Source organism: Cetorhinus maximus, chromosome 1 (genome assembly GCF_964194155.1).
Source record: "Cetorhinus maximus chromosome 1, sCetMax3.hap1.1, whole genome shotgun sequence".
In the NCBI taxonomy this organism is placed as follows: Eukaryota; Metazoa; Chordata; class Chondrichthyes; order Lamniformes; family Cetorhinidae; genus Cetorhinus; species Cetorhinus maximus.
The window spans coordinates 140,003,462-140,580,177 of NC_135879.1; the positions used below are offsets into that span (position 1 = coordinate 140,003,462).

General features: G+C 43.6%; 2 protein-coding genes across 8 annotated transcripts in view; both read right to left on the reverse strand.

The window, feature by feature from the left end:
- Positions 1-4,565: 4,565 nt before the first annotated feature.
- Positions 4,566-309,459, reverse strand: corin (corin, serine peptidase). 7 transcript variants are annotated; one of them, XM_078547397.1, is made up of 22 exons: positions 309,355-309,459; positions 306,518-306,662; positions 269,263-269,751; positions 250,307-250,514; positions 192,782-192,960; positions 119,205-119,318; positions 96,438-96,545; positions 92,206-92,316; positions 81,231-81,353; positions 78,939-79,046; positions 78,378-78,609; positions 69,145-69,290; positions 65,737-65,844; positions 47,291-47,404; positions 45,493-45,603; positions 43,151-43,280; positions 39,794-39,916; positions 34,246-34,295; positions 26,265-26,439; positions 24,379-24,650; positions 18,719-18,852; positions 4,566-8,057 (listed from the first exon to the last, which is right to left on the reverse strand). In XM_078547397.1, exons 1-22 carry the CDS (start codon positions 309,421-309,423, stop codon positions 7,881-7,883), a joined length of 3,426 nt encoding a protein of 1,141 aa, XP_078403523.1. In that variant the 5' UTR covers positions 309,424-309,459; the 3' UTR covers positions 4,566-7,880. The 7 variants fall into 7 exon arrangements, with proteins under 7 accessions (XP_078403523.1, XP_078403514.1, XP_078403504.1 ...); XM_078547388.1 differs by having other exon boundaries at positions 306,518-306,665; XM_078547378.1 differs by lacking the exon at positions 309,355-309,459 and adding an exon at positions 309,030-309,215 and having other exon boundaries at positions 306,518-306,665.
- Positions 309,460-361,079: 51,620 nt separating this feature from the next.
- Positions 361,080-576,716, reverse strand: part of nfxl1 (nuclear transcription factor, X-box binding-like 1) — a 221,529-nt gene continuing 5,892 nt past the window's right edge. The window contains exons 3-22 of the mRNA XM_078547444.1: positions 575,335-575,447; positions 571,985-572,115; positions 570,387-570,565; positions 570,137-570,298; positions 549,351-549,451; positions 543,666-543,780; positions 538,225-538,349; positions 535,328-535,450; positions 520,541-520,631; positions 490,152-490,272; positions 486,845-487,004; positions 483,051-483,142; positions 481,625-481,646; positions 422,052-422,189; positions 414,815-414,981; positions 412,800-412,869; positions 382,323-382,427; positions 373,488-373,574; positions 368,038-368,091; positions 361,080-362,482 (exon numbers count right to left, since the gene is read on the reverse strand). Of these exons, the coding sequence (XP_078403570.1) occupies positions 362,309-362,482; positions 368,038-368,091; positions 373,488-373,574; positions 382,323-382,427; positions 412,800-412,869; positions 414,815-414,981; positions 422,052-422,189; positions 481,625-481,646; positions 483,051-483,142; positions 486,845-487,004; positions 490,152-490,272; positions 520,541-520,631; positions 535,328-535,450; positions 538,225-538,349; positions 543,666-543,780; positions 549,351-549,451; positions 570,137-570,298; positions 570,387-570,565; positions 571,985-572,115; positions 575,335-575,447 (2,330 nt within the window). The 3' untranslated portion in view covers positions 361,080-362,308. The remainder of the gene's footprint in view (positions 362,483-368,037; positions 368,092-373,487; positions 373,575-382,322; positions 382,428-412,799; positions 412,870-414,814; positions 414,982-422,051; positions 422,190-481,624; positions 481,647-483,050; positions 483,143-486,844; positions 487,005-490,151; positions 490,273-520,540; positions 520,632-535,327; positions 535,451-538,224; positions 538,350-543,665; positions 543,781-549,350; positions 549,452-570,136; positions 570,299-570,386; positions 570,566-571,984; positions 572,116-575,334; positions 575,448-576,716) is intronic.

A 576,716-nucleotide genomic window follows, 5' to 3' on the forward strand; every position in this document is an offset into this window, starting at 1 on the left:
GTTTAGTTTCTCTGCCATTTCCCTATTCTCCATTATAAATTTTCCTGTCTCTGCCTGTAATGGACCCATGTTTGTCTTTGTTAATCTTTTCCTTTTCACTTACCTAAAGAAGCTTTAACAGCCTACCTTTATGTTAGTCACTCGCTTGCATTCATATTCTCTTTTCCCTTTCTTTATCAGTTTCTTGCTCATCCTTTGCTAGATTCTGAATTGCTCCCAATCCTCGCACTTACCATTTTTCCTGGCAACCTTATAAGCCACTTCCTTTGGTCTAATGCAATCTTTAACGTATTTTATTTTCCACAGTTGATTCACCTTTCCTGTTGGGTTTTTGTGTCTTTGAGGAATGTCTCTTTGGTGTAGACGATGTAATACTACTTTAAATATTATTGCCTGTCTACCATCAAATCTTTTGATGTATTTTCCCAATCGACCATAGTCAACTTGCCCCTCATACCTTCATAATCTCCTTTGTTCAGCTTTAGGACCCTAGTTTCAAAAGGAACTATATCACTTTCAAACTTAATGTAAAACTCTATTATATTATGGTCATTATTTCCTAATCATTCCCTTACAGAAAGGTTATGGATTAGTCCTTTCTCATTAGATAATACTAAATTTAAAATAGCCTGATGCCTAATTGGTTCCTCAATGTACTGCTCCAGAAACTCATCTCTTACACACTCCAGGAAGTCATCCTCCACAGCATTAGTGTTAGGTGTATGCAGTCTATATGTAAATTGAGGTCACCCATTATTACTTTATTAGCAATGTTACATGCAGCTCTAATTTCCTTATTTATGCCATGCCCACCACAGTTTGTAAACAACTTCCACCAATGTTTGCTGCCCCTTGCTGTTTCTTAGCTCCACCCAAACTGATTCTACATCTTGATCCTTCGATCTAAGATCCTCTCTCACTAATGTACCGATCTCATCTGTTATTAACACAGCTACCCCACCTCCTTTTCACCTCCACCCAACCTTCCTAATTGAAGAATATCCCTGAATATTCAATTCCCTGTCCTGGTTACCCGTAACCATGTCTCTGGAACAGCAATTAAATCATGCTCATTTACCTCTGTGCCTTCAAATCATCTACCTTGTTGTGAGTGCTCCATGCATTCAGATAGAGTGCCCTTTTGTCTTTTTAACATTATTCTGCATTCTGAACTTATTTGATGCTTGCCTTTGTTTTGTCTGCCTTCTAATTTCGCTTACTACTTTTCTACTTCTTACCAGTTTTGCTTCCCACCAATCTGAACACCCTCTCAGGTTCCCAACCCCCTGCCAATCTAATTTAAGCCCTCCCCAACAGCACTAGCAAATCTCTCTGTGAGGATGTTAGTCTCGGTCCTGCTAAGGTGTAACCCATTCATCTTGTTCAGGTCCCACCTGCCCCAGAACCAGTCCCAATGCCTCAGAAACCTGATGCCCTCCATCCTACACCAATTCTCCAGCCAAATGTGTAATTGCTCAAACCTCCTACGCCTGACCTCATTATCACATGGCACTGGGAGTAATACTGAGATTACTGCTTTTGAAAAGGAAAAGTAAGTCTGAGGCTTTTTAATTTCTTTCCTAACTCTCTAAAATCTGCTTTCAGGGCTTCATCCTTCTTCCTACCTATGTCATTAGTACCAATGTGGCTGTTCATCCTCCCCCATAAGAATGTCCTGCAGCCTCTCTGTGACATCCTTGACCCTGGTACCAGGGAAGCAACGCACCATCCTGGAGTCATGTCTGTGGCCGCAGAAATGCCTATCTGTTCCCCTAACTAATTAATCCCCTATCACTATTGCCTTTCCACTCTTCTTTCTCTCCTCTGTCAACTGAGTCACCCATGGTGCCATGGACTTGGCTCCCTCTCTGCCTGCACACTCCTAACCTGCGGTGTGACCACCTCTCTCACCATGCTGTCCGCATAGTTCTCTCCCTCGCACCACAGTGACTCCAGCCACAATTCGAGTTCCAAATCCAGGAGCTCAAGCTTTTGCAGCCAATGACACTTACTACAAATGGGCTTGTGTAGATCAAGTGGTGCATCCACGACTTCCCACATACCACAGGAGGTACATTCCACTTGACCGAGCTGCCCTGCCATACCTTAGCTTTACAAACTATTCTATTAAAAGTAGAATTACTTACCAGTTACTCACCAATCTTCTCCTGCACCAATGTAAGAATCAAATACTGGAAGGTGAAAAAGAAAGGAGCACCTCCTTTCCCCCTTTCACCGAACTTCCTCACTCACCAAGCTCCTAGTTTCACACTCAGTTCAAGCTGTACTCAAGACTCCTGTATTTATATTATTTACAACTCAGAAGAATCAGTTCTGCTGCAGTTACAGAATCCAGATTAGACTAGTTAGCTAATTAAATAATTTCAGCTGCTGTCCAGTAGAGCTTGTTTATCCCTGTCGAAGGCTGAAAGCAAGTTATTTACACAGTAAATTTCAGTTAAATGCAGTCAAGGTTAGATTTTTAGAATAAGATTGACCATTAAGAATCCGTCACTCACCAAACTCCTAATTTCACACTTTGTTCAAGCCTCACTCACTTGGGCCTATACCCTCTGGAGTTTAGAAGAATGAGAGGTGATCTCAGTTAAATATAAGATTCTGAAAGGACTTCATAGTGTAGATACTGAGAAGTCATTTGCCCTGGCTGAGGAGTCTAGAACACAGGGGCACAGCCTCAGGTTAAGGGGTCGATCATTTAGGACTGAGATGAGGAGCAATTTCTTCACTCATGGATAAGAGACTTTGTAACCCTCAAAGGGTTACAGATCCTTCATTAAGTTTATTCAAGACTGCGATTGATAAATTTTGATCCCTCAGGGAATCAAGGGAAATGGGGAGGCAGGAAATTGGAGTTAAGCTATCAGCCATGATGATATTGAATGGTGCAGCAAGCTTGAGCTGAATGCTGAATGCTCCTATTTCTTATCTTCTTGTGGACACAACTAGTTTTTACCTTGTAGGACTCTCTTTATTACAAATAACACTCTGTTCAGTGAGAATTGAGCACAAAATCTAGGCTGACATTCCATTGTATTACGTCTTTCAGATCAGATGAAAAACTGAGGCACTGTCTGCCCTTTCAGTTGGACGTAAAATATCCCATAATTTGAAGAAGAGCACGAGTTCTCTTTGGCGTCCTAGCCAATATTTATCCCTCAATATATATCATAAAAATGGATTATTTGGTCTTTATCACATTGTTGTTTTTAAGAGCTTGCTGTGTGCAAATTGGCTAATGTTTTTTTCTGCAACTGCTGGTACACTTCATAAGTATTTAATTGACAGTAATGTGCTTTGGGAAGCCCTGAAGTTGTAGAAGGCATTATATAAAAGCAAGCCTTTCTTTGTAATATTCAAGAATGTAGTTTGGTTAATTTTGCTGTGATATTAGCAAGATATTTGGATTGCCTTGTTTTAAGCAAATCCATACCATTTTTCTACATATACCATCTGAAAAGGATTAAGAAATTATTGGCGTAGTCTTTAATTTAGAAGATTTTTGCTCCTCAGATATGTCTGATAACTAAATGGGCCTCAACTTCCTCGGAGTGGCAATCAGAGTCCTATTGCCACTCCGCTCCTACTTTCATACCTCAACTTTTTTCGTTCCTATCTCGCCCTCAGGCCAGGCGAGATCTGGGCAGTGTAGTGCATCCTTCGGGCCCAACGTCGGCAGCAGCTCAGTTGGATGTAAGGAGGCCACACCCCCTTTTTAATGGCACTAGCTGTTGTAAACCAGGTAAGTTAATGGTCCTTGACAGGCCAGGGAAAAAGTAAGTGTACATGGGAAGTGGGGGGAATCCTGTGGGGGGTGGAGGAGTTGGAGAAGGAGGAAATCCCGTGAGGAGGAGGGGGAGGAGCGGGGAGAAGGGATTCCCATAGGGGAGGAGCGGGGAGGAGGGAATCCCATAGGGGAGGAGCGGGGAGGAGGGATTCCCGTCGGGGAGGAGCGATTCCTGTAGGGTGGAGCGGGGAGGAGCGATTCCCGTAGGGGAGGAACGGGGAGGAGGGAACCCCGTAGGGGAGGAGGAGAAGGGAATCACATGGGAGGGTTTAGGTGGAGGAGGAGAAGAATCACGTGGATGGGGAGGAGGAGGAGAAAGAAATCAAATCACGTGGGTGTGGGGAAGAAGGAGAAGTAGAGAAAGGAATTCCGTTTTGCAAGGAGGGGAGAAGGAGGAGAAGGGAATCTGTGGTAGGGGGGTGTGGGGAGAGGAGAAGGAAATCCCGTGGAGGTGGAGGGGGGTAGTCCCCGTGAGAAAGCTAGTCGGGGGCCGGGAGGGTGGTCCCATAGGGATGTCAGTGTGGGTCTGTACAAGGGTTACCCAGAAGTTAGAAGTGATTTTAATCATTCTAACTTTCTCTGGGTAACTTTTGATGTAATACAGTCGGAACTATCCGAGGTTTGCGATTTAAATCGCATTTTCGGATGGTTCCCAGTGCAGGGTAATTTCCCAAGGGAAGTTTGCACTTACATAGTTACATTGCCCTAGAGCTTGGAAGTCACAGCAATATTTTAGAATGCTAAAGTAAGCAAACATGAATCATTATTAAGGTATTTTTTATTAGTTTTTACATGTTAGAGTACAATGCGGCCACTGCTTCAAATAATAGGGAAAAAACTGCAAATGCCAGAAGTCTGAAGTAAAATAATAAAATACTGGATCTAGACAGCAAATTCATCGATATTTCGGAAAAGAAAAGTATCCAGTGCTGACCGAAGTTCTATGTCCTGAGCGTTAACCAAGTCTTGTCACAAACGTTGTTAATGTTATGTACTTCCAGCATTTAGGTGCTCACTGCTTCTTCTTGCAAAGGGGCTTCACTTACATTTGTGACCTTGACTCAAACTTTACAACCAGTCTGATAAATTGTCAGTGGTATAAAAGTAACTAAGGCTGACAGGGAGTTGGCATGAATTTGACACAATTCATTTTTTAAGAATAGTAGATCCTTTAAGAAAAAGTGATTGGTGTATATCATTTCTTGGCAAGAGGGTAAAAGGGGGTAGATCGCTTGCTGTTCTCAATGCCTGTTTGGAGATGTGCAGCAGAAGCACGGCAATGCTGATTTTCCATCTCTGCAGGGAAATGTTCGTTCTTCTCGGACAACAGTTCTGTGAAATGGGAGTTTGGTGTCAAAGTGACCATATGTTATGTTTGATAAGTTGCCAACTATCTACAAAACACCCAAGCTTGGCTGTATTGGGAGGCTACTGTTGGAATCACTGATTTGTATTCCACCAAGGCAGTGGTCCATTCTTTGTCAGCTAGAAGGGAACATTGAGACAAACAAATCCCTGAAGAGGAGAAACCTCAGGGAAGGCTGTCTTGGTTGCTATTAAGGATGGCATCAGCTGAGGGCGAGATTAGAAGTTCAAGAGGACTTTGGTTGATGGAATTGGCAGACAAGTGGTCGATGAAATATAAGGCAGGCAAGTGTGAAGTGATATATTTTGGTAGGAAAAATGATGGGAGGCAATGTGAAATAAAGGATACCATTCTAAAGGAGGTGCAGAAGTTGAACCTTTGTCAATAAAATTGGTTGCACTGCCAATATTCAAACCATAATCATGGTTATTTGTTCAATCATTATCTTCTAGCCATGGAACTAAAGTTTCTGATTCAAGGCTTTCTGACTTGAAAGTTTAATCGTCTCTCAGTAAGGGCTATGGGATGTGTGAGATAAGAAACTAACTTAAAATGTGGTATAATTGCTCAAAATATTACTTAACAGTGTTTCTTGAGGTTTCTAACCCTGATCAATTAAGGAGGCAGTGACATAGTGAGCAAAACAGCATTATGAATGACTAGATAAATCACAGAAACTCAGAGCTGAGAAGTAAGTTATAATGCACACACTACTGAAGGATTAGGAAAAGGCAGACTGAATATTCTGATCTTGATCCACTAAAGCCATGAACAAGGGTTGCTAGATAATGTTTTGACATTTGAATGAGGCCAAAATGTGTGTTTCTATTTGAACTGGTGGTAACAGTAGTACAAGCTTAAGCCCAAGTTTTCAATTTACAACACTAGTCACCAGCAGTTTGTGATGTTGTAAATGACGATCAAAAAGCAAAGTGTAAACACCCAATCTACTTAAAGTCTGGCCACACAACAGCATAAAGTTTAAATGTGCACACATAGAAAAAGCAATATAAAAATATTTTATAAAATTACAACCATCATATTATCTTTACATGGAATGTTACATTGAACATTGCAGACATTTCTCAAATGCCTTTGTTTAGAAATGATACAGGAGCAAAGTACATAGCATTACATTGTTGAAAAGTGCCATCACAGTGTAATATTTATTCCCACAGACTCGAATAGCAAGCTGCCACACAAAGATCCAATGTGAATAAAAAGTGAGCTGAAACAAAACTTTGGCATAAGAGAATAATTTTAGTTGTCAATATGTTTGTTTGAAAAGTGGTAGTCTAAGTAATATCATACCACTTACATTAGTGTAGAAAAAGTAAAACTGAAAAACTGATTATTGACACTACAGAAAGAGAGGCCCTTTAAACAACTTCAAACAAGAGCCGAGCAGGGGATAAGTCCCCAAATTAATTAACTTTTTTTTTGGCAACAAGAATTACCAGACTGTGAACTGACTTCCAAATGTGGCCAGTACTCCTTGAAGGAAAATCAACACTATACACTGGAAATCTTTCACAATGAAAATGAGACTCTCAGAAAGCCCAATGAACTGAGGTGGTTCAAAAGGCTAATGGTATAAGAAGTCCATGTTTAAATCTAGAACAGTGATCCTGTATACAGTATGCTTCAATTTGATTTTAATTCAAACTTCATTAGAAAGCACATGACAGTTCTTCTCTTGCTTGATCATGGATTCAAGAGAAGTGCATTTTATTCATTCTTTGTATGGTTGCTTCCTACTTTAAAATGGAATGAAATTGCTACATATACAGCAATAGTTCTATCCATTACAATGTATCATCACTGCAATCAATGCTACAAAATCAAATCCTTGTAATTTATTTTAAATGCATTAATCTACAATTACTCATAACTAAACTCTTTGTTCTCTTTCCCATACTGCAATAGCTTGGCAAATAAATCTTTTAGGGAAAGAGGTGTTCACTGCCAAAAAAATCAGCTTTTACGAGTATTCCAGTTAGAGTCATATTACAAGATACTAACTGTATTTGATGTCAACATATTGAAAATATTCTATATCGTGACCAAGATTAATTATAAGAAAAGCTTTAAACTGATCACCATGTAGAAATTAATCTAGAACTCCAATACATTTGGCTCACGGTTATGCACTGAAGCAAAATAAACCCATTCTGTAAGTAGTTCTGTAAAATATGAAAGAATTTCTCCCCTCATCAGCATCCTCAGTGTGAGGCAGTCTCACGAAGAATGCAGAAGCAGCTTTCTCAAACAGGTCAAGTTAGAGGTAGCAAAAATTCCTCTCCACAGACTGTCTGAACAGCAAATACTGACCTTGTTTCCCAGAAGAATCTAATCAGGTCATACAGTGCTGTACAGCTTTGGAATGGATGCACTACAAATCTCAAGAGGGAGCAGCAATTGACGGTGTATTACATAATGGAATATAAACATTTTGTTAAAGATTCCCATAATAATCCAGGTATCAGAGAAACCATCACCTTGAGAACAGTTTGGTGTAGTTATTCCTTATGAATTATATTATTACTGAAATATTTCAGTGAATGGGGGTGGGAAATGGAAGGGTGGGTGTGGGGTCTACTGTAAGGGAAGAGGAATGATCATCTAGTCCTTACCAGCTGCCACATTTCTGCTTCTTGCTATTTACGGTTTCATCTCAGGTACTGTTCTGCTGGCCTTTTAATTATTTATTTATAAAAAAGTATGGATGTAGATCTGCCTCTCAATCCATTCAACAAAATGAGTTACATTGCTGTAAACACCGGGTCCAAGGAGTTTCGTAAAGCACACTGATCCCCAAGATGTTAGACCAAATAATGTCCATCTCTTGCCAGGTTGTTCACAAACCAGAGGTCCTCCACTGTCACCCTGACCAATAGAAACACAATGATGTTCAGGCAATGGAAATAAATACTTTTGACAAACCTACAAAAACTTTCACTTTATGAACTTATGAACTTCAACCCATTCGGTCTAATAAGTTCCATGACCAATGGTCATGCTGCCTGATCCTGCTGTTGTTTGACAGTGCAGCAGCCAAAAAAATGTTGCTGGAATGTGGATGCAGGGTTCCCACTTATTTTGTATGCTGTGCATAAACTGTTGCTGTACAAGATGCTGCATGTGAGTATTCTCTATACAACGATTATGGTATTTTTGTCCAGACAACCATAACACTTGTTGAAACACCTGAGTGCCAGAGAAAACATTGTTTCATTGACAACTTAGGTTCTCTGATTTCTGCTGTCAATTTCACATTGTTTATTTGCACTTTAAGTGGTTTCAAGGGTTTGTGGCTTTTGCTATTTATACTTTAAAGGGTCTAGATGATTGATATTTTTATTGCCTTTGTTGGGTCTCCAAGACATGAAAAGAAATCCAACACTGGGTATCAAAACTTTACTCTTTTTGCTATTTTTAAAATTGACTTTCTGCTAAACCAAGAAAGATGACTGCTGCAAGTCACATGACCACAGGATTGGCCCTTTGTTCTGGAACAAAAGAATTCCTCTCTCAGCCTGTGGAATCTCACACCTCATTGTAAAGATCCCCTGTAATCATGAAACCACGGGACTCACAGATCAAAACTCTTTATGCCTGCAGAACTGTTAATCAACTCATCTCACACCTGGAACTGTCCAGGTCCATTTCAAAAAGGGACCATTGAGGGAAAAATGGACTTCATTTATGTCATTTGCGGAGTCAGAGGGTCTGCGTAGACAATGGCTTCCCAACAATATGGATGGTAACTTTCAACAGCTAATGACTGAGACATTATCAGTTCAGAAATAAAGCTTGTTCCAGATACTGGAAAAACAGCCCTTTTGAAATCATCATGGCGAAAGAAGATCACATGGCTCAAGTGACCATATTGAAATCTCTCTCCTGTCCATAACACCTTCTAAGTGAATTGGCATCTTTTTCATAGTAGAAAGTTATGAATGAATTAATCTTTTTAAAACATTTTGTTACACATTCTACTGTTACTACAGGGTTCCTTGGTTCTATATAGTGTGTGGTAGGTCAATAGGAATGGAAGTGCCATAGCTTAGCATTGAAATCTCTATGGCCAGAATCTTCGGGTCAGCGAGTGGGGACGGACCCCACTATCTGACGCGTAAAATGACATGCGGTGACATCGGGCGTACGTCCCGACATCACCGCGCGTCATTCAGATCTTCAGTTCGAGTCAGCTGCACACCCACCGAACTGTCAAAGGCCTATTAAGGCCATTTAAATTCCAATTGAAATAATTAACGTAGCTGCCCATCCAACCTTAAGTCAGGCGAAGAGCCCAGGTGGCGTTCGCATTTATCATGAAACCTCATCCACGGGGGGATGAGGTTTCCTGAAGGTTTTAAAACATTAATAAAAATTTTTAAATAAAATTCATAGACATGTCCCCGCTCATGTGACACTGTCACATGAGGGGTCATGTCTTTAATTTTTTTTTCCTTTATTAAAATTTTTATAAATCAAAGTAATCTCCCTGAGGCAGCTCTGTGCCTCAGGGAGATTTCTGCGCTCTTTCGCACGCATGCGTGAAAGAGTGCAGGCCTGATTCGGTCTACTCCCCCCGCCCGCACAGGGAACGCTCAGCGCTTCTGGGTGTGCGTCATGCTTAATTAGCCTTAATTAACAGGCCTTAATTAGCCTGCCCATGTAAAATGGCGGTGCAAACACTACTTCCCCGGGTTTTGAATGTGAAATAAACCAACCTTCTGAGTTAAACATAATGTGCGTTAGTAAATTGGATCACACAAACTAAAGACTTTGGAAAAGACGACACAGCATGCTTTGAAAGTAATTCAAAACAGCTTCTGCTTATGGACAGTTGGTGAGAGGAAAGAAGTACAGTTTGCCTGTCTCTCTCCTGTCCATAACACCTTCTAAGTGAAATGGCATCTTTTTCATAGTAGAAAGTTATGAATGAATTAATCTTTTTAAAACATTTTTTTACACATTCTATTGTTACTATAGGGTTCCTTGGTTCTTTATGGTGTGTAGTAGGTCAATGGGACTGGAAGTGCCATAGCTGGCATAGGAGGCATGAGAGTGGGTGGAAGGGCAGAGCTTGACATAGGCAGGGAGAGCATGAGTGACCAAAGAAGGTAGGTGGGGAGGCATGATGGGACATGGGGTGGGGCTGCTGGGGGGCATGAAGTGGCATGGATGGGGCATGGAGAGTGTTGGGAGGGTGTGAGGGATGAGGGCTGGACACCCTTTATATTTTTATTTTAACTGGGGTGAAGTCCCACTGCACCGAGGTGAGCCTTTCAAACAGCCTGCCTCTGCACCGGCAGCCTCTGTGGCTGCCTCCAATCTTTTTCCCAGGTCATCATCTACCCCACCTCGGTAATGAAGATATGAAGATCCTGCCTTTGCAGGAACTTTCTCCGCAGGTGGGCACGCTGAACCAGGAAATTTCCCAACTCTCGCTAACTGCCTCAAGAATGCAAATCCATGCCAGAGTCCACTCATTAAAAACTTAGAGGCAATCAGTCTCCAAGAGTAAATACCTCACACCTTCTCAGCAAAACAATCTAAGCCTTCCTTTGATCTCTAACAATCAAACCAACCATGCTTACTATCAGGCAGGCTGCAGAACAGGTCACATGACCCCTTAATTTACCCTAAATTTAAAGCTTCTGTCCTAAAGAATGATAATCTTATAAACTGCATAATTGTAACAAATGCAAAAGATGTCCAAGTTCCAAAAGATAATAGAATGAAATTAAATCATGTTATTATTAGTTGCGTTACAATCCCCGTAGAGACATAACTTTCCAAAAGAAATTCAACTTCCATTTAATAGCTGAAAGAATAATAGGACAAGACGTCACATTTTAAGACTTTTACTGTAACAAATGACTAAAAACACTTTTGACTAAACACCATCTTTGTAGGCAACTTATACTTTAAACCACAGAACATAACTTTCCCCTTTTTACTTATAACACAACCAAGTAAATGACTTCATAGGTATGCTTTTCACTTATGGTTCCCAAATGATTTGGTTGTATATCCCTATTCAGATTTACCAACTTTTTGCATAACCCTACAAGCAGCAATGACCCCTCTAATGACTACATGTTTTGTCAGTTATAATTACACATTACAGGTAAACATATGTCTGTAATAATTTTTTTTACTTACTGTTAATGTGATGGATGAGCTTGTTTGTTGCAGCAAAAGTGCTTGAAGTTAGGAGAAATATATCAACAAACACCCTGCCCCCAAAGAATCACTTAATCGGCAGCCAGTCTTTCCACCCCCTCCCTCCCACATACTCACTCAGCACCCCTCTTCCAAAACCCCCCTCCCGCCCATCCACTCATTCAGCAGTCCCTCTTCCCAACCTCCCTCACCTCCCCACTCACTCAATCAGCAGCTCCTCTTCTAAACTCCATACTCCTATTCACTCCTTTGCACCAGTGTGATGGCCAGATCCAGCCAGCAGTGCACTGACCTGCAGGTCAAGCAGCTGCCTCTCCCACTTAGACAGTGTTTCAGCCAGCAGCTACTGCCCTCGCACCACTGTCGCATTGGTGTTCAGGGTCATGCACAACTGCATCTCACAAGTGTGCCAATTAGCAGCAAATACTGGAAAGAAACAACCTGTGATTGGAGGAGCAGCAAGCAGCAGAAAGTCGGGTGGTGGCACATTAATAGCGTGGATGCAAAAGGTTTTTGAGAAGAAAGGGAAGTCAAGGTTCATGTTGGAACTAATAATGTAGGAAGGAATAGATTTGGGGTGCTGCAAAGTAAGTTTTAGCAATTAAATAGCAGGACTTTGGTTGCCTAAGGATTTCTGTGATGTCGTGTGCATAAGAGCAATATGAGGAACTTAAATGCATGGTTTGAAAGATGGTGGAAGAGAGAATGGTTCAAATTCATGTGACGTTAGGGTTAATTATGTGACAGGAGCGGCCTGTACAGGCCAAATAGCATATATCTCGATGAGGCTGGGATCAATATTCTTATTAGGAGTGGAGCTAGTGTTTTGGGGGAGGATTGCGTGGCTTGCATAAAGGAAGATCAGCTAAAGGGAGTACGAAGATAGCCTAGCAGCTAATATATCAAAATATAATGAAATAAATATTTTGTTTCTGTTTCTACAAGTGATGATAGAAGAATGCGGCTGTACTGTGGAGGTATGGAAGTAGCAGCAACTTACATTTATAATAGCACCTTTGACGTAATCAAACATCCCAAGGGGTTTTCATAGGAGCACGATGAAACAAAATATAAGACTAAGCTACGTAAAGAGATATTAGGTCAGATGACCAAAAGCTAGGTCAAAGAGGTACTGTCTTAGGGGGTGTTTTAAAGGATGAAAGTCAGGTAGAGTAGCAGAGAGGTGTAGGGAGGGAATTTTAGAGCTTGGAACCTGAGCAACTGAAGCCACAACCACTGATGGTGGAACAATTAAAATTGGGGATGCTCAAAAGGACAGAATTAGAGGAGCGGAGATATTTCAGAAGGTTGTAGGGCTAGAGGAGATTATAGGGAGATAACAGTAGAAAAGGCTATGTTTCTGAAAAAACATTATGAAAGTATTTGTCACCTGGCTCTGATGTCATGCAATTTAGGCTATAAACAGAAGTTAGAAGGGAGATAATAGACTCCGTGAATAATGTTTCAATCTTCTCTCTTCACTCCCTAGATATACAAATTATGCCAGAGCCAATGTAATAATTCTGTTCAAGAGAGAAGGTTAAACTGGATATAAAAACTCTTGTCTAATATCAGATGTGGGCAAATTCTTAGAATCAAAAAATTGAGATCAAAATAGCATTGAGGTGCATAAGATAATCAAGGGAATCCAACATGGATTTGTTAAAGGCAAATTTGACAAAATGGAATTTTCAATAAGTGGCCAACTGGATAGATTAAGGGGATACAGGAGATGTAGTCTACATGTATCTTTAGAAAGTTTGTATTAAGTTGTCTAACAGGAAAATTGTTACAAAGATTCTGGCATATAGTATAAGATGAAATACAGTAGCATGACTAGAAAGTTGGTTGACAGACAGGAATCAAAGGGTTAGATCTAATATCTGTTGGTCTAACATGCCAACTTCTGCGTTTCACTCCAGCACCTATGGCTGCAAGCGCTACCCCATCAGGACAGGCTGGTGGTCAATTTCAATATGTTCATCACTTAACTAGGTTGATATTGACATGGATTTTGCAATTAATTTTGGGTTCACAGGTTTCTTGGGCTTCCTGGAACTCACCACTGAAAGCAAGGCGAAAACACAGGACGGAATTTTCCGTGTCCACTGGCGTTGGGTGTCATGGTGGGCATGAGCGGACAATAAGGCAGAAAGGCCAAAAATCGGTTTCACAACATCGTGAAACCAGTTTGCAATCATGCCCGTGGTGGACCGTCAATGGTGGGCTGCGTTTCCCGCTGCCGCATGTCGGAAACTTAATTGTAAAACATCTGCATATCATTATAAGCCCAGCTCGCCAGAATCATCCCCACCACCCCACCACACGGACGTGTTTCACAACTGAACATAAGCGACATGAGCCTGGCGAGCTGTACTTCGCTTGGGACTTGGAGGCTTGTTTGCCTACCTTGCTTCAGGCAGCACTCGTGGCCATCAGCGCCAGGCTTTGCAGGCAGCACCACATCACTTTTAGGAAGGCTCACGGACAGGTCTATACTTACGAGACCAGCAGTAATGCGAGGGTGGTTTTTCAACGGCTGCAGGGCTATGGCTTGCTTGGAGAAGAGGGAGAAGTGACCTCAGGCAAGGAAGAGGCTGCAGAGCTAGGGCATTATTAGGGAAAGGGGATATCCCAGGGTGTGTGTGCACATGTTGATCTGCGCAAGTGGCCTCAAGAGGCTGGGGGCTGAATAGGCAGTCTCCAGAAGTGATGAGTCCAGATGGAGATGTGGGGGTGCACGTGAGACAGTGAGTGGCGATGTCCTTTGAGCTGGCAGCGAGTGAGATACCAGTGAATGTGTTATGGGCTTGAGCGTGTGAGTTTAGAGTGATGAGATGGTTGCCTTACCCTGGCTGCACGGATGAGATCATTCATCCTCTTTCTGCACTGGATGGCGAACATCTTCTGTGCAGCGTCGGCACTGACCACCACTACCATCACCTCCCAAATCAGAGTGGTGACACTGATGGGCCTCCTGTGGCCAGAGCAGGGTAGATGACATTGCAGCAAGCTTCAACAGTGTCCAGAAGGCATCCCAGGGATGCGCCACTGAATCGGGGGACTGCAGTCTTCTTGCCATTCGGGGCCATGTCTTCTCTGCAGCAGTCCTGGTCTGGAAGCACTGAGAGGTGTGCGCATGGCTCACTTTAAATATGGTGCGTGGCGCAAGGAAGTGGCAAGGTTACAGCGAGGTGGACAAATGAGAGCTCGCCCACCATCGAAACAGTGTGTTTCCTGGGAATGCATGATTAATGAGGTGAATTTGGAGCGATACAGTGTGAAAAGCTGCCATTGCAGCTGGGGGGGTAAAACATTCATTTCCCCACCCACCACTGCACTTAGTACAAATCTGGGATGATTCCGCCCACAGTGTCAACCGAGAGGGATGAATACATGACAGGAAAATATGCAAAACGTACCCCATACTCAACTCCTTTCCTGTCTGCTGTCTGGGCACAGTACTTGTGTTGAGAGGTTATGTTACACTTCGGAGGTTTGATCTATCAGATAAGCATGTGTGCTGCTTACGCTGTGTTACTTTGGACCTCAGATGGAGGACCAATGTGACCAACAGCAGCAGGTGTAGCAGCAACAACCTGCTGCTCACAGACCTACAGCTCCACAGAAGAGAGGGCATTAGTAGAGAGGTGCAGCTTACAGGAAGCCACACCCACCACACAGGGTTTACAGAGGATAAGCGTCCTTGGCATGTTGGAACACCAGTGCCTCAGAAGGCTGATGTGTCATGTCAGGTACTGGAAAGCACTTGTAACCAGCTAGACTTGGTGACCAGACTTTATCAGTGCCTGTCAAATCACTACTGCCCTCAACCATTTTGCTTTTGGATTATCCCTGGGCTCATTCAGAGACATTTACAGGATCTCACAACGGACCACACACAAATGCACAAGCTGGTAGGTGACTGATTGTTTCTTTACCAGGGCCAGCAATCGTGTTAACATTTCCTGTTATGACGCCAGTCAGAATGAGTGGGAGTTTTGGCTAGTAAATCTGGCTGGCTTCTCACAGGTGCAGGGCTTTGTTGACTGCACACATGTGGTAAGTAAGGAACCCAGAAATTCTTCAGGAGCGCTCGTCAACTGCAAGAGCTTCCACTCCATCAAGGTACAGCTGATGTACAACCCACAAAAGATCTTATGACAAATGTGTGCTAGATTCCTGTGCATCTACTACGATACTTTCATGCTACAACAGTCCGCCCTCCCTGATTGCTTTGCACCTCGAAGAAAAGTTACCAACTGGCTGCTTGGAGACAAGAGATGCCCACTTATAATGGGACTGATCTCTCAGAAACAACAATAACTTATGTTTATGTAGCACCTTTAATGTAATGAAATGTCACAAGACACTTCACAGGACCATTATAAAATAAAGCATGACACTGAGCCACATAAGGAGATGTTAGGTCAGATGACCAAAAACTTGGTTAAAGAGGTAGGTTTTAAAGAGCAGCTTAAAGGGGGAAAGCAGGGCAGAGAGGCAGAGAGATGTAGGAAGGGTATCCCAGAGCTTGAAGCCTAGAAAACTGAAAGCATGGCCACCAATGGTGGAGCTATTAAAAGTAAAGCAAGAGGCCAGGATTATAGGAGCACAGGGTTGAGGGGCCGGAGGAGATTACAGAGAGAGGGAGGGGCGAGGCCTTGGAGGGATTTGAAAACAAAGATGAGAATTGTAAAACAAAAGCAAAATTACCTGTAAAACTCAACAGGTCTGACAGCATCTGCAGAGAGGGATACAGTTAACATTTCGAGTCCGTATGAATTGTAAAATCAAGATGTTGCCTACCAGGGACCAATGTAGGTCAGAGAGCGCCGGGTTGATGAGGAAATGGGATTGCTTGGAGTTAAGATACAGGCAGCAGGACTTTGGATGACCTCAAGTTTACAGAGGGTAGAATATGGAAGACCAGCCAGGAGTGTGCTGAGATAGTCAAGTCTGGAGGTAACGAAGGCATGAATAAGGGTTTTGGTAGCAAATGAGCTGAGACAGGGGTGAAGTTAGGCGATGATTGAGAGGTGGACAGAATGTTGCCATGGAGAGGGATAGCTAGGGTATGGAGCTTGGAGTGGAGTCCAAAGAGAATGAACAACCTTCCCAACACTTAATTGGAGAAAATTTCTGCTCATCCAATACTGGATGTCGGATAAGCAGTCTGATAATTTAGAAACAGCAGAGAAGTCCAGAGAGGTGGTGATGAGGTAGAGTTGGGTGTCATTAGCGTACATGTGAAAACTAACACTGTGCCATTGGATGATGTTGCCAAGGGGCAGCCTGTAGGTGAGAAAAAGGAAGGGGTCAAGGATCATTCCTTGGGGTACACGAGGCAACGGTGCAGAGCAGGAAGAGGAGCCATTGTAAGTGATTATCTGGTTATAACGAGATAGATAAGAATGGAACCAGGTGAGTGGGCCCACGTAGCTGGAGGGCATTTGGAGGACAATGGTGTGATCAACTGTCTCAAAAGCTGCAGATAGGTCAAGAAGGATGAGAAGGACTAGTTTACCTCTGTCACAGTCAAATGGGATGTCATTTGTAACTTTGATAAGACCTGTTTCAGTACTGTGGCAGGGGCAGAAACCTGATTGGAGGGATTCAAACATGGAGTTCTGGGAAAGATGGGAATGAATTTGGGAGGCGACAACATATTCAAGGACTTTGGAGAGGAAAGGAAGATTGGAGATGGAATGGTAGTTTGCAAGGACAGTGGGATCAAAAGATGTTTTTTTTAGGAGAGGGGTGATTCTGGCAGGAACCTGAGGACTGAGGCCCAGGAGCAATACGATGAATGCCATATGAATACCAGATGTGTAATTGAGCAAGCCATCATAATGCTGAAGATGCACTTCAGGCAGACAGATTTAGAGATGCCATTCAGTAAAAACAGGTTGGGATCTCCAGAATGGTCGTAGTGAGCAGTGCTCTGCATAACATTGCACAGCAATGAGGTTTGGTTTTTCACAAGAAACAAGGCATATAGCCCAGATGATTCTGAGGAAGAGGAGATGTAAGGTGATGTGGGCAACATACCACCAGTGGTGCACATTGCTGTCGAGGATGCCCTCATTATTGTTTACTTACATGGATGGACTGGTGGAACCTAACAAACACATGCAAGAGCTGCTTTAGTTACATGCCCCCACATGCTACTAACACAAAACAGTCCTGCACATTATCAAACCACCCTGAAATTCCCAAATTCATGCCTTCCCATTCATCAGCACACGACTGAAAAGGCCACTTGCCATCCAGAAAACCAAGAATTAGTGAACAGAGAAAAGGTCTTTCATCTGATTGTCGAATCAGTGATGAGGGGACAGCAATTTAAAGTTCTCACTGTTAGTAGTTATGGAAAATTTATTTATACAAAGTGTTGTTGAGGCAGATACCATCATATCTTTGAAGCTAAAGACACAAAGGTAAACATTTCCTCCTGTGCTGTAACTATTCTATCTATAGAGAGAGAGAGCAGAGCATCTATTAGTTTTGGATTAGTCTAACAAAGGGAGACAAAGGCAAGAAAGACTGATTTGGCTCTCTTCTGTGATGTGGCAGGCTATGGATTGCTTTATAATGAAGGTGTCACAGCCACTTCCACAATACTGCCCATTAATGTGAAAATAATATTTCTGTGCTCATGTACCATTTGGACATTTACTGGGTGCAAACCTCTGCCTGTCCTGGAGGCCACACAATTTTATAAGTAACCCTGATGCCCATATCTGCAAGCATCTATAAATGCAGGTCTGGAAGCAATGATGGGTACAGACAAAATGCTACAGAGGTTGCTGAATTTGTTGGCTCCTCACAAACTCTCCATTCTGATCTCCATTCTGCAGCATGTTCAGAATACACAAGCTTTGGTGAAATTCAAATGGCAGGAGCAATAATGAAGCAAAGTTTTGACAGAAAAAAATGCAAAAGTGGGAGGCGACTCAGAAAAATTATTGTCTAAAGCAAGATACCATTAAACTCCAAATCCTGCTCACCCACCATTCCCCCCAATCCACTTATTCCCCCCACAATTTTTTTTCCCAATGATAGAATGATTTTTTTTTACCAATGATAGCACCTTTTTAAGAAGCCTATTTGGGAAGGTCAAGTCAAAGGAGTCCCCATACACCTGAAATTTAAATGACTCAGCTGTCCCCGCCTGCTGCCAATGAACCTAAATAATTTGCACAAAACTGAGCTATTACGTGTTTATAGCGTGCCTCTAATTACATGTAATTACTGCGTGCATGTGAAATTATTATATTTTCTAACATAAAACTTGATGAGCAAATTAACAAAGAGATTCATACAGAATTTGTCTTCATTATCCCCCTTACCATGCAAGAGTCCACTGTTCCAGGTTCATAGCCTGCACATAGCATTCGAGAAGTGATTGTTTTAGTATCAAAGTATGACTGGCAACGATCAAGTGAGAGAATGCGAACCTCTCCTTCCTGGAGTTTGAATGGAACTGGAATAGAAGTTAAGAGAAAACATTAAGATTGATACCTTGTTACCATTTGAATCCCGCCATGGCAGATGGTGGAATTTGAATTCAATAAAAATCCGGAATTAAAAGTCTAATGATGACCATGAAACCATTGTCAATTGTTGTGAAAACCCATCTGGTTCACTAATGTCCTTTAGGGAAGGAAATCTGTCGTCCTTACCTGGTCTGGCCTACACGTGACTCCAGACCCACAGCAATGTGGTTGACTCGTATGTGCCCTCTGAAATGACCTAGCAAGCCACTCAGTTGTAATAAACCACTCCAAAGTCACAAAAAAGGAATAAAACCGGACGGACTACCTGGCATCAACCTACGCACCAGGAATGACAACGTCAATCTCAGCCCTGGTGACCCTGCCAAGTCCTCCTTACTAACATCTCGGTCTAGTGCCAAAATTGGGAGAGCTGTCTCACAGACTAGCCAAGCAACAGCCTGGCATAGTCATCCTCACAGAATCATACCTGACAGATAATGTCCCAGACTCCACCATCACCATCAATGGGTATCTCCTGTCCCACCGGCAGGACAGGCCTGGCAGAGGTGGTGGCACAGTGGTATACAATCGGGAGTGAGTTGCCCTGGGAGTCCTCAATATCGACTCTGGACCCCATGAAGTCTCATGGCATCAGGTCAAACATGGGAAAGGAAACCTCCTGCTGATTACTACATACCAACCTCCCTCAGCTGATGAATCAGTGCTCCTCCATGTTGAACACCACTTGGAGGAAGCACTGAGGGTGGCAAGGGCGCAGAATATACTCTGGGTGGGGGACTTCAATGTCCACCACCAAGAGTGGCTCGGTAGCAGCACTACTGACCAAGCTGGCCGAGTCTTAAAGGACATAGTTGCTAGGATGGGTCTGCGGCAGGTGATGAGGGAACCAACAAGAGGGAAAAACATACTTGATCTCATCCTCACCAACCTGCCTGCCACAGATGCATCTGTCCATGACAGTATCAGTAGGAGTGACCACCGCATAGTCATTGTGGAGACGAAGTCCCGCCTTCACATTGAAGATACCCTCCAGTGTGTTGTGTTGCACTTGCACTGTGCTAAATGGGATAGATTTCGAACAGATCTAGCAACTCAAGACTGGGCATCCATGAGGTACTGTGGGCCATCAGCAGCAACAGAATTGTACTCAAACACAACCTATAACCTAATGGCCCAGCATATCCCCCACTCTACCATTACCATCGAGCCAGGGGATTGCTTGGGCTGACAAGTGGCAAGTAACATTTGCACCACACAAGTGTCAGGCAATGACCATCTCCAAAAGAGAGAATCCAACCATCGGCCCTTGATGTTCAGTGGCATTACCATCACTGAATCACCCACTATCAACATCCTGGGGGTTACCATTGACCAGAAACTAAACTGGACTGGCCATATGAATGCTGTGGCTACAAGAGCAGTTTAGAGGCTAGGAATAGTGTGACGAGTAACCCACCTCCTGACTCCCCAAAGCCTGTCCACCATCTACAAGGCACAAGTCAGGAGTGTGATGGAATACTCCCCACTTGTCTGGATGAATGCAACTCCCACAACACTCAAGAAGCTTGACACTGTCCAGGACAAAGCAGCCCGCTTGATTGGCAACACAGCCACAAACATTCATTCCCACCACCACCGGCGCACAGTAGCAGCAGTGTGTACCATCTACAAGCTGCACGGCAAGATTTCGTCAAGGCTCCTTCGACAGCACCTTCCAAACCCACAGCCACTACCCTCTAGAAGGACATGGGCAGCAGACAGATGAGAACATCAACACCTAGAAGTTCCCTTCCAAGTCACTCACCATCCTGACTTGGAAATATATTGCCGTTCCTTCACTAGCGCTGGGTCAAAAGCCTGGAACTCCCTTCCTAACACCACATGGATTGCAAGGCTCAAGAAGGCAGCTCACCACCACCTTCTGAAGGGCAACTAGGGATGAGCAATAAATGCTGGCCCAACAAGCGAAGCCCACATTCCATGAATGAAAAAAAAATGTACAACAGATTGTAACTATCCATTTCATGATGTGCATTTTAATAGTGTTTTAACTCTGGCCATGGGCATTTAAAGTATGAGTGTGTAATTTGTCCAGTGCCACATTTGGAGTATTATATAGAGTATACTGAATTCTGTACTTTAAAGTGAATAATGTAGAGCCATAGCTTTTCTGACATATTGGGGCAGAGTTTCCACGGGCAGTTTCCTGACCTCCCACTGTATCTTTGGTGGAGGAACAGCAAGAACCCCAGAGAATACCATTTCTCCAGAATTTCTACCAAAGTAATGGTGGGATATCAGCAGAATGCCTACTCCATTGATTCACACAAGCTCTCCACTGCTGGCCACATCCTCATTTTACAAGGGGATAAAATGCAGTGGCCGTAAGTCAGAATATAGAATAGGTTCCTGGATTCAAAAATATGTTTGTTACACTGTCTAATTTAATGTTACTGGTTTTCTTGTCTTCTACACCTCAGGTCAAGTATTTCAGTTTTCCTCCATAAAAGACATTTAATAATTGACTTAAGAACTTGGAAATCTCTCAGATATTTGATTATTCAATAAAACCTGCAAGAATTGAACATGATGGGAGTGTATCAATACAGAATGTGTTAGCTATATCTAGAAATATTTTATCTTTTTTGCATAAATGACAAAATAAAAAATAGAAATCCAATCCAAAGTATTTGTAAGTAGTGATAATTATCTGTATTTAAGAAGGGGGAACAGAGCATTTTCAGCTTAACATCAGTGGCGGGAAAAATAACGGAATCCTTACTAAAAGGAGAGAACAGAAGAACATCTAGAAATGAGAAATGTAATAATGAGTACTTGGTATGGATTTCAAAAGAGAAAATCCTGCTTGACCAACCTTATTGAATTTTTTGAGAAGGTAACAGAGAGAGTAGACAATGGTAATGCAGTAGATATAATTTATCAGGATTTTCAAAAGGCCTTCAATAAACTGCCCCATAATAAACTAGTGAATAAGGCCAGAAAATGTGGAGTCAGGAGACAGTGGAAGAATGGATTGTTAGCTGGCTTCAAGACAGTGTTAGGAAATAGAGATAGTTTAAGTAAGTTATATGTGTATTTGGGTATGTTAGGAATAAAGTACATCTTTAAGTTTAAATTTAATTTATTTTTTCTATTTGTGGGTTAAAAAGTGAAACCTGAGATCTCGTTTCATTTTTGAGTGGAGACAGCAAATCTAAAGTTCTGTTTATATATCTGCATTTCTAATGAGTTTTATGACTCCTGAAGAAAAGTTAAAGCAAACACAACAGTAGAAAAAACTGTACTGTAGCCTAGCAACAGGAGTCCAGAGAGGGAGACCCACCCACACACACACAGAAAACACAGCAGTTTGAGTGCAGTTGGAAGAAGGTGCTAGGACAGGCAGGACATGAAAAGGGATAGATAGCAGGTTCCAAATTAAAGAAGTCCCCAAAATCCAGGGGATTGGAATAGGAGAAAGTCCCAAGAAGACCTTCTAGTCAAAGGAAGGACAGGAACCTGGAAAAGGTCTTGTTAAGTGAAGTTAAGAGTGAGGAGCAGAGGAAGGCTCCAAGCTTCAAGCTCAAAGGAAGAAAAGTTGCAGGAAACAGATTTAAAGTGAGAGGCCAGAAGATCCAAAGAGACGGCTGAAGGTCTGCAACTCTTTGCTATGAGCATGTGAAGCAGTGGTGTACTGTTGATGGCTGAGTCGGTGAGAGAGAATGTCTGGAAGAAAGCTTGAATGCATTTGGTGACCCAGGGGAGAGGAACATCGGAAGGAGAGTTCAAAATCCTGGAGGTGGACCCTTTGCAGAAGGCATTTGAGAGAAAGCGTCAATTTGGGAGAAAATTCCAAAGTGAGTTTTTGGAGAGTGGAGATTGGAAGCTTTCATGTGAAAGATGGAGTTCAGTGAGACTGGTTGGCTCACAGTGTGACAAGTGTCTGGAGGGAGCTGATGAGAGATTCATAGCTTCTGTTTGGACTGGCATCTGTCACTTGGTTTCAGAGTGTGGTGTGTCTGACCACAGGTCACCTATTGGTTTACATGGGCTGTGCACTTACTGTGAACAGATAGATAGTATAAGATAGTTTTTGTAAATTGTGTTATCCTTACAAATCTGTATATATCTGTAAAGGTATAGGTGTGGATGAAGGAGCATTGTAATACAGTTCATCTTTTCTTGTTAAATAAATGTTTTATTCTTTTGGTAAAAGTTCATCAGCTGACTTCTGTGACGCTGTTCAGTAGCTACTCTGCTGGTATCTAAAAAAAATAAAAGTTAGGATCTATCAAATCGGGTTCCACCCTGGGATCAGGCTTGTCCAGTAGTAATGTCAGCTGGGATCATAACGACAGAAAGCAGAGAGTAGGAACAAAGAATAGTTATTCAGTGTGGCAGAAGGTGGGAAGTAGTGTTCAACATGGATCAGTGCTGGGTCCACTGCTGTTCACAATTTACATTAACTATTTGGACTTTGGAATCAAAAACACAAACTCTAAATTCACAGATGACAATAAATGGGGGGGACATAGTCAATACCAAGGGAGAACACTGATAAACTTGAAGAATGGGCAAACAATTGCCAAATGAAGTTCAACACAGATAAATGTGAGGTAGTACATTTTAGTAGGAAGAGTAGGGAGGTCACATATTACTTTTAAGGTGCAAGTCTAGGTGAGGTAGAGGAACAAATGGATCTCAGCATAATAATTTGTCAATAACTAAAGGGAGGTTATGCTAAATTTGTATCAAACCTTTGTTAGTTCACAATTAGAGTACTCTGTGTTGTTCTGGATATCATATCAAAAGGATATAGTGGCGCTGGAGAGAGTGCAGAGAAGGTTTACAAGGATAAAAGCAGAAATGTGTGGGTATACATATCAGGAAAAGATTGACAGGTTGTGTCTCGTTTCTCCTGAAGCAAGAAGGCTGAGGGGTGACCTAATTAGAGGTCTTTAAAATTATGTAAGGTTTTGATAGAGTGAATGCAGAGAGAATGTTTCCTCTTGTGGGAAAGAACATAACTAGAGGTTATCAATATACGATAGTCACCAAGAAATCCAATGGGGAATTCTGAAGAAACTTCTTTACCCAATGAGAGGTGAGAAAGTGGCTGCCAAAGCAAATGGTTGAAGCCAATAGTATAGATGCATTTAAGGCATTGAGCTTGGGGGGCACATGCAACAATCGGCACATTTTAAAAAGATCTCTCAAACATCAATGTCCAGTTAATCTGCTTTCAGTAGTGTTGGTTAATTGAGGGCCTGGGACATCTTAAACCTCAGCCACTGGAATGGTAAGACCGAACTTGCTCAGATCCTTTATCTGAAGGATGGCAACTCCAACAAGGTAGCTTCTCAGTACTGCCCTGTTAGCCTGGAATATTAGCCCAGATTATTTACTTCAGTCATGTGCATGAGTTCATCCAGCATTCTGCTGAGTCATTAGCAAGTGTAGTCAAAGGATTGGTTTTCATTGACCTTTCTTACCTCTGTTGCCTGTGTGCCCCCACCCTGTGATAAAGCAGTAGGTATCAGGTTCTGCCACTTGGTCTTTTTTGGGAAGGCAGACAGGTCGGACATAGCTAGTCTCAATTACTTCTTCACGCAGCTCCACCACACTGATGTCATAATCAACGAATGCTCTGTTATAGCGTGGGTGTAGGATTATTCGGTTCACCTCCCGGGTCTGCATAGATTCAGATGGATGGTCCAGATTGTTGATACCAAATATGACATTCCAGGCAGCTGCATTTTCACGGCTACAAGAAGAAAAAACAAGTCAAAAGAAAAAAATTGTACAAATCTGCCATGCTGACTAACTATCCTGGTACTTTGTGTTTGCTACCTGTTTTTAGTGCAAAGCCACATCAATTATTATTAAAAGTCTTATGTATGTGTATACCTCTGACCAACTTCCTGTTATTAAGACATTTATTTTAGTAATACTTCTTAATTATTAATTGAAGCTGTACATGTAATACTTATATTGCAATTTTCAATGTAAACAATTACCTGTCACAGTCCAGATTCAGGCCTTCAGCTGCTTGCTGGTGAGGTTCTGCCTCCTCACAACTATTTGCCCACCTACACTGTTTTTCCTGTTGCAGCCATATGATGGGTCCACTGCCACTATAGTTGCAGCCACTTCCCGAGTGCCCGGCAGACACCCCAACTCCTGGTGTCCCAGTTACAGCCCTTATCCAATCTTCTGCATTGTCCACAATGTTTTGCTCAATCCCATGTCCTGAGATCTGCTGCTGCTCTTGCAGTTTCCCTACCTTCCCTGTGACCACCCTCCGCTATCTCCCAGCCCTGTGCCTTGCTCTTATAGCTAGCTTTTCCTTCAGTGACACCAATACTGCTCTTCATTGACGAGACAAAAATTTCTCTCTCATTGGGTTCTCTTCACTCTACTGTTTTGTATAATATGCCACGTTCAGATTGTCTCCTCTTCAGTTAACATCTTCTACTATGATCCTTCAAATACATCTGAGCCTTCCACTGTGGCACCTTTGACCCCCTCTCCAGATTTAGCCTTGTCCCTAACATCAGACTGCTGTCCACTGGCCCACCCCTCCCAGTTGCTCGCAAGTCTCCCTCTTCCACCATAGAGACGAGAAAACAGAAAGACACACATAGCTGAGGACAGGAAAACAGCCACAAGTAGGAAGAAAATAGCACTATGATGGCCAAGATCTACTTCCACTCCTTTGTTTTCTCAAACAAAACCGTATGCTAATAGCAAAGAGAGAGAGAGAGAACGAGACAGAGGAAGCACAGATTGGGCACAGAAACAGATGAGTGCATATGAGACTAATACATCATAAACACATATGAGCCAAAGACACAACTACAGGGAGAAGGAAAAATGGACTCTGAAAATCCATGGGCTGTAATCCTGGCAGTTACCCTGGAGTTTCTCTCACAAGTGTCCTAATGCACTGACCCCAGAAGAGTACGTAGGGTCATTGGGTACATGGGCCACTGTGGTGCTCTTATGACTCATACAACTAACAAATCCAATGTGGGGCTTCTTTTAAAGGGGCTAATTGCCCAGGCGCTCACTTCAGCCCCATGGAGCTCCCTCAGCGCTCTATGTACAGGAAAAGATCCTGAATTTCTTGTTTGAAAAATATTGAACAGCCTGATTTATGACAACTTTAAAGCTACTTCATTACTATGGCTAGAATTTTTGTCGAAGAGCCAGTAGGAGTATAATTACAGGAACAAGGAACAAGGCTAATAAAAAAATGGGAACGACTTACAGTATATCAAGTATCCTATATTTTGTACAGGATTTCACACTTTATTTTAGTACTTATTTCATTAATTCCCTGAATTTCAGTTTTCAGCTTCAACATCTTGCAACTTACCCTTCAAAACAATGTGCCACTGTCAAAACCCATTTTCGTCCAATCAGTACACAGCCACAAATATGTCCACTCGGCTCACTCTGCAATGAGCACTGCCAGGGCCAGCGGCCTGGGCGACTAGTTCTGCCTCCAAGAACTCTTTTATTCAATCGAATTGCTGGGCGCTGACCACAATCTAGAAAATAAAGATTTCATTTATAGGTAATTATATGTAGATTTTCATAACCTACAGCTCACTTTGAGTAAGGGTTCTCACTTATTTTGTATTCTTTGAATGTTTCAGTTCAGCCATTTTCTTTTGAGCTCACTCTATCCTGCTCCAACCTACCCCAAAGTATAAGCATTCACCAGCCCCCTGGTCATGTAGCAGAATAGTTTAGACCTTCATACAACTCCTTTCATTTCTGTTATCAGCCCAGGCAGGTATGAAAGTTTCCTCCATTTAAGGAGCATTAAAGGAGTAGGATTAAGGTGAGCACATTCAGTACAAACTACCCTCGTTTTTATTGTGCATTTTTTAAAAAAAGGGAAAACCTTTTATGGCAGAAAACATGGCAGGTGGACCCACTTCATCGGGGGAGAAGCTGCACTCTCCCGGTGGCAAGAAGACCTCTTGCAATTAAGCTGGAGGCAAGAACGGATCCGTGAGAGAAACTCTTCCGAGTTATCAACAGTCACAGATTGCAACTCTTTCGAGTACAATCACAGTTCTTGGTTTCCGGGAGTGGGACATGAACCCACAACCCTCTGATTCAAAGGCGAGGGTGCTATGAACTGAGCCACAGCTGACACCTAAGTTCAGCTACTTATGTCAGGTTCTCAATTAGGCTCATTATTGAGTCAATTGACACCAATTATCCCTGAGCACACTGGAATTTAGAGTCTCAGGGATTATATGTGAGTGACATGACATTCCCGTGCCTCCAGAAGGCCACCAGGCAAACTCCATTGGATTTGCCTGTAGCCCTCTAGAAGGGTTCCTCTGTCAACTGCACAGTGCACGATTGAGGGACATGGCATTGGGCAGTGGAATGGCAACTAAAAGCCACCCTCCGCCTTTGCCTCTGAACATCACCTCTACCCCACCTGCACCCCCCACCCCGCAACTCCCTCTCTGCAACTTCCATCCGTCCTCACTCACCTGTGGCCTGGATCCCTCAGTGGTTTAGGCAGCCCCTGGGTGCATTAATAACAGCAGCCACCGCTCCCTGTAATGGAGAAGTGGCAACCTCTGATTGGCTGATCGACGTGATGGACTTCTGCCCTGGGGTCCTGAATCCTGGGGAAGGTCCAACGCTGACTAGTTAAGTGCCTAACATTCATTTAATCTGGTCGAGCCTCCTCCTCAGAAGCAACATGAGTTTCCCCTGAACCACTCTCAATTACATTAAGTTCTGCCCTTCGTGTTTTTTTTTGCATAAACCTTTCAAATTTCACTTGCATTAACAATAGTTTCAATAATATTGATTGATATTCTGGCTACACTCAAACTCATTTACATGGAGATCATAAAACTTCAGACCAGCGAGGTATAGCCATAATATTGCAGCTGGAAAAGTCAACATCAATTAAATATATAACAGAATCCAACTAACACTAGCTGTCCGCAGCCTGGGAATCCTTTCAATCTACATCTAGGCCAGTCTGACATGTTCAAATCCCTAAGCATTCATCTCTTCATTAAGTATTAACCAGTAAAATTTCACCTTCATCACCTGGGCGGTAATCTGGTGCAGTGAATCGCCCACCCTTTATAGAATCTGCTTGATATCAATGGATTGAAAATTGGGCAGCTTTTATTTCAAAATTCTAGTTCTTTGTACTTTCCCCTATGCATAAATGGGAATCTACCCCTTTTTATTTTATAGCTAGCATGTGTGTTTTCAAATCTCAGCATTTTTATATTCTTTATTTGCACTATTTTAACGGTTCCTTTTTTTAAGATCTAAAAATAGTACATCCCAAACTTGGATTAAACCCTCCATGGCCATTTGCCTCAAGGGGCTTCTCAGTCTAGTAGATGACTAAGGTACAGATGAGCAGCTCAGGAGTCGTAACCATAAAAGGTAAAATGTTTATACAGGAACAAGAGCAGCCTGATATTGGAATAGAGAATATTTTAGAAAAATGAAAAGTGAGCCTACTAAGGTGAGTTGGGGGTAAAAAATGGCACACAAGACTTTAGATCGATAAAGTGGTATGATAAATGAAATTGAAGGGTTGCAAAGTAAATATAAACTATTAAAGAGGAGTCTACTTCAAGTTTCTGAAATTCAAATTGAAGAAGGGAGGATCATAAGATGCCTATAATAATGATAAAAATAAGAGAGAATATGAGAAAATAAGAAAAGCTGTGAAGAAAGGGGTAAGGAAAAAATACTGAATATGAAGAGAGTATAACAGAAAGGATTAAGTACTTTACAAATATAATCAGTGAAAAGAGAATTGTCAAATGTGAGGTGGAGCCCGAAAGAAGAGGATGGTGTTTTGTCAGAGGATAAACAAATTTTTGAGATACTTAACAAGTAGTTAATTTCAGTGTTTACAAAGGGAAGATCAGGGTGAGGAGGGGAAGGTCAATTCTGAATTGTCCCTATAACCAGCAGAGGACCCTGATTTGGATATTTAAATATACTTCCATATGCAAGGGAGGGGATGAACATTGCTGGGGGTGGCAAGGTGTGCACGATGGAGGGGATGAACATTGCCGGGAGGGTTGGGGGAGGTGTACATTGCCGGGGGGGTGAACATGGCCAGGAGGGTTGGGGTGGGGGGGTGAACATGGCCGGGAGGGTTGGGAGAGGTGTACATTGCCGGGAGGGTTAGGGGAGGTGAACATTGCCGGGAGGGTTGGGGTGGGGGGGTGAACATGGCCGGGAGGGTTGGGAGAGGTGTACATTGCCGGGAGGATTGGGGGAGGTGAACATTGCCGGGAGGGTTGGGGGGGGCGGGTGAACATTGCCGGGAGGATTGGGGTGGGGGGGGTGAACATGGCCGGGAGGGTTGGGGGAGGTGTACATTGCCGGGAGGGTTGTGGGGGGGAGGGTTGGGGGGGTGTACATTGCCGGGAGGGTTGTGGGGGGGAGGGTTGGGGGGTGAACATTGCCAGGAGGGTTGTGGGGGGGAGGGTTGGGGGGTGGTGAACATTGCCGGGAGGGTTGTAGGGGGGTGGGGGGGGGGGGGGGGGTGAACATTGCCAGGACGGTTGTGGGGGGTGAACATTGCCGGGAGGGTTGGGGGAGGTGTACATTGCCGGGGGGTGAACATTGCCGGGAGGGTTGGGGTGGGGGGGTTGAACATGGCCGGGAGGATTGGGTGAGGTGTACATTGCCGGGAGGGTTGGGGGAGGTGAACACTGCCGGGAGGGTTGGGGGGTGAACATTGCCGGGAGGGTTGGGGGAGGTGAACATTACTGGGAGCTGAACATTGCCGGGAGGGCTGGGGGAGGTGAACATTGCCGGGGGTGAACATTGCCGGGAGGGCTGGGGGAGGTGTACATTGCCGGGGGGGGGTGAACATTGCCGGGAGGGCTGGGGGGGGGGTGAACATTGTCAGGAGGGCTGGGGGGGGGTGAACATTGCCGGGAGGGCTGGGGGAGGTGTACATTGCTGGGGGGTGAACATTGCCGGGAGGGTTGGGGGGGGTGTGAACATTGCCGGGAGGGTTGGGGTGAGGGGGAGGGGGGAAATGGCCAGGAGGGTTGGGGGAGCTGTACATTGCCGGGAGGGTTGGGGGAGGTGAACATTGCCGGGAGGGCTGGGGGAGGTGTACATTGCCGGGGGGTGAACATTGCCGGGAGGGCTGGGGAGGGGGGGTGAATATTGTCAGGAGGGCTGGGGGGGCGGTGAACATTGCCGGGAGGGCTGGGAGGGGGCGGGGTGGTGAACATTGCCAGGAGAGCTGGTTGGGGTGTGAACATTGCCGGGAGGGCTGACGGAGGTGAACATTGCCGGGAGGGCTGAGGGAGGTGAACATTGCCGGGAGGGTTGGGGGAGGTGAACATTGCCGGGAGGGCTGAGGGAGGTGAACATTGCCGGGAGGGTTGGGGGAGGTGAACATTGCCGGGAGGGCTGAGGGAGGTGAACATTGCCGGGAGGGCTCAGGGAGGTGAATATTGCCGGGAGGACTCAGGGAGGTGAACATTGCCGGGAGGGTTGGGGGAGGTGAACATTTCCGGGAGGGCTGAGGGAGGTGAACATTGCCGGGAGGGCTGAGGGAGGTGAACATTGCCGGGAGGGCTGGGGGAGGTGAACATTACTGGGAGCTGAACATTGCCGGGAGAGCTGGGGGAGGTGAACATTGCCGGGGGTGAACATTGCCGGGAGGGCTGGGGGAGGTGTAAATTGCCGGGGGGTGAACATTGCCGGGAGGGCTGGGGGGTGGGGTGAACATTGTCAGGAGGGCTGGGGGGGTGGTGAACATTGCCGGGAGGGCTGGGAGGGAGCGGGGTGGTGAACATTTCCAGGAGGGCTGGTTGGGGGGTGAACATTGCTGGGAGGGCTGAGGGAGGTGAACATTGCCAGGAGGGTTGAGGGAGGTGAACATTGCCGGGAGGGCTGAGGGAGATGAACATTGCCGGGAGGGCTGAGGGAGGTGAACATTGCCGGGAGGGCTGAGGGAGGTGAACATTGCCGGGAGGGTTGGGAGGGGTGAACATTGCCGGGAGGGTTGAGGGAGGTGAACATTGCCAGGAGGGTTGAGGGAGGTGAACATTGCCGGGAGGGCTGAGGGAGGTGAACATTGCCGGGAGGGGTGAGGGAGGTGAACATTGCCGGGAGGGTTGGGAGGGGTGAACATTGCCGGGAGGGTTGAGGGAGGTGAACTTTGCCGGGAGGGCTGAGGGAGGTGAATATTGCCGGGAGGGTTGAGGGAGGTGAACATTGCCGGGAGGGCTGAGGGAGGTGAACATTGCCGGGAGGGCTGAGGGAGGTGAACTTTGCCGGGAGGGCTGAGGGAGGTGAACATTGCCGGGAGGGTTGGGGGGGGTGAACATTGCCGGGAGGGCTGCGGGAGGTGAACATTGCCGTGAGGGTTGGGAGAGGTGAACATTGCCGGGAGGGTTGGGGGAGGTGTACATTGCCGGGAGGTGAACATTGCCGTGAGGGTTGGGAGAGGTGAACATTGCCGGGAGGGTTGGGGGAGGTGAACATTGCCGGGAGGGCTGAGGGAGGTGAACATTGCTGGAGGGTTGGGGGAGGTGAACATTGCCGGGAGGGTTGGGGGAGGTGAACATTCCCGGGAGGGTTGGGGGAGGTGAACATTGCCGGGAGGGTTGGGAGGGGTGAACATTGCCGGGAGGGTTGAGGGAGGTGAACATTGCCGGGAGGGCTGAGGGAGGTGAACATTGCCGGGAGGGCTGAGGGAGGTGAACTTTGCCGGGAGGGCTGAGGGAGGTGAACATTGCTGGAGGGTTGGGAGAGGTGAACATTGCCGGGAGGGTTGGGGGAGGTGTACACTGCCGGGGGGTGAACATTGCTGGGAGGGTTGGGGGAGGTGTACATTGCCGGGAGGGCTGAGGGAGGTGGACATTGCCGGGAGGGCTGAGGGAGGTGAACATTGCCGGGAGGGCTGAGGGAGGTGAACATTGCCGGGAGGGCTGAGGGAGGTGAACATTGCTGGAGGGTTGGGGGAGGTGAACATTGCCGGGAGGGTTGGGGGAGGTGAACATTCCCGGGAGGGTTGGGGGAGGTGAAGATTGCCGGGAGGGCTGAGGGAGGTGAACATTGCCGGGAGGGTTGGGGGAGGTGAAGATTGCCGGGAGGGTTGGGGGAGGTGAACATTGCCGGGAGGGTTGGGGGAGGTGAACATTGCCGGGAGGGTTGGGGGAGGTGAACATTGCCGGGAGGGTTGGGGGAGGTGAACATTGCCGGGAGGGTTGGGGGAGGTGTACATTGCCGGGGGGTGAACATTGCTGTGGATTCTGGAGTGCTTTTACACTCCATTTTATTTATTTCGTTTTTCTGGCTTTATACCTGCCAGGAAAAACTCTACGTAAACCCATGTAAGACCAGGGTAAGTATAGGGCAAACAGCCCGTCTCCAAAGCTCTGGCCATCTGATTCCCATTGTCTTTGGAATCACAGAGCAATCTGGGCAGAGGAAAACCGGAAATCGGAACCCTGAGCCAGAATAATGCACTCTCGCCCTAGTCTCAGCCTCCCTCCCAGCCCTGCTCTCGGTCTCCCCTCCCATCCAACCCTGGCCCCGCTCTTGGTGTCAGCCCCAGCCCCTGTCCAGCAGCATCGAATCCCACAGCAGAAGCGGCACCAGGTGGATGATCCAAAGTGATCTGCACATGGGTGCAGCAGCTACTGGTGGCGTGGCCTCCGCATCCAATCACCGTAAGTCAGTCAGAATGGCGGCAGATTCAAGAGAGAGAGAGAAAGCTGAGTGATGGCTCCCCGGACCAGGCGGAGGGCGGGAAAAAATTAAAATGGTGATATTCCATTTTGCAAAAGTCAATTCTGTCAAGCAATGGAAATTTCTCATCCCTGGAGGATAAACACCAATATGGACTGGCTGTGCTGAGCAATCTGTTTCTGTGCTTTATTTTCTATGTAATGCTACGTAATTTTCAGCACTACAGAAGTAGTGTTGTATTTGCTGCTCACATTACGGTCTTCTCAAGAGACTAAATACAGATTGAATGATCACTTTACAGAACACTTCTATTCAATCTGCAAGCATAACCCTGAGCCTCTGGGCACCTGTCATTTTAATTCTCCACCCCCACCCCCACCCCCAACACGCTGCTCTAGCCTTCTACACGGTTCTAATCTAATGAAATTCAATAGAAGCTCAAGGAAAAGCTCATCATCTTTTAATTAAGCACTTTACCACCTTCCAAACTCAACACTGTTCAACAATTTCAGATCATAATCACTGCTCCCATTGTTTTCAGGCAGTAGCTGTTGATATGTGTATTTCCAAAATATACTGTTTTTACTGTAGAAATCTAGTGTACTGAAGGCACAATGGAACAGAGAAGTGTCATTTTTGGCAACCTTTGGTTTGATTAACTCAGTGATACCTGCTCAGTTAGATATCAGGTCAGATCTTCAAATTATTTTCTTTTATAATCTATTTTTGAGCACAGTAACAATAATTATGGCAGGATAGTTGGGAGCACAGGAGTTCAAACTCAGCAAATAGCTTTTCCCGTTTGTTTTGGGATGAAGGCACATGAAAATTGAAACCATGCGCAAGAACAAACTCCTCGCTTTCTGAGAGTACATAGTCAGAGAGATTTGTTACGTGTTTAGTGGCATCATTACTTGCGTTGCCAAACCACTTCCGCTTAAGTGAGTTTATGCTGCGGACATTTATGCGCATGGTTTCAATTTTGGTGTGCTTCATCCCAAATCAAACTTGAACAATATTTATCACCATATAAGATCCTGAATAGCCTTGATAAGATGGACATGGAAAAGATGTTTCCTCTTGTGAATGTGTCCAGAACTAGGGAGGCATTGTTTTAAAATTGAGGTCACCCTTATAGGACAGAGATGAGGAGAATTTTTTTTCCCTCAGAGGGTTGTGCAACTTTGGAACTCTCTGCTTCAGATGTTGGTGGAGGCGGGGTCACTGAATATTTTTAAGGCAGAAGTAGGTAGATTCTTGTTAAGCAAGAGAATCAAAGGTTATCAGGGGTAGATGGGAATGTAGAACTTGAAACACAAACAGATCAGCAATGATCCTATTGAATGATGGAGCAGGCTCAAGGGGCCGAATGGCCTACTTCCGCTCCTATTTCATATGTTCATATGTAAGTACCAAGCTTGCACCCATAGATGGGTTCTATGTAAAACCCAAATAAGAAAAGAAATTTGTGTCTAGCTTCTATTAAGACTTATGGCTACACACTATTTTTAGAACTAGACATGGTTACAATACATACCAATTCATAAATTATCCTAGTTTCTTACACACAATTTTATATAAAGGAAGGACAGCCAGTATAAAACGAAAAGCCTTTTACTTACTTTCTTTGGTGCATTGGAGGGATACCCTGCTTTTGCTTTGACACACCTGCCTATAAATAAACGGGGAATGAGGAAACATATATTAGTATAATTTGTAACTCAGCAACTCATCACATTCTTGTCTATAAGTAAATGCTGTCTTAATTTCTGCCTCACTGCAGGCTTGTCTGAGTCTTGAGATTATGGAATCAACTTCCACTCCAAAGGCTGAGCACAAAATCCAGGTTGATACTCCAGTGCTGTACTGAAGGTACTGTCAGATCACTGTCAGATGTTTCATCTTTCAGATGGGACATTAATATGAGGCCCTGTCTGCTGTCTCAGCTGGATGTAACAGATCCCATGACACTATTTTGAAGAAGGGCAGGGGACATATCCTTAGTGTCTTGACCAATATTTATCTGTAAACCAACATCTAAAAACAGATTATCTGGTCACCATCACACTGTTGTTTGTGCAAGCTTTAAATGTGCTGATTAGCTGCAGTGTTTCTTACATTGCAACATTACCCTTCAAAAGTACTTAATTGGTGGAACAGTGTAATCCACTTTGGGAGGTCCTGAGGTCGTAAAAAGAACTGTAGAAATGCAAGTTTTTCTGTTTTGTTACACAAGATTTTGGAATAAATGATCAATTGTGCTAGTACAGCAGCCACAGTGTCTGCTACGGTGAATATCAAACAGGTATTAGACAAAAAGCACAGAACTGTAGTCAAATAATTGTTTCATTTGGACTGGATTGGCCCTTCAGACAATAAGTAACATCTTTTCCATTGTCAATGATCTGATATGATCAATAGATGGCACCATAGTACCCAACAAGACGACACCTGAGATGTTGATTGTGCCGTTTGAAAGGATAACACATTGAACATGAAAGTGCAGTTAACAATATTAGCTGACAGGAGCTTAATATTCTGAGATGACATCTGCCTGTCATTTATTTTAATGCAAGTGTTAACCTGTTTAGTTTAAATGGGTTAGCGCCTTTGCTAAAATTGAAGATAAAGGAATGCTAGACAACGCAGTAGTTTTTTGTTTTTATCATAGTATTGAACATTTGTCTGCTGTTATTACCAAGAGGCATCAGCATTCCCGCCTCTTATGTCAGAAGGTGCAAGATTCGAGAAATGCCTAGACTGTCATGATGGTGTAATAATGATAATACAGATTTTAAGGACGAGTATTTAAAAGATACATTTCTGTCTTCAAACCTTTAAATTGAATTTAAAAGTCCTTTCCAAAATGGAACTATGGACAGACAGCCAGGCTTGTTCTGTGTTAGTTCAAACCTTGTTAGACTCATATCTCTGCAGTTTGCTATGAAGAGTCATTAAAATGCAGAAGACTCCTCCAGGGACGTCCACTGTATCCTCCAAGAGTTGTGAAAACCCATTGGCTCCTGAGAGAACAGGAAGGGACTTCAATGGACCTAAATGTAATTCTTTGCCTGATGGAATAATGATTCATCAAAATTAACACAGCAGCCATTTTGTTCTTGGCCCTGATAAACATAGGCTGCGAAAGCCATTTGTGCAGAATGATGTGAGAGACATCATCAGGGGGATTTTCTCTCTGCTATGGGGAGTCAAAGAGGAAGATATTTAGAAATCAACCGCTGTTTTGCCAAAATAGTCCAGGCAATCTGCAAGTGCCAGAACTGCAGAACTAATGAGGAACAAGAAACCTCTCTCTCCCAAAACCTGCTTGACCTGCTGAGTCCACCTAAAAAGGCAAACACTGACCAGTCGACTGCAGAAGCCATCACAACTGTTAAACTGAACTTCATGTTTCAACACCTTCAGCTTGGAAAGAAGCAATTCAAGCAACAGGCCCACAACAACAGCTCACAGAGACTGATTGGAATCTCATCTTTAAGTATCCTTCTTTCCTTATCTGCATTTTAATCTATGTAACTATATTTTTGTTCATATCTTTATCACCTTTGCTTAAGTAACTTTCAGCAGCAGTTTTGTAATAAACCTAACTTTATTTATGTTTAAGACAAAAGCTTGTCTGCTGGAGTATTTTAAAATTGAACCAGTCATAAATTAAAAGGGAGCTACATACACACACACATAAATTCTTAGCTCACGAACCACTTTGAGGAAATGCCTTTTACGTGGTTGTGACAAGACCGTCTCCGGCTCTGAATTCTGCGTGGAAATCTAGCGGGATACTCGCATCTGCTGGGTGTCATTGAGCCCTCTTCATCACATGGGATGTGGGAGCCCATCAGATCCTCCTGCCGGATAAGACGAACCATGTTATTGGCTAAAGAAGGTTGTGGCCATGGAGGAAGCATTCATGGAAGATGATTGAAACAAGTGCGATTCTCCCTACCAAAGAATGTCCATTGAATTTATTCCCAGAACTTCCTAAAGATGGGTCCAATTGTGAAAGTTGGCAAGAAAACTAATACTGGAAGTATTTACTCATAGTTATAACTTGTCATGCTTACAATGCACTCAAGTTAGGGAGGTGGTGGTGTAGTAGTATTATCACTGGCCTAGTAATCCAGTGACCCCAGGGTAATGTTCTGGTGACCCAGGTTCAAACCCCACCATGGCAGATGGTGAAATTTGAATTTAATTTTTTTAAAAATCTGGAATTAAAAGTCTAATGATGACCATCAAGTCATTGTTATTAAAAACCCATCTGGTTCACTAATGTCTTTTAGGTAAGGAAGCCTGCTGTCCTTACCTGATCTGGCCTACATGTGACTCCAGACCCACAGCAATGTGGTTGACTCTGAAATGGCGTAGCGAGCCACTCAGTTCTCAAGGGCAATTAGGAATGGGTGACAAATGCTGCCCTAGCCAGCGAAACCCTGATCCCATGAATGAATATTAAAAAAAAGATTATCCAAGTGTGACAGCACATTGTAGGACTTTACATAATTTTGTTGAATATTAATCCTTAATCCTTATTATTAATCCTTCAGTATTAATCCTTCTGAGGGATGGGCAATAAAGGCTGGCTTAGCCAGCAACACCAACATCCTGTGAAGGAATGAATAAATAAAAAATTTGTCTGAAGAGCATTTAGCAGGAATGTAAGGTCCTCAACCTACATTTATATACATTTATATATTTGGTGATGTATCTGGTGAATATCTAGTAAGTGGTTAAACTTTATTCTATTCCTAGTATTTAAAATAGTATAGGCACTGTACTCTTGTAAGTTGATTGGCTGGTAAGTGCTTAGTGTTAGGGACAGTGTGTTAATAATCAGCTTAGGACACAGGAGTTAAGGTAGATCTATTAATAAAATAGAACTAAAACTTTACTTTATTTATATTTTAATTTTAAACACCTAAAACACATTATCTGTGTAGTTAAGAAACGTGTAACTTTTAGGGTGAACCGTCCCAGATTTGCACTAAGTGTGAGAGCGGCTGGGTAAAACAACATTTTACGCGCCAGCCACAATGACGGGTTTTCATGCTGCACTGTCCCAATCCCGCCATATTATTTATGCATTCCCAGGAAAGACACCGTTTCGATGGCAGGCAGGCTCTCATTTGCCTGCCTTCCACCACCTCGCCACTTCATCATGCCAGGCATCATGTTTAAAGTCCAGCCAAGTGCACACATTCTCAGTGCTTCCTGGCCACAGATGCTGCAGGGAAGATATCTATGAAAGGCAAAAAGGCTGCAGCCTCCAAGTTTAGTGACATGTCACTGAAACGCCTCTTGGACGCAGTGGAGGCCGTCATGATGTCCTCTACCCCCGCTCTGGCTGCAGGATGGGTAGCGGCGTTACCAACCAGGCTTGGGGGGCGGTGGCAGCAGTGGTCAGTGCCAGTGCCCTGCAAAAGAGGACGGCCACCCAGTGCCACTATACAATGAATGGTCTCATCTGTTCCACAAGGGTAACTCACTCTTCTCATCACTCTTAACTCACACACTCACAAACACATCACACATCCACAGAGATCACACACCTCAAGGGACAACATCACTAACTCTCACATACACCTTCACATCTCCATCAGGCTCATATCCTCTGGAGCTCACATCCTCATTCCTGTCCATGGCTCCGCTCACCTCACAAACATTCCACACAGTGCCATGTGTCCTGCTCACACTCTCTTCATTTGTTTTCATGCGGGAGAAGCTGGCTCACATCAGCAGGGAGAGGTCCAGGACCGGGGGTGGAGTGGCCCACATTAGGCCCCTCACTCACTTTGAGGAATGTGCCATTATGCTGACTGGTGAGGACGTGGACCCTGCCTGTGGCGACGGTGAGGTCGGCGGTAAACACCCACCTGAGTATCCTGCACCACATCATCCCACCCTCAACGCAACTGTGAGTGCCCTCTCTCCTGCTTTTGACTCTGCTGCCATGCACCACTTATCTCTACTTTGGTTCACAGGGAGCTCTGCCAAAGGACCAACACCCTCAGCCAGCCAGTCCCTCAGCTCCATCCACATAATCATCTGCAGCCAAGAGGAGTCCTCCTCCAGTGAAGAGGTGGAAATAAGCAGCCTGGAAGACCCATCACCACAGAGAGAGCAGCCGGCCCACGAATGATTCTGGAGGGAGAAGTGTGTGTGTGTGGCTGGGCCTTTCGGAGCCTCGTACAAGCATTCTCCCACAATGCAGATCCTTCATGGTTCACACTCATCGCAATGTCCTGAGCATTTTGAATGCTGCCTGCTGGGGTTCGCTTCCAGTTGTCCATCTGAGCTGAGCTGCATTTCCACCCACCCACTGATCACATTTCCATGCAGCACATGATCTCACCCACCACGACTCTCATTTCACTTACGATTTAGCCAGCATGGCCTTGATTCGGTTTCTCGTGTGCTCCCCCATCTTTCCCCCTCCCCCAGTCACCTGTTTCCATTTCCTCATCACAGTTGACCCCAAGGCATCACCTTCCACCTCCCCTCTGTTACCTATCAGCCACAACCCTTTTCATTCGGAGATGATCAGGTGAACATGCACGTTCCTTCCTACCTGAAAATCCCACCCCCTTCCACATTCACTTCCCCAACCTCCTCCTTCCCAACTCCAGGGTCCGTGTCTGCCTCCGGGACCCACCAACCACCCCCGTCATCCCTTCTACTGCTACCATAGAACCCTCACCCTCCCACCCTACTACCTCACTCTGCCCTCGGTCATTCTCACCCTTCCTCCATACCATGCCCACAATCAGTTCACTCCCCAGGAGGCAGACATGGATCTATCCAACCTCTCCTGTGCACGTTCAGCTGCATATCCACCATTCGCACCCCTTCCCCCTTTCACACCCATTCGCCCCCGGAAGCACCCCCACCCAGAACCTCATCCCACCTCCCGGAACCCCTTCCCCTGTCAGTCCTCCTACGCTCCCCCCACCTCCCTCCACCAGACACCCCACCCACCGCCTAGACCCTCCCCCTTCTAGCCTCCTTTCTCCACTCTTACTTCTTCCTCCACCCTTACTCCCTCCCTTCTCCGTATTCCTTCCTCCCCCTGGACACCATCAGTATCGTTGAAAGTTTTTATAATGCTTTTTGAATTTTCCACTCAAATCCCATCATGTATTTTCTGGCTCTTACCCTTTTTGTAATAAGGCCTGTAGATTGGAAACATTCTTATTTCGCCAATCAGAACTCAGGCATAACCACTTCCTGTGTTGCGTTTGGTTGTATTCTGACAATATTTGAGTCACTGGAGGGCCTCTGTCAACAAAACATATGAGAGTTGTTAAAACAGGGGAGAGCAAAAAGACAAACTGACAACCTTTCTATTTTGTTTATTGATCACTTGACCTGGCCTTGTTTTTCTAAGTCTACGTGGTATGTAGAACAGAACTAAAAAAAAACTTTTACATAACATTTAAGTATAGTTGTGAGTTCAAATGCTCGGAATGAGTTGTTGCATTTGTTTGTTTCCTACAAAGGAGACATTCCCTGACTGTTGATAAAAATAAACGATTGAATAGTGAATAGAAGGCTAAATAAAGCTCCAAAGCCCTGACCTGCTTCTCTGGCTGAATAATATGGTGGCACAGATGGCTCACACCCTCTGAAAACTAGGTTGCCATTGAGATGACCTGCTCCACGCCGGCTGACCCGCAATCATAATGCAGGTGGGCCAATCCGATTGACCGGTAGCTCCACCAGTCCCAGCAGCTCAAAGAGCTTGTTCATGGCACTGCCAGGGTGGTAACAAGAGGAGGAAGAAAGTCCATGGATCCCTGAAGCCGCTAAGTACAGGTTCTTGTGCAGGGAGGGTTTCAGCTGATCAGGGAGGGGAGTGGGGGAGTGTGGGAGGGTGTTGCGCTTAAGGCTGTGGGGGTTAGGAAGGGAAGGGGTTTAATCTTAGGTGGGCCATCCCCCAGTCCAAAAAGAGCAGCCCCAAAAGATTAAACCTGCCCCTCCCTCCTTCCTTCCCACCCTTTAATGAATGTGCTTAAAAAATCGGGCTGGCCACTCCCACCTGACTGCCCATGTAAAACATTTTGTGGCATGGCTAGCATATTATCAGGGCCAACAGGTTTGGTAACAAGCCTAATAGACCCTTGATTACCTATTTAAGTATGGCAGCTGGCTACCAATTTATTATGGGGATGATCTCAGGGGTTGGTGAGAAGTGGCAGGGTGGGCACCCGCCCTATTTTATGTGCCACCACCCCCTGCAGGAAACAGGGGCAGGTTAGATGCAACCCCTCCTCTTTCCCTGGAATGCCATTTTTCACCCAGCAGTCCCAGTTATCTTAAACAATCATCACACTATAATCGATCATAAAAGGTGAAAGGAGGGTACTCTTGTTAATAGGTACTTGGCTAATCAGTGAGATTGCAGAATCACTAAATTTCCATCAACAGGAAAGTCTTGAGGCACAGAACATCCACTTGAAATGACTGTTTTTGTATATCTTTTTAGTACTGCTTTTATTTTTTTTAAAAGTCATCTATTTATTATGTTTACAATGAAGTAATTACAAGGAACATTCCAATGGAAAGAAAGGCTACCAGCAGCTTCAAGAGAGGGGAGATCGATTTAATTCCACAATCATCAGAATCCCCTAGGTTTTCTTTTACTTATTTTCCCTCCTGTGTTTACACTAATAGTAGATGTTTGTGTTGTATCAACAAAAAAAAAACTGTCAAGAATTACCAAAGACACTTCAATTATTTAAAAAGTTAAGAAACCTTTTATCTTCTTTTAATTGTGGAAACATTGGATCCTTTTCATTTAGGACATAGCTAAGAAAAACATTGACTTCATATTTCCTTTTTTAGATGCCTAGCCGGGTTTTGGATTGTGTGAGATGCTGCTTCAATTTGTTATTGGTTGAGGTGCCAACTTTTCAAACCTGGCAACGGTGTGATTTTTGAGTTTTTCCCAGACAAGTTTCACTAGCATCTAGGAACAAGGCATGACCACTTAGGCATGATATTAGCTGCATCATGTAAAGCATCAATAGTACAAACTGACAACATCACCATAGACTTACATTAATGGACAACGGTAAACTAAAATGAGAATACCTCCCTTTCCCAGGTCTGGGTGGTAAAGTCTACAAGCACTGTCTGTGAGCTGGACCAATCCATAGTGAAAGTGCAACATTAGCTGCAAAGTGATGTGTAAATGTTGGGATGCATCCTGTGAGCTGGGAAGGGGTAGGGATTTATTAATCAGTGAAAGGTGGCCTGAAAACTACTGCACTTAACTAAGATATGTAGGCTTCCTTCATGGTTTTCCAGATACAGGAGAAGGAGAAGGTTATTCATGGCACTAATTGATAACAACTTTGAAATGAACTGCAAAATACACATTGAATTTCAAAATACTTTTGAAAAGTGATGACAAAAGGTCTTTCTCCAAGTGTAAGGCTGGGATATTTTAGTTCTCATCTATTGGGAAGTTCTGATTTGGAGGGCTGTTTTTTTTTTAATTAGTACGCCAATGTTACAGTAACAACATGGTAAATTTTAAATAGTTTGTTCCCTATTACTAATAAGATTGTTTTGAAACAATATTTGTAGGCAGTACAGCAGGTCCACCACTCTCCATGTACAGGAAGGGAAATACTGGTCGTCTGAACAATGGTTAAAATTATGTTGATACAGAAATAAGGAATAACATCATTTGTTTCAGGGTCAGATAGAAGATATTCACATAAGAAGAATGGTCAAGATACTAAAAACTGGATTGCACAATCACACCCCAGCAAACTTCAGCTCCTTCAGAACAGGAGTGAACAAATAAAGAATGGGGGCTGGAGGGAGGGATTTAGGGAGTCAGATGCAAACACAACTAGATGTAACAGACTGCAGAGGCAATATCCTGTGCTTGCATATTCAGCTCAGATTCTAGAAACATTCTTCAAAACTGCATTGCCCTCACTATCTATCAGTGTTAAAACATTTGCAGGATGCCTATAAAACACTTGGGTGCCTGCCCATTCCTCCTTCAGAATGTTTTTATTGTTTGCAAATCCATCATAAATTGCAAGGTAATCTGTTTACAACTAGATAACACCCTCAACAAGCTCATGCTGCAACACATGATGTTTGAAAGTCAAATTGAAGTTCTGACACATGTCAGCCAGGGCTCAATAAGTACTTGTATCCAGTGCTTCTTCAAGGGCTTCTCATTTCTGCCTTGGTTACAGTTGTTGCTATTTGCTATTCCCAGGTTGGATCCAGTGAAGGAATATTAATTGCAGTATGATTCCACAGCCCAACTTTTCAGTACTTTGTCAGAGGCCATCTTTTTTTTACCACAAGGCGGGTCAACTTTTTGTGAATGCAATAAAAAAATCTGTCTTAAAGGAGCACTTATTATGTCAATCAACAGGTCTTGGCTAAGCAGGCCAGTATACTGCAGATGTATTGCAAATGTAGTTGAGTGTTGAAAGTGCCCCTTAGTCAAGAATCTACAGTACTACAAGCTACTGACCTTACCCTAAACCAATCTGCTTGCAGGCCAGCTGGCTGAGCTCTTCCTGCCAATCATCAGCACACACGTGATAGTCAGAGGTCGACCTGTGCACAACGAGCTGAGACAAGGAAGCTGCACTGTCTGACAGTGACACTGTAAACAAACCACAAAGACATTCTTTTTGTTATCATAGAATCATACAGTATAGAAGGAGGCCATTCAGACCATAATGCATGTTCTAGCTCTTTGAAAGCACTATCAAATAGACCTGCTTCCCCATTCTTCCCAACAGCTCCGAAAGTTTTTTTTCCCATCAAGTGTTTATCCAATTCCTTTTTGAAAGTTACAGTTGAATCTGCTTCCACCACCCTTTTAGGCAGTGTGTTCCAGATCATAACAACTTACTTTGTAAACATTCATCTCATCTCCCCTCTGATTTTTTAAATTCATTTACAGACCATAAGATGTAGGAGCAGAAATAGACCTACAGGATGTCGGAGTTGTTGGCTGGGCCAGCATTTATTGCCCATCCCTAATTGCCCTTAAGAAGTTGGTGGTGAGCTGCCTTCTTAAACTGCTGCAGTCCATGTGGTCTAGGTACTTCTTTTGCCAATCATCTTAAATCTGTGTCCTATGATCACTGACCCATCTGCTGTAGAAACAGTTTCTCTTTACATATTCTCTCAAAATCCTTCATAATCTTGAACATCACTATTAAATCTCCCTATAATCCTTTCCACCCTGGGAATAATCCCAGTTTCTCGAATCTATTGTACTTAACTGAACATTCATTAACTGCCAATGAAGTTCCCTTGAACTTTGATTAAATTATAAAACCATTTGCTGAATTTTATGCTCCCCTGAGGGTGGATGGGGGCAAGCGGGTGGGGGAGTAAAATTGGTCGTAATGCCATGGATGCCATCCCTGCACCTACCCACCTGATCCCAACCCCAACACCACTGCAATTTTATGCGCAGCAGGGGAGGAGTTGGGTGGCCCACCTGTTCCTGGGCCAATTGGAGCCTTTAAGTGACCAATTAATAGTCGCTTTCTGCCCTGGCAGGCGAAAGCTGAAGTCAAGTTTGCTGGGTCTAGAGAGCTGCCGGTTATTTGAGTGGCTGGAAACTCTCGGAGGTGGGACTACCTTCCTAGAAGGGGCAAAGTCTCACCCTGACTCAATTAGCATCCCTCTGAGGATTAAATGGCAGTGGAGCAACCCACCAGAATGGGCTCCCCACTGACTTTTTTGCCGGGGGAGTGGGGCGGGGGGGATGTTGTGGGAACCCGGAAAAATGCAAAATCCTGCCTCAAAAGTAATATTCCTTTTCTCCTGAAAGTTAGTGTCTTCAGGGGATTTAGCTATCGTGGTATCACAACCAAGCCAAGCTCAAGGTCGATGAACACATTCTGCAGTGGGAGTTTCTGAACACTCATCAGCAGTGTAAGTCTTGGCTGATCTTTCTCCTTCATGGCACAGGACCATTGTGGCCAATAGCAACCACCATTGTCACACAGGCTGAAGTCAGCAAACAAAGCACATGCTGGAGTCTAAACTCAAGACCTTCTCATTCTGTGTGGTCTAGTTTCACATAAGGCAGAGAAGGTAACAACTCAGCCATCAGAACAGATTCCTCCCTTTTTTTTAAAGAGGATAATCCAGTCAGGTGTGCTTCATCATACATAGGTCTAGCTGACAGAATCAGCTTCAAATGCATTGCATTAAAATCTCTATTTCTGCACCTACATTTCCAACCTTCGTGGGCTGGAAATATACAGAGAACAAGAATATTGCTTACTATGTAGATTTAAATGATTCCTAACCGCATGAATGAAATTTCATTCTTGCATTAAATAACGGAGGGTATACAATGTTGAACTAATTCTTTGCAATGTAATAGAATTGTACATTTTAAGAACTATTAAATCCTATTAATTTAACTCAGGTTCTTGGCTGCAATGTGTTGTAGGATGGCTTTTGGAGAAAAGTTTAGTACTTGCATTGGTATGACAGAAATGCTGTTGCAACACTGAGCAGGCTTTTCTACAGCAATGACTATTTTCTTAGCTAGTGAGCTAGTTGGTTGCAAGGGTGGCATTGGCCTACAGTGCAGGCATTGGCCTATTGTCCTGCTGGCTCAGCATGCATTGAGAAAACTCTGGTTTCCCTGAAATTCAGAGTTATACAATTTCAGTAGTAATGGTGCACCAGGTTAACAAACGGCAGTATTAATAATCAAAGGATTGAATAAAGCACTGATTGCAGAGTCACCAGTCCAAAATCCAGCAATAATGAGTACTTGAAGCCTAGCCCATGAGTTAAGGTTCACTGTCCTAATCAACCAGAGATTACTGTGCAACACTCACCACAATTCCATTCATCTGAGCCATCAGGGCAATCTCTCCTCCCATCACACCAAACATGATAGGGGACACAGGCATGGTTAATGCAGACCTTCTCAATATCAGTACAGGATGCTGGAAGGAGGAAAAGACAAGGAATCAGAAACCATTTTATTGGAAGGCATAAAATACTGGGTCCTATTTCTTGGCAGAACAGAACAATTAAAATTTTTGAACAAAATAAGCCAAACTCACAAGAAAATCCATACTAGACTCTATTGTTTCATTCAAAAATTCAAGTATGACTGACCCAGAAAGAAAACAAATAATTCCAAGTGTAAAAGCAGATATTAAATTTAAGAATATCATGAGTTTTGTTTCATCATCTTGGTTCTCTTTTGAATTTTACAAATTTCAGATAATTTTTATTCAAAACACACTTTCTAAGGCACCCACTTAAAAAAGAGCATAAGCATATGTTTAAACATATGTTGTCACACTCTGCTGTAAAGTATTCTGAACATGTCTCAGTTACTGAGCTGGGTGAAAGATCAACAATCAGTCTTGCACTCCAGTCAGTTATTTAAGTGTAGCTGATCCTTTGAAGTAAATGGGTATATTTGTGTACCTCTCGCAGTGTGCAAGTGCTTTACTGTTTTCACCATTAAGAAAATAACTTGAAGTTCTGAAAAATACATTCTAAATCATTTTATTGTATTTGGGTAGATTATTGATCACTATGAAAATATGTCATTAAAATAAATCACAAGATGCACTGCAGGAACTCACCAAGCCTCCTTAGGCAGCACCTTCTAAACCCACAACCAGTGCCCTAGAAGGACAAGGGCAGCAGATAGATGGGAACATCGCCAGCTGGAGGCTCCCCTCCAAGACACTCACCATCCTGACTTGGAAATATATCGCTATTCCTTCACTGTCGCTGGGTCAAAATCCTGGAATTACCTTCCTAACAGCACTGTGGGTGTACCCACACCACATGGACTGCAGCGGTTCAAGAAAGCAGCTCACCACCACCTTCTCAAGGACAATTAGGGTGGGCAATAAATGCTGGCCTCGCCAGCACTGAAATTTGTAAAATTCAAAAGACAATCAAGATGATGAAACAAAACCCATTGTAGTAACAGTGCACCAGGCTAACAAACAGCAGTATTAATAATCAAAGGATTGAATAAAGCACTGATAGCAGAGTCACCAGTCCAAAATCCAGCAATAAGTAGTACTTGAAGCCTAGCCCATGAGTTAAGGTTCCTGTCACCGATGCCCACATCTCATGAATGAATAATAATAAATAGGACATGCCATTCAATGAAAGCTTCAATACTAACAAATGTATATTTTTAAAATGCTAATGATGTAAACGCAGTAAGCAGATGCTACATGTTGAGTAGTGAATTATGAAAGCCCATTCACTCCTGAAAAAGAGCTCAGTCACACTTCTGTTTGTCACTAAAGATTTATGGGCTCACCACACACTTCAAACAGCCCAGTAATTCATAGTTTCCAGAAGGATAGTCTCTACGTTCATGTATCCAAATCCCTGGGGTGATATGGAACATCATGTCTTAAAGGTCATGGTGTTGTTGTGAGGGAAGCACATTCCCATAATGCATGATGCTCAGTGCATTGAGTTACTGCAGAGCTATATTAATATTTACCAGTCTGTATATTTAGCTGCATAGGTTTGGAACAGAAAGAAGATTTCAAAAGCAGAGCATCAATAGACACTTTTAAAAAGGCATGCTCTGAAGCAAAACAATAGAATTTAGCAACAGAAAAATACAAAACACCAGTGATGAATTACAGCAATTCTGTTCATCTGCTTTGTCAGCACAGTCCTGGAAACCATCACAGATCATTGTATGCTTGATACACGTCTTGTCACTGGGGCATTCCCAGAGGCCTCTCTCACTACAACCTGAGAAAAAAGGAAAAAAAGTCAAGAGGTCTAAAGAATTGATTACCAATTTTTGTGGAAAATTAATAAACAGAAGTAACAAATAAATCAGTTTGCTTTATAATGCTTTACAAAGAATGTCTACTGAATAACCCAATTGTTATCCACTCAGAAATGTGTCTTAAGATTTGTTTTCCATGACAAAAGTATTCTGAAGTCAAAATTAGTGCCCCTGGCTAAGAGCTCAATGGTGTGATCTGATGGCAGCACATCTATCAGATCACAGAATCTTCATAACCAACTATTGTTCTCCAACATTTGCTCACTACTCTTCCCCAGTCAGAGAATGACAGCAGAGGTTCCAGTACTAGCTTATCCCAGTACAGAAATATTCAAATTCCCCAACATAACATTATTCAGCTCTACCTAAAGTCAAGGTGTGCAAACAGCCCAACTAACCCAAATCTTAATACAGTCTATAGTTTTGTTTATTGAAACCCAGTGCCATTCTAAACAATAAAAAGAGAATAATGAAAGCATTCAGTAGGTCAGGCAGCATTTGTAGAGAGATAAAAACAAGTTAACTTTTTAGTTCAATGATCTTTCATTCTGTTTCCCTATTTACAGATACTGCTTGACCTGCTGAGGCATTTTCTCTTTTTATTTTGGATTCCCAGCATCTACAGTATTTTGCTGCTGAATTTCCATTCTAAGGAATTCTTCCAGTCATATAAACTGGCTATTCGGAAGATAGTGTATCTTTCTACAATGTTACAACTATGAAGTTTGTAAGATTATTATACTTTAGGACTGTATCTTTTGGTTCATAAGTTTGGGACTGTAGCTTTAAATGTAGGGTAGATGAAGGTGATCATGAGACCTGTGGTGGAATCTGCCTGACAGTAATTCTGGGTGATTTAGTTGTTAGAGATCAAAGGAAGACTCAGGTTGTGTTTTGATTGGGGTGTGCACGTATTTAAACCTAGAGATAACGACAGCAGTTTCTAAGTTTACAATGAGTAAACCCTGAATCTTCCAAAGTTCCAGAAAGTTGCTTTAGATATCAAGTTGTAAACAGTTGTGCTGTAAACTATCCCTTTACCTCTAAGATGAAAGGGAGTTGGGATCAAAGATATTTGATTAGAATTTCTACTTAGATACAAAGCTAATGTATTTCCTGTTGCCATAGGGAAGAGGGTAGAGGGAGCCATTTTTGAGATTAGGTGAAAGGCTTCCCTATAAACCCATGAGCCCGAATTTTTCCCTCGTCGGGCGCGTGCGATCAGCGGGCCCGGGAGCGGTCGGGAAACGGGCCCCCGACCACGAACAGCCCCCAATTGTGATTTCACGCTGGCCATTGTGAAACACACGCTGAAAAGCTCAGCGCTGCTCGGGTGGGGGCGGGAAGAGGACTGGCGACGATGTCACCGTGGGCATGGGTGAATGCTTCGAGAGAGCTCGCTGAAGACAGACAGCTGCCTCAGGGAACTACAAACCTGCAAATAATAAAAGAAAGCACAAAAAGGCTGCAAAAAATGTCCATGCAGCACAATCAAGCATCTGAAAGCAAACCTCATATAATTGCTGTCCCCAGATATTTCTTTTTATTTTCTTTCCTAACAGAGATTTCATCCCGCCCTTGGATAGGGTTTGATGAAAAATGTAAAGGCTGCCTGGCCAATTCAACTATCCGCCAACCGTATGATTGGGCAGGCCATGAAAATTCGCTGACAATTGCACTGTTAATGAATATCACAGACAGATAGAGGGTTTTGCAGTTTTGTTTTGTGTGGTCTGCAGCCATTTGAGAGGTGAGATAGGAGTAGCCAGGCCTGTACCTTAAGTAGAGAAAATGCCATCTCTATCATTCACCATGCAGAATGTAGGGAGGAGTTTACACTCAGATTGAACACTGAGTTCATGAGGATGCAAAGGAGGCTGGAAGATTCAGCTAGCTTGGAGGAAGGGATCCACAGCATTACCCTCACAATGGAAACCAATTCTAGGATTAGAAGTTACTCAGCTGGAAAAGTAAAAAAGGAGTAAGCCATTGGGAGCCCAGAACAATTTCAGACTAGTTCCTGGAGGATGAAGTATCCACTTAAGGGACAGTACAACATATAACTATACGGGAGATTTTCATTCATGCTAAAAACTAAATGGGGGATCTCTTTTCAGTAGTTTAAGGTATTAAGTTGCCTACAAAAAGAAAATGGTGTTTAGTCCACAGTGTTTTAGCCGTTTGTTACAGTAAAAGTTTTAAAATGTCAAATCCTGACCTGTCACTCTTTCAGTTGTTAACTGGAAATTCAAATTTCTCCTTAAAAGCTATCAGTTTCTACAAGGACCAGAACAACAATAGGAAACTGTAGGGTCCTATAGTAGAGCTAGCACTGGTGGTCACATTTCTCATTCAAAATGGGTATTTCTAAAATTTAGTTTAATGCACAGCAACTTTATCAGGTAAAAATGTCAAAGCAATTTCTGTTTACATCATAGACAGCCATAGTGATCAATTGTGGAGCCATGATTGCGTAATGTAGTACTGAAGCCAGTGAATGAATATATTATTTCACAAAATGGAAAATGTTTAGCCTGATGATTAAGAAAAGCATCTTTCTTTATATATAGAGTAAAACATATCTGGTGAACCGTAAAGCCAATTTAAACATTGGGTGGAATCATCCCAGATTTGAACTAAGTGCAGTAGCGGGCAGGAAAAAGGATATTTTACCCCCCTGGTCGCAATGGCAGGTTTTCACACCGTATCATCCCATTCCCACCTAATTCATTATGCATTCTCCACATTCCGAGTTGTTGGTGGGGTGTCCTCTGATTCAGCCACCCACCATCACCTCAGGCCTTCACCCAACCAGGCGCCATATTCAAAGGCCGCTCCTGCAAAGAGCTAGCACTCTTCAAGGGATAGGAAGCTGCTAGGAACTGAAGGCTGCCAAAGGGAGGAAACATGCAGCCCCCAGATTTAATGACGCCTCCCTCGAGCACCTACTGGACGCAGTGGAGGCCCCCCGGTGAAATCCTCTAGCCCCCACTCTGGGCGAAGACCAGCAAGCAATCCTGCACGGAATGTGGTGGCAGCGGTGGTCAGCGCCAACGCCCTGAAAAAGAGAGCAGCCACTCAGTGCCGAAAGAGAATGAACGATCTCCTCCATTCCACCAGAGTAAGTCACTCTTCTCATCACTCTCAACTCACACACTCACAAACCCATCACACGTCCACAGCAATTGCACTCACTGCCAGTTCAAAGGACATCACCATTCACTCTCTCATACACACCTTCATCTGCCCGGCAGATCGTGTCCTCATCCCATCCATGGCACCACTCACCACCCACACATGCCAGGCATCCTTGCTATTTGGCCTGGCAGGTGTCTTGCTTACAGCCTGCTTGATTGGCACTACATCCACCACTGACACATTGGAGCAGCAGTGTGTACCATCTACAAGATGCACTGCAGGAATTCACCAAGGTCCTTCAACAGCACCTTCCAAGCCCACAAGCATTACCATCTAGAAGGACAAGGGCAGCAGATAGATGGGAACACCAGCACCTGGAAGTTCCCCTCCAAGTCACTCACCATCCTGATTTGGAAATATATCGCCATTCCTTCACTGTTGCTAGGTCAAAATCCTGGAACTCCCTTCCTAACAGCACTGTGGGTGTACCTACACCACATGGACTGCAGCAGTTCAAGAAAGCAGCTCACCACCACCTTCTCAAGGGCAACTAGGGATGGATAATAAATGCTGGCCCAGCCAGCGAAGCCCATATCCCATGGATGAATTAAAAAAAACCTCTCTCCATCTGTCTTCATGAAGGACAAGCTGGCACACAACAAAAGGGAGAGGGTTCAGACTGGTGGAGGAATGCCTGAAATCAAGGTCCTCATAGACTTTGAAAATAGAGTCATCAGGCTGGCTGGCGACAATTTGGACCATTCCTGTGCTGATGGTGAGGTAAGCGATGCTCAACTAAATGAAAATCCAGCAGTGCAGCATCCATCAGACAACCATGCTGTTTGTGATGTGCCCTGTTCCATAGTCCCCTGCCATGCACTAATTATTTCTGCTTGCTTTCGTTGGCACATCTTGGAAACAGTCGAGGGGTCCACGACCCAGGGTATCGACTCAAGCCCTGAAAAAACCTCAAAGAATCTGATGACACCCTCATTAAAGACCCATCACAGCGTTTACATACACCCACCACCAACGCACAGACACACACCTTAGTGGGACCTTGCTCTAGAGTAGCCTCGGGGTCACAATCTGCTGAGCACACCTGTCGACGCACTGTCTGATCCACAGCAGGCAGTGGCAGGGACTTCCCATGTTTCTTGTATTTGGAGGGCTGGTGGAGTCCAGAAATCTGCTCAGTCAGAATCAGATGAGGAGCCTCTGGACTCGGTCATGTCACAGTTGCTGGAGCTGCAAAGGCAAGCTCGGGATCATCAGGAAGGGAGGTCCGCTGCACTCCTCAGATTACAAGGCACAATGGAGGGCTCCATCCGCCTTCAGCCTGAGGTGATAGCGCCAGCAGGCCAACACACCGAGGTCAACACTGGTAGGATGGCAGCCGCATGGAGACCTTGGTCCAGGACATCAGTTCTACACTGCTGCTCGGGCTGAACTCCATCACTGATGCCATAGTTGCCTTCCAACATTGTCAACGCGAGAGGGGTGTGGGGCAGCTTGATCTCACTCCAGCTTCCCCTTCTTCTAAAGGAGTCAGCCAAGTACCCTTAGGCACCCATAGGGAGAAGGTGCACACTCCTGGGCCATCCACCCAGGTGAATCCGGGAGTGTGTGGCCCATTTGAATCCCTTCTTCTTGTGACCCCAGCTCCACGGGCTGAGGAGGGTGCCACGACTATACAACAGGAACCCAAAAGCAGGATGGGGACTTCCAGGTCTCAGCCCTCCAGAGGATGCCTGTCAAGGTCATCACAGACAAGGCGTCGCAGTCAGCAGGCTGCCTCCACCTCCGCTGTGGATATTGGGGGAGCACCAAGACAGAGCAGCAGGGTTAAGAAGGTTAAGAAGATGTAGTTGCACAGCGTAGGCACGGGTGTTAGTCACTTGTACATAATGTTTACTATTGTAAATAAACTCCCAAAAATGTCTCCTTGCCTACGGCTCCTTTTTCTGATGAGTAGTGTTTGTGTCACTCGGATGTGAAACCTTGGTTCCTGCATAAGATAAAGGCAGTTGTCTCAGTCCAGGGCCTCTTCCCTGTGCTTTGTGCAACCTTCCCAGCACACTGATGGTGCGCCATCACGGTCACTGGTCACATCGGCCATGCCTGCACCTCAATGGGGCTTATCAATGCTGCCCTGGGCCAGCAATACAGAGTTCCATCATTCTCTCTGTGTGCTCCCATCACCTTTGAGGTATGGCTGCGCCCCCCCATCTCATCAGCATCTGTGCCCAGTGACAGTTTGGTCCTAAAGGGTTCAATTCACAAAGGATGCCATACGATCAGGAGAAGTTAAAGTTTCCCCACTGCACCTCCATGTTATGACACTGTTCACAGAGCGCAAGTGATCTGCCATCAGCCAGACAGGAGTCAAACGTTCACAGATGCAATGTGAGGATGTCAGGACCGTCCTCACTGCATCTTGGCATCATCCCCCATGAATCTAGCAGCAACGTGGGCCGCCCAAGTGCACTTGTCTGGTCTGGCCACTACGATGGCCTCATCGCTGTCATCCTCACCCTCATTCTCATGATGTCCTCCTCATTGGAGGAAATGTGCAGCTCCTCCATCTCCTCCTCAACCAGCTCCCCTCCCCGTTGCAGCACCAGGTTGTAAAGGGCGCAGCAGGCGATGACAATGCATGACACCGTCTGTGTATTAAAGGGCTTCACCAGACCAGTCCACGCACCAGAACCTCATTTTCAACATCCCGATTGTTTACTCCACCAAAGCGCAAGTTGCAGCATGAGCCTCGTTGTATCTTCTCTCTGCTGCAGTCTGAGGCTACTGAACAGACATCGTCAGCCCCATCCTTTGCATGTAGCCTTATCCTCGAGGAGCCATCCCTGCAGCCTCTGTGGATTCTGGTAGACGTCAAGGATCTGAAACCTACTGAGATTGTGGAGTCATGGACATTCCCTGGGAAATGTGCGCAGACCTGCAGGATGTGTTTCTGATGGTCGCACACCAGCTGCACAGTCAGCAAGTGGAAGCCCTTGCGGTCGACATAGTTGACCGCTTGTTGCCATGGAGATCTGAACCCCACATGCGTGTAGTCAATGGCACCCTGCGCCTGTGGAAAACCTGAGATCTGTGCAAATCCCAGCGCTCTTGCTTCCTGGCTTTCCTGATCCTGGGCAAAATGCACAAAGCTATATCCCCTCACGAGGATGGCATCTGTGACCTCATGGATACATTTGTGATGGAGGCTTGTGAGATCCCACAGAGGTCACCCATGGAGCCCTGAAAGGAGCCACTGGCATAAAAGTTGAGCGCTGCGGTCACCTTCACAGCCACTGGCAGTGGATGCCCTCCATGTCCCTGTGGCATCGAATCCTGCGGCAAGTGGTAGATATGACCGACCAGTCCCCTGGACATGTGCAATCTTTGGCGACACTGGTTCTTGGTCATCTGCAGGAATGACAAGTGCCGTCCCTAAACCCTGGGTCTAGCTAAGCGCTGACCAGTGACAGTTCGCTGTGGCTCTTTAGAGTTGTGTGCAAAAGCCCCAGTTGCCCCTTCTTCTTGAGGATGTTGCTCCTCCCTCTGTCCAGCCAGACACCTCCGACGCTCTCTTCTCCTTCGCCTCTGCTCCCTGTAAGCCATGAGGCATACAGCTAGGTCACCAGGCTCCATGCTCCTGATGTACTGCTCCTGCAGGGTGAAAGAGAGAGATGTGTGGGTTAGCTTGGATGTACTAAGAACCTGCATAGGGTTAAGTCTGAAGACCCCTTAACCCATCCCGGAGAGTGCTGGCCACCACTTGGATGGCCAGAGTTTAGTGCGCTGTATGGCTGCCCGAAACCCCACCCACCTCCACCCCACTCCACCTGACCGTTTAGCGGCAGCTTCGGACACTGGACTGCATGCTGTGCTCTCAGATCAGGCGCAGGCATTCTCCTAATCTGCACTGCAAGGCTGCACTGTTAGCTTGAACCATGGGGGAGACTGGTCCAAACCGGAATGATGACATTGCAAGGGGCTGTGACTGCTCCATGGCCAGCTTTAGCAAGGGAATTATACAACATGCCCAGTTGTCCAATTGTCCTGCAGTCCATTAAAATGCTCATTAGTTTGCAGTCTGTGCCCAAGGGGTGAAAAGCTCAGGAGCATTTTGTAGCACTTTCATGCCTCTGTGTTGCTTGAGTGGGCAGATAAGCTAGAGACCTGATTCCACGCATGTCAATGAGGCTGCACCTGAACTATCCCAGCTGCAGAAGAATGGTCACTTTATACATGGTTTCCCTCTCCCCACCACACCCCCCACCCCTGCATGTGCTTGTGCACTACCATCAGACTGGGCTGCCTTGCCCCACACCACCCCAACTTACCTCAGATGCAATGCAGCCCTTGCCCATCCCAACTTGCCTCACACCGGGATGCCTTGCCCCTCCAAGTCGCCCCAACCGCAATGCAGCCAGCTGGGAAAAAGCGACTTGCCTGTGCCCTCGCCTGAATGTGCAGCGCCTCAACCTTGAAGTCGAACGGGAACCCATGCGAGCGCTGCGCGACGTTAATGTGCACTCACCTCCAAGTTCCCCTCAAAGTTCAGCTCACCAGGTGCACACCTCTTAAATGCTGTCGTGAAATACGTTGGTGTTGCCCGGGTGATCCAGCGTGGAGTGATAATTGCGGAGAGCAGAGCTTATAATGATAAGCAGATGTATTAAAATGATGTTCCTGATATCCGGCAGCAGGAAATGCAGCCCGCCATTGACAGGAGGAGCAGACAATTGCAAACTGGTTTACGACAGCGTGAAACCGATTTTTGGCCTTCCTGCCATATTGTCCGCTCTCCCTACCATGATGCCTCACACCAATGGGGCCAGAAAATTCTGGCCATTTTCTCACCTCACACCTGATCTTGAGGAAACTTTCCTTTCATAACTGCACTTTCTGCATTAGAATTTAGCACAAAATGCTTTCAAAGTAACCTATCTATCAATCTGTACTATATGCATGAAACAATGCAACCATGGTATTAGAGATAAGCACACACTGTATGCAGGCCAAAAACCATCAAGTTACACTTTCCCTCTCTAAACCTTTGTCTTTCCACTCCCTCTTCCTTTAATTATGTTCTGAAAACTCACCTCTTTGACCAATCTTTTAATCACCCCCTCCTGATGTTTCATTCTTTGCCTCAGCATTAATTTGTCTGGTTATGTTACTGTGAAGCAGTTTGGGACATTTTAGTATGTTAAAGATGCCATACAAATGTGAGTTGTTGTTGTTTTGTTCAGAAAATGCAACTAACAAACTTAAAAAGTGTCCAAGATGAACAGGTTCTTCTTTGCGTATTTTTAAAACTTTATTTGAAGTCGCTAGATGCAAAAATACTTTTATCCAAGGTTAAACTTTGGTAAACACAACATGAATCTATGGAAGGAAACATCATTTTGAATTGATACTTCAATCTGTTGTAGTGAGGTCAAATGGACTACTGAGTGGTACAATTTGCTGTAACCATGTTAGATTGCTCTTCTATATAAAGGTCAGCCACCATGAGAATACTCAATTACACTAATGGTTTTAGAAACTTGCTCCTTGCATATTTATAGAACAAAATCTGATAAAAAGTGGTATTCCTTGGTACATAAAGTCTAACTAACTTAATTACTAACAGACAATCTAAAAGTGGGACATCGGTGAAATAAAAAAAAAATGAAAGCTACCACAGTCGGTATACGTGACCGCAAGTTCAATATAGTATGAGTAGGTAGGGCAAATTCCTGCTGTTCCATCAGCATACATTAAAACCCATTTATAAACCTTGCTAAGGTAGACAATTCAGTGCCCAGTTTAAAAGTTTATGGTTACTTACTTATTGAATAATGCAGTTTTGGGGTGTGGCAGATTTTTGACTTATGCAAAATTAGGCCTCAAATCAGCCATGAATCCAAATGACCTGCACGATACCAGAATCAGGAGACCTGAACCATTTTCAAATTTGGGCCTTGTTTAGATGCAGCCTGGAAGCTGAAGGCATTAAGTAGGCATTCAACCACAACTCGCAGTTGTGGGCGGGCAGGAGGTTGGCCAACTCTAATTTGAAAAATGGGGAAATCACCACATTAGTTGTTTGACAGTATGCGCTCCAATCTGCCATAATGTTAATGATGCACTTAACTTGGGTGATCCAAGTATGCCGAGGTGGGAATCTCCACAATGACATTCGAATAATCAGTTTAATATAACTTTTTTATGGAACTAGACAGCACAAAGATTGCATGACAATGAATTGACTTCTCCTTCAACAATATTAATAAGATAAATCAGATATGTCACCACTTTCATCATAATCAGCAATCCTATCACATATGTCATTGCAGCCAAATTAGAATTTTTCATCCAAACTTGGGATGAAGTAAGCTCTCCTTGCAACCTTGTCAGTACATTGCAAGACTGGCTAATAAACTATTAGAGGGAAGACTTACCTTTAACATAGCTATAGTCATTAATTTTCAAAATTGGTAACTCCCAGAATGTACAGTGATCTGAATCTTGACATATCCTGAAAGATGCCCCCTTCTTTCTTCACAGTTGAATTGAAATTTGTAGATTGGCCAGTGCAGAGCCTGATTTTGCCGCTCCAATGTGAGGCAAACCCGCATCACGCAGTGTGAGATAGAGTCAGGCAGGATCCGATTCCAGGGTTCCCACCCCCATACATGTCATGTGGTATTTTGAAGGGCATGCAATAAAGGTGCGGTTCATGAGCCCACATGCAGCAATCCCAATGCCAGCGGCTCCACTGCAGGAGAAGTGTTTTCAGACCCTCTGCAATTATCAAGGAGTTGGCATGGCTACTGAAGGCTTCAGAGAAAGATGTGGGTCACACCAGCTCAGGGGTGTCATAAACCTGTTCTGGAGTGGGGAACCTGTTGATGGGTAAGTTTAATAAGTGTTGCTAACTTCAAATGTCAATGTAATCCAGTATGATCAGTTAAGTATATTTTAAATGCAGTGATTGATGATAGGGCTTTGTTTAGAAAACATAAGCGACCATTAAATTGACCAGCATTGAGGAGAATTTTCTCCCCGTCAGCGGGGTTGTGCAGGGGTGGACGTGGGTGGGCACGCAGCCCATCGGTGCCCCCGATCAGCTGGTCGCTGCCATTGTTCGTGGACTGGCCAATTAAGGCCCGTCCAGTGTGACGCGCGCCCGGAAGCGCTGAGCACTCCCTGTGCGGGCGGGGGGAGTAGGCTGAGTCGGGGAGTGCACTTTTTCGCGCATGCGTGCGTAAGAGCGCAGAAATCTCCCTGAGGCACAGAGGGAGATTAGTTTCACGTATAAAATGTCGAATAAAGCGAGAAAAAAATTTTAAGGACATGTCCCCTCATGTGAAACCATCATTAATGTTAATAAAAAATTTTCCAACACTTTAAAAACGTTCATGAAACCTCATCCCGCCTATGGATGAGGTTCCATGAAAAAGGCGAAGGGTGCTTGGGCTCTTCACTGCCTGCCAACTTTAAGGTTGGACGGGCAGCTCAGGTCAATGATTTAAATGATTGTTAAATGGCCATAATAGGCCTTTGACGGTTCGGCAGGCGCGCAGCTGAGTTGGCTGCGCATCCACCAAACTGAAAATCTGAATGACACGCGGTGACATCAGGATGCAGACCCGACATCACCCCGTATCATTTTATGCCTCAGCCCTGCCCCCACTCGCTGAGCCGAAGATTCTACCCATTGTAAAAGTGGAAAAGTCTCCAGATGTATTCATTTAGCCAGTGGATAAAGTGCTCTTCTGCACTGAACAGTATCAGATTTTATCATGTCAATTACATCTTGTGCTTTGATCTTTTCATTGATTGACAGGTCAGCCATCTGTTCAGCCTTTGAAGCAGTGCAACTGATGGCCATTTTTTTCACTACTTCAAAAACTTTAATGTATTCAGCTCTGGATACCTTGGTTGACACAGTTATGCAATAGAATGTTACTATGAATGCTTGGCTGAGCTCCAAACTGGATTCAACTCAACAGGAGTTGTTTATACAGCTGTTAAGGTACTGTGAGCTTTTTTAGATTGAGTGTTGTATGAGCCCCCAAGAGCCCATGCTTCTTGACATGGTTTTTGAATGGCTGTTTGCTTGACAGCTTCATGAATACTTAATGGGGTTAAGGTTTTTTTCAAGTAGAGTCTTAATGGCAGTGTTTGACTGACAGTTTTATGAACTTCTAAGAGGATTAATGTTTTTTTATCAAGTGGAGTTTGAATCGTTGTTTGTTTATTTTGACAATTTCATGAGCATCTCAAAAACTTCCGAATGTTATTATAGAGCTCATGACTTCCGCCAAAGTGAATACTGGGTGAGTGGGCATGGGGGGATTTGGGGGTATGGAGGATATGGGGGCATGCAAGGTATGGAGGGAGCATGGTGGGAGGTTGGTGAGTGGGGTATGGGTTCGGGTGTGGATGGGGTGAGGGTTAGTGTCCCTACACTCATGTACAAAACTGGGACAACGGCCCAGTGAAAAGAGGCAAGCCTTGTGTAATACCAAGCCCCACTGCTCCCCGAGCCGAGACAAATGTGAAAAGGTTGATTAGTCCACCAAATTGCTCAATTCTACCTAACTGTTTAATTTAGGTTAACAGAATACGAGCACCAGGTTTGTAAACTTAACAAGTAAATAACTGTTCATTAAATAAATTGTCTGTAACCAGTGGCAAAAGAAAGAACTATGAACTGCTAACTTTTAACTCTATAACTTAAACTCTACCCTTCTTAACCCCTATACACAAACACACACGCATACATAAGACGCACAAAAAATTGATTTTAAGGGTGAGCTAAAACAGTTCAACAGCACCAATCTAGAGTATGGGAATAGATGGGTTGATTTTGAATGATGTCTTCCAAATCCCTTGCAGTTCATTCTTAATGACACGAGATGGTCTTCCAGCATTTTCAGTCTGTAGTTCACTGGTTGAAAACTTGCTTTTCAATGTCTCTACTGGTGATTTTCCCCTTTTCCTCTTGACAGGGGTTTTTTCAGGGAGAGCAGGTTACAGGGATATGAAGAAAAAAACCAGCTAGCTAGCCTTGCAGATTTACTGGAGTCTTACACACACAGGAGAGAGAGGCTTTAGGTGTGTTCTCTTTGTAGGCTAGGATCTCTCTGCTCACTGCTATCACACAAAACCTTGGTCACCTAATCAAGTGTTGCTAGGCAGTTCCCCTTTCCGGCACCATTTTGTCCAACCTGGCACACTGTTCCAGGAGATAGCAACATTGTATATTCCACATCCTGTTCCAGTGAACAGGTCTTTCATCTGTAGCCATAGTAGTTTTTAAAACCATAGTCCAATTTTAAAACCATAGTCCAAGAAAAATATAAATAGGCTCTGTACACTTGTGACCTGCCACCTCGGCATCCACCTGCCTCCATTCCTGCCTTTGGAGGCTAGAGTTCCGACTCCAGCCCAACCCCACAATGATAATAGCATGGTGGGCGTTGCCGGGCAGGAGGCATGATTTTGATACAGGAAACACTTCCAACTCCTCATTCCCACCTCAAAGGGGAAAATCCAGCCTGAAATATTTATCCCAGTGTTTTAGAGGAAAAGGTTGAACGAGACGGATTTTGTTAAAATTATGTTTTTAATGGTGATTTTCGCTCCATGTTATTAAAACTATTTCTGACGTTTCAGGGGTCGGAATTTCCACAGGGCTTCCCATCAATCCTCAAGAGTCAAGGTAGAAATTCTACTCAAGTTATGTTTTGTCACTGTATGTCCCAGAAGATAGTTGAAGCTGCTGCTAGTCTAACACTTCAACCTCTGAGGAATGCTTGCACTGTGGCGCTGAATTTCCAGTTCCTCCCAGCAATCCTCATGTATTCATTAATATTTTCAAAACAGTTCAGCTTATTTTCTCAAAACTTAGATTACTGATCATATCTTGGCCTCATTTTTTTCCACTATCCTTTCTTTTCTCAGTCAGGTCTCACTCACTCTGAGGCCTAAAATTGAAACAAGTTGGAAGATCTTCAGAGTTCTCCTACATCCCACCCCAACCCGCACCCCCTAAATAGTGCTTCTTCTGATACTGCAACACCAAAAAACATCTTCCTCTGGTGGGTTCACATCCTGTTGGGGGGAATCCCATGAGAAGCCTGCCCTAGATCTTCCAGAATTTGCTAGATTCTAGAATAATACCAATGGATTGGAAGGTAGCAAATGTAACCCCACTATTCGGGAAAGGAAGGAGAGAGAAAAGAGGGAACTATAAGTCAGTTAGCTTTATATTAGCTGTCAGGAAAATGCTAGAATCTATTAAAAGGGATATGGTAACAGGGTGCTTTGAAAATCATGGTATGATTAGGCAGAGCCAACATGAATTTATGAAAGGGAAATCATTTTGGTCAAATCTGTTAGAGCCTTTGAAGTTGTAACTAGCAGGTGTCAAGGAATTATCATATTTTCCCTGATATTATTGTGGGATATTTTAAAGCAGGTTTGTGTGTGTGTGATTCTGTGCATGGTTGATTTAATTGGGCTGGAGACAGGTAGACTGCAACGTTCAAGTTATCAAAGAGTGAGGTGTAAAACATGCATTTTAAATGAAGATGAGCAGAGCTAGGGTGAGGTCAGCAGATACAGTGTGAATGAAATTTGCATTTTTAGATAAGTGGAGAAGTGTTTGATTTTCAAACGGACAGGGAAAATGTTTACAAATGACACAATAAATAAGGCAAGGTTATTACATTGATTTTTTTCCCAAAAGTCCTGGCCATAATGATAACATGAAAGATTTTTATTTTCTGGGAAAAGTAGCTTCTAAAGACAAGTGGAAACAATGGGATTTACAAATCAAAAGGGGCAAAATATATTTAAAGAAGGATGGAAGGCTATGTGAGGTGTGGCCATGTGAGATCTTGAAAGGTGACTGTGTGAAGCAGACTTAGAGAAAAAGCCTCTAGCCACCCTGTAGAAGTGTTGCTGTTCCCATAACCAACATTGTGTTAAAAGACTCAGTTCTGTTGAAGAGTCTTGCGGACTCGAAACGTTAACTGTGCTCCTCTCCACAGATGCTGCCAGACCTGCTGAGTTTTTCCAGGTATTTTTGTTTTTGTTTTGGATTTCCAGCATCCGCAGTTTTTTGCTTTTATCATTGTGTTAAAAGCCTTTGGAAGTTCATTGTCCAGTGGGTGCTTGTGGTAAAATTGCTGGATGGCATTATACATTTGGAATTTATTTGGACTGTTGCCTTAAAGGGGGTGTGTAGTTAGGAGTCTGGTTAAATAGGAATTTTGCGAACTGTTATAACTGCGTAACTGTAATCTTGTGTGTGTTTAAGGCTCCGCGCCCACTCCCGCCTAGCCCGCCCAACATAGGTAAGTTTCTGGCCAGAGTTAATGTTTCGAGTCCATATGACTCTTCTTCAGTGCTCTAAAGAAGTCATACGGACTCGAAACGTTAACTCTGTTTCTCTCTCCACCTGAATTTGTTTAAATGCTAAGAGGAAATGTTGGTGTTCAGAGGGATCTGGGTGTCCTTGTACATGAATCACTGAAAGTTAACAGACAGAAACAGCAAATTCACCATACAGAAATTCACCAAGGCTCCTTTAACAGTGCCTTCCAAACCCATGACCATTGCCATCTAGAAGGGCAAGGGCAGCAGATAGATGGGAACACCACCACCTGGAAGTTCTCCTCCAAGTCACTCACCATCCTGATTTGGGTATATATCGTCGTTCCTTCACTGTCGCTGGGTCAAACTCCTGGAACTCCCTTCCTAACAGCACTGTGAGTGTACCTACACCACATGGACTGCAGCAGTTCAAGAAGGCAGCTCAACACCACCCTCTCAAGGGCAACTAGGGATGGGCAATAAATGCTGGCCCAGCCAGCGAAGCCCACATTCCGTGAATGAATAAAAAGCAAATTAGGAAAGAAAATGATAATGCTAGTTTTTATTACAAAGAGTAAAGAAGTCTGACTATGATTATACAGGTCATTGGTAAGACCACATCTGGAGTACTGTGTACAGTTCCTTACCAAAGAAAGGATATATTGCCTCAGAGGAAGTGCAATAAAGGGAGTGCAACAAAGGTTCAGTAGGCTGATTTTGGGGATGAAGTGATTGTCCTTTGGGGAGAAAGTGAGTAGACCAAGCCTATAGTCCCTAGAATTTAGAGGAATGAGACATGATCTCATTGAAACTTAAATTTTCGGTGGCTTAACAGAGTAAATGCTGATTGGGGAGTCTATAATTTGGGTCACAATTTCAGAATAAGGGGTTGGCCATTTAGGACTGAAATGAGTAGAACTTTCTTCACTCAAAGAGTTGTGAACCTTTGGAATTCTTTACCCCAGAGAGATGCAGATGCTCAATTTTTTTTTATTCATTCACAGGATGTGGGCTTCACTGGCTGGGCCAGCATTTATTGAAGGGAGTGGTGAGCTGCCTTCTTGCAATGCTGCAGTCCATGAAGTGTAGGTACACCCACAGTGCTGTTAGGAAGGGAGGTCCAGGATTTTGACTCAGCGGCAGTGAAGGAAAGGTGATATATTTCCAAGTCAGGATGGTGAGTGACTTGGAGGGGAGCTTCCAGGTGGTGGCATTCCCATCTATCTGATGCCCTTGTCCTTCTAGATGGTAGTGGTGATTGAGTATGTTCAAGTCAGAGATTAGTAGATTTTTAGGCACTAAGGGAATTACAAGGATATGGAGGTAATGTGGGAAGTCGGAGTTGAGGTGGAAGATTCTACTGAATGTTGGAATGCGGAAGGGCGAATGGCTTGCTTCTGCTCCTATTGCTTATAAAAGCATATTATAGCATCCTTGCAAAAAGTTCTTGGTCTGACCTCTGTTAGAATACCGTACTCTGTTTCAATCTCCTCACATTGTGGATGATATTGCAGCTTTGGACAGGGTGCAAAGGAGGGCCACAATACTAATTCTCAGTTTAAAGCATCTTTGTTGTTGAGCTAGATTAAAAGAACTGGGACTTTATACACGAGAGAACTGTAGACTTAGAGGTGATCCGATTGAGGTCTATAACATTTTAAAGGGATTAGATTATGCAGGAGTTGATCATTTGTTCCAGTTAAGGAAGTTAGGGGGCACCACGTTCACAATTTCAAGTTGTTTAGGGCCTAATCTACATTATTTGTCAGGCACTGGTTCTTTATCCAAATAATGGCGGATCTCTGGACAGGCAGCCAGCACATGAGTAGACATCAATTTGCTGAATTTCTTTATGTGAGAGCTGTATCACCTGTTTCTAGCTGGGCAGAAATCACTTCATATAAAAGGTAAGTACAGCATAGAATTAGCAGGCTGATCTCCCAGGCTAGTTTTGATCGCTCGGAGGCTGAAGAGAAATTTGCTAGATTATTTTCTCCAAACAGGCCTGGCTTTTTTTACCTCTTCCAGAATATCACATGGTTTTGCTTGGGATTGGAGTATATACGTTGAGATAAACAAGGTTTCACATTTGGGTGGGCAAGGCTGGATGGAACAGGGGGTGTTTTCCAGTCTGTCATTGTTTGTATATTATCTTGTTAAAAATATAAATTATAATTTTTGCTTGAAAATACTGGATCGCGGAGAATGACAATGCAAAACACTGTGTAATCAAATTGATTCAACTAGTTTCTAAAACTGACCGCTTCATGCGTCAGTCTCCTAATATACAGCCTGCAGTAGAAAGCAGACAACCTTGTGTACTGATTGTTACTAGGAGCTACTTGTTTGTTGATTGTTCTAGTGCTTACATTATCAACAGCGGCCTGACAAGTTATCAGCTTAATGATACCAGTCTAACACAGATTAACTATTTAAAATCTGCTTCTGCAGAAACATCTCCATCTATAACTAACTTTTCAAAGTCTTCTTAAAGGTCAAGTGGAGAATAGATGGAAGAAGTTGGTGCTCAACAAGGGCTGTGGAATAGAACTCCTCCCACTTCATGAACCCAAGCGCTCCCAAGTCAGTTATAGCGCAGGCAAAATAAAGCTCCTTCCACTCTGCCACAGCAATATACCCAAGCTTCAACCTCAGGGGAGCAGACCCAACTGCAGCACCATGACATTTTCCATTTCCCACACAAGGGGTGGTATTTAATGGAGGTGATGGGGGTCTTGCCTGCTGGCTGGAGAGCCAGTAAAAGTCCTGCATTGCCTCTTTTCGTGAAGGCCCCATTGAGGCTCTCAACGGGGGGTGGAAGGCCCACTCTGCAATCCCCTCCCACCAGCACTTATCTGTGGCCTGTGATCCAGCAATGATATTCTTGGATGAGTGTCATACCTGGTGGCATTACCGTTAAGAGCTGATAACCTGAGGCCAGCAGCTCTTTTGAACAGTAATGCCATCAGGGAGGCAGTGGCTGCTGCCAGTACGACACTCATCCAAGAATATCATTGCTGGATCCCAGGCCACAGTTGAGTGCTGGTGGGAGGGGATTGCAGAGTGGGGTTAATGGGGAAGGGGGTAGCGAGAGGGTTCATCAGCAGGGGCAGGGTGGTGGTTCTCTGCATGCACTGCCTTTCCTGATGCTGGGTCCCTTAATTAGGCACTCAATGCCTTTGAGCGAGGGACCCCTGGGAGCCCGCAAGCAACCACAGGGTTTGCTTGTTGTGCTCCCGGCATTGCAAGCCCCCCTGCCGGGTTATTATCAGTAGCAGCAGGATGATGCTGATAAGTGGGTCTTAATTGGCGGTGATCCACGGGCCTTCCCGCCATGGACATAATCAGGGTGGACGTGGGAAGGTGGCAAGCTCCCCACCCACCACCCTCCCGCCTGATTAAATGCCCCGTGCCACCAAACTCACCATGGGGGCGGGCATTAAATTTCACCCTGCTATCCTGTAACCTCTCTTTAGTGCAATCGCCAATTATTAGCAAATAAGGGACAGTTTTGTGCTGCAGGTCCATGCCCACTAGGAACTAGATTAACACCACCCAAACTCAATTCACATAGGAAACCCTTACTGACAATTAGGACTTAACAGTTATCAGTTAGGACTGGATTTCATCTTGGGTCCCGGAGATGAATGTCCAGTGTGTGTACACAGCTCCCCCTACCAAACTTATTTCATGTACAGCCTGTGAAAAATTGTTGCTGTTGTCTGCTGCGCAATGTGACAAAGGACCTTCACAGAAGGAATTAAGCAACACCTACCACATTCTTCCTCATCACTAAAATCGTCACAGTCTGGTCGTCGATCACACCTTTTTGATGCCAAGACACATCTCCCTGAGTTGCACTTGAAATGACTTGGGGAGCACTCTGTGAACAAAATATGAAATCATTCTATAAATGCACTTTCACTGCATCAGGTGAGAATGGTTGTACATGAAAGACCTTGGATTAAGGCTGGCCAATTATTTCTACATATTATTTTACCACTTTCATTATTATTAAATTATTAAGAATTTACTCTTGGGAATTTATAGTAAAATGGGAAAATATAAGCTATATATAAAATCACCAGTATGGAGCAAGACCTACATCTCCCCCAGGTTTATTTGAGGCTACAAGGTATGAGTCTGACTTAATGATTTCATTTACAACAGAAGATCTGAATCAATTTTTTGCATGTATTCACTGAATAGTTCAAGACCTCCTGCTACCTACACCGATTCAAAACCACCTTAATATAAAACTCATTGGAATTGCTTTTGGTTGAGCTCTTTCAAATGTAAATATGGCAGCTTGTTGCGAAAAGTAACCATGTAGATAGATTGGATGTTATTTGAAGTCATCCAATCTTTCATGGGATGTGGGCGTCACAGGCAAGGCTAGCTTTTGCTGCCCATCCCTAATTGCCTTTGAACTGAGTGGCTTACTAGGCCATTTCAGAGTGTAGTTAAGAGTCAACCACATTGCTGTGGGTCGGGAGTCACATGTAGGCCAGACCAAGTAAGAACGGAAGATTTCCTTCCCTAAAGAACATTAGTGAACCAGATGGGTTTATTGCAAAAATCAATGATAGTTGTCATGGTAACCATTACCGAGACTAGCTTTATATTCCAGATTTATTTATTGATTTTAAATTCCACCAACTTCCATGGTGGGACGTGAACCCATGTCCCCAGAGCATTAGCCTGGGCCCCTCGGGCTATTATTAGTCCAGTGATATTCCCGCTACGGCAACTCTCCCCAATTCTGACAACTATTCCAAGATCAGGAATTTGGCTTTCAAACTTTTAAAGGGCTACTGAATGCTCACCAACTTCCACCATCGTCCCCCCATGTCTTAGCCCATTTGTTGCTGAAACCCTCATCCATGATTTTGTCACCTCTGGTCTGAGCTATTGCCATGCTCTCCTGGTCAGCCTTAGATCCCCCACCCTCTGTGAACTTCAGCTCATCCAAACTCTTCTTCCTGAATTCTAACTCACACTAAGACCTATTAATCCGACACCCTGTGCTTGCGGATCTACATAGGCTTCCAAATCCCCACAATTTAAAATTCTCACCCTCCTGTAGAAACCCCTTCGTGATCATGCCCTCCTCCAGCCCAGCAACTCTCCCAGAACTCTGTGTTCCTCTTGTGCATTTCCTCCTCCATTCACCCCACAACTGCCACATGTGCCATTCACAATTTAGACCAAAAGCTCTCGAATTATCTCCCTCATCCTCTCTACCACTCTCCGTTCTCCTTCCAGACTTTCCTTTAAACCTACTTTTTTGACCAAGTTTTAAGCTACTCCTCCTAATATCTCCTTTGGCTCTGATTACACCTCTGCATAGTGCCTTGGGATGTTTTAGTTTGTTATACAAATGCAAGTTGTTTTGTTCAAAAGGTTCAACAACCCAGTTTAAGACAAGAGTCTAAGATGAACAGAAGCTTCTTTGTGTATTTTATAATCGCAAGTAATTCTTTGTTGTTGCAGTAAATGTGATGTGAAGGGTCACAAGCTTCATCCACAATTCATGCTGAATTTATTGATCCTAGCAAGAGCAGGTATAGGTATGCTTGCGTTATTCAGAGGAAAATCAACCAGGCTTCGAACTTTCAATCCCACATTACGAACTCGATTGAAAAGGGTAGATGATGGTAACACTCAATTATCAACATCGTTACTTGGGCTGTAATCTGGTAGGTAGCTTGCCTTCTCACTATGAAACCTGTATGATTTTCATTCCATTTGAAATCAATCTGAATTTCCAAAAGGCATTCAATAACGCGCAATATAAAAGGTTATTGCACAAAATAAGAGCTTATGGTGTTGGTGGTGATATGTTAGCATGGATAGAGGACTGGCCAATTGACAGGAAACAGAGAGTCAGGATTACTGGGTCATTTTCAGATTGGCAAACTCTGACTAGTGAAGTGCCACAGGGATCAGTGCTGGGGCCTCAACTATTTATGATCTATATTAATGACTTGGATGAAGGGACCAACTGTATTGTAACCAAATTCGCTGATGATACAAAGATAGGTAGGAAAGCAAGTTGTGAGGAAGATATGAAGAGTCTGCAAAAGGATATAGATGGTTAAGAGACTGTGCAAAAATTTGGCCAATGGAGTATAATATGGGAAAATGTGAGATTGTCCACTTTGGCAGCAAGAATAGAAAGCAGTATATTATTTAAATGGAGAAAGACTGCAGACTGCTGCAGTACAGAGGGACCTGGATGTCCTGATTCACAAAAAGTTAGCACGCTGGCACAGCAAGTAGTTAGGAAGTCAAATAGAATGTTGGCCTTTATTGCAAGTTTAAAAGCAGGGAAACCTTGCTACAACTGTACTGGACATTGGTGAGACCGCACCTGGAATGCCGTGTACAGTTTTGGTCTCCTTACTTAAGGAAGATTGTAATTGCATTGGAAACAGTACAAAGAAGGCTCATTAGGCTGATCCTTGGGATGAAAGGGTTGTCTTATGAGAAAAGGTTGAGTAGGTTAAGCCTATACTCACTAGAGTTTAGAAGAATGAGAGGTGATCTTATTGAAGCATATAAGATTCTGAGGTGGCTTGACAGGGTGAGAGGATGTTTCCTCTTGTAGAGGAATCTAAAACTAGGGGGCACAATTTAAAAATTAGGGGTCTCCCATTTAAGACAGCGATAAGGAGAAATTCTTTCTCTCAGAGGGTCAATCGTCTTTCGAATTCTCTTCCACAGAGAGCAGTGGAGGCTGGGTCATTGAATATATTCAAGGCTGAGTTAGGCAGATTTTTAATTGAAGAGGCATCAAGGGTTATGGGGGACAGGCAGGAAAGTGGAGTTAAGGCCACAATCAGATCAGCCAGGATCTTTTGAATGGTGGAGCAGGCTCGATGGGCCAAATGGCCTACTCCTGCTCAAATTTCTTATGATCTTATAACAGGCTAAGGGGAGAGGAACAATCATGTGCTCGGCCACAATGCTGCCCCTGGGATGAAGACAAAAATTTGTCTCTCACCATCTAAACTCACAGATATAGAATGGCCAATTAGGCAAGATACTGAAGTCATCTGACACCCAAGGAACTTTACCCCAGTAAGAGCTAGCTTCTTCAGGAGAGAAAATATCTCTCATTTGAGACTGAGACTAAAAGAATTGCAGCATTATTCTTAAAGCCTACAATGTCAACATTAACCTTCCACATTTTCATCAGGCATCAGGCATGTCTTGTTGTCAGAGGTTTCTCTGGGGAACTGTCTGCAGTCTGTGTCCTCTGGCCACTGCAGTCCAACCATGCTCAGTACAGTCTCACAGTGTTCTTTGGAGTTTTCACATAGAGATCTTATCAGAATAATAAAACAAAAATATTAAACATTAATTCAGATGTTATAAAATAGGAATATAGCTAATTGCATACACAATAAGAATGGTTTTCCCATGAACATGAATGGAGCCGATACTTAATTAATACAAAATGGGACCATGTGTTTTCTCTCGTGATTAGTTGGATATATTGTCTCAATTAAAGATTGATCTAGATACTGTTTTGATGGACAATCATTTAGTTAATCAAGTCTGTTCTGCCGCTTTGCAAGCTATGACAGCCCTTCCTTTACTCCATATCCCTTAGCACTCTTCCTTCCCAACTAAGTATCTATATGCCTCAATTGATGGTGAAGAAAATTAAAGTAATATAGGGCAGAATTTTCCTATTGCCGTATGGGGGCGGGCCCCGCACGCCGACACGCGGTGACGTCAGGTCAGCGTCCCGACATCACTGCACGCCATCGTGATATTTCGGTAGGCGGGCATGCGATGATCTCTGATGTGCGCCCGCCATTAACTAACGGGCCACTTAAGGTCCTTGAGGCACAAATTGACAGTGATTTTTCGGGGCCCATGAGATCTTCAGGTCGGTGCACGGGCGCAACGGGCAGGCGGGTAGGACACATTTGTATAAACCTCATCCACGGGCAGGATAAGAGGGGTCAGTGGGGTTGTGAATGTGCTCAGTCAGATATTTAATTGGGAAAGTTATTGATACTTGCCTGTGTGAGCAGAAATACTTCAAAACTCATACCAGCTGCTTGGACAGGATTCACAACCTTCAGGTCAGCACTCTACAGTGAAGATCCTTTTTGGGGCCTGCAGGTTTCAGGAAGCCTTCCCTTAGCCTGGGAATGGGAGTTGAAGTCTCCACTGGAGGCACCTCCTCTGAGAAAGAAGGGAGGGCCAGAAGGGGGGAGGAGGCCAGTAGTGCACATTCAGCCTCTAGGGAAGCCACCTTTGGGAGGAGAGGCACAGGCACAAGGGGCGCAGGGTCAACAGAAAGTCCAAGGCGGAAGGGGCTGCAGAAGATGCCTCTATCCTGCTGCCAGAGTTTACAGGCGGCGAAGCAGTTACCCCAATATGTCTGAGGTGCAGTGCCAAAGGAGGCACCGTCTCTCAAGGGAGACAGTCAACTCTATTTGTCAGATGATAGGCCCTGAGATCTCTGCTAACTGTGTGGGTGGACACCCCATGCCAGTGGCTCTAAAGGTCACAGCTGCCCTCAACTTCTATGCTTCTGGCTCTTTCCAGGGCTCAGTGGGTGATCTTTGCGGTGTCTCCCAATCAGCTGTCCACACTTGTGCCAAGCAGGTGACAGATGTTCTATTCAGGCATGCATTGACCTTCATCCACTACTGCTGGGACCAGGCCAGCCAGACACAGCAAGCTAGAGGCTTTGTAGCCATTGCTGGCTTCTCCCGCGTCCAGGGTGCAATAGACGCACACGTGTGGCCATCAAGGTGCCAGCAGGTGAGCCCGGTGCCTTCGTCAACAGGAAGGGCTTCCACTCCATGAATGTGCAGATAGTGTGTGATCACATGATGCTGATTCTACAAGTCTGTGCAAGGTACCCTGGCAGCTCCCACGACGCCTACATCCTCAGACACTCCCAGGTGCCGGGGCTCTTCAGTGCTCCAGCCCGGCTGGATGGATGGCTGCTGGGTGACAAGGGCTATCCCCTCAGAAGGAGGCTCATGACACCTCTGCCATCCAAGAACAGAAGCTGAACAGCGGTACAATAGGAGCCACACCTGCACAAGGGCTGTGGTGGAGAGAACCATTGGTCTTCTCAAGATGTGCTTCCGATGCCTGGATCGCTCAGGGGGCGCACTCCAGTACCCCCCAGATCGTGTGTCGCCGATGATGGCTGCATGCAGCACTCTCCACAATCTTGCGCTGGAAAGAGGCAATGCCGTAGACGAAGATGTAGATGCAGTGGCTGTAGCTGCACACGATGAGTCCAGCAGTGAGTCCGAGGATGAGCATGCACAGGGAAATGCTGAGGGGGTAGACACTGATCCGGGCATACTCCAGGGAGGCAGGGACACCCAGGATGCTTTAATCCAATGAACCTTCAGTTAGAACATCACAGATGGACCTCCAACAAAAGCCTGTGCAGCAGGCTCCATACTCGATACCTGAGTGCTAAATCTGCCTGGACAGGAACATTAACTAAGAGCCTTGTTAATAAAGCTCAGTGTGACACAACTCACTCATAACTTCATGGGTAACCATCCACCTGCAGAGGAAAAGAGTCACCCTCAGCCATGGTCACATGTCTAAATTTAATGATATAACAAAATGAACTTAAGAAAACAAAATGACAAAGGTGTTAAACACCAGACCCACTAATCATGACCTCATTGCGGGGCAACACAAAAGCACCAGTGAGAAACCGTGGTGTGCCTAAGGTGCCTTAAACTTGTGCTTTCGGGTGCTACATCTAGGTGCTGTCCCCTTGCTGGCACTGGCATCTGAGACAGCCTCCTCACTGTGCTGTCCTGTTGGCCTCGATGACCTTGGCGACCGTCCTCTGGCCCGTGGAGCCTGTGCTGGCCCTGCCTGGGAGGGAGTGGCCAGTTCCACAGCTGGCATCTCCCCAGTATTCGCAGCCTCATCGGATGCAATGGTCACTGGCAGAGGGGTGGAGGAGCTGCTGCCCTCATCCGGCGTGCCCTGAGAGGAGCCCGCAGAGACGACAGACAGCTGCTGCGCCGACGTGAGGTCACTTCGGGCCTCCCTGCTCACCGTAGATGGACGGGCACCAGGTTGGGAAACTTGGTGCCCAAATCATCTCCCACACTGGCACTGACCAGCTGAGGTCAATGCCAATGTGAGGGCTTGCTGGTCCAAGCGTATCCCCAGGATGCCCTGATTGGTCTCCTGGAGGAGCCTCTCCATGAGTGTCACCGCTCTCTCCATGGAGGAAGCATGGCGCTCGACCATGAGGCTCATTGCATTGGCCATGGTCCATGTGGACTCCTCCACAATGGAGACCAAGCCAAGCATAGCCTCATGTATCTTGCCAGATCCTCCCGCACACTTCAGGGCTTCAGTGCCTCCTCACTCCGCAGCTGCCCCACAATCACACAAAGATGCCAGGCCTGCCCCCCTGCCCTACACTCCTGCCTGGCCTGCTCACCAGCAGCGCTCTGGGGAGCCCTTCTGCTGGCCATGTTTGACAGCCTTTGCAAGGCTGCAGGAGCACTTTTAAACAGGCCGCCGGGTCGCCATTGGACCCGGCGGTCATAGCAGTCCCGCCGCCGCCCGCCCACTCCCGCTGTCCCCGGGATCCGCGTTTCACGCACCTCGCCCACCCAGGGCCTTAATTGGTCCGCCCGCGTAAAATGGCGATGCAGACCCGATTGCAGGTGGCGATCGGATCTGCGCCTGCTCCCACATGGCCCACCCAGCAGGCAGAAAATTCTGCCCATAGAAATGTGTTATTACGGAATCTTCTGGCGTCAAGCAAATTAATTTTGCTGATACAATAAAATTCGGTCCCTTGAGCCTGCTCCACCATTCATTGAGATCAATGCTGATCCGATTGTGGCCTCAACACCACATTCCCAACTAACCTCAGTATCCTTTGACTCCCTCGTTAGTCAAGAATCTATCCACCTGCCTTAAAAATATTCAATGATCCTGCCTCTACCACTCTCTAGGGAAGAGAGAAAAGAATTCTCCTCATCCCCCATGTTAAACGGGAGGCCCCTTATTCTTAAATGGTGTCCCCTAGTTCCGGTCTCTGCCACAAGGAGAAGCATCCTTTCAGCATCCAATCTGTCAAGCCCCCTCATGACCTTATATCTTTCAATAAGGTCACTTATTATTCTTCTAAACACCGATCAATAGAGGCCCAACCTGTCCAAACTTTCCTCATAAGATAACCCCCTCCTCCCAGGAATCAGTCATGTGAACCTTCTCTGAACTGTGTCTAATATAATTATGTCCTTTCTTAAATAAGGAGACCAAACCTATACTCAGTACTCTAGAAATGGTCTCACCAGTACTCTGTACAACTGCAGCAAAACATCTCTATACTTTTATATTCCATTCTCCTTGCAATAAACAACAACATTCAATTTGCCTTCCTAACCACTTGTTGTGGTTCATGTATCAGGACACTCAGATCCCTCCATACATCAAAGTTCTGCAATATCTCTCCATTTGGATTATATGCTGCTTTTCTATTCTTCCTGCCAAAATGAACAAGTTCACATTTTTCCCACATTGTACTCCATCTGCCAAATTTTTGCCCACTCACTTAACCTATCTATATTCCTTTGCAGACCCATTATGTCCTCTTCACTACTTACTTTCCTACCTATCTTTGTGTCATCAGCAAATTTAGCAACTATACATTTGGTCCCTTCATCCAAGTCATTGATACAGATTGTAAATAGTTGAGACCCCAGCGCTGATCCCTGTGGCACTCCACTCGTTACATCTTGCCAAATCGAAAATGAACCATTTATGGCTACTCTCTGTTTCTTGTTAGCTAACCAATCTTCTATTTATGCTAATACGTTACCCCCTACACCATGAGCTATAATCTAGTGCAGTAACCTTTGATGTGGCACCTTGTCAGATATCTTCAGGAAATCTAAATTCACAGGTTCCCCCCTTTATCCACATTACTTCCTCAAAGAACCCTAATAAATGAGTCAAACATGATTTCCCTTTCAGAAACCATGTTTACTTTGCCTGATTGCATATAACCTCCTTAATAATAGATTCCAGCATTTTCCTTATGACAGATGTAAGCTAACTGACCTGTAGTTTCCTGCCTTCTGTCTCCCTCCTTTCCTGACTAGAGGAGTTGCATTCACCATTTTCCAGAATTTAGGGAATTTTGGAAAATCAAAACCAATGCATCTACTATCTCAGCAGCCACTTCTTTTAAGACCCTAGGATGAAGTCCAACAGGACCTGGGGACTTGTCAGCTTTTAATTCTAATAGTTTTCTCAGTACCTTTTCCCTGCCGATTGTAATTAAGTTCCTCCCTCCCTTTCACCTCCTGATTTACAATTATTTCTGAAATGTTATTTGTATCCTCTGCAATGAAGATAAATACAAAATGTCTGTTCAGTTCATCCACCACTTCCTTATTTTCCATTATTAATTCCCCTGACTCACTCTCTGGAGAACCAAAGCTCACTTTACTTACTGTTTTCCTTTCTAAATACCTCCAGAAACTCCTACTGTCTTTTTAAAAATTCATTCATGGGATGTGGGCTTCGCTGGCTGGGCCAGCATTTATTGCCTATCCCTTGTTGCCCTTGAGAAGGTGGTGGTGAGCTGCCTTCTTGAACCACTGTAGTTCATGTGGTGTAGGTACACTCACAATGCTGTTAAGAAGGGAATTCCAGGATTTTGACCCAGCGACAGTGAAGGAATGACGATATATTTCCAAGGAAGGATGATGAGCATCTTTGAGGGGAACTTCCAGTTGGTGGTGTTCCCATCTATCTGGTGCCCTTGTCCTTTTAGATGGTAGTGGTCGTGGGTTTGGAAGGTGCTGTCTAAGGAGCCTTGGTGAATTCCTGCAGTGCATCTTGTAGCTGGTACACACTGCTGCTACTGTGCGTCGGTGCTGGAGAGAATGAATGTTTGTGGATGTGGTGCCAATCAAGCAGGCTGCTTTGTCCTAGACAGTGTCAAGCTTCTTGAGTGTTGTGGGAGTTGCACTCATCTAGACAAGTGGGGAGTATTCCATCACACCCCTGACTTGTGCCTTGTAGATGTTGGACAGGCTTTGGGGAGTCAGGAGATGAGTTACTCATCACAGGATTCCTAGCCTCTGACCTGCTCTTGTAGCCACAGTATTTATATGGCTAGTCCAGTTCAGTTTCTGGTCAATGGTAAACCCCAGGATTTGAAATTGGATGATTCAGTGGTGGTAATGCCATTGAAAATCTGGGGCGATGATTAGATTCTCTCTTGTTGGAGATGGTCATTGCCTGACACTTGTGTGGCGATAATGTTACTTGCCACTTGTCAGCCCAAGCCTGGATATTGTCCAGGTCTTGCTGCATTTGGACAAGGACTGCTTCAGTATTTGAGGAGTCACGAATGGTGCTGAACATTGTGCAATCATCAGCGAACATCCCCATTTCTGACCTTATGATGGAAGGAAGGTCATTGATGCAACAGCTGAAAATGGTTGGCCTGAGGACACTACCCCGAGGAACTCCTGCAGTGATGTCCTGGAGCTGAGATGACTGACCTCCAACAACCACAACCATCTTCCTTTGTGCTAGGTATGACTCCAACCAATGGTGAGTTTTCCCCCTGATTCCCATTGACTCCAGTCTTGTTAGGGCTCCTAGATGCCACACTCAGTTAAATGCGGCCTTGATGTCAAGGAAAGTCACTCTCACCTCACCTCAGGAGTTCAGCTCTTTTGTCCATGTTTGAACCAAGGCTGTAATGAGGTCAGGAACTGGATGCCTGGCGGAACGCAAACTGGGCATCAATGAGCAGGTTATTGTGAAGTATGTGCTACTTGATAACACTGTTGATGACCCCTTCCATTACTTTAGTGATGATGGAGAGTAGATTGATTGGGGGGTAGTTGGCCGGGTTTGATTTGTCCTGCTTTTTGTGTACAGGACATACCTGGGCAATTTTCCACATAGCCGGGTAGATGCCAGCATTGTGTCTGTACCGGAACAGCTTGGCTAGGGTATGGCACGTTCTGGAGCACAAGGCTTCAGTACTATTATTTCAGTACTATTATTTCTAGCTAGCTTTCTCTCATACTGTAATTTCTCCCTCCATATTATTCTTTTAGTCATTATTTGCTGTTTTTTATATTTTTCCCAATCTTCCGATCTGGCCCTATTCTTCGTGGAACTATACACTTTTTCTTTCAATTTGATACTATTTTTAACTTCCTTTGTTAGCCACAGATATAAGTCCTTCCCCTAGAGTCTTTCTTTCTCATTGGAATATATCTTTGCTGAGTATTATGAAATATCTCCTTAAATGTTTGTCACTGCATTTCTACTGACCTATCCCTTAGCCTAATTTCCCAGTCTTCATACCCTCATAATTGTCCTTTCTTAAGTTTAAAACACTAGTCTTAGGCTCACTCTTCTTTCCCTCAAATTGAATGTGATGTTCAATCATCTTATGATCACCGCTACCTAGAGGTTCCTTTACTATAAGGTCATTAATCAATCTATCATGTCTCATTGCATATTACCAGATCTAGAATAGCCTCCTCTCTGGTTGGCTGTAGAATGTGCTGCTCTAAGAAACCATCCTGAAAGCCCTTATATGAACTCATCTTCCAGGCTACCCTTTCCAATTTGATTCTTCCAATCTATATGTAGATTAAATCACCCATGGTTATCGTCTTTGTCACTAGTCCCTGTTATTCCTTCCTGTATGCCCTGTCTTACAGTCTGGTTACTGTTAGGGGCCTATAAGCTACTCCAACATGTGACTTACTACATTTATTATTTCTTATCTCTACCCAAACTGAATCTTTATTTGATATTTAGAACTAAGGTCATCCCTCTCTAATGTACTAATGCCATCCTTAATTAACAGAGCTACCCTTCCACCTTTTCCTAGCTTCCTGTTCTTCTGAAATATAATTTACTACTGAATATTCAGGTCCCAATCATTGTCATCTTGCAGTCATGTCTCTGTAATGACTATCATTTACATACATATTTATTTCTATTTGAACCCTCAATTCATCCATTTTGTTACAAATGCTATGTGCATTTAGATACAGAGCTTTTCATTCTGCCCTTTTACTAGTTTTGCAATCTGCTGGCTCAATCATTAGTTTGTACGTCCTGTCCCTTCCTGCCATGCTCTGATTATCATTTCCCTCAACGCTACCTTGTGAACTTGTCTCGGCTTCTCTCATTAGTTTATCACACCTTCCCACATGTGATCCCTCGCCCCACCACACCCATCCACTCTGCTAGTTAATTTAAAGCCCTCACCCTAGTTATACTACTTGCCAGAACACTGGTCCCAGCATGGTTCAGGTGAAGACCGTCCCAATGGTACAGCTCCCACTTTCCCCAGTACTAGTGCCAGTATCCCATGAATCGAAACCCATTTCTCCCACACCAATCTTTGAGCCATTCATTTCTCTTTAGTCTTATTTACCCTACACCAATTTGCTCGTGGCTCTGCTTTTTAAGTTAGCCCCTAACTGTTCATACTCTCTAAGCAGAACCTCTTTCCTAGCCCTATCTATGTCATTGGTACCCACATGGATCACGACAACTGGGTCCTCCTCCTCCCACCTCATGTTCCTCTCCAGCCCTGAGCAGGTGTCCTGAGCCCTGGCACGAGGCAGGCAACACAGCCTTCTGAGCTCTCACTTTCAGCTGCAGAGAACTGTGTCTATCCCTCTGACTATGCTGTCCCCTAATATCACTACAATGCTATTAACTCCCCCTGCTTCAATGGCTTCCTGTACAATGGCACCATGGTCAGTTCACTCATCCATACACTCATCTTACAGTCCCCACTTTCATCCATACAGGTTGCAAGAACCTTAAACCCATTAGACAATTGCAACTGCTGTGACTCCTCCACTCTCTCTTCTCGATCTCCTTGCCTGCCTCACTTGCAGTTACCCCCTCCTGTCTCTGACTACTGGCCATATCAGAAGCCCCTATCCTAAGAAGTGTGACTGCCTCTTGGAGTCAAGTATCCAAGTAACTTCCCTCTCCCTGATACATCACAGTGTCCGCAGCTCGGCCTCCAACTTAATGACTCAGAGCCAAAGCTGCTCGAGCCGCAGACACTTACTGCAGACGTGTTTGCCTTGGATCCCACTGGTGTCCATGAACTCCCATATTCTGCACTCACATGTTCTTTTATTCACTCCAGACTTTTGCACAGATGGTTAATGTGACAGCCTTAGATAATGCTGTGTGAAAAATATCTGGTGAAACCTACTAAAGGAGAAAAGGTACAAAACCTGACACATTAATACGGCGATCTACTCTATTTCATTATTACAGCATTTTTATTGCTAGAGTTTTTGATTAGAATTGTGCTTTCCATCAATTATATTTTCTGATAAGTATTTTTTGAATAGAGAAGATATTCTGCATTACCTGCAAGGTGGGACCCGTTGATTAGTCTCATAATCACACTTTGGTACAAGGATGGTGCATGCAAAGAACATGAGGTACTTGTAACAATTGGTCTGAACGAGGGTTGGAAAGAGTGAAAATTCCCAGCTGATAGATGCCTCTTTCTGGTTTCGGTGACTCAGGTAGTTAGGGTAGATGGTGGAGTTGTATGGTTGATTCATGCAGAGCTCAAGAGTTATGGGCTCACATTTACCTGCAAGACGGAAAAACATTTAAATGGATTTCCTTTCACGGTACATGAGTAGTAAATTTTGATTTTGGCAAATTAGATGGAGATAAAATGTTAGAATAATTGACTGTAGTTTGCTTGTAAGCTAAAAATAAAAATCAAGTCATGCTATTTTTAAAATGAAACCAAGTTCTGTAGTGCCTTATTACAACGTGTGATGCACTGGCACTGTACACATTTTGCAAACTTTAGTTGTACTTATGGTCAAAAGTAGGTAAGCTTTGGTTATGGTATGCCATCGTGAACTACGTATCTTTCAGAATAATTTGATCCAACAGTAATGTATAACTTACTGCAGTTTATTCTACTGTTTTGAGCTGCACAACTAGAGCTTCCATTGCACATATCAGTACAGGAATTTTCAGCACAGGCTAAATCCCCTTCCTTACAAGGGGTCTGATCTGCTGGAACAAACAGAAATCACATATGATCATTGTTTTTAATACTCCTCCTTCCCAAAGTAAATCCTTGTGTATCCTTTATTAGGGCCAGGATTTTCCAGTCAACGGGCAGGCTCAGGGAGCTGAAGATTTTAAAAATAAAAAATAAAGATATTACAAATAATGAAAACATGTCCCCTCATGTCACATGAGCAGGGACATGTTAAATATGAGCATTACAAGTTTTTTTTTATTTTATATCACTGATTGAAACCTCATCCTGCCCATGGATGAGGTTTCACCAAAAATGCAAAGGCCGCTTGGCCTTTTCGCCCACCCGCCAAGCGAACAGTTGGACGGGCAGCGAAAAATTGTAGTCAATTAATTGATTAAAGGCCTTAATATGCCGCTTAATTGTCAGCGGGTGCGCTGCCGACTCCCGCATGCGCCCGCCAACCAAAATATTGTGTGAGTGCACGATGATGTCGGGACGCTCACCCAACATCATTGCACGTCATTTTATGCTCATTCGGGTCGGGCACTCACCCATTTGACGAGAGAAAATTTCTGCCCTAGGAGTTCAAGTTGTTGCAGCCTGTCCATACGCAATGCTGCTGTTTGATCAACCAATCTCAAGTTAACATTAACAGCACAGAGAAGGGTCTCTACCCTCCCTTTGTCATTTCAAGTAGCTTTTCAGTGATAGGGGATTAAGGAATGTCCTGCAGAATGTGCCTAAAATTCTGTCAGCCATGAGAACATTTTGTTTAAAGGTCAGCCAGGAGCCTAACCTGGGAATATTGAATGCTGACATTTGGTGCTAAAAATACTAACACTTTCCATCTCAACATTGACATCCACAATTTTAATGGATACAAATATTCATGGCAAATTCTAACTTTGGATCATTGTCTAAACTATAGGAGATATTGGGCACTATTTAACGAGGGCGGGGTGAGATAGGGTGTGTGGGGAGGGTTAGGGGGACTAGATATCAGGCACCAAAACTGGTGGCACCCTAGTTGACCCAATCTCCAGGAGCCCCGAAAGAATTAAGTCCCTAATTGGTAGCAGGAACTCTGCGCCAGAGCTCAAGGATCCATTGGGGACATTTAATTGCAGGGCTTCCCCCAGTAGCGCAGAAATCCAGCCCCTAGAGCTGTTGGCCATCAGACACCGACAGCTTTCCACAACAGGCAGCGCCATGAGGAGCAGTGGCTGCTGTCGGTAATTCACTTAGGTTTATTGTAGGATCTCTGAAGTAAGGTAAACAACAGCCGGACGGTGGTCACATGAAGGGAGTCACTGGTGAGGGCAGGAGAGAAGTTGGTAGGTGGAAAGGCTGGGGGGAGTAGCTCTCAGCAGGCCTCCCCCTTCCCAATGCCAGGTCCCTCAATCAGGCATCGAGTGTCTTTGAATGAGGGACTCCCGCCCCATCCAACACCAATAGGCCGCAACAGTGTTTGCTTGTTGGTCTCCCCAAATGGCGGGTCCTTCCCTGCTGCAGATTGAATACTATAGGCAGTTGGATATCAATTGCCCACTTAAGGGCCTCAAATGGCATCTGGGTGGGAAGAAAGCCCACAAGCCTTCCTGCCCTGGGATGAATCGGGGGGTGGGAGGCTGGGAGGTGGAAGGGTCCTCACCTCACGCCCTCTTGCTTGATGAAATGCTGCCCCCCGACACACCCACCCCCCTCCCCCCACCCCATCGCACCCCCCAACCACTTCAGAACTTATCTCCAGGGCCGGCTCGCATTAAATTCCACCCAACAGTGCAATATACTGAATCATAACATAATCAGGCTTCCATAATAGAAAGTAAATGGAAAATAAAGTGTATTTTTACATGTCACTAGGAGCAATATATTGGGTGTTTTGCTTATTTAGGAGTTCTAAAGGTAACAACATTAACTGTTTTAATTAACTCTGGGGGTTTAATTTGACACAAATGTACCAGCGCACCACAAAGACAAATTAAACACTCTAAAGTCAACTAAAATGAATTTTTCCCCAAATGCTAAAATCTCGTCTGCACACATGATAACCGATTTATTTGGCTTTGGGATGGAATACATTTAATTGTGGAACCATTTAATTTGTCAAGATTAAATTCTGGTGTACTGCATGATTGAATTCAAACTTTCAAGTTGTGGGAATTCCAGCTTAACTAATTGTTTGTACTGAATTATGAAGGATTACACACCATGAGTTTTGGAACAGTTCAGTTCATCGCTCCAGTCTTCACAGTCATTTTCACCATCACAGTGGAAAATGCTTGGAATACATCGACCATTACCACATTCCATTAGACCCTGGCTCTTGCAAGCTGGAAAGCAATTTTAATAATTTAACTTTGTATTATAATTATGTCAAAATGAAATTATTTTAACAACATTTCAAGATCCTTTGTTCCAATGTAAATAGAGTGAGATGTGAACTCCTGCATGAATAAAAGTGAGGTCCCACAGTATTGAACAAGTATTCACTGTGAAACAGGAAGTATATACAGTGCTGAAGGAAATCCCAAGACATAAAAGACACTGTTGATAGCTTTACTAAAGAATAGATGAATTGGGTCAAGATGACTGATAGGACTGTAGGGAAATATCGTGGCTATTGATGTGGGCGTAGTTGAATATGCAGCTTGTCTGTTTAGACCATTTCAAAGGGAATTTAAACCTATTTCTTTAAAGAACTTAAGAACTCCAGTATACAGAACTTCAAGGAAAAGGAAATGCTCCTGTAAATAATTTGTGCAAACCTATGTGTTCAAACACCAAGCCCTGATGACAGGAACTCTAGGATATTGAAAAAAATGAGACAGAGATGGAAGCTCTGGCCACAATTTTTCAATCCTTCTTAAACACGTAAGTTACAGCATAGGATTGCGGAGTAGCTAATGTAACACCCTTGTTCAAGGATAGACTGGGTAACCAAAGGGTAGTTTGTCTGCTTTAAATTGTGGACAAACTCTTAGAATTTAGTATCAGAAGATAAAATTAGTGAGTTTTTAAAAATGCAAGGATTAATCTAGGGAAACCAGCATGGACTTGTTTAAGGGAAGTCGTGCTTGACAAATTTCATAGAGATGTATGAAGAAGTGACTAATTGGAGAGATAAAGGGAATGCGGTAAAAGTATTACATATGAATTTTCAGAAATCTTTCATTAAGATGCCCAGCAAGAGGCTTGTCAGACAAAAATCAGACATATGGTAGATGAAATTTAGCTAGTGGATAGAAAGTTGGTTGATGGGTAGGAAACAAAGTGCTAGGGTTAATGGATGTTGTTCAGATTGAAGAAAGTTTAGAATTGATGCATCCCAGTATTAAGGTCAGTACTAGGTCTACCTTTATCCCTGGTACATATAGATGATTTGGGCATAGTGAATAGAATATTGAAATTTACTGATAACACAAAAATAGGGAACTTAGTAAAGAATGAGGAGGACTGTCAATTACTTCAGGATGACGGACAGACTAGTGGAATGGGTAGACAGGTGGCAGATGCTATTTAATGCAAATAAGTAATAGAGTCATTATGGCATAGGAGGAGGCCATTCAGCCTTCGAGTCCATGCAAGCTCTCTTTAAAGCAATCTAATTAGTCCCATTCCCCTGCTCGAGATCCTTAGGCCTATAAGTTTATTTCACTCATGTCCCCATCCAATTTCCTTTTGAAATCATCCATCATCTCCATTTCCATCATCTTCATAGGCAGCAAGTTCCAGGTCATATCCACTCACGGAGTGAAAAAAAACTTCTTCCTCACATCCCCCAATTGCATCTCCTGAACCAAAGCCTTAAATCTTTGTCCCCTAGTTCTTGTACCCTCAGCTAATGGGAGCAGCTTTCCTTTATCTAACCTATCTAAACCTGTCATAACCTTGCACACTTCTATCGAATCTCCCCTCAATCTCTTTTGCTTCAAGGAAAGTAATCCTAGCTTCTCCAATAAAAAGAGAAAGTGCTAAAAATACTCAGCAGGTCTGGCAGCATCTGTGGAGAGAGAAATAGAGTTAATCGGCTGGATTTTCATCCTCAAAGCTGATAGCAGGAGTTAGGAAAATTCCCGGCTCAGCCCGCCTGCCTCGGGAGAAAGTGACACGAAGGGTGACAAGAGACGGGGTTTTGGCCATGGACCATGGAAGGGTGGGTGGGGGCTGCAGCCAGATTAGCTGACCTGGGAAAAGTTCAGACACAGCCACAGGGGCTGCTGAGTGCAGAGGCGTGCTATTTGAACGACGCATCTTGGTGCTGTAGGGCTTTGTCCCAGTTATAATAAAAACAGAAAGGCCCTCCAGACCTCACACCCTCCGCATGCCCCGTCCATGCTGCTTCATGCCCCTCGCCCATTCTCTATAGCCCCCTCACCTCGCCCCCCCCCCACCATGCAAAGGAATGCCCCCACTCATCCCTTATGGCCCTTCATGAGCCATGCTAAGCTATGGCATTTCCATGCCCATTCACACACTCTGTTCTTCCTTCCATCAAAAGGTCAGAAGTGGGGATGTTCGCCGATGATTGCACAATGTTCAGCACCATTCACGACTCCTCAGAAGCACTCCACATCCAAATGCAGCAAGACGTGGATAATATCCAGGCTTGGACTGACAAGTGGCAAGTAACATTCGCACCACACAAGTACCAGGCAAGAGAGAATCTAATCATTGCCCCTTGACATTCAATGGCATTACCATCACTGAATCCCCCACTATCAACATCCTGATACCATTGACCAGAAACTGAACTGGACTAACTATATAAATACTGTGGTTACAAGAGCAGGTCAGAAGCTAGGAACCATGCAACCAAGTGACTCGCCTCCTGACTCCCCAAAGCCTGTCCACCACATGCAAGACCTCATCCCTCTTTCTACCTATGTCATTGGAACCAAAATGTACCATGACCTCTGCGTTATCACCCTCCCCCTTCAGAATGCCCTGCAGCCGTTCAGTGACATCCCAGACCCTGGCAACAGGGAGGCAACACACCATCCTGGAGTCACATTGACAGCCACAGTAGCACCTATCTGCTCCCCTGACTATAGAATCCCCTATTACTATTGCTCTTCCTCTCTTCCTCTCCTCCTGTACAGACAAGCTGCTTGTGGTGTCAGAAGCTTGCCTTTCTGCACTCCCTGGAGGAACCAGCGCCCTCATCAGCCTCCAAAATGGAATACCGATTTGCGAGCGGGACCCCAGGGGACTCCTGAGCTATCTGCCTGTTTCTCTTGGACTGCCTGGTGGTCACCCATTCCCTTCCTTCCTCAAGTCCCTTCATCTGTGGTGTGACCACCTCTCTAAACGTGCTATCCACAATGCTCTCACACTCGAGGATGCTCCACAGTGTCCCCAGCCGCTGTTCCAGCCCTGAAACCCGAGCTTCCAGGAGCTGCAGCTGGACACATTTCCTGCACACATGCTGGTCCCGGGCACTGGAAATGGTCCCGGCTTCCTACATGGAGCACGAGTAGTACACCACGGTTTTGAGCTCTCCTGCCATGACTTATCCCTTTAAATTATACCTTTTAAATCGATTACTCAAGGGCCCTTCTTTCCTGATTCTCGTTACTACAGAATATACAAACTTGAAACCACAAAAAGACCTTAAATTATAAGAGATAAAAACGGTAAATACTTACCTGACTGTAGAACCATAGAAAAGTTACAGCACAGGAGGCCATTCAGCCCATCTTGTCCATGCTAGCCCAAGGACACCCAGGTGCCCTTTGTAATCCCATCTTCCTGCACCCGGCCCATAGCCCTGCAGCTCACAGCACTTAAGGTGCAGATCCAGGTACTTTTTAAACGAGTTTAGAGTTTCTGCCTCTACCACTGATTTGGGCAGCAAATTCCAGACACCCGCTACCCTCTGCATAAAAAAGTTCTTCCTCATGTCCCCCCTACACCTTCTGCCACTTATTTTGAATCTATGTCCCCGGTTCTAGAATTCTCCACCAAGGGAAACAATTTTATCCTGTCCACTCTATCTATTCCCCTCATCATTTTGTACACCTCAATCAAGTTACCTCTCAGCCTTCTTTGTTCAAAGGAAAATAACCCCAACCTATCCAATCTCTCCTCGTAGCTACACTTTTCTAACCCTGGCAACATTCTTGTAAACCTCCTCTGCACACTCTCCAGAGCTATTACGTCCTTCCTGTAATGTGGTGACCAGAACTGCACACAATACTCCAGTTGTGGCCTCACCAGTGTTTTATACAATTCCAACATTATATTTTACTTACTTTTATATTCTATACCTCTGCCAATGAAGGAGAGCATTCCATATGCCTTCTTTACAACCTTGTCTACTTGAACTGCTGCCTTCAGGGACCTGTGTATTTGTACGCCAAGATCTCTCACTTCATCTACCCCTCTTAGCATATTCCCATTTATTGTGTAATCCCTGTAACTGTTTGACCTCCCTAAATGTATGACCTCACTTCTCTATGTTAAAATCCATCTGACACTTTACTGCCCACTCCACCAACCCATCTATATCATTTTGGAGTTTATGGCTGTCCTCTACACTATCCACTACTCGGCCAACCTTTGTGTCATCTGCAAATTTCCCAATCGTGCCCCCCACGTTCACGTCTAAATCGTTAATATATAACACAAACAGCAAGGGTCCCAACACCGAGCCCTGTGGAACACCACTTGAGACAACTTTCCATTCACAAGGGCATCCATTGACCATTACCCTTTGTTTCCTGTTACAAAGCCAACCTTTTATCCAGTTTGCCACATTACCCTGAATCCCATGGGCTTTTACTTTCCTGACCAATCTGCCATGTGGGACCTTGTCAAATGCCTTGCTAAAATCCATGTACAACATCCACTGCACTACCTTCATCAACCCTTCTTGTCACTTCCTCAAAGAATTCAATCAAATTTGTGAGGCAAGACCTTCCTTTAACAAATCCATGCTGACCATCCCTGGCTAGTCCATGCCTTTCCACCTGACAGTTAATCCTATTTCTCAGGATTGATTCTACTAATTTGCTCACCACTGATGTAAGACTAACTGGCCTATAAATGTTTGGCATTTCCTTTGATCCCTTTTTAAACAATGGAACTACATTTGCATTTCTCCAGTCCTCCAGTACCTCCCCTGTATCTAGTCAAGATTGGAAAATCATCCTCAGAGCATCTGCTATCTCCTCCCTGACTTCCTTCAGCAGCCTTGGAAACAATCCATCTGGCCCTGGTGAATTATCAACTTTCAAGGATTTCAACCCTTCGAGTACTTCCTCTCTCTTTATGACTATCCCGTCCAATACCTCACAGTGTTCCTCTTGGACTACTATATCTACATCCTCCTTTCCCTTGTAAACATGGAGACAAAATATTAATTCAAAACCATTCCCACAGCCTCTGCATCTACACACAAGTTTCCATCTTCATCTCTGATAGGTCCCACTTTTTCCTTAACTAACCTTTTAGCATTAATGTATTGGTAAAACATCTTTGGGTTATCTTTAACTTCACTTGCTAATCTTTTTTCATGCCCTCTCTTTGATTTCCGTATTTCCTTTTTAACTTCGTCCCTGCACTTCCTATATTCGTCTAGGCTATTTGCAATGCTTAGTTCTTTGTGCCTATCGTATGCTTTCTTTTTCTGTTTGATCTTCCCCTGTATTCCTCTAGACAACCAGGGGGGGTCTAGATTTGGCAGTACCACTCTTATTTTTGTAGGGGACATGTCTACTTTGCACAATTAGGATCTTATTTTTTACTGCTTCCCACTGGTTTTCCACTGTTTTATCCTCCAGCAGTGCTGTCCAGTCCACCTCAGCCAAGTCCCTTCTCATTTCTGCAAAATTTGCCTTCCCCCAGTTCAAGACTTTTACTCCTGCTCTATCTCTGCCCTTTTCCATGGTAATGCTAAATCTAACTGAATTGTGATCGCTGTCCTCGATATGGTCGCCAACTGTCAATTCACCCACTTGTCCTTCTTCGCTCCCCAAGACTAGGTCTAGAATTGCATCTCCTCTCGTTGGATTTGTCACTAATTGGTTGAAAAAATTCTCCTGGACACACTGCATGAATTTTTCTCCCTCAGTGCCCCTTATATTGTTTGAATCCCAGTTGATATTAGGAAAGTTGAAGTCTCCTACTATTATTGCCCTCTTGTTCTTACAAGCAGAAATTTGCCTACCTATTTGTTCTTCTATCTCCCTTTCACTATTTGGGGGTCTGTAGTATACTCCCAGTAGTGTGACTGTCCTTTTTTTATTTCTAAGCTCAATCCATAAAACCTCGTTTGTTGACCCATTTAGTATATCATCCCTTCTCACAACTGGAATTGATTCTTTAACCATTAGTGCTACCCCCCACCCTTTTTAATCTCCTACTCCATTGTGTCTGAAGACTCTATAACCAGCGATATTAAGCTGCCAGTTTTGTCCCTCCTTTAGCCAGGTCTCCGTTATAGCAATGACATCCAGCTGCCATGTGTCTACCTGTGACTTTAACTCATCTACCTTGTTTGTAATACTCCTTGCATTGAAGTATAAACAGTTTAACCCCATCAATTTCCCTTGCTGGACTCTTTTTAAACTGTGCTTCTCCTGTAACTCCATGTCTATCACAACGTCCCTGTTCTACCTCCATTTTTCTGATCTGAATCTGACCTATCTGATCCTCCTCCTGGGATCCCATCCCCCTGCCACACTAGTTTAAATACTCCCCAACAGAACTAGCAAAAGGCCCCGCAAGGACACTGGTCCCAGCTCTGCCTGGGTGCAGCCCGTCCGGTTTGAACAGGTCCCACCTTCCCCAGAACCGGTCCCAGTGCCTCAAGAATCTGAATCCCTCCTGGCTACACCATCTCTCCAGCCACGTGTTCATTTGGTCTATCCTCTTATTCCTGTTCTCACTAGCACGTGGAACTGGGAGTAATCCTGAGATTACTACATTTGAGGTCCTGCATTTTAATTTATCTCCTAACTCCCTGTACTGAGCTTGCAGGTCCTCATCCCTTAGTTTACCTATGTCGTTGGTACCAATGTGTACCACAACCACTGGCTGCTTACCTTCCCTCCCCAGAATGTCCTGCAGCCGCTCCGTGACATCCTGGACCCTGGCACCAGGGAGGCAACATACCATCCTTGATTCACATTTGCGGCCACAGAAGCATATGTCTGTGCCCCTAACTATTGAATCCCCTATCACTATAGCCCTGCCACTTGTTTTCCTTCCTCCCCTCTGAGGAGCAGAACCACCCACGGTGCCATGAACTTGGCTGTTGCTGCTTTCCCCTGAGAGGCCATCCCCCCAACAGTATCCAAAGCGGTATATCTGTTAGAGAGGGGGGTGACCACAGGGGACTCCTGCACTACCTTCCTGAGTCTTTTACTGTTCCTGATGGTCACCCGTTCCCTTTCTGCCTGTGTAATCTTCACCTGCGGTGTGACCACCTCGCTAAACGTGCTATCCACGACTTGCTCAGCATCGCGGATGTTCCACAATGAGTCCACCCGCAGCTCCAGCTCCGAAATCCGATTAGCTAGAAGCTGCATTTGGACACACCTTCCGCACACATGGTCACTAGGGACGCTGGAAGCGTCCCTCATTTCCCACATCCTGCAGGAGGAGCATATTACGGGTCTGAGTTCTCCTGCCATGACGTCCCTCTTGATTAAGCTAGTTAATCCCTTAAAAAATACGCTAGCTCAGGGCCTTATTTATGTTTGCTAGGAACCTTGTTTCTTGACTAATTATACTTGTGCAGTACTGCTCTACACTTTTTTTTTTAGCTCCTACCTCAGTATTAAGCAATGAATTTAATAGATTGAAAAAAAAACTCACCAGGATTTACTCACCAATCAGCTGCTTTTTAAAAAAATCCACTTTCATAAGAGCGTGCCTTGCAGGTCTGGTGCACTCCTGAAGGTATTGCCTCTCTCTTTTTTTTGGGTTTGAGGAGGATGGAGGGATGGAAACACTACAGCCATGTAATGTTTGGAGCTATTCCGTTCTTTGACAGTGGGTCCTCCTCGATCCCCTACTGAGTTGTGGTGACCACACTTTCTCCCAGAATGCTTCTCAGTCAGTTCTCACTGCTGCCCTCTGTTGGATGCTCTTCCTCCTGTTGAGTGCAAGCGTCCTTCTCCTCGATCCCCTTCTGAGTTGCGGTGACTGTGCTGACTTCTCCCAGAATGCTTCTCAGTCACTTCTCACTACCGCCCTCTGTTGGATGCTCTTCCTCCTGTTGAGTGCAAGAATCCTTCTCCTTGATCCCCTTCTGAGTTGCGGTGACTGCGCTGACTTCTCCCAGAATGCTTCTCAGTCACTTCTCACTGCCGCCCTCTGTTGGACCCATTACTTACCAGTCATTCCTCTCCCTTGTAGCCTCTACTGATGCAGCAGGGCAAGATCACTCTCTGAAGATTGAAGGAGTTGGATAGCAAAGAAAAAATGCAAAGAGCACCTCTTCCCCTCTGTACCAAATTCCCACTGTGCACCAAATTGCCAATACCCACACACACTCTGGCTGTGTCTCACTCAGGATGAGGTCTCTCCCCTGCTCTAATAGTCCCTTTCTTAAATCGAACTGAGGTGAGCTGAGATGACTCACACTAGTTAAGCTTCAAATAGTAATCAACGTCTATTCAGGCCCTAATCAGGCTTCAGGTGATTGACAGTTAACTGACACACAGTTAGCTGAGTCAGCTACCATACCACCTTTTAACTAGACTACTGAACTTACAAAAATTAAAGAGAAATTAAAGAGAAAGACTTACCAGTTCAATTCCCGCTGTGCACCAAATTGCCAATACCCACTCTCACTCTGGCTCTGTCTCACTCAGGATGAGGTCTCTCCCCTGCTCGTGTGCAAGCACACTATCTTCCCGAGAATCTCATCCCCCTCCGCATTGACCTCCCAACCTCGTCTTTCCCACCCCCAGGGTCTATATCTGCCTCTGAGACCCCAACAACCACCCTCACTGTCCCTTCTACCGCTACTAACACACCCTTACCCTCTGGCTCCCTCTGCCCTCTCTCATTTTCACTATTCCCTCCTACCACGCCCACCCTCACTTCGCTCCCCAGGAGGCAGTCATCGACTCCACAGACCCCTCCCTTGCATGTTCGCCTGGACATCCCCCCCACTTACTCCTTCCTGCACTCTTACTCCTTCCTCCCCCCCCACCAGACTCCTTCCTCCACCCTCCCCATGGACTCCTTCCCCCATCCAAACCCCCTCCCCCCTCCAAACTCCTTCCTCCCGTACAGACTCCTTCTTCCCCATCCCCCCACCCCAGACTCCTCCCTCCTCCCCCGGACTCCTTACTCCACCCTTACCCTTTCCTCTCCCTGGACTCCCGCCCTTCTCTGAACTCCTTCCTCTCCCTGAAGTCCTTCCCCACTCCAAACTCCTTCCCCCCCTCCAACTTCCTTCCCTTACACTTTCCTCCCTCCTTACACCTATCTCCTCAGTTGCCGCATTCTCCCCCGTTACACCCTCCTCGGCCCATACTGCCTTCCCCCAACCTCTCCTGCCCTCCCGACACCATCGTTTCCCCCCTCCCAATCTCATTCCCCTTGCACCCCTCTCACCCCAGTACACCTTCTTCTTCCAGTCAAACCTACACCTTGGTCTCCACCCCCTCGATGATCATTCGTGGCACACCGTGGCCAACACACTGATGTCCCGAAGCAGACCCCAGGCCTCAACAGTGTCCTTCCACCTTCCGTGAGCTGCTTCTTAGGGGGGCTATGTCCATGAGGATCAACCAACATGTGATGCATATGTTCCTCCAGGGTCCGGTAGCTATAGGGCGCCAGCATCATCTGCCCCTCAGATGTCCAGGATGTGAGCAAGGCCTTAACGGTAAGTGCCAACTTCTGTCAAGACGTGTTCTGGGCCAACATGTTTTCCCGCAGACTTGGGTGGTAAATTTGACCTGGAGGGCTGGTTCCAGCAAGTAGGGCTTTAATTAGATGCAGATGTATTAAAATGACGTTCTCAACGTGCGGTGGCAGGAAAGGTGGCCCGGAATTGATGGTTGGAGAGGATGATCGCAAACTGGTTTCACGACAGCGTGAAACTGATTTTTGACCTTCCTGCCATATTGTCCGCTCACGCCCGCCATGACACCCGATGCCAACAGAGGCGGAAAATTCTAGCCATAGTTTACATATCAGAACTAAATCCTGTGGAAGTAAAACTTCAAAAGTCAATTTGCTTGTGGTAATTGATTGCCATTGGATGAGCAGAACATTTAAATTCGTCTTTCAATTTCTAAAAGCTCAATAAATTCTGGGATGCAGTAACAAGATGATGGAATGAAATTCCTCACCCTTACTGGGGTGGACACCAATGTTGCACCAAAACGGTGCAGGCATCAACCTAAAAGATGGAAATACGGTTAATCCCAGCGTCTTGGACACTGTTTGCAAGAAGATTTTCCCTACCACACTTCGGCAGTGCTATGATCCACCAGAAATTTGAGGACTAATATGTCAAGAGCAGACCTGGCTTAGCTTTGGCACCCTGTCAAAAGTCCACTGCCACTCACTAATTAGGTCTGCACACGAAGAACAGCATACCCAGCGAGCATCAACTAGAGAAAATTAGGCCAAATATAAAATATTGATTCCCTTAAAACAAGGTAGTTTATCTAGGTAGTTTTTTCTTTAACCTCATTGATGACTTATTATTTGCCCACTTTTGTTTTAGTTAAACGATACATATCCAGCTTTTATTTACAACATTTTATTTAAAATTGACACCCTTATGCTTGTACTTTCCAGCAGGAAGATACTAATCAGCTCAGCACTTTGTTTATAATACATTATCGAATTAATTAGTCAGCCCATCATGTATTATACATTAACATGTATTGTACGTTTGACCTAGACTATGTTGTTTGGCTTTTCATAACTTATATATATATATGTTCATAGAACATGATTATATATTTAATTTGCATTAATATTGTGTTGCATGACGACAAATATAGAAAGTAGGTTAAAGCAATGCTTACATGATGTTAGTTATAAAATTTTGTTCCTTATTTAAGATTTCCCTGTGAAACAGTTCAAGTACACAAATCCTTCCTTATGTACCACGAGGGACCATCAGGATTCCGGATACGCTTCCCAATTTATTCCCAAGTTCTTGACTTACTGATAAGCTATAACATTCATGGTGAATTGATGACTTACAGCAGTTAACCTCATCAGACCTGTCTATGCAGTCGTGGTCCCCATCACATACCCAGGACTTAAGGACACATCTGCCATCTCCACATCTGAAATGAAGCTCTGGATTGCACTCTGTAAAACAACAAGTGGTTAAGGAAGTCAAGAGATTGTGACACAGGTCATTGCAAGTTAACTTGGGGCAAAAAGAGAGTCCTATTCCTTTCTAAGCCAGACTACTTAATGAATGCTGTTTTGTTTAGCATCAAATCTTTCTGGAGTTTAAATTATATGGCCAATTTGACAAATGACGTGCAATGCCTCAATTTCCTTTCCTGAAGTACTCGGTCTTGCTATATTACTGCTCTGGTGATACCAGCAACATTCTTATAGGTGGCTAGTCTTTGCATGTAAGCCAAGGTTGTAAGTCCCAGCAAGCCATTTCACCATTAAGGGCATCCTATTAACACCCATGTAACTTGCACTTTCCAGCAAGGGTTGGTGGATGGTAATCAGCTCAGTGTCAAACTAAGCTGCACAACTCAGAAGGTCCCAGGTTATCCCTGTTTTCACTTATTTACCAGATTCATCAATCGCCCACAGTGCCATTAAGCTAGAGGAAGGAAAATAGGTCAGACTTTCAATTTGATCCACTGTGCCATCAAGGGAATATATGATCCACATTTAATGAACTTAAACTCAGACCCAAAATAGTAAATGCATATAAATGGATAGAAATGACAAAGGACGTGCTGTATCTCTGCTACTGTTTCACCTGCAGTTATCTGTCCCAGTCCCATTTCCCTGGTCTTATCCCAAATCCTTTTATATTTTTCCTATTCTAAGACTAGGGGCATAGCATCAGAATAAGGGGTTGCACATTTAAGTTGGACATAAACTGGAATTTCTTCTCTCTGAAGGTTGTGATTCTTTGGAATCCTCTACCCCTGAGAGCAGTGGAGGCTGAGTCATTGAATATATTCAAGGCTGAGTTAGAAACATCCTTGAAATATAGGGGAGCCAAGGGTTATGGGGAATAAGAAGGAAAGGAATGAAACCGGACGGACCACCCTGCATCGACCTAGGCACCGGAAACAACAACGGCAATCTCAGCCCTGTCAACCCTGCAAAGTCCTCCTTACTAACACCTGGGGGCTAGTGCCAAAATTGGGAGAACTGTCTCACAGACTAGTCAAGCAACAGCCTGACAGTCATACTCATGGAATCATACCTGGCAGATAATGTTCCAGACACCACCATCACCATCCTTGGGTATGTTTTGTCCCACTGGCAGGACAGACCCAGCAGAGGTGGCGGCACAGAGGTATACAGTCGGGAGGGAGTTGCCCTGGGAGTCTTCAACATTGACTCCGGACCCCATGAAGTCTCATGGCATCAGGTCAAACATGGGCAATGAAACCACCTGCTGATTATCACATACCACCCTCCCTCAGCTGATGAATCAGTGCTCCTCCATGTTGAACACCACTTGGAGGAAGCACTGAGGGTGGAAAGGGCACAGAATGTACTTTGGGTGGGGGACTTCGATGTCCATTACCAAGAGTGGCTCGGTAGCACCACTACTGATCAAGCTGGCCAAGTTCTAAATTACATAGCTGCTAGATTAGGTCTGCGGCAGGTGGTGAGGCAACCAACAAGAGGGGAAAACATACTTGACCTCATCCTCACCAATCTACCTGCGGCAGATGCATCCGTCTATGACAGTATCGGTAGGAATGACCACCGCACAGTTGTTGTGGAGACGACGGCCCGCCTTCACATTGAGGATACCCTCCCTCGTGTTCTGTGACACTACCACCGTGCTAAGTGGGATAGATTCTGAACAGATCTAGCAACTCAAGAGAGGGCATCCATGAGTTGCTGTGGGCCATCAGCAGCAGCAGAATTGTACTCGAACACAATCTGTAACCTCATGGCCCAGCATATCCCCCAGTCTAGCATTACCATCGAGCCAGGGGATCAACCCTGGTTCAATGAAGAGTGCAGGAGGGCATGCCAGGAGCAGCACCAGGCATACCTAAAAATGAGGTGTCAACCTGGTGAAGCTATAACACAGGACTACTTGCGCACCAAGCAGCATAAGTAGCAAGTGATAGACAGGGCTAAGTGATGCCACAACCAACGGATCAGATCTAAGCTCTGCAGTCCTGCCACATCCAGTCGTGAATGGTGGTGGACAATTAAACAACTCACTGGAGGAGGAGGCTCCTTAAATATCCTCATCCTCAATGATGGAGGAGACCAGCACATTAGTGCAAAAGATGAGGCTATAGCATTTAGCCCACATCCCATGAATGAATTTTTAAAAAGTGAAGTAGAGGCCAAGATCAGATCAACCATCTTCAGCTGCTACATCATAGAACTGGACAACATTCAAGGCTTGGACTAATAAGTGGCAAGTAACATTCGCAACACAAAAAATGTCAGGCAATGGCCCTCTCCAATAAGAGAGAATCTAACTATCTCTCCTTGACATTAAATGGCATTACCATAGCTGAAATCCAAGCCATCAACACCCTGGGGGTTACCATTGACCCAAAACTTAACTGCACTAGCCATATAAATACAGTGGCTACAAGAGCAGGTCAGGGGCTGGGAATTCTGTGCCAAGTAACTCATCCTCAGACCCCCAAAGCCCATCCACCATCTACAAGGCACAAGTCAGGAGTGTGATGGAATACTCTCCACTTGCCTGGATGAATGCAGCTGTAACAACACTTAAGAAGCTGAACACCATCCAGGACAAAGCAGCTTAGTTGATCAGCACCACATCCACCACATTAACTATTCATTCCTTCCACCACCATTACACAGTGACAGCAGTGTGTACCATCTACAAATTGCACTGCAGCAACTCACCAAAGCTCCTTCGACAGCAACTTCCAAGACCTTTACCACCTAGCAGGACAATGGCAACAGGTGCATGGGAACATTACCGCCTGCAAGTTCCCCTCCAAGACATACACCATCCTGACTTGTTACAATATTGCCATTCCTTCACTGCTGCTGGATCAAAATCTTGGAGCTCCCTTCCTACCAGCACTGTGGGTGTACCTACACCACATGGACTGCAGCAATTCAAGAAGGCGGTTCACATTTCTTGATAGAATTTTTAAAAATCCTTTTAAATGATGTTATAGTTTCCTTGTCAAATCCATTTTTGATAAAGTATCATTTTATTGTCCCAGTTTTTTATTTTATTTTAATAACCCCAGTGCGAGAAACTATTTCATTCTTTAAGATGGTTCATTTATATCCCTTGTTACTGATTCAGTCCATATTTATATATATTGACTGACTCAGCAGCACAACATCAAATGGGAGAACTCTGTCATGAGGGAAATAAAATCTGAAATCTTTTAGGTAAACCTTTAGCTAAACATTTTGTTCAGTGTTTGGTTTGAACCTTTTTCCTTAGAATGAAAATTAACTTAAGTTACAAGTTGCACTGCTCCACTGTAGTGATTCAGAATATCTGACTGAATGGTTTTGTTGGTTTGTAAACTGATGTTCCCTATTTTTAGAACATAGTAGCAACATATTTTATTCTCTGTATTTTGAAAATGGCAAAGGTCTGTTAGTTCTCAAATTTTCAATGTCAACTTAAGCACATTTGATTCTTTGTGGATTCAGTAATATGCATTAGATAATAATTTAAGACTGCAGCTGAATTCATGCACCGATTAGAATCCCTGTAAATTAATTTCTGACACCGTGATGATATGTATAAAATTTTATCATGCCCTTCCATAATACCTTTTCTCAAATTCCAATGTAATGGCTAAGGCAGCTTAAAGAGGAAGGCCTAGAAATTTGTCAATGCAACATCCATTTTTTGGGCATTATGTGGCCTCCTAAGACAGGCGGTCATGAAGTGCACACTCATTGAGAGCTGGAAGTACACCACCTTCAATATTGATGAAAACCAAAAAAACCTATGTACAGTGCCCACAACTGAAACAGGTGTTTGCCCATTATTTGCATATGCAAAGGGACCTAAAGTGGTTTGGCCTGAGGAATCAGCTGCATTCAGGATGGTTCTTAATGCAAGGTCAGGCTGAATGGCCTGTTTCTGCTATGTACTGTGTAATTCAAGGTTATTTCACTACAAAGTACTATGGACGTTATTAGCAGCCTGTTGTTATCTACAGTATAAACAACAATTCAAACAGTCAAATTTAGTGATAGCTGATTTCTGATTCAAAATATAATTTTAGACGCCATGCTCTACTTACCACAGCTCAGTTCATCGCTCAGGTCCCCACAGTCATCGTAACCGTCACATGTGTTATTATAGTAGATGCATTTGCCAGTGCCACATTGAAACTGCTCTTGACTACAGGCTGCAACAGGAAACCAAAGATACAATGAGGGATAAAATGGGAAACATGAATGAAACAACGGCTTAGAAATTCATTACGTTAAATCTGTCTTATAGTTGTAAAATGGTCACAAGTGTCCAATGTGGCAGGCTTCATGCATGTGCACATTCTGAGCCAGAAGCAGCCGCTCACCCATGATCAATCCAGTAAGTGCCAGCAACACCAGCACATTCGATTTTGTAGAAAGGCCAAACACCCAGAATTGCACATAACTATACATATCAATGAGGCTATGTACCTCCATGTGTCTACAAAAACAATTTAGATTGATATCATGCCTTTAACACAGTAAAATGTCCCCCGGTGTTACTAAATATCCCACTAATATGCACTGTCAATGTTTCTGTTAAGCTGCTCAGGTGCATGGCCTTGCAGCAGCTCTGTACATGGACCACGCACTGGAGATCTGGCCACGCACAATAACTACATTTTAAAGGGAACACTGTACATTGTATGCTTTTAGTTTCCTTGTGGATCAGGAGGACCAGAAATAACCTCAGTCCCACAAGGGAACCTATGGCTTCTTCTGCCCTGGGCTCCCCCTCCCGTCCCATGACCAGGCTCTTGTGTTGGAGCACTTACTTTATTCTCCGTACTATTCGCTTGGGTTCCCAGTGGCAGCCTCCTACTGTCTGATTTTAATGTCCGGGAAACTGCTTCCTGGCAACTTTACTGGGAATTTAGATAAAGACGTTGGCAAAACTGCATTTTAATGAAGCCCAGCCATGAGGAGCAGTTGAACCTTCAGATGGTACTGCAACTTCCAGATGAGCCAGCCACATTTTTGCCATGATCCTCTTTGGAAGTTAAGTTCAAGTCCTGAAAATCGGCTTAAAACACTGATGTTTGGCTGTCTGAATAATGGCCACTTCGGTGAAGTCCTGGAGAATGCCCAAAGCCTCAGTTTGTATAACCCAGAATTTAATCATTTAACCCAGCATGCCCCCTGTGACTTAAACCGCTCTATTCAAAGTCAGGGGCCTAGGAATCTTAGCGATTAGCAAGTTTTCAGCTACTTCATGATTGGTACAAATAGGCATCCAAAACACTGTATGCCTGTTCAAAATTTCAATGCCACAGACTTTGGTAACTGTTAAGCATTAAATTATCATCTTACTTGAATAGTTTAGAGCTAAAACAAAACTAGTAAGCTGAACACTGTTAAAAGTCACCCACTCTGGGTTTTATATGATAACCAAGGTCATATTTATGAGAAACTGTGAGCAACTTTCAGTAATAATTAATGAGGGTTGTAAAAGGCATAAAACAAAAAGGCAGAAAATGATAGAAACACTCAGAAGGTCATGTGCTAGGGTTAATCTCTTCACAGATTCTGCCTGGCCTGCTAAGTGTTTCCAGCATTTTCAGCATCTGCTGCTTCTTGTCTTTTGTTGTTAAAAGTGTGGATAAACATCAACCTAATAAGAAGGTGCCTATTTGAGAAAAATTTGTAATGGCTGAAGCTTCCTGTTGGGATATTGGCATTAGTAGTTCATGGTACAAAGAATATAGCTTTCCCAGTTGCAGCATTAGAACCATAGAACCATAGAAAAGTTACAGTGCAGAGAGAGGCCATCCAGCCCATCATGCCTGCACTGGCCAAAAAAAGAGAAAAATAGAAACTAGGCGCTCATTTTACTCCCACTTTCTAGCACTCGGCCCATAGCCTTGTAAGTTACAGCACTTCAGGTGCAGAACCAGGTACCTTTTAAAAGAGTTGACTGTCTCACTACCAATTCAGCTAGTGAGTTCCAGATGCTCACTGCCCTCTGGATGAAAATTATTTTCCTCATGTCCCCTCTAATTCTTCCAAAAATCACCTTAAATCCATGCCCCCTGGTAATTAACCCCTCAGCTCAGGGAAACAGGTCTTTCCTATCTACCCTATCTAGCCCCCTCATCATTTTGTACACTTCAATTAGGTCACCCCTCAGCCTCCTCTTCTAAGAAAAACAACCCTAGCCGATCCAATTTCTACTTGTAGCTGCAATTTTCAATCCCTGGCAACATTCTTGTAAATCTTTTCTGCACTCTCTCCAGAGCAATTATGTCCTTCCTCTAAAATGGTGACCAGAACTGTACACAAACTTCCAGCTGTGGCCTAACCAGCATTTTATACAGTTCCATCATTACATCCCTGCTTTTGTATTCATACCTCGTCCAATAAAGGAAAGCATTCCATATGCCTTCTTTACCACCTTATCCACCTATCCTGACACCTTTAGGGACCTGTGAACATGCACTCCAAGGTTTCTTACTTCCTCAACGCCTCTCAAAATCCTCCCGTTTATTCTGTTGCTTTGTTTTCCCTCCCCAAATGCATTACCTCACACTTTTTCAGATTGAATTCCATTTGCCACTTTTCTGCGCACTCAACCAATGGATTTTAATCCTAACCCCTTCTTGGGACAATCCCAGATCCTGGCAACCTCTCAAATGATTCCTCTTAACTTTAGGTTGAGAAAAACTGATCCCAAAAATGCTAAATGCATCTAAAGGACTGGTCCATTTCTACCCAAAGGATGGGAGCTAGCCAAGAGTATTACCGTCCTTCAGATAACATTTTTAACAAGTTTGACAGATTATAAGATATATGTATTTATATATGTTGTAAGGGTGGCCGAGTTGCTACTATAGATGATAGAACTGATCAGCAGGCACTTCTTGGGTGGAAACATTAAGTTTATTTACTATATACTCAGCAGCAACTACGCGTGTGCTTTCAACTACAACTCTATCTCTAAACTGACTGCTGAGGTAGCCCGAGCTACTCTCCTATTGGTTGCTACAGATCATGTGATCTTCCTTAACAACTATTATTCTTAATGATACATTATACACTAAGTAAAACCATAATTACTACATTCCTCCCCCTTTAACTCGGCTATACCTATATTTACAAGTACATATTTTTCAAGACAACATAATATAAGGAATTTACAAATTCAGTCTTTCAGGTGGTTTCCTGGTACGTGTGGAACGTCGCAGCTCCACAATTTCAGCTTCTTTGTCAGGAACCTCCTTTTCCAGAGTTGCCTGAACATCAGGTGCTTCGGTGGGCACTCGCAGTTCTGTATCCTCAACTCTTACAGGAACATCAGCCATGTCAGTCCTGGGTTGAGTGTCCTCAATAGGAAATGCAGACTGGTCATGGTCACTGGTGGAACCATATCTTGGTGATTTGTCTCTCCGTTCCTTAAATAGTCCACATGTTTACAGATGATCTAACCTTCCACCTCCACATGGTAAGATAGAGGTCCAGTCACCGCACTTATTTCACCCGGTAACCACTTTGGTCCTTCTCCGAAGTTCTTCACATATACCGGCTCTCCCACGGTAAATTTCCTCTTGTGACTATGTCAGTAGTGTCTAGTTTTCTGCCTTCCCTGACTCCTTTCAACCTTCCCCTCTAAATTCACCATTAATAAACTCAATCTCATCCTGAGAAGGCATTCAAAGGCGAAATTAAGGCATTCAAAGGCAAAATTAAGGCATTCAAAGGCGAAATTAAGGCATTCAAAGGCGAAATTTTGAGAGTGCAGAGTTTGCATGTTCCTGTCAGGATTAAAGGCAAAGTTAACAGGCATAGGGAACCTTGGTTTTCAAGGGATATTGGCGATCTGGTTAAGAAGAAGGGAGAGGTGTATAGCAGGTATAGGCAACAAGAAACAAATGAGGTACTTGTAGGGTATAGAAAATGTAAGAAAATACTAAAAAAGGAAATCGGGAAGGCAAAAAGAAGACATGAGGTTGCTTTGGCAAATAATGTGAAGGTAAACCTGAAGGGTTTCTACAAGTATATTAAGAGTAAAAGGATAGTAAGGGACACAATTGGTCCCCTTGAAGATCAGAGTGGTCGTCTATGTGTGGAGCCTCACGAGATGGGGGAGATCTTAAACAGTTTTTTTGCATCAGTATTTACTCAGGAAACTGGCATAGTGTATAAGGAAGGAAGGGAAACAAGCAGTAGTTTCATGGAACATATAGAGATTAAGGAGGAGGAGGTGCTTGCTGCCTTACAGCGAATAAAGGTAGATAAATCCCCCGGGCCTGACATGATATTCCCTCGGACCTTGAGGGAGACTAGTGTAGAAATTGCAGGGGCCCTGGCAGAAATATTTAAAATGTCCTTAGCCACGGGTGAGGTGCCAGAGGATTGGAGGGTAGCTCATGTTGTTCCATTGTTTAAAAAAGGCTCCAAAAGTAAACCAGGTAATTACAGGCCAGTGAGTCTGACGTCAGTAGTAGGTAAATTATTGGAAGGTGTTCTGAGAGATCAGATATATAATTATTTGGACAGCCAAGAGCTGATTAAGGATAGTCAGCATGGCTTTGTGCGTGGTAGGTTGTGTTTAACGAACATTGTAGAGTTTTTCGAGGAGGTTACCAAGAAAGTAGATGAAGGAAAGGCTGTGGATGTTGTCTACGTGGACTTTAGTAAGGCCTTTGACAAGGTCCCACATGGGAGATTAGTTCAGAAGGTTCAGATACTTGGTATCCATGGAGAGGTTGTAAACTGGATTCGAAATTGGCTGTGTGGGAGAAGACAGAGAGTGGTAGTGGATGATTGCTTCTCAGACTGGAGGTCTGTGACTAGTGGTGTGCCTCAGGGTTCTGTGCTGGGACCATTGTTGTTTGTTGTCTATATCAATGATTTGGATGATAATGTGGTGAATTGGATCAGCAAGTTTGCTGATGACACTAAGATTGGAGGCGTTGTGGACAGCGAGGAAGGCTTTCAAAGCTTGCAGAGGGATCTGGACCAACTGGAAAAATGGGCCAAAAAATGGCAGATGGAATTTAATGCGGAAAAGTGTGAGGTGTTACATTTTGGAAGGTCAAACCAAGGTAGGACATACACAGTAAATGGTAGGGCACTGAGGAGTGCGGAGGAACAAAGAGATCTGGGAGTTCAGATACATAATTCCCTGAAAGTGGCGTCACAGGTAGACAAGGTTGTAAAGAAAGCTTTTGGCATACTGGCCTTCATAAATCAAAGTATTGAGTATAGGAGTTGGGATGTTATGGTGAGGTTGTATAAGACATTGGTGAGGCCAACTTTGGAGTATTGTGTGCAGTTCTGGTTGCCTAACTACAGGAAGGGTATCAGTAAGATTGAGAGAGTGCAGAGAAGATTTACTAGGGTGTTGCTGGGTCTTAAGGAGTTGAGTTACAGGGAAAGATTAAACAGGTTAGGACTTTATTCCCTGGAGCGTAGAAGAATGAGGGGAGATATGATAGAAGTTTACAAAATTATGAGGAGTATAGACAGAGTAAATCGAGTAGGCTCTTTCCACTTAGATTAGGAGAAATAAACACGAGAGGACATGGCTTTAGGGTGAAAGGGGAAAGGTTTAGGGGGAATATTAGGGGGAACTTCTTCACTCAGAGAGTGGTGAGAGTGTGGAACGAGCTACCATCTGACGTGGTAAATGCGGGCTCACTCTTAAATTTTAAGAATAAATTAGATAGATACATGGATGGGAGAGGTCTGGAGGGTTATGGACTAGGTGCAGGTCAATGGGACTAGCGGAATAATATTTCGGCATAGACTAGAAGGGCCGAATGGCCTGTTTTCTGTGCTGTAGTGTTCTATGGTTCTATGGTTCAACAATAACTCTGCAGGTGTGACACCTGTTGTTGTGTGAGGGGTAGTCCCGTAATGAAAAAGTGTGCTAGTTTAGTTGACAAGGAATCGCCAGTTAGCGTTTTCATGCCTGTCTTGAACATTTGATCTGCCCTTCCAGCCAGTCCGTTTGAGGAAGGGTGGTATGGTGCAGTTTTTGCATGAGTGATACCATTGAGGCTGATAAACCGTTGAAACTCATCACTTGTAAATGCCGTGCGTTATCAGAAACGACTACTTCTGGTAGTCCGTGAATGGCAAAACTCTGGCACAGCTTCTCAATTGTAATGGCCGACGTTGGTGACTTCACCTCATATATGTCCAACCATTTTGAATGGGCATCGACAATTGTTCCCAGGAAAGGTCCAACGTAGTCAATGTGTAACTGCACCCAGGGTTTATCTGGCCACTCCCATGGGTATAATGGAGCTGTCACTGACAAATTTTGCAATTGCTGACATTGCACACAGTGCTTTACTAAACTCTCTATTTCGCCATTCATCCCAGGCCACCATAGATAGCTGCGTGATATGGTCTTCATTTAGGAAATTCCTGGATGGACACTGTGTAGTTTAATTAAATGTGGCTCCCTTCCCTTGGGAGGAACTATCACTCGCGCTCCCCACAGTAAGATGCCATCCTGGCTGGTTATTTCACATCTTCTGTTGAAGTATGGTTTCATTTAATCAGATACGGGCTCCAGTGACCATGTAGCACTTGATCTCATACGTGAGATAGGATTGGGTCCTGGCTTGTCCAGTCTCTAATCTGTCAAGCACATACCAACGAGGAATCTAAGAAATTTAACAGTAAGACAAGTTCCTGTGGAACTGGGACGTGCTCATCATTTTCTTGTAAAGGCAAATGACTAAGGGCGTCAGCATTTGCGATTTGATTGCCAGGCCTTTGTATGAAAGTGTATTCGTGTGCTGCCAGAATTAAAGCCCCATTAGTATTCCTGTATCTTCTTTCTACTTGCCGCCTTCATTCTAGTGCAGACTTTACTCTCGGCCTTCTTTTTGACTTCATTGTTGGCCAGACTTCTCTCAGATGCAAGCTCAACTTAGAACCATAGAACCATAGAAAAGTTACAGCACAGAAGGCCATTCGGCCCATCTTGTCCATGCCAGCCCAAGGACACCCAGATGCCCTTTCTAATCCCATCTTCCTGCACCCGGCCCATAGCCCTGCAGCTTACAGCACTTAAGGTGCAGATCCAGGTACTTTTTAAAAGAGTTTAGAGTTTCTGCCTCTACCACCAACTTGGGCAGCGAATTCCAGATACCCACTACCTTCTGTGTAAAAAAGCTCTTCCTCATGTCCCCTTTACACCTTCTGCCACTTATCTTGAATCTATGTCCCCTGGTTCTAGAATTCTCCACCAAGGGAAACAATTTTATCCTGTCCACTCTATTCCCCTCATAATTTTGTACACCTCAACCAAGTCACCTCTCAGCCTTCTATGTTCTAAGGAAAATAACCCCAACCTATCCAATCTCTCCGTAGCTACACTTTTCTAACCCTGGCAACATTCTTGTAAACCTCCTCTGCACTCTCTCCAGAGCTATTACGTCCTTCCTGTACTGCTCAGTGACTGAGTCTCCCAAAATTTCATTATCTGTCTGCTTCCTGGAAAATTCTGCGACTTTTGTTTCCAAAGCCTCTTTGGCTTCATTTAGCTGATTCTTCAGCTTTTCCATCTCTTGTTTATCGTTGTTTGCTGCCTCCTGGAAAATTGAACATTGTTATGTCTTCTCTGCCAACTGATTCTTCAATTTATTCCGAGAAGTGCTGAATTCTTTCTGTTTCTCTTCATACTTTTCCAGAGGTACAAACTTTGACCTGAGGGCATCTTGTAGCATGTGAAGGTCTTTCAACAGGTTTTATTTTTCCCTGCGAAGGTTGCTCACGTCGTCTCAAACTCTGTCATCAAGCAGGGTCTCTTCAAGTTTCTTCTGCTGTTCTTCCGGGTTTTGTCTTAAGACAGCCTGCATTTCTTCAGGTTGTTGAGTCTTTACACATTCCTTTTTTCAAAAAAGGAACTTTTCCAGCTTCCTTTTGGAATCTCAGTGGCCAATCAAGGTTGATTTCCCTCAGCCAATTTCGCCCCAGAAGGCTTGGTCCTCTGCCTCTCAATACCAACACTGGTAGCTTTGCCGATTGGCTTTCATAATGGCCAGTTACTCTGCTCATCCTTTTACTTGAATGTCTTCACCCATATATATATTGAGTTTGGCAGCTGTTTCTTCTAAACTTAATTGATCTTCACCATTATTCAGATGTCTGAAGGTATGTTCCCCAATTACTCTAATGGAAGCTCCCATATCCACTTCCATTCTAACAGGTTTTCCATTTACTTTCACTGTGACAAATATTGGTTCTGCCTTTCCAACTTTCAGATTAAACAATGAGTAAATGTCTGAATTTGTTGTTTCAGGCTCTTCTACATTGTAGATTTCATTGGGATTCTTTTGTTTACAAGCCTGCTTGAATCTTCCCTTGCACTGTCTCATTGTATGTCCATTTCTGTGACAATAGTGGCATTCGATTTTTTTAAACTGCCAATCACTAAAAGACTGCTTGTTTCCACTCCTATTAAAATTATTCTTCGATTTTGCTGCTAAGTTATTTTTCTTTATTTTTTGGCGAGCGGGGCTGTTTCCCAATTCTCGGCAGAGTCTTGCATTTTTGCATCCGTTTTGGCTGGGGTTTCCCACCTGATGTGGAGGATGGTGCCATTTTGCACACCCTGTATTGCTTTTGAATCTCTTACTGCGCTTTCCATGGCCAGCGCTATCTCTAGCGCCTTCTTGAAATCCAGATTCACTTCAGACAATAATCTTTTCTGAAGTGTTCTCTTTCACATCACACACTAACCAATCTCTGAGCATGTCATTTACAGTCGTACCGAACTTACAATGTTCCGTTAGCTGCTTCAAATTTGCCACATAGCATGCAATTATGTCACCCGGGGCTCTATTTCACAAATTAAACTTGAATCTCTGCATCGTAACTGAGGGCTTTGGATGAAAATGACCCTTCACGAGCTCCACCAGTTCATCGAAATTTTTCGAATCTGGGGCACTGGGTGCCATCAAACTTCGAATCAGACGGTAGGTTTTTCTCCCACAAGTACTCTAGAGGATCGCTCGCGTCTTCTCCTCCCGTAATCTTGTTCGCTTGAAAAAAGAATGTGAGGCATTCCAAGTATTGGGACCAATTGTCTGTGGCTGGTTCAAAAGGATCAATTGTCCCAAACTGTGGCATTCTGAGAAGGGATAACTTCTTCAATTCTAATGGAGCTTGCTACTTACAATCACTGGGCAGGGTACAATGCCGATTTTTTTCAAGCTTGATTTCTTTTGTTCAATCCTGTTTTACCCTCATCGCCAGTTCGTTGTAAGGGTGGCCAAGTTGCTATTATTGATGGTAGAGTTAATCAGCAGACACTTCTTGGATGGAAACATTAAGTTTATTTACAATATACTCAGCAGCAATTACACAAATGCTTTCAACTCCAACTCTATCTCTACACTGACTGCTGACGTAGCCCGTGCTACTCTCCTATTGGTTACTACAGATCATGTGATCTTCCTTAATAACTATTATTCTTAAAGGTACATTAAACGCTAAATAAAACCATAATTACTACAATAAGGTTTTTTTATTTGTTCATGGGTTGTGGGCTAGGCCAGCATTTATTGTCCATCCCTAATTGCCCTCATTCAGAGGGCATTTAAGAGTCAACCACATTTCTGTGGGTCTGGAGTCACATGGAGGCCAGACCAGGTAAGGGTGGCAGATTTCCTTCCCTGAAGGACATTAGTGAACCAGATGGGTTTTTAATGACAATCAGCAATGGTTTTGTAGTCGTCACCAGATTTTAATTCCAGATTTTTATTGAATTCAAATTTCACCATTTACTACGGTGGGATTTGAACCCAGATCCCCTGGGTTTCTGAAATACTAGCCCAGTGACAATTCCTATATGCCACAACCTCCCCCCCCGAATGGGGAATTCAGGGAGCAGAAGGAGAAACAGCTAAGAGGAATAGAAGTTATGACAGACACCGTGGAAGACTGGTGGAACTATGTGGCAGGCTTGATTAGGAAAACTGGTGAAGAAGCGTTTGAAAGATCATCAGGGAGGATAAAGGCTGGAAAAGAAACTTGGTGGTGGAATGAAAACACAGAAAGTGGAGTAAAAGAAAAGGAACTGTTAAAGAAGTGGAATCAGTCAAGGCTCAAGACGATAAAGAACAGTACAAAAAGGCAAAAAGGAATGCAAAGAAATCGATTGCTAGAGAAAGATCCCTGGCCATGGAAGAAACCTATGAAAGTCTGGCCAAAGTGGGAACAAAAAGATTTCTCCAGAATAGCAGCTTCTAGAGATAGGTTAACAAAATTGTGGGAAACAAACATACACTCAAGCATGCAAGTGGAGCTTTTTTTATTCATTCATGGGATGTGGGCATTACTGGCTAGGCCAGCATTTATTGCCCATCCCTAATTCCCCTCACTCAGAGGGTATTTAAGAGTCAACCACATTGCTGCAGGTCTAGAGTCACAAGTAGGCCAAACTAAGTAAAGACGGCAGATTTCCTTCCCTAAAGGACATTAGTGAACCAGATGGGTACTCTTAATGAAAGAGGATAAAATCAAGGAGAGGTGGGGCCAATATTTTAACTGCCTTAGAAATGAAGAAAACCCAGAACAAAGATAGAAGAGGCAGCTGAAAATCAAGGAATAACAACCAACATCAATCTGGAAGAAATCGGAGCAGCATTGAAAGGAATGAAAAACGGCAAGGCAGTAAGACTGGATGAAATACCAGCAGAAGTATGGACCTGCACAGGTGAGTATGGGGCCCAGGTCTTGAGCATGCTACTCAATTGTGTTATGATAGGAGAGAAAATCCCAAGGGCTTGGAGACAAAACATTTTGTTATCAATATTCAAAGAAAGTGAGACATTCAAGGTTGCAAAAACTACCTAGGAATTAAACTCCTACTACATATCTTCAAGATATGGGAGAATCATACAATAGAGACTGATAAAAATATTGGAAATCCATAAAAAGCAGTTCAGATTCATGCCTGGAAGAAGCATTACTGATGCTATTTTTATTTTGGGACAGGTGATGGAGAAATATCGGGAAGGTCAATGCAACATGAAGACTGTATAAAAGATGAAGGCTGTATTCATTGATCTAGAGAAGGCTTATGACCGGGTGCCTAGGCAGGAAGTGTGGAGACGTGCTAGAATTCGTGGACTCCATGTGAATTACATGCAACCGGACATGTACAAAGAGTGCCAGACAAGAATAAGAAGCAGTGTGGGGGAGAGTGAGAGTTTCAAAGCCAAAGGATAGGCACTGAGCCATTTCCTCTTCCTGACTTTCCTGTTCTAACTGCGCAAGTGAGATAGAAAGTGCCATGGTCAATGTTGTATGCAGATGACATTGAGCTATTAGGTGGGGTTGATGCGGACATGACAGAATATCTGGGGAACTGGAGAAAAGCACTGGAATACAGGGTTATGAAGTTCAGAGACCAAAATCCAATTTATGGACTGTCAGTTTGAGCCTAGGTAGGAGGGGTCACAGTGAAGGTGTAAAGATTATGGGTGAGGACTTGGAGAAAGTGAGTAGTTTCAAGTACCTGGGTGGCAGAAGATAGAAGTATGGAAATGGAAATTAAGCAGCAGGTTAGCTCTTGAAGAGTTGGAAGAAGTGCAGTGGAGTGTTATGTGATAGAAAAATATCGCTGAAACTGAAAGGAAGAATCTACAAGACAGGTATGAGACCGGCCTTGTTATATCGTGCAGAAACTTGGGCAACATCAAGGGAAATTAGGGATGGGCAATAAATGCTGACCTAGCTAGCAGCACCCACATCCCATGAAGGATTTAAAAAAATATAGCTACATTTCTTCGCATGGATTCTTTCACAGTATGCTTTCCCACTCACCCAGGAATTTCATCCTCGCTGTCTTGATCATAATTTTCACACTTTTGAATTTAGTAAATATTTTCTTAAAATAAATATATTTAAAATTGACTTTATCTATTTCAGCAATATTTAATTCTTTGATCTAGATTTTGAATAAGATAAAACCATCTTCATGCCCTTCTCCAGCCTTTCTCACAGAACAAACCAAACCATGTAAAACCTTAGCATTCTGTTTGAACCTGAACTGGGTTTCAAGTTTCATAAGCTTGACATCCACAAGATCACTTACTTCCACCTCACAACATTGCCCAACTCCACCTCTTCCCTGTCCCAGTGAAGCCCTCATTCATGCTTCTTTTACCTGCAGATTCATACTTTCCAAAATCCTATTGTAGTGTATCAGTCATCTCTGAACTCTTCGTCCCCAAACTTAACCACACATACCCTGTTCCACACTAGGTGCTGTTTGTCCATCATCTTGTCCTTGCTTGTTTACATTAAGATGCTGACCACAAAGCATTAAATTTAAAGTCCTCATATATCCTCTCAACTTATATCCTCCTGCATGCTTCAAGTCTTCTGACACTGGCCTTTTGCACACCCAGCTCCCTTAGTTGCCTTGAGCATATATCTGGAATTCCTTTCCTAAACTGTTTCACCTCTCTCTCCAGCTTTAACAAAGTTCTCTAAACTCTTCTTTTAAACAAAGCTCTTGGTGGCCCCTCTAAATTTGTCATGATGGTTTAGCACCTATTTCTTTTATCTATTTCTTTTCTTTCCCTATAAAGCACCTTGGGATATTTTCTACATCAAAGGCACAATGTAAATTCAGGCTGCTTTTATCTAAAATGTTTAGCAAAATCGGTAGCTACTTAATATACCACTCCTAAGGCAGATGTACTAGCTCAATCCAAAATTAGATTTTGTTTGATCATAACAAAGCAATGTTGACAGCTTTGAGGCTATTTTATGGTTCATCCAGTATGACTGGTATCATGAAATATTTCATGAATCTCAGATCAGAGAGCTTTTTTTTAAAATTTCTAATACAAGGCATCATCAAAAATATATTGGGCAGAATTTTCCCGTTGGCGTGCGGGGGCAAGACCCGCACGCCGACACGTAAAATGATGCGCGGTGACATCGGAGGGGCGTCCCTACATCACCATGCACCATCGCGATGTTTCAGTGGGTGGGTGCGTGATGATCTCCGTTGCCCGCCCGCCATTAATTAACGGGCCACTTAAGGCCCTTGAGGCTCCAATTGACAGGGATTTTGCAGCACCCATGCGATCTTCGGCTTGTCGCATGGGTACAACGGGCAGGTGGGTAGCAGAAATTTCTATAAGCCTCATCCAGCGGGAGAAGAGGGCTCAGTGGGGTCGCGATTCTACAAATTTAAAAGTTATTGTACAAAAGTTACTGAAACTTGCCTGTGGGAGCAGGAAAAGTTCAAAGCGCATACCAACTGCTTGGACTGGACTCATAACCTTCAGGTCAGCACTTTGCAGTGAGGATTTGTTTTGGGGCGTGTAGGTTTCAGGAAGCCTCCCTGAGTCTGGGAATGGCAGGTGATCTCTCCACTGTAGGCACCTCCTCTGAGGAGGAAAGGAGGGCTAGAAGGGGGAGGGGGCAAGGAGTGCACATTCAGCCTCCAGGGAAGCCACCTTTGGGAGGAGAGGCACAGGCGCAAGGGGTGCAGGGCCAAGAGGTAGTCCAAGGTGGAAGGGGCCGCAGAAGACGCCACTATCCTGCAGCCAGGGTATACAGGCGGCGAAGCAGCAACCTCAATATGACTGAGGCGCAGTGCCGAAGGAGGCTCCATCTGTCAAGGGAGACAGTCAACACTATATGTCAGATGATTGGGCCTGAGATCTCAGCTAAGTGTGTGCATGGACACCCCATGCCAGTGGTTCTAAAGGTCACAGCTGCCCTCAATTTCTATGCCTCCGGTTCTTTCCAGGGGGTCGGTGGGTGATCTTTCTGGTGTCTCCTAATCAGCCGTCCACATTTGTGTCAAGCAGGTTATGGACGCTCTGTTCAGGCGTGCATTGACCTTCATCCATTATCGCTGGGGCAAAGCCAGCCAGACAGAGCGAGCCAGAGGCTTCATGGCCATTGCTGGCTTCCTCCGTGTCCAGGGTGCAATGGACGCACACATGTGGCCATCAAGGCACCAGCAGGTGAGCCCGGTGCCTTTGTCAACAGGAAAGGCTTCCACTCCATGAACGTGTAGATAGTGTGTGATCACAGGATGCTGATTCTACAAGTCTGTGCAAGGTAACCAGGCAACTCCCACGACGCCTACATCCTCAGATACTCCCAGGTGCCAGGGCTCTTCAGTGCTCCACCCCGGCTGGATGGATGGCTGCTGGGTAACAAGGACTATCCCCTCAGAAGGTGGTTCATGACACCTCTCTGCCATCCAAGAACAGAAGCTGAGCAGCGGTACAATAGGAGCCATGCCTCCACAAGGGCTGTGGTGGAGAGAACCATCGGTCTTCTCAAGATGCGCTTCCGATGCCTGGACCGCTCGGGGAGCGCACTCCAGTACCCCCCAAATCGACTGTCGCTGATAGTGGTTGCATGCTGCGCTCTCCACAATCTTGCGCTACGAAGGGGGGACACTGTAGACGAAGAAGATGTAGACAGAGTGGCTGCGGCTGAACACGATGAGTCCAGCAGTGAGTCCGAGGATGAGCACGCACAGGGAAATGCTGATGGGGCAGACGCTGACCCGGGCACACTCCAGGGAGGCAGGGACACCCGGGACGCTCTAATCCAAGGAACCTTCAACTAGCACAGCACATATGGACCTCCAACCCAAGCCTGGGCTGCAGCCTCCATACTGGAGACATTAGTGCAAAATCTGTCAGGATAGGAGCAATGATGATGGGCCCAGTCAATAAATGTCAAATCACTCATAACATCTCAGGATTCCATCCACCTGCCCAAGAGAAAAGGCACCCCATCCATGTTGGATGATTTTAATTTAAAGCTTTCACAAAAATCTCTTAACATAACACAAATAAAATGGTGCCACACTGCAAACACAATCAGAAGGAACTCATAGGGGGGCCATCAAAAAGCCACCAGTGCTGAACCCGGGGTGTGCCTAAAGTGCCTTAATTTTACGTTTGTAGGCACTATGTCTTTGTGGTGCCCCCTCGCTGGCATTGGCATTTGAGACAGCCTGTTCATTGTGCTGTCCTGTTGGCCTCGATGACCTTGGCGGACGCCCTCTGGCCCGTGCAGCCTGTGCTGGCCCTGCCTGGGAGGGAGCGGCCAGCTCCGCAACTGGCACCTTCCCAGTCGTCACTGCCTCATTGGTTGCCGCAGTCACTGCAGAGGGGCAGAGGAGCTGCCGGCCTCATCCGAAGCGCCCTGAAAGGTGCCAGCAGAGACGACAGGCAGCTGCTCCGCTGATGGGTAAAACACCATTTTACCCGCCTGCTACTGCACTTAGTACAAATCTGGGACGATTCCACCCGTAATATTTTTCTTTATAGGTTGCCACACCACACACAAATCCCCAAATAGTTGCTATCAGACAGGACAGAACAACCACGAGCTCCAGATTTCTCATTAACCACAAACAATAGGCACTTCCCTATCATAGAACCATAGTGCAGAATTTTCCATGCCCATTGGCATCGGGCGTCATGGCGGGCATGAGCAGACAATATGGTGGGAAAGCCAAAAATTGGTTTCTCACCATCGTGAAACCAGTTTACCATCGTCCACTCCACCCATCAATGGCGGTTCACCTTTCCCGCTACCGCAAGGCAGGAACGTCATTTTAATACATCTGCATATTATTATAAGCCCTGCTTACCAGAATCATCCCTCCATGTCAAATTTAATGCCCACATCGGTGGGTAAACACGCCGGTGCAGAACATGTCTTGACAAGTCTGACGGCAGAAGTCGGGACTTACCATTAGGGCCTTGCTCACATCGTTGACGTCCGAGGAGCAGGAGACGCTGGAGCCCTACAGCTACCGGACCCTGGGGGAACACGTGCATCACATGCTGGTGGATTCTGACGGACATGGCTCCACCACGAAACAGCTCAGGGAAGGTGGAAAGTCACCATTGATGTCTGGGGTTTGCTTCAGGACTTCAGTGTCTTGGCCACAGTCATCGTGGGGGTGGAGAGGAAGTTGTAGGTTTGACCGGGAGAGGAAGGTGGGGTAAGTTTTGGAGGGGGGATAAAAGGCTTCGGGGGATGGTGTCACGGGGGTAAGGCCGGGAGGAGGGGAACAACGGTGTTGGCGGGGTGTGAGGTTGGGAGGAGGAATGATGGTGTCTGGTCGGGGGCGGGGTGAGGTCGGGAGGGGGGAATGATGGTGTAGGAGGGTGAGGTCGGGAGGGGGGGTACAATGGTGGCAGGGTTGAGTTTGGGAGGGGTGTGCAAGGGGAGAGGAGGGTTAATGGGGGAGAATAGGGCAACTGGGGAGGATGGTGCAAGGGGGATTGAAGAGTCAGAGAAGGAGTTCAGGGGGAGAAGTTCAGAGGGGTGGAAGGACTTCAGGTGGAGGAAGGAGTCCAGAAGGAAAAAGTAGTCCGGGGGAGGAGGAAGTCCAGCAGGTGGAAGGAGTCCGGAGGGGGAGGAAGGAGTCCGGTGGGGGAGGAAGGAGTCTGGAGAGGGGGAGGAGTCCAGGAGGTAAGGAGTCCAGGGTGAGGGAGGAGTAAGGGTCAAGGAAGGATTAAGCATGGAGGAAGGAGTAAGGGTGGAGGAGGGAGTAAGGGGGTGGAATTGTCCAGGTGAACGTGCAAGGGAGGGGTCTGTGGAGTCAATGACTGCCTCCTGTGGGGCGAAATGAGGGTGAGCATGGTAGGAGGGAATGGTGTGAATGAGAGAGGGCAGGGTAAAGCAGTAGAGTGGGAGGGTGTGGGTACAACGGTAGCAGTAGAAGTTACGGCGAGGGTGGTTGGTGGGGACTCGGAGACAGACACGTAACCTGAGGGTGGGAAGGAGGAGGTTGGGGAGGTCAATGTGGATGGGAGGTGGGATTCTCAGGAAGGTAGAGAACCTACACATTCACCTAGATGTCCTGGAACGAAAAGGGTTGTGGCTGGGAGGTGACGGTGAGGAGGTGGAAGTTAATGCCATGGGGGTCAACAGTGATGGGGGAAAGGAAATGGGTGACTAGGGGAGGGGAAAGGATGGGGGAGCTGAAGACAAACTTTACCAGAACCATCTTGCAAAATTGAAAGTGAGCAGAGCCTCATGTTGGGTGGGAACAGGTGCTGCATGGGCGTGTGATCAGTGGGTGGGCGGAGATGCAGCTCAGCTTAGATGGACAACTGATAGAGAACGCCAGCAGGTGGTATTGAAAATGGTCAGTACATTGAGATGAGTGTGATAGAGGAAGGCTCTGCATGTGTGGGAGAGAGTTTGCACGAGGCTCCGAAAGGCCCTGCCACACACACACACTTCTCCCTCCAGAATCACTCATGGGCCAGCTTTGTGCAGCTGAACTGCTAATGGGGGGGATGCAGGGGGAGGGCTCGCGAAGCCTGTAATGAAGTTGGAAGACACCATTACACATTATTCAGTGAAAGTAAATATATTTTCAGGTCATAAAGTGACAAAATGTGTTCAACTATGCAACCACTTGTGATTAGAATTTCCTAACTTTTCTAGGCCTAATACTTCTAGGTGCTGCCCCGACATCTGCAGCAAGGGTGGAGACAGTCTGTGCAATGGTAGGCCCAGTTGCCTCTGATGACATTGGCATGCATCTTCTGGAGAGCGAAAGCCTTAAGGGTTCTGGCTTGCTTTGGCTGTCCTCCTGTGGGCTAGCTGCTCCCTCTGCAGTGACAGAGGACGAAGTTGAGGGGCTCTCAGGCAAAGGGGCTCAAAGGAAGAGGAAGCTTCTGAGTGGGTGACTCAGGAGTGTCCAGCTGCCACCCTCCTCCCTTCGGGTGCCCGAGAGCCCTGGCCTGACTCAAGAGGAAGGAGTACCTGGAGGGACGTTGAGGTGCCCTGTTTCCCTCTCACATTGCCACTGCAGGAACTCACCCATGGCTCCCGCGATGGAGTGCAGGTCTACGCGCATCTCCATGTTTTGCTGGACCAGGGTCTCCATGGCATCCGTCATCCTCCCCATGGAGACCTCCAAAACCGCACATGTGGGCACCACTCCATCAGTAAGCAGACGGATGCACTCCTCTGACTCACATGCCACTCTGTTGAGGGCTTCCAACAGCTCTGCATGATGTTCCCCCACCTTCTGCTGACTCTCCACAATGCGTTGGAAGGCCGAATCCAGAGGCTCATCATCTGTCTTGGACCTCACAGATGCCTGTTCCCTAGCAGTCCTCCAAGTGCCAGGGAGCTTGGCTGAACCTGCCTCCTCCTACTGTGGACACGTGTCCGTGCAGTGACTACCAAATTGTGAATCCAAGCCTGCTCTAGGTCTAGGTCCCACCTAGGTGTGTATCTCTGCACTGGTGCAGGGTGTGGGTAAGCGCTGTGATGGGTCTTCCAGGCTGCTTATTTCCAGCTCTTCAATGGAGGAGTCCTCTTGGCTGGAGGTGAGGACCTGGATGGAATTGAGGGACTGGCTGGCTGAGGGTGTCAGTCACTTGGCAGAGCTCCCTGTGAACCAAAGTAGAGATAACTAGTGCATGGCAGCAGAGTCAAAACCTGGAGAGGAACACTCACAGTTGCATTAAGAGAGGAATGATGTGGTGCAGGATCCTCACAAGGGTGTTCGCTGCCAACCTCATCATCACCGCAGGCAGGATCCACGTCCTCACCAATTAGCATGATGTCTGCTCCTCAAAGAGAGTGAGGGGCCTAATGTGGGCCACTCCACCCCAGTCTGGGACCTCTCCCTGCTGATGTGAGCTGGCTTCCCCTGCATGAAAACAGATGGAGAGAGTGTGAGCAGGACACATGACACTGCATGGAATGTTTGTGTGGTGGACAGGATGAGGACGTGAGCTCCAGAGGAATTGAGCCTAATGGAGATGTGAGGGTGTGTGTGACAGTTAGTGGTGTTGTCCATTGAGGTGTGAGATCCCTGTGGATGTGTGATGGGTTTCAGAGCGTGTGAGTTGAGAGTAATGAAAAGAGTGACTTACCCTGGCAGAGCGGATAAGACCATTCCTCCTCTTTCTGCACTGGGTGACTGTCCTCTTTTGCAGGGCGTTGGCACTGACCACCACTGCCACCACCTCCTATGCCAAGGATGATCTTGCTTACTGGCCTTTGCCCAGAACGGGGTTAGAGGACTTCGTGGCGGGCCTCAACTACGTGCTCTAGACACTCGAGGGAGGTGTCGCTAAATCTGGGGGCAGGATATTTCCTCCCTTTGGCAACCATCAGTTCCCAGCAACTTCCTATCCCTTGAAGAGTGCTAGCTCTGTACAGGGGCGGCCTTTATATATGGTGCCCGGTTTACTGAAGGCCAGATGCGACGGTGGGGCAGGCGAATGAGAGGCCTTCGAGAGGCCATGCCAGCGACCCGGCACGTTTCCCGGGAATGCATGATTAATGAGGCGGGATTGGGATGATACGGCATGAAAAGGCGCCATTGCAGCTGGTGAGTCAAATGTCCTTTTTCTGCCCGCTACCGCACTTAGTGCAAATCTGGGACAATTCCCCCCACAGAGTGATTGCAGCACAGAAGGAGCCCATTTGGCTCAATGAGGGTGTGCTGGTTCTCTGCAAGAGCAATTTAGCTCGTCCCACAGCCTGCCTTTTCTCATTGCCCTGATCATTTTTGTTTCTTCAAGTGTTACTCCATTTCCCTTTTGAAAGCCACATTTGAACCTACCTCCACCACCCTCTCAGGTATTTCAAACCCTAACCTTTGGTTCTTTTGCCAATCACCTTAAATTGGCGTCCTCTGCTTTGGAACTTTTTTGCCAATTGAAACAATTTCTCTCGACCACTCTGTCTAGATCCTTCATGATTTTGAACACCTCAATCTAATGAGAACAATCCCAGTTTCTCCAATGTATCCATGTAACTGATGTTCGCTATCCCTGAAACGATTCTCATTAACCTTTCCTGCATCCTCTCTAAAGCCTTCACATCCGTCCTAAAGTGTGGTACCAGAATTGGACACAATACTCAAGTTGAGGTTGAACTTGTGTTTTAAAACATTTAATGTAACTTCCTTGCTTTATGTACTCTATGCCTCTATTTATAAAGCCCAGCACCCTTTTGAACCACTTTCTCAAACTGCCCTGCCACCTTCAATGATTTGATTTCTCTCTTCATGCACCCTGTTTCGAATTGTACCCTTTAGTTTATGTTGCCTCTCCTCATGCTTCCTACCAAAATGTATCAATCAAACTTCTCTATATTAAATTTCATCTGCCGTGTGTCCACCCATTCCATCATCCTATAAATGTTCTCTTGAACCTCCTCACAGTTCACAATATTTCCAAGATTTGTGTCACCCACAAATTTTAAAATTGTGCATGGTACATCCATTCTAGGTCATTAATATATATTAAGAAAAGCAGTGGTCCTGTTATTGGCCCCTGGGGAACCCCACTATACCTTCCTCCAATCTGAAAAGTGCTCGGTTTCCTGTCACTTGACCAACTTCAGACCAAGCTACAATTGTCCCTTTTATTCCATGGGCTTCCACTTTTCTGGCAAGCCGATCATGTGACACTTTACCAAACGCTTTTTGGAAGTCCATGTAAACTACATCAACCGTATTATTCTCATCAACCCTCTGTTATCTCATCAAAAGTCAAAATCAAGTTGGGTAAACGTGATATGCCTTCATCATGTCCGTGTTGGCTTTCCTTAATTAATCTACACTTATCCAAGTGACTGGCCAGGAATTTACAGCCCTTGCCCCCCGGCAGGATATTACAGTCCCGCTGAACTGAATGGAGATTTAAATGACTTGCTGTATCCACCAGGGGCAGACCTGCAGTGGCGGGGCTATAAAATCCTGGCGACTGTTCATTTTGTCCCAGGTTATCATTTCTAAAAGCTTTCCCACCACGGAGGTTAAACTGACTGGCCTGTAGCTGCTGGGTATATCCTTAAACCCTTAAGGGTGTCACATTTGCAATTCTCCAGTCTTCTGACACCACTGTCATTGGAAGATTATCGCCAGTGCCTCAGCAATTTCCACTCTCCCATCAGCACCTTCGGATACATCCCACCTAGTCCTGGTGATTTATCAAATTTAATACAGCCAGCCTTTCTAATTCCTCCTCTTTATCAATTTTTAGCTCATCCAGTGTCTCAACTACTTCCTCTTTCATGATGACTCCGGCAGCATTCTTGTCCTTGGGAAAGACAGATACAAAGTATTCATTCAGTACCTCAGCCATGCCCTCTGACTCCTCTTGATGCTGTTGTATTTCAGGTTCTATGGGTGGCGGGGTGGGGGGAATTTTAACTCCTCAAAACTAATGGGTTTAGGTTGGTTAGGCTGATAAAATAGGAAAAATCTCAACTCCAAACCCAACTTGCCTTGAACACACTCACTTCTGACTTTAACAGAGGTTGGACAGAGTGGGTCACTCATTTGAATATTTTAATGAGGCTACATGCCTCAGAATTTCTCTCTCTTCCAACTGTAATGATGGTCTCCCTGGTTTTCCAACCCTCAGGAAACCTGGAAGTTAAAGGGAGCCAAAGACAGCTGGCATCAAAAAAGTAAGTGTTCTTCCAGTTCTGCTTGTGGGGCAGGAAGAGTGAGAGTGTTTCCCCTCAACTCCCCGAGCTTACCTGTTTCAACTCTGTGTGATTGGATTCCCTCTGATAGCCGCTGCATCAGATCCCCACAACCACTGACGCCCCATCTCTTCATCTCTGCTCCCATCTCTCTTCAAAACACTGTGATTACTCCTCGACCCTCCAAGCCACACTGTACCCATCCTAACACACTCACTTATCTACCCAAGCAACAGAAAACCTAACTGTTCCTGGGCTATGGCCTCTTCCGGAACATTCTCTATCCAACAGGGAGCCAAGAATGTCAATCCAAGCAGACACCTGTTTAAAAACAACATGCACTCTGTGGAGTTTTCACTCCATAGCGTTTGGGGAAACCCACACTGACCAAAACTCTGCCCCTTTGCCTACTGCCCTGGACATGTCACTCCTGTAAACATCAGGTTAGAGGGGAGGTGATGGCATAGTGATATTGTCACTGGACTAGTAATCCAGAGACCCAGGGTTATGTTCTAGGGACCTGGGTTCGAATCCCACCATGATGGTGAAATTTGAATTCAATAAAAATCTGGAATTAAAATGATGACCATGTCAACCATTGTCAATTGTTGTAAAAACCCATCTGGTTCACTAATGCCCTTTAGGGAAGGAAATCTGCCATCCTTACCTGGTCTGGCCTATGTGTGACTCCAGACCCACAGCGGGTGTGGTTGACTCTTAAAAATGGCCTAGCAAGCCACTCAGTTGTCACCACCGCCTTCTCAAGAGCAACTAGGGAGGGGCAACAAATGCTGGCCCAGCCAGCGAAGCCCACATCCTGTGAATAAATTTTTAAAAAATATCAGGGTCCATAAGTTGGGTATCACATGAAACAATTCCTAGAATTTACACCATCCAATCCAATTTCCTTAATCTGGGGGCAAGTGTGGCAGGTTCTCACTGATCAATTTGTCTGCCGTCAGAACGTGAAGCTGGGTTTAGAAAGTGTAAGTGCTGGGAGCTAACTCACGGATGCTGGTGGCTCTGGTATCCTGATTAAAACATTATCAATATAAAACAGCTGTTGACATTCTGATCATTTAACATAATATTTGTTTTTCATGAGAGGCAGTTTCCCTGACAACGATCAACGTAAAATTGGGGCCGCTAAGCTGGCAAATGATCTGATATGGACACCATATGGGTGTTATCCAAAAGCAAAAAGGAGTGCTCAAAATCAGGTGCAAGATATATTTTAGCCCATTATTATAAAAGCCATCATTGGAAATGTAGCTAGGTTTTATATACACAGGCGCTTAACCCATTACAATACTTGACTTCTGGGTGACCTTTCGAAAGCGCAATCACTGCAGTCACTACAAAAATCAAACTCAATGACATACTGCAGTCTGCTTCATCGCTCCAGTCATCGCAATCATTGTAACCGTTGCACAGCAGCTTCCTTCGGATACAGAACCCACTGCCACACAAGAAATTGTCCAGCTGTTTGCAAGATGCTGCAAGGAAAAGAAAGTAAAGATACTCAAAGAGCTGCAGAATGCTTTATGTGAGTTATTACATCAGATACATTTCACAACTACAGGATATTTATTAATGCTTTTTAAACCATGGTAACTTTGCCCTACACATCTCCTGCATCTTGAATGAAATTGAAGCTTATTGACAGAACACAGTTCAAGGGGAGATGGTGGTGTAGTGGTATTGTCACTAGACTAGTCATCCATTAGCCCAGGCTAATGCTGTATGGGCAAGGGTTCATATTCCACCATGGTAGCTGGTGGAATTTGAATTCAAGTAATAATCTGGAATTGTAAAGCTAGTTTGAGTAATGGTGACCATCAAACCATTGTCAATTGTTGTATCTGGTTCACTAATGCCCTTTAGGGAAGGAAATCTGCCATCCTTACCTGTCTGGCCTAAATGTGACTCCAGACCTGCAGTAATGTGATTAACACTGACACTTAACTGCTCTCTACAACGACCTAGCAAGCCACTTGGTTCAAGGGAAATTAGGAATGGGCAACAGGCCAGCAATGCCCACAAACCATGAAAGAACAAAAAAGCTTCCTTCCTGTAGACATCAAGAGTGCTTATTGAATTTAACAAATATAACCTTCTTTAAACTCCATTTTTTGTCACGCCTAAATGCAAACAAAGCATTTCTTTTTTCTCTAGAGGAAACACTTTGGACAGAATCATCCGATCCAGGCCTAAGTTCCATAGCGGGGGCAGAAAGCGACAGTGTTGTCCGCATTGGAGTCCAGTGGGAAATCGCACCGAATTGCGTGATGCTGGGTTAATTAATTATGCAGCCAGGGGTTTCCCGATGTTTCTCACAGTGGGGCGGGCAGGATGTCGCGCGCCCTGCTGTCATATCCGGGCACCAAATTTAAAAGGCAGCCAGTTATTGTTATGCAGCTGTTTACAACGGACCAGAACGTGATACGCAGAACCCAAGAAGCACCGGCCCCCAGATTCAGCAATGCATCGCCGGAAGTGCTGCTGAATGCAGTGGAGGAAAGGAGGGACGTCCTTTACCCAAGAGATAGGAGGAGGAGGCCCACCCATCTCACTACCCCTGCATGGTAGACAGTCACCAGTGTGGCGAGTGCCAACTCCTCTCCCCACCCTGCAGTGCAGGAAAAGGATGAGTGACCTCATCCACGCCGCCAGGGTAAGTGAACCCACTACTGCTCATACTCATCTCACTGAATGGGAACTAAGATGGGCCTCATGGCAAGGCCACCATCTGCATTGCCCATGCATAAAAGTGAGTCTCAGCATGCTGCGGTGATGCCTCATCGCCCCACTGCAGTCCATCTTGCCTTCAGGTAGAGAAGAGACTGCAGGTCCCTGACCCTGTCACACCGACAGGGTGTTGCAGAAGGACCCTTGTGGATTAGCTGCATTGCATCTTTCACATGGCACACAATTTTCAGTGCATTAGTGGTGAAGATTGGCAGCATGCAAATGCCACCTGCGGGAATTGCTCTCAAAGCATCTTTTCTCCTTGCACAGGACAAGTTAATGCACAACAGGCATGAGAGAAGGACAGGAGAGGGCATGCCCAATCTGCCATGAAATTATAATAATTTTACAATAAATCACAATAATATTATGAAAGGTAGGTTAATAGTGGGGTTTGGATTAGTTTCTCCGTGAGGTTGTGTGTGTGGGTTTTAATTGAATTGCAGACAGCTAGTCTGGTGCTTTTGAGTTATCAAAAGGGAAGCTAGGTTTGAAATGCTAAACACATAAACATGGCTGAAGTTTTAGAATGTGAAGTGTGAGGAGCATTTGCATTTTTAGATAAACCAGAGTCGTGAATTTCAAAGAGATGGTAGGGTGTTACACCTTGCCAACAGAAGCTAAGCCGAACAGTGTGTTTATTTTTCCTAAAGATTACTGATAATATGAGTACTATGAAAGTTTTATTTTATGGAAAAAGCAAAGTTGCAAAGACATATTGGGACAATGGAATTTAGATTAAAAAGAGAGAAACCTGTATAAAGGAGATGAGGTTGTGTGCAAGGTATTCTAAGATATAACAAGTGTGAAAAGCCTCCATGCATCAAACTGCTGTCTACAGGAACCAAAGCTAAGAAAACTCATTGTGAATATCACTGTCAAGGGTATTGTGTACTTTGCCAGGGTCTGTTGAAATTTATTTGTTTTTACTGTTGCCTTAATGGAGGTGTATCTGGGAGCTAGATTAATTCTGAGATTTAGGGGTTATTATAGTGGTCATTTATAGACTTATGTATGTGCTTAAAATTTTTTCCTCTATTAATAAATGTTTAATTTAGTTTTGTAAAATCCTCTAAGTCGTGGTGTGCTCATTACTAATTAATTCAAGGCATGCATTTTGAAATAAATTACAAATTGCAAATGGTTGTGGCAGCTGTTTCAAGTTACCCTCTGGGATTTGAGCAGATCGGCATTTACCATCCGCTGTGCCATAACAAAATTGGGAGCTCGTCCAAGATATATTTGAAATTCCTTGATTGATTTGGAGTTGGTGAATCTTAAGGTTACGAGTACGAGAAGTACTTTGAATTCAGAAGTTGGTGTGGGTTTTTTTTTAAAGTGGTGAGAATGCAAAAATGGCTGTATCCGTGGCTAATACTTTTTTGGAAGTGGAAGATATAACTGATTGGGTTACAGAAAGTATCTGAGGGTAAATTAACAGGATTAGCGGGTAAGTTGCAGTTGAGGTTACCTATAGGGGCAAAGAAAGCAGACATAGTCAAAGTGATAGCACAGCGTTTAAAGTTGCAAGTGATACCTGACACTTGTGAGTCACAGTTAGAGGTAGTGAGACTTCAATTAGAAATGAAGAGGCTTGAATTTGAGCAAACAAAGGAGCTGAGAAAACTTGAATTGGAGGCAAACGAAAAGGAAAAAGAATTGGAAATGAAAAAACTGGAAGTAGAGGCAGCAGAAAAAGAAAGGGAAAAAGAGAGATTATTTCAAAAAGAAATGGAAATGCAAAAACTTGATCTCCAAGGGGAAATGTTAGCAATAGAAGAGGGAATGAAGGGAAGAGACAGAGAGTACAAGTTTAAAAAGCTGGATTTTAAAAAGAAGACATCAGATGCTGAGGAAAGTTCTGATGATGAGAAAACCTTTAATCTGAAACCTAGTGGGGAAATGTTTTAATTTGTACAAGCTCTTCCAAAGTTTGAGGGAAGAGGGGCAGAATTTTGCCCTCGGATGGTGTGTGGGCCCCACCGACTCGGCGGCGGGTGGCCAGCCGACCCCCGCCACTGAAACGGGGCCCGCCGCCATTTTAAGTGGGAGGGCCAATTAAGTTCTGCCCAGCGGCCTGCCCAACAGGAAGCGCTATGCTCTTCCTGTTCGGGGGGGGGAGGGAGGGATTCCCCATCTGTCAAAGTGTGCTCTATCGCGCATGTGTGCGGAAGAGCACAATTCTCCCTGAGGCAGCAGATTCGTGACAGGTAAATTAAGTGTAAAAATAGAAACATTAAAATTATTAACATGTCCCCCTCATGTGACAATGTCACACGAGATGGGACATGTTGATACAAAACCAAACTTTATTACTTTTTTACAAAACGGACATGAAAATTTATCCCGCCAGTGGATGAAGTTTCATGAATAATCTGGAGCCCGCTGGGACTCCTGGCCTGCCCGCCAGCCTTAAGCTTGGACAGGCAGGTCTTTAATTACTTTAATTAGTCTGTCAATGGCCTCAATTGGCCATTGACAGGTCAGCGGGCAGACAGCTGATTTAGCTGTCCGCCCGCCTTCCTAAAAATTTAAAGGGACCGGGATGACGTCGGGGATTCCTCCCGCGTCATTTTCCCCTGGGCAAGCGGGCCCCGCCCCCAAATCGCTGAGGGGAAAATCCTGGCCGAGATGTTAAAACATTATTTATTCCATTTGAGAAGTTAGCTAAACAGATGAAATGGCCACCGGAAAGCTAGACATTGTTGTTACAATCCAAGTTGGTGGGTAGAGCACGGGGTTTATGCTTCACTGTCAGAAGAAATATCGGTGAACTATGATCTGGTAAAAAAGGCTATTTTGAGTGTATATGAGATGGTTCCTGAAGCATACATGCACAAATTTAGGAATATGAGAAAACAGCCTGGGAAAACTTATATTGAGTTTGAGCGAGTGAAACAAAGTAATTTTGACTGGTGGATAGGGCACTAAAGATAGAGATTACACATGCAGCTCTTAAAGTAATTTTTTGGAAGAATTTAAAGATTCAATTCATTCAGTAGTTAGAGCTCATGTGGAGGAACAGAGGGTTAAAACGGTAAGACAAGCAGCGGAGATAGCTGATGATTATGAGTTAGTTCATAGAGCTAAACCTTTTTTTTTTGTCAGCCTTTTAGAGCAGAGAAGCATAGAAAGTTGGAAGGTGAAAGGAAGGTGGGTAGTCAGGGAAGAGGAGTAGGTGGAAATTCCCAGGAAGTTTTTTCTCAGACTAAAAAGGAAGGTGCTGAGGGTAGAAGTGACACGAAAATTGAGGTGATTTCATTGTAATAAAATTGGACACATGAAGTCAGTGTGTTGGAAATTACAGGGAAAATCTGTTGGGATTATTGGGGTGCATAAAAGTTCTGGAAGTAAAAGTACTGTGGGTTCTGAGGTTCATAAGAACATAAGAAATAGGAGCAGGAGTAGGCCATTCGGCCCCTCAAGTCTGCCCCGCCATTCAATAAGATCATGGCTGATCTGCCCCGGGCCTCAACTCCCCTTTCGTGCCAGCTCTTCATAGCCCTCAACTCCCCGATATTTCAAAAATCTATATGCCTCCTCCTTAAGTACTTTCAGTGTTCTAGCATCTACAACTCTCTGGGGTAGAGAATTACAGACATTCACTACCCTCCGAGAGAAGAAATTCCTTCACATCTCAGTTTTAAATGAATGCTCCCTTATTCTGTAACTATGTCCCCCAGTTCGAGATTCCCCAACCAATGGGAACATCTTCTCAACATCTACTCTGTCAAACCCCCTCAGGATCTTGTACATTTCAATAAGATCACCCCTCATTCTTCAAAACTCTAATGAATAAAGGCGTAACCCGTTCTTGATAAGTCAACCCCTTCATCCCAGGAATCAGCCTAATGAATCTCCTTTGAACAGCCTCCAATGCCAGTATATCCTTTCTTAAATACGGGGACCAAAACTGTACACAGTACTCTAGGTGTGGCCTCACCAACACCCTGTACAGTTGTAACAAGACTTCCCTATTTTTAAACTCCAACCCCATAACAATGCAGGCCAAAATTCCATTTTGGGTTCAGACACAGGAAAAAACAGTGGTTTGTGTACAGGTAAAACAGGGAGAATCAGTGATAGGTAATAAAATGGGAATGTGTTCACAATTTACCCAAGGGAGTTCTGAGGAGCAGGTTGCAGAAATGTTTAAAGATTTTGTGTGTGAAGGGAAAGTCTTTCCATGTGTACAGGGTGGAGTAGGTGAGACACAGGGGATAGTCAATCCTGTTGTGGGATAGTGTTATTTGTTGTTCAGAGGGAGTATTGCAGGAACAGGTGATAATAAGTGGGGTTCATGGAGATGCTAAACCTATTCACATGTGGAAGATAAATTTAAAGAGTAAGTGGAAAACAGGTATAGTGATTGTTGGAGTAGTGGAAAAATTGTCCATGGCAGGGGTTCAATTTACTTTAGGTAATGATATAGCTGGGTCACAGATTTGGGTGATGCCTATGGTATTTGAGCAGCCTGTAGAAGTGTTTCCCACAGAAGTGTTGCAGTGGCTACATGAGAGGGGATAGGGCATCTCCACCTCCCTCTAGGAGCCCCTTCTCCTCAAGGAGTCAGGGTGGAATCCTTTGGCACCCAAAGGGATGAGAAGCATCAGGCCGACACCCCTGTGACCTGCACTCAGGACTTTCTGAGGGCATCCAGGCCTTCCAAATCCCTTTTGTCTGTGACCCCATGAGCTCTGGCCTATGAGACTGCAGAGGGTGCACCTGCCCCAGAGCAGGAGACCCAAAGTAAGACAGGGCCCTCCAGGCCTCAAGGGTCCAGAGGATGCCCATCAAAGTCATCAAAGACAACAGGGCATAGCAGTCAGCAGGCTGCCTCTACTCCTGCTGCGCATGTTGGGTAAGCACCTAGGTACAGTGGCAAGTAACAAAAAATTAAGAAGCTCTGATATCATGATGGTGGCACGGGTGCACCCTCATTGTTCATTGCTGATGCACAGTTGTTAATATATGTACACTTATACTTTAAGGAGGTCTTGTGTGTTCGTTGCATCTATTGTTTTAAAGCCTGTGCGCACGCCCTATATTCAAGGGAACAACCCAGGCTGGGTTTCTGTCCCCCGGAATCATGCATGCGCAGGGAGGTGTCAATTTTTGCCAGGGTCCTTGCGAGCCACGAATGAGCAGCCTCCCACACAAGCTGGCCCTTTGCCCTTCACATCTTCTTGAAACCAAACACCTTTGTATTGTCAGGACTACATTCTGGGGTTACCCTTCAGTTGTCCAGTTGAACTGACCTGCAGATATGCCCACCCAATAACCCAACACCCAACCAGCATTTTGATATTGGGACTTTGAGGCACTGGGTAGGTTCGCAGCATTGCCCTTCGGCCCATCACTCTCCATGTCCCCTCCCTCCCCAAAGAGCCCACTCCATTCACCGTGGAAATTCCCACCCTCATCCTTCCCACCTCAAAGATCCGCATTTCATTTTGTGTCCCCTCCAACAAACCTAACCGTCCCTTCACCCATCATCGCAGGACCCTCACCCTCCAACCCGACCGCATACCATTGCCCCATTTAACATTCACACTCCATCCTACAACCAATTCCTTCACTTTGCGCCCCCCCCCCCCATAGATTCATCAATCAATTCTATAGACACCTCCCTCTGAACCATTCCCCTACTCACATTCCCCTTCTCCACCTGCATTCCCCACTCATGATCCCCTTCTCCTTTCTCTTTCTTAACCAAAGCTCAGTCCTCGGACTGACATTTTCTCTTGTTTTCCCTTCAACTGCGAATGCTGCAATTTGAATTTCTACTACCTTTTCATCTGGTTGAAATTTTTAGATATTACTCTTTCTGTTCTGTTCACTTTGGATTTTAATCATTTTAAATCACAAAATCACAGAATTGTAACAGCACAGAAGGAAGCCATTCGGCTTGTTGTGTCTGCGCTGATCCATCAAATGAGCCATTCACAATGCCATTCATCATCTCCTCCCGTAACCCTTCATGTCCTTCCCTTTCACATAATCAATTCCTTCTTGAAGGCCTTGATTGAACCTGCCTCCACTGCACTCTCAGGCAGCACATTCCAGAGCTTAACCACTCACTTCATGAAAACATTTCTTGTCATGTCATCATTGCTTCTTTTGCCCAGTACCTTAAATCCATGCCTTCTTGTTCTCCATCCTTCCACCAATGGGAACAGTTTTTCCCAATCTACTTTTTCTAGATCCCTCATGACTTTGAATACCTCTATCAAATCTCCTCTCGACCTTCTCTTCTCCAAGGAGAACAGTCCCAACTTCTCCAATCTATCTATGTAAATGAAGCTCCTCATCCCTGGAACCATTTTTGAGAATCTTTTCTGCACTCTAATGTCTTCACATATTTTCTAAAGTGTGGTGCCCAGACTGGGTGCAATACTCCAGTTGAGGCCGAACCAGTGTTTTATACAAGTTGCTCTTGTACTCTATGCCCCTGTTAATAAAAGCTAGGACACTGTAGGATTTATTAACTGCTTTCTCAACCTGCCCTGCTACCTTAAATGACTCATGCATATATACACCTTGTTCCCTCTGTTCCTGCACCCCCTTTAGGATTATACCCTTTAGTTTATGTTGTCTCTCTGCATTCCTCCTACCAAAATGAATCACTTCACACTTCTCTGCAGTGAATTTCATCAATCATTTATCCATCCATTCCACCAACTTATCTATGTCTTTTTTGAAGTTCTATGCTACCCTCCTCACAGCTCACAATGCTTCCAAGTTTTGTACCATCCACAAATTTTGCAATTGTGCCCTGTACACCAAGGTGTAGGTCATTAATATATAGCAGAAAGAGCAAAGGTCCCACCATCGATCCCTGGGGAACTCCACTACAACCCTTCCTCCAGTTCAAAAAACAACTATTAACCAAGACTCTCCAATTCCGATCACTAAGCCAATTTTGTATCCATGTTGCTACTGTTCCTTTTATTCCATGAGCCATAACAATTATTTCTATCACCGGTATCCAACTGTTATAAATTTGTGTCTGCCACAGATATTTTCTTGTATTCAAAAGAGTCAGTGACTCCTGTAACCAGCTTGTGCAGATTAATTGTGCCCTGTATCTACTTGTATGAGTATGTAACCTGGGCCTGGAACAATAGCACCCCCTTGTGACTTGGGCCAGGTGTCCATGTCTTTTGCAGGTGTACCTCTGCAATCTCGCCGAACCTGAGCAATCACTTGGCAAGGGAAGGCTTGATTTAAATTGATAACTGTTTTATTTCACAGTATGGAGAACAGGGAGAACAACAGCTGTAATAAGACTTACTTAACTCAATCGATACACCTTATTTTTGCATAATTAAACAAAGTAAACAACAGCTAAGTTACCCTAAATCGGTGGACCATCTTGCTTGACTTAATCAAGACTGTTCTAACTGTTTTTCCAGCATTTCTAATCTTTTGTGTCAGTAAGGTTCTGTGTTTTTAAAAGCTTCTTTAATCATTGCTACTGCATAGACTTTAAAGAGGACTGGTGATAAACAACACCCTTGTCCAACTCCTCTTTCAATTACACATGGTTCTGACTACCGTGTTGGCTACTCTCACTGTTGCTGTTTGTCTGATGTATAGATTTCTTATGAGTCATCTGTACCTCCAGTCCATTGCAATGTCTTTCGCCACTGTCAAGAACTTAATCCAGTTAACACAATCGAACTGGGTGTGGCAGGTGGTGAGGGAACCAACAAGAGGGGAAAACATACTTGACCTCACCCTCACCAGCCTGCCTGCTGCAGATGTATCTGTCCATCATAGCATTGATAGGAGTGACCACTGCACAGTCGTTCTGGAGACAAAGTCCCGCCTTCACATTGAGAATACCCTCCATCGCGATGTGTGGCACTACCACTGTGCTAAATGGGATAGATTTCAAACAGGTCTAGCAACTCAAGGCTGGGCATCCATGAGGCACTGTGAGCCATCAACAGCAGCAGAACTGTACTCAAACACAATCTGTAACCTCATGGCCTGGCATATCCCCCACATATCCATTACCATCAAGCCAGGGTATCAACACTGGTTCAATGAAGAGTGCAGGAGGGCATGCCAGGAGCAGCACCAGGCACACCTAAAAATGAGGTGTCAACCTGGTGAAACTATAAAACAGGACTACTTGCGTGCCAAACAGTATAAGCAGCAAATGATAGTCTGAGCTAAGCGATCCCACAACCAACAGATCAGATCTAAGCTCTGCAGTCCTGCCACATCCAGTTGTGAATGGTGGTGGACAATTAAACAACTCGCTGGACAAATATCCCCATCCTCAATGATGGAGGAGCCCAGCACATCAGTGCAAACGATAAGGCTGAAGCGTTTGCAACAATCTTCAGCTAGAAGTGCCAAGTGGATGATTCATCTCGGCCTCCTCCGAAGGTTCCCAGCATGACAGATGCCAGTCTTCAGCCAATTTGATTCACTCCATGTGATATCAAGAAGTGGCTGAAGGCACTGGATACTGCAAAGGCTATGGGCCCTGACAATACTCCAGCAATAGTGCTGAAGACTTGTGCTCCAGAAATTGATGCGCCCCTAGTCAAGCTGCTCCAGTACAACTACAACACTGGCATCTACCCGGCTATCTGGAAAATTGCCCAGGTTTGTCCTCTGCACAAAAAAAAATGCAGGACAAATCCAATCCAGTCAGTTACCGCCCCATCAGTCTACGCTCCATCATCAGTAAAGTAATGGAAGGGGTTATCTACAGTGCTATCAAGAGGCACTTGCTTAGCAATAACCTGCTCACTGACGCCCAGTTTGGGTTCCACCAGGGCCACTCAGCTCCTGACCTCATTACAGCCTTGGTTCAAACATGGAAAAAAGAGCTGAACTCCCGAAATGAGGTGAGGGTGACTGCCCTTGACATCAGGGCAGCATTTGACTGAGTGTGGCATCAAGGAGCCCTAGCAAAACTGGAGTCAATGGGAATCAGGGGGAAAATTCTCCACTGGTTGGAGTCATATCCGGCACAAAGGAAGATGGTTGTGGCTGTTGGAGGTCAGTCATCTCAGCTCCAGGACATCACTGCAGGAGTTCCTCAGGGTAGTGTCCTAGGCCCAACCATCTTCAGCTGCTTCATCAATGACCTTCCTTTCATCATAAGGTCAGAAGTGGGGATGATCGCTGTTGATTGCACAATATTCAGCACCATTCACGATTCCTCAGATACTGAAGCAGTCCATGTCCAAATGCAGCAAGACTTGGGCAATACTCAGGCTTGGGCTGACAAGTGTCAAGTAACATTCGCACCACACCAGTGTCAGGCAATGACCATCTGCAACAAGAGAGAGTACAACCATCGCCCCTTGATGTTTAATGGCATTTCCATCACTGAATCCCCCACTATCAACATCCTGGGGGTTACCATTGACCAGAAACTGAACTGGACCAGCTATATAAATACTGTGGCTACAAAAACAGGTCAGAGGCTAGGAATTATGTGACAAGTAATTCACCTCCTGACTCCCTAAAGCCTGTCCACCATCTACAAGGCACAAGTCAGGAGTGTGATGGAATACTCCCCACTTACCTGGATGAGTGCAGCTCCCACAACACTCAGGAAGCTTGACACCATCCAGGACAACGCAGCCTGCTTGATTGGCACCACATCCACATACTTCCACACTCTCCACCACCAATGCACAGTAGCAGCAGTGTGTACCATCTACAAGATACACTGCAGGAATTCACCAAGGCTCCCTTCAAACTCATGACCACTGCTCTCTAGAAGGACAAGGGCAGCAGATAGATGGGAGCACCACCACCTGGACGTTCTCCTCCAAGTCACTTATCATCCTGATTTGGAAATATATCGCCGTTCCTCCACTGTCGCTGGGTCAAAATCCTGGAACTCCCTTCCTAACAGCACTGTGGGTGTACCTACACCACATGGACTGCTGCTGTTCAAGAAGGCAGCTCGCTGTCACCTTCTCAAGGGCATCTAAGGATGGACATTAAATGCTGGCCCAGCCAGCGAAATCCACATCCCATGAATGAAAAAAAAAATAGTTTTCCAGAATCTACAAAACAAACTTCCTGTTTGGGTTTGAAATGCAATCAGTTCTACATGACCTATCTGGCTTTCCATTGTCATGTGACATCTACAATGCAGCAGCTGTCTGGAGGCTGCCATCTCGAGACCAATTCAATCAAGGCTTACAATGAGAAAGCACTGAGAAGCACTGCTTTCTTTAAACATGGTGTCAGGAAGTGGAGATAAAACAGTTTTTAAAATCCTGGAAATGCTGCAGAGCAAACACAGCTCAGAAAGGCACACAGAAATGTTAAAATCTGCTAAAAGCTGCTGAAAAAGGACAAGGAAAAGCAAACAAACTGAAGGCTGCAAGTAAAATAGTGGGTAAGTGAACATGGTACGAAACTTTCCAATCACAGCTGCTGTTGAATTGAAAGGCAGAATGGCAGTTTTCCACTTACAACGGCAAAAACAAATAGCTGACAACAGAGTTAATTTCAAGCCGGAACCAATAAAAGTAGCCACATTTCTAACATCGCTGGGGAAGGATTACTAAAAATTGTATACCACCCTAAATCTAACCGACCAGCAAAGAAAACAGATAGCAGAGATTTTGAAAGCCTTGAACGAACACATAGAACCCCAAGTGAATGGTACTTATGAATGCTATGTATTCAACACTAGAGCTCAAGGTACAAAGAAAACCATTGAACAAATATGGGATGGCAGGATTATCGTATGAGGAGACATTGGGCCAACTAGGCCTGTATTCACTGGAGTTTTGATGAATGAGAAGGGATCTCATTGAACTGTATAAAATCCTGTCAGGGCTGAATGGACTTGATGCAGGGATGATGTTTCCTGTGGCTGAGGGGTCTAGAACAAGGGGTCACAATCTCAGGATATGGGGTAAGCCATTTAGGACTGAGATGATGAGAAACTTCTTTACTCAGAGGGTGGTGAACCTGTGGAATTCTCTACCACTGAAGGCTGTGGAGGCCAAGTTACTGAATATACTTAAGGGAATAGATAGATTTCTAGACTCTAAAGGCATCAAGGGGTATGGGGAGAGAGCGGGAGTACGACATTGAGATAGAGGATTAGCCATGATCATATTGAATAGCGGAGCAGGCTTGAAGGGCCGAATGACCCACTCCTGCTTCTATTTTCCTATGTTTCTATGTGACTGAAGTAACACAGCTTGCACAATCATACGAATTTGGACAGCAAAAAAATTATGTGATTAAAGATCGAATAATCTTAGGCCTAAGTGACCCCACAGTGAGAGCAAGTCTACTTAAAGAGGAGAAACTTATGCGCAGGAAAGCGATAGATATGTTTAGAAATGTGGAGCTTGTGAAACCTCAGTTAGAGCACATGTATGGCAGAGCAGACCAGAAGATACATTATGCTGAGAGACATTCCAGGCCAAAAGAGGAGAACAATCGCGGACAAAGGGCAGGATCTAAATACTGCAGAGGACATCGTGCAAAGGAAAAGAAGGGTTGTCCAGTGAGGGGAAAGCAGTGTTTTAACTGCAAGAAGCCGAATCATTTTGCATACAAGTGTTTGGCCAGAAAGAAGCAAAACAAACCTATGCAGATGGCCACTGGAGAGATATCAGTAGAAGAGCCTGATGAAGTATTATACAACAGGTTGGTTCCGTCAAGTCTACAGGTGATAAATGGTTTATGACTGTTACAATGATTACCGCAGAAGGAGAGCATCAAGTGAACAAGAAGTGTCATATAGACAGTGGTGAGTCGTGCAACATCATGACCTTCACACGCCTGTGCGATGTAGCGCAACAAGCCAATCCAAAAATGAAGCCCTTGATAGTAAGGTTGAGGCTCAGTGATCTCCCCGGAGTGGAAGCCATAGTGGATGATCTACTAGTCTATGGATGTGGAGACACAATGGAAGAAGTCATTGCTGACCATGATCAGAATTTAATACGACTGCTAGAGAGAGCTCGCCAGGTGAATCTGAGGCTGAACAAGAACAAATTGCAATTGAAGATGCCTGAAATCAAGTACATAGGTTATATTGACAGCAAAAGGTCTTCGCCTGGATCCTGACAAAGTGAGACCTGTAGCAGTGATGCAGCGACCAACAGATATGAAAGCAATGCAACGATTTGTTGGATTTGTGAACTATTTAGCAAAATCTTTGCCTAAATTTTCATCAGTGTGTGAACCATTACACAAGCTCACTGCCAAGGATGTGCAGTGGTTTTCGGGCACAGAACAAAAGGCAGCATTCACTAAAGTCAAACAACTAGTGGTGACAACACCAATGCTGAAGTACCATGACATCAATGATGAAGTCACCTTGTAGTGTGATGCCAGCAAGACTGGTCTGGGAGAAACCCTTAGATGCTGGAAATCTGAAACGAAAACAAAAATAGCTGAAAAAACTCAGCAGGTCCGACAACATCTGCGGAGAGGAATACAGTTAACGTTTCGAGTCCGTATGACTCTTCATCAGAACACTAAGAAATCCTAATGCTGCAAGAAAAACCAATTGCATTTGCATCCAAGGCACTGACGCAAACAGAATGACGCTACACTCAGATTGAGAAAGAGTGCTTGGCTATTGTTTTTGCTCATGAGCATTTTCATCAATACCTGCTTGGGAGAGACAAAGTAACGGTGAGTCCGACCACAAGCCAGTTCAAAGCATTTTTCTCAAAGTGCTACAATCTGCTCCAAAGCGTCTGTAAGGAATGTTACTTCTTTTACAAAGATATCATCTGGACGTGACATACAAGCAAGGGAAGTAGATGTATGTCACTAACATGCTGTCGAGAGCAGCGCTCCCCATGAAGAACGTTGAGGATGCTACAGCAGGATGTGAAATCTTCCAGGTTCAACGTAAAGCAGCACTCAACATTATCTGGAAGTCAGCAATCCAGTAGAGATAGTGAATCTGACAGTCAAATGCCTTGCTCAAATCAAGCCGTTTCACAAAGGATTGTGGAATTTAACACTATACAACATCTCTACACTATCCCCAGTCGAAAGGAAAGGCTGACTCGGCAGTGAAAATTGCCAGAGGAATCATCAAGAAATCGAGCAAGTCTAGCACAGATGTATACAAGACAATTCCTGAGTGGAGAAACACACCGACTGAAGGCATGGAAAGTAGTTCAGTCCAAAGTCTAATGTCACACCGCACCCAAAATACTCTTCCAATAGCAAAAAAGGCTACTGAAACCAGAAGTAGTAACAGTTGAGAGTGAAAAAATCAAGGTGAAATGGCAGAAAGCCAAATTACAGTTTGACAAGTCTGCCAGACCATTGCCAGAGCTGAGCATTTTAGAGCCCGTCAGGCTGCAAACCTTCGAAGCTCTACACAGGAATCTGCTCATATGGAAACTTGGGACATGCACAGAGAAATCGTTACCTCAATCGTATGCAGTGGAAGTAAAAGTTCAAATATACCAACACAACCACAGACATGTACGCACAACTAGTGAAGCTGTTCCTCCACGGCCATCAGCCGGTCTGGAAGAAGGGATCTCACCAGCTGTACTGAGTACAAAACTACTATCAATCCCAGGGATCCAAGTGTCCCCAAGAACAGCAATGGAACCACAACAGTTACCATGGCAACAAGTGTTGAGGGAACGACACTCTCCAGAGAGGGAACATCACCCAGATGACCAACCAATGACAATACGCATGTGTACCATTAAGAGATCTGCATGATTTAAAAACTATAGGTGGAATTTTCCATCCCCATTGGTGTTGGGCATCATGGCGAGTGTGAGCAGACAATATGGCGGGGAGGCCATAAATCAGTTTCACTCCATGGTGAAACCAGTTTGCAATCGTCCACTCCGCCCGTCTACGGTGGCCCGTGATTCCCACCGTTGGACATCAGGAACTTCGTTTTAATACATCTGCATATCATTATAAGCCCTGCTCGCCGGAATGATCCCTCCATGCTGGATCATCCGGGCACATCGAAGTGATTGCATGTTGACATGTTTCACAACAACATTTATTAGGCCTTCACCTGGTGGGCTGCACTTCGAGGGGAACTTGGAGGTGAATGCACACTAGCATTGTGCAGCGCTTGTGAGGGTCACCTGTTCAACTTCAAGGTTGAGGCGCTTCACAATCAGGTGAGGGCACAGGCAAATCGCTTTTTCCCAGCTGGCTGACAGCACGGTGCTGAGGCAAGGGCTGCACTGCGGTTGAGGCGAGTTGTGGGGGGCAAGGGCTGCACTGCACCTGATGGTAGTGCACAAGCACATGCGGTGGTGGTCATGGAGGGAAGCAGCCACGCATTACAGAAACCTTGTGTAAAGTGACCATTGCTTCACAGCTGAGGGAGTTCAGGCACAATCATAATGACATGCTTGGAGTCGGGTCTCAAGCTTATCTGCCCACTCAAGTAATGCAGAGGCATGAAAATGCCACAAAATGCACCATAGCTTTTCACCTCTCGGGCACAGACTGCAAACTAATGTGCGTTTTAGGGGATGGCAGAACAGCTGGATGACTGGGCAAGTTGTACAATCCCCTTGTGAAAACTGGCCATGGAACAGCCACTGGTGAAGGCGGTCATAGCCCCTCGCAATGTCTTCATTCAGGTTTGGACCAGTCTCCTCCATGGTTCAAGCGAACAGTGCAGCCTTGCACTGTGGGTTAGGAGAATGCCTGTTCCTGAGCTGAGAGCACAGCATGCAGTCCAATGGGCAAAGCTGCCACCTATCGGTCAGGTGGAGTGGGGCGGAGGTGGGTGGGGTTTCGGGCAACCATGCAGTGCACTAAACTCTGGCCATCCATAACCTGACGCTGCAACGGGGAGAGGAGCTGGCTGAGGAGGAGACAGAGGAGCTGCACATCTCCTCCGATGAGGAGGACATTGATGGGGATGAGGGTGAGGAGGGCCTTGAAGGCGACGATGACAGTGATGAGGCCATCGCACTGGCCAGACGAGGCTGGTGTGCTCAGGAGGCCCTCACAGCTGCTAGATTCGTGGAGGATGATGACGACATGCAGTGAGGAGACACCATAGATCCTCGCATTGCATCTATGAACATTTGACTCCTGTCTGGCAGTGCACATACCCTCTGTGATAAGGCTCCTGTCTTGGACGCAGCGAATGCCCATAGACCCTACATTCCAGGAGGATGACAAGGACGTGCACTGCGGACATTCCATCAATCCTCACATAGCTCATGTTAATGTGTGACTCCTGATGGTACCTCGCTCATGCTCTGTGAACAGGGTCATATCATGGAGATGCAGAGGGGAAACTTTAAGTTCTCCTGATCCTATGGCATCCTTCATGAGTTGAACCCTTCAGGGTCCACAATGTCACCGGACACAGATGCTGATGAGATGGGGAGGGGCCAGCCACACCACAAAGATGCTGAGAGCACAAAGACAGAAAGATGGAAATGTGCTGCCAGCCCAAGACAATGATAAGCCCCATCAAGGTACAAGCTTGACTCATGTGACCAGTGACATTGAAGGGGCACCATCAGTGTGCTGGCAAGTTTGCACAAAGCACAGGGAAAAGGCACTGGACTGAGACACCTGCCTTTATGTTTTGTGGGGACACGAGTGACATGAATATTGCTCATCAGAACAAGGAGTCATAGGCAAGGAGACATTCTTGGGAGTTTATTTTCAATAGTGAACATTATGTACAAGTTATTAACACCAGTGCCCAGGCTGTACAACTACAACTTCTTAACCTTCCTAGCCCTGCCGCTACATCTTGGTGCCCCCCGGACATCCACAGTGGAGGTGGAGGCAGCTTGCTGACTGCTACATCCTGTCTGTGATGACCTTGACGGGTGTCCTCTGGAGGGCTGAGATCTGGAGGACCCCAGCTTGCTTTTGGGTTCCTGCTGTGTGGCAGTGGGACCCTCCTGTGGAGCTGGATTTGCTGGGGTCACAGGAAGAGTGGATTCGGATGGGCTAGACACTCCCAGAGTCACCTGGGTGGATGACCCCGGGGTGAGCACCTGCTGATCCTCCTCCCTATGGGTGCCTGATGGCCCCTGGCTGACTCCTTGAGGAGAAGGGGTACCTGGAGTGAGATCGAGCCGCCTCGCACCCCTCTTGCATTGACACTGTTGGAGGCCAACTATGGCATCAGTGATGGAGTTCAGCCCGCGCGGCAGTACAGGACTGATGTTCTGGATCAAGATCTCCATGGCGGCCACCATCCTATCATTGTTGACCTCGGTGCATTGGCATGCCGGCACTATCACCTCAAACTGAAGGCAGACGGACTCCTGCATCGCGCCTTACAATTTGAGCAGAACAGCGGACATCCCTTCCTGGTGTTCCCAAGCTTGCCTCCGCAGCTCCAGCAACTGAGACATCACTCAGTCCAGAGGCTCCTCATCTGACTAGGATTTAGCTGATTTCTGGCCTCAGTAGTCCTCCGAGTGCCGGAGACCTGGGAAGTTTTTGCTGTCACCTGCTGTGGATCAGACAGTGCCTTGTGCTCACCAGATTGTGACCCCAAGGCTACTCTAAAGCTAGGTTCCACCAAGGTGTGTGTATCTGCACTGGTGGAAGGTGTGGGTGAGCGTTGTGACAGGTCTTCAATGAGGGTTTCATCAGATTCCTCTTCTGAGATGTCTTCAGGGCTTGAGACAAGGACCTGGATCATGGACTCTCTTGGCTGTTTCCCAGATGTGCCAGCGAAAGCAAGGAGAGATAATTACTGCATAGCAGGGGACTGTGGAGCAGGACACATCATTCACAGCATGGTTGTCTGACGGATGTTGCACTGCTGGACCCTTACTTGGTAGAGCACCGCTGACTTCACTGTCAGCACAGGATCGGTCCAGGTCTTCACCGGCCAGCTGAATGAATCCATTTTCAAATCCGTGAGGACTGATTTCAGGCATTCCTCCACCAGTCTGCGACCTCTCCCTTTTGTTATGTGCCAACTTGTCCTGCATGACTATAGGTGGAGAGAGTATAAGCAGCGCACCTGCCAGGCCAGGTGATAAGTATGCCTGGCATGTGTGGGTGGTGAGTGGTGCCATGGACGGGATGAGGACAATGATCCACAAGACATATGAAGGTGTGTGTGAGAGACTGAATGGTGATGTCTCTTGTACTAGCAGTCAGTGAGATCTCTATCGATGTGTGATGGGTTTGTGAGTGTGTGAGCTGAGAGTGATGAGGAAAGTGACTTACCTTGGTGGAACAGAGAAGATTATTCATCCTCTTTCGGCACTGGGTGGCTGTCCTCTTTTGCAAGGTGTTGGCGCTGACCACCACTGCCTCCCATGCAGGATTGGTGACCTTGCTTGGTGGCCTTCACCCAGATTGTGGTTAGAGGACATCATGGCAAGCCTCCACTGCATCCAGTAGGTATACAAGGGAGGTGTCACTAAATCTGGGGGCAGCATGTTTCCTCCCTTTGGCAGCCATCAGTTTGTAACAGCTTCCTACCCCTTGAGGAGTGCTCGCTCTTTGCAAGGCGGCCTTTAAATATGGCGCCTGGTTTACTGAAAGCCTGAGGTGACGGCGGGGTGGACGAATGAGAGGACGTCCTACCAGTGATCCAGCGTGTTTCCCAGGAATACATGATTAATGAGGTGAAATTGGGACGATATGGCGTGAAAACCCGCCATTGCGGCCAGTGGGTAAAATGTTCTACTGCCTGCTACCGCACTTATTGCAAATCTAGGACAATTCTGGCCTATTTATGCAATCTTAGTTGCAAAGACGGACTAGTAGAACAAACAGTTGTTAATGCATGAGAACAGTGGGTGTATAATGGGTGACTTGAGTAACTCACAGTTGCACATGTTCTTGCATGCAAATTTGTGTTTTGTTCACTAGGAAAAGAGAATTTTTGTAATTTTGTTCAGTATGAAAAGGAGGATGTTTGGGTATGAAATGCAATCAGTTATACATGTCTTATCTGGCTTTCTGAGATCATGTGACCTCTTCCACGAGGTAGCTCTCTGGAGGTGGCCATCTTGAGATCAGTTCAGTAAAGACGTGCTATGAGAAGGCATTGAGAAGCACTGCTGTCTTTAAACATAAAAGATTTCCTGTCCAAACTCGAACTGTGTTCGCTCATTAATCTTATAATGCCAATTTCTTCTCTTGTCCCTCTTCCTCCCTAGAATCTAAACCAGTCCTGTCTGATGTAGTTCTGTGCCTTCCCACCCACTCTCTTTGTTCATCTCTCAATACAATCTTCGGTGAGTGGACAATCAGACTAATTATACAAAAGTCAGAACATCACATGCCTTTGGCTTCTTTCTTAGGGTGATCGTTATTGTCTGCATGAAGTGCTTTGGCCATTCTCCTGATATGTACCTTTATTTGCACAGCTTATTAAACATTGATGCTACATACTTTCCCATCTTTTTAATCAACTCTGCAGGTATTTCATCTATTTCAGTTTTTATCTCCTTTATTGCTGCTTTTATCTCTGCAGCATTTCTGTTTCAATGATATTGATGTCACATTACTTTTCTTCTAGCTCAACCAAGGTCTATACAGAAGCAATGACTAAAGAAGCGTTTGAAGACACAGGATCTGGTGTTAAGATTGGGGGTTTGGGGGCAGATGATAACATCAGTTAGATTTGCAGATGACAAAGCACAGAAAAAGGAACACAAGAACTAATAGCAGCAGGCACAAACTTTGGAATGAAAGTGAACATCAACAAAACCAAAATGATGCATATCTCAAAATCACCAAGAAATATTTACACAGTGATAGAAGAAAAAGAACTAAAATAGGTGTAGGAATTCAAGTATTTAGGAAGCATAATATCTGCAGATGGAAGGTGCAACAGAGAAATAAGAACAAGGTTAGCAATTGGAAAGGCCGTATTTAATAAGAAAAGTGTTACTAACCAGAAAGCTGAATAAACAACTCAAGAAGCTATTTGTAAAAAGCTTGATTTGGAGTGTTGTTTTGTGTGGATGTGAGACTTGTATCTTATGGAAAGGGAAGACCAACTTGCTAAATAGTTTTGAAATGTGGATGTGGAGGAGAATGGAAAGGATCAGCTAGGTAGAAAGAGTAACAAATGATGAAGTGCTGAGGAGAGTGAACAAAGACATTGCTGAATGTAATTAGGAAAAGACAGAGAGACTGGCCAGAGCACAACCTAAGAGGAAAAGGACTAGTGAGAGACATTACAAAGGGAATGTTTCAAGGAAAAAGAGGAATAGGAAGGAAGAGAATGTTAATGCTGGATGGGTTGAAAATTGAAGGAAGCTTTAGGAAAATGAAAAGTCTGACACAGGACAGAGACACATAGTGTTAGGAAAGAGAGATAGCTTAAGTAAGTTATATTTGTATTTTGTGGGTGTTAGGAATAAGTTTTAGCCTTAAAGTTTAAGTTTGATTTGTATTTCTGTATCTGTGTAAAGAAAGGTCAAATTGAGTTTTAGTTTATCTTGAAAAGGTGCTTAGATTTCTAATGCGATTTTTACGACTGTTGCAGCTAGGTTAAACAAACAAGAGTAGAAGAATTGGGCTGTTGCCTAGCAACAGGTGTCCAGAGAGGCAGGTTCCTCCCACAGATACATACAGAAGAAGAGAAAGGGCAATTTGATTTTGGAAGCTGTTTGAGTTCAGTTGGTTTTGAAAGTAGTTGCCAGCAGAGACTGAAGCAAAGGGGACAGATACCCAGTCCCAAGCTGAAGAGAAGACCCCAAAAGATCCAGGGAAATGGAAGGGAAAAATCGCAAGCAGATCTTCCACTCAAATGAAGGACAGGAACTGGAAAAGGTCCTGTTAATGAACTTAAGAGTTAGGGGCAGAGAGAAAGGCTCCAAGCTTCAGATTTAAAGAGACAAAAGCTGCAGAAAGCAGATTTAAAGTGAGAACAGCTTGCAAGAGGCAAGAAGGTCCAAAGAGACAATGGAAGGTTTGTAACTCTTTGCTATGGGCATGTGAAGCAGCAGCATTGTTGATGACTGAGTCAGTGAGAGAGAGAGTGTGTGGAAGACATGCTTGAATGCATGTGGTGACATAGGGAAGAGGAACATCAGAAGGAGAGTTTGAAACCTTGGAGGTGAACCCTTGCAGAAGGCATCTGAGAGAAAGCATCAGTTTGGGAGAATATTCCAAGGCGAGGTCTTGGAGAGTGAAGATTGGAAGCTCTCATGTGAAAGATGGAGTTCACAGTGTGACAAGCCTCTGGGTGGGGGCATGCGTGGAGTTGCGGAGAGATCCATAGCATCTGGTTGAGGTAGCATCTGTCACTTGGTTTCAGGGTGTGGTGTGTCTGACCACAGGGTGCCTATTGGTACATGGACTGTGTACTTACTGTGGACATTAGAGTATAAGATAGCTTTTGTAACTTGTGTTATCCTTATATATCTGTAAAGGTATAGTTGTGGGCGAAGGAATATTGTAATATAGTTCATCTTTTCTTGTTTAATAAATGTTTTATTCTTTTGTTAAAAGTTCATCAGCTGACTCATGTGACTCTGTTCTGTAGTCCCTCTCCACATATCTAAACAAACAAATAAAAGTTAGGATCTATCAAGCTGGGTTCCACTCTGGTATCAGGCTTGTCCAGGGGTAACCTCAGCTGAGATTGTAACAATAGAGCAGACTATGAGCCAAGGACCTGCCTTCAATTGAGCACACTTGATGATCATGATGAGTCTCAGTAAAAGCCCTCAAAGATCTTTATTTCATCACCTGACTGTCCGTCATGGTATTGGTCACAGTGTTCTATATCACTCTCTTCATAGATAAATAGGGATCAAAGGCTTTCCAACACAGTGGATGAGAGATGTTGGCTGAGATAAGTTAAGGAACTGTTTGTTTATAGTCCTTGTGGAAAGTAACTTATACGAGCATGTTAACCATCAGTGTATTTATTTAAAATAAAAACTTGAGACAATACTCTTTGCTATTAAAATCCAATATTAAAAGTTATACATTTTTTCAAATTCTGTAGTGGAAAATCCTGAAATGTGACACAGGCTAATTAGTACTTTACCAGCCTGCACCAATATATTAGTTAAGTGATGGAAGAGGTGATCCAGGACCATCTACTCAAAATCATCCTATTCAAAATCAATCTTAAAGTGCTACGTAGCAGGCTTGTCAGCAAAGTTACAGCCCATGGAATAAAAGGGACAGTAACAGCACAAGATACAAGTGGTTGAGTGGCAGGAAACAAAGAGTAGTGGTGAACTGTTGTTTTTTGGACTGGAGGAAGGAATATAGTGGGGTTTCCCAGGGCTCAGTACTATGACCCTCTGCTTTTCTTGATACGTATTAGTGACCTAGAGTTGCGGGTGACACAAAAGTTTTGGAAGTATTGTGAACTGTGAAGAGGATAGTTATAAACTTCAAGAGGACATGGACGAGCTGGTGGAATGTGCGGACAAGTGGCAGATTAATTTTAATGCAGAGAAGTGTGAAGTGATTCATTTTGTAGGAAGAATGGGGAGAGGCAATATCAAATAAATGGTACAATTCTAAAGAGGGAGCCGGAGCAGAGAGATCTGGAGATGTGTGTGCACAAATCATATGTGGCAAGGCAGGTTGAGGTAGCAGGTAGTAATGGATATGGGCTCCTGAGCTTTATAAATAGGGTCACCGGGTTCAAAAACAAGGAAGCTATGATAAACCTGTATAACATATTGGTTGGTCACAACTGGAGTAATGTGTCCAGTTCTGGGCACCACACTTAAGGAAGAATGTGGAAGCTTTAGAGAGATTGCAGAAAAGATTTACAAGAATGGTTCTAGAGATTTGAAACCTCAGTTATGTGGATAGATTGGAGAAGCTGGGACTGTGCTCCTTGGAGAAGAGAATATTAAGAGGAGATTTAATAGAGGTGTTCAAAGTCATGAGGGGCCAGGACAGAATAGATAGAAAGAAACTATTAGCACTGGTGGAAGGATGCAGAACCAGAGGACATTGATTTATGAGCAGCAGAAAAACTTTTTTCTGCAATGAGTGGTTAGGATCTGGAATGCAATGCCTAAGAGTGTGGTGGCGGCAAATTCAATCGTGGCCTTCAAAAGAGAATTGGTTAATTAACTGAAAAGTAAATGTCTGCAGGGTACAGAGAAAGCAGGGGCGTGACACCAGATGAGTTACTCTTGCAGAGAGCCAGCATGGACACAATGGACCAAATGACCGCCTTCTGTGCAATAACTATTCTATAATTCTGCAACACTTATCTCAAGTTCCACCAGAAGCATTTGCCTCGTGACCTTAACAAGCTTTGATCCAGGTATGTACTTACAGTCAAATATGAAAGTGGTGAGAGGAACTGCTCTGAATAGAGTGCTGGATTTGAGCATTTCAGGGAGTTAAGCGGAAGAAGGAAAGAGGTGTTTGGTTGCTTTTGCCTAAACTTTTTCAGCCTCCAGGAATTGATTCTTGCTCTGCTACAGGAGAAGAAGCTGGTTAATTGGTGAGTATCTGGTAAGTGATTAAGGTTTATTCTAATCCTAAGGCTCAAAGTAGTATATTTTGAGCGAGAGGTGAGCGGGAGAGGATAAAAGGCGCAATTCGAGAGGCCTACCTGCTGTGAGGCCAGCGGTGGAATGATGTCATGAACCACAACATGACGTGAGTGCAGGGAAAGCAGCTGATTGGTGAGTAGGATTGGTGAGTATTTCTAGTCTTTAAAATAAAAGTATGGTTCTTAGTTTGTGTTTAAGTCTCCAGCCTTTTTTTACCTCTCTTTTTCTTAAAAAAGCTTGTTAAATATAAGATCGGTATTGATGTAAAAAAGAATTAATTACAATAAAGCATAAAGAGCAGGGGATTCTTCAAGTGTAAAGAGCAGGGATACAAGAGTAATTAATTAATAAATTAAATTAAATACAATAGTGAAGGCAGGACGGGTGATGTGTTGCTGCTGCAGCATGTGGGCGCTGCTGGACACCAAGGTGATCCAGAGCAAACACATCTGTAGTAAGTGTTTGCAGCTCAAGAATCTTCAGGTCCAAGTTGAGGGGCTGGAGTCGGAGCTGCAGACATTGTGCCACATCAGGGAAGGGGAAAGTCACATGGACACTTTGCTACAGGAGGCGGTCACACCCCCCAGGTTAGGTAATTCAAATTCGGTCCGTAATCAGGCACATGTGTGATTGCAGGTGAGGCAGGCATGGGGACCCAGGGGGTAGCATTGGAGGAGCCTCGGCCCCTTCAATCGTCCAACAGTTACGAGGTTCTTGCAAGCTGTGTGGACGAGAGCGGGAACTGCAGGGAGGATGAGTGAACTAACCATGGCACCATGGTACAGGGAGCCATTCAAGTGGGGGGAGGAAATAGGAACATATTCGTGGTAGGGGACAGTATAATTAGGGGGATAGATAATTTTCTCTACAGCCGTGATCATGAGTCCCAAAGGCTGTGTTGCCTGCCCAGTGCCAGGATTAAGGACATCTCATCAGGGCTGGAGAGGAACTTGGAGTGGGAGGGGAGGGACCCAGTTGTCATCGTCCACATTGGGACCAATGACATTGATGGGACTAGAAAGGAGGTTCTGCTGAAAGAATTTGAACAGCTAGGAGCTAAATTAAAAGACATAATAATAACAATAATCTCGGGATTATTACCTGAGCCATGGTCAAACTGGCATAGGGTAAATAAAGTCAAGGAGTTAAATGCTTGGCTCAAAGATTGGCGTGGGAGGAATGGGTTTCAGTTGACGGTACACTGGCACCAGTGCTGGGGTAGAAGGGAGCTGTTCCGGTGGGACGGGCTTCACTTGAACTGTGCTAGGACCAGAGTCCTGGCGAATTGAATAACTAGGGCTGCAGAGAGGACTCCAAAGTAAATAGAGGGCGGGGCGGGGTTGGTGGGGGGGGTGGTGATTTCTGGAGAGTGGATACGTAGGCTTACAAAGCAAAAGGATATGGCAGCCTTGCATGGCAGCTATTTAGGTAATGATACCCAGAGTATGGCAGTAAGGGACAGAGTGTACAAACATAAAAAAACAGCAGCAAATAGGGTCAAAGGGGGAAAAATAAATCAGGAGATAATGAGGGCATGTAAAAAACGCAGTACATTAATCATGGGTGACTTTAATCTTCATGTAGATTGGGAAAATCAAAATGGCAGAGGAAGCCACGACCACGAAATCATAGAGTGTATTCAGGACAGTTTCTTAGTACAATATCTTGTGGATCCAATCAAGGATCAGGCTATTTTGGATTTGGTAACATGTAATGAGACAGGTTTAATAAATTATCTTGGAGTAAAAGATCCTCTAGGAAACAGTGACCATAAAATGGTAGAATTTAGCATTCAGTTTGAGAGTGAGGAACTTGGGTCGGAAACAACTGCACTGAACTTAAATATGGGTAATAACAAAGGATTGAGGGCAGAGATGTCTGGAGTGGACTGGGAAAGGAGTTTAGTAGAAAAGACAGTTGATGAACAATGGCAGACGTTTAAGAAAATAGTTCATGACTCACAACAAGGATATATCCCAGTGAGGAAGAAGGATTCTAGGAAGGGGATAAACCAACCATGGTTAACCAAGGAAGTTAAGGATAGTATTAAATTGAAAGAAAAAACAAACAATGTGGCAAAGATTAGTGGTAAACCAGTGAATTGGGAAAGTTTTAAAAACCAATAAAAGATGACCAAAAAAATAATAAATTGGGAGAAAATAAATCTTGAGGGTAAACGAGCAAGTAATATAAAAATGGACAGGAGGAGCTTCTTTAAATGAGGCCAAAGTGAACATAGACCCCTTAGAGAATGAGGCTAGGGAAATGATGGATTAAGAATTGGCTAACAGGCAGAAAACAGAGAGTAGGAATAAACAGGTCATTCTCGTGTTGGCAGGCTGTGACTAGTGGGTACCGCAAAGATCAGTACTTGGGGCCCCAGCTGTTCACAATATATAGCAATGATTTGGATGTCGGGACCAAATGTAATATTTCCAAGTTCACAGATGATACAAAGCTAGGTGGGAATGTGTGTTGTGAAGAAGATGTGAAGTGGCTACTGGAGGATTTGGACAGACTTAGTGAGTGGCAAGAACATGGCAGATGGAATATAATGTGGAAAAATGTGAGGTTATCCACTTTGGCAGAAGGAACAGATGTGCAGAGTATTTCTTAAATGGTCAGAGATTAGCAAATGTAGATGTACAAAAGGGACCTGTATGTCCTTGTCCACAAGTCACTGAAAGGTAACTAACAGGTGCAGCAAGCAATGAGGAAGGCTAATGGAATGTTAGCCTTTATCGCAAGAGGATTTGAGTATAGGAGTAGTGAAGTCTTGCTTCAATTGTATAGAAGCTTGGTTAGACTGCACCTGGAGTGGTTGGATGCACATTTTAAAAAGAGCACAGAGAGCATGGAGAGTTAATTTTAAAAAAAAGCGCGGAGAGCAGGGAGGCTTTGTTTAAAAAAGAGTGGGGAGACTTCAGTTAAAAAGAACGGGGAGAGTGGGGAGACTTCATTTTAAATAAGCGGGGAGAGAGACTTCATTTAAAAAAGAGCGTGGGGAGCAGGCAGACTTCATTTAAAAAAGAGAAGTGAGAGTTCATTTAAAAAGAGCACAGAGAGCGGGGAGACTTAATTTAAAAAAGAGTGGGGAGACTTCAGTTAAAAAGATTGTGGAGAGCGGGGGGACTTCATTTAAAAAGAGTGGGGAGAGGGAAAGACTTCATTTTAAAAAGAGCGTGGAGAGCAGGGAGGCTTGATTTTAAAAAGAGTGCAGAGAGCAGGGAGATTTCATTTTAAAAAGAGCACAGAAGTGGGGAGACTTCATTTAAAAAAGGTTGGGGAGACTTCATTTAAAAAAGCGCATGGAGAGCAGGGAGACTTCATTTAAAAAGAGCGCAGAGAGCGGGGAGACTTCGTTTAAAAAAGAATGGGGAGACCTCATTTAAAAAGAGTGTGGAGAGCGCGGAGATTTCATTTTAAAAAGAGTGAGGAGAACTGGGGGGCTTAATTTAAAAAAGAGCGGGGAGAGCAGAAAGACTTCATTTAAAAAAGAACACAGAGTGCAGGGAGACTTCATTTAAAAAGGGGAAAATGGTAAAAAGGCAAAATTAATGGCTCTTTACTTAAATGCAGGTAGTATTCGGAACAAAATAAATGAATTAACGGCACAAATAGAGGTTAATGGGTATGATCTTATAGCCATTATGGAGACATGGATATAAGGAGATCAAAGCTGAGAACTAAATATTCAGGGGTATGTGACTTTTCGAAAGGGCAGGCAGGAAGGAAAGGGGGTCAGCTGGCTTTGTTAGTATGAGATGGAATAAGTACAATGGCAAGAAATGATCTTAGATTGGAAGATGTAGAATCCATATGGATGGAGGTAAGAAATAACAAAGGGAAGGAGACAGTGGTGGGAGTAGTATATAGGCACCATAACAGTAGCTATACTGTAGGACACAGAATGAATCAGGAGATAACGAGGGCATGTAAAAAAGGCTGTACATTAAACATGAGTGACTTTAATCTTCATGTAGATTGGGAAAATCAAATTGACAGAGGTAGCCATCAGCAAGATTTCATAGGGCAGAATATTGCACTTGGGCGGGCACACACCCGAGCTGAACGAACGTAAAATGACGCGCGATACTTCAGTCAGCGGGCACGCGCGGGAGTCGGCGACGTGCCTGCCAGCAATTAACAAGCCTATTAAGGCCATTAAAGATCTTAAGGTTGGTGGGCAGACGAAAAGGCTAAGCGGCCTTTGGGTATTTTGTGAAACCTCATCCACAGGCGGGATGAGGTTTCAATCCATCATTCAAAAAGAATTTTAACATTTTCAAACTAATTTCTAACGTGTCTCTGCTCATGTGACAGTGTCACATGAGGGGGCATTCTATTAACATTTTTAAAATCTTTCTTTTTTATTTTCAAAAATCTTCATTTCCCTGGGGCAGCTCTGTGCCTCAGGGAACTTTTCCTTTGTGTACCCGTGCGCATGCGCAAACTTCCGTGCTTGCCCTCCTTCCCTGCCACACTGAGCGCCGCAGCGCACGTTTCACGCTGGGTGGACCTTAATTGGCCCACCAACGTGAAATCATGGCTGGGCCCCGATCGCGGGCAGAGGTCGATTTCGCAGCCGCTCCCGGGCCCGCCCACCGCACCGACCCAATGAGGGCAAAGTTCTGCCCATAGAGTGTATTCCAGACCGTTTCCTAGAATAATATGTTGTGGATCCAACCAGAGATCAGGCTATTTTGAATCTGGTAATGTGTAATGAGGCAGGTTTAATAAATGATCTCAGAGTAAAAGATCCCCTAGGAAACAATGACCATAACATGGTAGAACTTAGCATTCAGTTTGAGAGTGAGAAACTTGTGCTAAAATTAAATGAGATTAGTTACAAAGGAATGAGGGTAAACTAGCAAGTAATGTAAAAATGGACAGTAAGAACTTCTTTAAATATATAAAAAGGGAGAGGGAGGCAAAATGAACATAGGTCCCTTAGAGAATGAGGCTGGGGAAGTAATAATGGGAAACCAGGAAATGGCAGAGGAGTTGAATCAGTCTTCAGCTTTGCATTAGTCTTCACAGTAGAAGACACTAATAGCATTCCAAAAATACTAAATATTCAAGGGGCAAAAGCTGGGAGGAAATAAATTCAATAACTATTGCCAGAGAAAAAATTCTAGGGAAACTAATGGGGCTAAAGACTGATAAATTCCTTGGACCTGATGGGTTGCATCTTAGGATACTAAAGGAAGTAGCTACAGAGATAGTGGATGCACTGGTAGTAATCTTCCAAGACTCCTTAGATTCTGGAAAAGTCCCAGAGGATCGGAAAACTGCCAAAGTAACACCCTTATTCAAAATGGGAGGGAGACAAAAAAAACAGGTAACTATAGGCCAATTAGCTTAATATCCGTCACTGGGAAAATGTTAGAGTCTATTATAAAGGATGTAATAGCAGAGCATTTAGAAATGCATAATATAATCCAGCAGAGTCAGCATGGCTTCACAAAGGGAAAATCATGCCTGACAAATTTATTAGAATTCTATGAGGATGTAACAAGCAGGATAGATAAAGGAGGTACCATTAGATGTAATATATTTGGATTTCCAAAAGGTATTCGATAATGTAAGGCTACTTACTAAGATAAGAGCCCATGGTGTTGGGGGTAACATATTAGCATGGATAGAGGATTGGCTAACCAATAGAAGACAGGGAGTTGGGATAAGGGAGGCATTTTCAGGATGGCAACCTGTAACTAGTGGAGTGCCACAGGGATCAGTGCTGGAGCCTCAAGTATTTACAATATATATTAATGACTTGGATGAGGGAAGTGAATGTACTATTGCCAAGTTTGCGGATAACACAAAAATAGGGTGGGAAGGCAAGTGGTGAGGATGACACAAAGAGTCTACAGAAGGATATAAACAGGTTAAGTGAGTGGGCAAAAACTTGGCAGATGGAATATGATGTGCAAAAATGTGAGGTTATGCACTTTGGCAGGAAGAATAGAGGAGCTGAATGTTATTTAAATGGAAAAAGACTGCAGAAAGGGAATTGGGGGTCCTCGTAGATGAATCACAATAAGCTAGCATACAAGTTCAGCAGGTAATAGGGAAGGCAAATGGAATGTTGGCCTTTGTTTCAAAGGGAATGGAGTATAAAAATAGGGAAGTCTTGCTAAAACTATACAAGGCACTAGTTAGGCCATAAAATACTAGAATATCGTGAATAGTTTAGGTCCCCTTATCTAAGGAAAGATACACTGGCATTGGAGGCAGTCCAAAGAAGATTCACTAGGTTGATCCCAGGTATGGAGGGATTTACTTTTGAGGAGAGGTTGAGTAGGCTGGGCCTGTACTCATTGGAGTTTGGAAGAATGAGAGGCGATCTTATTGAAACATATAAGATTCTTAGGGGGCTTGACAGGGTAGATGCTGAGAGGTTGTTTCCCCTTGTGGGAAAGTCCGGGACCAGAGGGCTTAATCTCAGACTAAGACAGAGATGAAGAGGAATTTCTTCTCTCAGTGGCAGTGAATCCATGGAATCCTTTACCGCAGAGGCCTGTAGAGGCTGGGCTGTTAAGTATATTCAAGGTTGAGATAGACAGATTTTTAATCAGTAAGGGAATCAAAGGTTATGGGGAAAAGGCAGGAGAGTGGAATTGTGGATTATCAGATCAGCCATGATCTCATTGAATGGCAGAGAAGACTTGATGGGCCGAATGGCCTAATTCTGCTCCTACGTCTTATGGTCCTATGAACATCAAAGGCAGCATTCAAATAAGTATGGGACCAAGAAGCCTGAGAAAACTGAGCTCAACTGGCATTAAGGCCCCAAAGGCAGAATTTTTGCCCTTGTTGGGCGGACGGGCCCAAGAGCAGCCGAGAAGCCAATCGCCGCCCATGATCGGACCCTGACCACGATTTCACAATGGCTGGCCAATTAACGGTTAACCAGCGTGAAATGCGCGCTGCAGCGCTCAGCGCTGCTGGGGTGGTTGACAGGAGAAGTACAATCGCTGAAGTTTGCACATGCGCACAGGTGCACGCAGTAAAAGTTCCCTGAGGTACCCTCAGGGAGCTGAAGATTTTTATCAATAAAAATATTACACAATTAAAGAAACGCTAAATACTAACTTGACACCCTCTCCACAAATAACCTTGAAGAAAGCTACCACTATGAGTCAATACCAAGTGAAAGGTTAGGGCTTGTGAGCAGATGTAAATTGTGTGATGTTGAGCCGCACAGACCAAGAAGGTCCCAGGTTCAACTACTGGTCTACTCTGAGTTGGCTGATTTCAAGCAGGTGGGGTAGAGATAGAACAACAGTGAGGGTGCTACAAAAGCCTTCAGTATTTCTAACAAGGAGCAGAAAAAAATACATCCTCGGCTCCAGCTCCCAATTGCTCTTGATTCCTACTAACAGCTTTAGACACCCCAGAGCTGCTAATATTATCTGCAACATTTACTTTCAAAAAGAATGTGCTTCAACAATAAGCAAAGAAAACTTAATTGTCCAAATAGCTGACCTAGAGTTAAATTATGGAAAATATTTTTACATTATTGAAAATATTGTACATTGTTTCACCATAAAAGGTGCAGCAATCAGCTCTTCGTCTGCAAAAATGTCTTTGTGGGTTTTGAACCCCCATTCTCACCCTTGTCAATTAACGACAGTCAGCTTATCTCATCACCACCTTGGAAGCTTCCACAGTTTCTGATTTGTCACACTGCTTGTCTGAAATCCAATATTGAATGTGCAGATGTTTCTTTCAACTAAATATTGGGAGGATTGAAGCCAGTGTCTTTGGTCCCCGTCATAAACTCTGTTCATTATCCACAGTTTCCATCCCTGATAACCGTTTGCAAACTTGGTGTTGTGTATTGTGTTTGAATCCGAGTTGAATTTCTGACCAGTTATCTGCATCAAGTCTGCCTACTTTCACCTTTGCAACTTAACTCCAACCTTCTCCCAGCTCATTTACTGCTGGAATCCTCTTCCATGCCTTTGTTAGCTCCAAACCTGACTATTCCAATTCTTTCCAGGCCAGCCTCTCCTTTTCTACCCAACATAAACCTGTACTCATTCAAAACTTTGCTGCCCATTTTTTAACTTGTTCCAAATCTCATTCACCCATCACTTCCGTGCTTGCTGGCCTTTATTCGTTCCTTGTCCCACAACCTTTCACTTTTAAAATCTTCATCCTTGTTTTCAAAATTTTCTATAGCCTCATCCCTCCCTCTCTGTGCAGCCTACTCCAGCTCTACAAACCATAAAAAAATCTACTCTCCTCCAATTCTGGCCTCCCAAGAATTCCTGATTATAATCACTCCACCAGCCATGCCTTCAGCTACATTGGCAATAAGCTCTGGAATTTCCTTCCCAAACCACGCTGCCTCTCTACCTCTAAGATCCCCCTAAAATCTACCTCTTTGATCAACCTTTCGGTCAGTTTTGCTCATTTTTCCTTCTATGGCTCGGTGTCAAGAATATTTTTTATAGATTTTGCTATGTTAAAAGTGCTGTATAAATGTAAATTGTTGTTGCTGTTCTAATATCTTAATAATTTTATTTTGTAATAACCACTAGATAGCTCCCTACAAAATTATGCAAATTGCATTGGTCTCCCCAACATTAAAGTTAAGCGCAATAGGATTGTGAAGAGTTTGCCTGCCTCCCTGTCCATTCTATAATCTAGACACAGTCACCAGGGACAAGAAAAAGGTCTTTGGAAACATCCTCCAAAACTTACACATGTAATGCAAAAATAAACTGGATCAGTGATCACTAGTGGCAATGCAGGATTGTCTCTCAAAATCACGATTCCTATTAGTAAAACATGGATTTTTATAATAAAAGCAAAATACTGCAGATGTTGGAGATCTGAAATAAAAACTGAAAGTGCTAGAAAAACTCAGCAGATCTGGCATTATCCATGGAGAAAGAAACAGAGTTGAAGGAGTTCCAAAGAAGAGTCCTATAGATTTTTATAAACCTGAATAGTTTTTCATGCTTATTTATATAAAATGGGATAATGAAATCATGGAGTAATGTGTTTATTAAAGCATGATGTTATTTTTTGTTGATATATATTGGATTAAACAGATGGTTGAGAAGGTATGCTAGTTTTGAGTTCCTTCAAATAGGTTGCAACAAGGCAACCTTGTGTTCCATGAACTCAATTCCAATTCAAATATGCTTTCATATGTCCTTCTCCAATCTTCCAGAAGGTGGATTGACTGACACTTCAGTGAGATGAGGCTAAATGCAAATCAACACTCCAGACTACTTTACAATTCTTAAATAATAAATGTTATTTCACTTATTTCTTTATTTCAACTTTATCCAGTAAACCTCCTCAGAGTATAAAAAATAATATGCCATGATATCCCTATTAATGGGCTAAATAGTCACTTTAACTGGCCAGCTCCATCTCCGATTCTGACCAACTTTATCTTAAGATCACTATATGTCTCTCTGTCTCTCAGCAAATATTTTCAACAGGCCACGTGCACAACTTTGGTGCAGGAGTAAAACTGACACCCAGTTTTACTTCAAATTTTTGTCTTCAATGGAAAGGAAAATTGTGTGGGCATATAATGGGTGACTGGACCAACATCACTTGCTACATGACCCCACTGACATTGAAAGCTTCAACAAATGTATTCCCATGTTCTGTTGTTTCTTAGCTGAAGAGTAAGTCAAGGGCTGGATCCTTGAATCTCTCTCAGGTCTTTATGTCCAGGGATTCAACTGATCCCACCATCTGGTTTTTACCTGGCTGGGAGTTAAAATTGAGGCTACTAACTCTGGATGGCTCACAGGAAAGAAGCAGTCTCCTGTTTGGATGGAGTTAATAACTATTAATGTCTCAAGTGGAAGCAATTTGTACCTTCCACAGACTGGTCCTTATAGCTTTTAATACACATCCTCTTCCTCTCCTTTGAATCCTTGTGGAGGTTTTAATTTCTTGCGAGCTAAATTAAGATATCATTTCAACATAAACTATACTAAACACCTTCTGTGGCCAAATGACCAATAATGATGAAACATGACACTCTCCCACTGTTGAATAATGTGTTGATGTTCACAGGGGTAAACTTTACAGACCCATTAATGGATGGAAAATCCTGCAGGACCCACTGACCTTGTGCCTGAATACACGCTAATGCCTTCTGTGAAGCTCCACACTGAGTGCAAATCTGTAAGGTCTCCCCCCCACTACTGTTCATCTCACAGATGGTGGATGGGCAAAGCACAAGAACCCTGTAGATGCACAGCTCAGGGGAGGAAAGAGAAAACTAAATACAGAGAGAAAAATAGGAATTTGAATTTGCTTCTTGCCACAGAGCTTTGTTTTTGTTTGTGGAAAGTATTATGCAGATAACTACAAATCTGAATATTAGCACAGTGCTTTGATTTTTTTTTCCTGTTCTATATGCAACATGACACTGTGCCCCATAATCACCATAGGTCCGACCTCAGCATAACCTTCCTCATTAGCAACATTTATACATAAATTCAGCTTTTCCTCAATTGAATTCTCAAACTTCCATGCTTTCTTGAGTCTTTTCAAACCTAAAAATGCTTTGAAAAATAAATGCTTTGAATTGCAAAGTAACCAGACATTGCAATTTGATCTAACTGGACTGTAAACAAAATGAGATTGCAAAAGATCTCAATTCATTCTAGCTCACTGAGCTAACAGATTTTTTGACGCTTTGAAATTTTCCATTCGAAAAAAAGATGCACGGACCCACTTTACTGGTGTTAGGTAACCAGGATTTCAGATTTTACGCATTAGCTGTTGTCATGGAGAATGTACATGTTATTGCTGCGTTAAGTTAATTACTTACTCAGCCATCTGTCATCCTGCAAGTCAAAGTTTTCAATTTTGGAATATATATTTTAGACCAAAAGACTATCACAGTTTCCATCTGGGTATTCTTTTACCCACGGTTTAATTCTACTAAAGTTTACTTAAAATGAAAAGAAAATTATATCTGTATCTTGATTACAAATTAAGGCATCAGTTTCCATTAACTCAGGCATTTTAACCTTTAGCATGGCAGTAAGTATGCGATAATCAACCCCAATGAAAATATATGCACCAACCTTTGCAACCATCATCAGCCAGAAGTGCCAATTGGATGATCCATCCTTACCTCCTCCGGAGATCCCCAGCATCCCAGTCTTCAGCCAAATCAATTCTCTCCACACGATATCAAAAATGGCTGAAGGAACTAGATACTGCAAAGGCTATAGGCCCTGACAACATTCCGGCAATAGTTCTGAAGACTTCTCCAGAACTAGCCATGCCCTTAGCCAAGCTGTTCCAGTGCAGTTACTACACTGGTATCTACCCGGTGTTATGGACAGGAGCGGGGTTAATTTAAACAGCACTAATTTCTCCTCACACCACCCATCCATAAACAGTAAGGTGTTTTTGATTTGCTTCCCCCTTTATAAGCAGTGGCACATTTCCTAACCCCTCAGTTTTGGTATGATCCAATTTCTATTAATAACCCCACAGCAAACTCGAGATAGAATGAACTCAAAGTGTTAGTTTATTTGCATACACTCAAACATGGGGTGAGGGGTTGCAACTTTGCTCCCTTTGCAGTCATACAGTAAAACAGGGATAGAGAAAAGAAAGAGTAACAGTGCAGAGACCACAGAGAAAAGAAATGCTGTTTCACATGGGTTCCAAAGTCCAGAATCAAATTCCAATGAGGTATTCCTTCACAAAGGTCGACGGGCTAAAAACCAATGCTATATAATTCACTTTTCTGGTGGTGTTGACTTCACATGATGAAAGAGATATCCAGAGATGAATCAGTCTTGTGAGCGATGGAACAGAAGTTCCAGCATAAACAGTGTAGATAGGGCCAGGTATTCAAATCTGGACAGATCCCCTTTTCAGTGAAGTTGCTTGTAAGATGGTAAACAGCAGACTAAGACTTTGCAGTATAACAAGGCAATATTACTGGTTACACAAGCTAGAGGTTCATGTCACATGACTTCCACCTCTCCAAATTGTCTTTGACAAGGTACTGTGTATCCATCGTCTAGGTTCCTGCGATTGTTAAATGTCCCAACAATTAAGAATTAAAAGGAAGGTTGTGGGGTCCCTTTGTCCCAGGTGATGAGTAGACTCTGGTTGGCCAACCTGGGTTATGAAATACAGATAGCTTTTGTATAGCTCTCTTTGAATTTGGTCTTTGCAGCCCACAAGGGGGTCGTTAGTGTCTCTTCAGAGAAACGAGGTACCAGTTTCTTCGATACTGCCATGGTAGCTCCTTTTGTTTGAGGGTCATCGACAGTCATAGCTTCATCCATTTTGAAACATCTTTGTCCAGTTTTTAAAATTTTAGGATATCTATATCCATTTTATAAAAAAATATATAGGATGAGGTCTTAGTCCCCTCACACTGGCAAAGTAGAAAATTATCCAGCTATGTCCTGTCTGCTAAAAGCAGGACAAATTGAACCCAGCTAATTACTGGCTCATCAGTCTATTCTCAATCATCAGCGAACTGATGGAAGCTGTCTTCGACAGTGCTATCAGTCAGTACTTACTCAGTAATAACCTTCTCAATGACACTCAGTTTGGATACTGCTAGGGCCACTCAGCTCCTGACCTCATTACAGACTTGGTCCAAACATGGACAAAAGAGTTGAATTCAAGAGATGGCATCAAGGAGCCCAAGCAAAACTGGAGTCAATGAGAATCAGGGTGAAAACTCTCCGCTGGTTAGAGTCATACCAAGCACAAAGGAAGTTGGCTGTGGTTGTTGGAGGCCATCATCTCAGTCCCAGGTCATAGATGCAGGAATTCCTCAGGGTAGTGTCCTAGGCCCAACCATCTTCAGCTACTTCATCAATGACCTTCCCTCTATCATAAGGTCAGAAATGGGGATGTTCAATGATGATTAAACAATGGTCAACACCATTCACGACTCCTCAGATATTGAAGCAGTCCATGTCCTTATGCAGCAACATTTAGGCTGATAAGTGACAAGTAACATTCATGCCACATTCATGCCAGTCAATGACCATCTCCAACAAGAGAGAATCTAACCATCTCCCCTTATCAATCAATGGCATTACTAATGCTGAATCCCCCATTATCAACATCCTGGGGGTTACCATTGACCAGAAACTTAACTGGACTAGCCATATAAATACCGTGGTTACAAAAGCAGGTCAGAGGCTGAGAATTCTTCGTGAGTAATTCACCTTCTGAATCCCCAAAGCCTGTCTAAAGTAATCTACAAGGCACAAGAATGTGATGGAATACTCTGCATTTGCCTGAATGAGTACAATTCCAAGAACAGCATCCAGGACAAAGCAGCCCGCATGATTGGCACCCCATCCACCACCTTCAACATTCACCCCCCTCACCACCAGTGCACAGTTGCAGCACTGTGTACCATCTATAAGATGTACTGCAGCAACTCACCAAACCTTCCTCGACAGCACCTTCCAAACCCGTGACCTCTACTACCTAGAAGGGTAAGGGCAGCAGATGCATAGGAACACTACAACCTGCAGGTTCTCCTCCAAGCCACACACCACCCTGATTGGGAAATATATCGCTGGGTCACTGTCGCTGGGTCAAAATCCTGGAACTCCCTCCCTAACAGCACTGTCGATGTACCTACACCACATGGACTGCATGAGTTCAAGAAGGCGGCTCACTACCACCTTCTCAAGGGCAATTAAAGATGGGAAATAAATACTGGCCGAGCCAGCGATGCCCACACCCTGTGAAAGAATTTTTTAAAACTGCCGTTTTTCCAACGAACAGATATAATGTAGTTGATATGATGTGGTTGGTTATTCAGAGGCCAATGGTCATATAGTAAAGGGAGATGGTAGCACTTAATAAAGAAAACAGAGGATAGCCATCAATGGGAACCTTTCAAGTCAGAAAGAAATTGCAAGCAGATTGGAATCCTAATTATTTCTAAATAATTGGGGTAACATTGACTTTGTATGATAGTTTATAACAAGTGCTAATGTATCACCAACCCATTTACACCTCTCCTAATTTTTATTTTCATAACTTCAATAGAAATAAAAATGGACAGAGATATAAAATGAGTTGATGATTCACTAGCACCTGTTTTACACTATTACACAAAGTCAACATAACACTCATTGATTTGGACAAGGATATTCCAAGCAAAATTTCCAAGTTTGCAGATGACAGCAAAATAGAAAGCATAGTAAAAGAACATAAGCAGCTTCAGGCAGACTTAAGGGCAATGTTTATGTGCAGTGGGGTTGCAAAACAGATGGTTTAGAATTGGTCACTAATTTTACTCCCCTGTCTGTATTCAGTCATGTTAACTAACAAGAAGCAAAAGTGATTCCATCTGTTTTGCATCGCCACCCTAGTCCAGTTTCACCCCCTGAAGCTTTTAGGGAACTGAGGCAAAAAGTGGTACACATGTAGTTCAATGAGAAGCAGTGCAAAATAATTAACATGGAATATTAAAGGACCAAAGGAAGGAGTGGTATTAAAAGGAATGATCAAGCAGTTTGCAAATCTGGGCAGAGATCTCAATGTTATTGTGGATAAATCTATGAAATCTATATTCAGTGTTTCATTGTAGGAAAGTGTTTCATTAGCAGAGGAATAGAGTACAAATAAATGTACACATTTCTGAGTGTGGTGACAGTCAGTCTCTATCTGCAGCGATGTGTGTAGTCCTGGTTCCCATGAAGGGATACAGAGGGTTGGACAACATAGAATCTCAATACCCGGAATGAGCTAAGTTATAAAGAATGGTAAAATATGGGTTTGCACACCATAGAAAATGGGAAACATTAAAATAGCCTTATTGGAGTTCTTGTGAAACATGGAGGGCCATTGAAATGAAAGAACTTGCTTTTAAGGTGCAAACTCAAGCCAAGAAAGCCAGCAAGTAGGGAAGGAAGAATCAAAAAGGGACAGACTTGTTGGTGTAATTCTCATTCCCAAAAGTACTTGGGATAAGTTTTCCTCTGCTTTGGTCCCAAATAACATCAAAATTATGGTAATAATGCAAACAAAAATTAGGCACAAATCCTTTTTCTCTGTTCTGCTTGTGAATAGCTCTGTCCCTGAACTTCCTCTATTCTTCCTTGGTGCCCGTGATTGCACTGTAGTTTGATAATTCAAATTACATGCAGACCAATGTCAAATTTGGATTGTAGCTAATTTCCCTCCAATCATGCTGGGCCACAATTAAGGGACAGACGGCCTCATGAAAACTTGGCATTACTGCTTTCTGATATGCTTTTTAGGTACCATCAATCTTAAAAAGACAGAAGAGTACTGCACAGTTTTTATCTTTGGCACTTGCCATTAAAAATTGTTTTGCTGCTTAAATATTTGTTGCTGAATGCTGCTAGTCTTCTTCACATAGTGATAGAGAAAAAGAGAAGCTTCAAAGTTAAATTGTCACCTTTCTCTATTCCTGTATCATTATCCTTCGCCTCCACACTTGTTTCCCTTGTTCCTTTACCTTCAAAATCAAAACTATACTTCACAACACTGCTTTCAAGAAACAAGTGTCTATGAGCCTACTGCAATGCTTCCCTTTTATCCACTCCTCTAGCCACTGCAGGGGTGTCCGGCTTCTTACTCAGGATGTTGCAGCCATCAGAAACTGGCAGAGCAACACAAACATTTTCACAAGGGGTAAGCTATATTAAAATGAATGAGGGATGCAAATTTTTGCTCCACAGAATCACAGTGCAGAAGAGGCCCTTCGGCCCATCGAGTCTGCACCGACACGTGAGAAACACCTGACCTACCTACCTAATCCCTTTACCAGCACTTGGCCCATAGTCTTGAATGTTATGATGTGCCAAGTGCTCATCCAGGTACTTTTTAAAGGCAACCTGCCTCCACCACCCTCCCAGGCAGCGCATTCCAGACCGTCACCACCCTCTGGGTAAAAAAGTTTTTCCTCATATCCCCTCTAAACCTCCTGCCCCTCACCTTGAACTTATATCCCCTTGTGACTGACCCTTCAACTAAGGGGAACAGCTGCTCCCTATCCACCTGTCCATGCCCCTCATAATCTTGTACACCTCGATCAGGTCACCCCTCAGTCTTCTCTGCTCCAACGAAAACAACCCAAGTCTGTCCAACCTCACTTCATAACTTAAATGTTTCATCCCAGGCAACATCCTGGTGAATCTCCTCTGCACCCCCTCCAGTGCAATCACATCCTTCCTATAATGTGGCGACCAGAACTGCACACAGCATCCAGCTGTGGCCTCACCAAGGTTCTATACAACTCCAACATGACCTCCCTACTTTTGTAATCTATGCCTCAATTGATAAAGGCAAATGTCCCATATGCCTTTTTCACCACCCCACTAACATTTCCCTCCGCCTTCAGAAATCTATGGACACACACACCAAGGTCCCTTTGTTCCTCAGAACTTCCTAGTGTCATGCCGTTCATTGAATACTTCCTTGTCAAATTACTCCTTCCAAAGTGTATCACCTCACACTTTTCAGGGTTAAAACAATGGATTTAACAATTTCAAATCTGCAGCAGCAGGGGACATTATTACAATTCCCGTTTTGGAAACCCCCAAGTTTTTGGGAATGCAGATTTCAATTTCTTACCAGGCTCTCTAACCTTTTCAATGCCCCTGCTGCCTTTAAGTCTTCAGAAGTGTTTGGATTTTATCTCCCCTAAGCCTGCTGTATTACAGTGTGTGCACCCACTCCATGCAAATGAGGCCGGGAAGAAGTTCGGGTGCTAAAGTCACTTTCCAATTCGCTCTGCCAAATTGCACTTGGTGGGTAGTGAATTTTGACTTTTGGATGATCGACTGGTGGAGCTGGTTTTCCATACCTACTGCAACAGACAGCTGCAATATTGATGCTGTAGCCTCATATACATCAGGGAAGCAAGCAGTGGGATCGCTAGTGTCCCATTGCAGCTCAATGAATTAGGCAGCTCCAAACAGAGCCGCCCCGGGAAACAGCTCAGTAAGTGCGGGGAGTGAGGGAGGGGCAGGGGAGGGTCATGAGTGCGGAAAGGGAGATTCCTGATTATTTTTGTGCAACCGTGAGAAGCCCTCCTGCTCCGCTGTGCCCTGCAAAAGTAATTCCAAACTTAACTTTGCAGCTGTTCAGCTCTATCACCCTTGGAACTGGTCGAGCCTGCACAACACATTCTCTGACCGGTTTCATCCAAAACAGGCAATCCAGGTGCTAGGATCCTGATTTGCATATTAAAACAGGCCTACCGCCTGAAACAAGGCTGTATTTCTGGTGCCCGGTGGTACGGTCCTTCTAAATGGGGCCAGCTACATGTTGTTGGGGTTACCAGGATGGTAAAGCTACTGACTCCATTTTGAGGTTGTTACTGCTGCATTAAATCCTGACAGAACTAATTAATATGGACCTCTTTATATTTTACAAGGAGAGTCCTTGGTGAGATTACATCAAGTCAATGGGAAATCAGGCAGGAGGACTATCAATTCATGCAGCAAAAAAGGTCCTTGGTCACAGTGCATTTTCCCTTGGCAGGGAGCTAGGACAGAATGAGAAATTGCATTCAACATTTCCAGCTGTCAAAGTTGTAAGAGACAATAAGCTACTCAGTACTGATTAAAAGTGGCTCAACCTTTGGTCATGGTGTTTAATCAAAGCAGAAGGGAAATTTCTTGTCAGAAGCACGACAGACAAATGAAGGTTACCAGTATAAACGTTAAGGTGACTTTTCCAGCATAAAAGCTTAAGATGTAAGTGACAGCGAGGGACAATTTTAATGAAAGAGTTCTGGTCCCTGTTCCAGCACTACCTGCATATTTTTCATTGGAGCCAATTCAATAGATCAGAGTGAACCATTTTAAAATCTTTCTCTCTTATGGTTTCTTCCCTGCCAAAGATTACCAGGAGTCAGATAGATCCTTACCCATCATGAGTTTACAGATTGCATCAGGGTGGAGGAAAGGGTTTTGATGTCAGCTGGATTCAATGATAGCTCTCTTGCAATTGAGACAGAATGTTTGAGTTTCAAGTCCCACTACAAGAGTTGAATACATAATTCTAAGCTGACAAATTCACTGCAGTCCTGAGAGAATGCCTCTTTCATGAAACATTAAATTAAGGCTCTGTTTGCCTGTTTAGGTGGATATTAAAGACCCAGAAGTTGATTTGAACCCCATTGGCAATGGACCAGAGGCCTATAAAATGGAATGCCCTGCCTTACCACCCTTTGTCTGCTGCTGGCCACCATTTTAACTGCTCACATGGCTGAGGTACCCATCAGAAGCAGGTGGGAGTCTCATGAATAATACTTATCAGGGTTCTTTATATCAATTGGACCCTGTTGAATTGTAACCCAAGCCTCAGCTGGGAAAACACCATAGGTGTTTTCTGCTAGGTGAAGGTAGCTCAACAACAAGAGGCCTCATCCAAGGTAAATGAAAATCTTTCCTTTGTGGAGACAGAAGGAGCAGCAGTGCTCTTCCCAGCCCACAAGGAAAATCACAGCTGCTGCTTCCACAAGATCCACCCAAAACCCTCTCTCCATGACTTACCTACAAGCCGGCAAGTCTTCCTTTTGCCATTTTCCACTTGTCTCAGTAGGGTACCTGACAGGAGTTATAACACCCTGGGCCTCAAACTTCAGCTTCAAAGCATGTTTTGAGCCCCATCTTAACCTGCCTAAAGACATCCTCTCACATCCTGGCCAACAATCATCCCTCAACTAGCATCATGACAATAGATGCTAGTTATGCAATTCACTGTCTAGAAAACAACAGTGATTCCATTGAAAATAATAAATTGGCTGTGAAGGGCTGTGGAATGTCCTAAGGACAAGAATGGCACCACGTCAATGCAAGTTCTTCTTTGCAATAACAAGTGTGATACTTTTGAAAACAGATTTTGTTGTTGCTCCTACATTCTTAAAAACAAAACACAAAACTAGTTTGTAAGTCAATATAAAATGTTCCAGCATATGTGAACCTAATATGTGGTTAACAACTATGAAGCAGACACATCACTTTTATCCTTCATTGTACTTGGAGCTCATATTATTTATGACAAAACAATCTCTGAATCATGTACTGGAGTATCTATATAATGATAAAGTTGTTCTTTGGAAACATTTTTCTTTGCAAAGAACATGGGTTTGAAAAGATTGCAAGTGATTCACCAAAATAAGATTTAAATTTAGCCAAAGACTCATCAATACTAGCAAAAAAAATGCATTTTATTTTTCATTTCAACACAATGTGGGGGTGAGGAGGGAGCTTTTAATTATCTGACCTGCAGGAAATGGGTTTATCAGAAAATCACAGGAAACCCACAATTAGGAACTGCCCTGGTTGCTGCGGAGATTTAACTTCACAGCGTGTCAGGGACGTCATCAATCAGTTCCTCAGAGCCAACCTGATTGATCAATTGGGCGGGCTGCTGATCTTGGAGGGAAGTTGGGGGCCTGGTTGTGGGGCTCAGAGGTCGGAGACCTTGTTTTGGGAGGGTTTGAGGCCTGGTCATTGTGAGGGTGGGGGGGGCGGGGGGAGGTCACAAACCTTGTGTTAGGGGTGGGGAGAAAATCGGAGGCCTGGTTGTGGGGGGTGGGGGGTGGGGGAGATAGGGGTAGAGGTATTGGAGACCTCTGGCCTCAGTTATAGCCAAAAATGGATAGGTTAGAGATGGGTTTGGGTGAGGAAACACATTTTTCACAACTTAACCCCGCACTCAATCCAAACCCACCTATTTTTTAGTTAACATTCAGCCCAATAATTCTAAATCAGCATAGAGATATAAAAATCTGGCATCATTTTGTTTCCATTAATTGGGTTAGACTTAATTGTATTGATTTGAAAAATTATAAAAGGTGAAGAATTACATTGAGTTATTCAGCTCATCCCAGAAAAGTTTTAAGCATCACTGATTCTGAAAAAGTATAGAAAGCATTAATGGGGAGCAGTGGATTGAAATAAGAGGTGCAATTATAACTTGGGCAAGGTTTGGGTAGGTGGGAAGCAGCATAGCTTAGGATCTTATTGGGCAAACTTCCAGTCCATTCTTGTGCAAACACCTTTTAACTGTGGCTACATCCATAATGAAAATATTCATGGAGCTTAAAGAAATTTCACCATCAAACTAGTTGATTGGACAGGGTGTCATTTTGCCTTATGGGGTTGGGATATAGAAGTTGCTGGGTGGGGGTGGAGGTGGAGTGGTGAATGTTAATAACATCAGCAATAAATCCATGGAGACCTTATTGTGAGCCCAGATCACAATTTTCTGGTGTGCTCTACTAAAAATCAAGAGGATGAACTACTTTCATAAAAATACTTTTATTCATTAGGTGTTATATAACTCAGCATCCTTCTACATCAGACAGATGGGGGAATATTGCATGCTGAGTTTTCCTTTGCTTCAACTAAAATAGTTAGCACATCACCATGTAGATAGTTCACATACAACTGATCCATTTCTGAATTATCTGCAGATTAAATTATAGTAATAGATTGACTGTATTTATAATGCTCAACATAATTTAGACTTGAATCAGGTTATGGCTTGGTAAATTGGAATTATACATTTAGTTCAGCAATATGAATATTAGAGTGCCGTGTACCAGGCACAAAGAGGGGATGGCAGATTAGTTCCAGCGATCACTTCAACTACTATCTAAAGCAAAGCTTCCACTAGGACTAGCTGAAACAATGAATGAGATTCCATTGTATAAACTGTGTTTCTTTCATGAGATTGAACTGTTGAACTACATGGAGAACACATGCTTGGACCTTGAGCACGGAACTAAAGGATGCTAGTTTAAAATTAGCAAACATCAAATAAAAAATAATTGCTGCCACTGAAAAGTAGACATGTGGAAGAGATACTCAAGGAAAGCAATTAATACTGTATTAAGCGGAGTATCTGGTAGAAAAGGATTGAAGATCAGTTATTCTACAGAGGTTGATGGTTCACTTACTGCTGGGAGTAGAAGCAAAGATAAATTGTGCAAATTCTAGGGATGAATGAATCATGGAATCATATAGCATGAGGCCTTTCCGCCCACTGGACCTGTGTCAGCTCTCTGAAAGAACTACCAATTAGTCTCTCCCTAGCTCTTTCTCCATAGCCTTGCAATTTTTTCCCTCATTAAGGACATATCCAATTCCCTTTTGAAAATTACTACTAAATATGCTTCCACCACCCTTTGAGGCAGTCCATTCCAGATCAAAACACCTTGATCAGTAAATCAATTATCCTCAACTCCTCTGATAAATAATCTGCAATTTTACTTATTCATTTTTGGGAATCAGACGATATTTATGCAGAATGTTTCCTCTGGAGATTAAGTAGCTGGGATAGAGTACATTGCATACAGACTAAGGTAGGTGTGAGCTTGATGGATGCACAGCCTTTCGTCTCAGTCAGAAAGTTGTGGTTAAAATTCCAATTCAGAGACTCGAGCAGAAAAACTAAACTCCAGTGTGATATCGAGGGCATCCTGCAAGGGTGCTGTATTTCAGTTGAGCCATTAAACTGAGGGCCCCTCTGCCCTCTCAGGTGGATGTAAAAGATCCCATGATAATATTTGAAGAAGAACAGGGAATTTCTCCGAAGTGGCCTACCCAATATTTAGCCCCAATCAACATAACTAAAACAGAGGCCTGGATTTTTGCTCCTGAGTCGGATAGCTCAAGTCGGGAAATCTCTTGGCTTGCTGTGCCCGCCTCAGGAGAAACTTCTCTGGGAATCCTTCATTCCCAAGGGTGGTTGGCTTGTGGGGGTGGGAGGAAGGGGCGGCTCGGGGAAACGGAGTTGAGCCCGCTGCCCCCAACCGCGGATCAAAGGTGGCCACAGGGGCTTCCGAGTGCCAAGGGGTGCTGTTTAAAAGGCCCACCTAGATTTTCTGGGACTTTGTCCCAGTTGTTTTGTTAAATATTGGGCCCTCTGGCCCTCACCCATTACGCCATCTTCCCATGACCCATCCATGCCAACGCATGCTCCCACCCAGCCCCATGGCCTCTTGTACCCTCCATGCCAACTCATGCCCTTGGCCCACCACCATTACACCCTGCATTCCAACTCACCAAGTATTCATCATGGGCATATCCCAGGAGCCAAGAGGAGGTGAAATAAAATAAAGTTCTAAATATCTATTACAGCCTTCACTACAGTAAAACTCCCATTCATGAAAGCCTATTCAAAACATTTAAATCCCCACAATACTTAATCACTCATGAACTTAGGACTCCCCCTGATGATAGGCTGTGGAAAGTAGCCAAGCATTAGTAATGACATATTGATAGACCCTGGAATAATGTCAACAAACAGCTTTTGTAACTACAAGACCAGGGCCAGACTTTTGCGCTGTACTAAGGATGGGTACGAATGGAGGGGGGGAGGTAGGGGGTGGTTGAGCACGTGAAATTGCATAAATGAGATTCTCTTTGGCTTCCCGCCCGCCCCAACCTTGCAGTGAGTTTACGCTGGCGTGGTCAGGGCCTCGGATGGGAAGTCCACCCTTGCGCCAATTAAGGCCCTTAAATGGCCACTTAAAGGCCGTTTCCTGCCCAGCCTCAATTTTCAGGCTGGAGGGCAGGTGGCAGCTCAGTGGGCAGGGGTGGGGGGTGGGGGAGTGGGGGGCAGGTCAGAAATGAAGGGGGCTAGATCTCAGGCGGGAAGCCTCCATCGGAAGCCCCCTTCTGAGTGAAGGCACCCTCCCCTTAAGGTCCAGTAACCTGCAGACTTCTATCTCCACCCTGGCCTATCCCCCGAGACCCAGATCGCCCCACTCGGGATCCCCCAGGCCTTCCCTACCCTCCCTGCCTGGACCCTGACATGAACATTGTTCTCTGGATCCCTGGACTTAAGCTCAGGAAGCTTCTTGCAGTGCCTCTTCAGGCCACTGCAACACAGTTCATGGAGATACTGGAGAGCTGCTTGCCAATCAGATTGGCCAGCAGCTCTCCAAGGCGGGACTTCCTCCCGAGTGAGGGGTGGAAGACCTGCCTACTGCCAATCAACACTTGTTAGAGCATAAAATAAGAGTGGGGCAATCTGAGTCAGCAGGGTCTAAAACTTCTGACCCAGATTATTTTCAACTCTCACTGACACAGCAGCCTGTTTTTGTAATGTTTAAAGGGCTGGGGATTTGAAAAATTTGACAGCTATACAGACTGAATCCATCCTTCAAAAGCTTTTAAGACTACTCTAAAAGCTCCTGACATTTTTTTATTCATTCATGGGATGCGGGCATTGCTGGCTGGGCCAGCATTTATTGCCCATCCCTAATTGCCCTTGAGAAGGTGGTGGTGAGCTGCCTTCTTGAACCGTTGCAGGCCATGTGGTGTAGGTACACCCACAAAGCTGTTAGGGAGGGAGTTCCAGGATTTTGACCCAGCGACAGTGAAGGATCGGCAATATATTTCTAGGTCAGGATGGTAAGTGGCTTGGGGGGGACCTTCCAGTTGGTGGTGTTCCCATTTATCTGCTGCCATTGTCCTCCTAGATGGTAATGGTCGTGGGTTTAGAAGGTGCTGTTTAAGGAGCCTTGGTGAGTTTCTGCAGTGCATCTTATAGATAGTACACACTGCTGTCAATGTGCACTGGTGGTGGAAGGAGTGTATGTTTGTGGATGAGGTGCCAATCAAGTGGGCTGCTTTATCCTGGATAGTATCAAGCTTCTTGAGTGTTGTTGGAGCTGCACTCATCCCCACATCACAGGTTAAGACCCTTTCTATAGTGAAAATGGGGTCTGACTGAACTCAGCACGGAGTTCAAATAGCCCTGCTGAGTTTGGGTTTCCCACATGTGTGAGTCACACCCTGCACCTTTTCCCCTCCCAGTAAAAATGGGATCAGAAACGGGACAGGACTTTTGGGTCCCGCCCATCAATTTTAAAGGTGCACAGAATCTCCATGACTTCACAAAAATCCGGGCCAGATTATCTGGTCATTATCACGTTGTTGCTTGTGGGACCTTGCTGTGCGCATTGCCACATCTCCTACTTTACAATACTGATGACATTTTTTAAAATAGTACTTCATTGGCTGTAAAGTATTTTGGAATGCCCTGTGGTCTTTATGTCCTTATTGCACACCATAGCTAATTAAGAAAGATCAGATGAAATATCACTTTGCCCCCATGTGCAAATGTACGTCTACAGAAGGACAAAGTGCAGATTGTTATATCATCATCAGAGACAGCTTCCAAATGAAATATGATGTCTTTAATTTTCACCTCTAAGTAGGTACTAAAGTCATGGCTAACAACGAGGAGATCCTAGTAAAAACTGATATCTCAGTATACAGTTGAAATTTTTAAATGTAATCTTGCTCTTTTTGTGGTATGCTATGTCCTTGATGTCAAGAAATTACCACCCCACCCCCCCCCCCCCCACCCCACCGGCAATATGAACATGTTAGGGCTACAGGTACGATCTTCCATCACAAGCTATTGCCTTTTATTGTTAAGGTGCGTCATCACTGTAACTTTTTTATTTGCTTTTCTCTGGAATTGCTTTACTGCCATTACTAAGCCTTCAGAATGTTATATAAGCAGTCTCCAAAGTCGGGGTGGAGTTTTGGTGTTATAAAATAAGTTTTATGTTCAAAAGTTGGTGTTGCTGTTCTAACATATGTGGAGAAAATCGTTTTTTAATTCACCATACCCTCAACATTAGTAAGGTATCAAGAGAACTAGGTTATGAGGGTTGATTCAATGCAGCATACAAAATGCTCAGCAGCCAATAATAATAATTTCAATAGGCAGCCGCAAGGTCAAACAGCATGAGCAGCAAGAGCTGCTTATTATCTGAGCTGAACGGCAGATTCTTGAGTTCCAAGACAGCAATGGGAATGTGACATTTGTATACTGCTGTTCTGACCTTCACCATGAAATTCCACAGCAACTGCCGGGACTAAAACTTCTGCCACTCTCAGCTCAATCATTACTATAATAAACAATTAGCAACATTTTACACATTTCATTAAAGAGACTGGAGATAGGAACATTGGAATGTAGGAGCAGCAGTAGGCCATTCAGCCCTTCGAGCTTGCTCCATCGTTCAATAAAATCATGGCTGATCTGGTTGTGTTTCAACTCCACTTTGCCATCTGCCCCCATAACCCTTGACTCCCTTGTCTATCAAAACTTTGTCTAACTCTGCCTTAAGTAAATTCCACTGCTTTCTGGGGAAGAGAATTCCACAGACTAAGGACCCTTTGAGAGAATAAGTTTCTCCTCATCTCTGTCTAACGGTAGACCCCTTATTCTTAAACTGCAACACCTGATTCTAGTCTCTCCCACAAGTGGAAATGTCTTCCTGGTATCTATTCAATCAAATCCCCTTAGAATCTTATATGTTTCAATAAGGTCACCTCTCATTTTTCTATACTCAAATGAGTACAGGCCCAACCTGTCCAAACCTTTTTCATTAAATAAGCCCCTCATCCCAGGAATGAGTCGAGTGAACCTTCTCTGAACTGCTTCTAATGGAATTATATCTTTTTTCAAATAAGGAGACCAAAACTGTACGCAGTATTCGAGATGTAGTCTCACCAAGGCCCTGTACAGCTGCAGTAAAACTTCCCTATTTTTATAAAAAATAAAATTATAATTAAAAATTATAAATTATAAAATTTTGTTCCCTACTTTTACATTTCATTCCCCTTGCAATAAACATCAACATTCCATTTGCCTTCCTAACACCGTGCTCTACCTGCATACAAACTTTTTATGATTCATGTACCAGGACACCCAGATCCCTCTGTACCACCGAGTTCTGCAATCTCTCTCCATTTAAATAGTATACTGCTTTTCTATTCTTCCCACCAAAGTGGACAAGTTCACATTTTCCCAAATTATACTTCATCTGCCAAATTTTTTGCCCACTCACTTAACCTAAATATGTCCCTTTGCAGACTCCCTACCTCCTCTTGACACTTACTTTCCTACCTATCTTGGTGTAATTGGCAAATTTGGCTACCATACATCTAGTCACTTTGTCCAAATCATTGATGTAGATTGTAAATACTTGAGGCCACAGCACTGATCCCTGTGGCACTCCACTTGTCACAGCCTGCCAACCCGAAAAAGATCCATTTATCCCTACTCTCGGCTTCCTGTTAGCCAACCAATCCTTTATCCATGCCAATACGTTACCCCCTACACCATGTAATCATATGTTGTGCATTAACCTTTGTTGTGGTACCTTATCAAATGTCTTCTGGAAATCCACATACATCACATGAACAGGTTCCCTTTTATCCACCTTGCTTGTCACGTATTCAAAAAACTAATAAAATAGCTAAACATGATTTCCCTTTCACAAACCCATGTTGACTCTGCCTGATCAAGTTATAATTTTCTAAGTATCTTGCTATGACCTCCTTAATAATGGATTCTAGCAATTTCCCTATGACAGATGTTAGGCTAACTGGCCTGTAGTTTCCTGCTTTCTGCCTCTCCCCTTTCTTGAATAAAGGTGTTACATTAGCTCTTTTCCAATCCATGAGAACCCTTCCAGAATCTAAGGAATTTTAAAAGATTATAACCAATTACTTGATTACAATTACATGAATTACTTTGCCATTTCAGCACATGTACAAATGGTGCAGGAATTAATTCCAGTAAGAAAATCCAGGTGCAAATAGTTTCTGTTGCTTGCACACCTTTAGAATGGTTCAAATGAGTTTCACCTTTTCAATAAGGCTAAAGCAAATACTGCAGATGCTGGAAATCTGAAATAAAAACACAAAATGCTGGACAACTCAGCAAGTCTGCCAGCATCTGTGGAGAGAAAAGCAGAGTTAACGTTTTGAGTCTGTATGACTCTTCTTCAGAGCTGCTGCAGACCCACGTAGACCCATCGTTTCAGCCTGTTCCTGCCCCACTGAACTCATTTCTTTCTATCTTGACTCTATTTTCTCTCCCCTTGTCCCATCCCATCCCATCCCACCTACATTTGTGATTGAAGAGTCATACAGACTCGAAACATTAACTCTGTCTCTCCACAGATGCTCCCAGACCTGCTGAGTTTTTCCAGCATTTTCTGTTTATATTTCAGATTTCCAGCTTTTCCATGATCTGCCGTTAAATCTTTACTGGTCTCAGATCAGATTGGTGCCAACAGCATGGGGTTCAATCCCCATTCGGCTGGGGATGGATTTGAGACTCGCTTCCTTGTCCTACCAATGGTGAAGATTGCGGTGCTGTGGGTCGGGCCTGCGTTCCAGCAGAGAACTGAAGAAGATGATTTATGCAGCATTCTATTGTCATTGTGCTTCCAGGCAACTGGGCTTTCATCTCATGGGATCAGACCAGTGATAGATTTTTGGATCCTTCACACCCACAATTACAGGTAAGCGTTCTCAGAGTGGGTATTTACTGTAAATGGCATCACAGCATGTCATCGCAGAAATGGTCCCAGTAATGGTAACCATGGCTAGAATATTGCCATCGGCGTGCTGGGGCGGGCAAAATGATGCGCGATGATGTCGGGCGTGCGTCCCGATGTCATTGCACGTCATTTAGATATTTCATTCAGTGACCGCACGCCGGAGGTGGCTGCGCACCTGCTGAACTGTCAAAGGCCTATTAAAGCCATTAAGAAAGTAATTTAGCTAATTAACTTAGCTGCCCGTCCAACCTTAAGGTTGGTGGGCAGGCGAAAAGCCCAAGCGGCCTTTGCGTTTTTCAGGAAACCTCAACCACAGGCGGGATGAGGTTTCCTGAAGGCTTAATAAAATGAATACATTTTGCTAAATTGACAAACATGTTCCAGCTCATGTGACACTGTCACATGAGGGGACATACCTAAATAATTTTTCTCTTTCTTTATTAAAAAATTTCAACATGTACTTAATCTCCCCGAGGCAGCTCCGTGCCTCAGGGAGATTGCTGCGCTCTTTCACGCGCATGCGCAAAAGAGCGCAGGCCCCGACTCTCCCTCCTCCCCCCGCCCGCACAGGTAGCACTGAGTGCTACTGAACACATTTTACGTTGGGTAGACCTTAATTGGCCTGCCCACATAAAATGGCGGTGCGCAGCCGATCACGGGCGACAATCGGCTCCGCGCCTGCTCCCACCCGGCCCACCTGACATAGGTAAGTTTCTGGCCCATGATACTATCATTGATTGTTGTAAAAGGTCACCTGGTTCATTAATGTCCTTCAGGGAAGGAAACCTTTCATCCTTGCCCAGTCTGACCTACATGTGTCTCCAGATCCACAGCAATGTGGTTGACTCTTAACAGCCAGCTGAAACAAGCCACTCAGTTAAATTCTAGGGGCATTAGAGATGGGCAACAAATGTTGGCCTCACCAACGAAGCCCACATCCCATGAAAAGGATAAAGAGAAAAAATCTTCTCTTCTGTATTTCTCAATCTACATTTGACACTATGACTTACCTCCTCTTTCCCCACTTCAAATAAAGAGCTATTCCCTTAATCCACTATCCATTCTACAACGTAACTACACATTTTCTCTCATTTCCCTTGTGTGTCAATCATCACCCCCTGAGTAAAGTGTTGAATTTTGGACATTCTTTCTCCTGAGTTATTTTTTAAAAGTTTGCAATATTCAGGGCTGTGACTATGCCATTCTTCAAGAAATCACATGTCAGGATAGATGTCCGGCAGGGAACACCTGGACAGGGAAGCAACACTTTGTACATCTAAGTCAACAAAAAACTCCTGTTGCCAGGCTAAAGACTCTTGCTGATTGGTTAAAAACACCTGGCTTGAGAGAAGTATTCTTTGAACATCTTAGTTATTAAAACACTCAGAGAGAGTGTGTCGGTGCCATAGAAGTAGGCCGCAAGGAAAAGACTCTCTCTTTCTCTCTCTCTGCCCCACCTTTGTGTTAAACTTCCCTAAGAAATGTCTCATCGGGATAACTCATCTATTTTTTGAGAGCTTGCAAAGTTATGATAAGTAATAGTCATCAAGGGCAGTTTCATCAAAAAAATCTGTCTGCAAGAACCGCCAGATCTATTGTGACCAGAATTCTGTTAGAACAACAGCGTCGAGATCCTTTCAAATTTTATCCTTTTAAAAGAAACCTTCTCATCCTCCAGCCTCTGTAGGGGACTTTGTTTGTTTTGTCCTGTTTTGTGTTTGCGTGTGAGTGTATGAGGGTTCGAATATCTGTTTTTTAAAAAGGACAAAATCGTTACAATTCTAAACTACAACTTGCATGTTAACCAGTTTATTAACTTGTTTTTGAAAAATAGATTTTATAATAAATCAATTGTTTGTGTTTTCTGAAAGAAGTCTGGTTAGAGTATTTTTATGCTGGGAATAACAGTATCAAATATGAACAATTGGCCAGTTTTGTGGGTGAATTAAACATTTAAACTATTGTTGCAACCTGTGAAGAAGTGGCGTTCGAATTAATTGCACCTCCTGCCACCTCAGTCTATAACATAAGGTCGGGGTCTCTCATAGGATTTGAAGCACGGACAATGAGTTTTTGGATGCAGATTAACAATATTAGTTAAAGCATAAAAAGACAGATACCAGATTTCTGATTCATTGCTAACCTACATGGCTTTGGGAGCTGCTATGACTTTTTTAAAGATGGAAGATTTATCCCTGATTGGCTGAAGTTAGAATTAACCGATGAGGCAAGGAAAGCAGACATAGTTGAGCTAATAGCACAGCATTTGAAATTGTAGGAATACAAGAAAAAGCACATTCTCCAGGTGGTGAGTCAATTCAGTTAGCTAGGATTCGGTCGCAAATGAAGCGAACATGAAATGGAGAAACTTAAACTTGAACAGGAAAGAGCCAAAAGAGAAAGAACATTGAAGCAGCTCGAACTGGAATTTCAGGCAAGAGAGAAGGAACAAGAAAGGAAATACCAGCTTTAAAGGCTGAAATTTAAAACAGAGGCACCAGATGTCGGGGAACGTTTTGCAGATGGAAGAACTTATCCCAACCCAGATTCCAGTGGGGAGATGTTTAAATTTGTACAAGCCCTTCCAAAGTTTGAGGAAAGAGACGTAGAGGCATTCTTCATTTCGTTTGAGATGGTAGCTAAGCAAATGAAGTGGCCAAAAGAAAACTGGATATTGCTCCTGCAAAGTAGGTTAGTGGGCAGAGCACATGAGGTTTATGCATCACTTTCGGAAGAGGTGTCTATGGACTATGCTGCAGCAAAGACGGCTGTTCTTAGTGTATATGAGTTGGTCCCTGAGGCAAACAGGCAACAGTTTCAAAACATAAGGAAACCGCTTTGGCAGACCTTCATTGAATTTGAGAGGATAAAGCTAAAGGTAGAGATGCATATGAGACATTCTGGGAAATAATTCTCCTGGAGGAATTTAAATATTCACTCCCTACAGTAGTAAGAACTCATGTAGAGAACCAGAAGGTTTCAACAGCTAGACAGGCAGCAGAGATGGCTGATGATTATGAGCTTGTACATAAATCTGAACCCTTTTTCCATCAACTCCACATATCCCAGTAGGATAGAAAGTTTGGTGGGGGGGGGGGGGCTGAAAGGAAGGCAAGTAGCCAGGGAAGGGAAGGGGCAATTGAGAATGTGCTGAAATCTCATCCTCAGACCAGAAAGGAAAATTCTGAGGGTAGGAGTGACGTCCAAAGGCCTAAGTGTTTCCATTGTTACAAGGTGGGACACATTCAGGAAAATTGCTGGAAGTTGGTGGGAAACCCATGGAACTTATTGGGATACGTGAGGATGATTCAGAAAAAAAGCCCCAATGGAAAATATAACTGATCAAGTTGTAATGTTGACTGCAGCTGTGAGTCCGAGTGTGAGCATTGCTGTGAGTGCAGGTGAGGTGAACAAGGTACCTGAAAGCTACAGAAAATTCTTGTCAAATGGAAAGTAACTCCTTATTCCCCTAGTGAAGTCAAGGAGGCAGGACAGTTGCAGGAAAATGTTCCAGGAATTTTTCCTTCCTGTGTAGTGACCCAAGTAATGGCTAAACAAGTTCTGTTGTCAGAGGTAAAATTGGCACCACAAACAGATATTTGGTTATCTGAAACTTTCTTTAGGGATTTGGACAATCCAAAGGCAATGTTCAGTAAGTCGTCTCTGATTGATGTTCAGCAAGTTGATTCAGAATTAAGTAAAGTGGCTCAAGAACATCTTAAAGTTTCTGAAACAAAGATGAAGGAATGGGCAGATAAAAAAACTGAGACCCAAACATTTCAACAAGGGGATGAAGTGTTAGTGTTATCACCTTTAAATGGGGATCCTCTGAAAGCATGGTTCAGTGGTCCATACAAGGTAGTTAAGAGGGTTAGTAAAGTAAACTATTCGATAGATACCCCAGATCACAGGAAAAAGAATCAGCTATGTCACATTAACATGTTAAAACCATACCAAAGTAGGGAGGAGGATAGGAAGGAGCAGGAATGTCAGGTAGTAAGGAGAGTGGAGGATGAAAGAGACAGTGAGAGTGAGTCAGAAGGAGATTTAGGCAGTTCACCAATTGAACCTCCTGCTATTCGATTAGCTAATTCTGAAATATTAGGACAGTTAGGCACCAAACTTCAGCACAATAGCTGCTCCACGAACAGACTTGTTACAGAAGAAGTCGAAGATAGTATGGTCATGAGAATACCAGACAGCTTTTGAGAGGTTGAAGTCAATTTTAACTCATGATCCAGTGTTGGTTGCCCCTAACTTCACTAAGCCCTTCAAGGTGGCAATCGATACTAGTGACTTGGGGGTGGGTGTGGTCTTATTACCAGAAGGTGAACAGGGCATAGAAAAGCCAGTGGGATACTTTTCTAAAAATTTCAATCGGCATCAAGAAGATATTCTACCATAGGAAAGAAAACCCTGGGATTGTTACTGGCCTTTATAGAAACATTTAAGAATTAGAATGTCAGACTGTTTGGATGGAGTTTGTTACTACAGCCTTATAACTTGAAGGTTGTCCATATTGCTGGAAAAGACAAAATATTGCTGATGCGTTATCCAGAATGTAATTTTTGTTAGTATAATACAGAAATCAAAAGATCAGAACCTATACAGAAATTCTGTATAAGGAGTGAGTGAAAAGGGGCGTGTGGATGTTTAAATTTTTTATATGTATGTTGTATATAGAAACATAGAAACTAGGAGCAGTAGTAGGCCATTCAGACCTTCAAGCCTGCTCCGTCATTCATTATGATCATGGCTGATCATCCAACTCAATAGCCTGTTCCTGCTTTCTCCTCATACCCTTTGATCCCTTTCGCCCCAAGAGCTACATCCAACTCCTTCTTGAAAACATACAATGTTTTGGCCTCAACTACTTTCTGTGGTAGCGAATTCCACAGGCTCACCACTATCTGGGTGAAGAAATTTCTCGCCATATCAGTCCTAAATGGTCTACCCCATATCCTCAGACTGTGACCCCTGGTTCTGGACTCCCCCACCATCGGGAACATCCTTCCTGCATCTACCCTGTCTAGTCCTGTTAGAATTTTATAGGTTTCTATGAGATCCCCCCTCATTCTTCTGAACTCCAGCGAATATAATCCTAACTGACTCAATCTCTCCTCATATGTCAGTCCCGCCATCCCAGGAATCAGTCTGGTAAACCTTCGCTGCACTCCCTCTATAGCAAGTACATCCTTCCTCAGATAAGGAGACTAAAACTGCACACAGTATTCCGGGTGTGGTCTCACCAAGGCCCTGTACAATTGTAGCAAGACATCCCTGTTCCTGTACTCAAATCCTCTGGCTATGAAGGCCAACATACCATTTGCCTTCTTTACCACCTGCTGCACCTACATGCTTACCTTCAGTGACTGGTGTACAAGGACACCCAGGTCTCGTTGCATATTCCCCTCTCTCAATTTATAGCCATTCAGATAATAATCTGCCTTCCTGTTTTTGCTGCCAAAGTGGATAACCTCACATTTGTCCACATTATACTGCGGCTGTCATGCATTTGCCCACTCACTCAGCTTGTCCAAATCACACTGAAGCATCTCTGCATCCTCCTCACAGCTCACCCCCTACATTTAAGTCCACAATGTTTTTATACACCACAAACAGCAAGGGCCCCATCAGCAAACCCTGCAGAACCCCACTGGAAACAGACTTCCAGTCATAGAAACATCCCTGTACCATCACCCTCTGCTTCCTGCCTCTCAGCTAATTTTGGATCCAACATGCCACTTTGCCTTGGATCCCATTGGCTCTTACTTTCTTGACCAGTGTGCCATGAGGGACCTTATCAAAAGCCTTGCTAAAGTCCATGGACCACATCAAATGCATTACCCTCATCAACATTCCTGGGTACCTCCTTAAAAAATTCAATCAAATTTGTCAAACACGACCTTCCCTTAACAAATCCATGCTGACTATCCCTGATTAATCTGTGTATCTCCAAGTGCAGATATATTCTCCCCTCAGAATTTTTTCGAGTAACTTCCTCACCACTGAGGTTAGTCTGACTGGCCTGTAATTTCCTGGTCTATCCTCTCCTCCCTTTTTTAATAATGGGACAGCGTTAGCAGTCCTCCAGTCCTCTGGCACCTCACTTGTGGCCAGAGAGGATTTGAAAATTACTGCCAGGGCCCCTGATATCTCTTCCCTTGCCTCCCTCAACAGCCTGGGATACATCTCATCCGAGCCTGCAGGTTTATCCACTTTTAAGGCTGCCAAATCTGCTAGTACCTCCTCTCTCTCTGTTAATTTCCTCTAATATTTCACAGTCCTCCACCCTGATTGTCTATACCTACTGACTATGCCTGCGAAGACTGATGCAAAGTATTCATTGACGACTATACTCACATCTTCCGGGTCCATGCACAGGTTACCTCAATGGTCCCTAATTGGCCCTACTCTTTCCCTAGTTATTCTCTTGCTCTTTATATATTTTAAAAAACCCTTTGGGTTTTCTTTTGTTCTACCCACCAATGCTTTCTCATGCACTTTCTTAGCTTTCCTAATTTCCTTTTTAAGTTCTCTCCTGCACTTTTTATACTCCTCTAGGGATTCTACTGTTTTGAGCCCTCGGTATCTGCCATAAGCTTCTCGTTTTTTTCTTAATCCTAACCTTTATGTTGCTTGACATCCAGGGTTCTCTGGACTTGGGTTGCTCCCGTTCTCTTTACAACAACATATTTGCCCTGTACTCTTGCTATTTCCTCCTTGAATGCCTCCTACTGCTTCGACACAGTTTCATCTGCAAGTAGCTGCTCCCAGTCCACTTGGGCCAAATTGTATCTCATCTTAATAAAATTAGCCTTTCCCCAGTTTAGAACTTTTATTCCTGGCCCAACCTTATCCTTTTCCATAACTATCCTAAATCTAACTGATTTATGGTCACTATCTCCAAAATGCTCCCATACTGATATGCCTTCCACCTGACTGGGGTCATTTCTGAATATTCGGTCCAGAACTGACCCCTCCTTTGTTGGGTTTTCTACGTACTGGCTAAAAAAGTTCTCCTGGATGCAACTTAAGAATTTTGCTCTCTCCCTACCTTGCACACTAAAACTATCCCAGTTAATATTTAGGTAGTTAAATTCCCGTACTATTACTGCCTTATTATTCTTACACTTCTCTGAAATTTAATTACATATTTGATCCTCTGTCTCTCCCTGACTGTCTGGGGGCCTATAGTACACACCCAACAGCATGTTTGCCCCTTTTGTGTTTTTTACTTCTACCCAAATGGTCTCATTTGATGATCCTTCCAGGATATCATCCCTCCTCACAGCTATAATTGATTCCTTGATCAATATTGCGACCCCTCCTCCTCTTCCATCCCCCTCTCTATCTCATCTGAATACCCTATGACCAGGAACATTGAGCGGCCAATCCTGCCCTTCATTTAGCCAAGTCTCGGTCATAGCTATGATATTCTACTCTCACGTGCCTATCTGTGTCCTCAGCTCGTCTGTCTTATTACTCAAGCTCCTTGCATTAAAATATATTCTATTTAGCCTTGCTAAACTCCCTTCTTTCTTATCTAGCCTATATTTACTCTGCCTTCAAGGCTCACTTATTAGCGTTTATTATCTTTGAAAGGTTGAGGAGTCTGAAGATGGGCAAGCCTATGGCCTGCCTATGGGGTGGAGGGTGGGGGGGAGAGAGGGGGGGGGGGGGCGGCGCATTGTGTGACAATTTGTCCTGTAACAGCGAACAAGGATAAGGCCAGCAGCTAAGGAGTGTATGCCAAATTACATGGGAGGGGTGAAGCAAGTGATGTTGTATGAGGCTGTTAAAAATGAAGCACGTGGTTTTAGATTTCTACGTATAAGTTCTGTATACACCACTGACGCACAGTGGCAGCAGTGTGTACTATCTACAAGATGCATTGCAGCAACTCACCAAGGCTCCTTCGACAGCACCTTCCAAGCCCGTGACCTCTACCACCTAGAAGGACAAGGGCAGCAGGTGCATGGGAACATCACCACCTGCAAGCTCCTCTCCAAACCATAAACCATCCTGACTTGGAACCATATGGTCATTCCTTCACTGTCACTGGGTTCCAATCCTGGAACTCCTTTCCTCACAACACCATGGGCATTCCTACAACACATGGACTGCGGTGATTCAAGAAGGCAGCTCACCATCTTCTCAAGGGAAATTATGGATGGGCAATAAATGCTGGCCTAGTGAGTGATGCCCACATCTCAGGAACGAATAAATTTTAAAAATTGCTACGAGGGAAACTGGGCAGCCATTTGGAGCCACTTTTAATCAGAGTACAGTGTGTAATTGTTGCTTTAAGAGGGTGAAGAGTGTGCTGATGCCCAGGGTGAGCAAGGAGGAAAATGAGAGTGTCCAGTATGTTGCATTGCTGCCCTGTTGAAATCTTTAATCTATTTGCAACACAATTCTGCAGTCCTGGAGAATGGGGAGTTGGCAGTGACTGCCAGTTCCTCTTCCTGATGAGAAATAGGAATTGCATTTCTGGGTGACCTGGTGGCATCTACAGCCAGCAGTCTGTGCCTCCTGGCCCTTGATTTCCTCAAAGGGATCCTGGAAACTTGAATAAGTGAAGTTCTGCATGCTCTGCTGGCCTCCGGTTCCAAATGGTGTCTGTGTCATTATTTTGTGCAAGTAAATAAATAGATTGCTAAGATACAAAGATGATCGACGATGGAAGGGCAGTGGATGTTATATACATGGATTTCAGTAAGGCCTTTGACAAGGTCCCTCATGGCAGACTGGTACAGAAGGTAAAGTCGCACGGGATCAGAGGTGAGCTGTCAAGATGGATACAGAATTGGCTTGGTCATAGAAGACAGAGGGTAGCAGTGGAAGGGTGCTTTTCTGAATGGAGAGCTGTGACTAATGGAGTTCCGCAGGGATCAGTGCTGGGACCTTTGCTGTTTGTAGTATACATAAATGATTTGGAGGAAACTGTAACTGGGCTAATTAGTAAGTTTGCAGACGACACTAAGATTGGAGGAGTTGCAGATAGTGAAGAGGATTGTCAAAGGATACAACGGGATATAGATTGGTTGGAGACTTGGGCAGAGAAATGGCAGATGGAGTTTAATCCGGACAAATGCGAAGTAATGCATTTTGGAAGGTCTAATACAGGCAGGAATTATACAGTAAATGACAGAACCCTTAAATGCATTGACGGGCAGAGGGATCTGGGTGTACAGGTCCACAGGTCACTGAAAGTGGCAACGCAGGTGGATAAAGTAGTCAGGAAGGCATATGGCATGCTTGCCTTCATTGGCAGGGGTATTGAGTATAAAAGCTGGGAAGTCATGCTGCAGCTGTATAGAACCTTGGTTAGACCACACTTGGAATATTGCATGCAATTCTGGTCGCCACATTACCAGAAGGATATGGAGGCATTGAAGAGGGTGAAGAGGAGGTTTACCAGGATGCTGCCTGGTCTGGAGGTTATTAGCTATGAGGAGAGGTTGTAGAAACTGGATTGTTCTCTCTAGAGCGACGGAGATTGAGGGGCGACTTAATAGAAGTTTACAAAATTATGAGTGGCATGGACAGAGTAGATAGTCAGAAGCTTTTTCCCAGGGTGGAAGAGTCAATTACTAGGGGACATAGATTTAAGGTGAGAGGAGAAAACTATAGAGGAGATGTGCGGGGCAAGTTTTTTACGCAGAGGGTAGTGAGTGTCTGGAATTCGCTGCCAGAGGAGGTGGTGGAAGTAGGTACGATAGTGGTGTTTAAGAGGCAGCTTGACAAATACATGAATAGGATGGGAATAGAGGGATACGGACCCCAGAAGTGCAAAATGTTTTATTTGACGGGCAATATGATCGGCGCAGGCTTGGAGGGCCGAAGGGCCTGTTCCTGTGCTGTACTTTTCTTTGTTCTTCGTTGATATTCCATGAACTTATTTGGGTGAAGTGAAGAAGCTAGGCACTGTTACTGTCTGACCTCTTTGGCCTCTCCATCTATTGAAAAACAGGGCAAGCTGAACTGCAATTTTAAAGGCTGCACCCAAAGTTTCCAGATAGTATTTAAACGGATTTTATGCAAGTGACTACACCAATGAGAATATAAATGAGCAGACCCAGGAAACCTGTATGCAACTTCCTTTACTAGACTCTGGCAGATATAAAAAAAATTAAAGGGGCAACAACATCAAAATTAATTTTGAGGAAATTCTAGGCCACATCAACGCCGACTGTTACGCGAAACAAAGGTCACAGAAAATGTATTTAATTTTTTTTGAAAGGTCCAACACACAGTTTAACCACAGCTCTATTATAAATAAAATGCAATGCAGAACAAAAAAATTGAAATTCCCCAGCCATTCCCTCAACAATCTACCGTGCCTTTAATGCAGAAAAACATCGCAAGGTGCTTCATGAGTATAATCAGACAAAAACCGGCACTGAACCAAAGAAGGAGATATTACGAAGTATGACTAAAACCTTAGTGAAAGAGGTATGTGAAAGGAGGATAGAGAATGGACAGGCGGAGAGGTTTCAGGAGATGGGGTGGAGAGTTCCAGATCTTAGGCCTATATAGCTGAAGGTACAGCTGCTAATGGTGGGGTGAAGGCAGTGAGGGATATAGACTTAAGGCTGTAGAGCCGGGAGGAGTTACAGAGGTAGGGAGCTCTGAGGCCATGAACCCATTTGAACACAAGGATTAGAATTGTAATGTCAAGGCACTAATGAACCAAGAGTCAATGCAATCAGCAAGCACAGGAATGATGGGTGAGCAGGACCTGCTGTGAATTAGGATACAGGCAGCAAGTTTTTTGCATGAACTGAAGTTCATGGAGGGCAGAATATGAGAGGACAACCAGGAGGGCATGGGAATAGTCAAATGTGCCAGCAACAAGTAGAATTATTGTGCTTTTTTGTGGATAGAATCACAGAATCACAGTGCAGAAGAGGCCCTTTGGCCCATTGAGTCTGCAACGACAAATGAGAAACACCTGACCTACCTAACTAATCCAGCACTTGGCCCATAGCCTTGAATATTATGACGTGCCAAGTGCTCATCCAGGTACTTTTTAAAGGATGTGAGGCAACCCGCCTCCACTACCCTCCCAGACAGTGCATTCCAGACCGTCACCACCCTCTAGGTAAAAACATTTTTCCTCATATCCCCCCTAAACCTCCTGCCCCTCGCCTTGAACTTATATCCCCTTGTGACTGACCCTTCAACTAAGGGGAACAGCTGCTCCCTATCCACCCTGTCCATACCCCTCATAATCTTGTACACCTTGATCATGTCGCCCCTCAGTCTTCCCTGTTCCAACGAAAACAACCCAAGTCTAACCAACCTCTCTTCATAACTTAAATATTTCATCCCAGGCAACATCCTGGTGAATCTCCTCTGCACCCTCTCCAGTGCAATCACATCCTTCCTATAATGTGGCGACCAGAACTGCACACAGTACTCCAGCTGTGGCCTCACCAGGGTTCTATACAACTCCAACATGACCTCCCTACTTTTGTAATCTATGCCTCGATTGATAAAGTCAAGTCTCCCATATGCCTTTTCCACCCCCTCCAAGATATCATCTCTCCTTACTGTAGTAACTGACTCCTTAACTAATGATGCAATGCCTCCTTTTTTACTCCCTCCACTGTCTCACCTGAAGATTCTATATCCCGGAATGTTGAGCTGCCAATCCTGCCCCTCCCTCAACCACGTCTCAGTGATGGCTACTATATCACAATTCCATGTATCAATCCTCACCCTTAACTCATCCGTTTTACCTGTAATAATCCTGGCATTAAAGTAGAGGCCATCCAGCCTTGCCTTACTCCCTTGAAACTTAATGCAGCTGTACTCCCTCTGACTTTATTGTTTTATTGTATTATGATGTGTCCCTATTCTGCTAACATTCTGTCTCCCCTCCCCCTGCCGAATTAGTTTAAACCCCTCCCAACAGCACTAGCAAACCCGCCCGCAAGGATGTTAGTCCCGCTCTGGTTCAGATGTAGACCGTCCCGCTGGTACAGGTCCCACCTTCCCCAGAAATGGTCCCAGTGATCCAGGATTCTAAAACCCTCCCTCCTGCACCAACTCTTAAGCCACGTATTCATCTGCGCTATTCTCCTATTTCTGAGCTCGCTAGCACATGGCACTGGGAGTAATCCAGAGATTACAACCTGAGAGGTCGTGCTTTTTAGTCTACTGCCTAACTCCCTGAATTCTTGATGCAAGACCTCATCCCTCTTTCTACCTATGTCATTGGTACCAACATGTACCATGACCTCTGCCTTATCACCCTCCCCCTTCAGGATGCCCTGCAGCCATTCAGTGACATCCCAGACCCTAGCACCAGGTAGGCAACAAACCATCCTGGAGTCACGTTGACGGCCACAGTCACGCCTATCTGTTCCCCTGACTATAGAATCCCCTATTACTATTGCTCTTCCTCTATTCCTCCCCTCCTGTACAGACAGGCTGCTTGTGGTGCCAGGAGCTTGGCTCTGTCTGCACTCCCTGGAGGAACCAGCGCCCTCATCAGTCTCCAAAATGGAATATCGATTTGCAAGCGGGACCTCAGGGGACTCCTGAACTACCTGCCTGTTTCTCTTGGACGGCCTGGTGGTCACAATTCCCTTCTTTCTTCAAGTCCCTTCATCTGCGGTGTGACCACCTCTCTAAACGTGCTATCCACAATGCTCCACAGTGTCCCCAGCTGCCGTTCCAGGTCTGAAACCCGAGCTTCCAGGAGCTGCAGTTGGACACACTTCATGCACACATGCTGGTCCCGGGCACTGGAAATGGCCCCAGCTTCCCACATGGAGCACAAGGATCACACCACAGCTTTGAGCTCTCCTGCCATGACTTATCCCTTTAAATTAAACCTTTTAAATCAATTACTCTAGGGCCCTTCTTTCCTGATCCTCGTTACTATAGAATATACAAACTATAAACCACAAAAAGATAGGATATACTTGCAACATTTTTCTACATTGGTAGATAGATACCTGTTTCATAGCTACATTAGAGTAAACTAATTAGATAGTGGCTAGTTCTATTGCACAGATCTTCAGCACTACATCTGGGAGGATCTCATAACTTCTGGCCTTTGCTTGGTCCAGTCCACTCAGCACCCCTTCCTGTCACATTGAGTGACCTGTTAGATACTGTACCTATGATGGTGGGAACCTCAAGAGGGGTGCAGGGGGCACTGGTTTTGAAAACATCCCAGCTTTGTCTCCTGTGCACACATGCTGAAATCACTAAAATGGAGACCAAAGGGTGGAGATGTCTAGGCAGCCTCCTCCACCCATGGATTAACATTACTAGAATTAAATTTCTGCAGGGCTGCGGTTGCATTCACCACAGCCAGTGGAGGAACCATCGAAACAATATAATAACACTGTAAAAGCATTTGCATCATATTTACAGGGTTACTGCAGATTATCTGCCTAATTTACAACAGATTAACTGAAGTACCCTGTGAAAATTTAGCTCCCTAAGTGTAAACATTGTAAAAAGTGAACTCAACAATTGGGCTCCTTGCATTGTTCGCTTTAGAGGCAGAGCTGCATTGACAAACAATGGCTCTGCCACTGAATCAGCTCAAGAGGAAGTCCCAGAGATGATATAATCAACATGTACTGCTTCTGATAAATGGTCCAACTGTAGTAAACAGTTTTAGAAAATGGGTGCATGTGTACAGTATAAAGCACACTTGCACAAAAATACACACAAAGATTTCTCAGTAAGAATATGCAATATAATGTTTAGAGCTTCAAATTAAACGGAGCACACACTCGGACATGAGCCTGGATTTTCCAATGAATACCTGTCCAATTTTCAGGGTGTATTTGAGGTATATCTGATGTCTTGTGCACCTCTGATCTTAAACTGCTTCACCATCGGTTCATTCAACTACCTGGGCCCCAAGCTCTGAAAACCCTCCTTAACCCTCTCCGCCTCTCTATTCCTCTTTATTCCAGTAAGAAACTCCTTCAAACCTACTTCTTTGACCAAGTTTTTGATCATCTGCCTCCCTTTTTTTTATGTGGTTGGATTTCAAATTTTGTTTCATAATGCTCTTGTGAAGTGCCTTGAGACGTTTTATTATTACGTGCTAATTAAATGCAAGTTGCTGTTGTTTTTGAGAGAAAAAAGTCAATGATATGTTATGCAGGATCCTTCCTTTAGTATCCACACAGATTTCCAGTGTCAGATCAAGCAAATGGCAGAATCGGCCACCTTGAAATATGTGGGGATATTTAAATGAAATTGTAATGGCATGGTAATGTCTATGTCCAACTTTCTATCATTACCACATCAATAATAATTATACCCATTACACACAAAGCCAGCATTACAAGGCACCATAGAAGCAGAGGCTGTGCTTCACAAAAGGAAGACATTGATGGGTTATGTCACATGCTGTAATCCAAAATAACCCTAATTGCCAGTGGCTGCAAAAGTTAAAAACAAATGCTGATATTTACCCCAGCAGCATGTTTTCTACAGGATTCAGTCCAAATGTAGACTTACAACTCCCAGGTGAGCCCCAGATCCAGCATTTGGCAGGCTGAAATCTGAGCTTTCATTCGGTATCACTTACAACAGTGACTATACTTTAGAAGCGCTTCAATGGCTGTACAGCATTGTGGGGCAACCTGAAGATTATGAAAGATGCCATTGAAATACAAATCTTTCTTTATTCCAACCCGTAATTGTCTGACCAGGCTAGGGCGCAAGAGCTCCTCATGAGGGAAGTCCTGGCCCCAGCTATGCCCCTTCCTTCGGTGCTATCCTTGTTTAGGATAAGACTCCATCAGAGTTAGACTGGGAGTGTTTCAGAATGTCCTGTCAGTCTCCTATTGGAGTTATGGCAGGAGACTAGTAGAATACCTGTGGAACTCCAGGATCTATTGGCAGGACTTCCCTGCAGGCTTTGTGGCCCTCCCGTCAGTGTCAAATGAGGGTCAGAATCTCACTGTGTGGAGAACAGTCACCCAGTTATGATTTTCTCTGAATTAGCCAATTGATGATCAGAGGATGGGCATATTGTCCTTAACAACGGGCAATAGTTGGGCTCCAGAACTGAAGCAGCAGCAGGCTACCCTTTCAGGTACATAAGAGAGAGGGTGCTCCAAGATGGAGATGCCATCTCCAACTTTTTACTTTAACTTGAGGAATAGCCTCAGCAGCGGGGACACCTTTGAGGAGGGGAAACCCTTCCACAGGGTGATCTGCAGCTGCAGCTGCAGCTGAAGGCAGGCAAGCAGGGAGGGCCTCGAAGGCTGGTTGGAACACTGCCCCCCCCCCCTCCCCCCAACACCCGATCAGCTATCGGGGGGTCACCTTCAGGCAGCTACACTGTTCCCCCAACAGCTCTGGGGGCCCTATGGACAATAGGCCTTAATAGTTCTTTAATGTGGTCAACCGGCTACCCATGCTGCCTCCAGGAAAATGGCCTGGGGATGGGATGGAACTATGGAACCGGCACGCCAGCCAGTGGCATGAATTTATGTGCCTGCCCATGCTGAGGCCTAAAAAAGAATCAGCCTCATGTTTTCACTAATTTTCTTATTGGACAAATAATGTTGTCTTCTCTTTCAAAGTATAATAAACTAAATGTAAGCAGCAAAAGATTAATAGAAGATTATGGAAATACGTGGTGGATCCAATGGTATCTGAAAAAAACCCTCCATCAGAACATCTCTATCTGAAACCTTCGCCTAACTTTTGTTTTTTCAGATGCCGTCATGTGTTTCTAGCCATTTCTGATCCGTAATTCAGATTCTAGTTTTTGTGCTTTTCTCTCCCTCTTCACCTTTGCTTAGCAAAATACTTAATACATGTTCAAATGAGGTTATGGGAACATGACTAACTTACAGCTGAATCCGACCCTTACAAATCACTAAGGTTTGGATGCATGCCCTTCACACACTGCAACATAGCAGATTATGGCAGCTTTTGTGGCCTACATTGGCCTATAGTATATTTTATAACCGTTTTTATATCCATTAGAATGGTTCGCTGAAATTCTTTGCAGCATAACACAAATATTAAACAGTACACTGCTAATGCCTTTTGAATGCCTTTTTTTTTAGTTGGATGTGTTTTTGGACCCATACTATGATGATAAGCCTGGCATTATTTACAAGAATTTGATTGCAATCGGTGGACACTTCATTACTGTACCATAAACCTTTGAGGACAGATTCTATTCTCCAAGGACATTGTTCCCATTTCATAAAAACAAAAATTTCCTTTAAAGAAACTCAGTGGGATTTAATTCATTAACCTCCTGCTATGAGGGAAACACAGAGCTTGTTAATATGGAGTTCTAATTAAAAGCTTCTTAGTGAGATTAAGTCATGTAAAAGCTTCTTCCAAAAACATTCTCTAAAATGACCTCCATTATTCAAGAGTAAATACCTCAGCAAAGCCCTGTTGAAGTGAGTTGCTTTTTTAAACTGCTTTAGTCACTATTCTACTAGAACATAAGTAGCAGTTGTGCGTCACGATTCAGATTCCTTAAACATCTCTTACTATATGCCAATCATACTTGCAGTAAGCAATTATTTATTTCAAAAATCTGTAGGTAAAAGAAATCTCATGGAACAATTACACCACCCCAAATTTTACATTTTTCTTTCTCTATCTCAGTTATAGGCATTTTGACACAAAAAGAAGCAGGTGCATCATGCATTTGCGAGAGATAGCTCCACATCAAAACTCTCTCATTCCATTTCTTGCGATTTTTTTTCTCTTCCTATGTTTATTTCATTCCCTCAATTGCTTCAATAACAGTTTTTCGCAAAAAAAAAAATGTTTTATCCCCAATCCTGAGGCTATGCTTTTTATATTATTGTTTCATTATAGGAAAACTAGAGGTGAAGCTAAGAAAAAGTCCGGTATTCTTTATACCAGGGTCTAAAAGTATATTAAAAATAAAGTAATAAATATCAAGATGCAGAGAAGCTAACCTGTGACCATACAGAAACATTTTCTATGCAGAACAGAAACAGAAGCACATTCATCATGTGCATAGTCTGTGCAAGCTCTTTACATAAAGTTAAATTGATGAGCCAAGCATGGCTGAGCTGAGAATGTAATGTGGGATGATCAAGGAATGTGAAACTTTGGAATTGGCCTGCCACATATTTCAGAAAAATTGCTTTGGGCAGTGGACTTTTTTTTTAAGTGCTCCATATCTCAGTTTTTAAGATATTTTTCGCCACCATTAGATTTACCGATTTAATTTTTTCCCCATGGGACAAACCATATGGAGGGAGTAATATGTATGCACAGCACCAATTCTAAACAGGCTTATGTCAAATCACTAGGGCAGGCAGTCCCATGGGCCACTGTCTGCACAGCCGATGCTGCTTTTTTCAATGATATGAATGGAAGCAAGCAACAGTCATACTGGCTCTGAATTTCATGCTGTAGTTCTCCTGACCTTCTGCTGTAACTTTAGTATAAGATCAGTGAACCCCCAGAGAGAAAACATAATTGGTCATTTTTCAGCTTGTTGATGCCATTTTGCTGATGCCGAAGTTATGCCAGGAAATCAGGAGAATGCCCATGGGAATTTGGAACAATTATTTAATCCTTTCTCTGTCCGCTGTAGTTTTCCCACTCACTGCAATCGGTGCCATTCTTGAAGGAATTGAGAAGATTAATAATGAGTATAAGTTCTTTTAGTGATAAAGGGTGGAATTTTCCGTTTCTGAAACTATGCGCTGTTTTTTCCTTCTTGACGGGCCAAAGGGCTTCCGTCATAACTCATGTGCAAGTTAAGTTTAATCAGTATGCCAGATCTGAGATTGGAGGAGTGAGTTTGGTAACGTGGTGCATGTCATTAATGCATCCAAACCTTTTCCAACCTCCGTGGGATTGAGATGTTAAGTGTCAGGGTTGGCATCTTGTTCACCTCGTTCTGTAATTTTATACCTCAGCTACGATTGTGAGTGGGAGCTTTACTATTTTTCCCTGTGAATCATTAATCTGTTATATCTACTATTCCACAGAGAAAAGGAGCAAACAATAATGGAGCCTGGGCTCAATGCTGCCTTCTTGATGGTACTCATGGCATGGAGGAGAAGAAGGGTCTGGAGCCGCCTGGCGCAGTTCAGGAAGAGGCCCGGCCTGAAGTCCAGGGTCCTGGGGTGCCCCAGCAAGAACCAAAGGTTGAGGAGGTTAGACCCATACCATGGAGGCAACTTGCTCAACCAAGGGTCTACCGAAGAAGGCTCTCCTATCTGCAGATGAGTGAGAGACAATGCCACACATGTCTGCACTTGTCCAGAGATCTGGTGGTTCATATCTTCCACATTCTGCAGGAGGATCTAATGCCCCGTGGAGGACACCTCCTGCCTGTGGCCCTGAAGGTCGCTGCCGCACTCAATTTCTTTGTCTGCAGCTCGTTCCAGGGATTCACAGGGGGCCTGCATGGAGCTGGGGGCTGACAAGTCTCTGGATCCTGATGGACTTCATCCTAGAATCTTAAAAGAGGTGGCAAATGAGGTAGTCGATGCGTTGGTGTTAATTTTCCAAAATTCGCTAGATTCTGGAAAGGTTCCACCAGACTGGATAGTAGCAAATATGTCCCCTCTATTCAAGAAGGGAGAGAGGCAGAAAACAGGAAGATATAGGCCAGTTAGCTTAACTTCTGTTGGAGGGAAGTTATTATAATCAATCATTAAGGAGGTTATAGCTGGGCACTTAGAGAAACTCAAGGTAATTGGGAAGAATCAGCATGGTTTATCTCAGATCTGACTCCATTTCAATGTTTTGAATGCAATCAGGTTGAGGCTGTCCCAGGAAATGGGGCCTCTAGTGCAGCCCTGGGCTCCTCCAACACTGACTCCAATCCTTCCCATCCAGAATCTTTTCCAGTTTTGATTTCTGACTTCACCATAACTTCGACTTGACAAGATGGTGGTTGACATACCAACCCTCCCACCTGAATCCATAACTGTAGAGGTCCCAATGCCCATTGTGGACCTCACCATTCCACATCTCGAGGCTGTGTGCACAGTCACCTACAGCGGAAACATCCCCCCTCCCCCCTCCCCACAGGGAAGTTTCACAACCCCCCCCACCTCGTATTACCTCTTCCCCTTTACAGGCTGCAGATGCCTCCCCTGACCCTGACCATCCCATCAGTAACCCAGTACCAGACAAGACAAGACAAGACCGTGGCCAGTGACATTAAGACCCAGACCACGCCCTGCACACCAGGCTGTGCCTTTTCCCCAGTTGAGCACACAGCCATTGCCCCTCCTTGGATTGCCCCGTGGCACGGCCCACAAAGCCCCAGGACAGACTTCACTCTCGCACTCTGACTACTTGGCCCCAGTCCAGGGACTATGACTGTCTCTCTCTTTGTTCTCCCGTTCCTTCCTAACTGTTGACAACACACAGTGTTCCTCCTCCCCCCCCGCCCTCCATGAGTCTCTGTACAACACCTTCCTCATGTTGAATCCTTTCCACACCCCCACTTCCATGAGTCTTTGTGCAAGACATCCCCTCTTGTGCCTAACCGACATCGCCCTCCATCATATTCCTGAGGCTACATGTTTTCAATCCAATTTGTGTTGTCCTGATCCCATTCCACCCCCTACTGTGTCTGCATTCCTGTCTTACATGTTGACTCCAGCTTCCCCACCCTCAGTCTCCCCTGTGCCTGCCATTGTTTCCCCCCCTCCCCCAACCAGTCTTCCTGCCATCGTTCACCCCCATCTCCTCCAATCCCACCTTTGCCCATTGTCCCTTTTGTCTCCTTGCCCCTACATTCCCCCACTCCCCCCCACTCTCCCCACCTCCCGCGGTCGCAATGCTGGTCTCTGTCTAGGTTCTTGTCCAGTCTGAGTCCCCAGAGAACACCCTCCAAACAAAGGAGGAAGGCAGCGAGAAGCACAAGCCTACACCCTCACCAGTGTAGCGTCTCATTGGCTTGTTGAGAACCCGGAGCAGCGCTCTTGCATTCACCTTGAAGTCAGGAGCAAAGTGAGGGCCGACAGCTTATATCCAAACGTGTTTCAGACTGGTCCAACTTCCCACTGATGTTGCACATAATTGGGGGGGCGGGCCTTGTGATTCTGGCGAGTAGTGTTTGTAATGAGCATTCATGAGATGTTAATCAAGGATCAGCTGGAATCCTGACCCTCCATCTGCCCGCCATGAAAGCGGTGAGGGGAAAATTCCAAACTGTTTTCCCAACAGCAGTTTTCCGATTTTTAGCCTATCCAAATTTTCCGGCCCTGCCCGCCACAAAGCCCACCACGGATGGGGAAATTCCGCCCGCAGTGTGAAAAGCAGTGTCTAATTGAGCCAATGGGCAGGATTTTGCATCCCGCGGGCAGGCGCGCGCACGACCCAAACGGGCATAAAATTGAGCAAGACGACATCGGCCGAGCGTCCCAAGGTCATCGCGCACTCGTGTGATATTTCACTCAGCGGGCGTGCGCAAAAGACGAAAGCGTGCCCGCTGACAATTAAGAGGGCAAGAAAGCCCACTAACGGTGCAATTGACTCTGAATTTTCAATGCCCGTCCAATCTCACGGTTGGCGGACCGTCAAGTTGGCCAGGCGGCCTTTGCATTTCTCATCAAACCTCATCCGAGAATGGGATTAAATTTCTGTGATGAAATAAAATAAAAATAAATTTCTCTGATCAGCTTTTATAAGGGCTATGTTTTCAGGTAATTGATTACGATGCATGGACATTTTTTTCAGCTTTTAGAACCTTTATTTCAGCTTTTTCAGGTCCCCAGCTCCGAGCAGCTGTCTGCCTTCAGGGAACTTTCTCGCAGCGCCCACACAAGCCCGCGGAAATGTCATCGTTCATCCTCTTCCTGCCCCCACCCCGGCAGCACTGAGCATTTCAGCGCGCGTTTCACACTGGCTCGCCATTAATTGCCCAGCCAGCATGAAATCCCGGTCTGGGGCCGATCGCGGGCGGCAGTCCGTTTCCTGACCGCTCCCAGGCCCACCGATCGGGCACACCTTACAAAGGTAAAATTCAGGCCATATAAATGAACAATGAAAAGGCTGAAGTAGCTGATCTCAGCAAGTCATTTTGACAGGGTGCACAAAATGCCAATTGATTCATATAAAAAAGGTGTGTGTATGGGAGGAATTTAATGCCCCCCCTCCCCCGCCAACATCCAGCCCTGCAGGTGAGTTCAGAGTGTGGGGGTTGGAAGGGCCGGAGTTTGGGGCATGTGATGGGGGGGCTGGTGAAGATGTGGAGATTCTCCTGCCCTCCCTCATTACTTTAATCAAGTCCAGGGCAGGGAAATTTGTGAGCAGCCTTCCCACCCAGAGACCAATTGAGATCTGTTGATGATATTTAACCAGCATCAGGCAAGGGGCTTGTCATCTGGGGAGGCCGCTTAGTGGCTTACCGGGGGCGTCACTCGTTCAAGGGCACCCTTTGCCGGATCGAAGGACCTGACAACATGAAGAGAGCTGCCTTGCAGAAAGCTAGCAAATCCCTGTCCTTGCTTCTGGTCCCCCTCGCCAAGGATCCCCATCCCGCTCACACTCACATCTACCTGAGGATCCATCAGCAATTCTCATAGTAGGCCCCACTGTAGTACCGGCAGTGGCCATTGGTACTGGAGAGCTGCTGGCCTCTGATTTTCACCCTACTGGGGTTTTAATCCAACAGGAGGCCTGATGCGGCCCAGGTAAGAGCCTGATTACCTTGGAATAATGTCGGGCCCCCTGGAGAAAAGCGAGACTTGGCTCCCATCAGTTCTCCAACTAGTGGGTGAGACCACGGTCTCCCACATTAAATCCTGGCCTATCTTTGTGCACGTGTATGTCCATTCATAGCAGGCGATAAGAGAATTGGGCTCAGAAACGATGCTTTCATAGATGAATGTTGTGCCAATACTCCCATTTTAGGCTCACATATGATGAGCAACTATTTTGATGGGGGTAACAGAAAGTGCCTGTTGTCTATGTCATCATAAGATTGCATGAGTCAACTTCTTCACAAAAGGAAGAAATTAGGAAGCAAATGAATTCAGAACATGGCCACTGTATTTATATTTCTGTTCAAAAAAAAATCAGGGGTCTGCTACCCCTTTTAGATAAAACTGAACTGTTTTTTTCAAATATCAGAGGACTACATCAAAGGAAATAGTAGAAGAAAACTGAAAGAAAATGTGCTTACTGGCCAGAGTTTACGTTAGATGGGATATATCTAACCAGATTTTGAAAATCTATTTGAATAGGATGCACAAAGAAGCGTTAAGTACAATGTGCTTTAATACTTGTGATTTCAAAGTCTACCATCTTAAACCTGGCAATCAAACATACCACAAGAATCATTGGCCACAGAGAGGGTGATATTGTGATGTAGAGGACTAACTCAAATTAAGCGGCTGCATGGAAGCCTAAAGTGTTGATAGGTAGTTAATATTCAACTTACTTTTTCCTTCCTCTTGATGTGGTGAAAAGCATATCTTGCTGGTGTTTTCCATTCCTGTATCATTGACAAACCTGGAGCATTTGAGGAACTCTGGCCATCCAGCCTCCACCTGTTGCAACAATGGTTCACAGCCTTCCCTCGCAGCCTCACAGAATGACATGCATGGGAGAATTACTGCTCTAAATAAATAAAAAAGATAATGTGATAATAAAGATAATGAATTACTGAGCAATTTCCTTTTAATCAAAGTTCAGAAAGCATAATATTGGCAACCTCTTCGTAGTAGATTTTAAAACTTGAAAACACACAAATATTTCAAAACATGTGTAGAGCAGTCAAAAAAAATCAGCTTGACTCCTCAAAGTACATGCTTGCATGCAATGGTAGCTAGTAGAAGACTGTATAGTTTATGTAAATCAACGTGCACTGCCATCAGTGCAGGGGGGTGGGGTGTAGGGTGCATCAGGAAAGCATGCAGAGGTGGAGTCTATTAAGGGTGCTCCAAATGGATGTCTGCAGGAGGGGTGAATAATACCTGAAATAGTGGTATGGATTCAGTTTAAAACCTGCTATTGCCTAAAGGGACAATGCAGCACTGAAGGAAGCAAGAGAATCTGACTCGGAAGTCCGCCTAATGGAAACATGGGCATGTTTGTGATCAAGGGCTGGAGAACTGCTAAGTATGTAATTCACATTGTTAGAGCAGAGGCAATGTGAGCACATGGCAGCTTCCCAACAGCCAGGGCTCCTTTAGAGTGCAAGAAACTGTTTTATTAACATCATCAGAGAAACTAAGTCATCTGCTTCCTCAATCATACCTTTCAGTGTCTTTTTATAAATAGTATTCCTTTATTCATTACTCTCATGATGCTCTGGGATTGTATTCTGAGCCACTGATTCCCTTCTTCCATCCCATTTCACTTATTAACTACAAGCACATCTTGCTTCTCAGTGTGACATGGAAGCCTTCCTATCACACCACACTTACCCTTTTTCACTTTTTGTTTCTCTTTTAACCTGATCTTTCAAACTGTTATAAAACTTTCTGCACAGCCTTGACTGTAATGATCATGTTTTCTCATCTCTCAGGGAATTCCAGATCAGTACCTACAGAAGTTGTATTAGAGATTCTAAGAAGCCATTTAACTAACTGTTTGGGGACAGAGGTGTAGGAAGGCCTGTAGCATCTGCACATTTGTTTGGGCCATCTGTAACACTGGAGTGCAGACACAATAGAAAGAGACAATGATATGGTAGCATCAAAAATACAGAGGAACTGTCTGTGTAATTCCATACCATTTCACATCTCTTCATTTTCCTTTCCTCTCAATAACTTAAAGCAAAATGCCACTGTCCAACCAGCTGTACCCTCACCCACAGTGAAATTCACCTCCTCTCTCGGGTTGCCAACCCTCCTGGAATGGCCTGGAGTATCCTGGAATTGGCATCAATCTCCTAATGGCTATTGAAAGCAATCCAGGAGATTTTAAAATGTTATTTTAAGCAACTAAGTAAATATGCACAATAATTCGTACACAGAAACTCATACACAGAAGCTCATCATTCATTGTAAAATGGTGATCTGATGGCATATTTACAGCATGATGACATAAAATGCAAACTGGTACTGACATGGGTCGCGTACCTGTACTGTGCTCATTGATGTTGTTGTCTGTTTTTCCCGCTGAGAAGATCAAAGGCTAAGCTCTCACGTGTAGCTGTACAGAAGAATATAAGTGAGTAACAGAATGCCAACCGTCGTGTCTCTGTGTGCCAGTCTGCTCAGTGGGAGGCTTGGAGGGCTGTTCAGCAGCTGACCCTGGCCTGTGAGGTGAATGGTGTGAGCTGGCAGGGGAATCAGCATTTTTTTCTATTCATTCATAGAATGTGGGCTTCGCTGTTTGGGCCAGCATTTATTGCCCATCCCTAGATGCCCTTGAGAAGGTGTTGGTGAGCTGCCTTCTTGAACTTCTGCAGTCCATGTGGTGTAGGTACACCCACTGTGCTGTTAGGAAGGGACTTCCAGGATTTTGATTCAGTGATAGTGAAGGAACAGCAAGATATTTCCAAGTCAGGGTGCTGAGTGGCTTGGAGGGAAACTTCCACATGGTGGTGTTCCCTTGTGTCTGCTGCTCTTGTCCTTCTAGATGGTAGAGGTCATGGGTTTGGAAGGTGCTGTCTAAGGAGCTTCTACAGGAAGCCAGGAGAGAGGCCGTAGGCCCAGGGATGGAACGTGCGCAAGATGGCTCACTATGTCCAGGATCAGATTCCATTTGCCGCAACATTATAATCAGGAGCAGCAAATGTTACAATGCCAGTAACCATCAGTAGGGAGCAGGCCAGGGCCGCCTCTGGCTAGAGATTGGAAACTAAGGCAGCTGCTGGTCAGTGCTCAGCATATCTGTGTGCTTCAGGATCATCCGGGTGTGTGTATGTGTGTGGGGGCAACTGGAGAGACCAGGGTCTGAGCTCAGGAGGGGGACGAGGATTCAGCAATGGCTACTTTAAAGGGCCGCTGCCTGATCGCGGTTCCAGCAGGCACCCAGGCACAGCAGTGCCTGAACAAACCATTTCTAAACAAGGATAGTAACACAAAGTACTTTTGTTCATTCAGGTGCATCAAAGAAACGCATCGCTTCCCTGTATGTCCGGGGCTTTGGACTTGATCACTTCCGCTGACTTCCCAGAATACGTCCAGCCAGAGTTGGCAACTCTATCAGTCACCGGTCCAGACAAATCCACCCAGGGAGATATAGATAACTCTAAGCAAGGTTTTGCACTGAGGAATAGATAAAAAGAGGAGAATGTGGGACCTGACAGTAGGGAATGGAGGCTCTGGAGAATTTGGCTGTTGACTCCAGATCTTACAGACTCATATCTCCATGGTAGTGCACAAAAATGGATGCTGGATGAGCATATTAGTCACCTGAGACAGTTGAGAAGGGTCACAGCAAAGTCCAATGTCATCCTCAGTGCCAATATCCAAGAAGGATTTAACACAAGGCAGTGCTTCCTAGAGCATAGCTGGGATAACTTCTGTCCTTTGAGCAAAGCTTCTCCTATGATTATCCAAACTACTCAAATCTCCCACAGGACTATGTGAAGCATTTCAGCTGTGGTTCTGATGGAGGAAATTTAGTGTTCACATTTCTGTTTCATCGATCAAGTAAGCTTACCAATTCTAGGCAATTTCAAGGTTTGTTCAAAATGTATGATGAATCCAGCCTTCTCGGAAAAATAGCAAATCAAACTAAGAAAAAGAGGAGAATGAGACATCCCAAAAATAGTCTTTTTTATGTGGGAGCAGGAGATAAAGGGAGAAAATGTTTTAATGACCAGATAATAGTGATGAAAGAATTCCATTATATTCAACCAGTGTCTGTGCAACTGTTCCACTTGGAGCTGGGTCACAGCAAGAGACTCCCAGGAGGACAGTGGAAACGCTTTAGGGGTGTCCTCAAAGCAACCCTGAAGAGGTCAAACATTCCCGCCGACTCATTGGATTCCCTGGCTTGTGACTGAACAAAATGGAGGCGGTTTATTCGGGAAGGCACCAAACACCAAGAGACTTCATCGGCAGCACACAGAGGCGAAGTCGAGGTATTGGAGAGAGCGTACAAACCTTTGTGCACTTATAAACACCACCTGCCCTGCAAGTGGCAGAGTCTGCAGATCGTGCACTGGACTTATCAGCCATCTCAGAAACCACTGAACCGGACTGAAAGCAAGTCACCTTTGATCAGAGGGACTGCCAAGTAAGTAATTTATCAAATTTGGATGACAGAGGAAAATATTAGCTCTGCAATGTTCAATAGTTACTAATAAATTTGTTTAAAAAAGGAGACATTGTCATCATCATCCAAGAAATTTATTTTTGATTTACATCACAATGCCGGTCATTGGTTCATACCTAAAGGATATTTATCAAAACTTGTGCACTTATAGTTATAAATGGGTTATAATTAAACAGGTCTCACTCTTTCTCTATAAACATTTAGGCTTTGGAATATTATTTTCTAAACAGAACTGTGACTTGTTGAAAGAGGTTGTCTTTAGAATTCCATTGTGATCCATTACGGGCGCTGGTATGGAACCCGTGACATGAGGAAGAACATGTTTGGGATTAGCATGCATTCCTAGATGAACTGCCCAGTACAATCTTAGAAAAACTTGTTCTTGTTGCACATTGTTTGACCATGATGCCATTAACTTGTCATTAATTGACATTTTGTCTGTATTCCTCATGATCAAGTCATTGGGTGACTACATCAATAGAGGTACCTGGCTGGAATGTAAGTAAAAACATCAAAGCATCCTTTATTTATAATCTATATCTCAACATTATGAATGGTAGCGTACCAACGTTACTTTTACCAAATTACTGTTTGAAGTATCTTAGAAATTCACTAATTTTGCTCAAAATTAGAGATCTACCTCGCTTGGCAACCTTCCATATCAGGAATCAGCAGTTTGCACTGTGATGGTCAACTCTGTGTTATTGCCTGGTGTGGCTCAGGAGCCCACCTCAGGCATAGCAATCTCTGCCTGCAGAGGGCTGAAAAGGTACAGGATTTGCTGGCTTCTGTTTTCTCTGAGGCCCTCTTCACAACCAGCTAAGCTTTAATTTTCTACTCGCCTCTTCCAATGCCCCTCCAAACAGTCAGCCTCCAGAGGTCATGGCCATCAGTGACGGCCCCCCAGTTGTCAGTGGCAATGTCTGATATCTTCAGATCTTACTTGCAGGTGTCCTTGTGGCAGAGATATGGGTGACCAGCAGGTCATGGCCAGTTCACTATACTTAAGTTCTTTGGATATGCGGCCAACATCGACCCAGTGAACGTGACCATGCCGGTGCAGATGTCGTTAGCTTAGCAATGGCTGTAGGGTGATGGAATTAGCATGATCCAGAGATATCAGTATCATTTTGCATCATGAACCATCACTATAGAAATCTATCAAGTGAGTTTGAATGACCTTCAGCTCACTCTAGGACGCAATTGATTAAGCATCTCAATTTGCTCCCTTTTGAAATTCTATAATCATATACCATAGAGTAAACAACTCTTCATAAAATAATTAAAATGCACATACTAAAGTCACAAATATCGTGCACAGCAATTAGCTATGATTATCAAATGTAAAACAATTTGAGAAATACACTTGGTCCCAATCCTGTAGTTCCATATCAACTATGTTAATGTAATTCTTGAGTGGCAGGAGATACCATTGTGATTGTAGCTTAATCCAAAATATTAAAATAGAGCAGTTTCAAACTCTGATACTTTATTGTCAAAGCTATGTACTCCAGTTGGCAGGGCTCATTACATGCTACCATGGTTTGGTACCCATGACTGGATGCAAGGTTATGCATTCACACAACAAAAACACCTGCTGGGAAAAAAAAACCCTGTTGTATGATAGTGGCCACAAAAGTCATTCCTGGGATTTGGTCTGGCTATTTTAAGTCAATGTGCAACACAGACACATTTTAAAATTCAACACCAATGAGAAAGAGCAGACAGTAGAAATGGTGATATTTTTAACAAATGGGAAAAAAAGATCATATGGTGAAAAACTTGAAATGGCGATATTTTTAAAGCACATTAGGGATGGGTTTTACTTTAAGTTAGAGCAAAAGGATAAAGGTTTCTTGCCCAAACACATAAAGGGAAAATATTCTAGGAGGTTTTTGATTTATTTCACTGTGTCGGTGAGTCCATAGCAGTTTCAAAATGGGAATTGCTTGGCATTGGTTCAGCATTAACCAGAGAGATTTTCAAACAATAGAAATGTCACACTGCAACATGATATGGCACTTGGTCTGAGGTGGAATTACATCATACAAACAAGCACATATCTACCAAAAATCTTCCACTATGACATCCCCTTGTAAAATATAACTTCCCCATCACTTTTGGAATTCTTTTGTTCATGATTCATGATTTATTGTACATTCATGCCTAATGAACATTATCACTTAGATACAAATAAGTTCAGCTTTACGAGTAAAATTATTTAGGAACACATAAAACAAAAATACAACCCTAACATACATGTTATTCTGCAAAAGATTTACAATATATTCGATTTATGGAATTTTTACTTTTGAAATGAAGGCCGGGATTTTCCGTGTCTGCTGGTGTTGGGCATGTTCGGTGGCGTGAGCGGACAATATGGCGTGAAACCAGTTCGCGATCATCCGCTCAGCCCGCCGATGGCAGGCTGCTTCTCTGCCATCAGGCATCAGGAACCACATCGTAATACATCAGCATATCATTATTAGGCCTGCCCGCCGGAATCGATCTGCGCTCCCCCGCCCAGCCCCGCCACTTGATCATCGGCCCACGTCAGCGGGCAAGCACGCCAGCGTAGAACACGTCTTGACAACTGTGACGTGCAGAAAGCGAGACTTACCCGCCAGGGCCTTGCTCACATCATGGACATCCGAGGAGCAGAAGATGCTGGAGCCCTACAGCAATGGCACATTGGAGGAACATCTTGGCATGCTGGGTGGATTCTCATGGACATGGCTCTGCTGCGAAGCAGCTCATAGAAGCTGGATAGTCACTGCTGATGCTCACAATGGGTGATAATCGAGAGGGTGAGAGAGGAAGGGCTAGGATCGGCTGGGAGAGGAAGAGGTGTCGGGCGGGGGAGGTGGGGTCAGGAAGGGGGGAATGATGGTGTCAGGATGGGGTGAGGGGGAATGGAGAACAGGGGGAGGAGGGGGTAACGGGGGAGGAGATGCCAAATGGGGAGGTAGGTGTAGGGGTGGGGTGGAGGGTGCGAGGGAAGGAATGTAGAGAGGGCAGGGTGTCGGGGGGAGGAAGGGGTGCGGAGAGGGGAGGGAATAAGGGTGGAGGAAGAAGTAAGATTGGTGGACGGAGTCAGGGAGTGGGTAGGAGTAAGGCTGGAGGAAGAAGTATAACTGGAGGAAGAGGTAAGGCTAGAGGAAGGAGTCGGGAGAGGGGAGGGACTAAGGGTGGTGGAAGAGGTAAGGATGGAGGAAGGAGTCAGGAAGGGGGAAAGAATAAGCTGGAGGGGCGGGGAGAGTGCAGGGAAGGGGTTCCAGGGGAGTGGGGGAGAAGTGGAAGGGGAAGAGGTGCAAAGGGTAGAAGGGGTGCAGGTGAACATGCATGGGAGGGGTCGGAATGGTCCATGTCTGCCTCTTGGGGAACGAACTGAGGGTGAGTATGGTATGGAGGAAGGGTGAGAATGACTGAGGGCAGAGTGAGGTAGTAGAGTGGGAGGATGAGGGTTCGATGGTAGCCGATAGAAGGGATGGCGAGGCGAGGTTGGTGGGGACCCGGAGGCAGACACGGAGCCTGGGGGTGGGAAGGAGGAGGTCAGGGAGGTGAATGTGGATGGGGGGTGGGTGGGATTTTCGAGAACAATGGGAACTTGCACATTCACCTGGATATCTCTGAAGCAAAAGAGTTGTGGCTGGTAGGTGATGGAGGGGAGGTGGAAGGTGATGCCAGGGGGGGTCAACTGAGATGGGGGAGAGGAAATGGGTGACTAGGGGAGGGTGGAAGATGAGGGAGCACACAATGCAGTGAAACCAGACCATGCTTGCTAAATAGAAAGTGAAATGAGAGTCGTGGAGGGCGAGATCATGTGCTCATGGGAGTGTGATCATTGGGTGCGTGGAGATTCAGGTCAGCTCAGATGGACAACTGAAAGCAAACCCCAGCAGGCAGCATTGAAAATACTCAGGACATTGAGATGAGTGTGCTGGGGGAAGGATCCATGTGTATGGGAGAACGCTTGCACAAGGCTCCGAAAGGCCCTGCCACACACACACTTCTCCCTCCAGAATCACACGTGGGCCGGGTGCTCCCTCTGCGGTGGTGGGTCTTCTAGGCTGCTTATTTCCACCTTTTCACTGGAGGAGGACTCCTCTTGGCTGCAGATGATTATGTGGATGGAGCTGAGGGACTGACTGGCTGAAGGTGTTGGTCCCTTGGCAGAGCTCCCTGTGAACCAAAGTAGAGATAAGTAGTGCATATAAGCAGAGTCAAAAGCAGGAGAGAGAGCACTCACAGGTGCATTGAAAGAAGGATGATGTGGTGCAGGATGCTCAGGTGGGTGTTCGCCGCTGATCTCACTGTCGCTGCAGCCAGGGTCCACGTCCTCACCAGTCAGCGCGGTGGCACATTCCTCAAAGTGAGTGAGGAGACTAATGTGGGCCACTCCACCCCTGGTTCTGGGACCTCTCCCTGCTGATGTGAGCTAACTTCTCCTGCATGAAAACGGATGGAGAAAGTGTGAGCGGGACACATGGCACTGTGTGGAATGTTTGTGTGGTAAGCAGAGCCATGGATAGGAATGAGATGAGGACATGAGTTCCAGAGGATATGAGCCATATGGAGATGTGTGTGTGTGTGAGAATTAGTGGTATTGTCCTTTGAGGTGTGAGATCCCTGTAGATGTGTGATGGGTTTGTGAGTGTGTGAGTTGAGAGTGATGAGAAGAGTGAGTTACCCTGGTGGAATGGATGAGACCATTCATCCTGTAGTGGCACTATGTGGCTGTCCTGTTTTGCTGGGCATTAGCACTGACCACCGCTGCCACTGCCTCCCAAGCCTGGTTGGTAACGCTGCTGCCCATCCCGCAGCCAGAGCCGGGGTAGAGGACATCGTGGTGGGCCTCCACGGCATCCAAAAGGCGGTCCAGTGACGCATCGCCAAACCTGGGGGCTGCAGTTTTCTTGGCCTTTTGTGTCAACAGCCCAGTAGTTGGGGGCTGGAACCACAGATGTATGCACACTGCTGGACTTTAAATATGGCGCCCGGTGTGATGAAGCGGCGAGGTGATGGCGGGCGGGTGAATGAGAGTCTGCCCGCCATCGAAATGGTGTGTTTCCCGAGAAAACATAAATAATGCGGCGGGAAGGAACGATACAGCGTGAAAACCCGCCATTGTGGCTGGCCCACTACCTGCAAATCTGGGACGATTCCGCCTGAAAATTCCAATTACTCATGAAGCAGTTACAGGTTAATATTTATTTTAATCTGACTGCAGCTGATATAACTTATAAAGAACCATTATGAAGAAAGACCTGCATTTATATAGCACCTCTCATAACTTCAGGATGCCCCAAGTGCTTTATAGCCAATGAAGTACTTTTGAAGTGTAGTCATTGATTTAATATAGGAAATGTGGCAGCCAATTTGCACATAGCAAGGTCCCACAAACAGCAACGAGATAATGACCAGAGAATCTATTTTTAGATGTTGATTGATGGATAAATATTGGCCAGGACATCAGGGAGAACTCCCTTTTGTTTAAAACAGTATCATGGTATTTTTTACATCTGTCCGACAGGGCAGTCCCAAAATTAGACAATAGAACAATATAGCCCTGTCAAAGAAAACAGTGAGTTTAATATTTTGGTAGGAAATAGTTGATATTATAGCTATCTTTTAAAGATACTTGATTGGTAAAGCCAGCTCTCTTATACTGTGGCAAGGTGCTACACTAAAATTGCCCCCTTCTGCTGCTGAGGTGAGTGTCCAGTATTGCTGAAAATCACACAGGCATCCACTCACGTTATGCTGAATGTCCAGACTCCAGGATGTCAGACATGACTCGGGGCGGTGCAGTGAGTTAAGCAGAAGTCACATTGTGCCCCAAGGGGTCTAGACAAGACATTTCTAGCCCCTTGCATGTGCAATGGGGGAAATTAATAACTCAAATGGTGGTCTTCTCCGCTTTAAAAAGCGGATTTCTCAATTTCTGGCTACAGTGCAAGCATAATAGATTATTATGCAACTATTGTTAGATATGCTTAAAAAGTAATTTCCTAAATATGTGTTTACATTAGTGCTTAGCATCCTATTGCTATTGGTAACATTACACTTAACATCTGGGTTGTTTTCCTACAAATATTTCCATGTAAGCTTCTTTGACAAGATTTTCCATTTCACCTGCCATTTCAATATTTTACAGCTCTTGGCAAGATGCCAAGACAGCCCAAAGGCCCATTTGTCAGGGTAATTTCACCTGTTTAGATGGTTCATTCCATGTACAGCCATTACAAACTGGAGCTCATTTAAGTTGAATGCTTCTTTAAAATCTTTAATCATTATTGCATCTAGCTACACGGCTTATTTATTACACTTTTAAAATTTGGACTTGACAAGGGATAGATCAAGAATCTTCTATGAAGAAAATAAAAGGCATGTATAAAAGGTTACTATTCCATAGCAAATTTATCCTCCAGACAAATAACATGAAAAGAGCATTAAGAAAAACAAAACAGACTGGTTTTGTTCAGGGTTCAGTCAGACACCTTTGTAATCAGGGGTTTTGTCCCAGTAGAACTCCCTGCCGGCTGTAATGGTTCCGAATGAAATAAATTGAGCAGTCTCAACAAAATTACTAATGGATATACATCAGCAGCACAAATACACCCATAGCTCTGCATAAAACTCCAGATGGTAATTTTCCAGGTGTTAGTTATAATTCTGATTGGTTCATGATATAAAGAAACAGCGGTGCTATTCGCATCAGTCTGTCTGCCGACCATTGTGGACAAAGGTTTGCAAATCTACTACTATAAATATACCAATTTAACTCATTGATTGGAAATTATGACAGAAGTAATTAAAGAGAACCATATTGCTTCCAGTTGAGAACATAAAAACTAGAAACAGGAGTAGACCCTAAGGATCCTCAAACCTGCTCCGCTATTCAATAAAATCATGGCTGATCTTCTTTCTCAACTCCATTTTCTCACCTGTTCACAATATCCCTCGATTCCCTAAGGGATCAAAAATATCTATTTCAACCTCAAATATATTCAATAAAGGAGCATTCACAACCTCTGGAGTAAAAAGTTCAAAAGATTCACAACCTCCTGAGTGAGGAAATTTCTCCTCATCTCAATCATAAAATATCGACCCCTTATCCTGAGACTGTGTTGCTCGTGTTCTAAATTCCCCAGACAGGGGGAATAATCTCTTAGTGTCTACCCTGTCAAATTCCCTTCAGAATGTTTCAATGAGATCACCTCTCATTCTTCTAAACTCCAGAGACAACTTACTCAGCCTCCCATCATAGAGCAACCCTTCCAACCCAGAGACCAAGCTGGTGAACCTTCGCTGTACCAGCTCCAAATCAACTATGGGCAGCATTTTCCCATCAGCGAGTGGGGGGCTGGGCCCGCTTGCCGACACGTAAAATGACACGCTGTGACATCAGGCGGGCGTCCCGACGTCACCGCACGTCATTCTGATCCTCAGTTCGGCAGGCGCGCAGTGGAGTCGGCTGCGCGCCCACCGAACTGTCAAAGGCCTATTAGAGCCATTTAAAAACTAATTAAAGTACTTAACTGAGCTGCCTGTCCAACCTTAATGTTGGCGGGCAAGCGAAGAGCCCAGTCGGCCTTCGCATTTTTCATGAAACCTCATCCACAGACGATATGAGGTTTCATGATGGATTTATTAATTAAATTAAAAATTTTGAAAAAATTCATTGACATGCCCCAGTTCATGTGACACTGTCACATGAGGGGACATGTTTTAAAAGTTATTTTTTTCCTTTATTTAAATTTTAAAACATTAAACTGATCACCCTGAGGCACCTCCGTGCCTCAGGGAGATCTCTGCGCTCTTTTACATGCATGCATGAAAGAGCGCAGGGAACCACTCAGGGAATCCCCCCGCCCCCCGCACAGGGAGCGCTCAGCACTTCTGGGTGCGTGTCACAATGGGCAGGCCTTAATTGGCCCACCCACGTAAAATGGCGGCGCATCACCGATCGGGTTCGTGCCCGCCCCCACACAACACCCCCCCACCCCCGACAGGGGGATATTTCTGTCCAAATTTTTCTAAAAGAGATCAAAACTGCTTACAATACTCCAGGTATGGGCTCATTTAAGCCCTGTACTATTGTAGCAAGACTTCCTTATTTTTGTACTCCATTCATCTTGCAATAAAGGTCAACATGTCATTTGCCTTCCTCATTGCTTGTTGTACTTATCTTTTCTAGGCACCCTTCCATCTTGTGAGATGATGGTTTTCACCATGGTGGTCAACTCTGTTAAACAGCCTGGTGTGGCTCAGAAGCGCCACTCTGGCATGCCGACTCTGCCGCATTTGCTCCAGAAGGCAAGTGTTCCGAGATGGTGCAGGATGCGTTGGCCTTTGTTTTCTCTGGGCCCTCTTCTTGGCCAGCTGACCTTTTCATTTCTACGCATCTCTTCCAATGCCTTTCTAAACAGTCAACCTCTGGAGGTCACACCAACAGTAACTGTCTCCTAGTTGTCAGTGTCAATATGTGCCATCTTCATATCTCATTTGCAGGTGTCCTTGTAGCAGAGGCGTGGACTCTGCTGTACCTGCAAGCTAAATTTTTCTGTGTACCTTGCATTAGTACACCACAGTCCCTCTGAAGCCCTGCATTTTAAAAATATTGATTTTCTATTCTTAGGACCAAAGTGAATACCATCACACTTCCCCACATTGTATTCCATCTGCAACCTTGTTTTTTTTTTATTCATTCATGGGATGTGGGCTTCGTTGGCTGGGCCAGCATTTATTGCCCATCCCTAGTTGCCCTTGAGAAGGTGGTAGTGAGCTGCCTTCTTGAACCGCTGCAGTCTATTTGGTGTAGGTACACCCACAGTGCTGTTAGGAGGGGAGTTCCCGGATTTTGACCCAGCGACAGTGAAAGAACGGTGATATATTTCCAAGTCAGGATGGTGAGTGACTTGGAGGGGAACGTACAGCTGGTGGTGTCCCCATCTATCTGCTGCCCTTGTCCTTTTAGATGGTAGTGGTCATGGGTTTGGAAGGTGCTGTCTAAGGAGCATTGGTGAATTCCTGCAGTGCATCTTGTAGATGGTACACACTGCTGCTACTGTGTGACGGTGGTGGAAGGAACGAATGTTTGTGGATGTGGTGCCAATCAAGCTGACTGCTTTGTCCTGGACGGTGTCCAGCGTCTTGAATGTTGTGGGAGCTGCACTCATCCAGGCAAGTGGGGAGTATTCCATCACACTCCTGACTTGTGCCTTGTAGATGGTGGACAGGCTTTGGGGAGTCAGGAGGCAAATTACCCATCGTATGATTCCTAGCCTCTGGCCTGCTCTTGTAGCCACAGTATTTCTATGGCTAGTCCAGTTCAATTTCTGGTCAATGGTAACCCCCAGGATGTTGATAGTGGGAGATTCAGTGATGATAAAGCCATTGAACATCAAGGGACGATGGTTGGATTCTCTCTTGTTGGAGATGATCATTGCCTGACACTTGTGTGACGCAAATGTTACTTGCCACTTGTCAGCCCAAGCCTGGATATTGTCCAGGTCTTGCTGCATTTGGACATGGACTGCTTCAATTGACCACACATTTAACTTGTCCACATCTCTTTGCAGCCTCTTTGTGTCCTCTTCACAGCTTACATTCCCTTGAAGTGGCCTGCACACAACAGTTTTAAGACTTGCTCAGAGGAGTGGGACAAATTCATCACCAAATTCAGCTTAAGAATGGTATCAATTGATTGTTCTCTACTGCTATTGTTTATCTTCTAGATTTAAAATAAATGGGTTAACACTTTAAAGTAGTGAATAAAAATATAGGCTAGAATATTACTGTCAGTGTGCGGGGGCGGGCCCGACACGCCGACGTGCAAAATGACACGCGATGACGTCGGGCGTGCGTCATTTAGATATTTTGTTCGGCAGGTGCACGCCGGAGGTGGCTGCGCGCCCACTGAACTGTCAACAGCCTATTAATGCCATTAAAAAAACAATTAAAGTACTTAGCAACACTGTCTGTCCAACCTTAAGGTTGGTGGGCAGGCAAAAACCCAAGAGGCCTTCGTGTTTTTCAGGAAACCTCTTCCAGGGGCGGGATGATGTTTCCTGAAGATTTTATAAAATTATTAATTAATTTTTGCACAATTCACAAACATGTCCCAGCTCATGTGACACTGTCACACGAGGGGACATGTTTAAATAATTTTTAACTTTATTATTCAAAAACTTTTACGATGTCTCCATGCCTCAGGGAGATTGCTGTGCTCTTTCACGTGCATGCGTAGGACCCGACTATCCCTCTTCCCCCCACCCGCACAGGTAGCGCTGAGCACTGCCGGCCGTGCGTCACGCTGGGCCGGCCAATTAAGGCCCGTCCACGTAAAATGGTGGCATATAGCCGATTGCGGGCAGCGATCAGCTCCGGGCCCGCCCCGCCCGCTCCAGCCCAGCCCTCCCAACATAGGTAAGTTTCTGGCCATAATCATTAAAACCAGTAGGTAATATTGCAAACAGTAGTTCCTTAAACTCTAGTATCTTATAGGCAAATGCTTTCCAAGGTTTAGAAACAAATGGGACTTGGAGTGGATAATCTAAGTGTAGAAATTATGGGCAGAATTTTCCACTCCCGTTGGTGGCAGGCGTGTTTGGCGGTGTGAGTGGGCAATATGACGAGAAGGCCAAAAATCAGTTTTATGCCATCGTGAAACCAGTTTCCGATCGTCCATTTCACCCGTCAATGACGGGCCACACTTCCCGCTGTTGCGTGTTGGGAATCTAATTTCAATACTTTAGCATCTCATTATAAGCCCTGCTCGCTGAAATCAACCCCCAAGCTGGATCATCCAGGCACATCAGCGCAATTGCACAACAACATGTTTCACAACTGTACATAAGTGATGTGCGCCTGGCAAGCTGCACTTCGCTCGGGACTTCGAGGTTTGTTTGCCTACCTTGCTTCAGGCAGCAAGGTCGGTAAACAGCAGAGGGAGGTAGTGGCACACAGTGTTATTATCACTGGACTAATATACTAGAGACCCAGAGTGATGCTCTTGGGACCTGGGTTCAAATCCCACCATGGCAGATGGTAAAATTTGAATTCAGCAAAAGTCTAATGATGACGACGAAACCATTGCTGATTGTTGTAAAAACCCATCTGGTTCATTATTGTCCTTTAGGGAAGGAAATCTGCTACTCTTACCTGGTCTGGCCAGCAATGTGGTTGACTCTTAACTGCCCTTTGAACAAGGGCAATTAGGGATGGGCAATAAATGTTGGCCTAGCCAGCAATGCCCACATTCCATGAACGAATAAAAAAAAATCCCACGGTCATCAGTGCCAGGCAGCACCACATCACTTTTAGGGGGGCTCACAGGAAGGTCTCTATCTACCAGACCAGCCATAAGGTGGGGGTGGCTTTTCAACAGCTGCAGGGTTAGGGCTTGCTTGGGGAAGGGGGAGAAGTGGTCTCAGGCAAGGGAAGAGGCTGCAGGGCGAGGGCTGTATGGAGAAGGGGGGTATCCCAGGGTGTGTGTGAGGGCACGTGTTGATCCGTGCAAGTGGCCTCAAGGTGATGAGGGCTGAGGAGGCAGTCTCCAGGGGAGATGAGGCCAGATGGAGATGTGAGGGTGTGTGAAAGAGTGAATGGTAATGTCCCTTGAGCTGGCAGTGAGTGAGATACCAGTGAATGTGTGATCGCCCTCAAGAGTGTGTGAGTTTAGAGTGATGAGTTGATTGCCTTAACTTGGCAACACAGATGAGGTCATTCATCCTCCTTCTGCACTGGATGGCCAACCTCTTCCATGCAGCATTGGCACTGACCACCACTACCATTGCCTCCCAAGCCAGAGTGATGAGCTTGCTGGACCTCCAGCGGCCAGAGCAGGGGTAGAGGACATCATGGCGGATCTCCAAAATGCATTCCAGTGATGGGTCAATGGTCTCTTCTTGGCTTTCAGGGCCATGCCTTCACTGGAGCAGTCCTGGGCTGCAAGCATTGAGAACTGTGTGTGGCTGCAGTTTAGATATGGCACCCGGAGTGAAGAAACAGTGAGGTAACGGCAGGGCATGAGATTCAGAGGCTGCCTGCCAGTGAGAGGGTGTGTTTCCTGTGGCTGCATAATTAATGAGGTGGGAATCGGACGATACGGCATGAAAGCCCACCATTGCGGCTGGCAGGTAAAATGTAGTTTTTCATGCCCCCACTTGCACTTAATGCAATTCTGCGACAATTCTGCCCTATGTTTGCAGAATTTAGCATGCAAACCACATTGTAGTTCTTCCATACGGACTGATTAGAAATGATCCACATCACGCAACGTCACCTTTTATACTTCTAATCTAACTGCCAGTCATTCAGTGTTGTCATTAAAAGTAGTTTCTGTTGGAGTTAGTCCAGCATTATCCCCTTGAGCACTCATTTCATTAGAGCTCCACAGTATGTTAAGAGAGATTGACCAGACTAGGAATGAATGAGATACAGTGGAATTGAAAAACTAAAGTCAATTACCTATTTTTTCGCACAATTGTCCATAATCAGTTTGAATTTTGCAGTTACATGCAAGGTAAAAGTTTACCAATTACATAAGTGCTAGTTTGTTTAAGAGCATAAAGATGTGCTCACCTGAGAGTTCAGCTTGTTAAGCCATGAATAACTGAATTTTATAAACCAGTAATATTCCAGATTTGTTCTCCAATGTGTTCTGATCTAAGCATGGGTACAGTACAGGTGTTACGAATCTCTCAATGCGCTGAGATTAGGAGGGTAAAAGTGACTAAGTGGGTAACTGGAATCTGTGCAACCATACCCCAGCAAGAAGACATTACCTTCAAAACAGGAAAACATGGGAGAAAGCTGGCAGAAAAGGGGGATGAGTATAAGAAAATAAAACCCTTAAAATACATATCTTTTATTGCAAAATAGAAACAAGATTTACGTTTGTGTTGCTATGAATCTCAATAGAAATGTGTATCCCTTTTAATCATTGATGAATAGCACAAAGCATTTTTGAAATTAACAGACATCTATCTCTACAACAATCAATTTCTGCCTGTGCACTGACTGGGTCAATTACACTTTTTCAAAACATCCAAACCAGTCAGTCAGCCACAGGAAGTCAGGTTTACAATAGTAGGGACAAAGTTCCCATTTTCTGTTGAAATTGGGCCCAGACTGTGTTAATGAAATTGTGCTGGTTAGGCTAGGCTTCAAGATTCCACTAAAATTAATTTGCATATTCACAAATTGTATAATCTTCCAGCTCAATCAGGCAGTGTAATAGGATGTAATTATTTGTTTTCTTTCTTTTCATTAAACGTATGGCTTGATGTATTTAAGAGTGGTGACCTGCTTCAGTTTTATTACAAGAGCTGAAAATGGGCCCACCAGCAAAAATAAGCAAGCTTATTGAGGGTGTCCAGTCCTCCAACTATGAGTAGCCTCATTTAAAATAATTGAAAATGACTTTTTTTTAAAAAAGCTATACCAAATTATTTAATATTTTGGTCGTTGTGCATTGCTCAGTTTCTTAGGAAATTGGGCATTTTTTTGAGATGAAAAAGTGTTTAAAACATGCCAATTAGTGCCTGTATGTCTCAGTAGCCTCAATTCGAAGGATCTTCCCCAAAAATGCCATCAGCCATCTTGCAATTATGATCTGGGTGTATAGCTTGCATTGTGGTTGGGGCAAATAAATCTAAAACCAGGGTAAAAAATGGAGGAACACAAAGTCTAACTGATTTTGGGCCTAGCTACCTACGTTTAAAATTCCCTGATCTTTTCTGTTGGTTTGGCTGATTCTGGCCAATTGTGCTGATATAGCCAGTGGAAACTTGCTGCTGTAATCTTTAAATTTTTAAAGCATACAGTCATTTTAAGGTCAGGATGGAACTGAAGCTATCTGAATATATTGTCTGAGAAACATAACTCTTTAATGATTTACACCATCTGAACTACAACTGGCTGGATTTTCGATTTTCAACTTTATATCATTCATAGGACTAGGATAAGTGAGATCCTGGGCAGAATTTTATGGCCCACTTTTGGCGGAGACGGGGCCGTAAAATGCGGCGAGACATTCTAAACTTCATTGACTTCAGCGGGATTGTAAAATCCCGCTGTCGTAAAATTCTGCACCCTATATGTGCAGAATGGGCAATAATGGCTGTTCTGTTCATAGCAGTATTTAATTAAAAAAGGCTTAAGTATACCTAAATTAGTTTAAAATCCAAACTACTTCAAATAAAACTGAATTGGCCTAGCTCAGAATTTCATTTGAACGTCATCCTTGGTATAAAGTAAACATACAGCAAACAGGAAACATTCTATTTATTATCACAACAAATCTTATCTACACATATGTAGCAAAATGACATAACCACAGTGATGTCTGTATACTTCAAATCGATAAGCACTTAACTCTTAACATGTCTAGTTCCAATTGTGTCCTCAGTCATAACTATTCCAGTTGGAAGCAAATACTTAATTGTGTTGCTAAATGAGGTTCCATATCGAAGAGAAGCAGACCATTTCAGGGCAACAACTATAGCCCACAGCTCTCTATCTGAATCAAATTTTCTCACCTGATTCAGTTACATGGAAAATGGGTACTGTTACAAAAGCATAATAATTTTCATAATATTCTTCTGGTTTGTTGTGAAGTAGGTTTATGGTGTGAGTGTAGATGGTTCTAGTCTGTGTGATTTAATTACATTTGGAGTCAGGGGGACTGCAAGCTTGAAATTATCAAAAGAAGCTAGGGGTAAAATCTTTAGCTCAGCGGGGTGGGTGCACGCCCGACCTGCTCGAGCGTAAAATGATGCGCGTCGACATCGGGCGAGCATCCCACCGTCACCGCGCAGTCGCTCGATATTTCACTCGGCGAGCGGGTGCCGGAGTCGACAGCGCGCCCGCCGTTTAACAAGGCTGTTAAATTAAACTTTTCGCTGCCCATCCAACCTTACGGTTGGTGGGCAAACGAAAAGGCCAAGTGGCCTTTGCACTTTTTATAAAACCTCATCCACAGGCGGGATGAGGTTTCCTAAAGCAAATAAAATTAAAATTTAAAAAATTAAAATATAATTAATAATATGTCCCTGCTCATGTGACAGAGTCACATGTGGGGACATGTTTTATTACATTATTTATTTCTTTTTTTTTTGTGCCTCAGGGAAATTATGAAGTGCATACTCGCGTGCATGCACGAAGTTCGCGCTCGCCCCGCTCCCACTCCTCGCCGCGATACCGCTCACATTTCACGCTGCGCAGGCCCTAATTGGCCTGCCAGTGTGAAATCGCTTTTCGGCCAGGAGAACCAGGAGAGAATATTAGAAAGTAATACCAGGGTGCACAGAATGCTGGGAGAGGCAGATAGCACTAAAATAGAGAATAGTAAATTAATAGATGGGATTGGAGTAAGGGAGCAAGTAATAAAGTCTAAATCAGGGTTACACTGCATGTATGTGAATGTACGGAGTATAGTTAATAAAATTAGGGGCAGGATTTTCCCGTCGGCAAGCGGGGGGTCGGGGCCCGCTCGCCGACGCTTAAAATGACGCACGGTGACGTCAGGCGAAACTCCCGACATCACTGTGCCCCATTTAAATTTTCCGGTAGGCAGGGGCGCAGCAAAATCAGCTGTGTGCCCGCCGACCTGTCAATGGCCAATTGAGGCCACTGACAGGGTAATTAAACTAATTTATGGACCTGCCCGTCCAACCTTAAGGTTAGCAGCAGGCCGGGAGCCCCAGCAGGAATTAGAAAAAGCATGAAAACTCATCCACGGGCGGGATGAGGTTTCATGTAGGTTTTTAAAAATTTTATTAAAGTTTTTGCAAAAATTATAGACATGTCCCAACTCATGTGACATTGTCACATGAAGGGACATGACAGGAATTTTTTTTTTCTCTATTTTTCATATTTGTCACAGAACAGCCGATCTCCCTGAGGCAGCACTTAGCCTCAGGGAGATAATTGCGCTCTTGTGTGCGCATGCGTGAAAGAGTGCACTCTTGATTTAGGGAATACCCCCTCACCCACACAGGAAGCGCATAGTGCATCCGTGTGGATGTCGCGCTGGGCAGGCCTTAATTAGCTCGCCCACATAAAATGGCGCTGCGCCCCTGATCGGGGGCGTCGATCGGAAGCGCGCCCGTACGCGTCCGCCCTTCAGCTTCACCCCCGACAGGGGTAAAATCCTGCCCTAGGGAGTTACAGGCACAGATTGCCTTGTGGGATTAGGATGTTGTGGCAAGAATGGAGACCCGGTTTAAGGAAGGGCAGATCTGGATGTTAAATATTTCTGGTTACAAGGTGTTCAGAAAAGATAGGAAAGGGAAAAAAGGAGGAGGGATGGAATTTTTGGTTAAGGACAGTATTGCAGGACTGGAGAAAGAGGATGTGTCAGAGGATTCAGGGACAGAATCGATTTGGCTAGCGCTAAGGAATAAGAAGGGTGCAATTACATTGCTCAGTGTAATATATAGACTACCAGTGACTATATAGTGGGAAGGATATGGAGGAACAAATCTGCACGGAAATTACAGGGAGGTGTAAACATCGTAGAGTACTTATAATGGGTGACTTTAATTACCTGTATATAGACTGAGATAATGGTAGTGTAAGGGACAGTGAGGGACAAACATTCCCAGGTTGTGTTCAGGAGAATTTCCTACAGCAGTATGTGTCCAGTCCAACAAGAAAGGAGGCACTTCTAGACCTGGTTCTTGGGAATAAGATGGGCCAAGTAGATCAAGTGAAGTGGGGCAATATTTAGGGAACAGTGATCGTTGTATTGTAAAGTTTGGGATGACGCTGGAAAATGACATTGATCAAACCAGAGTAAGAACTGGCGGAGAGCTGACTTCAACGGGGCAAGATCGAAGCTGGGTCGGATAGACTGGAACTAAAGTTTGGTGGGGAAAAACAGCAACTGAACAATGGGCTACCTTCAAAGAGGAGATGGTTTGGGCACAGTCAAGGTATGTTCCCTCAAAAAGGAAGGGAAGGAAAAACAAATCCAGATCTCCCTGGATGACAAAGGAGATAGAAATCAAGTTAAAGAAGAAAACGTGTGCTTGTGACAGGTGTCAGGTAGCAAGTGCAATTCAGAACCAAGCTGAATACAGAAGGTTCAGAAGGGATGTGAAAAAGCAAATACGAGAATCAAAGAAGGATTATGAAAAAAGACTGGCAGCTAACATAAAAGGAAATTCCAAAATATTCTATAAGTACATCAATAGTAAAAAGGTGGTAAAAGGAGAAGCAGAGCCGATTAGGGACCAAAAAGTGGATTTACACATAGAGGCAAGAGGCATGGCTGAGGTGTTAAATAAATACTTTGCATCTATCTTTACCTATGAGGCAGATGCTGCCCAGGCCATGGTGACAGAGGAGAAAATTCAGTCACCACAAGGGTTTAAAATTGATAAGGAGGAGGTATTGGATAAGCTGTTGGTACTTGAAGTTGACAAGGCACCGGGACTGGATGAGATGCACTCAAGGATATTGAAGGAAGTGAGAGTGGAAATTGCAGAGGCACTGGCCATAATCTTTCAATGTTGCCTGGACTCCGGGGAGGTGCCAGAGAATTGCAGGATTGCAAACATTACTTTCTTGTTCAAAAAAGGTGGTAAAGATCTGCCCTGCAATTACAGACCAGTCAATTTAACTTCGGTGGTGGGGAAACTTCTAGAAATAATTATTTGGGATAAAATGAATAGTCACATGGAAAAATGTGGATTGATTCGGAAGTGTCAGCATGGATTTGTTAAAGGAAAATCATGTCTAACTAACTTTTTGAAGAGGTAACAGATCGTTTATGAGGGCAAGGCCGTTGATGTGGAGTATATGGACTTCCAAAACATGTTCAATACAGTGCCACACAACAGACTTGTGAGGAAAGTTATGGGTCATGAAAGAAAATGGGCAGTAGCAATGTGGATATAAAATTGGCTGAGGGATAGGAAACAGAGTAATGGTTAATGGGTATTTTTCAGGCTGGAGGAAGGTTTGTAGTTGAGTTCCCCAGGGATTGGCATTGGGACCCTTGCTTTTCCTGATATATATATAAATGATCTAGATCTTGGTGTGCAGGGGACAATTTCAAAGTTTGTGGATGACACAAAACTTGGAAGAATTGTAAACTGTGAGGAAGAAAGTGTAGAACTTCAGAAGGACATTGACACATTGGTGGAGCGGGCAGATAGGTGGCAAATGAAGTTCAATGTGGAGAAGTGTGAGGTGATACATTTTGGTACAAAGAACATGGAAAGACAGTATAAAATAAAGGATACTATTCTAAAGGGTGTGCAGGAGCAGAGAGACTTGGGTGTATATGTACATAGGTCATTAAAGGTGGCAGGACAGGTAGAGAGAGCTGTTACTAAAGCATACAGTATTCTAGGCTTCATTAATAGGGGCATAGAATACAAGAGCAGGGAGGTTATGATGAACTTATACAGGGCACTGGTTAGACCTCAGCTGGAGTATTGTGTACAGTTCTGGGCACCACACTATGGGCAGAATTTTCTGAGCCCGGTGGCATGCGTGGAAAATATGGCGGGGCCCATTTCACGATGGCGTGAAGGCAGGTCACGATCTTCCGCTCAGCCCACCGATGGCAGGCCGCGTTTCCCGCTAATCGGTCGGTGGGGAGCTAATTGTAATATATTAGCATATAATTAAAAGGCCAAACCACCAAGTTTTTGGAACCCCGCCGTATCTTCCGTCCACGTCGGCGGGAAAGCATGCCGATGGGTTTCACAACAGCACGCAGGCAACATGCGCTTGGCGGCCTTCACTTTGAGGGAATTGAGGTGAGTGAGCAGCAGAGTTCTCTACAGCTCACCCGTTGTTTACAGGCCTCAGGGGTGCTGGGTGACAGGGGCAACTGATGCTCGGCCCTGCAGGTGACTGCTGAGGAGTGGGGGGGTATCTGGGGGCAAGTGCTGGCCAGCCTCGGAGGCAACTGCTGAGGGGTGGGGGGGGGGGGGGGGGGGGTGGGAGTAGGTGGTCAAGTGCTGCCCTTTCGCTGCATCCCGCGCACAGGCAGTTGAGGTGGGGGGCAGGAGCGAGGGAAGTGGCCATGCATTGAGGACACCTGTATAAACTGACCATGCCTCTGTAACTGAGACAGGTCAGGTGCAGCCACAGTGATGATTGGCCCCTGGCCTGTCCGCTCATGCAAGCATTGCGGAGGCACCAAAGGGCCACCGAGCGCTCCATACCTTACCCCCGCATGCCCCCCCACCCCACCCCCCCCAGGCACAGACTTCGAGTCTGCCACCACTTTATTGGACCGTGGTGTAGTTGGACTGCACACGTTGTACAATCTCTTCGCCATCGCTGGCCATTTAGCAGTCACTGCTGGAGGCGCTCACAGCCCCTTGCAATCTCAGCATCCTGGTTTGGACCAGTGTCCCCCATGTCACAGGTTGGCAGGGCAGCCATGCAGCGCACTCATCTGTGGCCATCCGAGTGGTGACCAGCACTCTCTGGGAAGCATTAAGTGGTGGTCACACAGGACCAGGAAAGGTGCTAAGTACTGCCATGATAACCACGTCTCTCTCTCTTTCATGCCGCAGAAGGACCACGTCACGATCATGGATCCTGGTGACCTAGCTGCATGCCTGATAGCCTACAGAGGCTGTAGAAGACGGAGGATAGAGCAACTGAGGCACCTGGCCGCGCAAAAGCAGGACCAGCAGCCTCATGAAGAAGCGGCAGCAGGGTCTGCCGCACACGCTGTCCAATAGCAACAGCGAGCCGTGGCTGGTCAGCGCCTAGCGACACCCAGGGTCTATAGACACAGCCTGCTATTCCTGCAGATGACTGAGAACCAGTGTTGCTGACCTGGTGGGACCTGGTGGCTCACATCTGCCACTTACTGCAGGACTTGGTGCCAAGGAGACACTGAGGGCATCCACTGCCAGTGGCTGTGAAAGCGGTGCTTAATTTCTATGCCAGTGGCTTCTTTCAAGGCTCCACAGGCAACCTCTGTGGGATTTCACAATCCGCCACCCATAAATGCATCCATGAGGTCACGGATGCCACCTTCTCCATGGCACACAACTTTGTCCATTTCATCCGGGATTCCTGCGTTCCTGCAGGTGTGTGCACGGTTTCCAGGGAGTGTGCAAGACACCTCCATACTGAGTCATTTGCCGATCCCTGCAGTCTTCCAGGGTCCATAGAGGCTACAGGGTTGGCTCCTTAGGGACAAGGGCTACCCGCAGAGGTCATGGCTGATGACGCCCGTGAGCTGGCCTCAGACTGCAGCAGAGCGACGCTATAATGAGGCTCATGCAGCAGCTCACAACTTGGTGCAGCACACCATCAGGATGCTGAAGTTGCAGTTCCAGTGCCTGGACCAGTCTGGTGGAGCCCTGCAATACAGTACGCAGAGGGGTCACGCATCGTCATCATCTGCTGCGCCCTTTACAACCTGGCGCTGCAACAAGGTGAGGAGTTGGCTGAGGAGGAGATGGAGGAGCTACATGCCTCCTCCAATGAGGAGGATGCTGATGGAAATGAGGGTGAGGGAGTCCTCGGTGGTGACAACGACGAGGATGAGGCTCTCGCACTGGCTAGATGAGGCAGGTGGACTCGGGAGGCCCTCATAGCTGCCAGATTTGTGGAGGATGATGACAACATTCAGTGAGGTGTCCCCTTAGATCCTCACATCACAGTTGTGAACGTTTGAATCCAGTCTGGCTTATCTCAGCACCAATACCCTCTAAGAGAATGCTCCTGTCACGGAGACGCAGTGGAGGCCCTAATAGTCGCTCGATCACAGGAGGATGATGACGACATGCAGTGAGGACACTCCATAGATCTTCACATGGCCTCTGAGAATGTCTGACTCCTGTCTGGCCGAGGGCAGCTTGCTTGCGCTCCATAATCAGGGCCATCTCAGAGATGCAGCTATGAAACTTTAGATGCATCTGATGCTGTGTCCACCTTCAGCACCTCAGCCCTTCAGGAGCTGATGCACAGCATCACTGGTCACAGATGCTGGTGTGATGGGGGCCAGCCCCACCTTAAAGGTGCTGAGAGCACACAGAGAGTATGAGAGAACTCTGTCGCACCTGCCCACTACATTCTGGCAGCAATGACCAGCACTGCTGAGGGGCAGGCATCAATAACATTTCCAAGGAGTGTGAGGCTGGACCATCACTGTGGTCTGAAGGCTGCACAGAGCACAGGGAAGAAGCTCTGGACTGAGACACCTGCCTTTTATCTTGTGCAGAAAGGTTTCACACCTGGGTGACAAGAACACTGCTCATCAGAACAAGGAGCCATAGGCAGGGAGACATTCTTGGGACTTTATTGACAATAGTGAACATTATTTTCAAGTGATTAACATCTATGCCCAGGCTATGCAACTAATTCTCCTTAACTGTCCTAACCCTGCCGCTACGTCTTGGTGCTTCCCCCGATATCCACAGCGGAGGTGGAAGCAGCCTGCTGACTGTGACGCCCTGTTTGTGATGACTATAGCGGGTGTCCTCTGGAGGGCCGAGACTTGAGGGCCCCGGCCTGCTTTTGAGGCCCTGCTGTGTGGCAGTGGCACCCTCTCGGCCTGTGTAGCTGAATCGGCAGAGGTCACAGGAAAGGGGGAGTCAGGTGGGCCAGTCATTCCCAGAGTCACCTGGGTGGATGGCCTCAGAACGTGCACCTGCTGATCCTCCTCCCTATGGGTGCCTGAGGGCGCCAGCTGACTCCGTGAGCGGAAGGGGTAGCTGGGGTGAGATTGAGCTGCCCAGCACCCCTCTCCCGTACACACTATTAGAGGCCAACTATGGCATCCGCGATGGAGTTAAGCCCGCGCAGCAGTGCAGGAGTGATGTCCTGGACCAAGGTCTCCATGGCAACCGCCATCCTGCCAGTGTTGACCTTGGTGTATTGCAATGCCTGCGCTATCAACTCAGCCTGAAGACGGACAGACTCCTCCAATGTGCCTTAAGACCATAAGACCATAAGACATAGGAGCAGAAATTAGGCCATTCGGCCCATCGAGTCTGCTCTGCCATTCAATCATGGCTGATAAGTTTCTCAACCCCATTCTCCCGCCTTCTCCCTGTAACCTTTGATCCCCTTACCGATCAAGAACCTATCTATCTCGGTCTTAAATACACTCAATGACCTGGCCTCCACAGCCTTCTGTGGCAATGAATTCCATAGATTCACCACTCTCTGGCTAAAGAAGTTTCTCCTCATCTCTGTTCTAAAAGGTCTTCCCTTTACTCTGAGGCTGTGCCCTCGGGTCCTAGTCTCTCTTACTAATGGAAACATCATCCCCACGTCCACTCTATCTAGGCCTTTCAGTATTCTGTAGGTTTCAATCAGATCCCCCCTCATCCTTCTAAACTCCATCGAGTATAGACCCAGAGTCCTCAAACGTTCCTCATATGTTAAGCCTTTCATTCCTAGGATTGTTCTCGTGAACCTCCTCTGGACCCTCTCCAGGGCCAGAACATCCTTCCTGAGATACGGGGCCCAAAATTGCTCACAATATTCTAAATGTGGTCTGACCAGAGCCTTATAAAGCCTCTGCAGCACATCCCTACTTTTATATTCTAGTCCTCTCGAAATAAATGCCAACATTGCATTTGCCTTCCTAATTACCAACTCAACCTGCAAGTTAACCTTAAGAGAATCCTGGACTAGGACTCCCAAGTCCCTTTACACTCCAGATTTCTGAATTCTCTCCCCATTTAAAAAATAGTCCATGCCTCTATTCTTCCTACCAAAGTGCATGACCTCACACTTCCCCACATTGTATTCCATCTGCAACTTCTTTACCCATTCTCCTAACCTGTCCAAATCCTTCTGCAGCCTCCCCGCCTCCTCTATACGACCTGTCCCTTCACCTATCTTTGTATCATCTGCAAACTTAGCCAGGATGCCCTCAGTTCCTTCATCTAGATCATTAATGTATAAAGTGAAAAGTTGTGGTCTCAGCAATGACCCCTGCGGAACTCCACTAGTCACCGGCCACCATCCTGAGAAGGACCCCCTTATCCCCACTCTCTGCCTCCTGCCAGACTGCCAATCTTCTATCCATGCTAGTACCTTGCCTCTAACACCATGGGCTCTTATCTTACTGAGCAGCCTCCTGTGCGACACCTTGTCAAAGGCCTTCTGGAAGTCCAAGTAGATAACATCCATTGGCTCTCCTTTGTCTAACCTACTCGTTACCTCCTCAAAGAATTCTAACAGATTTGTCAGTCATGACCTCCCCTTGATGAAACCATGCTGACTTTGCCCTATTTTACCATGCACTTCCAAGTATTCTGAAATCTTATCCTTAATAATGGACTCTAAAATCTTACCAACGACCGAGATCAGGCTAATCAGCCTGTAATTTCCCGTCTTTTGCCTCACTCCCTTCTTAAACAGGGGGGTTACATTAGCGATTTTCCAGTCCTCTGGGACCCTCCCTGACTCCAGTGATTCCTGAAAGATCACCACTAATGCCTCCACTATCTCTTCAGCTATCTCCTTCAGAACTCTGGGGTGTAATCCATCTGGTCCAGGTGATTTATCCACCTTCAGACCTTTCAGTTTTCCTAACACCTTCTCCTTGGTAATGGCCACCATACTCACCTCTGCCCCCCGACTCTCTTGAACTTTGGGGATGTTACTCGTGTCTTCCACCGTGAAGACTGACGCAAAGTACCCATTCAGTTCCTCTGCCATTTCTTTGTTCCCCACTACTACTTCTCCAGCGTCATTTTCCAGCAGCCCAATGTCCACTTTTGTCTCTCTCTTACCCTTTATATATCTAAAAAAACTCTTGCAATCTTCTTTTATATTACTGGCTAGTTTACCCTCATATTTAATCTTCTCCCTCCTTATTTCTTTTTTAGTTGTCCTCTGTTGGTCTTTGTAGGCTTCCCAATCTTCTGGTTTCCCACTGCTCTTCGCCGCATTGTATGCTTTTTCTTTAGCTTTTATGCTGTCCCTGACTTCCCTTGCCAGCCATGGTTGCCTCGTCCTCCCTTTAGTATGCTTCTTCTTCCTAGGGATGAATTTTTGCTGTGTCTCCCAAATTACTCCCAGAGTCTCCTGCCATTGCTGTTCCACTGTCTTTCCTGCTAGGCTCATCTCCCAGTCAATTCTGGCCAGCTCCTCCCTCATGCCTCTGTAGTTGCCTTTATTCAACTGTAATACCGTTACATCTGATTCCAGCTTTTTCCTCTCAAATTGTAGGGTAAATTCTATCATATTATGGTCACTTCCTCCTAAGGGTTCCTTCACCTTAAGCTCCCTTATCAAATCTGCCTCATTACACATCACTAAATCTAGAATTGCCTGTTCCCTAGTGGGTTCCACCACAAGCTGCTCCAAAAAGCCATCTCGTAGACATTCCACAAATTCCTTTTCTTGGGATCCATTACCAAGCTGATTTTCCCAGTTTACCTACATATTGAAATCCCCCATGATCACTGTAACCTTGCCTTTCTTACATGCCTTTTCTATCTCCTGGTGTATCTTGTGCCCCACATCCTGACTACTGTTCACAGGCCTGTACATAACTCCCATTATGGTTTTTTAACCTTTGCGGTTCCTCAACTCTACCCACACAGATTCTACATCATCTGACCCTACGTCATTTCTTGCTATCGATTTAATTTAATTTCTTACTAACAAAGCAATCCCACCCCCTCTGCCAACCTGACTATCTTTTCGATAGGATGTATATCCTTGGATATTTAGCTCCCAGTCTTGATCCCCTTGCAGCCATGTCTCCGTGATGCCCACCACATCATACCTGCCAATTTCAATCTGCGCCACAAGCTCATTTACCTTATTTCGTATACTGCGTGCATTCAGATACAACACCTTCAGTCCTGTATTTCCCGTCCCCTTTCTCATTGTCGTCCCTTTATCTGATGTGCTTGAGGTTAGATTCCTAGCCCTTTCCAAACACTCTGTCCTATTTTGTGTTCTGGAGACTTTAATAGCCTCTCCTGGGCTCTCCTTTCTTTTCAGTTTTTTCATAATTTTCCATGAAGTTGAATCTACCCCCCCACACGCTAACCTGCTGCTTTGTTTCCCATTAGTCATACTTCTTGGAGTTTTACCCTTCCCTTCCCCCCCACTTTCTAGTTTAAAGTCCTGTTGGCCACCCTATTTACCCTTTTCGCTAGAACATTGGTCCCAGATCAGTTCAGGTGGAGACCGTCCCAACGGTACAGATCCCTCCTGTTCCAATACTGATGCCAGTGCCCCATGAAATGGAACTCCTCTTTCCCTCACCACTCCTTTAGCCACGTGTTTACTTCCCTTATTCTCATGTCCCTATGCCATCTGAGGAGTGCAGCATCCCTTCCTGATGTTTCTGAGCTTGCCTTTGCAGCTCCAGCAATTGTGACATGACCTATTCCAGAGGCTCGTTATCTGACTCGGACTTAGCAACGTTCTGGCCTCGAGCTGTCCTCCGCATACCAGGGGCCTGGGATGTCCCTGTCTCTGCCTTCTGTGGATCAGAAAGTGCGATGTTCTCTCCCGATTGTGGTCCCGAGGCTACTCTAAAGCTAGGTCCCACCAAGGTGTGTGTCTCTGCGCTGGTGGAGGTTGTGGGTGAGCGCTGTGATGGGACTTCAGAGAAGATGCCTTTAGATTCCGCTTCGGAGGTTTCTTCGGAGCTTGCTTTGAGGCTCTGGGTTGTGGACTCTGTTGGCTGCTTCCCTGATGTGCCTGCGAAAGCAAGGGGGGATAATTATTGCATGGCAGTGGCCTGTGAAAGAGGACACATCACTCACAGCATGGTTATCTGAAGGATGTTGCACTGCTGGATCCACACTTGGTAGAGCAGCACTGACCTCACCGTCAGCACAGGACCGGTCCCGGTCATCACCGGTCAGCTGGATGGCCGTTTTCAAATTCTGTGAGAACTTTGAATTCCAGCATCCCTCCACCTGTCTGCGACCTTTCCCTTCTGTTGTGAGCCAGTTTGTCCAACATAGATAGAGATGGGGAGAGTGTATCAGGATGTCTGCCAGGCCAGATGATAAGTATGCCTGGCCTGTGTGGGTGGTGAGTGGTCTCATGGATGGGATGAGGACAATGACGGTGTGTGTGAGAGAGTGAATGGTGATGTCCCTTGCACTGGCAGTGAGTGAGGGCCCTGTGGGTGTGTGATCGGTCTGTGAGTGTTTGAGTTGGGAGTGATGAAAAGAGTGACTTACCCTGGCAGAACGGGAGAGATCATTCATCCATTTGTGGCACTGGGTGACTGTCCTCTTCTGAAGGGCGTTGGCGCTTACCACTGCCTCCCAAGCCAGGTTGGTGACATTGCTACCCATCCTGCAGCCAGAGTGGGGGTAGAGCATATTCCAGTGGGCCTCCATGGCATCCAGCAGTCGCTCAAGGGACCCGTCGTTGAAGCAGGGGAACTGCAGCCTTTTTGCCTTTGTAGGCCCTGTCTTCCAGGCAGCGATGGTGAGCTGGTGGTGATGAGCACTTTGCTGGCGGTTGCCTTTTAAAGATGGCGGCCGGTGTGGTGCAACAGTGGGGTGATTGCGAGCGGGAAAATGACAGCCCACCCTCCATGGAAACACTGTGTTTCATGGGAGTGAATATATAATGAGGTGGGCTCAGGAAGATACAGCGTGAAAACCTGCCATTTCCATCGGCAGGTAGGACTCCATTTTACCTGCCTGCTACTGCACTTAGTGCAATTCTGGGAAAATTCAGCCCTATAGGAAGGATGTGAACGCATTGGAGAAAGTGCAGAAGAGGTTTAGAAGAATGGTTCCAGGGATGAGACACATCAGTTATGAGGAAAGATTAGAGAAGTTGGGAATGTTTTCCTTGGAGAGGAGAAGGCTAAGAGGAGACTTGATAGAAGTTTTCAAATAATAAGGGGTCTGGACAGAGCATATAGGGAGAAATTATTCCTGCCCGTGAATAGATCGAGAACCAGAGGGCACAGTTTTAACGTGTTTTGCAAAAGAAGCAAATGCGAGATGAGAAATAGCTTTTTCACACAGCGAGTAGTTAGGGTTTGGAATGCACTACTTGGGAGTGTGATGGAGGCAGGTTCAATTGAGGCATTCAAGAGGGCACTGGATGATTATTTAAATAGAAACAATGTGCAGGGTTAAGGGGAAAAGGCAGGAGATTGGCATTAACTTAAAATTCTCAGAGAGCCAGTGCAGACACCATGGGCCAAATGGCTTCCTTCTACACCGTAACAAGTCTGTGATTTTTCCCAAAGGTTACTGACAATATTGGCAACATGAAAGTTTTTAATATTATCGGAAAGGTATAGTTCCAAAGACAAAAGGAACAATAGAATTTACACATTAAAGATAGAGAAACATATATAAAGGAGAATGAAAGGCTATGTTGACGGCTATGTAAGATCTAACAGGAGCGTGTGAAATAGTCTTTAGGACGCCTCCAGCAACTTGCGCATAAGTCTGCTGTGTCCAGTAACTAAAGTTGGAGAAAGCCATTTGGAATTCCACTGTCAAGTGGGTACTGTGTTCACTTGCTTTTTTTTTAAATCTAAAATTTATTTTGGTCTGTTGCCTTAAAGGGGTTGCGTAACTGGGAGTCAGGTTAATTAGGAATTTTAGGAGTTGTTATACTGTTAAGTAACTGTAGTCTTATGTATTTTATTTTGTTATTAAATATTTTAATTTAATTTTTAAAATCTCTAAAGGTCTTGGTGGACTCATTACTTTTGAATTCAGTGCACACATTTTCTCATATTAGACACAAATTGCAAAACCGTTGTGATAGCGTGACCAAGTTCCACCTGGCACACATCACCTGCCATGTCATAACAGTACAAAGATGACTACTTATAATAATCAAAATAATAACTAGGATAAAATGAATAGAAAGAGAACTAGGAAGGAGAACAAACAAAAGAATGAAAGCAGGGACAAAGTTTTGACTTAAGTAACAGTTGTTATCACCAAACTTTGCAGGCTAAATAGTAATGCTGCAGCCACCTTGATTGCATATTTTCTAGGATTCTGCTGCCAAAGTGTTGCAAATGTAATATTCTTCTGTAAAGGAACTTTGATTAAATCTAATCAAGGCTCATTAAAAAGTCGTTCAAAGATAGGACACAGTGAATAGACTTGTAATTTAAAAGCATACATCAGTACAATCTCTCAACGTATAAACTGGCATCGCAAGGATACCAACTGGAGAGTGTGCTCAATCACATCTTTTTCGCTGCAGTACAAAATGTTTGATTTTTGCAGAGGTAGAGCAGCAACTCTACATCTACAAACTCTACGTGATAAAATCATGTCTTCTGGATTGAGGTCTACCGCTCTTCAAAAGAAAACTGAGGTTGAAGTCAATTCTTGTTATTGAAAACTCAGTGTGATTGACAAAGTAGTTCTCATAAAGTTTCATTGTGTACAGGCTTGAGATCTATGATGATAATGGGGGTGCAACTGGAATCAGAAACATGTGATTTATAAAAATTTTACTAAGTCTGTAAATACTTGATGCATCAGGTAGATAAATACAACAGACAAAATAAAAGCTCACATTGGCTAACAACAAACAACAGTGAAAAACAGGTGTCCATACAGATTCCTAAGCATTCCGCAACTGAAAATTCAAGAAGTACGAGGAGGTATAGCATCTTCCTCTGAACTATTTATCGTCTTCACATTCCTATGCTTTTGACTGGGTTTAGTGAGCCAAAGATCCATTGAGTGCAACCACAACTCCAACAATTCAAAGGAAGACAAAATTCTACTCAACTGAATTTAACTAGGCGTATTTTCAGTTACCCAGCTTAACTTCCACAATTTAGGATTTCAGAACTGCCATGCACCAAAACTTCACCGCGTGCTTATTGGTATTATTCTACTGAATACCTGTGATTGAGTCAAGCTTCTTTAAACAGGGACTAACAATCAAATGAATAGAGTATCACTTTTAATATTACATATTGAGAAACTAAAGGGCCATGACACAAAAATGTTGATACAATGACTGTCTACTTTGCTATAATCCATATCTAACAACTGGGCAGTAACCTGATGATGTTATGGGAATGGTTTCACAGAACTAAACCATAATGTATGTAATGTATCTAATACTATTTCATTCACATGTGCAAATTTTAACAGTATTGACCAACTAACAAGTTATCCTTATATTGTGCCTTTAATGTAGTAAAACATTCCAAGGTGCTTCACAGGAGCGTTTAAAACAAAATATGACCCCAAGCAACATAAGGAGATATTAGGTTAAATGACCAAAAGCGCGGTCAAAGAGGTAGGTTTACGAAGTGTCTTAAAGAAGGAAAATGGAGTAGAGATACAGAGTGGTGTAGGGAGGGAGTTCCAGAGCTTGGGGCCTAGACACCAATGGATACCAATGACGGTTAAAATTGGGGACGTTCATGAGACCAGAATTAGACAAATGCAGATATCTTGGAGCGTTGTGGGACTGGGGGAGATTACAGAGATAGGGAGTGGTGATCCTTGGGGGACATCTGAGCTAACGGTGCAGGAGCAGGAAGAGAAACCATTCTAATGACACTCTGGAGGGTTTTGAAAACAAGGGTGAGAGTGTTTAAAATCAAAACTTTGCTTGACTGGGAGTCAATGTAGGTCAGTGAACATGGGAGGGATAGGTGAACAGGACTTGGTGTGAGTTAAGACATGGGCAGATGAGCTTTAAATGATTTCAAGTTTACACAGGGTAGAATGTGGGAGACCAACCAGCAGTGCATTGGGATAATCAAGTCTAGAGATAACAAAGGCACGAATGAAGGTTTCAGCAGCAGATAGGCTGAGACAAAGGTTAAGCCGATCAATGTTACAGAGGTGGAAATTGGCCGTTTTAGTGATGGTATAAATATGTGGTCAGGAGCTCATCTTCGGGTCAGGTGTGTGTGGTTGTGAACAGACTGTTAAGACTGTTGCCATGGAGAGAGGTGGAGTCCGTGATAGGGAACAGAGTTTGGAGTGGAGACCAAAAGCAATAAATTCAGTCTTCCCAATATTTAATTGTATGAAATTTCTTCTCTTCCAGTAATGGGTGTCAGATAAACAGTCTGATAATTTAGCAATAATGGAGGAGTTAATATTGAGGTGGTGATGGTGGGGTAGAGCTGGGTTTAGTCAGTGTATATGTGAAAACTAACACTGTGCTTTTGAAAAATGTTTGGGAGGTAGCATGTAGATGAGCAATAGGAGGGCAGCTAAAGATAGATCCTTGGAGGACAACAGAGTTAACGGTGTAAGTGCAGGAAGAGAAATCATTCCAATGACACTGTAGCTACATTACATAGATGAGAATGTAGCCAGGTGAGAGCAGTCCCACCCAATCCCACAATATTATAGTGAATTATACTTCAGATAAATCCTGGATGCTCATCTAGATTTATTGTTCATAAATAATTGAATTACTTAAATAATAAAATGAATGCCCAATGCCTTCTGCAAATCTGTGGCTGAAAGAGAAGACTGTATATTTCACACCAAAGTGCATTTCGCCAGTGGAGTTTCTAAGGGCCAACAATGTAGGAGGCATCAGATGTACCTGAAAGAAGAGTTCTACAATCTACTTGGAGGGCATCTATGAAATAAATCAGGTTCTCAAAAGAAAACCAGGATATTCAGGCACTAAACAAAATATGCTGATCATTACAGCCCTACTGACACATTGATCTACCATCAGATTTATCTTTTTTTTGATGTCTGAAATAGTTTCCAAAGACATAATTAGAAGTTTTCCTGAAATTGAGCAAAACTGAACTCTTGCTTTCCAATTAAAGTTTAAACTTGTTGACTTTGCTGCAGAAAGTAAACTCATTCTATATATTTATTCAAGGTCCAACATTACTTGATCATTTATCAAAGTAAATATAGTGAACACTTATGAAATATTTTCACTTGCCATTCATGCCATTTAATCTCTTGCTCATGTGTTTTTATATTGAAAGAATCTGACAGTTAAGATGTAATTATGTTCTCTGTCACTGTTAGCTAAATATTGCTTTAAGTATAGGACTTTGATGAAGGAATGTAGGAACCTTCAAATGACGATATTTGCTGTTTTCATATACTCCCCTGTTTCCCAACCACCAGCGCTCCACTGATCATGGATAAGTTTACCCAGGACTTCTGACCTAAGCCATGGCACTAATCTAGTATATTCTGCCAGTCCAATGTAAAATGAACCCTCAAGCAGGATTTGTAAAAACAAAAGCTCTATCTGATAATGTAAAGATTTATTTAAAGAAAATTTAAAATCAGAAATGTAAATTACTGAAGGATATGTATTGTTTATTGGCCTTAATTCTTTAAGGACTAGATTTTTTTTTGTGGATAAAGTTTAACAAAAGGATAATGTGGATATACTGCTGAACAAGAAAGAAATTACAGGTCTTTTCTTCATTTTTTACTACTATTCACAGTCAATATATTTGTAAAAGTTAGCCTCGAGAATAAAAGGAATGCTTGTTAAGGATTTATTAAAGTACAATAGAACAAACAGTTTTACTTAGGATGGTAAAAAGTACGGTGATCAATGGCTCTATCTAAGATCACATAGATATCAAAATAACCTCTGGACGCAGATGCACAAAGTATACCTCTGACCATTAGCCAGGATCTACTTGCAGTGGAAATTAGGATGTCATCAGCCAATTTGTCTGAAGAAAATTATGTCTCAAGGGTTCCAGGCCTTGAGTTGTGAAATGTTTGTACATTCCACAGGAGCTGATTGATACTAAAGAATGTAGCTATGCACCTAGTCAGCCAGGCAGAATTGTTTCTTCATTGGCCATTGCTTGCCTTTTTATTCATTTACTTTGTGTGCATTATTGACAAGGCCAGCATTTATTGGCCATCCACAGTTGCCCTTGAGAAATCTTCCAGTCACCGATGCTCTTCATAGGTGACTGGAAAATTTCAGGTCTGGAGCTTCATAAGTGGTCTAGCTCACTCTGGCCATGGTTGTCTCTTTGCTTCCTTTCTTGGTTCCATCAATTGCATGGTATTGGCATCAGATCCAGAGAAGTATAACAATTGATGCTGTACAGAGCCTGTGTCAGACTCCATTTTGAGTATTGCAATCAGTTTTTGGCAGAGCCTCAAGAAAGTTACCTTGGCCTTGGAAAGGTACAATGCAAATCATCAGAGTGATGCCCAGGCTTAAAGGTTTAAATGGTGAGGGCAGGTTTCTTAAACTTGGCGTGTATTCCTTTGAGGGTTTAAAGAGTGTTGAGGGGATGATCTGATCAAGATCTTTAAAATGATTAAGGGGATTCGAGAGGATGCGTAGAGAAAAACAACTTCCTCTGTGATGGAATCCAGAAAAAACAGAAAGCACTTTTTCACACACACAGTGGAAATTTGGACCTGATTATCAAATGGCATAGATGCTGGGTCAATTGAAACTTTCAAGACTGAGATTGATAGATTTTTGTTAGGTAAGGATACTAAGAGATATAAAACAAAAACAGGTAAGCAAAGTTGAGGATCAGATCAGCCATAATCTAATTGAATTGTCGAATATGCTCAAGAAGATGAATAGCCTATTTCTGTTCCTACAATTATGCGATGCAGTGATGAATAGTTCAACGTACTTTTGCTTTCCAACTGCTCATGTTGCTGGGAAACACTCAGACCACTGACAGTTTAACTTCCTTGTCAAGGAGATGGTTCTTGACTGTCTTCACCAGATGCTGGTTTTGAGGCAGAGAATGACTGCCCTGTGTGGCTATGACTATTGTGATGCAAGTGATCAGGTCAGGCAATTCAAGAGGAATATTGGTAACCATGAAGCCTTGGTTCAGGTGCTTGTCATTGCTAATAGGGTGGACCCAACACATCAGATGATGCAGATAATAATTTATGACCTTAGCAACTGAAGTTAGAAGCAGCAACTTGCATTTATATAGCACCTTTAATGTAGTAAAATGCCCCAAGGCACTTCACAGGAGCATTAACAAAATTTACCACAGAGTAACACAAGGACGTATTAAGACAGGTGACCAAAAGCTTGATCAAAGAGGTAGGATTTAAGGAGGAGAGGGGTAGAGAGGTTTAGGGAAGGAATTCCTGAGCATTAGGTCTAGACAGCTTAAGGTACTGCTGCCAATGCTGGAGAAGTTAAAATTGGGAATGTGCAAGATGCCAGAATTGACAGCAGCAGAGATCTTGAAGGTTTGTAGGGCTGCAGGAGTTTACAGAGATAAAGAAGGGTGAGGCCATGGAGAGATTAGAAAACAAAGATGAGCATTGCAAAATTGCAGTGTTTGCAGACCAGGAGCCAATGTAGTTGAACAGAACTTTGTGAAAAATTAGGATACAGGCAGCAGAGTTTTGGATGAGCTTAAATTTGCTGAGGTTGCAAAGTGAGAGGCCAACTAGGAAAGAATTGGAATAATCAAGCTCAGGGATAACAAAGGTGAGGGTTTCACAGGAACAGGAGTAGGCCATTCAGCCCATCAAGCCTGCTCCGCCATTCAATTAGATCATGGCTGATTATCTATCTCAATTCCACTTTCCCGCATTATCCCCCGTTGGCATTAGTCTCTGGAAATCTGTCGATTTCTGTCTCGAACATGCTCAGTGATTGAGCTTCCACAGCCCTCTGGGATAGAGAATTCCAAAGATTCACCACCCTTTGAGTGAAGAAACTCCTCCTCATCTCAGTCCAAAATGGTCAACCCTTTATCCTGAGAGTATATCCCCTGATTTTAGACTCACCAGCCAGGGGAAAAGCTTATCTACATTCACCCTGTTACGCCCTGTAAGAATTTTGTAAGTTTCAATGAGGCCACCCCTTATTCTTTGAAACTCTAGGGAATACAGACCTAGTATCCCCAATCTCTCCTCATAAGACAATCCCGCCATCCCAGGGATTAATCTGGTGAACCTCTGTTGCACTCCCTCTACAGCAAGTACATTCTTCCTTAGCTAAGGGGACCAAAACTGCTTGCAGTAAATATGGAAATATTGCAATTGGTCCCCACATCCAAATCATTTGTATAGTTTGTGAACAGCTGTGGACCTAAGACTAATCCTTAAGGTACCCCACTAGCAACAGGCTGCCATCCAGAGAATGATCCCTTCATTCCTACTCTGCTTTTTGTCCATTAACCAATTCTCAATCCATACTAGTATATTTCCCTCAATCCCATGTGTTCTAATTTTATTTACTAACTTCCCGTGTGGGACCTGATCAAAAGGCTTCTGAAAATCCAAATACACCACCACCACTGGTTCTCCTTCATCAATGCTACAAGTAATATCCTCAAAAAACTCCAAGTTTGTCAAACATGGTTTCCCTTCCATAAATCCATGTTGACTCAACCCAATTTTACCATTTTCTAAATGTCCGGTTGTCACATCCTTTATAATAGATTCTAACATTTTCCCTACTACTGACATCAAACTAACAGGTCTATATTTTTCCATTCTCCCTCTTCCTCCCTTTTTAAATAGTGGAGTTACATTTGTTACTTTCCAGTCCGCAGGATCCTTTCTAAAATCTACTGAATTTTGAAAGATAATCACCAATTTATCCATTCTCTCTCTAGCCACCTCCTTGAACACTCTGGGATGAAGCTCATCTGGTCCAGGGGATTTATCAACCTTCAATTCAGTTAACTTTTCAAGTACTAGCTCTTAACTAATATTAATTTCTTTTAGTTCCTCAGTTTCAAAGGTCCCCTGGTTGTCTAGTATACCTTGGAGATTTTCTGTATCTTCTTCCATGAAGACAGATGCAAAGTAACTGTTTAGTTTCTCTGCCATTTCCCTGTTCTCCACTATAAATTCTCCTGTCCCCACTTTTAATAGGCCCACGTTTGTCCGAGCTAATGTCTTCCTGTTCATATTCCTAAAGCAGCTTTTACAGTAAGCCTTTATGTTCAGCAGCAGATGAACTGTGCAATGGTGGAGTTGGGGAATGTCAAAGAGGTGGAAATAGGCAGTGGTGGTCAGAAGCCCACCTCAGAGTCAAATTGAACATCAAGGTTAGAGTCTGCTTATCACTAAACAGGATCCAATTAAAGTAAAGGGAAAAGCCTTTTTGTTAGGAGAAAACAGGAGCTCTTTAAAGTGGTACACAAAGCTTCCTTAGAGCATTGAAGAAATCCACAAACATTGATTATGATGCAGCACATCATGGAGCTATCATCAGGAAGATGAAGCAGGGTTTCACAAGGGTGTGAAATTACACAAGAATGATCCTAAACCCTCTAACCACTAGCTAAACTTCATCACTAATTTTCAAAAGTTTCTTGTTTAGTGCTAGTTAACAGGCAAGACTAATAGACTCATGATTGCATCCTCAGCGTGTCAGGAAACATTGCACTGAATTAGTCTTCCCCAAAAATGAAAAATATTGGAGTGAGCTGCATAGATCAAAGACTGAATATACTAGTTGAACAAGAGAAGTGGACCCTGTAGGTGGAATCTTCCAGTAGCAGCGAGGTTGTCGGCAGCAGGACCAGAAGTGTGCAGCACTTCCACTCATAGTGGGGGACGGCTGGCCACATGGTGTCAGGCAGGAAATCAGCTGCCCATCATTACCTCACGGGGTCAAAGCTCTGGGCATTATATTTAAAGGGCACCCGGACAGGCAGTCATTCCCTGCAAGCCAGGAGCATCATTCTCTCTGTCTGAGGAGCTTGTGGGCACTGTAACTGCTGCCACCCCCTCTCCACCTGGTTCCTGGATCCCTGGAGCTATCATTCCAAAGTGAGAAATGTCTGAGTGCAGACAAAGAGTGGTCCCATGGTTCAGCAATGCCGCCCTGCAGGCTCTCCTCCAGGTCATCCAATAACGGCAGGAGCTCTCGTTTCCCAGGGGTGGCAGCAGGATGCCTTCCCACCTGACCAACGCTGCCTTGATGGAGGTCACAACAGAAGTTAGCAGCTGTGGGGTCCATAACAGAACCTGGGTCCAGTGCAGGAAAAGGATGAATGATCGCCTGTGTTCCACAAAGATAAGTGGCACCGTATTGTCACTGCAAAGTGACACTCATAAGGGCATCAAGCAATGTAAATTGTGAGTGTAGAGGACAGGCATTATGTTTCAGGCCTCCACATCAGATGGAACATGTGGACTGAATGTGTGGAAACCAATTCACGCTCTCAATTCAAGTTGTGCTGGTTGCAGGACAGTGTGTGTGTTGAACATTTACTCGGGAGGGCATTGGTATGGATGCTCAGCAAGCAGTTATGCACCCATTGGGATGATACTCAATCCTTCTGTCTGCCTGCAGGAAAGAAAAAACAGCTCATAACCACAGGAAGTGCTCTAAGATAGAAGGCGGTGTCCTTGATATGCTGCTGAAGGGGAGGTGTCGGAATTGGCTGGGGAGGATCAGGAGCAATCGTGTGCAGATGGAGTGGCTGGAATTTTAAGATGTTTGAGAGAGGATGCCTACAGTCTGGTTTTGATAACTGGACATTCAGGAGTAATGTCTGAAACATTGATGAGAAAAGTGCTTGTGCATAACCATGAGCTGATTGTCTGTGTTCTCCACTGCAGGTCCTTGCAGCAAGACCAAGAGGATGAAGCAGTTCCCCCTGCTCCAACTCCACCTCTACCTGAGGATGAAGAGACACAACACACAAAGGATGATGAACCGTCACATCATTCCCCTGCACCATCCACCAGCACAGAAACATTCACCTTGGTGGGTGCCCATTCTATCTCGGGGTCACAATCTGGTGAGCACACCACAGACATGTCCTGCAGCTCATGGAGGATGTGACAGCCAAGATCCCTGACAGAGGACTGCTGGAGACCAGGCCCATGCTGATAATATGCCCCTGGAATCAGCCATAGCAAACCAGCTGGAGATACTGAGACAGGTAGGGAAACATCTGGCAGAGATGTCAGAGGCCATGCGTAGACTTGAGCGTAAGTTGGAGGAGTCCATCCAAGTTCTGTCTGTCTTCCTGGCTCCAGCATGCAAGCACTTGGCTTCCTCCATGGAAAGGTTGGTCACTGCCATGGAAAGCAAGGTCCAGCAGAACACTCAGTGGTTGCCAGATATGCACTCTAACCTGCATTCCGTCACTCTGACCATGGGCTCGAGACAGCAGTGGCTAAGCAAGAGAGGGATGAGGCACCTCGATCTCCCTCCAAGGTGCCCTTTTTCATTCTGGAGTCAGGGAGGTGCACCAACATGGAGAAGGAATGTCAGCAAGCCACCCTGGGAGCATCATCTCAAGACACTCCAAAGATGCACAATCACCCTCCTCCCCTCTGCTAGTGACCCCATTGCCTGCAGCAGGTGAGGCCAAAGAGGTTGCCCCTGTGCCTGTTCATGAGACCTCAGCAGGCAGGAGCCCTCTAGACATCAGACCACTAGAGGAAGCCCACCAAGGTCACCTCAGGCAATAAAGCATAGCAGTCAGCAGGCTGCTTCCACCTCTTCAGAAGATGGCAGGGTTGCAGCTAGGCCTAGTGGTAGGACATGAAAGATGAAAAATTTGTAGTGGCATGAGTGACTCTTCATTAGATATATGTAACTCATGTAAATATGTTTCAGAGCACTTCATTCATCTATGTTGAATGGTCATTATGTTGGGATTTGTAACAACTGATGGGTACATTTAAGGGTGTTGCACCTTCATGAACGATCAATGATGGGTGGTGTGGGCCCATGGAAACACCATTTACTGTGTGGTTTTGGAAGCCGTGGCATCTGACTATCATGACATGTGCCGGTTTCTATTTTAGGCAACCTTTGTAAGTTAAGGGGTTTAGAACCTAGCTGGCTAGCTAGCAGGTAGTGCTCACCCACTTATTATCCATCTGAAGCTGTTGTCTAAACAGCACCTGTAGCTGAGACATTCCATATATTGCAAGTAAGTGCATAATAGAGTTCTTAGCAAAGCATTGCCAGCATCTGGAGTATGTGTCACTGAGATATGTATCTTCCTTCCCAATCACAAGTGTACGGGGCTTCTAAGATAGCTTGCTTGTGCCAAAGGCCTGCAGCAATTTCCCTTCTAGGTGCCAGAGGCGTGGAAATGTATGTTGGTCTGGAATGAGTGTTCCAGTCCTGCTGGCATGATTTTAATCAAGGAAAAGATCAATAAATCTTGCAGGGTCCTCATTCTGGCTGCGATGAGGGCGTCCTGGGCCTGCCTGGTGCGTCACTCCATTGTCCTGACATGTGTGGCCACACCATCCACTCCCTCACAAACATCAGCTTCTTTCCCTTATTCCTCGTCTGAGGAGGCATACAGCTCCTCCAACTCCCAGTCTGCAAATTCCTTATCCATTTGCTGTGCGAAGTGGTGTATAGATCCTGAAGACTCAGTCTGGCGCGTACTGTTGCGCTCCACCTAAGCTGTCCAAGTAGCAAAAACTTATCTTCAGCAGCCCAATGGTCTGTTCTATTGTCCTCTAGTGAGCTTTGTGGGTTTCACACAGGTGTCATGAGCCAAGTCTTCAGAGGATATCCCATGTCACCCAGGAGCCCCCCCTGCAATTACTGAAGGGAAGAAAACAATTGTGGCATCTGAGAGTGAGTGAGGATATAGAAATCATGACAGCTCCCTGAGAAGCGAGCACGTACCTTAAGAATTCACTTGCAGTGATCACAGACCAGCTGCACATTGAGAGAGTGAAAGCTTTTTTAGTTAATGAAGGCTGCTGGCTATTCCCAGGGAGCTCTCAGCATCACATTTGCACTATCAATTGCCCCTTGTACCTGTGGAAATGCAGTAATGACAGCGACACTCACTGCTCTGGCTGCCTGGCTCTCACAGTCTGTGGTGAATTGCACAAATTCATTGGCTCTTGTGGACAGGGCATTGGTGACCTCCCCTGATGCATTTGTGAATGGCTGACTGAGAGATGCAACACATGTCCTCCATAGAGCCCTGGCAAAACCGGCTGGCATAGAAATTGAATGCCGTGCTGATTTTTTAAAGCTACTGGAATTGGATTGCCTCCCAATCCACGAGGACATAGGTCCTCCTGAAGGAGCCGATATAGGTGAGTGGTGGAAGCCCATGACATCCTCAGCTGCCTCTGACATTGCTTCTCTAACATTTGCAGGTAGATTAAACCACGGGAAAAATGGAATTAAAAGTCTGATGATGACCATGAAACCATTACCGATTGTTGTAAAAACCCATCTGGTTCACTAGTGCACTTTAGGGAAGGAAATCTGTCCTCCTTACTTGGTGTGGCCTACTTGTGACTCCAGATCCACAGCAATGTGGTTGACTCTTAAATGCCCTCTGAACAAGGGGAATTAGGGGTGGGCAATAAGTGCTGGCCTAGCCAGTAATGCCCACACCTCATGAACGAATATTTAAAAAACCATAGGCAGTGTAACTATGACACGCTAACGCTCAACATCGCACTGGTCCTTGGTTGCCAGCATCCCAAGCTGCTTGACCCTCTGCTGGCATCCCTTGTTGGTGTTCTGGCTTTTGCATTGTCTGTCCCTGGGCCACCATCTGCTAGCTCCTCTGCAGCTGCGCCAGAGATCGCAGAAGCACTGGATGCACTTGACCCATCTTGTCTGCCTGAGGTGAACTATGAACGAAAGACAGACAAAGATCTGGTCAGCCCAGTCTTTGAGGTCCCCCTCCTGTCCTGAGCACTTTTGATCAATGGTGAGCCTTATATTAGCATCGGCTACACCCTAGTTTTCACGCATCCAACCCTGGTCAACTCCATCTTTAAGGTTCACTGCACTTCTTGTTGACACAGCCATGCCCATGGAAACTCGCAGCGTAAGCATTGGAACTGGAAGCCACACTCCCCAAATCACCTTTGACCTTCCTTCCATCACTATCAACCCTCACTCCATAACCCTTGTCCTGCCTTTGGTGACCTTTAACCAATCCTCCAACATACAGTTGACCAGCTATCATTGATCCCCGAGCTTTCCCCGGCACATTGGAACTGTCCCGTTACTCTCAACCTGCCATCCATCATTCTCGACCCTCCCTCTAAAATCCTTGACCTTCCCTCGTTACCTTCAACTCTCGAGGCTTCAATATTGATCTTCCCTATATAACCGCTGTGAAACAATGCTTTACATCAAAAATGAGTTTTTGAATTTGCTGACTGGGAACCACTAATTGAATTTTAAGAAAGACTGAAGCCACATTTCATCACAAAGAGGGCTAAACATTTGCATCACTGTACTTTCCAAAGCTATTGAAATGGAGAGCTATTGAAGGAGTATGAATGGGAACATCTCCTACGCCATTGGCACAGCATCCCGACAATCACCTGGATACTCAACTGGGTAGGGACAAACCATTAGACATAATGGGAGGAATTTTTCATTCTGGAGGCTAAGTCTGATGGTGGGCAGAAAAGCTGGTGTGATTCCCGTTGGTTGACGGGGTGGGTGAACACGTGTGATCTTCTGCTTTTGAGCTCATTAATTATGCATCAACAAGGAGCTCAGCAAATCTTGTGATGGGACAGGCAGGAAGTTGCCCATCCTGCCATTACCTCATGGGGTCGAAGATCCTGGCACCATTTTTAAAGGGCACCTACACACATATTCACTCCCTGCAGGCCAGGAGCTCCACACTACTCCAAAGTGCTTGGGGGCCACAGCTCATACTGGAGAAGCTCACAGATGTGAGAAACCACATCCTGGGACATCTGAGGACACCTCTGGCATTGCCTTTCATTCATCTCTAGATAAGAGCACTGCTGGCTATACACCCATAGTCAGGCCAATGCTCACCATTGCAGCGGGTCCACACTCACCAGCATCTTGACCTTATAGAGGCCCCACTGCCTCTTATTGCTCAGGCCCTTGCTCCTCCTAGCCTTGTGCCAACATGCGATGGGCCCTCCTTCTGATCAGGATGAGAGCCATTACTAAGGCAGGGCTGCCTGCAGCATTGATGTCTCAGTGGATGTGTGAATAAACTGAAGTGATGCATTAAGTTAGCATGACCTTGAAAGACTTCCCTCCATCTCAAAGCCAACAGACAAGCCCTTCGCCTGGCCTCCGTCTAGACATGGCATCCCCACCCCACCCCACCCCTGGGAGGTGAAGGACATCCTGGATGACCAGATGTGGGTGTTCCTCCTGTTCATACATGAATGCATATGGAGACATGGCTCTCATCACCCTGGTCAAAGAGTAATGTGCAAGAACCCTCATGCAGACATTTTTCCACTTGTCTCCATTACTCTCGAAATTCCATAGAGAGACCATTGCCTTGGCAGCGAAGAAAGATTACCTGTATGATCCCTTGTCAGCCATGACCCTTCACTAGGAGGATGGAGGTTTGGGGTTGCGAGTTGGTTGCCCTCCACCAGCCATGCCCTTGGAGGCATCCACCTCCCTCCTTCCCCTCATCCCTGCCTCAGGCTACAGCTGAAGGCAGATGGCACAGAATGAATATCAGCTCCATATCTTGCAGGGATCTCAATGTTACGAGATCCATGAGTCAGGAACAAACCTGCTGCAAAGCGGGCCTTACCACAGAGAGGAGAACACAACTGAGTATCTTTGACATCCAATTGCCTCATAATGATTAGGGTGTCCCTTTAGTCAGCCACTTGTGCTGACCTTGAACTCTACCCACGTGAAAAAGCCTCCTCCCACCTCGAGGGATCTCACTGACTGACTGTGAGGTCAAGGTCAGTTTGGACATATTGTGCGCGTCACCTTTCAAATTCGCTCCATCACCTTCTACCCTCTCCCTGTCACACACTAACTTCCCCTCATCACCATAGACCCACCCAATATCATCATTCCTCTGTCACCTTTGAACCTCTTCCCATTACCCTGGACGCAATGACAATCCATCTCCACATGCCTTGCCTTTCCTTCCCTCAGAGCCGACACCCGTTACCACCCCTATACCCACCCTGACCCTGCCCCCTCCCATTATCCGAGCCACCTGTCTTGACCCCCTCTGAGACCTTCACCTACCTGACTCTCACCCTGAACCTGCCATCCTACTGTATCCCATTCCTCCTGTGACTATGACTGTTCCTTCCAATCATCAATGCCCTGACTGCTCCCCCGAGAACCCACCATCAACATCACTGACCCCACTCTCTAAGACACCCCCCACCCCCACCAACTCACCTTTGCCAGACATTTATGCCCCCTTCCCCTGGACATCGCACCCCCACCCCTCTTCCATGGACATTGACACTCCCCTCTCCATTCCCGGACACTCTCCCCAACCTTCCCCCGTATGCCTGGCTCCCCTGTCCAGCCTTCGCTCCAACCTTCCACCCTACCCCACCCCCCACCGCAGTTTCAGCCTTCACCTGCCTCCCTTGGCACAGCGTTTGCTAACAGAGCTCAAGTGATGTTATGCGAGGTCCCCAGGAAGGAGAAAGCAACATCTACTGACCTCAAAGTTGTGGAAGAGATGAAGCTTGCCAGGTACACGGCACTTGTACATAATCGTAAAACTGAACAATCTAAATTCTTGTTGGCAGGGAACTTAATTTGCAGAGTGAGCTTAATTCTGGTGAGGTGGCCTTTTAATTAGCATGCATGAGGTGCTAATGCATGCTGATGGGGTTCCCAATGCTCATTGGGAAGCTCAACCCACCTTTAACCCACTTGAAAGTCGGGAGAACAAAATTCCAATAGCATATCCCACTGTCGGAAAACAGATTTTTTGCCTTCTGCCAAATTAAGCACCCTCGCCCACCACAGTTCCTGCTACTGGCAGGTGCCCAATCACTTGGGCAATGGGGCTCTGGCTAAGAAAAGAATGTGCCCAGGCATAACCTAATCAGGTAAGGCAGGCAACTGGAGTCTACCAGCCATGACCATATTTGGGCCATTGGGCAGGTGGAGACAGAATCATGTGACAAGCCAGCTAACCCTTTGTGTGTTTAAGCATGTTTTTTCTGCAGACCAGTACACAAGCAAATGAGATGCTGAAGAATCAAGACCCTGAGTGGGTTCCCTCTCTTTCTTCCTCTTTGCAACTTGCAAGTTTTGAGCCATGCATGCTGTTTGACTATCCATATGTCGCAGGCAGAGAGCAACAAATCAACCTAACAGCTGCTATCTTTAGAAGAAGAGATAAACCAACCATCAACATCTTCACTGCCTTGACGTCGAACGAGCAGGGCCACCGCATTCAGCCTGAAGCCAGCTACGTCACTAACCTTCAGGATCTATATACCCCTTCAACCTTACTGGACTTTAAATTGCTTAATTTATCTTCCCACTCTAATCTATTTGTGTGTGTGTAGCTTTTTATGTTATTTTACTTAGACCGGCTTATGTACAACAAATATTATTCTCTTTTCTTTTTTAAAGACTTAAGGGAGCCTGGTTGTGTGTGTCTTTCACAGTCACAGCACATAGACGGTTAAGCACTCATTGAATTGGTAAGCACATCCTTTTTTAAAAACCCTGCTGCAGTCAAACAAGGAGTGGGAAAAGAGGGAAGCCATCCAACCCCTCCTCACCTGGCCATAACAAGCCACTGATCTGCTGCCTGTAGACATTTGACCTTCCCTGCAAAGTCCAGCTTCCTCCCTCTGACCCCCACGAGACTTCATAGAGCTGCCAGCTCTCTCCTTCCCTCAGTGATGCTCTATTCCCCTTGGACTGCCGTCGCCCGATCTCAATCATCAATACCTCCTCTCCAGTAGCTCCAACTTACTGCAACTCTACCAGGAAAACTACCTTGCCTGCTGCACGCACGCCACATTTAAGCAGCCAAGAAGCTAAGGCACATTTTTCTCGTTCACTAATTCATTATTTGGCAAGGTAGAATTAATTTTGGCAAGATTGCCTTTTAATGAGCATGCATGACATGCAAATTAAAAAGAGGTTCCTGATGCTTAATGTCGGGAAGCTCAATCCATGTCAATCTGCCACCAATATAATTCCATATTTCATCCCATTGTCAAAAGGCTGACTTTTGGCTTCCCATACAATTAAATGCCCTGCCCACCTCAAATCCCACTCCTGGGAGCTTCACAAGATTCCGCACTACATTACACCACCTAAGCTGACATGTATGTTCCCAAAAGCTGCTCCAAGTGAGAGGGGAGCTATCACAATGGTCTTGAAGTGCAGTGGTTAGGAACTACAAACTAGCATTGGAGCCCTTCATCCAAGGCTGGTGAATAAGCTGTTTGAGACTATATATTGAGACTGAGAGCTGTATTTCCAGAGCACAGTGTGATTCCATTTCACAAGATGGGAGATCCTAATAACCCCAAAAATTTACTAGGAAGCTTGTTGATATCAGTGACTCATATGGCGATTCTTTTGGAGAATCATATTACATTGGAAGGAACAGACAATATTTTGATATGATGAAACTTTTAAGACAGATTTTAGATTCATACAAGATCACAGAATGCCATAATTCTCAAGAGAACCCCACTAGCACTGCCTTGATTAATTTCCAATTAGCTTTTGACCTTACATTTCATGAGGCTTTTATGCACCATCCACAATCCAGTGGCACATCTAAATAGGAAATGTTATTAAGGCTAATTCAATGATCCTGGCCAAAAGCCACCTAGACCACTCCAAGGGGCCCAAACTTTGTACTGGCAGAGTAAAAAGCTGGTCTGTCAGATGGTGAATATTAAATGCAAGCAGCAATTGAAAGGTTACTGCTCAAACAGAAACAGATACAACCACAACATAGGTAAGGTGGCTACATATTACAATGCCAGAGCCTTTTCAGAAGCCTCAAAAATAATTCATACAAGTTTGTAGGCTTTGCAAAGGCTGCATGATGGGAGGAAGGTGGGACCAGTGTGAGAAAATGATGGAGTAAAGCAGGACATTAATAAAGAGGCATGAAATACAATCAATGGACTAAAGGTAGAGCTCAGCTGAACTGACCACCACTTTTACAGCTTTTGAATGAAGGACTGTGAGGAAGGTTACTTTGTTGAGAACTACTAGCAAGCTCTTCAAAAAAAATCATAGAGAACCATGGCTGACAAGAAGCAGTACCAAGCTTAATTTTGTAAACTGGGCATAAAGGTTCCAGGTAATGGTGACCATGTCTAAGGGCGCGCCAAGGCCAGGACTCGTTTTTCGAGAGCCGGTCTCCAGTTCCCCTTCGACTGTATCCAGCGGCTATGCCGCATCCACTATGCCGAGTGTGTCGGGGCCAGAGCCCACGTCTACCTGACTGCCATCCTCGAGTACCTGATGGCTAAGATCCTCAAGCTGGCTAGCAATGGGGCCCGGGGACAACAAGAAGGCCCGCCTCATCCCCCACCACCTGCAGCTCGCCATCCGCAACAACGAGGAGTTCAACAAGCTGCTGGGAGGGGTCACCATTGTCCAGGGTGGGGTCCTGCCCAACATCCAGGCTGTGCTGTTGCCCAAGAAAACCGGCCACCCCAGCAAGGTTTATGCCTGAAGGGGTGAGATCAGAAAAAGATCAAGCACTAGCAGTGGTTATAAATTGGCACAGGTGTCACTCATGTGGTTCATGGAGCTCCACCCTAAAGCAAGTGGAGGCAGTTGTCCTTGGTCATTGGCAGGTAGTTTATCAAAAATCTGCAGAAGTGGTCTAGGGCCTGCAGAAATTTATTTCTTTATTCTTTTATCTGGTACCAATTAAACCATAAAGTATTGCATTTAAGATGCTTTAATAACAAACTTAATTGTTACTTAAGGAATTACAAATAATTGGACCTCTAATTTACTTTTTAAAAGCATTAAAATATGTTAATAATATGGAAAGAAATTCTAAAAATACTAAAAATATACTGCAATCACTGCAAAATAACAAACGAGCATAAGTTAAGAATGCCTGTGGTTCTGTGCTTCTCTTGCTCCCATTTTAAATGGAGACACACAGAAAAGGAGAATTGCCAGCTTAAATTCTGTTGTATTTCACAAATCATACAACATGTGAATTAATATGGTACATCGTAGGTGGTTCATACATCACATCAACCTTTACAAGACCAATACCCTTTATTCCCTCTGTGAATTGACATGACCAGTCTCATATGATGAGACCTCCTTTCTTACATTGGTTTTGTTAACAGATCAAAGATAAAAGCGTTACTTATATATGCCCTTTGTTCCTATATATCCCTTCGATGTCAGATAAAAGGACAGATTAATGTACTTTATATTCATTCATTTCACAATCTTATAGGGCAGGATTTTCCCGTCGGGGAGCGGGAGGCGGGCCCCACTCGCTGACGTGTAAAATGACGCGCGGTGACATCAGGCAGAACTCCCGATGTCACCGCGCGCCATTTAAATTTTCTGGCAGGCGGGGGTGCAGCGAAATTAGCTGTGCGCCCGGCGACCTGTCAATGGCCAATTGAAGCCATTGACAGAGTCACTTAGCTAATTAATGGACCTGCCCGTCCAACCTTAAGGTTGGTGGGCAGGCCAGGAGCCCCAGCGGGAATTAGAAAAAGCATGAAACCTCATCCACAAAAGGGTGAGGTTTCATGTAGGTTTTAAAAAATTTTATTAAAGTTTTTGTAAAAATTATGGACATGTCCCAACTCATGTGACAGTGTCACATGAAGGGGCATGTCAGGAATTTTTTTTTTCTACTATTTTTAATTTTTGTCACAGAACAGCTGATCTCTGAGGCAGCACTTAGCCTCAGGGAGATGAGTGCGCTGTTGTGTGCGTATGCTTCTGTGTGGACGTCGCGCTGGGCGGGCTTAATTGGCCTGCCCACGTAAAATGGTGCCACGCCCCCAATCGGGGGCGCTGATTGGAGGCGCGCCTGTGCGTGCCCGCCATTCAACTTCGCCCCCAACGGGGGGGAAATCCTGCCCATAATGTCATTTCTTTCATCTGCTTCTCCTGATATACTCGATGGTCCATTCTTAGTTGGGTTGATCAATCACACACCGCTATGCTGTTTGAGTGCAGTACAAGTTGGTGGGATTTTCCCCCACTCTCATCAACGAATGCATATTGTGCATACACTATGTTGGTTGGGTTCATTAATTTCTACAATATGAAGGCAAGTTTCATGATTATTCATGAAAAGAAAAAATATACACACAACTATTTGCTTTAAAACATAAGTATAATTCATAGGCCGGAATATTGCACTCGTCGGGCAGGCGCACACCCAACCTGAACCAGTGTAAAACGACACGCGATGACATCGGGCGAGCTTCTCGACATCATCACACACTTGCACGATATTTCAGTCGGCGGGTGTGCGTGGGCGTTGGCAGCGTGCCCACCAACAATTAGCATGCCTATTAAGGCCATTGAAGATATAACTGAATTAAGTTTTTTGCTGCCCATCGAACCTTTCAGTTGGCAGGCAGGCAAAAAGGCCAAGTGCCTTTGGATTTTTTTCAGAAACGTCATCCATAGGCAGGATGAGGTTTCCAACAGCAAGTAAAAATTTAATTAAAATGTTAACATCATAACATGTCCCTGCTCACAGAGTCACACGAAGGGGCATATTCTTTAACATTTTAAAATTCTTTATTTTTAATTTTCAAAAATCTTCATCTCACTGAGGCAGCTCTGTGCTTCAGGGAGCTTTTCCCACACGCATGCACGAACCTGCACCCTCACCCTCCTCCCCCCACCCTCACCCCCCAAACACAGGCAGCACTGAGCACTGCAGCGTGCAATTCACATGCCTTAATTGGCCCGCCAGCGGGAAATTGTGATCAGGCCCCGATCGTGGGCGGCAGTCAGCTTCCCAACTGCCCCCACTCGCCCCCGCCAAGCCCACCCGACAAGGGCAAAAATTCTAGCCATAATGCTTGAATCAATAAAATAGAAGTTACAGACAGTAGAGTGATATAAACGTTTAATGCACTTGGGCTGAATTCCTTTCTCCAATATTTTAAGAGATGCCAATCAATTTAACATGAACACATTAATACCTCTGTTAAAATAGTATGTAAAGAAATTTGCTATGAATGCTTTAACAATACCAATATTCCTTTCTGTCCTAAAAGGCATATAATTGTACACTAGGATCTTAATTATTCACCTTACTAGAGGAGGATTTCCTGGATGACTTACAAGTCATCTTGCGGATATTTTTCAGAATTCACTGGAAGAGGTCATAGCTAGAGTAGTGCAAAATAGCAAATTCAGAAAAATGGGCAACAGATGAACTATATTCCAAAAGAAAATGGGCATGGGATGAACCATCAAATTATAGGCCTGCAATCTTTACTTCCACTGTTCTTAAGTATCACGAAGGATAATATAAAGGGGAAATCTTGAGGGGCATGAGCTAATCCAAGATAATAAGTGTGGTTTGGCAGTGGGTGGTGGTGCTCAACTAACTTATTAAATCTCTTTGAGGAAATGAAAGACTTAATAAGTATGATCTACTAGAATTTTGGGTAGGTATTTGACACTGCCCCACATAATGGACTATTACATAAATGCCAGGATTTCCGCTCCTCAGGCAGGTGTGCAGGGTCAGGATGTTTTCCGGCTCGTCACATGCTCCTCAGGAAAAAGTGCCTGTAGGATGGGTGCATACTGGAGTCGGGCCCACCACCCCTGGAAGCAGGTCAGAGGCAGCCACAGGGGCTGCCAAGTTTAAAAGGCCCGCCTCAGTTCTCTGGAACTTCGTCCCAGATGAGGTGATCCTCTAGCCCTCACCACTTAGACCACATCACCTGTCCACCCATTCCCCATGCCTCATCCATCCCAAATCATGCCAACCCTTCCTCCCCACCACCCCCAATGGCCCCTATGCCCTCCAGTTATCCCAGCCATGATCCTAACAAATGGTGGAACAGGCCCAAGGGTTCAAATGGCCTACTCCTGCTCTTAATTTGTATGTTCATATGCCTTCTCACTCATTCCAAATGTCCCCCATACCCTGCATGCCAACCCTGGACCCTCCACCCACCCCAATGGCCCCTCTTGCGCTCCATGACAACTCATGCCTCCCCATTAACTCCCAATGGCCCTTCATATCCTCCATGCCAAACCAGGCCCCTCCATCAACCCTCAATGGCCCTTCAAAACTCCATGCCCCAACTCATCCTGATGGCCCCTTATTGTCTCTATGCCAACTTAGTGCCAATCTACACCAGTCCAGTGCCAATTCATGCCAACTCATGACCCCCACTCTTCCCCATGGCCTTTATATCTCATATGCCATCTTAGTGCCAATTCATGACAATCCATGTCCCCCACCCCCACATCCTCCATGGCAACTCATGCATCATCCGCCATGGGCAGACCCCAGGGGCTATGCTGAGATGGAATAAAATAAAGTTTTAAGTATCTATTGCAAACTTAACTATATAAAAAACCCTTATTCATAAAAGCCCAATCAATACATTTAAATCAGCTCAAGTACTTAATCCAATATAAAGACAAAAAATCGTAATAATAAATACATAAAAGACAGCTAATCCTTTAATAATCTCTTGGAGCTGCCAATCAAACTGTGAGCTTACAGCCCCCCCACTGTGACAATGATAGATTGTCCAAGCAGTCAAGCAATAATAGTACTGTAATGATAGCCCTAAGGTTATGTCAACAAACAGCTGTTGAAATTGCAAGCACAGATTTTTTTCAACTTGAGGACACAAGTAGGCTGTTTTTTCTTCAAGATTTAAAGAGCATGGGCTTTAAATAACTTGACAATTCAACAGACCCTAGCTGCCCTTTACGAGAACTTGCATCTACTCTAAAAAAAACATTAGTTACACACTGCGCGGTAAGGCCCTTGCTCCAACAAAATTGCAGTCTGTTTGAACTCAGCAATGAGTTCAAGTGTCCAAGCTGAGTTCAGGTTTCCCCCATTGTGAGTCACATCCGCTCCTGTTCCCCCATAGCTGAAAATAGGATCAGTTGGAAATGGGGCGGGCCTATTGGATCTGGATTTCAGGAGCCATTTTGGATAAGCCATGAAGTCTCCACAACTCCACAAAAATCAAGGCCAAGGTCTAAGCCCCATGTGATACATGGAAATGTATTAAAATAGATTGGTAAATGGCTGGTTGTTAGGCAAGCAAAGGGTAACAAGGGCAAGTATCTGGTTGACAATTGCACATAGTGCCAATAAGGTTCAGTAGGGAGTAAATTAGACAGCCCCTGAAAACAGGTGTGAAGCTCACAATGCATGATTACCCAGCCTCCATTCAATTTGATGCAAGTAGCATGCCAATATCATGCTGCTTGCTCATTATCATGATTGCTGCATACAGCCAGTGCTAAACCCGCTGCTGAGTGGCTGCACACCTCAGCTGGGGGCCCCAAGATCGTGAGAGGTTAGCTCAGAGCTGGCCTGCATCTCTTACAGGGGAGGTACATTGTGGCTGCAGCAGGTGAAGTCCTGGTACAAGTCACTCTGACATAGAAAACAACATTTGAGACAGCAGGCTCAGTGTTCTCAGATAGACAATGCATTGAATGCCTTGGAGGAGATGGAAAGGAGGAGAGAAGTGCTGTATCCACCGGAGGCATTTCAGTCAAATGCTCAGAAGGCAGTGGGATCAAATAGCTGTGATGATCAATGCCTGGAATCAAGCCTCGATGACCTGGATGCAGTGCTGCAAAAAGTTCAATAACTTCATACGATTGGTCAAGGCAGTGAATTCATTTTCAAATGCCATATTCTATCAACTGTATCACTGGCCTCACAGACTGCTCAATGCACCACAAACCCTTCACTCATTTACCAACAGTATCCATCAATGCCAGCTATTCAACCATAAGAGTGAAATGCCCCCAAAACATTGCACCATACACTTCTCTCTCTCTATAGCAGGACAAGGTGGTAGACAACTGGAGGCAGCTGCCAAGGTAGCACAGGTGCCAGCTTGCTGAAGGGTGAGGATGCACATGAGTTCTGCTGTAGAGGTCTCAGGTGAGCATTTTGTTGGGGCAGGCTACAGAATGAGTGTGTAGAATGAAATGCTTGGTACACTGACAGACCTGCCAGAAACTTGCTGTTAAGGAGCATGGAGGAGACCACCATTAACTTGGAACAGGGCATTGCTCAAAGCTTGGAGCCCATCCTTCCCAGCATGGAAGCAGTGGCCTACTCCAGAAGCACACTTGTAGACTCAACCATGTTGCAGCATCTAATGGTTGATGTCTCAGCTTCCATTGCAGCACAAGCAGAAGCCACTCAATGTGTCTGGGTGCTGCAATGGAAACTCAGGCAGCCCTCCTGCAAGATCAGCTTTCTGCCATGCAACTTCATACTGCTGCCATAATTGCTGCATACCAATGCTTTAAGGGGTGTTCAGGGTCTCACAACAGTCCATCAATATGTCCTTCAACAGATTACTAGGATTTCTGAGTTGCCATCCAGGGAATGATAGTGGTTCCATGGAGTACAAACCTGCTGTGCTCTCTACAATCGGGAGAGTACTTCTGTTCCTCCTGGGCCACAAGGAAACCCCATTGAAGTAATTCTATAAAACTTACCTTGGCCTCTTCTGGCAAGCACTTCCTGCTGTGGTTCAGCTTTTTTTTATTCTTTCATGGGATGTGGGTGTCATTGACAAGGCCAACATTTGTTGTCCATCCCTAATTGCCCTTGAACTGAGTGGCTTGCTAGGCCATTACAGAGGGCATTTAAGAGTGGGTCTGGAGTCACATTTAGGCCAGACCAGGTAAGGGTGGCAGATTTTCTTCCCTAAAGGGCATTAGCAAACTAGATGGGTTTTTATAACAATTGATGATAGTTTCATAGTCACCATACTAAGACTAGCTTTCAATTCCAGGTTTTATTAATTCCACCATCTGCCATAGTGGGATGTGAACTCATGACCCCCAAAGCATTAGACCAGGCCTCTGGATTACTAACCCAGTGACATTACCACTACACCACCGTCTCTCCCAAGCTGCCAAGTCTTACACCACACAGGCAATCCACTGACTCAACATTAAATCACATTGTGACACTGACAATGTCATTAACAATATCATCAATGTCAATTGTGTCATCAACAATGTCATCAGGTCAGTGTTTGAATTTAAAGTAATCTTCCTACACCATCCTGTCTGTCTGTAGCAAATATGACCTAATCTTAACCCTCTCATGCCCCATTCCCACAGGCAAGGCCTCTCAAAGTCTTTCCATAATAAACATGGCTTGTCAGGAAACAAAACAAAAACAGAATTACCTGGAAAAACTCAGCAAGTCTGGCAGCATCGGCAGAGAAGAAATCAGTCAACGTTTCGAGCCTCCATGGCCCTTCGGCAGAACTGCAGCATTGCCATTGCTTCACAAGTAAAATATATCATGAAGATCCAATGAAACTTAAGGAGGAACATAATTTCATTTTAAATTTATCAAAAATACAGAGTGCAAAACTGCTGATTATTGGGGTCTTTCCAGCTTGCCTGGAGCCTAGAGAGAATGAACAGGGTAATTAGGTTCAAAGTGCAGTCACTAAAGTCATGTTTACAGGAGATTTTCTAAATAACTGATTAAGTGGATAAAACTCCAAAAAGAAAACTCTTATCCAATTTAAGATGATCTGTTAGCCAAGAGGGATAAAAACTTGCCAGAGATGTTAAATGATTAACACTTTGGACAACCAATCACTACTGAATTTACATTCAATTTATACACAATAATCTTGTTGTATGAAGAAACAGTGTTCAGTTGAGGCCAGGTGGCTGTCCTGACTTGGACAAGGGTGAAGGTGAAAGGGAAACTGGAAAACTGCCAATGCTACACACTACTAGCAGCCTCACACAGCAGTATGAACAACAATCTGAGAGCAGATCATGTAATGATTCAATGAGCAATGACCTTTCCTTACTGCGTGCATTAATGATTTTATTTATATAACATAAACCAACGCTCAGGGCTTGACGTTTTCCCCCAAATCAATAATTGTCAGTGAACGTTCAGATAATTTGGAAATTATGGGCAGAATTTTGCCCTTGGCATGCCGGATCGGCAAGAGAGGGCAGGAGTGGTTGGGAAGCCGACCCTCGCCTGCGATCGGCATCACACCATGATTTCACACTGGCAGGCCAAATAAGGCCCGCCCAGCGTCATATGCAAGCAGCAGCGCTGAGCGCTGCCTGTGCGGTGTTGGGGGGGTGGGGTGGTGGTGGTGGTGGTGGTGGTGGGGGTGGGGGGGTGGGGGGGAGGATGAGTGAGCTGAGCAAACTTTGCGCATGCGTGCGACTGAGCACGGAGCTGCCTCAGGGAGATGAAGAAATATTTAGAAAAAATAAAGAACATAAAAATGTAATAAAACATGTCCCCTCATGTGACTCTGTCACATGAGCAGGGACGTGTTTTTAATGAAAACAATTAAGTTTTTATTTTATTTTTATTTGCTTTTGGAAGCCTCATCCCGCCCGTGGATGAGGTTTCTAAAAAAAATGCAAAGGCCGCTTGGCCTTTTCACCATTAGGTTGGATGGGCAGTGAAAAATTTACATTAATTGTTAACTTAATGGCCTTAACAGGCCTTTTAATTGTCAGCAGGCGCACTGCCGGCTCTGGCGTGTGCCCGCCAACACAACTATCGCGCAACTGCGCGTTGAAGTCCTCACACTCAGCCAACATCAATGCACGTCATTTCACGTTCGAGTGGGTCGGGCACGTGCCCACCAGCAAAGCTAAAAATTTTACCGTATGTTGTGTAGTATTTTCACACAATTAACTAGTGTGTTCATTTCAAATTACTCCCTTATTTTAATGAAAGCATTGACCTATTTATTTTACATGCCCCTATTAAACTAGCAAGGAAGGAAATTTGATACTAAACGTTAAGCATTTGTACAAATAATATTACATAGTGTTATTATCAAGCTGACAGATACCCTCAATAACTCAGGCAGGATACCTCTCAATCTGCACAAATCGAAAATCAGTGGTTTTCCTGCTCACCTACCTCTCAGTGTTGTTGATACACTCAGGAAGAGCAAGGCTGCAGCCAAAGAGCATGATATGTTGATAGCAGCGCAGGAGGTTAAGCTGACTGAAGAAACGGATGAGCATTTCCATGTCCGCGATGCTGAAGTTTGAAAGATAGGATGGCACAGTAGTCTGATTATAGGGCAGCATTTCACATAGGCTGTAAGTTACATTGTTACAGGCACCTGCAAGGGATAGATGGACAATATAGACAGGAGTTAAATTTTTCATTTTTTAAAAAAAATACCAACTGCAAGGATCACATTTGAGAATGGAGACTCGAAAGTTTTGCACATAAAAGTGTGCAAAAAATATATTTTTAAGAAGTTAAATAAAGAAGACAAGCCAAACATCGAAAACCTGGGTTCTCAACTTTGTTAACAGAATTTGCGGATGTTATCATTCGCATGTGAAGCTGGCATACAATAACAAGTAGAGGAACTTATTATTATGTTCATGATATTGAAATTGGTAGGTATTGTTCACTGTATGGAGTTTACGTTTGTGCAGAAAAATTATGTTGTAACATAGTAAATAGTAAACAGATAGCAGCAAAACTTCAGGAGGACATAGAATTTAATCTGGATCAAGTGCAAAGTGATGCACTTTGGGAGAAACAACACGGACGGCAGTATAATTTAAATGTAAATCTACTATTTTGAGGAAGAGGGACCTGAGGGTGCTGATTCACAAATCTTTGAAGATGTCAGAGCAAGTTGATAAGGCAATTAAGAAAGAGCACAGGATTCTTAGTTTTGTAAATAGGGGCATTGATTACGAAAACAAGAAAGTAATCATTTACAAATGATAAGTTAAGCCTCAGTTGGCATACTGTTTTACATTACTGGGCACCACACTTTAGGAGGGATGACAAAGTTTGGATGAGGATTACCAGGATGACACCAGGGATGAGGGGCTTCCATTGGAGAAATTGAGAAGTTTAGACTGCTCTCTTTAGAGCAGAGACGACTATGGAGAGATCTAATTTAGATATTCAAAATCATGAGAGGTTGATAGAGCAAGTATGGAGAAAGTGTTTTCTTTGGCATGTGGATCTGTAGCCAAAAGTCATAGATTTAAAGTAGTTGGCAAAAGAACTAGGCAGAAAATGAAAAGAATTTTTTTTTTCCACAGAGGGTTGTTAAGATCTGGGATGCGCAACCTGAAAGGAATCAGATTTCATAGATACTTTCAAAAGGCAATTGGACTATTCCTGAAGAGAACTAATTTGCAGAGTTATGGGTAGAAACCTGGCGTGTGGGGCTAAATTCACAGAATCACAGAATTGTTACAGTATGGAAGGAGGCCACTCAGTCCATCACGTCTGCACCAGCTCTCTGAGCATTTTAACTTAGTGCCAGTCTCTTGCCTTTACCCGGTAACCCTGCACATTATTTAAGTAGAAACAATCAGATCTTGGACAGAAATTGGACAGATCTTTCAAATGTCGGCACATGCATGACAAATCAAACGGCCTCCCTCTGTACTCCAAGATTCTATTGGTTGCTGTAGGGCGAGAACATGTGGCTGTTCCAGGTGAAGAAAAGATTATTTTGGCATCAGAGCAGAAAACTGATTCAGAAGCGCTAACGACACTCCACGAAGAAAAATTGGAGCGTGGAAAGATTTTAAATTAAGTACTTGGTAAAGAAGGATAACAGGTGAAATTGTAGGACTGAGCATGAGACACAAACTAGATGGAAATGTATTGAGCTATGAGGCAGGTTTGCATCACAGTCCTAAGGCCAGGATTTTCCATCCATTGGGAGGGCCCGGCGGGAGCGGGTGGGGGCGGTCGCAGAGGCCATCACCGCCTATGATCAGCTCCGCAACGCGGGGGGCCAATTAAGACCCGCCCTGCGTGAATCGCGAGCGGCAGCGCTCAGCGCTGAGCCTGTGCGAGCGAGGGGGAGAAGGGAGAGCCGGGCCTAACGCGCAGTTTGCGCACGCGTGAGAAAGAGCGCTTCAATCTCCCTGAGGCACGGAGCTGCCTGAGGGAGATTGAAGTGCTTTATGAAAAAATTAATAAAGGGCAGAAAAATTCAATGAAATATATCCCTTCATGTGACTGTGTCACATGAGATGGGACATGTTTTTAAGTTCAAATGAAACTTTTTATTTAATCCATAATGGCTTTAGGAAATAGCTTTTGGACCTTGGCCAATTTGAATCATCAGTAAACATTCAGTTTAAGGGCCTTAAAATATATCAGATATTCAGATTGTTCCAATTCACCAAGGGTTCAAATCCAGCACTTATGAAACTGCTGGCTTTGAGAAGCATATAACCAGCTTTATGACTACAATTGCTGAAGTTTTTCTCATTACTAACACTAAGGTTCTTTTGCCAATCTTATTGGATTAAGTACATAAATATGAATTCTAGTAAAAAACAATCCATTGAACTAGCTGCTCTAGAGTTTGTTTACAACTAGTAGTACAACATAGTAAGTAGTGATGTTTTACTCAGTTAAACTCAAAAAATGATTCAATTTCTGCAGTATTTAATTAGCATTGAAGGCATTGAGAGATTTTTTCAGTTAAGCTTATATAAATCTTAATTTTTTTTAAGCTTATATAAATCTTAATTTTTTTTTATTGATATACCAATATTTTTGACAGAATATTTACAACAGAATGAATATCCTTTTAAATTTATAGCCAGAAATGATAACCCCAATGGTTTCATAAGCTTAAACATACTTTAATGCTGTTGAGAGGGCTTTAAATTAAACAGAAGTGGGGGGAGGGAGGGTTCTCAAGAGGGGATATGTAGGCTTTCAAAGCAAAAGGATATGGCAGGGCAGCTATTTAGGTCATGATAACTAGAGTGTGACAGGAAGGGGCAGAGTGTACAGACATTTTTTTAAAAGCAGCAATTAGGGTCAAAGGGGGAAGAAATGGTAAAAAGGCAAAATTAATAGCTCTTTACTTAAATGCAAGTAGTATTCGGAACAAAATAAATGAATTAACGGCACAAATAGAGATTACTGGGTATGATCTTATAGCCATTACTGGGACGAGGGGCAAGATTTTACAAAACCGTGGGCAGGCAAGCACCCGACCCGATCGGGCGTAAAATAGCGTGTGATGACATCGGGCGAGTGTCCCAACATCATCGTGCACTCGCACTATATTTCAGTTGGCGGGCACGCACAAGAGTTGGCAGCGCGCCAGCCAACAATTAAGAGGCCTATTAAGGCCATTAATCCATTAGTTAAAAGCTATTTTTCGTTGCCCATCCAACCTTATGGATGATAGGCAGATGAATTGGCCAAGTAGCCTTTTGATTTCTTAGGAAACCTCATCCACGGACTGGATGAGGTTTCCACAATTAAATAAAAAATAAATATAAATTTTTGGGCAGAATTTTTATTCTGTTTGATATTGTGAGCGAGTCCCATGTCAGGACATTTTTTCAGATTTTAAAAGTCTTTCTTTTTGATTTTAAAATTGTTCAGCTCCCTGAAGCAGCTCCCTGCTTTCAGGGAGCTTTCAGTCTGCAATACCCCGTGCGCGCACAGGTTTTTGCGCTCGCACTCCTCCTGCCCCCACCTCGACAGCGTTGAGCTCCTCAGTCGCCATTCAGGCTAGCTGGACATTAATTGGCCAGCCAGTGTGAAATTGTGGTCGGGGGCCAATTGCAGGCAGCGGACCATTTCCCAGCCAACCCCAGGTCTGCCCACCGCTCCTGCCCGACAACCTTAAAATCATGCCCATGGTTACAAGGAGATCAAAGCTGGGAACTAAATATTTTCGAAAGGACAGCCAAGAAGGAAAGGGTGGTGGGGTAGCTTTTTAGTACAAGATGGGATAAGTACGATAGCAAGAAATGACCTTGGATCGGAAGAAGTAGAATTCATTTGGATGGTGGTAAGAAATAACAAGAGGAAGAAGACACTGTTGGGAGTAGTCTATGGGCCCCCTAATAGTAGCTATACTGTAGGACAGAGAATAAATCAGGAGATAATGAGGGCATGTAAAAAAGGCAGTACATTAATCATGGGTGACTTTAATCTTTATGTAGATTGGGAAAATCAAATTGGCAGAGGTAGCCACGAGCAAGAATTCATAGGGCAGAATAGAAGATGGAGAGTTGGGATAAGGGGGGCATTTTCAGGACAGCAACCTGTAACTAGTGGAGTGCCACAGGGATCAGTGCAAGGGCCACAATTATTTATAATAAATATTAATGGCTTGGATGAGGGAAGTGAATGTACTATTACCAAGTTTGCAGATGACACAAAAATAGGTGGGATGGCAAGCGGTGATGATGACACAAAGAATCTACGGAGTGATATAGACAGGTTAAGTGAGTGGGCAAAAACTTGCCAGATGGAATATAATGTGGGAAAATGTGACTTTGGCAGGGAGAATAGAGGAGCTGAATATTATTTAAATTGAGAAAGACTGCAGAAAGCTGCAGCACAGAGGGATTTGGGGATCCTCATGTATAAATCACAAAAAGCTAGAATACAAGTTCAGTAGGTAGTAGGGAAGGCAAATGGAATGTTTGCCTTTATTTCAAAGGGAATGGAGTATAAAAATAGGGAAGTCTTGCTAAAACAATACATGGCACTAGTTAGACCACTCCGAGAATACTGTGAGCAGTTTTGGTTCCCTTATCTAAGAAAAGATATACTGGCATTGGAGGCAGTCCAGAGAAGGTTCACTAGGTTGATCCCGGGTATGAAGGGATTTTCTTATGAGGAGGTTGAATAGGTTGGGCCTGTACTCATTGGAGTTTAGAAGAATGAGAGGCGACCTTATTGAAACATATAAGACTCTTAGGAGACTTGACAGGGTAGATGCTGAGAGATTGTTTCCCCTTGTGGAAGAGTCTAGGACCAGAGAGCACAATTTCAGAGTAAGGGGGTTGCCCATTTAAGACAGAGATGAGGAGGAATTTATTTTCTCAGAGGGTAGTCAATCTGTGGAATTCTTTATGGCAGAGGGCTGTAGAGGCTGGTCATTAAGTATATCCAAGGCTGAGATAGACAGATTTTTAAGCAGTTAGGGAATTAAGGGTTATGGGGAAAAGGCAGGAAAGTGGAGTTGAGGATTATCAGATCACCATGATCTCATTGAATGGTGGAACAGACTCAATGGGCTGAATGGCCTACTTCTGCTCCCATGTCTTATGGTCTTTAAATTGATACAAGTAATTACAAAGCAATTCTGGTCTTTAATAACTTGCTTAATAGGCATTATACTCATGATCATTTTTGCTGGCTGGTGCAAGTTCAAAGGTCTCCAAAAAAGTATTGAGCCACAAAAGGTCATTTGAATCATCAAGCCTGCTCCTTCAGGAGCCCCTTTACAGGCTATCCTGTCAGGAATTCTAGCAATTATTTTATCATCTAAGGAAAAGGAAAGCTTTGCTACAAATTCGAATTCAGCTGAATTGCACAGTATCCAACTTAAAACCAGGTTAGTCACCTTCCACAGCTGACATTTCCAATGGCTCAGCAGCTCAAACAGCCATTGCATTTCATTCCTTTCAGCATTTTGAAGGCTTAGGATCATACCTTTCAGCCTTTTGAAATACTGGGTCAGATCTTGCTGGACAAGGACAACATGCAGCACGTGCCGTGAGACATTTTCCTACACCCTTCAACTTCAACATCTTTGCACCATAACTTGCTGGAAGTGTGAATTAATAAGCGTGTGTTGAGGGATTTTGATGAACAATGTGATTAACTGTGTACCTCCTTAACCAATAAGATTCAAGGTTTGAGAAAGTAACAGAGGAATGATGAAATAGAAGGGTGAATTAGAGTCAAATCAAGTACAGAAAGAAATAAAGAAGGAAAGATTGATTGAATTAAGCGAGAGAAAAGAGAGAAAGAAAGTAAGTCTTTTTTGTTAACATACTTAAAATATTTGAGATTGAACATTTTAAATTGTTCCCTTTCTGGGAAAGAGAATTTGATTAGCATTTCATTAACAATTATCAGGTTGTTAAAAAGGTACTTACACTGTTCCAATGCTAGCTATCTGCAACAGGCTTAATGGACAACTAATGTACAAATCTAATAAGTTCCTGAAAATAATCGCGAAACTAGGCCTAGATTTTAGCCCGGAGTTGAGTGCTAGGTAACAAGTTGTTATGAGTTTGGAAAACCTGGAAGAATAGGTTTTTCAAATGTCTTTTTAACTGCACAGTTTCTTTTAATTGCTTTCTGGCAGCTCCTGACAGGTTGGAGGATTTTCAGGCAAAAAGCCTGCAACACAAAGCCAAAACTTAAATCAGGTAGGTTACATAAATGAACATACGCACAAGGAACAGGAGTAGGCCATTCAGCCCCTCAAGCCTGCTCCGCCCTTTAATAAGATCATCGCTGATCTGATAGTAACCCCAAATCTACATTCCGCCTACCCACGATAACCTATCACCCCCTTGCTTACCAAGAATCTATCCACCTCTGCCCTAAAAATATTCAAAGACTCAGCTTCCACCGCCTTTTCAGGAAGGGAGTTCCAAAGATTCACGACTCTCTGAGAAACAATTTCGCCTCATCTCCATTTTAAATGGGCAACCTCTTATTTTTAAACAATGATCCCTAGTTCTAGTTTCTCCCACAAGAGGAAACATCCTCTCCACATCCACCCTGTCAAGACTCCTCTAACTCTTCTAAACTCCAGTGGGTAGAAGCCTAACCTGTCTAACCTTTCCTCCTAAGACAACCCACCCATTCCTGGTATTACTCTGGTAAACCTTCTCCAAACTGCTTCAAATACATTTACATCTTTTCTTAAATAGGGTGACCATTACTGTACACAGTACTACAAATGTGGTCTCACTAGTGCCCTGTACAACTGAAGCATAACCTCCCTACTTTTGTATTCAATTCCCCTCGCAAAAAATGATAACATTCTATCAGCTTTCCTAATTACTTGCTGTACCTGCACATTAGCCTTTTGCGCTTCATGCACTAAGACACCCAGATCCCTCTGCATCTCAGAGCTCTGCAATCTCTCAGCATTTAGATAATATGCTTCTCTTTTATTCTCCCTGCCAAAATGGACAATTTCACATTTTCCCACATTATACTCTTTTTGCCAGATCTTTGCACACTCACTTAACCTATCTATATATTTTTGTAGCCTCGCTATATCCTCTTCACAGCTTACTTTCCTACATATCTTTGTGTCATCAACAAATTTGGCAACCATCCCTTCAATCCCTTTATGCAAGTCATGTATATAAATTGTAAACAGTTGAGGTCCCAGCACTGATCCCTGTGGCACACCACTCATTACATCTTGCCAACCTGAAGAAGACCCATTTATGCCTACTCTCTGCCTCCTGTTAGCCAGCCAATCTTCTATCCATGCCAATATGTTACCCCCTATACCATGAGCTTTTATTTTCCGCAAAAACCTTTGATGTGGCACTTTATCAAATGCCTCCTGGAAATCTAAGTACAGTACATGCACCAGTTCCCTTTCATCCATAACACATGTTACTTCCTCAAAGAACTCCAATAAGTTGGTTAAACATGATTTCCCTTTCACAAAACCATGTTGACTTTGCCTGATTACCTTGAACTTATCCAAGTGCCCTGCTATAGCTTCTTTAATAATAGCTTCTAACATTTTCCCTTTGACAGTTGTTAAGCTAACTAGTCTGTAGTTTCCCACTTTCTGTCTCCCTCCCTTTTTAAATAATGGAGTTACATTTGCTATCTTCCAACCTAATAGAACCTTCCATGAATCTAGGGAATTTTGGAAAATTAAAACCAATGCATCAACTATCTCACTAGCCGTGTCTTTTAAGACCCTAGGATGAAGTCCATCAGGATCCGGGCACTTGTCAACCTGCAGCTGAGTTCCTCCCTCCCTTCCATTTCCTGATTTATAGCTGCTTCTGGGATGTTACCTGTATCCTCTATAGTGAAGGCTGATGCAAAATACCTGTTCAATTCATGTGCCATTTCCTTGTTTTCCAATATCAGTTCTCCAGACTCACTTTCTACAGAACCAACCATCACTTTGCTAACTCGTTTCTTTTTAAAATATTTATAGAAACTCTTACCATCTGTTTTTATATTTCTAGCTAGCTTTCTCTAATTTTCCCCTCCTTATTAATCTTTTAGTCATCCTTTGCTGTTCCTTATATTCTGTCCAATCATCTGGCTTTCCACCTGTCTTTGCACAATTATATGTTTTCTTTAAGTTTGATACTATCTTTAACCTTCCTAGTTAACCACAGATGGTGTGTCCGTCCCTTGGGCTTTTTCTTACTCATTGGAATGTATCTAGTCTGTGTTTTCTGAAATATCCCTTTAAATGTTTGCCACTGCATCTCTATCGACCTATCCTTTAACCTAATTTGCCAATTCACTTTAGCCAGCTCTGCCTTTATGCCCTCATAATTACCCTTATTTAAGTTTTAAAACATAGGCCTGAATTTTACCCTTGGCGGGCACGCGCAATCGGTGGGCCCAGGAGAAGTCGGGAAGCAGGTCCCCAACCACACTCGGCCCATGGCCGCGATTTCATGTTGGCTGGCCAATTAAGGCAGGCTGTAGTAATTTGATATGTAATACACCTTTAAGACAAGCATTGTAATGTAAGATCACATGATCTTAATACCCAATAGCAGAGTAGCGTGTGCTGCCACTGTGAGAGAGTCCTGAGGAATGAAGACAAAGTTTTGAGTTGTGAGCTCACAAATGTAGCTGCTGAGTTTAGTTTGTAAGTAAACAACAGGTGTTTATTCTAAAAACAATCTTCTGATGTTCTCTATCTCCATATGAACTCGGTCACCCCTATTTAAACATACAACCCGTATCTTTTAGCCCCAACAAACGAAAGGGCACTGGATCCAACAAACTGGCGATGAGAGTAAAAGCATGAAAAGCCACAGAAAAAAACGAGGTAAAAAGCGAGAAAGAACGAAGGAAATCAGAAGAACAGAAATCGGGCCATACCTTGCACGGTAATTGTGAGTTAAAGAAAATTTCCTTCTCGATCGTCGAAGTAATCCCCTCACAGCATGCTGCAATTTGGAAGAGTGGAGCCTTTCGATCCAACCTCAGACGACTGGTCTCACTATGTTGAACGCTTCGTGTTCTTCTTCCAGGCGAACGACATGTCAGGGGAGGAGAAGAGGTGCGCGATCCTACTGTCCACGTGTGGAAGTAAGACATACGGACAAATTCGAAATCTGTTGCCGCCCAGTGCCCCGGACTCGAAAGTTTTGATGATTTGGTGAACTTCGCAAGGAATCATTACCAGCCCTTGCTGTCGGTGACGAAGCAGCAGTTTAAATTCAACTCAAGAATTAGAGCTGTGGGGGAGACAGTTGCTTCTTATGTGGCACATCTGATGCAATTAACTGGATATTGTGAGTTTGGTACTTCTATCAATGATATGCTTAGAGATCATTTGGCGTGCGGTGTAAACGAAAATGCGATTCAGAAGAGATTATCGGCTGAAACAAACTTAGATTTTCAGAAGGCATTGGAAATTGCTCTGGCAATGGAAGTGCAGTGCGAGACTCAGGCGCCATTCGAGAAGCGCAAAATGATGTCATCCTCCATGTTGAGCGGGAAGCCTCAGCCAAAAAGAGTGCAAAAGTGCAGAGCTTTACTCAGAAGCAAGAAGCAGCCATTGCTAGCAGACAAATTAAAAGGGATAACTTAGCAGCAAAACCATGGCATAATAGTAACAGAGATGGAAGCAGACAATTTTGTAATGAACCACAGTTTAAAAAGATCGAATGTTTCTTCTACCATCAATATGGACACCTCATGAGACATTGGTAGAGATAGAATCAGGCAAACTTTCAGACAAAAGCAAAAACCCAATGAGATAAACAGCATTGAAAAGCCTGAAGTAATAGATGCTGATAACTATTTGTTATATAATTTAAAGGTAGGAAGAACAGAGCCTATCTATGTAACCATGAGAGTGAATGAGAAGGCTATCAGAATGGAGGTGGATACTGCAGCAGCCACTACGGTGGTTGGTGAGCATACTTTTAAATACCTGAATTATGGAGAACATAAGCTGAATTTATAAAAGACTGATGACAAATTAAGAACTTACACAGGAGAAGACATACAAGTCAAGGGCGTATGTAAAGTCACAGTACATCACAGAGCTCAAACAGTGAGATTACCCTTGATGGTAGTAGCAGGCGAGGGACCTAGTGTCCTCGGATGAAACTGGCTGAAAGAAATTAAATTGGAATATACGGAAATCTTCCAACTGAGAACTAATGGACTTTCAGAGCTACTACAAAAATATGCCCCAGGGCATATGCTCCGCGGTCCAATAAAGTGTTGGCGGACTTGAAGTCTGTGCCGGGGAGGGTGGGGGGGGGCATGGGGGGTAAGGTATAGAATGCTTGGTGGCCCTTTGGTGCCTCCACGTTGCTTGCATAGGCAGGCAGGATAGGAGCCCAACCCAAATCACATCACTGTGGCTGCGCCTGATCTGTCTCAGTTGCAGAGGCATGGTCAGTTTATACAGGCCACTTCCCTCACTTACCTTGCCCCCCATCTCGATTGCCTGTGCATGGGCTGCAGCACCAGGGCAGCACTTAACCGCCCCTGCCACCCCAAGCACCCCCCCCCGCAACCCTCAACTTGGCAGTTGCCTCCGAGGCTGGCCAGCACTTGCCCCCAGACACCCCCACCCCTCAGCAGTCGCCTGCGGGGCCAAGAATCAGTTTCCCCCACCCCCCAGCATCCCTGAGGCCTGTAAACAACGGGCGAGCTGTGGTGAACGCTGCTGCTCACTCACCTCAGTTCCCCCAAAGTGAAGGCTGCCAAGTGCACGTTGCATGCATGCTGTAGTGAAAACGTTGGTGTGCTTTCCTGCCGACGTGGGCGGACAATATGGCGGGGTTCCAAGAGCCTGGCAGGATGACCTTTTAATTATATGCTAATGTATTACAATTAAAACACGGTCCAGCATCGGTGGGCCGAGCAGAAGATCACGACCTGCCTTCATGCCATTGTGAAGTGGGTCCCGCCATATTTTCCGCGCATGTCACCTATCACGCCAGCCAGCGGGCTGGGAAAATTCTGCCCCGTATTTCCAGAGAAGATATGAAATAACCAGCCAAGAAGGTATTTTATTGTTTGGATCTCGGGTGATTGTTCCTCCAAAGGGATGAAAGCCATTGTTATCCAAACTTCACAGTGCACATCCTAGAATTTCCAATATGAAGGCAATAGCACATAGCTATATGTGGTGGTCAGGAATGGATGGAGAAATAGAAAACTTAGTGAGAAGCTGTATGCATATCAACAAGTACAAAATTTACCTGCGACAGCCCCATTACACCCCTGAGAGTGGCCAAGAAAGCCATGGGTACGAGTAGACATCGATTATGTAGGACCTTTTATGGGAACAATGCTTCTATTTATCATAGGCGTGCATTCAAAATGGATTCACATATACGAAGTTGAAGTCACCCACATCTTCAGCGACGATAGACACACTGCGACAAAGTTTTGCAATTAATGGGCTACCTGAAATGCTAGTATCAGATAATGGAACAGTATTCACAAGTGCTGAATTTAACCGATTTACAAGCATCGATAGTATTGTTCATGTGAAAACATTTCCATACCATTCTTCTTCAAACGGATTCGCCGAGAGAGCAGTTCAGACGTTCAAATCTGGTATGAAGAAAATGTCTGGAGATTTGATAGCGACTAAATTGGTACGTTTTCTTTTCCATTATAGAACCACCCCTCATTCAACAACAGGTGTCACACCAGCGGAATTGCTAATGAAGCGTCGTCTCTGATCGAGACTGAGCCTAATCATGCCATACTTGGAGGGGATGGTCGAAAGAAGGCAGCAATGTCAGAAAATGGGACATGATTGTCGCAGTTGGGACAGAACATTTAATGTAGAAGAGAAAGTATTTGTGAAAAATTTTAGAGAAGGACCAGCATGGTTGTTCGGTGAAATAAGTGCAGTATCAGGACCTCTTTCCTACCATGTGAAAGTCGAAGATCAAGTAATTAGGAGACATGTGGATCACATATGGAGTCCAAATACCATGAAATGATTCCACCAGTGTTCGAGCCTGAATCAACAATTTCTGTTGAAAGAACTCAACTGAGTACAAATGTGTCTGTACCTGAAAGAGTCAAAGAAACAAATTTACAGGTACCTGCTAAAGAATCAGGTGCTCGGACAACTCCAGTAAAGGAGGTTCCAAATCAAACTTCAGAAGCTGTAGAGCTGAGACATTCTACACGCATAAGGAAACCCCCAGAGAGACTGACTTTGTAAATAATTGTTCTGTGTAAATTACTTGATATATTGAAAAAATTGTAAAATGTATTTTTCAGTAAAGGGGGAAGGGTGTAGTAATCTAATACGTAATATACTTTTAAGACAAGTGTTGTAATGTAAGATCACATGATCCTAATACCCAATGGCAGAGTAATGCTGGTTACCACTGTGAGAGAGTCTTGAGTTAGACACTGAAGAGTGAAGATAGAGTTTTGAGTTGTGAGCACACAAATGTAGCTGCTGAGTTCAGTTTCTAAATAAACAGGTGTTTATTCTAACAACAATCTCCTGATGTTCTCTGTCTGTATCAACTCGGTCACCCCGAATTAAGCGTGCAACCCGGATCCTTTAGCCCCAACAAACCAAAGGGCACTAGATCCAACACCTGCCAAGCATGAAACCCGTCTTCCCAATGGTCAGGAAGGGCCAGGCTGGGGCCTGTCAGGCGGCGGGTCCAATAGCAACACGGCGGGCGGTTTAAAAATGGCAGAGGCACCTCCCTGAAGGCTGTCAGGGGAGAATCATATTCAGCAGTCTGGAGACTGGAGCTACCGCCTCAACAGCAGCTGGAGATGTCAGGCAAGAGGGCAGGTCGGGTGGGCACTTGGCCCCCCGTTTTTCAGACGAGTGCCTCACGGTCCTTGTGGAGGAGGTGGTGTCAGGTGGGACACTCTCGTTCCCAGGGATGGCTGGAGGAGACCACTGCGCCAGACAATAAAAGCTTGGGAGGAGGTGGCAGCTGAGGTCAGCAGCCACGAAGTTGTGTGGCGCACATGGGTGCAGTGCCGCAAAAGGTTCAATGACCTGCTGCACTCGGCAAGGGTGAGTACCATGTTGACATGGATCAGTGTGGAGAAGTGGTAAGGGTGGACCATCACCCCCACACCCCATGGAGTTCAGGGGTGTTAGAGTCTGAGTGCCAACTGTCAATGACACTGGAGCTGGCCAAGGGGGTGAGCCCTGGCTGCTTGGACTGAGTGCCTTGCGGCTCGGGAGCTACAACTCAGATGTACCCTGCGACGTGTTCCTCAGGTGGGGTTGACCAGGCTGCAATGGCGCTGCAGGTAGAGCGTGTCCTTTCAGGAGAAGAGGAGCCATAATGAGAGGTCAAGGACAGGCAGAGGCCCCCCAGATCTCCTAATATTGACAAGGTTTGAACTGGATGCCTTGGAGCTAGAGAACCGCCACCCAACTTGTTCAACCGGTCGTGGAGGAGCACGGGTCTCAGATGAAGGTAAGAGTGCAGTGCACAGAGGTGAGAGTTTCAGTTGGTGCAAATATTCTTGTGTAGTCGCTTCATTGATGGGAGCCTCAAAACTGGAGTCCCCTTTGATCATTGAAAGATGATGTTGCTGTGATGCAGATCTCCATTGTGTTACCAGGGTGCCTGGCATGCACAGTGACAGTGTGATCACTTAAACTAATAACATGTCCTTGGTCTCCCTTATATTTGCCAGCAGGCACTCGTTTGCAGGACCCCTAAGAGCCACCCTTGATGCCAGAGGATCACCGGGCTTCAGATGCACCTATGTCACACCAGCTCTCTGAACCAGGCACCAGCGCAGATGCCAGGACCTCGTTGGACGTTAGATCAGCAGCTAGAATGTTGGTGCACAGCGGTGAGGGCACGTCATACTCACTTGAGGAGCGGGCGGAGGAAGAGAGTGCCCAGGGTGCCAGCAGTAGGAGGACTGCTGGAGACCAGGACGATGCTTAGTTGAAGGCAGCTGATGAGCCTGTGGAGTCATCCATTGGGCAGCAGATGTTGCATGTTCAGCGGGTTGTGCAGGAGGATCTGGCAGAGATCAATGAGGGTATGCGTGCCTGGTCTCTGTTGTGGAGGAGTCCATGCAGAGCATGAGCACTGCGTTGACCCTCAAGGCTGAGGGCACTGCCTCCTCTATTGAGAGAGTGGCGACTCTTGTGGAGAGGCAGCTCCAGGGACAGAATCAGGGGTTCCTAAGGTTGCGCAGAGACCTGCAAGCCCGCACACAGGTAATGACCTCAGATGCAAAAACAGAAAATGCTAGAAAAACTCAGCAGGACTAGCAGCATCTGTGGAGAGAGGAACAGAGTTAATGTTTCGAGTCCATATGACCCTTCTTCAGAGCTTTAATCCCATATTCCTTAATGCCTTTAATATCTAAAAATCTGTCGATCTCTGTCTTGATCAAACTCAATGACTGAGCCTCCAAAGCCCTCTGGGGTTGAGAATTCCAAAGATTCACCACCCTCTTGAATGAAGAAATTCCTCCTCATCTCAGTTCTAAGTGACCTACCCCTTAATCTGAGACTATCTCCCCTTGTTCTAGACATCCCAGTCAGGAGAAACATCTTTCCTGCATTAACCCTACCAACCTTTACAAATTTTGTATGTCTGAATGAGATCACATCTCATTCTTCTAAACCCCTGAGAATAAATGCCTAATCTCCTCAATTTCTCCTCATAGGCCAATCCTGCCATCCCAGGTATCAATCTGGTGAATATTCGCTGCAGTCCCTCTATGATAAGAATATCATTCCTTAGGTAAAGGGACCAAAACTGCACACAATACTCGAGGTACAGTCTCATCAAGGCTCCATACAATTGCAGTAAGACCTCTTTACTCCTATCCTCAAATTCTCTTGCAATAAAGGCCATATACCATTTGCCTTCCTAATTGCTTGCTGCATCTGCATGCTAGCTTTCAGTGACTCAAGAACAACGACACCCAAGTCCCTTTGGACATCAACAATTCTCAATCTCTCACCATTTAAGAAATACTCTGCATTTCTATTTTTCCTATTCAAGTGGATAACTTCACATTTTTCCACATAATAGTGCATCTTCCATGTTCTTGCCCACTCACTTAACCTAAGTCCCCTTGAAGCCTCTTTGCATTCTCCTCACAACGCACATTCCCACCTGGTTTTGTGTCATCAGCAAACTTTGAAATATTGCAATTGATCCATATATCCAAATCACTGACATGGATTGTGAATAGCTAGGGCCCAAGCACTGATCCTTGCGGTACCCAGCCTGCCAACCTGAGAATAACCTACTTATTCCTACTCTCTGTTTTCTGTTCAATTGATCACCTGTCACTCTTCCTGCCTCAATTAAAACTGGAGTGACTGGTTTGGGTTACTGTTTCAGAGTTTCTTGAACTTTAGCCTCTGGCCCAACATCAACATACCTGTTCTTGGGAGTTACGATTTTTGGCAGTTAAAATTCAGATCTAAGACAGATGCCATTTGTGCAAACCAAATGTTGGAGCAGTGTAAATTGACCAGCAAGTTCTGGACATGTGCAATTCATGGTGAATCCCTTAATGTTCTGAACTTGCTCACTGATTTGCAAATTACTACGGAGTGCATTGTTATCGTGCAATTATTTTTCCAGCAAAATCCAGGCCAATCTGCTTCTGATTCTCCAGTTATAATTAAATGCCAAAGTCCCAGAACCATCCTAGTCAAACTTCTCTGAAATAGCTTCAAGGCATCAAGCCTTGAACATAGTATCCCCAAAGATGCATGGAGTAGTCCAAATGTGATCTCATTAGTGATTTCTAGTCAAAATAATTTAATTTGATTCATAATCAAATAACCTTGAGATGCTTCTCAATTCTAGATTGGCCATCCTGATAACAGTTTAACATTGACTGGAAACTTTCAGTTAGCGCTTAGCACTTCCATATATGGAATAAAATTTACACTTAGTCACACTATATTCATTTAATGCATTTAGCCAAATACATGCAATTGAGGCATTTTAATGTTATAAATCTCCCTTACGTAATCATCTGAATACAAAGCATGGCCCTATCAACAAATGTTATAAGACAAGAACTACCCTCTACATGTCAACACTGCATCAAGAACTAAACTGGGGAGTCACTGTATCTCAGCTACAGCTGTTGCCATTTATTGGCACCTTCTGCCTTCAATCCGCTTAGCTAACCTGTAACTCATTGCATAAGTCTTCAAGCTTCTATGTGCCTCAGAAATGGAACAGATACTTTAACAGATGCTTTCCGAAAATCAAAGTAAATTATATCTATTGGTGTTAATGAATTTAGTTACTCCCTCAAATAACTATTGACGCGTTATTTAATTTTTTTCTTAAATGCAGTTGTGTGTTGATCATCCATCATGGCACCTGTATTTTTCAGAAGAAGCCAGGATCGCATCCCAGAAAATGCTTTTCAACCTTCTCTCTCCGACCTGCTACCAACATTAAGCTGATTAGTCGATAATTAAGCTTCATTCCTCATTGCCTTTTCGAATATGAAGACAAAATTGGCTATATTCCCATCTTCAGGTACAGCTACTACCTTTACAGAGCCCCTAAAAGTGTGAAACAATTTTCCCTCTTTCTCAATTTTTCAAGGATTCCAGATGTCTTCCAAATATTTTTAAATGTCTTCCAACCTAGACATTAGAAATTAGGGTGGATTTCATTTTTGCTATGTTTGGGTTATCTGCATTCCCCAGGTATAGTAAAGAGCAAAAAGGGATGGAAACGTATTACGTACACTTTCTTCTCCCATTGTGCTGTGCCAAGATTTCTTGGATCGACAGGTGATACATAAGCACCTCAATGAGGTGGGAGGATATTTCCCACCCTCCTGCCTCACTTTTCTTATCCATCACCTTTGGGTGCCTCAGTGAAGACCCAGCAAAGAAATCTGGTGCAATGCCTTGCACTAGGTGTCCTTCAGTCTGTGAGTCATAGAAACAGCTGAAGATGGAATTAGAGGCCAGAGCAGCAAGTTTATGAAGTTTTTCTCCTCCCACAAAAGATGATCTACAAGTCTTAGGACTCACAGTGGCAGTCAGAAAGTCCTGATGCTGACAACCTGTAGCCATGCTTTGCAGTGTCAAGATGAAACCATGCACACCACTAGTGCAGTGCATGTTCTGTGTCCAACAGAGGCCCATACAATGAAATCTATCCTATTGTTTTCACCTCTTAACAGTACACAAAGAATCCTCATGAAAACTGTAATCTCTGGTTCGGGTATAAAATGATGAAGAGGAGGCATTTAAAATGCTGAGATGGCTTTGTAGATGTGAGGTGTTTAAATTGGAATAACTGGAGTAAATAACATGAATAAAATTAGTAAATGTCAAATTGCCTAAAATCAGAAAGCATGCTTTTCTACAAATGTGGCCATGCAAAAAAGATTCCCAGCAAAAGCAGTAATTGTTGTGTTAATGAAAGCCTTCAAAAGAGTCATGTAAATAGTTGGCTAGGGATATAGCTGAAGGTTATAATGATACAAAAACCTATAGCAATGAACGAATATTCCATACAACACAAAGATGAAAGATTTGCCATGGTAGGATAGGATGGAATGCCATGTTACAGAAACTGATCACTCAGGGATGAATACTATAGGATGTAGAAATGAATAAATTTTCCAGGTTCACTTTATTTCCATTTTTGGGAGAAAATGTGCACCTTTCTTCAGGAGATTAGACGGGTTAGGTAAAGTTTGAGATACAACATATAGTGTCGAGGGAATGAACTTTCCTTTTCCATGCTTTACGTTCCTAATGTTAATATTGCAAATTACATATAGATTTACCAAGAGCTACCAGGTTATAACAACCATGGTCTTGGTTCTCTGCCACCCTTTTCTTATACATGTTGATATATTATGAATACTGATATCAACAAGCAGAATATATTTGAATAGTTTCATTAATATATAGTATGCCAAAAATTATCAAGCTCTGGATGCAATGATCCAAGTTTTGTGATAAGAATAATGGTGGAGCTAACAGTGTCCCCATTATTAGAGTAAATGGTTCAGCAACTTGCAGAGACCGCATGTTCACAATTAAATGTGCAAATATAAAGTCTGTGTCTGTGCCTGAGTTTCCCTAATCCTTCAGGAATTCCACGATAACAGTATCCCACTGAAATAAATGGAATGGCTGAAGTTGAGGTACGCAAATGATAGATACCAACTGAACCCATCAGCAAAATTTAGGGCTTGTTCATTCAAATATAAGTGAATTTTTAATGGTATAATCTCTAATTAATGTCATGCAACATTGCTGGCAATGAAAATTAACTTTTACGAGTGTGAAGTCTCATTTCTTCAGATTTTATTTATTATTAGGAATATTTTTTTTAAATAAAAAATGTTTTTTACTTTATCTTTGCCTTTTATCTTTCTCTTTTTCCATCCTTTCTCTCTCTTTAGTTCACCTTTTGTACATGATTTTACATTAAATTAAATGTTTTAACTTACACTTCTTACGTTAGACTACAGGCTAGAAATTTGTCTTGGGCAGTGACATGAAATGGGCACAGGTTCTTTGTAGCGTCTGATGTTTAATTCCATTGACTGCAAAGGAACTGAATACCAGGAACTGTGTAATACGGGTGCTTGTTTTGCATCGCCCTCCAAGATAAATTTCTAGCTCTGTGTGACTCAGTGAAGATTCTTCAATCTGACTGGTTAAGGGGATGCATATCCACTTGCCCTATTCACAAAGGTCCCAGTGGCCCTGTAAGGAGAGCTGCTTTATTTTGGATTTCTAATTATCACAACTTTGAATGCAAAAGCCCACTGAAATTTGTGGGTGAGTGTAAGCATTTTGAACGCCTTGCCTCGTTCGCTCATCACTGACCGCAAAATTCAGGCCATTGACTACAAGCTAAATAAACTCTTACCAAAGCTGGTGGCAAAATGTACAGCTTCATGTGTTGTGTCGTTATCTGTAGCAATACTACTGGAGCTGAGGCTAGGAAAAGAAGTCTTGAAAGGTGAGGCTTTTGTCGGTGGCTCGGAAGAAGAAAATGTTCCATCTGTTCTCTGAGTAAATGAGCTTGTTTCCTCCACATGCAGGAATGGGCCTACACTGATATCATCAAAACTGGGTGATATACTGTGTGTAGAAGGCAGCAAAATGTCTTCCTGCATATTTGTGGTGCTCAACTGTCCTTTATTCAAATCAATGAACTTGTCTTCACCATTTAGGCCACCAGAAGTTGAGACATTTGTTACTGCAAAAGGAGAAAGTGTCCCCGGGTCTATTTGTTGTGGCACTCCTGAACTATTTCCAATGATGTCTGTATAAGGAATATCAGTTACGTGTCCAGTCCCACTGGTTGCAAGTACATCATTCTTCCTCTGTTCAAAAAAGCCATCACCTATAACGCCTGATGAAAAACATAGAAAGAAAGGGTTAGTACACCATTCTGAGAAAACTCATTGAGAATAATTTTTAAATTTTATACCTTTAACTTAGTGAATGACTAGGGGGCATACATCTAAAGTAATTGGTAGAAGGATCAGAAGGGAATTGAGGAGAAATTTTTTCACCCAGTGGGTGATGAGATTCTGGAACTCACTGCCTGAAAAGGAGACGGGACAGTTGGAGGCACAAACCCTCATCACATTTAAATACACATGAGGCAGCATTTTCCCGTCGGCAAGTGGGGGGGGGGGGGGCCCGCTCGCCGACGCGTAAAATGACGCACGGTGACGTCGGGCATGCATCTCGACGTCACCGCGTGTTATTTAGATTGCCAGCTCAGCGGGTGCACAGCTAACTCAGCTCCGTGCCAGCCAAACTGTCAAAGGCCTATTAAGGCCTGTTAAAAACTAATTAAAACAATTAAATGAGCTGCCCGTCCAACCTTAAGGTTGATGAGCAGGTGAAGAGCCCAGGCGGCCTTCGTATATTTCATGGAACCTCATCCACGGGTGGGATGAGGTTTCATGAAGTGTTTAAAAAATCAGTAAAACATTTTCCAAAATTTCATTAACATGTCCCAGCTCATGTGATAGTGAGGGGACATATTTCAAAAGTTTAAAGATCCTTTATTTGAAAGTTTAACACTAAAACAAATCTCCCTGAGGCACCTCCGTATTCATGAAAGAGCACAGGGAACCACTCAGGGAATCCGCCCCGCCCGCACAGGGAGCGCTCAGCGCTTCCAGGCGAGCATCACAATGGGTGGGCTTTAATTGGCCCACCCATGTAAAATGGTGGCGCGGACCCGATCAGGGGCGCCAATCAGGTTCATGCCCGCCCCCACCTGCCCCCACACAAACCCCCCAACAGGGGGAAATTTCCGGCCATGATGTGCTGTAACTTACAGGGCTTTGAACCAAGAGTGGGAAAGTGGGATTAGGCTTTGCGGCTCTTTTCAGTTGGCACAGGCACAATGGACTGAATGTCCATCTACTGTGTTGTAAATCTTCTACCTTTCCATGTCAAATGATACAATTGGAAACCATGTTGTTTTAATAAACAAAACACTCAGGCTGAAATTATTCCTTGAGACATGAGCCTTTGAATGTTTAATATGTTGGTCTGCAATTCCTCTTTCCATTCGCAGAGGCAGTAGGTTGCTTACAATAAATGGGCTGACTTCAGAACCCTATGAATACTGTCACAGCCAGGAAATACAAAGTCAACTAATTAAGCTGTAGGATTTTCTGCAAATTGGACACAGTAAATGGCTTAGGTTCTTTGTGACCTTCTGTGAATCGTCAAACTCTAGAAAGCCTGCACTGGGTTGCTCATACTATAAAAAGAACATCACCTCTCTGTTCCATCTATTCTCTTGAACTTTATAATGATTTGTTTATTTTTGTTAATCTTCATTTTAATTTCTCTTTTTGACTGTTTGCCTACCATTCATACATTTTCTCTTATAATCCTCCTTGTTATCTTCGCAACTTTTTTTCTGTATCTTCTGTCTGACTTCTCTGTGATTGGTATTTCTCCCATTCTCCAAGCATGCTGTAGCCTCTTTCTTTCTATGTTGTTAATATTGTAATATTCCCTTTCTGGGTATGGGATTAGATACAATGTCACCACTTTCACTGTGTTATATTTTGCCTCAATTTCCAACAGTTATTGTTTAATAAAGAGCTACAGCTAATGAAAGCCTTAATTAGAATCAGCGAGGTAGTCGTTATGTCTGCTGCATGATGTTATAATGAGATTTCACACCTTAAGGACTTTACAAGTCTACAGCAACAATTACAAATTTACTCAACATGCACTTGTGAATTAAAAAATGAACTTATTTATCATCTTCACTACATCTCCCAATGATAGAATAGCAATTCCAATTTACAACCCAACATTCCCATTTGATCTTAACATTCTCTCAAAGTTTGAACAGAAATTGTATTTTCACATACACTCAGAGCACAGCAGGGACTGTTTAATCATCCTGAAGCCAATGGATGAAGTAGGGAACTAGGCACCTATCTTTTACTTAATTCTAGATTTATTTATAGAATACAACATTACGAACATCTGCCTCTTCCCTAACCAACAACCAATGTCCCAGCAGTCTTTCCTTATACGTGCTCAAGGTACTTAATCAAACAACACCTGTGTATCTTTAACCTTGATAATAGAATTAACATACTGTTAACAAATTCTCCATTTTTCTCTCAATTAAAATTTTATAACAATATTTCAAAACAAATTTAAAAAAATGATTTTCCATATTCTGTTTATCATATCACAATACAAGGCATAAAACAAGACTCTTCCATGACCTCCAATAGTCTTTTTGTGGAAGCATTTTGGGTCCCCCAATGCTGGAAACTTGTGCGTTTCTCAGTATTTAATTTTTAAAATCTTTTATTTGCCCTGAAATCATTCTTAATTGTAGCATGTTTAATCACAGTACTTAGTTCCAATACATCTGGCATCTGGTCTTGTCTGGGTGCATTGTCAATTCAACTGTTCAATCAAACTTCTTAACTGCTCTGTTTCTTCTTTAGATGTAAGTTCATCTTTCTGTGATGACCTAGCATGATTTATCAGGATACAGGTAACACTTTCTAGATAAGAATGTTGATTCAAGATTACTACCAACCTACTCTGCTTAATGTCTAATCCTATAATTTTAAGACCGAAGACTGACTTCCAATCTGAAAGCTTGTAATCAAGCCCAATTAACCAAGATGAATGGGCCTTATTAGTTTGATTACCTTGTGGGAGGCCCACCATCTTCTCATCACACCCCATCACCTTTGCTGGACTTTTCCACTCGTTCTGAACCTATAACTAAATCCCCAGGATTAAACTTTATTTTGGACAGCCTTATGTGATGCCATAGAGCTCTCCCGATTTTCTCTGAAAGTTCTACCTTGATGAATGCCCTTCTCCCTGCATGTAAAGCATTCAAGTGTGCAGAAAAATGGAACTAATTGTTGTCCCTTCTAAAGTCGGGAAACTATCAGATAACACAGAAGATATTTGGGATTCCTCCCATAGACCAACTGATGAGCACCATAGCCCCGGCCATTTGAAGCAAATCTTTGCATGGGCCACTCATGCCAGGGAAGTTGTTAACTTGCAGTTTGGTTGATTGGCAAAGATCTTATGGAGCATCTCATCGATCACCACGTGATTTCTTTCAGAGTCTACTGCAGCTATGGTGTTCATGATAATGATATTTATATTTCCGCAAACCTCTAAATACATCATTAACAAATTCTCCCACACTGTCAGCCAGAAATTTAGCCAGTGCTACCAGTCCGGTCCCAGTCCATTTTACCATGTTTTTATGGAAAATCACCCTTTTGTCCTTACCTTGTATTATTGTAGAAAAACTGAATCTAGCTGCCATGTCCTTAAAATGTAAAATGAAAATGTTTCTGTCATTGTCCCATACCTTTAAAACCATGGCTATGACAGCATTTAATTACCAATGGAAGACACAATAGGCCTTGGCAGCACCATATGATACTTTTTATACACGTCACATTTTTCACTCATCTCTTTGATGAGCAGTTGGTCTATGAGAGGAATCCCAAATATCTTCTGTACTGTCCAATAGTCTCCCGACTACCTTTTTGCACACTTGAATGCTTTACATGCAAGGAGAAGGGCATTCATCAAGGCAGAACTTTCAGAGAAAATTGGGAGAGCCCTATGGCACCATCATCAGCCACACCTGCATCCTTTAGTACGTGTGACAAGAAGGATGAGAAAATTGTCTATGTAACTTTAAGACAATTTTTTTTCTCTCAGAATCTTATCATCTGATGCCATTAACACTTGTTTACCATTCTGATTAGAAATGCCAGATTTTGTTAAGGTCATGCAATAATGCCCTAAACTGCAGATACACTGACTTTCCAAAAAACAAATGTTTTAGCATGTTTCCTGTCCAGTTTCCTTTGTGCCTTTTCCATAGAAGGCTTGCTCATCAGCAAGGGTATCTCAATATAGAATACATCTGTACTAAGAAAGTGGCTTACTCCAGCTATTTTGCATGGGATCACTACTCTTTTCAGTGACCTCAATTTGTTGTCTTCCCCAAGCCTGGAACAAGTATAACTTTCATACCCCCTGGCCACACTTTGGTCCTTACTACTGAGTGAATCTAAAAACATTTTAACCAATCTGTTCCAGATATTGGGTAGAATTTTACTGCCCCCATCATGGTGGGGGCTGGGCTGGAAAATGTGGTGAGCCATTCAAAAGTGCATTAACTTCGGTGGGACCGGAAGATCCCGCTGACGGGAATGGCTGTAAAATTCCGTCCCATTATCGAGGTGCAACAGCTATCTAACACAGCAGTTAACTGGATCCACGACTAGTATGCTCACTACTTGACTAGTACAATTCCCTCAAACTGATGACTATCATCATCTTCAACTTCCAAGTTCTCTGTGTCATGCATCGCTTTGGGAACACTGCTGTTTAGCTTTGTCATTGCATAATGATAATTGGAGTCACATCTGAAGCACCTGCCAACTATTCCCCAGCCATTTCTGTGGTTGAATCATCTATTATTATTGCTCTAATCTTGTCAAATGTCAGATCTGCAAAAATGCCTTTATCCTTCTTCCTTATATCTGTAACTCTTCTGTTGTAGTGATGCCTGCACCCCGTATCTGTATGATCCTCAAAAGGCCACAATTATTGAGCCCTCCATCCTTTGTGAGACAGTAAAATGTCCCATTTGCTCCAGTAAAGCTGCTGGAAATAACTGCTTCTTAAGGAATTTTTTTTAAAGCAGCAGACATTTGATCCAAAAGGGTTCTTTTGCTGAAAACTGAATGCCATTTAAGACCAGGAGCCTAACCATATGTTACACTTTAGCAAAATCCAGCAATTTAAATGTGAGCACTGAATAAGGAATCTTTAAATTGAATTCCTTCAATCTTTTATGCAGTCTGTTAAAGTCCATGTTGGATTCCTTTATGGAATGTCCGTGTGTTTTTCAAAATCTATCAAAGTCTGACCATGCCTCATAGGCAACTAATAGATCATCTTTCTTGTATATTTTATCAATGAAGCTTCATAGAAAATCCAAACCTTCATCAGTATCCATCTGACAGGCATCCAGCTCACAAAATACTTTGCATCTGATTTAACTTCTATTAGGAAGTGACAATACCAAGGTCATACCTCATTTTCTCTTTAGAGAGGACATAACAGTGTCCACATACCCACTTTGTTTTCCCACTGGTCTTAACATTGGATTCAAAGAACATCAGTGGGTAATCATACCTTGACAATTTACACTTGCTTTCAGCTATTCTTCACAAAAGTCACTCAGATCACAATCTTCTGTCTGAAAAAGAAATTCTTAGTTTCCAACCTTCACCTTTAGGCAACCATCTTCTGCTATCATGTTAATTTATTCTGAAGTCAGTGGTGCAGTAGGAAACTAGATGCCAATCTTTCACTTAATACTAGATTTATTTGCAGAATGCTACATTACAAATGTCTGCCTCTTCCCTAACTAGTGTCCCAGGAGCTTTTCTTTATACTTTTTAAAAAAAAACAATGAGAGTTAAACAATCAAATGATCAACCCCTTTTGAAATGGGTACTGCAAAGGTAAAATCTCTTTATAAGTGCTCAACGTATTTAATCAATCAATGCCCTTCACCTGTGTATCCTTAACCTTGATAATATAACATACCATTAACACGGACGTCAGTATGAACCTGGTCACGCAAATTCTGACTGCATGTACTCATTAAATGTAACAAGCAACTTCAATTATTTTTGTTAGGTAAGCGTTTCAAGGGATTTGGATCAATGGCAGGTAAATGGAATTGAGGTAAATATTAGTCATGATTTGACTGAATGGTGGAACAGGCTCAAAAAGTTGAATGGTCTACTAATGCTTTTCTCTGCCAGTTTAGACGAACTAACCCAACACTATCAAATAAAAATGTTTGTCCTGTTCCAATGGTTCCTTAAATTTTTTACATTTCTATCACTCAAGGGAAATGAGCATGTGTAAAGGAATCCTTTGATTTTTCATCAAACCTTCTTTGCAGCTTTTATCAACTTACAGGGAAAAGTTGGACTGGAGAACACATCTGAACGCTGTTCGAATTAATCTTTTCAGTTGTAAGTTTCTTCTCTTTTCTGGCTATAAGGCTCCTACATGAAATATGTTTGGGCAGTATAAGGCCACTTTTCTCAGTCACTGTAGACTGACAGCATAAGGTAGGCATAACAAAGTGGGAACACGCTGTAGAATTAAAATGACAGGTTACTGGAAGCTCGAGGTTATGTTTGTGGACTGAACGGAGGCGTTCTGAAAAGCAGTCAGCAATCTGCTTTCGGTATCCTCACTGTAGAGGACACCACATTGTGAGCAGTGAATACAGTATACTAAATTAAAAGAATTATAAGTAAATCATTGTTCCACCTGGTAAAAGTGTTTGGGGCCTTAGACAGTGAGAAGAGTTGAGGTGAGAGGGTAGGCGTTGCATCTCCTGTGCTTGCATGGAAAGATGCAGTAGGAAAGGGCGGGTGTGTTCGAGGTGACTGAGAAGTAGACCAGGGCGTTGTGGAGCAAAGGTCCTTTCAGAATGCTGAAAGAGGAGGGAAAGATGTATTTGTTGGTGGCATCACAGTGGAAGCGGTGGAAATGGTGGAGGATGATCTGTTGAATATGGAGGCTGGTGGGTTGGAAGATGAGGACAAGGGGAAGCCTATCATGGTTCTGAGAGGGAGAGGAAGGGGTGAGAGCAGAAGTGCGTGAAATACAATGGGCATGAGGGGTCGATCAACACTGGGGCTGGAGGAGGGGGAATCTTCCATTGAGGAAAAGGAAGACATATTGGAAGCATCAAAAGGGGAGGTTACATGGTACAAACAGATGGTTAATAACTTATCCCCAGAAATGCAGACAGAGAAATGAAGGAAGGGAAGGGAAGAGTGCAAATTGGAAGCAATGACAATTAAATCTTCCAGTTCAGGGTGAGGGCATGAAACGGCATTGATACAGTCATCAACATAATGGAAAAAGAGGTGAGGGAAGGGGTCCAAGTAGGATTGGAACAAGAAATGTTTCACATAGCCGATGAAATGGCAGTCATAGCTAGGACCCATGCTGCTATCCACAGCAACACCTTTTCCATTTTGTTGTTCTTCTCACCCTCCCTCTTTTCAGTTGCTCAAAACTGATTACATTTCCAACTTTTTCCAGTTCTGATGAAAGGTCACAGACTCAAGAACATAATAAATAGGAACAGAAGATGACCGGATTGGCTCTGCCATTCAATACGATCATGGCGCATCTTCTGCCTCAACTCCACTTTCCCGTCTGCTTCTCATTATCCCTCATTTCTGTGAAAGAACAAAAATCTCTCAGACTTAGGGCAGAATCACCCCAGGTTTGTACAAAGTGCGGTAGCGGATGGGAAAAAGGACATTATACCCGCCGGCCGCAATGGCAGGTTTTCGCGCTGTATCATCCCATTCCCGGCACGTCCCAACTCATTAATAATGCATTCACAGGAAACATACCGGATCACTGGCGGGCCAGGCTCGGATTTTCCCACCCTGCCATGACCTCAGCGCTTCTTTGCTCTGGGCAACATTTAAAGCGCACCAGAGCACATGCCTACTTCATGTCTACAGACCAGGGATGCTCCTGGCGACAGATGGCCCCGGAAGCAAAGACGTTGGCAGCCCCCAAATTTAGTGATGCCTCTCTGGGCCACCTGCTGGACCCAGTGGAAGGCCGCTGCAATGTTCTCTACTCCCGCTCTGGCCGCAGAAGGTCCACCAGTGTCACCAACCGTGCCTGGGAGGTGGTAACAGTGGCAGTCAGCGCTACCAGAGTACAGAGAAGGTCAGCCATCCAGTGCAGGAAGAGGATGAATGCTCTCATCCGTTCCACCAGGGTAAGTCAACTACCTCATTGTCAACTCACACACTCACAAACCCATCACACATCCACAGGGATCTCACACCTCAAGGGACAACATCAATAACTCTCACACACACCCTCACATCTCCATCAGGCTCATATCCTCTCGAGCTCGCATCCTGATCCTGTCCATGGCTCTGCTCACCACGCAAACATTCCGTGCAGTGGCATGTGTCCTGCTCACACTCTCTCCATCTGTTTCCATGCAGGAGAAGTTGGCTCACAACAGCAGGTAGAAGTCCAAGACGGGGGTTGGAGTGGCCCACATTAGGCCCCTCACTCATTTTGAGGAGCATGCCATCTTGCTGACTAGTGAAGATGTGGACTGTGCCTGTGGCGATGGTGAGGTTGGAGGCAAACACCAACGTGAGGATCCTCCACCACATCACCCCTCTCAACGCAAATTGAGTGGTCTCTCTCCTGCTTTTGACTCTGCTGCCATGCACTAATTATCTCTACCTTGGTTCACAGGGAGCTCTGCCAAGCGACCAACACCCTCAGCCAGCCAGTCCCTCAGCTCCATCCAGGTCCTCACCTCCAGCCAAGAGGACTCCTCCTCCATTGAAGAGCTGGAAATAAGCAGCCTGGAAGACCCGTCACAACGCTTACCCACACCCTCCATCAGCGCAGAGATACACACCTTGGTGGGACCTAGATCTAGAGCAGGCTCGGGTTCACAATCTGGTGGTCACCGCACGGACATGTGTCTGCCACAGGAGGAGGCAGGTTCAGCCGAGCTCCCCGGCACTTGGAGGACTGCTGGGGAAGAGGCATCTGTGAGGTCCAAATCAGGTGACGAGCCTCTGGATTCGGCCTTCCAACTGTTTGTGGACAGTTGACAGAAGGCGGGGGAACATCACGCAGAGCTGTTGGAAGCCCTCAACAGAGTGGCACATGAGTCAGAGGAGTGCTTCCATCTGCTCTCTGTTGAATTGGTGTCCACATGTGCCCATGTGGAGGTCTCCACGGGAAGGATGGAGAACGCCATGCAGACCCTGGTCCAGCAGAACACGGAGGTGCGCGCTGACCTCACTCCATCGCAGTAGCCATGGGTGAGTTACTGCTGTGGCAACGTCAGGGGGAAATGGGGCATCTCAACATCCCTTCAGGTGCTCATTCCCCACAAGGAATCAGGCCGAGGCCCTTGGGCATCCGAAGGGAGGAGGAGCGGCAGCTGGACACCCTTGGGTAATCGACTCAGGAATCTCAAAGGCTGTCTGCTCCCTCCGAGTCCCCTTTTCCTGTCACCTCCTCAACCTCATCCTCTGTCACTGCAGTGGGAACAGCTGGCCCACAGGAGGACAGCCAAAGCAAGCCGGGGCCATCAAGATCTTGGCTCTCCAGAGGACCCACGCTGTAGTCATCAAAGGCAACAGGGCCAACCATTGCACAGGCTGTCTCCACCCCTCCAGCGGATATCAGGGCAGCACCTAGAGAAAGTGGTAGGCCTAAAAAAGTTAAGAAGTTCTGATCATAAGTGGTTGCACAAGTGAACATGTTTTGTTACTTTATAATCTGAAAATATATTCACTTTCACTGAATAACGTGTAATGTTGTCTTTCAGCTTCATTTACAGGCTTCGCAAGTCCTCCCACTGCAGCAACCCCCAACTAGCAGTTCAGCTGCGTGCAGCCGGCCCATGAGTGATTCTGGAGGGGGAAGTGTGTGTGTGTGTGTGTGTGGCACGGTCCTTCAGAGCCTTGTGCAAGCACTCTCCCATGCGCACGGAGCTTTCATCCATCACACTCATCTCAATGTACTGACCATTTTCAATGCTGCCTGCTGGGGTTCTCTATCAGTTGTCCATCTGAGCTGAGCTGCATCTCCGCACACCCACTGATCACACTCGCATGCAGCATCTATGCCCGTCAACATGAGGCTCTGCTCACTTTCGATTTTGACAGCCATGGTAGTCGATAAGTTTTTGATCAGCTCCCCCTATCCTTTCCTCTCCCCCCATGTCCTTTCCCCTATCACCGATTGGCCCCCCTGGCATCACCTTCCACCTCCCCACTATCAACTACCTTCCCTTACACCTACCTCCCCACTTGCCTCATTCTGCCTGTTACACCCTCCTCCCCCTCCCAACCTCACTCCCCCAGACACCTTTGTCCCCTACTTTCAACCTCATCCAGCCCCAACACCTTCGTTTCCACCCCCGCCCAAAAACTTCAACGCCCCCAACTACGTCCTCCCCTGACATCTGTGCCCCCATCCCCCCCGGCCGCCCAACCTCAGCCTCCCCCCAACCGGTACACCTTCCTCTCCCACTCACAGCTGGACCTTCCTCTCCCGCATCCTCACTGATCATCCATAGCAGCCCATGGCCAGGACCATAAGGTTCTGAAACAGACCCAAGACGTCAACGGAGATCTCCCACCTTCAGTGAACTGCTTCACGGCGGAGCCATGTCCATGAGAATCTACTGAGCCAGCAAAGCACATGTTCCTCCAGGGTCCAGCAGCTGTAGGGCTCCAGCATTTTCTCCTCCTCGGATGTCTACCATCTGGGCAAGGCCCTAACATTAGGTCCTGACTTTTGCACATCACACTTGTCCAGACATGTTCTGGGCCAACGTGTTTTCCCGCCAACGTAACAGTAAATCTAACATGTGGGGACGATTCTGGTCAGGGCTTACTTTGCACCCCATTAGCGGGATGCAGAGCGGGTTCACACCAGCCTCCACCGGATTGGCGTTCCACCATGGTGGACACCATCAGATAATCCTGCTGCGCTTTCATACCGGAGTGAAAACGATTTCTGCCCCTCACGCCGAATTGTCCCCCCCTACTCCACCTGATGCTCGAGGCCAATGGGGCAGGAAAATTACGGCCTCAAATGCACTCAACGATGGAGCATCCACAACCCTCTGAAGTAGAGAATTCCAAAGGTTCACAGCCCTCTGAGTGAGGAAGTTTCTCTTCAACTCAGTCCTAAATGATCGACCTCTTATCCTGTGACTGTGCACACCCCTTCCCCACACCACATGTCATAGATTCCCCAATCAAGGGAAACAACCTCTAAGTCAAATCCCTTCAAAATCTTGTATGTTTCAATGAGATCACTTCTCATTGTTCGAAACTCTAGAGAATATAGACCCAATTTACTCAGCTTTTCATCGTAGGATTTTTTTTTACACATTCAAGGGATGTGGGCTTCGCTGGCTAGGCCAGCATTTATTGCCCATCACTAATTGAAAAGGTAGCGGTGAGCTGCCTTGTTGAACTGCTACACCATGTGGTGTAGGTACATGAACAGTGCAGTTAGTGGGGGAGTTCCATGACTTTAACCCAGCGACAGTGAAGCAACGGTGATATATTTCCAAGTCCAGTGGCTTGGAGGGGAACTTCCAGGTGGTGGGGTTCCCATCTATCTGCTGCCTTTGTCCTTCTAGATGGTAGTGGCCGTGGGTTTGGAAGGTGGTGTCTAAGGATCCTTGGTGAGTTTCTGCAGTGCTTCTTGTAGATGGTACACACTGCTGCTACTGTGTGTCGGTGGCGAAGGGAATGAATGTTTGCGGATGTGGTGCCAATCAAGCGGGCTGCTTTGCATGGACGGTGTCAAGCTTCTTGAGTGTTGTTGGAGTGTACTCATCCAGGTAAGTGGGGAGTATTCCATCACACTCCTGACTTTTGCCTTGTAGATGGTGGACAGGCTTTGGGGAGTCAGGAGGTGAGTTACTCACCACAGGATTCCTAGCCTCTGACATGCTCTTGTAGCCACAGTATTTATATGGCTAATCCAGTTCAATTTCTGGTCAAAAGTAATCCCTAGGATGTTGATAGTGGGGGATTCAGTGATTGTAATGCCATTGAGTGTCAAGGTGCAATGGTTAGATTCTCTCTTGGAGATGGTCATTGCCTGGCACTTGTGTGGCACGAATGTTACTTGCCACTTGTCAGCCCAAGCCTGGATATTGTCCAGGTCTTGTTGCATTTGGACATGGACTGCTTCAGTATTTGAGGAGTCGTGAATGGTGCTGAACATTGTGCAATCATCAGCGAATATTCCCACTTCTGACCTTATGATGGAAGGAAGGTCAGTGATGAAGCAACTGAGGATGATCGGGCCGAGGACACTACCCTGAGGAACTCCTGCAGTGATGTCCTGGAGCTGAGGTGATTGACCTCCAACAACCACAATCATCTTCCTTTGTGCTCGGTATGACTCCAACTAGCGGAGAGTTTTCCCCCAATTCCCATTGACTCCAGTTTTGCTAGGGCGCCTTGATGCCACCTTGGTCAAGTGCGGCCTTGATGTCAGGGGCAGTCACTCTCACCTCACCTCTGGAGTTCAGCTCTTTTGCCCATGTTTGAACCATGTTTGAAGGCCGTAATGAGGTCAGGAGCTGAGTGGTCCTGGAGGAATCCAAACTGACAGTCAGCGAGCAAGTTATTGCTGAGCAAGTGCTGCTTGACAGCACTGTTGATGATCACTTCCATTAATTTACTGATGATCAAGAGTGGACTGAGGGGGTGGTAATTGGCCTCGTTGGATTTGTCCTGCTTTTTGTGTACAGGACATATCTGGGCAATTTTCCACATTGCTGGGTTGATGCCAGTGTTGTAGCTGTACTGGAACAGCTTGGCTAGGGGCGTAGCAAGTTCTGGAGCACAAGTCTTCAATACTATTGCCGGAATGTTGTCAGGGCCCATAGCCTTTGCAGTATCCAGTGCTTTCAGCCGTTTCTTGATATCATGTGGAGTGAATCGAATTTTCTGAAAACTGGCATCTGTAATGCTGGTGATCTCTGGAATAGACCGAGGTGGATCATCCACTCGGCATTTCTGGCTGAAGGTTGTAGCTAGTGTTTCAGCCTTAACTTTTGTACTGATGTGCTGGGCTCCCCCATCATTAAGGATGAGGATATTTGTGGAGCCTCCTCCTCCAGTGAGTTGTTTAATTGTCCACCACCATTCACGACTGGATGTGGAAGGGCTGCAGAGCTTAGATCTGATCCGTTGGTTGTGGAATCACTTAGCTTTGTCTATCACTTGCTGCTTATGCTGTTTGGCATGCTAATAGTCCTGTGTGGTAGCTTCACCAGGTTGTGGTTGAATACAATTCTGCTGCTGCTGATGGCCCACAGCACCTCATGGTTGCACAGCCTTGAGTTTCTAGATCTGTTTCAAATCTATCCCATTTGGCAAGGTCATGGTAGTGTACATAACACAATGGAGGGTATCCTCAATGTGAAGGTGGGATTCCTTCTCCACAAGGACTGTGCGGTGGTCACTCCTACCAATACTGTCATGGACAGATGTATCTGAGGCAGGCAGGTTGGTGATGATGAGGTCAAGTATGTTTTTCCCTCACCACCTGCTACAGACCCAGTCTAGTAGCTATGTCCTTTAGGACTCAGCCAGCTCGGTCAGTAGTAGTGCTACCGAGCCGCTCTTGGTGATGGACATTGAAGTCCCTGACCCAGAGTACATTCTATGCCCTTGCCACCCTTCTTCTAAGTGATGTTCAACATGGAGGAGCACTGATTCATCAGCTGAGGGGGGACGATACGTGGTAATCAGCAGGAAGTTTCCTTGCCCGTGTTTGACCCGATGCCATGAGACTTCATGGGGTCCGGAGTTGATATTGTGGACTCCCAGGGCAACTCCCTCCTGACTGTATACCACTGTGCCACCACCTCTGCTGAATATGTCCTACCGGTAGGACAGAACATACCCAGGGATGGTGATGGTGCTATCTGGGACATGATCTTTAAGTTGTGTTTCCATGATTATGACTATGTCAGGCTGTTGCTTGTCTAGTCTGTGATACAGCTCTCCCAATTTTAGCATAAGTCCCAGATGTTAGTAGGGAGGGCTTTGCAGGGTCGACAGGGCTGAGTTTGCCGTTGTCGTCTCCGGTGCCCAGGTCAATGCTGGGTGGTCCGTCCAGTTTCTTTGAGACTTTTTAGTGGTTTGAGTGCCTTGAATCACATGTAGGCCAGGTAAGGACGGCAATTTTCTAAAGGACATTAGTGAACCAAATAGGTTTTTCTGACAATCGACAATGAGTATTTTTTTTAATGGTTATCATTAGACTTTTAATTCCAGATTTTAATCGAATTCAAATTCCACCATGTGCCATTCGAACCAAGGTCCCCAGAGCATTACCCTGGGTCTCTGGATTACTAGTCCAGTGACAATACCACTACACCACCACCTCCCCATAATTTTGCGTGACACTTTATTGGATGTTTTCGGAAATCCAAGTATCTTGCATCTACTAGTTCCCCTTTGTCTCCCTGCTAGTTACATTACAGAATCACAGAATTGTTTCAGTGCAGAGGGAAGCCATTTGGCCCATTGTGCTTACACCAGCTCTCCAAATGAGCATTATGACCCTGTGCCATTCTCCTGCCTTTTCCCTGTGACCCTGCACATTGTTTCTTTTTAAATAATGATCCACTGCCCTCTCGAATGCCTTGATGGAACCTGCATAGGTTTCTGAGGAGGTATTTCACAATGCTTCTCTCTCCCTCTCACTCGACAATGGAAATCCAAGGCTTATAACAAAACCATGCTTTCTGGAACAAACATTTCTCTGGGGTGCCTAGAGGCTGCTTACTTCACAGGTTTGTCCTCGCACAGCACATTCTTCAAGATCTCACATGGCCATACCTCTCATACAGCTTTCAATCTTTCCTTAAATATGGTTTTTGTCTTTCATCTTTAAATCTAATGTTCTTAACTTTCTTTGAAAGTTACCTTTCCCAGAATATAAAAATCTTTCATGTTGTCTTTATGGCCATTACTTTTGGGAAAAAGAAACTTAATAACTTTGCTTTTTTTCATTTATGATCTTTGCCAGTTGTAAAACTTCCTTTTATATCTCTTTGAAATTCAACAGCTAAAAATTCAACTCCTCATTTATCTCTTAATACAAATTCCTATTCATGTTATATTTACTTGTATCCCATCTTAGCTTGTTCATCTCCACTTCAAAATGCCTGTTTTTACACTTAACCCTTTGATAATTTAAACCTTGCAGTGTGACTGTCTTCAGTTTAATTAAATTAATAACACACACAAACATACACACAACCCCCACAAGCTTGCTTCACAGTTTCCCACAGTAATATTGGAAAAATGACATTTTTCTTTACATTTATCTCTTCATTTGAACTCTTCTAGTGACAGAGTTTCCTCCTCTGTCAACATGGCCTGGGTAGCATCTGCTTCCGAGGTAAACACAGATGCAAAATATTCATTTAACACCTCAGCCATGCCTCCTGCCTCCATGTGTAAATCTCCTTTTTGGTCACTAATCGGTCCTTCTCCTCCTTTTCCCATCTTTTTACTATTTATGTCCCTGTAGAAAACTTTGGGATTCCCCTTTATTGTGGCTGCCAGCCTTTTCCCATAATCCCTCTTTGCTTCTCTAATATGCTTTTTCAACTCTCTTCTGAACCTTCTGTATTCAGCTTGGTTCTCAATTGTATTTTCTATCAGACACCTGTCATGAGCACATTTTTTTCTTCATCATCTTAATTTCTATCTCCTTTTTCATCCATGAAGCCCTGGATTTGTTTGCCTTACCTTTCCCTTTTGAGGGAATATACCTTGACTATGTCCAAACCATTTCTTCTCTGAAGGTAGCCACTTTCAACTACAGTTTTCCCCACCAACCTTTGGTTCCAGTCTATCCGGCCCAGCTCCATTCTTGCCCCATTGAAGTTGGCTCTCCCCCAGTTAATTATTCTTACTCTGGATTGTACTTTGTCCTTTTCTACCATCATCCTAAACCTTATGATACAATGATCACTGTCTTCTAAATGGTCCCCCACTGACAATTGATTTACTTGGCACACCTCATTTCCAAGAACCAGGTTCAACAGTACATCCTTTCTTGTTGGACTGGACACATACTGCTGTAGGAAATTCTCCTGAACACAATATAGGAACTCATGCCCCTTTTTTCCCTTTACACTACCATATCCCAGTCTATATTCAAGTAATTAAAGCCCCCCCCATTATAACCACTCTATAATGTTTGTACCTCTCTGTAATTTCCCTGCAGACTTGTTCTTCTGCATCCTTCCCACTAGTTGGTGGCCTATAGACTACACTAAGCAATGTAACTGCACCATTTTTCTTCCTTAGCTCTAGCCAAATTGATTCTGTCCTTGAACCCTCTGGGGCATCCTCTTTCTCCAGCACTGCAATGCTCTCCTTAACCAACACAGCCACCTCTCCTCCTTTTCTTCCTGCACTATCTTTTCTGAACACCTTGTACCCAGGAATAATTAACACCCAGTTCTGCCCTTCCTTGAGCCAAGTCTCTGTTATCGCCACAACACCATAATTCCACATGGCAATCTGCACCTGTAACTCCCCAATCTTATTTACGATACTCCATGCATTCACAAACATGCAGTATAACCCTGATTTAGACTTCATTACTTTTTCCCTTACTCCAGCTCTGCCTATTAACTTACTATTCTCTATTCTATTGCTATCTGTCTCTCCCAGTATTTTGTGCACCTTGGTATTACTCTCCTGGTTTCCACCTCTGTTGAGTTAGTTTAAAGCCTCCCCAACAGCACTAGCAAAACACTCTGCAAGGAACTCAGTCCCGGCTCTGTTCAGGTGCAAACCATCCGGCTTGTACAGGTGCCATTTCCCCCAAAGGCAGTCCTAGTGTCCCAGGAATCTAAAGTCCTTTCTCTTGCACCATCTTTCCAGCCAAGCATTCATCTGCCTTATCCTCCTATTTCTGTACTCACTTACACGTGGCACAGGGAGTAATCTGGAAATAACTCCTTTTGAGGTCCTGTTTGCTAATTTTCTGCCTAGCTCCCTAAATTCTGTCCGCAGAACCACATCCCCTTTCCTACCTAAGTCATTGGTACCAACGTGGACCATGACCGCTGGCTGTTCACCCTCCCCCAGAAAGAATGTCCTGCAGCCGCTTCGTGACATCCTTGACCCTGGCCTCATGGACGCAAAATACCATCCTGGAGTCACCTCTATGGCCGCAGAAACACCTGTCTGTTCCCCTAACTAACGAATCCTGTATCACAATTGTTCTTTCTTTCTTCCTCCTCCCCTCCTGTACAGCCAAGCCACTCATGGTGCCATAACTTTGGCTCTGACTGCACTCCTCTGGAGAGCCAGCGCCCTCACGAGTATCCAAAACAGAAAACCAATTAGCAAACAGGATCCCAAGGGACTCCTGCACTACCTGCCTGGTTCTCTTAGACTGACTGGCAGTCACCCATTCCCTTTCTGCCTCCATGCTCTTAACCTGTGGTGTGACCACCTCTCTCAGAGCTCTGAGCCTAGCGGATGCACCACAGTGACTCCAGCCGTCGTTCGAGCACTGAGACCCGGAGCTCAAGTTTCTGCAGCTGGCATGTGGTCATCTAGGTCACCAGCAGTGTCCATGACATCCCACATAATACAGGACACGTATTCCACATGACGAGCTGCCCTGCCATGTCTTAACTTTACTAATTTTTTATTCATTCACAGGATGTGGGCTTCGCTGGCTGGGCAATCAGCCCATCCCTAGTTGTCATTGAGAAGATGGTGGTGAGCTGTCTTCTTGAACCGTTGCAGTCCATGTGGTGTAGGTACATCCACAGTGCTGTTTCTTTTTTGTGACTTTGTAGCGACTTTTGTGACTTTTGCAACTTTGTAGCGGTTTATTACAACTGAGTGACTTGCTAGGCCATTTCAGAGGGCATTTTTTAAGAGTCAACCACATTGCTGTGGGTCTGGAGTTACATGTCGGCCAGATCAGGTAAGGACTACAGATTTCCTTCCCTTAAAGACATTAGTGAACCAGATGGGTTTTTACAACACTCGACATGACATCATCAGACTTTTAATTCCAGATTTTTTTATCGAATTCAAATCCCACCATCTGCCGGGTCCCCAGAGCATTACCCTAGGTCTCTGGATTGTTAGTCTAGCGACAATACCACTACCACTCCATTCCTCCCCCACTTCCCTTATGTTAACTTTATTTTGATTTGGTTGACTTATATTACTTTATGTTACTGGCCCTGACTTCCCCTTATTCCTAGTGTTTTCTACTCAAATCGAAGTAGCTACTTCTTTAAAAATAATACGCTTTTCTAATTTACAGCTCTTTAAAGACACTCCTAAAAGCAATTTCCTACCAACCAGCGAACTTAGTTTTCCTATGCTGTCACTGTTCAATTGTTTTTTCAAACTCAGCTCCGAAAATGAGGTTTACACCCAGGTCCGTTTCTGCTCAGTTGCTCCTGTTCCCAACTTAGAATAATTCCTATGTATCCCACACCTCTTCCCACCCCGTGCACCGAATTCCCACGGGAGCCTAATTTGCTCCTCACTCAATCTCCGTCTCACTCCAGTGTAGTTGCCTGTCTCCTCGCACGTCCCCTACATCCTCAAAACCTCAACAGATTTTTCAAACATTAATTCCCTTTCATAGAACCATGTTGACTGGTTTAAATTATATTGACATACTTGAAAAGACAGGCTACTGGAAGCTCGGGGTCATGCTTGCGGACTGAACTGAGCTGCTTCGCAAAGCGATCAACCAATCTGCCTCTCCCAATTCATATGTTCCACTAAAATACAATGTTAGGGAAAATAGTGCTTTCTCACATCGCATAATTTCAATGCCACGTCTTACCACATATAGCCAGAGTATAGGGGCAGCCTAAACTTGGAGGACAGCAGATAATGTAATTACATCACTCAATCAATATAACTGGCGTGAGGCCAGTCATTTTGAGAGTCAAGTCTCACTTACATTAGACCAGTGAGCACTGCTCTAGCAATCACAGACAGCATCCCGGTAGAGGGGGTGGGAATTCTGGCAGCTCTGACATGGAGACAAGCCAGAAATTTTATGCTGGGGCAGGCATTAGACATGCTTAGATACACAGATGGACCAGCAGTGGGCTGGACAATTCTGTGCAGCCAAGAGGAGCACTTATGCAAAATGAAAGGGAAAAAAAACCCTCATCTTTTGCCAAGTGGCCTGCAGTAGTTCCTTTAGGTTAGGCCACTCAACCCTTGGCACCTATGGGAGGATTATGCATGGTCCGAGTTCAAAAAATTGCATTCTGACCCGATGATATCATAGGACCCTAACTTGAACATTGGAATGAGGATCCCACCTGAAACAGATGGACAGTTGGGCTTCCCATACAGCGACACCTAAGAAAAGGGTGGTAGCTGGTAGTGACGCGCTAAGTAAAGTACTATTGTTTTCAGCTTGCTACCAGCTAGTTCCCTCCTAGCAGTGTAACTTAAAATCCACTGTCAATAACATGAAAAGAAATGTAATTATTATGCAGATAAGTGGAAATTAATTATTTGTGCAATTGCCCTGCACATCACCAAGGCTTCATCAATGTTGTTCCAGAAAGGGAGAAAAAAGTGGGCAAAAAATTATCAACACAAAGGCTGTCCAAGTGAAAGATTTAGGATTAATTTAGGTTGTTTAATTTCACATTGGAGCATTTATTGGAAAATCTCCTCCCAGAAGGTCATTTGTCCTTGCAAAGTGCTACCCTCACACGTGCTCCTATATCCAATTTTGTATTTAAAAGCCAGTCACATATGTGGGCTAGAATCAAATGCTGTTTGTTGTCTCACTTTGATTCTGTGATTCTATACATACTGCCAAGGATAATGTGACATAAAGAGCCATTGTAGAGCAAGGAAATCTTTCCTGTCTGTAAGTATATATTAGATTCATGCCTAAGACTATGAAACTTTTCACAGACAATCCTATTCACATGGGAAACCTGACTCCAAACAAACACACAACTCCTATTAATTGTTTAGTAATTAGTTGCATATACTTTAATGTAAGGGGTGTAGTGAATAAAGCAGTTGAGCCAAGTGCACAGAGAGACACTTGGAAGTATGATATCATAGCTATTACTGAAATGTAGCTTAAAGATAATCCGGAATGGCAGTTCAATATTTCTGTTACTAGGTTTTCAGGCAGATTAGAGAGAGGGCAGGATTGCTACATCGGTTAAAGAAATCACAGCTGTGAAGAGGAATGATATGCTCGGAGGAGTATCAAATGAAGCCATATTGGACTGAGGAACAAAAGAAAGGAACAATCAAACGGCTGGGAGTATAACAGAGGGAGATAGAAGAGCAAATACCTAGGCAAATTGCTAAAAAGTGCAGAAATAATAGGGCAGTAATATTAACTGGGATAAATTATTGTTGGAAGAGACATGTTGAAGCTTTTTGTCTGGCACTCATCAGCACACTTCTCAAGAATACTAATATAAGGGGAAAACAACGCAAATAGTGCCAGTGTGATGCTAGGTGTGTAGTCCATACAAAGACTGGTGGTTCGTATCAAACAACATGTCCCAGCCGCTGTTCACAATGGGCAAAGTACAGACTGTACTCAACCAACCTGTGTTTGCAAAACTCGAAACACAGTCTCCAACATTAGATGTGATTCCGCAATTGGACAACATTTGCTAAATAATCTTCAGTGTGCTAAGAATTACACTGACAACCAATTTAAGATTTTCAGTTAGGCTTGAAGTGTGGCACATTTACGTGTACTGGAAGCTATGTATATTAATACACAGGGCCCTGCTCTTTGCATACAGAAAGAACATGTACACACATTGTGCCTGTTTCAGCTATACAAAATAAGTGACAGCCATTCACTGACACATTCCTCAGGGCAATGCCTTGACCAATCAGAGTCAAGCTGCCTGGTTTAAATTTCAAACAATGCTTGGCAATTAACTGTCAGTCACCATCACTGGTACATTCTCCATGGTAACGCCTCTACCAATCAGAGTTCCCTTGACAACCAATCAGCACTCTTTTCTCATACAGTATAAATTGTTGTTTTCCCTTTCTATTGGTATTCTTGTGAAGTGTCTTGATGAGTGCAAGACGAAAAGCTTAGATGTGTCTATTTTTTCAGCAATATTAAAGTTCAGTACTACCAAACAACAATTAAATATAAAGGTATAGACACTCAGAATTCATAAAATTCATTTAGAAGAACTTCTTTTAAGTAAATATAAAGCAAGCCCAACAAGTGAAAGGGCAGTTCTAGACTTAATTTTAGAGAATAAAGCTGGGGAGATGAAGGGGGCATTGGTGGGAGAGTATTTTAGTGGCAGTGATCCTAATTCAATTAGGTTTAGAGGTAGTTGTGGTAGTTGGTAGTTGGAGCAGTGAGAACCATTTAAGGAGGAGATAAAGAGGTTTCAGAACAAATATGTTCCCACAAAGAAATATGGTGCCACTCCAAAATCTAGACCCCCATGGATATCAGAGAGAATACAAAGTAGGAAAAATAAAATTTACATCAGATGCCAAAAACTCAATACTGCAGAGCTTAGATAGATCATAAAAATTACAGAGGTGAAATTAAAAAGGAAATTAGAAAAGCGAAGAGAGGACATGAAAACATATTGGCAAGTAAAAGCAAGGAAACCTCAAAGATGTTTCATAAATACATAAAAAACAAAAGGAAAGAGTAGGGCCAATTAGAAACCAAAAAGGTAATTTGCATGTGGAGGCACAAGATGTGGGTATGGATCTTAATGAATACTTGGGGCTGGTTTATACAATAGAAGGGGATGAAACAGACATTGTAGTTAAAAGGGAGGAGTCTGAAATATTGGATAGAATAAACACAGTGAGGGAGGAAATATTAAGACTTTTAGCATCCTTAAAAGCGGATAAATCACCAGGTTAAGGTGAAATTTATTCCAGGCTAAGAGAAGCGAGGGAAAAATATAGCGGAGGCGCTGACCATCCTCTCTGGCTATGGGTGTTGCACTGGAGGACTCTTAACATTGTACCATTGTTTACAAAGGGAGTTAGTAATTACAGGCCAGTCAGCCTAAACTCATGGGCAATTTTTTGCAAAAATTTCTGATACAGTATAAATCGTCATTTGGAAATTATCATTAAGCAAGGACAGTCAACATGAATTCGTTATGCCAGACTAACCAGATCTGCATTTTTTTTGAGGAAATAACAAGGAAGGTCAATGAGATTAGAACATTTGATATAGTTACCTGGATTTTAGCAAGGCTTTTGACAAGGTGCCACATGGTAGAATGGCTAGAGAATTGGAAGCTCAAGTAATCCAAGGGCAAGTGATAAGTTGGATCCAAAATTAACTCAGTGGATGAAGCAAACAGGAACGGTCAACGGGAGTTTTGTGACTGGGAGGTCGTTTCCAATGGTGTTCTGCAAGGCTCAACACTGGGTCCTTTGCTGTTCATGGTATATATCAATGATTCAGACTTAAAAATAGGGACATGATTAAGAAGCACACAGAATTTGCAAAAATCGGTTGATAGTGAGGAAGAAAGCTATCGACTGCAAGAAGATAGGTCAAGTCGGCAGAAAAGTGAAAAATTGAGTTCAACTGGAGAAGTGTGGAGTAATGTATTTTGGGGAGACAAGCAAGGCATGAGAATACAAGCCTACCGACTCCCACAGCTACCTCAACTACAGCTCCTCACACCCGGCTTCCTGTAAGGACTCCATCCCATTCTCTCAGTTACTCATTTCTTCCTATCTTGACTCCATTCTCTCTCCCCTTGTCCAGTCCCTTCCCACCTACGTCCGTGATTCCTCTGACACCCTACATCACAGCAACAATTTCCAGTTCCCTGGCCCCAACCGCCTCCTCTTCACCATGGACGTCCAATCCCTCTACACCTCCTTCCCCACAAGGATGGTCTGATGGTTCTCCGCTTATTCCTCGAACAGAGGCCCGAACAATCCCCATCCACCACTACTCTCCTCCATCTGGCTGAACTTGTTCCCTCACTGAACAATTTCTCCTTAAACTCCTCTCACTTCCTCCAAATAAAAGGTGTGGCTATGGGTATCCGCATGGGCCCCAGTTATGCCTGTCTCTTTATGGGGTATGTGGAACATTCCTTGTTCCAGTCCTACTCCGGCCCCCTCCCACAACTCTTTCTCCGGTACATCGATGATTGCTTCGGTGCTGCTTCATGCTCTCGTCTGGACCTGGAAAAATTTATTAATTTTGCTTCCAATTTCCACCCCTCCATCATTTTCACATGGTGCATCTCTGACACTTCCCTTCCCTTCCTTGACCTCTCTGTCTCAATTTCTGGTGATAGACTGTCCACCAATATTCATTAGAAGCCTACCGACTCCCACAGCTACCTCGACTACAGCTCCTCACACCCCGCTTCCTGTAAGGACTCCATCCCATTCTCTCGGTTCCTTCACCTCCGTCGCATCTGTTCTGATGATGCCACTTTCAAAAACAGTTCCTCTGACATGTCTTCCTTCTTCCTTAACCAAGGTTTTCCACCCACGGTGGTTGACAGGGCCCTCAACTGTGTCCGGCCCATCTCCCGCGCATCTGCCCTCACACCTCCCTCTCCCTCCCAGAACCATGATAGGGTCCCCCTGGTCCTCACTTATCACCCCACCAGCCTCCGCATTCAAAGGATCATCCTCCACCATTTCCGCCAACTCCAGCATGATGCCACCACCAAACACATCTTCCCTTCAACCCCCCCGGTGGCATTCCACAGGGATTGTTCCCTCCGGGACACCCTGGACAACTCCTCCATCACCCCCTACACCTCAACCCCCTCCCACGGTATCTTCCCATGCAACCACAGAAGGTGCAACACCTGCCCCTTTACTTCCCCTCTCCTCACCGTCCAAGGGCCCAAACACTCCTTTCAAGTGAAGCAGCATTTCACTTGCACTTCCCTCAATTTAGTCTACAGCATTCGCTGCTCCCAATGCGGTTTCCTCTACATTGGAGAGACCAAACGCAGACTGGGTGACCGCTTTGCAGAACACCTTCGGTCTGTCTGCAAGCATGACCCAGACCTCCCTGTCGCTTGCCATTTCAACACTCCACCCTGCCATCATGCCCACATGTCCTTCCTTGGCCTGCTGCAATGTTCCATTGAAGTTCAACGCAAACTGGAGGAACAGCACCTCATCTTCTGACTAGGCACTTTACAGCCTTCCGGACTGAATATTAAGTTCAACAATTTTAGATCATGAACTCTCTCCTCCATCCCCACCCCCTTTCCGATCCCCCTTTTTTCCAATAATTTATATAGATTTTTCTTTTCCCACCTATTTCCATTATTTTTAAATGTATTTCCATCCATTGTTTTATCTCTACCTTTTAGCCTATTTCGATCCCTTCCCCCCACCCCACCCCCACTAGGGCTATCTATACCTTGCTTGTCCTGCTTTCTACCCTTAATGTCACCTATTAGCACATTCCTTAGATAATATCACCACCTTCAACAACTCTTTGTCCTTTTGTCTATGACACCTTTTGGCAATCTCCACCTATCACTGGCCCTCTATCCAGCTCTAACTGTCCCACCCCCCCTTAGAACCAGCTTATATTTCACCTCTTTTCTATTTTTCCTTAGTTCTGTTGAAGAGTCATACGGACTCGAAATGTTAACTGTGTTCCTCTCCACAGATGCTGTCAGACCTGCTGAGTTTTTCCAGGTATTTTTATTTTTGATGAGAATACAGTAAGTCCTCACTTACTGGGTCCCTTGCTGCTACTGTTTTGTTCCTGAAAATTGTGACTTTAAGCAAAACAAGTTTAAGCAAATCAGATTTTCCCATTAAAACTAATTTAGAAACAGTAGTTACGTTCTGTAGATCTTTCTTATCAGAAAAAAATAATTGAAACATTATACTCTGTAAGTGGAAATATTTTACATTGCTAAATTCCTATGTTGATAAATGAAATAACTATTAAAATAAAATAAATTAAAAGTTATAAAAAAAAAGTAACTTTCTACTTATCTTCCACGCACTGTGGATCCTGCTCGCCACTGATTCTGCTTCTCAAGCCTTCCGCTTGCCCCATATCCCACTCTCTGACTCTCCTGGTCACTGCAGACCCTTCTCCTTCCCGACCTTCTAACTTGTGGCCTCTCTTGTTCCCCAACTTACCCTCTTGCTGCTGACCCTCCGACTTGCAGCCTCTGCTGCTCCCTGACTCACACTCTCGCCAAACCCTCCCGCTCCCTGACTCTCCTGCTCGCCACTTCACCTGCGTTCTCGTTCAAGGTTCAGATCCAGATCTGATACAAAGCCAGAGCTCCAAGCTTGTGAAAATGCAGGTGCAGAAATGCTGAGCTGGGGCTGTCGTAATACATAGTTCTGAAGAAGAGTCATACGGACTCGAAACGTTAACTCTGTCTTTCTCTCCACAGATGCTGTCAGACCTGCTGAGCTTTCCAGCATTTTTTGTTTTTCTTTCAGATTTCCAGCATCTGCAGTATTTTGCCTTTATCTGATATAATACATGTTTTTTAAAATGCTCCTGATCATCACTTCCTCTCCTGAACCGTCGCTCTGGAGGTGAACAGCAAGAGGCAGGAGGAGCAGTTTCGACTTATGTCTTTAATACAAATCACATTTTAAAAAAGTGGTAGAGCTAGGACCTGGAGGGGATGCAACTGCAGTGAGGAGTGATGGAAATGTGTGTAGCAGACAGCGATATGGTGCGAAAGTAAACTGATTCCTGGTTTCACACACTATTCTATGCATTTAAAAGAAACACAGATTATAACAGCCCCAGTCGGCACTCCTGCACTGTCTGGACCGCACTTTCACAACCATGGAGCTCTGGCTTCAGATCAAATGTGGATCAGAACCTAGGACATTCCTGGTACTGAAATGCAGGTTCAAGAGAGAGAAGCGGCAAGCAGGAGAGTCAGGGCACAGTAGAGGCTACAAGTTGGAGGGTCAGCAGCAAGAGAAAGGCTCACCATCACCTTCTCAACAGCAATTAGAATGGGCAATAAGTGCTGGCCTAGCCAGTGACATCCACATCCCGTGAACAAATAAATAAAAAGTAAAGGAGTGTGGTAGGCCATTCCAAAATGGCACCGATTGAGTCATGCACCCCTATGTCAGACTGGCAGGAACCGACTTTAAAACAAATCTTGCAATGTTGAAAGGGAAGCCAAAACCTAGGCTGAGCCTTCCAAGCAGCGCGAGTGCACTGCCACTGCTCGTAAAAATTCTCCCAACCCGACACTTCTGCGCATTTCTTCCAGGTCTTCTGATCCTGGTTGTCAAAGAATTGCACAGCACAGCGTCCCCCACTGAAATCCATTGGAGCAGAGTAGAATCGGGGTGGAGCAGAGTAGAATCGGAAGAAGAGAAGGCGCGCCCCCTTTTATGGTGCTAGCTGCTGTATTCTGCTAAGTATTTAATGGTCCAGTCTTTTAAAGGATGTTAGTGGATGAATGGGTGAACAGGTAAGTGGGTGAGGTGGGTGAATGAATCATTGGGTCGGGGGGTGGGGGGGGGGGTAGTGAGCTGGTCAGGGGGTAGTCCAGCTGGTTGGGGGGTAGTCGGGTTGGGTTGGGGGGCAGTCAGATGTCCGAAGAGGGGATCAGTTTTGTCAGAGCATGAGGGATTAGCTGGGTTGGGTCAGGAGGTACTCGGATCTGTTTGGGGTGGGGGGGCGGTGCTAGTCAGGTCGGGGGTTAGTCGGGTGATAAACGTGTCTGGTAGGGGCTGTAGTCGGGTTGGTGGGATGGTTGGGTGGTCAGTGAGGTAGTCAGGTCAAGCTGAGGTTGGGGGGGCAGAGGCTAGTCAGCTGGTCGCAGGGGTTGGGGTGTGATTGAGGGGGTGGTGTCAGTTGTGGAGTTACCTAGGTGTTAGACCAGGTTTTAAAATGTCTAACATTTCCTGGGTAACTATCCACAGATCTGTCCCAAGTCTCTGACTATAGCTCAGAGTTGGAGACATCTGTGGAGGGTCTGGGAGAGCAGGGGAATTGTCCATCAGAAACTTCCCGGGAAATTCCCACATAGGTCTGTGCTTCAGGCCATCCACAGGGTCCTGACGCGTATCTTCCATTGAATTGGAAGCTCATGTAATCCAAGGGCAAGTGATAAATTGGATCCAAAATTAACTCAGTGGCAGGAAGCAAAAGTTGTACTTCCAACAATCTGGAGACCGGAAGATTTGGAATCTTGTCAGGTGGGAATTTGAATGTTCAGTTGTGAGTGACTTGAAGGAGAGGTTTTTCTAGGGAATCATGCAGAAGAAAATGAGATTGGCAGAAGTTAAGTGGTGGTGAGGGGATAGAAGGAAGTGGCTGCATATCGCCTTGTCAATGATTGAGGCCTTGGGAATGGTGAAGCCACAGGAATGAATTCAATATTGCATTTTATATATTATTTTATATTATTAACATAATAAAATATCCCAAAGCACTTCACAGCAGAGTTATCCAACAAGATTTGACACTGAGCCACACAAGGAGATATTAGGACAAGTGGCCAAAAGCTTGGTCAAAAAGGTAGGTTTTGAAGAGTGTCTTAAAAGAGGAGAAAGAGATAATGAGGTTTAGGGGAGAATTGCAGAGCTCAGGGCCCTCTCAGCTGAATGCATGGCCGCCAATGGTGAAAGGAATAAAACTGGGGTGTGTAAAAGACCAGAGTTGAAGGAGCGCAGAGATCCTGGAGGCAGCTACAGAGACAGGATGGGGCAAGGACATCGAAGGATTTGAAAACAAGAATTTTAAAATTGAAGAGTTGGCAGGCAGGGAGTGAATATGGGTCAGTGAGCCATATGTAATGGTTGAACAAAGAAAAATTTCCTTGTTCAATGTATTCAGGACAGTGTACAAAAATATTTTTGAAGAAATATTTTTGTTTCCCCCCACTTTTGGTCCTGACCCTGAACCGTGTGTAATGTTGGTTAGATAAATCCACATGTGGATAAAGGGAACTATACACTGTAAGGCTTTACATACAATGATTTTATAGACACACAGAAAGTTAATATAGCAGAGCCAATCACTGGAATTGGAACAAGGATGTTCAACCTGATTGGCCCTGTTTTGTACCTTCGCTTACACAAGCAACATTGCAAATTACAATAAAAAGTATTCTGACTTATTTAGTGGGAAATCTAAAATGCTGTTGCTTAGGAACAATCACGGAGGAATCAGACATGGAAAGAGTTGCATACAGACCTGGAGGAGGCATCTGGCAGAGTTTAGTGAGGGGGAGGCAAGTAACTATGACAGCGCAAATCCTCAAATTAAGGTTTGGATTGTGAGTATTTGAACTCAGACTTACACTTGCCTTTATATTTACATCTGTTTTTCAAATAGGAAATTGATAGTGATCTAACTACAACTGAATAAAGCCAATAGAATGTTGAACTACATAGCCAAAACAGCAAATTATTAAACAGAAGGAATCGTGACTAAACTGTATAGACCACCTCGAGTATGATATACAATTCCAGTCACGACAAGAAAAGAAAGGAATGCATTTATAAAGCACCTCACTTTTGCAGTGTAGGCACTGTTGTAATATAGGAAAACATGGGAACCAATTTGTTCAAAGCAGGATCCCCAAAACAACAATAAGATAAATGGCCAGATAATATGCTTGAATAATGTTGGTTGAGGGATAAATACCAGCCAGGAGACCAGGGAGAATTCCCCTCATCATTTTAAAATAATGCTGTTGGATCTTTCCCATCCACCAAAAGAGAAAACCTGGGGTCTCAGTTTAATGTATTGTCCGAAAGATGCTATCTCTGATAGTGCAGTACTGAAGTAGTGCATCAGCCTAGATTCTGTGTTTAATTCTTTGGAATGTGACTTGGAATCACAACCGAATCACTTTTTTGACCTCTCTCTGTAATTTCCTTCATATCCTACAAGCCTTCTAGATCTCTGCACTCCACCTATTCTGATCTCTTGGGTATTCCAGATTTTATTCACTTCATCATTGGCAACAGTGCCTTAAACTGCCAAGGACATAAGCTTTGGACACCCTCCCTAAGCCTCTCTGCTTCTCTTTCCTTCTTTAAGGATCTATCCTTGGCACCACCCCCACTATTTCTCATTAACATACTGCCCCTCAGCAACGTCAGAAGAAGGCACAGACTTAATTTTTACTGTACACTGACATGTTCCCAGGTCTATCTTACCTTCACCTATCTCAATTCTTCCATTGTTTTAAAATGATCCAACGGCTTATCTGACATCCAGTACTGGACCAGCAGAAATTTCTCCCAAATAAATATTGGGAAGACTGAAGCCATTGTTTTCAGGCCCTGCTCCAAATTCAGTTCCCTAGATACTGACTCCATCCCTCTCCCCGGCACAAATCTGATATAAGCCAGACTGTTCGCAGCCTTGTCGTCACATTTGATCCCGAGATGAGCTTCCAAACTCATATTCATGCCATCACTAAGACTGCCTATTTCCACCTCTGTAAAATCATCTAAATTTACCCGCCTTAGTTTATCTGTTGCTGAAACCCTCATTCATGCATCTATTCCCTTTAGACTCAACTACTGCAATGCACTTCTGGCTTTCTACATTCAATCCTCCATAAAGTATAGATCATCCCAAACTCTGCTACCGATGTCTTAGCTTGCAGAAAATCCAGCTCCGTTATCATCTTCTTAGGCAGTCCCTTGGGATCAAGGATGACTTGCTTCCATTCCGCTTCAATGGGTGACAAGTCCACTGCATTATCTGCAGACTCTGTCACATGCGGGGGAGTGGGCGCTTGAAGGGTCGGGCAGGTGAAGTGTTTGGAGGTTTGTGCACTCTCTCTCTCTCCTACTTTGCCTCTGTGTGCTGCTAACATAGCCTCTCGAAGCGTTCACTGTCTTTCTGAATTAATCTTCTCCATTTTGGTCTGGGACTCTCATGTGGGGATATTTGATCTCTTCAGGGATGCTTTGATGGCATCTCTGAAGCCTTTCCACTGTCCTCCTGGGAGTCTCCTGCTGCAATTAAATTCAGAGTAGAACAATTGCTTCAGGAATCTGGTGTCAGGCATGCGAATGACATGTCCCACCCAGCAGAGCTGGTTTGAATGCTTTGCACCTCGATGCTGGGCATAATGGCACGAGAGAGGATGCTGCTGGTGGACCACTTTTCTTGCCAGCAGATTTGGAGGATCTTGCAAAGGCACCATTGGTGGTACGTTTCCAGTGCCTTGAGGTGCCTTCTGTAGGTTGTCCAAGTTTCTGAAGCACATAGGAGTGCGGGGATCACTGTTGCCTGGTAAACTATGACCTTAATCTTGGGTTTGAGATCCTGATTCTCAAATACTCTTTCCCTCAGTTGGCCAAAGGCTGAGCTGGCACATTGGAGGCGATGATGTCTGCTTTTGTCGAGGAGAAGCTCCCAAGATATGGAAAATGATCTACATTTTCCAGGATCTCATCGTTGATCTTAATCGACAGGGGAACGTGTTGTGTTGTGGGAGCTTTCACACATTATCACTCCTGGGCTTGTTGACCTACACTGGCTCCCAGTAAAGCAACATTTTGATATTAAACTTCTCATTCTTGATATCAAATCCCTCTATGTCTTTGCACCCCCCTCCCCCTGAAATCTCATCAGCCCCACAACCCTCTGAGGTATCTGCACTCCTCTAATTCTGGCCTCTTTTACATCCCCAATTTTAATCATTCTACCATTGATGATCATGCATTCAGCTGCCTAAGCCCCAAGCTCTAGAATACCCTTCCTACACCTCTCTGCCTCTCTACCTTGCTTTCCACCTTGAAGACACTCCTTAAAACACTCCATAAAGTATAGGTCATCCCAAACTCTGCTACCGATGTCTTAACTTGCAGAAAATCCAGCTCCGTTATCATCTTCTTAGACAGTCCCTTGGGATCAAGGATGACTTGCTTCCATTTCGCTTCAATGGGTGACAAGTCTACTGCATGACCTGCAGACTCTGTCACATGCGGGGGAGTTGGCGCTTGAAGGGTCGGGCAGGTGAAGTGTTGAAGTGTTAAAGTTTGACCAAGCTTTTGATCATGTGACCTAATTCTTCTTATGTGCTTCAGTGTCATACTTTGTTCTATAACACACCCGAGCAGCACCTTGGGACGTTTCATTACATTAAAGGTGCTATGTAAGTATAAATTGTTGTTGTTACGACACCCCTTAAAAACTACCTCTTTGCCCAAGCTCTTCTAAAGCACCTTGGGATGGTTTATTACCTTAAAGGAGTTTAATAAATGCAAGATGCTGTTGTCGGTGAGAATTTTATTATTGAGTCAAGACTAACACAAAGAAACATTGAAACACTGGAGAGAGTATTGAGAAGAACCATGAGAGTGGATGACTAGTATCAAAGGCCTGAGTTATGGGGACAGCCTGGAGAGACTTAAGCTTTTCATGCTGTAAGAGAAACATCGAAGAGGTCACTTTATACTAGTATCTAAAAGTAGTTTAGGGGAATGAAAAATTTAAATCTGGAATATTATTTTAAATTAAATTGCAATAATATGACAAGTGGGCACAGTTTCAAATTACTGAAAGATAAATTTAGGAGTGATATCAGGAAGTTTTTCACATGGAGTGATCAGCACTTGAAATAGACTTCAAGATAGAAAATTCTGGTATGTTTTAAGAAACAATTGGCAGGGGTAGAGGGACCATTAAAATCTTTCTGGATGCCTGAATTAAGATAGGCCACATAACCTTCTCATCTATAAATACCTTATGATATTGTAAATAAAAATCACAACGTCAATAGTCGAAACATGTGAGAAACTCCAGGACTTTAATTTACATAAATGATAAGCATTTATAGAAGTGGAAATTATTCTTGTAGTAGATTCCAGACATTTTACAGCAAACAAAAATTAAGTAATGGCAAACAAATGGAATCAAACTAAAAATGGATAACATGAAAAATCTGCAGAATTGGTAAAGCGGGCTCTGCTGTTGAAGATATTTTGAAACATAATTCTGACATAAGCGCGTGTACTGTTAAAATTACATTTTTGATTTGAAAAATGTTATAGTTCTTCCCCCAAAGCGTTTGCTTTTTCAAAAATGACAAGACTGTAAGTGATTAGCTCCGGCTTTCTCCTTAATGTCCGGAGTTTCTTTATCATAAATGGAAATACGTCAACATATCACAATAACTGTCATTCACTGCTGCATGACTCTAAAGATTATTTGACTCATTGGGTTAATTTTCTGATTGTCGACTGTTGGTGACCACCCTCGCCCTCTGGTTGCACCAGTCAGAAATTTGGGCTTGCACTTCCCTATGATGTTGTAATCATTACGATGACATTCCCAATTTGTACTACGGCAGGTGAAGCTCTATACTGGCAGTGCAGATGCGTAAAGTTATCCCTAGTATTATCAAGTCTTGTTGTCTTATTGACCAAAGGTCACAGGGCACAAATCTTGGACAAGTGACTTCAAACATTTTCATCCATGCACAAAAACAAGCAGGAAATATTTCTGGCAGTAAGTTGGGAGTAAATGTAGTTTTGATATAGTATACCCATGTCTATACAAAGAACCCAACCAAAACAATAGAAAGCAAACAAAGAAATCATCTTGATGGTACATATCACTGTCGAAGCTCAGATAAATGTCTGATCACACCAATGGTGCCAGGAGGATGATCCATCTCAGCCTCCTCCAGAGGTCCCCAGCATCATGGATGTCAGTCTTCAGCCAATTCGATTCACTCCACGTGATATCAAGAAACAGCTGAAGGCACTTGATACTGCAAAGCCTACAGGCCCTAACAATACCCTGGCACTAGTACTGAAGACATATGCTCCTGAACTAGTCGTGCCCCTAGCCAAACTGTCCCAGTACAGCTACAACACTGGTAACTACCCAGCAATGTGGAAAATTGTCAAGAATGTCTTGTCCACAAAAAGCAGGACAAATCCAACCCAGCCACTTCCTGCCCCATTAGTCTACTCTCAATCATCAGTAAAGTGATGGAACATGTCACCGACAGTGCCATCTCAGCAATAACCTTATGCTCAGTTTGGACTTTCCCAAGGCCACTCAGCTCCTGACCTCATTATAGTCTTGGTCCAAACATGGACAAAAGAGCTGAACTCAAGAGTGGGGGTGTGAGAGTGACTGCCTTTGATATCAAAACAGCATTTGACCAAGTGTGGCATCAAGAAGCCCTAGCAAAACTGAAGTAAATGGGAATCAGGGGGAAAACTTTCCACCGGTTGGAGTCATACCCAGCACAAAGGAAGAGTGTTGTGGTTGTTGGAGTCAATCGTCTCGGTCCTGGGACACCACTGCAGGAATTCCTCAGGGTAGTGTCGTAGGCCCAGTCAACTTCAGCTGTTTCATCAATGACCTTCCCTCCATCATAAGCGGGGATGTTCGCTGATGATTGCACAATGTTCAGCACCATTTGCAACTCTTCAGATATTGAAGCAATCCACGTCCATATGCAGCAAGACCTGGACAATATTCTGGCTTGGGCTGATTAGGCAAGTTACATTCGTGCCACTCACGTGCCAGGCAATGACCATCTCCAACAAGAGAGAACCTAGCCATCTCCCTTTGACATTCAATGGCATTACCATCACTGAATCCCCACTATTATCATCCTGTGGGTTACCATTGATCAGAAACTAAACTGGACTAACCACATAAATGCTGAGGCTACAAGAGCTGGTCAGAGAGTGGGAATTCTGCAGACAGTAATTCACCTCCTGACTCCCCAAAGCCTGTCCACCATCTACAAGGCACAAGTCAGGAGTGTGATGGAATACTCTCCACTTGCCTGGATAAGTGCAGCTCCAACAACACTCATGAAGCTTGACATCATTCAGGATAAAGCAGCCCACTTGATTGGCACCCCCATCCACCACTTTCAACATTCACTCCTTCCACCCCTGATGCACAATAGCATCAGTGTGTACTATCTACAAGAAGTACTGCAGCAACTCACCAAGGCTCCTTCGGCAGCACCTTCCAAATCCGTGACCTCTACCACCTAGAAGGACAAGGGCTGCAGATGCATGGGAACCCCACCACCTGCATGTTCCCCTCCAAGCCACACACCATCCTGATTTAGAACTATATCGCTGTTCCTTCACTGTCACTGAGTCCTAATTCTCAAACTCCCTTCCTAACAGCACTGTGGGTGTTCCTACAACACATGTACTGCAGCAGTTCAAGGCAGTGGCTCATCATCGCCTTCTCAAAGGCAATTAGGAATGGGTAATAAATGCTGCCCTAGCCAGTGGCGCCCACATCCCATGAACAAATTATATATTTTTAAAATGAAAGCACTCATTGTCCTTTGAAAATAGCCAGCAGATCTGATCAAAGAAAGCGACAAAACTCTACTCTTATCTATTACACAAGTTGCATACTTAAGATTATTCAAAAAAATCATCTATTACCAATTTCTTAACAAGATGCATGATCAGAGCTTTTTTTAAGCAAGAACTGCAATATTTTATGGTCACTTTAATCCTATATTGATAAATGTTCACTGTATTTAAATAAGTTAGAATAATAGCTTTGAATTAGTACAATTATCAAAAAATGTATTAAGTTCTTTTATATTCAAGGTAATTATTAACTATTTAAGTCTATTGTTAAACGCCATTTTATGTCATTCATTTAGCCACTTTATTAAACTGAAATGGCTGCATTTTAGCTTCAACTGCATCAGACATATACCATCACCATTTTTAGAGTTCCATAGGTTCGCCACTCCAGGAATTTATAGTTTTGCAAATAACAAACCTTGATTCACCCATGTTTGACACATTTCACGAAAACAAACAAGACATAATACATGTACATAGTATTGAAATCTTAATTCTGGAATATTCAGACCAAACTTCTTGTAACTTTTATTCAGAAGTGGGAGATGGTTACCATGTTAAGATAAGAAGACTTAGGTATAGTGTTACGAAAATGGGACTTTACAAGGTGGTTATGTTTTAAAATGTCTCCTTTAACTCAAGGTAAAACAGAATGTTCTGGATGCAGGAGGTCACCATACTAAACCTCAGCCTGGAGCGAGGCTCCTGTGATCTGGTTGCCATGGAAAAAAACCCAAATCGAAACCTATTCAAAATCAAGTGACAGTTTTCGCATCTTGACACAGGAAAGGGGCAACTGCTTTTGGATACAGAGACACCAAGACAGAGAGACAATGCAGCTACTGTGAAGATTGTTTTTGTGTTAGCAACCAAGCAGGATGCTGCTGTGAGCTGGTTCTCTGTTCAAAAAGAGGGCGGAACAGAAGGGACTTATGGAAATTTAAGGCTGAGGTGGGTCTTACTTGTGGAAATTGGATTGAAGAGACTCAGGTTGAGTGGACTGACTTTCAAAGGCCACTGGAAGCTACAAACTGGCATAGCAGGGAGAGATGAGCCTGCTGAAAAGCTCAGAATAACTGCTGACTCATCCTTGTAATGCTATATATCTACCAGAAGTGAGGTGAACAGCAAAAGGAGTTGTAAGACGTATCTTGATTGCATCAGTTAATTAACTCAAAAATAGCTTTTCTTTAGTTTGATGTACTAGTTGCCTGCTAAGTAATGTTTGATTTTGGCTGATTGTAGTTTATTTGTTATAGCCTAAATCTTAAATTGTGAAATTTTGTCCTTCAGTTTATTTCTGTTGGTCACTGAGAAATTCAGTTTTTTTAAAGTTATAGGTCACTAAGGAAAAAAAAATAGGGTTATGCTGCAATCACAAACAATTTGACAACTAGCCCATTGTATGGTTATTTTCTTTATTTCTATATCATACATTAATTACAAAATATTATAGTGGGTCCATCTCAAGACAAGTAAATTTTATTTTAAGATTTTGGCCAGGAATTTTAATAATGCACATGGAATTAGTTAATTTTCAGAATTGGAGTTCAGCATAGGGAACTGGTGGCTTTGCAAAACAGAATTAATTTGTGCCATTGGATAGCACAACACCTGTATCCTTCTAGTACTGAGAAATAGTATTATCCATCACATATTAAAAAGAAACTCAATTTTCCTATTTGAGAAAATATTCCTGTAAACTATACATTTAAATCTTAGAACATGAACATTTCTGACCTTCAACATCAGTTCCTCTTTAGCTCTGAAGAAGTCATAGAGACTCAGAACTTAACTCTGTTTCTCTCTCCACAGATGCTGCCACACCTGCTGAGTTTTACCAGCATTTTCTGTTTTTATATCAATTATTATGTTGTTGCAATTCATGATGTTGCAAAGTTACACATCATTACAACATGTTCTCCTTATTAACCTATGCAGTCTGCTCTCTTGAGATACACTAGCAGGCATTTTTCAGCAATGAAAACATTGAGAATCATGGAGGAATCTATATGACATTATACAACATAGCAAATGGGAGGGATGCAATACAAGTGGGTATAGGTTCCTTTTTTGTTGGTTCGGGAATAAATCCATTAATGTATGCCATGACCACATGCCGGCTCAGAACCAACATATGAGTTCACTTTGTTCATCCCGACCTTCCAGTATTCCACTATTTATGGTTTTTGGTTCATAGGAGCCTCATTATGCGGCTTGAAGAACTAAAACAGATTTCACACAGACCCGCGAAGACAGCACCAACCACAGTAACTACAGGCTAAAAACTTCCAGTAAGTCTGCATGTTACCTTCCTGGATTAAACACCAGTTATTAAAAGACCTTGGATAGGAATAGTATTGTCTTGTTCACACAAAGCTATGGTTTTGGGGCCACCATTAACTAGAATTTATGGACTCTTAGATATTCAAACGCATTTTGAAACATCAAAACTAAAGCAAATAACTAGCTGTAATTTTGTTTACTAAGTAATTTACTATATTAATCTTTTTCATAATTATATCACGTTATATGGCGTACCTTGAGACTGGAAACCGCGTCAGGGACATATAAATACCCTACGTTCTCACATGCACATATACATAATACATGCAGAGTCACCGACAAATATTGAAAGCACCTTACCTACAAATGCCAGGAGGATTACTAGCACACAGATGAAAGCGCAGACACATGGAATAAGTATTAACAGCAGGAGGCGGAGGTGCTTGACTGATCCCAGCTTCTGAGGACAAGCATCCCCCATGTTGTCTTCATCCGTCCCCAACACCTGCTTCAGTTAGAAAGAATAAAGGCATTAGTAAATTCAGCAACACAGAAGCTACAAGTTCATACGCACCGAGCTCAGAAAAAGCGAAAGTACTACAGATATTACGCGTGGTTTGGCATTAACTGTACAATCTTCAGTGATCCACACCTGTAGAACGGTTTTCCAGTCAACATTAGTGTTAAGTAGGCAAAAATCAGGTTTTAATCATTTCAACTGACCACTGAATAATAACTGTAATTAAGATAAACGGAACTAGAAAACCGCGCCGATACCCTGTGTAGTGTGCAACATCTGCAACACAAAATCCAGTTAGAGATTCAGGTTTGGAGAGCAGACTGGGGCTGATTTTCACGGGTGCCAGTAAAATCTGGATGAAAGCGCCAGTTTCTAACCCTTAACTGCACTATTCCAGCTGTATCGCACTGGTTCCAAATATCCCTCTACCTTGCGCTGTCTCCCCCTCTGGTTGCCGGTACCGCGGACCAATCATTCCAGCAACTTCTCCGGGCACGATTCCCCCGATAGTTCCAACGATCACAGCGTCGCTAGGAACGCTCTCCAAGAAGACAAGACATTGAGCCGCTAATGACCGACGCGAGCGGACGATCGGATCAGGCTTTATGGTTTATCATGGTTTGCTTTTCAACCCCAGTGAAAAAAAAACCTGCTTCGCCTCAGTTCCCAAGCCGGACTCTCACTCTCAGCCGGCCGCCAGTGTAGCATCAAGTTGGAGCTCCCTCAGGGTCCTAATGCCACAGGCAAACTCCCTAACTCTCAGAAAACTATCCAACTCCCATCGCAAGCAGCACGCGAGCCGCTTTCAGAAATTAAACCTCGTTTCGTCATGAACAAGAAAGCCGCGCGCTCGCTAAGTTAACTTTCTCCACATATGTTGTACACCAAATTGTGATCCCGATTATATCTTTTTTAACATTCACCCAAAGAGATTACAGATGTAAATTATGTTTAATATTCATATCTTTTAGGTGCACATTTTGAAGGCACAAGAATAAAAATATTCACCATTGTGACATTATCTTTTGATCAGGAACAAGGTAGAATGTGGCGGGAATTACTTGCAGAAACCTGCCAGTAATTCTTCACCACCTGCAAGTTCCCCTCCAAGTCACTCACCATCCTGACTTGGAAATATATCACCGTTCCTTCACCCTCGCTGGGTCAAAATCCTGAGCTCCCTTCCTCAATGTTGATCTTGCCAACAACCGCCAAGAATGAATAAAACGGCCCAATTTCTGGTTACCAATTTCATACCAGCATTTATTTGCATTCAGGCTTTTCACTGCGGCAGCAAATCATCAGGAATTTGACATCTTGCGCAAATTGCGTTATTTTTATATTTGAGGAATGGGTCATGGGTCAGATCTGGAACAACCACCCGGCAGCACAAGCCAAGTGGGACACCTCATGGTCAAGGGAGCAGCTTGCAAGGGCAGCTGGAATACGAGTCTGCTAGTCCACACCATACAACATCGGGAGTGGAAAATTTAGCATTTAGAATAGTGTGAAATTTACAGAATATATGCCCGGGACAAAAAGCAGCGACCTTTTTGAAAAAGCCCTAAGAAAGTTTATTTCAAACTTAGATTGAAGAAACAATCCTGATGAACACAGTTTTCTTCGGGCAGTAAGTGCACAGGATCGGAACTTTGCTGTTTGGATAGAACACTGGATAAAAGCATACAGAGATTGTGCCAATTTATGCTTTTGAAGTCACCAGACAGAATTACATTTGCATTTTAAAGAGGCAAAGTTTACACAACAATAAAAATAACCTGGGCAAAATGAGAATTTAGAGAAACAAAATTAAGCTATCATATCAGGTCTTGTTTTAAACCTGAAACTTAAAATGGGACTCAAACAGTCACAGTGGAAATTCCATTCCTGATATCGGCGTTAAATATTTTGCCAAACACTGTATCCAACTATACAGAACACGAAGCAAAGTAAGTTAAGGTCTGTTCTGTTACTCTAAATGCGCGTTGTTGTTCATTCCATTTCATTCCATAGTCTGATGTAAATTCAGATGGACAAACATACCAAATAAATAAAGCCCAGTTATTCGCCACATTTAAAAAAAATGTCGGTCTACTTACATTCCTCCCAACGAGCATAGAGCACAAAAGTAGTTGATGTTGGTCTGAAAGTGTTACGCAAACCGGCAGCACCACCTGTTAACAGGACTGAACAATTCCAAACCAGAGGAATAGACTCATTTACACCGAACCCACCTTATCAACCCTAACAAACTTTTACATAATCTACCTAATGATTTTCTGGATCTGATGTATTTATATCTGAAGTTACATATTACAGAGTCTAAATATTTTGCCAAATCATTTAACTCACATGTACAATTTCCATTTGATTCTCGGTTGCAGTTCCTTCACAATCCAAGTATTTAATAAATTTTGCACCTCCCGAGCGAGAAAAGCTCAGGCTGCTGGCACAATTCATCTTATTTCAACAAACAACAAACCATTAAAACGCAACTAAAGAAAGTTAAGCCGTTTCATTCTCTGCCAACTCAACAAGCCTACTAATTTCGAGTTACTGTTGCGGTGGAACAAATTGGTATTTTAAGAAAGTAAAAGAGACACACAAAAAACCTTCCAGGGCAAAGGAGCCTAAAACTGTTCGTGCTGTTGCCCATGCCCCTCGGTTTGTCCCTTACCCTAGGAGTGCTGACTTGCTGGTACTGCTCCTCAGGCTTGAGAGGAGCGCATTGCTGAGCTGACAGCATTGTAGGTTAGGCTGTATCCTGCGATCACCGTTTCCCTCTCCTCATTAGGCTGCTTGAGAAGTCTCACTTGTACTTGATTTCAATAGGCTCACGCTGAGCTCACAATACTCGACATTTCTGGACGTAAAAAAACTAAACCCCTCCCGCAACCTTGCATTGGCAGCGCCTTAAAGCAACACTGCACTGGCAAAGGCTGAACAATAGTCAGTGTAATCCAGGTACACTTCAGAGTGACATGTCAGTGAAGCCAAATTGAAATGTCATTCACTATTACGTTTAGTTTCATTTTTCAATGGCTTACTCTAACAAAACACAAAAGACAAAGAAACACGAGAAATGTTTCTGCAATCCGGAGCTATGGATATTCAATGATGAGCTGCAAATTGAAATGGCTTCTTGGTTTTAACTGCATGTATACCAACTCTGGGTGACTTCATGTACTTTGTACATCCACATACAGACAAATTAATAATGTTTTCCTTGATATTGAAGAACAAAAAAGTGGTAACTGAGACTAATTCTGAAAAATTGGAATAATTTACAAGACCTGTGTAAGCTTTTATTCAGTGGGAGCACTCTCGTCCTGGACTCTGAACGTTGTAGGTTCACGTTCCACTCCAAAGAATTGAGCATTTAATCTTGACTGATACTGTGGTGTAGTGCTTTGGGAGTGCTGCATTATCAGAGAGGTCATTTCTTGGGTGAGATATAATTTTCATGAGTTAACAGATAGTGTTGATGTGGTGGACACGGATCTCCAAAAAGCATGTGATAAGGTGGGACACAGCAGGCTTGTCAGCTAAGGTAGAGCCCAGAAAACAAAAGGGACAATAGCAGTATTATTATGAAATTGGCTGAGTGAAAAGAAACCGAGGGTAGTGGTGAACAGTTGTTTTTCAGACTGCAGTAAGTTGGGTTCCCCAGGAGTCAGTATTAGAACACCTGCTTTTCCTGATATATGTTAATGACCTAGACTTGGGTGCACAGGGCACAATTTCAAATCTTAAAGGTGACACAAAACTTGGAAGTATTGTGAACTGTGAGGAGGATAGTGATAAACTTCAAGAAGACAAAGATGGGCGTGGAATGGGCGGACAAGTGGCAGGTGAAATTTAATGCAGAGACATATGACGTAATTCATTTTTGCAGGAGGAGCAAGGAGACACAGTATAAAATAACGGGGACAATTCTGAAGGGTGTGCAGGGGCAGAGTTCATAAATCATTGAAGGTGACAGGACAGATTGAGAAACAGTTATAAGCAAGGGCATTGAGCACAAAAGCAAGCTATAATAAATCTGAATAAAACACTGGTTTAGCCTCAACTGGAGTGCTGTGTCCAGATATGGGCACTACAGTTTAGGAAGGATGTGAAGGCATTTGAGACGTTCAAAAAATATTCATAAGATCATAAGAAATAGGAGCAGAAGTAGGCCCATTGAGCCTGTCATTCAATAAGATCATGGCTGATCTAATGGTTGTCTTGGGAGTCCTAGTCCAGGATTCTCTTAAGGTTAACTTGAAGGTTGAGTCAGTAGTTAGGAAGGCAAATGCAATGTTGGTATTTATTTCGAGAGGACCAGAATATAAAAGCAGGGATGTGCTGCTGAGGCTTTATAAGGCTCTGGTCAGACTACATTTAGAATATTGTGAGCAATTTTGGGCCCCGTATCTCAGGAAGGATGTGCTGGCCCTGGAGAGGGTCCAGAGGAGGTTCTCGAGAACGATCCCAGGAATGAAAGGCTTAACATATGAGGAACGTTTGAGGACTCTGGGTCTGTACTCGATGGAGTTTAGAAGGATGAGGGGGGATCTGATTGAAACCTACAGAATACTGAAAGGCCTGGATAGAGTGGATGTGGGGAAGATGTTTCCATTAGTAGGAGAGACTAGGACCCGAGGGCACAGCCTCAGAGTAAAGGGAAGACCTTTTAGAACAGAGATGAGGAGAAACTTCTTTAGCCAGAGAGTGGTGAATCTATGGAATTCATTGCCACAGAAGGCTGTGGAGGCCAGGTCATTGGGTGTATTTAAGACCGAGATAGATAGGTTCTTGATTGGTAAGGGGATCAAAGGTTACGGGGAGAAGGCAGGAGAATGGGGTTGAGAAACTTATCAGCCATGATTGAATGGCGGAGCAGACTCGATGGGCCGAGTGGCCTAATTTCTGCTCCTAGGTCTTATGGTCTTTAAGTCCACTTTCCTGCCTGTTCCCCATAACCCTTGACTCCCTTGTTAATCAAAAAGTCAGCCTTGAATTTGTTCAATAACCCAGCCTTCGCTGCTCTTTGTGGAAGAGAATTCCAAAGACTAACAATCCAGTGAGAGAAGAAATTCCTCTTCAAAAGTACTTAATTGGCTATATGCATATTGGGACAGCCTGAGGTCATGAAAGGTACCATATAATTGCCAGTTCTTTATTTGTCTTCTTACATGATAAATTTGCTTATTCACTTGCTGGGTTATGCCAGAGCTCCAGATCTCACTACAGCCTTGGACCAAACATGGACAAAAGAGCTGAACCCCAGAGGTGAAGCAAGAGTGACTGCCCTTAACATCAAGGCAACATTTGGCCAAGTGTGGTATCAAGGAACCCTAGCAAAATTGAAGTCAATGGGAAATGGGGGAAAACTTTCTGCTGGTTGGAGTCATATCTAGCACAGAGCAAGAAGCTGTGGTTATTGGAAGTCAATCATCTCAGCCCCATGGCTTTACTGCAAGATTGGCTTAGGGTAGTGTCCTAGGCCCAACCACCTTCAGCTGCTTCATCAATGACCCTATATAGAAACATAGAAAATAGGAGTGGGAGTAGGTCATTCGGTCCTTCGAGCCTGGTCTACCATTCAATATGATCATGGCTGATCCCTTATCTCAACGCCACACTCCTGCTCTCTCCCCATGTCCCTTGATGCCTTTAGTGTCTGAAATCTATCTATTTCCTTCTTAAATATATTCAATGACTTCACATCCACAGCCCCCTGTGGTACAGAATTCCACAGGTTCACCACCCTTTGAGTGAAGAAGTTTCTCCTCATCTCAGGCCTAAATGGTATCCTGAGATTGTGACCCCTTGTTCTAGGCCCCCCAGCCAGAGGAAACATCATCCCTGTATCCAGTCTGTTCAGCCCTGTCAGAATTTTATATGTTTCAAAGAGATCCCCTCTCATTCTCCTAAACCTCACCATCAACCTCCTGGGAATCACCATTGACCAGAAACTAAACTGGATCAGCCATTTAATACTGTGGTCACAAGAGCAGGTCAGAGGCTACTCATCTCCTGACTCCCGAAAGCCTGTCCATCATCTACAAGGCACAATGTTAAGAGTGCGATGGAATGTTCTTGCTTAAATGAGTGCAGCACCAATAACACTCAAGAAGCTCAACATCATCCATGACAAAGCAGCCTGCTTGATCAGCACCCCATCTACTGTCTTAAACATTCCCGCTCTCTACGGCCGACACACAGTAGCAGCAGTGTGTACCAACTATAAGATGTACTGCAGCAACTCACCAAGGCTGCTTGGACAACACTTGCAAAAACCACAACCTCTACCACCTGGAAGAACAATGGCAGCAGATGCATAGGAATACTACCACCTGCAAGTTTCCCTCCAAATCACACATCATCCTAACTTGGAACTATACCACTGTTCCTTCACTGTTGCTGGGTTAAAATCCTGGAGCTCACTCCCTAACAGCACTGTGGATGTACAGCACCACGTGGACTGTTGTGGTTCAAGAAGGTGGCTCACCACCCACCTTCTCAAGGGCAATTAGAGATGAGCAATAAATTCTGGCCCAGCCAGTGATGCTCACATCCCTTGAATGATTTTTTAAGAAGGCCAGAACAGATAAATGTCTGTTAAATTAATTCTGGTTTGATTGGATAATAGCATCTCATATGGGGATGTTATTTCACTGAAAATATAACACACATCTATAATGCCAGACTGGGTGGAAATGTTAACCAAAAAGCCCTCCAAGCCTCAAAGCTTGGATCCCTCTCCCTTCTAATCCATATAAAACCTGGATACCAAAACCAGCATTAAATGATTATATTTGTTGTATACACAAAATCGGAGAGAGCAATAGAGGCAGGGGATACAGTAAGAAATTTTCTAAAGGATTTAGACCATTTATGAATTTGGCAAACAGATAATTGAAATTTGTCATTGACAAATGTTAAGTATTACACATATTTTGAAATAAAGAACATAAGAAATAGGAGCAGAAGTAGGCCATTCGGCCCCTGAACCCTGCCCCGCCATTCAATGAGGTCATGGCTGATCTGCCCCAGGCCTCAACTCCTCTTTCGTGCCAGCTCCTCATAGCCCTCAGCTCTCTGATATTTCAAAAATCTATCTACCAACTCTTTAAATACTTTCAGTGATCTAGCCTCCACAACTCTCTGGGGTAGAGAAGTGCAGACATTCACTGCCCTCAGAGAGAAGAAATTCCTTTGCATCTCAGTTTTAAATGAGTGCCCCCTTATTCTGTAACTATGTCCCCTAGTTCGAGATTCCCCAACCAGTGGGAACATCTTCTCAACATCTACCCTGTCAAGCCCCCTCAGAATCTTGTATGTTTCAATAAGATCACCCCGCATTCTTCTAAACTCTAATGAATAAAGGCCTAACCTGTGTATCCGTTCTTGATAAGTCAACCCCTTCACCCCAGGAATCAACCTAGTGAATCTCTTTTGAACAGCCTCCAATGCCAGTATATCCTTTCTTAAATACAGGGACTAAAACTGTACGCAGTACTCCAGGTGCGATGCCTCACCAACACCCTGTACAGCTGTAACAAGGCTTCCCTATTTTTAAACTCCAATCCCTTAGAACTACAGGCCAAAATTCCATTTGCCTTCTTAATTACTTGCTGCACCTGCATGCTAACTTTTTGTATTTCATGCACAAGAACACCCAGATCCTTCTGTGCTGCACTTGCTTGGAGTCTCTCTCCATTTAAATAATACTCTACCTTCTGATTCTTCCTACCAAAGTGCATGACCTCACTCTTTCCTACGTTAAACTCCATCTGCCACGTTTTTGCCCACTCACTCAACCTACGCATTTTCTCCCTTATTAGCTTTTCAGTCATCCATTGCTGGTGCCTAAAAAATTCCTAAAAGTTCAAAGAGAATTCAAATTTGGATTCATATAGCACTTCCATGTCTTCAGAATGAAGCATTTCACAGCCAAAACATTGGTCTTTAAGAGTAGTCAATGCTGCCTTCCAGACAAACACAACAGTTAATTTGCATGCTCCCCCAAAGAGCAATGAGGTAATGACCAGATAATCTGTTGTTAGTTATGCTTATGGATAAATATTGCCATGACACTGGGGAGAACTCTCCTGCTTTTCTTCAAAACATAACATGGGGTCTTCTATGTTTACCTGAGATGGCAAACGGGGTCTCAGTTCCAAGTCTCATCCAAAAAATGACACCTCCAACAATAAAGCACTTCTCCAGTACTACATTGGAGTGCCAGCCTAAATCTCTGTAATGGAACTTAAACCCACACTGATAGATTCCAAAGGTAATGAGGTTGAGCTATGAGAAAGATTAGAGAACCTTTAACTTTCCAGTCTAGAAAGAGGAAATTATGGGAGAACATAAGAAGGGTCTGAAGAAGAGTCATATGGACTAGAAATGTAAACACTATTTCTACCTCCACAAGTGCTGCCAGTCCTGCTGAGCTTTTCCAGCATTTTTTTGTTTCTATTTCAGATTTCCAGCAGCCGCAGTATTTGCTTTCGTCTTATGGCAGAACATGATTGATGCAAAATATCAAATAGTATAGACAAAATAAATCAACAGTAGCCTGGAATGTGTGGGGTTTTTGACAGCAAACTGTCAATGTTCTCAATCATTACCCATCTGAATCTGACTGTAACTTCAGGAGTTAGTGTAAGCACAGATGAACACAGACTGCACTGTGGACACTCCCCAAATCCAGCAATCAGTAAAACCAACTGAACTTGCGAGAGCTTCCCCTTTTCCACTCTCATACAGCTTTTAGAAATGCAAAAGGTTAAGCCTTATTCAATGAGGTGTAACTGGGTTTCAAATGGCAATCTGAGTAATAGCTATTGCTGAACATCTATTCTGGTTCTGAAAAAATAATTTTATATTCCTGGAATGTTATTAAATTATTACATTTTTCAAAACTAGGTTTTTTTAAATTAATTTTTTTCATGTGATTTTCTTTTACTTCATTCATGGAATGTGAGCATCAGTAGGAAGGACACCATTTGTTAACCCTCCCTAGTTCCACTTGAGAAGGTGGTGATGAGCCATCTTCTTGAACACCCACTGCTGGGGACTCCCAGGATTTTGACCCAATAACAATGAAGGAACAGCAGTATATTTCCAAGTCAGAATTGTGTGTGATTTGGAGGGGAGCTTGCAGGTGATGTGTTCCCATGCATATGCTGCTCTTATCCATCTAGGCAGTAAAGTTCACGGATCTGGAAGGTGCTGTCAAAGGAGCCTAGGTGAGTTGCTGCAGTGCATCTTGTAGATGGTACACACTGTTGCCACTACCAGTGGTGTAGGGAGTGAATGTTTAAGGTAGCAGATGGGGTGCCAGTCAAGCAGGCTGTTTTGTCCTGGATGGTGTAGAGCTTGTGTTGCTGGTGTACACTGATTCAGGCAAGTGGAGCATATTCCATCACACTTCTGGCTTGAGCCTTGTAGATGGCGGACAGGCTTTTGGGAGTCAGGAGATGTGTTACTCACTGCAGAATGCCCAGCCTCTGACCTGCTCTTGGCTAGTATTTATATGGCTGGTCCAGTTCCATTTTTGAACAATGCTATCGACCAGGATGTTGACGGTGGGGGATTCAGCAATGGTAATGTCATTGAACATGAAGGGGATATTTCATCTTCTATGTTAACCTCCTGTATACGGCCCTATCTTTAATTTGCTTTCTGTAAAATGTTTATAAAGTGATTTGATTGCAATGCTTTTCATTTTCTGTCTGAGAATTCTTAATCTGCTTGGACAGCTTGATGACATCAGTCCAGCATAACACTGGGCATCTGCATTAAACTACATGATAATCAATTGTATGTTGAGAGTGTTAAAAGTCTCAGCATAGAGGCTGCTAGAACTCAAAGAGCATTTTACTTTAAGGTCAGTTAGCTTGCTTGCTTCACCACTGATACCAAAATCTCACACAATATAATTCTAAAGTATGCCAAAAAAATTGGATGAGAAGGTGTAAATGAAAATTAATTGTATGGAAATTTTAGAATGGGAATAAGGGAAAAAAAGGGTGATCAGCTTAAGAATTTAAGAAATAGAAGCAGGAGTGGGCCATTTGGCCCATCAAGCCCGCTCCACCATTCAATAAGATCACAGCGAATTTTTACATCAACTCCACTTTCACACCCTCTCCCCATGTCTTTTGATTCTCTAATACCCAAAAATATATCAATCTCATTGATTGAGCATTCACAGCCCTCTAGGGAAGAAAATTCCAAAGATTTGAACCATTTGTGTGAAAAAAATTCCCCTCATCTTAGTCCTAAATGCCCAACACCTTATCTTAAGGCTGTAACCCCAATTTCTAGACTCTTGATGTGAGCATTGCTAGCAAGACCAGCATCTACTATCCTTAATTTGCCTTGTAAGGTGGTGGTGAGCCGTTTTCTTGAACGGTTCCAGTTCTTGTGATGTAGGTACACCCAGTATTGTTAGGGAGGGCGTTCCGGGATTTTGACCTAGTGACAGTGAAGGAATGGTGATATAGTCCTAAACCAGGATGGTGTGAATCAAAGGGGCACTTGCAGGCTGTGGTGTTCCCATGCATCTACTACCTTTGAAATTCTGGGTGGTAGAGTTCAAGGGTTTGGAGCTGTGGAAGGAGCCTTGGCAAGTTGTTGCTGTGCATCTTGTACAGTAGATGATACATTGTGCATTTTTAGCAGAGGAATTGCCAATCAAGTGGGTTGCTTTGCCCTGGATAGTATTGACCTTTTTGAGTGTCGTTGGACCTGTTTGATTCAGGAAAGTAGGAGCATATTCCATCATACTTATGACTTCTGCCTTATAGATGGCAGAAAGGCTTTGGAGAGTCAGGAGGTCATTATCTTGGCACTTAAGTGGCAAGTAACATTTGCGCCAAACATCAACTTAAGCCTGAATGTTGACCAGGCCTTGCTGCATGCGGGCATGGGTTGACCATCTCCAAAAAGAGGGAATCTAACCACCTCCTTTGACATTCACTTGACATTATGCTGAATCCCCCACTATCAACACCCTAGAGTTACCAACGACTTGACTACAAAAACCATTGGTGGCGTAGTGGTATTGACACTAGCTATCCAGAAGCCCAACCTAATACTCTGGGGACATGGCTTCAAACCCCATCAGGTAGAATTTAAATTCAGCTACTGAAATCTGGAATTTAAAAAACTAGTCTCAGTAATAGCATGAAAGTATTATAAAAGCCCATCTGGTTCACCAATTTCCTCTTGGGAGGAAATCTGCTGTCCTTACTTGGTTCTGGTCTCTATGTAACTCCTGACCCACAGTAATGTAGTTGACTCTTAATCACTCTGAAATGGCAGAGAATGCTACTCAGTTCAAAGGCAATTAGGGATGGACAACAAATGCTGGCTTTGCCAGTGATGTCCACATCCCATGAAAGAATAAATTTTTTAAAAGGTTTTTATGCAGGTATAATTGTCAGCATAATTCATATAAGTCAGTAACTATACAGGCCAATTGACATGTCAGTTTAATATTTACACTTGTTCTAAAAGCAATCAATTACCCCAGTGAAAAGCACGGATATACACTACTCTCATCGCGAAAGGGGTGCTCTCAGCACTTGTCTTTAATCCCTACTGGCATTTATAGAGTTAGTAAAGAACTGGCTATGCTTTTATTGAATAAACTCCAATGTGAAGCAAAGTTACATATCAAAAGCATAACAGTATATTAGTATAAAAGTTATTGGTTATCTTTTCTTAATTCATTTGCAGGAAGTGGGTGTTGCTGGCTAGGCTAGCATTTATTGCCCATCCCTATTTGCTCTTGAGGTGGTGGTGAGCTGCCTTCTTGAACTGCTGCAGTCCCTGTGGTGTAGGTACACCCAGAGTGCTGTTAGGAAGGGAGTTCCAGGATTTTGATGAAGCAGCTGAAGATGTTGGGCCTAGGGCACTACCCTGAGGAACTCCTGAAGTGATGTCCTGGAACTGACCTCTCCTGTCCTGGAACAGTTCTGTTGAAGAGTCATACGGACTCGAAACGTTAACTGTGTTCCTCTCAGCAGATGCTGCCAGACCTGCTGAGTTTTTCCAGGTATTTTTATTTTTGTTTTGGATTTCCAGCATCCGCAGTTTTTTGCTTTTACCAGTTTTTCTAGGGCTCCTTGATGCCGCACTCAGTCAAATGCTGCCTTGACGTTAAGGGCAGTCACTCTCACCTCACCTTGGGAGTTCAGCTCTTTTGTCCATGTTTGAAGCAGGGCTGCAATGAGGTCAGGAGCTGAGTAACCCTGACGGAACCCAAACTGAGCAGGCTATTGCTAAGCAAGTGTCGCTTGATAGCACTGTTGATGACACCTTTCATCACTTTACTGATGATGGAGAGTAGACTGATGGGGTGGTAATTGGCTAGGTTGGATTTGTCCTGCTTTTCGTGCACAGGACATACCTGGGCAATTTTCCACATTGCTGGGTAGATGCCAGTGTTACAGACTCCAAAATACACTAAAGCTAACGTTGTGAGACCACCTCTGGTAAGTAACTGCAACAGCAACTTGCAATTGCAGATTACAGAATCTTGCACCAGGTATTGTATATATCCATCTGCATAGAAAGCTCTATAATGGGACAGCCACAGATTGTTGTAAGAGTGAATCGCTTGATGTTTTGCCATTGGTTAGACCCCCCCTCCCTGATTTAGATTTTCATATTTTTTGCACACTAGTTGCTGCAACGAGAGCTGACTTTGTCGCAGTGGAGAAAACCGGGCATCTGGGACCTGAATGAACAGAGTAAGTAATTGTGTATCCCTTTAACCAATCAGGTCGAAGAATTGTGAAATTAACAATGCAAGGACTGAGAAGAAGGTGTAAATTACAGAGTGGATGAATTTAATATCAAATCAGGTACAGAAATAAATTAAAAGAGAGAATGGTTGGATTGAACTGAGAGAGAAAAACACAAAGGAAAAGTAAAAAGAGATCTTTAAAATTTGAAGACAATTAAAGCCCGAAAGAACGAGGCTTCACACTTGTAATTTTTAACTTAATTTTCTGTGCAGAGAGCTCGCCTAACAGAAATTAGTAATTATCATGTCATTAAAAGGGTCTTTAGACTGAAGTGGACAAGACTTAACTTTCAAGTTTACTTTATATATACCATGCAAATACAGCAACTTCACACAGTAGAGTGCATGCCAATGGTGAGCCAGATGGCAAGATGCAGTTTTGTGAATCTAATGGTAGAGCAGTTCAATTAAGATAGCTACTTTTGGATTAAAACATGCATCTTCCCCTCGCCTGAAGTAGTTATATCATTTGCACATAATTAATAGTGAGTACCATTAGTCTCACCATTATTTTGACACCAAATTATGACTGATTAACATTGCTCAGACAGTTCATCAGTTGCCTTGGAAATTTCACAAACTTACTTTTAACTATTTTTAAAATTAGGAGAAAAATGTTGTTGCCTGATCTTTAATAACATTAACAACCTAGGTGATTGTTTCAAGTATTCAAATACAGAGCTCCTTTGCCACCAAGGTTTGCATGAGCAATATCACCTGGATGTGAGACCAGTACCCATTGTCATTTCAGACAAGCTGCCATTCAATTAGATGGCTGTAATTTTATAACCACTTTACCTATAACCAATCAAATATGTATTGTTGCTGGGCTAGTAATCTGGGGACGTGGTTTCAAATCCCACCACGGCAGATGGTGGAATTCGAATTCAATAAAACCTGGAATCAAAAGTCTATTGTTGGCTATAAAACCATTGTTGAATGTTGTAAAAAGCTATTTGGTTCACTAATGTCCTTCAGGGAAGGAAATCTGCTGTCCTTACCTGGTCTGGCGCGCATGTGACTCCAGACCCACAGCAATGTGGTTGACTCTTAAATGCCCTCTGAAGATGGGCAATAAATACTGGCCTAGTCAGTGACGCCCACATCTCATGAATGAATTTAAAAAAACTTTCCCCACAATAGCCCTGGAACATCCAATTTTTTTACCAGTTTCATTGTTTCCCATTTTAGTTGGCGTGCTGCACACCTTGCCTCCTTTTTCCTGTCCCCATTATGGGCACTTGAACTTGAACAGCTGGAAAGCACATTTTACATGGCTGGCTGAAGCCTGCAGTCCAGGGGCTTCCGTTTCAACAGCTCCAGTACCAACCACTTTGGAATCATTGGCCTAATCTGTGATTACACACTGATTTCACTACCTCAGTCACTTGGTGTCTGTGTAAATTGAAGTGTAAGTACACCATTAATACAGAGGCCTTTTTAACATGCTAGTGAATCATCAAATTTATTATTCTATTTGATCTCTCAGATAAACAACAACATTTGGTGGCAGTTTTTACTTTTGATGCACTGGGAGCAGAAGTGGCAGTGTGGAGGGGGTGTTGTTGGTGGGTGGTGGGGGTGGAGAGGCACAGTTAACTAAGTGCGACGGAGGTAAGCATGCAGCTAATCTAGAGTTCTGAGTTTTAACTCCACAGCATGAGATTTTGTTTACAAATCAACCTGATTGACAGGCTTAGCTTCCAGTCAAGCAGGCACTCTACAGAGGGTCCCCAAAGACAGTCTGGTCATCCCAATGCCCGGCAGGAAACGGATCCTAAGGGGGTTCCAATCATCGATCCCAAGGTGGGGAAGGTTTATATGTGGGGGATTCTGAATGTGGGGAGTTTGCGGGGCCGGGTGGAAGCTCTTCTGCTCCTCCTGGTCCACAAGCAGTGCTGTGAAGGCTCTTGTTTCTCCCAGACGATGTTTTCACATGACTGCAACTGTCAGGTTTCCCAAGACCTGAGAAAATCTGCTGCACACAGTTAAACCTACAAAGCAGGTTAAATCTGAGGTTTCCATTAAAATGCTAACTGCCTCCTGGGAGCTCCTTTATGTTATGTGTACTTGCATGGGTCCCATTTCTGCCTGTCTTTTTGTGGGATATGTGGAACATTCATTATTCCAGTCCTACTAGGGGCCTCCTCCCTCATCTTTTCTGGTGCACTAATGACTGTATTGGTGCCACCTCCTGCTCTCTCCATGAACTGGAAAATTTCATTAACTTTGTTTCCAATTCCACCCTTCCCTCAGTTCACCTGATCTATCTCTGACTCTTCCTCAATTTCTCAGTCTCTATTTCTGGAGATAGGCTATCTAATAAGGATGACAACAAACTCTCAGACTTATACAGCTACCTCAACTACACTTCCTCACACCCTGCTTCCTGTCAGGGCTCCATTCCATTCTTCCAGTTTCTCCATCTCCATTGTATCGGTCCTGATGATGCAACTTTCCATACCATCACTTCCGACACATCTTCCTTTTTCCTCAACCAAGAATTCCCACCCAACATTGTTGACAGTGCTCTCCGCTGTATCCAATCCATTTCATGCTCTTCTGTTCTTACCCCTTCCCCTCCCTCCCAAAACCATGATAGTGTTCCTCTTGTCCTCAACTTCAACCCCACCAGCCTCCGTATTCAACAGATCATCCTCCACTATTTCTGCCAGCTCCATTTTGATGCCACCACCAAACACATCTTCCCATGCCCTTCCATTTCAGCAGTTTGAATGGACTATTCCCTCCGGATGCCCTAGTCTACTCTTCAGTCATCCCTGACATTCCCTCCCTTCCCTATAGCACCTCTCCGTGCAAGCGCTGGAGACGCAACACCTGTCAATTCACCTCCTTGCTTTCATTATCCAAGGCCCCAAATGCTCCTTTCAAGTGAAGCAGAGATTTACTTGTACTTTTTTCAATTTAGTCTACTGTATTCACTGCTGATAATGTGGCGTCATCTACATTGGGGAGAGCAAACACAGGGTGACCGCTTTGCGAAAGAACTCCATTCAGACCATAAGCATGACAGAGCTTCCAGTCACTTGTCATTTTAATTCTCCACCTTGCTTCCATGCTGTCCTCTCTGTCCATGGCCTGCTAAGGAATTGCACCTTATCTTTCGACTCAGTACTCTGCAGCCTTCTGGACTCAATATTGAGTTCAACAATTTTAGATTATAACCTCTGCCTCCATCTTGTTCGGTGTGTTTTTTGCTTTTTTTTTGTTTTGATGAGTTGTTGTTTTCTTTCTTTATCCCTTCATGTTGGATCAGGTGGCTTTTATTCACACCTCATCTGGACACAAACTTTGTTCCTTTATCCATTATGGCTCTGTTCGACTTTTGCATCACAAAATCTATTATTATTTAAGCTCTCCTGCCCTCCACCCTATCACAGAGCTCCCCCTGTTTTCTTCCTGCCCCCTTCCACCGGCTTGAAAACTTGCATTTCTATCTTTCTTCGGTTCTGATGGAAGGCCATGAACCGGAAAGGTTAACTCTGCTCCTCTCTCCACAGATGCTGCCAGACCCGCTGAGTTTTTTTCCCCCCCAGCATTTCCTGTTTTTATTTCAGTATTACATGAACACCGCGACACAAAATATGTTATCTGGTAAATCAATGGGACATAACATAACGTTAAAACTAATGGAAAGCACTAATGCTTAAAAACTTCAGTAACCTACTCAATGAGCAGATCAACAACTTAAAGGTAAAGCCTAACAGAATAAGGAAACGAAGCAGCCAGTGGAGCTCCCTGGTTTGAAGACTTTTCACATATTATGAAACGCTGGTTAATTTTGCAGGTTTGTTTTCACCTGCAAGTGCTGACCCGCTGTCAAATGAGATTTCATTTGGGGTCGACAGAAAGACGAAGACCAAGCAACAATCTCTTCTCGTCTAGCCCCGCTACTTTCAACTTGTTTCATCTGAAAAATCTACAAATTTTCTTTTTGGCGTTAGATTTCTCGCCAACGAGCCGATTCCACGCGTCTGATTCTGTCCAGAATAATGAAAAGGTTCCTGTTGAGACAAAAGGGATGGGGCATCAGCAATGCAATGATTTCATGAAATAAATCATGCCAACATTGGTTTAACCACTAGCTAAATGCTTTCAATCACGGGGCTAGTAAATAGGTTTACATGCGCTTCAATTAAAATGACAGAAGGTGAGCAAGTCTGACCTGGCAATGGATTTCGTGCTGTAGTGAACAGCGGAGAATGAAGACAATTCCCTGCGCTGAAATTTAGGATTTTTTTTTTCGTGGACACGAGCGATCGGTGGCGCTGCCGTCTATGTAGACAGCATGATATTGCTGTTATGTCACCTAAGGATATTGCAAAACCGGTTTGTAACACTGGAAACTGCACTCTGACATTTTCTGTGCTGTACAAGGGTTACCGTAGTTTCAGGTCAAGAGATCGATTTTAGGTTGTGTTGTAACATTATACCGTAACTAACATCAACCAACCGAGCTGCGACCATTGGCAATATACATTTAGAGAATATGTTAAATTTACAGCAACTGCTAAACATTCATGGGAAGGTATCGTGATTCAGCCAAATTTCGTTTCGGACATGAACAACTCTGAATTCACTGTACTCCGTTTCATTTTCCGTATCACAGGAGCAAAACAACAGAGAAAAGGATGGACCCACCCTTTCTTAAAATGTCACTCATACCATCATAACTCAATTATTCCTTCCTTCCTCTCTGGATTTTAGGAATCCTGATTTTTCCCCCTCATTATTTGGGTTTTGGAAGGGAGATAGTGCACTCTGCTTGAGGGACAGTGTGATTTCTCCGCGCTCAACTATGTGTCCTTCAGGGAAACAACTGATTTATATCAGTTCAAATAAAAATAGAAAGTGCTGGGAAAAAAAGCTCAGCAGGTCTGGCAGTATCTGTGGAGAAAGGAAGGGTGGATGAGCTGACTGACCATGGCACTGTGGCACAGGAAGCCATTCAAGGGGGGTGGTGGGGGGGAGCAAGAAGGAATGTAGTGGTAGTAGGAGGCAGTATAGTGAGGGGGATTGACACTGTTCTCTGTAGCAAAGTGCAAGACTCCTGACGGCTGTGCTGCCTGCCCGGTGCCAGGGTTCGGGGCATCTGCTTAGGGCTGGAGAGGAACTTGCAGTGAGAGGGCAAGATCTGGTGGTCACGGCCCGCGTAGGTACCAACAACATAGATAGAACTAGGAAAGAATTTCCATAGAGCGAGTATGAGGAGCTAGGCACTAAATTAAAAAGCAGAACCTCAAATAATATTACCTGAGCCTTGTGCAAATTAGCAGAGCAAATAAGATTAGAGAAATGAATGTGTGACTCAAAGACTGGTGCTGGAGAAGTGGGTTCCAGTTCTTGGGGCACTGGCACCAGTACTGGGGAAAGTGGGATCTGTACCTTTGGGACAGTCTACATCAGGACTGTGCTGGGACTGATGTTCTAGCGAGCTGCATGGCTAGAGAAATAGGGAGGGCTTTAAACTAATTAGTGACTTCAAGGGATCAAATTTCAGAAGATGTGGTAAACCAAAGAGTAGAGACAAGGCAAGAGGGAAAGATATTAAAATGGGAATTGATAAACAGGACATGACAGGAAGGGTTAGGGTGTACAAATCTAAAAGTAAAACAGCAGCCAAGGCTAGAGGTTACAAAAATTTAAAAAAGGACAAAACTAAAGGTTCTGTATCTGAATGCACATTGCATTCAAAACAAAACAGATGAAATGATAGCCTTTACAGAGACACATGGCTGCAGGATGAGATCAATTGGGACCTGAATATTGAAGGGTGTGTGACATTTAGGAAGGACAGGAAGTTAGAAAAAGGTGGAGGAGTGGCTCTGCTAATTAATGATGGTATTAACACAATAGAGAGGGATGACCTAAATCCAGCAAACCAGGATGTAGAAACAGTTTGGGTTGAGATGAGAAATGATAAAGACATGTCACTTGTGGGAGTGGTGTACAGGCCTCCTAATTGTAACTACACAGTAGGACAGAGTATAAAGGAAGAGATAATGGGAGCTTGTCAGAAAGGCACGGTGATAATCATGGGGGATTTTAATCTACATATAGACTGGAAAAATCAGGTGGGCAAAGGTAGCCTAGTTGAGGAGTTCATAGAATTTTTGATATAGTTTCTTAGAACAACATGTTCTGGAGCCAACCAGAGAGCAAGCTATACTAGACCAGGTATTATGGAACAAGATAGGATTAATTGATAACCTCATAATGAAGACACCCCTGGGTAGTGGTGATCATAATATGATTGAGTTTTACATTCAGTTTAAGGAAGAGAAGAGAAGAGGGGTCCAAGGCTAATATTTTAAACTTAAACAAGGGTAATTATGTGGGAATGAAAGCAGAGCTAGCTAAAGTGAACAGGCAAATAAGGTTAAGGTTAGGTCAATAGAGATGCAGCAACAGACATTTAATAGGATATTTCAGAATAGATACATTCCAACGTGAAAGAAAAATTCCAAGGGGAGGACCCACCATCTGTGGTTAACTAAAAAAGTTAAAGACAGTATCAAACTTAAAGAAAAAGCATAAATTGCTCAAGGACCAGGTCAGAAGATTGGACGGAATATAAAGAACACCAAAGAATGACAAAAAGGTTAATAAGCAAAGAAAAATTAGAGCTTTTTTTATTCATTCATGGGATGTGGGTGTCGCTGGCTAGGCCAGCATTTATTGCCTATTCCTAATTGCCCTTGTTTAGAGGGCATTTTAAGAGTCAACCACATTGCTGTGGGTTTGGAGTCACATGTAGGCCAGACCATGTAAGGACAGCAGATTTCCTTCCCTAAAGGACATTAGTGAACCAGATGGGTTTTTATAACAATGGTTTCATGGTCATCATCAGACTTTTAACTCCAGATTTTTAGTGAATTCAAATTTCACCATCTGCTATGGTGGGATTTGAACCCAGGTCACCAGAGCATTAGCCTGGATGTCTGGAATACTAGTCCAGTGACAATACCATGCCACCACATCCCCAAGACAGAAAGCTAACTAGAAATATAAAAACAGATAGTAAGAGTTTCTATAGATACTTAAATATGAAAATAGTTAACAAAGTGAGTGTTGGTCCTATATAAAGTGTATCTAGGGAATTGATAATGGAAAGTAAGGAGATGGCAGATCAATTAAACAGGTATTTTGCATCGGTCTTCCCTTCAGAGGATACAAGTAACATCCCAAAAATAGCTGTAAGTCAGGAATTGGAAGGCAGGGAGGAACTCAAGAAAATTACAATCACCAGGGAAGTGGTACTTAGCAAACTGTTGGAGCTGCGGGTTGACAAATTCCCGGGTCATGACGGACTTCACCTAGAGTGTTAAAAGAATTGGCTAGCGAGATAATTGATGTGTTGGTTTTAATTTTCCAAAATTCCCTGGATTCGGGGAAGATGCTATTAGATTAGAATATAGCAAATTAAACTCCTTTATTCAAAAAGAGAGGGACTCAGAAAGCAGGAAACCACAGACCAGTTAGCTTAACATCTGTCATAGGGAAAATGTTAGAAGCTATTGTTAAAAATGTTATGGCAAGGCAATTAGAAAACTTCAAGGCTATCAGGCAGAGTGAACATGGTTTTGTGAAAGGGAAATCATGTTTAACCAATTTATTGGATTTCTTTGAAGGAGTCACATAGGCTGTGGATAAAGGGGAACCAGTGGATGGGCTATATTTAGATTTCCAGAAGGCATTTGATAAGGTGCCACACCTAAGCTATTGCGGAAAATAAAAGCTCATGATGTAGGGAGTAACATTTTGGCATGGATAGAAGGTTGGCTAGCTAACAGGAACAGAGGGTAGGCATAAATGGGTCTTTTTGTGGTTTGAGGGATGTGACGAGTGGTGTGCCACAGAGATCAGTGCTGGGGCCTCAACTTTTTACAATTTATATAAATGACTTGGATGAAGGGACAGAAGGAATGGTTGCTAATTTTGCTGATTACACAAAGATAGGAAAGTAAGTTGTGGAGAGGAAATAAGGAGGCTACAAAGTGACAGATAGGTTAAGTGAGTGGCAAATGGAGTATAATGTAGGAAAATGTAAAATTGTTAATTTTGGCAGGAAGAATAAAAGAGGAGCATATTATCTAAATGGTGAAAGAATGCAGAGCTCTGAAGTTCAGGAGGATCTGGGTGTCCCAGTGCATGAATCACGCAAGGCTTGTATGCAGGTACAGCAAGTCATTAGCAAGGTTAATAGAATGTTATTGTTTATTGCGAGGAGAATTGAATATAAAAGTAGGGAGGTTATGCTTCAGTTATACAGAGCATTGGTAAGGCCACATCTGGAGTACTGTGTACAGTATTGGTCTCCTTATTTACAGAAGGTTGTAAATGCATTAGAAGCCGTTCAGGGAAGGTTTACTAAACTAATACCAGGAATGGGTAGGTTGTCTTATGAGTTGGACAGGCTAGACTTGTATCCGCTGGAATTCAGGAGAGTAAGAGGTGACTTGATTGAAACATATAAGATCCTGAGGGGTCTTGACAGGATGGATGTGGAGAGGATGCTGTTTCTTGTGGGAGAATCTAGAACTAGGGGTCACTGTTTGAAAATAAGGGGTCTCCCATTTAAGACAGAGATGAGACAAAATTTTTTCTCTCAGCGGGTAGAGGGTCTTTGGAACTCCCTTCCTCAAAAGCAGTGGAAGCTGAGTCTTTGAATATTTTGAAGGCAGAGGTAGATAGGGAGAAAGTTTATTGGGGTTAGGCAGGAGCTTACATTCAGATCAGCCATGATCTTATTGAATGACAGAGCAAGCTCGAAGGGCCAAGTGGCCAACTTCTGCTCTTAATTCATATGCTCGTACATTTTTTATCTGTGAACAGAATTAACATTTGGAGTCCAATATGACTCTTCAGAACTGAAGAGAGGTAGGAATGTGATGGGTTTTATGCTGTTGAAAAGTAAGGGAGGGCAGGTGGAGCAAAAGGGAAGGTCAGAGATAGGTTAGAGGGCAGGGGAGGTTAAATGACAAAGTTGCCATGGAACCAAAAACAGAGGGAGTGATAATGGTAGCAGTAAAGGGTCAAAACATTGGTCCAGAGTAGGCGTTAACAGCAGATTTACACAGGGCCTTTAAAGTGGTGGAATGGGCAGATGGTTGCAGATGAAGTTCCTTGCAGAGAAGTGTGAGGTGGTACACTTTGGTACAAAGAACATGGAGAGACAGTATAAAATAAAGGATACTATTCTAAAGGGGGCAGGAGCAGAGAGACCTGGGCGTATGGGTACATAAGTCATTAAAGGTAGCAGGACAGATAGAGAGAGCTGTTACTAAAGCATACAGTATTCTAGGCTTCGGGTGGAATGTTCTGAGTCTGCTGGCGGCGAGCGTGATAGATGGTATGCGCAGAAAATATGGCGTGACCTGCTTCATGATGGTGTGAATGCAGGTCGCAATCATCCGCTCAGCTCGCCGACAGCAGGCTGCATTTCCCACCATCGGTTGGTGGGGAGCTCATTGTAATACATTAGCATATAATTAAAAGGCCATCCCGCCAGGCTCTTGGAACCCACCATATCATCCGTCTACGTCAGCACGTTTCACAATAGCACGCAGGTAACATGTGCTTGGCGGCCTTCACTTTGGGGGAACTGAGGTGAGTGAGCAGCAGCGTTCTCCACAGCTCACCCATTGTTTACAGGCCTCACAGGCGCCGGAGGAGATGTGGTCAACTGATGCCTGGCCCCAGAGGCGACTGCTGAGGGGGGTGGGGTGTCTGGGGGCAAGTGCTGGCCAGCGTCTGAGGCGATTGCTGGGGGGTTGCGGGGAGGCAGTGTGGGGGCAAGTGCTGTCCAGCCTCGGAGGCCACTGCTGAGGGGAGGGAGGATCAGGTGCTGCCCTGGTGCTGCATCCCGTGCACAGGCAATCAAGGTGGGGGGCAGGATAAGTGAAGGAAGTGGCCATGCATTAGGTTCACCTGTATAAACTGACCATGCCTTTGCAACTAAGACAGATCAGGCGCAGCCACAGTGATATGATTGGGGTCAGGCTCCTAGCCTGCCCACCCATGCAAGCAACGCGGAGGCACCAGAAGGCCACCAAGTGCTCCATACCTTACCACACCCCACTGCCTCCCCCCAGACCCCCTGCATTGACTTCGAGCCTGCCAACACTTTACTGGACCACGGAGCAGTTGGACTGCACACAGTGTGCAATCTCCTCGCCAACACTGGCCATGTAGCAGTCACTGCTGGAGGCGCTCACAGCCCATTGCAATCTCAGCATTGTGGTTTGGACCAGTGTCCCCCCCGTCACAGGTTGACAGGGCCGCCATGCAGCGCACTCATCTCTGGCCATCCGAGGGGTGACCAGTATTCTCTGGGAAGCATTACGGGAAAGTCACACAGGGCCAGGAAAGGTGCTAAGTACAGCCATGATAACCACGTCTCTCTCTCTCTCTCTCTTTCATGCTGCAGGAGGACCACATCAGGACCATGGATCCTGGTGACCTAGCTGTATGCCTGATGGCCTACAGAGACCATAGAAGACGGAGGAGAGAGTGACTGAGGCTCCTGGCCGCGCAAAGGCAGGAGCAGAAACCTCATGAAGAAGGGGCAGCTGGGGCTCCCGCACACGCTGCCCAGGAGCGACAGTGAGCCATGGCTGGTCGGCGCCGAGTGACACCCAGGATCTATAGACACTGCCTGCCATTCCTGCAGACGACTGAGAACCAGTGTCGTCGACGACTGCGCGTGTCTAGGGACCTGGTGGCTCACATCTGCCACTTACTGCAGGACTTGGCGCCAAGGAGACATGGAGGGCATCCACTGTCAGTGGCTGTGAAAGTGACCGTGGCGCTCAATTTCTACACCAGTGGCTCCTTTCAGGGCTCCAGAGGTGACCTCTGTGGGATTTCACAATCCGCTACCCACAAATGCATTCCTGAGGTCACGGAAGCCATCTTCTCCATGGCCAGCTGGATGGCTCTGTTTTCCAATTCTGTCAGAACTTTGATTTCCGGCATCCCTCCACCTGTCTGAGACCTTTCCCTCCTGTTGTGAGCCAGTTTGTCCTGCATGGATAGAGATGGGGAGAGTGTATCAGGACGCCTGCCAGGCCAGATGATCAGTATGCCTGGCCTGTGTGGGTGGTGAGTGGTCCCATGGACAGGCTGAGGACAATGACGGTGAGTGTGAAAGAGTGAATGTTGATGCCTTTTGCACTGGCAGTGAGTGAGGGCCCTGTGGATGTGTGATGGGTTTGTGAGTGTGTGAGTTGGGAGTGATGAAAAGAGTGACTGACCCTGGCGGAACAGAGGAGATCATTCATCCTTCTGCAGCACTGGGTGGCTGTCCTCCTCTGCAGGGCGTTGGCGCTGACCACCGCTGCCACCACCTCCCAAGCCGGGTTGGTGATATTGCTACCCATCCGTCAGCCAGAGGGGGGGTAGAGCAAATCCCATTGGGCCTCCACGGCATCCACAGTCGCTCGAGGGACCCGTTGTTCAAGCGGGGTGCTGCAGTCTTTTTGCCTTTCCTGGCCATGTCTCCCAGACAGCGGTGGTGAGCTGGTGGCGATGAGTGCTTTGCTGGCGGCTTCCTTTTAAAGATGGCGACGGGCATGATGCAACAGTGGGCGAATGACAGCCTGCCCGCCATGGAAATGGCGTGCTTCCCGGGAATGAATATATAATAAGGTGGGCTCAGGAAGATACAGTGTGAAAACCCACCATTTTCGTCGGCGGGTAGGACTCCATTTTACCCGCCAGCTACCGCACTTAGTGCAATCCTGGGAAAACTCCAACTTTCATTGATAGGGCCATAGAGTACAAGAGCAGGGAGGTTATAATGAACTTATAGAAGACACTGGTTAGACCTTAGCTGGAGTATTGTGTACAGTTCTGGGCGACACACTATAGGAGGGATGTGAACGCATTGGAGAGAGTGCAGAAGAGGTTTACGAGAATAGTTCCAGGGATGAGGCACTTCAGTTATGAGGAAAGATTGGAGAAGTTGGGGCTGTTTTCCTTGGAGAGGAGAAGGCTAAAAGGAGACTTGATAGAAGTTTTCAGAATGATGGTTCTGGACAGATTACATAGGGAGAAACTATTCCCACTCATGAACGGATCAAGAACCAGAGAGCTCAGTTTTAAAGTGTTTTGGAGAAGAAGCAAATGTGAGGTGAGAAAAAGCTTTTTCACACAGCAAGTAGTTAGGGTTTGGAATGCACTGCCTGGAAGTGTGGTGGAGGCAGGTTCAATTGAGGCTTTCAAGAGGGCATTGGATGATTATTTAAATAGAAACAATGTGCAGGGTTATTGGGAAATGGCAGGAAATTGGCATTAAATTAAAATACTCAGAGAGCTGGTGGAGACATGATGGGCCGAATGGCCACCTTCTACCCCTTTACAATTCTATGATTCTGTGAAGTAATAAAATGTCCCAAAGTGCTTTACTGGAGTGTCATAAAGCAAAATTAGACACTGGGCCATATGAGGTGTTATTCAGGTAGATGGCCAAAATCTTGGTCAAAGAGGTAGGTTTTAAGGAGTATCGTAAAGGAAGGAGGCAGGTTGAGTGGAGAGATTTAGGGAGGGAATTCCACAGTTCAGGGCTTAGACGGCTGAAGGCACAGGACATCAGAAATAGGAGCAGAACTAGACCATACAGCCCATTGAGCCTGCTCTGCCATTCATTAGGATTAGAAACTGGTGGAAGGATCGAGAACCAGAGGGCATAGATTTAAGGTAATTGGCAAAAGAAGCAATGGCGACAAAAGGAAAAACTTTTTCACGCAGCATGTGGTTAGGATCTGGAATGCCTGGCTGAGAATGTGGTGGAGGCAGGGCCAATTGAGGCTTTCATAAGGGAATTGGGTCATTGTCTGCAATGGGGAGGCAATGGTGTAGTGGTATTGTCACTGGACTAGTAATCCAGAGACCCAGGAGACCTGGGTGTGAATCCCGCCACAGATAAAAATCTGGAATTAAAAGTCTAATGATGACAATGAAACCATTGTCAATTGTTTAAAAACCCACCTGATGCATTAATGTACTTTAGGGAAGGAAATCTGCTGTCCTTACCTGGTCTGGCCTACATGTGACTCAAACGCCCTCTAAAATGGCCTAGCAAGCCACTCAATTGTATCAAACTACTCAAAAAAGGAATTAAACTGGCCAGGCCACCTGGCATCGGAAACGACAACAGCAAACTCAACCCTGTCTGCAAAGTCCTCCTTACCAACATCTGGGGGCTAGTGCCAAAATTGGGAGAGCTGTCTCACAGACTAGTCAAGCAACAACCTGACATAGTCATCCTTACAGTGAGCTGCCTTCTTGAACCGCTGCAGTCCACCTGGTGTAGGTACAACCGCAGTGTTGTTAAGAAGGGAGTTCCAGGATTTTGATCCATCAACAGTGAAGGAACGGCGATATATTTCCAAGTCAGGAGGGTGAGTGACTTGGAGGGGAACGTCTAGGTGGTAGTGTTCCCATCTATCTGCTGCCCTTGTCCTTCTAGATGGTAGTGGTTGTGGGTTTGGAAGGTGCTGTCGAAGGAGCCTTGGTGAATTCCTGCAGTGCATTTGTAGATGGTACATACTGCTGCTACTATGCGTCAGTGGTGGAAGGAGTGAATGTTTGTGGGTGTGGTGCCAATCAAGTGGGCTGCTTTGTCCTGGATGGTGTCAAGCTTCTTGAGTGTTGTGGAAGCTGCACTCATCCAGGCTAGTGGGGAGTATTCCATCACACTCCTGACTTGTGCCTTGTAGATGGTGGACAAGCTTTGGGGAGTCAGGAGGCGAGTTAATCATGCACGATTTCTAGCCTTTTTCCTGCTCTTGTAGCCACAGTATTCATATCGCTTGTCCACTTCAGTTTCTGTTCAATGGTAAGCCTTAGGATGTTGATAGTGGGGGATACAGTGATGGTAATGCCATTGAACATCAGGGGGCGATGATTGTGTTCTCTCTTGTTGGAGATAGTCATTGCCTGACACTTGTGTGGTGCGAATGTTAATTGCCACTTGTCAGCCCAAGCATGGATGTTGTCCAGGTCTTGCTGCATTTGGACATGGACTGCTTCAGTATCTGAGGAGTTGCGAATGATGCTGAACATTGTGCAATCATAAGCGAACATCCCCACTTCTGACCTTATGATGGAAGGAAGGTCATTGATGAAGCAGCGGAAGATGGTTGGGTTGAGGACTCCTAATTTTTATATTCATATGACAGGCTGAATGGCCTCCTGAGCTGTAATCATTCTATGATTCTATGGCTGTCTTTCGGCTTCATCTCCTCAACCATTAATGGTGGAGCAATTAAAACCAGGGCTGCTTAAGAGGCTTGGCATCCGACTTGAACCTGAGCTGAACTTCTGGCCACACATCCGCTTCATCACCAATGTCATCTATTTCCACCTCCATAACGTTGTCCAGCTCTGTCCCAGCCTCAGTTTATCTGCTGCTGAAACCATGTCTTTCTTACCTCTAGACTTGAATATTGCAAAGCTCTCCTGGCCAATCTCACATCCTCCATTCATCCAAAATTCCATTAACATATCCTAGCTCATACCAAGTTCCATTCACCCATTACCACTGAACTACATAGGCCCCTGGTCCAGCAACGCTCCGATTTAAAAATTCTCATCTTTGTTTACAAATTCCTCCATTGCCTCACCCCTCCCTATTTCTGTAACCTCCTTTAGCCCTACAACCCTCCAGTTTCTCTGTATTCCTCCAATTTGAATTGCTCCATCACTGGGTACATAAAGAGGACCTGCCTTACCTAGAACTGTGCGAATGCATTGCGAGTAAAGGCCCGAGAAGCTAGGGAAAAGTGACCTGGCTTGTCTAGTTGCTGCTGCATCAGGGTAAGGCTATTGACACTTAAATAGTGGAATTCTTCTAACACGTGTCACTCAGATTGGTCAACAGAATTGATTAATGTCTCTGGGAATTAAGAATCCATAGCCTGCTGTTTTTGACACTGAGGTTCCCAGTCCCTAGTTTAGTTTTAATTATTTTCGTAGTCTTTATAGTAGAGGGTGTCAGAGTTTTGTCTATTATATGTAAAAGGAGGCAGGATTTTTCAGTCAGCTTGCAGGGGCGGGCCCGACATGTCCATGCATAAAATGACGCGCGATGACATCGGGTGTGCATCCCGACGTCATCGCGCTGTCTCGTGATGTTTCATTCGGCGGGCGTGCGCCAGAGTTGGCTGCACGCCCGCCGATATGTAAAAAGCCTATTAAGGCCATTACGGAAGTAATTCATGTAATTGTTAATGCTGCCCATCCAACCTTAAGGTTGGCGAAAAGGCCAAGCAGCCTTCACGTTTTTAGGAAACCTCATCCATGAGCGGGGTGAGATTTCCTAAAGCTTTTATTAAATTAAAAATTTTCCTAAAAATAAAAACATGTCCCATTTCATGTGACACAGTCACATGAGGGGACATGTTTAAATACATTTTTAAACCATTTATTTATTAATTACAGTAGCGATTCAATCTCCCTGAGGCAGCTCCGTGAGTATAATCTGAATTTATTAACATAAGAGAGTTCAACACACCAAATATAGACATCATTAGCTCCCAGGCATACACTAACAGCTAATCTACAGATGGTACTTAGACAAGAATTTAAAGGGGAGTGAGAGATTCATTTGGTGCCCTTGATGAATATTCTCAACACGTTGATCCTAGTGTTTTTACAAGTATTAGAAAGTCATATAGCAGATTTCACTTGATCACAGAACATTCAATTTAAACCTGCTCAGTTATCAGATTTTGCTTATTTGATTATTGCTACAAAACACAGATCAGCATTCTGTAACAAAAACATATACTTTGAGGTGAAAATTTACTCTTAAATAGCCTTTATAAGATCATACGAAATAGGGGAAGGGGTAGGCTATTTGGCCCATCGAGCCTGCTCGGCCATTAAATAAAGACATGGCTTAGCTGATTGTGGCCTTAACTCCACTTTCTTGCCTGTTCCCATAACCCTTGTCTCCCTTGTCAATCAAAAATCCGTCTAACTCAGCCATGAATATATTCAATGACCAGCCTTCATTGCTGTCTGGGGAAGAGAGTTACAAAAACTAACTGTTATAGGGTGTTCAATACCGTTCGGTAGGTCTTAATGAAGTCTTCATAGTCTTAAGTAGGTTAACTGCATGTATTTATTACCTACAAGAACTATGTACAGTAAAGGGTTCAAGCTAGGAGCTGCCTCCGTGCTTGCTTGTACACATGGCTCTGTCCAACACTAGACTGACCCTAGGTGCAGGTCATGTGTCCTGTGTGTGGGTGGTACTGTAATCAGTCCCATGTTAACCCTATATGTGCCAGACTTTGTACTACACTTACAACCCTCTGAGAAGAAATTCCTCCTCATCTCTGTGGGAGACCCCTTATTTTTAAACTGTGCCCCTTAGTTCTAAATTCCCCCATAAGAGGAAACATCTCAGCATCTACCTTGCCAAGCCCCCTCAGAATCGTATATGTTTCAATAAGATTTATGTGCTGACCACCATATGACCAGCAGTACATTAAAGCAGGAAGAACCCCAAAGCAAACCTCCCTGACCTTTTGAAGTTCAAACCTATATGCAAGATGAAAAAGATGTCTTTTACATTTAGGTTAATTGTTAATTAAATTTTATAGTTTGCTGAACCTAAAATAGATGTTTATACAAATCCATTTTCAATACAGTTCCAAGAAGTTTTTGCTAAAATTTCATTATTTTCAGGAAAAGAAACAACCAACCTTTTAAAAATGTTTTTGCTTGCTTTGCAATCAAAATATATATGCATGAGAGAAACGTTCTCTCTCTGTGAAGCAGTTGCCTAAAAATGGTAATTTTAAATTGTGTGCTTAGATAAAATTTAAACTATTATATATGTCAGAGAGAGAGAGAGCAAACGCAAAAGAGACAGATATGTATTGATAAATATCATACACATTTCCAGTTATCACAATTTTTGATTACACTTTTACATCGACATTTAAAATGTAAATTGTCTATGCAAACATTTAGAATAGAAATCTTGTGGATAAATAGTTGTATGAAACAAAGTACCAACAGGCATTGGCCAGTATGTGGCAGTGTGTTATGTGATTCTCTTAACTTTTTCATCATCATATACATATTGAGTTAGAAAATAACGGCAAGGCTAATGGCACTTGCCGCCATTTCTGGGTAACAAGGACAGCAACTTCAAATAAGGAACAGGCGCGTGGTTAAATGTGAATGTCCAAAAGTTTCTGTTCCAGTGCATTGCTCTGTCATTAGCTTTGCGAAAATGGCATTAGCCTCTTTTTTTTAATAGGAACTTGGTTATATTTTCCCATTAAACTCATCACAGTTAAGGCTTGTCATTACAAGACTAAGTGCCCTTGCAACAATGTGCCAAGTATTAATGATTGCCAATCAATATTTCTGGCCTTGAAAGTTAATGATTACAAATGCAGAATCTCATTCCTTATTGAGAGGGGGGGTGGAAAAGAAAGAGACAGAAAGGATAAGAGAGAAATTTGAAAAATATCCTCCTCCTTCAGGGACCTGGCCTTGAGAAGTCATTGGTGACCATGGACTTCCATTGGATTGGTCCATGATTATGCTTGGCAAAGTGGTGCAGTGGCTTGCCATTGCCTTCTGCAGTATGGCTGACCAGGAAACTCTCCTGCTCTTAGCACCTGCCATCAGGCATATTGGAAGGATTTACAGGCTGATAATCAACCTATTTGGCCACATTACAAATGCATCTTCCAGGGCCATCAAGTCCTGAGTGAGGTTTGAACCCGGAGCCTCAGGCCCAGATGCAGGGTCGCTATCACTGCACCACAAAACCTCCTACAAACAAATACATTTTTAAAATCTGCCGAAGAAGTTCAAAATCTGAAGGACCGAGACTCTATATTTTAGTTTGCTGTGTTCATGCAGGTCATAGAAGCCATTTCCTTTGCTCTGTCATTATCAACTCTCACTTTCAGCAACTTTGTGGGCAAAAATGTTTTGAGCTTAAGGGTGCAGGGCAAGTCTACCTAATGACAGATGTAAGCAAATGCCCTGCCACAGCAAATTTTGGCCCAATAAAAAACTTAAAATCATCAACTAACTGGAAAACACCATCGGTAAATTACTAGCATCTATTAAAATGGAGATGTTACGATTAGAAAACTGACATCTCTATCTCAATTGTTTAGTGACAACTTTTCTCAATGAAACAAACAATCTTTCATAGGATATTTTATGCTCAGTAAATATCAGCAAAAAAGTACTTCAAGCAACAATCAGATAGCAGGATGTTACATTTCAGCATAACTGAAACTCTGATACAATTCTGAGCATGAATTTCAGGTGTGATCTATAACTGCCCTGTACAACCAGCAAGTTGTATGAAAAGCGTAAAATGTCATCAAAATCTAACTCACTAAATTTACAAGCTGAAATAAGATCAAAGAATGTAAAAGCACTGAAAGAAATTTAAACAGGGTTCATTGGGGTTTAAATACACCTTGCATAATTTTGTGCTTGCTTTCTTCAGAACTGATCCACTAAATTGAGACTAAATTGAGATTTTGAAATACACTGTCCCATATTTCACCCTCTATTGAAACAGCTCAGGCATTGATAGTATCCTGGATACTGGCTGACAAGTTTAATAGATCCAAGAATAAGTCTTCACTGGTTAGAATGCAGTTATCCAGATTACTATGCCTCCTTCAGTCATAATTTATAAATAGATATGAGAAGAAACTGGAATGAATATAAGATGTCCCATCTAAGAAATAGAAAGGCTTACTAATGATAATACTTGTCATGAAAATTTGGAAGACAATATATTACTTGATACTCACAAGTATCCTGTATAGGTAGAGGATCTTAAAGGACAGCTGAATTCAATCCTTGCTCAAGGAATTCACCAAAATTTATGTATACACTCAGCAGCTCTATTCCAGAAGAATAATTTTCATTACTCTCTATACATATCAGGTTTAATTCACAACTGGTGAAATACAGAGGACTTTTTCTATAGCTTAAAAAAGTTCTAAAGAATTTATCCAAAGCCTTTACCCTATTTTTGGTGAATTATCATTGTGCACAGTGAATTGAGAGTAAGTTGGTCTCAAAATTAATGTTGATAATGGGCAGCACATTTACAGTGGCCTAGATTTTGTGATGGAAATCACAGCAAAACCGTCAGTGTTGAACATCATTACTCCACTGATACTGACGGCAACTTCAGGAGTCAGCACATGTCCAGAATGTTGTGGAATCTAGAAGCTGATGTCAGTGATTCTATGCTTCTTTTGAAGCATCCCCAGAGTGTAACCAATGGAAACCATTTAAATTGATGAGAACTTCCACTCTTATGCTGTTAGTTTTGTGATGAAAACCCTTAAACAAGATGCACCTTGTTGAATCAGGTATAACTAGGCTATTAACGGCAAACTAACTTTGTAATTACTGCTAAACACCCTCACTTTGCCTGAAAAACTAATTTTATATTTCAAAGTTCTCCGTAATAATAAAAAATTCCACTTTTTAAAAAATAATTTTCTTAGTGGTTTATCTTCATTTTAGCTTCTATCTTAATCCAATCATAAAAATGTATTTTCTTATCTGAAGATTTAAATTAAAAGTGAAGGGTATTAAAAAGTGCTTTTAACTTCCTGGTTTCTTTGTGATTGGCTGTTTACTTGTTTGCTGACATCACTGATGATGCCAAGGCTGCCGCCAGGAAAGGGGAAAACCTTGCCAGGGAGGTTGATAGATCTTTGTGAATGGCTTTTTTCAAGTTGACTGGCAAGTTGCTTCACCACTGACTATAAAATCTGGGTTAAAGGTTCTTCTAAGGCCGATCTCAATTCCTTATTGCATCATAATATCCTGACATGCACAGCTGCATACAGAACAAAATGAATTGTGAAACTAGATTGTGTGAATGTCCATATTATGGCCAACTGGTATAAGTAATGTGAGTGGAGATCTGTTGAAGATGAAAGAAAAGAAAGGACTTGCTTAAATATGACACCTTCCACAACCTCAATGCTTCAAAATGCTCTATGGCCAATGAAGTGCTATTGGAATGTAGTCACTGGTGTACTGTAGAAAGCATGACAGTCAATTTTCACACAGCAAGATTCCACAGATATCAAAGAGATAATGACAGGATCATCTGTTATTGGTTGAGGGATAAATAGGATGCCAGGAGAACTCTCCTGGTCTTCTTTAAAAATTTGCTTTACTTTCTCTTAGAGTTGTAAAACTCATTAGAAATGCAGGCACCTTTGGATGTTGGATGGGCTCCCAGTTGAGGCAAGGTTCTCTGGGACACAAAGTCTCAGTTCTGTGCAGTTGCCAAATCTCAGGTACATTTCTTGACTGTGTAGGTACTTTTTCATCATGCCCATAGCTTAAGTCCTTGATCCCTCTAAACAGAAATATGACCTCAGATGCAAGGTAATTTGCAACATAATGTGCCCTTTATCACTGATATTTATGCAATAAAATGGAACACTTTTCCTATAACTAGTGAATGTCCTCTGGTTTTGCCCATGATCATTCAGAGGAAATAGATATAGAGTCATAGATGTCTACAGCACAGAAAAAGGCCCTTCGGCCCATCGAGTCTGCGCCAGTCAAACAAGTACCTAACTATTCTAATCCCATTTTCCAGCACTAGGCCCATAGCCTTGTATGCCATGGCATCACAAGTGCACATCCAAATACTTCTTAAATGTTATGAGAGTTTCTGCCTCTACCGCCCTTTCAGACAGTGAGTTCCAGATTCTCACCATCCTCTGGGTGAAAAAATTCTTCCTCACATCCCCTCTAAACCTCCCGCCCCTTACCTTAAATCTATGCCCCCTGGTTATTGATCCCTTCACCAAGGGAAAAGTTCCTTCCTGCCTACCCTATCTATGCCCCTCATAATTTTATACACCTCAACTATGTCCCCCCTCAATCTCCTCTGCTCCAGGGAAAATAACCCCAGTCTATCTAATCTCTCCTCATAACTAAAACTCTCCAGCCCAGGCTACATCCTGGTAAATCTCCTCTGCACTCTCTCTAGTGCAATCACATCCTTCCTATAATGCGAATTCCAGAACTGCATGCAATACTCTAGCTGTGGTCTAACCAGCATTTTATACAGTTCCAGCATAACCTCCCTGCTCTTATATCCTATGCCTCGGCTAATAAAGGCAAGAATCCCATATGATTTCTTAACGACCTTATCTATCTGTCCCACTACCTTAAGGGACCGGTGGACATGCACACTCTGATCCTTGGTACTTCCCAGGGTCCTACCATTCATCGTGTATTCCCGTGCCTTGTTTGTCCTGCTCAAGTGCATTACCTCACATTTATCCAGATTAAATTCCATTTGCCATTGATCAGCCCATCTGACCAGCCTATCTATAGCCTCCTGTAATCTAAGGCAATCCTCCTCACTATTTACCACCCCACCAATTTTCGTGTCATCCACGAACTTACTGATCAACTCTCCTACATTCAAGTCTAAATCGTTTATATATCACAAACAGCAAGGGACCCGACACCGATCCCTGTGGGACCCTACTGGACACAGGCATCCAGTCACAAAATCACCCCTCGACCATCACCCTCTGCTTCCTGCCACGCAGCCAATTCTGGATCCAATTTGCCAAATTGCCTTGGATCCCATGGGCTCTTACCTTTGTTATCAGTCTCCCATGCGGGACCTTATCAAAAGCCTTGCTGAAGTCCAAGTAGACCACGTCAAATGCATTGCCCTCATCTACACACCTGGTCATCTCTTCGAAAAATTCAATCAAATTGGTCAGGCATGACCTCCCCTTAACAAAACCATGCTGACTGTCCTTGATTAATCCCTACCTCTCCAGGTGTGGATTAATTCTGTCCCTCAGAATTGCTTCCAATAGTTTCCCCACCACTGAGGTTAGACTGTCTGGCCTGTAGTTCCCTGGTTTATCCCTTCCTCCCTTCTTGAATAACGGTGCCACACTGGCTGTCCTCCAGTCCTCTGGCACCTCTCCTGCGGCCAGAGAGGCATTGAAAATTATTGCCAGTGTCCCTGCTATCTCCTCCCTTGCCTCACTCAGCAGCCTGGGATACATTTCATCCGGGCCTGGAGATTTAGCTACTTGTAAGCCTGCCAGACCACTTAGAATCTCCTCCCTTTTTATGCTAATTTCTTTAATTATATCACCGTCCTTCTGCCTGATTCCCATACCCACATTGTCCCTCTCACTTGTGAATACCAACACAAAGTATTCATTTAGAACCCTACCTGCGTCTTCCGGCTCCACACACAAATTACCACTATGGTCCTTAATGGGCCCTATTATTTCCCTAGTTATCTTCTTTTGTATGTATTTTAGAAGCACTTGCTGCAACAGGCTGAGGTAACGCCACCTCTGGAGTAAGAAAGAATAACAGGCCGCTTGTAATAATGGTTTTAAAGAGCTTACAGCCCCATCTCATGGAGGCTGTCAGAACAGCAGGCATTATTATTACCAATTAGAAACAATTTCAAGTTCAATATGACGATTGTTAGGAAATAGAGATAATTTAAGTACGTTATGCTTATATTTGTGGGTGTTAGGAATAGAGTTTGAGCTTTAAAGTTTAAGTTTGATTTGTATTTCTGTATTTGTGTGTTAAGAAAAGGTCAAGTTGCGTTTTAGTTTCACTTTAAAAGGTGCCTACGTTTCTAATGAGTTTTACGACTTTGAGAAAGTAAACAAGGGCAGAATTTTCTGCCTGGCGGGCGGGCGGGCAGGCGGGCGGGCGTGGACCCGATCGCCGCCTGCAATTGGATCCATGCCGCCATTTTACACGGGTGGGCCAATTAAGGCCCGCCCAGTGTGAATCGCGACTCCCGAGGACAGCGGGAGCGGGCAAGCAGCAGCGGGACTGCAGTGACCACTGGGTCCAATGGTGACCTGGCGGCCTGTTTAAAAAAGCTCCTGCAGCCTTTCAAAGGCTGTAAAACATGGTCAATGGAAGGGCTCCCCAGAGCAGGCCAGGCAGGAGGGTAGGGCAAGGGGCACTGTGCCCCTCGTTTCTCAGACGATTGCCTTGCTTCCGTCCTCAAGGAGGTGGCTGCACGGCGAGAGGTCCTCATACCCCAGGACAGGAGGAGGAGGCCCCCCCACATGACCAAACGTGCCTGGGAGGAGGTGGTGGAGGTGGTGAGCTCCCGCGACGTGGTGCAGCGCACCTGGGTCCAGTGTCGCAAGCGCTTCAACAACATGTTGCGCTCGGGAAGGGTGAGGACAATGTTGGCATTGGTCAGTGAATCCAGCAGGTCGGCTTTCCCCCCTCACCACCACCCCCCCACCCCACCCTGCCCCACCCAGTCTGAGTGTAGTGACTGCATTGAATCATTGACGGAACGTGTCCTTCGCTGGGTGGCCCATGCTGAGGTCACCCTGAGAGGGTGGTGAAGAGATGGGTTCTGCGCCCGCAGCATGTGGTACACTGAGACCCCCATTACTGTTTTGGGGGCAACCTGGAGGATCTGCGCCTGGGCGCAGTGCTGGAACTCCAGGACAGGTCAAAGTCAGGGTGATGACATGTTGGGAGGGGAGCTTCAAAGTGGCGTTGGCACCGATCGATCTGCTGTCCTCTGCGCTCCACGTGCTTGCGCCTCCTTGCAATGGAAGGTTTGACCGTGAGGTGCCTAATGTGATGTAGGCAGCATTTGGCCAAGGGGGAGGGTGGGGGGACAGACCTAACATCTTTGTGTGGGTGTTCGGCAGCAACGGGGTGAGGAGGCACTGGAGATATGTCTCACCCTGGTTGGGATGGGCCATCCGCGAAGAGAGTCCAAGTACCATTAGCACTAATTAATGCTCTTCTCTCCTTTTCAGGAGAAGAATACACATAATGCAGCCGAGCCGGTGAGGACTGGCGGATGGCCAGCCCAGGTGGTGATGCTTACCCAGTTCGAGCAGGAGGCCCTAAATCTGGAGAGGCGCCATGTGCCCAGGTTCACCGGTGTCGGTGAGGCTGGGGTGCCACGGGCAGGTACATTTGCCCAGCAGTGAGGTCACCATTGTTCTCCCAAAAGCCATGGCGGTTCTGAATGTTCAGTGATTGAAGTTTGCAACATGGCTTGACCATTGCTTATGGAAGGATGAGCGTATAATGCCACAGGGATGCACATTGACATTGTCTCCACGTTAGCTGATCCAATGTTCTTCTTCCTTTCAGCATCATCGGAGCAGGGCCGGGAGGAGGAGCAGCAGAGGCCCCCTCTCACGCCTGAGGGTCCTGAAGTCTCACCAGCATCACGCCATCTCTGCCAGGCAGGCACCAGCGCAGATACTAGCACCTTGGTGGGAATTGGATCATCGGCTAGTGTCCCAGGGCACAGCGGTGAGGGCACTTCACACTCGCTGGAGGAGCTGGCAGAGACAGAAAGCGCCCATGGTGCCAGCAGTTGGAGGACTGCAGGGGACCAGGCACATGCTCAGTCGGTGCCTAATGATGTGCCTCTGGAGTGGTCCGCAACGCAGTAAATGCAGGAAATGCGGCTGGGTGTGCTGGAGCATCTGGTGGAGATACATGAGGCTACGCTTGGCTTGGTGTCTGTGGTAGAGGAGTCCACGTGGACCATCGCCAATGCAATGAGCCTCATGGCCGAGTGCCATGCTTCCTCCATAGAGAGAGTGGTGACTCTCATGGTGAGGCTCCTCCAGGAGACCCATCAGGGTTTCCTGGGAATGCGCTCAGACCAGCAAGCCCTCACATCAGCATTGACCTCAGCACGGTGAGCAGGGAGGTCCGAACCAACCTCATGTTGGCGCAGCAGCTGCCTGTTGTCTCTCCAGGCTCCTCTCAGGGCACTCCAGATGAGAGCAGCAGCTCCACCACCCTGCTGTCAATGACCGTTGCATCTGAAGAGGTTGCGACAACTGGGGAGATGCCAGCTGTGGAACTGGCCGCTCTCTCCCAGGCGGGGCCAGCATAGACTCCACGGGCCAGAGGACGACCACCAAGGTCATCGAGGCCACTAGGACAGCAGAGTTAGCAGGCTGTCTCACAAGCCACTCTCAGCGAGGGGGCAGCACCAAGATGTAGCACCCGAAAATGTAAACATAAGGCACCTTAGGCACACCACGGGTTTATTTCTGGTGCTTTTGTGTTGGCCTGCAATGATGTCTTTATGAGTTGGTGTGATGTTTAACACCTTTGTCATTTTGTTTTCTTAAGTTCCTTTGGTTGTAATATTAAATTCAGACATGTCACCATGGCTGAGGGTGACTCTTTTCGTCAGCAGGAGGATGGTTACCGATAATGTTATGAATAAGTTGTGTGACATTCAGCTTTATTAACAAGGCCCTTAGTTAATCTTCCTATCCAGGCAGATTTTGCACTCAGGAATTGAGTATGGAGCCTGCAGCCCAGGCTTGTGTTGTGTGCTAGCTGAAAGTTCGTTGGATTAAGGCCTCCTGGGTGTCCCTGCCTCCCTGGAGTATGCCCGGGTCAGTGTCCACCCCCTCAGCATTTCCCTGTGTGTGCTCATCCTCGGACTCACTGCTGGACTCATCGTTTGCATCTGGAGCAACTGCGTCAACATCTTCATCTACAGCGTTGCCTTTTTCCAGCGCAAGATTGTGGAAAGCGCAGCATGCAGCCACCATCAGCGTCCACGGTCTGGAGTGCGCCCCCTGAGCGGTCCAGGCATCGGAAGCACATCTTAGAAGACTGATGGTTCTCTCCACTACAGCCCTTGTGGAGGCGTGGCTCCTTTTGTACCGCTGCTCAGCTTCTGTTCTTGGGTGGCAGAGGTGTCATGAGCCACCTTTCGAGGAGATAGCCCTTGTTACCCAGCAGCCACCCATCCAGCCGGGCTGGAGCACTGAAGAGCCCCAGCACCTGGGAGTGTCTGAGGATGTAGGTGTCATGGGAGCTCCCTGGGTACCTTGCACAGACTTGTAGAATCAGCATCCTGTGGTCACACACTATCTGCACGTTCATGGAATGGAAGCCCTTGTTGGCCACATGTGTGCGTCTATTGCACCCTGGACACGGGGGAAGCCAGCAATGGCCGCGAAGCCTCTGGCTCGCTGTGTCTGGCTGGCATCGTCCCAGCGGTAGTGGATGAAGGTCAATGCCCGTCTGAACAGAGCATCTGTAAGCTGCTTGACACAAGTGTGGACAGCTGATTGGGAGACACCACAAAGATCACCCACCGAGCCCTGGAAAGAGCCGGAGGCATAGAAGTTGAGGGCAGCTGTGACCTTTAGAGCCACTGGCACGGGGGGTCCATCCACACAGTTGGAGCTAATCTCAGGGCCAATCATCCGACAGATAGAGTTGTCTGTCTCCCCCGAGAGATGGAGCCTCCTTCGGCACTGCACCTCTGACATATTGAGGTAGCTGCTTCGCCGCCTGTAAACCCTGGCAACAGGATAGTGGCATCTTCTGCAGCCCCTTCTGCCTTGGCCTACCTCTTGGCCCTGCACCCCTTATTCCTGCACCTCTCCTCCCAAAGGTGGCTCCCCTGGAGGCTGAATGTGGACTCCTGGTCTCCTCCCCCTTCTGGCCCTCCCTTCCTCCTCAGCGAAGATGTCTCCAGTGGAGACTTCAACTCCCATTCCCAGGCTATGGGAAAGCTTCCTGAAACCTGCAGGCCCCAAAAGGATTCTTCACTGTAGAGTCCTGACCTGAAGGTTGTGAGTCCAGTCCAAGCAGCTGGTATGTGTTTTGAAGTATTTCTGCTCACATAGGCAAGTATCAGTAACTTTCCAAATTAAATATCTGACTGAGCACATTCATGACCCGACTGACCCCTCTTATCCTGCCTGGGGATGAGGTTTATACAAATGTCTCCTACCTGCCTGCCTGTTGCGCCCGTGCGACAACCCGAAGATCGCACGGACCCCGAAAAATCGCCGACAATTGGTGCCTCAAGGGCCTTAAGTGGCCCGTTAATTAATGCCGAGCATGCATCGGAGATCATCGCGCGCCCGCCCGAAATATCGCGGTGACGTCGGCACGCTCGTCCAACGTCACCGCGCGTCATTTTATGTGTCAGCATGCGGGTCCCGTCCCTTCACGCCAACAGGAAAACTCTGCCCAAGAGTAGAAAAACTGTGCTGTTGCCTAGCAACAGGGCTCCAGAGAGGCAGCCCCCCCACTCCCCCACAACACACACACCACACCCCCCCCCACCACACACACACACAGAAAAACTAAAGAAACAGCAATTTTGAATTCAGTTGGGAGCAGCTGCCAGGCAGATGCAGCCTAGAAGGCTCAGATAGCCAGTTCCAAACTAAAGTTGGTTGAAAATATCTGCCAGAGAGAGACTGGACCAAAGGGACAGATAGCAAGTCCCAAGCTAAAGAAGAAAATCCCCAAATCCAGGGGAGTGGAACAGGAAAGATTCCAAGCAGACCTTCTAGCCAAAGGAATGAAATGAACCTGGAAAAGGTCCTGTTAAGTGAAGTTAAGAGTGAGGAGCAGAGAGAAAGGCTCCAAGCTTCATGCTTAAAGAGACAAACACTGCAGGAAACAGATTTAAAGCGAGAACAGCTTATGGGAAGTCAGAAGGTCCAGAGACGGCTGAAGGTCTGCAACTCTTTGCTATGGGAATGTGAAGCAGTGGTGTACTGTTGACAGCTGAGTTGGTGAGAGACAGCGTGTGGAAGAAAGCCTGAATGCATGTGGTGATCTAGGAGAGAGGAACATCGGAAGGACAAGTCGAAACACTGGAGGTGGACTCTTGTGGAAGGCGTCTGAGTCAAAGTGTTGGTTTGGGAGAAGATTCCAAAGCAAGTTCTTGGAGAGTAGAGATTGGAAACCCTCATGTGAAAGACGGAGTTCAGTGAGGCCAGTTGGCTCAGAATGTGACAAGAGTCTGATGGGGAGTTGAGGAGAGATCCATAGCATCTGTCTGGGGTGGCATCTGTCACTTGGTTTGAGAGTGTGATGTGACTGACCACAGGGTTGCCTATTGGTTTACATGGACTGTGTACTTACTGTGGACATTAGAGTATAAGATAGTTTTTGTAACTTGTGCTATCCTTACAAATCTGTATATATCTGTAAAGGTATAGTTATGGGTGAAGGAGTATTGTAATACAGTTCATCTTTTCCTGTTAAATAAATGTTTTATTCTTTTGTCAGACATTCATTAGCTGACTCTGGTGACTGTTCAGTAGCCACTGTCCACGTATCTAAATGAACAAATGAACAGTTGGGATCTATCAAGCTCAGTTCCACTCTGGAATCAAGCTTGTCCAGTGGTAACATCAGCTGGGATCATAACACTATGAAGAGTCATATTGGACTCGAAACATTAGTTCTGCTTTCCTCTCAACAGATACTGCCAGGGCTGCTGAATTTTTCCAGCATTTTCTATTTTTATTTCAGATTTCCAGCATCCACAGTATTTTGCTTTTAACGCAACAGTCCAAATTAGATTTTAAATTTAAATAGGCAATCCAGCAAGGTTACCACAGCACCCACTCGACAGTGGAATTCCAAAGGCTTTCTAACAGAACCTTAGTTATCAGAATAGCACTTCTTCTTCAGAATGGCTAGAGACTTTTTTTCAAGGCTGTTTCACCTGGTGTACCTTTCAAGATTTTACACAGCCACCCCCACATAGCCTTCCATCCTTCTTTATGTATGTTTCTCTCCCTTTAATGTGTAAAATCCCATTGTTCTACGTGTCTTTGGAAATGTGCTTTTCCCATGATATAAAAATCTTTCATGTTGTCAATATGGCCTTTTCCTTTTTGGAAAAATAAAGGTATTGCTTTGCCTCACTTATCTTGCTAGTTGTAAACATTACACCATCCCTTTGAAAATCAAAAGCTCCTTCACTTATCTAAAAATGCAAATTCCATTCACACCCTATCTGTGGAACCCTCATCCTAGCTTATCCATCTCCATTTCAAAAGTCTGTTTTACATCTAGCTCTTTCGTTAATTCCACTCTTGTAGTCTAAGTGTCTCTAGTCCAATTAAATCAGTCACACATACAGAACCATCCACAATCACACCCATAAACCTGCAATAATATTATGAAAAATATGGCAGTTTCGTGACACCTGCATTCTTATGGAAAAATGGACAGTCATAATTTTAAAAGACGGCTTCATTTTCTCAACCCACCTTACATTACTTACTATACTTATCTATATACACAAACTACTACATTACCAGGTGCATGCATTAACATAACAATATATCCAAATCCTTTGTAGCTACAGAGGTTTTTTCAGTCCAGTGTCCAGGTTTTAAAAGTCCAATTTTCCTTTGAGTTTTAAACTCTCAACAGTGCATCTGCAATTAGATTTTCTCGCCCAGCCACATGTATAATTTGTAAATTAAACGGTTGCAGTAATAAACTCCATTTGAACTGTCTTACGCTTCGGTCCCGAAATTTGTCCAGAAATGTTAAAAGATTGTGGTCTGTATAAAATTGTTTCTGATGAATTGCTTGCAATATAAACCTCAAAATGCTGCAATGCTAACACCAGACCTAGAGTCTCCTTTTCGATGGTTGAATATCTTCTCTGATGTACATTCCCACCGGCTTCTCAATTCCAGTTTCATCTTCTTGTAATAATACAGCACCAATACCTGCTTTACTTGCATCAATCGCCAACTTAAACTGCTTTGTGTAATTAGGTACTGTCAAAACTGGTGTAGTAGTTAACACAGTCAAAGGCATTCTGACACTCCTGTGCCCATTGAAACTTGTTGTTCTTTTTAAGTAGTTTCGTCAATGGAGCAAACATACTGCTAAAATTTGGTGCAAACTTCCAGTAAAATTCACTCATGCCCAAAAATCTCAAAACTTCTCGTTTTGTTGTGGGCACTGGGAAATTCACCATGGCTTTTACTTTCAAATCTCTCTGAGCCACCTGACCATGTCCAATGGTATGGCCTAGATATGTAACTTGTGCTTTTGCAAATTCACTCTTAACCAAGTTTACTACCAAATTAGCTTCTTGCAGTCGATCAAACAGTTCTTTTAAATGTTGTAAATGCTCCTCCCATGTTTGACTGAAAACTACCAAGTCATCAATATAAACAGCACAATTGTTAAACCCTGAAATTGCTTTGTCAGTCTTTGAAATGTTGCTGGTGTATTCTTTATACCAAATGGCATAACTTTAAACTGATATAGTCCACCTGGTGTCACAAAAGCCGATATCTCTTTCGCTTTCTCCGGCAACAGTACTTGCCAGTATCCCCTCAGCAAGCCAACCTTTGTGATAGTCTTTGATTGTCCCACTTTCTCAATGCAATTTTCCAACTGTGGAATAGGATGTGAGTCCACTTTTGTCACTGCATTTACTTTTCGATAATCTACATACAGCTTTTGTGTTCCATCTAGCTTCAGTACCATCACAATAGACAAACTCCAGTTACTGCAACTAGACTCAATGATGTCATTCTGAAGCATGAATTCGATTTATTTCTGTACTTGCGATAATTTTACTGGATTCAATCTATAAGGATGTTGCCTTATTGAAATTGAATCACCCACATCTACATTATGGGAAAAAATTTTCCCCCATTGGGGGGGAAGGGCGGGAGCGGACGCAGCTCCGATTAGGGGGTGCACCGCCATTTTACGTGGGCAGGCCAATTAAGGCCCACCCAGCATGATGCTCGCCAGGAAGCGCTGAGCGCTCCCTGTCAGGGCTGGGGGAGATTCCCTGAGAGGTTTCCGCATGCACACGAAAGAGTGCAGAGATCTCCTCGAGGCACAGAGGTGCCTCAGGGAGATTTGTTTCAGTGCTAAAGTTTTAAATAAAGGTTTTTAACACTTTCAAAACATGTCCCCTCATGTGACACTGTCACATGAGCTGGGATATGTCAAAGAATAAATGTATACATTTTTATTAGATTTTAAAACACTTCATGAAACCTCATCCTGCCCATGGATGAGGTTTCATGAAAAACGCGAAGGTCGCCTGGGCTCTTCGCCTGCCAGCTAACCTTAAGATTGGACGGGCAGCTCATTAAATTGAGTTAATTAGGTTTTAAATGGTCTTAATAGGCCTTTGACAGTTTGGCAGGCATGTAGCCGAGTCGGCTGCGCGCCCACCGAACTGAAAATCTAGATGACGTCGGGAAGCCCGCCGGCCAGTGGGCCCTGCCCCCGCTCGCTGATGGGAAAATTCTTCCCTATGTGTAGCTAAATCTGTCCTCCCCAGCTTATTCTCACAAACAGCTTTGTGTGACTGCAATAGCTTCTCCAAATCACTTTGACACTTGTCTGGAAGGTAACTCAATATTACATTTAAATTTTTAAGTACCCCCTCATTGACCAATTTGATTAGAGGAAAATCAATTTCAGAATCTTTCACTTCTACCTCTTTCTTTTTATTTACCACCACTAATACCTCATTTTAGTCATCTTCCCTGTCAAAGTATTTTTTAAACATGACACGCCCTCTGCTTCTTTCTTCTATCTGGAGTATTTATTAAATAATTGACTTCACTCAGTTTCTTTTCAATTCTGTACGGCCCACTAAACCTTGCCTTTAATGAGTCACCCAGTACTGGTAACAAAACTAGCACTTTCTCCCCAGCAACAAAACTACGAGCTGTGGCTCTCCTATCTGCCTTCATCTTCATCTCCTCTGTGATATCTTTAAATGTTCTTTAGCTAACTCACAAGCCTTGTTCAATCTTTCTATGAAGTTTGTTGCATTATCCAAAAGAGTAGTTTCTGAATTCTGATCCACTAACTTCTCCTGAATCAACTTAAGTGGTCCCCTTACTTCATGACTATAGACTAATTCAAAACTCCTAAATCCTGTGGATTCATTAGGAGCATCCCTAATAGCAAATAACAAGAATGGAGTTCCCCAATCCCAATCCTGTGGATAGTCTGGACTATAAACCCTCATCTTTTTTTTTAAAGTTTGATGTCATTTCTCTAAGGTACCTTGTGATTCAGGATGATAAGCCGATGACTTAAACTGCTTTATCCCTAGGCTGCTCATTACTTCCTTAAACAGCTGTGACATGAAATTCAAACCCTGTTCTGACTGTATTTCTTTCAGTAGCCCATATCTTGTAAAAAAATTTAGTCAACTCCTCCACAATTCTCTTTGCTGTAATATTTCATAAAGGTATCGCTTCCAGAAACCTTGTAGACACATCTATAATTGTGAGCAAGCACTGATTTCCACTTTCAGTCTTGGGCATGGGCCCTACACAATCAATCAGGACCCTAGTTAAAAGGTAAAAGCAAAATACCGAGGATGCTGGAAATCTGAAAGAAAAACAGAAAATGCTGGAAAATCTCAACAGGTTTGACAGCATCTGTGGAGAGAGAAACAGAGTTGATGTTGCGAGTCCGTATGACCCTTCTTCAATGACATTTTACTCGCTGGCCGCAATGGCAGCTTTTCATGCCGTATTGTCCCAAACCCGCCGCATTAATCATGCATTCCCAGGAAACATGTCATTTCCACGGTTGGTGGGCTCTCATTCACCCACCCGGCGATCACCTCGCTACTTAAGCACACTGAATGCCATATTTAGAGTCCAGCTGCATGCACACACAACTATCGTTTCACTTTTGATTTGGACAGCATAGTCTGGATTCAGTTTTTCGTATGCTCCCCCATCTTTCCCCCTCCCCCAGTTACCAATTTCCTCTTCCTCCCCACCCCCAGCATCACCTTTCACCTCCCCTCCGTGACCTACCAACCACAACCCTTTTCCTTCGGGGATGTCCAGGTGCACGTGCACATTCCCTTCCTTCCCGAAAATCCCACCTCCTTCCACATTCACCTCCCTGACCCCCTCCTTCCAACCCCCAGGACCAGTGTCTGCCTCAGAGTCCCCACCAACCACCTTCGCCATTCCTTCTACCGCTACCATCAAACCCTCAACCTCCCACCCTGCTGCCTTACTCTGCCCCCAGTCATTCCCTCATATCACATCCAGCCTCAGTTCGCGCCCTAGGAGGCAGTCATGGATCCATTAGACTCTTCCCTTGCATGTTCACCTGGACATCACCCCACCCCCCAGACCCTTTCCCCCCCAGAACCCCTTCCGCATTCCAGGTCCCTTCCCTCTGGAACCCCCTCCCTTCTTTGGGCTGCTTCCCCACCTCCCACACCCTGCCTAGTCCCTCCCTGTACCACCACCCTTAGCCCTTCACCCCCCCAATTCCTCCAGTCTCACTCTTTACTCTAGCTATGCTCCTTCCCCCTTCCTGGTGCCCTCACTCCCTCCCCTCTCTGCACTCCTCCCACTGCCACCCCCCTGCACTTCTTCCTCTCCCAGCAGTCCTTCCTTCACCCTCCCCCTGGACTCCCTCCGCTCTCTGCACTCCTTTCCTTCACCTCACTCTGCACTTCTTCCTCCCTCCACCGAATCCTTTGTTTCCCCCCTCCCCCACACTCCCTCCGCTCTCTGCACTCCTTACCACAATCCCCGGACTCCTTCCCCCACTCAACCTCGCACTCCTTCCTCCGCCCACCCCCAGACTCCTTCTACTCTCCTTCCTCACCCCTGGACTCCCTACCCTCTCTGTACACCTTCCTCCCCTCACTGGACTCCTTCCCCAGATTCATTCCTCCCCAAGCCCCCGACTCCCTCCCTTCACTGCACCCATTCCTCCACCCCTCGGACTCTTTCCCCTCTCTGCACTCCTCTCTCCTCCCCCCGCACTGCTTCCTCTGCTCTCCTTCCTCCGCACCCCCGGCACACTCTCTGCGCTCCATCCTTTCTCCCCCCACCTGATTCCTTTGTTTCCACACCCACACTCCTTCCTCCCCATCGACTCCTTCCTCCAGCCCCGGGCTCCTTCACTCCTCTACCCTCCTTCTCCCCACCGAACTCCCTCCCCTCGCCAGACTCCTTCCCCCTTCCCTGGATGACTCCTCCCCCCGCGCATTCCTTCCTCCCTCTCCAGTCTCCTTCCCCTCCGCACTCCTTCCTCCATCTGGACTCCTTCCCCCTCCCCAGTCTCTTCCCCTCTCCGCACTCCTACCTCCATCTGGACTCCTTCCCCGTTCCGAACTCCTTCCCTTACACCTTCCATCCCCCCATTACACCTAGCTCCCCAGTTGCCATCTTCTCCCCATTACCCTCTCCACCACCACCCCCCCCCCCCACCGCCGACACCTTCATTTCCCCCTCCCAACCTCATGACACCTTCATTCTCCCCCCTCCCAACTTGGCCCCCCTGACACCCTCATTCCCCGCTCCCAACTGCAGCCCCCCACCTTCATTCCCGCCTCCCAACCTTACCACCCTCCGATACCTCTTCCTCTGCCACTCCCTCAACCATCATCCGTTGAGAGCATCTAGGATGACTTTCCAACTTCCGTGAGCAGCTTCACAGCAGAGCCATGTCCACGAGAATCCACCCAGCATGTCATGGTCCAAGGTCCCGTTGCTGTCAGGTTCCAGCATCTTTTGCTCCTCGGATGCCCATGCTGTAAGCAAGGTTCTGGCAGTAAGTCCCAACTTTTGCACTTCGCAATTGTTAAGACATGTTCTGCACTGGCGCATTTTCCCACTGACCTGGGCAGACGATCCAGCAGCGGGGATGAGTCTAGCAGGGGTGGATGAGTCCAGCGGGTTGGCCTTATAAGGATATGCTGATGTATTACAATGTGGTTCTCAATGTTCGATGGCAGGCTGAGCGGATGATTGCAAATTGATTTCACGATATCGTGAAAAGAATTTTGGCCTTCTTGCAATATTGTACGCTTATGCCACCAAACAAGCCCAGCGCCAGCTGGCATGGAAAATCCTGGCCTTTGTGTGCTCCACCTTATTACAATGAAAATACCTCCATTTTGGAGTGTCACTTCTACCCTCAGCACCTTCCTTTCTGGGTCTGAAGATTTCCAACTGCTCCTTCTCCTCTTTGACTAACTACCTCCCTGTCACCTTCCCACTTCCTAACCCTCTTGGATTTAAAAGGGTGACGAAGGTTTAGATATATGAACTAACTCAATCATCATCAGCTAGCTCTGCTGTCTGCCTTGCCGTTTTAACCCTCTGTTCCTCCACATGAGTTCTCACTACTGAGGGAATTGAATCTTTAAATACTTATAAAAGAATTACTTCTCTAAGAGCTGCATATTTTGACTCTACCTTTAACCCCTGTATCCACCAGTCAAAATTACTTTGTTTTACTCTCTCAAACTCAATATAAGTCTGACCAGGCTGTTTCCTTATATTCTTAAATTTCTGCCTGTACGCTTCAGGAACCAACTCATATGCACTCAAAATAGCTTTTTTTTACTGCTTCATAATCCACACAGTCTTCTGACAATGATGCATATACCTCATAAGCTCTACCTACCAACCTACACTGTAAAAGCAATGTCCAGATTTCTTGTGGCCATTTCATCTGCTTAGCTATCTTCTCAAACAAGATAAAGAACGCCTCCACATCCCTTTCTTCAAAATTCTGAAGAGTCTGCACAAACTTAAACATTCCCCCACAGGGTTTTAAATTAAAAATTGTCATTTCCACATCAGAACCTTCCTCCACATCTGAGATCTCTTTTTTAACCTTCAGCTCTTTAAACTGATATTCTCTCTCCCTTTCCTTTTCTCTTTCCTCCATTGCTAATTTCTCCCTCTGTAGATCAAGTCTTCTCATTTCCAGTTCCCTTTTGAAATACTCTTTTTCCTGTTCCTTTTATTTGACCTCAAACTCAAGTTTTTCCATTTGCTACTGAATCTTAGCTAATTCAACTGACTCACTAGTTTCAGGTGTCCCTTCCAATTTCAATTGCTGAGCTATTACTTCAATTACGTCTGCTTTCTTTGCCCCTACGTTTAACCTCAACTGCAACTTATCCGCCAATTCTATTAACTTAACCGTAGTTACTTTTTGTAAGCCAAGCAGAGTTATATCGGCTACTCCCAAAAAAGTCTTAGTAATGGGTAAAGCCATATTTGCCGTCTCACCACTTTAAAATCCCTCACACCAACTCCTGAGTTCAAAGTTCTTCCTGTACTCGTAGCCTTAAGATTCACCAACTCCAAGCTAATCAAGAAATTTTTTAAAAACCTGCAAAGTGCCCCCAATTTTGTTATGATGTGGCAGGTGGTCAGAGTGAAGTGTAGTAGGATTTTCTGTCATTTTAATAGTTAAATGGGGGTTCATTGCTGTGGCTTAGAGTAATAGTTGTTATGATGTGGTAGGTGGTATGTGCCAGGTGGACCAAATCCACAAGGGAAACTTGGCCATGCGATCACAATGGTTTTGCAATTTGTATTTATTACAAGAAGATTTGTGCACTGAATTCATAAGTATTGAGTCCACTAACACATTTATAGAGATTTTAAAAATTAAAACATTTATTAACAAAAAAGAACTCAAACACATACATAAGATTACAGTTACCTGATAATATAACAAATCCCAAAATTCCTAATTAACCTGACTCCCAACTACGTACCCCCTTTAAGGCAACAGTCCAAAATAGATTTTAAATTTAAATAGGCAATCCAGCAAGGTTACCACAGCACCCACTCGACAGTGGAATTCCAAAGGCTTTCTAACAGAACCTTAGTTACTGGAGCAGCACTTTTTTTTCAGAATGGGTAGAGGCTTTTTTTCAAGGCTGTTTCACCTGGTGTACCTTTCAAGATTTTACACAGCCACCCCCATATAGCCTTCCATCCTTCTTTATATATGTTTATCTCCCTTTAATGTGTAAAATCCCATTGTTCTACATGTCTTTGGAAATTTACTTTTCCCATGATTTAAAAATCTTTCATGTTGTCAGTATGGCCCTTTCCTTTTTGGAAAAATAAAGGTATTGCTTTGTCTCACTAATCTTGTTAGTTGTAAACATTACACCATCCCTTTGAAAATCAAACAACCCCTTCACTTATCTAAAAATGCAAATGTCATTCACACCCTGTGGAACCCTCATCCTAGTTATCCATCTCCATTTCAAAAGTCTGCTTTACTCCTAACTCTTTTGACAATTTCTATGCGATTCTAGTCTAATTAAATCAATCACACAGACAGAACCATCTTGCATTCACGCCCTTAAGCCTACAAAAACATTATGACAAATATGATAGTTTTGTGACAAAGTTGCCTACTGGATAGTGTTTAGACAATGTTGCTTTTCGCTCATTTATTACAGTCAGCCACTGGAAATTCAGATATCTTTTTGAAACTTATCGGTCTCTACAGGGATCATAATAGACCTTGCCTCTAGCCAATATTTGACCAAGTGTGGCTTCAGGAGCTCGAACAAAATTGAAGTAATGAGTAATGTGGATAAACGGGGAACCTGTAGATATGCTGTATTTGGATTTCCAAAAGGCATTCGACATGGTGCCACATTAAAGGTTATTACACAAGAGATCATGATGTAGGGGTAACATATTAGCATGGATAGAAGATTGGTGAGCTAACAGGAAAGAGAGAGTAGGGATAAACGGGTCGTGGTTGGCAAGTTGTAACTAGTGGAGTGTCAAAGGGATCAATGCTGGGGCCTCAACTATTTACAATTTATATCTAAGACTTGGATGAAGGCACCGAACGTATGGTTGCTACATTTGCTGATGAAACAAAAGATACGTAGAAAAGTAAATTGAGGAGGATATAAAGAGTCTACAAAAGGGATTAAATAGTTTAAATTTGTGGGCAAAAAAATTGACAGATGGAGTATAATGTGGGAAAATGTGAACATGTCCACTTTGGCAGTGTTACAACCACAGCAGATATTATTTGCTGAGCAAGCCAGATTTATAAAAAAGGAAAAAAAACTTTAGCAAAAAATTAGAGTTAAACAGTCTTATACAACAACCCTCTAAAAAAACCCACTTGGCCAAAACTCACAAGTAAACTACCATCTTGGCGATAGCCCCCTTATAGATTTAAACTATAAAAATCCAGTAATATTACCCAAGGCAAAGAATTGTTGTTTAATAAAGGTATACCACACAACTCCTCAACACTTCCACTCGGATGTGGAAATCCAAAAGAAAGGTTCAGAAACAGACTGGTTTCTGAAAACAAAGGCTTTTCTGGCCTGAAACAGGGTGTCTTTCTTCAATTAAAATCCCTCACAGCTTTTCAGCTCTCCCACACAGGAGCTATCTTCAGTCGGTTCTCCCCTACAGCTCAAACATCTTTCCTTAAATATCTTTTGTCCCTTTCATCTCAAATTCCATTGTCCTTACACCTCTTTGAACTCAACTTCTCTAAATGTATGAATCTGTTATGTTTTCCCATTCCCTCTTCTTTTGCATCAATAAAATTTAATATACCTTTTCCGTTTACCAATGAAACCTTTTATGTTGTAAAAGTTCCTTGTCACTTCTAAACACCCCTTTGAAATTCAATAGCTGAAAAACCAGGTCTCCACTTATCTCATTATGCAAATTTTAAATGCACCCTATCTACTTGTAAGTCCAACCTCACCATAACCTCTTATTACAAATGCATGAAACGAGCCCCTTTATCCTTTTATCTCTCAGTTCTTACAGACAAGCTGTCTTTATTAACCTCCTCCAGTTCAATCAATCATGGATCCACACACGCACAGCCTTCTTTACAGAATACCACCATATTCCCAAAAATATTTTAAAAATAACATCCATCATCACAGGCAGGAAGAATAGAAAAGCAATATATTATTTAAATGGAGAAAGATTGTAAATCTTTGCAGTACAAAGGGATCTGGGTATCCTGGTGCATGAATCACAAAAAGTTATGCAGGTACAGCAAGTGATTAGGAAGGCAAATTGAATATTGTCATTTATTTCAAGGGGAATGGAATATAAAAGTAGGGACGCTTTGCTACAATTGCATGGGGTGTTGGTGAGGCCACATCTGGAGCACTGTATACAGTTTTTTTCTCTCCTTGAGAAAGAATGTAATAGCATTAGAAGCAGTCCAGAGAAGGTTCACACGATTGACTCCTGGGATGAGGGAGTTATCTTATGAAGAAAGGCTGCACGGGTTGGGCCTGTATCCATTAGAGTTTAGAAGAATATGAAGTAATCATATTGAAACATACATACATGACAGGGTAGATGCTGAAAGGATGTTTCCCCTTATGGGAGAGACTAGAACTAGGGGACGCAATTTAAAAATAAGGGGTCTCCCATTTAAGACTGAGGTGAAGAGAATTTTCTCGGAGGGTTGTTAGTCTGTGGAATTCTCTTCTCCACAGAGCAGTGAAGGCAGGGTCATTGAATATTTTTTAAATGCTGAATTAGATTGATGCATTTTTGACAAGGGAGTCAAAGGATATAGGTGATAGACAGGAAAGTGGAGTTGAGGCTACAATCACTTCAGCCGTGATCTTATCAAATGGTGGAGCAGACTCGAGGGGTCGAATGGCCTACTCCTGCTCCTAATTTGTACGCTTGTATATTAATTCAATGGGAAACCTCTCCACTGGTTAGAGTCATACCTAGCACAAAGGAAGATAGTTGTAGTTGTTGGTGGCCAATCATCTCAGCCCCTGGAGTTCCTCAGGTTAGTGTCCTAGGCCCAACCAGCTTCAGCTGCTTCACAAGGTCAGGAGTGATGATTGATTCACTGATGATTGATTGCTCAGTATTCAGTATCAATTGCAACTGCTCAAATACTGAAGCAGTCCATGCTTGCATGCAGCATAACCTGGGCAGAATTCAGGCTTGGCTGACAAGTGGCAAGACTCACGTCACAAGTAACAGGCAATGGCCACTTCCAACAAAAAAAAGTCTAACCATCTACCCGTGCCATTCAATTGTGTTGCTATTGACCAGAAACTTAACTAGACCAGCCATACAAATACTGTGGCCACAATTTCCCCAATGTGTTGTAGCCTCCCAAAATCAGTGCCCATTTTATCCTATCAAGTTTCCCTCTGGCCAGAATAGCGAAGTGGACCTCTTCAAAAACATAATCTGAGACTCATTAATCACTCATCTTCATGTCCTCCTTTGCATTTGGCTTAGCCAGTCACATCATTCTTCATTAGCCAGCTCAGTAGGATTGCCTTCACTTGGTTCTACACTTACATATCCAATTGTAGCCACAGAATTTCCAGAAATGGACTCTTACCACTCATGCACAGTTACCTCAGGAGCCCCTCAATTCCATTCGCACCTTCACCACCGGCTCAGGCTGAACCAAATGGTTTGTAATCTCTGTAATCTCAAACCCAAGCTCATACTCACTCTCAGATTGCAAAGGCCTCCTACTTCTAATTTCTTAACATCACCCACCTCCTTTTGATAGGTTCATTTCCTTTAGCCACGTCAAAATCATAGAAGGAAGATGAAGATTTGAGTTTGGTGGGGAGGGGGGAGGGGAGAGAAACTTGATTGGCCAATACCAGAATCAATGGAATTGCTATAATGGTTTAGAACTGTGGTAATCCCTGCAGGAGGAAAAAATCATGCAAATTAGAGAAGATTAAATCAAAACATTAAAGCCCCTTATCAACTTCTCCCAGCATTTCTGGAAGTTCAATCATTACAAATAATTACTTTCCAAAATTGGTGTTTATGCCTCTAGTAGAAAGGAGAATCACATAACTCCAACTCTGGTTCAACATTGACACTTGTATATTGGCTGGTCCTCATAGGGTTATTTAAAATAGTCTTATTATGCAGTCAATCTTCCCAGACAAGGACTATTTTAAAATGATGCATTCTAAACTAAATTATTTCCTTCCAATGACTTCAACATTCAAATGGACCCTAGACCTGAGATTGCAACAGAAAGATGTTATGATCAGCAAACACCAAACATTTCTTATAGTTGCTGTAGGAAGGGTGTGTATTGGATTCAGATGTTGGCAACAACTGAAATACTTTCATTTACCAACTTGGAAAGTTGGTAAATTTGGAAAATTTCTAGAATTGGAACACAAAAATGTGTTCCAATTCTAGAAATTGAAAATTCAAACCAGTTTACATGTTGGCAAATCTTGACAGACATTCACAAAATCTTTGTCTTTCAATCTCCACATATATATATACCATTAAGTTTTCATCCAATTCTCAGAAAACCTATTGGAATGTTTTATAGGTGGATATCCATTAACTGAATCAGGTAGAAGAAATCCAGCGCTTCACACGTGTTTTATTATGAAACTATAGTTCAGTTCAAACATCAATTTCCTTCTGGATCCTCTCCGTCACCAGAAGCAGCCCCCACGACTGGGGAAAAACCCAGCTCTTAAATACAGGCTTCAATGAGCATCACCTGCTCTCAATTCACTCTGAAGCTTGTCCTAGTTTACTCTTAAAGGGACCTGCGTTTCTAACATTGTCATGGAACACTTAAAGATTCAAGTTTTTCTGAAAGAAACAATGTAAAATGGATTTTAAAACCTTTTTAGAATGCTCACAAAATGAAATGCTGCTATTAGCAGATGCAGAAGTGCTAAACACCCAATTCTAGAATCAGGTGGGGTGCACAATCACCATGAATGAGGGAAGAAGGTGACCAACAGTGTTCGAGTGGGGCTCCTTCCCTCTCTCCATTTTTGGCTGCCAGCTTATTTAACGGTCCTTGGAACTTGAATACATCAGAAAGAATCTTTACACTTCTTTTCTAATGAATGGACGTCTTCACTTTTGTTTTAGATAATAGACGTTACTCAGTACAACAAAAAGTACCACCATAAATGGGAACACAATTCATTTATTAAATCATAGGTCAAGAAAAATAATGCAACATTCAGCACACTGCATAGATAAATTTCAGTTCAGGGAAACATACAATAGGGCTCACATTGCAAACCGTTTGCACTATCTGGCATTAAATATTATTTCTTGTGAATTCTTTTTGAATTTATCAATAATATCCCATGGAAATGGATTTATAGAACATGTAATCCGTCAATTGGTTCTCAGACAGTTTTGAATAATTTTAAAATTACTGCTATATCTAAATAGCCAATTCCCGTATAAATACAACTATGTAGCTAAGAAAAAGGAATGCTTGACCCTCTGGCCTCAATTTTTTTCAATTAGAAGATAAAATATACACGGACTGTGAAAGAAAAGTCAGTCAACTCTCCATGATAATCTAATAGGGAAGTGGAGCCATTCAATCATTTAAATGTAAAATAAGAGCAGACTTTAAATTTCTCACTATGTGCTTATGCCATTAGTGGTGTTTCAATGCTTGCTATTTTCAATTTGTTAATTTGTTTTGAATAACTACAGTGCTATATAAAGCACACGAGGCCCAGCCGACAAGCATTTTTTTGATCTGAAACAACAGAATTTTTTTAATAGCAAGGCAATCTACAATCTACAACATTCCAGTGAGCTGGGGTCAGTTATACTATGTCTACCGATTCACAAACTAAACATAACTCTGTTTGCTGGCTTACAACTTTCACAGAATAGTCAAATGCATAGACTAAAAGTGAAAAATTAAAAGGTCTACATAAGCTAGAAGATAAAGAAACTCACATATATTAAATTGGTCAGACTTATCCTAAGTTCTCAAAGAAGAAAATAAAACAATTTTAACAATTGTAATGCAATCTTCATAGCCTGTCAGTTCCAAGACAAAATTAATGCTTATACGTATGAAATAGAATTATCTGCAGTGATATCTTTTCTCAAACTCAGTGAAATAATCATGCATGTCTAAATACACACAATGTGATGTTAAGTTTTCATACAATATTATATACACGTGAAAGTTAATGGTATTTGTCACGTGCATAAATCACTTATGGCATCATGATTGATTATATTTGTAAACCTTTGTAGGCTGGAGGCAAGCTCAGCACAAAAAGACTTTAGTTGTGGGATTCATTCTAATGTAATTATTTTTTTTAAAGTACACTAGATAAGTTTTTTCTTAATTAATTTTGACCATACCATGGCTTCCAATTTCTTCAATTGAGTTGTAGTAGGTAAAAGGCGACCACTGCCAGGATAATCCCACAGACAGGGATCATTAGGTATTTCTTGTATTTCTGCCAAGCTGTTTCTTGGGTTTCTATTGTATCCCGTTTCTTGTTCTTCTTACGGCGACCCTTTAGTCTTTTTTCAAAGGCTTCTAATTCCACCTGGATAAAAGGTTGTACAAACTTAGTTTAGTTCATGAACATATTTGGGTGTAAGGGGAATATGCAAGAGTAAAAATGAAAGTGAAATAAATTGAAGTAAAGACACAACACCAATTGTGGTATGAATCTAGATAAACCAGGTTCAATTTCTGGGTTTGTTAACTCGGCTGAGCGCAGCCAGGGCAGCATTTGGGACAATATAAATAACATAAATAGCCTAACAGAATTGTGGGTGTACCTACACCACATGGACTGCAGCGGTTTAAAAAGGCAGCTCACTACCACCTATTCAAGGGCAGTTAGGGATGGGCAATAAATGCTGGCTGAGCCAGCGACACCCACATCCCATGAATGAATAAAAATAATAAATATATTCAAAATGTACACAGAACAAATATTCAGAGAATTAGATGTAATTCCAGGGGTAAAAATTGGAGGCAAGAACACAACACAATGCTATTTGTGGAATCAGAAGAGGCCCTACAAAATATTGCAGATCAAGTAAAAACCTGAAGTTTAGAATATCAATCGAGCATGAACACCAAAAAGACAAAAACAATGGTAATTAGGAGGAACACATTAAAATAAATTAGAGTGAAGACTGAAGTGGATGATACCACACCGGAACAAGTAGATAAGTTTGTCTATTTCGGACAAATGATAACAGAAGATGGTAGATGTGATGCTGAAATTAGAAAGAGGACAGAGATAACCAAAAGTAATTTTGTGAAGATGAAGGATGCGTTAACAACAAGAAAATTCAAGCTTGTAACAAGGAAGAAACACACAGGGTGCTACATTCCATCCACCTGCCTATATGCCTCAGAAACCTGGGCAATAAATAAAAATCTGTAGAAGCAAATACAGGCCTTTGAAATGTGGATGCTAAGACATATGCTAAATGTTCCATGAGGAGGTGCTTGAAATTGCAAGAACAAAAAGAGCTCTAAAAAGTGACATCTAGAAAATAAAAATCCGTGTTTTGGCCATTTGATCTGAGCTGATAGGCTACAGGATCTCTTCTACAGGGCTAAGGGGAGGGCAGCAGAAAAAAGGGCTGGCCTTGGCATAACTGGATGATGGACGTAACATATTGGTTGAAGAAGAGTTACAGTGAATGTGGGAGGATGGCAAAAGACAGACGAGCGTGTCATACCAAGACTGCAGACCTCCCGGTAGGAATAGTTACTAGCAGCAGCAAATGACATCAATCACCAGAGGTCTTCAGAGACAACAGGAAAGTCAGCCCAGAGTTTCAGCTCCTGATGACCCTCACTAGAAAGTACATGTGAACATGCAGACAATGAGACTGAACAGGATCTGGCTTGGCTATTATGCCTGCCAGATTGAAATAGTTTGCTGACACTTTGTCTAAGTTCCCACTTGAAGAATAGTTACTTTGGCAAGGGGCTGCTAGGTTCTTTGGAAGTGTAATCAAGTCGGGCTTACTGCCTTTAAAAGAGGATATATGAAAAGGAAAGAAAATGGGGAAAAACACAAGGTTCAGTACTCTTTTTGAATTTCTAAAGTTTTCAAAATTTAGAAACTAATTTGGTTATTTTATTTTGCCTCAGAAGAAACATAACGGAACACACAACTGAGATCACAAAACAAGATTCTAGTAATATAAAAATCACGATAACAGAAAGAGGGAGCGTTTCCAATCTTTGTTTAATCATTGATCATTCAGAGAAAACGTAAATGTCACTACAACATTACTGTGACTGGTTTATAGGGCAACTGTTCAGGAAATCAAATACAGACTCAAAGATAAATATGTAAGTACTAACCATGTTCAAACATCCCATTTCATAGTTTCTTTGCTGGAAATGTGAATTAAAGTGAGGAATGTGGTAGCATGATACTTTTGCCAAGAAACGAAAAATTGTTCATCAGCAGAATGTGAAGAACATCTGAATTTTCACTCCCTCCAACAGTTAGTTATGGGTGTTATACTCCCTTTGGTTGTTTTTCTTAATTTATATTATACAAATTAATGGCACTTTTGCTGAAGTATTACAGAAAAATAAAAATTTAAATGCTTTTGTATCTTCCAGGCTTTTACAGACCAGTTTCATTAGATACGAAAGTAGGTTAAAAGATCAACTGATCTTCAAATCTCAGAAAATAACTCAGGGCTGCAAAATTATTGAACTTTGCCAAACAGGTTAACTTTGACAACACTATTAAGTTGGCAAATTTTTTTGGTCCTTGTCATACAATGCACATGCAATCTTACACTTTCACCAGGGTAAATAAATCAAACTGGATTACTGAGAAAGAAAGCACTTGCACAATAAAAGATATTTTCCATTTACAGGCTATCCTAAAGCGCTGTGCATCCAATTAAGTAATTTTGATGTGTAGACAAATGGGGCGGTCAACAATGCTCAGTAAGATCCCACAAACTGTAAATCTGTTTTTGTGTAGGTTGAGAAAGAAATGTTGGCCAGGAAACCAGGGGAATATTGTGTTATTCTTCAAATAGTGGCATGACATCGTGTACATTCACCTAGAGCCTCAGTTTATCGCCTCTCCCAAAAGAAAACGCCTCTGGCATTGCAGCACTCCCTTAACACTCACAGAAGCATCAATGTAAGTTATGTGCTCTTTTCTTGAGTGGGGTTTGAGCACATAATCTGATTCAGAGACAATCAAATACTTAACCAACAGTTCTTTCGGTTTAAAAAACTAACAAATTTGGCATAAATAAATCCTCAAGTGAAACTCAGTGGAAAAGTCAAATAGTGAAATCTATCATTAAATCATTTATAGCAGATCACTCACTTGGCAGTTATTTAAAAAACCACATCGTAAGAAAAACGAGGGTAGAAATTCTACTTTGTGTGCTCACCAGCTTGTGCTTTCCACATATTTATTAATTAGAATGGCTATCCTTGTCAATTGGCAAGAGCTGAAAGGCAAAAATGGAAGCAACCAAACACCCCCTGTCAACCTATTCTTACCCTGCTGAGTGAGATAGACCTCCTACAGGAAAGCAAAGGTCAGCATAATCCTGATGCAGAGACCAGAATTTTCATTGCTTCCTTGGTCAGGCAAACTCTTTTACATTATAAATCTTATGAGCACATGATAATGACAGGCCTGAAAAAAATCAGCTAGTCTATTGAATTTGTCCCATAATGGTCGTAGAGCAACTGAGCATCACCACCAGTGTCCCACACCCATAAGTAGCCGTGTAATATCCTGAAAGAGGCTAAAAGAGAAAATAAACTCAGGTTAATTCAGGGGAATAAAATCTGGGAAATATCTCTGCACCTCTTGAAGGCAATGAAAATGAGTTTCAGAAAATGCCAGTTTACAAAGGCACATTACCCAGTACCCCACCTACCTAAAGTATGTTACACATCCAACTCCCCTTTGAGCAATTGCAGCACATCTACATTCATTGCAAGAGCTGGCAGCCTATCAGTGACCCACTGTTAAAAGAATAACCACCTGATATCTAAAAGTCCTACACTAGTGTTCCATGATTCTTCTCAGTGTATTTAACTAAAATACTGTAACCACATGGACACAGTCTCGTGTCAAATCTTAAGTCTACGCTTAGAGTTAAAAGGCCAGCTCAGCCTCCCATTGTAACTAAGAGCCTTCAAGGTATTTGTCAACTTAGTGGCTTCTCTGAACATTTTTTAGGGCCTCTACATCATCTCCATGTGAGGTGACCAACTACACATAGTATTCTAAATGAGACCCAACAAAAATCTTCCATAAGGACAGTATAGTGCTTTTTGTTTTATATGGGATTATCCTAGCAATACATCACAGTATTCTATTTGCTTATGTTATAGCCTCATGGCACCGGCTGTGGACCTTGCAATTCATCTATTAAAACAGCTGGGTCTTTTTCCCACGTAACAGTATTTAGGTGGAAACCATGGATAGTACACACATGCTTAGGATCATGTCTATTCACATGAATAGCACCATATTCATTTACGTTAAGTGACATCTGCCAGACACAGGCCCTTTCCCTCACTACATTGAGATCTGATTGCAGTAATTTTATCTCACCTAAAATCCTAGCACTTAAGATTGAGAAGAGTAATGGTCTTAACATCAATCCCTGTGGGGCTTCACTAGTAGCCAGGATCAACTGAGAAGCACCATCATGAACAACCACCTTTGGCCCATCCAAACACAATCAATTCTTTATCCAACCCAAGATCTGCCGTAAGTTCCATAGGCTCATATCTCATTAAGTAGCCTACCTGTGCAGCACTTTTAATAGAAATTTTTTTGGAAATCTAATTATACAACGTTATTTGGATTACCTTAATCCTGCAACCTTGCAATTTCATCAAAAAAAAGCAGCTACATTGGTAGGAAAAACCATCTTTTCAGAATACACATTGAGAATCTCTGAAAATCCTTCTGTGACTAGGCAGGCATATAGAGTATCCTTAAATGATCCATTCTTGCAATTTTCCTATATAACCAACTTCATGGCTAATAGTTTATAATTTCCCAGTTCTGGCTTGATGCCTTTTTTAAATATTGTACCTTAATAGGTGAACTATAAATATAAACAAAATATACAAATATCAAGCAAAAGCTCAGGAATGGCAACAAACATAATCTTGTCATAGTAGAGGGAGGAAATACCATAAACTGCAAGCATACAGTGTCTACCTCAAAATATGAAATGACAGGGTAGAAACATTTAGACAAAATAAACTATATGCACAGTGTAACATGATCAGCAGATAAAAGAAACTCAGTTCTAATAATGGGAATACGCAACTCAGTAAAAATAGGATTAGTCTCTCTCCTGTAAGTGCTAAACATTCTTTTATCAGAACTAAAACAAGGCTGCACCCATCAGCCTGATAGCAGGTCTTTTGTCTCCATCGTTCCCAATACAAGCCTGTCAAGTAGCATTAGGTGAAACAGACAGGAAAGCCAACTCACCATTCAGCTATCAAATTAAGCAATACAACAAGACAAACCAATAAAAAAAAAAATCAAAATTTAATTTCTCTCTAAAAGGCACACCTTGTCCAATGGTTCAAATGATTCTTTTTCAAAGTTAAGGAACATTATGTGGGGACATGGGGTGGGGAGGAGGAGCTGCTGAGTGAACGAATGTGTCGGGTGGAAGGGAGTAGGGAAGAGGGGCTGCTGAGTGAGTTTCTGCGGGAGGTGGCTTGGGAAGGGGGGTGTGTGTGCGTACGTGCACAGTGGGAACAGAGGGTTGATTGCAATGTGCGTGGGGGTGGGGGTGGGGGTGGAGGGGACAGGGACTTCATCGAGCATTCTCTCACCGGGGAATATGGAGAGCTTGGCTGAAACCTACAACAGTACATAAAATAATGGCATTTTTATAAGTGCTTTAAAAACACTGATTTTCAAATGCATGTGATGTATTATATGTTGATCTATAATATGCAAATGTTAATAATCATATACTGAATGTTATGATGCTGCCATATTGCTGTTGTTCTTGCTGTCATCTGGGGTCGTGTTACTTTTCAACTGTTAAAACGGGGTCACATCAGAAAATTGTTTGGGAAGGAGTGTACTAAGCTACTTACCTGTTGCTTTAGTCTTTCTTTTTCAAGGGCAGCTTTTTCTTCAGCTTCTTTCATCTGAAGAAACAGTTGAAAAAATAAATTTATTGTCTAGAGACAAATTAAACTTTGATATTCATGTAATTCTGTATTAAAGGTTATTTAAGGGGAGGCAGTGGGAAGTGGTAATGTCACTGGACTAACAATTCAGAGGTCCAGACCAATGTTCTGGAGAGACAGATTCAAATCTCACCACAGCAGCTGGTGGAATTTAAATTCAACTAATAAACCTGGAATTAAAAGCTAGTTCTTGGTAATAGTGACCATCCAAAAACCCACCTGGTTCACTAATGCCCCTTCAGGGAGGAAATCTGCTGTCCTTACCTGACCTGGCCCACATGTGATGGAAGACCCAGAGCAACTTGGTTGACTCTTAACTGCCCTCTGAAATGACCTAGCAAGCCACTCTGTTGTATCAAACCGCTATAAGTCTAAAAGGAATGAAACTGGAATAACCACTCTGCATCAATCCAGGCACCAGAAACGACAACGGCACACCCAGCCCTGTCGACCCTGCAAAATCTTCCTTACCAACATCTGGGGGATTGTGCTAAAATTGAGCGCTGTCCCACAGACTAGTCAAGCAACAGCCTGACAAAGTCATTCTTACAGAATCATACCCTACAGATGACGTCCCAGACACCATCACCACCATCCCTGGATATGTCCAGTCCCACTGACAGGACAGAACCACCAGAGGTGGCAGCACAGTCAGGAGGGAGGTGCCCTGTAGTCCTCAACATCAACTCTGGACCCCATAAAGTCACATGGCATGAGGTAAAACATGGACAAGGAAACCTCCTGCTGGTTACCACCTACAGCACCCCCTCAGCTGATGAATCAGTCCTCCTCCATTTTGAACACCACTTGTAAGAAACATTGAGGGTGGCCAGGGCACAGAACATACTCTGGGCGGGGACTTCAATGTCCATCACCAAGAGTAGCTCATTAGTACCACTACTGACCAAGCTGGCCGATTCTTAAAGCACATAGCTGCTAGACTGGGTCTGCAGCAGATGGTGACGGAACCAACAAGAGGGAAAAACCTACTTGAACCCATCCTTATCAATCTACCTGTTGCGGATGCATCTGTCGATCACAGTATTGATAGGACTGACCACTGCACAATCCTTGTGGAGACAAAGTCCCATCTTCACATTGACGATATGCTCTAGCAACTCAAACTGGGCATCCATGAGGTGCTGTGGGCAATCAGCAGCAGCAAAATTCTATATAACCGCAATCTGTAACCTCATGGCCTGGCATATGTTCCATTCTACAATTACCATCGAGCTGGGGATCAACCCTGGTTCAATGAAGACTGCAGGAGCAGCAACAGGCATACCTAAACATGAGGCATCAACCTGGTGGAGCTACAACACCACACTACTTGCATGCCAAACAGTAGAAGCAGCATTTGATAGACAGCGCTAAGAGATCCCACAACCAATGGATCAGAACTAAGCTTTGCAGTCCTGCTACATCCAGTCGTAAATGATGGTGTGCAATTAAACAACTCACTGGAGGAGGAGGCTCCACAAATATCCCCATCCTCAAAGAAGATGGGGGAGCCCAGCACATCAGTGCAAAACACAAGGTTCAAGAATTTGAAAGCATCTTCAGCCAGAGGTGCTGAGTGTATGATCCATCTCAGCCTCCGCCCAAGGTCACCTGCATCAAAGATGCCAGTCTTCAGCCAATTCAAATCACTCCACATGATATTAAGAAACAGGTGAAGGCACTGGTTACTGCAAAGGCTATGGGCCCTGACAACATTCCAGCAATAGCACTAAAAGATTTGTGCTCCAGAGCTAGCCATGCCCCTAGTCTAGTTGTTCAGTATAGCTACCACACTGGCATCTACCCGGCAATGTGGAAAATTGCCCACATATGTCCTGTCCACAAAAAGCAGAGCAAGTCCAACCCGGCCAATTACTGCCCCATCAGCCAACTCTTGATCATCAGCAAAATAATGGAAGGTGTCGTCGACAGGGCTATCAAGAGGCACTTACTCAGCAATAACCTGCTCACTGACACTCAGTTTGGGTTCTGCCAGGGTCACTCAGCTTCTGACCTCATTATAGACTTGGTCCAAACATAGACAAAAGAGCTGAACTACAGAGGTGAGGCGAGGGTGACTGCCCTTGACATCAAGGCAGCATTTGACTGAGTATGGCATCAGGAAGCCCTAGTAAAACTGGAGTTTATGGAAATCGAGGGAAAACTCTCCGCTGGTTGGATTCATATCTAGCACAAAGGAAGATTGTTGTGGCTGCTGGAGATCAATCATCTCAGTCCCAGGAGGAGTTCCTCACAGTAGTTTCCTAGGCCCAACCATCTTCAGGTGCTTCATCAATGACATTCCCTCCATCATAAGGTCAGCCATAGAGATTTTCACTGATTGCACATTGGTCAGCACCATTCATGAACCCTCAGATACTGAGACAGTCGGTGCCCACATGTAGCAATGCCTGGACAATATTCAGGCTTGGGCTGGTAAGTGGCAAGTAACATTCATGCTACACAAGTGCCAGGCAATGACCATCTCCAACAAGAGAGAGTCCAACCAACACCCCTCGATATTCAATCGCATTACCATCGTTGAATCCCCCACTCTCAACATCCTGGGGGTTACCATTGAGCAGAAACACACTGGACCAGCCATGCAAATACTGTGGCTACAACAGCAGGTCAGAGCCTGGGAATTCTGCAGCAAGTAACTCACCTCCTGATTCCCCAAAGCCTGTCCATCATCTACAAGGCACAAGTCAGGAGTGTGATGGAATACTCTCCACTTGCCTGGATGAGTGCAACTCCAACAACACTCGAGAAGCTCGACATCATCCAGGACAAAGCAACCCGCTTGATTGGCACCCCATTCATAAACATTCACTCCCTCCAACACAGTGGCAGCAGTGTGCACCATCTACAAGATGCACTGCAGCAACTCACCAAGGATCCTTCAACATCACCTTCCAAACCTGCGACCTCTACCATCTAGAAGGACAAGGGTAGCGGATGCATGGGAACACCGCCAACTGCAAGTTCCCCTCCAAGCCACACACCATTCTGACTTAGAACTATATCATCACTCCTTCAATGTTGGCTGGGTCAAAACTGTGGAACTCCCTCCCTAACAGCACTGTGGGTGTACCTACACCACATGGACTGCAGCAGTTCAAGAAAGGCACTCGCCACCACCTTCTCAAGGGTAATTAGGGATAGGCAATAAATACTGGCCTAGCCAGCAACACCCACATCCGATGAAAGGATAAAGAAAGTAGTGTTTTTAGGAAGATAGCCCGTATCTGCATTTAATTCTGATTTTAAAATCATTACATACCTTTTTGGTTACTAAGTTCCTACACTATTATTACATTAATCGAATATATTCCCAAATAGCAAAATGTGTAATTTATCCATTATTTAACTAATGCTTATATTTTTGCCCTTGAACGTTGCAATGGTCACTCCTGCTGGTTCATTTATATTCTGGATCATCTGATCATATATATTGGACATATTGTTTTTGAAATTGACTGCAGTCACTAGTAGTTCAAAATTACACTCTGGAAAATTACTGTATTTTAATTTTAATGGATCATTTTCATTTCCTCATCCCTCAACCCTAGATGTAGCCTTCATTAAGCATACAAACTCATATAGTTTGTAGAAGTTCAAAGAGGAAATCCAAATTGTTGCTACTACTCATAATATATTGATTGGTAAGGCTCTTAAAAGGAGCAAAACTGGAGGAGATCCATGAAAAATCCAAGCCACCTGGTCAACTTTAAACAGCATATGCTTTACATTGGAAGATGACTGTTCTGTAAGATTCCACATGTAATCCAATACAGTTCTTGGGCCTCTCCAATTTAAAACGCTGTTCTCATTCTGAAACAGTAGCTTAGTAATGCCAAAAAGATTACAAATTCCACATGCAGCTTTAGACTAATATTACTGTTGTTCACTTTTGAGCATAATGGGCTTAACGTTTTCCATTTCCTATCAAAAGCTATGTTCTTGCTGTTTTTCCAATTGCTTAATTGTCAATTTCAGGCAAGTTTTAAATCAGGAACAAATTAATGTTCCTATGTGCTGCTGGCAATTTAATTGGGGAATTCACCATCATCAGAAAATTAGATTTAAGCCACTAAGTTTAAACCATAAAAATGGAATTTATTACAATGACAAATTTAATGAATTTGGATTCATAACAATTTATGGTTACTTGCTTGCTGCATTTAGGTTTTTCCTAGTATGCAAAAGTTAATTTTTAAAAAATCAAGTGTAATGATTGGGCTAGGATGTACTTTTTCCTTCTGAATATTAGTAGTTCCAATCATATTTTTGTTTGTTTATTCTTTCATGGGATGTGGGTGTTATAACAAGGCCAGCATTTGTTGCCCATCCCTAATTGCCTTTGACTTGCTAGGCCATTTCAGAGGGCAGTTAAGAGTCAACCACATTACTATGGGTCTGCAGTCACATGTAGGCCAGACCAGATATGGGAGCAGATTTCCTTCCCTAAAGGATATTAGTGAACTAGATGGGTTTTTATGACAATTGATAATAGCTCCATGGTCATCATTGCTGAGGTTAGTTTTCAATTTCAGAGTAATGAATTGAATTTGGGATTTGAACCCATGTCCCCAGTGCATGAACCTGAGTCTCTGAATTACTAGTCCAGTGACATTACCACTACATCACCATCTTCCCCCGATATCATCCCAGAAAGGCAGAATAAAACCATGTCACAAATTCAGGCAGTGCAAGTACGACAAGCCATTTATTTTTTAAAAAGCAGTATGACTTAAAATATTCAGAGATAAGAAAGATATACAAAACAGGTTCAAGGCAATTACTTACTGTCATTTTAAGGTAAATTTAAACTATGAAGTTTCCCCAAACTAAAATAAGATTTGATGACCAAGGTTGTTGGTTAACTTTCTAAACAATTAATAAAAATTAATTTTATCAACTTGAGCCTGTGTCAAATAACAAGTACTTCAAATTATGGAATTTTAAAACACAGGAGACCACTCTACCCGTGCCAGCTTTCTGAAATGATTCTAAATACTTGTTATTTGTCCCTATCCTCTGCCCTTTTCCCTTAACCATTTTTTCCTTTCCAAATGTTTCAAAACTTATTTTTAAAAAGCTATATGGATTCTGCCACTATCATTTCTGGTACAGCAAACAACCCTGGGTGAACAAATTGCAAGCAATCTAATAGAACTTATGTATGAATACACAAAAACAATAGAAGTTTAACATATAGAATGCAATGTACTCACTGCAACAATTATACGTGAGATTTCATTTGTATGTAGAGTCTATTTTGGAACACGTTCTTTGCATCCACTCTTAAGCAAAGTCGAGAGAGTATAATGTAACAAGGCAAGAGACGTTACCTCAGATGCTTTTTGCTTCATTTCCTGACAGACTTCATCACATTCCACCAGGGCTTGCTCCTCAGTCACCACTGAACACAGTATTTCCTTTATTAAACACATAAATGTCTTTGGTATCAATTCTTCAAAGAATGTTGTGTTAATTTGAAACCACAAATTCTATACATGCAGGAAGGATATAGTTGATATTTTAAGGTTAGATAAACATTTGTTCAAAATAACACCCATTTAATGGACACACTTAATAACATTGCTCGCACCAGTTCTAGTGTTTCAATTCAATAAAGACACTTTCCATACCCCATTGGGGTTCCACTGGAAATTACACACAGAAATGTGTGCTCATCATCGAGTTTCAAATAAATAGAATACCGCTGATCCTCGATGAACCCAAAGTAGTGTATTTTCCTCTGCATCCATTCAATGACTGCTGGCTTGTGTAACAGACTGTAATCCCTCGCCTTGACAGAAGAATTAGTTAATGTTCCATCTGTTGCTTTATCCACCAACATTTCCCTAAACTACCTGCCTATATCACCCTACTAAAATCAACAAAACAAGAAAATAGAAATCTAGTTCTCTAGAGTGCAAGATGATTTTTGAAATGTACACACACAAACTGCTGTATGCAGACATGTTTAATTGAACTTGAAATAGTTCTCTGTGTATTTGGCATACACATAGGCAATCAGCTGAAGATAAAACAACATGGCCTGAATTTTTCCATTGTCGGGCGGGCTATCACAGAGTCAACCGCCGTCCGTGATCGGCTCTGCACCCTCATTTTATGCGGGTGGGCCAATTAAGGCCCGCCCAGCGTAATACGTGAGTGGTAGCGCTGAGCTCTACCTGTGCGGGCGGAAGGTGGAAGGAGAGTTGGGTCCAGTGCTTTTTCGCGCATGTGCACAAAAGAGCGCTTCAATCTCCCTGAGGCACAGAGCTGCCTCAGGGAGACTGAAGTGCTTTTGAAAAAAATAAATAAGTGTAATAAAAATTTAATGAAACATGTCACCTCATGTGACTGTGTCACATGTGATGGGACATGTTTTTATTTTTCAGAAAAACTTTTTATTTAATTCGTAAAAGCTTTAGGAAACCTCATCCCACTCGTGGATGAGATTTCCTAAAAAACATAAAGGCAGCTTGGCCTTTTAGCCTGCCCACCAACTGTGAGGTTGGACGGGCAGCGTAAACTTGAAATTAATTACCTAGTTAATGGCCTTAATAGGCCTTTCAATTATCAGCGGGCATGCAGCTGACTCCGGCGCGTGCCCGCTGAATGAAATATTGCGAACAGCACAATGATGTTGGGACGCAAGCCCAACGTCATCGCGCATCACTTTATGCTCCGGTGTGTCGGGCCCACCCCCACCCACCGAATGTAAAATCTTGGCCCATGCTTAGTTTTACTATTCCTTTGTCAAGGGAAGGCTGAATATAATCATGTTTGCTTTAAATTGTATTTTAAAAGGATTAACTTTAAAGTGCATCAGTTCACTGGATTTCATGGCTTAGAAGATATGCTTGAAATTAATAATTTTGGAATATCCTCAATTATATTATATTATGTACTTTAGATTTCTAAAATTAAACCTGTATTTTGCTGTAAGGGATTTTGAGTTAATTTGGGAGCCCATGTTTCTTTATATTGAGTACAAGTCTGATTAAGATGTTTCAGGAACCAAACCACTACGGCTGAATTAATTCTGACCTTTAGCATTGTGCATCGCTCTCTAAATAGATACTGGAGTCTTTCTGACCTCTCTTGTCCAAGTTTTTTCTCTACATTTGACAGATGGGTGTCTTTAGAACTGCATGATTTTACAATATTTCTTTGCTCCAAATTACTGATAGAAATAATCCCAAAATGAAAGTAACTAGTCTCCAATTACGCAAACACCGCGAACACTGGGAACTTGTGCCAAAATTGGGAGAGCTATTATATCAACTATTCAAACAACAGCCTAATACAGTCATAGTCACAGAATTCATCCAACTTCCCAGATTTCTCCATCACCATTTCTGGGTATTTCCTGCCCCAAATGTAGGACAGGTGGAGACATGACTGCAGGGTGACCAAGGTTGAGAACTAAATATTTAAGGATATTTGACATTTAGGAAGGATAGGCAAAACGGAAAAGGAAGTGGGATAGTGCTGTTAATAAAGGATGAGATCGGTATGTTAGAGATATCTTTGATTGGAAGAAACACAAAAGGGCAGCAAACACTGGAAGTTGTTGTTTTTGGCCACCAAACAGTAGTGGTAATGTAGGGCATGGTATAAACCAGGAAATTAGAGGTACATATAACGAGGGTAATACAGTAATCATGGAGGACTTCAATCTGCATATAGACTGGGTAAACCTAATTAGCAGTAATGATGTAGAGGATGAATTCCTGGAATGTAAATGAGATGGTTTTCTAGAACAGTTGAGGAACCAACTATAGAACAGGCTATTTTAGATCTAGTATTGTGCAAAGAGCCTTTAGGAAACAGTGACCATAATATGATAGAATTTTACATTAAGTTTGAAAATTATGTAGTTCAATCCGAAACTAGGGTCTTTAATCCATAGAAAGGAAACTACGAAGGTATGAGGGGCAAGTTGGCTGTTGATTGGGAAGCTACATGAAAAGGTATGATGGTGTCATTGAGCATGTTCAAGACACAGGTGGATAGATTTCTAATTATTAATGATACCAATGGATAAGAGGATACTCTGGGAAATGAGTGTTGAGGTAGAACATCAGTCATGATCTAGTTGAATGGTGGAGTAGGCTTGAGGGGCGAAATGGCCTACTCCTGCTCCTATTTCCTAAGTTCCTAAGTCACAGTGAAAGAGGTGTTAACTAAAATACTGGATGCACTAAAAATTGATAAAGAGGAGGTATTTGAAAGGTTGGCTGTTCTTAAAATTGATAAGTTACCAAATCCTGATGGAATGCACAAGTGAATGCAGAGGGAAGTTAAAAGTGGGAATTGCTAAGGTACTGGCCAGAATCTTCCAACCCTCCTCACATAAAGGTGGTGCCAGAGGAAGGGACAATGGCAACTGTTGCCCTTGTTCAAAAAGGTTGTAAGGGTAAAGCTAACAACTGCAGGCCAGTCAATTTGATCTGAGTAGTCAGAAAGCTTTTAATCCGGTACAAAATCAGCAGTTATTTGATAACTCTGGATTAATTGAGGAAAGTCAGCATGGATTTGTTAAAATTATGTTTAACCAACTTGAGTTTTTGTTAAAGCAACAAAGATGATTGATGAGGGCAATGTGGCTGATATGCTGATTATGGACTAGCAAAAGGTGTTTGATAAAGAAAGTCCCACGAAATACTTAGCAGCAAAGTTGAAGCCCGTGGAATAAAAAGGACAGTGGCACCATGGATATGAAGTTGGCTGAGTGACAGAAAAGAGAGAGTGGTGACAACTGGTTATTTTTCGGACTGGAGGAAGGTATATAGTGGGGATCTCCAAGGGTCAGTGTTAGAACCACTGTTTTTCTTGATTTATATTAATGACCTAGACTTTATATATAGAACACAATTTCAAATTTTCAGATGACACAAAATTTGCAATATTGTGAATTGTGAGGACAGTGATATTTCAAAAGGACATAGATAAGCTGATGGAATGGGTGAACACATGACAAATGAAATTTAATGCAGAGAATCATTCCAAGGATAAGCGACTTCACTTATATGGATAGAATGAAGGAGTTGGGGCTGTTCTCCTTAGAGAAAGGAAGGCCAATAAAAGTTTAATAAAAGTGTTCAAAATTATGAGGGGTTTAGACAGAGTAGGTAGAGAGAAACTGTTCCCACTGGCAGAAGGGTCAAGAATCAGAGCATAAGGATTTAAGGTGATTGGCAAAACAGATGATTGACATGAGGAAAAAATGTTTTAATCAGCAAACGCTTACGTTCTGGAATGCATTGCCTGAGACTGGTGGAGGCAGTTTTAATTATGGTTTCCAAAAGGGAATTGGATAAGCAACTGAATCACAGAATTGTTACGGTGCAAAAGGAGGCCTTTCAGCCCATCATGTCTGCACTGGCTCTCCAGATGAGCTCAGTGCCATTCTGTTGCCTTTTCCCCACAACTCTGTACATTGTTTTTATTTAAATAATCATCCAGTGCCCTCTTGAATGCCTTGATTGAACCTGGCTCCACCACACCTCCAGTCAGTGCATTCCAGGCCCGAACCACTCGCTGTGCGAAAGTTTCTTCTCATTTGCTTCTTTTGCAAATCACTTTAAATCTGTGCACTCTCATTCTCGATTCTTTTATGAGCGGGAACAGTTTCTCCCTATCTACTTTGTCCAGCTCCCTCATGATTTTGAACACCTCTATCAAATCTCCTCTTAGCCTTCTGCTCTCCAAGTAGAACAGTCCCAACTTCTCCAATCAATCTTCATAACTGAAGTTTCTCATCCCTGGAACCATTTTTGTAAATTTCTTCTGCACTCTCTCCAAAGCTTTCCTAAAGAACTGTACACAATACTCCAGCTGAGGTCTAACTTGCGTCCTGTACAAGTTCAAGCATAACCTTCTTGCTCTTGTGCTCCATGCTCCTATTAATAAAGCCTAGGATACAGTATGCTTTATTAATTGCTCTCTCCATCTGACCTGCCACCTTTAATGACTTATGCACATGTACACCCAGGCCCCTCTCTCTGGGGCACCCTTTAGAATTGTACCCCTTCTTTTATATTGTCTTTCCATATTCTTCCTACAAAAATGAATCACCTCACACTTCTCTGCATTAAACTTCATCTACCACCTGTCTGCCCACTCCACCAACTTGCCCATGTTCTTTTGAAATTCTACACTATCCTCCTCATGGTTTACAATGCTTCCGAGTTTTGTATCATCCGCAAACTTTGAAATTGTCCCTGCACACTAAGATCTAGACCATTAATGTATATCAGGAAAAGCAAGGGTCCCAATACCGACCCCTGGGGAACTCCATCACAAACTTTCCTCCAGCCCGAAAAACATCCATGAACCATTACTACCCTGTTTCCTATTTCTCAGCCAATTTTGTATCCACATTGCTACTGGCACTTTTATTCCATGAGCTATAACTTCTCTCTCAAGTCTGTTGTGCAGCAGGGAGTTCTGGCGTGGGGGGTTGGGGTGAAGGGAGTTCTGGGGTCGGGGGGGGAGGGAGCCCGGCAGGGGGAAAGGAGAGGTGGAGTGAGAGAGTCCAGAGGGAAGAGGAAAGTGGAGGAGGCAGTAAAGGGAGGGAGATGTCCAGGTGAATGTACAAGGGAGGGGTCCGTGGAGTCAATGACTGGCTCCTGGAGAGTGAACTGAGATTAGGTGTGGTAGGAGGGAATGGGGAGTACGAAACGAGGCAGGGTGGTAGGAGGGTTAGGGAGCTTTGGTAATGGTAGAAGGGACAGCAAGGGTGGTTGGTGGGGACTCAGGGGCAGACACTGAGTCTGGGGTTGGGTAGGAGGAGGTCGGGGAGGAGATTGCAGATGTGGGTGGGATTCTCAGGAAGGTAGGGGATGTGCACATTCACTTGGACATCCTGGTAAGAAAAGGGTTCTGATTAGTAGGTGACATTGGAGAAGTGATGCCTGGGGGGAGGTCAACAGTGATGGGGGAGCCCATCTGCCAGTGATCCAGAGTGTTTCCTGGAGATGCATTATTAATGAGGCGGAACACGCCGGGAATGGGACAATACTGCCCGAAAACCCGCCATTGCAGCTGATGGGTAAAATTACTTTTATCCTGCCTGTTACTGGACTTTGTGCAAATCTGGAATGATTCCCCCCAAATCTACATTCCCTGCTGTTTAGAAAAATAAAAGATGATCTCTTTGAAACATATAAAATTCCTGAGGGGCTTGACAAGCTAGATACTGGGAGGGTGTTTCCCCTTGATGTAGACACTAGAACGAAGGGTCACAGCCTCAAAATATGAGGTCAGTCATTTAGAGTTGGGACATGTTTCTTCACCCAAAGGGTTGCGAGCCTTTGGAATTCTCTGCTGCAGTGAGCTGTGATGCTCAAATATTGAGTATATTCCAAGTCAGAGATCATTAGATTTTTGAGAGAATCAAGGTGCATGGGAATAGTGCGGGAAGGTGTAGTTGAGGTGAATGATCAGCCATGATCTTGTTAAGTGGCAGAGCAGGCTCGAGAGGCCAAGTAGCGTTCTCCTCCTATTTCTTATGTTCTCATGACTGCAGTGTTTACTACTGCAGATCAAGGTGTATCAGTCAATCTTGGAAGGATTCTTCAAAAAACAAGGGTCGACTTAAACACCGAATATAAAAACGTCAAGCCAAGCATCAACAAGGAATGTAAATACTTGGACCTATCCCCATTGGGAAGCACTGAAAAACTGTACACCGCTTATGCGAGAAGATGGCAAAGCCGAACTGTACTCTATTTGGGGAGAAGGAATATTTTCAATATTTTATTTGATAAATCCCATTTGTTCTGGTGCCTTGCTAGACATTTGTGCCAAAAGAAAATAAATCACTTTCCAATTGTCTAACTGCACCCAACAATGGAAACACGAGATGGACCAAACATATATTAAATTCTGCTGCAAAAATTCAAGCTTTTTCCTTCCTCTCTATAAATTACCAACAGAAAAACAACATATGGGACTATCAATCTGTATTTGACTAATTGATACTCATGTAACTCCTTAAAACACATGGTCCTGCTTTCAAATCAATTGAAATTGTGCACATTCAGTTAACATAAAAACTATTCATTTATTAATATGACTCAAAGACTATTTAGATGTAGACCCAACTCCAGTCACCTTTACCATGCTTTTACTGTCCATCAGCATCCCACCTGAAACAGAGTTTCAATAAATAACAAGATTCCCGCAAATCTACTGCAGGTTACGGCAATCCCCTTGATAGCCATATGCACATGCCACCTACAGGGCTTTGTCCATTGGGTAGTGTTAGCTCACATTAAACGGTAAGAAAAAAATTAATATCCATTTATTATAAATTCTTGACATGGTTTCAATAAATAATCTATTTTAAAGTTGAAAATCATCTTTTCTCCTGTACTGTGTTCAGTACAGGAAGTTCAGTGATACTTTCTTATAGTATGATTGAACTCACAGGCATGCTGCATTTCAACATTTTTAAAAATGCTGTTGAAACTGGTGTAATCCAGGTGGACTGAGGAAATCTATTAGCAGAAAGAGGGGGGAGTGGGACAGAGATCAACTTATTCACAGGGTATAGGTCTAAACATGTGTTTTGGCACTGGAAAATGGGGTTGCCTTACACACTGTGACCTACGGTATCTATAAGATGCACTGCAGCAATTCCCCAAGGTTTCTTCAATTGCAACTCAACTACCAAATTTGCGAACTCTACCACCTAGAAGTACAAAGCAGCAGGCACTTGGGGACGCCACCACCTGTAAGTTCCCCTCTAAGTCACACATCATCCCGACTTGGAAATATATCACCTTTCTCTCATCATCATCGGGTCAAAACCCCGAATTGACCGGATGGTTAACAGTGAGGTTCAGTGTCTTGGACTACAGGAAGATATAGACGGGATGGTCAAATGGGCAGATAAGTGGAAGATGGAATTTAACCCTGAAAAGTGTGAGGTGATACGCTTTGGAAGGAGTAATTTGACAATGAACGGCATGACACTAGGAAGTTCTGAGGAACAAAGGGGCCTTGGCGTGCGTGTCCATAGATCTCTGAAGGCGGAGGGGCATGTTAGTGGGGTGGTGAAAAAGGCATTTGGGACACTTGCCTCTATCAATCGAGGCATAGATTACAAAAGTAGGGAGGTCACGTTGGAGTTGTATAGAACCTTGGTGAGGCCACAGCTGGAGTACTGTGTGCAGTTCTGGTCGCCACATTATAGGGAGGATGTGATTGCACTGGAGGGGGTGCAGAAGAGATTCACCAGGATGTTGCCTGGGATGAAACATTTAAGTTATGAAGAGAGGTTGGATAGACTTGGGTTGTTTTCGTTGGAGCAGAGAAGACTGAGGGGCGACCTGGTCGAGGTGTACAAGATTATGAGGGGCATGGACAGGGTGGATAGGGAGCAGCTGTTCTCCTTAGTTGAAGGGTCAGTCACGAGGGGATACAAGTTCAAGGTAAGGGGCAGGAGGTTTAGGGGGGATGTGAGGAAAAGCTTTTTTACCCAGAGGGTGGTGACGGTCTGGAATGCACTGCCTGGGAGGGTGGTGGAGGCGGGTTGCCTCACATCCTTTAAAAAGTACCTGGATGAGTACTTGGCACGTCATAACATTCAAGGCTATGGGCCAAGTGCTGGTAAATGGGATTAGGTAGGTAGGTCAGGTGTTTCTCATGTGTCGGCGCAGACTCGATGGGCCGAAGGGCCTCTTCTGCACTGTGAGATTCTGTGATTCCTAACTTACAGCACAATGGTATTACCTTCACTGCATGGGCTGCAGAGGTGCAAAAAAAAAAATTGGCTCACAGACATCTTCTCAAGAACAATTAAGGGAGGGCAATAAATGCTGGCCTGGCCAGCAAAAGCCCACGTCCTTTAAGTGAATTTTAAAAATGACGTACTAAGGTAATTTTTTTTTTTAATCAGTGTATTATTGGAACTGTCATTTAACCATATAGATGAATCATGATTCTATCCACAAAGATAACTGACGGTTCTAAAATAAAACACTGCTAACCGAATATCACTATCTTACTAATTCAGGTAATAAATCAAATTTTCAAGATTATGTTGTGAAATAGTGAAAATGGCTGGGCTGCAACTTAAAATCCTTATGTCTAAACAAAGTACACAAGAAAGAAATGCTATTGTTATAAAAATTTCATAATGTGGTATAATTAAGAGATACCTTTTTAATCCGCTTACAGGGGCACTTCATCTTCACTTTCTGGCTGCAGCTTTGTAAACAGTTACCAGGGTGGCAGGTTGCTTTGCATCGATGTCCACATGACAACTGGTTAAAATGAAGCAGACGAAAAGAAACATGTTGGATTCAATTCAATAAAGACTTTGTACAAAACCAAAACTTTTAAAAGGAAATTTAATTCCACTTAAAATTGTTCAGTTACAAGTTAATCTGCAAATAACTTGTCTGGTTCTCAACACAAAAACAAAAATACCTGGAAAAACTCAGCAGGTCTGGCAGCATCTGCGGAGAGGAGCACAGTTAACGTTTCAAGTCCGAATGACCCTTCAACAGAACTAAGTAAAAATAGAAGAGAGGTGAAATATAAGCTGGTTTAAGGGGGGTGGGACAAGTAGAGCTGGATAAAGGGCCAGTGATAGGTGGAGATAAACAAAAGATGTCACAGACAAAAGGATAAAGAGGTGTTGAAGGTGATCTTTTGGTTATCTCCATCTATCACTGGCCCTCTATCCAGCTCTACTTGTCCCACCACCCCCTTAAACCAGCTTATATTTCACCTCTCTTCTATTTTTACTTAGTTCTGTTGAAGGGTCATTCGGACTCGAAACGTTAACTGTGCTCCTCTCCGCAGATGCTGCCAGACCTGCTGAGTTTTCCCAGGTATTTTTGTTTTTGTTTTGGATTTCCAGCATCCGCAGTTTTTTGCTTTTGTCTGGTTCTCAGTTGAGTTCAGCCTTGTTTAAGAAATAGATAACTTTTAACATCCTTGCTAGCCATATGGATGCTACCATTTTGCCTTCCTTCTTCTACGTGCAGGTATGCTTTTAACACTTCTTTTGAAATACAAATTATGCTCTCCCAATAGTTCAATGAATTCATCCAATGAGAAGTTGAGCCATATCAACCAGGAAGGTCCTAAATCTGTGTTGAATTAGAAGATTTCAGCAGGCTGTATTATGGGGTGTTAAGATTAACCTCAACATATCTGTCAGCTAATGTTCCTGCTCCTATTACCCCTTGCTGGAAATGCACTATGTGAATGCTGGGTGAGAAATTAAATAGCTGCAGTTCCTCTCAGGGTTTAAAAGCCTGTTGAAACACAGTTCAGAACTTTTCTTAAGCAAAAGCCACTTCGGGGAGGCACTGTAGGGCTATCAGCATGTAACCCAACGAATGTTCAATGGGTTCAAAGGTACAGAACAGAATGGGTATGGTTGTTTGGGGGTAAGGAGGAGAAATTGACAAGGAAATGAAACCATTGGCAATTTACATGACCTTTCCATCTCTTGAGTGTTGACTTACTGCAATACAGTTTCACAGACACCAAGCATCTTACAGTACCTTATTCAAATAGTCCTTTTCTCTGTGTGAACTTAAACTGCAAGTGTTGGCAAACTAATCTATCACTAAAGACAAGAGGCCAAGCCAAATGCAGTCCCTACTCAAGGTTCACGTGCTCAGTCCAGTGGCAGTCACTGGACAGCAATCAGGAGCAAGAAACCTGGTGATTTTATTTGGAATACTCTGGTTTCTATGACATTAACACCATTCCAGTACCTGCTCACAGACATTAGGGGAAACCTAAAAGCATCTAATAAAGCGTTACTTGCAGAAAAATTAGTCTCGGTTAGGTTTTCAAATGTCAGGGGCTAAAATGCAAGACATTCTGGCTAAAAGTGGTTGAGCAGAGTTTAATTTAACATTTTAAGTATAGCATGAAAGAATGTTTTACCAGCCTCAACTGATTCACTGTGCTCTGGGAAGGAAAGCCATTGTCTGTACCAGGTCTGACCTGTATGTGGCCTCAGCCTCACACCAATGTGGTTCACCCTTAACTGCCCTCTGAAGTGGCCTATCAGGCTACTCAGTTGCATTAAACCACTATTTAAAGGTTCAAGAAAGTCCACTGTTGCTTTCTCAAGGGGAATTAATAATTGGCAGTCTTCCCAGCAAAGCCAACACTTCAAGAATATCTTTTTTTTTAAAATAAAGTTCTTTGAAAACAACCCATCACAAGTTACACTGATCTGATTTAATTTTTTACCCAAATTTCAAAAATAAAATTTTGCTATTAAGTAGTTAATAAAATGCATATAAAAATTGGTGGACTTCTTAAAAATTAATTACTTCAATGTGAACACCAAATATGTGTACTGACTGAACAAACCATTTGTGGATGTAACTTGTGCTTAAACAAATGGGTGTGGAGGCCAGGTGGCTGTGGGGAGAACTCAGTGCTGCACTGGTTGAAACTAATCTTGCTTCTCCTGACCCTGCAGTTCTACAGAAATAAATAAAAACACACCCTCTGGACTTCTCTTTGGCTAAACTGCCACCTGAAGCTGTGTGCAAATGCATGTGCTGCCCAGTGAGTCTTAAAATGGCAATCAGGGCCATTTTTATATCATTGGAGCATACTGGCATATTAAAGGGACCTACTAACCGACTTATCGGGATCCTTGGGAATATAGCACCAGCCACTCTATCAGCAGGAATGGCACAGTAAATCATATCCTGCCATTTTTAAGGTGCCGACATCCATTTTGGTCTTTTCAAGCATCTCAGTATTTGTGCAACTGCTGAAAAGAGAGCAATCGAGTGGCGGTGTTTGTGTTATTGTTTATAATGTATTATAATCTATATCATGCCATAATTTTCTTCATGCAAGACCTAACTTACAGTATAATGATGCTAGCTTTGGATCAATCTCTGCATTGTGGGTTTGCACTGCCTTGCAGTCTGATTTTTCTTTAACGTAGCCTCCTATACCACTGTACAAAATGTTCGGCTGATTGAAAAGAGAAGAGCTTTTCATTTGTGTTTTTCAGCAATCACCCATGGAGCACCATCATTTCTTCACAGTGCATATGGTTTAACTAGTTACTCCCATGCACACAACCACACAAGTAGTGTCAGTACAATACTGAACAACCAATATAACTTGACCACAAAAGGTGTCCAGAAAAAAGTGGTTAGTAACCAAATAGAGGATACTAAGATGGGTTCAAACATAGAAACTAGGATCAGGAGGCAGTCATTCGGCCCTTCGAAGCTGCTCCGCCATTCAATATGATCATGGCCAATCCTCTATCTCAATGCCATATTCCCGCTTTCCTTCCATACCCCTTGATGCCCCTAATATCCAAAAAGTTATCAATTTCTTTCTTGAATATATATGGAGACCCAGCCTCCACAGCCTTCTGTGGTAGAGAATTCCACAGGTTGACCACTCTCTGAGTGAGGAAATGTTTCCTCATCTCAGTCCTAAATGGCCTGCCATGTATCCCGAGACTGTGGCCCCTAGTTCTATACTCCCCAACCAGGGGAAACATCCTCCCTGCATCCAGTCTGTCTAGCCCTGTTAGGGTTTTATACATTTCAATCAGATCTTCTCTCATTCTTCTAAATTCTAGTGAACACAGGCCCAGTTGAACCAATCTCTCCTCTTACGACAGTCCTGCCGTCCCCGGTATCAGCCTAGTGAACCTTCGCTGCACTCCCTCTATGGTAAGTATTTCCTTTCTTAGGTAGGGAGACCAAAATTGCATGCAATACTCCAGGTGTGGTCTCACTAAAGCCCTGTATAGATGGATGAAACAAGATAAAAATAAATTACATTGTTCCCATTGTTAACATTTCTTGTCAAAAGATGGCTTTACTTTTAAAGGGGTTATGCTCTACTGTATTGCCAATTGAATTGTAAGTTAAGAATGTGACAAGTGTATATGTGCACATTTATGTGATGGAACACTCTCCACTAGCCTGGATGATTGCACTCCAACAACACTCAAGAAGCTCAACACCATCAAGGACAAAGCAGCCTGCTTGATTGGCACCCCATCCACCACCTTAAACATTCACTCCTCCACCACTGATGCACAGTGACAGCAGTGTGTACCAACAACAAGGTGCACTGCAGCAACTCACCAAAGCTCCTTCAACAGCACCTTCCAAACCCACAACTGCTACCATCTAGAAGGACAAAGGCGGCAGATGCAAGGGAACACCACCACCTGCAAGTTCCCGTTCAAGCCTCACACACCATACTGACTTGGAACTATACAGTCTTTCCTTCACTGTCGCTGGGTCAAAATCCTGGAACTCACTCCCTAACAGCATTGTGGATGTACCTACACCACAGGAACTGCAGCGGTTCAGGAAGGTAGCTCACCATCACCTTCTCAGGACAAGAGCAGCAGATGCATGGGAACACCATCACCTGGAAGTTCCCATCCAAGCCACACTTCACTGTCACTGAGTCAAAATCCTGGAACTCGCTCCCTAGCAGCACTGTGGGTGCACCTACACCACATGGAATGCAGCGGTTCGAGAAGGCAGCTCACAAACACCTAGCCATCAATGCCCACATGCCATGGATTAATCAAAAAATGTTTTTTTTTTCCAATATATAAATCATGAATCACTTTGCAGTAGTTTCAATTTCTGTTTTTGATAAACAAGATAGTCATTGTATATTCATATGATGGATGGGTAGGATAGAACTGCTTTTTGCTCACCTCCATTACAAAACATGAGTTGTTCCAACATTCAAAATGAGTGCATCCTGCTGGGTTAACCATGATATGAAGTATAAATACAGAATAATTGAATTATGACTGCTGATACAAGTATGAGGTGTATTCCATTCCGAAGGAGAATCATATTGGACTCGAAACGTTAATACTGGTTCTCTCTCCACAGATGCTGCCAGACCTGCTGAGATTCATTTCCCAGCGCTTCTTGTTTTTATTTGAGAAAAGGGGCTCATTTGTACATACATAGGTTGATCACATAATGCACCAATAGGCGTAGGAGTCTTTTTATTTTTGTTACTAGTGTTATTGAACTACTCAACATGATTTTGAAGCAAATATTTGGTTATGCTTAGGTATGGATTTTTTAAAATTACCGTGAAATAAAGGTTTCAAACATTGCAAATACTTTTCTTTTTGCATTTGTTTTCAGAATGTGGAAAATACCGAGGTAACATGCCTAGTTAGTTGCCCCAAGGTGGTGGCAAACTTTCTCTTTGAAACACTGAAGTGCTTGCAATGCTGCAAGGAAGAGATTTCCAGAATATTGACCTAGCAACAATGAATGAACAGTGAATGAATTTCCGGACCAGGATGTGGGGTTTGGTAATGATGATGTTTCCAAGTCATTGCTGCTCTTGCCTTTCTCAGTGGTGACGGCCCCGAGAGCAGCTGTTGATATAACCTTGGTAAGTTGCTGTATTGCATCCTGTACATCATACATATTGCAGTCATAGTGTCATGGTAGTGAAGGGGTTAGATACAGAGTCTAGTGGCAATAGCTCCATCCTGGATCCCAATTATTCAGTGTTGTTGCAGTTGCATCCATTTGGGCAAGTGGTGATGATTCTAGCACATTCTTGACTTGAGCTTGTAGCGTAGATGAGAGAGGGGCTTTGAGGGGTCAGGTGGTGAGCCACTCACTGCAGCGCACCCAGTTGCAAGTCTGCCATTATATTTAGTGTTGATATTCTCCTCCTCCAGCCCGATAACCTTCCAAAATCTCTGCGTTCCTCCAATTGTGGTCTCTTGCACAGCCCTGATCTTAATCATTCCTCCATTGACAGCCATGTCTTTAGCTCTAAGCACAGGAATTCCTCCCCCCACCCCGACCCCCGAACCTCTGCAGCTGTTTCTTTCTTCAAAATGTTCTTTAAATCCTACCTTTCAGGCTAAGCTTTTGGCCAGCTGTCCTAAAATCGCCTAATGTAGCTTGATGCCAAATTTTGTTCAATAATTTTGTGAAGTGTCTTGGGATGTGTCTTATGAAGTTAAAGGTGCTAAATAAATGCAATATGCTGTTGTTGTTGATAATATGGATGGTCCAGTTAAAATTCAAGTTAATGGTGACACCCTCCCCTAACCCCATAATGCTCATGGCAGATGGCCTTGATAATGGTGGTGATGTTGAACATAGGGGGGAGATTGGTAATTAGCTGGTACTGATATGGCATAAATGTTACCTACCTGATGTTATGTAGGACCCACTGTAGGTTGGTATGAGCCATTTCATTATTAGAGGAATTTTCAATGAAGCTGAACGTTGCAATTGTCAGTCAACAGCCCTACTCATGACCTTACAATGGAGAGAGGTCATCAATGAAGCAGCTGAAGCTGGCTGTGGTAAGGACTTTTCCCTGAAGAAGTCCTATAGCGATGCTCTAGTGGTGTGAGGATTGTTCACTGACAAGCCATAACCCATCTTTCTTTGCCTCAGGTATGTCCTCAACTACTGAAGATTTTTTCCTTCAGCCTCCACCGAACTCAGTTTTTCCACAGTTCCATGATGTCATATTCAGGTGAATACTGCCTTGATTTTTATTCATATCTACATCAAGGCTGTCATGAGGTCTGGACTCAAATTGTTTTAGCAGAGCCTTAATGGCGCATTGGTGAGCAGGTTTTTGGTGCCAAATGGTGCAGTTGATGACTCCTTCCATCAGTTTTTTTAATGAGTGGCTGGGTTAGATTTATTCTATTAGGGCATACCCGGGCAATCTTCTATGTGAATGGGCACATACCAATGCCATCATTGTGCTGGAACAGCTGTCTAGGAAAATAGCACTCTGATACAGAGGTCTTCGGCAGTACAGTTGAAATGGCAAGTCTGAAAGCCTCTGGTGTGTTGAATATAGGCTTAATGGGGCGAACAAAACTGGATTATCGAATCAGCACCTTCACCAATCAGGTAAGTTGTAAGCATTTCAACTTCTGTTCTAGCATTCACTTTATGGACTCCATGGTTGAGGATTGAAATGTTTGTGAAAACACCTAATGTTAGTTGGCTGCATCATTCTTGACTAGGTGAGGAAGGACTATAAGCTTTGATGCGATCTTCTGGTTTTGGGATCACTTTGCACTCTTTATAGTCTGTTCCTTTGGCTGTTTAGGTTGCAGGAAACCCTTTCTACAGTTGGTCCTCATTCTAAGATATGCCTGATACTGCTCTTAGTATGCCCTCCTTTCCATATTGAACTGGAGTTGGTCTCCTGGCTTGACAGTAGTCATTACAGGGGGTACTCTGGACAGGAGGCTAATAATCATGAAGGAACAGAATTCCACTGCTGTTGATGGCTCACAGTGCCTCATGATACTCAGTTATTTTTTCTCCCACTGAGCCTGGAGTACCAATTACACTGTGGAGATCAGACTTTGTCTTCATCAAGACTATGTAGTAGACACTCCTATGAAAGATATGGTAGGCATTCTTGGTAGGTAGATTGGTTCAGTAAACTAAGTTACTTCCCATATAGAAGTATAAATGTGAAGTCATGCTCTCCACTTTCTGAACATCAAATGTTGCTGAAAAGGGCCACAAGATTTTTAGCAATGAATATTACATAGCCTGCAGTCAGAAATTTATGGGTTCAAGTCCCACTCCAAAGATCTGAACACAAAAGCTAGGGCAATGCTTCTCAATCTGGGATCTGCTATACCCTATGGGTCTATAGATTTCCAGGGGGTTCATAAAATAATCTCTCTAGCAGGAGGGAAAAAAATACAAGAGTAGGTAAAAAGGCAAGCAGCCAGCTTTGTATAAATTAACAGTAGTTAGTGTTAGCCTTGCACAACTAGTGACAAGATGCCCAGCTCCAAAGCGCCCGCATGCTCGGCCTTCTGCAAGGTGATGGGTACCTCAGCTACCATGGTTTACAGCAGTGAGTCTTGCATTTACTTTAACTGTGAGAGGGGAGGGGAGGTGGGAGGCCAGATACTGCTGTGATACTAGGGTGCATTCAATTTAGACTCATGCAGTGAGCAAGTGCCATTATAATGCTGCAGGGCATAGCAAGTCATAGGGTCACTGCAGCACAGCAGGAGGACATTCGGCCTATCAAGTCCATGCCAGCTCTGCAGAGCAATCCAGTCAGTCCCAATCTCCTACTCTATTCCCATAGCCCTGGAAGTTTACACCAAGTGCCCATCCAATTTCCTTTTGAAATCACTGATCATCTCCACATACAGCAACCTCATAGATATATTCAACATTCCCTGTTTACATCAATTGATTTTTGGTTTGATTCTTGTAATCGTGGAAAGGCTGTCAATTGTACTTAGTTAAATCTTCCATCATGTTACAATAATGTAAATTCCTTGAATGATTAAATAACAGAAAAACTGGGCTGGTTTTGCACAGGTGAACCATTCAAGAATGCCATGTTAAGTGAACACTCGAGGCAGAAAACTCCTATATTTATGGGAAGCCATTTACAAAAAACAGTAACCTGCTTTGAGTTTGTTAAACATCTAAATATGATTAAACTGCTGAAAGTAATATTTGACCAACAGCTGCTTATGTTGGATGTGATCTGTGAACGGATTGCCTGGAATATCATACATACGCAATTTTTAACCCCATTGAAAGCAATTAAGTTAACATTGTACCAGAATGCTTGTGGATGTACGCTTACCTATAGCGTGGTTGCTCAGATCTTTTTATTATCTACAATAGTGAAATAGTCCTCAAACTGCTACTCCCTAAGTAATTAACTGTTGTCTTAAAAGCATTATTAAAACACTGTTTATGCAGCACTTTTGTTGTTGTAAAATATTATAATTTAGTTTGGGGGCGCGTGATTACTCATCATTCAAATGTAGGAAATGGGGTCCTACAACAAAAAAAGTCAGTGCATTGCTACAGATGAGATGTTAAACCAAGACCCCAACTACCCTCTCAGGTGGATGCGAAAGATCCCATCGCACTATTTGAGAGTACTCATCAGTGACCTGGTCAATTTGCATCTTCCAACCAACAACACTCAAACAGATTATCTGGTCATAACGTTAAGATACCCTATTTTTATGTACATATATTTGCAGGAGTAAAATTTGGTATAAAACTTCTACTTTCCTCTCATTTTTAAATTGTTTGTAGACTTGTACTGCAGATGGGAAAAAAAATGGTCCCAAAATTCTTCAGGGCGTGAATGACATTTAGCAACAAATAGTTTTGTCAGTAAGGAACGCTGAATAAGGGGTCAGTGGTATTTTAGATGAGGGTAGACTATATCTCATACAAACAAGACAATGATCAACAGATTAATTAGGGGGCTGAAAGTCAAACAGTTCTAAGGGATGGCTGTGTGTGACTAATGCCATATATAAGAACTGAGGCTTTCCTTCACAATAAAGATAGACAATAACAAAAAAATTGGCAAAAGTTAGCTCTGTCCAAAGAAAAAGTAGCTATGTTTTTTTATATCTCCACATGACTTTCATTTAAGATACTGAGTGTGTCGTCAGGACGTAGTCAAAATGAATAACTACTATTTGCATAAAGCAAAATACTGCGGATGGTGGAAATCTGAAGCAAAAACAGAAAATGCTGGAAAAACTCAGCAAGCCTGACAGCATCTGTGGAGCGAGAAACAGAGTTAAAGTTTTGAGTCCATATGATTCTTCTTCAGAGCTACAGAGATGTAGAAATGTGATGAAATTTATACTGTTTAAGGGGGGTTGAGCAGGTGAAGCTGGATAGAAGGCCAGCGATATGTGGGGGCAAAGGAGAGATTGACAAAGATGTCACGAACAAGAGGACAAAGGCAGTGTTAATGGTAGTGGTAAGGGCTAAAAAAGGTGCTGATAGTGGCATTAATGTAAGAAAGCAGATGTGATAATGGCAGGACAAGGGTAAGCACTCTGAAAAGAACAACATGTATAAGTAACAGATGGTCCTTGTGGGGTGGGGTGGGGGGGGAGGGGGCGGTGGTGTGGGGGGAAAAGGGATTGAAAATGGGAGGATAAAAAGGGGGATAAAATAATGAATAAATGGATGAAAATAAAAATAAAAATAAGTGCATAAAAAATAAAAATGAATTTTGAAAAAAGGGATAAAAAAGGGGTGTAGGTAGAGGAGAGACTTAATTGTCTGAAGTTGTTGAACTCAATGTTAAGTCCGGAAGGCTGTAAAGTGCCTAGTCGGAAGATGAGGTGCTGTTCCTCTAGTTTGCGTTGAGCTTCACTGGAACATTGCAGCAGCCCCAGGACGGACATGTGGGCATGAGAGCAGGATGGTGTGTTGAAATGGCAAGCAACAGAAAGGTCTGGGTCATGCTTGCGGACAGACTGAAAGTGTTCCACAGAGCGGTCACCCAGTCTGCGTTTGGTTTCCCCAATGGAAGCAGCAAATGCAGAAGACCAAATTGAAGGAGGTGCAAGTGAAGCATTGCTTCACCTGAGGGGAGCGTTTGGTCCCTTGGACGGTGAGGAGGGAGGAGGTAAAGGGGCAGATGTTGCACTTTCTACGATTGCATGGGCAGGTGCTGTGGGAAGGGGATGAGGTGTTGGGGGTGATGGAGGAGTGGACCAGGGTGTCCCAGAGGGAATGGTCCCTATGAAATGCTGACGGGTGGTGAGTGGAAAACGTGTTTGGTGATGGCATCATGCTGGAGTCGGCGGAAATAGCGGAGGATGATCCTTTAAATGTGGAGGCTGGTGGGGTGAAAAGTGAGGACAAGGAGGACCCTATTATGGTTCTTGGTGGGGGGGGAGGAGGAAGGTGTGAGGGCAGAGACACGGGAGATGGATGGGACACAGTTGAGGGCCCTGTCAACCACAGTGGCAGGGAAGCCTCGGTTAAGGAAGAAGGAAGACATGTCAGAAGCGCCGTTTTGGAAAGTGGTATCATCAGAACAGGTGCGACGGAGGCGAAGGAACTGAGAGAATGGGATGGAGTCTACAGGAAGCAGGGTGTAAGGAGCTGTAGTCAAGGTAGCTGTGGCAGTTGGTGGGCTTGTAATGAATATTAGTGGACAGTGTATCATCAGAAATGGAGACATAGAGGTCAAGGAAGGGAGAGAAGTGTCAGAGATAGACCATGTGAAGTTGACAAAGGGGTGGAAATTGGGAGTAAAATTTTTGGATTTTTCCAGGTCCAGATGAGAGCATGAAGCGGCACCGAAACAGTCATCGATGTACCGAAAAAAGAGTTGTGAGAAGGGGCCTGAATAGGACTGGGACAAGGAACGCTCCACATAACCCCTTAAAGAGACAGGCATAACTGGGGCCCACGCAGGTACCCATAGCCACACCTTTTATTTGGAGGAAGTGAGACAAGTTAAAGGAGAAATTGTTCAGTGAGTGAATCAGTTCAGCCAGAAGGAGAGTGGTGGTGGATGGGGATTGTTTGGGCCTCTGTTCAAGGAAGAAGCAGAGAGCCCTCAGACCATCCTGGTGGAGGATGGAGGTGTAGAGGGATTGGACGTCCATGGTGAAGAGCTGGTGGTTAGGGCCAGGAAACTGGAAATTGTTGATATGACGTAGGGCATCAGAGGAATGACGGATATAGGTGGGAAGTGACTGGACAAGGGGAGAGAGAACGGAGTCAAGATAGGAAGAAATGAGTTCCGTGGGGCAGGAACAGGCTGACACAATCGGTCCACTGGGACAGTCCTGTTTGTGGGTTTTGGGAAGGAGGGAGAAGCGGGCTGTCTGTGGTTGGGAGACTAAGAGGTTGGACACAGTGGAGGGAAGATCTCCAGAGGAGATGAGATCAGTGACAGTCCTTGAAACAATGGCTTGATGTTCAGTGGTGGGGTCATGGTCCAGGGGGAGGGAGGAAGGAGTGTCTGAGATTTGGGGCTCAGCCTCTACAATGTAGAAGTCAGTGCACCAGATAACAACAGCACCACCCTTGTCGGCAGGTTTGACAACAAAGTTAGGGTTAGATCTAAGGGAGCGAAGTGCAGCAAGTTCAGAAGGAGACAGGTTAGAGTGGATGAGAGGAGCAGAGAAATTGAGATGGCTGATGTCACGCCAACAGTTCTCAATGAAAACATCATCTATTATTTATTATTTACAACCAAATTATCGTTAAGTTACATAATCTCATTGCTGTTTGTGGAAACTTGCTGGTGGAATTTAATGCCCACCAACCCCCGCCACTACCCCTTAAGGTTTTGGGGTTTCGAGGTATAAAACCCTCCTCATTAAAATCTCTAGGGCTGGATTTCCCTCCCTCATTGGCTCTATTGTCATAGAGGGCCGGGGGGGGGGGGTGGAGATAGTATATCGGGAAGGCCAAATATCTATTTCACACCGTCATGAAACTAGTTTGCGATCATCTGTTCCACCAGTCAATGGCACACCGCCTTTCCTGCCACCACACGTCAGGAACCTAATTTCAATACTTTAGCATCTCATAGGCCCTGCTTGCAGGAATCATCCCGCCATGCTGGATCATCTGGGTGTGTCAGCGTGATTGCACCTGGCGAGCTGAACTTGGAGGGGAACTCCAAGGTGAGTGCACACTAATGTTGCACAGCACTCACGGGGGTCGCCCATTTGACTTCAAGTAAGAGGCGCCATGCATTCAGGCGAAGGCATAGGCAAGTCCCTTTTTTCCAGCTGGCTGACGGTGAGGTGCCAGGGCAAGGGCTGCACTGTGGTTGGGGCGAGTTGTAGGGGGAAAGGCAGCCGGTCTGATGATAGTACACAGGCACATGTGGGAGCAGGGAATGAAGCGGCCACGTCTTATGAGAAACCTTGCATAAAGTGAGCATTCTTCCACAGCTGAGACAGTTCAGGCGCAGCACATTGACATGTCTGGAGTCGGGCCTGTAGCTTATCTGCCCACTCAAGCAATGCAGAGGCATGAAAGTGCAACCAAATGCTCCTGAGCTTTGCATGCCTCAGGCATAAAGTGCAAACTAATGAGTGTTTTAGAGGGCTGCAGAACAATTGGACGACTGGGCAAGTTGTACAATCCCGTGAAAACTATCCATGGAGCAGTCACTGGTGGAGGTGCTCACAGCCCCTTGCAATATCTTCATTAAGTTTTGGACCAGTCTCCCCCATGGTTCAAGCGAACAGCACAGCCTTGCAGTGCAGATTAGGAGAATGCCTGCACCTGAGCTGAGAGCACAGCATGCAGTCCAGTGGGCAAAGCTGCCGCCGATCAGTTAGGTGGAGTGAGGTGGAGGTAGGCGGGACTTCGGGTAGCCATGCAGCGCACTAATCTCTGGCCACCCACGAGGTGGCCAGCACTGTCCGGGATGGGTTAAGGAGCCTTGAGACAGAGCTGGAGCCGTAGCCGGAGCCGCAGACAAGAGGTCCCTAGTAGATCAATGCAAACCCACATGTCTCTCTCTTCCGTCCTGCAGGAGGAGTACATCAGGAGGATGGAGCCTGGTGACCTAGCTGTATGCCTCATGGCTTGCAGGAAGCAGAGGACGAGGAGAAGAGACTGAAGGAGGCACCTGGCTGGGTAGAGGGAGTAGCAGCACCCTCAAGAAAGGGCAGCAGGGGCTCCTGCGAATGCTACTGAACAGCCACAGTGAGCCATCACGGGTCAGCACCTAGCTAGACCCAGGGTCTACAGATGGTGCTCATCATTCATGCAGATGACCGAGAACCAGTGTCACCAAAGGCTGTGCATGTCCAGGGAACTGCCACCTGCTGCAGGATTTGGCGCCACAGGGACATGGAGGGCATGCACTGCCAGTGGCTGTGAAAGTAACCGCGGTGCTCAATTTTTACACTAGTGGCTCCTTCCAGGGATCCACAGGTGACCTCTGCAGTATCTCGCAAGCCTCCACACACAAATGCATCTAGAAGGTCACCGATGCCATATTTGCGAAGGTACACAACTTTGTGCATTTCGCCTGGGATCAGGAAAGTCAGGAAGCAAGAGTGCTGGGATTTGCGCAGACCTCAGGTTTCCCACAGGTGCAGGTTGCCATCAACTGCACTCATGTGATGCTTAGATCTCCATGGCAACAAGCAGTCAACTACGTCAACCGCAAGGGCTTCCACTCGCTGAATGTTCAGCTGGTGTGCGAGCACCACAAACGCATCCTACAGGTCTGCACATGATTCCCAGGGAGTGTCCACGACTCCTACATTCGCACCAGGTCTCAGAACCCTGATGTCTTCCAAGATCCACAGAGGCTGCAGGGTTGGCTCCTCGGGGACAAGGGCCACCAGCAGAGGATATGGCTGATGATGCCCAGGCGATGGCCTCAGAGTGCAGCAGAGAGAAGGTACAATGAGGCTCCTGCTCCAACTCGCACTTTGGTGGAGTAAACCATTGGGATGTTGAATGTGAGGTTCCAGTGCCTGGACGGGTCTGGTGGAGCCCTGCAATACAGTCCACAGAGGGTGTCACGCATCGTCGTCGTCGCCGCTTGCTGCAGTCTTCATAACCTGGTGCTGCAACGGAGGAAGGAGCTGCTAGAGGAGGAGATGGAGGAGCTGCACATCTCCTCCAATGAGGAGGACGTCAATGAGGATGAGGGTGATGAGGTCCTCAAAGGCGAGGGTGATGAGGCCTCAAAGGCGAGGATGACGGCGGTGAGGCCATCGCATTGTCCAGACGAAGCAGGCACGCTCAGGAGGCCCTCTTAACTGCTAGATTCGTAGCGGATAATAATGGCGACATGCAATGAGAGGACTCCATAGATCCTCACATTGTAGTGCACACACCACCTGTGATACGGCTCCTGTCATGAAGATGCAACAGATGCCCATAGTCCCTACATTCCAGGAATATGACATATGCAGTCGAGGCGCTCCATAGATCCTCACATAGCTTGTGTGAATGTCTGACTCCTGTCTGGCTGATGGCAGATCACTTGAACTCTGTGAACAGGGTCATATCATGAAGTTGCAGCAGGGAAACTTTTAACTTCTCCTGACCCCATAGCATCCTTCGTGAGCTAAAGAATTTTTTTCTCTCAGAGGGTAGTGAGTCTTTGGAACTCCCTTCTTGAAAAGGCAGTGGAAGCAGGGTCATTGAATGTTTTCAAGGCAGAGATGGATATATTCTTGATAAACAAGGGGGTGAAAGGTTATCAGGGGCAGGCGGGAAGTTATAGTCAGAATGGCCATGAAGTTATCGAATGGCGGAGCAGGCTCGACAGGCCATGTGGCCTGCACCTGCTCATAACTAGTGTGTTTGTACTATGGTAACACCACTGAATGTCAAGGGCCGATGATTAAATTCTCTCTTGCTGGAGATAGTCATTGCCTGGCACTTGCGTGGCGCGAATGTTACTTGCCACTTGTCAGCCCAAGGCAGGATATTGTCCAGGTCTTGCTGCATTTGGAGCAGAATATGAAGAGCAGCGAATGGTACTGAACATTGAGCAATCATCAGCGAACATTCCCACTTCTGACCTTATGATGGAAGGAAGGTCATTGATGAAGCAGCTAAAGATGCAGTGCTTCGTAAAATATTTTCTGATGTGACCCCATTTTAACTCGCCACCACCTTCGAGGGCAATTAAGGATGGGCAACAAATGCTGGCCTTGCCAACGATGCCCACATTTCATGAATAAATATATTTTAAAAACTGTTGCTTGGTGGCACAGAACTTGAGTATTGCCAGGGAAAAAAAGTGAAAAACTTCTAAAAGAAGAAAAGCACCCTGGCCTTTCCAACAGCCTTACATCAACACCAAGACACCCCAGGGCTCCACAGGCCCCATCATGGCCAGGCCACCATGATTAAAAACCGGATCAGATTCACATCAGCCAAGACTCAGGCTTAGCTGCTCCGTCCTGGATAGCTAGTTGTATAGTGTCAAAACATGTCCCTTAACATCTCAGTTTTATCCTGTTTTGCAAGAAGTTTCGTTCGGACTTGATTCAACAGGGAACTCAAATTATGAACAAAAAACTGTACCAGTCTGAGTTAGCAGCAGGGGCAAATTGTCAACTTAATTTTAGAATAATTAATCTAAACAAGGTTGTTCTGAAACTATTTTCTAAAAGTATTTTGGTTAATGAGTAACATTTTCGCACGTTTGATTCTGAATACACTGATGTTGCATTGTTTAAGAAACATTCTTGCATCTTGCGAGTTTTTTTTGCAATGGACAAGTATTGCAACATCTTGCATTTTAAAGCCAATTACAGTATAACATCTAACTGAATAAAGAAAAATGTTTGTGGCTTGTGAGCTTTTTAATGCAACAAAGATTGCTGTAATTTTTTTTGCTGGAGATCAGAAGTCATCAATCTTCACACGTTCCCTTCCAATGCACAAGTTTAAACATCTCATTCTCTTTTGACTTGACAAATCAATAAATAATACAATGCAGAATCTACCGGACTAACTTTGCAAATTTCCAGTTTTGACACATCTTCATGCATATCTCTGCAGCTGTTGTTTCCAATTCTTCTAGAGAAAAAAATACTTCTGCATCAGGGTCAGGCTTCATTGATCCCTCCCACCGGCCTCCATTAAGCCTGCCAAATACCACGGAGACTACAGCTCTGTTGCTACTTTGTTTCCGCCTGCCAAACTTTGCCAAGACTCAGGCTCCACTGCTCACCTCCGCTCCCAAGGCAAGCCGTGCCCTGTGCCTCCACCAAGCAGCCAGCAACAGAACATGTCCTCCGAGTGGGATGAGTGATTGCTCCCTCAAGCCTGCTCCCAGTCTCGTTGATGACAAAGATTTTCTAGCTGAGACTCTCTTCTCCTGGCTTTGGATGTGTAGGAGGTGGCAGCGGCCAAGGCAAGGCAGGGGTCAGAAAAAAATTAAAAGTGCGGAATTCAATTATCCCAGTGTCAGAATTCCGCCAAATGGTAGAAATTTCACATCCCTGCTTGTTAAGTCTCCCAATTAAGTGATATATTCTTAACCCATGAAATCATTACCTATTTGAGGAAAATTTGCAGTATAAAAATCGTAATCTAGAATATTGACAATGATAACCTCAAAATATAGCAATAGCTCATGTGGAAAGGAAAATGGCATTATTCAGAGAGATAGAAATTAAGGAACAGCGGATTCATTCATTTTGATGATGGGGCAAAAAAAAAATCAGATAGTTTGTTTCTTTTTTTAAAAAAGTTGGCCGCAGAATTTTAATTTTGGAGGAATTTTCCAAAATGACAGTGCTTTGGATAAAACAGCTTCTAATTTAATTTAAATTACTAAAATATTCTCTTCTGCAAATTCCAGAAAATCTCACAACCAAAATAAAAAAGTATTTAACAAACTGAAGCAAATCTGAAGCAAAGTTATAAAGGTAACATACACAATAACTACATTATTTCATTCTGTTAGTAGACAGCAAAGGGTGCAAGGGTAAATGTTTGCTTATCGAGCAGTTACCAGTGGAGTGCCACATAGTTCAGCATGGGGCTGCAGTTTTTATAATTTTCATAAATAATTTAGAGAAAGGATGTGTAGACAATGTGTAGACAACCTGGTAGACAATACAAAATTGGGGCAATAGCAGAAGAGGAATATCAACACCTACAAATTCAAAAGGACCTTGACAAGCTTGATCAGTTTGCAGAGAAATTGCGAATGCATAATACAGGTAAACGTAAGGTTATGAGATTTGGCAGAGGAAACATTGACATGCGTTGTGCGCTAAACGCAAATTTACTTAATGTGTCACAGCAGGTGAAAGGTTTTGAGGTTTTAGTTGATAGGTCACTAAAACCATCAAGAAAATATTCCCAGGTTGGTTAAAAAGCAAAATGAATGTTGAGATATATTACTCAGGGTAAAACAAAATTTCAGAGAGCTAATTTTAAAACTATATTGTATTAATGAGGCCACCAGTGGGTTGTAATCCATAACCTCTAAAACAATTTTTCTTCACTACCCACAAGTAGTTATAGCCCATGCAATACTGCTAACAAGTACTGGGCACCTGTCTGCTATAGGCTAACATCCACGAAGAAAGTAAGCTTTCAGACCAACAATAGGGGTGGACTTCAACCTATAAACTGGAGTCTAAGGGATAGTGCTCTGCCCCCTAAATGATGTGACTTTTTCCATTTAAGGAATTAGCCTCCAGGGAATCAACTGACTATCAAACTACAACATAGTACTTTCATCACTACTATAAATCATTCAGCACAGGCATCATCACATATCGCTAGGGTCCCCTGGTTATCATGTTCATCAGGACTCCCATGAACAGAAAATACAGATGGAGAACTAAATAAAACAAAGTCTCCCATCATATCTGGTAAGCAAAAACTATTAGCCAATAATTTATGTTGCAGATAGATACTGGTTTATAGCATTTTAACACAACTATGATAAAACAATGACACATTGCATGTGCGTTAATTGATGACATAAGATTTGTTTGATCCAAAATAACCTAACCTTCAGGGCGAGATGGCAGAACGCCCTGACCAGAAAGTGTGAATCAGCATTAGGACTGGAATACCAGCTGGAGCTGATTAGGGTAATGAGGCAGAGTAAAGCTACACAACACGTGCAATAGATAATGCACAACCCAACGCCCTAAACAGTATGATGCAGGCAATAAGACTCCCATTTTTCAAAATTTGTCAATGTTAGCTAATTCTAGCTTACTAATGCTTGCAAGAAAATAATGGGGATATTCTCAGGAATTTTAAATAAGCCTGTGGGCAGGTACAGTATAAAACTTCCCATTTCAAGGGACAGGAAGTTTAATTTGTGATAATAAAATCAACAAAATTAAAATCTGCAATTTTTTTGTTGTGTTATAACCATTTGTCAAAATTTAATCCATTGAAAGCAGCCAAAATTAAATCTCTCTGTATTGAAATAAACTGTATGCCATATTAGTAAATTCACAAACTGCAAATTTATTACTAACGAAGAGCAAAAAACATTTAGCTAGTTTGACCTTTTTAAAAAAAAACGGGCAGGTAAGGAAACTTGGCTGCATATTCTCATCTTTCTTACATTTCAAACATATGACTGCTCTGATGAATTCACTATTATAATTTTCTCTCAGCCCGCTCTGGAGATGAAGCACAGAGGGCACTGACTGGAGTACAAAACACAAGCTCAGCCCTTTAAAAACAAATTTAAGGAGGTTGTTTATCATAGTTAGTACATGGTCCCCTTGAGTGAAGGACCATGTGTTAATCTAGGTTGATGGATAAAAATCCCCTCTGCCAGCTTCAAATTTGCTACTTGAACTCTTCGGAAGGCCAATGTGGAAAAAGAAGAAATGACACCAGTGCAATTAAGGATTTGGTCTGAACTGGAGAGAGAATTCCAAATTGCTAGAATCAATCTGCACCAAACCAATTGGTTTGTGGCCTTATGTCAGAAATGAAAAGTTCCCCAGTACAAATATCCTTAATCTCGATGAGCATAAGTGACCACAAAATTAATATATTCTTAAAGAGGAATAACAGTGAATTAAAAACAATTTACTGCAATGCAGCGATGTTTCAAAGGGAGTAGCTTACTTGTTTTGCTCATCTTCCTCTGATACAAGACCACCTGAATATAGAAGTCATTCTATGTAGATTGCATTTTGCTCAATGCCACAATTAATATGTAGGATTACATAGGGCTGAATTTTGAGGTCACTGGGCAGGCACAGTGGATGGGCCCAGAAGTGGCCGGGAAACGGCCTACAATTGGCCAGCCAGCGTGAAACGCGTGCTAAAAGGCTCAGCGCTGCTGGGGTGGGGGTGCAAGGAGGGTGAGCGCTGAAGTCACCGCAGGTGTAGGGGAGCGCACAATGAAAGCTCCCTGAAAGCAGAGAGCTGCCTCAGGAAGGTGAAGAGTTTGAAACCATGAAATAAAGATTTTAAATTGCGAAAAAAATTGTCTACACATTGGACTCACTCACCTAAACATATTTATTATAAAAATTCTGCCCAAACATTTCAATTGTTTTTTTAATTAATGTGGGTATCCTCATCCTGCCCTTGGATGAGGTTTCCTCAAAAATCCAAAGGCCGCTTGGCCGATTCACCCACCCACCAACCGTAACGTTGGATGGGCAGCAAAAAATCCACGTTAATTAATACATTAATGCCCTTAAAAAGCCTCGCGCGCGCCTGGTGACTGAAATATCATGTGAGTGTGTGATCACATTGGGATCTTATTGTGTGACTTCTAGCGGGGCTAACAGTTTCTCCTTTACTCCATGCAAATATTACGCCATTGTTCAAAAAAGCTTGTAAAGATCTGCCCTGCAATTACACACCAGTCAGTTTAACTTAGGTGGTGGGGAAACTTGTAGAAACAATTATTCGGGATAGAGTTATGTCATGAAGAGATAGTAATGTCTATAATGTTATTGGAAATTATTTTTAAAATGGAATTATAGTGGGGTCTGTGTCTGTGTGTTTGACTGTGTGTCTTAATTGAATTAAAGCCAGCTTTAGTAGCTTTGAGATGTTAGTTAGATAAATGTAAAGAGGATAGAAGGTAAAGTATAAATCTGCATTTGTTGAATAAAGCATTCAATAGTAGGAGTAAAATCTTGCACCTAGCCTGAAGACGCAAAGCAATGTGTTTATTTTTTTTCAAACTTACTAATAGAATTGGTGGAACGAAAGGATATTATTGTTAGGAGATGTAACATTAAAAACCTGGTGATACAATGGAAAATTTACATTCAAAGGAAAAGCTAGGTATAAATAGGAAGGAGTTTGTGCGTGCAAGTCAGAGGCATTAAAGATCTAACCAGCCTGTAAACCTACAATTGTGTCTGCAAAGGAACCAAATTGCAAGGAACCTCATTTTGAATTTGTACGGTCAAATGTGCTTTGCCTGGTGTCCATTTAAAGTTTATGGGTTATTGTTGTCTTGGTGAAGATTTACCTGGGAGTAATTAATTTGGGGATTTGTTTAAAGGTTATTATGGAAGTAATCTGTAGAAATGTGTATGTGTTCAATTTGTTGTTAAATTAATAAATCTTTAATTTAGTTTTATATAAAAAAACCTTTTGAGGCTCAGCAGTCTTATTTCTGAATTCAGAGCTGCATCTCAAACATACCAATTAAAAATATAGGTTATGACAGTTGTTTGAGCTTCTCTCTGGGATTAAAACAACTCAGACTTTACGAACTGCTGTGTCATAACAATTGGGGCTCATCCGGGATAATATTTTTAATTCCTTGATTGGTTTGGAATTGGTCAATCTTAAAGGTTACGAGTACGAGAAGCACTTTGAATTCAGGAGTTGGTGAGGTTTTTTTTAAATAAGTGGTGAGACTGCAAGATGGCTTTGGCAATTGCTAAGACTTGTCTGGGAGTAAAAGATTGGGTTACAAAAAGTATCCAAGAATAAGTTAGCAGAGTTGGCAAGTAATTTAAAATTAGGGTTACCTGTAGAGGTGAAGAAAGCAGATATAATTATAGGTATAGCACAGCGTCTACAGTTGGAAGTGATTTTTTAAAAAATTCATTCATGGGATGTGGGCTTCGCTGGCTGGGCCAGTATTTATTGCCCATCCCTAGTTGTCTTGAGAAGCTGCCTTCTTGAACCGCTGCAGTCCATGTGGTGTAGGTACACCCACATGGCTGTTAGGGAGTTCCAGGATTTTGACCCAGCGATAGTGAAGGAACGGCAATATATTTCCAAGTCAGGATGGTGAGTGACTTGGAGGGTGGTGTTTCCATCGATCTGCTACCCTTGTCCTTCTAGATGGTAGTGGTCGTGGGTTTGGAGGGTGGTGCCTAAGGAGCCTCGGTGAGTTCCTTCAGTGCATCTTGTACACTTTGCTGCTACTGTGTGTCGGTGATAGAGGGAGTGAATGTTTGTGGATGCGGTGCCAATCAAGCGGGCTGCTTTGTCCTCGATGGTGTCAAACTTCTTGAGTGTTGTAGGAGCTGCACTCATCCAGGCAAGTGGGAAGTATTCCATCACACTCCTGCCTTGTAGATGGTGGGTAGGATTTGGGGAGTCAGGAGGTGAGTTACTCATCGCATGATTCCAAGCCTCTGACCTGCTCTTGTAGCCACAGTATTCATATGGCTAGTCCAGTTCAGTTCAGTTTCTGGTCAATGATAACCCCCCAGGATGTTGACAGTGGGGGATTCGGTGATGGTAATGCCATTGAACATCAAGGGGCGGTAGTTGGATTCTCTCCTGTTGGAGGTGGTCATTGCCTGACACTTGTGTGGCACACATGTTACTGGCCACTTGGCAGCCCAAGCCTGGATATTGTCTGGATGCTGTGATACCCAACACTAGTGAGACTTCAGTTACAAATGAAGGCGCTTGAACTTGAACAAGCAAAGTAACTGAAAGAGAGAAGGACAAAGAGAGGGAAGAGAAAGAGAGAAAGAAAGAGAAGGAGAATACCTGCTTAAAAGGTTGGAAGTTAAAAAAGAGATCTTGGATTCTGGGGAGAATTCTGATGATGTAAAAGCCTTTAACCTAAAACTGAGTGGGGAGATGTTTAGATTTGTACAATCTCTTCCAAAGTTTGAGAAAAAAGATATTGAAGCGTTCTTTATTTTATTTGAGAAGATAGCTAAACAAATGAAATGGCCACAGGAGTACTGGACATTGTTGTTGCAATCCAGGTTGGTGGGTAGAGCGCATGAGGTATATGCTTCACTATCTGAAGAAGTATCGATGAATTATGATGTGGTGAAAAAGGCTATTTTGAGTGCATATGAATTGGTTCCTGAAGCATACAAGCAGAAATTTAGGAATATGAGAAAACAGCCTGGGCAAACTTATATTAAATTTGAGAGAGTAAAACAAAGTAATTTTGACCGGTGGATACAGATGGTTAAAAATACTGAAAACATATGCAGCTCTTAGAGCGGTAATTCTTTTGAAAGAATTTAAAGATTCAATTCCTTTGGTAGTAAGAACTCATGTGGAGGAACAGAGGGTTCAAATGGTAAGATAAGGAGCAGAGATAGCTGATGATTATGAGTTAGTGCATAGAGCTAAACCTTTTTTCCGTCACTGTTTCAAATTCGAAAAGGATAGAAAGTTGGAAGGTGAAAGGAAGGTGGGTAGTCAGGGAAGAAAAGGAGTAGCTGGAAATTTGCAAGAAGTTTTTTGCTCGAATAAAAAGGAAGATGCTGAAGATAGGAGTGACATTCGAAAATTGAGGTGTTTTCACTGTAATAAAGTGGGGCATATGAAATCCATGTTTTGGAAATTACTGGGAAAATTTGTTGGAATTATTGGGGTGCAGAAAAGTTCTGGAAATAAAAGTACTGTGGGTTCTGAGGTTCAGGCACAGGAAAAACCAACAGTGTGTGTACAGGCAAAACAAGAAAATCAGTGATGGGTAAATTAGTGAACATATTCCCACTTTATCTAACAGAATCCTGAGGGGCAAATTGCAGAAATGTTTAAATATTTTGTGTGTGAAGGGAAAGTCTTTCCATGTTGTCAGGGTGGAGTAGGTAAAGATGTTAAAATTTTAAGAAACACAGTTAAATCATTAACATTACGGGATAGGGGCATTTGTTGTTCAGAGGGAGTATTGCAGGAGCAGGTGATAATAAGCGGGGTTCATGGGGATGCTAAACCTATCCCCTTGTGGAAGATAAATTTAAAGAGCAAATGGAAGACAGGTGAAGTTATTGTTGGAGTAGTGGAAAAATTGCCCATTGCAAGGGTTCCATTTATTTTGGGTAATGATCAACATAGATTTGGGTGATGCCTATGGTAGTTGAACAGCCTGTAGAAGTGGTTTCAACAGGGATGTTACAGAGAGAGAGCAACCTGGATTGTTTCCAGATTGTGTGGTAATGGGACACAGTCTCATAGGTTGAAACAAGAAAAACAAGGAGGGCAGGCAGTTCAAGGGCAAGAAAAAGGTGTCGAAATCCAATTGGCTGGCATTGTGTTTGATAACATTGTTCAGGAAGAAAGACTACAGGACAATTCAGCTGAAGTGTTCAATTTAAGATTAGTGGAGTTACAGAAAACTGATTTGCAATTGGAACAGTTATATCAGGCAGCTTATTCAGAAACAGAGGCAAAATGTATTCCAGTACCTTAAGCGTGATACTTTAATGGGAAAATTGAAGCCGGATCATGTCTCAGCAAATGAAAGCTGGAGAGAGGTGCACTAGATCGTTATCCCAGTTGGGTATAGAAATGAGATGCTGAGGATTGCTCATGAGATTCCAACGGGGGGGCATTTAGGAATTAGGAAAACACAGGAAAAGATAGAGGATTTTTTTTTTGGCCAGGATTGCAGAGGGAGGTAGTCAAATTCTGTGGATCATGTCACACATCAGGTAATAGGGAAACCACAAGCAGTGATTAAGCCGGCACCTTTAATCCCAATGCCTGCATCTGAAGAACCTTTTACCAGGGTCATGATTGATTGTGTAGGGCCCCTCCCTAAGACTGAAAGTGGAAATCAGTACTTACTGACAATTATGGATGTGTCTATCAGGTTTCCTAGAGCGATACCTTTAAGAAATATTACAACCAAGAAGACTGTGGGTGAGTTAACTAAATTTTTTACAACATATGGATTACCTAAGGAAATACAATCAAACCAGGGGTCAAATTTCATTTCACAGCTGTTTAAGGAAGTAATGAACAGGTTGGGGATAAAACAGTTTAAGTCAACAGCTTATTATCCGGAGTCACAAGGGGCTTTGGAAAGATGGCATCAAATTTTAAAAACTATGATAAGAGGGTACTGTCAGGGCTATCCACAGGATTGGGATAGAGGAATTCCATTCTTGTTATTTGCTATTAGAGATGCTCCTAATGCAGCGACTGGTTTTAGCCCTTTTGAACTAGTTTATGGTCATGAGGTAAAGGGGCCATTGAAATTGATGAGAAATTGGTGGGTCAAAATTCAGAAACTATTCTCCTGGATCACATAACAAATTTCAGGGAAAGATTGAACAGAGCATGTGAATTAGCTAGGGAACATTTAAAGGTGTCACAGCAAGTAATGAAAATGAAGGCAGATAAGAAAGCTACAGCTCGCAATTTTGTTTCTGGAAAGAAAGTGCTAGTTCTGTTACCAGTACTAGGTGATTCATTAAATGCAAGGTTTAGTGGACTTTACAGGGTTGAAAAGAAATTGAGTGAAGTAAATTGTTTAATAAATACTCCGGATAGAAGAAAGAAGCAGAGGGTGTGTCATATAAATATGCTTAAAAAATACTTTGACAAGAAAGAGGAACAACTGTCAAAGTGATTTGGAAAAGGTACTGCAATCACACAAACCCATTTGTGGGAATAAGATGGGGAAGACAGATTTAGTTATGCATGATGTGTCTGTACAAGTTTCATCTTCAATAAGGCAACATCCCTCTAGATTAAATCCGGCAAAGTTATCACAAGTACAAAAAGAAACTGACTTCATGCTTCAAAATGATATCATTGAGTCTAGTTGCAGTAACTGTAGTTCGCCTATTGTTCTGGTGCCGAAATCAGATGGAACATCTGGAGTATCGAAAGGTGAATGCGGTGACAAAAGCGGATTCCTATCCTATACCACGGATGGAAGACTGCATTGAGAAAGTGGGATAATCAAAATTTATCACAAAGATTGACTTGCTAAAAGGTTATTGGCAGGTACCATTGTCGGAAAGAGCAAAGGAGATATAGGCTTTTGTGATGCCAAATGGACATTGCCATTTGGCATAAAGAATACACTTGCAAAATTTCAAAGACTGACAAAGTAATTGCAGGTCTGAGCAATTGTGCTGTTTATATTGGTGACTTGATAGTTTTCAGTCAGGCGTGGGCAGAGCATTTACAGCATCTGGAAGAATTATTTTGATTACAAGAAGCTAATTTGGTGATGAACTTGGCTAAAAGTGAGTTTGCAGAAGCGCAAGTTATGTATCTAGGCTATACCATTGGATATGGTAAGGTGGCTCAGAGAGATGCGAAAGTCAAGGCTATCATGGATTGCCCAGTGCCTACAATCAAATGACGAGTTTTGAAATTTCTGGGCATGGGCAAATTTTAACAGTGTGGTTGCTCCACTGATTGATCTATTAAGAAGAACAGGAAGTTTCAAAGGACACAAGTGTCAGAAGTCATTTGACAGTTTGAAAACTGTATTAACTATGACACCAGTTTTGACAGTACCCAATTATGCCAAGCAATTTAAATTGGCCATTGATGAGAGCGATATAGGCATTGGGGCCATACTGGTACAAGAGGATAACAGTGGAATTGAAAAACCGGTAGGGTATTTTCCACGGAAGCTGAATGTACAACAGAGAAGATACTCAACAATCGAAAAAGAGACCTTGGGTTTGGTGTTAGCATTGCAGCATTTTGAAATTTATGTTGTAAACAATTCATTAGAAACAATTGTTTATACAGGCCACAATCTTTTGAAGGTTTTGGACAAATCTCAAGACAAAAGTGCAAGACTTGTCAGGTGGAGTCTATTATTACAACCATTTAATCTATGGATTATACATGTTGCTGGTAGAGAAAATCTGTTCGCAGATGTGTTATCAAGAGGTTGAAGAGAAAATTGGACATTTTTAAAAAACCTGGACACTGGATTGGAGTGATTTCTATTGATACCAAGGGCTTGTGTATATATATATTATGTTAATACATGCATATGCTAATGTAATAGTGTATGGGTTACTAAAAATGAAGCCGTCTTTTAAAACTCTGACGGTTCATTTTTCGATAGGGAGGAGGATGTTCAGAAGAGGTATCTAAAATGTCATTGAAAATTATTTTTAAAATGGAATTGAAGTGGGGTCTGTGTCTATGGGGAGAATTTTCGGCTCGGCGAGCAGGGGCGGGGTTCGCTTGCCGAGGTGTAAAATGACGCGGGGTGACGTCAAGCGTGTCCCGAAATCCTCGCGTGTCATTTGGATTTTCAGTTCGGCTGGACAATCGGCTGTGCGCCTGCCGAACTGTCAAAGGCCTATTAAGGCAATTTAACTAACAATTAAAATAATTAATGGAACTGCCCGCCCAACCTTAAGGTTGGCGGGCAGGCGAAGAGTCCAGGCTGCCTTCGCAGTTTTCATGGAACCTCATCCACGGGTGGGATGAGGTTTCATGAATGTTTTTGAAATCTTGAAAAAAATTTTAATAAAATTAATACACATGTCCCAGCTCATGTGACAATTTCACATGAGGGGACATGGTCTAAAGATTTTTTTCTCCTTTATTAAACTTTAGAAACTTTAAACTAATCTCCCTGAGACACCTCTGTACCCTGAGGCACCTCTGTAGCTCAGGGAGATTTCTGTGCTCTTTCACATGCGTGAAAGAGCACACTCCCGACTCAGGGAACTCTCCCCGCTGCCCACACAGGGAGCACACAGTGCTTCCGGGTGCGCATCATGCTGGGCAGGCCTTAATTGGCCCGCCCATGTAAAATGGTGGCGCGGACCCGATCGGGGGCCACCGATCAGGTCCGCGCCCGCCCCCGCCCCCACCCCTCCGACAGGGTGAAAATTCTCTCCTATGTGTTTGACTGTCTGTGTCTTAATTGGATTAAAGCCAGCTAGTCTGGGTGCTTTGATGTATAGTAGCTTTGAGATATTAATTAGATAAACGTAAGGAGGACAGAAGATAAAGTATAAATTTGCACTTGTTGAATAAAACATTCAAGAGTGGGAGCAAAATCTTGCACCTAGCTTAAAGACGCCAAGCAATATGTTTTTTCTCCCAAACTTACTAATAAAACTGGTGGAATGAAAGGATACTATTGTTAGGAGATGTAACGTTAAAAGCCTGGTGATGCAATGGAAAATTTACATTCAAAGGAAAAGCTAGGTATAAACAGAAAGGAGTTTGTGTGTGTAAGTCAGGGGCATTTAAGATCTAACCAACCTACAGCAGTGTCTGAAAAGGAACCAACTTGCAAGGAACCTTATTTTGAATTTGTAAGGTCAAATGTGCTTTGCCTGGTGCCTGTTTAAAGTCTATGGGTTATTGTTGCCTTGGTGAAGATTTACCTGGGGGTGATTAATTTGGGGATTTGTTTTAAAGTTATTATGATAGTAATTTGTAGACGTGTGTGTGTTTAATTTGTTGTTAAATTAATAAATGTTTAATTTAGGCTCGGTGATCTTATTCCTGAATTCAGAGTTGCATCTCAAACATACCAATTGAAAATATAGGTTATGACAGTTCAAGTTTCCCTCTGGGATTTAAACAACTCAGCCTTTACTAACTGCTATGTCATAACAATTAATAGTCACATGGAAAAATGTGGATCGATTCGGAAGAGTCAGTAAGGATTTGTTAAATGAAATCGTGTTTAACTAACTTGCTGGAGTTTTTTGAAGGAGGTAAGAAGATGAGGGCAAGGCCGTTGATGTGGAGTATGTGGAATTCAAAAAGGCGTTTGATATATTGCCACACAACAGACCTCAGGAAAGTTATAGGTCATGGTATAGAAGGGACAGTAGCAACGTAGATACAAAAGTGGCTGAGGGATAAGAAACAGAGTAATGGTTAATGGGTATTTTTCAGGCTGGAAGAAGGTTTGTAGTGGAGTTCCACAGGGGTCGGTATTCGGTCTCTTGCTTTTCCTGATATATATGAATGATCTAGATCCTGGTGTGCAGGGGGCAATTTCAAAGCTTGCGGATGGCACAAAACTTGGAAGAATTGTAAACTGTGAGGAGGACAGTGTAGAACTTCAAAAGGGTATTGACACATTGATGGAGTGGACAGGCAGATGAAGTTCAATGTGGAGAAGTGTGAGGTGACACACTTTGGTACAAAGAACATGGAGAGACAGTATAATATAATGGATACTATTCTAAAGAGTGTGCAGGAGCAGAGAGACCTGGATGTATATGTACCTAAGTCATTAAAGGTGGCAGGACAGGTAGAGAGAGAGCTGTTTCTAAAGCATACAGTATTCTAGGTTTCATTAATAGGGGCGTAGAGTACAAGAGCAGGGAGGTTATGAATAACTTATATAAGACACTGGTTAGACCACAGCTGGAGTATTGTGCACAGCTCTGGACGCCACACTATAGGAAGGGTGTGAACGCATTGGACAGAGTGCAGAAGAGGTTTATGAGAATGATTCCAGGGATGAGACACTTCAGTTCTGAGGAAAGATTGGAAAAGTTGGGACTGTTTATCCTTGGAGAGGAGAAGGCTAAGAGGAGGCTTGATAGAAGTTTTCAAAATCATGAGGGGTCGGGTCTGTACAGGGTAAATAGGGACAAATTGTTCCCGCTCGTAAACGAATCGAGAACCAGGGGGCATAGTTTTGAAGTGCTTTGCAAAAGAAGCAATTTTTTTTTATTATTCATTCACGGGATGTGGGCTTCGCTGGCTGGGCCAGCATTTGTTGCCCATCACTAGTTGAGAAGGTGGTGGTGAGCTGCCTTCTTGAATCGCTGCAGTCCATGTGGTGTAGGTACACCCACAGTGCTGTTAGGGAGTTCCAGGACTTTGACCCGGCGACAGTGAAGGAACGGCGATAGATTTCCAAGTCAGGATGGTGACATCACGTGGAGTGAATCAAATTGGCTGAAGGCTGGCATTTGTGATGCTGGGGACCTCCAGAGGAGGCCAAGATGGATCATCCACTCGGCACTTCTGGCTGAAGGTTGTAGAAAGTGCTTCAGCCTTATCTTTTGCACTGATGTGCTGGGCTCCTCCGTCATTGAGGATGGGGATATTTGTGGAGCCCCTTCCTCCTCCAATGAGTTGTGTATTGTCCACTACCACTCACGACTGGATGTGGCAGGACTGCAGAACTTAGTTCTGATCCATTGGTTGTGGGATCTTTTAGTTCTGTCTATCAAATGCTGCTTCTACTGTTTGGCATACAAGTAGTGTACTGTTGTAGCTCCTCCAGGTTGACGCCTCATGTTTAGGTATGCCTGTTGCTGCTCCTCGTATGCCCCCCTGCAGTCTTCATTGAACCAGAGTTTACCCCCAGCTTGATGGTAATGGTAGAATGGGAGGTATGCCGAGCCATGAGGTTACAGATTGTGTTCAAGTATAATTTTGCTGCTGAAGATGGCCCACTGTGCCTCTTGGATGCCCAGTCTTGAGTTGCTAGATCTGTTTGAAATCTATCCCATTTAGCACGGTGATGGTGCCACACAACTTGATGGAGGATATCCTCAATGTGAAGGCAGGACTTCGTCTCCACAATGACTGTGCGGAGGCAGGTTCAATTGAGTCATTCAAGAGGGCATTGGATGGTTATTTAAATAGAAACCACGTGCAGGGTTATGGGGAAAAAGGCAGGAGATTGGCACTAAGTTAAAATGCTCAGAGAGCCAGTGCAGACACGATGGGTCGAATGGCCTCCTTCTACACCGTAACAATTCTGTGATTCTGTGAAAACCTGTACTGATCTCAGGCATGGAAGTGAGCGATGCCTTAGAGTTGGTCACAGCACACTTGGGACTCGAGATGATTGTCTAATCAAGGTTTGATACAGATTTAGTAGGACTTCCAAACATTTCAATTCTTTCCCACAGGATATAAAACCTAGAGCTTGATTTGTTTTTAATGGCCTTGCTGACCTGTGGCCCAACTTTTAATGATTGATGTTTCTGTACTCCAAGATCGCTTTGTTTTTCTACCCACCTAGACCTCCACTTACCTTCCAAGTAATAAGTGATTTCCCTATTTTTCCTACAAAATTTTCTACCTCACATCTATCTGTGAACTTCATTTGTCAATTATTTGCCCATTCAGCAACTGTAAAACGTATTAGGTAGCGTAATCCCAAACAGCTAAATATTCCATTCTCCGCAAACGTGCTTAGGTATTTAATTCCCCTATTAAAAAAATGTCGGTACTTACCTGCTTAGGACATTGATTTTTGCAGGAGTTAAGGATAACTTTAGTTTCTGCATCAGCTGTAGTCATTTCCCTAAAATAAGAGGATATGCACAAAGTTAACAAAAAAATATAGTAAAAAAAGCCTTCACAAGATAGGTTCACAATACAGCAGCTTCGTGGCTGATTTGTTTTCATTCTTCCAGAATACCAATCCTATTATTCCCCCATTAGAGCAGAAAACAACTGCTTCAATAAATGTACATTTTGCACTCCCGCCCACTACCACCCCACCTCACCCCCAACGATTACCACAAAGACAGACAGACACATGCTCCTAGATGTCTTTCAATTCCATGCTACAGTAAAATTTTTGAGGTGCACTAACATAATTAAGGTATGGTGTCCTTAAATTTATTGTACCTTCCCTAGGAGTAATGGTGAAGATTCTGTAAAAATAAGGAACGTAACCTTTTCTAAAAGAAGGAGTCTACACAATATAGTATGAAGCACAAGTAAACATTCAAAACAAATCTATATTTTGTATATACAGAAAACATACAAGATTCAGAATCAGGGCTTAAGGAATCAGGGGGTGAGCTACTCATCACAGTGTACCCAGCTGGTGCCCTGCTCATGTAGCCATATTGTTGATATGGCTGGGCCACTTAACCTTCTGGTCAATGGTCACCCTCTAAGATGTTGATTGTGAGAGCAGGATGGTGCTTGTAGCTTAGGTTAAGGTAATTTCTGTACAGGGAGAAGGGCTACAGCTGTATCAGAGGGATTCAGACATGGAGTTTCAGGTTACATGGCACAGAACTGGGAGGCAATGATACATTCAAGGATTTAGAGATAGGAAGGTTGATGAACAGTTGCAGTGGTTGACAATAGAAGTGTTGAGGATTTTTTTGAAGAGGAAACAATTGCAGTTTTAAAGAGAAATGGGAGGGTGCATGAGGGAACCAATGGCAATGTTAGACTGCATGAGGGTCAGGAAGGAGAGTTGGATGATCACAGGCTAAAGAGGGGATCAGCTTCTTTTGTGGACAAGGTAAGCTTAAATGGGGGTGTTTGGGGGGGCTGATGATGGGGGAAAGAAATGGGACAGAAATCACAAAAAGGGTCCAAGACTAGACTGGATGGGGGACTTGGTGGTGGGGTGGATGGGTTGGTAGTGTGAGAGGATGAGAGCAAGGAGAAGAAGAAATTTGCACAAAAGATCACCATCATGAAAAAAATCCACAACTCCAAAAAGTCTAAGCATACCTTTGCCCTTCAGGGTGATCCTAAAGCAGGAATCAATGTTAGCCAAAGAGTGTATGTAAAGTATCATAGTGCTTGATCTGGCAGCCAATGTCCAGGCCAGTTGTGCAGCAGGTAGCATAAATTTGCACCCCTCTAACTTAAAGGAACAAATATCATGATTGAGGGAAGTGGGGGGCAGGAGAGGTGATGATAGAAGTGGGAGCCAGTTTTTGTTTTGCTGTGAAGAATGGCACTGAATAAAGTGGTGAGTGAGCAGTTAAATAAGTTCAGAGCAGTTGAGGGGGAGCCAAAAGTGAAGGGATTGAAAGGGGCATGAGAGGGGAGATGGCGAAAGTAGTGGGATTGGAGGAGGGAAGGGGGATGTGTGAGATAAAGGCAACATGGATGAAATGGTTTCGTCAGAGATCGAGTCCATTAGGTACAGAGATGTTCACCAGTTGTTTGGACAGAACAGGTAATCAAAGTATAGTTGACCAGGGATGCTTCTGAAAAGGAAAATAAGTTTCACACTGATGAGCCATATTTCCATTAGTGTCAGAATTACATACTCACAATTACTAATGGCAAGACCATTATTCATGAATAAGCACAATTTCTGAAGGGAAAGGTGGGCTGGATGAAGGTAGGGCAATGATTGCTGCTATCGCGGTTTTATCAGCATCACTTCAGTTGATTGCAAGTTCAGAATGACCAAGTTGATTTAGATGATTTTTCCTCCTTGGGATGGGCAAACACAAGCATTGGATGTCAAAATGCCAGTTTGTACTTACATGCATTCCACATAGAGGTTTGCGATTTTGCAATGACATTTTACACGGATCATCTGTGAACATGGAGGACATGCGCCATCATGGCACGGCAAAGTGCATGAATGAACGCAACCAGATGGACGGGGTTTGTTGCAACCCTCTTCACATGCCTGACATTCTTTGCCAGCCTATTGAAAAACAAAAATTAAATGCAATATTTATAAAACTGACAATCAACAATAATGAGGTACATAAGTGCAAATGCTCTTTAATAGCCACTAAAGAACAGCACAAAATAGATATGCCTAGCATATTAAGATCACTGGAATAGTCTAGTTAAAAAACACCTAACAACTAATATTGCTACTCTTTGGGCTCTGACACTGGGTATCACCAGTGAAAATACCCAAATCCCTCCTATCCAATTTCCAACTTAGGCATTGATCTTCTGTTTTCTGCTATCAAAACTCTGTTTTCGAAGGTGGTTTCCAGAGTTGCTGAGATGGTTTTTGTACGTTCCAGCAGAGTTATATGGCCAAAAGTGCTTGTTAAACTGCATATGTTTACTAATTCCATCAACCTGCCAAGCCCTAGGGGCAGGAAGAGGGAGTACCTTACTTCCAGAGACAAACCTTTTCTCCAAATCATTAATTTTAGAAGTGATATAGTGCTATGTTAGTACAGTGATGCATCCAATTTAAAAGAGAATCAGACCTGAAATTTACTACATTACTAAAGGAACTGACTGGCTACAGCTGTGATGAAGTGACAGTGTTTGGCCGCTAATTTTACACTAATTTTAGTAGAAACCACTTTACATGCATGAACACCATGAAAGTAAATGTACTTCACACATCTACCGCCATTCACTCAAGAAAGTAAAGCACTCTGATATCTCACTACTTTTCACAGGCCATTTTATTAAGGAACACACAACAAAGATTAAAACATACAAAGTATTGAGATCAGGTGCCCAATGATTGTGTCTATTACTCATTTTTTATTTTCTAATCAGAAGTGCAATTCGCTACGCCTGGATTTAGAAATGACCATGTGTGTCTTGTGGCTAATGTATTGGACAGCACTCTTAAAATGGTCAATTCAGTAGTCTTGTAAGCTTACTTGGAAAGCTGATTGCATTCATGGCCTTGATTTTAATCCCTTTCACCTGGATGGGGGCCGTTAAAGCAATGCCAATCACAGAATCACAGAATTGTTACGGTGCAGAAGGAGGTCATTCAGCCCATCATGACTGCACCGACTCTGCGAATGAGCTCAGTGCCAACCTCCTGCCTTTTCCACATAACTGCATGTTGTTTTTATTTAAATAATCATCCAATGCCCTCTTGAATGCCTCTATTGAACCTGCCTCCACCACACCTCCAGTCAGTGCATTCCAGACCCGAACCACTTGCTGTGCGAAAAAGTTTCTTCCCATTTGCATCTTTTGCAAATCACTTTAAATCTGTGCCCTCTCGATTCTTTTATGAGTGGGAACAGTTTCTCCCTATCTACTCTGTCCAGCTCCCTCATGATTTTGAACACATCTATCAAATCTCCTCTTAGCCTTCTGCTCTCCAAGTAGAACAGTCCCAACTTCTCCAATCTATCTTCATAACTGAAGTTTCTCATCCCTGGGGCCATTTTTGTGAACCTCTTCTGCACTCTCTCCAATGCTTTCACATCTTTCCTAAAGTGTGGCACCCAGAATTATACACAATACCTCAGCTGAGGTCTAACTTGTGTCCTCTATATGTTCACCATAACCTCCTTGCTTTTGTACTCTATACTCCGATTAATAAAGCCTAGGATATTGTATGCTTTATTAACTGCTCTCTCCATCTGACCTGCCATCTTTAATGACTTATGCGGATATACACCCAGGTACATCTTTCCTGCACACGTTAGAATTGTACCCCTTATTTTACATTGTCTTTCCATGTTCTTCCTACAAAAATGAGTCACCTCACACTTCTCTGCATTAAACTTCATCTGCCCACTCCACCAACTTGTCTATGACATTTTGAAGTTCTACACTGTTCTCATGGTTTACAACACTTCCAAGTTTTGTAACAGCCACAAACTTTGAAAATTTCCCCTGCACACCAAGATCCAGAGCATTAATATATATATCAGGACAAGGGTCCCAATACCGACCCCTGGGGAACTCCACCACCAACTTTCCTCCAGCCCGAAAAGCATCCTTGAACCATTACCCTCTGTTTCCTATTGCTCAGCCAATTTTGTATCCACATTGCTACTGTCCCTTTTATTCTATGAGCTATAACTTTTCTCACCAGTCTCTTGTGCGGCACTATATCGAATGCCTTTTGGAAGTTCATGTACACCACATCAACAGCATTACCCTCATCAACCCTCTCTGTTACCACTTGAAAAAACTCCAGCAAGTTAAGTATTATTTTCCCTTAAGAAATCCATGCTGGCTCTTCCAAATCAGCCCACATTTTTCTATTTGGCTATTAATTCTATCCCGAATAATTGTTTCTAGAAGTTTCCGCACCACCAAAGTTAAACTGATTGGTCTGTAATTGCTGGGCCTATCCTTACAACCTTTTTTGAACAAGGGCATAATGTTTGCAATTCTCCAGTCCTCTGGCCTGAGTCTAGGGAAGACTGAAAGCTTGTGGCCAATGCCCCTGCAATTTCCACTGTCACTTCCTTCAATATCCTTGGATGCATCGCATCCAGTCCTGGTACCTTGTCAACTTTAAGTACCAACAGTTTATCCACTGCCTCCTCATCAATTTTAAACGCTTCTAGTGACAGAGTTTGCTCCACTGTCACCACGACCTGGGTAACATCTGCTTCCTTGGTAAAGTATTCATTTAACACCTCAGCCATGCCCCCACCTCCATGTGTAAATCCCCTTTTTGGTCCCTAATCAGCCCTGCTCCTCCTTTTGCCACCCTTATACTATTTATGTGCCTATAGAAGACTTTGAGATTCTACTTTATGTTGGCTGCCAGTCTTTCCTCATAATCCCTCTTCGCTTCTCTTATTTTCTTTTTCACCTCTCCTCTGAACCTTCTGTATTCAGCTTGGTTCTCAATCATATTTTCTACCCGACACCTGTCATAAGCAAACTTTTTCTTCCTTACGCACACTATAAGCACACTTCTTCATTCCTTTCTTTTCCCATTGTCTTCCTGCCGTGTCCCAATGTTAACCTGCAATATTAATCAGAGGCCTGAGCAGGGTAAGCAGCAATTGTTTCCTCAGGTAAGACCTGTCGTCAGGTGGATGGTGGTCCAGGAGGAGCAACTCCTCAGGCTGCACAATGTAGCCTTCGGCCTCCCTATCCCCAAAAAACCCCTCTCCCTAAGTGCATTCATAGCCCTCATCACCACTTAGCTGGGTCCCTGGTTGCGAGGTCCTGCTAACAAATTTCCACTCCCACTTGTCAGCTAGGAAGTGGATCCAGGTTTGGTGGGATAAAAAGATGATTCATGATAATGAAGTTGGCTGTTAAGATCAGCTGGACATTCACATCTTCAAAACCCCTGGCTGCGCTGCCTGCTTTAGGGGTTGCAAGCTATGTTTCTGGAACCCCACTCCCCTCACCCACCCACAACACCCAACTTTAAAATTAAAATTGGGGCTAATGTTATTAGGTTTGACAGAATGGGTGCAGGTAGCCATATCAAAATTGATTCACTTTTCCCAAAACTGCAAGACTCCATTCTTGATGAAATCTGGTTTCTGGATGTACAAATCCATCAACTGTGGAACCATAGAAATCATTACAGTCAATTTTGTCATTAACATCCAAACCCAGTTCTCTGATACGTGCTGCTATTGAGCAGGGCTCTGCATCAGGAGCAGAGTCTCCTAATTTTGGTCTAAGGAGTTAACTGCCTTTCAAACAGTATGAAAAAAAGTCTAGTGAATTTAAAAAGAATCTTTTCAGAATCAGTGTTCAGGTATCAAAATACAGACTTTTATAAAACAGCAAGAGCTATTTCTAAAAATCCTATTTACCAAGCAAATCTCAGCTTCCCATAACACCATGGAGACCAACATTATACTGACAAGACAATAATTCATTCTGTTTACTTTAACAGTAGCTGTTTCAAGCCAAAAACTCACAGGCTTTCTCAACCCAAATGTGTGGTTTACTTTCCTTTCTAATTCTGAAAGGTACATTTCTGTGTATAAGTTATTTTGAATTATCTAATCACTACATACCATAGTCTACAATATAAAACAAGACATTAACTGCTAATCTCACCTGTAGAATGCACCTTTTTAAAATCAATCCTTTAGACATTTTGAAACCCTTAGTGATTTTTGCAAAAGGATAAGCTATTTTCAAGTTATGTAAAGATGGCTTGACAACATAAACATAATGATCGTAACAATCGCTTGGTAGTACTTGGCAGAACTTGAATATTTTTGAAAAGAGAGTCATGTTGCCAAAGCTTTTCATTTTGCACTCATCAGGACAAACACACAAAAGCTAAATTTCAAACGATCAGAACAATTTATACTAAGGGAGAAAAGGGTGCTGCTTGGTACTACAGATGCCTTAATTGGGTAGGGAAATGGAAAGGGAAATGAGTGGGGTAACAACTTTCTTGTCCTGGGACATCTATTGGGACAGGAAAGGAGTAAATGGAGAAAAGGATATAGAATTCTTAAATGATATGCAGGACTTCTTCCTCAAACAGTTTGTTTATATGCCTGCAAGGGGAGAAGCATTACTGGTTTCAGTTACAAATAATAGAATAGGTCAAGCAGATGAATTAAATATGGGCGAGCACCTTGGAATCGGATTATGATAGTTTGAAGTTCAAAGTTAGCACAAAAACATGCTAAATTGGAATGTGGTAGCTTTAGAAAGTTTAAGACTAAGTTGAACCTAAAAGTGAATTCAAATCCTACCATAAGAAGTAACATGAACATGCGAATTAGGAGGAGTGGCCATTCAGCCCCTCGTGCCTGCTGTCATTTGATAAGATTATGACTAATCTTATTGTGGCCTCTGCTTCCCTGTCAACCCCTATACCCTTAAGATTCTTGACTGACAAGGGAGTCAATCTAATGCAATGACCCTCAGAAAAAAATTCTCCTCATTGCAGTCTTAAATGAGCGACCTCTTATTTTCAAACTGTGTCCCCTAGTTCTAGTCTCTCCCACAAGGGAGAAACATCCTTTCAGGAACCAGTGAACCCAACAAACTTGGTAATTTGTGATATCACAGCACAAAAACTACTGCACTATCATAAATGCCCAGCAGATTCACTAAATAAATTAAGTAACTTGAGTTGAGGTGGAAAGAGAAATTTGCCTATAAGACTGTAGATCAACAATGGGTCTTTTAAAAAAAAGTGCAGAGCTAAAGATTAAATATATATCATTAAGAAAAAACTACTCAAGTTTCAGGAAGATGTACATAATGAAGAGGTAGAAACAAACTAAAATTGAAATTATGTACCTTGTGGGGGCCAATATGTCTGGTAAAAACAGGGGAAAGGAAAAAATGAGATAACAGGAGAGGGGTAAAGAAAACAAGGAGAGAAAATGAGGAGAGAATCTCAAAAATATTTAAAAGAACCAAATGGTATGTTCTATGTAAACTACATGGCAGCATTCTACAAAAATATCAGTAAATAGGCAACTGTTCACTGTTAAGTGGGACCTCCTCCCTCTCCCACCCTCAAGGGTAAAAATTTGGCACAGGTTAAATGGAAACTAACAGGGATAGTTAAGAAATACTTTGCTTTTGTGATTACGAAAAAGAAAGATATTGAGGAGGAGGTAAATCCTGAATTGCATGAAAGTGAGGGGACTGATATTAAAATAAATAAAAAAAGTATTAGTGAAGTTAATTAAGCTAAGGGAAAACAAAATATCAGCATCTGATGGAATTCATCCATGGATCCTGAGGCAACTGTGAACAGAAAACATGAAGGCCTTTGAAATTATAGGCAAAATTTTGTCAGTCTTGAAATTTTTCTGCCACCGGAGCCAAAAGCGCATCCCAACCATGCTGGTGCCATCTGCCCACATGGTGTCGCAGGCTTACTGGAGGTGGCTAATTAAGAGGCTACCTCTGCGTTTGCATCCAATTAAGGATGGCAGGCGGCTCCTGAGGTGGGAGACCCAGAGGGCCCAAAGCTCTGGATGGCCAGCAGCCTCTGTAGGAGAGGTGGGAGCTGCTGAGGCAAGCAGAAAACCAGGTGGGGGCCTCAAAATGGAGATGCTCTCTGAAGCCTTCTGAAAACATAAAAATGCCATTATTGTGGCACCAGGAGTGCTTGCGGCTGCAACTGCAGCCTTCTCATTCCAGCAGCTCCATGATGGGAATATTGAGAGGAAGCATCGATAACCCCTTGGCCAGTCACTGGGAGGCCATCTAGATAATTCCAGATGGTGCTCCAGCCTCAGCGAGAGGCCTGTCTGGTGATGAGGTGGGTGGACACTGATGCATTGGCCCTGCCTCTGGCATGGTCACCTGCATCAAGGAGCCAACATGATGTGCTGTTTCCAAATTTGGTCCTAGTCTTGCCTCCAATTCCTCCTGCCTGGACTAATGAGATTCTGCCCTAAATCTCAGCGTTCTATTGAGAGTAGATATGTGCAGGAGGAGTGGTCAATGCAATGCAATTTAGAAAGAGTTGAGGCAGAACTAATCTGGATAAATACAGAACAGTTAGTTTAACATCTATGGTAAAGAAAATTCTGGTATATTTACAAAGATGAAATTACTAAATATCTAGGTGGAAATATAAGCCCCCAACATGGATTTCAGAAGGGAAAATCACGCTTAACAAGCTTGATTGTTCTCTGAGGAGGTGATAGATTGAAGATGGAGGAAGAGAGATAGTTGTGGTGAGATGAGATGAGACAGGGGAAAAGAGAGAAAACAAAGAATAGCAATTAGGCACAGTTTTTCAGGATGGCTGAATGTGGGCAGTAGTGTCACATAGGATTCTGTTCTGAGACCACTTTTGTTTACTATGTACAGGCTATAAGATCTAGGAGTGTGCATTCAATTTGCAAGTAATACTTACAAATAGAAAGGACAACAATTAAGTGAAGTGGTAAATTTTGGTTTAAAAATAAATAAGAATGGGGAAGTGTGAGTAATGTAGAAAAGCAAAGGGAAATTATGAAAGAATGAAAGTTACAATTAAAATTTTACAATTATTTTCACAAAAGAAAATTAAATACAATCTGGAAAAATATTAAAATGTCCTCTTTAAAGCTCAAGAATCCCGCTATATGGTTTTCATACCTTTCGTTTATCATCTTCATCGACTATGGTGAGTGCATGGCATTCTTTTGCACATGTGTGATTCCGGCAGGGCAGGAGCCGTCCACAAGGTCTCTTACAAGAGTAGGGCCCTACTGCATGACAAGGCAAAAGACTAACCTGAAATACAAAAATGTATGCATTTTTACTGTTACATCAATTACATCAAAACAAAGTCAGATTTCAAAGCCCGATGATGCTACTGAGGGGAAAGAAAACCTATTTTCACTTAACAAAATACAATATCCATCTCATTTCTTTGTGAAGGTTAGCTCATCCATAAATTGAAGAATTGACCATGGATCCCAACCAGTGGATTTAGTGCCTAAGGTGGGGCCTCTTGCTCTTTGATATCCATGTGACTGTGTAAGAACTTATGGAATTAATGTATTTTTACTATTGAATACTCAAATGATAGTAGCTGCTATTTTCTCAATCTTTCTCCTCCCTAGAGTTTAAAGTCTATTTTCTGGCATTCTGTGACCGGCAAAAAAAAAAATGTTTTGTAGTGGAAATGAGGGCAACCAATTAAGACATTGTGGAATGTACTTATTTTATTCTCCCATTTTGAAAAACTTTCAAACAATTCACATTTTAAATATCCAAGAGAAAACTACAGGTCTCTGATAATTTTACTGTATATTACAAACATATGAATTAGGAGCAGTAGGCCATTCAGCCCCTCATGTTCCACCATTCAATAAGATCATGGTTTAATGTGGGAAAATGTGAAGCTGTTCACTTTGGCAGGAAGAACAAAAAAGCAGCGTATTACTTAAACGGAGAACAGTTGCATAATTCTGAGGTGCAGAGGGCTAGGTGTTCTAGTACATGAGTCACAAAAAGTTAGAATGCAGGTACAGCAAGTAATTAAGGGGCTAAGAAATGCTACCCTTTATTATCAGAGGGATTGAATATAAAAGTGAGGATGTTATGCTTCAGTTATACAGGGCATTGGTGAGACCGCACCTTGAATACTGTGTGCAGTTTTGATCTCCTTATTTAAGGAAGGATGTAAATGCGTTGGAGGCGGTTCAAAGGAGGTTTACTAGATTGATACTTGGAATGAGTGGGGTGTCTTATGAGGAAAGATTGGACAGACTGGACTTGTTTCTACTGGAGTTTAGAAGAGTGAGGGGTGATTTGATTGAAGTATACAAGATCCTGAACAGCCTTGACAAGGTGGATGTCGACAGGATGTTTCCTTTTCTGGGTGAGTCCAGAACTAGGGGGCACTGTTTCAAAATTAGGGGTCACCCTCTTAGGGCACAGATGAGGAGAAACTTCTTCTATGAGGGTTGTGTGACTTTGGAGCTCTCTGCCTCAGGTGAAGGTGGAAGCGGGGCATTAAATATTTTTAAGGCAGAGGTAGATAGATTCTTGTTAGGCAAGGGAATCAAGGGTTATCAACATTAGATGGCATTGTGGAAATCAAAGCACAAGATCATCAGCCATGATCTTATTGAATGGCGGAGCAGGCTCAAGGGGCCGAATGGTTGACTCCTGTTCATATTTCTTATGTTCTTATTTTCTTATGTTCTTATTTTCTTATGTTCTTTTCAACAAATGTACCATTTCATTAATTACATTAGCAATATTATCCACATCTGTTTTAAAATGTCTACATTAGCCTTAACTATTCCCTTTCTTCTAATACAATCATTAAAACTTAGTGTTAATTCTTCTGTATTCCTTCTTGCAGCTCTTACTATCTTTTTTGTCTTATATTATGTAAAGTATATGGAGGCAGGGAATTTGCAGAAGTGACTGACAAGACCAGAACTGAGAGGACATAATTATCAGGGAAGTCTAATCAGGCTGGGACTCTTTCCTCTCAAAAAGCGAAGAACCTAATAGTGCCCTTCAAGATGATGAAAGAGTTTTATGGCATAGACTTACCAGAAAATTCATTGTGGGGAAATAGAAGTTCATGAGATCATAAATATAAGAATGGTAACAATGCAAGAACAGAAGCTGATAGGGTTAGATGTAGTAGGATGGAAGGAGGCTCTTATGAAGCATAAATACCAGAATAGACCATGCCCTGTTCTTGTGCTGTACACTCAATGTCTTTTTCAGCTTTCTTGGTATCTCTCCTGGATCTACACTTTGCAGTTTTGTAGTTTATTGTGCATTAAACTGAATTATCTCTTGAACGCCTCCCACTGTTCATCTGTAGTTTTATCTGATAATAGTTTTGATCAGTTTGTTACCACCAGTCTTGGCCTAATCCCTTGAAGTTAGCCTCGCCAAAATCTGGAATCTAGTTTCTTCTTTTCAAATCTAACATTGAACTTGATCATATTTTAATCACGGTTATAAATATATTAGATAAATGCTCCCTTCTGGTTCATTACTCATTACTAAATATAATATAGCTGCCTGTTTGTTGGTTTTAGAGCATATTTGCTCCAAACAGCTGTATTTTTTTTGTTCAAAGCTGCAGAGTCTTTTGTATACAAAAGAAGTATAAAATGAATGCAAATACTGTGCCAAATGGAAACTTTAGCCTTATTACTTGAGCAAAGTACATTATCATTTGTGCTGAATTGCTTCACTTTGTCCATGGTTAAAAATCATGTTCAGGTTGTTCAGGAGAAAAGTAAAATATTTAGAAAAAAAATTATCCTTTCTTCAAAATAATGTGCAGCTGGGGAATTTAAACTTCACATTTTCCTCCTTTATGTGATTATTAAATAATACAAGTATGACATACTTTAAGAATTGTTGACACATGAAAATGATAAACGTCCAATTTATAAAAAAGGCTCAATTCCAAATTCAAACATAAAATTGCAAACATCAGCTCCTTAAAAACAAAAACTTGTACGTCACAACATCTTTAACATAGCAGAACTTCCCAAAGAGCATTATCAAACAAAATCAGACACCAAACCACATAAGGAGACATTAGCGCAGATGATCAAAAGCTTGATCAAAGGGGTAGATTTTAAGGAGCTTCTTAAAAGAGGAGAGAGGTAGAGAATTATGTTCCTTCTAAGCTGCTTGCTTACACAACATTCCATTAAATGCTACACATTTAATTATTACAGCGGGCACAATCTCAGCCACTCCACCCACTGAGAAGTATATTTTTTCCTCTCTACAACAGCACTGATCGGAGGGATATTGCTTCCTCACTGAGCGTGATGATACGGTTGAGCACTCCACTCCCTGAAAACAACATGCCCATGTGGGCTAAAGAGGCTAAGAGAACCACTCGCTTGTCTGTCACACTTAAGCCGGCCGAGGTGATGGGAGGGTGAAGTGCGACCATAGAAGGGGGTTGAGTTTAAAATCACACATCCAACCACAGTCAGATGTTTGGTGGAGAGGGAGGGTGGGGGAGGGCTCAGCTCGGGCCATTGGAGAACCATTAAAGTTGGCTTGTAAGTATGGGCGAGGGAGGGTGGGTGGGAAGGAGATGAGCCAGTTTGGTACAGATTAATGTTAGCAGAATACTTGCCATTTCTTATACAGTAACATTTGTCTTTCAGAAGAGCTGCTTTCTTTCTGCAGTAGAATATTTTTGGAACCTGGTGCATTTTATTCAATGAAACTCGCATTCTTGGTGACAGCTTTCTACACATTTTTAAAAGTTACTTGAAAATAACTAATTGCACAGTTCTATGCATCCTTACATGTTTGGTAATTAAGGACATGCATATTGACTTCATAGGTTTTTTAATCTGTCAGCTTCTTTTTGGATGTTTCTGTATGAAGAGACTTTAGTGTTGCTGAAAAAAGAGACATGTCAAAGCTTTTCGTCTTGCATTCATCAGGACACTTAGCAGGAATACCAATGTAAGGAGAAACAACAATTTATGCTGTATGAGAAGAGAGTGCTGACTGGCTGGCAAGTGGGGTCTGGTGGAGGTGTTGTCATGGAGAATGCACTAGTGACGGTGATTGACAGTTAACTGCCAAGCATTGTTTGACATGTAAACCAGGAAGCTTGACCCTGATTGGTCAATGCATTACCCTGAGGGATGAGTCAGCGAATGGCTGTCACTTATTCTATTTAACTGAAAGAGACACAATGTGTGTACATGTCCTTCTTGACTGCAAAGAACAGGGCCCTGTGTATTAATATATGTAGCTTCCAGTACAGGCAAATACACTACATTGTGAGCATGACTGACAATCTTAAATTGGTTGTCAGTGCAATTCTTAGCACACTGAGGATTATTTAGCAAATGTTGTCCGATTGCGGAATCACATCTAATATTAGACATTGTGTTTCAAGTTTTACAAGCACGGGTTGGTTGGGTATGGTGTGTACCAAGACTCTCCAAAGTGATGTCCCTTTATGCTCTGTCTTATCTATGACCATTTCTGTACAAGATAAATTGGCTAAATGGCTGCAAGATGAATTGGCCAGATGGTTGGGCAAATTGTTACAACCAGTTCTGAGCAAGTTTTCCCACCTAGAGTGTGAAGGATTCCTTCACATTTGCAAAGGCCATACAGGTCTTGCATATTGATAGAAATGCTGTGTCCATGTGCTCATTTGACATTGTTAGTCCATTCAGCAATGTTCCACTTAAGGAAGCTACAGATATTTGCGCTGCAGCATATAGCATGGCGATGTAGACCCACCACCATTGTGGGAATCAGTGTTCATTGATCTTATGAACTCGGCAACTCATGCAGTTGAGTTCAGTTTTAATGACACCATGTATGTCCAACTAGATGGTGTTGCCATGGGATCCCCTCTAGGCCCAGCTTTAGCAAACCTCTTTGTTGGGTTCCATGAGAAATGTGTCTTCAATGGAATGACACCCAACCTCGTACCCCTTGTATATTTCCGATATGTGGATGGTACATTTGCTATGTTTAAATCCGCAGCTGCATGTTTTAATTTTCTTACATGTCTTAATGGGCCCCATCCCGCGCTCAAATTCACCTTTTAAATGGAGCAGTCAAATGAACTTCCCTTCCTTGACGTGCTGGTTGAGAAATCTGCCAGGGGGCTCTCTACCACGGTCTACCACAAGCCTACCTTCACTGATCAGTATATGCGTTGGGATTCTTATAGTTCCACATGCTACCAGATTGGTCTTATCGGCAACCTTGTAAATAGGGCCCGAGCCATTTCGCAGGCACATCTGCCAAACAGCCAGCAGAGTCCATGACCCAGAGGCTCCAGTCAAGCTTCAAAGAAACCTCTGAAGATGAATCTGGAGGCACCCTCCCTTAAGTCCCACACAGCGCTCACCCAAACCCTCCACCAACGCAGAGACACACACTTCGATGGGACCTAGATTAAGAGTAGCCTTGGGGTCACAATGTGGTGAGCGCATCACACTTTCTGCTCCACAGCAGGTGGAGGCAGGGACTTCCCAGGTCCCCAGCATTCGGAGGATTGCTGGAGACCAGAACGTTGCTGAGTCCGAGTCAGATGACGAGCCTCTGGACTCGGTCATGTCACGGCTGCTGGAACTGCAAAGGCAAGCCCGGGAACATCAGGAAGAGATGTCTGCTGCATTCCTCAGATTGCAAGGCACGATGGAGGAGTCAGTCCGTCTTCAAGCTGAGGTGATAGCACCAGCACTGCAAGGCACCGAGGTCAACACTGGCAGGATGGCGGCCGCCATGAAGGCCTTGGTCCAGGATGTTGCTTCTGCACTGCTGCGCGGGCTGAACTCCATCACTGATGCCATAGTTGGTCTCCAAAAGTGTGTACGCAAGTGGGGTGCTAGGCAGCTCGATCTCACTCCAGCTACCCCTTCCGCTCACAAAGTCAGCCGGGGCCCTCGGGCACCCATGGGGAGGGGGATCAACAGTTGCACGCTTCGGGGCCATCCACCCAGGTGACTCTGGGAGTGACCGGCCCAAAAATCCTATCTTCCTGTGACCTCCGCAGATCCAGCTTCACAGGCTGAGGAGGGTGCCACTACCACACAGCAGGACCCCGAAAGCAGGCTGGGGCCCTCCAAAGGACACCCGCCAAAGTCATCACAAACAGGGTTTCACAGTCAGCACGCTGCCTCCACCTCTGCTGAGATGTCCGGGGAACACTAAGGTGTAGTGGTAGGATTAGGAAAGTTAGATACAAGTAGTTGCAGAGCCTGGGTATGGGTGTTAATCACTTGTACATTCTGTTCACTATTGTCAATAAACTTCTAAGAATGTCACCATGCCTGTGGCTCCTTGTTCTGATGAGCAGTGTTCTTGTCACTCAGACGTGCACAAGATAAAAGGCAGGTACCGGGCCTCTTCAGTGTGCTCTATGCAGCCTTCAGGCCACAACGATGGTTCAGCTTCAGACATCCTGGTGCCTGCACCTCGACGGTGCTGGTTATTGCTGCCAGAATGTAGTGGGCAGACACCACAGAGTTCTCTCATTCTGTGTGCTCTCAGCACCTTTAAGGTGGGGCTGGTCCCCATCACATCAGCATCTGCGACCAGTGATGCTATGCACCAGCTCCTGAAGGTGGACACAGCATCAGATGCATTTAAAGTTTCATGGCTGCGTCGCTGAGATGGCCCTGATCATGGAGCGTAAGTGAGCTGCCCTCGGCCAGAAAGGAGTAAGACGTTCTCAGACGCTATGTGAAGATCTATGGAGCGTCCTCACTGCATGTTTTTTTTTTAATTCATTCATGGGATATGGGCGTCGCTGGCTAGGACAGCATTTATTTTCCATCTATAATTGCCCTTGTTCAGAGGACACTTAAGAGCCAACCACATTGCTGTGGGTCTGGAGTCACATATAGGCCAGACCTGTTAAAGACAGATTTCCTTCCCTAAAAGGACATTAGTGAACCAGATGGGTTTTACAACAATCGACAATGGTTCCATGGTCATCATTAGAGTTTTAATTCCAGATTTTTATTGAATTCAAATTTCACCATTCATACCCGGGTCCCCAGAGCATTACTCTGGGTCTCTGGATTACAAGTCCAGCGACAATACCACTGCGCTATCAACTCCCCATCAACCTTCTGCGACCATGCAACTATTAGGGCCTCCACTGCATCTCCATGACAGGAGCATTCTCAGAAGGTATTGGCGCTGCGATAAGCCAGACTGGAGTCAAGTGTTCACAATTGCGATGTGAGGATCTACGGGGACACCTCACTACATGTCGTCATTATCCTCCACAAACCTGGCAGCTATGAGGGCCTCCTGAAGTGCGCCTGCCTCGTCTAGCCAGTGCGAGAGCCTCATCTCCGTCATCGTCACCACTGAGGACTCCCTCACCCTCATCAGCGTCCTCCTCATCGGAAGAGATGTGCAGCTCCTCAGCCAGCTCCTCTCCCTGCTGCAGTGCCAGGTTGTAAAGAGTGCAGCAACTGATACCGATGTGTTACACTCTCTGCGTACTGTATTGCAGGGCTCCACCAGACTGGTCCAGGCACCGGAACCGCAACTTCACAATTCCAATGGTCTGCTCCACCAAGTTGCGAGCTGCTACATGAGCCTCATTATAGCGTTGCTCTGCTTCTCTGTTGGTCTAAGGCCGCTGCACAGGTGCCATAGGCATGGCATCTGCGGGTAGCCCTTATCCCCAAGGAGCCAACCCTGCAGCCTCTGTGGACCCTGGAAGACTGCAGGGATCTGTGAGCGACTCAGGATGTAGGTGTCCTGCACACTCCCTTGAAGCTGTGCGCATACCTGCAGGATGTGTTTCTGGTGGTTGCATACCAGCTGCACCTTCAGTGAGTGGAAGCCCTTGCGGTTGATGAAGTCCACTGAGTGTAGTGATGGAGGCCTGAGTGCCACGAGTGCAGTCAATTGCACCCTGCACCTGTAGGAATCCTGAGATCAGGGCGAATCCAATGGCCCTTGCACCCTGGCTTTATACATTGGCTAAAATCGCTGTTTTTGTAGAAAGGAAATAGTTATAAATCGAGCAAGGCTACATACCTCAGGACATAAGTCAGTAGTTGAGAATACAGATACTACTGTAAGTACAATGTCCAGGTTCTGTTATTTGAAATGAATCCTAATACACTTAACATTATCTGATTTGACGATAAGTACCATCAAATGATATAGTTCAACTGACTGGGATGTTTAGATCTGATATTGAACGCTCCTCCTGGATTAAACTAGTTTAGCATCTTTTAATATACGAACATGTATTTTGGTCCACTGTAGGAAAATAAATTCACAGTAACACTGTAATGATTCTTTGCTTTATTTTACTGTCTTGTCGTACTTTGAAGTTACATTTTTACAGTTGTACTTCAAATAAAGGGTTAAGTCATTTTTGATACATTTCAAACTTCTGTGGGACACTATGCTTGTACAAAATTGGCAGGGGTGCTTTCTTTCCTTGCGCTCACAACTCTGCCCCCTGCACCCACCCAACCCTGCTCTCCGAACTCTCCCTCCGCTCGTTGTCACAACTCTGCGCTCCCACCCTCCAGCCCTTCCCCACTCTTTTACTTTGATATTGGTGCACGTAACAAAATTAATTCTGCACATTGATGGAAATAAGGGAAATTGAGGGAAAATTAGTAGAGGGGTGGGGAGGTTAAGGGAAGGAATGCCAGAGGTTAGGATCTTGGCAGCTAAAGACACAACCATCAGTGGTGAAGCAAATAAAATCAGGGATGCTCAAAACGTCAGAATTGGAAGAGGTTAGAATTGAAAGAGCAGGTATCTCAGACAATTGTAGGGCTGGAGGGGATTACAGAGATAGGGAGGGGCAAGGCCATGGTTATGCTAAAATAAGAAGGGGGTACTCTATTCTGAGGTTTAAAGTATAAGCTGCCCACAAAAATAGCTTTTAGTTAATAGCGCTTTTAGTCTGTTACTGTAAACGTCTTATAAGCATGAAATCTTGCCTTGTCATCCTTTTTGCTATTAGCTGGAAGTTCAAATTTCTTCTTAAAGGTTTTCCTAACAACTGGGGTGGAAAAATTATCAAGCAAATTAGCTGACATTTACAGGACTAATAATAAAAAAAAACTTTACTTTTGGAACAAAAATATGTAGACCTCAAGTGTCAAGACTCATTTCCAGCAGAAAAACCAAACTCTACTGGCTCAATGGATCGGACGCAGAGGTGCCCAAAATATAATTCCTAAGCATTCTATTAGTGGCTGGAAAATTGAAAGTATTGCAACCAGCAACGTTAGTGTTCACAACAAATGCTTTGATGCATGCTCTTATTCACTGCTGGAAGCAGAGTCTCTCAAATTCAGGGTTTTCATCTACAGTTAAAATCAATGACCTAGTATGCAAGTTTGTTCATTTTGTTTGGTACTGAGTCTCAAAGACAAAGGGAACCCAGGTTCTCTTCATAGACTGTGTTGAATTAGCCAATGTCAGTCTAGGTTGCAGTATTGCATGTCGCTCTACTATTTAAGAAAGGGAAGAGAGAAAACCAAGAAATTATAGACAAAATAGTCTAACATCTCGTCAAGAAATTACTTGAGTCTAACTTAAGGACTAAACACAATGAAAATTTTCAGCTGATCAGAGAGCCCAGCATGGATTTGTAGAGGGCTGATCATGCCTGATGAACCTGGTATGATTTTTTAAGAGGTGGCTAAAATACTTGACAGAGGAACGTCTACAGATGCTTTTTAGACAAACTGTCAGAAAATGTTCAATGAAGTCTCTCACAGGAGACCATTAGCTAAGGTTGAGGTTCATGGAATTGATAAATTTCTGTTAACCAAAGGTATTAAAGTATATGGGGCAAAGGTGGGTATATAATGTTCGTTTGCAGGTCAGCCAGAATCACACTGAACGGCAGAACAAGCTCATGGGGAAAATGGCCTACTCCTGGTCCTATGTCCTGGTTGGCATCAGTGTACTTGGGGGTGAAGGGGGAGGGGAAGAGATGGCAGCCAATGTTCCTGCTTGTGATTGCTAACTAAAGACCCCAATGCAAAGTATGTGCATTTGAGCTGCTAGAAGGAACAGGGTAAGGTATTCATGTCCCTATAATTAAAATAATAATCACATAAGGGTTGTCAGCACTCATGGTACTATACTGAGGCAGCAACCACATATTCAAGAAACAAAGTGAGAAAATGCTGTGAATAATGATTTTCATAAACTACCTGATTGCTAGCAATGTCAGGGTGCCTTGTGCTCCAAGTTCCTATCAAGATTTTAACCACACCATTTTTAACAAAGTCTTGTTACAGCAATAGTGCTGAAATATCACAGGAGGTTTGTTACAGTAATAATACTGCAATATATTTTGTGAAAGCTTCTTTTGTAAGTTTCAAAAAATATTTCCATTATCTTTTTCTCTTTTCCCTTACTATCTTCTTTCTCATCATTATTTTAAATTTTTACATAGATTTTAAAATCTGAACTTAAATTTTCTCCTATACCTCCAATGAACTCCATTTTGGAGCTGTTCCTAAAAGTCAGTGGACAGACTGAACATTAAACTCTGACCTGGTAATGATGCTTAGCTGTTCCAGTTACATTTTGAAATACTGCTCTGGCAAAGCAACTTAAAGGATAACTTGCAGGCTATGTGTGGAAGCATCTGAATGAGATCTCATCAGTCTGGAGTTAGCTTGCAGAAATAATGGTCAGAATAACAAAAGTTTGAAATGGAATTATGTTAAAATGATTCAAATAGCATTTTAAGACAAATGCTTTGGGCTTCAATTCCTTACTAAATATATAATACTTGATGTGCAGGAGCCACTCAAATTGTAGTGTAAATTACAATTAATTCTTTAAATTTGCCGATGCATAGCATGAGAAAATGCTGAGTCTGTGCTATAACATCTGTTATTACATGAAGTATTAAAATCTTTGAAACAAAATTACAAGTAATAGCATGTCACACCACTTATGGGGGGGTAGTGGCATAGTGGTATTGTCACTGGACTAGTATTCCAGAAGACCCAGGGTAATTCTCTGGGGTTCGAATCCCAACACAGCAGATGGTGAAATATGAATTCAATAAAAATCTGGAATTAAAAATCTTATGATGGCCACGGAACCATTGTCGTAAAAACCCATCTGGTTCACTGATGTCCTATAGGGAAGGAGATCTGTTGCCTTTCTTGGTCTGACCTACATGTGACTCCGGGCCCACATCAATGTGGTTGACTCTTAAATGCCCTCTAAACAGGGCAATTAGGGATGGACAATAAATACTGGTCTAACCAGCGACACTCACATGCCATGAGCAAATAATAAAAATTACTACTTTTTGAAAGTGAAGGTTAATGGAATCTTTTAGAAGAAAGGAGTTACTTTGACTGGTACAATTTGTAAGACAGGTTTGCATAGCTGAATTAGCTCAAAACTATTTATTTGTTTCCTCGGAAGTGTTGTTAATCATAAAGATTATTTGGAAGAAATAAAGTCAGTTTTAGAGAACTTAAGAAGGCTCTGTTAAAAAGTCGAGATAAGTCTGTCCATAAATAGATAAAAATGAATACTCTATGAAAGTAAGACAGGCCACTTGTGGAATTGTCCTAAGAAATGTTTTTAAATGTGGCGACAAAATGGAGTCAATAGCCTGAACACGAGGAAAGAAATAGGGCTAACGCTAATTAAGGTCATGAGGCTTATGTGAAATACAGCATTCTTACAGAAACTGAAGGAGCACAACTCATCAAGACCACAGGCCTAAAGATAAAGGGATAAACCAGGGAACTACAGGCCAGTCAGTCTAACCTCAGTGGTGGGGAAAATAATGGAAGCAATTCTAAGGGACAGAATTAATCTACACTTAGAGAGGCAAGGATTAATCAAGATAAAAACAAAAAGCTAAAAGCTACTGCGGATGCTGGAAATCCAAAACAAAATAAAAACAGAATTACCTGGAAAAACTCAGCAAGTCTGGCAGCATCGGCGGAGAAGAAATCAGTCAACGTTTCGAGCCCTCATGGCCCTTCAGCAGAACTGAAGCATAGTTTCAACAAGGGAGAAATATAAATTGGTTTAAGGTGGGTGGGGGGCGGGGGGGAAAGAGACACATTGAGGGTGTGGTGTGAGCAGATAATCAAAAGATGTCAGAGACAAAAGGGTCAAAGAGGTGTTGAAGGTGGTGGTCTTTGTCTGAGAAAAGTGCTAATTAAGAATGCAAGACAGGATATTCAAAGTACAGCTCTAGTGGGGGTGGGGTGGAAAGACTAAAGGTTTTAGTTTTAGATTTAAAAATAATGGAAATAGGTGGGGAAAGAAGAATCTATATAGATTCTTGAAAAAAAAGGCGGGTGGGGGGGGGAAAGAAACGGGGTGGGGATGGGGGGAGGGGGAGTTTAAGATCTAAAGTTGTTGAATTCAATATTCAGCCCAGAAGGCTGTAAAGTGCCTAGTCGGAAGATGAGGTGCTGTTCCTCCAGTTTGCGTTGGGCTTCACTGGAACAATGCAGCAAGCCAAGGACAGACATGTGGGCAAGAGAACAGGGTGGAGTGTTAAAATGGCAAGCGACAGGGAGGTTTGGGTCTTTCTTGCGGACAGACCGCAGGTGTTCCGCAAAACGGTCGCCCAGTTTGCGTTTGGTCTCTCCAATGTAGAGGAGACCGCATTGGGAGCAACGAATGCAGTAGACTAAGTTAGGGGAAATGCAAGTGAAATGCTGCTTCACTTGAAAGGAGTGTTTGGGCCCTTGGACGGTGAGGAGAGAGGAAGTGAAGGGGCAGGTGTTGCATCTTCTGCGTGGGCATGGGGAGGTGCCATAAGTGGGGGTTGAGGAGTAGGGGGTGATGGAGGAGTGGACCAGGGTGTCCCGGAGGGAACGATCCCTACGGAATGCCGTCAGGGGGGGTGAAGGGAAGATGTGTTTGGTGGTGGCATCATGCTGGAGTTGGCGGAAATGGCGGAGGATGATCCTTTGAATGCGGAGGCTGGTGGGGTGATAAGTGAGGACAAGGGGGACCCTATCATGTTTCTGGGAAGGAGGAGAAGGCGTGAGGGAGGATGCGCGGGATATGGGCCGGACACGGTTGAGGGCCCTGTCAACGACCGTGGATGGAAAACCTCGGTTAAGGAAGAAGGAGGACATGTCCGAGGAGCTGTTTTTGAAGGTAGCGTCATCAGAACAGATGCGACGGAGGCGAAGGAACTGAGAGAATGGGATGGAGTCTTTACAGGAAGCGGGGTGTGAGGAGCTGTAGTCGAGGTAGCTGTGGGAGTCGGTAGGCTTGTAATGGATATTGGTGGACAGTCTATCATCAGAAATTGAGACAGAGAGGTCAAGGAAGGGAAGAGAAGTGTCAGAGATGGACCATGTGAAGATGATGGAGGGGTGGAGATTGGAAGCAAAATTAATAAATTTTTCCAGGTCCCGACGAGAGCATGAAGCAGCACCGAAGTAATCATCGATGTACCGGAGAAAGAGTTGTGGGAGGGGGCCGGAGTAGGACTGGAACAAGGAATGTTCCACATACCCCATAAAGAGACAGGCATAGCTGGGGCCCATGCGGGTACCCATAGCCACACCTTTTATTTGGAGGAAGTGGGAGGAGTTAAAGGAGAAATTGTTCAGTGTGAGAACAAGTTCAGCCAGACGGAGGAGAGTAGTGGTGGATGGGGATTGTTGGGGCCTCTGTTCAAGGAAGAAGCTAAGGGCCCTCAGACCATCCTGGTGGGGGATGGAGGTGTAGAGGGATTGGACATCCATGGTGAAGAGGAAGCGGTTGGGGCCAGGGAACTGGAAATTGTTGATGTGACGTAAGGTGTCAGAGGAATCACGGATGTAGGTGGGAAGGGACTGGACAAGGGGAGAGAGAAGGGAGTCAAGATAATGAGAAATGAGTTCCGTGGGGCAGGAACAGGCTGACACGATCGGTCTGCCAGGACAGTTCTGTTTGTGGATTTTGGGTAGGAGGTAGAAGCGGGCCGTCCGAGGTTGGGCGACTATCAAGTTGGAAGCTGTGGGAGGAAGATCTCCAGAGGAGATGAGGTCAGTGACAGTCCTGGAAACAATGGCTTGATGTTCTGTGGTGGGGTCATGGTCCAGGGAGAGGTAGGAGGAAACGTCTGCGAGTTGACGCTCAGCCTCCGCGAGGTAGAGGTCAATGCGCCAGACAACAACAGTACCACCCTTGTCAGCGGGTTTGATGACAATGTTGGGGTTGGACCTGAGAGAACGGAGTGCAGTGAGTTCAGAGAGAGACAGATTAGAATGGGTGAGAGGAGCAGAGAAATTGAGACGGCTGATGTCACGCCGACAGTTCTCAATGAAAAGATCAAGAGAAGGTAAGAATCCAGAGGGAGGGGTCCAAGTGGAGGGAGAATATTGGAGGTGGGTAAAAGGATCCGTTGAACGGGGAGAGGACTCCTGCCCAAAGAAGTAAGCACGGAGACGAAGACGGCGGAAGAAGAGTTCAGCATCATGCCGAGCCCGAAATTCATTGAGATGAGGGCGTAAGGGTATGAAACTAAGTCCTTTGCTGAGCACTGAACGTTCAGCATCGGAGAGGGGAAGGTCAGGGGGTATAGTGAATACGCGGCTGGGGCTGGGATTGGAAGATGGGGTGAGGACGGAGGGACAAGCAGGGGTGGAGGGTCCCCGATGGGTGTTGGAGTCGATGAGTTGTTGGAGCTTGCGTTCCTTAGCACTTGAGAGAAAGAGAAAAAGTTTCTTGTTGAGGCGACGGATGAGGCGAAGAATAAAATGAAACTGGGGGCACGCGCAGCTTTGAAAAAGGGTGCGGCGGTGCTGCTGGAGGGAGAGGTCAAGTGTGTTCATATGGCGGCGCATGGCACTGAGTGTGGATCTCAGAATGCGACGGGAACAGCAGTCCGAGAAACGTTTTATGTCCCGGAGATACCTGTAATCCTGGGTGGGTTCGAAACAAGAGGGATGGAATTTCAGTTGAAATCCACGTGGGGTGAGTCGGAGACGGAGACAGTCACTGAGAAAGGAGATATGGCTGTGAAAGCGGGTTTTAGTAAACACCTTGTCAAACACCAGGAGAGAAATGGAAAGCAATGAAGGTGAGCAGGGCAGAAGAGACAGTCGGAAATCCTGTCGGAGGACAGAACCATACTTCTTCCAAGAGGGCATTTTTTTGAAGAGAGGTGGCAGTCAATCAAACACAATTGGAAACACATTGGAGAGACCAAACGCAAACTGGGCGACCGTTTTGCGGAACACCTGCGGTCTGTCCGCAAGAAAGACCCAAACCTCCCTGTCGCTTGCCATTTTAACACTCCACCCTGTTCTCTTGCCCACATGTCTGTCCTTGGCTTGCTGCATTGTTCCAGTGAAGCCCAACGCAAACTGGAGGAACAGCACCTCATCTTCCGACTAGGCACTTTACAGCCTTCTGGGCTGAATATTGAATTCAACAACTTTAGATCTTAAACTCCCCCTCCCCCCATCCCCACCCCGTTTCTTTCCCCCCCCCACCCGCCTTTTTTTTCAAGAATCTATATAGATTCTTCTTTCCCCACCTATTTCCATTATTTTTAAATCTAAAACTAAAACCTTTAGTCTTTCCACCCCACCCCCACTAGAGCTGTACTTTGAATATCCTGTCTTGCATTCTTAATTAGCACTTTTCTCAGACAAAGACCACCACCTTCAACACCTCTTTGACCCTTTTGTCTCTGACATCTTTTGATTATCTGCTCACACCACACCCTCAATGTGTCTCTTTCCCCCCCGCCCCCCACCCACCTTAAACCAATTTATATTTCTCCCTTGTTGAAACTATGCTTCAGTTCTGCTGAAGGGCCATGAGGGCTCGAAACGTTGACTGATTTCTTCTCCGCCGATGCTGCCAGACTTGCTGAGTTTTTCCAGGTAATTCTGTTTTTATTTTGTTTTGGATTTCCAGCATCCGCAGTAGCTTTTAGCTTTTTGTTTTTATCTTTGTGTTTGATTGACTGCCACCTCTCTTCAAAAAAATGCCCTCTTGGAAGAAGTATGGTTCTGTCCTCCGACAGGATTTCCGACTGTCTCTTCTGCCCTGCTCACCTTCATTGCTTTCCATTTCTCTCCTGGTGTTTGACAAGGTGTTTACTAAAACCCGCTTTCACAGCCATATCTCCTTTCTCAGTGACTGTCTCCGTCTCCGACTCACCCCACGTGGATTTCAACTGAAATTCCATCCCTCTTGTTTCGAACCCACCCAGGATTACAGGTATCTCCGGGACATAAAACGTTTCTCGGACTGCTGTTCCCGTCGCATTCTGAGATCCACACTCAGTGCCATGCGCCGCCATATGAACACACTTGACCTCTCCCTCCAGCAGCACCGCCGCACCCTTTTTCAAAGCTGCGCGTGCCCCCAGTTTCATTTTATTCTTCGCCTCATCCGTCGCCTCAACAAGAAACTTTTTCTCTTTCTCTCAAGTGCTAAGGAACGCAAGCTCCAACAACTCATCGACTCCAACACCCATCGGGGACCCTCCACCCCTGCTTGTCCCTCCGTCCTCACCCCATCTTCCAATCCCAGCCCCAGCCGCGTATTCACTATACCCCCTGACCTTCCCCTCTCCGATGCTGAACGTTCAGTGCTCAGCAAAGGACTTAGTTTCATACCCTTACGCCCTCATCTCAATGAATTTCGGGCTCGGCATGATGCTGAACTCTTCTTCCGCCGTCTTCGTCTCCGTGCTTACTTCTTTGGGCAGGAGTCCTCTCCCCGTTCAACGGATCCTTTTACCCACCTCCAATATTCTCCCTCCACTTGGACCCCTCCCTCTGGATTCTTACCTTCTCTTGATCTTTTCATTGAGAACTGTCGGCGTGACATCAGCCGTCTCAATTTCTCTGCTCCTCTCACCCATTCTAATCTGTCTCTCTCTGAACTCACTGCACTCCGTTCTCTCAGGTCCAACCCCAACATTGTCATCAAACCCGCTGACAAGGGTGGTACTGTTGTTGTCTGGCGCATTGACCTCTACCTCGCGGAGGCTGAGCGTCAACTCGCAGACGTTTCCTCCTACCTCTCCCTGGACCATGACCCCACCACAGAACATCAAGCCATTGTTTCCAGGACTGTCACTGACCTCATCTCCTCTGGAGATCTTCCTCCCACAGCTTCCAACTTGATAGTCGCCCAACCTCGGACGGCCCGCTTCTACCTCCTACCCAAAATCCACAAACAGAACTGTCCTGGCAGACCGATCGTGTCAGCCTGTTCCTGCCCCACGGAACTCATTTCTCATTATCTTGACTCCCTTCTCTCTCCCCTTGTCCAGTCCCTTCCCACCTACATCCGTGATTCCTCTGACACCTTACGTCACATCAACAATTTCCAGTTCCCTGGCCCCAACCGCTTCCTCTTCACCATGGATGTCCAATCCCTCTACACCTCCATCCCCCACCAGGATGGTCTGAGGGCCCTTAGCTTCTTCCTTGAACAGAGGCCCCAACAATCCCCATCCACCACTACTCTCCTCCGTCTGGCTGAACTTGTTCTCACACTGAACAATTTCTCCTTTAACTCCTCCCACTTCCTCCAAATAAAAGGTGTGGCTATGGGTACCCGCATGGGCCCCAGCTATGCCTGTCTCTTTATGGGGTATGTGGAACATTCCTTGTTCCAGTCCTACTCCGGCCCCCTCCCACAACTCTTTCTCCGGTACATCGATGATTACTTCGGTGCTGCTTCATGCTCTCGTCGGGACCTGGAAAAATTTATTAATTTTGCTTCCAATCTCCACCCCTCCATCATCTTCACATGGTCCATCTCTGACACTTCTCTTCCCTTCCTTGACCTCTCTGTCTCAATTTCTGATGATAGACTGTCCACCAATATCCATTACAAGCCTACCGACTCCCACAGCTACCTCGACTACAGCTCCTCACACCCCGCTTCCTGTAAAGACTCCATCCCATTCTCTCAGTTCCTTCGCCTCCGTCGCATCTGTTCTGATGACGCTACCTTCAAAAACAGCTCCTCGGACATGTCCTCCTTCTTCCTTAACCGAGGTTTTCCATCCACGGTCGTTGACAGGGCCCTCAACCGTGTCCGGCCCATATCCCGCGCATCCTCCCTCACGCCTTCTCCTCCTTCCCAGAAACATGATAGGGTCCCCCTTGTCCTCACTTATCACCCCACCAGCCTCCGCATTCAAAGGATCATCCTCCGCCATTTCCGCCAACTCCAGCATGATGCCACCACCAAACACATCTTCCCTTCACCCCCCCTGACGGCATTCCGTAGGGATCGTTCCCTCCGGGACACCCTGGTCCACTCCTCCATCACCCCCTACTCCTCAACCCCCACTTATGGCACCTCCCCATGCCCACGCAGAAGATGCAACACCTGCCCCTTCACTTCCTCTCTCCTCACCGTCCAAGGGCCCAAACACTCCTTTCAAGTGAAGCAGCATTTCACTTGCATTTCCCCTAACTTAGTCTACTGCATTCGTTGCTCCCAATGCGGTCTCCTCTACATTGGAGAGACCAAACGCAAACTGGGCGACCGTTTTGCGGAACACCTGCGGTCTGTCCGCAAGAAAGACCCAAACCTCCCTGTCGCTTGCCATTTTAACACTCCACCCTGTTCTCTTGCCCACATGTCTGTCCTTGGCTTGCTGCATTGTTCCAGTGAAGCCCAACGCAAACTGGAGGAACAGCACCTCATCTTCCGACTAGGCACTTTACAGCCTTCTGGGCTGAATATTGAATTCAACAACTTTAGATCTTAAACTCCCCCTCCCCCCATCCCCACCCCGTTTCTTTCCCCCCCCCACCCGCCTTTTTTTTCAAGAATCTATATAGATTCTTCTTTCCCCACCTATTTCCATTATTTTTAAATCTAAAACTAAAACCTTTAGTCTTTCCACCCCACCCCCACTAGAGCTGTACTTTGAATATCCTGTCTTGCATTCTTAATTAGCACTTTTCTCAGACAAAGACCACCACCTTCAACACCTCTTTGACCCTTTTGTCTCTGACATCTTTTGATTATCTGCTCACACCACACCCTCAATGTGTCTCTTTCCCCCCCGCCCCCCACCCACCTTAAACCAATTTATATTTCTCCCTTGTTGAAACTATGCTTCAGTTCTGCTGAAGGGCCATGAGGGCTCGAAACGTTGACTGATTTCTTCTCCGCCGATGCTGCCAGACTTGCTGAGTTTTTCCAGGTAATTCTGTTTTTATTTTGTTAAGGATTAATCAAGGACAGTCAGCATGGTTTTGTTAAGGGGAGGTCATGTCTGACCAATTTGATTGAATTTTTCAAAGAGGTGACCAGGTGTGTAGATAAGGGCAATGCATTTGACGTAGCCTATTTGGACTTCAGCAAGGCTTTTGATAAGGTCCCGCATGGGAGACTGATAACGAAGGTAAGAGCCCATGGGATCCAAGGCAATCTGGCAAATTGGATTCAGAATCGGCTGAGTGGCAGGAAACAGAGGGTGATGGTCGAAGGGTGTTTTTGTGACTGGATGCCTGTGTCCAGTGGGGTTCCACAGGGATCAGTGTTGGGTCCCATGCTGTTTGTTGTATATACAAATGATTTAGACTTGAATGTATGAGGGTTGATCAGTAAGCTCGCGGATGACACGAAAATTGGTGGGGTGGTAAATAGTGAGGAGGATAGCCTTAGATTACAGGAGGATATAGACGGGCTGATCAGTGGCAAATGGGAAATAATCCAGATAAGTGAGAGGTGATGCACTTGGGCAGGACAAACAAGGCACGGGAATACACAATGAATGGTAGGACCCTGGGAATTACCGAGGATCAGAGGGACCTTGGTGTGCGTGTCCATTGGTCCCTTAAGGTAGTGGGAAAGATAGATAAGGTGGTTAAGAAGGCTAATGGGGTACTTGCCTTTATTAGCCGAGGCATAAAATATAAGAGCAGGGAGGTTATGTTGGAACTGTATAAAACATTGGTTAGGCCACAGCTAGAGTATTGCGTGCAGTTCTGGAATCTGCATTATAGGAAGGATGTGATAGCACTAGAAAAGAGAGTGCAGAGGAGATTTACCAGGATTTGCCTGGGCTGGAGAGTTTTAGTTATGAGGAGAGATTGGATAGACTGGGGTTATTTTCCCTGGAGCAGAGGAGATTGAGGGGGGACATGATTGAGGTGTATAAAATTATGAGGGGCATAGATAGGGTAGACAGGAAGGAACTTTTCCCCTTGGTGGAGGGATCAATGACCAGGGGGCATAGATTCAAGGTAAGGGGCAGGAGGTTTAGAGAGGATGTGAGGAAGAATTTTTTCACCCAGAGGGTGGTGAGAATCTGGAACTCACTGTCTGAAAGGGTAGTAAAGGCAAAAACCCTCATAACATTTAAGAAGTATTTGGATGTGCACTTGCGATGCCATGGCATACAAGGCTATGGGCCTGGTGCTGGAAAATGGGATTAGAATAGTTAGGTACTTGTTTGACTGGTGCAGACTTGATGGGCCTTTTTCTATGCTGGAGACCTCTATGACTCTATAGTTCATTCAAAAATATAAATAAAAATAAATATGCCATTTCCTGAAAGAGTGTTAGCCACTTTGTTAAAAGATTGAGAACTAGGGGAGCAAAATCACCAGCTGGCATTTAGTTAACCTGAGATCATAAGGGCACTAACATAGTTGAGGTCACTGACATGACAAAGGGGTGAACGCTTCTCATGTATCACTCAGATTGGTCAATTGAACATACGAGTTAGGAGCAGGACTAGGCCACTCAGCCCCTTGAGCGTGCTCTACCATTCAAAAAGACCATGACTGATGACTGTAACCTCAACTCCACATTCCTGCCTACCCACGATAATCTTTCACCTCCTTGCATATCAAGAATCTATCTACCTCTGCCTTAAAAATATTCAAAGACTCTGTTGCCACCGCCTTTTGAGAGTTCCAAAGAGTCACAACCCTCAAAAAAAAAATTGGCCCCATCTCTGTCTTAAATGGGTGACCCCTTATTTTTTTTAGCAGTGACCCCTAGTTCTAGATTCTCCCACCAGACGAAACATCCATCCTGTCAAGACCCCTCAGGATTTTATATATTTTAATCAAGTTGCATCTTGCTCGACGAAACTCCAGAGGATACAAGCCTAGCCTGTCGAACCTTTCCTCATAAGATTATCCTCCTATTCCAGGTATTACTCTAGAATGGAGGGGGTTTCTTTATAAATCAAGAATATATAAGATTGTGTTCTGACGTAAAACTTTATTCTCTTCTATCTTGTAGTTTGGGAGTTGGGCTCTTAGTCACCATGTAACAATATTCTTTATAAAAGGCCAAAAGTGCATTTCCAACAGAAAAAAATTATATTAAAGCTGTACAGCTGTATCAACCAGATAATCAGTGCAACATTTAAATATACAAGTTTGCCCAAAATCAAGGGGAACAAAATACAGCAACCATCACAAAAGATGGATTTACTGTTCCTAGAAAATTCAAGAAAAGCTTAAGGTGGAGGCTTGTCAACTTGATGGGTCAGTGACTAACTGATCAACTCAGAGGAATTCAGGGCGTTCAGCCCCACAGCTCTTACTCATAAGGAAAAGGTTGTGCAGATTCTGAAAACATTGCTATCTATGAGCATACAGGCTTCAATTTGTTCAATAGCCTGGCTATCTAATGCTGTTAAGTTATCAGCTATCCAAGGAATCTAATCATAAACTAGTTTCACCAATTCATTGACCTTAACTGTCAAATTAAATACAGCTAATCAGTTAAGGCTGAATTACCATGACATAACTGCCTTTGTAATCTCAGTCCTTTGGTAGTTAATACAACCTACTAAATAATTTGCATTTTCAATGTTTAGATTAAATGCTGCTAAATAAATAATTGTTAGTTCATAATTTTGTTGTCCGCCAGGTGTCAGCTGTGGCTCAGTTCATAGCACCCTCGCCTTTGAATCAGAAGGTTGTGGGTTCATGTCCCACTCCCGGAAACCAAGAACTGTGAATGTACTCGAAAGAGTTACAATCTGTGACTGTTGATAACTCGAAAGAGTTACAAGAGTTGAGAGGTGTCAGCTGTGGCTCAGTTCATAGCACCCTCGCCTTTGAGTCAGAAGGTTGTGGGTTCATGTCCCACTCCCGGAAACCAAGAACTGTGAATGCACTCGAAAGAGTTACATGAGATCTGTTGATAACTCGAAAGAGTTTCAACAAAGAGTTGAGGTGTCAGCTGTGGCTCAGTTCATAGCACCCTCACCTGTGAATCAGAAGGTTGTGGGTTCATGTCCCATTCCCGGAAACCAAGAACTGTGAATGTACTCGGAAGAGTTACATGCGATCTGTTGATAACTCGAAAGAGTTTCAACAAAGAGTTGAGGTGTCAGCTGTGGCTCAGTTCATAGCACCCTCGCCTTTGAATCAGAAGGTTGTGGGTTCATGTCCCACTCCCGGAAACCAAGAACTGTGAATGTACTCGAAAGAGTTACAATCTGTGACTGTTGATAACTCGAAAGAGTTACAAGAGTTGAGAGGTGTCAGCTGTGGCTCAGTTCATAGCACCCTCGCCTTTGAGTCAGAAGGTTGTGGGTTCATGTCCCACTCCCGGAAACCAAGAACTGTGAATGCACTCGAAAGAGTTACATGAGATCTGTTGATAACTCTAAAGAGTTTCAACAAAGAGTTAATTCATTTGCTCAGCTTGTGCGTATCCTCACATGTTCATAGTGCTAATAGAATCCAAATTAGTTGATGCATGGCAGCTCGGCAAGACACATTTTTAGCATTGTTTACGCCTTAGCATAGATTGGATGGTAATCTCAAATGGCTCTATGACAAGGAGCTAAAATGAGGGTTTAAGGGTTCATCTTATTGCTTTGATAAATATTCCTCTCAGGCTATCAATCCAAATATTCTTGCACTACCCAACACTGACAATGAAGAAACTTTAATTATATCGGTCTGAGAGGCATATTTATGCATCTATTTAATCAAAGTTCAATGTTTCTTTGGGCAAGGAAACAGTGTGCTCACAAATCTTCATCCAACTGTCATCACCCCATAGAAGTCACTGGGAACCAAAACATGAATTTTCCATTGCATTGTAATACAGCTAAGTTTTTAGAACAAGCCACCTTCGGCAACTAAACTTAGCAACTAAAAAGAAGCCTTTACATAATGTGCAATAACATTATTAACCATTAATTGGAAAAGGTTAAATTGAAATATCTAACCAAAAACAATAAGCTATTGGGGCACTTACCAAAATGGAACAATAGATATCAAAGTGACACAAAAAGTATAAACAAGATTTTTTAAAAAATTTATTCATGGGAAGTGGGTATGGCTGGCGAGGTCAGCATTTATTTTCCACCCCTAACTGCCCTCCAAGTTGTGGTGAATCCTTCATGAACTGTTGCAGTTGGTATGGTGAAGATACTTCCACTGGGCTGTAAGGAAGGGAATTCCAAGATTTTGGCCACGTGACAATGAAGGAATTGTAACATATATCCAAATCAGTGAGCGACTTGGAGGGGAGCTTCTAGGTGGCAGTTTGCCACACACCTGCTGACCTTATTCTACTAGATGGTAGAGGCTGAGGATTTTGGAGGAGCTGTTGGAAAAACATTGGTGAGATGCAGTGCATCTTGTAGGTGGTACAAACTGCTGTCATGCTGTCCCAGTGATTGAGAGAGGGAATGTTTAAGGTGGTGAATGGGATGCCAATCAAGCAGGCTGCTTTGTCCTGGTCTTTGAAGCTGTATGCATCCAGGCAAGCGGAGAAGACTCAGTCACCTTGTGGATGGCAAAAGGCTTTCGCAAGTCAGTCAGTCACTTGCTGCAGAATACCCAGCCTCTTGATCTGCTCTTGTATCCACAGTATTTATGTGGCTGGTCCAGTTCAGTTCCTGGTCAATGGTAAATCACAACCCCCACCCAGGATGTTGCTGGACAATTTGACGAATGTCATGGGGAGGTGGTGAGACTCTCTTGTGTTGGATATGGTCATTGCCTGGCACTTGTGTGGCATGATTATTACTTGCCACTTACCAGCCCAAGCCTGAAATTTGTCCAGGCCTTGCTGCATGAGGGAACAGACTGCATTGTTATCTGAGGGGCTGTGAATGGAACGGAACATCCAGCAATAATGTCCTGGGGCTGAGATGATTGGAGATGAACCATAATGATCTTCCCAGAATCACAGTGCAGAAGAGGCCATTCAGCCCATCAAGCCTGCACCGATTCGTGACACCTGACCTACCTACCTAATCCCATTTACCAGCACTTGGCCCATAGCCTTGAATGTTATGACGTGCCAAGTGCTCATCCAGGTACTTTTTAAAGGATGTGAGGCAACCAGCCTCCACCACCCTCCCAGGCAGTGCATTCCAGACTGTCACCACGCTCTGGGTAAAAAAGTTTTTCCTCACATTCCCCCTAAACCTCCTGCTCCTCACCTTGAACTTATGCCCCCTTGTGACTGACCCTTCAACTAAGGGGAACAGCTGCTCCCTATCCACCTTGTCCATGCCCCTCATAATCCTGTACACCTCGATCAGGTCGCCCCTCAGTCTTCTCTGCTCCAACGAAAACAACCCAAGTCTATCCAACCTCTCTTCATAACTTAAATGTTTCATCCCAGGCAACATCCTGGTGAATCTCCTCTGCACCCCCTCCAGTGCAATCACATCCTTCCTATAATGTGGCGACCAGAACTGCACATAGTACTCCAACTGTGGCCTCACCAAGGTTCTATACAACTTCAACATGCCCTCCCTACTTTTGTAATCTATGCCTCGATTGATAAAGGCAAGTGTCCCATATGCCTTTTTCACCACCCCACTAACATGCCCCTCTGCCTTCAGAGATCTATGGACACATACGCCAAGGTCCCTTTGTTCCTCAGAACTTCCTAGTGTCAAGCCATTCATTGGAAGGAGTAATTTGACAAGGAAATATTCAAAGTGTATCACCTCTCACATTTCAGGATTAAATTCCATCTGCCACTTCTCCGCCCATTTGACCATCCTGTCTATATCTTCCTATAGCCCAAGACACTCAACCTCACTGTTAACCACCCGGCCAATCTTTGTGTCATCCGCACACTTATTAATCCTACCCCTCACATAGTCATCTATGTCGTTTATATAAATGACAAATAATAGGGGACCCAGCACAGATCCCTGTGGTACGCCGCTGGACACTGGCTTCCAGTCACTAAAGCAGCCTTCTGTCATCACCCTCTGTCTCCTACAACTAAGCCAATTTTTAATCCACTTTATCAAATTACCCTGTATCCCATGTGTATTTGCCTTCTTTATAAGTCTACCATGTGGGACCTTGTCAAAGGCTTTGCTGAAATCCATATAAACTACATCAATTACACTACCCTCATCTACACACCTGGTCACCTCCTCAAAATTTTCAGTCAAATTTGTTAGGCATGACCTCCCTCTGACAAAGCCATGCTGACTATCCCTGATCAAACCTTGCTTCTCCAAGTGGAAATAGATTCTCTCCTTCAGAAATTTCTCCAATAGTTTCCCTACCACTGACATGAGACTCACTGGTCTGTAGTTCCCTGGCTTCTCTCTACAACCCTTCTTAAATAGCGGAACCACATTAGCTGTTCTCCAGTACTCTGGCACCCCCCTGTGGCTAGAGAGGAATTAAAAATTTGGGTCAGAGCCCCTGCAATCTCCTCCCTTGCCTCCCTCAGCAGTCTGGGACACAAATCATCTGGACCTGGAGATTTGTTCACTTTTAAGCCTGCCAACACCTCCAATACCTTGTCATTCCCTATATCAATTTGCTCAAGAACCTCGCAGACTCTCTCCCAGAGTTCGATACCTTCATCCTCATTCTCTTGGGTGAAGACAGACGTGAAGTATTCATTCACCACTCTAGCGATGTCCTCTGGCTCCACCCATAAATTGCCCCCTTGGTCCCTTATGGGCCCTACTCTTTCCCTAGTTATCCTCTTCCCATTGATATACTTACAGAATATCTTCTTTTGTGCTAGGTATGATTCCAACCAGTGGAGAGTTTTCCCTGATTCCCATTCCCTTCAATTCTACTAGGGGTCTGTCATGCCACACTTGGTCAATTGCCTTGATGTCATCAAATCACTCTCACCTCAATTCTGGAATTCAGCCTTTGTTCATGTTCGGACCAAGGTTATAATGAAGTCTGGTTCTGGCAGAACCCAAACTTGGCATTGGTGAGCAAGATACTGCTGTTTAAGTGGTGCTTGATCGCACTGTTCATGACCCCTGTCCACTTTGCTAATGTTTGGAAGCAGACCGATGGGTGGTTATTAGATTGGATTTGCCCTGTTTTTTGTGGACAGGACATACCTGGGCAATTTTACATTGGCGGGTAGATGCCAGCGTTGTAGTTAAACTGCAAAGCTTGGCTAGAGGCACAACTAGATCTGGAGTAAAGCCTTCAACTCTGCAGCTGCTGGCATGCTGTCGGGGCCTACATGCTTCACTGCATCAAGTGCGATCAGTCATTTTTGAACATCAAGGGTGGTGAATCAAATTGGCTAGACTGGCTTCTGCAATGGTGGGGAGCTCAGGAGGTGGAGATTGAAATGGATTACCCACTCGGCACTACTGGCTGAAGATGGATACAAATTCTTCAGCATTAGCTTTTGTGCTCCATGTGCTGGGGTCTGATCAGATTGGAAGATGGCAAGTGTAACATCGCTTTTCAAATAAGGAGGGAGAGAGAGAAAACAAGGGTCTCCAGGCCAGTTGACCTAACATCTTTCCACAGGAAATTACTGGAATCTATTATTAAGGAGGCAAGGTGAGAGTGACATCAAGGCAGCATTTAACCAAGTGTGGTATCAAGAAGCCCAAGCAAAACTGGAGTCAATGGAAATCAAAGTGAAAACTCTCCAATGACTGGAGTCATACCTAGCACAAAGGAAGATGGCTGTGGTTGTTGGAAGTCAATCATCTCAATCCCAGGGCAAGGCTGCAGGTGTTCCTCAGGGTAGTGTCCTACACCCAACTATTTGCAGCTGCTTCCATGTCCTTCCATCCATCATGAGGTCAGAAGTGGGGATGTTCACTGATAATTGCACGATGTTCAGCACTATTTGCGACTCCTCGGATACTGAAGCAGTCTGTGTCCATATGCAGCAAGACCTGGGCAACTTTCAAGCTTGGGCTAATAAGTGGCAAGTAACATTCGTGCCACAAAAGTGCCAGGCAATGGCCATCTCCAAGAAGAGAGAATCTAACCATTGCCCCTTGACATTCAATGGCATTACCGTGACTGAATCTGTCACCATCAACAGTCTGGGGGTTATCATTGACCAAAACTCAACTGGACCAGCCATATAAATACTGTGGCTACAAGAGCAGGGCAGAGGCTGGGAATTCTGCAGTTATTAACTCCCCTCCTGACGCCCCAAAGCCTGCCCACCATCTACAAGGCTCAAGTCAGGAGTGTGATCAAATACTCTCCACTTGCCTGGATGAGTGCAGCTTCAACAACACTCAAGAAGCTTGATATCATCCAGGACAAAGCAGCCCACTTGATTGGCATCCATCCACCATCTTCATCATTCACTCCCTTCACCACCGGCGCACAGTGGCAACTGTATGTACCTCATTAAGGCTTCTTCGAAAGCACCTTCAAACCCACAACACCTACCATCTCAAAAGACAAGGACAGCAGATGCATGAGAGCACCATCACCTGCAAGTTCCCCTCCAAGCCACACAGTATCCTGACTTGGAACTATATCGCTGCCTTTCCTTCACTGTCATTGGGTCAAAATCCTGAAACTCCCTCCCTAATAGCATTATGGGTGTACCTACACCACATGGACTGCAGCAATTCAAGGTGGCAGCTCACCAACACCTTCTCAAAGGCAATTAGGGATGGGCAATAAATGCTGGCTTAGCCAGTGCGACACCCACACTCCGTGAAAGAAAAAAGTAAAAAAAAGTCTAAACAGTGCACTTAGAAAAGTACAGTATAATTAGAACAATATGGTCTTACAAATGGGAAATCCTGTTTGACAAATTAGGACTTTTTGAAGGGGCTACCAATGGGTAGATAAAGGGGAGCCGGTAGATATTTTTTTATCCATCCACGGGACCTTTTTGTAGACCTGGATTTCCAAACAGCATTTGATGAAGTACCACACAAAAGTTTAATAGGCAAGATGACGGTTCATGGAGTTGGGGGGTAACATATCAGCATGGATAGAGGATTGGTTAACGGACAGAAAACAAAGTGGGCATAAACGGGGCATTAACTTGGCAGACTGTGATGAGCGGAATGCTGCAAGAATCAGGGCCAGGGCCTCAGCTATTTACTATTTATATTAATGACTTAGATGATGAGTGATGACAGAGAGTAATGTATCCAAGTTTGCTGATGATACAAAGTTAAGTGGAGAGGAGGTAGAAAAGCAGAATATATTTTTAAGATTTGAATCTTGTAAATGTTGATATTCAAAGAGACTTGGGTATGCTTGTAGAAGGAACTCAGTTAGCATGTTGGTACAGCAAGCAATTAGAAAAGTAAATTGCAAGGGGATCGTAGTACAGGGATAAAGAAGTTTTGTTGAAATTATACTGGGCTTTGGTGAGATCATATCTGGAATGCTGTGTAGAGTTTTGGTCTCCATATTTAAGGAAGGATATACTGTTGCAGGTAATACAGCAAGGCTCACTAAATTGGTCCCTGGATGTGGGGGTTGTCCTAAATTGAGAGGCTGAGTAAATTAGGTCTTTGTTCTCCGGAGTTTGGAAGAACCGAGAGGCAATCTCATTGAAACATACCAGATTCTGAAGGGGGCTGAGATAGAGGTTGTTTCCCCTGGTTGGGAAATGTAAAACATGGGGTGCACAGTCTCAGGATAAAGGACTGGTCATTTAGATATGGGATCAAGGGAAATTACTTCACTCAGAGTTTGGAATTCTCTATCTCAGAGGTTTGTGGATGCTCCATCATTGGATACATTTAAGTTTGGGATAGACAGATTATTGGTCACTCAGGGAATCAAGGGATATGGAGAGTGGACAGGAAAGTGGAGCTGAAGCCCAAGATTAGCTATGACCATAGTGAATGGCGGAGCAGGTTCAATGGGCCGTATGGTCTACTCCTGCTCCTATTTCTTGTGGTCTCCTCCATCATTGAGGATGGGATGTTCATGAAGCCTCTTCCTCCTGCTGGTTGTTCAATTGCCCATCACCATTTACGACTGCATGTGGCAGGATTGCAGTGCTTTGATCTGATCCATAGGTTGTGGCATCATTTGCTTCTGACTATAGCATGCTGCTTCCACTGTTTATCATGCATGTTGTCATGCAATGTAGCTTCACCAGGTTGGCACTTAATTTTAGGTCTGCATGCTCTCCTACACCCATTGACCCAGGGCTGGTCTTCCCCAGCTTGATGGCAATGGTAGGTTGAGGGATATGCTGTGCCAAGAGATTACAGATTATAATGGAAACTATTTTGCACTGATGTTGCCCAGTTTTGAGTTGCTAGATGTGTTCTGAGCCATTTAGCATGGTGATAGTGCCACACAACACATTGAAGGCAGAACTTTGTCTCTGGGAGAACTCTAGTAGTTACCGAATCTGTGATGGATGAATGCATCTATGTTAAAATGACTGACGAGGACCAAGGTCAAATAGGGTTTTCCCTCACCATCTGCCAACAGCTATGTCCCTGAGCATTTAGCTATCTCAGTGGTGCTACCAAGTCTGTCCTTGTGGTGGACATTAAAGTCCCCACCCAGAGTACATTTTGGGTCTTTGCAATCCCAAGTGCTTCTTCCAAGTGGCTTTCAACATGGAGGAACAGCTGAAGGAGGGAGGTATTGGGAATCAACAGGAGATTTCCTTGCCCATGTTTGACCCGAAGGTATGAGACTTCACAGGACCCAGAGTCATTGTTCAGGACTTCAGGGACCATTCCCTCCTGACTATAAACCACTATACCACCTCCTCTGATGGATCTGTCTTGCCAATGAATCAGGACCATTAAGGGGTGGTGATGGAGGGGCATGTCCCAGACTGTTGCTTGACTGGTCTTTGGGACAGCTCTCCCAATTAAGGCTTAAGTCCTCACATGTTGCTGAGGAGGTTGTGTGTGCCTTTGTCATGTCCAAATCAGATGCTTCAGTCGAAGCCGAGTGGTGTGTCCGGTTTTATTCTCATTATATTTTGTTGTAGCACTTTTCTGCAACTGAGTGACTTGCTGAGCCATTTCAGATGGCAGTTAATGACATTGCCATTGGGCTATAGCCACATACAGAACAGACTGGGTAAGGACAACAGATTTCATTTCCAAAAGGACACTAAAATAAGCCAGATGAACTTTTAACAACAATCCTGTATTTATATGGTCGTCATTACTAATAGTAGATTTGCATTCCAGATTTATTTAATTCACTGAATTTCATTTCCCCACTTGTCGTAGAGGAATTTAAATTCATGTCTCTGGATCATTAGTCCAGACCTCTGGATTACTGGCCCATAACGTAATCACTATGCTACCATTGCCACTTTCAGAAACACAAAGAAAATATTTTGGACAGTCATTCCTTTCAGTGTTTGCCATCTATATAAGCAAATATTCTTAATAATGCTGTTTCTACATTTATTTATCACCTTTTCCTTAATCAACTCACCAATCTAATCTCGACAATTTTTGCCTTAAACACTATCAGTGAATGTCACAGCCATAACTCCCTATAAGAAGAAATTTCACTTGCTCAGTTTTAAATCTCTTACATTTAGGGTCAGATCAGGAATCGGCAAAATGGAGGCTGTGATACCAGAACTTTGAATTTCCACCTCAAAAAGAGCTCTACACAAACTTCCCCTGGGCAGGAAGAAGTCTGCTTTAGGTTCAGGTTGCGACCCCACACGCAGGGCCTGTGATGTCAGGGGTTGCCATTGACAGGCCTAGGAGAAATTTGCATTTCACGTCCCACAATATTCTCGGCAGTCGGGTGGGTTTTGGAAACCATTGGAAAACCTGCTGGGTAAGAGAGTTTGGGAACCTTAGGGAGCCAGGTGAAAAATTGGGAATATTCTGACAGATAGGTGTTAAATGCTTGAACAACTTCAGATGTCATTATTAGATGCTGTCTCACAAGTTGGATGTATTTTTATTGCGGTGATCAATCATAGGGACCTGACCTGCAAAAGTAGATTGCCCATTAAATTGACCAGTAATATGTAAGTGTTGAGATGCATTAGAGTATTTTTCCCATTTGAAAAAGTATTGTTATTCATTCAAACTGAACAACAGTGCCTAGGAACTCCCTTGTCATGATTTGAGCAGTGATTTAAATGTCTAGCACGCTTTAACTCAGAAAAATTGACCTGCTGCTTAAACTTGAAAACAGTCATCTGCTCCATCCCCTTGAATGATGGGCCATCTGCTTTGAAATGATACAAAGGCTATCTGGTAAGGTTTTATGAGCTGTAGTAAGATTTACCAGCGGTAGTAAAGGTTATTGGGAGCAGCAGTGTTTATTAAGAAAAATAAACTAATTAACATGCAATAAAGATGGCAGGACAGGTGATATGTTGCGACTACAGAATGTGGTAGCTCCTGGACACTGGTGTGATTCAGGGCAAACGCATCTGCAGTGAGTATCTGCAACTTGCCGAGCTTTGGCTCAGCATCATTGAGCTGGAGACCAAGCTGCAGACACCGTGAAGCATTGTGGGGGGGGGGGGGGGTTTACCTGGACACTTTGTTCCAGGAGGCAGTCACACTCCTCAGGATAGGGTCTTCTGATTTGGTCAGAGGTCAAGGACAGGAGGGTGTGACTGCGACAAATATGGGAACCCAGAAGGTAGAAGTGGAGGGGCCTCAGCCTTTGCAATTGTCCAACAGGTTCGAGGTTCTTGCAAACTGTAAGGATGAAAGTGAGGGCTACAGAGTGGATAAGCACACTGACCATGGCAGCATGGTAAAATAAGCCATTCAAGCAGGGGGAATTAACAGAGACAATGCTCTGCAGCCGAAAGTGTGAGTCCAAATGGCTGTGTCGCCTGCCTGGTGCCAGGATTTGCTATGGGCTGGAGAGGAACTTGCAGTGGGAGGAGGAGGATCCAGTGGTCGGGGTCCACGTAGGTACTAGCAACATAGGTACTAGCAACTAGAAAAGAGGTTCTGCAGAGGGAGTATGAGCAGCTAAGGGCTAAATTAAAGAGCAGGACCACAAAAGGTAATAATCTCTGGATTACTACCTGAGTCACATGCAAATTGGTGTGGGATAAATCAGATTAGAGATATAAATGCACAGCTCAAAGATTGGTATGGGAGAAATGGGTTTCGATTCATGGAGCACTGACACCAATACTGGGGAAGATAGGAGCTGTACTGTTGAGACGGTCTTCACCCGAGCCGTGCTTGGACGCTTATTCTGGCGAGTTGTGTAACTAGGGCCGTAGAGAGAGCTTTAAACTAAATAGTGGGGGCAAGGGATCACTTTTGGGAAGATGTGATAAATAAAGCAAAGACGACAGGCGAGGTAGGAATAAGGAATAAAATGATCATCAGAGGGTGGCAGGAAGGAACAAAATGTACAAACCTAAGAGTGCACCTGCAGAAAAGGCTAGAGGTTACAAAAATAGTAAAACGACAGAACTAAAGTGCTCTTTAACTGAATACATGTGGTAAACAGATGAACTGACAGCGCAAATAGAAATAAATATGTATAATCTGTTGGCCATTACAGAGACATAGCTGCAGGATAACAATACTGGGACATGAATATTCAAGGCACATAATATTTAGGAAGGACAGGAAGCAAGGAAAAGATGGAGGGGAAGTTCTATTAATCAAGGATGACATTGGCACAATAGCTTTCTTCTTAATTCTTATGACTTTAGTTCTGGAGATCAAGGTGTGGAGTCAGTTTGGGTAGATAGGAGAAATAGTAAAGGTAAGAAATCATTTGTGGGGATGGTTTTATAGGCCCCCTAACAATAAGGGCACTGTAAGATGGGTATACAGGGAGAAATAATGGGGGCTTATGACAATAATCATGGATGATTTTAATATAGATTAGACAAATCAGATTGGCAAAGGTAGCCTGGATGATGAGATCATAGAGTGTTTTTGGGATAGATTCTTAGAACAGCATGTGTTAGAGCCAACCAGAGAGCAGGCTACACTAGATACGGTAATGGACAATGAGACAGGATTAATTAATGACCTCTTAATGAAGGTGCCTCTAGATAGCAGTGATCATAACATGATTGAATTTCACATTCAGTTTGAGGGAGAGGGCAGTGGGTCTAAGGCTAGTGTTTTAAACGTAAATAAGGACAATTATGAGGGCATGAAGAGAGAGCTGGCTAAAGTGAAATGGGGAAATGTTAAGCTGAGTTTACTGATAAATAAAACCAAGACAACAAGACAAGGCAAGACAAGGCAGTAGAGTTTCAGTGGTAGACATTTAGGGAGAGATTTCAGAATACTCAGGAAAGATACATTCCAGTGGGAAAGACACACCATCTGTGGCTAACTAAGGAAGTTAAAGATAGCATCAAATTTAAAGAAAAACTTGTCATTCCACAAAGATGAGTGGCAGTTCAAAAGATTGGACAGAATATAAAGAACAGCAAAGAAAGATTAATAATGAGGGAGAAATTAGAGTACGAGAGAGAAAAAGCTAACTAGAAATATAAAAACAGATAGTAACAGTTTCCAGACCATATGATGTAGGAGCAGGAAGCAGCCATTTGGTCCATCGAGTCTGCTTTGCCATTCAATGAGATCATGGCTGATGTGATAATCCTCAACACCACTTTCCTGCCTTTTCCCCATAGCCCTTGATACCCTTACTGATTAAAAATGTCTATCTTAACCTTAAATATACTTAACGGCCCAGCCTCTACATCCCTTTGCAGTAAACAATTCCACAGATTCACTACCCTCAGAGAAGAAATTCCTCATCTCTGTCTTAGATGGGCAACTCCTTACTCTGAGATTATGCCCTCTGGTCCCAGACTCTCCCACAAGGGGAAACAACCTATCAGCATCTACCCCGTCAAGCCCCCTAAGAATCTTATATGTATCAATAAGGTCGCCTCGTTCTTCTGGACTCCAATGAGTACAGGCCCAAACTACTCAACCTATCTTGATAAGAAAATCCCTCCGTACCCAGGATCAACCCAGTGAACCTTCTCTGGAGTGCCTCCAATGCCAGTATATCTTTCCTTAGATAAGGGGACCAAAACTGTTCACAGTATAGGTATCTGAAAAGGAAAAGAGTAAGAAAAGTGAGTGTCGGTCCTCTATTGAGAGAGTCTGGGGAATGATTAATGGAAAATAAGGAAATGATAAACGAATTTAACAGATATTTTCCATCTGTCTTCACTGCAGAGGATATAAATAACATCCCAGAAATAAGTGCGAATCAGGAGGTGAAAGGAAGGAGGAACTTAAACCAATTACAATGACCAGGGAAAGTGTACGAAGGAAGTTATTAGAACTAAATGCTGACAGGTCCCCAGGTTCTGATGGACTTCATCCTAGGTTCTTAAAAGAAGTGGCTGCTAAAATAGTGGATGCATTGGTTTTAATTTTCCAAAATTCCCTAGGTTCTGGAAAGGTCCTATCAGATTGGAAAACAGCGAATGTGACTCCTCTATTCAAGAAAGATGGGGGGAGACAGAAAGCAGGAATCTACAGGCCAGTTAGCTTAACACCTATCATAGGGAAATTGCTGGAATCTATTATTAAGGAGGTTATAAAAAATCCCAATGCAATCAGGCATAGTCAACATGGTTTTATGAAAGGGAAATCATATTTGAATAATTTATTGGAGTTCTTTGAAGAAGTAGCAAGCAGCGTGGATAAAGGGGGACCTGTGGGCATGCTGTGCTTAAGATTTCTAAAAGGCATTTGACAAGGTGCTACATCAAAGGTTAGTACTCAAAATAATAGCTCATGGCATAGTGGGTAACATATTGGCATGGAAAGAGGATTGGTTAGCTAACAGAAAACAGAGTAAACATAAATGGGTCATTTTCGGGTTGGCAAGATGTGACAAGTGGAGTGCTAAAGACATCAATGCTGGAGTCTCAACTATTTACAACTTATATCAATGACTTGGATGAAAGGACCGAATGTATGGTCGCTAAATTTTCTAATGACACAAAGATAGGTAGGAAATTAAGATGTGAAGTACATAGGGAGTCTGCAAAGGGACATAGAAAGATTAAGTGAGTGAGCAAAAATTTGGCAGGTGGAGTGTCATGTGAAAAAATTTAACTTTCCCACTTTGACAGGAAAAATAGAAAAGCAGCATATTATTTAAGTAGAGAGAGATTGCAGAGCTCTGAGGTGCAGAGGGATCTGGGTGTCCTGGTACATGAATCACAAAAGTTAGTATGCAGCTACTGCAAGTGATTGGGAAGGCAAATGGAATGTTGCTGTTTATTGCAAGGGGCATGGAATTTAAAAGAAGGGATGTTTTGCTACAGTTGTACGGGGCATTGGTGAGACCACATCTGGAGTAGTGTGTACAGTTTTGGTCTCCTTGTTTAAGGATATAAATATGTTCGACGCAGTTCAGAGAAGGTTCACTCGACTGACACCTTAGATGGTGGAGTTATCTTATGAGGGAAGGTTGGACAGGTTGTATCTGTATCCATTTGAGTTTAGAAGAATGAGAGGTGATCATATTAAAAGATACAAGATCCTGAGGGGACTTGACAGGGTGGATGCTGAAAGGATGTTTCCATTTGTGGGAGAGACTAGAACTAGGGCACACAGTTTAAAAATAAGAAAAAGACAAGAAGAATCTTTCCCTCTGAGGGTCGTGTGCCTTTGGAACTCTCTTCCCCGGACAGTGGTGGAGGCAGGGTCATTGAATATTTCTAGGGCTTGGATGAATAGATTCACGACAAATAAGAAAGTCAGAGATTATTGGGGGTAGGCGGAATGCAGAGCTAAGACCACAATCAGATCAGCCATGATCTTATTGAAGGGCATAGCAGGCTCAAGGGGCCAAATGGCCTATACCTACTCAGAATTCGTATGTATACTCATATGTTTGTTCAATGGGCTCCATTGCCTGGAGCTGTTATGGTTTATTCTGACAGCTGAGCCCATTATGAATGCTTAGCTCAGTTTTAAAAGCGCATAAAGCACTTAGCTCAGCAGGAGGTTTGTTACAGAATTGTTCAGGGTACTGAGAGCATGGTCTGATGGATAGTTTTAAGAGGTTATAATAGGATTATCTGTCTTAGGTGTGGTTTCTAAACAGGTGTTTGCTTGCTTTCACAAATAAATTACTATTTAAAGGGATTTAACTTCTTTCCAATGGGACGAAAGTTTTTTTTCTATGTCGTATGTATGGTTATGTGTTTGATTGACAGCTCTATTGGTTTGTTAGAGGTATAAACTCTTTTCAAGTCCATTTCAAAGCTTTCCAACTGCTATTATATGGCTCCTGCAGTCTGTCCATCGTGGATATGGGTTAAGTGGCTATGGAGGAATCATGGTGAGCATGGAAGGGGTATAGGTGGGCAGGGGGGAAAGAGTGATGAGTGAGGGATAGGGGACATTAGAACAATGTGGAGAGCTGGGTCAATGTTCCTGAGAACCAGGGCAGGCCTTCTAACCAGCCCGCCTCAGCACCCGCATGCTTTCAATGCTTCCTCGAACCTGCCGAGGGAGGCATTAGGCCCAAACCTCACCTGCCCACAAAAACTGGCAGGTATGGAGGAGATGACAGTCTTAGGTTGACGAAGTCAGAAACTGCCCCAATTCATGTCTCTTGAACCAGAGAAGAAAACTCAGCAGTTAATCCGATATTTACTATGAGAAACAGTCTGCTTCCATTAAACTTGTCCCAACCTTGCATAATTGGAACACTATCATATCACGCTGTAATTTGCATTGTTCGAACAGATAGAAGCACATTTTTCAAATTCTTCCTATTTGTATTTCCTCATACCAGGCAGCATCCTAGCGATTGTGCGTTATCCTCTCTGAAACCGCAATGTATTCCTTTGGTCTGGTGGTCAGCATTGCACCCAGCGATTTATCTCGTCTTTTACATACATTTTTCATAAAACCTAGAACTCCATTTGCTTTTTTATTCAGCCTGAGGTGCTCTCTTTAATGATCTGTGAGTCAGTACCCCCCAAACCCCTCTACTCTTCCACATCACCAAATATTCCACTCATTATTACTGCTGTTATTTTTTCTTAAGTAAAATGTACTACTTCACACTTACTGATATCGAATTGTATCCGCTACTTTTATGCCTCCCCCATCATATTAATTTCTCTTCGGAGATGCCTTTGGCCGTCTAAAGAATTAACTATACCTCCTATTTGGTAGCATCTGTAAATTTTGGCACCAGTCCCACCAGCCTCCTTCCAAATGATCGATAAACAAAGTAAACAGAAGGGGCCCATGCATGGTCCTCCTCTCTTTCAAAACTGTCACCACCACCCCTTTCCTCATAAAAACAGATCCTTGCTCCTTGCTACAACTACTCCATCTCCTATCCCCTCAAGTCCTTCAATATGTTGTCACTTTCCAGATTCATGCCATTTCTCCCACAAGTTCCTTCGCTTTCTACCCTTCCCACAGCAGTGAAAAGCTCTAGCCAAATTAGAAACAATGTTCTCTGTGAATGTGGCTTTGGGGCATTGTCCCACAGAAACCAAATTCTGTGAGACACTATTACCCACTTCCAACCATTCGGAGAAGCTGGCTTTACCTCCTAATGATTTCTTGCTTCTAACCAATTTTTAATCTAGTTTGCTACCTTCCACCTAATTCCATTCCTCCTAATATTCTCTAGTGATCTCCCATATGGTATCTTGTCTAAGGCTTTCCTAAATTCCATGTGCACTACATTCACTGCACTTTCCCTCATCTACCATGTCTATCATTTCCTCAAAGAACTCTATGTGGTTTGTTCATCACTATCATTGCACATTGGCTGCTCTGCTTCTATTTTTCCTACTTCTACTTTTCCTTTATCTGAATACAGGAAAGTCTCTCATCTGGCAGGCTCTGGGAATGGGAGTTGCCAGTTAATCAAATATGTCAGTTAACTGAGATGTAAGGTGACTTTCGTGTTTTTATCCATTGAGAAAGCTCCAGCATGATCACTTGGGTGTTGAGGTCTTCAAAGGTGCAGAAGCACGTGAATTGAGCGAGCAGTGCTAAGGGGAGACGGTGCTGTAGAGCAGCGGGAGGCTGAGACTAGGAGGCGGACATGCCGCCAATAACTATTACAAGTGAAAAAACGTTTCTAGCTCTGAAAAGCTAATTTTATATTTGTAGAACACCAACTTTCTTCATAAAAAATAGCACTTTTTTCATTTTTTTTTTTAAAGACATCCATGATATTTCAAATTCAATCTTAATCTTAACCCCATGTGCATGCCCCCAATCAGTTATTTCGCTCTCCGCAAAATGTAACGAAATGTGAAGGATTATCAGTACATTTTAACTTTCCGGTTTGCTGTCCATGAGAATACATCAAATAGGCCGGCAGCTTACCCTGCTCAATGGAATCACTGTTGCTGAACACCTGGAGATTACCTTGACTTGGTGCCAGGTTCAAAATAACATTGGGAAGGGGAAAACCATGTCACAAAAATTATCGATCTTTGTGGGCAGTTTTCTTCTAAGTTAACCAGGCCATGGCAATTTCATCCTTAAAAATTTCAAACTTTATCCCCAGCACAGATGTTAAACTAACCAACTGTATTTATGTGGATTCACTTCATCTCCCTTTTTAAAACAGGGTACTAGATTGGCCAATATTCAGTCCTTTGGCATGCACCTACTTTTAAAAAGCCCTCTATGGAAAGTATACATCAATACAAAATTAATTATATATAATGCAATGTTTCTTAATGTACAATGTCAATTCAAGGGCCAGGAATTGTATATGAACCCCAGCCCCAGTCTATTCCCTCAGGCAGAGTTCTGCACATTCCAATACAAATTTTTCAAACTTGTTTTCACTCCTTTGAATTAGTTTGACTAGGCACTGGTCCAAGGTCCTAAGTAGTTATTTTCTCAATCTACTGCCAAGGTCAAGGGGTCACAGCCTCAGGATACTGGGAAGGCCATTTAGAACTGAAATGAGGAGAAACTTCTTCACTCTGAGGGTGGTGAACCTGTGGAATTCACTACCACAGAGGATTGTGGAGGCCAAGTTACTGAATATGTTTAAGAAGGAAATAGGTAGATTTCTAGACTCTAAAGGCATCAAGGGCATGGGGAGAAAGCAGGAGCCTGGCTTTGAGATAGAGGATCAGCCATGATCATGTTGAATGGAGGAGCAGGTTCAAAGGGCCAAATGGGCTACGCCTGCTCCTATTTTCTATGTTCCTATGTAAGTCCTCGATTTTCACCTGCAAAATCGTAAAACCTACTTCTACTCTGTCAATGCTTCCAACATGTACCATGATTATTGGCACTTTCCCCTTCCCTTTTCGCCCAACTTATGATGTCTTTCATTGGCACCAGGAATAAAGCAAAATATTCGGGAACACCGAATATCTATTGAATAATTCCAAAAACACAAGACACAGATTGTAAAGGAGCTGAAGGGCAACTTCAATTTTCCCAAAAGCTTGTAGCAGATTTTAACATTGCATGTCAGTGAATCAATCAATCGGACAGCATACAGGCAGTGGAGAGTTAAAAAGATGTCAGAATCACAGGTGGAAACTGATTTCCATGATTACCGATAACATCACCAAGGAGCGTTGAACAGTGAGGAATCTAGAGATCACCATGCAGTGTTTAGGAAAAAACAACATTGCCTGGAATACTCTGGCAATGATCAGACAGGTAAAATCCAAATAGGTGAACACTTCCCTGCCGAGTTAGACAACAGAGACGACACATTGGGGGAGGCAAGTGCAATTAACTATGTTGAAGCCTGCAGAAAGAGCGATCAAGATGTTAAGGATGGACAATGCCTCACAGCTACATTCAGAGTACGTCGTCTCTAATTTGGTTAGAGCTTTTCACTGCTCTGGGTGGGTTAGAAAGCAAAAAGAGAGTTGTGGGAGAAATGGCATGAATCTGGAAAGTGGCAACATATTGAAGGACTTGAGGGGATAGGATATGGAGCAGTTATGGCAAGGAGCAAGGATCTGGTTTTATAGGGAAAGGGGTGGTGGTGATAGTTTTGAAAGGCAGAAGAACCATTCATCAACTCCATGGATGGTAGCTTGAGATTCAAGTCACTGTGATATAATTACAGCCTAAGAGACTGCCATGCAATCCAGAACTAACAGTTTTGCTTTGACTTTCACTAGACATCAAGTTTGCCAGTCTAAATGGGCAATTCAGGTGACCTCATCCAAATAGAGTAAAAAGCAGAGCCCATAGGTTAGGTTATCATGCAGCTTTCCATATACTGTTTTTCATTTTAGAAAGTTTTAAACAAAAAAGTTCTTCCCACTTCCAAAAAGGAGGGACGAAATTATGCTAAGTAGAAGAAAATATTTTTTTAATTCATAGAGAGGTGTATAGAAGAGAACAGGAAGAAGAATCATCTAACAAATTGCTCAAATGCTTAAACTTTACAGTTATAAAAATTGTGTTTTGAGGCATTTAATTAGTAACTTAAGGTTAATATGAACAAGTTTTATTTTATTTTTACATTTACATTTTATTCCTGCAATTACTAAACTTAAATATATTATATCAGTATCACTATGTAAGAGTTAAAAATCTGGTCAGTTTTGGGAGCAATGTTTCCTTTAGCCTGCAGACAATCTAGGTTGAATACTTCATCAGACCACTCAATCATACACTTCTTCCAATGCCCCTCCTCTGTTACCTAATTCGATGGTACTGCCTTGACTTCGTTTGCACTCTACTGATTTGATCACAGTCATAGTATTCCGAACAATAACATTTTTCCAAAGCCTGCATGTTCATCTCCAGATTCCTCAGCTCTTTGCCGACATTGTGAAAATAGGAATCAGCTTCCACCTGTATGATTCTCATCCGACTTTACCTATCCACTGCCTCTGTGCTGTCTGACTGATTGTCCAATATGCAAAATATTAGTCAACTATCCAAAGTCACCATCTTTTCATTTTAAAGCCAACAATTAAATCCATAAGATAAAAGCAAAAAACTGCGGATGCTGGAAATCCAAAACAAAAATAAAATACAGGAAAAACTCAGCAGGTCTGACAGCATCTGCGGAGAGGAACACAGTTAACGTTTCGAGTCCGTGTGACTCTTCAACAGAACTTTTTGTAAAATACACTGCTGTGTATTTTAAAACACTCAAATTGACTCCCCAACAAAAAAAAAATCAAAGGCCATAAGGAAAAATAAACATCTGCAAACAATATCCAAGATAAACCAGGTAATGGTAATACTATTCCCACTGTGGTCATTCATTGCGTGCTTTCCGCAAAAAAAAAAATCACTGTTCGATTAAAGCAGCATCCAAAGTCCTCAAGGTTCTGATTACAAACTTAAGTTTTTATTTATGCAGTCTAGGTCATCATTTATTAGCCTAGAAATGAGTTAAGTTTTAGAAACGAGATGCCTTAGCATCCCAGTCTACTATTATGCAGATACACACACAGGGCAGGATTTTTTGGATGATAGGGCTTCCCACCTCACCACCCAAAGAGTCAGCAGGGATGATACCAGCTGCCCAGCAGCCATTTAATGTTCGGCAAGGCATTAACTGGCTAAATGCAAGACTTCCGCCCCCATATTTGCCAGCAGCTCTGTAGTCTCAGCAGCGCCAGGTTTCAGCGGTGGCACTGCTAAGACTACAGACAGTCTCCAAAGAAGAAGGGCAAATGGGAGCCAGACCGAAGGTGTGTCCGGGTATCAGCTGGGAATGGCTGGCAGGCCCCAGAGAGGGGAGTGAGGGATTTGAGAGGCCAGAGACGATGGTTAAAGGGGGGGTGGGGTGCCTCCAATGGACACAGGGGTCCCCCAAAGGAGGTGCCCACCCCCTTGTCCAATCTCAGCTCAGTCAGTAAAACCTACCAGCCTTTGTGTTTGGTGTGGGCCTCCCTCTGCCAGTGGCAAAATAGTGACTGGGATGGAATTAGGGACTTGAGTGGGCATTAATTGACCTCTTAAGGGCCTCAATCAGCCCCAGGATGGGCGAGCCGCCCAATGCCTTCACTTCCCTCAACACCCCAACCCCCCCGCCCCGCCGCCCACAAAACGGGAAAGCAGGTCGGGTTGGCAACAGTCAGGCCACACACTACATTTTACAAGACCACCACTTTCAAACCTGACAGTGAGGGACTGTAAAATTCCACAAGTAGAATAAGTTTGAAATTTTCTTTGCAGACATCTCTCAGCAATTGCTTGAAAAAGATTATACAAGATGTACAGCTTTACAATCACACTTATTCCTTACTATCTCTGAGAAGCTTCAAAGTCTCTGGCATGGCACAACTGGCTTTGACATTCAAAAAGGCCGGATTACAGATTACCCCCGCCCCCTTGACACACTTCAAAGCAACACTTACGGTAACTGAATAACTGACCTTTGCTATATCAAAGGATGTACAAGACAGCTCACACCACATCTCTTGGCTGTCTGCTGAAAGCTGTCTGTTGCAAATGCAAGCAGAACAAAAGGTACTCTGTGAACATTTGAGAGTGAATTTGATTTCATACACATCACGACATGTTGCTGGGGAGAAATACAATCCATATGTTAAAAAGGACATTTCCAGAAGTGTCATCTGGTCTTGAATTTACAATTATCAAATTAAAGTAAGGTTAAAGCAGCTTTCAAGATACATATTTTGAAATGGGGGATATTAATTAAACAAGCTTCATGTCTGTTTCAAAGGAATAACTATTTCCCTTCACCAAAGCAAGATGTGATCTTGTGAGCAATCAAATTCCAATATTTCCTTCTCCAAACTGCAGTCAGAAATTCTCCCAATTGTGGATTCACTGATTAATGGCTACTCTTGACGTTTTTGACAAAGGTGATCTCATGAAAAGGCCCAAACTGAATAAAACCAGACTTCAGCCATGCAACTGTAAGAAGTTAGCAATGCTGGCAGAGATACAAGTGCGTCCTCAATGTTCTCTCTTTCACTCCCCCTTAAACCAAAAAGTTGTTCTGCATTTCATGCCATTCCCAGACAAAGGAGGGCAGGACAACCTGTTCTTGGCCATCAATTCTCTTTTTTTGAATGCACCCGCCCCCCTCTTCAGCCACCAACAAGTTTACTGAGGCTGAGAATTGTCTTTTGGATATATGTAACAAGAGTAAAAATGGTTAACATTTCATACACTTAACATTTAAAAAAAATTGAAAAATTTACAGAAAAATGGTGCATTATGATGATTCCTTTGACAAAGTGTTTAAAAATAAAACCACATTCTTGAATAACTTTGAAAGTGACTTTAGTTATTTATTATAGCATTAACAAAGTGTAGGAAGTAAAAGTGGTTAAATTCTCCAAGTTGCTACACATTCTTTCCATTTCTCCAGTTTCACCCTTCGTATTTCTTATTAACTATACATTCCTTGTGGTCCTACAAAACGTTTGCTATCTTGCCAAAAGGACTTGATCCATGTCCATGTTTTGGATCACACCACAACATGCTGATTGCTAAAATCTTGGCTGACATGTAATGATTCTTTTCCAGTTATCAAGGCTACCTTATCCAAGAACATGTTCTACTATGCTTCCAGCTCAAACTGCTGTGGTTTCCATTTCCAGGTTGCAACTTGGCCGATCTACTTACTCCTCTGGCACTTCGGTTTTGAGCACCTCATTCTTTCCTACCCCTTTCTTTCTCCTTTCAAGTCCTTACTGGGAGTCAGCCATGGCTCACTGGTAAAACTTTGGCCTCTGAATCACAAAGTTCTGGCTTCAAGCAGGGCTTGAGCACAAAAATCAAGGTTAACACTCTGGTACAGTACTGAGGGAGCGCCACGCTGTCGGAGATGTCATCTTTTGGATTAGATATTGAACCAAGGTTCCATCAGCCTGAGTGGGTGTAAAAGAACTTTTATTTATATAGCACCTTGAACATACTTAAATGTCCCAAGCCACTTCACAGGTGCATTAGAGAACAAACTGTGACATTGAACCACATATAAGGTCAGATGGCCAAAAGTTTGGCCAAAGCGTTAGGTTTTAACGAGCGTCTTAAAGGGGGAAAGCAAGGTAGAGAAGCGGAGAGATATAGGGAGGAAATTCTAGCATTTGGGGCCTAAGCAACGCAAGGCGCAGTCACCAATGCTGGAGCAATTATAATTGAGGATGCACAAGAGGCCAGAATTAGAGGAATGTAGATATCTCGGAGGCTTATGGGGCTGGAGGAGATTATAGAGGTAGGGTGAGGCAAGGTCATGAACGGATTTGAAAACAAGGATGAAAGTTTTAATGCCAAGACTTTACTTGACCGGGGCCAATGTAAGTCAGCAAGCACAAGGATGATAAGGTAATGGGACTTGCTGCGAGTTCAGATACGGGTAGCTGAGTTTTCAATTACCTCATGTTTACAGACCGTAGGAGAGGGAGACCAGCCAGGAGTGCATTGGAACAGTCAAACCTATAGGTATTGAAGGCATGAGGGTTTCAGCAGCAGATGAGCTGATACAGAGGAAAAATGACGGAGGTGGATATACGTGGTCTCAGTGATGGCATGAATATGAGGTCAGAAGTTCAGCTCAGATCAAATGCGACACCAAGGTTATGAACAGACTGGCTTCATCTCAGATTGTTGTCAGAAGAGGGATGGATAACTAGGGAAATGAGTTTGCAGAGGGGCCTGAAAACAATGGCTTCAGTCTTCCCAATATTTAATTGGACGAAATTTCTACACATCCAGTACTGGATGTTAGATAAGCAGTCTGTTTTTAACAACAGTGGAGTCGTCAAGGGAGGTGGTGGTGAGGGAGAGCTGGTTTTCATCAGCGAACATGTGAAAACCAACACTATGCCTTTGGATGATATCACCAAGCGGCAGCATCTAGATAAGAAATTGTAGGATAGATCTGTGGGAGCACCAGAATTAACGGTGCAGGAGCAGGATGAGGATCCATTGAAGAGAATCAATGGCAATATTTCGAAAAGGAGCAAGGGAGTTATTCATGGTGTCCTGGCCAATATTTATTCCTCAATCAACACGACAAAAACAGATAATCTGGTCATTATCACACTGCTATTTGAGAGAGTTTGCTGTGTGCATATTGGCTCTCTATTTCCTACATTATAACAATGACTACACTTCAAAAGAACTTCATTGGCTGTAAAGCACTTCGAAACATCCAGTGGTCATGAAAAGTTATATAAATGCAAGCCTTTTTTTTTAAACTCTCCCAAGCCCCCAGTATGATTCTTCTTACTCAAATTTCTTTCCCATTCTCTTCTTTGTCTTTGCATCAAGTGACTTCCCCAACATTGATGGCTCAACCTCCATCTAAACCTTCCATTCTTCTCCTCAGCCTTCTCTGCTCTTTTGCATTCTCTCAAACATATAGTGGTATTTACCTTGCCAGCTTTACTCCAGAATTATTTTAGAAAATAACCTCATGTTCCCATAGACCTGCTGCCACCATCTTAAGTGATAGGCTTTGTGGTTTTGTGAGGTGCTGTTGAGGAAGCCTTAGTGAGTTACTAAAGTGGGTTCAAGTCTAAATCAAGAACTTAAGTGCAAAAATCAAGGCTGAAACTCCAGTGCAGCATTGAGGGAGTGCTACACTGCTAGAACCGACATCTTTTGGATGAGACGTTAAACCGAGGCCCCGTTTGCATTCTCAGTAGATGCGCAAGATCACGTGACACTATCTTGAAGATCATGGGAGTTACTCTGGTGCGCTGGCCAATATTTATCCCTCAACATCACAAAAACAGATTACTTATTATCACACAGCTGCTTATGAGAGCTTACTGTGTCACGGTGGTGAAGGGAGCAAACGTTTAAAGTGGTGGATAGGGGTGCCAATCAAGTGGGCTGCTTTGATCTGCAGTATGTCAAGCATCTTGAGTGCTGTTGGAGCTGCGCTCATCCATACAAGTGGAGAATATTCCATCACACTCCTGACTTGTGCTTTGTAGATGGGAAGGTTTTAAGGAATCAGGAGGTTAAGTCACTCGCTTGTTATTCAGCCCAAGCCCGAATATTAACCAAGTTAATGGCTTCTCTGCCTTTTCTCACAGAAGCATCTCTGGCATTTTCAAAACTTCTATCCTTGTCATTTATGTTTTGCCCTGGTGAAATTATCCACTGACAAGGAGTCAGCTTTCAGATGCTTGATGACGACACAGAGCTGTACTGTGCTGCCACCATCAACGACTGCTACTGAGCTATACAAGTGCCTCTCTGACATCAAGTCATACCTGTTAGAGAACAAGTAGACATAACACTGAATGGTGTGATGAGTAATGAGATATCACATTTAAAATTAAAATAAAGTGTATGCATTGGATAAACTAACAAAATTCAAAAAGGATAAAGTCTCTGGTCTGAATGGATTGCATTCATGTATTTTAAAAGAATCTAGGAAGATAGCAGAGGCATTACTGCTCATATTTAATTATTCATTAGAAAAAGGTGTAGTGATAGAGGACTGGCGGATAGCTAAAGTAATTCTTATACATAAGAAGGGGGACAGGACATGTCCAGGGAATTATAGGCCAGTCAGCTTAACATGGGTGGTACTACAAGTAATGAAATCCTTACTAAAGGAGAATAGAAAGCATCTAGAAAAAAGAGAAATATAAAAACAAATAGTCAGCAAGGATTTCAAAACAGGAAAATCTTGCTTGACCAACTTCACTGAATTTTTTGAAGAGGTAACAGGGGAAGTAGAAAATGGTCATGCAGAAGATGTAACTTATCTGGATTTTCAAAAGCCCTTGATAAGACGCCACAAAATAGAATAATGAATGAGGTCAGAGAATGTGGAGTCAGAGGAAAAGTGGCAAAATGGAATGCTATTTGGCTTCAAGACAAAAAGCAGAGAGTGGAGGTAAAGAATAGCTATTCAGAGTGACAAAGGTGGGATGAGGTGTTCCACAAGGATCAGTGCTGATACCAAGGGGTGGGGGGAGGGAACTGTCAATACTGAGGGGCACTGTAATAAATTAAAAGAAGGCATGAATAAACTTGCAGAATGGGGAAATAATTGGCAAACGAAGTTTAACAAATAAATGTGAGGTAGTATATTCTGGCATGAAGAATAGGGAGGTCACTTATTATTTGGAAGATGCAAGTCTAGGTGGTATGGAAGAACAAAAGGATATCAGAGTACAAATATACTAATCTCTAAATGTTGTGCCACAGGTCAGCAAGGCCATAAGAAAGCAAACTAAGCACGAGGTTAGAGGGATAGAATTGAAAAATGGGAAGTTATACTGTACCTGTATCGAACCTTGGTTAGACCGCATTTGGGAGTACTGTGTGCCGCTCAGGTGGCCATTTTATAAAAAGGCTACAGAGGCACTTGACACGGGGCAGAGAAGATTTACAAGGATACCAGAAATGCATGGGTATACATAACAGGAAAAGATTAACAGGCTGGGTCTCAACTCTCTTGAAAAAAGGGAGGCTGAGGGATAACCTCGTTGAGGTCCTTAAAATTATGGAAGGTATATTTTAATTCTTTCTTGGGATACAAATGTTACTGGCAAAGCCAGCATTTATTGCTCACCCTTCTTTTCCCTTGGGGTGAGCTGCCTTCTTGAACTGCTGCAGTACACATGGTATAGGTACACCGATTGTGCTGTTGGATGGGGATTTCAGGAGTTTGACACAGAGACAGTGGGAGAGTGACAAGACAGGATGGTATGATGTTTGGAGGGGAACTTGCAGGTTGTGGTGTTGCCATACATCTGCTGCCTTACATCTGCTGCCCTTGTCCTTCCAGGTGTAAAGGTTATGGGTTTGGAAAATGCAGTGAAAGGAGACTTGGCGGGTTGCTGCAGTGCACCTTATAGATGGTACACAATGCTGTCACCATGCGTCAGTGGTGGAGGAAGTCAATGTTTGAGGCTATGGATGGGGTGCGAATCAAGCCGGCTGTTTTGTCCTGTACAGAGTTGAGCTACTTGAGTAGTTCAACTCTGCTCTGAAGAGGAGTCATACAGGCTCAAAACGTTAACTCTGTTTTTCTCTCCACAGATGCTGTTAGGCCTTCTGAGTTTTTCCAGCATTTTCTGTTTTTGTTTCAGATTTCCAGCATCTGCAGTATTTTGCTTTTATCTGAACTCCTTGAGTGTTGTTGGAACTGCAGTCATCCAAACAAGTGGAGAGTATTCCATTACACTCCTAACTTGTGCCTTTTTTTTTATATGGTGGACAGGTTTTGAGAAGTCAGGAGGTGAGTTGCTTGCTGCAGAATTCCCAGTGTCTCTGACCTGCTCCTTTAGCCGCAGTATTTATATGAATGGTCCAGCTCAGTTTTTGAACAATGGTAGCTCCCTAGATGTTGATAGTGGGGAATTCAGTGATGGTAATGCCATTGAATACCATGGGGAGATACTTAGAATCTCTATTGGCAATGATCATTGCCTGGCACTTGTCTGACACAAATTTTACTTGCCACATTTCAGCCTAAGCCGAAACATTGTCAAGGTCTTGCTGCATATGCATGGGCTGCTTCAGTATCAGAAGGGTTGTGAATGGTACTGAACATTGTGCAATCATCACTGAACATCCTGACCTTATGTTGGAGGGAAGTTCAATGGTGAAAGTGATGGTTGGGCTTAGGGCCCTACTTTGAGGAACTCATGGAGCGGTGTCCTGGGACTGAGATTGCTGGCCTCCCCAACCATAACCATCTTTCTTTCTGCTCAGTATGACTTCAACCAGTGAAGAGCTTTCCCCTGATTCAATTTGAATTTATTTTTGTTAGGGCTCCTTGATGCCACACTTGGTATTACAAATAAGATATTTTTTAAGTCTGGGGACCGTGTCTTTAATTTAGGGTAAAATGAAGGGGGTCGCATGCATGACCTGTTCTGAAGTCTGCCTAAAATCAGGCCTGGGTGATGTAGCAATTAAAGATTAAAGGGAGGCCCAAGAAAGAAGAGCAAATACTGGATACACAAGTAACCTTTCCTCGTATGGGGAAGAGCATAACAAGAGAACATCGATATAAGATAGTGACTTTCAACACTCTGGGGGTTATCATTGCCCAGAAACTCAACTGGGCCAACCACATGAATGCTATGGCTACCAAGAGCAGGTCAGATGTTGGGAATCCTGCAGTGAGTAACTCACCTCCTGACTTGAACAGGGGAGAGAGCTCATCCTGAGTGAGACACAGCCAGAGTGGGTATTGGCAATTTGGTGCACAGTGGGAATTCAGTGCATAGGGGACGAGGTGCTCTTTGCATTTTTTCCTTACTATCCAACTTCTTAAATCTTCAGATCGTGGTCTTGCCCTGCTGCAGCAGTAGAGGCTACAAGGGGAAGGAGTGACTGGTAAGTAGTGGGTAAGGTTGGGTAAGTATTTACTACTTTAATCGCTTATAGTTTAAGGTCTTTTTGTGGCTTATAGTTTGTATATTCTATAGTAAAGAGGATCAGGAAAGGAGGGCCCTAGAGTAACTGATTTAAAAGGTTTAATTTAAAGGGATAAGCCATGGCAGGAGAGCTCAAAGCCGTGGTGTGCTCCTCATGCTCTGTGTGGGAAGCCGGGGACAGTTCCAGTGCCCGGGACCAGCATGTGTGCAGGCAGTGTGTCCAGCTGTAGCTCCTGGAAGCTCGGGTTTCAAAGCTGGAACGGCAGCTGGGGACACTGTGGAGCATCCGCGAGTCTGAGAGCATCGTGGACAGCACATTTAGAGAGGTGGTCACACTGCAGCTGAAGGGACTTGAGGAAGGAAGGGAATGGGTGACCACCAGGCAGTCCAAGAGAAACAGGCAGGTAGTTCAGGAGTCCCCTGGGGTCCCGCTTGCAAATTGGTATTCCATTTTGGAGGCTGATAAGGGCACTGGTTCCTCCAGGGAGTGCAGACAGAGCCAAGCTTCTGGTACCACAAGCAGCCTGTCTGTACAGGAGGGAAGGACAATAGTAATAGGGGATTCTATAGTTAGGGGAACAGATAGGTGCTACTGTGGCCGTCAAGGTGACTCCAGGATGGTATGTTGCCTCCCTGGTGCCAGGGTCCAGGATGTCACTGAACGGCTGCAGGGCATCCTGAAGGGGGAGGGTGATAAGGCAGAGGTCATGGTACATGTTGGTACCAATGACATAGGTAGAAAGAGGGATGAAGTCTTGCATCAAGAATTCAGGGAGTTAGGCAGTAGACTAAAAAGCAAGACCTCCCGCGTTGTAATCTCTGGATTACTCCCAGTGCCACATGCTAGCGAGTTCAGAAATAGGAGAATAGCGCAGATGAATGCGTGGCTTAAGAGTTGGTGCAGGAGGGAGGTTTTTAGATTCCTGGATCACTGGGACCGTTTCTGGGGAAAGTGGGACCTGTACAAGCGGGACGGTCTACATCTGAACCAGAGCGGGACTAACATCTTTGCGGGTGGGTTTGCTAGTGCTGTTGGGAGGAGTTTAAATTAATTCGGCAGGGGGAAGGGGAGAAAGAATGTTAGCAGAATAGGGACACATCATAATATAGTAAAACAATCAAGTCAGAGGGAGTACAGCTGCATTAAGTTTCAAGGGAGTAAGGCAAGGCTGGATGGCCTCGACTTTAATGCCAGGAGTATTACAGGTAAAAAGGATGAGTTAAGGGTGAGGATTGACACTTGGAATTGTGATATAGTAGCCATCACTGAGACGTGGATGAGGGAGGGGCAGGATTGGCAGCTAAACATTCCGGGATATAAAATCTTCAGGCGAGAGAGGGGAGGGGGTAAAAGGGGAGGAGACATTGCATTATTAGTTAAGGAGTCAGTTACTGCAGTAAGGAGAGATATCTTGGAGGGGGCATCGAATGAAGCTTTGTGGGTAGAGCTTAGGAATAAAAAAGGAGCAACAACATTATTAGGTGTTTATTATAGACCCCCAGATAGTCAGCGGGAAATTGAGGAGCAAATATGTGCACAATTTGCGGACGTATGTAAAAGTAATAACAATAGGGTAATTGTATTGGGAGATTTCAACTTTCCCAACATTAATTGGGATAGACATAATGATAAGGGCTTGGATGGAGTGGATTTCTTGAAATGTGTACAGGAGAACTTTTTAGGTCAATATGTAGAGGGTCCAACAAAGGACGGCGCAGTGCTGGACTTAATACTGGGGAATGAAGCCGGACAGGTAGCTAAGGTGGTGGTAGGGGAACATTTTAGCGATAGCAAACACAACATAGTACAGTTTAAAAACAAAAAACTACTGCGGATGCTGGAAATCCAAAACAAAAACAGAATTACCTGGAAAAACTCAGCAGGTCTGGCAGCATCAGCGGAGAAGAAAAGAGTTGACGTTTCGAGTCCTTTTGAGTCCATTTGAGGACTCGAAACGTCAACTCTTTTCTTCTCCACCGATGCTGCCAGACCTGCTGAGTTTTTCCAGGTATTTCTGTTTTTGTTATAGTACAGTTTAAGTTTGTTATGGACAAAGAAATGGACAAGTTGCAAAAAAATGTTTTGGATTGGGGAAGAGTGGATTTTAGTAAAATAAGGCAGGATCTGGCCAAGGTAGACTGGGAACAGCTACTTGTGGGGAAATCTACAGAAGAGCAGTGGGGTGTTCAGAAAGGAAATGGGGAGGGTACAGGCTCAACATGTTCCCTCTCGGGTGATGGGAAGGAGTAACAAGCCCAGAGAACCATGGATGACCAGAGATATTCAGGCTATGCTGAGAAGGAAAAGAGGCTTTTAACAGGTGCAAGGAAAGCAAATCAGCGGAGGCATTAGTGGAGTACAGAAAGTGCAGGGTGGAGCTTAAGGAAGCAATTAGGAGAGGAAAGACGGGATATGAGAAAGCTCTGGCTGGTAAAAGTAGGGAAAATCCCAAGATATTCTATAAGTATAACAATGGGAAGAGGATAGACAGGGAAAGAGTAAGGTCCATTAGGGACCAAGGGGGCAATCTATGGGTGGAGCCAGAGGACATCGCTAGAGTGTTGAATGAATACTTCACATGTGTCTTCACCCAAGAGAATGAGGATGAAGCTATCAAACTCGGGGAGAGGGACTGCGAGGTTCGTGAGCAAATTGATATTGGGAGTGACAAGGTATTGGAGGCTTTAGCAGGCTTAAAAGTGGACAAATCTCCAGGTCCAGATGATTTGTGTCCCAGACTGCTGAGGGAGGCAAGGGAGGAGATTGCAGGGGCTCTGACCCAAATTTTTAATTTCTCTCTGGCCACAGGGGAGGTGCCAGAGGACTGGAGAACAGCTAATGTGGTTCCGCTATTTAAGAAGGGTTGTAGAGATAAGCCAGGGAACTACAGACCAGTGAGTCTCACGTCAGTGGTAGGGAAACTATTGGAGAAAATTCTGAAGGAGAGAATCTATCTCCACTTCAAGAGGTAAGGTTTGATCAGGGATAGTCAGCATGGCTTTGTCAGAGGGAGGTCATGTCTAACAAATTTGACTGAAAACTTTGAGGTGACCAGGTGTATAGATGAGGGTAGTGCAGTTGATATAGTTTATATGGATTTCAGCAAAGCCTTTGACAAGGTCCCACATGGTAGACTTATAAAGAAGGCAAATGCACATGGGATACAGGGTAATTTGATAAGGTGGATTCAAAATTGGCTTAGTTGTAGGAGACAGAGGGTGATGACAGAAGAATGCTTTAATGACTGGAAGCCAGTGTCCAGTGGCATACCACAGGGATCAGTGCTCGGTCTCCTATTATTTGTCATTTATATAAACGACATAGATGACTATGTGGGGGGTAGGATTAATAAGTTTGCAGATGACACAAACAATGGCCGGGTGGTTAACGGTGAGGTTGAGTGTCTTGGGCTAAAGGAAGATATAGATGGGATGGTCAAATGGGCAGATAAGTGGCAGATGGAATTTAACCCTGAAATGTGCGAGGTGATACACTTTGGAAGGAGTAATTTGACAAGGAAGTATTCAATGAATGGCTTGACACTAGGAAGTTCTGAGGAACAAAGGGACCTTGGCGTGTGTGTCCATAGATCTCTGAAGGCAGAGGGGCATGTTAGTGGGGTGGTGAAAAAGGCATTTGGGACACTTGCCTTTATCAATCAAGGCATAGATTACAAAAGTAGGGAGGGCATGTTGGAGTTGTATAGAACCTTGGTGAGGCCACAGCTGGAGTACTGTGTGCAGTTCTGGTCGCCACATTATAGGAAGCATGTGATTGCATTGGAGGTGGTGCAGAGGAGATTCACCAGGATGTTGCCTGGGATGAAACATTTAAGTTATGAAGAGAGGTTGGATAGACTTGGGTTGTTTTCGTTGGAGCAGAGAAGACTGAGGGGCGACCTGATCGAGGTGTACAAGTTTATGAGGGGCACGGACAGAGTGGATAGGGAGCAGCTGTTCCCCTTAGTTGAAGGGTCAGTCATGAGGGGCATAAGTTCAAGGTGAGGAGCAGGAGGTTTAGGGGGAATGTGAGGAAAAACTTTTTTACCCAGAGCGTGGTGACAGTCTGGAATGCACTGCCTGGGAGGGTGGTGGAGGCTGGTTGCCTCATATCCTTTAAAAAGGTACCTGGATGAGCACTTAGCACGTCGTAACATTCAAGGCTATGGACCAAGTGCTGGTAAATGGGATTAGGTAGGTAGGTCAGGTGTTTCTCACATGTCGATGCAGACTCGATGGGCTGAAGGGCCTCTCATGCACTGTGATATTCTGTGACTCCCCAAAGCCTGTCCACCACCTACAAGGCACAGGTCACACATGCCATGGAATATTCTCCACTTGTGTCGAAGCGTGCAGCTCCAACAACACAAGAAGCTTGACACCATCCAGGACAAAACAGCCCACCCTTCCACAACCTTCGACGTTCACTCCCTCCACCACCAATGCACAGTGGGAGCAGTGTGTACCATTTACAAGATGCAGTGCAGCAAATCATCAAGGCACCTTCTAAACCCGTGACCTCTACCACCCAGAACAAGGGCAACAGAGGCTTGGGAATACCACCACCTGAAAGTTCTACTTCAAGCCACTCACCATCCTAACTTGGAACTATATTACCACTCCTTCACTGTTGCTGGATCAAAATCCTGGAACTCTGTCCCTAACATCACTGGGGTGTGCCTACACCACATGGACTACAGCAGTTCAAAAAGGCAGCTCACTAACACCTTCTCAAAGGCAATTAGAGATGGGCAATGAATGCTGGCCTAGCCAGCAACAGCCACATTGCACGAAAGAATTTTTAAAAACTATGAAATCCAATAGGGAATTCAGAAGAAACTTTTTTTAAAAAAAGAGTGGTGAGGATGTGGAACTTGCTACCACAGAGAGTAGTTGAAACAAATAGTAAAGACATTTAAGGAGAAACGAGACAAGTATATGAGGGAGAAGGGAATAGAGGGTTACAATGGTAGATTTAAATGAGAAAAGATGGAAGGAGGATCGAGTGCAGCTTAAGCACCCGCATGGACTGGTTGGACTGAATGGCCTGTTTCTATACCGTATATTCTATGTCATCCTATTTAATGAGTTAACATTTCCTCAAAACTAAGATTTGGTTCCCACCAAAACTTCACACTTTAAGCCTCTTACTTCCCAATGGTCCACAACCTCAATGCCATGTTAATGAACTCACTCCAGTATTCATAACTCTTAAATTATGTTGTATACAAAATTTAAACATGCATCTAGAAGTAACAATCGCAACTATCGCCATTTTGAAATAAGGCAAAAAAGACGTTTGAAGTCTCAATGAATTAGCAATTGTTTTTAAACTATGATCAATACAGAGATAAAAGATAAAAACATAAAGCTAAAAGCTACTGCGGATGCTGGAAATCCAAAACAAAACAAAAACAGAATTACCTGGAAAAACTCAGCAAGTCTGGCTGCATCGGCGGAGAAGAAATCAGTCAACGTTTCGAGCCTCCATGGCCCTTCGGCAGAACTGCAGCATAGTTTCAACAAGGGAGAAATATAAATTGGTTTAAGGTGGGTGGTGGGGGGGGGTGGGGAAGAGACACATTGAGGGTGTGGTGTGAGCAGATAATAATCAAAAGATGTCACAGACAAAAGGGTCAAAGAGGTGTTGAAGGTGGTGGTCTTTGAGAAAAGTGCTAATTAAGAATGGAAAACAGGATATTCAAAGTACAGCTCTAGTGGGGGTGGGGTGGAAAGACTAAAGGTTTTAGTTTTAGATTTAAAAATAATGGAAATAGGTGGGGAAAGAAGAATCTATATAAATTATTGAAAAAAAAAAGGGGGGGGAAGAAACGGGGTGGGGATGGGGGGAGGGGGAGTTTAAGATCTAAAGTTGTTGAATTCAATATTCAGCCCAGAGGGCTGTAAAGTGCCTAGTCGGAAGATGAGGTGCTGTTCCTCCAGTTTGCGTTGGGCTTCACTGGAACAATGCAGCAAGCCAAGGACAGACATGTTGACAAGAGAACAGGGTGGAGTGTTAAAATGGCAAGCGACAGGGAGGTTTGGGTCTTTCTTGCGGACAGACCGCAGGTGTTCTGAAAAACGGTCGCCCAGTTTGCGTTTGGTCTCTCCAATGTAGAGGAGACCGCATTGGGAGCAACAAATGCAGTAGACTAAGTTAGGGGAAATGCAAGTGAAATGCTGCTTCACTTGAAAGGAGTGTTTGGGCCCTTGGACGGTGAGGAGAGAGGAAGTGAAGGGGCAGGTGTTGCATCTTCTGCGTGGGCATGGGGAGGTGCCATAAGTGGGGGTTGAGGAGTAGGGGGTGATGGAGGAGTGGACCAGGGTGTCCCGGAGGGAACGATCCCTACGGAATGCCGTCAAGGGGGGTGAAGGGAAGATGTGTTTGGTGGTGGCATCATGCTGGAGTTGGCGGAAATGGCGGAGGATGATCCTTTGAATGCGGAGGCTGGTGGGGTGATAAGTGAGGACAAGGGGGACCCTATCATGTTTCTGGGAAGGAGGAGAAGGCGTGAGGGAGGATGCGCGGGATATGGGCCGGACACGGTTGAGGGCCCTGTCAACGACCGTGGATGGAAAACCTCGGTTAAGGAAGATAAAAGACTAGATGTGATGCAATTTCCTATGTTTGAATAAAAATAAAATCAGTTTACATGATTTGCCTGCAATACCCAAAAGCAAGAATTTTTCACACATTTAACTGCTGATCTCAGATTTCTGTATACAACCACCCGTTGATGCGAATATCTGATATCACAGCAGTTAACAGCCAAAATGCCAGGCCTCCAGAGCACAGGTTTTACAGATAGAAGCTCCTTCAAAGAAATCTTATTGCACAGATAAGGAAGGCAGCGTTTTATCTGAAAATGTTCTCCTGCTACCAAGCACAATGCTCATCTTGATTTAGATTCTTATTAAAAAAATCAATTATAGTACAAATGAATTTTCACATCCTCTTTCTAAATATCAGCCTTACTGTATAAAATTGTGCTCCAAAACAATTTCCAATGACTGTAAATCTCAAGACTTCTATAAAATTAATAGAAATATTTAAAGAGTGAGTAAGCATTCAAGGTTACAATTTCTATGACCACCAACAATCACTTCCTTGAAATTTTTTTAAAAGTTATATCTAGTGATTGTAACATTGTGTACACCTGGGTTGACAAACCCGGTGGACTGGTTTACGAGACACTCTTAACAGGCACAATCTTCCAAAGAAGAGTCATATTGGACTCGAAACATTAACTGTTTTTCTCTCTCCACAGATGCTGCCAGACTTGCTGAGTTTTTCCAGCACTTTGTTTTTATCTCAGATCTCCAGCATCTGCAGTATTTTGCTGTTATTTGAAGGATAGTCATTGATCTTTCTATTTCTAGGTTAATCTTGCTAGCGTATTGAATTCATACTTCCAAAGAATCTCATATTAATTCAGACACGCACTGCTATGAATAAATAATTCAAGAGGAAAATATTGCGATTTTAAGACAGAGATTCATTTGAAAACTTATGAGCATTTGTACAAATGTTCACAGTAGAAAGCTGTGAGGGAATTATTGTTTCTATCTATAGAACTGTAACCAATAAGAATTAATTCTTTACATAACTTCTTTAAAAAACATTAAAACATAAAGTGCACCATTTATCAAATAATTTTTTTTTTTATTTGTAGACATATCCCTTGCCAATTGATGGTGCAGTAATTAATTAATTCAAGTTTCATCCTTTGTCCTTTGTATTCTTGATTTAGGATGCTTAAGTAACAATCCCCCACGATCTCTGGGATCACTAATATCGAAATTGAATAGTAAAAGACGTTGCCATGAAGTCCTAAGAAATACAGACTTAATATTAATTTGCATATTCATAATTAGGTTATTCAAACAATGTCAAGGACTTACTTTAACGTTGCCTTATTTCATTTATTGTGTCTTTCTTCTTGCTTCGAGATGCACCTGTGAGCTTTTCATTATATTTCTCAATGTAAAGCAGCTGAGCGTGCCATATTGGAATTTTTTAATGTATTATTCATCCAGAAATTCAGCCATGTTTCTACCAATTTTCACTCTTGAAAAGATTTGGCTTTAAGAGTAAAGTTCCATTGCATCAGACACACTAACATCCCACTCCAAAGGGCCATTCTTTGGTGCAAGGGTAAAATGTGAACGTTGGAGGCCAGTTTATTCTGTAGCACACCACATCCAGGTCCATTAGTGTCCACAGCTGATGTCCACCCACACATTGTCCACTCAGCAGCAATTAACAGGAACCATGGTGGTCCTCGGCTCCCTAACATCAGTGCAACGGTCATGCCCCTACAGCTGTCTTAGCTAAGATTGGCTAATACAGTAGAAAACCAGGAAGTGATTCTGGGACCTTCTAGTCTGAAGGTTTTAAAACTAAAAATAAATAAGCCATTTTCGCCCTCAATATCAAATGGTCTTAAACAGACCATCTATAAACTTGATTAAACAAGCAGATTTAAGCAGTAAAATAGTGGACAAATCCTGTTAAATTAAGGTGATCAGCGGCTACATTGGAATTTCATAGAAACATAGAAAATAGGAGGAGTAGGCCTTTTGGCCCTTCGAGCCTGCTCCGTCATTCATTATGATCATGGCAGATCATCCAACTCAATAGCCTGCTCGCGCTTTCTCCCCATATCCTTTGATCCCTTTCGCCCCAAGAGCTATATCTAACTCCTTCTTGAAAACATACAATGTTTTGACCTCAACTACATTCTGTGCTCGCAAATTCCACAGGCTCACCACTCTCTGGGTGAAGAAATTTCTCCTCATCTCAGTCCTAAGTGGTCTACCCCGTATCCTCGGACTGTGACCCCTGGTTCTGGACTCCCCCACCATTAGAAACATTCTTCCTGCATCTACCCTGTCTAGCCCTGTTAGAATTTTATAGGTTTCTATGAGATCCCCCCTCATTCTTCTGAACTCCTGCAAATATTATTCTAACCGACTCAATCTCCTTATATGTCAGTCCTGCCATCCCAGGGATCAGTCTGGTAAACCTTCGCTGCACTCCCTCTATAGCAAGAACATCCCTCCTCAGATAAGGAGACCAAAACTGCACATAATATTCCAGGTGTGGTCTCACCAAGGCCCTGTATAATTGCAGCAAGACATCCCTACTCTTGTACTCGAATCCTCTGGCTATGAAGGCCAACATACCATTTGCCTTCTTTACCGCCTGCTGCATCTGCATGCTTACCTTCAGCGACTGGTGTACAAGGACACCCAGGTCTCGTTGCACATTCCCCTCCCTCAATTTATAGCCATTCAGATAATAATCTGCCTTCCTATTTTTGCTACCAAAGTGGATAACCTCACATTTATCCACATTATACTGCATCTGCCATGCATTTGCCCACTCACTCAGCATCTCTGCATCCTCCTCAAAGCTCACCCTCCCACCCAGCTTTGTGTCATCTGCAAATTTGGAGATATTACATTTAGTTCCCTCATCTAAATCATTAATATATATTATGAATAGCTGGGGTCTCAGCACCCATCCCTGCAGTACCCCACTAGGCACTGCCTGCAATTCAGAAAAAGACCCGTTTATTCCTACTCTTTGTTTCCTGTCTGCCAATCAGTTTTCTATCCAACTCAATACACCACCCCCAATCCCATACGCTTTAATTTTACACGTCAATCTCTTATGTGGGACTTTGTAGAAAGCCTTCTGAAAGTCCAAATAAACCACATCCACTGGCTCCCCCTCATCAACTCTACTAGTTGCATCCTCGAAAAATTCCCTTTCGTAAATCCATGCTGACTCTGTCCAATTCTACCACTGTTTTCCAAGTGCTCAGCTATTAAATCTTTTATAATGGACTCTAGTATTTTCCCCACTTTATGGGTGGTAATATTAAGAGTACATGCAATAAGTAAATGAAAAATAAGGCAACAGTCTCTTCAGCAGGAAATACATACATATTATCTAAACCTTATGCATCAGCATTCGAAACTTTGCAGATTGATTTATATTAAAGGATATTTGACGTATTTCAAATACCAACAATGTCCCATTGAAGTCAAAATGGAGTTCAAACTAAGACATCAAATATGTTTAAAGTTTGTTTTCAATGTGAACATTTCTCTCAGCGCTCTGCCTCAAATCTGAGAAAAATCCACTGAATTCTGCTAAAATCTGATCTCATCAACTACCAGGCTGCTACAACCCAGATTTATCTTCATTTATAAGAAATTTATAATAAAGCCATACTGAAATTTAATGAATCAAATACTTAATTGCATATTTCACCCTCGGCAGTTGTTCTTGGACTCACCTCGTGTTTTCCAAGACAAGCCCTGCAAAATAAAATAGTGAATTATATTAAAGATTTAAACAACCAAACAAAAATTAAAACATGTTACTATTTCTATACCAATGAATTACATGGATGAAATCAACACAAATGTTCGTTAACAACTATACTTCTAATTACCTAAATGGTTCAGAAATAACTGAGCAAAAAGAAAATGAAAGCATAGATTATTCGTTCCAGATTAATACTTCAATTCTGTTCTAGCCAACCTCCTCTCCTTCATTCTCCACAAACCTCAGCTTGAAAACCCTGCTGTATGTATCTTATCTCACATCAAGTCCTGCTGATCTACATGGTTCCCGGTCACCAATACGTTTAAACTTAAAATCCCACACCTCTCCATTTTTCTCCCCCTTTGTGTATGTATCTGTAATAGCCTCTAGTTTTACATCTTCATCCCACCATACTCTGCAAAACAATTTATTTCCACCTCTGCAATTCAGTCTGCCACTCCCTCAGTCTTTCTGCTGCTGACAGTCATACTGATGCTTGTGTCACCTTGAGTTTCGATATCTTGGAAGTCCTTCTCACTGATCTTCCAACCTCCTCAAACTCCAACTAGTGCAAACACAACCGGTCTCTCACTGAATTTTGCTGAAAGACTAATTCTATCTTTGCTGATCCACCAATTTGTATCTCAGCCCAACACATCATATTTCCAAATCCTTACAATTCCCCCACCCCCAGCCACACTCCCACTTCCTTCACCCTTGAGTGCCTAGGATGGCTTTTGGGACATCTTATCCAAATCCCCTGTCTCTTTTCCAGATTTGAAAATCTCATTCAAATCCATCTTTCAGGCATGGTTGCTAATCTCTCCCACCCCGTGACACAATGCCTATTTTGTATCTTCTACTTTAAAGATATTAAATAAATGCAAGTTGTTGTTGTAGTAATAGTTATGCTTATATCATTTTAGCGAAACAAATTTTCAAAAATAAAAGCAGTACCACTAACTATAATGAAGTATTTTTCACTAATTAATGAAACTGGATCACATATGATGCAGTATCTTGCTTACTACTTACATCTTGTCCAAAGGCAAGAAATGATGAAAATGCAGATCATGAAAGCAGAATCTTTATTTCGTTATATTAATGTAAATAAATTGTCTACGGAAAAATATTCCTGTACAAGAATGAGCCTCTTCAAATTTTAATCACAAAAGCCAATGTTCTAAAGCCCAAATTGAATGTATTCTCAAATATTTGAAGGACTACCATGTTAACCTAAAAATCAGCATTTGGAGTTTGAAATTGAACTGCTTTTTGATTAGAGAGCTTTAAGAGACACCAATGGGCAACAGCTAAAAGAGTTGCATATATTAGTTTTCAGAATTACCACAGAAATATTTCAGGACCGAGTTAAAAATCATATCAGCACTTACATAGGAATAGGAATTATACAAGGTGGGCAGGGCACTGCAGTTCGAATGAAAGTTGGCTCAGAACGCTGCTCCCATGGACCTGTAGGTTGGTGCTAAGAGGACAAGAAATATGAGTAGTAAGTGTAATCCTTATAAAGCTACGAACATAAATTATAATTAGTTCTCAAGTAGATTGCACCAGAAGATTTTGAAAGTTTCCTAAAACATTTTTAAAAAGATACTTAGCTTGCATAATTTTATTTCAATTTTCAGAATCCTTTTCCACATTAATTCTTTTTTCCCATTTATTCTTTCATGGGGCATGGGGGCTGCTGGCTTGACCATATTGCCCCTCCCTAATTGCTCTCAAAAACATGGTGGTGAGCTGCCTTCTTGAACCACAGCAGACTATGTGATGTAGGTACACCCGCAGTGCTGTTAGGAAGGGTGTTCCAGGATTGTGGCCCAGCGACAACAAAGGAACGGCAATATGCTTCCAAGTCAGGATGGTATGTGACTTGGAGGGGAACTTGCAGGTGGTGGCATTCCCATGCAACTGCTGCCCTTGTCCTTCTAGGTGGTAGAGGTCACAGATTTGGAAGGTGCTGTTAAAGCAGCCTTGGTGAGTATCTGCAGTGCATTTTGTAGATGGTACACACTGCTGCCACTGTACATCAGTGGTGAAGCTAGTGAATGTTTCAAATGGTGGATGGGGTGCCAGCCAAATGGGCTGCTTTGTCCTGGATGGCGTCAAGCTTCTTGAGTGCTGTTGGAGCTGCACTCATCCAGGCAAGTGGAGAGTATTCCATCACACTCCTGACTTGAGCCTTGTAGGCAGTGGACAGGCTTTGGAGTGTCAGGAGGCGAGTTACTAACCGCAGAATTCCCAGCCTTTAAATTTGAAATTATATTCTATAGTAATAATCTGCTTGCAAGTTACAGTTCTAAAAATCAAGGTTTATGCGAATGAAAACAGAACTTGATTCTTTGCAGGACTAAATGCAAAAAGTAATTTTTCTTGATGGAATGTGCAATTTAACCCTCTTGGAAAAATCTTAGTTATTTTTATTTTTTAAATGTCTTGCTTCTGTCTCTCATCTAGTTTTTTTGACCTTGTTCTTCATAGCATGAAAAAATTCAATACATGAATGTTACTTACTAATCTGCAATATTACATCTTAAAGAACATACCATTACATTATCTTTCTCAGTCATTCTTTTCCTCCCTGTCTGATTATGTTGCAATAGTGATTGCAATTCTACAACAATTAGTTATGCAAAGTTTGGGAGGAGCAAAACAAATGAGATGCTTTAAGCTCTTTCTTCCTATGCTTTTCATTCCCCATTTTTCCTAACTTATTTCACTTTATCTCACCATATAGCATTTTTTTCTTCCCCCTGTTTCCCTCATGAGAGATTATTTGCAAAAATGTGACATGGGTTGGAAATTTGTTGGGACATGGAGATAGAGCACAGGGATAAGGAATCCATACTCTAATTGGTGAGATGTAACAAGTGGTGTTTCCCAAGAATCTGTACAAAGGAGTAAAGGGTATAATACCCAAATTTGCAGATGACACTAAGTAAAGAGACACAGTAAGTAATGCAAATTGGATATTATAAAGGGGCAGATTAAGTGAGTGGCAAACGGAGTTCAATGTGGGAAGTACAAGGTCATTCACTTTGGATCCAAAAAAGACAAATGAAAGTTGCTTCTATTATTGGTGAGAAGCTATAAATTATGGAGGAGCTAAGCGATTTGGGTGCACATCTACACAAATCACTAAAAGCTAGTGGACAAGTATAAAAAACAATTTAAAAGCTAGAGCAATGTTGATCTTTAATTCAAGGGGAAATGGAACACAAAATGGAAGATGATTATGCTCCAGTTGTATAAGGCTCTGGTTAAACTCCGGCTAGAGTGCTACGTTTAGTTCTGGACATGGCACATATTAGGTCAGGAAACATACTGGACAGGGTGTAATACAAATTCACTAGAATGATACAGGAGCTTTGTGGTTAAGTTATAAAGGGAATTGATAAGCTTAGCTTGTTTTCCTTTGTATACAGGAGATTGAGTTATGAACTAATTAAGATGTTTTAAACGATAAAAAGATTTGATACGACAGATAAAGAGAATATGTTTCCTCTGGTTGGATGATCTAGAACAAAAGCCCATGATCTTAAAATTGGAGCCAAGCCATTCATGAGCAAATTCCTGAAGCATTTCTTCACAGAAATACTTCAGAAATCTGGAACATTCTCCCCCAAAAGGCTTTGGATGCTGGATCAATATAAACTTTCATGGCTGAAATTGATATATATTTGTTTAGCATCAAGCCATATAGGTTAACGGTGAGTAACTGGAGTTGAGGTACAGTTCAGCCATGACTTAACTGAATAGCAGAACAAACTCAAGGGTTTTGTGCCTTACTCCCATGTTCAAGCTCTCACACAAAACTCAGCTGGATGCAGAACAAAGAGGGGAGTAGTGGAGAGCTAAACCGCATTGTTGCAACAAAGATGGTGATTTTGCTAGAATCTAGTATGAAACAAAGGGTGAAGGGCCCAACTGGGACGGTAAAGAATGAGATTTATCGACACTGATGAGAACAGAAAAATAATCAGCAGGATTTATCTATTATAACATGTCAATTTCATAAAAGGACACACTAGAAATTGTACTTTTACAGTTATAGCTTTGCTATACAAAGATCAAGTTTAGAGTTCATGTGGAAAAATAGGACTGGATCAGTGCAAAAACTAAATTGAGACCAATTGCAGATCATTTGTTGGTTGGCTGATTCAGAAACTATCCTTTGAAAAAAAAACACAAAAGCCCGTAACATGCTCACTTTACATCTGCCCACTTGAAAAAAATGACAATGACTGATTATTCAAACCTTAAACAGATGAAATAAAAACATAAAATGCTGGAAAAGCTCAGCATCTCTGGTGGCATCTGTGGCGAGAGAAACAGAGGTAACATTTCAAGCCTGTATGACTCTTCTTCAGAGATAAAGAGAAGTAGAAATATGGATTTTTTAAAACCTTTTTTCCCTTAAACCCCCCTCCCCTCAAAGGGCCACCTGTCACTTGTTTTTATGTTTTGCTTTCACAGTGCTGATCCTTGTTCTGCTGTTTACACCTTCTGCTATCTTACCTTTATGCCACTATCAGCGCCTTCTTTACTCTTTACCACTACCTTTAACACTCCCTTTGTCTTGTGTCCATGATATCTTTGTTAATCTCTCCATAGCAGTCACCTATCCCTGGCCTTCTATCTCATTCCACTTGCTCCACCCTCTCTCAAACAGTATAAAATCCATCATATTTCTACTTCTCTTTAGTCTGAAGAAGTTATACGGACTCGAAACGTTAACTCTGTTTCTCTCTCCACAAATGCTGCCAGACCTGCTGAGTTTTTCCAACATTTTCAGTTTTTATTTCAGATTTCCAGCATCTGCAGCATTTTGCTTTTATCTTAAGTGAATGAGCCACCAAAATAAAAATGAGGCGTCAACATGGAATCTTAACTCTTGTCCATCTCCAAAGTTGTGTCAACTGAAAATTTGCATTGTACAGTGCCATTCTAGGTATACTACCTTCTAGAGCCTGACTAGTAACAAATTCCAACAAAACTGACGAAATGCAAAGTTAATTTGAGTACTCAGAAGTCCTTCTGAAGGATCAAACCAATCTCCACTTTTCCTCAACGTTGCTAGAAAGATGCTGCATTGACTGCATCCAGACTAATCATAAGCTCCAAGGAAGTTTATTTAAAGTTTAACTCTGCACCGACTAAAAATTCTTACGGAGTTTGCTTGCTTCACAAGTACTTCATCATGACATGTTGCAGGACAAAGGTGGGCACACTTATCTAGTGCTTTCTGGCAGGGCTGTTTGCATGAAGGACAACCACCAAAGTGACATCTGTGTTTCTCTCTATTTGGATGATGACATGTGGGTGGTTTCCTAGAGAGGGAAATGACAAAACAATTTTTAAAAACACAATATAAATCTATTTGCTGTAACCAACAAACACACTTTTATTTAAAAAATAAAGTACAACTGATGGATTTTCTGTGGTAGGTTCAAGGATGCAGTTATTCTGAAGAGAAGGTTGAGAGGAGATCTGATTGAAATTCAAAATCAAGAGGGGTCTGGACAGGGCAGATGGGGAGAAACTGTTCTCATTGGTGGAAAGATCAAGAACCAAGGACACTGATTTGTGATCGGCAAAAGGATCAGTGACATGGGGAAAAACATTTTAATACAGCGAGTGGTTGGGATTTGGAATGCACTACCTAAGAGTGTAGCGGATGCAGATTCAACTGTACCTTTCAAAAGAGAATTTGATCATTATCTGAAGATAAAAATTTGCAGAACCACGGGCAAAAGCCAGAAGAATGGGGCCAGGCAAGTTGCTCTTGCAAAACAAAAATAAAAATACCTGGAAAAACTCAGCAGGTCTGACAGCATCTGCAGAGAGGAATACAGTTAATGTTTCGAGTCTGTTTGACTCTTCAACAGAACTAAGTAAAAATAGAAGAGGTGAAATATAAGCTGGTTTAAGGGGGGGGGGGGGAGTGGGGGTGGGACAGGTAGAGCTGGATAGAGGGCCAGTGATAGGTGGAGATTGCCAAAAGATGTCATACACAAAAGGACAAAGAGGTGCTGACGGTGGTGATATTAGCTAAGAAATGTGCTAATAGGTGACAGTAAGGGTAGAAAGCAGGACGAGCAAGGTACAGATAGCCCAAGTGGGGGTGGGGTGGGGGGGGGAAGGGATCGAAATAGGCTAAAAGGTAGAGATACCTTGAACGATAAGCAAGCTAATTTATGATGACATTTGTAAACAAGTTGCTCTTGCAGACAGCTGGCACAGGCACAATGGCCTTCTTCTGTGCTGTAACCATTCTTTGATTCCATGATATGGCATGGTATTTAATACCATTAAATGAACCTGGATTATATAACAATCTCTTGAAAACGCTTTCTGAAGTGGCGCCACTTTTAAGGTTACAAAGTCTAACAGTGCATAAATTGCTGCTCTCCCTGCGCTATTGTTGAAGGGTGTTTGTTTCTAGATCGGCAGCTACTTGTAAATTTAGAGACACCAGGAGTAAGTAACTGACTTTTTTGGAAAAAAAACAATATATAAACATCGATACTACTTTGCCATCTATTTAATTGTGATTTGTTGCTGTTTTCTGAATTTGATATTTCAGTCATGGAATTAGATTTTTCATATGTCAGTTTATATGTCCCGTGACATTTGTTCATGGTAAATCAGAAGAAACAGGGGCTGAAATTCAGCTTCACACTGGGTGCAAAATGGGCAGTAGTGAACCCATGCTCATTATACACTTCAGCTGATTTTTCTTTCCATGGAGCTATATCTCTTCTATGGCTCTTTCCTTTTTGGACCAACACTAACCGTCTGGTAGGATTTTTTCAGCAATGTTTTGATTAAAGCGATTGAGCATCACTCTTGCAAGGAACTAACCAACAATGACAGGCGATTCCCTTGCAGAGTTGGACAATTAAAGCATCTTTGAGCGCCTGGGACTCCTCCTGAGAATCACATAAATTGAGAGAGTTAATTGAGACATTCGACTGCATGGTCATGACCAGCTTTGTTTATCTCAGCTGAAGTAGCATGAAAACTAGGTGGCCTTCCCATCTGAGAGCAACTGGCTGGTCTTTTCTGTATCATTGATGGCATACAAAGACAGCTGAGAAATAGCTCCATTATTAACAGCTGATTACTTATTTCAAATGTTTTGGAAATGGTCATCCCATCTTTTCAGGAACTTATTTTTGTTTGAGAACAGTTGCTTCATCAGTGAACACACAGGTGTGGAACCACTAGCTTGTGGACTATATACCATCTTTAAGGGCATTACAGAATAAGTCAGCAAACGATAAGCAAGCTAACTTATGATGACATTTGTAAACAAATCCAAACCAAACCAAACCAAACCAAGAGAGAGACACCTAGTGAAGTAAAAAGGAAAATGAATGGCAGAGGGTTGTGTTAAGACAGAGTCCAGAGCAACAGTTTTCAGAAATAAGAGGGGAAACGGCAGAGTTCTTGGTGTGCCCTCCTGAGTGTTTATTTAATTATATTATTATATTATATCACCATTCGGTCTAATTGGGCTGTGTCAATGTTTAAGCCCACAGAAGCCATCTTTCAATTCAAACTCTGACATTCTGATGGTCAAAACTGCCTTACAACAGGTGAATCAGTTATGCTGATCCATTTTACTAATGGTGGAAGGGAATAAGCAGCCTGTGTCTCAAACATGCCTTTTGTACAATGGAGCAGCAAGAGATCCCATAATCACAAGCTGCACTTTATCTTCAACTGCCAATATCAAACAAGATGTCCTTCCATAGAATGGTTATGGAAGTTAAACGAATGTAGAGCCAAAATAAAATACTGTAGCACTCCGTTCCACTAGATACAGAACAAGCATCGGCAACAACACAGCAATGCCTGCACTGGAAACTTGAGAGTTGAGGTTACAAATTGTTGTCTTACTACAGCACACCATAGATATCCAAAAGGTAAACTGGATCTATAGAACCCTCAAAACCCACCAACAGCACTGATCTACTACAGCAGCACAATACACAATATTTTTGTATGCATGCTTGATGTACAAGGTGTATCTTATTCACAGCATTGCAAGATGACACTTATTTCATGGGTGTCAGGACCAAATGTACAGGCAATATAAAATTTCCAGAGGAGGGCACTTTTTGTTTTTAAATTAGGGGTAGCCAATTTAGGACAGAGGTGAAGAGAATTTTTTCTCTGAGGGTTGTGCGACTTTGGAACTCCCTGCCTCAGAGGGCAGGGGTCATTGAATATTTTTAAGGCGGCAGTAGATAGATTCTTGTTAGGCAAGGAAATCAAACGTTATCAGGGGTAGATGGGAATGTTCAAAACACAAACTGGTCAGCTACCATCTTACTGAATGGCACAGCAGGCTTGAGGGACCTAAAGGTCTACTCCTGTTCCTATTTCGTACGTTCGTAGGTCATAAAATAATAAGAAATGCAAAAATACCTTAATCAGTGAATTCAATTTAATATATATTATGCACTGACCTGCAAAGTTCTTTGCATCTTGGAGGTTTAGTAGTGCGTTCTCTGCCACAAGGTACAACCAGAACAGTTGCACTGCAATTACATTTCATTTCTACAGTCTCTGGACATGGGTAGCAAGCACCTAGTAATTTAAAACAAAGTTAAAACAGAACACATTCATTCAATCTGTAAAATAATTTAAACACATAGCAGATTAAAATAAAACATTTTAAAATATATTTTAATTAAACAAGTCAAATTAGCATAAAAAAAGACATGGTCTGTCTCACTCTCTGACTCTCCATCCGTGCCACAAAAGTCAGTTATAACAAAGACTTGCTTTTTATAGCACCTTGGCACAACCAATGGAAGTTCCAAACCACTTTACAACCAAAGTGTAGTCACTGTTGTAACCTAGGAAAACAATTGTGATGTAGTAACTGGACTACTTATATGCTCTAATCATCAACAAAAAAAGTGCTAATTAGAATCTTTCCGTCTTCTTTGAAAAATTATTTTAAAAATGGAACTCAAATTTGGATTAAGAAAAAGCTTAGTACGCTTTCTGAAATTGCTCATTGTTAAAAGGACTGTGAAGAGTCACCCCGGAGTTTGGCAGAACTGAAGGATGGAACATGGAGTTTTGCTCTTTGATGGATTCATGATATCAACAGTGGAGAGATGGGGAAAGAAAATGGGCATACTCGCCCTGGCAGCACTGGTTTGTAAATTAGGATATTTCAGAAAACACTGTAGTATTTTGTGATTCATTCTTGAAAACATAGCTTTGTATCTGTATTTTCTTCCCTCTCCTTAAGTCTTTTCACCATGCATCTCATAGGTATCAGTATGGTGTTTATATTTTCCAACCATCAACAAAACACTGGTGGCAATTAGATGAAGATACTAATATTAATAAGGTCTCTTAAAAAATAGGGTGTGAGAGCAAGACCAAAAAGGATGACGAATTGTTAAAATACACAGCAATGTACATTTAGTTAATCCTCAATTAAAAGACAACTCAGTGGGTAAATATAATCAGATCATTCTGAAATATGTAAGTTTTCAAAAAGTATTCTAAATGATTCATAAACAGTAGAAACATGGAATGGATACAGCACAGAAGGAGGCCATTTGGCTTGTCATGTCCGTGCCAGCTCTCTACAAGAGAGAGTCAGCTAGCCCTTTCCTTGCATCCCTTAATTTTTTTCTACAGCGATTACAAAATGATTTGATTATAAAATTACATATTGCATGGTAATTACACATACATTTACATACAAAATCACAAAAAAATTGTTTGCTTGGGGAGTCAGCATTTGTCAGCATACAAAGTATTGCAGGAAATACTGGGCAAAATGTTATGGTTAAGGTCCCCCACTGGCGGGTTTGCAGATGATTGGGTGGGTGGGGCCAAACTCCCCAGGTGCCCTTCGCACCACCCTCCCATTCTCTTGTTTCTCCTAGTTCAGGGTTCAACCAATATTCCCCCCCACCACTTTCCTATTACCAGTATGATGCCATCAGTATTTAAACTACACTGAGTTTTTCTTCATCTAATCTGAGAACCATCAGCAACAGTTATTAAAAATAATCTAGTTTTTCACTCTGTTTTCAGAAGTCTGTGCATCCCTTAAGTATGAACAACACTAATAATGTAGCTGAATTTGACACAGAGCAACAAACAACTTATCAAGTTAGAAGTTGGAAAGTACACTAACTAGCAGAATTATAAAATTTGAATACATAAACCAATACACTTTAATTCTTCCCATACACTGGTTTAAGAGATTTCAGTGTGATTTGAATTAAGTTAGATACTTTTAGAATGAACAAATTTGTCATCAATACATCATACAGCGTGTAGATGACGTCAGGACTGGTTATGTGATTCAGTCATAATAGTAAATAGACCTCTACATGACTTGCTTTTAGCAATGAAAGCTGACAACATACTTTTGCAAGGTTAAATGATTTTAATATTTTCAAGGCATTCCCGGCCCAGTTCACATGGTGAACAGCTGAGATACGGCGAGAGTTGGGTGAATCTGCTAAATGGAGTGGCTGGCCTGCAGGGGGACGTGGGCGGGTGTCAGGCCTTGGGATCAGTCCAGAGTTAGGCCTGCCTAGGGAGGGGGAGGACTCCACAGAGAGGGTGGGCAATCCAATGGGTGGGGGGGTGGGAGTACATAGGGAGTCATTCTGAGTCTGCACAATAGATACCCAGACGTTAGACGTGGTTTTAATCCTTCTAACTTTTTCTGGGTTACTACAAGTGTAACCCAGTTGGAACCATCCAAAGTTTGCAACTTAAAATCATATATTCGATGGTTTCCCAGTGCAGGGCAATTGTCCAGGGGAACTTTGCACTTCTAGGCAATTGCTGTGCAAACCTTACCTGGGAGCTTTCCAAGGGGACTCCCCAGCACATCTTTGGAGTGCCTCCCCAATACGACATTGGGGAGCTCGGAAGTTACGGCCCGACAAATAGGAATAAGGAATAATTCATGCTATATTTATAGCTACATATTTTTAATAATATATATAGTAAGTACATTGACCTTTAAGGAAAATGATGGGGCAGTTGAGTCCTGTTCCCTGAAATTCCTGTGCTAAGTGGGAACTCCAGGATGCTTCATGTGACCTAGATGACCAGATTTGCAGGAAGCATCTCCAGTTGCCTGAACTCAAGCTCAGCACTTTGGAGCTTGAGGAGCAGTTGTAGGGCAAATGGAAGACAGAATTTCCTGGAGCACACATCCCAGCTTGTGGTCACTCCACAACTATGGAGAGTTCAGGAGGACAGTGAGTGGGTGGATAGGAAGAGGTAGGCAGTGCAGGAATGTGACACTCAAACTGGTTTTTGATGACTGACACTTGGTGGAGTGCAGTCCGGAATACATCCATAGCATCATTGGTGTGTGGGGGCCAAGGGACAGCAAAGTGTAGAAATGCAGTAGTCATAGCAGATTTGATAGTCAGGGAAAAGTCAGAATGCATTTCTACATCTGCCAATGTGAGTCTCACATGGTGTTTTGTTTCCCTGGTGCCAGGATAAAGGATATCACTGAATGGGTGCAAAGCATTTTGCTGGGGAAAGGGGGAAAACCAGAAAGTGTGGTCCTTGCTGAAACCAAAGGCATAGGTAGAAAAAGTTTGAAGTCCTATACACAGATTTTCAGAAGCCGAAGAGGAAGTTAAAGAATAGGATCTCAAAGGTAGTAACACCTGGACTACTCCCAATGCCACATGTTGCTGATTATAGAGTAGTAAGGAAAAACAATTTAAATATGTGACTGGAGAAGTGGTGCAGGAAGGAGGACTGGAGATTCCAGGGGCACTGGAGCTGTAAAAAATGGACAAATTGCATCGCAATAGGGCTGGAGCCAATGTCCTGACAGCAAAGCCAACTAGTGCTGTGAGGAGAGATTGAATTACTTTGGTAGGGGCCACAAGGATGAAGCATTAGAAAGGTACACAGAGGGCTGGCAAAGACAAACAGCATTAGAATAGAATCAGTACAGAAATAGGAAGGATCAAACAGAGGAAATGCAAGGCAGACTAAAGGTGAACTTAGAGTGCATGTGCATAAATGCACAGAGAATGGTAATTAAGGTGGTGAGCTGCAAGCTCGACAAACCAAATTAGATTATGAAATAGTGGCAATAACAGAGAACTGGCTCAAACTTGGAAGGAATGGGCATTGAATGTTCTTGGCTGCATTGTATTCAGGATGGATAGAAAATGGAGAAAAGTATGAGGGTTGGTAGTATTGATTACAGATAGACACTGTTACCACACTAGAGATGATGTACTTAAGGGTTCAAGACCAATTAGTTAGAATTAAGGAAAACCAAGGAATTATTACATTACTGGGTGCAAACTATAGGTCAGCAATGAAGGGTGATAAAGGAGAAAATGACAGGCAAATTACAAAAAATATAAGAAATTCAGAGGAATGACAATGGGGGACTTCAATTATTCTAATACAGACTGGGAAAATAACAGTGTACAGAGGCAAATACAGAAGAATTCCTGAAATATGAAGAAGAAAACATTGTTGATTAGTAAGTTTCCAGCCCAATGAGGAAGGAAGCGTCGCTGGAACTAATTCTAGGGAATGAGCTGGGGCAAGTGGAGTATATTTCTGTATGAATGCTTTTAGGAAATAGTGATCACACTATTGGATTTAGGATAGTTATGCAAAAGGAAGAAAAATCAAGTTAAAAAAATGTGAAAATACTCAATTAGAGGAGGGCTAAGTTCAGTGAGCTGAAAAGAAATCTGGTCCATGTCGATTAAAGATCCACTTGTAAAACAGTACCTTCAAAGAAAAGATAGCTCAGATAGACATATTCCCACAAGTAGGAAAGGAAGGGTGCCTAGAGTTAGAGCTCCCCGAATAACTTAAGATGTAGAGGTTAAAATGAAACAGTAAAAAAGGAGGCTTTTGACAAAGCTCAGGTTTATAATTCAGTAGATGTGCAAGCTGAATATAAAATGGTTAGAACTGAAAGAGTAAATAAGGCAAAGAGAGAATATAAGAATAGATCAGTAGACAACATAAAAGAGAACGTAAAAGTGTCATTTGATAAATTTGTTCATGGGATGTGAATGTTACTCACAAGGCCAGTTTTTATTGCTCATTCCCAATTGACCCTGGGAAAGCATTGTTGAGTCACCTTCTTGGACCACTATAGTCCATTGTCATGAAGCTATTAATGTATATAATGTTGGAATTTTTTTTTAAAAATAGACATTTAGCCTGTGGTTGTGTCTTAATTGGATTAAAGCCAGCTATTCTGGGTGCTTTGATATATACTAGTTTTGAGATGTAAAGAGGTAGAGGTACATTTGCATTTTGTTGAATAGAGCATCAAGAAGGGGAATGAAATCTGGCACCTAGCTAACAGAGACCAAGCAATGTTTATTTTACTAATAAAATTGGTACTATGAAAGGGGTTTTATTATTAGAAGAGATGGAGTTCAAAGGGGCTGGTGACACTCTGAGAATTTACATTTAAAGAGGTGTGCTGAGTATAACAGATAGCAGTTGTGTGTGTGCAGAGCAGAGGCATGTAACATCAAAGCTTGTAAGCCTACCACTGTGTCTGCAAAGGAACCAAAGTGAAAGGAACCTCATTTTGAATTTGTATGGTGAAAATGCTTTGCCGGGTCTTTGCTTAAAGTCTATTGGTGTTGTTGCCTTAATGGAGATTAGATTAGGAATTTGTTAAAAGTTATGATTGTAGTAATTTGTAGCCATGTGTATATTTGTGTAAATTAATAAATGACTCATGTAGTTTGATATAAAACCTCTCGAGAACTGGTGGTTTTATGCCTGAATTCAGAGTTGCAACTCAAACATACCAAATGAAAATATAGGTTATGACAGTTGTTTAAAGTTTCCCTCTGGGATTTTTAAATAACTCAGCTTTACCAACTGCTGCGTCATAACATCCATCTGATCTAGGTACACTTACATTGCTGTTAGGGTTTGAGGGTGTTGTTGGAGTGGCATGCATACAGGCAAGAGAGGAGTATTCCATAGACACCTGACCAGTATCTTGTAAACGGTGGAAAGGTTTTGGGAATCAGGGGATAAGCCACTTGGCACAGAATACCTCTGACCTGCTGTTGTAGCCACAGTATTTATACAGCTGGTCCAGTTCAGGTTCTGGTTCATGGTGGCTCCCAGGATGGCAACTGTGGGGGATTCAGTGATGGGAATGCCACTGAATATTATGGAAAGGTGATTAGGCTTTTTGTTTGAAATGATCATTGTCTGGCACTTGTGTGAAGCGAATGCTCCTTGCCAGTTATCAGGTCAAGTTTGAATGCTGTCTAGGTCTTGCTGCATGCCAACAGAAACTGCTTCATTCTGAGAATTTGCAAATAGGCCAGAGCACTGTGCAATCATCCAAACATGCCCAATTCTGACCTAATTATATGGAGGGAGGGGCATTCATGAATTAGCTGAAGATGTTTGGGCCAAGGACACTTCACGTCCTTGCAGCAATGTCCTGGGGCTGAGATGATCAGGCTCCAACAACTATAACTATTTTCCACAGATATAAAAGCAAAGAATTGCGGATGCTGGAAATCCAAAACAAAAACAGAAACAGAAATACCTGGAAAAACTCAGCAGGTCTGGCAGCATCGGCGGAGAAGAGCACAGTTGACGTTTCGAGTCATGACCCTTCAACAGAACTAAGTAAAAATAGGGAAGGGGTGAAATATAAGCTGGTTTGGGGGGGCGGTTGTTGGGACAAGGAGCCAGTAATAGGTGGAGATAACCAAAAGATGTCACAGACAAAAGAATAAAGAGGTGTTGAAGGTGGTGATATTATCTAAAGGAATGTGCTAATTAAGAGTAGGAAGCAGGACAAACAAGGTACAGATAGCTCTAGTGGGAGTGGGGTGAAGGAATACTAAAAAGGCCAAAAGGTAGAGATAAACAATGGGTGGAAATACATTTAAAAATAATGGAAATAGGTTGGGAAAGAAAAATCTATATAAATTATTGGAAAAAACAAAAAGGAGGGGGAAGAAACGGAAAGGGGGTGGGGATGGAGGAGAGAGTGCATGATCTAAAATTGTTGAACTCAATATTTAGTCCGGAAGGCTGTGAAATGCCTAGTCGGAGGATGAGGTGCTGTCCCTCCAGTTTGCGTTGAGCTTCACTGGAACAATGCAGCAAGCCATGGACAGACATTTGGGCATGAGAGCAGGGTGAAGTGTTGAAATGGCAAGCGACAGGGAGGTCTGGGTAATGCTTGCGGATAGACCGAAGGTGTTCTGCAAAGCGGTCACCCAGTAGGGATCGTTCCCTCTGTGACACCCTGTTCCACTCCTCCATCATCCCCTACTCCTCAATCCCCTCCCACGGCACCTTCCCATGCAACCGCAGAAGATGCAACACCTGCCCCTTCACTTCCTCTCTCCTCACCGTCCAAGGGCCCAAACACTCCATTCAAGTGAAGCAGCATTTCACTTGCACTTCCCTCAACTTATTCTACTGCATTCGTTGCTCCCAATGCGATTTCCTCTACATTGGAGAGACCAAACGCAGACTGGGTGATCTCTTTGCAGAACACCTTCAGTCTATCCGCAAGCATTACCCAGACCTCCCTGTCGCTTGCCATTTCAACACCGCACCCTGCTCTCGTGCCCACATGTCTGTCCATGGCTTGCTGCATTGTTCCAGTGAAGCTCAACGCAAACTGGAGGAACAGCACCTCATCTTCCGACTAGGCACTTTACAGCCTTCCGGACTGAATACTGAGTTCAACAATTTTAGATCATGAACTCTCTCCTCCATCCCCACCCCCTTTCCATTTCTTCCCCCTCCTTTTTGTTTTTTCCAATAATTTATATAGATTTTTCTTTTCCCAATTATTTCCATTATTTTTAAATGTATTTCCACCCATTGTTTATCTCTACCTTTTAGCCTTTTTAGTATTCCTTCACCCCACCCCCACTAGAGCTATCTGTACCTTGTTTGTCCTGCTTCCTACTCTTAACTAGCACATTCCTTTAGATAATATCACCACCTTCAACACCTCTTTGTCCTTTTGTCTGTGACATCTTTTGGTTAACTCCACCTATTACTGGCTTCTTGTCCCAACAACCACCCACCCCCCTCCGCCCCCCCTTAAACCAGCTTTTAATTCACCCCTTTCCTATTTTTACTTAGTTCTGTTGAAGGGTCATGGGGACTCGAAACGTCAACTGTGCTCTTCTCCGCCGATGCTGCCAGACCTGCTGAGTTTTTCCAGGTATTTTTGTTTTTTGTTATAACTATTTTCCTTTGGGCTAGGTAAGGCTCTAGCCAGTGGAGAATTTGTCCCCAATTTCCAGTGACTTCAGTTTTCCCAGAGCTTCTTGATGCCACAGGGAGTCAAATGCTGCCTGGATGACACCTCTCACCTCTGGAATTCATCTCTTTTGTCCACTAAGTTTGGGCTAAGACTGTAACAAGATCTAGAGCAGTGTGGTCCTGGCAGAATCCAAACTGAGCAACCATGAGGTTATTGCTGAGTAATTTCTGCTTGATGCCACTGTCGATGACACCTTCCATCACTTTTCTGATGATTGAGAGTAGACTGATGGGGAAGTAATTAGTTGGATTGGATTTGTCCTGATTTTTGTGGACATTGTTCCTGGGTAATTTTCCACTTTTGTCGATTAGGTGCCAGCAGCTGCACTTGAACAGCTTTGGCTGCAGGCCTGGCTAGTTCTGGATTAGAGGTGCCATGTTGTCTTTTATAAATATCTATAGTAGGAAGGGCAAGGCCAAGGGTAGGAAATAAAAATCATTTTGTGGAGACAGAGGGAATCACTGCAAAAAGAGGGAGATCACTGAGTACTTTGTATTTGGCTTCCTTAAATGCCACAGTAAAGGAGGATGTAGCAGAGAAATTGATAGAATAAAAACAGATAAAGAAGATCAAAAAGGTTGGCAGCATTCAAAGTGGAAGAGTCACCCAGTTCAGACAGGATGCATCCTAGGCTGCTAAGGGAAGGGTGGAAATGGAAGAGGCTCTGGCCACAATCTTCTACTCCTCCTTAAATATGTAAAGTGGTGTCCATGAGATGGAGCAGGTAGAAATGAGTGCTTGTCATGTGTCCAGCCCCTATTTTCCTTTGGGCTAGGTAAGGCTCTAGCCAGTGGAAAATTTGCCCCCAATTTCCAGTGACTTCAATTTTTCCAGAGCTTCTTGATGCCACAGGGAGTCAAATGCTGCCGGGATGACACCTCTCACCTCTGGAATTCATCTCTTTTGTCCACTAAGTTTAGGCTAAGACTGTAACAAGATCTAGAACAGTGTGGTCCTGGCAGAATCCAAACTGAGCAACCATGAGGTTATTGCTGAGTAATACTCAGTGTCACTCACCCCACAGATACATCCAGTCAGAAGATTTATTTGTTGAGTTGCAGTGGGACTGGTAGCGTTATGGTGTGGCACATAGCACAAGTGAGAGTAAGTGCGAAGACAGCATTGGAGAAGTTGGAATCTGCTAGAAAGAGGATCCGTTCCAATATTCCTTCAGATGCTGAGCCCAGGATCTACCTTCAAATTTAGTTTGATAATTGAGTACTAACATTTCAAGAAATTATTTGCATGTGTGGCAAGAGGTTTGCAAAATTTCTAACATGCGTCCGTATCACCCAGCCACAATATTCAAATGACTCCAAATAGCTTGGCGGATCAGATAGCCACTGCATTACATGTGGCACCAGCAGCTGTAGGGCCATCTAGCTGACCCAGTACAAGATGACACTGAATTATCCCCATACAGAAAGAAGAACACTAAATGTATATCAGATATATAACTATAGCCAATTAGAATCCCTGACAATTAGTTTCCCTCATATGACTGCAGGGTTAACACTTCTGGGATCCAGACCACCATGATACAATAGCAGTTGACAATGGTCATTCACTCTCATCTCTGTCCCAATTTGAGCTCAAGTATTCTCCTTTGTTCAAAATGGTACTTGGAGGCTAACAGTCTAGAGGTTTCATATTTCTCAAGCACTGGTGCATCCTTAAACAATGAGATGTTTAAACTTCACAGGTGGCTGTGAAGTACTCGTATTCAGGTCCATGTTTAACTAAATATTGGTTACAGAATCAAATACTGTCCACAGTTTAAATGTCCATAGTCACATGTTAAGTTGCAGCCATCTTAACAGAATTTGTAGCCACTTTCACAAAGTATGATTGCACAGTCCATAACATCTAATATCTTCATGTTGTACTGAGCGAGACAAGGTAATTAACTTTAAAAAAAAGTATGAAAATATGCAAGTGGTCCCTTAAAAAAAATACAACCAACACTGGGGTCAAGAGGTATAATTAAGTTCTCTATCAAAAATATCTTTCTTCTCTCCATTATAATTTGATAGGGGTAGGAGAAGGAATCGAAAAGTACTTTAAGTTACATTTTCTCCTCCTGTTAATGGAGCGACAAAGCATGGTTACATCAATAGACAGGAGAAGATAGAAGGAAAGTGAGACAAAGGTGGGATGGCAGCAAGGAAATACCTAAGAGGTGTTTACAAATTTGTGTTTTGCAATTCACTGTTATCAAAAGGGGTAATTCAACATTCCTAATGGGAAGCTTTCAGGGAATGTGGGTCAGATACAGAGCGATAACCCCAACTCTCAGCGCAACTCCACAATGGGAATGCAACAGTGTGGAATTAGTCTTCGAGTTACACAATGGCAAGTTGAAAATGTTGCATTTATTATAAGGTTTAAAAGGGATAATTGCCATTACAAAATCATTTCATTCAACTACAGCATTTGTATTCAGCACACGTAGAATTGTCTTCATCTAACATTTCCTGTACATGCCATTTATCCACATCTGATTTATGTAAAGATCATTTATATGAAAGCTGTACAAGGTAATTTTTCATAAGAAATAACCTTTTTCTCCTCATAATCTGATTACGGAAAAAAGAAAAAGAGCATGTTTAGAAATCAGCATATGGAAAGGTCACTAGGATTAACTCTATAATAGTTAATAAAGATAAAAACAGATAGGAAATAAAGAATGTGTCCTTTTGACAAATACATTATAGAAATGTGAAGCTTACTACAAAGCCAGCCTTGTACTAGAATTATAGTTCACAAAAAGCTTTGCTGTTTCAATAATGTCTCTTTATTATTATATCTACAATAAATTATATAATACAATAAATGTATAATGCAATAAAAATATGCTACATTTAATAATGTAGCGTCCATGAAAAACACAACAAAATTTGGCTTTACAAGGTACTGATAGTATGGTACAGTGGCCGAGAATGAGCTAAGCCACCCCACAAATAACAGGTCAGATCAAAGCTCTACAGTCCCGCTACATCCTGTGGTGAATAGTGATGGACAGTTAAACAACTAACTGGAGGGGGAGACTCCACAAATATCTCCATCCTCAATGATGGATGAGTCCATCACATCAGTGCAAAAGACAAGGCTGAAGCATATGCAACCATCTTCAGCCAGAAGTGTTGAGTGGATGATCCATCTCGGCCTCCTCCTGAGGACCGCAGCATCTTGGATGTCACACTTCAGCCAATCCAATTCATTCCATGTGATATCAAGAAACGGCTGGAGGCACAGGATACGGTAATGGCTATGGGCCCTGACAACATCCCAGCTGTAGTACTGAAGACTCTAACTTCAGAACTAGCTGCACTCCTAGCCAAGTTGTCCCAGTTAACCTACAACACTGGCATCTGCCCAACAATGTGGAAAATTGCCTAGGTATGTCCTGTCCACAATAAGCAGGAAAAATCCAATCCAGCCACTTGCCACCCCATCAGTCTACTCGCTCATCAGCAAAGTAATAGGTGTTGTCGACAGTGACAGTCGACCAATACATACACAGCAGTAACCTGCTCACTGATGCTCAATACAGGTTCTGCCAGGGCCACTCAGCTCCTGACCTCATCACAGCCCTGGTTCAAGCATGGACAAAAGAGCTGAACCACCGAGGTGAGGCGAGAGTGACTGCCCTTGACACCAGGGCCGCATTTGACCAAGTGTGGCATCAAGGAGCCCTAAAAAAATTGAAGTAAATGGGAATAGAGGGGAAAATTCTCTACTGGTTGGAGACATACCTAGCACAAAGGAAGATGATTGTGGTTGTTGAAGGCCAATTATCTCAGCCCTAGGACACCGCTGCAGGAGTTCCTCAGGGTTGTGTCCTGGGACACAGTGGCTGGTTTTTCTTATTACAATAGTTGTGAGGGGGTGTGTGTGTAATTTAAACAGCACTCATTTCTCCTATCACCACCAGTCCATGGACGGGAAGGTGTTTTGGTTTGTTTCCCTCTTTATAAGCAGAGGCTTATTTCAAAAAAACCCTTGTTTTTTACGTGATCCAAGTTTCAATTAATAACCCTATAGCAAACTCGAGATAGGATGAACTCAAAGGGTGAGTTTATTTGCACACTCAAAACATGGCAAGGAGGGTTCACAATGTCACCTCCACATTTAAGAAAGTACAGAGACCGCAGAGAAAACAAATAATGGTTCACATGGGTTCCAGAGTCCAGGACCAATTGGGTATGGTCACACGTCAGTTGCATGTGACAGCCTTTTGGCTGCATTGTTTTTGCCTTGCTGTGAGGCTAGAGGTCTAGAAGACTATGTGGATAAGACCTCTTGCTGAGAGCTTGTCTTCTCCCCCTGTTTGAGTAGCCTGTCTTGATTGCTACCTCCTCTTCAACTCCTGCCGCTGCAGCTCAAGGGGAACTGCAACTCTAGCCCCCATGACTGGGAGCTAGTGGTGTACTCGGAGGCCTTCCAGTAACAACCAATGCCTTTCCAACCTCCAGCACCACTCCTTGCTTCACCAACTTTTCAGAACTCTATCAACAACCTAGTACTCCTACAAATTCTGAAAGAACCAGTAGATAGTAATAAGCAACTAAACCTGCAAGTTGGATGGATCCCTTGAAATAATGCTATGGGGGAATTCCTCATGCACCTGAGCGAGTGTTCAGCCTGCATGTTTAGGAAAGCAGTAACTGGAGCAGCGAGTTTGAAAATGGCAGGCTGTGCGTGAAATTGGTGTTGAACGCTGGCTGATTTCATAATCTCCTTACTCTGCATGCTTTTGCAACACACAGATATTCCTTCACAAGGTCGGCAGGCTGAAAACCGATCTTGTAAAATTCACTTTTCCGGTGCCGGTGACTTCACAAGATGGGACAGGCATGTAGAGATGAATCAGTTTTGTAGTTGATGGCACAGAACTTCTAACAGAGGCAGTGCAGATGGGGCCAGGTATTCAACTTGGGCAGAGTTCATTTCTGTGTGGCTGCTAGTCCGATGTTAAACAGCAGACTGAGTATACAGATGATGCAGTTCAGCAAGGCATTATTATTGTTCCACAAGCCAGAGGCCTAGGTCACATGACCCCCACCTCTCCGCCAGGTCTTCAACAAAGGATGTGCCTCTATCGTCTAGAATTTGGCTGTGTCTCAAAGACTGCTAAATGTCCCAGCTATTATCAGTTAAAAGGAATGCTTGAAGGGCCTTTTGGTCTTAGGAGACTCCACTGTCTCCTGCTGGATAGCCTGAGTTAGCAAATGCAAGTTGCCTTTGCATAGCTCTCTTTGAAGTTGGGCTGTGCAGTCCCCAGGTGATTGTTAGTGGCTCCTCAGAGATAACGAGGTGTGTGTTTTCCCAAAACTGCAAATTAGCTTCTTTTGTTCTGGGGTCACAGGCAGACATAGGTTCAGCCATTTTAAGGATCATGCTCAGCCAAGGTACAGTTTTAAAATTTACAAATAGCAATGAGTATATTGTTACAACTACAGCTGATATTATTGCTGAGTAAGCCAGACCCCAATGAGAAGTCTCTCTCACTGATCATAAACCTATTTTTTTATATTGTAAAAACAAGGAGTAAGAGCTCCTGACCTCAAAAACATAGAACTCTAGTAACACCTTTATCATTTTAAAAATTAAAAGATCTATTAAAAAGGAAAAAAAAAACTTAAAGCACACAGGATAAAAGTTACACAGTTAAAACAGCCTCACAGAACAACCCCCAAAAAACATGCTTGGTCAAAAGTACACAAGTAAACTACCTTTTCGGCAACAACCTCTTACAGATTTTTAACCATACAAATCCAATAAATATTACCTAAGGAATTGTTGTCACTTCAACAAAGGTACACCTCACGACTTCTCAGACACTTCCACTCTGATGTGGAATTCCAAGAGGAAGTTCAGTAACAAACTGTTTCTTAAAACAAAGACTCTCCTGGATTAACACTGTGGCTGCTTCCAATTCAAAACTTTCACAGCTTCTCAGCAGCACACACATAAAGAAACTGGCCTTCAGTGGGTTCCCCAAAGCAACTTCTAACAGCTTAACATCCCTTTCCTTAAATATCTTTTTGCCCTTTCATCTCAACTCAAACTCAACTTCTCCAAATATAAAAATCTTTCATGTTTTCTATTTTGCATCTACTTTCGGGCCAATAAAATTTAATATACCTTCCCCTATTTACTCATGGAACCCCTGTAAGAAGCAAATGTTTCTCGTCACCTCTGAACTCTCTTTTGAAATTCAACAGCTGAAAAATCAATTTCCCAACTTACCTCCAAATGCAAATTTCAGATCCAACTTATTTACTTCTAACTCAAACCCACCATAACCTCCCATTACAAATGCACAAACCCAACACCTTTAACCTTTATTCTCTTAGACTTCACAACCTGTCTCTAACAACATTCTTCCTTTTTAATTAACGTACCCACAGCTTTCGACACAGAAAATCTAATCACAAAAATATACATCTGGCATCACAATATATATATTTTATTTTTTTTAAATTACGGTATCAAGTTGTAGTCCATCACATCTGCCATGAGGAATAGCATCATGCAGGCCATTAGTGCTGAAGCAATAGTTCTGTTGTGTGGACCACTCGGGAGCAGCCAGCCAGTACTCACCGGAGCAGGTGTGCCAATGTGTGTGCTCTGTTGCTTCCTCCACAACCTACCCATCATGAGATCATAGTCCTTGACACCATGGGTTTGGCGACCACCTCAGAATCAGCAATAGATGGCAGATGAAGAAGTGGAGACGACAGTCAGCACGTCCACATTCTGGATGGTCTGTGAGCATATCTGACTCAGGCTCCCTGACGCTCAACACTTCCTATCTTACCATTGCTCTGTTGCAGACCACCATCCTCTTGGCCATAACCCTGAATTCAAAGATGCCACCAACCAACTATTCCTTACCAACTTTATCCAACAACATATCCAATACTCAACTAATCATTTCTGTGCATTCCTTTAGCGCCTTGCAGGTACCTTTGCCTGGCCTAGTGTTTCTATGCAATTCTACCCCATTGGCTGCAGTATCGCTCCCACTGCATTCTGAGCAGTTATCTGGAGGGCATCCTGGTTTCTTGAGGGAAAGAGGACCTCTCTCCTCAAGTTCAGATCCACCAACATCACCAGCACTCCATCCAAAATGGACCACGTTCTCTTGCCTATTTTACTATTTCAGCTCCTTCCTGAAAGTCTTCAAAATGTTGTCAAAGCAATCAGAATGTACCCCTCCCCCACCCTTTCAAAAGGTGCAGTTTGGCTTTCAGTAGCGCAGGTTAAATTTAAGTAGCACTAGCCTCATATGAACTTGGGCCCCCTTCTGAGGCATTCAGTGCTGGGTTGCACACCACTATTATGGAAATAAACATGCAACACAAAGTTAGCATCACGATCCCCATGCCCAATTTTAGACCATAAGACATAGGAGCAGAAATTAGGCCAATCGGCCCATCGAGTCTGCTCCGCCATTCATTCATGGCTGATAAGTTTCTCAAACCCATTCTCCCGCCTTCTCCCCGTAACCTTTGATCCCCTTAAATTTTAAATTTAAAGGCTATCCAATTTAGTTCCTTTATCTATAAGTATCTGGTTCAAATCCAACTCAGAATTCAATGTTGCTCATCCCCACTGATTGGTTCAAAGTGAGTTGAGCTTCAATGCAATTTTACTGGAGTGGCATATAAAATTTAAAATTGGCAGCACCATTGTGGGTGTAATAAGAATTGCTGGGGTTAAGGTTTAAGTCCTATTTTGTAACAGTAGTTTTATTGAGCTTTCAACATGTGCCAATTCTGACCTCAAAGTGCTTGGTAGGTAAAATGGGGGACATTGTGGACACAAAATTCATTAGGCCCAATTTCTGGGCACAGGGGCTAAAATTTAGAGTGCCTAAGCCTTTTGAAAATGATCGGAGCATGGCCATGAGCAGCTCCCACAATGCCCCAGTCTCTTTCTGTGCAGGCAGGCTCTAGGGGCAGTTTCAGAAGAAGCCACATGCTCCAGGCAGCCTTCTCTTTTTAAAAAGTGCAGTCCCTATAAAAGGGAAGTTGGAAGAGTGTACCACAGGGTGCTGGATAATCACATTCTGCCATTCAAGGGACACACTACAGTACACCAGGGGAAGGGGAGAGCTCCCTGCTTTTGTGATACTGCCTCAAGCACACTGTTGAGTGGTCAAGGACAAAAAGGATTTCTTGTTTCCAGCGAGATAAAGTAAGCTCAAGACTTAATCCACTTAAGGGAATGGGAACAGATGAGAGGGGTCAAAGCTCAAAGCATGGCCTCACAAAACTGGCAGCAGCGCCACAAAATTCAATTACGTCACTCAGGTGGTCAAGGTGAGTGAATACATCTGCACATCATATCTTCCACCACACACCTCTCACACCATTCAATGCACTATAGTCCTATTACTCATCTGGCACCACACCCTGACAGTCAGGACCCACCCCCAGCATCCTTACACTCCACCTCACCTTCACACACATACCAATGCTGCCAGCCTCACCTCTGGCAGGCCCATCACCCACTGTTCACAACCACTGACATTCTTCCCTCTCCTGCAGGAGAATATCACCCACAACAGGCAGGATAGGCAGCTAACTGGCAGGAACACCAAGAATTCATTCCTTCAGGTGGTCCTCAGACTCATGGGCATCAGTGGCATGGAACCAATGGTACCCAGCAGTTAGGAGGCTATCCTAGATAACTAAGTTGCTGGCTTGTGCAGCCTCTCCATGCACTCCTCACCCTCATCGTGAAAGGTACCGTAAAATGGAAACTGCAGATCGAGTAACCATGGACCTCCAGTTTTCTTCCCCTCATTACTACTCTCCCCTTATGCTTTTCTGCTTCGAAGTGCCTTGGCCCTCGTAATTGCAAAACTGTGCAGAACGCAGCACACGGCCACAAAAATGTAGGCCCTCTTAGGCATTGTATTGTAGAGATTTCTCTCTCCCGCCCCCAACTTGAGCGATTTAAGCAGTGAATTCTCTGTTTTAGGAGACCAACTGCTTGCTCCATGGTGTTGTGGGTGGCTCCATGACTTTCATTGTAGGCCCTGTGACCTTCCGTGATGGAATGGCTGATGGGGTATATGAGCCATGTCTAGAAGGAGTATCCTTATCTTGGAGCAGCCATCCATCTTGTGCTGGGTCTTGGAAGCCCAAGGACAGTAAAAATTGCTGCCACAGAATAAAAGCATGGTGCTGCCAGGATATCAGGTATTCACCAAGATAAATTTATTGGTGCAGTCGCACACCAACTGCACAACGACAGTGTGGTAGCCCTTGAGGTATCATTCCCCACTTATGTGGGGGGGCACAGAAGCAGGTGTATGCAGTCAATGGCACTCTGCACCATCAAGCAGCTCGCTATTATGGCGAACCCAAGTTCCCTTTCATCCTGGTCTTCCCTCCTCTGGGAGAAGAGGATGAAGTCCCCTTTCCTCCTGTATAGCACCTCAGTCACCACTCTGATCCTTCTGTGGACGGAAGTTGCCAGCTCAATCTGGAAGGATCTCATTGCACAGAAACAAAAGGGCAACAGTGATCACCGCAGCAGCAATAATCACCACAGCCACTTGGTGGGATGTCCTGGTTTGAGGTTCAAAATCATCACAATGGAGATGACAACTCAGTCACTACCTCCTTAATGAAGCAAAACCTCCTGAGGCACTGCTCGTGACTCATCCCAAAACAGGACTGGTGCTCCCACAGACCCTTGTGGGGTAGAGCCAACATAGGACTGGTGCTCCTGCAAGACCCTCGTGAGGTAGGGTCTTCTGAGGAAAGCCCTCCTCTCCTCCATCCTTTCAGAGGCTCCGCTCTCTGCCTTCTCCTCTGCACGTCCTGCTGCAGAGCAAGTGGTATTGCACTACTTCCCCCATACCCATGCAAGGTAATATTATTTTCTGGTTTTTTGTGGTCAGCAGAAACCTCCAAAATCTTCCAGCAACTCACCAAAGGGCTTGCTACAACTTGCCAAGTAGCCCTTTCAATAGCAGTGCCCACCTTGTTTCCAAACACTTATTATTCTACAAGTGAATAAGACGCTGCCTGGGCATCAATTTTAGTAATCTTGTGGTGCATCAGTCTGTGGACTTCAATTACATTGTGACTGCGCATGCTCAGTGACTTTGGAAACACCTGCATGCGAGACTCCAGATGCCTCATGCCGCACGGGGCGCAAGGCGAGCGGCACCGCCTGTGCTACACCTCTACAAGAAGGCCTACATGAATGAATTTCACCCCCTATATTTTGAGCACAGACATCTATCACTCCAAGTCAAAATAAAAATTTTCATTAGTTCTGACAGATTTTACGAACTTAATAGTTATTCCATTTTATCAGTCTATGATTATCAATGCTTGCTGAGCAAATGAGCAATCCGTCTAAAGTTTGTGATCCTTTGCTTGTCTGCTTAAGCCATTATTTAATAAGGAATTCAATTGTATCTTTTTAAAGCACTACAGTTTACTGGTTGAACAATGGACTTAAAAATCCAAAAGAGACATACCAGATAAATGAATAGAGCATTAATCCTGGTACACTGGATCACCGATAATATATCTAAAGTTAAATTGTAACAACCACAGATGCTAACACGCACAAAGTCAAGTGCCAAGACATGATCTGCTATCTCTACAGAGCCACCTGCCCTCCCCTTCACATCTAGAAAATGTTAGAGTCATAGAGGTCTACAGCACAGAAAAAGGTCCTTCAGCCCATCGAGTCTGCACTGGTCAAACAAGTGCCTAACTATTCTAATCCCATTTTCCAGCACTAGGCCCATAGTCTTGTATGCCATGGCATCGCAAGTGCACATCCAAATACTTCTTAAATGTTATGAGGGTTTCTGCCTCTACCACCCTTTCAGGCAGAGTTCCAGATTCCCACCACCCTCTTGGTGAAAAAATTCTTCCTCACATCCCCTCTAAACCTCCTGCCCCTTACCTTAATCTATGCCCCCAGGTTACTGATCCCTCCACCAAGGGGAAAAGTTCCTTCCTGTCTATCCCATCTATGCCCCTCATAATTTTATGCACCCCAATCATGTCCCCCCTCAATCTCCTCTGCTCCAGGGAAAAGAACCCCAGCCTATCCAATCTCTCCTCATAACTAAAACTCTCCAACCCAGACAACATCCTGGTAAATCTCCTCTGCACTCTCTCTCTAGTGTAATCACATCCTTCCTATAATGCGGATTTCAGAATTGCACGCAATACTCTAGCTGTGGCCTAATCAGTGTTTTATACAGTTGAAGTATCAGTGCACTCTGTAACGAGACAAATTTTTTGAGAACTGTCTTATTCTAAGATTCAAGCTACATTTGACATGTGCAGCTTTTTCAGAAAACCACCCCTGTGCTGAAATCAAAAATAGTGACCAGTTTTCCATTTTTGAAGTTGGGGTGGCAGTCCAATGTTGGACTTAGTACACTGTTGCGTGAAGTCAATAATTGCTACCTCAAAGCAGCTAAAATTTACAAAACATGCATTTTTTATTTGGTTAGAATCAGAATGGTAACAGCACAGAAGGAAACAATTCGCCCGTTAAAGCTGTCGGCTCCCTAAGTGCTACTCAACTAGTCCCATTACCCTGCTTTTCCATCATAGCCCTGCAAATAGTTTCTCTTCAGATAACTATCCAATTCCCTTTTGAAAGCCAAATTGGACTTGCCTCCATAACACACTCAGGCTGTACATTCCAAATCCTAACCACTCATTGTACAAAATGGCTTTTCTTCATGTTGCCATTACTTCTTTTCCCAGTCACCTTAAATCGATGTCCCCTGGTCTCTTAATCTTTCTACCTATGGATACCCCAACTACACTGTCTGGACCCCTCATGATTTTGAAGATCTCTATTAAATCTCCTCTCAATCTTCTCTTCTCTAAAGAGAAAAGCCCCGGCTTCACCAATCTATCCTCATAACTGAAATCTCTCAACCCTGGAACCGTTCTCGTAAATCTCATCTGCACACTCTCCAATGCCTTCACACCTTTCTTAAAGTGTGTTGCCCAGAATTAGACACAATGCTCCAGCTGACGCCAATCCAGAGTTTTACAAAAAGTCACCATAACTTCCTTGCTCTTGTACCTTTTGTTTCTATTTATAAAGCCTAGGATTCTGTATGCTTATTAACCATTTTCTCAACCAGCCCTGCCATCTTCAGTGATTTACGAACATCTACCCCCAGGTTCCTCTGCTCCTGCACCCTCTTTAGAATTGTATCCTTTATTTTATATTGCCTCACCTTCTTTCCAGCAAATGTATCACTTAATGCTTCTCTGCATAAATTTCATCTGCCATGTTTCTGCCCATTCTAGCAGCTTATGTCCTCAAAGTACCCTACCCACAGCTCACAATATTTCCAAGTTGTGTGTCACCTGCACATTTTGAGATTGTGCCCTACACATCAAAGACTAGGTCATTAATATAGATCAAGAAAAACAGTGGTCTTTATACATACTTCTGTGAACCCCGCTATATACCTTCCTCCAATCCAAAAAAACTACTTTGTTTCCTGTCACTCAGCCAACTTTATATCCATGCCGTCACTCTCATTTACCTCAACATTGCTGACAAGCCTGTTAGGTGGCACTTTGTCAAACACCTTTTGTAAGTCCATGTACACCACAGCAACCTCTCTTTATTACTTCATTGAAAAACTCAATCTGATTAAACACAATTTTGCCCATAACAAAACTGTGCTGGCTTTCCTTAATTGGTCCAATGTTGCCCAGGTGACTTAATTTTGTCCCAAATTATAATTTCTATTGGACCACAGAGGTTAAACTGACTGGCCTGTAGTTGCTGGTCAATCCTTACACCCTATTTTGGACAAAGGAGTAACATGTGGAATTCCTCAGTCCTCTGGCACCACCCCTGTTGTTGAAAGATTATAGCCTGTGCCACCCTTACTTCCCTCCAAGTATCTCATCCGGTCCTGGTGACTAATCAACTTTAAGTGCAGACAGCCTTTCTAATACATCCTCTGTCAATTTTTACCCCATCCAATGTCTCAACTACCTCCTCTTTCACTCTTACTTTAGCAGCATCTTCTTCTTCGTTAAAGACAAATACAAAGAACTCGTTTAGTGCCTCAGCCATGCCCTCTACTCCCATACACAAAACCCCTACTCCTCCTGCTAACACCCCTTTACTACTTTTTTGCCTGCAGAAAACTTTTGGATTCGCTTTTATGTTGGCTGCCAGTCTCTTCTCATACTCGCTATTTGCTGCCCTTATTTTTTTTTCACTTCCCCTCTGAACATTCTATATTCAGCCTGCTTCTCAATTGTATTATCCACCTGATTATTTGTCTAATGCAGCTTTTTTTTTTTCCGGCTACATCTTTCTCTCTCTTTAGTCATCCAGGGAGCTCTGACTTTGTTTGTCTTACCTTTCCCCTTCATGGGAATGCATGTTGGCTGTGCCTGAACTATCTCCTCTTTAAAGGCAGCCCATTGTTCAATTACAGTTTTGGCTACCAATCTTTGATTCCAATTTAGCTATGTCAGATTGGTTGTCACCCCCATTGAAATTGGACCTTGCCCCAATTAATTACTTATACTCTGGATTGCTCCTTATCCTTTTCCATAACCAGCCTAAACCTTATGATAACTGTCCCCCAAATGTTCCCCTAGTGGCACATGATCTACTTGGCCCACTTCATTCACCAGAACCAGATCCAGCAATGCCTCCTTCCTCATTGGACTGGAAACATACTAGCGTGCCAAATTCTCCTGAATGCACTCTAGAAACTCTCCCCCCTACCCTCTGTCCTTGACACCATTACCTTTCAAGCCAATATCAGGATAATTAAAATCCGTTATACCTTCTCTATAGTTTTTGTACCTCTAATTTCCTTGCAAATTTAAATTTGTACCTCTATACCTTATCCACCAGTTAAAGGTTTATAGAATACATCCAGTGGTGTAACGGCACTTTTATTATTTCTTAGCTCTAACCAAAATGATTCTGTCCTTAATCCCTGTAGGAAATACTCTCTCCCCTGAGTACTGTAATACTACGTTTAATCAACACTGCCATTCCGCCTCCTCTGTTCTTTCCTTCCCTATCTTTCCTGACCACCTTGGGTCCAAGAATATTTCATACCCTGTCCTTCCTTTTTTGAGCCAGGTCTCCAGTATCACCACAACAGCATAGTTCCACATGGCTACCTGCACCTGCAACTCATCAACCTTATTTGCCACACTCTGTTCACATATCTGCACTCAAAATCTAGTTTAGATTTTATTGCATTCCCTCTGACTCTGATCATACTTAATACCTTACTATTTCTTATTCTGGTATTATCTGTCTCTCCCAATTCTCTATACACCTTATTTTTCTTCTCCAAATGCTACCTCCTCCTTCCCACCCCCCCGTAACAAGTTAGCTTAAATCCTCCCCAAAAGTAAACCACTCCACAAGGACATTGGTCCTGGCTCTGTTCAGGTACAACTTGTCTGGCTTGCTTTTTTTAAAATTCATTCATGGGATGTGGGCTTTGCTAGCTGGGACAGCATATATTGTCCATCCCTAGTTGTCCTCAGGAATGTGGTGGTGAGCTGTCTTCTTGAACCCCTACAGCCCACGTGGTGTAGGTACTGTTAGGAAGGGAATTCCAGGGTTTTGACTCAGTGACAGTGAAGGAACGACAATATATTTCCAAGTCAGGATGGTGAGTGACTTGGAGGGGAACTTACAGGTGGTGGTGTTCCCATCTATCTGCTGCCCTTGTCCCTCTAGATGGTAGTGGTCATGGGTTTGGAAGCTGCTGTCTAAGAAGCCTTGGTGAATTTCTGCAATGCATCTTGTAGATGGTACACATTGCTGCTACTGTGCATCAGTGGTGGAAGGAGTGACTGTTTGTGGGTGTGGTGCCAATCAAGCATGCTTTGTCCTGGATGGTGTCAAGCTTCTTGAGTGTTGTGGGAGCTGTACTCATCCAGGCAAGTGGGGAGTACTTCATCACACTCCTGACTTGTGCCTTGTAGATGGTGGACAGGCTTTGGGGAATTAGGTGGTGAGTTACTTGTAGCACAATTCCTAGCCTCTGACCTGCTCTTGTAGCCACAGTATTTATATGGCTAGTTCAATTCCTGGTCAATGTTAACACCCAGGATGTTGATACTGGGGGATTCAGTAATGTCATTGAACATCAAGGGGCAATGGTTGGATTCTCTCTTGTTGGAGATGGTCATTGCCTGACACTTCTGTGGTGCGAATGTTGCTTGCCACTTGTCAGCCCAAGCCTGGATATTGTCCAGGTCTTGCTGCATTTGGACATGGACTGCTTTAGCATCTGAGGAGTGGCGAATGGTGCTGAACATTGTGCAATCATCGGTGAACATCCCCACTTCTGACCTTATGATGGAAGAAAGGTCATTGATGAAGCAGCTGAAGATGGTTGGGCCAAGGACACTACCCTGAGGAACTCCTGCAGTGATGTCCTGAAGCAGAGATGAATGACCTCCAACAACCACCTTCCTTTGTGCTAGGTATGACTCCAACCAGTGGAAATTCCGCCCCCCCGCCGTTTCCCATTGACTCCAGTTTTGCTAGGGCTCCTTGATGCCACACTCGGTCAAATGCTGCCTTGATGTCAAGGGCAGTTACTTTCACCTCACCTCGGGAGTTCAGCTCTTTTGCCCATGTTTGAACCAAGGTCAGCAGCTGAGTGGCCCTGGCGGAACCCAAACTGGGCGTCAGTGAGCAGCTTATTGCTAATCATGTGCCACTTGATAGCACTATTGATGACCCCTTCCATTAATTTACTGTTGGAGAGTAGACTGATGGGGCGCTAATTGGCTGGGTTGGATTTGTCCTACTGTAGAGGTCTCACCTCTTTTCTGAGGTATCGGGACCAGTTCTGGGGAAGGTGGGACCTGTACAAGCTAGATGGTCTATGCCTGAACAGGACTGGGATGAATATCCTTGCAGGGAGATTTGCTAGTGCTGTTGCAGAGGGTTTAAACTATATTGGCAGGGGGAGGGGAACCTGAGGGCAATTCAGAGCAGGGAATGGAAGATGGAGAATTAGTGAGCGACTCTGAAAGACAGAAGCAGCACAGGTTAAAAAGTGTCCAGCATGGAAATTTGACAGTGTAAAACAGTGTATATGTAATGCAAGTAGCATAGTAAATAAAGCCAATGAGCTGAGGGCACAGATAGACACATGGCAGCATGATTTCATTGCTATAACTGAAACTTGGTTTAAGGGGGGGCAAAAAAGGTAGCTCAGTGTCCCTGGATATAGAATTTTCAGGCAGGATAGGGAGGGAAGTAAAAAAGGTAGCATTATTGGTTAAATAATCAATTGCAGCTGTGAGGAGGGGTGAGATATTAAATGAAGCAACAAATGGAGCCATATGGGTAGAGCTCAGAAATAAAAAAGGGGCATCCACACTGCTAGGAGTGTACTATAGACTGCCAAATAGTGGAAGGGAGTTAGAAGAGCAAATATGTAGGCAGATTTCTGAGTGCAAAAGCAATAGGGCAGTAATTGTTGGGGATTTCAACTACCTTAATATCAATTGGGACACTAGCATTCAAAACTATGAACTGCATTCAAAAGAATTATTTTAGCCAGCATGTAACAAGCCCAACGACAGGGGGCGCAATTCTAGATTTAGTCTTAGGAAATGAAGCTGGGCAAGTGGATGAAGTAGCGGCGGGGGGTGTACCATTTTGGAGATAGTTAATATAGTTAGATTTAGCGTCATTCTGGAAAAGGACAAAGATGGAACAGGAGTAAAAGTTTTAAATTGGGGCAAGACAAATATTACAAAGCCAAGAGGTGAGCTGGCAAGAGCAGACTGGATACATCTATTAGAAGGAAAATCTGTGTTCAGTCAGTGGGAGGCTGTCAAAGGCAAGGTTCTACGAGCACAGTGTGGGCATGTCTCCACAAAGAAAAAGGATGATACTGCCAAATCTAGAGCCCCTTGGTTATCCAAAAGCATACAGACCAAGATTAAGCAGAAAAAAAAGCTTATGGCAGTCACAAAAGACTTAATACTGCAGAGAGCCTAGAGGAGTATAGAAAGTACAGGGGTGAAGTAAAAATGGAACTTAGGAAAGCAAAGAGAGGGTATGAAGAAATATTGGCAGGTAAAATGAAAGAAAATCCTAAGATGTTTTACCAGTACATTAAGAGCACGAGAATAACTAAGGCAAAGATAGGGCGGCTTATCAGAGATGTACATGGTAACTTGTGGGCTGATGCAAAAGATGTAGGCAGAGTTCTCAACAAGTACTTTGTCTCTGTCTTCAGTAAGGAGAGGGATGATGCAGGCATTCTAATTAAAGAGGAGTGTGAAATATTAGATACAATAAGCATAGTGAAAGAGCAAGTACTGGAGGGACTGGCATCCTTGAAGGTGGATTAATCACCAGGGCCAGATGTATTATATCCCAGGCTGTTGAAGAAAGCCAGGGATGAAACAGCAGATGCTCTGAGAGTCATTTTCCAATCCTCGCTAGATTCAGGTGAGGTCCCAGAGGATTGGAGGTCTGCGAATGCTGTAACATTATTTAAGAAGGGCAGGCCAGAAAACTATAGGCCGGTCAGTCTGATTTCGGTGGTGGGCAAGTTATTGGAATTAATTCTGAGAGCCAGGATAAAATGTCACTGTCACGGGTTGATCAGGAATAGTCAGCATGGTTTTGTTAGGGGAAGACTGTGTCTTTTTGAGGAAGTAACAAGGAGGATTGATGAGGGTAGTGCAGTGGATGCTGTCAACATGGATTTCAGTACAGCATTTGGCAAGGTCCCACATGGCAGACTGGCCAGGAAAGAGAGATTTCATGGGATACAGGGGAAGGTGGCAGGGTGGATCCAAAATTAGCTCAGTGACAGAAAACAAAAGGTAGTGGTCGATGGATGTTTTTGCGAATTGAAAACGGTTTCCAGTGGTGTTCCAGAGGGCTGAGTGTTGGGCCCTTGCTGTTAGTTGTATATATCAAAGATTTAGACTTAAATGTGGGAGGCATAACACAAAAATTGGCCATGTAGTTGATAGTGAAGAGGATACCTGTTGACACCAGAATTATATCAACGGTTTGGTTGAGTTGGCGGAGAAGGAGCAAATGAAATTCAATCCAGAAAAGTGCAAGGTAATGCGTTTGGGGAGGTCAAATAAAGCAAGGGAATAGTCAATAAACAGGAAGTTATTGAGAGTAGTTGAGGAAGTAGGAGACCATGGAGTGCATGTCTACAGGTCCTTGAAGGTGGCAGGACAGGTGGACAAGGTGGTCAAGAAAGCATAAGGAATGCTTTCCTTTACTGGGCGAGGCACTGAATACAAAAGCAGGCATGTAATGATGGAACTGTGTAAAATGCTGGTTCAGCCACAGCTGGAATTGTGTACACAATTCTGGTCACCACATTACAGGAAGGGCATAATTACTCTGGAGAGAGTACAGAGGAGATTTACAAGAATGTTACCAGGGGTTAAAAATTGCAGCAATGAGGAGAGATTGAATAGGCGAGGGTGGTTTTCCTTAAAACAGAGGAGGCTAAAGGGTGACTTAATTGAGGTGTACAGAATTATAAGGAGCCTAGATAGGATAGACTTGTTTCCCCAAGTTGAGGGGTCAATTGCCAGGGGGCATAGATTTAAGGTGATTGGTAGAGGGGGCATGAGGAAAAACTTTTTCACCCAGAGGCAGTGGGCATTTGGAATTCACTGCTTAACTTGGCATTGAGGTTGAAACGCTCAACTCATTTAAAAAGTATCTGGATCTGCATCTGAAGTGCTGTAACCTCCAAGGCTACGGACCAGTTGCTGGAAAGTGGGATTAAAATGAGCGGTTAGTTTCTTTTTGGCCAGCACAGATGCGATGGGCTGAATGGCCTCTTTCTGCACCGTAACTTTTCTATGGTTCCCCCAGAACCAGTCCTAATGTCACAGAAATCTAACGCCCTCCCTCCTGGAGCCTCTCTCCAGCCGTGCATTCATCTGCTCTATCCTCCTATTTCTATACTCACTAGCACATGGCACCAGGAGTAATCTGGAGATTACTACCTTTGAGGTCCTGTTCGCTAGTTTCTTTCCTAGCTCCTTAAAATCTGTTTGCAGGACTACATTCCTTTTTTCTCCTTCTGTCATTGGTACCAATAACATGGCCGTTGCCTGTTTGCCCTCCCCCCTCAGGACGCTCTCCAGCCACTTATTGACATCAGGAGGCAACACACCATCCCAGATTCACATTTGTGGCTGCTTGGCTGGTCCCCTAAATATAGAATCTCCTATCTCTATTGCTTTCCTAATCTTCCTCCGGTTCCCCCTGTGCAGTGTGGTGCCATGGACTTAGTTTCTCTGAGGAGTGCAGCCAGAACCATCACTCTGGGGGGTGCAGCCAGAGCCATCACTCTGGGAGGTGCAGCCAGAGCCATCACTCTTACCGGTATACAGAATTGAATATTGTTTGTAGAGCAAGATGCACTCGGGACTCCTGCACTACCTTCACATTCCCCTGAGGAATTCACCTTAAAAATGCAAGGCCACCTTCCAAGGTTAAGTAGTTTGTTCTGTCTCATTTCAAACTGCAAAATTTCCAGTCAGTTGAAAGTTGAAAATAAAGATTTTCAAAATTAAAATTAAAATCGCATTCTGTGTATCTTATTAAATTTTTGATCCAATTAAATATTTTTACTATAGGACCATAAGACATAGGAGCAGAAGTAGGCCATTTGGCCTATCGAGTCTGCTCCGCCATTCAATGAGATCATGGCTGATCTATAATCCTCAACTCCACTTTCCCCACCTTTTCCCCATAACCATCGATTCCCTTACTGATTAAAAATGTCTATCTTAGCCTTAAATATAAATATACTTAACGACCCAGCCTCTACAGACCTCTGTGGTAAAGAATTCTACAGATTCACTACCCTCAGAGAAGAAATTCCTCCTCATCTCTGCCTTACTCTGAGATTATGCCCTCTGGACCTAGACTCTCCCACAAGGGGAAACCACCTCTCAGCATCTACCCTGTCAAGCCCCCTAAGAATCTTATATGTTTCAATAAGGTCGCCTTTCATTCTTCTAAACTCCAATGAGTACAGGCCCAACCTACTCAACCTCTCCTCAAAAGAAAACTCCCTCCATACCGGGATCAACCTAATGAACCTTCTCTGGACTGCCTCCAATGCCAGTATATCTTTCCTTAGATAAGGGGACCAAAACTGTTCACAGTATTCTAAGTGTGGTCTAACTAGTGCCTTGTATAGTTTTAGCAAGACTTTCCTATTTTTATACCCCATTCCCTTTGAAATAAAGGCCAATATTCCATTTGCCTTCCCTTCTGCCTGTTGAACTGGTGTGCTAGCTTTTTGTGATTCATGCACAACAACCCCCAAATCCCTCTGTGCTGCATCTTTCTGCAGTCTTTGTCCATTTAAATAATATTCAGCTCCTCTATTCTTCCTGCCAAAGTGCACAACCTCACATTTTCCCACACTGTACTCCAACTGCCTAGTTTCTGCCCACTCACCTAACCTGTCCATATCCTTCTGTAGACTTTTTGTGTCATCCTCACTGCTTGCCTTCCCACCTATTTTTGTGTCATCCACAAACTTGGCCAGAGTACATTCACTTTCCTCATCCAAGTCATTAATATATGTTGTAAATAACTGTGGCCCCAGCACTGATCCCTGTGGCACTCCACTTGCTACAGGTTGCCATTCTGAAAATGTCCCCCTGTATCCCAACTCTCTGTCTTCCATTAATTAGCCAATCCTCTATCCATGCTAATATACTAACTCCAACACCATGGGCTCTTATCTTATTAAGTTAGTTAAGTGCGGTACCTTACCTTTTGGAAATCCAAATACTAAATCTAGTACATCTACTAAAGGTTCCCCTTTATCTATCCTGCTTGTTACCTACCTCCTCAAAGAACTCTAATAACTTTGCCAGGCATGATTTCCCCTCCATGAAGCCATGCTGTCTCTGCTTGATTATATTATGCATTTCTAAATGCTCTGCTATTACATCCTTTATAATAGACTAACACTTTCCCAATGACGGATGTTAAGCTAACTGGCCTATAGTTACCTGTTTTTTGTCTCCCTCCCTTTTTGAATAAGGGTGTTACATTGGCAGTACTCCAATCCTTTGGAACTTTTCCAGAATCTAAGAATTCTTGGAAGAGTACTACCAGTGCATGATTACTAACTATGCCATGAAAGCAACATTATTTTGAAAAAAATTCACCGCAAGAAAAAAAAATGGCTTCATTCTGATAAATCTTTAAAGCAAGAGATTTAAAGCAAGAGATTATATTTAACATAGCTTCTACCAGTTCTGTTTTTGTTTTTAAGTGGTTAAATTTGTGTGGAATGAAAAGAGTGCACACCAAATCACTATGGAGCACCATGCATATTGCTGACTGCAATGCAGTCATGATGACCTTGTTGCTTCTGCATCATTAGCTAAGTCTATTTGTGAAGTGCAAATTATATCTCATCTGCATCAGGAGAAGAAATACACTTTCCTTGTACGTTTATAGAAGATGCTGCTTTTTTTTTAAATCTTTAGGATTTCAAGTTTGTTAACCCCAAGAAAAATAGATTCAAGCATGCACATTATGGTAAATTATAGACTTTTCTTATTTACACAAATGAGAAAAACACTTTCTACATGTTTATATAAAAAAAATGGACTTTTAGCTTATCATAATCTTTCACCCCAAATGGTTTGTAAATGGGATTTCCTTGTGTTTTTCAGCATTTTCTTTCAGAACCCAAACTCCATTTTCACGCTTTTGCTTCATTTCACTCGATACTCTTGTGGACCACAAATCTATTGCTCTTTCTTGAAAATTTCACATGACCCAACAGCCACAGCCTTTTGGGATAGAGTCGCATATTTTCACTATCGTTTGTGTGAAATTGTGCTTCCTGATCTCACTCCTGAATGATCGAGCTCTAATCTTAAAATTGTGTTTTTATTCTGGATTCCCTGCCAGAGGAAATTGTTTCTCTGTATCTACCCTATGGAATCCTCTTATTATCTTGAATGCCTCGACTAAATCACCCCAAAATCATGTAACCACAAAGAAATAGAAACCAAGTTTTTACAACAACTTCATAATTTAACCCATTAAATCCCAGATTCATTCTGGTGAATCTGCACCATGCATCTGCCTTCCAAAGCCAAGATATCCTTCCACTGGTCAGCAACTGGATAATCACCAAACGAATTCTTAGGTCTGGGAATGTCCCATCAAAACTAGTAATGGAAGCAAACTCCATCATGGTTGTTAAAAGGAATGAGGATGAATATTCAAAAGAAATATTTTTTTAAAATTATAGGGAACCAGTAGTTGAATGTGGCTAAGTGGCTAACAACCTTCAGGAGAGCCACCACCGATGTGATGCGATGGGATGAACAGCCTTCTTCAGTGAACTCTATGATTAGCCTAAAACCTGGGAACATTATGCATTAAACAAACCAAAATTCAGTTTTTTTTTATTGTGCAACAATTCAACATTAAAAATGCAATTCAAATGTGTAAAGTTACCTCTGTGACAGGCTGATGGGCATTTGTGGTTTCTACAACCAAGAGCTCGACTACAGTTTTGATCACACGGAGGACAATTCCCAGAACAGCACTAAAAGCAAAAAATGAAGGATTACTAGAGTGAAAAAGTATTCTTACTGTCATCTCAGAACAGGAAATTCTTAAGTTCAAGATGAAATTAAATCTTCAAAATATTACTCATAATAAAGGCAAGTCTCTAATATAATCCCTTATAACTCAGCTTTCACTTCATTCATTCACCTTGAAGGCATTAAACTGCATAGGCTGAAAGCACTACAACTGGTTCTATACCATGGTCCTAAGTACCAAGTATTAACATCAAATGATAGTAATGCCTGAATATCTGGTATTTCTCCATGTTTATAAAAATGCATACCCACATGAAATTGCATACTTAAAACTAAAGTATTTTAGGCAATTAAAATCCTGACATCCTTCTGCTTTATTTTGAGACTTCATGGTTATCCATGCAATTGAAACATTTTGTCAATTCATAGACCAGTACAAATAGAGTAGATCACTATATGTCACCTAGTGTTCTACTACATAGCTGTTGCTCAGTTACAGCACCCACTCACACAACCAGACTCAAGGGAAGTACAGTTGGAGAGAATAGTGCACTTTACAAGTTATATGAAAAAAAACAGTTCATAATTCACGTGGCCGTCTTGTTTTGGGGAAGATGCGTTGTAGTCTTGAATGGGAGGCCATCTTCATTCTTGAAATGCAGTTTGTGTGAATTCAACAGCCAGTCATATGCTGAAGTTATTTGCAGCACCTTCTGTGGATCAAAGTCAGCTTCTTGTAGCCTCATTACCAGGAGGTCAACTTGTGGATTTGGTGGACCCAAAATGAAACAGGCTTGGAGGGCTGACGATGTTGTAGCTTTCAGATCTTTCTCAGGCATGGGTGTTACTGCCTTCTTCCCATATCTCTCTTTCTGCAGGCAGTGTTTAAAGATTAAAAGGGACAAACATCGCTGCCCTACCATGTAACCCTTCGCAATTGTGATTCTTTACCAAATACAGTGATGGTTTTAGATTAATGAGCCACATCCTCTTTTTTTCCGTTAAGGCATTCATCTGGATGGGTTGAAACAATTACTTCCTTATCTTGTCAAAAGACCCATTCAATTCAGGAATGTCTTTTGATGGATGAAGTTCTGATGAAGAGTCATACGGACTCGAAATGTTAACTGTATTCCTCTCCGCAGATGCTGTCAGACCTGCTGAGTTTTTCCAGCTATTTTTGTTTATGTCTTTTAATGGTCTGTGGGTAATTAGCACCTTTTTAGTCTGGAATTTTTGTGTCTGTTAGACAGTGAGTCAGTTCTTGAATACACAGAACAGGTCATCTGACCTTCGGCAGCCAACTTTGCACTGCACTGCCCACTTCTTTTTAAAAAGAAAAAGTCAGTTCAAGAGATTCCATGCTGAACAAAGTTCATATCTTTAAGTTATAAATATGACATGTCTTTGTTGGGCATGACATACCACTCCTGGATTGGAACTCAAAAATCAAGGCTGGCACTCTAGTGAGGGAGTGTTACACTGTTGGTGGTTCCAGCTTTCAGATGAGACGTCAAACCGAGATTCCGTTCGTCGTCCTCAGGTGGATGTAAAAGATCCCATGGCACTATTTCAAAGAAGGGCAAGGGAGTTATCCCCAGTATCCTGCCTAATATTTTTATCCCTTCACAGAGATCACAAAAACAGGTCATCTGATCATTATTAGATTGCCCTTTGAGAGAGCTTGCTATGCGTAAATTGGCTACTGTGTTTCCTATGTTACAAAGGTGACTACATTTCAAAATTACATGATTGATTGTAAAGCACTTTGAGACATTCTGCGGGCTTGAAGGGTGCTAAATAAATGTTTTTTTCTTTCTCTTGTCAGTTGCCATTCACTTATATAATCCAAAATCAATCTGACTATGAATTAAATGATGATTGGAAGCCCAAGGGAGTGAGGCAAAAGACGGGAAATTACAGGCCGATTAGTAAGGTAAGTTGGTAAGGTTTTAGAGTCCATTATTAAGGATGAGATTTCAGAATACTTGGAAGTGCATGATAAAATAGGGCAAAGTCAGCATGGTTTCATCAAGGGGAGGTCATGACTGACAAATCTGTTAGAATTCTTTGAGGAGGTAACGAGTAGGTTAGACAAAGGAGAGCCAATGGATGTTATCTACTAGGACTTCCAGAAGGCCTTTGACAAGGTGCCGCACAGGATGCTGCTCAGTAAGATAAGAGCCCATGGTGTTAGAGGCAAGGTACTAGCATGGATAGAAGATTGGCTGTCTGGCAGGAGGCAGAGAGTGGGGATAAGGGGGTCCTTCTCAGGATGGCGGCCGGTGACTAGTGGAGTTCCGCAGGGGTCAGTGTTGGGACCACAACTTTTCACTTTATACATTAATGATCTAGATGAAGGAACTGAGGGCATGCTGGCTAAGTTTGCAGATGATACAAAGATAGGTGGAGGAACAGGTAGCATTGAGAAGGCGGGGAGGCTGCAGAAGGTTTGGGACAGGTTAGGAGAATGGGCAAAGAAGTGGCAGATGGAATACAACGTGGGGAAGTGTGAGGTCATGCACTTTGGTAGCAAGAATAGAGGCATAGACTATTTTCTAAATGGGGAGAAAATTCAGAAATCTGGAGTGCAAAGGGACTTGGGAGTCCTAGTCCAGGATTCTCTTAAGTTAACTTGCAGGTTGACGCAGTAGTTGGGAAGGCAAATGCAATGTTGGCATTTATTTCGAGAGGACTAGAATATAAAAGCAGGGATGTGCTGCTGAGGCTTTATAAGGCTCTGGTCAGGCCACATTTAGAATATTGTGAGTAATTTTGGGCCCCGTATCTCAGGAAGGACGTGCTGGCCCTGGAGAGGGTCCAGAGGAGGTTCACGAGAACAATCCCAGGAATGAAAGGCTTAACATATGAGGAACGTTTGAGGACTCTGGGTCTATACTCGATGGAGTTTAGAAGGATGAGGGGGGATCTGATTGAAACTTACAGAATACTGAAAGGCCTGGATAGAGTGGACGTGGGGAAGATGCTTCCATTAGTAGGAGAGACTAGGACCCGAGGGCACAGCCTCAGAGTAAAGGGAATACCTTTTAGAACAGAGATGAGGAGAAACTTCTTTAGCCAGAGAGTGGTGAATCTATGGAATTCATTGCCACAGAAGGCTGTGGAGGCCAGGTCACTGAGTGTATTTAAGACCGAGATAGATAGGTTCTTGATTGGTAAGGGGATCAAAGGTTACGGGGAGAAGGTAGGAGAATGGGGTTGAGAAACTTATCAGCCATGATTGAATGGCGGAGCAGACTCGATGGGCCGAATGGCCTAATTTCTGCTCCTATGTCTTATGGTCAAGGACGAAGTAAATGAAAGGATTGCTACCAGCACAAAGAGGGAACAGCTAATTGCAGGAAATAAAATAAAACAAAATGCGGGCAGAGGTTACGGTTCTTCATATGTTTTATTTTGGGCTGATCCAAGAGTTGAAGAAATGTTAACAACATGAATAACCAAGGCAGCTTTCCGTGCAAGCGCAGGAGATGCAACACCTGCCCTTTTACCTCCCCTCTCCTCACCATTCAAGGCTTCGAACACTTCATCCAGGTGAAACAGAGATTTACATGTATTTCCTTCAATTGGGTATACTCTATTTAATTATGCCATCTGCTCTACAATGGGGAGGACAAAAACATACGAGTAACAGCTTTGCAGAACACTTCTGTTCACCCACAAGCATGACCCTGAGCTTCTTGTCACCAGTCATTTTAATTCTCCCCATGCTCTCATGCTGACCTCTGTCCTCAGCCTCCTACAGTGTCCCAGTGAAGACCAGCATAAGCTTGAGGAATAGCATTTCATCTTTCAGTTAGGCACTTTACAGTCTTCAGGACTTAACATCAAGTTCAACAATTTTAGACCGTAGCCTCTGCCTCATCGTTTCCTTTTTTTTTGCAGGTTCAGTTTTAGTCACATTTTTCCCTTGGTTTTGCTTTTGAACAGCAGCTGTTCATCATTCTCCCATTCATACCTTCTCGAATCATCTTTAGTCTCTTTCCTACATTACAACAGTGACTATACTTCAAAAGTACTCAATGGAGACATCCGGTGATTGTGAAAAGTGCTACATAAAGGCAAGTCTTTCTTTCTTCTTTACTTCGCCCATTACCATTCGTTTTGACCTTGCACCCAATTCTTGTCATTTAATCTCTATCTTCCACCCTACCATAGATCTTCCCTTTTGCTCTTTTTCCACCCTCCCCACCTTCCACTTGCTTAAAACCCATTACATTTCTAACTTTTCCTAATTCTGACGAAAGGTCATCAGCCTGAAAGCCTAACTGTTTCTCTCTCCACAGATGCTACCTGACCTGAGTATTTCCAGCATTTTCTGTTTTAGTTCAGATTTCCAGCATCGGTTATATTTTGCTTTTGTATTAGTGTTTAGTTCACTGCCACAACTCGTCCAGAAATCCGCACATTGAAGAGGTTCTCCTCTTCAACAGGATTTCCCATCAGTCTCTTTTTCCCTGTGCACCTTCATCACTTTCTATTTCCCTCTGCTCGTTTGATCAGGTATCCACCAAAATTCAATTTCACAGCCACATCTTCTTCCTTAGCAACTGCCTCTGGCTTGGTCTTAATCCACTGGATTCCAACTGAAATTCCACCCTTAAAGTTTTGGATCTACCCACGGTTACAGATATCTCCTGGACATTCAGTGTTTCTTGAACTGTTCTCGCCGCATCGAGATCCATACTCAAAGTCATGTGCCGTCAAATTCACACACTCATCCGCTCTCTTCAGCAGCACCAACTCACTGTCTCAAAACTGTCCTGGTCTGTAGTTACATTTCATACTTCATCATACCCAACGCTTTAACGAAAGACTTTCTTTCTTTCAGGTATGAAGGATTGCAAGCTTCAGCAACTCATAGGTAGCAATACTGCTTCAGATCTTTCTTTTCTGTTACTTATCGCTGACTCCATACCTTCTAATATTACCTCTTGTTGTGCATTCACAATACCCTCCAACCTTCCCTCGTCTGACCCCGAATGATCTGTCCTTAGCAAAAGCCTCAGCTTCATCCCCTCATGTACCAACTGCATCACAACTGAGCTCTTCTCACACAGCCTTTATAACTATTTCTTTAGCCAGGTGTCCTCCCCTGCACTGCAGACCCCTTTACCTGGCTCCAGTATTCTCCCTCCACCTGCATGCCTTTCTCTGGCCTCTTAGCCTCTCTTGAGAACTGCCAGCATGACATCGCCATCTCAATTTCTCTGCTCCCCCCACTCTCTCTAAATCAACTCCCTCTGAACTTGCTGCACTTTATTCTCTCAGGTCCAAACCCAACATCGTCATCAAACCTGCTGAGAAGATGGTGGCGTTGCTGTCTGGTAAACCAACCTCTACCTTGCAGAGGCCATAAGAAAACTCTCCAACACTTCCTTCTGCCTCCCCCTGAACCATGCTGCCACCAACAAACATCAAGCCATTGGTTCCAGGACTGTCACTGACCTCAACTTCTCTCCCTGCACAGCTTCCAACCTCATGGCCTCTCAACACCAAACAGCTCATTTCCCAAAATCCCAGACAGGACTGCCCTGGAAGACCTATCATTTCAGCCTATTTCTGCCTCAGTGAACTGATTTCTTCTCATCTTGACTTAATTTTTTCTGCCCTTGTCCAATATCTCCCCACCTACCTCTTTTCCGATATTCTTTACTTTAACAGATTCCAATTTCCTGGTCCTAACCATTGCTTCGTTACCTTGAACATCCAATCTCTCTACACCTTCATCCTCCACCAGAACACTGAGGGTTCTCTGCTTCTTTCTTGAACGGAGGCCCAACCAGTCTCCACCCACCACCATCACCCTCTTCTGCCAGGCTAAACTTGTTCTCACACAGGACAACTTTGTCTTTAACTTCATTCACTTCAGGCGCTGTTATAGGTACTTTCATGGGGCCTAGCAATGCCTGCCTTTTTGCGAGATATGTGGAACTTTCCTTGAACCAGTCCTACTCGGGGTCCCCTCCTTCAGCTCTTCTTTTCTGGAACATTGATAACACTATCAGTGCTTTGTCCCGTTTTTGCTTTGAACTGGAAAATTTCATCAACTTTGCTTCCAATTTCCACCCTTCTCTCACATAATCCATCTCCAACTCTTCCCTTCTCTTCCTCAACCTCTGTCTCCAATTCTGGAGGTAGCTATCAACAAATATTCATTATAAGCCCGCTGACTCCCACAGCTACCTTGACTATGCTTCCTCACACCCTGCTCCCTGCAAGAACTCCATTCCAATCTCCAGTTTCCCCATTGCATTTATTCTGATAATGCCACCTTCCATACCAGTGCTTCAGATGTGCCTGCCTTTTCCCTCAACCAAGGACACCCCCCACAGTGATTGGTTGGGGCACTTGACCCTATCCACCCAATTTCCCATATTTGCTCTCATCCCTTCCCCTTCCTCCCAGAACAACATGGTTCTCCTTGTCCTCACCTTCCAATCCAGCAGCCTCGATATCCAATGGATCATCCTTTATTTTTCTGATTCATTCATTGGATGTGGGCATTGCTGGTTTGGTCAGCCTTTATTGCCCATCCCTAACTGCCCTCGAGAAGGTAGTGGTGAAGTGCCTTCTTGAACCACTGCAATCCATGTGGTGTAGGTACACCCAGTGCTGTTGGGGAGTTCCAGGATTTTGAACCATCCTCTGCCATTTCCACCACACCCAGGAGATGCCATCACCAAACACATCTACCTCTGCCCTTTCAGCATTCCAAAGAGACCATTTGCTCCGTGACACCCTGGTCCACCCTTCAATCACCCCCAACATCCTGTCCCCTTCTCGTGGCAGCTTTCCATGCAAGCACAGAAGATGCAACACCTGTCTTTTTGCCTTTCTCCTCACCGTCCAAAACGTCAAACACTTCTTCTAGGTGAAAATGCAATTTGTGTGTACTTCTTTCAATTTAGTATGCCGTATGCTCACAATGCAGTCTGCTCTACACTGCCGAAGCCAAAGACAGGTTGCGTGAATTCTTTGCAGAACACCTCCATTCAGTCTGCAAGCATTACATCGAGCTTGCAGTTGCCTATCATTTCAATTCTCCATCATGCTCCTGAGCTGTTCTCAGCCTCCTGCACGGTTTCAATGAAGCTCAAAGCAAGCTCGAGGAACGGCACCTCGTCTTTCGATTAGGCACTCTATGGACTTTTGGACTCAACACCAAGCTCAACAATTTCAAAGCAAAACTTTTTCTCTCATTTTGTGCCCTTTCTCTTTGTAGATTTTGGTTTGGTCTTGTTTTCCCCTTGTTTTTGCTTTCAAACAGCAGTTATTCATTAGTCTGCCATTCATACCTCCTCTAAACACATCTTTTGTTTCTTCTTATCCCATTACCACTCCTTTTGGCACTGCACCACCAACTCAATTGTCATTTAATCTCTGTCTTCCACTCTATGATCAGACAAAGTCCACATGGTTTGACAAATTTATTTGTGTTTTTTCAGGATGTTACTAGTAGGTTAGATAAAGGGAAGCCAGTAAATATAGTATACCTAGGTCTCCAAAAAACATTCAATAAGGTTTTTTATTTTCATTCATGGGATGTGGGCATTGCTGGCTGGGCCAGCAATTTATTGCTCATCCCTAATTGTCCTTCAGAAGGTGGTGGTGAGCTGCCTTCTTGAAACGCTGCAGTCCATGTGGTCCAAGGTGCCACACAAAAGGTTAATAGGCAAGATAAGGGCTCATGCAGTTGTGAGTAATATATTAGAATGGATTGGGAATTGGCTAACGGACAGGAAGCAAAGAGCAGGCAAAATGGGGCATTCTCAAGTTGGCAGGCTGTGACTAGTGGAATGCCACAAGGATCAGTGCTGGGCCCCCAGCTATTTACAATCTATATTAATGACGGATACATTGCTCTCTCTTCATCTAAGTTTGTTGATGATTCAAAGCTAGGTGGAAATCTAAGTTGCTAGGAGGACAGAGGTTGCTAAGAGATATAAACTAGTCAAGTGAATGGGCTACAAGTTGACAGGTGGAGTATAATGTGGAGAAGGGAAGAGGATATTCAATTTGGTCTGAAAGAATAGAAAAGCAGAATATTTTTTGAAAGGTGTGAAACATGTAAATGATGTTCAGAGAGACTTGGGTGTGCTCGTCATATGGAACAAAGTTAGCATGCAGGTACAACAAGCAATTAGGAAGACAAATGGCATGTTGGCATTTATTGCAAGAGGATTGTAGTACAAGAATAAGCAAGTCTTGCTGCAGTTGTACAGGGCTTTGGTAAGGCCACATTTAGAACACTGTGCAGTTTTGGTCTCCATATTTAAGGAAAGATATATTTGCATTGGAGGCAGTACAGTGAAGTTTCACTAAATTGGTCCATGGGACAAGAGGCTTATCCTATGATGAGAGGTGATCTCATTGACACAACTAGGATTATGAAAGGGCTTGCCAGGATAAGCTGAGGTTGTTTCTACTGGCTGGAAAATCTAAAACACGGGGGCACGCCCTCAGGATGAGACTCAACCATTTTTTAAAATTCATTCACGGGATGTGGGCATCGCTGGCTGGGCCAACATTTATTGCCCATCCCTAGTTGCCCTTGAGAAGGCGATGGTGAGCTGCCTTCTTGAACCGCTGCAGTCCATGTGCTGTAGGTACATCCACAGTGCTGTTAGGGAGGGAGTTCCAGCATTTTGGCCCAGCAACAGTGAAGGAGTGGTGGTATATTTCCAAGTCAGTATGGTGAGTGGCTTGGAGAGGAATTTCCAGGTGGTGTTCCCATCTACCTGCTGCCCTTGTCCTTCAAGATGGTAGTGGCCGTGGGTTTGGAACGTGCTAAGGAACCTCGGTGAATTCCTGCAGTGCATCTTGTAGATGGTACACACTGCTGCGCATCTTGTAGATGGTACACACTGCTGCCACTGTGCGTCGGTGGTGGAGAGAGTGGATGTTTGTGGATGTGGTGCCAATCAAGCACGATTGAAGTGAGGAGAAGTTATTGACTCAAAGAGTTGTGAATCTTTGGAATTCTCTACCTCAGAGGGTTCTCAATTATCCATCACTGACTATATTTAAGGCTGGGATAGACAAATGTTTGGTCATGGGATATGGGGAATGGGCAGTAAAGTGGAGTTGAAGCCCAAGATCAGCCATGACCATATTGAATGGCACAGCAGGCTTCATGGGCTGTATAGTCTACTCCTGCCTATCTCATGTTCTTGTGTTATCACAGACTTTCCCTTTTGCTTTTTTTCCACCGTCCCCACTTCACTTAGTAAAAGCTATTTATATTTTTAATGCTTTCCAGTTCCGATGAAATAACAACCTAAAACATTAACTCTGTTTCTCTTTCCACAGATGCTGCCTGAGCCTGCTGAGTATTTTCAGCATTTTCTGTTTTTATTTGCAGCTAACTGTCTCAAAGTCTATGGACCAGGCTCTATATAAACAGTTAAACCAATCTTTTTTTAAATTCGTTCATGGGATCTGTGCGTCATTGACTAGGCCAGCATTTATCACCCATCCCTAACCCATCCTAACATAATAGGAACTCCCTGCAGCCCTATGGTTAAAAGCATGTAGTGGTGGATTACAGGCCAAGGTGGTTCAAAATTTGATACCTAGTCCATGTACTGGCTAATCTCAAATTGTGTATCAGTGAGGCTTCTTTAACTGGTCTAGGTAATCCTAGGCTAGAGTTCTTTTTAAAACGAGTAGGGTTACTGTTTCTAGTCACAGAACAGTGACATCTGCTGGAGAGTAAGCCTGCTGTCAGCTGAGTCAGGGTGTACAATGTCAATTCAAAATCTTTCAAATTTGACCAACTAGAAAATATTTTAATATTTTACATCTACACATGAAGAACATTCACAAGAAATTTTGTTTAGAAAACAGACTACTTTGTGTTGTTTAAAAGTTAAATTCAAAGGAAAAAAGTGTACATATAAAATTCTTCACCACATCTCAAATTTCCCAATGGCCTGAACATACAATGAATTACATTTTGCAGGTAGGTATATTATTTTGTGGATAAATAAGGTGGCCTTTTTCCATACAGTCAAGCATATTTAAAAGCAATGTATCAAACAATCAATTAATTTGTTCTTGGGGGGGTGTTGATTGATATTCAACCAAAATGAGCTTCCAATCATACATCAGCAGTTCCACCACTAATACCACCAGCTTCCACCTCCATTATACGGCATGTCCTTGTCTTGCCTCGATGCATGTAATCCTGAAATCCTCACCAATGTCTTTGTTACCTTTAGATTTAGCTATGCCAATGCACACCTGGCCGAACTCCCACGTTCTATCCTCTGTAAACTTGAGGTCATCCAAAACTCTGCTGCCCATTTCCTAACTTACAAGAAGTCCTGTTCATTCACTAAATCCCTGTGCTCATTGACCTACAGTGGAACTCGTTAAGAAAAGTTTTTTGCTTTTATCTTAATGTTTAATTGACTGCCACTTCTCTTCAAGGAATGCCTACCTTGAAGAAGTATTGCTCTTCTCTCCGACAGGATATATTTCACCTCTTTTCTATTTTTACTTAGTTCTGTTGAAGAATCATACGGACTCGAAACGTTAGCTGTGTTCCTCTCTGCAGGTGCTGCCAGACCTGCTGAGTTTTTCCAGGTATTTTTATTTTTGTTTTGGATTTCCAGCATCCGCAGTTTTTTGCTTTTATCTCATTAAGAAAAGCCTTGATTTCAAAATTGTCATCCATGTTCTCAAATTCCTCCACGGCCTCGCTCCTGCCCATCTCTACAATTTCCTCTTGCCCCAAACTCTCCAAGATAACTATTTTCCTCCAAATCTGGCCTCTTCAGCATTCCCAATTTTAATTGCTCCACTATTGGTGTCTGTACTTTCAGCTGCTAAGGCACTTAGATCTCTGGCACTCCCTCTCTAAACCGCTCTGGCTCTGCCTGTCTATCTTCCTTTAAAACTCACCTTAAAACCTATTTGACCAAGCTTTTGGCCATCTACCCCAATATGTACCCGTGTGACTCGGTGTCAAATTTTGTATTAAAACATTCCTGTGAAGCATCTGGAGATATTTTATTTGTATTAAAATGTGCTATATAAATACAAGTTGTTGCTGGTGCATATTTGTCAGGACATCAGAAAATCTCTGTTTTTCTTCAAACAGCAGCATGCAATCTTAAACACCCCTGAGAGAATACATGTGTGAGGACTAGGGGTTGATAGGATCGGATTGGTAGCGATGATTTCCCCCAAGTAAAGTCTAAGCTCTTACATAACAAGTGGTTACTTCAAGAAAAAAATATCAGGCAGCAGCAAACTCCGTGGAACGATGTTCCAATGTCAGGTACTGCTTTCTGGAGAGATGGGGATCAAAAAAGGAAAAAAAAAAACTTGCTTTGTCTTAAAGTTTAACATATTAAGGAAGGTATAATTACAGCATGACAAGTTTATACCATTTAGCTTCTAATTGCAGATACAAGACCTTATAATGGAAAAGTCGGCGAAAAACACATGGAGACAAGATTTTAATTGACATTCGCACAAGCGCACAATTCTCAAAATTGACTATTTACATTATCCAATTATTTATGCAAAAATGCCCTACAGGACACACATTTCATAATAGAATTAGCTTTCATCTTATAATTATACATTTAACTTCATCAATCCTGTGTTTCTACACGGAAATGCAAGTTGGAGAATTATGGTGCTGTAACCAGATGTAGCTAAATGACATCCTATGTGACTGCAACCATAGTAAAGAAAATATCCCTCCTCATCCTTCTCAACCTGTGTGCAGCCATTGACACAATTGATTATCTTCCTCGAACACCCCACCTCTGTCATCCAGCCAAGTGGATTGCACTTGCCTAGCTCCACTTTTACCTTTCTAGTCACAGCAATTGAATCACCTGCAATGGCTTCTCTTCTCACTCTCAAAGTTAGGAACATAGGAAATAGGAGGAGTAGGCCATTCGGCCTGTCAAGCCTGCTCCACCATTCAAACAGATCGTGACTGATCATCTATCTCTTTTGCCATTTTTCCCACTATCCCTATATCCCCTGATGTCATTAGTATCCAAAAATCTATCGATTTCTGTCTTGAACATGCTCAATGACTGAGCTTCACAGGTCTCTGGGGTAGAGAATTCCAAAGTTTCACCACCCTCTGAGTGAAGAAGTTCCTCCTCATCTCAGTCTTAAATGGCCTGCCCCAGGAATTCTGAAACTGCATCCCCTGGACCTAGACTGACGAGCCAGGGGAAACATCCTATCCACATGTACCCTGTCACGCCCTGTAAGAATTTTGTAAGTTTCAATGAGATCACCTCTCATTCTTTGAAACTCTACAGAATACAAGCCCAGTTTCCTTGATCTCTCCTCACAAGGCAATCCCACCATTGCTAGGATTAAGTCTGGTGAACCTCCATTGCACTCTCTCTCTATGGAAAATATTATTCTTCCTTGGATAAGAAGAGCGAAACTGTACACAATACTCCAAAAGCGGTCTCACCAAGGCTCTATATAATTGCAGTATGACATCTTTACACCTGTATTCATAATCCCCTTACGATGAAGCTCAACATACTATTTGACTTCCTAATTGCTTGCTGCACCTGCAACTGACTCAAACAAGGATACTCAGGTCCCTTTAGACATCAACACTTCCCAACCTCTCACCATTTAACAAATACTCTGCCTTTCTGTTTTTTCTACCAAAGTGGATAATTTCACACCTATTCACATTATATTCCAACTGCCATGTTCTTGCCCATTCACTTAAGCTATCCAAATCCCCTTGAAGCCTCCCTGCATCCTCCTCACAACTCACATTCACAGTTACCCCTTATGTTCCCAAGGATCTATCCTTGGTACCTTCCTGTTTCTCATCTACATGCTGTCCCTCTACAACGTCATCCAAAAACATATTAGTTTCCTCGAATGCCTTCAATTTGTTACACTGTTTGTCAGACATTCAGTACTGAATGAGCAGAAATTTCCTCCAATTAAACACTGGGGAGACTGAAACCATTGTCTTTAGTCCCCAGCACAAAATCTGTTCCCCAGACATGATTACAAACATCTCCCAGGCAACTGTTCTGAGGCTGAACCAGAGTGTTTGCACACTATTGGCAGAATTTTCCGTATGTCGGGCAGGCGGGCCTACTCAATCGCGGGCGGGTGTGGAGCCGATCACCGCCAGTGATCAGGGCTGCACCGCCATTTTATGCCAATTAAGGCCCGCCCAGTGTGACGCCCACTGGGAAGCGCTATGCACTCCCTGTGCGGGCAGAGGGGAATCCCTAAAATCAAGAGTGCGCTCTTTCGCGCATGTGCATGAAAGAGGGCACTCATTTACCTGAGGCTAAGTGCTGCCTCAGGGAGATCGCCTCGACTTTTAAAAATATTAAAAATAGAGAAAAGAAAAATCCCTTACATGTCCCCTCATGTGACAATGTCACATGAGTTGGGACATGTTCATAATTTCCATAACAACTTTATTACAATTTTTAAAACCCTACATTAAACCTCATCCCGCCGCTGGATGAGGTTTCATGTTTTTTCTAGTTGCCGCCGGGGCTCCTGGCCGACTCGCCAACCTTAAGGTTTGACAGGCAGGTCCTTTAATTGCTTAATTGATCCTCTCAATTGCCTCAAGTGGCCATTGACAGGTCGGCGGGCCTGCAGCTGATTTTGCTGTGCCCCCGCCTTCCTGAAAATTTAAATGGGGCGGGATGATGTCGGGGGTTCCGCCCGATGTCATCCGCATCATTTTACACGTCGGTGAGCGGGCCCCGTCCCTGCTCACCAACGGTAAAATTCTGCCCTATGTTGTACTTGGCCCCAAGCTGAGCTCCCTACCCCATGACCGCTCATCACTAAAATTGCCTATTTCTACCTCCATAACATCACCCACCTCTGCTCTTGCCTCAGATGATCTGCTGCTGAAATCCTCCCCCATGCTTCTGTTACCTTAAAATTGATTATTGCAAAGTACTCCTGTCCAGTCTCCCATCTTCCACCCTTCCTAAAATTAAACTCTTCCAAGGCTCTGCAGCCGAAATCCTGACTCTCACCAAATTCTGTTCACTTTGCTCCTACATGAGCTCCCAGTTAAGCAAAGCCTCCATTTTTAAATTCTTATCCTTGCTTTCAAACTCCTCCAGGACCTCACCCTTCCCCAGTTCTGAACACTCAGAGATCTCGGCACTCCTCCAATTCTGGCCTCTTGTGTACCCCCAATTTTAATCGCTCCACCACTGGCCATACCTTTAGCTGCCTAGGTCTAAGCTCTGTAATTCTCACCCTAAACTTATCTTCCTCTTTACTTCTCTTTCCTCCTTTAAGACACTCTAAAACCTACCTCTTTGACCAAGCTTTTCATTACCTCCCTTAATGTTGCCTTATGTGCTTTTGTGTCAAACTTTGATAATTTTGTGAAGTGTGTTGTGATGTTTTACTGCATTCAAGACACTGTATAAATGCAAGTTGTGTATCTTCAATCATGATTTCCTACAGTGCATAATGCATAATTATCTGGTTGTCTAATTCTTCAGTTCTACTCAACAATTTTAATTAAATAAAATTGAAATTTGTTCTGGTAACTTATCTAACAAAATGGTGGACGATGCACAGGGTAAATTTGCAAGGTTCTTGTGTAATACTGCTGTGAAAATAACTAGTACAGATTTCACTTTGGTGAGAAAAAATTCAGGCTCCCCTTCACTCTTACCTTCCTCTTACACTGATGCCTTTGGCAATCACGCAATTTGGCACATTTTGTTTCGCACAAGTACTCCTTGTGGCATGGCAAAATCTTTGAGTGCTTCCCACAGCGACATTGCTTTTCCACTTCCTGCAAATGAAAAACAACACACACTTAAATAGTGCTGATAGAAGATTTATCACTATTTTACAGAATGCCTTCATGGTAACAAGATTTATAGCAAAGCAATTTTTAAATTATTCAGGGAAACATTCTTAGTTATATTCTAAGGGTTTTTTCCAAAATAACCACATTCCACTTCTGAATGTTGAGCATTAGAAATATACTGGTAACATCTTGTTTAATACAATATCTATTTCTTGAAAAACTAGAAGTAATAGGTTTAATTTTTGGACATTAAAACATTACGGATTCCTAAACTGCTACTGTCCAAACTTTCCTACTGTCTAAATTTACCTAATGTTTTTCAATAGTCCTCAAATTGTTGTACATGATTACTTAAAGAAATCGGGGTACACTAACAGTTGCTTTGAACTTCAAAAATGCACCGAGTAGTCTTGTGGTTCTCTCAAAAGGAATAAAAGTCCTGGAATAATCCTTTATGCCAACCTACTATCAAACTGAAATATAGAACATCTTAAGTGCTTTATAAATCAATCCTTCCAATGGAAGACATTAATCAAACATTGTTCAGCTGCCTAGGGTATCAAACTACTATATTAAAATTCTAAAAGTAGACAGGTGCCTAACTATATGTGATAACATTAAATAGTTTTGACTGCACAAACAAACAAAAATAATCCGATTGGTTTGAAGATTTATACTGCAATTATCCCATCCAACAAGAAATTTTTGTCTATGCCTTCAATAAGGTGTTAGGTTTCACCATTCACAACATGACGTAGAACCATAACATGTTGCAAACCAAAGAATCATAACCGTTCAGAGAGCTGAAAAAAAAATTCTAATTTAGTTAGTTAGACACAACCAAGTTCCTGTAAAGTTCTTATTCTTCCTTTCATCCTTGCCTCCAATGTTCTGTTCCTCAACTGCTCAACTTCACCTTCGCTGTCCTTATCTCTCAGATCAAAGATTAGTATTCCGTCTGGCACAACCACCACCTCTAACTTCAAATCCATCGTTCATAATCTAGAACATGCTTGGAGAGCATCTGCCCTGAAAATCTGACATCAGATCTGGTGAGACTACCTCCAGCTGTATTGGTAAAATACAAGGAACTTGACATTTTGCATCTAAACTCAAGGCCATTTGGATAACTGCCTTCTATGACCCACCTTGTCTTTCTCTGTCAATTGAGCCCTCCCTCTCAGCACTCTTAACTTGTCACTGTCTACTGCTTCCTTAAACCCCTCCTCTCTCAGTAGCTAATCACTTAACTTCATCCTCTCCACCTCTTACTGATGGGAATTCATGCAATTGGAGTGACAGCATTGCACTGATTCTCTCCAGTTAGCACCCTCCCTCCAATACCCTATTTCTTTACAAAGTTCTGGAAAAAGCTGTTGCCTCATAACTTTAATCCCACTACAATTTGGTCATGATCTCATATTCAGAACTTGACTCAACAGTAGCACTGAGACTATCCTATCCTTATTGACAACAACATCCTCCTTAAATATCTTTCCTCTGTAATCCACATAGTGGTTCTGTTCATTCATCTGACAATGTCGATACTACAGAATAGAACACCTAATATTCAGTTCCATTGCAGTTAATGGAATTAAATATCAGACACTGCATATAACGGATGACCAATCCAATACCGTCCGTTTTGTGTCACCTCCCGAGACAAATTTCTACCCACACTTTTCCCCTTTTGGCTTGATGAAATTTCTCGTGCATTATTGGTGCATATATATTTCAACTTGTCATTTTTGGGACTGATGTCAATGGTCTTTGATTTAATAGTGAAATTAGGCTTTAAAGCACATGCTCTAATGGGATGATTTTGTAGCAATTGTTTTATCTGGAAGGAATAGTGTATTGCAATTGTTTCTACATCCTGCGAGATCTAAGGATTCAAAACAAAGCAATTTCTTTGATACTTCAAAACAATCTCCTCCATCCTTTTTAGTTTTCTCGTCAACTTGTATTGCTTTAAACTTTTCAGTCAATATAAATATTTTTTATACCAGTTGCAGGGTACGGTAATAAATGCGCTACCCATCCAAGTTACAGCCCTGAAAATATTCATCACAAGCAGATAACTTGAGACATCTTAATTCATGGGAAGCTCCCTCTTCATGCTTCTCCCATGGTGTAATTCTTCATCTAGCTACACATATTTTATACACACTCAACAGGAGCATTTGCTATAATTAAACTAACAATTTCAATTTCAAAGAGACAGCAACAGGATTAGTTAACATTTGAACCTACATTAATGGGTCATGATTCTTAACTGTTTGAACAAAAAATCAAATTCTAATTTGGTTAGTTAGACACACCCAAATTCCTGTAGAGGTCTTAATCTTCCTTTCATCCTTGCCTCCAATGTTCTGTTCCTCAGCTGCTCAACTTCACCTTCCCTGTCCTCATCTCTCAGATCAAAGATGGTCTTCCAGTACTCCATCTGGCACAACAACCACTACACTAGCATTTATGCCTCAGTTAAGGAGTTTATTCAGTTTGCATCAAGGTTGCATGTAAAGTACCACTTCAAAGCAAAGCATAACTCCTATGAAATGGTGAAAAACAGACATCATCCCAATCCCTTCCATTTAATCACACCAAGAGCAGATTAGTTCTGAGAAATACGAATGGCAGGAATGGAGAGATCAGCAAACTTTTCCAAAGCTCATTTATGTTAAAAAGTCTTTTAATAATATACTTTTACATAAACCTAAAAGTCACTACACGAGTGAACTGATGCATGCTCTCACCTGTCTGCAGGTTTCACAGGGACCTCGGTGGCAGCGCATTGAACATCTATGAAGGCCACATTCCAATGGTTTGTCACAAGTATCACCACAGGTTGGTATATCCTCTGTACAGGGCAGTGCAGATTCTGGAAAAAGCAAAAAATCCTTCACTTTGTTTCTGGTTTCTATCCACAAGAAAGGAAAAGGTTTTTAATGAGATGAAAAATACTAAGGAATCTTGCTCTCAAGGTGATTCTTTGAGTTTTTGTTGTTATCCATAAGCAGGTATTGCGGAAGCCCTCTGGAGTAATCAGAAATAAACTGGGGGCAGAATTTTCTGCCTGTCAGGCGGGCAGCGCGAAAGCGGGCAGGGGCCTGATCGGTGCCCCGATCGGCTCTGTGCCGCCATTTTACATGAGCGGGCCAATTAAGGCCCGCCCAGCGTGACGCGCACCCGGAAGCACTGAGCACTCCCTGTGCGGGCGGAGTGGGGGTTGCCCGAGTCGGGACAGACTCAGAGGTGCCTCGGAGATTAGTTTTAAGCCCAAAAAGTGTAATAAAGTGGCAAGAAAATTTTTATGACATGTCCCCTCATGTGAAACTGTCACATGAGCTGGGACATGTGCCTTAATTTCAATAACAATTTTTCTGAAAATTTTAAATCATTCATGAAACCTCATCCCACCCGCGGGTGAGGTTCCATGAAAAATGTGAAGGCCGCCTGGGCTCTTTGTCTGCCCGCCAACCTTAAGGTTGGACGGGCAGCTCAGCTGATTGCCTTAATTAGTTTTTAAACTGGCCTTAATAGGCCTTTGACAGTTCGGCGGGTGCGCAGCCAACTTGGCTGTGCGCCCGCTGAACTGCAAATCTAAATGCCTGTCGGGCGTGCATCCCAATGTCACCCCGCGTCATTTTACGTCTCAGCGAGTGGGCCCCACTCCCACTCGCTGAGCCAAAGATTCTGCCCTAGATTTTGTTAATGTGGGAAATCTGAAGAGTAGATTATGTCTGTATGTGAAAGTGCAGCGTTTTGCAAGGAACAAGACAATAAGACTTTGATTATTTCCATAAGGTTTTCGAAGCCTCATGCAACCCTCATGGAGAAATTGGAAAATGTGGAGTACTGGAGAAATCCTGGAGCTGGTGAATATACCTACAGCACAATAACACCCGTGGGATGGAAGGCTACAGTTTGGAATCTTAACTCTGAGCCAAATAGGGTGCTGAGGTTGTGAACGGTCCAGTTCAACCCAAGACGGTGATTGAGGAAAGGGACAGAATCAGTAACAAGGATACAGAATATGAAGCTAGAACTAAAAATTATGGCTTCAGTCTTCCCAAATTAAGCTAGAAGAAAATGTGGCTGATCCAAAATTGGATTGTAGGTACAGCACAGAGGCAATAGACGGGTCAAGGGAGCAGGTGGAGAGATAAACCTGTGTAACATCCCTCAACATTGAGTGAAACCTGACCTCTCAGTACCAGGGTGGGAAGGGAGATCATCGGTAGGGATGTGGGGCATACAATTGGAAGCATAAAATTGGACCAAGCTTGAGAATGGAATTAAGAAATATAACTTATAAATACCCTGTTCTATAGAACATAATCGTAGTCAATTTCCAGGATGCTGTGCTTACTTCAACCTGCACTCACGCTAGAAGAGCAGCTATTTATTTTCCAATATGACAATATAAATCCAGAATTTGAATCCCAACCTGACTGCTGAAAAGGGTCAAATGAAATTTTGGGGTAAGGTCATCTCACATGACTTTGGTTTGATAGTGCTTGCTTTACAAGTTCTTGGGTGGGGTCTGAGAGACATCCTATGTTAGTGCTTCCCATACTTTTTTCCCCCGAAGTGACCCCATTTTAATGTCTCTGACTTCATGTGACCTCAGTGAAAATTGAGGGAGGATGAGAGGGTTGCTGAGCAGGGAGAGGAGTAGTTGACCAGGGTCATGGCAGGGGGCGGGGGGGAGTTAAAAGTGCTGGGTTTTCCCTAACAACAGAATAGGTTCACCCTTTTACAGGCTGTGGTTGCAATAATCAGGCCTCAAAATAGATGATTAAGCCATGCCCACCAAAAAAAAAACTGAATATTATTTCAAAGAAATATTTATTTTAAAAAAAAGAGTACTGCTGGAAAACGAAAAACAAAAATCAGTTAGCAATTGTGGAGGGAGGTAGGGGAAAAAAAAAATTGAGAAGGAAAAAATAAACAGACAATTTTCCCCCATTGTCTACTACAATTCTTTCCCAAACCTCTAAGAATAATAAAACAATGGCAATTGTTGCATTTATGTAACTCAATTAATGTAAAAAACATTCAACCACATTTTACACACAGGCACAAGAAAAACAGACACTAAGCAGGAAAGGGAGAGATGAGGAGCGCGATGTAGGTATGGGACAGAATATGCATGCCAGCTATGCACAATTTGAGAACTTGTGGAGGGTATAGAAGGGAGGTCAGCAAAGAAAGCCTGAAATTCCTGAAGCTAGAAATTGGGTATAATCCCCTGTGGAGAGGCTACATTGAGGGAAAGTCACTATCCACCAGGTTTTTTCCTAGCTTTCAACGCACTGAAGTGTACCTTGCACCTTCTCCTATATCCAGGCAGATTATCCTGGGAATTCCACTCAGCTCAGCATGGAACAGACTAAATCAGGATTTGCACCTGCTGAAGAGTAGCAGATCCTATCATTTTTTTTTGGGTGCGTTTGCTGCCAAACACCGTGCATGTGCAGTGGTATGCACGGCCATCATCTTTATAGAAGGCAATGTGCGATATGAGCCCAGCTTATTTACTTTCAAGAACTATGTACCACGCATCAAAATAAAGTGGCTGTCAGTACTTTGCAAAATCTGATAATCTTTCGAATCACTGAATATTTAGCAACATATGTTCACAGTGCTTATAAATTGTGAGATGACAGAAATCATTAAAGTGAGTTGAAGCATCGGTGTTCAGTAACAATTTTGGATTGCCCCTGTCATTCCTTATAAAATACTGTAACACTTTCTCCAACTGTCAATAAATGCTTGTGTGCTAGATATTCCAAGCAATCCACAAACTAAGAGCATATTGCAATAACCAAGTTAGAAAGCAAAACAAGTTGGCGATGTGCTGGGTAAACTGATGTATGTACATAATTGGATTCCTGCACACGGGCAGACCATTGCATAGACGCAGGCAGTATCAGTGGCCATATTGCACGGCCATTTGTGTTGGCAGGTGACACTTGCATTTTTTGATGGGATGTGGGGTCACTGGAAAGGCCAGCATTTGTTGCCCAACCCTAATCACCCTTAAACAGAGTGGCTTGCTTGGCCTTTGCAGAGGGTAGTTAAGAGTCAACAATACTGCTGTAGGTCTGAAGTCACATGTAGACCAGGTAAAGATGGAAGATTTCCTTCTCTAAAAGGCATTAGAGAACCAGATGGGTTTTTTTTTAAATGACAAACGATAATAGTTGCATGGTCACCATTACTGAGATTTTTTTTTGTAATAATTGAATTTAAATTTCACCAGCTACCGTGATGGGATTTGAACCCATGTCCCCAGAGTATTACAAACAAATACTGAAAATTCTGGAAAAACTCAGCAGGTCTGACAGCAACTGTGAAGCAAGAAACAGAATTGACGTTTCGAGGCCATATGACCCTTCTTCAGAGCTAGGGTCTTACAGATTCAAAATGTCAACTCTGTTTCTCTCTCCACAGATGCTGTCAGACCTGCTGAGTTTTTCCAACATTTTCTGGGTTTTTTTCAGATTTCCTGCATCTGCAGTATTTTGCTTTTATCCCCAGAGTATTAGCCTGGGTCTCTGGTCTACTAGTCCAGTGGCATTACCATGATGCCATTGTCTTCCAATAGCTCCAAGATTGCTGGGAATAAAGGTAAATTGACCCTACAGGGATCGATTACCTATTGAAGGCAGCCCCATTCCTCCATAAAGGGGGGAAAAACATTTTTAAGGCCAATTTTCATCATCTCTTCCCAGGCCTTGAGGTCCTTCAATGCAATGGCTTAGTGCCACCACAGCCTCTACCAAATCAATAGGGCAAGGCCTCTACAGTTGCAGACCATACTCCCCATTTACGTAAATGGTCCAGTCCCTACAACTTGACACATTTGACCAAGTGCAAGTGCAAATCCTACTACACTTCTACCCACGTAATGTCTTTCAGTCTCTCTCCCTCTCTGTCTGCCCCTTGATCTCTCCCTCTCTCTCTTTCGCTCTGCCTCTCTCTCTGTCTTTCCCTCTCCCTGTGTCGATGGAAATCGTGGCCTAATGTGTGTGGAGGTGACAAAGACATGTGTAAAGGGCTTCAGCAGCAGAGGGTGTTAATATAGTGGCGGTGCAAGAAAGGATATGGGGTTTATCACCCAGCTATGGAACAAACAGCCTGTTTCAATTCTTAAAAGCATGGCCAAGAGTGATGGAATCTGTGGCAAACAAATAGAGTTTATGGAAGGAGCAGAAAAAGACAGCTTTGGTCTTCCCAATATTACAAATTATGTTAAAAAGTAACTAATTCAGGGAGCTCATTTTATATACATTTTCTATACAATAGTCAATCTACAGTGACATTGAATATGGGGGGGTTAACAGCAAACAGTCTGTCTACAGGTGATGCAGGTTTGGAAGAAAGGACAATTAGACCAGGCCAGACAAATATAATACAGTGCTCATTTTGTGTTTATCATACTGAAATTATATTATTTATAGCTAAAAAAAGAAAAAGTTGCATTTAAATTAGCGCTTTCCAAAACCACTGGATGTCTCTAGGTGCTTTACAGCCAATTGAGTAATGAGTGTAATCACTGTTGTAATGTAGAAAACATGGCAGACAACTTGTGCACAGCAAAATCCTACAAACAGCAATATAATAATAATCAGATAATCCGCTTTTGTGACGTTGATTCAAGGACGAATATTGACTCGGACATGGACTCCTTTGCTCTTGTTCAAAAGAGTGCAATGAGATCTTTCACATTTACCCAAACAGGAAGATGAGGCCTCTGTTTAACATCTCATCCAAAAGATGGCACTTCCAACAGTGCAGCACTTCCTCAGTACTACACTGGATCTTTGTGCTCAATCCCTGGAGTGGGTCTTGAACCCGAGCCTTGTAACTCAGAGGCAAGTGTGCCACCAACTGATCCATGGCTGACAGTCAAACAGCAGTAATTATGGAATTTGGAAAACAGAGTGCTAGAGCTGTTTAGAGCACAACAATTTCTTTGCAGCAGAGGCTAACATACAGGACTGAGTCACCATAGCACCATTTCTTTGCAGCAGAGGCTTGAAATATGAGACAATTTACATGTTAATTGTGAACAAAATAATTTAGAATATAAACTATTGACATAAAAAAGGGACAAAAACATGCCGACTTGAAATAAGGTTTTATAGGTAGCAAACGAAGATTTTTTTTATTATGTGTATATACATACTTGACTTTCCACATGGGCAAGCCCTGTATCCTGAGCGAGGACAATTTCCACAAACCCCACGATGGCAGACCTGTTCACATGTATGGTTATCACAAGGTAGAGTTCTTCCACACACCTAAGCGGTAATAATTTTGATTTACAAATACATAATTTTACTTAATTTAAATCCTTAAAATTATTTTTTACTTTAACATCAAGTCTTTGACAAATGAACAGGAGGATAGAAAACAGAAACCAGTAAGCTTAATCTGTTAATAGACTCAATTGTCATTTTGACCATTTTCGAAACCATTTTCTCCCCTCCAAAAAGCTATGCTTTGCACAATTACTTTTTGTTTAGAATTTTGCTGGGACAGTTACTTCCTTACTCACTAGTTAATATTCAAAGTTCTTCAGAAAGTTGGAGAAACACAATGGATATAACACAACTCGTGTTCAACTGGCAGGAATAATTACATACATGTAAACAACAGATACACATTTGTGTGACAAAAATTATGCCTTTCACATATGATGCATTACTTCTTGGATTCTTCCCCACTAGTCATGATACAAACAAGGTTAAAATTATGTTTCCTTAGCTGATCATAAGAAATAGGAGGAGTAGGCCATTCAGCCCATCAAGCCTGCTCCACCATTCAAGATGATCTCACGGTGGCCTTAACTCCATTTTCCTGCCTGTCATTAATAACCCTCGAATCCCTTATAGATCAAAAATCTGTCCAACTCAACCTTTAATATATTCTACACCCTGCCTCTTGGGGAAGAGAATTCCAAAGATTAACAATCCTCAGAGAGAATAAATTCCTCATCTCCATCTTAGAGGGGAGGCCCCTTACTACCTCAGTCACTGAAGGTGGGCATATGTAATGTTTTTGCCTGTTAAATCTGTAAATAACATATCTCAAAAACTAATGAACGAATTTCAACAAAACTTGGTACATAGATAGGCTATGTCCCAAGGAGGTTCCTGGTTAGTTTTTGGCAAAGATATGAATCCAATCCAGACCCTGGAACTTTTTAAAGAATCTGTTGACATTGGTAAATAGGGCGAACTTAATGGAGTTAAGGTGACATTTTTTTTGAAGAATGTTGTGGGTTGTCTCAGTTGTTGTGGTGGAATTTGTCACAGCTGTCAAAATGTGAGCAAAGTTTTCAAGGCAGGTTGTTGGATGTGGATGAAAGCTCTTTAAAAAAGGTTTCTTTTTTCAGCTTTATAGCTAGTGTTAGAGTGTACAAGGTGTTTGTCATTTATTAGCAAAGGTAACTTAGGATAGCAGAAGCATAGCATGACAGCAGTAGTAGTTTCAGCCATGAAAAGCTATCAGGAAGGAGCCTGTAAAGCAAAGGCTGCTGGAATACTTGACATATGTTAGTTTAGACAAAAAACTAGCCCAGGCTACCACGTAGTTATCTGTAATTACTGGGTTCACATCTGCTAAGCGTCAGTCACTGGAATGCTGGGTACACAGAATACGAGATAGTTGATCTGAAACACTTTGCACTCATTGTGATAGATTATGAGCCTATGTGACCAAGAACACATCCTCAGTCATGAAAGGAAAGGGACTAAAGGCATAAAAGACAATGTAACACCTCAGAGGGCAGAGTACTGATTTAGATTGCATTGACTAAGACAGGCTCTCCCTGCATTCATTTGAACAAACAATGGAAAGCCACATCCAAGTCTCCAAAGTGTTTGTCAATTTCACCGCAACATAGAGCATCAACCAGGCAGGGAAAAGCCTCAAGGAACAGCAGTGTGATTGTAATAATGTTGAGTTAATACAGCATGGCAGAGGTACGCGCTCCACTGAGTGCCTTTTCACTTGTTTTTAAAATTGTGCCCCCTAGTTCTAGATTCCCCCACGGGGAAAAACATCCTCTCAGCATCTACCCTATCAACGATAAGCCCCAGGATGTTGATAGTGGGGAATTCAGCGATGGTAATGCCATTTAGTGTCAAGGAGTGATGGTTAGATTCTTTGTTGGAGATGGTCATTTCCTGGCACTTGGGCGCAAGTAACATTTGCACCACACATCAGCCAAAGCCCGAATGTTGTCCAGGTTTTGCTGCATATGGCCACAGATTGTTTTAATATCAGAGGAGTCACGAATGGTGAACATTGTGCAATCATCAGTGAACATCCCCACTTTTGACCTCATGATAGAGGGAAGGTCATTGATGAAGTAGCTGATGATTGGAACTAGGACACTATCCTGATGAACTCCTGCAATGGATGTCCTGAACCTGAGATGAGTGATCTCTAACAACCCCAATCATCTTCCTGTGTGCTAGGTATGACTCCAACCAGTGGAGGGTTTCCCCCCTGATTCCCATTGACTTCGGTTTTGCTAGGGCTCCTTGACGCCACACTTGGTCAAATGCTGCCTTGATGTCAAGGCCAGTCAATCTCACCTCACTTCTTGAGTTCAGCTCTTTTGACTATGTCTTGACCAGAGCTGTAATAAGGTCAAGAGCTGAGTGGCCCTTGCAGGACCCAAACTGAGAAACTGCTAGAAATAATTGGGGAGAACGCTGTTGCGCCCAAGGGTGAAGTTACATCTTTTTCAAGCAGTTTTACTAGAAGCAAGCCCAGATTAATAAAAATAATGAACAACCCAAATAACTACAAAAGTTTCAAGGCAAGTTTTTTTTTAAATATAAGGTGGCACCTGCAGGCATAATATGAAATTAAGTGCTGACATTTTGGTATTAGAAATTTGCTGTGAAGCACACAATCCATGTACCAACAGCCTTTTTTTAACCTCCAGTGGAACCATAATTTCCAGCGTGCACTTCTGCCTCAGGCAATTTGATTGTACATTACAGGTATGACCCACACAGAGTATCTTCAGTCATTTTAATGAAAACCAGCACTTCACAGGAAAAATTATCACTAAGCTGCATACTACATGCTGGAGGTATTCAGAAGTTTACAATTGCATAGCATCAAATCTGAATTGATTAATTGTACAAATGTTTGGTGCAGTGCTGAGCTCTGGGGTTTTATCATCCTGACAGAAAACAGTCAGACGAATGTGACTGTCAGAGGGAAACCACGTTTTTCAGTGAAATCGACAGCGAAAGCGAAGAACGGGGCTGGGACTACGGGAAGAAATGTATCGGTCAGTTGGATCGGTACAGCTGTTGCTATGACTAATCGAACACAGAACTAGCTGAGTTCTTCCTTCTAACGAATCAATCTTCCTGAAGTCAGTGACAGTTTCAGACCATGGAGAGTACAGAGTTACTATGGTTACAAATAGTGGCAATCAAGGAACAACATCTTGGTGCCCTTGGTAAGTGATACGTTTATATGGGAAGAGGTTATTCGCTGCCACGTGCCCTACACATTGCTAACTCAGATCTGTGCACAGATGTCGCTCACATACACGAGCCTAGATGAAGTCTGCATCCTGAATTAAGTTTCATCCCTGTAGCTTCCTGCTTGCGAGAAGCTCAACTTATCGAGGGGGAGAGGACAAATCATCGAATGGTAAGTTCTGGTCTCCTTATTAGACATAAATGCATTAGAAGCAGTTCAGAGAAGGTTTACCAGACTAATACCAGGAATGGTGGGTTGTCTTATGAGGAAAGGCTGGACAGGTTAGGCTTGTATCCACTGGAATTTAGAAGAGTAAGAGGCAACTTAATGGAAACCTTTAAGATCCTGAGGGGTCTTGACAGGGTGGATGTGGAGAGGGTGTTTCCTCTTGTGGGAGAATCTAGAGCGAGGGGTCACTGTTTAAAAATAATGGGTCACTTATTTAAGACAGAGATGAGGAGAATTTTTTTCTCTGAAGGTTGCCAGTCTTTGGAACTCTCCTTCAAAAGGCGGTGGAAGCAGGTTCTTTGAATATTTCTAAGGCAGAACTAGATAGATTCTTGATTGACAAGGGGGTGAAAGGTTATCGGGGTAGGCAGGAATGTGGGGTTGAGGTTACATTCAGATCAGCCATGATCATATTGAATGGCGGAGCAGGCTCGAGGGGCTGAGTGGCCCATTCCTGCTGCTAATTCGCATGTTCCTAATGGATCAATCTTTCTGAAGTCAGTGACAACTTTGGACTGTGGACAGTATAGGGTTATCATGGTTACAAATAGTGGCAGTCAAGCAACATCATCACCTTGTACGTGGTGGAGGGGACTGGTGATCGGAATTGGGGTGAGGGCAGCTGATTGAAGTGCAGAAGGCAATAAGGTTCAGTGCGGTGGTGAAGACAGGGAAAGGGAGTGGGGAACAGGGGTGGTGATCCAATTGGGGCGCGGGCAGGGGATCAGAGTGGCGAAGGAGCAGAAGTCGACAAAGCAACAGGAGAAAGCAAGAATGAAAAGCCTGAAGTTGCCAATCAGTGAACAGAACTCGGTCCAATCAGCATTGTCGCTTTAGTAAGCGATTGAACTGATCTGTTCTGTACATCAGGAAGAGCGGATCAGTCACAGAGTGTAACAGGGACTAGGGCAGTTCTCTCAGGATGGGGAGACTGACACTTACCACGGTAGCTGTTTGCTTATTGACATCTGTGGGTGAGGATCACTTTCTCCTATCATTTCTTGTAGAGTTTAGAGAAACAAGACAGCAAACGATTGTCAGAGAAAATCAGGGTATGTTGTTATTATCACTTTAGAAAAGTCTATGTTGTATCAAGTTTCTCTTTGCTTCTTCCTTAATGTGATTTTCTTTCTTTAGCTGAGTCTCAGGATTTTACTATCCTGATAGAAAACAGCTGGGTTAATGTGACAATCGAAAGAAACGCATTATTTTCAGTGAAGCTGTCAACTGGGGTGAAGAGTGGGATGTGGAACTTCGGGGAGAAAGTCATCATTCCATGGGTCCATACAGTTTTTGATATAAGTAATGATTAGAAAGAACGGGTCGAGTTCTTCCTCCCAAACGGATCACTCCTGTTGAAGTCAGTGCCATTTCCAAACAGTGGAGATTACACTGTTAAAATGGCCCAGGATGTTGCCTGGGCTGGAGCGTTTCGGCTATGAAGAGAGACTCGATAGACTGAGGTTATTTTCCTTAGAGCAGAGAAGGCTGAGGGGGGACCTGATTGAGGTGTACAAAATTATGAGGGGCATAGATAGAGTAGCTAGGAAGAAACTTTTCCTCTAGTGGAGGGGTCAATAACAAGGGGGCATAGATTTAACAGGCAGGAGGTTCAGAGGGGATTTGAGGAGAAATGTTTTCACCCAGAGTGTGGGGGTGGTGGGGGGGGGTGGGGGTGTATCTGGAACTCTGCCTGAAAGGGTGGTAGAGGCAGGAACCCTCACAACATTTAAGTAGTATTTAGATGAACACTTGAAACACCATAGCATACAAGGCTATGGGCCAAATGTTGGAAAATGGGATTAGAGTAGATAGGGGCTTGAGGACCAGCATGGACACGATGGGCCTCTTTCCGTGCTGTAAAACTATGACTGTATTATTCCCCTGTCGCTCAGAGAATTTGCATTTTTTTCCCTCCTACCAAGACAAAGATTTGGATCATGAACTAGTTAATAGAATTAACTCAGTAGGTTCTGATGGTCTTTTTAACACGACTGCACTTCCTCAATTTCTAATTCTCCAATGGATTTCAACAACAAATTCTGGTTTGGTCTTCAGAAAGAAGGCTACAAATGAAGTAAGTCAATTGTTCTATCTAGCTAATCTGTTGTAATTTACTTCAGGTTACCTCTTCACACTGCCATTGTGGTCTAGCACACAGCCGCTCAACTGTTTTCTTGCCACACAAACATCGCTGCCTGCTGACACGAGGGCACTCTGAGCAGCCACCTAAAAGCAGAAATTTGCTAAGTTAAGGACAATTCAAAATACATTTCTGAATTCAAACAGCAGCATATATAGTTTATACAGGCTCAAGCATGAAAAGGTAATCAGTTTTAGTGTGTGTCAGAGAATTTGGCTGGCCAATTTGCACATTCTCTTAGAAGTCCCCCTTTAAACACTAACTAGATTTTGAAAACCTACATGCTGCCAAAGGGCAAATAATTTGATAAACAATAAAACAGGAGAGTGCGAGAGGACCACCCTGGGACAGGCAGTCAGCAGCACTAGAGAAGAGTGCAAGAGGCAGACCTATTTCTACCCATCAAAGTATTGAAGCACCCCAGAGTGCAACATGATGTATGTTGATAGTGCAATGGTACTGAAGTTGTCTGATTGTCCGTAATGACCATATTGAAATGATTGTAATATTCATTGATTGTATTGAAGCACCTTGTGATCCATGTGTAAAAGTTGAATCTGATTGCACTTTTTGTGATGGCCATTTAGAAATGTTTTGTAATGTTTTTCCAGATATTTTATGAATAAAGTATTTTTTCAAAAAAAAGTCAGAGCCAATTGACACACGCCAAAACAAACATCAACTGCAGCTGGAGGATCATCAACTCGGTGTTGCGAAGGATGGGTCTGGCCACGCTGCTGCGGAACACTCCAAGTAGTTGGACCGTGCCGTACCACCTGTCCCTCGTGGAAAATTTATGTCGGTACATAACGTCTTTGAGGCCCTGCGGGGAAAAGGAGGTGGTGGATCCTGTCGGATGGCTCCCTGAGCAGACTGTCAAAGTCATTTGGCAGAATGCCTCATCGCTAGAACTTTCCAACAAGCACCAAGATGTAGCTTGGCTGGTGGTGAGAAAGGCCCTCCTTTCAGATCCTTCCAACACGCCAGGAGTTTCACCCCCTCTGCACGTTGCCCCCGAGGTGGCTGCGGTGGGGAAGAGACCATTGTTTACCTCCTTGTGGATTGTGCCTTTGCAAAGAAGGTCTGGAGAGAGGTGCAGTAGTTTCTGTCAAGGTTCATCCTGAGCAGTTCTGTGACACAGGACTCTGTGCTCTAAGGGCTGTTCCCAGGGACACACACCAAGACAAACATCAACTGCAGCTGGAGGATCATCAACTCGGTGAAAGACGCTCTTTGGTCTGCCCAAAACCTGTTGGTCTTCCAGTGCAAAGAGTTGGCCCTGACCGAGTGTTGCGGACTGGCGCATTCCAAGGTCCAGGACTACATGCTGAGGGACGCACTAAAGCTTGGGGCAGCCTCTGCAAAGGCCCAATGGGGAAAGGTCACTGTCTAAGGCCTTTCTGCCATAGCGCACCAAGGGGCTGGGAATTGTATAGACCCCTCGGGCTGTACGGCTCACAATGAATGTATGCATTGAATACTAATTATATTATAATTGTATTGAAGCACCTCAGACTGCAACATGATGTTTGTTGATAACTCCAATACCATTGCACTGTCTGACTCTGTAATGACCATATTGAAATGATTGCAATATTCATTGATTGTATTGAAGCACCTAATGATCCATGTGTAAAAGTTGAATCTGATTGCACTATTTGTGATGGCCATTTAGAAATGTTTTGTAATGTTCTTTCAGATATTTTATGAATAAAGTATATTTTTCCAAATAAAAATCTGCTCTTATCAGTTTGGAGGGACCGAGGGGCTGGGAATTCTATAGACCCCTCGAACTGTATGACTCACAAAGATTGTATGTAGTGAACACTAAGTGTATTGAAACACCACAGAGTGCAACATGATATATGTCGATAACTCCAATATCATTGCACTGTCTGACTGTCTGCAATGACCATATTGAAAATACTGTAAATGATTGTATTGAAGCACCTCGTGATCCATGTGTAAAAGTTGAATATGATTGCACTTTGTGATGGCCATTTAGAAATGTTTTGTAATGTTCCTTCAGATGTTTTATGAATAAAGTATATTTTTCCAATAAAAAAAAGTCAGAGCTAAAGTGTGACACCAAAGGGAAACAGGGTATCTCTTCCATGTCTCTGTGTGCGTTCCTGGAAACAGCCCGTAGAGCACAGAGTCGTGTGTCACAGAACTGCTCAGGATGAACCTCGACAAAAACCACGGCATTTCTCTCCAAAGCTTCTTTCCAAAGGCACATCCCACAAAGAGGTGACCAACAGTCTCTTCCCCACCACAGCCACCCCAAGGGCAACGTGCAGAGGGGGTGAGACTCCTGGTATGTAGGAAGGATCTGACGGAGGACCTTTCTCACCCCAAGCCAAGTTACATCTTGGTGCTTGTTGGAAACTTCTGGCGATGAGGCATTCTGCCAAATGACTTTGACAGTCTGCTCGGGGAACCATCCAACAGGGTCCACCGTTTCCTTTTCCCGCAGGGCCTCTAGGACGTTACGTGCTGACCACTGCCTGATGGACTTGTGGTCAAAGGTGTTTCTCTGCATAACTTTGCACACGGACAGGTGGTATGGCACGGTCCAACTACTTGGAGCGTTCCGTGGCAGCTTGGCCAGGCCTGTCCTTCGCAACAACAGGGACAGGTAGACACACTTGGTGTTTGCGTACTGAGGGTCTATGCACAGCTTGATGCAGCCGCACACAAAGGTGGCCATCAGGATGAGGGCAATGTTGGATACATTTTTCCCACCTTTATCTAGAAACTTGTACATTGTGTCCCTGCGAACATGATGCATTTTTGACCTCCAGATAAAGCGAAGGATGGCTCTGGTGATCGCCACCACGCAGGAGTGAAGAATGGGCCAGACCTGTGCCACGTACAGCAACACAGAGAGCCTCACACCTGATGACTAGGTTCTTACCCACAATACAGAGGGAGCATCGCTCCCACACGCCCAGTTTTCTTTTCACCATAGCCACTCGCTCCTTCCAGTTTCTAACGCATGCCCTGGCCCCTCGAATCATATCCCCAGCACTTTCAGGCTATCTGACCTGACGGTGAAGGGGACAAAGGAATGGTCAGCCCAGTTCCCAAAGAACATGGCCTCACTCTTGCCATGATTTACCTTGGCTCCTGAGGCCAGGTCAAACTGGTTACAGATGTTGATCAGTCTGCACACCAACAGTGGATCCGAGCAGAAGATGGCGACATCGTCCATGTACAGGGAGGCTTTAACCCGAATGCCTCCACTGCCTGGGATCATCACTCCTCTTATGTCTGGATCCTTCCTGATGGACTCAGCAAAGGGTTCTATGCAACACACAAACAGGACAGGGGAGAGAGGGCAGCCCTGCCTGACTCCAGATTTAATTGGAAAGCTTTGATTCCCACCCATTGATTGAAACTGCGCTACAGATGTTAGTGTAGAGCAGTTGGATCCAGTTGCAGATTCCCTCCCCAAACCCCATTTTGGTGAGCACCTCTACCATGTAGGTGTACAATACTCTGTCAAAGGCCTTCTCTTGCTTCAGGTTGATGAGGCAGGTGTCCTGTACATAGTCAATCGCATCCCTGAGTAGCGCGAGGTTGTCAGATATCTTGCTGCCGGGTACAGCGCAGGTCTGGTCAGGGTGGATCACCAATTCCAGAGCAGGCCTGGCCCAATTGGCGATGACCGTGGACAGAATCTTATAGTCCACATGGATCGCCAATTTCTAATTTCCTCCCTTTCCCCCATCCGCTTGTAGGTGAGGGTGATGATGCCTTTCCACATGGATTCTGACATGCTGCTAGCCAGGAGCATACTCTCGTACACTTCTAGCAGGTCCAGTCCCAAAGAGCCGAATACAACTCAGCCGGTAAGCCGTTGCTTCCAGGAGTTTTACTCTGCTCGAAGGACTCCAGGGCCTTAGTCAGTTTGTCAGGAGTTAGCGGTTTGTCCAGACTCTCCCAAGTCCTGCCGTCTAAGACCTCCGTAATAGAGGACAGTAGGCCGTGCTGTCTGTGGGCTTCACATCATACAATCTGGCATAAAAGGATTTGCTGATACTCAAAATGTCAAACTGCAATGACTTCACTGAGCCGTCTTCTTCCTTCAGGCTGCTGATCACAGAGCTCACTCCGTGTACCTTTTGGAAGAAGAAACATGAGCACGTCTCATCCTGCTCCAGAGCGGACTCTGGACCAGAAGATGATCTTAGAGGCCTCCAAAGCAAAGAGCGAGGCTTGCTGGCTCTTCACCTCTTGGGAGCTCCTCTTTGACATCGACCCCCATCGACTGCAGCCAGAGCAGGTTCTGCATGTTTTTCTGGAGTCGGGACATTTCCCTCTATTCCTTTCTAACTTTCTGAACACCTTTTGAGGATGAAAAGCTTCTTGATGTTCTCCTTGATTGCTTCCCACCAGTGTGTCAGGGACTCAAAGAGAGGTTTCACAGTTCTCCAACCTTTGTAATCCCTCTCGAGTTCCTCAATGTTCTCTGGGATCAGCAGTTGCACTTCAGCTTAAATGCCCCCCTGCCAACCTGCTGGTCTTCCTGTAAGTGACAGTCAGCCAATAGGAGGCAGTGGTCATAAAACACTGGCTTGACGTCAGTGGATCTGACTGTGAACACATGGGACGCAAACAGGAAGTCTATCCTGGAATGGCTGGATCCGTCTGGCCATGCCAGGTGTATCTACGCTGTGCGGTCCATCTGCAGGGTTGCTGAAGACGTTGTGCAGCTTGGCATCCTTTACTGCTTCCATCAGGAGTCTGGACGTGGGACCCAGTCTGCTGCCGGCCCTGCCGGATCATCCAGCCGCATCGATGATGCAGTTGAAGTCACTGCCCAGAATGACCGGCCGGGAAGTCGCCAGCAGCAGTGGGAGCTGCTGAAAGACTGCCAGCTGCTCGCTGTTTTGAGCCGGGGCATACATGTTAATTAACTGTAGCGGAGCATTCTCGTATAGTACGTCTGCTACGAGGAGGCGCCCAACCACCTTCTCCTTAGCCTTGGGGATGGTGAAGTTGCCTCCCCGCAGCAGAATACGCAGGCTAGAGGAACGTGAGTTGTCCCGAACTGATCAATGGCCCATGGGGTCACTATCGTGACCATTACCTGCAGGAGCTGAAGTGCAGTATCACATACTCCTGCAGAAACAGGTCAGCTTTGACCTTGGCAAGGTAGTCCAAGATTGCAACACATTGCATAGTAGATTTAATACTACGCACGTGAATGGATACAATCTTCATTCCCTTTTTAAAGCATTTTGTCGCTTACCAAACCTGTTGTCTTTGAGAGTTCCAGGCCTTTGGTCTGCTCCTGCATACCCATCGTGTTTGCAAATTGTCTCAACTTTGGATGGACTGAGGAAACCATCCTGAACTGCCACATTGGAGATGTTCCGTCCAGGTGGCATTGGGGGGGTTCATGCAAGGAGCGAGGTTAGAATTGTTCTCTGCTGGAGAAGTCTCTCCAATCCATTCCTCCTCCGGGGCATTGCTGCTCCCAGCTTCCAGGAGCTGGGGTGCACTGAGCCCTTCACTGCTCCCAGTTTCCTAGGGCTGGAGTGCACTGACCTCTTCAAGTTGAGGGTGAAGTTGGGGTGCGCTGGTCTCTTCATTGTCTCCAATGTTCCGGGGCTCGGGTGTCTCCTCCTCCAGCTCCCTAGAGCTTTGCCGCTTCTTCTGTTAGTGCCGCCCTTGCCCTTCTTTGTCTGAAGAGCAGCAGCCCTTGTCATCAGTGTCAGATGGGACACGCCTTTTGCCACTCATCTGGGAAGTGGCTTGGTCGCTTCTTAGCTCCTTCTTTTTGGTCCCCCCCACCAGCTGCCACTCCCCAGGTTGATTGTCTGCTGGTTTCTCCTCCATTGATTCGCTCTGCTGAGGAGTGGGAGGTTCAGGGAGCAGTGCAGTTGTTTGGCCGTCTGCTGCCTCAATGTTTCTCTTCATCTTGTCTGTCACGGTCTCCTCCTTTGTCCCATCGTGCTCACTGGAGGCCTTAGTGGGTGGAGGTTTGCAAGTGTCTTTGGCGGTAGAGACACTGGCCATTTCATCTGCTTGCCCCTCGTTGGTTTTGGCTGCCTGTGCATAAGACAGCGTTTGGGCAGGTCTTGTAGAGGTGGCCTGCCTCACCACACAGGTTGCAGCACTTAGTCTATTTGCAGTCCTTTGTCTGGCACCTTTCCTGCAAGCAATTCTTACAGAGGACAGCACTGCAGTTGGCTGCCACATGACCAGATTTGCCGCGTGAGCGACAAAGTTTGGGCTGCCCAGCATAGATAAAGTAGCCATGGCTTCCCCCACAGCGAAGCTAGAAGGAGGGTGGAGGATTGCTCCCTCACCATCCATCTTGAGTATGACCTTGACCTGGCTTTTGCTGGTCCAAATTCCGAAGGCGTCTTTGACCTCGGAGCAGTTCCCAACCTTGTTGATGTACCTGGTGAGGAAAGTGAGCACATCGGTTGTAGATGGGTGAGCACATGAGGGTTGTAGAGATGCACAGTCACCACATGGTCCCATTGGGATGGCAGAGCAACGAGTGGCTCCACCATGAGGATTCTCATCTGTGGCTAGGCTCCCTTCTCCTTGAAGACTTTCAGGAACTTGACGCAGGCAGCAACATTCTTGAAGGTCACATCGAAGTATCCAGCACTGGGAGGGTCTTGCAGACAGTAGATCCCCACAGCTTCAAATCCACAGGACTCCAAAAGGATTTGCTTAATGAAGAAGGCACGGTCAATGGGTGTACCTCCTTCGCTGTCTTTCACAACCACCCTAATGGTGTTAGGTAATGGTTTGGGGCTCGACTGGTTGCACCCATCACCTCTTTAAGTTCCCAATGTTAGGCACTGAAGCCCCTTCATAGGAGAACAAACAACCACAGAAGAGCCTCCAATACCAAAGTGCAAAAGGCCAAAGCCTTTGCTGAAACCCCTCGGTAAAGGAAATACCCATAAAAACAACACTTGCACACATGCAGAAGCAACCATGATCATGGTCTCTCCCCTGCCAGGTATTCAACTGCAGCTGGAGGATCATCAACTCGGTGAAAAGCGCTCTTTGGTCTGCCCGAAACTTGTTGGTCTTTCAGTGCAAAGAATTGTCCCCGACTGAATATTGCAGACTGGCACATTCCAAGGTCCAGGACGACGTGCTCAGGGGCAGCCGCCGCAAAGGTGCAATGGGGAAAGGTCGCTGTCTAAGACCTTTCTGCCATAGTGCACTGAGGGGCTAGGAATTATTTAGACCTCTTGGGTTGTATGACTCAAGGAATGTATGCAGTGAGCACTAAATGTATCATAATTGTGTTGAAGCACCTCAGAGTGCAACATGATCTATGTCGATAACTCGAATCCCATTGCACTGTCTGTAATGACCATATTGAAATGTCTGTAATGTTCATTGATTGTATTGAAGCACCTCATGATCTATGTGGAAAAGTTGAATATGATTGCACTTAATGTGATGGTCATTTTGAAATGTTCCTTCAGATATTTTATGAAGAAAGCATTATTTTCCAAAAAAAAATCTCTTCCACGTCTCTTTAGATTGGCCAAGTGGTTTAATGCAGGAGACATTATTACAGTTGAAGAGTACAGTTAAGAAACTCACTTTTAAAATATTGAACATCCAAATTAATTAATTAAATAGAATAGAGATGGCTGGGCAGGCTACGTCTTGCAGTTGTAGTATGTGGAAGCTGGTGCACGCCGGCGTGATCCATATCTGTAGCAAGTGCTGGCAGTTCAAGGAACTTCAGCTCAGAGTTGCTGAGCTGGAGTCCGAGCTGTGGACACTGCGACACATCAGGGAGAGAGAGTGTTACCCGGACACTGTTTCAGGAGACAGTCACAACCCTTGGTTGAATTACATCAAATTTTGATCATGGTCAGGGACAGGAGGGTGTGGCTGCGAGTGGGACAGGTATGGCAATCCAGAATTTAGTTTTGGGGGAGCCTGAGCCAGTGCTCTTGTCCAATAGGTACGAAATTCTTGCTCCCCATGTGGGCGAGGGCACAGACTGCAGGGAAGAGCCCAGCACATCAGTGCAAAAGGCTGAAGCATTTGCTACAATCTTCAGTCAGAAGTGCCCAGTGGATGATCCATCTATTTCCAGCATCACAGATGCAAGTCTTCAGCCAATTTGATTCACTCCATGTGATAAAGAAATGGCTGAAGACACTGGATACTGCAAAGAATATGGGCCCTGACAATATTACTGAAGGTTTGTGCTCCAAAACTTGCCACGCTCCTAGCCAAGCCTCTCCAATACAGTTACAACACTGGCATTTACCCGGCTATGTAGAAAATTACCCAGATATGTCCTGTACACAAAAAGCAAATCCAAACTGGCCGATTACCACCCCATCAGTCTACTCTCAATCATCAGTAAAGGGAGGGGTCATCAACAGTATTATCAAGCAGCACTTACTTAGCAATAACCTGCTCACTGGCATCCAGTTTGAGTTCCGCAAGGGCCACTCAGCTCCTGACCTCATTACAGCCTTGGTTCAAACAAGGACAAATGAGCTGAACTCCCGAGGTGAGGTGAGAGTGACTGTCCTTGATACCAAGGCAGCATTTGACCAAGTGTGGCATCAAGGAGCCCGACCAAAACTGGAGTCAATGGGAATCAGGGGGGAAAACTCTCCGCTGGCTGGAGTCATAACTAGAACAAAGGAGACGGCAGTGGTTGTTGGAGGTCATTCATCTCAGCTCCAGGACATCACTGCAAGAGATCCTCAGAGTAGTGCCCCCGGCCCAACCATCTTCAGCCGCTTCATCAATGACCTTCCTTCCATCATAAGATCAAAGTGGGGATGTTTGCTGATGATTGCACAATGTTCAACACCATTCACGACTCCTCAGATACTGAAGCAGTCCATGTCCAAATGCAGCAAGACCTGGACAATATCCAAGCAAGGGCTGACAAGTGGCAAGTAACATTCGCGCCACACAAGTGTCAGGCGATGACCATCTCCAACAAGAGAGAATCTAACCATCACCCCTTGACGCTCAATGGCATTACAATCACTGAATCCCCCACAATCAACATCCTGGAGGTCACCACTGACCAGAAACTGAACTGGACTAGCCATACAAATACTGTGGCTACAACAGCAGGTCAGAGGCTAGGAGCCATGTGACGAGTAACTCATCTCCTCATTCCCCAAAGCTTGTCCACCATCTACAGGGCACAAGTCAGGAGTGTGATGGAATACTCCCCACTTGCCTGGATGAGTGCAGCTCCAACAACATTCAAGAAACTTGACACCATCCAGGACAAAGCAGCTCGCTTGATTGGCACCACATCCACAAACGTTCACTCCCTCCACCATCAACACACTGTGTACCATCTACAAGATGCACTGCAGGAATTCACCAAGGCTCCTTCGACAGCACCTTCCAGACCCACAACCACTACCATCTAGAAGGACAACAACAGCAGATAGATGAGAACACCACCACCTGGAAGTTTCCCTCCAAGCCACTCACCATCCTGACTTGGGAAAAATATCACAGTTCCTTCAATATCGCTGGGTCAAAATCCTGGAACTCCCTTCCTAACAGCACTGTGGGTATACCTACAACACATGGACTGCAGCGGTTCAAGAAGGCAGCTCACCACCACCTTCTCAAGGGCAATTAGCGATGGGCAATAAAAGCTGGCCCAGCCAGCGAAGCCCACATCCCGTGGAGGAAATAAAAAAAAAGGATGAGTGAACTGACCACAACACCATGGTACAGAGCACCATTCAAGTTGGGGGAGAAAAATGAAACGTAGGAGTAATGGGGCATAGCATAGTTCGGGGAATAGATACTGTTCTCTGCAGCAAAGACAGAGTCCCGAAGACTGTGTTGCCTACCTGGTGCCAAGGTTAAGGACATCTCTTCTGGGCTGGAAAGGAACTTGGAATGGGGAGGGGAAGGATCCAGTTGTCATGGTCCATGTAGGTGCCAAAGACATAGGTAGGACAAGAGGTCCTGATGAGGGACTATGAGCAGCTCCGGGCTAAATTGAAAAGCAGAACCACAAAGGTACTAATTTCCGAATTACTACCTGAGCCACGTGCAAATTGGCACAGGGTAAATAAGATTAGAGAGGTAAATGCGCAGCTCAAAGATTGGTGTGGGAGAAACAGGTTCCGATTCATGGGGCACTGGCAACAGTAATGGGGAATGAGAGCAGTTCCATGCGAACAGGTTTCATTTGAACCATGCTGGGACCAGTGCCCTGGCAAATCAGATAACTAGGGTTGTTATAGATAGGACTTTAAACTAATTAGTTTGGTGGGCAGGGGGGGGTGCAGGCAGTGGGGAGAGGGTTCAATTGAAGGGAAGTTTTAAAATCAAAAAGAAACGAGAGGTAATGCAGGGTAGTGAAGAGGTGAACATTAATCAATGTGTGACAGGAAGGGGCAGAAAATATAAGCAGAAGAGTGCAGCAGAGATCAGAACCAGACTGAGCAATAATGGTAAAAAGTAAAAGCTTAAGGCTCTTTATCTGAATGCACACAGCATTTGTAACAAGATAGAAGAGTTGACGGCATAAATAGAAACAAACGAATATGACTTGATAGCTATTACAGAAAGACATGGTTGCAGAGTGACCAAGGCTGGGAACTGAATATTCAAGGGTATTCGACGTTCTGGAAAAATAGGCAAAAAGGTAAAGGAGGCAGGGTAGCTTTGTTAATAAAGGAAGGTATCTGTGCAGTGGTGAGTGGTGATGTAGGTGCAATAGATCGTGATGTGGGATCGGTTTGGGTGGAAGTCAGGGATAGCATGGGGAAGAAGTCACAGGTGGGAGTCATCTATCAGCCCCAGAAGAGTTGCCTCACTGTAGGACAAAGTATAAATCAGGAAATTATAGAGGCGTTGCATTATTAGTTAAGGAGTCAGTTACTGCAGTAAGGAGAGATGATATCTTGGAGGGGGCATCGAATGAAGCTTTGTGGGTAGAGCTTAGGAATAAAAAAGGGGCAACCACATTATTAGGTGTTTATTATAGACCCCCAGATAGTCAGCGAGAAATTGAGGAGCAAATATGTGCACAATTTGTGGAGATGTGTAAAAACAATAATAGGGAAAATATATTAGGTGATTTCAACTTTCCCAACATTAATTGGGATAAACATAATGTTAAGGGCTTGGATGGAGTGGATTTCTTGAAATGTGTACAGGAGAACCTTTTAGGTCAATATGTAGAGGATCCAACAAGGGACAGTGCATTGCTGGACCTAATTCTGGGGAATGAAGCCAGACAGGTAGCTGAGGTGGTGGTGGGGGAGCATTTTAGTGATAGCGACCACAACATGGTACAGTTTAAGTTTGTTATGGACAAAGAAATCGACAAGTTGCAAAAAAATGTTTTGGATTGGGGGAAAGAGTGGATTTTAGTAAAATAAGGCAGGATCTGGCCAAGGTACACTAGGAACAGTTACTTGTGGGGAAATCTACAGAGGAACAGTGTGGGGTGTTCAAAAAGGAAATGGGGAGGGTACAGGCTCAACATGTTCCCTCTCGGGTGATAGGAAGGAGTAACAAGCCCAGGGAACCATGGATGACCAGAGATCTTCAGGTTACGAAGAGAAGGAAAACAGAGGCTTTTAGCAGGTACAAGGGAAGCAAATCAGCAGAAACATTAGTGGAGTACAGACAGTGCAGGGTGGAGCTTAAGAAAGCAATTAGAAGAGCAAAGAGGGGATGTGAGAAAGCTCTGGCTGGTAAAAGTAGGGAAAATCCCAAGATATTCTATAAGTATATCAATGGGAAGAGGATAACTAGGGAAAAGAGTAGGGTCCATTAGGGACCAAGGGGGCAATCTATGGGTGGAGCCAGAGGACATCGGTATAGTGTTGAATGAATGCTTCACGTCTGTCTTCACCCAAGAGAATGAGGATGAAGCTATCAAACTCGGGGAGAGAGACTGCGAGGTTCTTAAGCAAATTGATATAGGGAGTGACAAGGTATTGGAGGTGTTGGCAGGCTTAAAAGTGAACAAATCTCCAGGTCCAGATGATTTGTGTCCCAGACTGCTGAGGGAGGCAAGGGAGGAGATTGCAGGGGCTCTGACCCAAATTTTTAATTCCTCTCTAGCCACAGGGGGGTGCCAGAGGACTGGAGAACAGCTAATGTGGTTCCGCTATTTAAGAAGGGTTGTAGAGAGAAGCCAGGGAACTACAGACCAGTGAGTCTCATGTCAGTGGTAGGGAAACTATTGGAGAAATTTCTGAAGGAGAGAATCTATTTCCACTTGGAGAAGCAAGGTTTGATCAGGGATAGTCAGCATGGCTTTGTCAGAGGGAGGTCATGCCTAACAAATTTGACTGAAAATTTTGAGGAGGTGACCAGGTGTGTAGAAGAGGGTAGTGTAGTTGATGTAGTTTATATGGATTTCAGCAAAGCCTTTGACAAGGTCCCACATGGTAGACTTATAAAGAAGGCAAATGCACATGGGATACAGGGTAATTTGATAAGGTGGCTTAGTTGTCGGAGGCAGAGGGTGATGACAGAAGGATGCTTTAGTGACTGGAAGCCAGTGTCCAGTGGCGTACCACAGGAATCTTTGCTCCGTCCCCTATTATTTGTCATTTATATAAACGACATAGATGACTATGTGGGGGGTAGGATTAGTAAGTTTGCGGATGACACAAAGATTGGCCGGGTGGTTAACAGTGAGGTTGAGTGTCTTGGGCTACAGGAAGATATAGACGGGATGGTCAAATGGGCAGATAGAATTTAACCCTGAAAAGTGAGAGGTGATACACTTTGGAAGGAGTAATTTGACAAGGAAGTATTCAATGAACGGCATGACACTAGGAAGTTCTGAGGAACAAAGGGACCTTGGCGTGTGTGTCCATAGATCTCTGAAGGCAGAGGGGCATGTTAGTGGAGTGGTGAAAAAGGCATTTGGGACACTTGCCTTTATCAATCGAGGCATAGATTACAAAAGTAGGGAGGTCATGTTGGAGTTGTTTAGAACCTTGGTGAGGCCACAGCTGGAGTACTGTGTGCAGTTCTGGTCGCCACATTATAGGAAGGATGTGATTGCACTGGAGGGGGTGCAGAGGAGATTCACCAGGATGTTGCCTGGGATGAAACATTTAAGTTATGAAGAGAGGTTGGATAGACTTGGGTTGTTTTCGTTGAAGCAGAGAAGACTGAGGGGTGACCTGATTGAGGTGTAAAGATTATGAGGGGCATGGACAGGGTGGATAGGGAGCAGCTGTTCTCCTTAGTTGAAGGGTCAGCCACAAGGGGGCATAAGTTCAAGGTGAGGGGCAGGAGGTTTAGGGGGGATGTGAGGAAAAACTTTTTTACCCAGAGGGTGGTGACGGTCTGGAATGCACTGCCTGGGAGGGTGGTGGAGGCGGGTTGCCTCACATCCTTTAAAAAAGTATCTGGACGAGCACTTGGCACGTCATAACATTCAAGGCTATGGGCCAAGTGCTGGTAAATGGGATTAGGTAGGTAGGTCAGGTGGTACTCATGTGTTGGTGCAGACGCGATGGGCCGAAGGGCCTCTTCTGCACTGAGAGTCTGTGATTCTGTGATTCTGCATGTAAGAAGGGTGCTACAATTGTCATGGGTGATTTTAATCTGCATAATGACTGGACAAATCAGATTGGCAAGACAAATTTGTAGAGTATATCAGGGATTGTTTCTGTGAGCAATACGTTGCAGAAACTTGCCAGGAACAGGCTATTTAGATCTAGTAATGTGCAATGAAGTGGGATTAATAAGCAATATCGTAGTTAAGAATCCTCTAGGGGGTAGTGATCACAACATGGTAGAATTTCAAATTAAGTTTGAGGGCGAGCAACTTGGGTCTCAAACCAGTGTCCTCAACTTAAAGGAGGGCAATTACAGAGGTATGAAGAAAGTCTATTCTCCCATCACACTTTAGACAACTCTAAGGTCAGTGGATGAGCAGTGGCAGACATTTAAAGCAGATATTTCATAACGCTCAGCAAAAATTTATCGCAGTCAAAAAGAAGGATGAGAAGGATGAACCACCTGTGGTTAACTAAGGTGGTCAAGGAGAAAATCCAATCAAAAACTAAGGCATACAAAGCGGCGAAAACTAGTAGTAGGCAGGGATTGGGAATTTTTTTTTTAAGAAACCAGCAGATGACGACTAAAAAGCTAATAAATAGGGAGAAAATTGATTATGAAAGTAAATTGGCAAGAAATATTAAAACAAACAGCAAGAGCTTCTACTATATAAAAAGAGTGGCTAAAGTGAGTGTGGGACTCTTAGAGGATGTGACTGGAGAATTGATAATGGGGAACAAGGAAATGGTAGATAATTTAAGCCAATATTAGTCTTCACGGTGGAGGACACTATAAACATCCCAAAGATATCAGATAAGCAAGGAGCTAATGGGAGGAAAGATCTTGCAACAGTCTCTATCACGAGGGACAAAGTATTTGACAAACTAATGGAACTAAAGGCAGGCAAGTCACCAGGACCTGATGGCCTGCACCAAGGGTTTTAAAGGAAGTAGCTGCAGAGATAGCGGAGGTATTAGTCGAAATATTCCAGAACTCACTGGATTCCAGGAGGGTCCCAGCGGATTGGAAAACCGCTAATGTGATGCCCCTGTTCAAGAAGGTTGGGAAAATGCTAGAGTCCATTATTAAGGATAAAATAGCAGGACATTTAGAAAAGTTTAACACAATCAAGCAGAGTCAACATGGTTTTGTGAAAGGGAAATCATGTTTGACAAATTTGCTAGAGTTCTTTGAGGATATAACAAGCATAGTTGATAAAAGGGAACTGGCAGATGTAGTGTATTTGGATTGCCAGAAGGCATTAAGGTGTCACAAAAGGTTATTGCACAAGATAGGAGCTCATGGTATTGGGGGTAATGTATTAGCATAGATTGAGGATTGGTTAGCACAAAGACAACAGAAAGTGGGGATTAATGGGTCTTCTTCAAATTGCAAAGACATAACTAGTGGAGTTCCACAAGGATCAGTCCTCGGGTCTCAATTATTTACTATCTATATTAATGACTTGGAGGAGGGGGCAGAGTGTAACATATCCAAATTTGCTGACGATACAAAAATAGATGGGAGGGCATGTTGTGTGAGGACATAAGGAATCTGCAAGGGGATATAGATAGGTTGAGTGAGTGAGCAAAAACTTGGCAGATAGAGTTTAGTGTAGGAAAGAGTGAGGACATGCCCTTTAGTAGGAAGAATCAAAAGGCAGGCTATTACTTAAATGGAAAAAGACTCCAAAAAGTGCAGCACAGAGGGATCTGGGTGATCTTGTGCATGAAACACAAAGTTAGCATGCAGGTGCAGCAAGTAATTAAGAAGGCAAATCGAATGTTGGCCTGTATTGCTAGGGGATTGGAGTTCAAAAATAGGGAAGTCTTGTTACAACTGTACAGGGTGTTGGTGAGGCCGCACCTGGAGTACCAGGATTTTGGTCCCCATATTTAAGAAAGGATATTCTGGCATTGAAGGCAGTTCAAAAGAGGTTGGTGAGGCCGCACCTGGAGTACCAGGATTTTGGTCCCCATATTTAAGAAAGGATATTCTGGCATTGAAGGCAGTTCAAAAGAGATTCACTAGGCTGACTCCTGGGATGAAGGGGTTGACTTATCAAGAACAGCTAATCAGGTTAGACATTTATTCATTAGAGTTTAGAAGAATGAGGGGTGATCTTATTGAAACGTATAAGATTCTGAGGGGGCTGGACAGGGTAGATGTTGAGAAAATGTTTCCACTAGTGGGGGAATCTCAAACTAGGAGACATAGTTACACAATAAGGGAACACTCATTTAAAACTGAGATGCGAAGGAATTTCTTCTCAGAGGGTAGTGAATGTCTGGAATTCTCTACCCAGAGAGTTGTAGAGGCTAGATCACTGAAAGTATTTAAAGAGATAGATAGATTTTTGAAATATCAGGGAGTTGAGGGCTATGAGGAGCTGGCACGAAAGAGAAGTTGAGGCCTGGCGCAGATCAGCCATGATCTTATTGAATAGCGGAGCAGGCTTGAGGGGCTGAATGGCCTACTCCTGCTCCTATTTCTTATGTTCTAATGTTCAACCTTCAAACAGTAATTTTAAAATAAAATTATTAAATGTTAGATGACATAAATGCAGAAGATAGTGTGACACAAAGTAGAACATTGCTCTCTCACTTCTGGGATCAAATTGACAGAATGAACAATTCTTCAGTTTCAGAAATCTTCCATGAACTGGAGTCAGAAACAAACCATTTCCAACTCGTTAAATTGTACTGTACAAGTATGTCAAGTAGAAGAATAGTTTTTCTAGTGGCATCCAATCTCCTAAGTGCAATAGAGATTAAACCCAGTAATTGTGAACCATGAAAAGTTAAATGCAGTATAACCTACACTGGCCATAACTGTAGTATGCCAGAGCTACAACTAAAACACTTGAAGGAAGCCATTAACTACCAATTGTTCTCATTCTTGCAACATATATCACAAGGATTCAACCAGAGTTTTATTGTTTCTCTCACAGGTTTGGTGGAACATCTGAAGATTGCAAGAGGGGGTGAGTGGATTACCACATCATCCTTTCACTTTACAGAACGGATTCAAATCTAGCCCACTCACTAATCCACAAAAGAAAATTACCTCTAATAAGCAAAGCCATTCAGACACTGCACAATGGTACAGAAATAGTGAAGTTGGGAAAGAGTTGTGGTAATTTTACTCTGCAGCAAGCTGTGCTACACATTAAATCCACCTCCCCAGCATCAACATCGCTGGTCTTGATGAACATAAAGTTGAATAATTTAACTGCGCTTCAACTCAAATGAAAAATATAGTTCCGGAAGCAAAATACTGCAGATGCTGGAAATCTGAAATAAAATTTTTAAAATGCTGGAAATACTCAGCAAGTGTGGCAGGACCTATGTACGTGAAAACTATGGCTGTTATTTTGTACCACAATAGCCATCAAGATTCAATTCGGAAGATTTGGAAAATTGTAAAAGTGATCATCTTCTCAAAATTTATCATCTAAATTCAGTTGCAAGTTTAAGTCAGGTTGGCCTCATGTTCACCTATAGGGGCTACCTAAATCAAAAGTGGAAGGTAAAAAAAAACAACAGTGAAAAACAAATGGGGTCTAGTGCAAAATAAAGCTAAGATGACTAACAAGGTTAAAAGACAAGTCTAAAGGCATTGTACCTTAATACACGGAGTAGTCGCAATAAGGTAAATGAATTAACAGCGCGAATAGATATAAACGGTTATGATATAGTTACAATTACGGAGACATGGCTGCAGGGTTACCAAGGATGGGAACTGAACATCCAGGGGTATTCAATATTTAGGAAGGACAGACAAATAGGGAAAGGAGGTGGGGTAGCATTGTTAGTAAAGGAGGAAATTAATGCAACAGTGAGGAAGGGTATTGGCTCAGAAAATCATGACGTGGAATCTGTTTGGGTGGAGAAAGGAAACACCAAGGGGCAGAAAACGTTGGTGGGTGTTGTCTATAAGCCCCTAAACAATAACGGAGATGTAAGGGAAGGCATTAAACAAGAAATTAGGGTACCCTGCAATAAGGGTACAACTGTAATCATGGGTGACTTTAATCTACATATAGATTGGACAAACCAAACTAGCAATAATACTGTGCAGGAGGATATCCTGGAGTGTGTACGCAATGGATTTTTAGACCAATACGTTGAGGAAACAACTAGAAAGCAGGCTACCCTAGACTGGGTATTGTGCAATGAGAAAGGATTAATTAAAATCTTGTTGTGCAGGGTCCCTTGGGGAAGAGCGACCATAAAATGATAGAATTGTTCATTAGGATGGAGAGTAAAGAAGTTGAATCCGAAACTAGGGTCCTGAATCTAAATAAAGGGAACCACAAGGGTATGAGGTGCGAGCTGGCAATGATGGATTGGGGAACCTTACTAAAAGGGTTGACAGTGGATAGGCAATGGCTAATATTTATGGAACGTACGCATGAATTAGAACAATTATTCATTCCTGCCTGGCGCAAAAATAAAACAGGAAAGGTGGCTCAACCATGGATTACAAAAGAAATTAGAGATAGTATTAGATCCAAAGAGGAGACATATAAAATTGCAAGAAAAAGCAGCAAGCCTGAGGATTAGGAGCAGTTTAGAATGAAGGGAAAATGGAGTATGAGAGTAAACTTGCAGGGAACATAAAAACTGACTGTAAAAGCTTCTCTAAATATGTGAAGAGAAAAAGATTAGTGAAGACAAACTTATGTCCCTTACAGTCAGAAACGGGGAATATTATAATGGGGAACAAAGAAATGGCAGAAGAACTGAACACATATTTTGTTTCTGTCTTCACAAAAGAGGCCACAAATAATTTCCGAGGAATGTTAGGGAACCAAGCGCCTAGTGAGAGGAGGGAATTGAAGAAAATCAGTATTAGTAAAAAAACGATGGTGCTAGAGAAATTAATGGGGTTAAAGGCTGAAAAATCCCCAGGGCCAAATAATCTACATCCCAGAGTATTAAAGGGAGCGGCTCTGGAAATATTGGATGCATTGGTGGTCATCCTCCAAAATTCTATAGACTCTGGAGCAGTTCCTACAGATTGGAGGGTGGAAAATGTAACCCCACTATTTAAAAAAGGAGGGAGAGAGAAAACAGAATTACAGACCAGTTAGCCTAACATCAGTAGTGGGGAACATGCTAGAGTCTATTATAAAAGACGTGGTAACAGCATACTTGGAAAGCGTTAACGGGATTAGACAAAGTCAGCATGGGTTTATGAAAGGGAAATCATGCTTAATTAATCTACTGGAGTTTTTTGAGGATGTAACTAGTAGAATAGATAAGGGAGAACCAGTAAATATGGTGTATTTGGATTTCAAGAAAGCTTTTGATAAGGCTGCACATAAGAAGCTAGTGCAAAATTAAAGCACACGGGATTGGGGGTAAAATACTGGCATGGATTGAGAATTGGTTGACAGGCCAGAAACAGAGAATGGGAACAAATGGGTCTCTTTCCGGAAGGCAGGCGTTGACTAGTGGTGTACCACAGGGATCAGTGCTTGGGCCCCAGCTATTCACGAAATACATAAATGACTTAGATAAGGAAACCAAATGCAATATTTCCAAGTTTGCTGATGACACAAAATTGGGCAGCGTTGTGAGGAGGATGCAAGGAGGCTTCAGGGCAATTTAGACAAGTTGTGTGTATGGGCAAACATATGGCAGATGCAGTATAACATGGATAAATGTAAAGTTATTAGCTTTGGTGTGAAAAACAGGAAGGCAGAGTATTATTTAAATGGTGATATATTGGGAAATATGGATGTACAAAGGGATCTGTGTGTCCTTGTACACCAGTCAATGAAAATAAATAGGCAGGTGCAGCAAGGCAAGTGGTATGTTGGCCTTCATTGCAAGAGGATTTGAGTTCAGAAGTAGGGATGTCTTACTGCAATTATACAAGGCCTTGGTGAGACCACACCTGGAGTACTGCGTGCAGTTTTGGTCTCCCTAAGAAAGGATATACTTGTCATAGAGGGAGTGCAGCGAAGGTTCACTAGGCTGATAACAGGGATGGCAGGACTGACGTATGAGGAGAGATTGGTTCGGCTGGGCCTGCATTCACTAGAGTTTAGAAGAATGAGAGGGGGTCCGATTGAAACGTATAAAATTCTAACAGGGCTAGACAGACTGGATGCAGGGAGGATGTTTCCCCTGGTTGAGGAGTCTAGAACCAGGGGCCACAGTCTCAGGGTACGGGGCAGGCCATTTAGGACTGATGAGGAAAAATTTCTTCACACAGAAGGTTGTCAACCTGTGGAATTCTTTACCACAAAAGGTTGTGGAGGCCGGGTCACTGAATATATTCAAGAAAGAAATTGATAATTTTTTGGATATTAGGGGCATCAACGGGTATGGAGAGAAAGCTGGAATATGCCATTGAGATAGAGGATCAGCCATGATCATATTGAATGGCGGAGCAGGCGTGAAGGGCCGAATGGCCTACTCCTGCTCTTGGTTTCTATGTTTATTTTCACTTTAAAAAAGTAATTATGTACAAAAGCAACTCATTCATCTCAGTTTGGATTAAGAAAATTTGGAACACAAGACATTATTTGCCCTGCTGCATTTAAATTACACGTGTGTTACGGCACAGCTGTTGGTAAATGTGGAGTTGTTCAAATCCCAAAGGGAAGCTTGAAACAACTGCTACAACTTGTTTTGCAATTTATATAAATTTTGAGATACGTGCCTTGAATTCAGTGGTCATAAGATCACCAAGTCTTAAAGATTTTAACAAAACTAGATTAAACATTTATTAACAGAAGAAATGACTTCACTCCCTTATACATATTTTTCCCCATCTCCTTTATGCATATTTTTCCCCTATGAGCACACACACACAAATACACACACCTATTACTCTATTTTACAACAAATTCCAATAACATTGATAATTATTATATCTTCCCGACATCTCAATAAGCACAAAATTACATTAATGCTCCAATGGTTCTGCTCTTTAGATGGTAAAGCTGTAAGACAGATGGAGGATAAATTACCACGATTATTGCTTTACACATGTGCCCTATTTGAATTAAGCAAGGCAGAAAACTGACGAAATCAACAGTACAATTTTTCCCTGTCAAATACAATGTTCCTTACAGTCAAAACTAAACTACACTTATTCCCAGGTGTAAACACAATACCTTACTTGTACAACATCTATGCAATACTTCATTCTGCGTCTTGTCTCACTTTCCCAAATCTTTACACCTTAACTAACTTCCTGCATATATAGTATTAACCAACCTGTATGACATGGATTTTCACATTTATGCTGCCCACAAGATAACAGTCGGTTACACAGCTGCTGACAGGACCACCCCTTAGCACTGCATCGTCGGGATACTGGTTTAGCCTTTTTACAGTAACATGTAATGGAGACCATCTTTGGGCAAGGTGGGCAAGGACCTAAATCAGAAACACAAAATACTTTTAGACTCGTGGCTAATTTTAGTGAAGTTGTGCAAAATAATTAGTCAATTCTAAATCACTTTACCAGGATGGCATAAAAGAAGACACTTATGTCCACATAAAGGCTTGAATTCTTTGTCGCAAACTTGGCCACAGGAATGAGGTACAAGCCAAGGGTCCGGTGGGGGATCTTCAACCTTTCCACAATAACAGTGATATCTTGTTGGAGTTTGAGACTGTTCATACTGGTGCCTACATTTAGGACTAAACAGGAAATTTTTTTTTGAAGAACCAAAACTATTAACTTGTGCATGCCTAAAACATAATGAAAACCATTCAACTGTTATTATATATTTTTCCAGTACTGTATGCTTTTAAAATAAACTATTACCAGCGTTTTTGTAATAAAAATAGTTTGCATTGCTGCACTCAATGTAATGGAAAAGAAGGTTATTCACTAAGACAGACTGCTTAAAAGATAAAGATGTTCTTTCAAATCACAAAAAACAACTAGCAATTTAGGCATTTCATGAGAGTGTGGAAAAATATATAATCAAATGTTAACAACAGAACTAAAAGCAAAAACAGGCCATTACATATTATATATGGGCACACTTTAAATCAAAAGGGGTAGTGTCATACTTCCCCCTATTGTTCAAATAAATAACTTCATTATCCTGGTTTGCTGACATATACACTGAAGATACCACAAAAATCTCAATTTCAGCAATCAAATTGATAGAATTATTTTTCCAAAGTGGTTGCAGTCAACATTTTTATTTCTGGACCAGCAGTTCAGGCCTATGCATAGGTTATTAAAATTCCAAGTCATCAATCACTGGTATAATTAATGAATTTTTACATCATGATGATGATTTTAGAGCAGACTTTATAAGTAAATATTTTCCAGCTAAAAGCAAGCATGCAGGTGCAGCAAGCAGTTAAGAAGGCAAATGGTATGTTGGCCTTCACTGCAAGAGGACTTGAGTACAGGAGCAAGGATGTCTTTCTGCAACTGTAGAGGGCCTTGGTGAGGCCACACCTGGAGCATTGTGTGCAGTTTTGGTCGCCTTATCTAAGAAAAGATACATTTGTCATAGAGGGAGTGCAACGATGGTTCACCGAACTGATTCCTGGCATAGCAGGATTGTCATATGAGGAGAGATTAGGCTGACTAGACCTGTATTCGCTGGAGTTTAGAAAAATGAGAGGGGGTCTCATTGAAACATATAAAATTCTGACAGGGCTGGACAAACTGGATGCAGGGATGAGGTTTTCTCTGGCTGGGGGCTCTAGAACAAGGGGTCACAATCTCAGGATACAGTTGTAGGTTGACTCTTTAATGTGGTTGACTCTTAAAAATGCCCTCTGAACAAGGGCAATAAATGCTGGCCTCACCAGTGACGCCCACATCCCACAAATGAATAAAAATAATAATAAAACAGCGAGAGTTCTGAGGAGGTAGAGCATGTGGTAGGCCATTTAGGACTGAGATGAGGAGAAACTTCTTCACCCAGGGGGTGGTGAACCTGTGGAATTCTCTACCACAGAGCACTGTGGAGGCAAAGTCACTGAATATATTTAAGAAGGAAATAGACAGATTTCTAGATTCTAAAGCCATCAAGGGGTATGGGGAGAAAGCTGGAGTATGGTGTTGAGATCGAGCAAATATCAGTGGCTTACCATGGCCAAGGATGATCTTTTTTCCCAAAATCATCATCCAACACAGAGGATACAAGAAAAATGCTGTCTTTTGCCCATTTTTGAATACATGGCATGTGAAAGATGCAGTAACAACGGAAGCAACTCCAAACCTCGAGGAAAAAAAATGAAAGTTGTATCATAAATTAATGCTTACTTGAAAAAAGACTATTTTAAAAAGATATATTTAAAGTAACTGTGCTAAGTTAGTGTCCAATATATATTTATTATATTCTTTTATCTGTTGAGCATATCCAATTTCAAAAATTCTAACTCCTAAATATTTACGATGCCATTGTAAAAATCATCCTGATTACCCTCTTTTCTGAGGAACTGTTCATTTTTAATTCACAAAATCTGAGAGCCAAGTCAGTGATCAGATGGAAAAGGCAGAAAAGAATTAATATAATTCTAGGGACAGGATTTTTACCTCAGGGAGGCGTGGCAGGCGGGCCCAGGAGTGGTCGCGAAACCGACCGTCGCCTGAGATCAGGCCTCAACCGCGATTTCACGCTGGCTGGCCAACTAACGGCTAGTCAGCATGAATCACGTGCTGCAACGTTGAGCGGCACCAGGGTGGGAGCGGGAGGGTGAGAGCGGATCTTTGCACATGTGCGTGGGTGCACACACTGAAAGCTCCCTGAAGGCACAGAGCTGCCTCAGGGTGCTGAAGATTTTTAAAAACATCAATAAAGAATTTTAAAATGTTGAAAACATGTCCTCTCATGTGACTCTGTCACATGAGCAGCGCATGTTATAAATGAGATTTCAACATTTTTATTTTATTTTTAATTACTGTTGGAAACCTCATTCTGCCTGTGGACAAGGTTCCATAAAAAAATCCAAACGCCACTTGGTCTTTTCGCCCACCCGCCAACCAAACAGTTGGACAGGCAACGAAAAATCCAATTTAATTAACTGATTAGGGACCTTAATAGGCCTCTTAATTGTCGGCGGACATGCTACCACCTCTTGCGCACACCTGCTGAGCGAAATATCACGAGAGTGCGCAATGACATTGGGATGTTCGCTCAACATCATTATGCAATTTTACTCTCGTTTGGGATAAGAGAAAAATTCTGCCCTAGGACACTTTTAAAAAAAAATTCCACATAATTGCTCCCTCAAGAATTTTAAGCAACCTACAACATTCCTAAATAAAAATATATATATGGGCTAGTCCAATCACTTTTAAAATGTCAATTGAGAGTTAACTGCTGTGACAAGGATGCGGAAGAAACATTCAGCCTGCACTTAATGGGCAGAATTTTGCCCTTGATGGGTGGGCGGGCAGCCGATAGCCCCCACCGCCAGTTTAAGTGGGCAGGCCAATTAAGGCCCGCCCAGCGTGCCGCCCGACGGGAAGCGCTCTGCGAGGGGCGGGAACTCTCCAACTGTCAGAGTGAGCTCTTTCGCGCATGCGTGCGAAAGAGTGCACATCTCCCTGAGGCAAAGTGCTGCCTCAGGGAGATCACTGAAAGGCTGTCAAATATTAAAAACAGAATAAAAAATTCATTAACATGTCCCCCTCATGTGAAAATGTCACACGAGATGGAACATGCTAATAAAGTACACAAAACCTTTATTAAACATTTTTAAGTCCGACATCAAACCTCATCCCGCCACTGGATGAGGTTTGTAAAAATAATCACTTACCCGCCTGCCCGTTGGGCCGGTGCGCCGAGCCGAAGTTCGCACGGGCCCCTCAAAATCCTGGTCAATTGGAGAGTTAATGGCCTTAACAAGGCCTTTAATTAATGGCGCGTCCGCCGACCGAAACATCGCGATGCCACGTGCTGACGTCAGGACGCTTGCACAACATCAGCACGCGACATTTTAAGCGCTGGCATGCGGACTCCGCCACCCGCACGCCAGCCAGAAGATTCAGCCCAATATCTTAAGCTATAGTTTGGATGAATAATTTGACATGTGGGTAAATTCACAAGCATTAACCCAAATCAATTCACCACACAGCACCCATCACTGTAGAGGTCAGCATATAAGTCAACCTCTGACGCCTCACAACATCCCTCCAAAGACAGGGGTCAACTTATAGACCAAGTATAAAGTGAACTGCTGGTGTGGGTGCGGGCGATTTCCATCTTTGTTGTCCGTCATGTTGGGTCTACTCTGTATGGGTGCGTTTTAAGTTCCCAATACAGCCCGTATTGCCTGCTTGATCCTTCGCACTCAGTTTATAAGGTGCCGGTGAGCAAAACATCCATTTACGAGCTGAAAAAGCAAGACTGACTACTAACGAGAGCATAGTATGTAATGGCTTAAACAGGGAGGTCAATTTATATGCCGAGTGGCCCAAATCTTCTAGTCCCCAGATCATTGGAGATGGGTCATAAGTTGAGAGATGCACGTCAGAACCCTATGCAAGTCCTGACATACAGTCACACGTGAGAACTGCCTGGGAAGTTAAAACTTCCGACGGGCTAATTACCTGCTAGTCCTGACCCTCCGTGAACATCTCTATCCTGGAGCTCAGGGCAGAGGCATGAGCCAGGTACGCAGGATAAGGTAGAAAAGACAGAATACTTACCTGAAAATGTTACTTGGTTACTTACCCAGGAAACATTAGACAGTTTCATACCTGGTCTAACAGTTGTGTAACTCAACTGGGCACCCATCCTGATCACCCCCTGGCCAGCCAACTATCCCCCTAACCACCGAACAACACCCTGACCCAACTAGCCACTCACCCACCTCCCCCCACCCCATCACCAGCCAACAGACCCATCCAGTCATTCATTCAGACTTGGACCTTTATAAACTTACCTGAATACAGCAGATGCTGTTGTAAAACAGGGGGCATGTCCTCTCCTTCCCCCAACTCTCATATGCTTGCAAGACTTACCTTGAAGTGCCTGCACTGCCCATTTCTGCTTCAGTTGAGATCAGCAGATCTCAGAAGAAATGGGCAGCATCGTTGGGCAGCGACAATGCACCCAGCCATAACTTTTGGGGCTGAAAAAAATGGGGTCATCTTATACGCTATCATAATCTTAAAATATTAAGGAATTAGTATCTGATTTTTCTGCATTAAACTCATACTTAAATCTAAAATAGTTGCGTCTCAATATACAAAATTTAATTATGAACAAGAGCTTATAATGTATTTATTAGAAGCTGAAAGATTCTACACACACTAACATTGCAGAAGTACACAAGACTGTTAAATCTCACAATAATTTGACAACCCATGTAATGCTTGATCAGGCTGCTAAATTTAAAAAGCTAATCCCACATTAGCTTCAAGTTAATGCTCTTTATTAGATTCACCATAAGGCAATACACTTACTCTAAAGATTTTTGACAATACTTACAGCCTGATTCCGCTTCACTGAGGCAATGCAGATGAGGCACGTTTGAGCTCCTGACTGAAATGCATCATTCAGATATTGCTTTGTGCGTTCCAGTTCTCTGGAAGAATCATCACCTATATAAAAAGATTAATCCATCAGATAAATATTCTAGATTTTACATTTTTTCTATTTTTAATACATTTTCATTTCCTGAGTAACAGTTTATAACTTACCATAAGACAATTAATGGAATATGTAGGCTTTCCTCCAACTTAGTTAAATTCTCATTTTTAATTCTTTAAAGATCTATGCACACTGCAACTATAACAATTTTGTTCCATATCAATATCTTAGGACAGATGAGGAGAAACTTTTCCTCAGACGGTTGTGCGACTTTGGAATTCTCTGCTTCAGAAGTGGTGGAGGCGGGGTCATTGAACACTTTTAAGGCAGAGGTAGATTGATTCCCTTGCTTGACAAGAACCTAAGGTTATCGGGCTAAGATGGGAATGTGGAAATCGAAACACAAGAACAGCAGCCATGATCTTATTGAATGGCGGAGCAGGCTCGAGGGGCCAAATGGTCTACTCCTGTTCCTATTTCTTATGTTATCAGCAGTTATAATATAAATGCAGCCTGAATCCAACCAGGGACGAACCTGACACCAGAGCAAAGTGCAGCAACAATCCCTGGTGGTGAATGAACTTCACTCTAGGGTGGAATCAATTTGGGCCTTTTTATATAATTTTATCCTACTTAAGTTCAGAACCAGAGCAAGGTCAAAACTGCTTTGCACAAATGCCAAAGTTTTTGTGAATACACAAATGTAATATTCCACTGATGCAGCAATCATAAAATTGTACTATTTTGCAATTTAATTGTACAGTTTTCTGCCCAAATCAACATATAGTTAGTCTCATAGTTAGAGGAGGCCATCTAACTGCTGCTACTTGAATGTCTCCAGAATTTTTGCATCTTCTACTTTATCTGGAATGATGATATGGATGATCAGTCTTAGCATGGAAAAAAAACGCTGCATGGCATAAGCCTTGAACTTGCATTTTATCAGTGGGTACCTCTGCACCTTAGTTTGCCTTTGTGATTTACTTGAGAACAGGTTCAGATTAACCTTTCTATTCCATTTGGTATCTATATTTATATATATCTTTATAATGGGCCATAACTTCTTCAAAGTGACAATCAGCGTCGGATTACCACCACGATGGGCAATAAACGCTGGCCCAACCAGCGAAGCCCACATCCCGTGAATGAATTTTTAAAAAACTGAACTGGACTGGCCATATAAATACTGTGGCTACAAGAGCAGGTCAGGGTCTAGGGGTCCTGTGACAAGTAACTCACCTCCTGACTCCCCAAAACCTGTCCACCATCTACAAGGCACA

Coding starts and splice junctions, on each gene's coding strand:
- corin (XM_078547378.1), bottom strand. CDS start 309,137: ATGAATTGTGCCAGCAGCCTGAGCTTTTCTCGCTCGGGAGGTGCAAAA. Junction 96,546..119,204: donor GAGCGATGAAGCAGACTGCA/GTATGTCATTGA, acceptor TTCCTGTTGCAG/CCTGTAGTCAAGAGCAGTTT. Junction 43,281..45,492: donor CTCAGATGAATGGAATTGTG/GTGAGTGTTGCA, acceptor GTTTGTTTACAG/TGTCACTGTCAGACAGTGCA.